The sequence below is a fragment of the Peromyscus leucopus genome, chromosome 4 (genome assembly GCF_004664715.2).
Source record: "Peromyscus leucopus breed LL Stock chromosome 4, UCI_PerLeu_2.1, whole genome shotgun sequence".
Classification (NCBI taxonomy): Eukaryota; Metazoa; Chordata; class Mammalia; order Rodentia; family Cricetidae; genus Peromyscus; species Peromyscus leucopus.
Window position 1 is genome coordinate 37,377,403 of NC_051066.1, and position 576,716 is coordinate 37,954,118.

The 576,716-nt window shown below is 43.3% G+C and overlaps 4 protein-coding genes across 22 annotated transcripts in view; all 4 read right to left on the reverse strand.

The window, feature by feature from the left end:
* LOC114692807 (CD302 antigen) overlaps window positions 1–43,088 on the reverse strand; it is a 127,076-nt gene extending 83,988 nt beyond the window's left edge. The window contains exons 1-14 of one of the 2 annotated variants that reach the window (XM_028868908.2): window positions 42,901–43,074; window positions 36,036–36,407; window positions 29,236–29,406; window positions 27,726–27,890; window positions 24,381–24,491; window positions 23,182–23,319; window positions 20,644–20,835; window positions 19,577–19,734; window positions 17,686–17,796; window positions 17,092–17,180; window positions 16,779–16,948; window positions 14,363–14,562; window positions 12,406–12,548; window positions 2,353–2,434 (exon numbers count right to left, since the gene is read on the reverse strand). In XM_028868908.2, coding sequence (XP_028724741.1) covers window positions 2,353–2,434; window positions 12,406–12,548; window positions 14,363–14,562; window positions 16,779–16,948; window positions 17,092–17,180; window positions 17,686–17,796; window positions 19,577–19,734; window positions 20,644–20,835; window positions 23,182–23,319; window positions 24,381–24,491; window positions 27,726–27,890; window positions 29,236–29,406; window positions 36,036–36,407; window positions 42,901–42,994 — 2,196 coding nt within the window. In that variant the 5' untranslated portion in view covers window positions 42,995–43,074. Of the gene's footprint in view, window positions 1–2,352; window positions 2,435–12,405; window positions 12,549–14,362; window positions 14,563–16,778; window positions 16,949–17,091; window positions 17,181–17,685; window positions 17,797–19,576; window positions 19,735–20,643; window positions 20,836–23,181; window positions 23,320–24,380; window positions 24,492–27,725; window positions 27,891–29,235; window positions 29,407–36,035; window positions 36,408–42,900 lie in introns of both variants that reach the window. The other variant, XM_037204817.1, reaches the window with a different exon arrangement.
* Window positions 43,089–92,831: 49,743 nt separating this feature from the next.
* Window positions 92,832–219,072, reverse strand: Pla2r1 (phospholipase A2 receptor 1). Its single transcript, XM_028868708.2, has 30 exons — window positions 218,776–219,072; window positions 198,410–198,793; window positions 193,933–194,106; window positions 185,687–185,860; window positions 178,597–178,710; window positions 177,863–178,003; window positions 168,581–168,775; window positions 165,804–165,961; window positions 162,466–162,564; window positions 158,137–158,249; window positions 148,567–148,736; window positions 133,473–133,675; window positions 130,639–130,784; window positions 127,565–127,649; window positions 123,045–123,177; window positions 122,465–122,500; window positions 121,845–122,002; window positions 118,724–118,788; window positions 117,936–118,039; window positions 115,377–115,513; window positions 108,836–108,953; window positions 108,018–108,148; window positions 107,427–107,574; window positions 102,563–102,792; window positions 101,670–101,838; window positions 99,316–99,456; window positions 97,964–98,080; window positions 96,789–96,965; window positions 94,055–94,087; window positions 92,832–93,948 (listed from the first exon to the last, which is right to left on the reverse strand). The coding sequence occupies exons 1-30, from the start codon at window positions 218,903–218,905 to the stop codon at window positions 93,734–93,736; spliced, it is 4,398 nt and encodes a 1,465-aa protein (XP_028724541.1). The 5' UTR covers window positions 218,906–219,072; the 3' UTR covers window positions 92,832–93,733.
* A 29,266-nt stretch (window positions 219,073–248,338) lies between these two features.
* Window positions 248,339–376,631, reverse strand: Itgb6 (integrin subunit beta 6). 8 transcript variants are annotated; one of them, XM_028868278.2, is made up of 18 exons: window positions 376,374–376,631; window positions 328,817–328,868; window positions 328,418–328,440; window positions 328,236–328,311; window positions 327,448–327,527; window positions 324,293–324,497; window positions 323,497–323,743; window positions 308,133–308,298; window positions 306,693–306,854; window positions 303,538–303,633; window positions 283,083–283,172; window positions 277,759–277,893; window positions 277,142–277,556; window positions 269,543–269,765; window positions 266,618–266,712; window positions 261,461–261,580; window positions 253,354–253,520; window positions 248,339–248,741 (listed from the first exon to the last, which is right to left on the reverse strand). In XM_028868278.2, exons 4-18 carry the CDS (start codon window positions 328,294–328,296, stop codon window positions 248,643–248,645), a joined length of 2,361 nt encoding a protein of 786 aa, XP_028724111.1. In that variant the 5' UTR covers window positions 328,297–328,311; window positions 328,418–328,440; window positions 328,817–328,868; window positions 376,374–376,631; the 3' UTR covers window positions 248,339–248,642. The 8 variants fall into 8 exon arrangements, with proteins under 8 accessions (XP_028724111.1, XP_028724029.1, XP_037060716.1 ...); XM_028868196.2 differs by lacking the exon at window positions 328,418–328,440; XM_037204821.1 differs by lacking the exon at window positions 327,448–327,527.
* A 28,270-nt stretch (window positions 376,632–404,901) lies between these two features.
* Window positions 404,902–576,716, reverse strand: part of Rbms1 (RNA binding motif single stranded interacting protein 1) — a 217,948-nt gene continuing 46,133 nt past the window's right edge. The window contains exons 1-15 of one of the 11 annotated variants that reach the window (XM_037204824.1): window positions 547,983–548,877; window positions 498,980–499,155; window positions 453,046–453,104; window positions 448,046–448,137; window positions 437,223–437,380; window positions 435,247–435,326; window positions 418,056–418,171; window positions 417,158–417,207; window positions 416,941–417,034; window positions 414,647–414,694; window positions 413,708–413,758; window positions 411,208–411,318; window positions 410,101–410,181; window positions 408,372–408,456; window positions 404,902–407,620 (exon numbers count right to left, since the gene is read on the reverse strand). In XM_037204824.1, the coding sequence (XP_037060719.1) occupies window positions 408,379–408,456; window positions 410,101–410,181; window positions 411,208–411,318; window positions 413,708–413,758; window positions 414,647–414,694; window positions 416,941–417,034; window positions 417,158–417,207; window positions 418,056–418,171; window positions 435,247–435,326; window positions 437,223–437,380; window positions 448,046–448,137; window positions 453,046–453,104; window positions 498,980–499,155; window positions 547,983–548,006 (1,218 nt within the window). In that variant the 5' untranslated portion in view covers window positions 548,007–548,877 and the 3' untranslated portion in view covers window positions 404,902–407,620; window positions 408,372–408,378. Of the gene's footprint in view, window positions 407,621–408,371; window positions 408,457–410,100; window positions 410,182–411,207; window positions 411,319–413,707; window positions 413,759–414,646; window positions 414,695–416,940; window positions 417,035–417,157; window positions 417,208–418,055; window positions 418,172–435,246; window positions 435,327–437,222; window positions 437,381–448,045; window positions 448,138–453,045; window positions 453,105–498,979; window positions 499,156–514,490; window positions 514,791–540,569; window positions 540,879–547,982; window positions 548,878–576,716 lie in introns of those variants that run through there. The other 10 variants (XM_028868026.1, XM_028867962.2, XM_028867899.2 and 7 more) reach the window with 10 other exon arrangements.

Below are 576,716 nucleotides of genomic sequence, written 5' to 3' on the forward strand. Positions count from 1 at the left end.
ATGAGAGGACTTAGGAACTGCCGGAATGTCTTAAGTCTCTCACAGTTTGAGAAGTGTGGTCAGCAGGGTGTTCACCTCTGAGTCAGAAAAGACAGCTGAAAAGAACTTTTTAGTTTGTTTGTTTTCGTTTTGAGACAGTGTTTCTCTGTCTATCCTTGGCTGTCGTGGGTCTCTCTCTGAAGACCAGGCTGGCCTTGAACTCACAGAGATCCACCTGCTTCTGCCTCCCAAGTCCTGGGGTTAAAGGCATGAGTCACCACACCCAGTGACTTTTTAGTATTTTGGTCAATTATATTCAATATTTGTGTATTTGGTCAGCTGTGTACTTAATCAATTGATTTCAGATATCCCCCAATTTGAAAACATAAGCCTGGACTCTTCCATTTATCAAGAACAGAGAAAAAACTGATAGGAGTAACACACAGGAAGTGATGACTATCAGGGAAATGGACACTTAGAAGTGTCATGTACCTCTCTTTAGAGAAGGTAAACACTGAAAGTATTATTTAAGGACCTTTTTAGGTTTACCTATTTTGCTTAATACAGATACTTTCTTTGTTATATAACTAACGTTTTTAGATGATAAAAATACATATTTTCTATTATTAATAGATAATAGAAATAAACACAAAGTAAGTACAAATGAAAGTTTTGGAAAATGATTTGTATTCTCCAAAGATTGCTGTGATGTTTGTATAGCTCCAATTTTTTTTGTTTTTTGTTTTTTGTTTTTCGAGACAGAGTTTCTCTGTGTGCCTGTCCTGGATCTCGCTCTGTAGCTCAGGTTGGCCTCGAACTCACAGAGATCCCCCTGGCTCTGCCTCCCGAGTGCTGGGATTAAAGGCGTGCGCCACCGACGCCCGGCATAGCTCCAATTTTTTAAAACTCTATATAGAGAAACTAAACATACAAGCTTTTAAAAAAGTCAAACTAAATGGAGCCAGTGGGAAGGCTCAGCAGGTGAAGGTACTCGCTGTCAAGGCTGACGGCCTGAGTTAATTCCCAGAATCCACCTGGTGGAAGGAAAGAACTGAGTCCTGAAAGTTATCCACTGGGCTCCACTGCCCCACCCCAGGCACACACGCAATAATAAGGAAACATAAATAAATAAATAAAAGTAAGATGGCTACTTTGCTTTTCCTTCTCGAACCATATAAGTAAATCTGTGTCTATTTCAAAATATGTAAATAATTCTAACGACGGAGATGTATTTTTTCCGTCTTTTTAATGGAGGTAAAAGTGCTTATGTCTTTATGATGTTTTAAAGTGTGCACACCGAGAACAACGGAGTCTAGCTAGTTAGCATTTGCATTTCCTTTCACGGTCACCATGGATTGGATGCAGTGAGAACAACGTGTTGTTAACTATGGTCCCACACTACACGGTAGATCTCTTGACTTAATTGCTTATCTACCTCAAATTTTGTATCTTTTGACAAACATCTTCCCTACTTCAGTCTGCCCCAGTCCCTGGTAACCACCACGCTGTTTCCTCCCTTCTACTTCCTCATTGTGTGTGTTCAATGTGTGGCCCCATGCCACACCAGGACATTTTCACACAGTCTGTGGTGTCTACTGGGCAATTCCGCCCCTCGGTCCCTACTCTGCCCTTTCTCCTCCGTTTCCAGACAGCTGCATTTCTATTTTCACACCTATCACATGCCTTTGCATATCTATGTAAACACATGATTTGATGTATCTATATAAACACCCAAGAAACCACAGATTGTATTTCTCTTTTCGAGACAGGGTCTCGGGTCCCCTGGGCTGTGCAGTAACTTTTAGCTGGAATCCCGTCTGCCTATTTTTCCTTTTGTCATTTGTACTTTCGAGTTCATATTCCAGAAATCATTATCCAGACTCTGTCATGGAGATTACATGCAGGTAGATTCCCTGCTATCTTTTTCCTTATAGCTACATAGTTTGGGGTTCTGACATCAAAGTCTTCAATGCGTTTTGAGTTCATTTTCATGTGTGATGTGCATATGGGTATGCGTGTGGGTAGACAGTCTTCTTGGCACCACTCATCAAAGGGACTGACCTTCCCTGATGTGTCCTGGCACTTTTGTCAATAATCAGGTGGCCATCAACTCACGAATTTATTTCGTTTTCTCTTCTTTCCTATTGATACCAGCATGGCATTTTGATCACTGTAGGCTCCTCAGAGCACATGATAGAGTTTGGTAGAATTGTATCCCCTGAGTTGTCCTTCTCCTGCAGACGGCTTTGGCTAGTCAGGCTCTTCCGCAGTTCCATACAAACTTTAGAAGTGGGTATTTCAAACAACCGACTTCCTTGCTTTTGAAGCAAACAATCCTTCCATGTATTTCCCACCATGAAAGTTTGAACTTACTGGTGTACGATCGCTCCACTGCCAGGACCCTTGTAAATCGGGGCTTCTTTTATTGAGACCTATCCACAACCAACGCCGCCCACTGTGTTAAAAGAAGAAAAGGAGGCAGTATTAGAAGTAGAGGACAATACTTGCTAAAAATATTTAGCATTCACATGTTTAAGGTGACGGAGACATGTATGTGTGTTCAGGAGATCTGGCACCAACAGAAGAGACAACCTCAAGCGATACATAGAAAGAAATGAAATCAAGCCTTTAGCCCGGAGCAACCATAGAAAAGGCACCACATGTGTAAAACTAAATTTTAAGTTATTTTCTGTGTCCAAAACACCCTAATAGTTGTGCCAGAAACCCCATCCAAGGACTGAGGAATCTGGATGCAGACATCCACGGCTAGGCCCCGGGTGGAGCACCGGGAGTCTAATTAGCGAGAAAGAGGAGGGTTTATATGAGCGAGAATTGTTGAAACCAAGGTTGGATAAAGCACAGGGACAAATAACCAAACGAATGGAAACACATGAACTATGAACCAAAGGCTGAGGGGCCCCCAACTGGATCAGGCCCTCTGAATAGGTGAGACAGCTGATTGGCTTGATCTGTTTGGGAGGCATCTAGGTAGTGGTACCAGGTCCTGGGCTCGCTGCATGAGATAGCTGTTTGAAACCTGGGACTTATACAGGGATGCTTGGCTCAATCTGGGAGGAGGGGACTGGACCTGCCTGGACTGAGTCTATCAGGTCGATCTCGGTCCTCAGGGGTGGCTTTGATCTGGAGGTGGTGGGAATAGGGGGTGGGGTGGGGGGAAGGGGAGGGGAGCAGGAAGGGGGAGAACAAGGGAATCTGTGGCTGTTATGTAGAACTGAATAGTATTGTAAAATAAAATAAAAAAATAATATTCTAAATTAAAAAAAGGCAGAATCTACTCTGCTGTGGGCTCTTAAACAGAAAATGTGATTATTAAGTTTTTACTGCAATAGTTCATATTAGGCAATATTTTCAGACAGAGTCAATGACAATAATGGCAGTTTGCCTTGGTCTCCTTTTTCTAGACTTATTTATGCCCATGAATGCTTTGCCTGCATGTCTGTATGTGCACCAGGTGTGTGCCTGGTCAAGAGAGGACATTGGTTCCCCTGGAACTGGAATTATGAATGTTGTGAGTCATGATGTGGGTGCTGAAAACCAAAGCCAGGTCCTCTTATAAGAACACGAGTGCTCTAAACCATGGGCTACCTCTCCAGCTACTTGTCTTCTTTTGAGATGGGGGAGGGGGTGTCATGTGGGCCAGGGTGACCTTGAACTCTTTATATACAGTCAAGATTGACCTTGAATTTCTCATCCTCTGTCTCCACCTCCTAAGTGCTGGGATTGCAGGCATTAGACACCATGTTTCATAAGGTGTTGGCACTTGAACTCGGGGCTTTGTGTAGGTACTTTACAAGGTGACCCACATTCCCAGCCCCAACAACTGCGTTTTAAAAACAGTGCTTGTCTAGGGGTTAAGGATGTTGCCTAGCAAGTACGAGGCCTTAGGTTCCAACACAAACACACACACACACACACACACACCCCTTTATAGCATTATCAAATTTCTTTGCTTTATAAAGCAAAATAGGCTATTTGATTACAATTTTATTAAGGAAAAACTTAAAATACTCTAATTCCTACTGTCCATTAATTTTAAAGTGAGCAAGTAGTCAAGTTTTTGTTTTTGTTTCAATTTTTTGGCTAGGTTTATTCAGGTAGCAAAGAAAATGTCAGGACAAGTTAATGAAATAATCACTTCAATGATCACATTTAAGACTATCAGTCTCATATTTCTATGTAAAAGCACTGAGCTGGATATAATGATGTCACAGAGAAGCGTGAGACCTAATGTCTTCTGTCAGACAGACTATAACACAGCCAAGGAAGCATCACTACAAAAATATGATACATATGAACCCATGGGAGCTACCAAATGAGGTACACAACATTTAAGCATTATAAAACTCCAGCACATGGAGAGGTCACAGTGGACTGCAGGGTGCAAATACTGTTTGAGGCTGGAGGAAAAAGACAGTCTTCAAAAGATGGATAATATTTCTTTGGAGCCCCAAATCCAAGCGCTTACCATGTTTCAGTAGAATGCAGCTAGGTGCCTCACGGATGAATAGATACAAACGGGAAGGCAGGAACACACATGTAAGTGATATCCTTCCCTCAAACAAACTTCCACATTAGCAGGCCTACATGTGTGACAAGTGATCCAGCCGCAAACCTCCCTCTGACTCCAGTTCCAACTGAAAACATTCCCTAAAATTCACTAGACTTTTCAGCTTTAATAAGTAACCAAATTATATCCCTTTAATTTAACTTCGTGTTGGAACATGCTATTAGTGGTATAAGCACAGTATACATGTGCATGCATATATATATATATATATATATATATATATATATATATATATATAATTATTTCAGAAGAGGAAGGATTTAAATGCAAAAATAGTCTTTACTGTTTAGCTTTGTAGAAAATACAGAATATATAGAATGGACAGCTATAAAGTTATTGAGAAATATAAGCCTGTATATCTTTTTGTTTGTTTGTTTTTCGAGACAGGGTTTCTATGTGTAACAGCTCTAGCTGTCCTAAAACTCACTTAGACCAGGCTGGCCTCGAACTCACAGAGAGCCATCTGCTTCTGACACTCAAGTGCTGGGATTAAACGTGTGTGCCACCGCCACCACCACCTGGCAAGCATGGATATCTTTATACAATGTTTTAGTAACCTAGAGCACAAACCTGACTTTATACCACCCTCTTACTCTTTAATAAAGTCACTGCGTGTGGCCATGGCAACACACATCTATAAGCCCAGCACTTAGATGCAGAAGCAGAAGGATGGCTGGTGTGAAGCCAGCGTGGGTTATTTAGTCTGTTCCAGTTCAGCCTGAGCTACACAGCCAGACCTTGTCATGAAACAAAACTGAACAGCAAAAACAACCACATGCTTTCCTTTTCTTCAACATTCTCCAATAGTTTAGTTTCAGTCAGCATTTTCTTACCTGTTCAACTTCAACTTGTCAGACCTGGAGAATATGAGAATTCTCCCCTCTTATATTTTCATTGTTAGGTTGTTCTATTTGGAGAGAATAGTCACCAATTTGTAGACCAGATAAACCCAGTAGAGACAATTAGTTCCAGTTCAGATTGAGCAGCTATAAGGAAATTGCAGTTTCCAGCTATCTATTCAGCTGACAGAGCTTTCTCACAGGCCTCCTACTGTATCACGCTTCTCTAAACCATGAGGACTAGACAATTTCTATACACAGGGCATCCTTAAGCCAGGTTGCTAAGACAGGGTGGGTTAAGTCTCCTTCCTCAAACTCATATGATGATACAACGATTTCTTCCAAGTCTTTGCTTCTTACATACTCGGGCATGGGAAATTCCCTACGTAAGCTTTAGAATATTTATCTTATTTAGTAACAGTTTGTTACTCATTTGGGAAGAAAGACAGACGATCACCTATCACCTAGACTCAAGCAGGTGCCCCACACCCCCAGCCTCCGCAGAGCTCTGCCTGTCCTTCCTAGGCTCCCGGGGACTCTCACCCATGTCCTCTTAGGCAGTGGCTCCCTGTCCTCCCAATGACAAACTTCTCTAGTTCATTCCTGAGTGCTGTGCTGAAGCTCGGAGGGCAGTTTCTTATAGAAAGGGTTGCTCCTTTGTCCGAAGTATCTCTAATCATCGCTCCTTTCAGAGAACGAACTCCATTTCAACCCCGAATTTAGTTTCAGCATCATTTCAAGGGATTCCCTAGAGTGTCATAAATACAGAGAATAGTAGGTGCTCATGGTGTGTGTGTGTTCTGGGGCAGGAGGTTAGAGGAGAAAATAATTTCTTGTTCTGAAGTTAACCTTCCTTAGCTGCTGACAGATAAGGGAAGAATAAGGCGGAAAGCACATCATTCACTGCATACCTCTAGTGCAGAATTTAAGAAGGCTGGATGGGAAAAAAAATGCTCCTGACCATAACTGGGGAGCCAGATCAAAACAAAACCTTCCCATATCCTTTCTAAACGACTTCTACTCCACGCGCTAAGCATATGGTAAGGCTATTAGGAGACACCACACAAGAGGTTAGTAAGTGGAAGTGTGTTAAAATTCTGATTTTCAGTCCAATTTCCTGCTGCACTTGGTTTTTAAGGAAAACAGTATCTCAGCCACGAGCCTGGATAAATACTATTTAATGAGGGCTCTTAGTCTGCAAAGCCTAGATTTCTATCTCAAGCCATTCATTTCTCTTCCCAGGAGGGAGTCTACAGAGCAGCAATGGCTGTGAACAAGGCTTTCTTCTCTAATCCGAGGACTGTTTTTGCTCCACAATGGTTTCCCATTGGGATGCCATTAAGAGTTGCAATGATCTAAGAGCCTTAATGAGTCGGTGTATCATGAATCCTTTTTTACTGAAATACAAGCAGAGATCTAGAAGCTGGACTGTGAGAAACAGCAGTCACCAGTCTTAACTCCATGGCCTGTGGTACAGACTGGTGGTGGACAGTAGGCTTCTTGCCGAGAAGTAATAAAAGCAACACATTTAGGGGTGAACTTAATAATAATTTTCTAGTATAAATGACTCTGCTTCCTCCTTTCCATTAAACTATTGCGGCAATCTTAGTTTTAAAGTAATGCTCTTTTTCTAAGCACAGCCCAAGCAAACAATTGCTTTATGATGGAGCATTTATTAATTGGATAGAATTATACATATATGGCTTTTTGCTGGCTTGCTGGCATTCATGTACAAATAAAATAGCGTTCCCATTGGTGAAGGTATTATGGAGTTTTTTTCTATACTTCCATCTTTTCCATTTTCAATATGCATTACTTTTGTAGACAGAAAAAAATTTTTAAATAGTTTTTTCTTCGGATAGTTTTATGAAAATGTGTATAGGAATGGAAGAAAATGGAAACTATTTCCACAAAATGTTGCCTATAAGTAATATTCGAAACCATTTTCATTTTCTTCTTTACTTTTTTATGTACTTTCCAGTTTTATATATGAACTCGTATCAGTTTTTAAGGAGGGTGTTCAATAGTGCTAAAAGGGACCAAATCAATAAAAGCAGCCACCTTTCACACAGCTTTCTCTCCTGTAATCCACTCTGCCTACCGATGTTCTTACTGGCTATTTCTACCACACAGGGCTATGACATTTTTCTATTAATTGGTCCCTTAAAATATCTGCAAATATATTGTTCGGCACTTGTCCATGGATTCCTGCTCCAATTGGAGATAGTAACTCCTTGCAAAGAATTGTGAGTTTGTTCTGTAAATATTTTCTAAGAATGCTTCACCTAGATAGTGTGATTGTGTGTGTATGTGTGCACGCACACACTTGTGTGTTTGAAGCTCATGATCTTATTAGGTTGCCTTGTTAAAATACCAAACTTCAGCTAAGATTGGCAGTGTATTTCAAGGGCCATGCCCCAGAGGCAGCTACCACAAGGACTCTTTGATTCTATGGTATACCAAAGGCTTTGGTTTCTGCTCAGTGTCATAAACAGGTTTATCAGCAAAATTTAGAAGTCTGTTAATCAGCAAGACCTCAGAAATGGACTTTGTTGGTGAAACAAATTATTCAAGATACAAGGACTGGCTAAGATACTCAGGAATCTTACCTTTCATTAAAAGGTATTTTCCAGTAACCTGCATCTTTAGAAATGGCACCTACGGTCCCTACATGGCCCCAGGGCCAGGTGGTAGGTCAGGTGACTATGACAGCCTGATAGAATTGGTCATGGGAACAAAATTCTGTCCTTGTTACATCTACCTCAAGTGAGCCTGCAACACAGCTCAAAATGCTCAAAGACAGACTGCTGGGACAAGGATTTCAAGCTTCCAAAGTAGACTGTCTGGAATGTGCTGTGGCTGCTTCAACATATGTCTGTGTAACAAATGACTGCAAGCACAGAAGGATTTGATCTGAATTTTGTAATCACCATACTCGACTCTCAAGCCTCTGAGGAAACAGCCAAGACTCCTTTCAAAAAGAATCTAAGAATAAGTATATCCAAATTGGCTTAGGCCTAATACAAGATGATGAAGTCTAGAACACCTGAACTCCTACAATAGATGCCCAACACATAGATAATTATAAAACATAGGTATTGTATTTTACATCAGTACTCAAGTACAGTATTGTTTTAGACAATCAATGTGTCCAGCCTGGGCTACATAAGACTCTTGTCTCAATAGAAAAATGAGGAGGGCTGGGGCATAGCTCGATGGTAGAATGCTTGCCTAGCATTCATGAGAATCAGAGTTCAATCCTCAGACTCCCTATGTAGCCAAGGATGATCTTGAACTCATGATCCTCTTGCCTCCACATCTGTGGAAGACCAGCTGGGAGACCGGCTCCCACATTTTACCCCAGGGTACTCTTGAGGAGTGAGGGATAAGAGATTTAGATAGAAGGATAGAGAGGAGAGAAAGAGATAGAAACACACGATAGCCTCAGGAGGGTCTGGATCCTAATCCAACCAGCCCCCTTTGTTTCTTCTAAAGGGCTATTTACGAGAATGCCAAGGGTGGAGCAAAAGACCTCCCCCCAGCACAGCCAAGTGCAGACCCTTTCCAATCACCTAGAAACCATGCATATGGTCAAGCAAACCTCTAATGCAGCTCTGCCGGATAAAGCAAGCTCAGATCTCATTAGGAACCTTTGTAGGCCTCCACACACATCCCTAGGCTAGGATTGACTACAGGAGTGTGCCATCATGCCTACCTTAATAAGAAAATATAGAGTGTTTATGATTCACTATGATAAAACAAACTTGTAAAAATATGGTAAAAATTTTTCTAATGGAGTATTTTAAAAAAATCACTCAAAATCTTGCTTGCTAGATGTAATACCCATTGATTATCTCTATGTATTTTGAAGTCTAGTTTTCAGTGTGAGTAACATATCTTTAAATTTTTGTAATCTTCCTTTTTCTTCACTTAAGACAATATCCTGGAACTCACTCTGTAGCACCGGCTGGCCTCGAACTCACAGAGCTCTGCCTGCCTCTGCCTCCCAAGTGCTGGGATTAAAGGTGTGCGCCACCACCGCCACCCAGCAACATTTTCTATCTTAATATATATTAAATTACAAAGTAGCTCAACAACGATAGTAATAGACAACCTTACCTGTTTCTTTTATGAAAATGCATTTCAAAATGCTCCCTCATTAACTATGACAGATAGTGACTTGAGCATTATGTTTTTAATGTAATAAACATTTATATGTTAATTAAACACATCAAACATATGATTTACTTATATATTAAGACAGAAATGAATTAGGATTTTTTTCTATTTGCAGTTTCAGTCCCTATTATAATCTGATCACACAATCTCTAGCTTGTGGTCGTTAACTCTTTTGTTATTTGAGTTAACATGGCACAACTACACAGATAGCACACGCAAGCAAAAAGGACATAATGAGCCAAGGACATGGCAAACCAAGTGATGCCTGTGTTGGTGAGCCACTACTCAGCACTCTGTACATAAAACGTCACCACTTCTTTTAGCCTTTAGAGAGAAGGACTATTACTGAAGTGCACCATTTTAAAGCATTGTGTGCTTCCTTTCACCCAGAGTGGAAACACCATAATCTCGAGGCTGGACAAACACTAATGCCAGATTTGCCTCGTGTCTTGTGTGTGTGTGTGTGTGTGTGTGTGTGTGTGTCTGCGTGTTTAGCAAAATAGAATCAGATTTCATTATTGAATAAATTTGTAGACTTGGACTTAATCAAAATTGATAATGTACAAATTGGGCCGTTGCCAACTTATTTTATGCTAGATTAATCTTTTATTATTTTATTTCTATAATTCTCTACATGGACATTGTACAGCTTCCTTCCCCTCCTACATCTGACTTATGGACACATACTTTTAAACTCTACTGAATGTTAAATTTTTAATATTTATAAGATGTTTCTAAAATATGGATTCCAGATAAAATAATTTATTATGCCTTCATATTTTTCACAACTATTTTATGTTTCTACACTCCAGTTTTTATTCAGAAAATGTTTAAAGCCTGATATTTATTAAAGCATTCCTTTTAAGATTAAAAAAAGAAAAACAACTGTGTGTGGGGGGTGGGTGGGAGAGGGGCGTATCTGCCACGGTGCCTGTGTGTGTGTCAGAGGACAACTTTCAAGACTCAGTTCTCTCGTTTGACCCCGGTGAGGCAGGGTCTTTCTTGTTTCTGGTACACGCCATATTCTGGACTTAGCTGGCCCACAAGCTCCCAGGCATTTCTGGTTTCCACCTCCCATCTCACCACAGGACAGCTGTGACGTGCGCCACGGCATCTGGCTTCTTCAATGGCTTCCGGGCTGGCACTCAATCATCAGGCATGAGTGGCATGCGCCTTCACCTGCTGAGGCATTGCCTCAGCCCCTGAAACCCGCCGTTAGGACGGTTTCTCTTCTGAGACTTAGGGTAATTTTGTTCTGTTCTTGTAACAACATATATTAACTATCAAGACTTGGGGCGCACTATATCCTTTTACAATAAACTACTTATTCTAAGTGTTCTTGCTTTTTTAAATGCACATCTGAGCTAGGGTTATGTTTGTGACGTGTTTTTTCAAAGGATGATATACACATTGTTCAGATGGATCTTTTAAAAAATGAAGCTAACTGGGAGCTAAACAGATCGCAAGCATCTCCTACCGTAATATGCTTTAGACGCCAGTTTTCACATATCTTTTATATTTAATAATGTCCAAAAGAACAAAGCTAGTTAGATGGTCCTTATTTTTCTCGTAAACTTTTATTTTGAGGAAAGGACTTTTGTTGGATTCAGAATCGTAGAGAAAATATTCACTAGGATATACTTATATATATTTTTTTAAAGTCATTTATCCTAGTACACCTTGATTAAACAAACACTTCATAGTCTTTAGAAAAGTGAGGAAGAAGTAATTTTGAGGCATCGAAGGTCCTGATTCCTGCGATTGTACTGAAAGCTTCAGCTGACCTTCATTTGCCTGAAGGACATGAGAGGAGCCTTCCACACTAACATTACAGCCACGACCGTAGCCACTTCGATAACTAACGTCTCAGTGTCTTCCACGCTGCCCTTACTCCATGCGGCTTTGCACAGGGCAGCTGTAGCAGCTTTCTCACTAGTTGCCTGAGAGTATCTACAGACCTGCTCTTCATAGTCTTGCTATTTCTCATTTCTGGAGACAGAACTCAGGGCCTCACAGATGCTGGGTGAGCATGCCACCACTGACCCATGCCATGGCCTAGCCTTGTCTGTGCGATTGTACATGTATGTGTTACAGGAACACAGTGGTTCATAACAATTAACCTCTTCACAGCTGAAATGATTTGAAGACCAACTTTGATTTTTCTTTTTCTTTTTCTTTTTCTTTTTTCTTTTTTTTTTTTGGTTTTTCAAGACAGGCTTTCTCTGTATAGCTTTGCGCCTTTCCTGGACCAGGCTGGCCTCGAACTCGCAAAGATCCTCCTGCCTCTGCCTCCCGAGTGCTGGGATTAAAGGCGTGCGCCACCACCGCCTGGCTGATTTTTTTTCTTAAGATCAAACTTCTTCCCTGATTAGCAGGGCTGTTCCATTTCCATACAATCCCACTTCCTGTTGCGTGGCTCTTTCCTCCTCAGCTGTCCACTCTGTTCTCATACCTTTGTTTCTATTTTGTGTTCTCTGGCTTCTGCTTCTATCTTACTGTTCAAAACACTGTCTGCCTTCTAAGAATCAGCTTCCTTCATAACATTTGCCCTGATTGCACCAGAAACGTTCCCTCCCCCTCTGGCTCCTTCCCAAGGCTCCTCTTATCTTTGCCCTATATTTTTACCGCACTTAACCTGGCTGTTGGTACGTGCTACACCAAGGGTGAGGACTCCGCGTTGGGCAGCTCTGAATCTCTCACGGTGTTTTGCAATAAGGGCGCTCGATGTTGCTCGAGTGTCAAGCATGTGGGGGGGGGGCTTTTTAGATGCTAAATCACAACAACCTAAATACCTAGAAACACTTGTTCTAGAAATATTACCTGAACAGGTCTGTTAACAAGCGCACAAAGTCCTTTATTTCATCCATATGGCTGAAGCTGGGTAAGTGTGCTCCAAGCGCTTGGCAGAATCTTTCAGCTTCTTCCCAGTTCCTCTTTCTTACCGTTCTTTCTATATGGAACACCTTAACGAAAATAGAACATTGTTTTTCTGGAATGATCATAAAATATTCATAATTTTTTTTTCTTTTTTTATCAATTGCAGTCAAAGGTGTGGGTCCCTGATATGAATTCTTTCAGGTGTAATGGAAGCATAATTAAACACATACACAGCAAACAAGCAAGTCCTGCCTGGAGTGAACTAAAGGCCCACACAGCAATGGCCACTGTCACCAGGTGAGTGGCCTTCCCCAGCCAGGCTGGAGAACTGCTCCAACTAGCACATTCCTAGGACCTTGAAGAGAAAGCGCACCAGGGTCACGGCTGAACAGGGTACATGGGAACACTCTGGAAGCAGCCTTCTGTGAAGAAGTGTGCCAACAGCGTAATTCTGAGCGTCAAACACGGAAGCCTGCGGAAGAACAGGGCTCTTTTTCTGATCAAGAACAATCAAAGAACTATCTATATGGGTGTGCGAACATCGACAGACGGTGCCAAATCAAAGCCTGGCACATTTGACTGTTTCTTTGATTTGTGATGATTAACTCTATGCTAAAAGAGCCCTCCCTATTTCAAAGAAGAGGAAGAAGCAGGGGAGCAGGCCGAGAGTGTGGAACCACAGTTGTCTGACTACTGTCCCTGGAACCTACACTCTAGCCAGGACTCCAGGTGGAAGGAACATACTTCTTTCTCTCCACCCTCACAAGGGACTTGGCCATGTAGTGTGCTGAGGTCAGTGGCCCTGAGGTAACCGAGGTCTGAAATGCACCAACTTGGTTGGCCTTGCTTTCTTGGGCTCCAGGAATTGACTATGAGAAAAACAATCTGATAGCTGCCACCCCTTTGCCTGAGCCCCAGAGTGAAGGGTAACAGACACCAGGTCACAGCCTACAGCCCAGGACAGCTGACTAACTGCTGGCAGAATTCACAGCCGAGCAATCAAACCCTGAGTCAGACATCTATAAGTATGAAACTAAATGTAATTACCATGGGGCTTAGGAAGGATATTGAATGGTTTGGTTATGGAACTAGACTATGGTAGCTTGAAAGTAATTGGCCCCCATAATCTCATTGGGAGTGGTACCATTAGGAGGTATGGCTTTGTTGGAGTGGGTATGGCCTCGTTGGAGGAAGTGTGCCTCTGTGGGGGTGGGCTTTGAGGATTCTGATGCTCAGGATACCATCCAGTATCTCAGTACATTTTCCATTGCCTGCAAGATAGGACTCTCAGCCACCTCTCCAGTGCCATGTCTGCCTGCACACTGCCATGCTCCCCACCATGATGATAACGGACTGAACCTCTGAAACAGTAAGCGAGCCACCTCAATTTAAATGTTTTCTTTAAAAGAGTTGCCATGGTCTTGGTGTCTCTTCACGGCAATGAAAACCCTAAGACACAGAACTCAAATTATTATTTTTTTTAACACAATAAGAACTGGCTCTCATTATACAAGAAGGAATTTTAAGAGTCTTATGCTCTACCGACTGAGCTAGCCGGACGTTTTACAAGAATTTTAATCCAATAAGAAGAATTAGGGGCCTATGAATCCTACACATGAAGTCAGCCTGCTGCAGATCACCCAGCTTCTCAGAAGGAAAGAACCATGGGAAAAGGGTCGCTCCGGCTTTGGTCTTACTTTTGAGGGCAGGACATGGGTAGGGTATAGGTTGAACTGTCTGATACCAGAGTCCAATGATGCTTTTCTAAGGACCCCATGCTCCTAAACTCTTGTATTAGGTTCTGCATGCTCAAAAGGAGGAACATAATTTGTACAATAACAAGAACCAGGATAGGAAAAGAATGACTCCGTTGAAGGACTGAATGAAAATGCAGCTTTACCTTATAACAAGAAAGACTGGAGGGGAAAGTGAGCCAGCCTTGAGGACAGGGGTCATCGGGCTTCGGGACTGCTTCCTTGGGCTCCTGGGGTCCCTTCATTTTCTTGCATATTGAAAGTGCTCTGAAGCTTTTGCAGTTTTTCACTTCCCACCTGCCAAGAGTCCTTCCGGTAGACATAGCCACACACCCACCGGGAGATGCTGGGGAAAAGTCAATGAAAAATTAAAACTTCCAAAGAACAGCCAGGTGGTGGTGGTGCATGCCTTTAATCCCAGCACTTGGGAGGCAGAGCCAGGTAGATTTCTGTGTTCGAGGCCAGCCTGGTCTACAGAGGGAGTTACAGGACAGCCAAGGCTACACAGAAAAATCCTATTTCAAAAAACTAAAATCAAAACCAAAAAAAAAAAAAAAAAAAAGGACAAGTTCTTGCTATGTAGTCTGGCTGGCCTCAATCCCGGGGTCTTCCTGCCTCAGCCCTAAGTGCCTGGATTACAGACATTTGCCACCAAGATGTCTATATCTTACTTATTAGAATATGTCTTCCTTATCTGATATTTAACCAGGATTAGCATCTATATTCTACCTTCTCTAAGTAAAAAGATAATTTTGTTATTATTAATGCTACTCACACTGATAGTCATGATCATAAGATTTTTTTTTGTGGTGATTCTTTTTTTAAAATACTGTGTCCTATTATGAGATCACACAGTCCAGTTTCCATGTTATAGAAAAATATCTTAATGATCACATTATATAAGATCATGCAAAAAATATCGAACATTTAAAGAGAGAGGTGGAGGGACTTGGGACCTTTAGCTTACTCAAAGTCAAATCTAAACAGCCCTGGCTTGGAAGTTGGAAGGTCTTGATTTTATTAACTCAACAACCAGGTATATTTTGTTAAATAAGTCCCTGAAGCTCTATTTTCTCAGCTCTAAAATCAGATGGGGCTTCTGAGGCCCTTCTACATCAAATCCTGGTTTCCAAGGCAAATTGTGGTCAATGCTTGAGGCTGTTTGGAAAAAAATGAACTAGCTTTTGAAATAAATGCTACCTTACACTGCTTTCCTAATTTCTCCTCACTGAGATTGATACAAATAAACCTTTAATTCTGCAGGATGAAGTTAGGTGACAGATAAAAATGTAAAATACTTCACAGGAAATATCTAGGTTTTATTTGAGACTTACATTAAAAAAAAAGATAGAAAAACAAAACCTCACCCCCAACACACCAACAAAACAAAAAAAAAACCCCAACGAACCAACCAACCAACCAAAACAAAACAAAACAAAAAAAACAAAACCCAAAGCAAAGCAAAACAACCCAGCCCTCATACGTCTGCCGCTGGCTCTGGGCACTCCGACCCTGGCTTTGGAAAGCACTGGACTTGATGTCCAGGACAGCGGCACTGTTTCTGACTTCACAGCCTCCAGTTCTGAAGATCTCCAACTTCCTTAGACCCTAACACAGGTGGCAGGTGTATCGGGAGGGACGCTGCGTTTCATCACTTCCCGGTCTACCACTTGGTTTCTTAAAGATGAAGCCGTATCTCTATAATACCCCCAGTTTTCTTACACTGCAGTTGGCATTCTTTTGTTGGTACCTTTTAAATCTCTAAAGCTGAAACAGCAGAGGTGGCCCCTCCCTCTCTCCAACCTTGTCAGGAGTTAGGTGTCATAATGTGGTGCCCAGTCCACAGGGCTTCATGCAGAACTCACTAATTTGTCAAACAGATTTCTCATAGGTTTTTTTTTTTTTTGGTATGAACCGAGTCTGTGCTCTTTTGTTTTTCTCTGTAGGCTATATAGCTCTGGCTGTCCTGGAACTCACTGTGTAGACCTAGTTGGCCTCGAACTCACAGATATCTACTTGCCTCTTCATTCTGAGGGCTGGGATCAAAGGTGTGAGCACCATGCCCAGCTGAGCCTGTGCCTTATCTTTCTCCCTCTCTCTTATCCTTCTCTTTGAATGTTCTGCCCCCACTTCATCATGACAACCAGCTGGCATGTGTGTGATACTCTTTAATGAGTTAGCATTTAGAATAGTTATTGAATCCCAAGCATGAGAACGGTTTCTGTTCCCCAAGCTCCCTGCTCCACCTTTCACCTCAGAACAGCGAGCTTTTGGGGAAATCATAAACTCAGAACCCCAGATGGACTGGCACAATGCTAAGTCATGGCCTCCTGCGACTCACTCCTTCTGGGGCTGTCTGTCTCTGTCCCTAGTGCCACATGGTCTGCTACTGTCTATGTCTCCTGGGAAACCTGAATAGACAGACACAAGCAAGCTTTGCAGACTGGGTAAAGGGCATGGGCAAATCTGGTGTCTCGTGAAAGCGTTGGGCTCAGCGCTACACCAACCCCCTCCTTGTAAGCTCTGTCTCGAGGCGTTGTCAACCCTACATAAAACACTCACCTGGTTCGAGAAAATTCCAGTTGGCAAAGGTCATAGCCTGCTTTACCCCACCAGTGATGGCCCAACTGTACTCTCCGCGGGCGTCGGCATCTCTCAGGCCCGTCCAGAAGTACTTCTGAAGGGACTTGTCATACTTCTTCATCATATCATTCAAGTATTCCTGTTCAAATCTACAAACGAGGAACCAATCTAGCAAATGTCTCACAGTGTTTGAAATAAGAGCCACCCCCAAAACCTCTGCCTGCCATCTTAGGGAATGGTTTAGGCAAACTCAGTTAAAAGTTATCTAGGATATGTGTACTGATGGCCACACCTGCTAGTGATGGTCAGATTGCAGTGCGTTCCAAAAGGGACCTCCTTCTCGTAAATTTTGTAACAGGTTTCTCCATGTCTCTTCCAGCCCTAAACCAAAAGAGGAATATCATCACAGTGTTTGAAACTTAATGGTGTCCCCCTCACACAAGTAGGATTCTGTTACTTTGACAAAATCATCAACGTGAGGAAGGGGTGGACATGATTATTCACTTGATAAGGGTGCATCAGTTTCACAGATCTCTACATGACCGAGATGTGGCATAATTGTCTTTGTCCTTTGTACCCGACACACCCCAATGCAGCTGTTAATTGAATTATTTTTCAGTGAGTGCTGTCATTGGAGGAAATCAAACCACCAATAATGAGGCTAGTAGTCATATTTGCATGTTTATAGAAATTCATAAACAGGTAAATCTTTCTTTCTGTAAGAATACCAGTGTGTTAGGATTCTCTTCTTTCTCGCTTTTTCTCAAATCAATGAACAGAAACCAGCACTTTTACTTGGCAAGTTTGAATTGGTTAAACTTCAATGTCATCTTTAACCAAGGAAGGATAATTCTGCTCAGGGAAATTCGTGAAGGGATTTCCTTACCTCGTCTGGAGGACACAGTTTATCAGACCTTGGATCACTAGTTACTTCTCCCTTTTTCTTGCATACAAATCTGAGTTTCTCTTCACAGGACTGGACTTTCCACTGACCTAACTTTTAAAGAAGAAAAAAATTATTTCTTACCAAAGGAAATATTTGCCAAATATTTCCTGAACTCTGGGAGGTCAGGAAAGGTAATGGCTCAGCCTGTCGTTCCCAGGTCACAGCAAGCACAAACTCCCTTTCTTAGAAGCTTACCAATAAAACCTTACCGGAGGACAGTTAGTCAGAAAGTCGAATAGAGAAAAGCCCCTCTGTAGGAGACTATTATTTTAAGGTGTGTTACTTTTGTTTATGTTGCATTTGTTTAACTCTGTGAAGCTGTGTTACTGTGCCTGTCTAAAACACCTGACAGTCTAATAAAGAACTGAATGGCCAATAGCAAGGCAGGAGAAAGGATACGCAGGGCTGGTAGGCAGAGAGAATAAATAGAAGGAGAAATCTGGGCTCTAGGAGCCAGAGAAGGAGGAGGACTCCAGGGGACAGCCACCCAGCTACACAGCAAGCCACGGAGTTAGAGTAAGATTACAGAAGTTAGAGAACGGGAAAAGTCCAGAGGCAAAAGGTAAACGGGATAAGTTAAGATAAGGAAAGCTGGCTAGAAACAAGCCAAGCTAAGGCCGGGCATTCAGAAGTAATAATAAGCCTCTGTGTGTGATTTATTTGGGAACGGGATGGTGGGCCCCCGAAAAGAGTAAAATACCAACAACGACACCCCCTCACAGCTACCAGTGTCTGGCCGCTTCCCTGTGACCTGGCTGCAGTTAGTTCACAGAGTAAAAGTCGTTGGGAAGCATCAGCCACTGTCTGCTCACATTTCCTCATCCGCATAAGGATGATGGTGATTGTGGGGTCTATGACTCAAGAAGTCGAAGGTCAAAAGTTTCTTTTAATTCTACTCCAATATAGACGTCAAAATTGTCTCTTCCAAGTATGCGACATAAAATTAACTTGGCTGAACGAAGTTGCATTGCTTCTTGAAATGAAATGTTAGTGGCTCAACTGTGACGAGGGTCAGCTTTGAACTCAGGCAGGCTGTGGGGCTCTGCCTTCTGTTCACGCGTCACTTCCACTTTTGACAATGTTTTTGAGACATCTTGGCTTTTAAAGTAGGCCACCAAGCGTGACACCTTCTAAAACACATCTTCACGACTGAAACAGTTCTAAATACGAACACAATTTGTTGCTTCCATTTAAAGGCTAGATGTCTGGGTGACAGTCACCCCGAATACCAGGAAAGAGCTGCCTATAGGAAAGCAATCCAAACAAAATTAAAAGAGGTGCTTAAGTCCTCTGTACAAGATACAGCCTATTTTAGGCTCCTAACCAGCACATGTTCAACGAATGATTAACAAGCTATACAGCTCAGGAAAAGACAGTTTTCTGGACAAATTTAACCTAATATTTTATATAAATTAAAATATTGAAAGCCATCTAAAATTGAAATATTGAATAGTGTTTTCCAATTAGCCTCAAATTAATTTGAAACTTAATCGTAGCATGGATGGAATCTTCCAGGCTACCCTGTGGCTACCTGCCAAATGTCAATCAGAGCAGAAAGGCTGATGTAGACTCAGACCCTGGAAGAAGGCAGGTTATTTGAGACAGTCTGACACAGAGGTCCAAAGTGTCTGTATATCTTTTCTAGACAGAAAGCAGGCTGCTTATTCAGTGACTGCCTTTGTTTACCCTCTGCTCCCCAGCTACCAGAATGACACTCGACAGGATTTCACCTTCTCCCTCTCAGCTTGCACACAAATCCCGTCCCCAGCACAATGTTATTGTTATTAGCTCTAACAAAAAGACTATAAATAAGCCACGGGAGGTGTCCTACCTTTCCTAAATAGGAAACGCAGTTGGGAGTCTTATTGTAGGGAACACTCGGCTCATTCTCATTCCAGTATGTTAGAGTGACTTCCGTACCATCTGACCACTGGAACAAAGTGGGGCTGTTTATGTTCTTAAGGCCTGTCCATATTTCTTCTTTGACATCTAAAAGAAAAGTCTTTTATTTGTTTGTTTTTGCTCTGATGTATGTTATAATATGTAGGTTACTGATTTTTGCGTGCTGATAATGTCTTTTTAAGAGCTTCCTGGTATTCTTTGGTCGCCCATGTTTAGAACGTTGATGAGCAGGCAGGGTGGTGGGTCTTGAAGGCCTGAAATGTCACTCATGGAGGCAAAGTACATAGAAGGGCTGCACTGGAGTTGGCCAGCTGTGTGTGTGTGTCTGAGATCTACGGTACAAACTCTGCTTTCTGGGTATTAGTGTATTGTATCTACAAATACAACCACAGGTATTCTAATTAGAAATAGTTCATGTCCACTGCTGCCCTGAAATGACTGACTACTGTCTTCACATGGAAAACCATTAGCACCATGCAGACAACAGAACATGGACCTCCGCAGCCTGAATCTAGGAAAAGGGCGAAATACAGGCAGTCTAGGATGTCTTTGTTTATCAGTCTAGTTCCAGATAATTGTAAAAGCTAAATGATCATCAAGTCAATTGTCAGAAGAACTTAAATAAAATGTGGCACAATTATGGGAAGAAGGAGAGTTTCTGGTTAAACCATGGCCGCTAGGCAGCAGTAGCTATTCAAACTGTAATGAAAAAAGAAAGAAAGAAAATTAAACAAAACTAACACTTCAGCTCCTCGTTCTTCCTAACTACCATTCAAGAGTTCAAAAGCCTTGTGGTAGCTACAGCACTGGACCGGGCAGGTCCAGTATGAGTCCATTTCCTCTGAACACCCCACCCCCACCTCCAGATGTGCTGATCCAGGGACAGGTTGGAACCCTCTCATTCCCACCAAGAGTCTGAAAACAAGGAGACCTGAAATGTTTTAAACTCCTTAAACAAGAGGTTTACAACAAAACAAAGCAAAACAGAAAACTCACCCCCACTATGGAGTTTTGTGACAACCACCTCGACATCTGCTAAGGAATGGATGCTGATGAGGTCACCTCCGAAGGCTTTGCATTTCAAATGGGCTGCATCCCAGGAACCACTTTCGTTTGCCAGCAGATAGCAAAATCCATTATTGGGCAGCCAGCCCACCTCACAGTGGGTATCTGAATCCGTCCAAACATCTGGGGGAAAGCAGTGATTTACATTCCAGTAAAGACAGATCTAGTTTGAATCAACAACACTGCACGGTTTTTTTTTTTTTTTTTTCTTTCTTGAATCACAAGGCTTCTGGAAAACTGGGAGATGTGATGTCAGCTCTCAGGGTGACATGAATTGTATGCTGTGCTTAATGTATATTTGACATCATAAAAATTCCTGCAGAGATTCAGGTACGAAATGTACTTACTGAGAAACACATATGCTATGGGACTGGACTAGACTGTTGAAGGGGTATAGACAGGGTCAGGGAAGGGAATGACTTCAGTCCTAACAGGTGGAAGACAGGTGTGGAGTAAGCCAGATGCTGACAACATTTTCTGGGTCTGAAATTTGGAAGGCACCCCCCACCCATGGCTCTGAGATTGGAAGGAGGCAGGCCGCCTTTCCTTGGGTGACCAGCTTAACAACCGGATGCCTATTCACACTAACTGTTGAATACAGGCTGGGTAGAGAGGGAAGGACAGGATGTGGTATTTGTATTCACTCAAGGGACACAGCAAAGGAGGAAAGGGGAAGGACAAATGGCTTCTCTGGACACCTTCATCCACTCTGAAAGACCAGTGAAGGAATCTCAGCTTGACCATGGTGAAATCCACCAGGGAAGACTAATCATCCAGAGGCAAAGGGCTAACACTCTCCTTAGCAAAACTAGAAAGTATTTTGTTATTCAACTTATCCAGATCCTCTCTGAAACTTTTCTTTTCTTTCTTCTTCTTCTTCTTCTTCTTTTTTGTAGGAGCCAGAGTCAAGGACACCACAAGAAAACCCACAGAACCAAACTAACCTGGGCTCACAGAGCCTGAACCGACAACCAGGGAGCCTGCATGGGATAGACCTAGGTCCTCTACATATATGTTACAGTTGTGTAGCTTGGTCTACTTGTGGGACTCCTAACAGTGGGATCGGGGCTGTCTCTGACTCTGCTGCCTGTTTTGGGGACCCTTCCCTCCTACCAGGTTGCCTTGTCCAGCCTTAATAGGAAAGGAAGCGCCTAGATTCACTACAACTTGATAGCCTGTGGCTGGCTGATATACATGGGAAGCCTGCCCTTTTCTGAAGAGAAGAGAGGAGGAGGGGATGGGGAAGAGGAGGGGACTGGGAGGAGAGGAGAGATGAGGGGAAACTGGTCAGGATGTAAAAACAAACAAACAACTACAAAAATTGTAGAGTATTTTTTTTTAAACAAAAGTTTAGGTTCAATTAGTCTCGGGCTTGCAAGATGACAACTCAATTAACTTGGGCTCTAAATGGCATTCATTATGACCATGAGATATTTCAATTATGGTGAAGGAACCGAGAGAACAATCACATGTAAATGAACGCAAACAATCCTTCCCATAGTCTAGTCTTTGTCTCCAGGAAGACATAGTTTTACAAAATTAAGATGACAGGTAAGCATATCATTTTGCTCCGTTCCTTGTTTCCCGCCGGCACAGCTGTAGCAGACACACACCGTTCGGTGCTATGGAAACATCACGGTTGACTAACAATGGCTGCTTCCGGGTGTTTACTCCGTCATCAGTGCTTGCACATGCCCCGTGTGCCGGCATCTCTATTGTGCTTTCTGTCGGATGGGCTACAGTCGCAACTCGGAAGATAAATGTTCATTTCTCTCTATTATCAATAAGACATCTCCCTGCATTCTTTGTTCTATATAACCATTTTTTTTTAAAATTGCTCTATGCTCCTTCTTGGATAAGAAATTGAGAGCGCTGAGGAGATGGCTGGGTAAGAGTGGGCTCTCAGTGTCTGAGGATCTGAGTTCCAACCCCAGCAAGCACCCTTGTAAAAATCTGGGCATGGATGGGTGGACCTGTATGTATTCTAGCACTGGAGACTGAGACAGGTGGATCCTGAGAGTGGGCTGCTCAACTGGACGGCTGGAAGGGTGAACTTCCATTAGTGAGAGCCTTGGCCTCCACTGTATACATGGGCACGTGCACTGGAACACTCACATGCACGCAACACACACAGGTTAAACTCTTACTTAGTGTGCGTGTGGACCCGAAGGGCAACCTCAGGTTGTCATGAAAGCCACTGACCTCCTTTGAGATAGTCTTTCCTTAACCTGAAGCTCATCAATTAAGCTAGATTGCTGGACAGTCAAGCCTAGGGATCCTCCTGCACTGCCCCCAGCCCACGATTTCAAACACGCACAACCATAGCATTTTAGCATGGGTTCTGGGGACCGAGAAAACATCGGCAGTATCAAGTGAAGGAAAGGTGAAAATGGGTATCTGGCACGCATTTGCTTGACCAGAAAACTCTGGCCTTGAGATATAGGTATATATGAGAAAGTGAGGAAGAACCTGCGAGCTCCACCGTGTTGGTCAATGGCTTCTTGCAGACATAGGGCAGCTGAGCTTCACAGGAAACACTCCGCCACAGTCCCGACTCTGTGTCCATCTGTGCACAGCTTGCTCCGCCTATCAAGGGTGCACTGGTGCCTTCGGAAGAAAGATTTTCAAGGAGGTTAGGGCCAGAGTGGTGCTTAAAATAATTCGAATTCGTAAGTTTATGTCTATATGGAAACTCACAGTATGGTTCAAACGTTCAACTAAACTGAAACGTTATAAGCCGCAGTGGACAGGAATGGAATCATTTATGCCTCTTCTAAAACACAAGACGGAGGGGAAACATTCTGATCCATGATAGTGGATTCGCAGCAGGGAAGACAAATCAGTTTCTGTTCTAGAGCAACTTCCACGACAAACAGCCTGTGGCCAGAACCTCTCAGTCGATATTAAATTTACTCTCCAGTAAATATTAATATTTACAACCAGATGGAATATTAACATACGATCCTGCCTTTGAAGGCCTTGAATATTACGTTAGGGACCGGGATTGTAATTCAGTGGTGGAGCACTTGCCTGGCATTGTCTAGTTTTGACATAATAAGAGTATTATGTTGTTTACTAATAAGATTTAGTTAATGCAAACCTCATGGTCATTTGATAGTACTGAATCCATTTCTCCTCTGTGTAGGCAGAACACTTTTATTAATGTTATTTAGGTTTGGCCTTGGTGAGACCAGTTTTCCAAAGGTTCCTCATCCTTTCTTTTGTAGAGTTTCTGGCTAAGCAGGATGTTATTTTCATTGTGGGACTGATTTGTGTAATAAGAGACAGCTGTTGTGTTCTCAATATTTAGGTGATATAGTGGGGCAAGCCTAAGAACCGGAAAAGGAAGGGCTATTCCTGCTTTAAAGGCAAGCTCTAGACTAAGCATTGGCAGTCGAGACCCGAGAGGATGTAGAATGGTTCCCGGCGATGTTGTGGGGTTCATTCTGTTCTTCTTAAAAACCTAGGGATGCTCTAAAGCCCTGGAGCAAATGCTCCTTTGCCCACGGTGTGCTTCAACTTGGCTAAAATAACAGCACACTTAAGAATGTCTTAGAAAAAAATTCTGAGAAAGCAATCATGAAATCTGACAATACATGAAACTTTTAAAAGCTCTGGATGAGTAAAAAGTTCTTCATTTTTGAAGGTTTTACCCTGTATACATTTACCTGGATCCCAGTTAAGAAATTTTAGTGGCTTGAAGTCTGACCATTCCCAGCCTCTTGCAGAATAGAGCTGATTCAGTCCAACCCAAACAATTCTAGCAATGTCTTCTTTTCCTGTAGGAATTATATCATTTTAAATTGAAAACAGGTCTTTCATACAATACATTCTAATTATAGTTTCCCCTCCCCTAACACCTCCCAGATCCTCCCCACTTCCACACCCACGCAAATCCACATAAACAGGCATATAAAATAGTAATAATAATAATAATGATAAATTAATACAAACAAACCATAATAAGACAAAACAGACAGAAGAAAAAGAGCCAAAGAGAAAGTACAAGAAACACATACAGATGAAGAGATGCATGGAATTTATATAATTTTTAATAGTGACAAAATTATATAAATCAGACTAGGTTTCTATTGACAGTCAAAAACAGAAGGTCTTGACTGAAGCAGGGATCTCACTATGGGGATGTCTAGGCAACAGAGGCAGGTCATGTTAAGAGACAACCAAACTATTCTTTTGAGAAGACCAAAGTCTAAAAAATTTATTCAATTCTGCTTTCTTAGTTGTCTAGTTCTCCCTCCTCTGAGATAAAAGAATTTTCTCAGAGTGGCAGTTTCACTATGTATTTTCACACACACACACACACACACACACACACACACACACACACACACACCTGTTGTCAGGAACACGCATCATCCAATTTTATTATTTCACAATCAAAATCATAGCAAAAGAAAGAAAGGGGATAGGGAAGCATAAATAGTTTCAATAGTGAGTTTTGTTGCCCATGTGCTACCTGATATGGATACAAAATATGGATGTGTCCATGCTTGAAAGGGTCCATACAAATTGGAGAAAACGCAGAAAGAATAAGAATGATGGTAAGGATTTTTACTACCACCTAGGACATCATGAAGCTGGAAAGAAAGATTTTATCAAAACCACAGGGGAAGAATTTGAAAAATTAATTGAAGGCTTGATAGAAGAGATAGAGCAACAATGAAATGGTCTATGAATGACGAAGAGGATGCTGACAGACATTAAGATGGGGATCTTTATAAATCTGTTGGAGTCTTTTTGCTGTAAATGACTTAATAACTGTTTCCTAATTACTCATAGGGGAATATGTATATTATTACATTACATCCCTATCTACCCCCCTATCAGGTGTCTATGTGTGTGTATTATAGACTATAGGGGTTCACAGAGAGAGAAAACATCCAGATTATGAGGACTTTTCAAGAGCAATTTTGGTTATACATAATCTTCCCCTCACTGAATACTTTAGAAGCCAAATGTATCAAGCAGGACTTTTCGGGATTTGTAAAGGAGCTCGGTTAAGAGAGAAGGCAGGCTCCCAGGACCCAGGAGCGAAACGAATCTTCAATGGTGAATATTTACACAGGATGTAGACAGTTGAAAAGGAGTCAGTATGGCGGTAACAATGAAAGTGTGAGAGAACGGCTGGCAAGACACAAAGATCTTGGGGAGAAGGGAGCGCTTTGGAGGAGCTGAGGGGCCACAGTCTAGATACAGATATAAGCGTGCGGTGGGAACTTAGAGCTTGCCCCCCCTTTCTCAAGGAAGTAGATGGCAAAGATGCTTTATTAAGGAGAGTGAGGATGGGTGTTTGTGTAGAAGCTTTGACAAGGCTGGGGGAGAGAACTTGGGACTCATCCTTCTCTTTGACCCCACAAGCACCTGCAACAGCTCCAGCACTGTTACAGAACACCCTGGAAGATGTAATCTAATGCACATTTGTGTTGATTTTCCAGCATTCCCGAAGAAGTCCAGGAAACTAAGAGATGTCTGATGCTCCAGACTTAATCGTGTTACCTGATATTTGGAATGCTTTTTGTTTTCTTTTCTACTTTCCTGCCGTGGTTCAAGCAAGATACTAAGGAGTACCCATCCTTCCTAACCACTGCAGATTCAGCTGCATCCTTCCTATGAAGGTTTTTCAGCTATCCCCCCACCTCCACCCCTACCCTCCCAGGAAGCAATCGCTGCTCTGTATAATCCTGGCACTTACCTGCAGGTAGCAAGGACACACATCATGTGATCTTTTGAACTAAAATCCCTGATTTGTCTCACCACTGAGTAATCTTTGTAATTTGTATGGACTTCACTGGAATTATAGGATTTGAAGTTTTCTACCATGTTGGCAGCCCAGTGGGTGTCAATGAGAAATGGGTAAGTTCTAAGTGTACTTGTTGGATAGACATGAAGAACAGAGATGGTCAGGACCATCAAGAGATGGACTTTTTCTCTCCTCCCACTTGGACCAGTTTGAGGCTGTGTTGATTGGCACCTTTGCTATCACGCGGATGGTTGACAGTAGAGAGCCTCAGACTAAAGGAAGGGCAAGTCCACTTTGGCAGGTGTTCTTTTTACTTCTTTTGCCTGTTTTTAATAGGCACATAGTATTTATTATGTGGGTCACAGTGTGATACTTGAATGCACTGTATAATGTCCAAATCAGGGAAATGGGCATATTTATCACTTTAAACATTTATCTTTACTTTGTGATAAGAGCGCTCCAAATCCTTTCCAGTTACTTTGAAATATGCAAGGTATGACTGTCAACTATAATCACCCCATTGTGTAAGAGAACACCACCATTTAGTTCTGTTAATTTCTACCTGCTGAGCAGCCTCTCCCCATCCCCCCTTCTTCCTACTTCCTGCTGCTCTCCTCAGCCTTCCTTCCCACTCCTCTCCTCTCAGTTCCCATGAGATCAAGGCTTCAGACTCCAGGGATGACTGACAGCTTGTGCCATTCACCTTCTGCGCCTGGCTTATTTCACTTAACATGATGTTTGCATTGTCACAAAGGACAGTTTCTCTCTCATTTGTGGCTTCATAGTATTTCGTCCTGTATCTATGCCATTTTTTTCTTTGTTTCATTGGTGGGTAGAAATCCATGGTGATTACTGTTGATTATTTATGCAAGTCATTATGAGGAGAACTGCATGATTCACCATCTAACCTATCTTCCTCAGATTGTCTCTTTGGTGATGCTCAGGGGTTTAGAGTTCACTTTCTCCTCTCCATTTTTCCCATTTAGGAAGAGGGTACTAGTTTTATATTATACTCTAACTTGCTTTCTAAACATCAGTTTCTCTCACAAGATTAATTTCAACACATGGAATTATTATGTTTACATTCAATTCCCCCCCCACCCCCCCCACCCCGCTTTGCAGGCTTCGGTGTTAAGGTTTAAATTTTAAGAGAGGCCAGAAAAGAGCATGCCTGGATATGAAACGTCGAAGAAGGAAGGAAGCATCTTTACAAATCCAGCTATCTGCTCTACCACGTGCAAGTTAAACCTACCCGTAATGTACGCTAATTCAGCAGCACTGTGGATGCTCAGTAAGTCAGCTCCTTGGTTCTGACAGGAAACATAAGCTTCTTTCCAAGAAACAACTTCCTGATTATTAAATTGGTAGCAACTTCCAATCTGTTCATTCTTTTCCCAATTACCCTCACAGCCGTTTTCTGTTGATAAAAAGATAAATTAGTGATCGTGAAATAAGGGCATAGTGTTTTCTGTTACTTGGAGCACTTACAAGACTGCAATCCATTTACATTTTCTTAGGACGTGTCAAAATGGAGGCAGTCATTGCAGGACCGTACTTGGATCCTTTCATTATGTGCTGAAATGGAAGGCAGAACACTGCAAAGGACTCAAGCTGGTTAAATCTTCCACCCTCCCTCTGTTCCCTGTTAACCACAATGCCATATTTTCACAGGTTCCTGTGTGCCCTTTGCCTGAAGATGGGAGTCTCCCTATGTACAGGTGTGGAACACTGAGCCAATGGAAAACATGTTCCCTAGAGCTTGGCAAAGATGTCCGCAGTCTTCTCTACAGCCTGCAGAGAAAGAACTGTATGTGTGGGTACAGACATGCTGCTTAAATGGCTAAGATACAAGCATAGCGACGCCTTTATTTTGGAAATTCAGTCCAAATTTCTCCGTAATATTTGAATAGATGATTGAATCCATTAATAGAATTAACATTATACAACTCACATTACAAATGCATATACAGGCATATAAACATGAGTGTACAATAGAACACCCATAGTATTTATCTCTGTGTGTATGTGGTACATGTGCACAGGTTGGCACCTGCGGGTGGCTGTGCTAGTGTGTGTGTGTGTGTGTGTGTGTGTGTCCAAGCAGAGGCAGGAGGGAGACACCAGGTGTCTTGTTCTGTCACTATCTTCCCCTGAGACAGTATCTCTCACTTAACCGGAAGCTAGGCTGGCAGCCAGCAAGCCCCAGCCATCCTCTTGTCTTTACCCTCCACAGTTCTGGGGTTACTGGCAGCATCCTCGCCATGCCTGGCTTTCTAATTTTATTCCCGCCCCCCCACTCTTGGCTTCAGACCACAAATACACTATAAGTCGTCACCATCCTAAATATGGTTTTTCAGCCTCTTTGTACCTGTTGCTCTTGTTTGCCTCATGAAACGCACAAGGGGGACACAAGCTGCACAAGCTGCGGTCTCCTACTCCATTTTCTCTCCCTCTCGTCTTTTGAAGCTGCAGTTTCCCATCTGCTCATGCCCTTTCCACTTTTCTCTGATGTAGATGAAGCTTCCGCAATCCCCCCCTCCTCATTTTCCAGGACACAAACTGTCCTGCTTCCCTCCTTGCCCGGCTTCTGAAGGCACATTCAAAGCTGCACACGACTTCTTCCCCTTCCTGCCAACGCACACTCATCTAGGATAACAACTGCTGCAGACACTTCCAAGTCACCATCAACTCCCCCTTCCGCCCTCTGCCTCACATAAATGGAACTCTCTTCTCACAATTGGAGCTCGCCAGCCCATACATACCTGCTGTTAAGCAGATGCCCCACTTTTGATCGTACTCATAATTTGGGGTAGTGGCACACCAAGGCCCGCTATGCTCTTCATCATGAACACAGTCATGGTGCCATGTCTCGCCAACTAAGAACGGAAATTCACAAGGTCTCCCATGGGAGTTCCCATCTCTGGTATATATCTCTGTTGGATGGGGAGGAAGCAGGGGAGAGTTAAAAGCTGAACAATCCACCTTAGGATAGCTGATTCCTAAAACTTTTAAAAGAAAGAGTGCTGGTCTCGCGTATGAGCCTACAATATCTGAGCAAGCTATACACTGTGGAAAGAGCTTAGATACTGACTGCTTGGGTCTGGACGTTGAAATCTGGGGTCTCCTGTGCGCCTACAGACAAACTTAGTTTCTGCATTTCAAACCGAGAATATCAGTGTTTACCTCAAGGGTTGTCCACTGTGTATTTGGTGACAGAGTAAGAGTCCTTTCCTGGCTTGATCAAGGCAGAAGCGACTGAGCCCAGCATGGGTGGCAGAGACAGCTACTTCCTCAAAATGGCTATCTGGACAGGGATTCAACTCTCCTCCCTTTCTTTAGTGAGTGCGGGGCCAAAGAAACACCTGGAACCACTTATGCAATGAGCCAGACGGGCAAGGGACACGGTTGCCCAACAGAGTTGAGGCGGTGGCTTTGGAGGAAGCCAAGGAAGAGAGCTGCTAGATAACTGAGTAGATGCTTGGGGAGAGTCAGGACATGGTCATTCGAGTTATGCAACAAGAACTGGCCTTAACAGGGCAGTGATGGGAGACGCTGGCGACCAGGGAGGTGGCAGATCTAGCTTTCATTTTAATATTTTTCGCTAGTCTCCAGAGAGGCACTGGAAAACGATCACAATGCAGATATGCCTGGGACCGCAGAGGAAGTGCTCAATACTGTGCCAGTAACAGTCCCCTTGAAAACACGTTTTACAGAGCAGGTATCTGTTTCTGTCACCTTTTCTCATTAACTTCGATTTCTTCAAAACTCTGGTTATTGAGCAATGAAAGAATGGCCATTAGGGAGGGTATCATCATCAAGACTCATTAGCCTTCATCAGGCTTTTCGAGTCCCTCAGAAAGTCTCACAGGTTGGCTTTGAAGTATGCTTAAGCTAGCCTTTGATTCTATCTACATCCTCTATCATTCCCCAGTGTTCATGTGCCTGAAGCAGAGACTTAAGTTTGGAAGGTATCACGAAGCAGTACAAAGGAAGAACCATCTGGATGCCTTTCTGAAGAAAAATAATAATAAATCTTTTGTGGGTCATTGATTTTGTTTTCCTGTGCCACATAAATAGCTTTCAAGAGAATAGTTCTGCTAAAGAGTGTGGTGGCCCTTTGCGGTAGCATGCTTATCACATGTTTCAAATTTGACCACATCAAAAATTCCCCAGGGTGCATGTGGTCCTTTAATCTCAGCACTCTAGGAGGCAGAGGCAAATGGATCTCCAAGTTCCAGGCCAGCCTGGTCTACAGAGCTATTTCCAGGACAGCCAGGGCTACATGGGGAAATTCTAGCTTGAAAAAAACCAAAACCACAAAAAGAAAAGGAAAAAAATTCCCCAAGGCACTTGACCAATTTTCCTTCCCTATTATAATACTGAGAGGATAATCCCAGAACATGATGCAATGCGCTGCTGCTTCCGGGATTCTCGGGTTCCCCTAAAACTTTTTATGTCCATGTGCAAAATGCTGTCAGACACATTTCTGTACTTGTTGCTCACCACAAACCTGTGAGATCAGAGTTGTTCGTGAAATCCCCACTTTTGAGGAGTGGTTAAAAGGACACATTTGGTGGCTCATCGTGAAGCATGGTATAGGGACAGCCTCTTTGACAAGCCACTGACACACACCATCAACTGCTTTTACAGGTTTCGAGTAGCACATAGCTCCAAGAGGAATGTCATCATACAGCTCTTCGTGCCACACAGTGCTTTGTAAACCAATAAGCAAACCACAGCCATGCCGGATGCAGGCCTCGAACTGATGCTCTCTGTTAATTAGGCATTTTATTCCCACTTGTCTTTGCTGTTGATAAACCACCTGCATCTCATGGGTTGTCTTCGTAAGACAGGTTCTCCTAACAAGACTCTTCTCTGAATGTGTGGATTTGGGATGACAACATCTTCAGATCAACAGCTGAGTGTGTCACTGACACACATTTATGAGATCAGGGGTTTACATGGAAAGTGAATTGCTTTAGCAATGAGACAAATAGTTAAAGAGTTTGGCAGGCCAGAGAGTCACCAAGAGCAGACGGAGTTCACAGTTCAGTCCATCCTCTGCACGAGTCAACAAACATTTGTGATTTGAAGATGCCAGTTGGGTCAAGATATCTTATGATATAATTGTATATACAGGAGCTAGTGAAAAGCAATTCATTCATAAAAAATTTTACAGTTAAAGCGTTTTCAGTAAAAAGATGATTTCTATGATGAAGTTTGAGGAAACCACGAACATAATGGTAAATTAAGTTAATATAGTCAAAGTAAAAAAAAAAGGTTACAAAAGCTAAGGGAGAAATAAGATACTGTTATTTGGAGAAATGAATGAATTTTGATTCCCAGCTGTACTACAAGCTGGGTAACCTTGGACTTTACTTGCTTGGGACTTGAATAGCCTACTTTCCTTATTTCTATTTTGATAGACAGCTGGGTTGGGTGTTAGAGCAAGCCTGGCAAAGGTCCCTCACTTTAAGATAGGAAGGGGCACATGTAAATTTTAAAAGTTAGAATGGGCAGGGCCTAATATCTGGTTAAATTTGAGTGGAGGAAGAAAAAGCAGGACAAGTCAAGAGGGCCTTGTAGATTTCCCACTTGAAGAAACTGAATGGATCTGAGAGGGGGGGCAACCTTGGCCTCTGTGCAAGTGAAAATCTGATGTGACTCTTAATCAGGCAGAACGCTAAGGGTCTAAAAATTTTTAGCATTTCAAGTATTGAATTTGGAAAGGTAAAGAAACAAATCCAGCCTTTTGGCTGTGCAGTGGCGTGCTGGCTCTGTCCCTCTCCTGGGCACTGCTGTGGAGGGTTCGAGGCCTCCCCCTCCCCATTTTTTTGTGCTGCTGATCACTTTAGCAGTTGTGTGAAAATTATTAACGCATAAATAAAACACAAAATAAGAAAGAAAACACGTTTCAGTGGAATGAAGACACTTCAGGGTCTGAGGGAGTTGGAGATTACAACTGTTCTCTCAAAAGAACCGAGGGCAGAAGGACAATGGAGCTCTTCCAAGGAAACGATCCTTCCTGACCCCCGAACAAACAGAAACAAAATGCAATCTGAAGCCGTTCTTTTGGGTTCAATGTTTTCTTTCAGTTGCCAAGTTGGGGCTCTTGTTGCACAATACTTAAGCCTGTCCTTAAGGGGTATCCAGAAAGTAATTGCTCTAAGTTCAAGCGACAACCTGGTTTCTCCCCTGTGCTCTGTCTCTGTCTCTCTCTCTGTCTGCCCGTGTCCCCACCCTCCTCCCTTCTCCTTCTCTTTCTTTCTCTGGGGTGTATGTATATTTGTATGTGTGTGGGCACACACTCATGTGCATGTGTGTGAGGCCAGATGTAGACACTGGTCTTCTTCCTTGATCACTCTCCAACTCAACTGAATCCGCAGGTTACTGATTGGCCGAGACTAGCTAGCCAGAGACCCCTTGCCTCTACCTCCAGAGCAATAAGATTACAAGCAGGCTGCCACACCCACCCAGGATTTCCGTGGATGCTGAGGATTCAAACTCTGGGTCCCCATGCTTGCAGAGCAAGCACTGTTCACACCGAGCCCTGGCCCTCAGTTAACAGCTCTGGAGTGCCAAAGGAAGCTGGCCAAGAGAAACAATTTAGTGATTCAAAGGCCATGAGTTGAAGGCAAGGAAAACCCCATCTCCAAGTCTCTAATATCACTTCATTAAGAGCAGAACCAGACACTCCTGGAATTTTTTTTTTTTTAATCTTCACAAAAAGAGATTCTCTAAGCGGAAAAACCTGAGAGGATAATGGTTAGAATGGGGAATTAAGTTGCCATCCTAAGTCTTTGGCCAGATATAAGAGGATGTCCTTTATCTTCCCTTCAAACCCATTTACGTTGACTATGACCATAGACTCAGGAAGAGGAAAGGAAGACCTTAAGGGGGGCGTTTAGTAGAACACAGGCGATATGGAGGGGGAAAAAGGAATAATGGTGAGGGGGATTTAAGTGGGGAGAGGAGTAGAAGGCTAGGGCAGAGGAGGGATTGGGAGAAGAATAATTAACCCTTAGGAAGCCTAAAAAAGCCGTAGACGTTTCATATAAATGAATATCTACATATTTTCATATTCGAGAATTTACTTGGTGTTACCCTATACAGAAGCTATAGGTTGCCAAATAAAAGGCCCAGTGCCAGTGTGGGATACTGCCCCTCAAGTTGTTGGGTCACAGGTGTCCCAAAGATCTCCCAAACAATTGGGCTATTGGCATTGCTCTTAGTTGCCCAACAGAACTTGATGGTCAGACCCTCTGCTGAAGATACCACACACATTGGTGACAGGACACGGAGAAATCAAGTTGGTACAGAGCGGGAGGTTTTCACCTTGCTGGGTAGCTTCCATAGTACTGGAAGATGTTTTCCAGTCTGCTGGGCGTGGGAGGGAGTCAGCCAACAGTTTTACCCAGCGATGAATGCTGTGAGCTGCAGTGATGACCGGTGTGCAAGAAAATGCCCATGGGTAGGACAGTGGCATGAATGTAATGGGGTGACCAATTGATTCCTGATTGGATTTAAGGCTCACTCAACAGGAAACGTATGCCTGGTATGTAGACAGGGTCAAGCTCTACGGTTGGAGAGCTCACAGGTCCCTGGGGGGACCTGCTACTATTACTCTGTGGAACGGACACAATATAAAGCCACCATTTAAGTTTGTATCTCTCTACCTGTTGATTAGTACAGCTCTCAGACCCCATCAGAGAAGTCTCTTTGTGTGGTCATGGTGGTGATCAACACAAAAACTCACAAGTGGCCAAGTGCCGAGAACAAGTGGAGTACTCAGCTACTCACGGAACATCTATAGCACACCCCTTCTCAAGGCCCAGGAACCATCTCAGAAGATGGAATGGGAAGGTTAGAAAAGAGCCAGAGGTCAGGGAAGATGGGAGTACCACAGTGTCTTCTGGATACGACAAGGCGGCTGCACTCATGGACTCACAGCGGCTGTGGTTGCCTGCATATGACGTGGTCCAGATCAACTTCTAGCATGGAATAGGAAGGGAGTCTTGAGCCCCCACCCCTAACTGAGGAGCTATGGACAGTTGATGGCTTCTGTGGGAGGGAGAGTCGGTTTTCTTTAAGGGTGTGTTGGTAGGTTGACCATGTTCCAGAGGAAGGTCTCACAGCTAGGGCTACAAGAGCAGCACAAACTCTAGTCAGTGAGCTATTATTATTATGATTAGTTTAAAGGACATAAATTTGGAAGCTCAGAAGGTGTGTGGGGGGGTGGGTGGGCCTGGGAAGAATGTGGAAAAGGAGCTGGGAGTAGAAATGATCAAAATATATCGCACTAAATTCTCAAAGAGTAAATGTATTTTTTAAAAACTAAAGACTCATTGCAATCTAGAGCAAAGGTCATGACAATATTCATATACTTGTTTTTGGAAATGACCAAAGAAAAGTTCACATTTAAAATGTCAAATCATAAATACAAAGAGCAACATGTGATACCTATGCCAAGGATGAAAATATTATGAAAACCTACATGAGACTTTCAAAATATTTCTATTATATTAAATTTCCCAGACATGAAAAAAAAAAAAAACACTTCTTTTTCTTTCTTCTTTTTCTTTCTTTCTTTCTTTTTTTTTTTTAAAGGTTTATTTATTATGTATACAGTGTTCTGCCTACATGCATGCTTGCAGGCCAGAAGAGGGCACCAGATCTTATTATAGACGGTTGTGAGCCGCCATGTGGTTGCTGGGAATTGAACTCAGGACCTCTGGAAGAGCAGCCTGTGCTGTTAACCTCTGAGCCATCTCTCCAACCCCTCTTATTTTCTTTTTAAACTTAGGATTAGATCAATATTATTTGATCATGTGCCTTTAGCTTAAATGAAATATTTTCTATCAGTATAACATTTCCTTTTTCCTCACACTCAAATGGCATCATAGGAAGTAAATAAATGAGGGATAGGAATTCAAGTCCTGGGTTTACCACACCAAAAGGCTGTGTGACCTCTGTTAACACCTAAGTTTTTCTAGTCTAGTCCACGAAGGGGAAGGGTAGGGTACCCAGTAGCCCCAGGTGAGTAAGACTGCAGCTCACGGTGCCTGCCTATCCACTGTGACTTCATTTCAACTCAGTCGTGGGGAACTGAGGAAGGCCTGAGTGAATGTGTATTGTTGACATGGGCACAGCCATGCCAAGGGCCAATGCCTCAGACCCATGGGGAGCTGGCAAAGCCTCCTCCATACGGATCAGGCTGAGAAAGGCAAAGCTTTCCTGTGGTCCAAATCCAAGTGATTACCAACTACTGGTCAGTGTGTGCAAACACTAGCAACTGCAGCTTCCTCCTCCTGGATGTTTAGAGCCTGAGACTGCTGGCCCACAGAGACCTCCTACCTGGACTAGCTAGCCCCTCCCCGTGCGCTCCTCCTAGGAAACTGGGTTCTGGGTGGCTTCAGTCGGTAGAACCACTCCATCAGCCTGCATGCAGCTCACCTTTACCCAGTCAGGTTTCCAGGACCAAGCTATGCTGGGTGTGACATTTAACGCCAAATTAAGCAACCGCGACAGCAAGAGGGTCAAAGTCCCTCTCTCCTGTACTCACCATGGTAAGGCTGGTCACAAAGGTTCTCCTGGGAGCCTCCCTTCCTCCAGACAGCAGTTGAATTTGTACTGGCTGTGGCATATCCATCTTTCAGAGCCAGCCTGTACTGGGCGGCAGTGTACAGAGAACGGTGCTCACATTTCCACCACAGCATGACGCTGGAGTCACAGCGGAACATCCGCAGGTTGTCCGTAGCTTTGGTAATATCGAGGCCGAGGCACTTCTGGGATTCCAGGTGAAAGAGACGGTGCTGGGACACCCACTTCCACAACATGCTTTCAGAGTCACTGCAGTCCTGTGCCACTATCCAGTCCGACAGTGGCTGGATGCACTTGCCCGTGTTGTCGTTGACGATGGTGAAGGGATCGTTACCTGGGTCAAGACAGCGAAGGAGGACATTTCAGGACTCGGAGTCACATGACAAACGCACCTTGGTCCTGCTTGTTTGCTGAGGAGAGCCTGATTAGCACAGGACGGCACTGACCCTTGGGCTTGGTAAACTCATGTGTTCCACAAGGAGTGAGGGTCACAGTGTGTGGTAAGAGCAAGGCTCTAAAGCCAGCTGCCTGGCCTCATACTTTGCCGCTGCTGTGCTACGAGATCAGAGCAAATTTAGGCAACTTTTCTGCTTTAGATTTCTCATTTGTAAGGCTGCATCCACTTCACACTGTGGATGTAGGGATGCTGAAATGAGCTGACCCATGCCAGGAGAGAGTAGGGTGTGTACCTAATTTTGCTATTCCAGGGAAGGTTCCCTGCCTTGCTTATAAAGCACCTCCTTAGTTTCCCCCTCTTCTTCCACAAGTGGTCTGCGGCCAATGAAAAAGTCTCCTGCGTCTCCTCGGGACCACACCTCTGTCTTGCAGCGTTAGTGTCCACAGCACAGCGGTCACGCCATCAGACCTGGCTCTCACTTCAGCTCCTCCCCCTCACCAATTGTGAAGGCAGGGCTCTATGTTCCTCATGACTCAGGGTAAGTTACTGCGGCCATCCAAAGGGAAATCTACTTGAAAACCACTTCTCCTGAGACTTCTGTGGAAGCCAGCCTCACTGAGGTATACCAGTGGAAATGGGGACACTTCTGAGAAGGCAGGGGGAGAGAAATTAGGGTAAAGCAATGGGAGAAAATAGAGGATCTGGGTTCTGAGGTGGGGAACCTGTGGCCAGCCCCACTGCAGCACCTCCAGGAGAGAGAGAGGCTGGGGATTCACCAAGTGAATGGAGGGGATCAGACACTGGGCTCCAGGGACAACCTGAGCCCCCAGGTCCAATGTCTGGCATGTATGGACAAGAGAAAATCAGAATTAACCAGTGGCAGCTGCAGACTAGAGATGGGCCTCTCCGAGTGAGCGCCCAGCACTCTGTAGGAGCTGGGAAAACCTCCACAAAGATGCAGATAAAATTTCTGTCACCTTAGTGGGATGGGGTTTCAGAAGCAAATTTAACCGATTTTCTAAAAACAAAGTAATAGGGTGTTTCTTATACACCTGAGTTTGAGGGCCAGGATTTACAGGAATTACAATAAACCACAGTGGAACACTTTGGTCAGTTCTTTTACAAAGAGAAAAAAGTATGGCACAGATGGTCATGTTGATGAACATAAAGCTGGACTATTTTAGACACGCTTAAACAGTCATTGTCAATGACTCAGGGCACAGCAGAACACCATAAAAGATTTGGTTCTCAAAAAGGGGGTTTTCATCCTGAGGTCAGCTTCACAGTCGCTGGGTTTACTACCACTGAAAACTTTCTCAAGTCATAGGTTAAAGAGTTAAAAATGATCATGCCAGGTACTGCTGGCTAGAGGGGAAATTTCATCATGTAAGCCATAGCTCCAAAACTCTATCTGATCGTGTGAACTGTGGGTGGAATTCTGTTTTGTTTCACTTTAAGCAACAGTAAGACAAACAATGGGAAACACAACAAAGAAAACCTTAATAACGCTGTGGTCATTTCTGCTTTCACATTTGAATTTAAAAAGATCACAGGCCAGGATGCTGGCTCATTGGTTGAAAACACTTGCCTCAGAAGCATGAGGACCTCAAACCTGCCTCAAAGCGGGACCTGTCGCATGAGCAACTAGAACCTTGGTGTTCCCACGGGAGATGAAAGCAGAGATAGGAGACCCCAGAAGCTCTTGGGCCAGCCAGCCTGGCATAAACAGCAAACACAAACAAACAAAAACCCAAACCAAATCAACAAAAAAAAAAACCCCAACAAAACAACAAAGAAAACCTATCTCAAATAAGGTGGAAAGTAGGGACCAACACTCAAAGTTGTTCTCTGACCTCCATAGTGCATGCTGGTGTGTGGTGTGCATGTATGTACACACACACACACACACACACACACACACACACACACACACAGACACACACACACACACACACAGACACACACACACACACACAGACACACACACACACACACACACACACACACGTACACACACGCTAGGTGGGCTTGTCCAGCAGCTGCTGTCCCCACTCTTTCTTCTTTGACAGCCCTCTGCCATTCTTTCTTTGATGGTCACAGGTTGGGAGGATAGTGAGCGCAAAAGAAAATTTCTCTTATGTGCTTTTCAGCTGCCCCTCAAAGACCTGATCTACCCTTTCCCCACACTGCCCTCTCCCACATCTCCAAACTCTCTGTGTTCCAAAGTATCACAAACTGCAGCTGGTAAGAGAAGTCTGTTGCACGTGGCCCTCACCGAAGTTGAAAACTTCCTCTCCCTGAGCTTGAAGTCTCAGTGCTCTCTCCTGGGCACTCGGCTCCATGACCCTTGACCCGGAACAGGTTTCCTGGACAAGCAGCAGCTTTGTTTTCTTTTGGAGTTCCACGTTTTTCAGATTTCTTAATAAAATTCACTACGTTAGGTCCACGTCTTAGCGTGGTGGGAAGGGCAGAGGAGCAAAGGATTGGAGTCCCTAGATCGAAGACCTACTTTTATTGTAGTTTGCTGGGAGACTCATGGAAGTCACTTCCTCTCCAGGGTCTTCATATCCCTAAGTATCAGATGAAAGCCGTGGAGCATAGGTAAGCCATTCCAGAGCTAGTATCCCATGCGTTCACCAAGTAACAGTGTCCTAGCTCCCCAGGGCGTACTAACCTTCGCCAAAGTCATTGCACATCCTTCTTGCAGAAGTCCACATGGTTAGCTCACACTACTGAACCGCGAGTAACATTCGAAGTCGGTCTCATTTAATTTATAACGAAACGCGTGGAGTTACGCGGCAAGTCCTGCTTCCTCAATGCTCATCGGAAGAGAGAAGTTTTGCTTTTCACTTTCTCCACTTAGGTTACTTCCAGGCCACTTGTGGACTTACCGACTTGGTCGGAGCCACACGACAGGTGAAGTGTGATGTGGCATGGAGTAGCAGAGGAGGCGTCGCCAAGGATTCCATTAGGTTGTCCTTTGGAATGTAGGTGCGTGTGTCTGACTAAGCCCGTGCTTGAACTGAGTATGTAATCGTTACCAGTGTTTGACATACCGATGAGATTTCTTAGGACAATTATTCATTATTAATGATTTAAGAAACTTGTCATTAGCCTTCATATATAATGCATGTGTAAGCATTAATAAATAATATATCTGCTGGGGGAGAGATGTATCCTCTCATAATAGTTTTCCATATCACTCTTAGCCCTATGCAAAGGCTGTTCAGCCTGCCTCGGTTTTATGGCATTATGGGATTGCAGACTGGAGAGCGGGGGGGAAACAAACCGGTAAACCAAAAATAACTTCTTATTTAGAAACACTGTTTTCTAAGGCCGTGTAAACTATTTGAGAAACATGTTGCATTTTGGGAAGGTAACCTCAAACTTTAATGACCATTTTTTGGTGTTGGGCATCAAACCCAGCACCTGGCACTGAGATCTTTCCAAGCCCCAAACAGGATTCTGTCCGTAGCTTTAGAGCACACACTGTCCACTTTCCCTCTCTGTATTAATCTTCAATAGACGTTGCACATTCACCTCCGGATTTATGTTTGGGACAGATCTAAAGGGCAGAGGTTGATGACAAGAAGCCTAAGTACATCTTGGAGTCCTTTTTATATGCTTCATTTTATATAAAGACTTCAGTGAGGTTTGAGGGAAGAGCCAAAGAGCACGACATCATTAAAAATGATTTCTTAGCATTCTTATCTCTAGCAAAGAAAATGAGCCCTTTCAATATTTTCTTATTGTCTAATCACTATGGCCTGTTTTTAGGCTCAGCACAAAGGGCTCTGTACATCCTGGGAGTGGAGTTGGATGTGAGCATATACCCATTATCACCACAGATCATAGGAAGGAAAAAGGGGAAACGGGGAAGTGGAGGGGACAAAATGGCGGCACCGGCCGTTCCTAGGGAATTTCCACAGCTTACTTTGTCAAGTGTTTTTGCGATCTCTGTCAAGTGTAAAGAACATACAGATGTAGAGGGAGACAATCCGAAGTCTGGATTTGCTAGTTCAACACAAGTCCTGAAGAGACAAGCAGGTCCATGGCAGTATGCTAGGTATCAGAAAGCCATAATCCCAGATGGGTGGTGTGGCCGGTGAGATGCTCAGAAATCCCTAAAGGATCACATTACTTCATGGCGTTAGCTCTCCAAGGAAGCAAAAGAAGGAAACTTAGCATCTCCCCAAGAACAGAGAGATACACTTTCAGCATTTGGGTGGCCACGACCAAGCTGCCCAAGCTTCCTGCACACATGTGACCAGGTGCATGCCATTACTAGCATCCTGGATCTGACCCACTGCCAAACAGGCTGACAAAGAGATGGAAGTTCACACTCCAGTTCTGGGCTGGAGAGATGGGTGACTCCATGGAAAAGAGTGACTGTGGCTCAGGCACGAGGACCTGAGTTTGAATCCCCAGTGCCCACATTACATTAAAAAAAAAAAAAAAAGAGGAATCCCTGCAAGCCCACAGTTTTGGGGGAGAGACAGGCAGAGAGATCCCAGGACCAATAGCTGCCAGCCTGGACAAGCTGGTGAACTTCAGGCACAGTGTACCTGGTCTCAAGAGTACAAGGTGGACAGAGATTGACCAGGGGATGGGGACATCCTTCTCTGGCTTTCTGGCCTCCGTGCACACATGCGTGTACACACACACACACACACACATACACACACCTCTATATGTTCCCCCCAATATAAGGCCACAAGTCTGGCCTGAAGATGGGAGAAAGCCACCATGGCAGCCGTTAGAAGTGACGAAGGAGGAAAATAAATACCTGTGGGGACCTAGTCCAGGGGGAAGAGACTTAAGCCCAGCATTTTTTGCTGTGGGTCAGTGAGACAGGATACGGACTGTGGAGACCACGGCGTTCTAGTCAGAGTTCCTACCATTGTGATTAATACCACAACCAAAAGCAACTCGGGGAAGCGAGAGTTTATTTCAGTTTACACTTCCATATCATACTCAGGGCAGAAATTCAAGGCAGCGGCCATGGAGGAATGCTGCTTACTGGCTTGCTTCCCCTGGCTTGCTCAGCCTGCTTTCTTTGACTATCCAGGAGCACCTATCCAGGGGTGGCCCTCACTCACAGTGTGCTGGGCCCTCCCTCATTAACCATTAATTAGGAAGATGCTCTACTAACTTGCCTACAGGCCAATCTGATGGAGGAATTTTCTCAGCCAGGGTCCCTCTTCCCAGATGACAGTACCTTGTGTTGAGTTGACCACAAACCAACCAAACAAACAAACAAAAAACCCAACCAGGCCATTTGAAAGTGAAGGAAACCTAAAAATTTGTGAGGCAATGAAACAGGACTCCCAGATGTGGATGGAAGCCGGGAGAGTGGGGCGGGGAGAGTGACTAGAAGTCAGCATGCTTTCGCTGCGAATTGCTGCAGCTCGATTGTTCTCCTTGGACTGTGCAGTGGACAGAATTGAATTCTCATATCCATAAAAGATTTTACTATTAATATCTCCTTTGGTGGTTCCCAGTGCAAAAAGAAAAATTGAGAGGACTGAGTCAAGACAGGACACATCAAAGGTTCTTGGTGCTGACAGGTTGACGACACCCACCTTTCAGGAAACTCTTCCCCTAGCTTTGGACAGTCTACATCTAAGCTTAGCTCCAAAGAAAGCAAGAGCCACACTCAGGAGCCACATTCCTAAAACCCATCTTGCCCATCTTTCCTTTTTCATTCCGGCAAGACAGCAGAAACAGTGGGTGAATGTTTGCGGCCTTTAGACTGTCAGTTATATAGCAGAACCAAGTAATAAGGTCGTTGACACACCTTTTGCTGAGGCAAAAAGGGAAAGTAAAAGCAAAATCTAAGTGGGTTGGTGGTGCTGGCAACACCCCGAGCTTTACAGAAAGCATCCTTTCCTCACTGACAGGAAGTGATCTGCACTTCTATCTGGGGGCCACCTGCCTCGCTGGGGAGCGTTTGGAGATAATAACCAAACTAGAAGGGCCACTGCTCCAGGTGGCAAGGAAGGTCATCCTAAGACTCTTGGCTGACTTCTGGAGGCGATGGTTGAACCTGGCTTCCTTTCCAATGCGTTCAGTGGCCACGGTGAAGTCAGCATCTCTGGGAATCCTTGCGGTGTGGGTGAAGGCTCATCCTCATCATGGAGGGGCCAAGATGACCATGGGACGACAGGGATGCAAGGGAAAATGGGGAACCCCAGGGCAGCACGCTTTTTGGGGACAATCGAGGAACAAGAGGCAGAGAAGACTCTGGGAAGACTGTGGGAAGGCCTCTTCTGGGCAGAGGGTTCCTTTGCACCACACAGCCCAGCCCACCGCCCTCCTAGGCCAGACCTCCCCGCTTGTCCACTCCAGAGACAGAGAGCAAGGCGACTGTGACCTGACCCGGAGGAGGAGGCAAATGCTCAGAGCAGCATCGTCGAGGCCGCCCGGTTACCTGAGCGCTCGGAAGGCTCCGCAAGCTCGAAGCACCGCAGCAACAGCATTAGTAGCCCGGTCGCACGGCCCGGGGTGGTCCAGCGTGTCCCCATCTCCAGTCCCAAGCCTCCGTTCCCGGCACCGGCTCCTGGGGTGAGTCCCGCCGGTTTCACGGTGCCTCTAGGGCAACCTCTGGGGCGAGCAGGCCCCGCCCTCGCCGCCCTCGACCAATGAGAGCTGCGCCTGAGGTCCCGGACCGAGCGGGGGCGTGCAGGATTCCCCCACCCACTGCAGACATCTGTGCGGGCTTGGGACCTCCGGAAGGCGGGAAGAGTGCTCAGGAAAACCACAGTGCTTGGGGTACCCGCTCCCCCTCTTCTTCAGCGAAGTTGGGAAAGTGCGGCTCTGTCGGTTTAGGACATGCCCTGCGGTGTAGATAGTCAAGGCAGCGAGAGAGAAGTTCATGTCGTGGCGGGCTGGAAATGTGCACCCAACCCTGCCCCAACTGCGGTTGGGGAAGTGTACGCTTGGAATAAAGGCACCTTGGAGGTTGACGTGAAGTTGTCGAACAGTACTAAAATAACAGTTATCCCAGCGATTATACTACTTGTTACGGCGTTTTAACCATTATGACCTTTGCAAATTTTTTCCCCTGTAGTAATAACAATTCAGTTGAAATGTGGAAGTCTGCATCTAGAATCTGAAATTCAGTCCTTATTCTGTCCGTCGGACAACACTATCACAAATAGGGCAAGTTCTAAATGAACTAACTTGCCTAGAGGTAGACATTTTACATTTTAAACTCATATTTGTTTATGTTTGTAAACATAAACTTGAGATAGCCCACATCCGTTTTCCCCAAAGATGCCTGTTAACATCAGGATGTGTCTAAGTCAAATTTCCAGGTTCCAGCGGTCTATGTGGCTCCAAACCCATCCTGGTTCCGTTCCCCTCCCAGGCTCTTGGCATTTAGTGGCTACAGAGAGCACGTATCACAGGAACTGGATATTTCATGAGCGAGGATGCTAGAGCAGCGTCTCAGCCTTCTGGTGTTTACAGAGCTGTGGAAGAGATGAAGCCTACACAGTAACTCAAGAGTAAAACGCACAGAAGGTCAGACGACGCTTCCAGACAGGCAACTTGTCAAGTGGGGCTTGAAAAATGGGTGGAAATCTGACCAAGGGAGGCAGATGTGACAGCACAGAGGTAGAGAACGCGAGAATGCGTCAAAGTTCTGTAACTGATAGTAGTGGAGGGGGGTGGGGGTGGGGATTGAAGAACAGCAGGAAATGGTGTTCTGTGAAGGACTTTCTCCTGCAAGTCTTCAGCAGTGGAAAACGTTAACAGCAGCACCTGCTACTGCACCTGCCCACCCGACTTGGGCCCCTTGAAGGCCGCGCTGTCTTCACAAACACACTTTCTGCTTTAGGAGAGGGGTTCAAGGCTTTCATGAGAGTGTCGAAGAAGGCAGTGATGGCCAGAGAAAACTCCGTCCAAGAGAAAGCGAGTCCTCTATGATGTGACCCTTGCACTTTAACCCCCTTCCTACTTATCCCTGTTTACACCAACCTGTCTAAACCGGTCTTGTCTCCTCCAGTCTGCCCAAACTCAGAGCACTGCTTGTTGCAATTGACACTTGCTAGCAAAGGGAAAAACCAGTTTTCTCCAATGACCTATCACTGGATTTACCAACCACACTCCAGGGCAGGCTCCATGCCCAGCTCTAGTTGGCCAGCTCAAAACGAACTCAGCGGGGCTTCTGTGGTCTTTTTGTTTCAGTTTGCTTTGCTTTGGATTTTTTTTTTTTTTTTTGTCTTTTCTCATTGGGCTTTTGCCGACTTTTATTTTTGTGTTTTTTTGTTATTTATTTTGGAAGGGTTTTGGTTTTATTTCTTGCTTTTTGTTTTGTTTTATTTGAAAGAGGGGGAGAAAGAGAAAAAGGACATAAAGTCAGGGAGTAGGGCGGTGAGGAGGAACTGAGAGGAGCTGGGGGGAAATATAATAAAATACTGTATGAAAAAAGTTTTTAGTAAAAGAAAAAGAAAATACTTTTTATATTATTATTATTGTTGTTGTTGTTGTTGTTGTTTTAAATACAAAACCTTGCTATGTAGTTCAGCCTGGCCTTGAACTCTCAAACCTCCTACCTTAGACTTCCAAGTACTGGAATTATGGGTATATGGCTCCACAACAGGACTAGGATACCCCCACTCTCTCTGTCTTACTTCTGTTCTTCCCTTAACTGTCTCATCAGAATTCACATTTTCTTTTAGCCTGTCTCTCAGTCTCTCTCAGGATAATCCCTCCAAATATCTGCACAATGTTGTCCATCCTGTGCACCCAGCATTTGACATTTAACACTCGTTGTCCCTGACGCTGTTTGTCCCTTGGGTACATGTGCACTGATAATCGGCTGACGTTACAAAGCCTAAACAAGTATTGGTAGTGGTGACAATAAACGGTGGCATATCTTTCAGGTCTGTCCTTCACTGTCGTCTTCTTTAAGAAATCTGTCTTTCTGAACTGAATGGTCTAGACAACCTTCCATTGCAGCAGGTTTCCTAGACATCCCTCACCCTTTCCTGACAGAACCCAGCACACCTGGCTTAGATAATTATGGTCTGTTTCTCCACTTCCCTCCCTCCCTCCCTCCCTCCCTCCCTCCCTCCCTTCCTCTTCTCTTCCTTTTCTCTCCATCCACTTCTCTCTCCTCCACTGCCCTCCAGAATGCAAGCTCCATGGGGAAGTGATCATCTACTGATTTCTGTGTGTGGATAACCTGGCATGGTTTTTCTGGATGATGAATGAATGATAGAATATGTCTCATAAAATGGTACAGGCAACAGGAGTTTTTGTATTTAGAAGGAGAAACGGGCTTGGGCAAGAGGAAGGGTCTTCAGATACTGGACTAGAGGTCTGCAGATGGCCACATTAAGTAAGTAAAGACAGTGCGGAGAGTGAGCACTTCAAATTGAGGCAATGTGGGAATGGAGTAGCATCTGCAGATCTCTGGTTACCAGACTATTGGAATAAGCGTTTCTCATATTCAGTCTAATTTGGTACTCTCCCTGTGAAATAGGCATTCCTGGGACCCTCATCCTGTAGATGTGGAAACTGACATCATATGCAGGGTCGATAACTGGGCCAAGGTTATTAACCACGAGCGAAGATGCCAGTGACAATCTCGGGAAAGAACTTGGCGTGAGTGGGTGAGATAACATTTAATTGAGTACAATAAAGTAATATTTCCAGTAACAATTAGGGAGGAGGAGAAATGAACCTTTGGGGCTTCTAAAGTCTTGCTTTTAATGACAAGATATTCTGTACCTAAAAATTAAGAGTAGATGTACTGTAGGTTTCTTCTGGTCATGGCCACCTTTTTTCCTGCCAGAGGTAACCACTCCTCTGAACTGTTTATCAATCCTTTGTCCTCTCTTTTCAGTGGTGGGAATCGAACTCAGGGCCTTAAATGTGCTCAGCATGTGTTCAACCACTGAACTTAGACCTCAGTTGATTATTCCTTTCCTGGTAGTTGGTTTTTCTTTCATAACTTTTATTAAAATGTGTGTGTGTGTGTGTGTGTGTGTGTGTGTATGTATATGTGTTGTGTGTGCCTAAGTGCATGTGCACACCATAGTAAAAGTCGTGGGAGTCAGTTCTCTCCTTCCAACTTCTGGGTTTCAGGAATTAAATTCTGATCATCAGGCTCAGCAGCAAGTGCCTTTATCCCCTGAGCCTTCTCATCTATCCCAGTATTTTTTTCTTTATAGTCTTGCCATGTATGTATGATTCAGCCTGTAAACAGTGCACATAATTTTGCAAATTTAAAAAATTCTGTACCTTTTTGAGGTAGGTTCTTCTGATGTTTTTCTTCTTTGCTCATAATTATGCCTGTGACATTCATGGTGTATCTCTGTAGTTCATTCATTTTAGTGTTCTATTAAAAGAATAAGGTACATGACAGCCACTCTCTTGGTGGACATTTGAGTAGTGTCCACAGTACCAATGCAGCTGTCTCCTAGTGCATGTTGCTGCAGTTTCCTGAGGATGCATTTCTAGACTCGGAGCTCCCAGAAACCAGGGTGTGCTCAGTATCAGCGCATCAGACAGGGCCAATGGTTCTTCAACTTGCTTTCCCGCTATTGTGGATAAGCATTCCCATTGCTGAGCATAGTCATCAACACTTAAACTTGTCTGTATTAAAACTGTGTGTTCTCAGCTACTAGCGAGGTTGAACGCAATTTCCTATGCTTAGTGGCTACTTGGGTATCTGCCCCCTCTATTCTTGGGCAGATTGTTTGCCTGTTTTCTCTGAGCCATTCCCTGCCCTTCACTGTTTGAATCCCCAGGGGCTATCCTGAATTTCCCAGACTCCCTTGCCCATTCATTGCCTATTGGTTAGGTTCAGCCAATGGGAGTTCCTCTCAAGAAATGGGAGCTGAACAGAAGAAGCAAGAGTTTTTTTTTTTTTTTTTCCTTTCTTCTTTGGGAAGACATGTAACAGGGACTATGATCTCTCTGGGGCTCCGGCTCCTATCTGGGATCTGCACTCTGTGATCCAGTTTCCACCAGGCAACTCTTGCCATGCCTCTAGATCCCTTTGTGTGGTACCATCTCCAAGGTTCTAGCTCCCACAGGGTAGCCATGGGTCCTAGCACCTCATCCCTAGTAGACAAGGGTAGCTTCTTCTAACTGATGCTTTTTAGGGAGCTTCTTTAACACACTTTTAGAAACCTTCGATAACGAGTTACTCCCTTATGTTACATTTCTTCTGTTGAGGTACTTAGTATGGATTTTTAAAAGGTTTACTGAACCTTCACAGTATTGTTTCAATGTGGGAAAGACTGGTTTCTTGAGACAGCATCCAAAATTGAGATGTGAGGGAGAAAAACTGCACAAGAAGCATATCCAGCTGCTTGAGTAATTGTGTATAGAGAGGGCCAGTGTGTGCTCCACCTGAACCACAGCAGCGGTGGTGCCCACGGATGGTCTCAGGTGTGGTAAGCCAGACTCAGGAGGTTCAGATAAGGGCTTGGTTTAAAAATAAACCTTACACAATTCCCACTGCATCATGGTAATGAAGATCTGCTTTTATTCCTGGTCATAACTAAACTCTTGAGGATTAGAATCAAGACGTAGGTGGACTCAAAGGGCCGGTATAAGGGTATAATTCAAACACACTCATCCACAAAAATAATAAATAAATCAAACTTCCTTCCATAGGCTTTAGGTTGTAGAATTCTCCAATGAAGAATCATTTTGTTAAGAACACAGACCCAAGAGGCTGAACAAGAAGTAAATATGGCTGACCCACTCCCTCGTTAGCTTAACCCGTGCAGAGACACCAGGGAGTGTAGAATTACAGAGATCAGCAGATGTTGGGGTCTGCTGTCCTTTTGCTTTCTAGACAAAGAAAAATAGGCCTAGAGAATTCAGTATTCAATGTAAACACAAGCAGCATCAGAGGTTAGATATGTACTCCTGGGGCTAGGGAGAATCCAAATGTGCCAATGAGAGGACCTTCAAGCCAGCTGTCTAACAGAACAAAAAAGAACTCTGGGCATCGAAGGATGGATCATAGATCAAGAGAATGCTTTTGTTTGTGGGAGTAAGTCCCAAGTATCAGTAATGTGTTTGGGATAGAACAATATCTCACAAGTGGTGAGAATTCTCTAAGAAGCATTTTTAGCACAATGGCAAACCATGGATGATGATGATGATGATGATGATGATAATAATAATATACAGCAATTTCAGAGGAACAGATCATTTCCTGAATAGGAAAAAAATGGTGAAGGGATGATTTTTTTTTTTTATTTTGACAGACATATGTTTTGCCTGTTTTGGCAGGGAGCTAAAAAGTTGGGTGATGCGTTTGATTTTTACATAGGTAATTGGAAGCACTTTCCTCATAACTAAACTCATCATCAGAATCTATCCCAAGGAAACAACAGTTAAGAAGATAAACAATCAAATCCCAGGAGTCTTGGTTCTTCGGGGAAAATGATCATGCTTAAAAAAATATTTTTCAACTTTAGTACAAGAGAAAAGCAGTTAGGTTTTTTTGTTGTTGTTCTGTTTTGTTTTTTGTTTTGGTTTGTTTTTTAGCTTTGGGAGTCACAGTTTGATGTGAACCTCTACCAAAGCTGCCTCATAACTCTGAGACAAGGATAGACCAGCTAATCCCTTAAAACTCATAACCCAGAGACAAGTTTAGACATGCTAACCTCTCAGGTCAGTAGAAGTTTAAAAAAGCTGTGTTCCTGATTTTTTTTTAATGTGAAGTTTCTACTAAGAAACTTTAGCATCAAGAAGTATATTATGATGCCACTGTACTTACCATTGTCACTATCAGTTTTTGTTCACTTATTACTACCTTTATGAGTATAACACACACACACACACACACACACACACACACACACACACACGTTCCTACACTCAGCAATAATTAACTGCCTTTAGCTTCTCTGGCAGGGATGGAACCCCAACCATGATGGATTGTTGACAAGCCCAATCTTGTGCAGGTCTTGTGTAGATGGCCACTGCTGTGTGAGTTCTTATGGACAATGGCTATGTCATTTTCAGGGACAGCATTTCACTGCACTCCTCAGTGTCCTCTGGCTCCCACATTGTATCTACTCTTCTGAAACATTCACTGATCCTTGGGGTGGGAAGTGACCCAGACGTCCCATTAAGGGCCAGGCATCCAACAGTCACCTGCTCTCAGCACTGTGCCCCCGTGTGAGTTTCTGCCTTTTCCATCACCCTCTGCAAAAAGCTTTTCTGACTAGGGCTAAAAGCAGCACAAATCTATGAGCATAAACAAACATTTGGGAGACAGTTTGACAAGCATGTCACTTAGCAGAACATCAGTGGAGGGGTTCTCCTCTAGGACCTGTGACCTCTCTAGCCACAGGTCGAGCATGTCCTAAAATTCTTTTTATTATTTTTAGCTTTTGACTGTATAATTTTAGAACTACACTAAAGCCAGAGAAAATAGTGTTATGAAGTCGCTGCTCCTTCAACAGTCACAAGCGCAGACTGACTTTTTCCATCTCCACTGCCCCTGTACTCTGTTCCTGACAGATTAGTTTAAAGCCAATCTCAGAGGCAAAGCGTTTCATCTGTAAATATGTCAGAGTGCATTGACAAAATATGAAGAGTCCTGGGCCTGAGTGCAGTTCAGTGGCAGAGTACTTACACACCGAGTAAGAAGCTCAGTCTCTGGCGTAACACACACACACACTCATACACAATCATACATACACGCTCACATACATGCACACATACTCACACTCTTATACACACTAATACATACTCTCTCTCACACTTACTCATACACACTCTGTCACACATTCTAACACATCCTCTCTCACATGCACACACACACACACACACACACACACACACACACGAACACATGCACACATACACATTAAAGACTTATAAAAATAGAACCTTAATACATGATTCACCCTAAAAACATTGGTAATAATTCATTATTAGTTCTTAGTCCTGTTAAATATCTGTTCAATGTTGGCACACCTCAAATTATCTTAAAAGGGCCTTGTTTAATTTTTCACTGTTTGTTTGAATCAGAATTCAAGTAAAGAGTTTACAAATTAAGACTTGTTGCTGTATCTCTTACATATCTTTTAATCTTTAGAGACCTTGTTTTTAACTTTAAATTTTATCCCCCTTTCTTATCACTGAGTGGAAAAGAATCCAGCTCTTGGAGGGTTTTGCAGTGTGGATCTCGGTCACCTGCTGTTGCAATGTTTAGCATGTTCCATTAACCTTCATATTTCTCATAAATTAGTGTTGGGCTTATGAGGTTTAAATTCAATTTATTTTCAGCAATACTATTTCATATGTTTTGGGCCATCCTATCAGGATGTACACATCATCCCCTCTCATTTGATGATATTATCAGCCCTGATAAATGACCTAAATCTATTCATCTGTTAAAAATGGGAAAGTATAGATATTCCATTACTTTTCATTTATTAGCTGGACGCTTCTTTAAGGAGAAAGTTTTTCTCTTTAGGAAACTTTTATTTATGAGATTATAGATCAAATTACTTAGTTATTTTCCTTGATTTATATATTTTGAAAATAAGGAGGTGGTCCCACAGCATCCCCAAAAGATAACAATGGGATTTTAATACTTCATTCATCATTTAAACATGCTTGATGTAGTGTTTGATGCCACCCTAAAGTAAGCAGTCTGAAGTGATGGCTGGTATATTTTGTCTTAATTACCCCAGATGCTCATGTTATCAAATGGAGGGAGTCTCGGTAATATGACTAAGGGAAGGAGTTTGGGATTTAGAGAGGCCAAGTTGCCCAAGACTAGATGCCCAACAAGTGGCCGAGCTATAACTCAAAGTCAGGAAAGAGCTGCCCAAAAGCTTCTTAAGGTGATATTTTATTTGTGCTGAAATGTGGTTTTATTTGCATGTTAATAAAGTTGCTTGGAGATCAGAGCTAAGAGCTAGCAGAAGTCCGGCAGTGGTGGCACATGCCCTTAATCTGATCATATGGCAGGCAGAATCTCTGTGTGTACAAGGACACAGCAAAGCGGTGACCCGAACCTTTACTCTCAGTACGAACCATAGAGACCTGGAGGTCTGTATAGACAGAAAGTGACGAGGAAGTCATGTGGTTGGGTTTAGAACCAATGAGAAGGCAGAACAGAAAAGCAATAAAAAGATAGGACACAGGAAGCAGGTCTCTCTCTCAGGGGAAGGATGCCAGGGAGTGGTAAGATAAGAGAGTCTTAGCTCTTGGCTACTGCTCGATCTCTGGGCTTTTAACTCTGTATTTGGCTCTGTGTTTCTTATTTAATAAGACCATTTAGAATCACATCTACACTTCTTCCTTCATTGAAACACTTATGTGCAAGGGCAAATTCGAGGGTTCTAAACCCTTTGGCTCCCATGGCACACCTCATTGCCTTCACTCCTACAAAGGGGTGAGGAGCAGAGGAAGACCACGTCATACAAAACAGTGGCGGCAGTAAGATATTATTTGATGGACCCATGAGGACACTGGTGACAATATGACTTTTTGGGATCACGTGTAAAAGTTTTGTTTTTTTCTGGAATATACAAGTAAGCAAGAAATAATTAGATACTTTGATGTTTGCATGCCAAACACTAAAGGTGTTGGCGATCATTCCCAGAATCATACCAATTTAAGTTCCCAGTTTCCATCACCCTATGTTGACAACAATTGGTTGACCATCCCATGTTTCCTGCCTATTTTTCCACCTTTATTTTCTCATCACTTTACACATTTAGATTTTCAATTCCTCTAGACTTTAGGGCATAGAGTATATTTGACTAAGTGGATAGAAACACAAAACATTATTTTTATTTTAGTTAAATATACCAAATTCATTCTTTTCATATTGTCTAGTAGTGCCACTTGTGTGATATAGACTTACCCATAAATTTATGGGACAATATATGGACCCTGCATATAGCTTCATTAAAAAATGTCCCATCTTTGCACCAATAGTAACAATATTTTTTATACATTGTATTTTTTCTTTTCTTTCTTTTTCTTTCTTTCTTTTTTTTTTTTTTTTTTTTTTTGAGACTGGGTTTCTCACGGACCCTGGCTGTCCTGGAACTCACTCTGTAGACCAGGCTGGCCTTGAACTCAGAGATTCTCTTGCCTCTGCCTCCTGAGTGCTGGGATGAAAGGTGTGTGCCACCACTGCCCAGCTTACATCTTTACTTTTAAATTAATTTTCTTTTTGAGAAAGGGTCTCATGTGGCCCAGGACGCCTTTGAGCTCACTGTATAAACATGGCTTTGAACTTCTTTTAAAATGTTATTTACTTATTTAGTGTGAGGTGTGTATGTGTGTGTGGGGTGTGTGTGGGGGTGTGTGTACACTCACTCACACTCATGTACACACCGAGGCAAGAGGAGGATGTCCGGTATCTTGCTGTATCACTCTCTGTCTTATTCTTTTGAGACAGGATCTTTCACTGAACCTCAAACTAAATGGGCATCCAGCAAGCCCCGGAACTCCTCCTGTTTCTGCCCCTCCCTGGTGCTGGAGTTCACACTGCGTGGCCCTGCCTGGCTTTATCATGTGGGTGCTGTGGATTCAAGCAGCCATCTGATGCCAACAGAGCCGTCTTCCCCAGGCCCACGTTACAGCTTTAGAATAAATCATCTCAGTTTCTGGGAAGGTAAGATATTTCACCTGATTTATTTTTCCCTTTCATAATTATCTTGGGTATTCTTGCCCTCTTGTTCCTGTTTATGAACTTTGAATTTTGTGACAAATTTAATGAAAAAACAATTTGCCTTCATTGAGACTGCGTTTAATTTAAGGACTAATTAAAGGGAGATTGCATTTGGAATACACTGATCTTCCCTTCATGAATTCGTGAACATGATACTGCTTTTTTTTTTTTTCCTTCTTTTTTTTAAACTCTGGCCACCTTTTGCATCTGTCTGAATGCTTAGCTGGGGGGATATGTGCCTGACTTGGTAATTGTTTGAGTCTCATTAGAGATTATTGAGTGGAAAGAGTGCCCTAATGCGAGCTGGGTAAGGATAATATTGGTTTGAGAGTGGTAGCAATTTGATTGGAGATTGATGGAGAGATCAAGCAGGAATCTCATAAAGGTCTAGGGAAATAAAGGAAGTCTGAATGTTAATGGTAGCAGTGGTAATGAAGATAAGATACCTCAGAGAAACTTCCAGAAATTAATTACTCTCTTTTGTAAGAAAAAGACACCATCAGATTTTCTGCTTCTCTTGTAAGACTGAGAGAGAAGATGCTCATATTTGGAGGGGTTTGTCTTAACCTGGGGCTGAGAAAAATGATTCTCACTGGAATAAGGACGTCCTCTTCCTGGCCTTATCTTTGGGAAATCTGAATTTACCTTGAAGTGCGATTAGACCTCTTTCATGAAGCCAACTTTCATTCCATCATTCATAATGAGGACACCTTATGGGGTTTTTTTGCATATAAATTCCTGTGGTAGCTGTCACAAAGACTGACATTTTCATTTTTATCCTTTGTTGTCTGGTACAATAACTAATTTTAAAAGTTACATCTATTTATTTAGTGTGTGGTAGGAGGAGGGTATGGCAGGTGTGTGGAGGTCAGAGGACAACTTAAAGGAGCCATTTCTTTCCTTCCACCATGTGGGACCCAGGGGTTGAACTCAGGTCATCAGTCTTGATGTAAGTACCTTTACCGGCTGAGCCATCTCACCAGCCCACAATTACTCTTACTGCAAGGAAGAGACTACTGTCTGTCAACGATGGATGACAGTGCAAGAGTAGGAACAAACCCCTCCACAGGTAGTGGGCTCCACAAAGCCCGCTCATGCACCAGAGATGGATTCTGATCCTATTGCCAGGGGGCCTCCCAAGCAGATCAAGGTACACAACTGTCTCGCCATGCAGAGGGCCTAGTCCAGTCCCATGTAGGCTCCACAGCCATTGATCCAACTTTCATGAGTTCCCTCTAGTTTGGTTTGGTTGTCCCTGCATGTGTCCCCATCATGATCCTGATGCACTTGCTCATAGAATCCCTCTTCTCTCTCTTTGACCTATGATGGGACACCTTGTGTGCAGCCTTGAGGAAGGGGGAGGGGGCTGGACTTACCTTTACTGAATGTGCCTCCCCTTGGGAGGCCTTGCCTTCTTGTGGGTGCAAGTGGGGGGTGAGTTGGGAAGGGGAGGTGGGAGGAGGGAAGAGGGGGATCTTTGATTGGTGTGTAAAATGAATGAAAACAATTTCTTAATAATAATTAAAAAAAAAAAGAACAAACCCCTTCATCTGCTCCGCTGATGGATAAAAACTAGGTTTTCTTCCCCTTCAGGATGTTAGCTTGGACCAACATGCTCTATGACATCCCCACAGTGGACTTAGGCAGAGTCTTTATGGGGATCTGCTCTCATTAGTTTTCTTGTTAACTTTACACACCTGGTTCTCCATTGAAGAACTGTTTTAGCTGGAGGGCTTCTCTCCAGGTCCCCCAAGCCCCGCAGTCCCACTATCCACGTATAAAATAATCACTCAGACGCTTATATCACTTATAAACAGGAAGAAGGAGGAGAGAGACTGCAGCCACTGCCAGGACAAGCAGCATGTAGAGACTCCGGTAAGCCACCAACCACATGGCAAGGTATAGATTTATGGAAATGGATTAATTTAAGCTATAAGAACAGTTAGCAAGAAGCCTGCCACGGCCATACAGTTTGTATGCAATATAAGTCTCTGTGTTTACTTGGTTGGGTCTGAGCGGCTGTGGGATTGGCGGGTGACAAAGATTTGTCCTGACTGTGGGCAAGGCAGAAAAACTCAAGCTACAAACTGTCTTGATCGGCCTTTAGGTATGTCTGTGGGGCATTGTCTTGACTGATGATTGATACACGAAGGCCCAGCCCACTGTGAGGATAGCTGACCATGAGCCTGGGAGTGAGCCAGTCAATAAGCAGAAGTCTTCCATGGTTTCTGCTTCATTTCCGGACTCCAGGTTTCTGCTCTGAATTCCCTGGGTCATGACTGTGTCCTGTAAGTTGCTTTAGGTCATGGAATATATCACAGCAACAGAAAGAAAAGAAGACAGTATTTCTTACCTTGATTCCTTCTAAGATGTATATTTTGTGATTCCATTTATTGTTTGGATTTTTTATAGTTCTGATGATGTGTTATGCTATCCCTCTGTGAGTACATAGCTATTAAATTTGAAGTGTTTTGTTAATCTTATGGAAAAATAATTTAATCTATGAATCACTTAACAAGTTACTTTGTGCAGTTTGCAGAATGAAAGGTATGTACTTAACAATTCAAAAATTAAAAAGAGACTACAACAATAAATGAAGGTGTATCTTTGCTACCTTGTAAATAGCTGTAGTAGGTTTCTGCCCTATGGGTGGTCAGACTTCCCCTGTGAGTTAATGGATACTGAGAAGGCATTGTTAAGGTTGTTAAATGTGGCTCAGCTTCCCATTGCTTTCAGCAAGAAGGGTAGATTTCTGGAGCCTTTATGTATTTGGGGGCGAGGTATACACCACACACACATGTATCTCTTTGCATGTGGTGTTTTCTCTATTGAAGCTATGCTTATGGGTTTGTTTCCAGTGTGTTTATCTCTCATATTGTATAATACTGCTTCCTGATTGCAAATGACACATGAGTACAGACAACACTTTTGGTTCTTCAACTCGTCATAACTGCCCCAACTTGCTATCACTTCTACCCAAAGGAACTGTCTCCATTCAAATGGCAATCATTGGAAGAGGAGAATAATCAGTGATCTTTTGATGGCCACTGTAGTTTATCTAGTATTTGAGGTAGTCTGTTGTCCCCAAGAGGTGCTATAATGAAGAATTAAAAATACAGTCAAGATACAAATGGGAAGGGAAAAAATGGTTATAAAATGTTACTATATAAGGATTGCGCTGATAGATGCTAGTGAATTGCTCATTAGAATTTCAGCACTATTTGGAATGCTGTCAATGTCATCTCATATTTAAACTATTAAGTGCATATTTAAACTGCACAGAGTGCTTGCATTCATTTCATGGCTAATCAATCCAGTCTGGAATCGTTTGCCAAATAGTAATGGGATTTTCTCTAACAGTCAGATACTTAAGGCACTAGACACCAAATTATAAGATAAAAAAAAATCAATTCAGCATCCCAGGTAATTATAGGCTTAAAACAATATTGTGTTGAGCTCTGGCACACACTTTCTAACAGCAGATGTCTTTGTTTGGGGCCATTTTGATGATCTTGGTAACTGTAGCATGATAAACCAATGATGCAAATTATTTTTTCATTTAGATTTTACATTGTAGATTTAGCCATTGTTTTTAACATTACACACTGTCTGTTTTACCCAGCACCTATGTTAGGATGGTAACAGCGGAGAAGGAGAGTAGGTGACATTCTACAGCTATTGGGAAAATATCATAATACATGGAATTGAAAGATAATCCCAGGCTTCTAAGTGAGCCACCGGCAAATGCTACAGCCATTAGCTGTGACAAAGGATTCAGGAGAGGAAAGAATGTAAAATGCTGGTTAGCTCTTTTTCAGAGTGGATGAATTTAAGGTACTCATCATATAGATAAATAAAAAAAAAATCACTTAGTTGTCCCCTGAGATTGCCCACTACTGCTGAAGACACCATGTATTTCATCCCAGGGGCCCCGAGCTGGAACTGATCTGAATTTTTTCTCCCTGAGAACTAGCTTTCGTGGTACCAGAAAACACCATGCAGGCTTCCAAAGGAGGAAAGCAATCAAAAGTCCTACCCAGGTATGATACCTATGAATGACCACAATGGCACCATGTGGATGTAATTCTGAACGGTTTTATTAAATAAGAAACACAGAGCCAAAGGCAGAGTTAAAAACCCAGAGATCAGAAAGCAGTAGCCAAAAGCTGAGACCACCTTCTTACCACCCACTGCGGCTGCCATCCTTCCCCTGAGGAAGAGACCTACTTCCTGTGTGTCTGTCTTTTTATTGCCTTTCTGTTCTGCCTTCTCATTGGTTGTAAACCCAATCACATGACCTCCTCATCACTGCCTATCTATACAGACCTCCAGGTCTCTATGGTTGGTATTGACATTAAAGGCGTGTGTCTCCATGCTGGCTGTATCCTTGAACTCGCAGAGACTGTGTCTCCTGATAAGGTCAGAAACCACGCCCGTAAAGTCTCACCAACACGACTGCTTAAACAGGAGCTCGCCAAGGACAATGATTGACATGCCAAAGTGGCCAGGGGAAAGCCCAGGAGGCCTCAGTCCTACACAAAGAGCTGCAGGCAACTAAGGAATGATGAAAGTAGGAGAAATAGTCTTCCCCAGGGAAGAGCACACCAAGTGGTTATTCAATACCAAACAGTCAGCCCTGAAAACGTACATATAGGTAATGTTATACAGACTGTGCAGATTGCATTTAGGAATATATGTGTAGATACATATATGCATCTAACAACAATTAATTAAAAAAGAGACCATAAATTTGAAGGGAAAAGAAGAATATATGGAATGGTTTGGACAGAAGACAAGGAAGGGGAAATGATATAATTATATTATAATCTGAAAAGGAAAAGAAACAATCACTAATCCTTTGAGAACTAAGAGGAGGTCTGCCCTGAAGACAGGCTGAAGCATTGTTCCTGCAGAGGAAGTGAAATTACAGGAGCATCCAAACAATGGAGAAGCTGGGGAATACTAGCACGCAGAAAAAGGGGAAATAAAGAGGAGAAATGAAGGGAGCCACAGATAAAAAGCCAGAGTGTGGGAAGAAAACCACAAGAGACCATCACTTGCAGAGACTTGGTTTAAATCAGTTATCTCCATATCTGTTTGATTTTGTGCCCAATCAGCATATGTATATTAGCTTATGAATTATATGCATTATCTTCAATCTATATAGTAACTACTAACCAAACAATTTGTTGAAAATTTAGACACGGACAAAATTCATTTCCCTCTGCTAAGGTGCTTATTTCCCTGTTTCTTAGGGACTACTTATGATGACATTATCGGTGGCCACACATATAAGAACTTAGTCACAATAATCATATTGTCACTGCTTGTAAGGTCAAATAAATTTGTGAATTTAAACAAAGGTAAGATAACTTTCTCTTTGTTCTTCTTCTCCTCCTTTTTGAGACAAGGTCTCATGTAGCCCAGGCTGGCCTCAAACTTGCTATGTAGCTGAGGCTGGTTTTGAACTCCTGCTCCTCTTGCCTCCACTTTATAATTGCTGGACTTATAGGCATGTGCCTCCATGCCTGACTCTGCTTTTTCCTTCTTGAATTTTATTTTTACAATTTTAATTAATTAGTGTGTGTGCCACAGCACACCTATGGAGGTCAGAGGACAATTTGTAGAAATCAGGGCTTTCTCCTTCCATGGTGTGGGCCCTGGGGATCGAGCTCACATCATCAGCCTTGGCAGCAAGTGCCCTGATGCATTAAGCTATCTCAACAGTCTTGTTTCTCCTTCTGAGTGGTACATAAAACAAACCTACATCTTTCAATCAATGGGAGTTTTGAGTTCTTCTTCTTACAACCAAGTGGATCATCTTGTGCATCCTACTTTGGATACTGGGTTTAAGAGACAGGAGTCAGCAGCTTGAAACATCTTGAAGAGATTAAATAATATATTGTTTTAAAAATTAAGAAGAAGAATTTTCATCAATTTGGAAGCCAGAGGAAGCCTTGGTGGGGCAGGCTCAGGAGCAGAGGGAGAGCAGCAGATGTTGAGTTTGGGGCCTATACGATAACAGGCTGCATTAATTCACACATACTATCTGTACTGTAGACTCTGTGCTAAGAACTTTGAATACAACCTTTAGATGTTATGACTACCCCCATGTAAGAGGATAATCAGATACGGCGTAAGTGTTCTAGGTCACACAGCTAAGGAAGTAATTCTAGCAGAACCTGAGTCTAGGCTGGTAACCTCAAAGATTGAGCAATATGCAGTGTCTGTCAGAGTGAGACTGCTGGAGATTTGGAGTGAGTGTGGTGTGGAATGAGCACTTCTGATCCCTCTAGCTATTCAAATGAGAACAGAAAGAAGGGTAGGAGCGTTAAAGAAGGATCCTCCTCACTCACTAGCCCTATCACCATTTTAAGATGTTTTTAAGTGTGTAAGAATTGGATACTTTCACACAGAGAATGGAATGGGCAGAAACGGGAGATACTTTGAAGTCATTAGGCAAGAGAGATGATAAACTATAAGAAAATCACTCAAGATTAGGAACATACATGGAAGGTAAGCCATAACAAGGAGAGACTACCTCCTCCACTACAGAGAGGAAAGTGTTGAGACTAAAGGCAGATGCAGGTTAGTATGTAGGTCTGAAGACGTGAAAATCTCACATTTCTGTTACTAATTTTCTCTGTGGAGTAGGAGTCAGGCCATTGTCTAGAAAGTATGAGATGAGGAGAAGACGGGGTAGAGTTGACAAGCATCAAGAGAAGAGTTAAGTAGTTGTGGGGAATGTGAGCTGTGCTTCACTTGGGACCCATTGTAGGCTATAAAATAACTAAAGATACCAGACTGCATGGTGCCGGAGTTTTCTCCCTAACAAAGCCTGCCAGCCTGGATTGAGGAATCACGTTGGTGAGCTGATGTGACGTCGGGCTTTTGTATAGTTTAGGGAGGCGATAGTTGGAAGTCAAGGAGGCAGGGAGTGGAAGACTGAAGAAAGACGCAGGGGAGTGGTAGACTGAAGAAAACTGAGGGCTCGGAATGCTGGAAGTCGCCATGAAGTGCTTGACATAGGGGTGTGAGTGAGTGAGGAAGTTGCAGGAGAGGAGGGAGATGAATTCAGGCATGTTAGTCTCCAGTTACCCCATTCTCCAAGTTCCATGCTGCTAGTCATTCCCCTCCTAGCAAGACTGGAAATGTGAAACTTATGTATTTCTCCAGTTCTCTTGCCAGTCGAGTTTCAGTTTGGGATTCTCCAGTGAGGGGCCCTGAACAGAGGCAGCCATGACTAACCACGTGAGCACTGGCAGCGGATACCAGGGGAGTAGTGCCAAGAGATATCCTTGGTGGTTGTGTGGCATATCGGAGGGACTTAGCTCTTCCAGGGACACGGGGTAGGAGCTAAGTACTGCTAACCACTTAAATATTACTAAGTACTATCTGTCACATCTGTTAGAGTTGATTGTGTTAAGCTTTCACTGTCTTTGTTGAAAACACCCCTATGATATTTCTGTAAATGATTGAAAGTGTCAAGAGTGGGCTGCCTGTCAGGATCTTGCCCTGTGTAGGACTGTCTTCCAAGCATAGTCTCTTTTTAGCAGTTGGGTGGACTACGCTCGGGGCAGCCAGTTTGGTTTGGACATTTTACAGTCACTCTGAGAATTCTCCAGCAGCTTCAGAGGACCGTGACACCCATGGCTGAAGATGTGCTCTAGTCATGACCATTTGGGACCGTCCCCATCTGTCTTGGAAAGCAGCAGTTTAAGCAAGACAGGTGCCTGAAGCCATTTTTGTAAGAGAAGACCCAGCCCTAATGGTCTGGGCCATAAGTCTCTGGTCTGCCAAGCAGCCCTAGGCTTCCAGCACTCAAGGGCTGGGGCTGCTAACACTAGATGAATGAGGTTGGCCTAGCCCACTTACGATTTCCACTTGGGCAGCACAGGACCCAAAAACGACACATTTCTTACAGTGGTTTCTGCAGCCCACACATCTTCAATTTCTTAAATTTACCCTGGCCTTGGTTTCTCCGTTCTTTCCAAAGACAGGGCAATCCACTCATCTTCTATATCAAATCCCTTTTTACTTGGCATGTTTAGAGGAATTTCTGTTTCCCCGACATAACTAACCATGGCTAACATTCTCCCAGTTCTTCCACGAAGCTGGTATGTGGGCTTCCTGTGACCACACTGGTATGAATCAGGATGTTTGCATGCAGACATCAGAAAACCTAGCTAATTAAAATGTACTGAAAGGGTTTTAGAAGGTTTGTAGAACTGCTGGAAGGGCAGACAACCAGACCCTGAGATCAGCCTCGGCAGGTAGCAGATACGACACAGGTGAACTCCTGCCACAGAGCTAGCTGATGCAGGGACTGCGCTGTTGAACCCGGGAAAGTGTGCTTAGCTAATAAACCTAGCCCGAGTCCCTGTGCCTGTACTTGAATGGCAGGGAATGTGAACACTGATCTCAACTCTTAGGTCCAGCTTTTAGAGTGACTGTTCTGTCTTGTAAATGGAGAAAACTCAAAGAAAGGGATGAACAAACATCCATTTCATTTCCTTTTTTGATAACAAAGATTAAACTCTGGATCTTGGGCATGCTACACAAGCTGTCTACCACTGTACTATATCTGCAAGCCATATAAATGTGCTGCGGGCCGCAGGAATATATCATAAGAACTCAGCTGGTTATGGCAAAGTCACTACCTGGAGGGATCAGGGAATTCCTCCAGAGGAAGCCAAATCCCAAGGAGTTTTTGGTGTTACTTGGCTTGTTATATATCAGCTGTCTTCTGTTATGAAAATCATGTGTGCCTTCATAGTTTTCCCTATTGACTTTCCCCTAAGAAGGACTAACAGTGTAGACTGAGCACTCTCTGGACATACACATTCCAGGTATTTGGAGAACAGCCTCAGGAAAGGCCTTCTCTGGAATCAGATTATCTCCCTTGGCCACTTTCAAGGACTACAGGAAACACCACCCAGGTGGGCGCCCATTGTTAGTCCCAGGTGGACTAACAATGATAACAGCCCACATGCAAGTCTCCTGACTTAAGGTAAATTCCACAAGGGGACACCGCCTAGGTCAGGTAGACATTAAGTAATAGCTTTACACAATTTAGCTCACACCCCTCCTTTCTTACAGCCTTACTAACTTTATAGACCTCTAGCTACTTACCTAACCACTTCTAGGAATATTTAGATAAACTTCTGTGCTAACAGCTATGCTCAGCCAGAACTCCCAGTTCAAGCCTCGCTGTAATTATCATTATTGGTAGCATCTGGCCAGGTCCATCACCGGATGGAGGAAAGTACCTTATCAGAGATACCTCTGTACTCTCTAGAACAGACTTAAGCATCCAGGCTACCTGTTTGAGAAGGCCTGGCGGATGTGCCAATTAAGCCTTACTTCCTCAGACAATCACTGTCTGAGGAAGTTCAGGCTGAGTGTCCTGGGTGGAGGGGAGGATTGTGATTTGGGGGAGATATATAACTGTAAAGCAGAGGACAGAGAGGAGAGAAGAGAATGGAAGAACGAGATGGGTAAGAACTTGAGAGGAACGAGCTGAGATGGGGAAGAACTAGATTGAAGAGCTAAAAGAGAGGACTAGAGGAACGAGATGGAAGATGAGGAAGAGCCAGATGGGGAAGAACAAGATGAGAAAGAGCCAGATGAGAGAGAAGGAGACGGGAGAGAAGCTGATGGGAGAAAGAACTAGATAGATGGGAACCTAGAAGGGACAGAACTAGATGAAGGAATTAAGATAGAACATAGAGGGGACAGTAGATAAATATAGAGAGAAATCAGGCAAGAAAGGAGCTAAACATGAGAACAGAACTGAAGCTGTGTATAAAGGATGTTATGCCAGAGGAATTAAAGCAAGTAAAATATAGAACTCGGTGTGCTGAGATTATATTTCCTGATAATAGTCCTCGCCGTCAGTAGTTCTCTCTCCTGAGCCCCTGGGATGTATAATATTAAGGCTGGTCCCTCTAATATTATACAAGATAAATGTCTATTCTGTTATCCAGTTAACACCCAGTATGTGTGTGTGTGAGTGAGAGAGAGAGAGAGAGAGAGAGAGACAGAGACAGAGAGACACAGAGAGAGACACACACACAGAGAGAGAACATTCAGCTAATTGTTCATTGCCTTCTTATCTCCTTGTCCTTCAGGATTCAGCCTTGTCCTTGAAGCCCTAAAGCTAGAAGTGTTTACTGTCTGTCCCAAACTCCCATAACAATGTGCATCTTGTTTGGTATTATTAAATTCTCACTTGTTTGTATTGATATTTGCAGTTTAAAATATTAAAGTGCTAACACATTTAAGGCTGAATGAACATTAGCACTCATCTAATCTAATGGGCCTTAGCTCATCAACTCACAGAAATCACGAGAGCTTCCCTGCTCATGTCTGTGCACGCCACAGCTTCCAGCTAATACCTGCCCATGATAATATTTCACATCAGTTAAACTCAATCAAGGAACCGCTCCAGGATTCACTTGTCTCCATGCCCTTCTCCCTGACAGCCACCCCCTCCACCCACACCTCTTTTTTTTTAATTAGTCACCCCTCCCGCAGTGGCTAGGATCAGATTTTACTTTTTCATCTGGAAATTTTGCCTTTATAGATTCCTACAAAGTGATCTGAAATGCATCCAAGTGTCCATTTGTCATAGCAAACCTTTCGTGTGGATCTTTCTGTGTACCACCCTTCACACTCTAAAGCAATGTGTAGCTCGTCTCAACTAAGCAAAATATTGGGTTTCAACGTGACTTTTCATACATTTATATAATGGGCTTTCACCATACTTGTCTCCCATAACCATTTCTCCTCTCTTCCCCACCCCCACTCCCATTACCCTTCTTTCTAACCAGTTCCTTTGGGATGGTAGTATTGCCAGCTTGGTATCTAGGAGGCAGGCGTCTGGTTATACCTAGGCTTGTGGTATTGCTGGAAGGCCAAAGAATCCAGCTCTGAGAATGAACCCCAGCAGGCAGCAGGTATTGTTATTTAGCTGCGTTGCGTTCTTACCCTGCAAGGAAGTGTCACGAAACACGACAGAATCCGCTTATAAGAGTTTATTAGAGATACAGGGACAGAGTGCGCAGGCCTGTGGGAGAGACATGTGCGTGGAGAAGAGGAAGAGGAGAAGAGAGAGAACTGGGAATATGGCGCTCCGCTTTAAAAACCGGCTGGGGGCGTGGCCAGGTCACGTCACTACTCCACGTGTGCGTAGATCACATGGTCACGTTGCGCGCTTACGTAGCCATGTAACGTCACGGATTCTGGTCATGCGAGATGCCTTGGCCGGAACTTGCTAGGCGGAGGTGTCCGGCCTGACCGGAATTGGCTAGGCGGAAGTGTCTGCCTGGTAAATGCGACTGGGGGGGAGCATGTTGTGAACCCTTCAGGTATGACACAGGCAAACCATGCCACAGAGCTTGTGTAATGACTGCCACTGTGAAACCCAAGGCAATGTGCTTAGCTGATAAACATTATCCATGTCCCTGTGCCCTAGAATGGCAGGGAAAGTGAGCCTCAGCCCATATTAGACTAGAATGCATATGTGGGATTGTCTTGATTAATTTAATCGATGTGGGAAGACCCATCTGAATTGTGGGTGGGAACATCCTCTGAACAGGGGTCCTGCACTACATAAAATGGAGAATGGCAAGCTGAACTACTATGCCGGTATTAATGCATTGTTTTCTGATCTTAACTGTGGGTGTCACGTGACCTGTTCTCTCCACCTCCCGCCACTCTGACTTCCCTGCCATGATGGACTGTAACCTGGAACCGTGAACCAAATAAACCCTTCCCCCACTTAAACTGCTTTATCAGAACATTTTATCAAAGCATCAGAAAAGAAACTGAGACACCTTTCCACTGACATTCCCCCCCCCCACTCTGATGCCCACTGAGTTTAGTTAGGGTTGTTTACAGGAACATGGGTGGAGGGTTATTTACATACAAGCTTGGATATTTTACCTGTGGCTATACTATTGTTGAAGACAATGTTTTTTCCTCCCTCTGAAACATTAACTGCACTTATATCTTCAGGGAGGAGTAGCCTCGTGATCCCCCCCCCCCCCCCCCCCCCCCCCGTGACAGATGCCCACAGGCTCAATCTCATGCACATCAAATGCACTCACGAATGCTAAGAGGCCAAGAGCACAATGCCATGCCCGGAAGCTGTGGCTCTACAACACTCCTTCACTTCCTCCAGTTCTTACATGCGTCCGCCCCCTCTTCTACAGTGTCCACGGGGTCTTTGGGAGGGGGTGGGAAGGGGGTGGGTGGTGGGTGGTGGTGGTATCAATGTCCCACTTAGGGCTCGGCATTTAACAGTCTCCATCATTCTTAGCACTTGACTATTGTGCCCATATCGTGACCCCCAGAGAGACCACCAAAGACGAGCATGCCGGAATGCAAAAGCAAGGTTTAATTCTGGATATCCAAAAGCAATACAAGCCTAGGCAGGGACTTTGTCCAATACATCCAACACAGTGGAGGCTGGAGGAAGTGCCTACCTATCTGCAAGCTCAGCTTTTAAAGGGAAAAATCACAAGGTTACATCATTTAGGAGTGCTAGTACGGGTACAATTCTGATTGGCTCGCTTCTAGGGACTTCTAGAAATTACTTCTGAGGGAGTGGTTGCCCGCCATCATTTCTCATTGGCTGCCCTCAGGTGGGGGCATTTCTGTGGTCAGTTACCCTGGAAACCAGGGAGAGGGCATTCCATAGTCTGGCAGGCATTACCTCATGACTATCTTGTGACTCTGTACTTTTACACTTCCTGGTTTCTGGAATCTGAACTGACTGGTTTCAGTAACTAATGGCCTGTTCCCAAAAGGAGAAATCTTAGGCCTTAGTTTTTGGGTGAAAGCATTTTGGTCTTATTTCTAAGATGGCTCATTTTGGTCTCACATTGACCAGTCATGAGTCTCCCAATAACCGCTGCCCACTTAGAAAGCAAACTTCTCTTAGCACAGCAGACAATATCACGAATCTCTATGTGCCAAAAAAAAAAAAAAAAAAGCAACCCAAAAAACAAACAAAAAAAAAAACCAACAACAGTATTTAGAAGGCAAATTTGAGAAGCACATCATTCCCAATTAATAAACTGGTAGCAGCTGATTCCACACTACAGCGTATTACTTCCCTAGCCACAGGCTTTTGACCAGGTTTTCAGGAGCGGATATGAATTCCCTCCTGCGGAGTGGACCTCAAGTCCGATCAGGACGTGGTTGTCCCCCTACAGCATCCCACTACTGCACCAGTGTGCACCTGTTGCTTGGGTAGACAATAGTATAGCACAGCCGAGTGTGACTGGGAGTGGAAGTCGCCTCCCCTGCGGCCTGCGTAGCAGCTTCCAGCAGCCGGAGGGCTGTCCCGGAGGGAGGAAACCTCCAGCTCAGTTACAGCTTAATTTCGCTGTGGTCAGTGCCCCAAATGTGAGGTGTCTTCTTCAGCAGTAAGGTCTTGCCACCACTGCTAGTGGGCAGACGAGAGCACTGGCAATAGCCTGTATGACTTGGGGGCCTTCAGGGACTTTCCTGACCAGCGACTCTTAGCAGGGTGGCTCAACCCTGGCACTTTCCTCCACATTTTACAAAAGATAGTTTTTATGTCCAGGCCACGTTGCCACCTCACTCTGCCTCTGTATGATTTTCTTAAAGTCTGGCTTTTACTTCCTTACTTGTGCACGGACGGGTGATCCACGACTTCACTGCTAACAGTGAACCACCTTTCACATCCAGACCGCGTCACTGACGGAGTGACCCTGTGACCCCTCCCTTCTCCTCTCCTGTGAGGTTGCAGTATGATTTCTCTGATGTCTTTCCTTCCTCCTTGCCTCGGGGGCCATTTGTCAACTTCTGGACCTGTGTCTGTCTGAGGAAGTAGTTGGGATGTGGCGGGAAGGCAGGCAGAATCCATGGGGTATGGTGGAGGTAACTTCCCTCCACTTCCCTCTCTTCTCACTTTCTTCTACTCCCTCCTCTTCCTGCTACAGGACTACACCCCAACTTGCGGTAATATAGTGTGTACCCTAATAAAATTTGCCTGAAGATCAGAGAACAGAACAAGCCACTAGATTAAACATAGAGGCCAGGCACTGGTGGCACACACCTTTAATCCCAGCCTTTAATGGCTGGATGGAGAAAGGTATATAAGGCATGAGGAAATAGGAACTGGAAGCCTTTTTGGCTAAGGAAGTTCATTCTGCTAGAGGCCTTCGGTAGAGAGGCATTTTCAGGCTGAGGAGTCCTAGGGTAAGATGTGGCTTGTTCCTTTGTCTCTCTGATCTTTCAGCATTTACCCCAATATCTGGCACCAGGATTTTTTAGTTAAAAACCATTTAGAATTTCATGTTACATCTGGCACCAAACTTTCGGGGCACGGATTCACGAAAAAGCCACAGGCTAAGGCCGGAGCTACATGGGGCTAGGATCTCCACCCTGCCTGGGCTGGGAGTCCCTACCCTGCTGGGATCTCCACCCTGCTGGGATCTCCACCCCACTGGGATCTCCACCCCGCTGGGATCTCCACCCCGCTGGGATCTCCACCCCACTGGGATCTCTACCCTGCCTGGCCTGGGAGTCCCTACCCTGCTGGGATCTCCACCCCGCTGGGATCTCCACCCCGCTGGGATCTCCACCCCACTGGGATCTCTACCCTGCCTGGCCTGGGAGTCCCTACCCTGCTGGGATCTCCACCCCGCTGGGATCTCCACCCCGCTGGGATCTCCACCCTACTGGGATCTCCACCCCGCTGGGATCTCCACTCCAGTGGGATCTCCACCCCACTGGGATCTCCACCCTGCCTGGCCTGGGAGTCCCTACCCTGCTGGCTAAGTTTTTGTTGCAGCCTCTCTGTAGCAAACTCCCCAGGCTCAGGCTCCAAACGCACCAGAATTAGCTGCTTTTGCACGTTCTCCCACTCAGACTGCTGGCTCCTTGGCTTCTCCCCTCTCCGGTAGGTCTTGGCTTTCTCTGGGACCCCTCACCAGGCTGCTGCCACATCGTCATCCGAATTGTCATGTCAGCAGATTTGGTGAGTCAACTGGGATTTCTTAAAGGGAGGAATTAGTTAAAAGAAAGTCTTTTTCCACATTAAAAAATGGGAAACATTTTTACAATGGAAGGCATTTGGTCTCTGTTTGACTATACAATAAATAGTCTGCAAATGGAACAATTAAATGAAAGGCTAATTGATGTTGATTGGATAGATGTAATGTCAATTATAAATATTATTTATTTGATCATTTTTGTTTTATCATTAAAAAAGTTGGTTAATATGAGTGCCAAGATAAAAGTTTTAGAAAAATGTGTTAAAACAGATCATAGAGATATTCAGACTCAGACAGAAGAACTTAAAGGAGAACCAATCGCAACATTGCATTATAAGGCTACAGAGAAACAGCCTAAGGCTTTCAAACAGCCAACCTTAATCTATCCAGTAACCTTATAGGAACTACCCAGTGATAGATATCCTCAAGGCTGTGTAAGAGCTGACTAGACTCCTGTGCAAATGTTAGATTTGAGGAGATTCAAAGAAGCAATAGTCTTGTATGGCATCCACTCATCTTTCATGAAGCAGATGTTAAACTTATGGTCAACTTGTAATAGAAAAATCTCTCAAGACTGGAGAGATTCGGTTATAGCAGTCCTAGAGGCCGGTCCCCAAGTACAATGGAGTACCTGGTGGAAAGAGGAGGCTAAGACTGGACTGGAGAGATGGCTCAGAGGTTAAGAGCACTGCTTGTTCTTCCAAAGGTCGTGAGTTCAATTCCCCGCAACCACATGGTGGCTCACAACCATCTGTAGTGAGATTTGGTGCCCTCTTCTGGCCTGCAGGGGTGTGTGCAGACAGAACACTGTATACATAATAAATAAATAAATCTTAAAAAAAAAAAAAAAAAAAAAGAGGCTAAGACCATTGAACAATGAAGTAGAGCTAGAGGTATGGAAATTTCCCAAGATCAACTTCTTGGAGAAGGCCATTATGCTGATATACAAAGACAATCTTTATATGATGACCACACCCTGGTTTTATGCTGCATGGCAGCCTTGAATGCTTGAGACATAATTGAAGAAGTAGGAAAGAAAACTGAGTCATTTACTAAAGTTATACAGGGCCCAAAAGAAACCTTTACTGACTTCTTACAAAGATTGACTTCAGCAGTAAATATAATGATACCAAATTCAGAAGCTAGACAAATAATAATTAAATCTCTGGCTTTTGAAAATGCTAACACACAATGTAAAAGGATAATTAGGCCATTAAAGGCAAGATCAGCACCCTTGGAGAAATGGATCCAAGATATAATTAGTATTGAATCTCATAATCATGATGATGCTTGGATAGAAAAGGTGATTTCTAGAGGTTTGAAGAAAAATCAAAACAAATGTTTCAATTGCTGTAAACAAGATCACCTAAAAAGGGACTGTAAACAGGGAGTTCCTAGAAACAATGTTTTTGCTAGGAATAATCCCAATAGAATGCTTCTCCCTTCTGGATTATACAGAAGGTGTAGTAAAGGCAGACATTGGTAGATCAACAAGGGACGGGCAAGGTAATCCTTTGGCTTTGCCATCAGGAAATGCCCTGAGGGACCTCTCACAGGCCCCCATGTCAAATTCCATTCAGTTCTTTCCTGTCATCATGGAAGAAACTCCTTCATAGAGCAATTAAAGAACCTAATGCCTATTATACAAAACCATACTGCTCAAGGTGATAGAACAGCTTTAGAAAATAAAACAAAAATTTCAAGAGAAATCATAAATCAAAATTGATAAAGATTGAAAAGGGTACCTCCCCAAAGTTAGGGTTGGGGAAGAGTTTTGTTTTTGTCTTTCAGGAGAATGAAGACTAAGGAATCTGTAGAACACTGGACAAATGAGACATTTGAAGAAAAAGGACAAATCATCCAGAAAAAATGTCCCACGAAAAAGATTTTCTGCAGTGAACTATGACCATGCCTAATAGACCTTTGAAGTCTTTGAAAAGATGATGAGACCCCACAATGATGATTCCATCAGGACAATGATAATGCCACCAAGCTGACAAACACCACCAAAGATTGGCTTTGGATTACAAACTGCTCAGGACAAATTTGAGATGGCTAGCTGAGATGATCTAGCCTCACAGACTACTCTAGTTAGGATTTGAGACAAGCCCTGCACTTTCCCATTATGCAGAGACTGGACAACAAATGATACAGCTACCTCTTCCAGGACTTGACAATTAACCCAATATTTTCTTTTCAGGATCCCCTAAAGATGCCTTTGTCCCCCAGACAGCAGGAAGTAATTTTAAGACCACGACACCCACATTCCCAAGAGGTAGGGTGGGTGGTTTTTGGTCATTCATGAGTTATTGTGATTCAATGATAATTGTGATTGTTTAGGATATTTGGTTACAAGTTGTTAATTGATAATGGTCAGGAAAAAGGCTAAACAAAGGAGATTAGATTTAGGGTTCTTGTTTGAAAAAAAGAAAAAGAAAAAAAGAGGACATAGATATGATAAGATAAAAGGTAGATTGTTGAATCTACTTTTAAAAAGCAACTACTAGTTTTAAATATCTTACATTGGATTGGATTTTTGCATATTTTATACAAATTTTATATATTGATACAAATTTGAGATTAATTTTGTTAGAACATACTGTGCATGCACTTCTAATCTTGTTCAAGGTATTGTACCTATATAGTTCATTTAACAATGTAATGCAAATTTCTAGTCCTTGAAAGTTATTATTATAATCTATTTAGGATAATAAAGAAATGCAGGTTAGTAGTTAGTCACCTATTACACTCAAACTTATAGTCAAGTTAATTAGGTTATGTTTTCAAGGTCAAACAGATATATTTTAGATAGACAGGTCATCTTCAAACACTTCAGAGATGTACAGAATATGGCATTTAAGATGTTTTAATAACATAGATTATTATTTTTTTTATGACTATAAGAAAAGTCTGCTCCTGGCAGCACCAATCTACTTCAGAGAAGATGATGAGCTTCAAAGAAACTCCATATGGAGTTTACTTTCTTTGTGGTAAAAGTTAGCCACTGGGCAAGAAAGTACCCTTACATGAGCTGCAACAGTATGCTGTCCAAAGTGGACAAGCAAGACACAAAAGAAAGGACTGCTGAACTTTGCCAAACAAGGTAGGACAGCCCTTCAGAAATCCTGCTTCACAGATAAGTTTGTCAGATATATGGTAGGCCTGTAGGCCAAAGATGGATGCCCCAATGTTGCAGATAAACCTTGGGTGACTGTTCAGGCAGCTAGCTGTTTCTGTCATTTCTCACATTTTTTGGAAGTTGTTTGTTTGCACTTCCTGTTTATTCAGTAAATATTATTTCTTTCTCGGGGTCTCTGAGGGAGTTGAAATCTAGATAGTTAGAGTTTTCCTTGTTAACAAATTCAGAAAAGAAACTCACTGAAGAGGTGTAAAGTGTATAAGTTTGAAAGACATCAAAAGATAGTTTTGTGTTGGTAATACAAGTTAGGATAGAAAGTGAATTAGGTACAACATTTTGGACTCAACAAAATAGGATAAATAAAGGAGTATTTTCTCTTAACTTGTCAAATGTTAATGGTCTAAACATTGTTAATGTGATTCTTGACTGTATATATTGTATATACTTATTGTATATAGTTTTTCTTATATTAGTTATAACATTTTATTAATTTAGGCAAAAAAGAGAGAAATGTGGTGATATATTGTGTACCCTAATAAAATTTGCCTGAAGATCAGAGAACAGAACAAGTCACTAGATTAAACATAGAGGCCAGTCACTGGTGGCACACACCTTTAATCCCAGTACTTGGGAAGCACATATGCCTTTAATGGCTGATTGGAGAAAGGTATATAAAGTGTGAGGAGACAGGAACTAGAAGCCTTTTTGGCTGAGGAAGCTCATTCAGCTAGAGTCCTTTCAGCTAGAGAGGCTTTTCTAAGCTGAGGAGTCCTAGAGGTAAGATGTGGCTTGTTCCTTTGTTTCTCTGATCTTTCAGCATTTACCCCAATATCTGGTACCAGGATATTTTTATTAAAAGACCATTTAGAATTTCATGTTACACAACTGGTGTCCCATTCACTTGAGACTCTTGGATGGGACAATCAGAAATATTTTCTGGAGGACGATAGAAGTAAGAACTCAGGCAGGTGGTGTAATGTCAGCCCTGATGGGCACCCCCACAGGCAGCACTGGTGGTCTCAGCAAACTGTTCCTGTGGCCTCTTCGAGCTTGTCTTAGCTCACAGCTGTCTGCCCCATGTCTCTTCCTCTTGTTTTCTGATCTCTATTCTCTAGCTCTTGCTCCTATCCTATCAAATCCCTTTTCTGCCTAGGACAGCAGAGCTGGGGAGCCGTGGTTTGCTCCTAAGATATGTGGCCAGAACACTCTCTTTTCTCTCTCCTAAGTGATAATGTTCCGTGCATTCTCTTCTTGCCTGCCCATCTCCACCTACATGCTTACCTTTGGAAAATTCACTTATTTCTCAGGTATCAGTCATCCTCTTGTCTTTTTTCTCCCAGCCTTTTTTCAGGTTTCCCCCTTCTCTCCTAAGGACTGGTTTAATCTCCCAATATCAAGCACACATTCCCTAGATGACATTCTGACATCAAAATCAGCAAGACTAACCCAAACTCATTAACTTTCACCTTGATAATCATTTTTTCTCTTCCTGCCGGAACACCCTTAATAAAGAGTTTCAGTCTCCTCTATCCCTTACATCCTCGGCCAAATGAATAGTCCTATGTTTATTTTTCCTGCCCTGTAACTCATACACTTCCTTTTCCTTCTCTTGTTGTTACTTTGTTCTCGAATGAACAACTGCCATATGTCCCCGATCTCTAGCTGCTCCCTGAATCAACTTGACATTCTTGATTAGAGTTCATACCATTTCATCTGCCCTTTCCTGTAGCTCCAGTGCCCCTGGGTTAATGTGGAAACTCTCCCATTTGACCAATCACCATCTAATTCTAACTTACTTCCTGCTCACTTACCCTTTGGGTAGGGTTAGAAACTACTGCATGATCCCTTGTGGTGGCCTATGCGTCCCTACCTTTATACCTCTGCTCTGGATATTTTCTGTATCTGAGGTATCTGTAGTTAAACCCAAGCAACAACTCAAGTGTCATTTCCTCTGTAAAGTCCAGCTTATCCCCTTGGAAAGGCCTGCTCAACCTTCAGTATACACAAGGATCATGTGGGCATCCTGTTGAAATGCAGAATCTAGCTCAATAATTCTCAGTGATGGGTTGAGAGTCTTCCTAACAAGTTCTTGAAACACTGAGGTTTCCTGGACCACACTTGGAGTAGCAAAACCCTAGAGCAGTGGTTCTCAACCTGTGGGTCAAGACCCCTGGGGAGAGTTCTAATGGTCCTTTCACAGGGGTCACATATCAGATATCCTGCATATCAGATATTTACATTACAATTCATAGCAGTAGCAAAATTACAGTTAGGAAGTAGCAACAAAAACAATTTTATGGTTGGCGGGTGGTGGTGGTGGTGGTGGGTGGGGTGGGTGGGTGGGGGTAACACAGCATGAGGAATTGTATTGAAGGGCCACAGCATTTGGAAGGTTGAGAACTACTGTCCTAGAGAGAAGCTCAATCTTACTCTAATGCACAGGGGAAAAGCTTTCTTTTTTGTCTGCAATTTTTTTTTGTCTTGCCTCACCTGGCCTAGAACTAGCTATGTGGACAAGACAGGCCTCAAATTTCAGCAGTCTTCTTGCCTCAGCTTCCTGAGTGCTGTTATTATCAGTATGCACCACCATTGCCAGGCACCAGGCAGGGTCTTCATAGTATTCCCACCTACATTTTGTCTCTTTACAACAGGCATGGACTTGGATGGTTAAATCGAGCACTGGAGAGTTTATTTGAATTGACTTGGATATGCTTCTGATATCACCTTTTTAGCTCTGTTCCATGGTTACTCAGACATCTCAGTTGAAGCACATTTTCCATGGATGAACTTATGGGAGAAAGAATACTGCCCTTGGGTCCTGCTGCATTCAAGGACAGCCCACCATGTCTGAGATAATGCAATCAGAATTGTATGACCAGAGCTCCGAGTTGCACAAAGCCCACTCTAGTTCCAACAGAAAAAGAATTTGTGAAAGTATGAGTTCAAAAGATAGTCATAGACTGCTCAGCACAGCGGGGCACAAATTACCCAGCATACTCCACAGTCACACCCTCTGGGCAGAGGCATCGACTCGCCAAGACTAGAACGTAGTCTTGCAGTCCTGGCCTCTCTGTGAAAGCCTGTGTGTCCTTCATTGTCCTTGCAAACTGGATTCCGTGCAGGGCCGAATTCTTCGGGTTGGTATTAATTATCAGTGTGTAACAATTTGCCATAAACTTGGTGGTTTAAAATGCCAGCAATACATTCTTTCTTGGTTCTGGAGACCACAATGCCCAGATTGGGGTCCACTGGGCTGGGACACTAAGAGAGATTCCATCCCTTCTTGTCCAGCATCTGGTGGCCACTGGCTTTCCTTTGCTGGTGGTTACATTTTTAGAACTTTCCAATACTACATTTTCAGACCCTCCTTATTCTGTCTTTATGTTGCTTTGCCCTGTGTACATCCTCTGTCCTCAAATCTCCCCCTGCCCCCTTCTTAGAAGGTACATGTGATGGTACCTAAGGCCCATCTGGGAAATTACAGGATAATGTCTTCATCTTAACGTCTTTATCACATTGGCCAAAATATTGCCCTATAAAGTGACATTTGTATATCTCTGGGAACCCTTCTTCAGCCTGCCACAGTGCTATTCCCTTCTGAATTGGGGTTTTAAGTGTGGACATCTCATTGATGGATCCTAGGTCATGTATACTGGTGAGCCACAGGCATCCTGGGAAGTGAAAAATGTTCTAAGATGACAGGTCCCGAATCATGTCAGCTATGAGCCACAACTGGCTCCAAAGTTTTCAGAAAAACAAACTTCTGCTGGGCCGGCCGGTGGTGACTAATGCCTTCAATCTCAGCACTTGGGAGGCAGAGGCAGGCAGATCCCTGAGTTCTGTGTTCGAGGCCAGCCTGGTCTACAGAGTGAGTTCCAGGACTGCCAGGGAGGGCTACACAGAGAAACCCTGTCTTAAAATAAAAACCAAACCTAAAACAAAAGCAACTCAAACTCCTATGTCATGAACTACCCAGACTCTTTATTGATGAGTGTTCCATTCTCCGTATTTCAAGCAATGCCAACTATTGACAAGGAAAATCACCAATCTGAAAAGACAGTTCCTATGGCTTTTTGTTAATGGGAAAACAAAACAAAACACAAACTCAGATGAGGTACAAACACGGAGAAGTGTTCTTTGATGACAGCAAAGTCTGTTCCTGGATCCTAAAAGAGAAATTCAACTAGGTTTGAAATTCACAAAGAATAACATTTGGTTATAACGCCATTTCCTCTCTCATCTCACCCCTCTGATGCCACACATTGCTCAAAAGAGTTACAGTGGTCAGAGCTTGGGCAGTAAGAAGAGAACAACCCTGTTTCTTCAACTCCCTACTATGGAATTTTCCTAACAAACTAAAGCAACCCTTCCTGTACCTGCCCCTGTCCCAATTCCTTATGTTAGTGATGATTTTTCTTCCTTATTTTCTCTCAACTTGAAGTAGCAGGTGATATTATTTTCCCAATTATTTTCTTAGAAAAAGAACCCATCAGATAGTCTTTAGGTCTGAAAGGTTTCGTCCGTGACATGGCGGTAGTTATAGGCATTTCCGAGGTTGAGCAGTGTCCTTGCTGTTGGGGCAATAATGCTACATTTGGGTGTGGGTGTGTGTGTACTCATGGAAACAGGTCAGAGATTATTGAGGTCAGCGTTTATACCAGTTGCATAGATGGCAGTCAAGTAATTTGGGCTCTTGTGTGTAAATAATTTCCCAAGAGCATTGTTTTTACTGCTGACATTTTCCTGTTGATTTCTGAGACTCTGAAAATTCAACCTGTTCCTTTGAGTGTTTTTTGTGAATAGGGCAGCACAATAGAAATATCCTTTTAGAAGGCTCAGAAAGCTTTAGAAAGCAATGGGAAAAGGTTAAAGTTAGGTGCGAAAATGATTGTTTTCCCCTAAGATTGGATGCTTCTCATTTTTCGTTGCTGAGGGATTTCCTTCAGGAAAGACCCACAATGTGTGATGTGCTTGACAAGGACTCCAGCATCCCCACGAACTAGCTGAGCATTTGGGACAGACCCTGGGCCCCTCTGGTCTCCCCTTCTCTTTAGAAGATGAAGTAAGATCCAGGTCACCTCTTCCTCCCCAGCACAGGTTCCGCTCCCCGGTCTTAGACATGATTGACGTTTTTTAGACTAAGTCCAGGTCAGCGCGTGTGTCTCTCCTTTGGTTCTCCAGCAATGTTGCTTATATCCAGCACTCACAGACTCCTTTGTCACCAAACTCTGATTCAAGTGACCTCTTTGGCGGCGGGGAGGAAGGAAGAGGGAGGCCTGTAGAGGTTTTGGAAGCTTCCTTCGCTCTGAATGAATTCTTCTGCTTCAGTGTAATGTTGGTATTTGATCAAACATAAAAAGCTTGAAGCTTTAATGTCCTGCTGACACCAATATCAACAAAGCATCCAAGCGGAAGCTTCTGGCAGCTCATTAGAGGGAGATTTTATGTCACTAGGTTGAAGACTGAGGATACCTTTTAGTGGCTCTTTCTCAAGGATAAGCTACATCATGCAGTATGAATCAAATTCAAGAGCTTTATTAAAGCACCCTCGATAATTTGGTAATATATTATCACTCAGTTTTGGAAAGGCAATAAATGACTGCGTTTTATAGTGTAATTTAAAATAATAATATGGATTGCAGTTGTGTTCACTCATGAAAGTATAATTTAACAGTTTGAGTTGATAATAACCTTTTCCTCCCCCGGCAGTGACCACTCTTCTTTCAGTTCAAAAATGGTTTACTGGGGGGATGATTTACCACGTCTGTGTTTAGAGTCCAGGAGGGCTGAACATGTGTTTAATTGGAATTTTATGTTGTGTTGGAAAAGCTTCATACAAAAAAAAAAAAAGAAAGAAAAAGAAAAAGAAAGAAACACCCTCCCAGAGAATCCAGACTTCTAAACAGTAACCATTCCAGCATCCAAAGTGGGGTCACGCTTGTCCTTAGGGCTCCCCAGGAGAAGCGGGGTCACAGGGAGTGGTAATTGAAGACAGTTTAATAAAAATATAAAGTTAAAGTTCAGCTCCACCTCCAGGCATCGGGGGACTTTGCCCAGGCCAGGCCTGAAGAAACATGTAGGGCTGGTGGTCTCGGACCTGGAGATGCTGTAGCTTTGTTCCTGTGGGACAGGCAAGGGACAGTCACAGAGGCTCGTGCAAGAACAGGCAGAAGGTGTGGAGAGAGTTGGGGAATCCACAGCCCCAACTTTGCTTCGCTGGCTCATCATGGATTCTTCCTAGGCTCCATTGGGCTGGACCTACCTGAAACTACAGGACACAGACTTCGAAGGGACATGCCTGTGGCTCCTCATGTAGTAGGCCATTGAACTCTAGTTATGCCAGCTCATGGGAGTATTGCTAAGGGATGCTTCAAGGGCTAAAACTGCCTTCGGTAAAACTGGTCTCTGGTTTCTTAGACCAGTCATAAACTTCCTAAGGTAAACTGGTCTCTGGACCTGACCTGAGTCCCTATCCAATGTGACCCTGAGCTAAAGGTTAACTGCCTGACCATTTAACTTTTATCTCCACGTCTGCAAACAAGGCCTGCTTGCTGCAGATGTCCAGAGCTGCCTTTCTGTATAGGTCACAACTGCATTTTACCCTTAAAAATTGGACCCAGCTCTGGGTCAAGAATGCTTCCCGATAATCTGCTTGGGACAGTCCCACTGGCGGCTAATAAAGGCTCCATTTGACTTATTCAGGTGTTGAATGGAGCCGTTCTAGTCAGGTTCCCCATAACAATAGCATGGAATGGAATGTTGCGGTAACGCCCGCGTTACTGATAACCGTTCACCTTGCCTGAGCGAAGGGCTGCGGATTAAAAAATAGAGACAAAAGACAGCGGGTCATCCGTATGATTGGATGTCGAATGCCGTTTATTGAAAGAGGGAAGAAACCTTAAATACGTACAGGCTTACAGCACAAATGGAGGAACCCCCGGATGGCAGAAGTTCGCTGTCAATGGTCCACATTCCAGACCCAATGTTCTATATTCTTGCATCTAAGTAGTTAATGCCCAAAATGCAGGATACACAACAAGGAACTTCCCTTAAGCATTCAGAAGGGTGGATACTGGCAGGGAATCTGAATAGGGAGGACATCTGGTCAAGGTCAAGCAAGCAAGGCTGCAGCCACTCCCAGTCGGGGCCGGGGGCCAGGGCCCATGGCGCCCACAGTTCCCCCCTTTTTATTAAATGAGCTTCTGACTTAGGTTGCGTGGGACCAGCAGACCACCTTACCCGTCATAGAGACACTTGCCCAGGCCACACAAGTGCTCTGTCTTAGGTTGGTGGCAGCCCCCCAAGCATTACCCGTCTCTGAATACTCATTATCATATAGACTCAACCATGTGAGCTGTAGAGTGACTGCTGCCAAAGATCTCAAAGTGGCACTGGGCTTGCAATCTGTGCGACACAGAAAAGACCAACAGAAGTCCTAACCCACCCATAGCCAGGAGGCTAAAGGCAATTGAACCATTCCCTTCTTAAACGAGCCTTACTGCAAATTGGAGTCCTTGTAAGGTGGTATCCCATAAGCAAATGGAACTTGAGTTTTAATAATTTTTTACAACTTACAAAGCCAATTATAATGTATAAAAGTGGAATTAAATTTGTCATGCCCAATAAGAAGAAAGATTAACTAACTGTGGTAGCTACTTTTGCTGCCAGGGTCTCCATTGTGCTAGCTGTAGTAACCAATTATGAAATAGCAATCCCAGAAACAATAGCAGCAGTGGCCACCACTGCTATAACAGCAACAACGGCAACAGCGATGTCAGAGTCTCTTCTGGAGCGTGTGAGCATCATCTGTGTCTAGCTGCTACGGTCCACTGGCATGGACACGGCTCCAGGAACACGAACCACCAAGGCCCATTTTTCTTGATCCCAGCACTACTTAGGCTGGCAGGTCTGCAAGAGAACAACTGAGAAACAAAGAAAACAGAAAACAAAAACAGCAAACAAGGAGCAGAACTAATGGCCTCAATAATGGCTATATTCAGGCTCACAAATTTTGAGGTATCTTCAAAAAGGGCTAGATGAATTTCAGGAGGCAAATAAATGTTGCACAGAGCCATTCCTGAAAAGTAGGTACTACACCAGCTTGAGGGGGGTTGCAAAATGCGAAAAAGGCTTAGCTGGTATGCTACTGTTTACAACTGAAGTTCATTGACCTTCAGAGTTATCCTTAATCTCCAAGGTGTGGTACATTCTCAATGTTTTTTGAAAAAAGTTACCATACATTACCTTCTGAGGAATCCAACCACATGGCTACAGTTCCTAGGCTTAGAATAATGTTTGCCAAGACTGGCCGTATTGGGCTCTCAATCCCCATTGGCATCAGAAGGGGAGAGTTTTTTACGAAGGCCCAATAGGTCTCTGCCATGTTGGGATTCAGCAGCAGCCACAGGGCGCACACAGCGTTCAGGAACCCACAGAGGAACTTCATTGTCCTGTGGAAAGACACAAACAGATCCCCGGGCCCACACCAACACCGGATCGGGTCCCCTCCAAGTGCCAGTAGAAAGATCTTTCCATTGCACCAGAGGATGATTTGCAACAGGAGCCCTCCAGTGCTTATCTGCAGCAGATACTCCAGCAGAATCCACCGATAAAAAATTTAAAATATATAAAACAAGGGAAAGAATAGAATGTGGAGAGGAAAGATGAGCCCCTAACTCCCCCTTTTTTACTTTAGCAATATAAGTTTTTAAGGTACGATGGCAGCGTTCTACTATAGCCTGCCCTTGAGGATTATAAGGAATACCAGTCTTATTAACAATAGAAAAATCTTGGCAGAATTTTGAAAATCCCGTACTACTGTAGGCGGGACCATTATCAGTTTTTATGCATTTTGGCACTCCCATGTAAGCAAAAGCATGAAAACAATGATTTTTTACATCTTTAACCTTTTCCCCTGAATGGACAGAAGCAAAAATTAGAGAAGAATATGTATCAATAGACACATGGACATATTGTTACGGGAAGATGAAGGGTCAGGGTCGCCCTTTAAGACATCATACAAGGGGCGAAGCTGACCTGTTGGAATTTTTAAAGTGGGCCGAAGCCATTGAATATCTCCCAGAAAGGTTTGGAAATCATTAAGTGTGCGTAGCTGATCCATACGCAGAGTAATCTTTTGTGGGCATATGCCCGTGCGTAACAATTCATGACCTAAATAATGATAGGGAAAAGATACCTGTACCTTTTCTGGGGCTCTGTAAGTTAGCCAAGCTAAGAACCTCTTGTAAATAAGAAAAGGCATCAAAAACAAGTTTTTTATCTTTAGCAGTCATTAATATATCATCCATATAGTGAATTATATAAACACCTGGAAAAGCTTTTCGAACTGGAGCTAGGGCCAAAGACACATAAATTTGACATATAGTAGGGCTATTGGTCATTCCTTGAGGCAATACCACCCACTGATATCTCTGATAAGGTTCCTTAAGATTTTCTGAAGGAACACTGAAAGCAAAGAGAGGACTGTCCAAGGGATGCAAAGGAATGGTGAAGAAACAATCCCTCAAGTCAACCACAATTAAGTGCCAATGCTTAGGAATTGCCACAGGGGCAGGCAAGCCAGGCTGTGTTGCTCCCATGAGAAGCATGGTTTTATTTACAGCTCTAAGATCCTGTAACAGCCTCCATTTTCCTGATTTCTTTTTAATAACAAATATAGGTGAGTTCCAAGGTGAAGTGGAAGGAATGATATGTCCAGCATCTAACTGCTCCTTAACCAATGCATACGCAGCCTCCAATTTTTCCTTAGCAAGGGGCCACTGCTCCACCCATACAGGGCCATCACTTTTTCAAGTGACTTTTATCGGTTGTATTATAAGGCTGCTGTGCAGTGACCTCTATAGAAAAGACCCTAATCCTCCAGCATCCCCAGGACCTCTAGTGACATAGTTTTTGTCTGTCGCAGGGAGCAGGTCTCCTTGCAACATTTTCCCTAAGCCTTTGTCCGGGCAGTAGCCCTGACTCTTCAGCATCTGTTGTACAGGCTGTGTAGTAAGCACCACTCCCATGCCGTCTAACACGTCCCGTCCCCACAAGTTCACTGGAATGTCAGGTAGCACAAATGGTTGAAAAGTTCCTGCATCACCTTCCTCATCCTTTCACTTTAAAAGTAGCCTGTTCTGCAATGGCGTCTGAGCTGTGCTGATACCTTGTAGGTTAGAGGTAGAATTTTTAAGGGGCCAATTGGGATCTCACAGATTCTTGTGAAATTATAGATATATCCAGTACCAGAATCCAATAATCTTTCAATCTCAATCCCATATATTTTTATTTTTAATTTAGGCTGTTTATCATTGATAACTGTTTGTCAAAACACCTTTTTCCCTGTACTTCCAAAGCCTCTAGTTCTATATATATTGGCACCATTTTGAATTTAAAATATGAAAGCAATAATAATTGAGCAATTCTATCACCAGCTTTTGTTTCCATGGTCCTTTTTACATATGCCAATTATAAAAGCATTAAATAGAATCTCTATAGGATTTGAAGAGGTAACTTTAGGTAATACTCTTGAGTATTTTATAAAATCTTAAAAAGAGGATCCTTTCTTATAAATTTCAATTAACACATTAGCACAAATAGCCAATTATTAACAATGTGGACCAAACAATTTACCTGTATTTTATTTATTGGAAAATTAATTTTGTAACCTCTTTATCAGTAAGAGATTATTATTTATGGGTTTATCTTAGCAACGTTATTTAATAACCCAATTCATTTCAGGTGTTATATTTTTATAGAATTAAACCAAGAATTTCTAGAAAGCAACTTAAATTGCAGAGCCAAATTTTCAGTAATGATCAACAGACAAGAGCACATCTAATATATATTCAAAATTATGAATTTTGTTCCTCTAGTTTATCTACCATGAAAATCCAAACATTCATCCAAACATTTATCAAGACAATCAAAAGAACAGAACATCCTTTATTTAAACAGTATTGACTTAGCATTCTATGTCCTGACCGAAACCATTTTTCACCAGAAGTTAGGCCTGGTTTAAACTTTTAGTGCTAGTCCCTTCCCGGCCTCAGTTCACTGGCTCTATCCAGTGCTCAGGCTCCATTGCCAGCGCCTACCTGGGCCGCACTCGCACTCTATCACGGCTCTGCCTCCCACCGGCGCGTACCAGTCCACCCGCTGCTTCGGGCTATCTCGTGCACGCCTTTGTCCACCACAGCCGCTGGGCGCGCCCCGCACACACAAACTCACGTTTAAACTTCCTACTCCCATGAAAGGACTACCTAACAATGAGTTATTCCCACCATAAGGGAAAACAGAAAAACATTTCCCACGAAGGGATCCTAAATATTGAATTATTCCCACTCTGAGGGAAAAATAAAAAACATTTGAAACAAAATTAAGCAAACAGTAAAACTTTAAGCTCTGGGCTCGCTTGCTGTGCAGCCAGCAGCAATGAGGCCTACCTGCCGACTCTTTGTAATTCAGATGCTGCCGCTCTGCACTGGCGGGAAGAAAAAGCTCAGTGTTTCAGCTATCCTGAAAACTCTACAACTGGAAAAAGTCTTTACATTTTTCATTACCATTGGGAAGAGGCTTCTCTCTTTCCTTCATCCTTCCTCTACAGGGCCCAAATCTTTAGGCCTCGTTTCAAAAATTTTTCCCCTTTTTACCGGGAAAATTCTTTTTTCTTGATTAAAATTTTCCCCCCATTTTTAACGGGAAATTTCCTTTCCTTCCCTCTTCTTTATTGGGAAGATTTCCTTTTTCATTTAAAATCTTTAGCTGTCTTGCCCTTACTTAACTTTGGTGCCTTCCTGCTTCAACACTCCAATTAACTGACTGTGAGCTACCTGCACCCATTTCAACATTTCAATCCACTCTTACCTTTAAAATGCCGGCCGGCCTTCCAAGAGTGTCCGTCAGCTGGTCCTCCTTACTCAGACCTCGGTAGGAACCTCCATTTGTAGCGGTAACGCCCGCGTTACCGATAACCGTTCACCTTGCCTGAGCGAAGGGCTGCGGATTAAAAAATAGAGACAAAAGACAGCGGGTCATCCGTATGATTGGATGTCGAATGCCGTTTATTGAAAGAGGGAAGAAACCTTAAATACATACAGGCTTACAGCACAAATGGAGGAACCCCCGGAGGGCAGAAGTTCGCTGTCAGTGGTCCACATTCCAGACTCAATGTTCTACATTATTGCATCTAAGTAGTTAATGCCCAAAATGCAGGATACACAACAAGGAACTTCCCTTAAGCATTCAGAAGGGTGGATACCGGCAGGGAATCTGAATAGGGAGGACATCTGATCAAGGTCAAGCAAGCAAGGCTGCAGCCACTCCCAGTCGGGGGCCGGGGGCCAGGGCCCATGGCGCCCACAATGGAAGGGTGGTCTGTAGATTGGGAGGGAAAAAAGGTAGCTCACATAAGGCTAGGAAGGACAAATGAAAAACCTTGATGCTAAAAAAAAATTCCTCATTCGTATTTGTTATAAATGCAATCAATTAGAATCAAACTCAGTTTCTAGCTGCCATTTTCCACTTACTACTAGTCAAAAAGACTTCCTTAAAGTTCTCTGTTTCCTGGAGTTGCATAACTTTCAGAGCTGATAGTCTTGCATCTGTGGCCTGGATGGAATGCAGCTCACCTGCCTTTATTGGAATGGATCAGTTTCTAGGAGTGTAGACCAAACTAGAAACAACCAGATGTCAGTCCTATGCCAGCTACCCTGAAAGTTTTACCACGTGCAGAATGAGTTAGGAAAAAATAACTGGGGTAGCCTTGCTTCTATTTCTTCATAGTTGTTCTGTGTGGCTCTTCTGGGCTCCTGCCCCGCCCTCCATGAGTCTCCTCATTCAACTCCCCAATTTCAGAGCTTCCCTGGCCACCCCCTCCCTGTTCCAAATGCCAGCTGGGGTTCCAAAGCATCATTGCAACTGCCTCCCCCACTGGGTGTTTGGGTAAGGAGAATCTCGCGTTGTATTCTACCTTGCTGCAGGTCAGATGTCTGTCACCTACACGACAGAACATTGTCTTACTTTTGTCATCTGTAAGACGATGTTTGCAATAGGTTTGTGATCTTTGAAACATCGCCGCAAAGTCATTCGAACGAGAACCAGTCCTCCATTAGGAAGCCCCACCGTTCTTCTGGGAGAGAGAGGAAGAGTAGAGATGGACTGGACCTTGACGACTGCCAGGGGTCTCTGGGATTGCTTCTTGATTGGCATAGAAACAGACCATTTTCTGGAATAAGGAAGTGCAGGTCCTTGGCTGACTGTGGTTGAGCATCCACAGCTGCTGAGGTAGACGTCATAAGATCAGGTTGTGACTGCGATGCCAGTTAAGTGAGCATGCTTGTTCCGGAGTCACAGCATTGGGACAGGTTCCTGGGGTCTAGGTCCCCTTTCCAATGAGACCATAGTTCCTATACCAGTCTTCTTCTATAGCAATGTGTCAGAGCTACCACGACCCCAACATAGCCATACGCAAGACTGAGGTGGCCGCTATGATGTCAGCTGTACTGGTTGGTAATTAGAACTCAAAGACAAGGGCTAGGGAGAGAGCGCAGTTGTGTTTGTCTCGGAAACACAAAGACCTGAGTTTGAGTCCCAGGACCTGCACAAAAATAATAAAAATGAGAATAAAAATAAAAAAGGAGGAAGGTGTGATGGTGTACTGTACTCTTGTAATCCCAGAGCTGGGGAGATGGAGACAGGTGGGTCTCTGGTTCTCTTTGGTCTGGCAGCCTAGATCACATGGTGAGTTCCAAGGCAGTGAGAGACCCTGTCAGAAAAATGACTGAGGCTCTCCTAAGAGTGCACTGAGCCTCCATAAACACATGTGCACAAGCTCTCCCCTCCATATACATACTCGGACACGGGGACACACACACACACACACACACACACACACAGACACACACACACAGACAGACATTAAGACTAGAATGTTCACATTAGTGGTTCTCAATCTGTGGGTTGAGACCGCTTTGGGGGCGGCATATCAAATATCCTGCTTATTAGGTATTTACATTACAATTCACAACAGTAGCAACAAAATAATTTTATGGTTGGAAGTCACCACAGGGTTACAGCATTAGGAAGGCTGAGAATCGCCACTTTACATAATCAATACCTCTGTTTCAGCTGCATGGGAAATTAGATTGCAACCATAAGCTTTTGTGGGTTTTTTTTTTTTTTTTTTTTTTTTTTTTTTTTGGTGGTGGTGGTTTATTTTTTAGCAAAGATAATCCCTTTCCTAGGATGCTAAGAATCAAATACTGGGAGATCACATGTTTTCTCAGTATCAGGCAAACCCATCCCGAGGATCGAATTCTAACTAGTGACTCTAGTGAGCAAGAAAACAGAACAAATAAAGTCATTACGCTCACGGCAGAAGGAAAGATAGCCTGATAAATCATCCGTCTTGCCAGAGAATGTTCTTACAGAGCTGAAATCCGAAATGCCACAAAGAGCTTTGCCTCCAGAAGCCCTGGTCCCACGCGCTGGGCTGCCGAGGATTCCCTGTCATGGCTTGCTTCCTCTGAGATCGCATCTGCCTCGTCAGCATTTACACGCTTCCTTCTTCAGACATGCTCCATCAAGTCACCGTCTGGACAGGTATCTTGGAGATGTCTCCGTCTTCTGGCTTGTTTATGTTCAGACCCAACCAGCGAGGATTTCAGAGTTAAGTTCGGAGGCACAGTCTCCTTCCTGAATCTAGAGTAAAGCCTCAAACACTAAGAACCCCAGAAGCTAAGGACTTAACGACCCCATTCAGTCGCCAAGGCTTCAACACAACCAAGTGTGGCCCAGCTGCTGCACCTACTGATTCTTTCCTGCGTCTAACACCAGCTGCTTGTGTTTGCTAACAAATCTATCTTATGCCAGATTACCAGCAACTGCAAACATTTTGCAGCATAAAAACGGGGGTATGAGTGTTCTTTTTATAAAAAGCTAAACTTACAGCTTTGTGAAGATTTAAACGTGCGAGTGAAGACTCTGTTATTGAACAAGAGAATCTCAGATGGGAGATTACAGGAATCTAGAGTGTGCACTCAGACTGGTCCGCAGGCATCTACAGTACATTTTCACCGGCTAGCGACAGAAAAACAGGTGATTGTGGACAAAACCTGGTGGGACCAACTAGAGGGAACAGTGAAATGAACGGTGCTGTCCTGAATGCCAAAAGATGAGTGAGTACGCCTGGGTGTGTCCTAATAGAAAACACATGTGCAACCTAAGAGTTTCGCTATCAATTTTCACGACCTCCTTCTTATAACTGATTGAAAAGAAAGTTCTTTGGGAAGTTTAGTGCAATATCCACGATCAGCACCAGGGAGTTTCTATTGCACTCTCCTTTCCAGAAAGCTCTCAGATCCCTCCTTGTGGTCAGAGGCACAGCATCTTTCCATGAACTATTTATGTATTTATTGTTTATTTGGTTTTTTGAAACAGGGTTTGTCCTGGAACTCGCTTTGTAGACCAAGCTTGTTGCGGGCTACAGGAATATATCATAAGAACTCAGCTGGTTATGGCAAAGTCACTACCTGGAGGGATCAGGGAATTCCTCCAGAGGAAGCCAAATCCCAAGGAGTTTTTGGTGTTACTTGGCTTGTTATATATCAGCTGTATTCTGTTATGAAAATCATGTGTGCCTTCATAGCTTTCCCAATTGACTTTTCCCTAAGAAGAGCTAACAGTGTAGACTGATCACTCTCTGGACATACACATTCCAGGTATTTGGAGAACAGCCTCAGGAAAGGCCTTCTCTGGAATCAGATTATCTCCCTTGGCCACTTTCAAGGACTACAGGAAACACCACCCAGGTGGGCGCCCATTGTTAGTCCCAGGTGGACTAACAATGATAATAGCCCACATGCAAGTCTCCTGACTTAAGGTAAATTCCACAAGGGGACACCGCCTAGGTCAGGTAGACATTAAGTAATAGCTTTACACAATTTAGCTCAGACCCCTCTTTTCTTACAGCCTTACTAACTTTATAGACCTCTAACTACTTACCTAACCACTTCTAGGAATATTTAGATAAACTTCTGTGCTAACAGCTATGCCCAGCCAGAACTCCCAGTTCAAGCCTCCCTGTAATTATCATTATTGGTAGCATCTGGCCAGGTCCATCACTGGATGGAGGAAAGTACCTTATCAGAGATACCTCTGTACTCTCTAGAACAGACTTAAGCATCCAGGCTACCTGTTTGAGAAGGCCTGGCGGATGTGCCAATTAAGCCTTACTTCCTCTTTTCCCAAACCTTACCTCCAGTTCCAGATCTCCCTTTAACTATCACCAGAGGCATCTAGCTGTACACAGGTTGCCTAGAGACTGAGCACACTTTCCCCCACCCTGCAGAAAAACGGCAGACAGCTTGGACAGATAGGAGCCACAGGAAAAAAGAAGACAGTTTTATTTTCTCCCATTGACCTAGCAACTTATAGATTTTTAACATCCTTTACCAAACACATTTAAGGTTATAGTTGTGCACGTAAGACCCCTCTTCTTAGACATTACCCATATTTAGCCTTTAGTTGATTCATTAGTCACTTCCCTTTGGGTCACAAATGGTAATTAACAACTAGTGCCCTTCTTTGTAATTCTTATCAACCCTCCATTTGATCCTGATAGTGGACAATCACTGCCTGAGGAAGTTCAGGCTGAGTGTCCTGGGTGGAGGGGAGGATTGTGATTTTGGGGAGATATATAACTGTAAAGCAGAGGACAGACAAAGAAAGAGAGAAGAGAATGGAAGAACGAGATGGGTAAGAACTTGAGAGGAACGAGCTGAGATGGGGAAGAACTAGATTGAAGAGCTAAAAGAGAGGACTAGAGGAACGAGATGGAAGATGAGGAAGAGCCAGATGGGGAAGAACAAGATGAGAAAGAGCCAGATGAGAGAGAAGGAGACGGGAGAGAAGCTGATGGGGGAAAGAACTAGATAGATGAGAACCTAGAAGGGACAGAACTAGATGAAGGAATTAAGATAGAACATAGAGGGAACAGTAGATAAATATAGAGAGAAATCAGGCAAGAAAGGAGCTAGACATGAGAACAGAACCGAAGCTGTGTATAAAGGATGTTATGCCAGAGGAATTAAAGCAAGTGGACAATAGGACTCGGTGTGCTGAGATTCAATTTACAGAAAATAGTCCTCGCCGTCAGTAGTTCTCTCTCCTGAGCCCCTGGGATGTATAATATTAAGGCTGGTCCCTCTAATATTATACAAGACAAGCTGGCCTTGAACTCACTGAGATCCGCCTGCCTCTGCCTCCCGAGTGCTGGGGCCACCATGAACTCTTGATCATTGAGCAGAGACTAGGGGTTTTGTTGTTTACTTGGAGGGGACCTCCAGAATGGAAGGAGAGTGGGATCAGAGGCGTCTTGCTTGAGCACTCCCAGTGGGGGCGACTTGAATAAACACCACCTGTATCAAGGCTTGCCCAGTGGCCAAGCGGTTTCTCCCTGGTCTCTGTAGAAGTACTTCTTGTATTGGAGCTCACCTAAGGTGACACTTCCTGCTGACTCTGCCCTTCTTCCTGTGAGTCTTTCTGTGGTTTTCCTTCTGGTCCACATCTGCCCTGGGAGGTTCCCCTACTGGGAAAGAGGGCTATTCATTAATTAAGCATTAACTAATTAATTAATTAAGAGAGCTAATCATATCCATGTTTAGGTTTTCAGCTCCCATGAAGCCCTACCTACTAAGAGGTTAAAGTTCAAACAGCCACTGAAAACATGACCTCATAAGGTGTGATTCAGGGGGAGGCGCTCCAGTTAAGGCACAAACCCATGGAGACAATAATAAAGTTGTAATTTCAGAGGTAGGGAAGAGGCAAGAGAAAATAAAAATGATTCTTTAACTGTTTGTCATATTAAACTTAAGATATATCTATTTAAAAAAATCCAGGAATGCATACAATGAATCAAATGTAAATAAGAGACATAATGGGGACAATAGAAAAGACATTAATTTTGAAATTTGGTGTCCATTAATAAATAGGAAACATTAAAAAAGACACAGATTGGGACAGTTTTTAAAGGAGATATTGGTATTTATTGCTGTGCACCATTACAGGAAATAGATGATCATATTTTAAATGCATTAAATTTGGCCATCACGCTCACTTCATGGTGTGAAGAAAAACAGCACTTGAATGATTTTTCCCTTAATTTGTTCTAAATTACAGCAAAGTGCTCTGCAAGAAGCAAGTGCTTGTGTTAATTAACTCTGAGTAGAGAAGGTCACTGGCACACACAGGGCTCAGTTTGTGGCTTTAGTGAGATATTCTCTCCTGCAATTAGAATTCATCATCAGGAATTAGAGGCGTGTGCAGATTTTCATTTCTTCATCTAGCACTTCATGTTTGGGCACTTTTGTTGACTCTTTAAAAGCATTGAAAACGTAATAACAATAATGAGATGGACTTATGAAATGAAACACACGGTCCACATATTTATTTACAAGCATGCTTACTACATTGGCATTTTCTTCGAGCCTGAATTTTTGAGCTGAATCTGTAAAACCACGTTCAAATGGCTTAACAGTGCTTCACAACATAAAGAATTAACAAGTCTGAATTTTAGTTATGTTAAATTGTAAGATCATACACAAAATTACAAATGCTATACAGTCTCTAAATCACCCTCCAGGATCCTCAAAATTCCATTGGGGTTTAAAGAGCCACCAACAGCTAAGTCCATAGTTCTAAAATATACAGAACTTTTAAATCTCCTTTCAAATTTTCACTTCCCTTTAGTTTCTTAGGATGTGTGCTGTTATTTTTATGCCTATAAAATTGTGAATGCTATAGTACATGTTTTGTGGGTCATACAACACATGACATGATACAGGTGTTAAGCTGAAATTGTTCATGTGAGTTAATATTTGAATGCTAGGCACTTGCCTCTTCTGATCCCCTCCAGTATCAACTGTGAGTCACTATTTAAATGGATTTAACCACAGTGTCAAGGTAATTATATATGTCATTTCTGTGACTGTCGTTTGTCCTGGATTTGGCCATTTCAAAGAGCTAAAGAGACTTTAAGACTAACAGTCATCTAAAGAGATTATTCAAGTATGGAGCTTCCAATGAGAAGAGTTACAAATTTAGAATGGGAAGGACTCAAGATACTATTAATTGAAGCAAATCCAAGACTTTCTAATTCTTAGGAATCTATAAAGATACTCAAGTCAGTCACAGGATATATATATATAAATTTTTAGTGGTCATAGTGTCCACACAGGATCAATGGCCCTTCAGCAAAATAACATGGTTTTTTTTTAAAATTTTTTTTTTATTTTTTTTATTTTTCGAGACAGGGTTTCCCTGCGTAGCTTTGCGCCTTTCCTGGGACTCACTTGGTAGCCCAGGCTGGCCTCGAACTCACAGAGATCCGCCGCCTCTGCCTCCCGAGTGCTGGGATTAAAGGCGTGCGCCACCACCGCCCGGCGAAATAACATGTTTTTAAGGGGTGCATACTAATCATGAGTGAGTTTGTAATCCTGCTACCTTTATGTCTTTTTTTTAATGCTGTAGCTATGAAATTAAGTTCTGGGGGCTGGAGAGATGGCTTAGCGGATAAGAACACTGGCTGCTCTTCCAGAGGACCTGGGTTCAAGTCCCAGCACCCACATGAGCTTACAATTGTCTCTAACTCCAGTTCCAGGGGATCTGGCACCCTCACACAGACATACATGCAGGCAAAACACCAATAGACATAAATAAATAACTTTAAAAAAAAGAAATTTAAAAATAGATGTGTATTCCATTCCTAACCAAGAAGCTATTTGCAACTGATACCTCCTGGGAGAAGAGAAATCAATTTTCTCCAGTGAAGTAATTCTGTGTATATCAACCAGTTGGCCAACACCAAATGGTTGTCATGGGTTTTTTGTGTGCTTTTCATTTTGTTTTGGTTGTTTCCTTTTTTTTTTTTTTTTTTTTTTTTTGTCTTACTGGGGTTTTTTGTTTGTTTGTTTTAATTTTCATTTTATTGTTGTTGTTGAGAGAAAGACTATGATGTTGGGTCAGAAAGGAAATGGGGAAGATCTGGAAGAGTTGGGGGAGAAGAAAGAACATGATCAAAATACACTGTATGAAAATAATTTTAAGTTAATGAAAGAAGAAAATTAGATGTGTAAAAAAGACTCTAAAGGGTTCGTGTGTAGAAAAAGCAGGGTGCCTTAGTACTATTTATTTCTGAAGTTCCAGCAGTGGAAATAAATGCGTGGTCTGTTTATGGGGACAGACTCTGGAGGGAAGGTTCAATACTAAGTATAAAAAACCAGAGCGTTGACAAGTAATGCCGTCTTTTTCAGCAAAACTTCGTTTGCAGTGAGATACTTTTGTCCAGTTGTTATGTGCTACTGTCTACTTTTAGTGGGAGGTTAACTGATTACAGCTTCATCAAATCTACTGAAATGAAAGGAATTTTAATTTTACTTGACAGATTTTTAAACTGAAGCTTTTTTGTTTGTTTGTTTTTTGTTTTAATATACCATCTGGTTAGTTAAGCCAATTATTCTTTTGAGTCAGAAATATGCAACTGCCACATAATGTAATGTTTCTTAAAGGTGAAGTCCTAAGACGTAGACAAAAACGAAAGTAGATTGTCCTCATTGTGTCAGCTCCACAACAGCAGGAGCAGAGAGCTGCGGCCGGCTGGGAGCTGTGTTCTCTGCACTAGCCCACAAGGACCTAGTCTACCTGGTGCCTGGCTCACAATCCCAGTTGGCTGTGCAGAAACACGTCCATGCTTTTTCTCAGAGCTCCCCCTTGTGACCAGCGGCCACTAGCACTGAAGCAGTTGATTGTACTGGTTGAATGCACGCTGAGGTGAGCCTGGAGAACCCCCAAGTTTATCACAGGACTATATTTGATTCGATTTCCATAACCCCCTGCTGTCTTCTGTGTATAGACTGCTTTCCTGGGGTAAAGCATCAGGAGGACAGAGACAACCCAGGACTGGTTCTAGAGCAGAACATCTGTATTAAAAGGACATGCAGTAAACATTGATATGAGAAGTAACTTTTCCATCCTGATTATGGAGCCACTTTTATTTATCAGAAATTAATGAAATAATGTCATACCTGTGACTTTTTTAATTTACAGAAAATATACTTTAAAATTTTAATTTGTTTGTGTGAGGGTGCATGTACATATATGTATGTGCGCATGTAGAGGCCAGAAGTTGACAATTAGGTGTCTTTTTCCACACTAGTTTTGAGACAAAGTCTATCACTGAACCTGAAATTCATCAATTTGATTCATCAATTTGGCTAGGCTGCCTGGTAAATGAGCTTCAGGGATTCACCTGGTTTTGTTCTACCCCATCCCAGAGCTGGGGTTACAGATTAGCACCACTGCACCTGACCTTCATGTGGGTGCTCAGGATCAGAACTCAGGTCCTCAGAATTGCAGAGCAGACACTTGACCAACTGAACTACCTCCCAGCCTCAAATATCATACTTTTAATCCATATTAACCAACCAATGGCATCAACTAGTCAAACACAAAAAAGAGATAATCAAAATTGATAGTTTATTTAAAAACACCTAAATGAACATATGACAAACATATCTAGATTACTACTGCAGAGTCATTCTATTTAATATGTCTCAGCATCCCTCTAGTTTGCTTTTAATAGGAATATAATTCAGATCTTCATTTTTTTTTCTCTTTAGGTTTAGGTTACATATATTTTGTATCTCCTGGTTAAGATCATTATTTCTATATTATATTATTACTTTACTTTTTAACAAGGTCCAATATTGAACTCTGAATGGATTCCTTTGAGCTTACCTATAAGATACCTTTAACAAAGTAATCACTTAGCAAGTGAGGGTTTGTGCCTAATTTTAACAGCATGGTTGTCCCTGAGAGTGTTTGCATACCAAGATCTTCATATTTAGAAGAAGGTGCTGGTTCTCCCATTTAGCTTAAGAGTCAAACCTAATAAAAATTAATGCCTTCCAAAGTATTAGCTGAGCGCTCAGAACCTGGATGTTTAAGTTTAGGACTTCCCCAAGCCAGACTATGAAAAAAAAAACAAACAAACAAAAACGACTGAATTGGAATCAAACACGACACAGTTTCTCAGAAGCACCTTCCTCTCAAACACAGTCAGAGTGAACTTAGATGTTGGAATGAGTACCGGACTGGCTTGAGAGTACTCAATGCAGGATTCTTTTTAATAGTCCGTGTCTTTCTAAATAATAACCAACACCCCTTTTCAGAATGGTTCATAGCTAAAGGAAATGAATCCATTAAACCTCATCTGATTTGGTTAAAATTCAAAACCACTGCCTGAAGAATAATTAAACCCGAGGCGTCACAATTCACATTCTAATGGGCCCTTGTTAAGGGGAAACACAGAGGGGACTCCCTTTGTTCTTCATAGCTGGAGCATTCTCTCTCTTCATCATCACTGGTTACTCTTCTCCAGATCAGAAATGAGGATGTTTTCCTCTAAATGTGCTGTACTGAAGCTGAATGTAGGATAGTAAAGACTCCTAGACCCCCTGAGTCTCTGGAAGAAGCCACTGTTCTGCTTGTATATCCAGAAGGAAAGCATGAAAATGGCCAGCATTATTATCAGCGTCAGTGAGACTGCCAGGGGAACGATGCTGTGGCTTAGTCCTGGAGGCAGACAAAGAAAAAGAGAGAAGAAACACGGTCACATGCTTGCTGTCTGTCTTATTAATTCTAAGAAATATCTAAATATTCTTTCCTCTTTCAAGCCTACCTTTTCCTGGATGCTCTATTACAGCTGGAACATCTAAAATCAAATAATAAATAAAAAATGTCTTTAAATTCAGCAAAGTTATGGCATTATTCAATCAAAGCAAGAATCAAACTATTGCTCATACATCACATCTGGTGGCATGTTTTTATGAATGATGTTTTAATGGAGGTCTGATATTCATTCATTTATGTATTGTCTATGACTTTCTCTCCTCTGTCTCCCTGTCTCTTTGTCTCTCTCTCTGTCTCTTTCTGTGTCTCTGTGTCTGTCTCTCTCTCTGTGTCTGTCTCTCTCTGTGTCTGTCTCTCTCTGTGTCTGTCTCTCTCTCTCTGTCTCTGGTGTGTGTGTGTGTGTGTGTGTGTGTGTGTGTGTGTGTGTGAGCTTGTATGCCATGGGGCATGCACCATGGTGTGGGTGTGTGTAGGTCAGATGGCAACTTGTGGGAGTCAGTTCTCTACTTCTACCATGTGGGTCCTAGGGTTTGGATCCAGCTTAGGTCATTAGGCTTGGCAGCAAGTGCCTTTACCAGGTAAGCCATATTGCTAGTCCATGAGCCATTTGTAGTCATAAGGACTGTGTTCATAACACATGTGAGTACTTCTTTTCTTTTCATTTAGTAAAGCCAAAGAATTTCTATCTAGTCCCAGCACTATTACAACAGAAATACATGTAAGACATGGTCCTTGCTTACAGGAGGTCACTATTTTGTTGAAATTAGAAGAAGAGTTAGCCCAAAACATACAAGGCCTGCTTGTCTGTATGTAACAATTTTACAATCAGTACCTTTCACATCTGGAATTCCCAAGAGTCTACAAAATAAATACATAGGCCCTCCATTCCAAAGTGACATGGTTCCTGTTTTAGGTTGTTTTACTGTAAGAGTGTTTCTCACTGACTATCTTAAGGGCTAAACTCTGCAATTCTTGATCTGGGAAAAGATCCAGAGAAAGCTGTAGAGCTGTGGAGGTACCTGTGATGCTGGAGCAGGAGAATTGCTGTGAGTCTGAGTGTAGACTTTATAGTGAGTTCCAGACCAGGCAACAGAGTGAGACCCTACCCCAGAAAGCTACATTAAAAATAATAATAACAAATAAATAAATTTTAGAAAAAGAAAAAGAGAACCTGGTGCTCCAAGCAGCCTCAGTTTGGACAGACACCTTCTTACCTATAGGACACTTTCTTACCTACATGTTTGAACTGCTCCATGGCCTTGAAAAGTTGCAAGGCTTTAAAATTGGACACTGACGTACGTTGCTTCTGATTTGCTCTGGATGCTTAAGTGACAGTGAAAACTTGGGCATGTTGTTGGTCTGATGTCTCCTGCAAGGCTCTGCTCTTTGGGCTTTCAAACCCCGGTGCCTCATACTCAGATTTGTCTCTTTCCTTGCCAGTCTTCCTACCCCTCCTGGTATTTTTCGTCATGCCATTCAAATTGCTAATGCTGTTCTTTGCATCTAGTGAGTTTATCTCACTGTGGGGGTCTACACTGCTCGCTGTCCATCCCTTGCTTCACCAGGAATCTCAGCTCTTTGGCTCAGCCCTGGATCTTGCCGCACTGGTCAATTTTACTCTCATTATGCGTCTGCTGCTCCGGTCTAAGAGCATTCTCCATGGCTGCTTTCAGCAATGCTCGGTCTTTGCTCTAAAATACCTCCTCTCCTTCTCCGCTCTACTCCTTCCTGCTCCCCCTCCCCCCAAACCTCTGAAGCCTTCTTCAGCATCCCAGAGGCTTTCCTTCTTGCTAAGATGAGCATCTAGGAACTGTCTGGATTCTTAGAAACACCGATGATCTCATGGTATGCTGTAGATGTAACCAACCGTCTTATTAAATAAGAAACACAGAACCAATGCAAAGAAGAAAGCCAAGAGGTCAGAGCTAAGAGCCTTACCTGTCTGCTGCAGCTAGCCTCTTCAGCCAAGAGTGACCTACTTCCTGAGTGTTTGTCTTTATATAGACTTTCTGTTCCGCCTTCTCATTGGTTGCAAACCCAACCACATGACTGCCTCGTCACTGCCTGTTTGTACAGACCTCCAGGTCTTCTATGGTTGGTATTGAGATTAAAGGCGTGTGTCTCCAATGCTGGCTGTATCCTTGACCACACAGAGATCTACCTAGCTCTGCCTACCAAGTGCTGGGATTAAAGGCGTGCGCCACACATGCCCAGCTCTGCTATGGCTTGTTATTAGCTCTGACCCCCAGGCAACTTTATTTATTAACATACAAATAAAATCACATTTCAGTACAAATAAAATATCACCATAGTATGCTAGCTCAGAAGCCTTGGCTGTTGTTTGCAAATGGCTAGGATTTTCTGACTTAGTTATTGAAAACTAATTTCCATCCTTTTAAACTGTATTTCTTAGGATGGAGTGAAGTATGACCTTCCCTGCATAACATGCTCACAAAAGAGAATCACGCATACTTGTCCATGACACATGTACCAAATGAATAGATGATATTTCCTAAGACTGAAGATGATTGTAAATGTTCTCACAGCACAGCTTTTTGGTGTAAACTACGTCTTGATTTCATTTATGTGACTAATGATTTTTCCCCTTCATATTAGAGGGAAAAAAAGTAACTCAAGTGTTCTGACTTGTGTGATGTAGACCCAGAATCTATCTGAAAAACTCTCTGAAAGTCTGCATTTATAATTTTTTAAATGCTACCATGGTGGGTCAGTATTAACCAGGGAAGAGTCAATATGAAGAATGTCTCTCTCCCTTCACACACCTGTGTCCATTTTACATATGAATCCCTTTTTGTCTTCACATGAGGTCAACTGCCATACTCCTTCAGGGATCCTCAAGGCAACACACGGATGGGGCTTGAGGTGGTCTATAGTTGGCTTCCGAATGCCCCAGTTTGACTGGTCTGTGGGTGTTCCATCAAACCACCTTAAGGTTCCATCTGTGGAAAGATTGCTGATTATGAATTTTGAGCATGATTCCCAAGCTAAGATTGGGATAAACCATAAAAGTAGGCCCCAAATTTAAGGAGGTACATTAAAAATATGTTCATGAACAAAACACAAAAAAGGTATCTATCCATTAAAAGTTGCCTCTGGTGCAACTCTCTATTTTAGATACAGGTATCTTGTTTCTTAATATCCTGGTTTGAGTTTTGAAGTAGTCCACACATTTCTATCCAATTTAAATAAATCACATAGTAAATGAAATGAAATTAATTAATGTATAGAAAATCCCTTGAAACACAACATCAACCCCATAACAAAAGGGTTCATTTCCTAAAGCTATTATAATGCTAGAAGTGGTTCAGTGGGAGAGTTCAGCCCATATATGGTCAATAAGGTGTGTGTGTAGGGGGTGGGTCTACTGTCTGAAACGATTATAAAACTAACAATAAAGTGAAGTACAAGGCAGCTTGCTTTTGATTGTCACCATCTGCTAGAAATTCAAACCATGTCCAGGATTAAAATGCTCCTTGCAAGAATGGGCTCTGCCCCCTCCTCCCTACACCACGACAACACTCTCTCCATGCCAATGCAGATAACTTTCTTTACAAGTCCCGTTCGATAACATCCGTTACATAAAGAAAAGAACAGTGCGACTCCAATTACACACGCCAGCGTTTATGAGTAGTATATAAGAATTCAGAAAGCACAGTTTATCATTGAAATGGCTTCCTGACTCTGCTGTGTAACACTTGAGGGAGTGGGGTGTTTTCAAGTCAGTGTGGTTTTGCCATCCTAAGCCTGGGGACAGAGTTGGAGCGAGCATTTTCCCAGTCAGTATGAAGGTTAACTTGTCATTTGTTTGTTTGGGGGAGGTGGCTTTAGGATTCACACTACACTTTCACAGCGAATGTGTCCAGGAGAGTTCTGTGGCTCCCAGAGGTCTGAACGCCTGCGTATGTATTGACACCTCCTCTGCACCCACATCACTTACTGTTACTATCAAACTGAGCATTCAGCCAAACCATCTGGACAGAAGAACTAAATGCAAGAAGCTCTTCCAGGAGAAACAAATTTTCAGCCTCATCTTTGATCGCTAAAAGACCGGATCCTGCAAAAGAGACAAGCAGCCACTGAGCAAGGTAAATGCAATTAAAAAAAATGTTTCTGTGCCCTGTTTTGTGAAACTTGGGCTTTTAAAAATCAACATTATACGGGCGGTGGCGGCGGCGCACGCCTTTAATCCCAGCACTCGGGAGGCAGAGGCAGGCGGATCTCTGTGAGTTCGAGGCCAGCCTGGGCTACCAAGTGAGTCCCAGGAAAGGCGCAAAGCTACACAGAGAAACCCTGTCTCGGAAAAAACTAAAAAAAAAAAAAAAAAAAAAAAAAAAAAAAAAAATCAACATTACATTCCTCAATACATTTTTATTTTCCTCTCTGGTGATGGGGCCAGAAGCTCAGGACCTTGCCATGTTAGGCATGTGCTCTCCCACTGAGCTCCAGCCCCAACTCCACATTTCTGTTGTTAAAAAGGGGTTAGTGGGGAGAGCTCGGTTAGTAAAGTTCTGCTGACCATACATGAAGACCCAAGTTTGGATCCTCAGGACTCAGGTAAAGAGCAGGGCTGGCGAGGCAGAGACAGGAGGATCCCTAAGTCTTGTTGGTCAGGTTCAGGGAGAGAGCATGTCTCAAACATATCAGATGGAGAGTGAGTGAGGAAGATACCTGGTATAACTCATATACACACAGGCTCTTCTCAACACACACACACACACACACACACACACACACACACACACACACAAACACACACACACACAATTTTAAAGTGATTAAAAAGAAAAGAAAAGAACAACAAAAAGAAGGTCTCATTATGTAGCCTGGCTGGCTTGGAACTTACTATGTAGACCTGGCTGCCCTTAAATTCATAAAGATCCATCTCTGTGAGTATTAGGTGGCCTGTGCCACCATACCCACCTAAAATGTCATTTAAGACTTTTAAGGTGAAATTACATCTATAAAAATGTACAAGCTTTCACTTAGAAAGCTAAAGTACCGATGATCCAGTTTAGAGAACATTAAAAATTCATAATGCACATGGCTTCAGAAAGAAGAATGTTGTGGGAAAGCTGGACACTGAGGCACCATCTCGGGTTTTCCAAGTCTGCACTGGAACATGGATCGCCTGTGGTAGCTGTCCCCCCAATAACCAAATTCAATAGTGTTTTTCCCCCAGTCGTTTTCATGGCTCCTAAAGTCACTGGATGATCAGCATGTGAGAAAGCACACTGTTTACTGAGATGTCAAGGAGTACATGAAAGCGTTTTAGTGCCGCAGAAGAATTACCTTCTCTTTTGCAAAATTCATGAGCATCCTCAAAACTCCTGCTGTCCAGGACTGTAGAAAAACTGTAGCAATTACCTTTAAATTTTATCCAGGGAACTGATGTTTCTGGGCATAGCACTGGGTGCTGAAATGCCTTTGTTTCTATGAAGAAAAAACAGGCATGATTTCAGGCTGGTGCCTGGGCTCATAGGCTGAGATAACCCTTATTTGACATTCAATGAAAGGCCAGAATCAATGCATGCATTAAGATTTTCATGATAATACCCCAAAAGACTGGATTTGATGTCAAGGATTACAAACTAGGCTTAGGTTCTTGTATTTCTGTTAGAAATACTCTTTACCTAAACATGCAGAGTGTGTTAATAGATTTCTTTGTCTGTTTACTTTTGAGTGTGCCTGGAGAAATGCTGTCTACTGCTATCCCAAAGCCTGGGGCATCAGGGAGATGCAATTCATAGTGGAACTGGTAGCTGAAAGATGCTGGGAAAAGGATGTCTAACTATATAGTACGTGTCCTATGCAGGGCTAGGTGTCACGGATTTCTAAAATCCTTACTCATCAGCAAGCCTATGAGAGAATAGCACGTTCAGCAAGTATCACAGTGAAACACAACATGAAATAAATAAGCAAAGTTTGAGGGGGCTTTCCTTCCAGCACCAAACATGAGAGTCAAATACATCCATGCTGAGATCCTGGCCCCATTGCTTCCTAGCTGTGTGGCCTTGGGCATGTCACCCTGTGCTCAATTTCTTTTTTTTTTTTTTTTTTTTTTTTTTTTTTTTTTTTTTTTTTTTGGTTTTTCGAGACAGGGTTTCTTTGTGTAGCTTTGCGCCTTTCCTGGAACTCACTTGGTAGACCAGGCTGGCCTTGAACTCACAGAGATCCGCCTGCCTCTGCCTCCCGAGTGCTGGGATTAAAGGCGTGCGCCACCACCGCCCGGCTTCAATTTCTTTATAACAGGAAGCTAACAGCAATATCACCCCCCCCCACACACACAAACAATTCGAACGGTTTAGATGTGTTAATGTCTGGCCTTTGTTATTTAAGTATTTCATTAATTACTGTTCTATAGATAAGTGTGTATGAGAGCATGTGTGCCACGGCCCGGGGGGTCAGAGGAGTCAGTTCCTTCCTTCTGTGTGTGTTCTGGGGATTGAACTCAGGATGCAGGCTTGCTCTGAAGCACTTTTTACCTGATGAGCCATCTTGCCATCCTGTCTGGCACTTCTTAAAAGTCCACAATAGATGTGTACATTTTATCAAAAAAGGAAAGAGACATATGGTATTTTAGAGGAACTAATTTTGCTATATGTATATATATTTCTTACATTTCCATATGTGTATACATGCATATAGACATCACTTATGCTTAATCCTGAATTGTTTTCATCTACAATTATGCACAGCATGTGCACTATTTGTAATGATATCCAGAATAGGAGTAAATGATGCAGTTCTATGAAATGAGAGATTTAAAAGGAGATCAGAGGGGGAACTGGTGGTGCACATGACAGCAACAAAGAGACCCGGGGAAACAGGATAAAGCATGTCAGAGGGTGAGGAGACGGAGCCTGTTCTTGGTACTGCTGATGGCTGGAGCCTCGGGAGTCTGTTTAATGCTCTCAGTTAAGTTTCGTCTCCAGTAAAGGACTGGGTCAGCTGAACTTCATATAAATGGGGTAGTATGCAAAGTGTGGGGTAAGACATGTAGTGAATGTCCGAGCAGTATCAGCTACCACCGCCGCCGCAACCATTGCTCAAGAATCTACCACTCTTGTCTTAAACATAAACCCTCGGTTCTTCTCCACACAAGCTGAAGTGCACCTTTCTAGTGTGGCTGCCCGTCTTTATCTTACTCTAACCTGAGACGCTGGCAAACTCCAGCCCAGCTTTGCCATCGGTATCCCTCTGTCTTTGTCTAAGCTTCTCCCCTCAGGGTGCTTCTCTGTGTTCTGTTACCGCCCATCAAGCCCACCCATTCTTCAAGCTCCGTCTTCATACACTGCCATGCCCTGCAAGGCCTTCTTCCTTCCCCCAGAAAGACAGGATGCTCTTTTAAAAACAGCCAAAACGCTTTTCTTATGCTGCAGGCAATGGTGGGGATGGCAGCAGCATCAGAAGAACACAATGCATCCTCTTCTTGATAATCCCTCTTTCCGCATCTTCTAGCCATGCCCGCTATGACAGCTATTTGTCTTCGTATCATAGACCAGCCTACAGGGTCTGGGACTTTTTTATTCCAAGGGCTGGGACTTTTTCTTATTCACGATCATATTCCCTGCTGAGCACAGTCATGCACACAACAGTCATGTAGCACAGGACATGTTTGTTGAGTTGAATAGACTTGTACTTACCAGTGGGTACGTGACAAATGGCGCCTTGCAGGAATGACTCACAGGCTGTGCTATGCCAGCGTCCATTAGTGTCAGCAAAAACACAGTCACCAAGAAAGGTTGACTCCTCATCCTTCCAGTAGGTGAAAGGGGATCTAGTCCCATCTGACCAGTCAAAATTAACACCGTTCTGCAGAGGGGATTTGAAGCATCATTTCATTGCCAAGACTTGCTGGCATCACCCAATGCTACCCAAGCATCCACTCCTTCCAAATTCTACACTTTCCCCCCAAAAGAACCAGAGGTTGTGAATGGAATAGAGTTTGCATTTCAGTAATTCAAGTGTGTAATACTCTTGTTTTTAAAAAACAAAAACAAACAGAGAACAAAACAAAAACAAAAAATCAAACTCATACAAACAGAACTCTGCATGTTATATTTCAAGGGTAGTGAATTAATTAATAATAAAGTTTCTGAGCAGGAAGCAACAATCATTTGTCATGGAGATTCTGGAAATCTAACAAATTACCCAAACATGGTACTCAAGTTTGAGATGTGTTTCATTGCATAAATGAGTCAGTACTCAGGGATGCTTGAGAATTTTCAAAGGACCCATGGGGGCATTATATTTAAAAATCAGGCAAGTGCATGTTCATCCTAAAAAGATGTATGCTCTTGTTTTGTAGCCTCAGGATTCTCAAAAACAAAACAAAACAAAACACAAACAAACAAATGAACCTGAAAACAACAACAACAACAAAACCCCCAGTAGTTTCTGTATAAACCAATGGTTGAAATGATACATTTACTATTGTGTCTGGGAATTATTTTTGCATGCTGATTCCAGTGGTTGCCTCACTAAGGAAGTAGACAGAAACTTTGCAAAGATGACTGGAGGAGCTCCAAACACCTACGTCTGTGGTGGAGAGTCCAATCCAGTGGGCGTAGCCCAGCCTGCTGAGGAGAACGGTGAGGAAGGACTGGTGAAAACTGTCTGTAATGCTGGCCAGTTCTGCTCTGTGCATCCGGCAGGTTCTTCCTGCTGTGTACCAAGTCATATTAGCACGGATTATTTTGTAAGTTCTGTTTCCAAATTCCAATGTACTGGGGACTGAATGCATCTCAGACACGTTTCCATGGTATTCTGAGGACATGAGGACAATGACAAAATCACTTGTAGTATCTGGACCACAGAGGAGGAGGTCAGACTTAACATTCATCTTTGTCACTAATATCGACATTGACCAGAGCTTTTCTTCCAGAAGTGATGAATTCAAAATAATGACACTACACTTCAAAGTGTGTGTGATGCTAGGGAATTGGAACATTGTGGTGGTTTGAATGACAATGGCCTCCATAGGCTCATACATTTGACTGCTTGGTCCCTAGTTGGTGGAACTGTTTGAGGAGGATTAGGAGGTGTGGCATTATTGGAAAAGGCATTGCTGTGGGATGGTCTGTATGTCAAATCTGTTGCTCTGATTGGTCAATAAATAAAACACTGATTGGCCAGTGGCTAAGCAGGAAGTGTAGGCAGGACTAACAGAGAGGAGAAAAGAAAGAACAGGAAGGCAGAAAGACACTGCCAGCTGCCGCCATGACAAGCACTATGTGAAGACTCCGGTAAGCCACAAGCCACATGGCAAGGTATAGATTTATGGAAATGGATTAATTTAAGCTATAAAAACAGTTAGCAAGAAGCCTGCCATGGCCAGGCCATACAGTTTGTAAGCAATATAAGCCTCTGTGTTTACTTGGTTGGGTCTGAGCGGTTGTGGGACTGGCAAGTGACAGAGATTTGTTCTGACTGTGGGCAAGGCAGGAAAACTCTAGCTACAAAGGCATGCTATTGGGGGTGGGCTTTGTGGTTTTAATAGCCATGCCATTTCCAGTTCTCTCTGTCTCTCTGTCTTTCTCTCTGTCTCTCTCTCTGGTGTGACTATGTGAGCTTTCTCTTTAATATATGTGCATTTCTCTTTTTTGTCTTATATTATGCTGTATCCACAGAATAGCCTAAATGTAGGAAAACAAAGTGAAAATTTCTGCATTATCTGATCTAGAATGAATTTAGTCCCTCTTTCATACTAGGCTGAAAACTAAAATCAGTAAGTGGTTTGGGCTTATTAAAGGGCATGCTGAGATGTGAATGGCTGAAGGCCTGGACTTCATCCCATTCCTGACCCTACCTGGCTAAGAGTCCTGGAGAAAATTAGTCCTTCTAAAGCTTAAATTTCAGGTCTATAAGAACTGACAAGGTCTTCCTTAGAAGGATGTGTACAGAATTCATGCCATACCCATTACAGCACATGCTCTATTGCATCCGGGACACACCAAACACCTAATAAATGTTGCTCCTCACTCCCCTCTCCTGTTTTTGTTATGTTCTTCACAATAAAAATGACAAAGTGGGAAGCTGCCTTTTGCCTTTGTTACTGCTACTTGACTCAGAAAGTACACATAGTAAAACCTAAGCAAAACAAGCCTACTTATTAATTAACTTGTGATGCACTTGGTCACCTACGTGTTTTTTGCTGGAAGTCTGTTGGCCAGCCTATGCTCCCAGTTTATGGTTAGTTATACAAAATCTATATGATACCAAAGTGCTATTTCAAAATGACAGTTAGTACAATAAGGTAACTGAATTTTTCTTTTTGTTTCGTTCCACTGGGTTATACCGTTGCTTTTATTCATAGGGATTCCTCCCAGTGCAATTAATCTTTTCAAGTTTCAAAACAGAGCACACATGATTTTGAGCAGCATGGTTTTGCAACTCAATATCCTGGAGAAGAGATATCTATGGAAACAGTTATTTCCAACTGTTCAGTCCTCTCTCTCTCTCTCTCTCTCTCTCTCTCTCTCTCTCTCTCTCTCTCTCTGTGTGTGTGTGTGTTTGTGTGTATGTGTGTGTGTGTGTGTGTGTGTGTACATGTGTATGTGTGTGTGTGAAGGCATGTCTGTGTGTGCCATAGCACAAATGTGGAGGTCAGAGGACAGCCATGGATGCTGGTTCTTCTCTTTATTTGAGTCAAGACCCTGTTCCACTGTGTTTCTGCTGTTTTTTTCCATGTTAGCTGGCCCATGAGCTTGAGGGGATCCTCCTGTCTCTGCCCTCCATCTCCCCGAAGGAGTTCTGGGATTATCGAGGCTTACACCATGCACCTGGCTTTTCCATGGGTCCTGGGGATTCAAACTCAGGTCTTCAAGCTTGTACGGCAAGTTCTTTCCCCCCCCCCCCCCAGCAACCTCCTCTGGCCTCTGTCTCTCTTTTTATTAATCTTTCTTTTCCTTCCTTCCTTCCCTCCCTCCCTCCCTCCCTCCCTCCCTCCCTCCCTCCTCCCTCCCTCCCTCCCTCCTTTCTTTCTTTCTTTCTTTCTTTCTTTCTTTCTTTCTTTCTTTCTTTCTTTCTTTCTTTCTTCTTTTTGATTTTTATTTTTTGAGACAGGGTTTCTCTGTGTAACAGCCCTGGCTGTCCTGAAACTCACTCTGTATTCCAGGCTAGCCTCAAACTCACAGAGATCCGCCTGCCTTTGCCTCCCAAGTTCTGGGATTAAAGGTGTGTGCCACCACCACCTGGGTTATTCATATTTCTTTGTTCTTTCAGGAACAGAGCAATTTTTGGCTCAAGTCCAATATAAGCATATATTTATGTGGAAAATATAGACCGTTCATTGTATCAAGAATTAAAGTTTAATAATATTTTTCAGACATAATAATTTTTAAAAACTGTCATTTGTTAACCATATGCTGAGAACTATGCTAAGCTTTATATGCGCATATGAAATAGTTCTTACCTCATTTTACATAATTGAAATCAAGGTTCCTAGACGATCAAGTCATTTGACTGATGCTTATGTAAAGAGGTGAAGTGGGGGGCTTGTGTAGCCAGACATCAGGCCTGTGCTCTCCCCCTTTGCCCTGAAATGCCACCAAAGGAGTGCCCACATTGTTTGTCCCCAAGTGCCAAAGCAAGCAATCCGTGGGTACATTTGAGAAGAGGTCAGCGTTGCAGAAATAGAGTTACTATATTTAACGGAAATACTCTTTTCTTTTGTTTCATTTTTTGAGACTAAAGTTCCTTGTCTATAGACTGGGGAGACTTTGACCTACTTCCTGGAATGGTCTTGAAGGTTTTATGGCACAGCATTCATAAACCCAAGGCATGGTGCCAGGCACAGGGACACGCAGCAGGTAGTGAAAGCAAGAGCTGTCTTGGCTATTTGTATTATTCAAGGTCCCTCAAAGACAATAATCACACTGCTCCTTTATCCCACTGGATATATGTGATCGTGTGACACTTTCATTAGGATCTTCAAGGTCCTCCAAAGGCCCAGGTATCCCAGCTGTGAGCCCCAGAATGGAGACACTGGAGCTGATAGAGCATTTAACAGGTGAGGCCTGGTCGAAGGTCATAGGTCACTGTGCATGCCACTGAGGGGAATTATGGGAGCGTAGACTCTTTCCTATCCGTTTGCCTCCCAGGAATGAGTTCAGTGGCCTTGTTCTGCTCCCTGATTCTCCATAGTGCTCTGCTCTTGGCACAGCCCTAAAGCAGTGGATCTGACCTTCAAAATTATTATGCCAATACAAATCCTCTCTTTATATTTCAGATATTTTGTTACAGGGAGGGGAAGCTATCACATATGGCTTTGATATTACACTCCAGAAATCATTAAGGAGCTTTATCTGACTGATCTAGAAATATACCACATGTCATATTTAGCCACAGATACTACTTTTGGAGTTTAAAAAAAAAAAGGAGTGAGTGTGAATTGGTTTATTTTTATGACTTTTGTTGTTCTTGTTCTGAGTCAGGATCTCATGCTACAGCCCAGGCTGTCCTTGTTAAGTTTTTTATTTGTTTGTTTGTTTTTGTTTTAAATCTCAGTCTTCCTTGTGCAAGGAAGGCTTACAGGCATAAGCTAAGCCAGTTCCTCATTTTTCTTTTTCTTTTTTGTTTTTCGACATAGGGTTTCTCTCTGTAGCACTGGCTTCCCTGGAACTCACTCTGTAGACCAGGCTGGCCTCAAACTCAGAGATCTGCCTGCCTCTGCCTCCCTAGTGTTGGGATTAAAGGTGTGCACCACCACTGCCTGGCTTCAGTTCCTCATTCTTTTTCAACATTCTGGGTGACTTTTAAAACTTGCCACAATAGACTATGTTTGGATCTAGTGTCAGTGTTCTCTGCAAAGTGGTATATGTTGGAATTTAATTCTCCATCTGGGAAATTAAGTGGGTAGAGACATCTGACTGTGAAGTTCAGAAGTAGGGTCTCTGGAGGGTGACCAAGCTGAAGTAAGGCCACAGGGTCCCCTGATGGAATCTTGGTGGCTTTCACTGGAGAGAGGGACCAGAATACACTCACCCTAGTCTCTTGCTATTTAATGTGACATCTTGGAAGTCTGGCATGAAGATGATCATCAACAGATGTCATTACTTTGACTTTGGAGCAGAACTGTGAGCCAAGAGAAAGTGTTTTTCTTTGTGCTGATGCTAACATCACAGTATGGGAAAATAGACTGGTGTAGATGTAGAACACAGGAGTAAAGCTATTTAATGGTCCTAGGGTTGGCGGATCAACTTGGTTATCTGTCGGATGGTTTCTGCAGTCCTTAGAACGCAGTTGAAGGGCATAGTTCTAAGAAGTGGGGGGGGGGGGCACATGGCTAAACATACCTAAATACAGAGGACAAGAAATCATACTGTTACTGCAAAGCTGGTAGACAACAGGTGTGGAAGGAAAGATAGAAGTAAAAGGAATAAACCCCAGTTATTTCTTACCTTGCATTTTTTCACAAACAAATCCATAGCCTTCTTTTCCACAGTCATCAAAAAACCATTTTCCCGTGAAATGAAAATTAGGATTACTTGACGTCAGAGCACAGAGAGGAACATGCGTCTGAACTTCAGAGGTGTTATAACTCGGGATCTTTAAAGGAACACATATGTTATAAAAGTATGGTGATGTAACATTCTTGTCACACTGAAAAATTCTATTTAGGGCATAATTTTAAAAAGTAAAACACCATTATTATCTTATTTACATCTAATTAGAACCAATTCAGAAATCTCTTCCTAGCCTCCAAGATAAACAATCATCATGATGTGTAGTGTAATTGTGTTAATGGTATGCATGAAGCTGTTATAATGTTACATTTTTAAAAATTAACATATGGCTAGTAAACTAATATAAATTTATAGCTTTAAAACACAGAAAGAAAAAGTTTTAGTCAGTAAGTCTCCGTTTTGATATCTTGTTAAACTCATGTTAAAAAAATAAATCTTGAGGGTCTTAGAATACAGAACAATGGTTGAAGCGTACCATTGTTTGATCCCCAGTTAACCTTGCCCCCAGTAATTCTTAAAACTTACATTTATTATGTCAGATGGAGACCAGTTAGAATATACCACAGGCTTCCTATTCACCCACTTGTCATGATCATCACTTTGTAAACCTATCCACACATCCGTAGTCTGGCCAAAAAGATGCATAGTAATAAAAGCTGGAAGACATAAATACATTATCTAACAATAGCACACAAATCATTGGGTCATCATCAAATGTTGTTCATAGAAAGGACTGTATTTAAATGACAGCGAAACTTCATATGAATCAATTGTAGGAACCCCTTACTTAGTTCTCATTATGACAATACAGTGTCTTTCATTTTGGTTTCAGTTTAAATTGACTGAAATTAGCTGGGCAACCTGAGATTTCATCAGATCATTTAGCAAAACAATTTCCAGTGTTCACCTATGACTTTTTTTTTTTAAACAGAAGAGGATTAATGTGTCATATTGAAAAAGAAGTACGCAGAAGTATGCAATTGCCCTAAGGTTCAAGTTAAAATGTAAAGGTGAACTCAAAATGATCTTTAAAATGCTTACCATGTAATTATAGTAGATATTCCTGAGAAATTACTTTAGCCATTCTAGAACACACGAAACATGTCCTTATTCTCTCCAGTGTAGCCATCCAGTTAAAGCCTCTTAAGTCTGTAGTTTTTAGGCAGCCTACTGACTCTCACAGATGTCATGGCAGAAACCTTTATGCTCAACTTGAAATTTCCTGTATCTTAGCAATACAGTGTTTTAAATGTTGATTTGTAAATGAGATTTTGGGGGTGATGTTTTGATTAGTACTAGAATGACAGTGGCTGTTTTGGCTTGGTCGAAACCTTGGACTCTACCTTGTTCCAGTTCACTCTCAATGGAGACCAGTGTCCCGCCCTGGTCAACACAGAAGTCCTGAGCACCTGTCCAGGTCTTCAGCTCGTGAGTGTCTTTGGGAATCGTCACCAGGAAGCACTATGAACAATAACACAATGTGTTCATTCCCACACTGTTGTACGTGAACTAAAACAATTTCCCAAAGGCACCGAAGGTCAGCCTTGGAAATGATAATTTTCTTAGGCAGAGAACTCATCCATCTTCCGCCAGCTCTGTAGGCATTAATGAAGCTGCTTTGGGGTGAAGAGCGATTTGTCTCATTCACATGAGGCAGAGAGGAAGCAGGGATGTGTCTGTCATCCGGAAGGACAGCAGAGTCTCTGCTAGGTGGAGAAGGACAGGAGACTCTTCCTAGGAAGGATCCGGTCTGTTTGCAAGGTTTTCAGTAGGGGATTTAGTCTGAGAAGGAAGGGGTGGCTTGGCTTAGACGTCATCTATGAGCAGAGAGATGAGAGATGAAAGGACGAGGAGGATTTAAGTTCACTAGAAGCTCAGAGGCAGCCATTTAATAGAGAGCACACAGGAAGTTACAGGGGAGGGAGACCGGAAAAACAAAGGCGATAACTGGGAACAAGCATCACTGCCGATGCTAATCGTACACAAAAACACAGGCTGAATCTTCCCAATGAGAGGGGCAGCTTTGACAAAAACTTCTGTATTATGTCTCACACATGATGGGCAGAGGACAACTCCAAGGAGTCAGTGCTCTCCTTTCACTGTGGGGCCCGGGGACGAGACTCAACTGTCAGTCAGGCTGATGAGGTAAGCGCTTTACACACTGAGCCACGTGGCAGGCCCGTGACTGTCGTGGCAGAGGTTTCCTTGCTGTGAGATGGGATGAGAATCGGAATGAGCCCACCTTGCTCACTAAAATGGAGACATGGCAGGAACAGCTGAAGTAAAGTCACGAGGGAGAAAGAAGACCAAGGCGCTAACACTCAGGAGAGACCTCGTGCAGGGACATTCCACCCAGGACTTTCCGGCAATTTCTCTCGACACTCAGTTGCCTCCTCAATGAACATAGCCAACCCTAGTCATTGGCAGGTCTGACCCCAGGATCGAGCTACAGAGAAAATTTCAAACGTACCCTAGTTTATCCAGAAACTCAAGGAGTTTGCTACCTTTCAAGTCTTAGTTTTGGGATGGTGTTCTTCTCCCTTATTCTCTCATTTCTAATCTGTCAGTTATCACCTCCTCCTGACCACCATTACTCCAGAAAAGCAGAGGCAGTCTTTTTGGTACAACATCAGGGATAATCCCTAGAAACCATCTATGAGCTAAAAGAACGGACTGTGAAAGGATTGTCAATTTCAAGCCACTGAATGAGGCAGGAACCTTGGAGGGGAACCATTCCATTAAAATAGCATTTACATATCTTTTCCTTTTTTTATATTCTCCAGCGTAAACCTTGTTTGGGGGAAACAAGGAAATCCAGTTATAGGACAGTTGAGATGGCTCAGTAGGGCAGAACTTGTCACAAAAGCATGATGACTGGGATTCGGATCCCCAGAACTCATAGAAAAATCCAGGTGACCCTGGGGCTTACCACTCGTAATCCCAACAAGCAGGAGGTAGAGAGGGCATCCTGGAGCAAGCTGGCTCCAGGAAAGCTAGCCAATATTGAGAGCCTGCCTCAATATACAAGGTGAAGAACATTTGAGGAAGGAAACCAATGTCAACCTCGGGCCTCCACACGAATGTGGACACACATACACACAAGTATATAATCGTGTGTACTTACACACACACACACACACACACACACACACACACACACACACACACAAGCACTTGTGCACACACTCACATGATGCGTTTAAAAACAAAGAAAAGTCCGTACACATTACTGACCCCATAGAGGCACTCTATCCCATTTTTTTGGGCACTTAAACTTGCCTCACTCACTACAACATAGAACCAGAGTGTTTGTGTCCTCCATCTGTGTGACACTGAACTGAACGCGCCCAGAAATGTCCATGTCCTCTACCTTAACCTTGTAAACGATGTGCTCTATGACCTTGAGCTAAGCATGTCCAGAAATGGGTCCATCACCTTTTCTTCTTAGACTGTAACCTTACACTGAGCATGCTCGTGAATGTGCCCACTTAATAGTGCTTCTCCAGAGGAGGAAGAGGAGGAATAGACTCTACTGAGATCACCACACTTCCATTCCCTGAGGAGAGCAGCATTCTGGGGACAACTCCAGTGCTCGCCTTAACAGGAAACAGGTCCTTCCTGCTCTTACCTCCCGCTTGTGTTCCTGGTTCAGCACTCTCCCAGACACCAACTCTCAGCAGTCAATTGTACAATGACACTCTCAGGCATCCTAGACTTAACACAGTACACACACACACACACACACACACACACACACACACACACACACACACACACACACACACACACACACACACACACACACACACACCACAAATTTCATTCTTGTGGATATTTTGACAAAGTCTGGGCATATTCTTAGTTATTCTTAGCTCAGGAAGAGTTGCCACTGGCATATATTTGCAGATGGAAACTAGGACGTGGCCAGATACGACCATGAGCGATCTTACCATTTTTCCACAACAAAGAACTATCCAACAATGCCAGGGCCAGTTTCCCCAAAACTCAGTTCTGACGATGTCGTCCTTTAGGGCTTCAGGGCTTTTTACAGCTTTTAGGGTTAAAAGCCAGAAACTGTAACGTAGCCTGAGTTACCAATCAATGAGGAGTGGGGTTCCAAGTCTCCCGCATACCTCTTTCTTGTTTGCTTCACAAAGAAACGAAATTGGCTTTAAAGGAGTTCCTTTTTATAACAACCACCCTTTTATCTGTTCCTTTTTATTCTGCTTTTTTCCTTCTAATTACAAATCCCGATGAGTGGCACACACTAATTATTGCGAAGTCTTATCATTTAATGCGAGTTCACCCTGTATTCAGATAGTCACTAATGAACCATTCATAAATACCAGTGACTCTTGCTGGCTCCGTTTGCTCCACCCTTCTTTGCAGGAAAACTTCACTACCTTACATGTTTCCCACAGCCAAGATTTATTAGTTTGACAGTGGAAGTATGGCTTCCCATTACAGCAGGCTTATTTTCCTAAAATACACTGTATTTACCAACACACTCTGAAACAGTGTCATTAATAATTAAGGCAGAACAGCTGGAGGAAGGAAGGCATCCTCGATTTTAACTTGTTTACCTTCTGACAAATTTTCAAAATGTGATTGAGTTTTACATGTCTCTGATCATAACTGTGAATTAAGGAGGCCCTATAATAGTCCAAATGGGCTTGGAATAATAAGAATTTCTAAAAGAATTCCAAAAGAATTTCTAGTCAATATTTATCAATAGAATCTATAATATTTCCTCCAAATTTCTTTTCTCTCTCAGTTTTCCTCCTCTGATTGAATGTCGATGTCTGCAACTTTGTGGATATCCTTACTCTCTCATCCTTCTCTGCCTTAGATGCCACCAAAGGAGCCATTGGCATCAAACCAAGGTCTGGATTGAAATGTGTAAAGCGTGTGCGCGCATGCGCATACACACACACACACACACACACACACACACACACACACACACACACACACGGGAAGGAGGTGAGGAGAAGAGGAAGAAGATAGAGAAGACCTCTCTCTTGGCCCTGCTGACTAACCCTTCCTAGGGTGACATGTTGTTAGCCCTTCCCATATGCCTTTAAGCTACATTATCACACATGGAGAAGATGGTTTATGAGTCATTGGAAAGGATGCTTAGCTTCCAGATAACTTGGTTTTTAAAACTCTAAAAAGGCAATTAACTTGTCAGCTGAGTTTTTTAAAGTAATAAAAATTAGTCCTTGGAAGAGTTGACGAAGAAGGGGAGTATAATGGCCATAATGTACTGATGCTTGTTCAGAACTCATCTCCCACTTTTCTTTCTGAGGCTTTAAGAGTTAATGGGGGAAATGGTCCAACAGTGCTTATTACTTCTCTCAGCAACAATCCTTTCTTCACTGGCTTCCAGGCTGTCTGAGTAAGCCACTGACACCGTCCCTTCTTATCCACGGTTTTCACTTCATCAGTTTCAATCACTCATAGTGACAGGCAGTGACAATAAAGGTAGGATGTGTGTGTATGTGGGAAAGAGAAGGGACAGAGGTCAGAACAGAGACGGGAGGCAGCCCCTTAATTCTGTTATAAGACATTGTTTTCTTTTGTTACTGGTTACTGTGACTCTTTCTCTTTTAAAAGATTTATTTATTTTTATATATGTAGGTTAGTACCCATGCCTGAGGAGTCCAAAAGAGAGTGTCAGATCCCCTGGAGCTAGAGTTAAATGTAGCTGGGAACCCCCATGTGGGTGCTGGGAGCAGAACTTGTGTCCTCTGCAGCAGCAGTACAAGCTCTTAACTACTGAGACAACTCTACGGTCTTTATGGTTTCCTAACCCACCTCATTTATAAATGGAACTTTATTAAAGTTACACAGTCCTCAGAAGGACCCTCACGTAAAGGCTTCCTCTACAGTGGTTACATTGGGAGGTGCTGTGGACACGTAAGAGGAGAAGCCTGAGGAGAAGTCCTTAAGAAATCAAGGTGTGCCCTCGCAAAGGACCCTAGTCTCTGTTTCTCTGTCTATCTACTCCTTACCCCACATATGTTCAAACACTTGCTTTTTGATTCTGTTTTAAAGTGAAATTTTGATAAGATAGGCATTTGTTTGTATCTGTGACAATGGACTCTAGGAAGCACTTGTCTAACTAGCCTTGGGTTAGCTTAAGGAACTAATGGTCATATGAAGAAGTAAAAGTCCATCAGAGTCCAAATCTGAGCCCAAATTAGATAGGAGAAGATGTAGGGGAAAGTATCTGTGACATGTGATTGGAGGTTGTGTTCTTAGGTGTGATTCCAAAAGCACAAGAACCAGAAGAAAAAGTAGACACACTGGGCTTCATCAAAATGATAGACTTCATGCATCAAAGGGTATTATTATTATAAGGGAGAAATCATTATAATTATTAGGGCTAAAAACCTGATGGGAATTCATTACAACAAATACTAGAAAGAATTCCTATAATTCAACAATAACAAAACCAAATGACTTAATTAAAACATGGACAAAGGATTTAATTAAACATTTCCCTCCCCCCAAAGTACATGAATGAAACCTCCTATTACATATGCAATTGTAAATTGTTTACTTGCTGGGAAAACACATTTGTCAGCTTCTCAAATAGCTAAACAAGAGCATTCTGACTTAGCGACATCTTCCTAAGTGAAGTGAGCCAATCATGAAAGGATAAATACCGCATGTCTCCATGTACAGGATTCATGTTCAGAGAGACAGAAGATATCATGGTAGAGCCATTTACTCAGGAGCCAGGATGTGATGGGGGAAGAACAGGGAGTTACTACTATTTAATGAATGTAGAGTTTCGGTTCTATTAGAAGGAAAAGGACCTGGAGATGCACGGTACAACATACCGATGCTAAACACTCTCAAACCACACACTGAAAATGACTAAGGTAGAAAATGCTATGGTGTGTGTATTTCACCATAATTAAACTAGCCGTGTGTGTGTGTGTGTGTGTGTGTGTGTGTGTGTGTGTGTACAGAATTCAGGGAACTTCGTTGGTCGAGTTAACAGTGATCACAAGATGGTGAAGAAGAGCGCGCCCGCCGGTGTGATCACTGAACACTTAGATTGAAATCTGCTGTCCACAATTAAAGAGCAATTTCATGTTAGCGTATGAAATTATGACTCCGTTTCATTTCTTAATTCCCTAAGAGTTAAACAATTACCGTTTGGGATTCACTTGAATCACTTCCACCCAAGGCCTGTAAAGTTATTTTATTATAAAACCTAAGGAGTGGAGATAAAGTCTCAGCCTCAACGGAAGGCCGCAGCAGAGATCGTAAACCTGGCTGACAGTGTCCCCGCTGGCAAGCTCTTACTCTTAAACTGAACTCTGTGCCAAAGCGTCGGCTTTATGAGGCTCAAGATGAGATTGACCAAATGACATTATTAGTTCATGAGTTTACAGGTGGGGAGAGTCCTGCTGCTGCAGGGCGGGAAGATGAGGGGGGATGGAATCCGGGCCCTCGAGAGATTACAGTTTCTTTGTGGGCGGGGTCTAGATGTAAAGGGCACACAGGCACACGCGGGTGTAAACACACATGTGTGCTATAGACACACACACACATCATATCTAATGACTCATACAGCACAGGGACATCACTAGTAAAATGGCCTCCACAAACGAGGGGTGGAGGCCCAGCTGCCTTGCCCAAAACCTGTTCCCGAAAGTTTGTCCCTGAACGGAAAGCCTCTGAAGTCATTTGAAAATTGTGACAGTGATATCTCAGGCCCTGTGGCTAACTGGTGCTTCAAACAAACAAACAAACAAACAAACAAACAAACAACCCCCCCCCCAAAAAAAACTACCTTTACTTTTAATTACTTTTCAACTGAAGTTCTACAAAAGAGAAAGCAAGGAGAGTCTACGAGCAGAAACTTACCTTGTAGTTAAAATACAGCCAGCCTCTGGGGCACGTCCCGTGCCGGACGGGTGGCTTCTCCTTCTCGATGACCCATATTTTCACTCTCTTACAAATGCTGGGCATGGGAACAGAGCAGTTCTCAGTCCCCCAGAGCCCTGTGGGAGGGGGGGACAGATCAGAAAAGCCACAGGAAGTAGGACAGCCCCTCTACAGTCTTTATGAACCGATGTTCATGGCTGCTATGGTTTTCTACCATTTTATTTTTTTTTGAAGTCTGGAAACTGAACTAAACTACAAATTACTGAGATTTCTGGTGACACCTCTCTGGACAAGTGGCCACCTGAGCGATTAGAATGTAAGGATGTCAAAAAACTTAAAAAAACAAACAAACAAATGCTATAATTTTTTGAAACAAGATTAATTTAAAGTCCTATGACTATTTGACTCGGGAAGCAAAATAAGACCTCATGGTTTTTAAGTATCCAGCTTCAGCATACTGGGAAAATGATTCTCAGAAAGTAGATCATCATGTCTAAAGATTTTAAAACATTTCTAGACTTTATAATCCTTCTTCAGAAAATGCAGGGTGAATATACCTAAAGTAAATATCTAAATCCTAAAACGTTTGAGTGCTGACGTGGTGTTTGGGAAGCCTCGAGGTATTGCTAGTTTTGGGTGTCCAGCTTGGAGACAGCTCACTGGGAAAGCCCCTGTAAACATCCCCAACCTGCCAACACAAAACACTTCTCTTCTTACTCATCAAAAGATGCTCATCTTACACAATAATGTAGGATAATTAAATCGGGAACTTCTCCGAAAGGAGGATTTCTCAGTCTTGACCCTTAAATGAGACAGACTCCCCTATGAACGTGTTTTCTGTAAGATAGACCTCCAACTTCCCAGCCTCCTGCAAAACTGTCTTGTAGTTTAGAAGGGCTGCAATTGCAGAGGAACGGTGACGGGATGCCTGTTCGTACTGAGTCAAAAACGCCAGACAAAGAAGCTGCATTACAATGCAAGGCAGGTCCAGCTTCTTGAATCAGAACAGGAGTAAAAAGACGTGAGCTTCCAAGGTGGGGCTGGGCTGCGGTTATCAGTGTGGCTCCTCGGCTGTTCTTGCAAAACAGTCCTTTCCATAGGCTGTTGTGACACCTGCTGGTAAAGCAAGCGGATTCACCACAGCGGTCCCTACCTCTGCAGAGGCCTGCCCACAGATGATCACTGGCCTCTCTATTTCTCTCCTGACCATGCTAGTTATGAACATGCTTTTTAAAATTGTTTTATTTCATTTTTTGAAAGGATGGCTGGTATCAGTAGACACTCAGCTAGGCAGACTGTTCTCAGAACATAGAGAAGCCAGTCTCTAGCCTTCAGATGCCTTTGGATCCAACTCGCAAATAGCTGTTCATTTAAGATGAGCAGGCATTAGTTCCAGAAATAATAAAATATCAATGAACAACAATATTGATAATAATAAACCAGTGAACTGAATGTACGTTTAAAAAAAAGATTTATTTATTTTTATGTGCACTGGTATCTTGTCTGTGTCTCTGTCTGTGTGAGGATGCCAGATCCCCTGAAACTGGAGTTATAGACAGTTGTAAGCTGCCATGTGGTGCTGGGAATTGAACCCGGGTCCTCGGGAAGAGCAGCCAGTGCTCTTAACTGGGACCATCTCTCCAGTCCTGAGCGTAGGTTTTAACTATACGAAGGAAAACAGAAGTCAATTGCACAGAGGTTAAAGTGTCAGCCAGTTTCCAAATAGGAAAGTAGAGTTGTATGAAAAATGGCTCCACGCTGAAGTTTCACGGAGAGCTGAATTTACAGGGCATTTTTCTTTTTCACTATATCAAGTCATTTTAATGATTCCACCTTCACAGTTTTGATAATTTACTTGCATTTTCTACAGTTAGTACACTTTACTTTTCCTCTCACTCACATCTTTGATGCACCCGCTTCCTGTACATTTTAAGTTCCAGCCCCGCTTCATCCTGGAGTGTTAGCGTATTTCCTTGTAAAATTAGTGAACAGCTCTTAACTGTTTTGGGTAGGGACAAGAAACATCTATTTTGTTTATATTTGATATAGAAGTGCATGTTTGTCTCTGAAGAAAGATTTCTTAATTTCTCTGTTGTATGTGCATAAGCATTTTGCTTGACAGTCACCACATATGTGCCTGGTCCCAGAGGAGGTCAGAAGAGGACATTTGACCCCCTGGAACTGGAGTTACAGATGGTTGTGAGCCACCATATGGGTGCTGGGAATAGAAACCGGGTCTTCTGGAGGAGTGGCCAGTGCTCTTAGCCTCTGAGCCATGTCTCCAGCCACAGAAGGGCGTGTCTGTAACAGCCTCAGTAGGCTTACTTTGGTTCTGCTGGCTCGTGAGGACTTACCCACTTGTAAGTTATTTACAGGAATGTGACTGCATGAATTTCACAGGATGAGTGGCCATCCAGAAACCTGATGGCTGATGAGTTTGCACACGATCAACAGAAGACAAAAACAAGCACACAAAGGAGCCTGGCTGCTTCTAGAGAGGTGTGCAGTATGAACCCAGACATGGATAAGTAAAGTAACCTGTTACGGAAGAAATGAAGACACATCGCCGGCTCTGGCTATCCATTCTTTCTTCTCTTCCTCTGTCCCAGTTCTGGAATATCACAGGTGACCCATTACTCCAACTGCAGGACAATTTTGAAAAATTAAAAAGACTATTTTTTTTTCACATGTGTCATGTCATATCACTGTGTTTGTGTAGACTTATGCTACATGCATGTAGATGTCCATGGAGACCAGAAGGAGGCGTCAAGTACCCTTGAGCTGGAGTTACAGGTGGTTTGTGAGATGCCCAGGGTGGGTGCTGGAAACCAAATGCTGGAAGAGAAGCAAGTGCTCTTAACCATTGAGCCATCTCTCCAGTCCCAGGAAAATTAAAAAAAGAAATTAGGTCTCATTTTGCGTGTTCAGTATCTGAGTTCAACTTTGTTCTGGGGTATGGACTGAAAGTGTACTAGTTCATTCAATTTGGCTAAGTACATGCAGTATCTTACCTACAGTTAATGCTGCACTGTATATACCAACATTTTCTAACAGTAAAGTTTATGCTGTGTTTTTATCACACACACACAAAGCCTGGGAGGCAGAAGCTTTCCCAGGTGATGGGCATGTTTGTGGTGCAGACTGGTGATGGCTCCATTGATACTGACTTAAAAACACCCATGCCTTTGGTTAGAAGAATGAACATTGGTAAGTTAAAGGTAACAGCTGAAGGCTATTCAGCAAACTGGTCACTAAGATCCAGTCCAATCATTCTGTGCATATGACTTGTCAAATAATGTTAAATACAGATTAATCTCGGTTCATACTGAATTGGATCACTGGCTCTTCCTTCTTCGATTCCAATCCACCAATTTACACCATACTTTGATAGCTATTAAAGGGAAGAAAGAGAATGTCAGCATTTATTGTTCTTGCTTACATTGTTCACTATTAAGATCAATGGGGATGCTATTAGCTTTTTATTTACTACGATTATACCTGGTTACATCCGGAGGAGCAACTAAGAGCTAGTGTCTAGAGACAACTTGACATTGCATTGTTCTAAAACACTCCCCGTTCATTATGAAAGAGAGCTGGAATGAACCATTGAAAATATTTTCTGTTTCATTCAACATGAAAAGCCAAATTTCTAACTCTGTAAGAAGACATAAAACATAAAAGAGAAGATGGATTCTTTTTCTGACTATAATTAATGGCGTCTTCCCTCGGTGATTTAGGGAAGCTCACTGCAGATGTCACATCTATTTGACAAACAAGGTACAAAGACATTAACAGAATAAAGATTTAGAGTATATGTATTAGTCTGTTAAGCTTTAAACAGTGTCAGCATTCAAAGAGAGAGACATGGCATAGGACAAAAGAATACTGCAGAATTCCAATGTCTGACAGCTAGAAAATTACCCTTTATCCATTTTATTAATCTAAAGCCAATATTAATCACCCAGCCTGAGCACAGTGAAGTATCAGACGCACACACAAGTATACACTGCACAGCCAGATGTAATGCTGGACTTATGGCCCAGGAAATTGAAGCCCTGCTCCATAGTCATAAAAGAGGAAGGGGACAGAAAGGATTTCACTGAGCCATCTCATGCCGTGTGCTTTACGGTGTATTTGCTCCCTCTGTGTGTGTATTGAAATTCAAATGAACTTTTACGTGCCAAAAAACCTGTTCATTTTCAGGCATTATGTATTTAAATTTGTACTCTTGTTTCATTTTGAGAAGGCTTGGGGATAAATTTTAAGATATATTATTTATTTCCATATGAATTTCAGGTCATTGTGCAACAGAATGTGATAGCTTGCTAACATTCTAATTTTGAAACGAGTGTACTTTTATTCCTTAAACAGCGTGGCTGTCTGCCAGATCAGCAATTTGGGAATATTGCAAGGGGAAACTACTATAATTTGAGATCCCTGAGGAGCTGTTTCACGGACATGTACCCACATGCTAAATTCAGATTCCCGTTTTCAGACTTTGGGAGGGCTCTGTTGAAGTTGACTGTGGGTGCAGTGAGAGAACCACAGCCTCATCCCACCTAGAGAAGTCTCGTGGGTTGCTGGAGGGTGGTGGCGCACACCTTTAAGCCCAGCACTCGGGAGGCAGAGGCAGGTGGATCTCTGGGAGTTTGAGGATAGCCTGGTCTACAGAGTGAGCTCCAGGACAGCCAGGACTATTACACAGAGAAATCCTGTCTTAAAAAACTGAGGGAGACGGAGAGGGAGAGGGGAAGGGGGAAGGGGGGGAGGGGGAGAGAGGGCTCATGGGTAACAGCAATCAAAATCATGGCCTGTTCCATGTTCTAATTTAAGACCTTTAAAGAGAGATTATGACGTTTACATCTTAAGTGGCACAGTGACTACCACCTGAATTAAGGTATGGTAATCCTCTACACAGCACATTATACGTGTGATGTATGTGGTAGGGAACTTCATGGGACAAACTGAAAGATGCCCAGGCCAAACACCCTGGTGTGGAAAGTGAGTATTTTAAATGTTAGCTAGGTATACGGCCACAACAATAGAAACCTAATAACAGATGCTTGAGAGAAGAAATGTAATATGACCAGGCATTTCATCTCTCAGCTACATGTTGGTATGTCCAAGTAGCCCTTCCAGTTAACATCACATGGACAGTCACTTTCCAATGAGATAGAAACACAAGCCAACATCTCATCCACTAGCTTTCTAAAGTAAAGGCAATCTGTCATCTTTTATGTTTTCACCAGAGTGATCAAGGGCTTTGATTTATTGTAAGGGCTTAAAAATGCCAGATTTTGGGAAATCATGAATTTGATATACTGTCTTAGAAGTGTTTATAAACACAACTTAAAAGTAGTAGTGGGTTATTGTTTTAAAATGCAAATACTGCAGACCACAGATCAAAGGGGTAGCCAAGTGACTGATGGGTGAACCATTCATGTCCTATGACTCATCAGTACTGGTAGCTTTTAATGTTTCCATCAATGATCAGAAAGAGAAGATTGGTCCTAAGAGAAACATTCAAAGCTTGCCATGATAACACTCTGTGGTCTCTTATCAAAGAGAGCAAGGAAACACAAGAATCCTTGAAAAGAAAAATCACTTTTTCAGACTTTAAAAACTGTATCTAGCTTTCTAGCTTATATTGAGTTCTCCTACACTCCAAGTGTTATTTTGCCTTTCACAGTCCAAGGTACTATTCTTCATAGGAAGAGGATATAAATATCTGTTATTTAAAAGTAATTACTTATTCCAACCTTTTTGACATTTATAAGGTGGGTATGCCTCAAAAGCGAGTGATATGACCTCGACAAGTTCGACTCCTCACCTTGGAACCAGTAAATTCTCCTGCATTGACCCACTTTTCAAGGATATTCCTAGGCACAAGACTTCTTACTTGAGAAATGTTAATGCTCACCATAAACACCACCATACTACTGATAACAAAAAATGCCAATCACGGGTAGAGATAAATATTGCTTGAAATCTACAGCTAGATCCTGCCAGACTGAATATGTATATGTCTCCACCCTTCCTAGTCTTTTATATTGAACTCCTAACTCACAAGATGGCATATTAGGAAGTAGGAGCCTCGGGTGAGTGATTAGATCTGGGGTGGGGAGCCCTCTTCAGGGGTGTTAGCATCCTAGTGAAACTGAGTGCAGAGAGTGACAGGTGAATCTCACTAAACAGAACTCAACTAACTTAACACCATTGCTATTACAGAACCAAGTGAAGCCAAAGGACACAGCCACGTGACAAACCCGCGTCTCCACTGTTTTCTATTAATCTACAGAGCAGGAAGGAAAACAGTCCCCGAAAGATCCACGACTTTCATGGAAACATAAATAAATGTGTGAAGTCAAATTTTGAAAATATCTCCTCCCCATAGGACAGAAGAAGGTGTAAACTATGAATTTTGTGTAGTGATTTGTGTTCAGGTACCACTCTGATTTTGCTGTGGATGAATTCTTGCTCTTGAGCAGAATAAATTGTGAGGAAATCACTCCGCAGCCAGCCACAGACAAACTCAAAGGCATCCCACTCTGCAGCGTGGGTGTGGAAAAGGTACTCGGCATCCTGATAGAAGAGCCAGGGCGCATCTGCAAGGAAACCAGATAATGATGTTGACCTCGTCAAGACTAGTGAGGGATATAGGGCAGACTTGAAGAAATGCAGGCTATGACTGACTCCAATAGCAGTTTGTAATTTGGTCACTTGGCATTTTAAAAAAGGGTATAAATACATGTGAATACACTGTACACATGTGCCTGTGCACACACATATAATGTGCTTATTTTCTTAGTCTATCTCATATAAGACCCCTTCACTAGTTTTCAAAGGTCAGGGATAGATACATATTTTAAAATAATATGCCACAAAAATGAAGTTGTGATGTTAATTTCAACCTGACTTAATGAGTACATTTATTACTTGGATTATGTCTTCATGATCTGTTAATTTGAATGAATTAGCCCTAGGTTGATATATAAGAAAGCGAGCAGTATGGGAAGGATAAGATGGGGTGTGTTCAGAAGTTTGAGAATTGCCAGGTTGGCTCTTACCGTACTGGTACCAGTCTGGAAAATTGGGTCTCACATCTGTAGAGTGAAAGCAAAGCATCTTGACTGATCCTTCGACGCAGGTGCACAGTTTCTGAACTACCTCACTCTAACCACACTGTTCCTACTTCACCTTGAAAAAATAACTTGAAGGACAGATGCTCTGGACTGGTTAGACTCTGTGGAGAGTTCCAACATGAAGGGGAATCTCCAGAGAGTCTAAAGAAAAGCTGTAGATGCTTGCTGGGGGCCACTGCATGTCACACACTGTCCTGGGCGCTTTCCCGCATTCACAGCACAGGTAATCCCGTAATGTCAGAGTGATATTTCTTTCAACTGTACTTACTCCATAGGTCTGCTGGTGACCTTCCTTCCTAATGGACAACTTGGATGGGGAACTGTACTGTCTCCTCTCCTCTGCCTGTTATCCATGCTTACCAAACTAGTGTAGCTAGACTCATCAGGCGGGCTGTTGGCCATGTGGCTCAGGGTTCGAGTGCTGAGATTTTGAATCTCTGTGACTCTTTATTTGAGAAAGCGCTGTATCTCATTAAAACTCAAACATACAGTGAAGATCTTATACCTCTTGGGATTTTGCATATCCACTCGTGTTTGGAAGCACAGTTCACAGGCAGCAATGTTTTGTTTGCTTTATACACAGCACAATTTCTTGCATCTTCTCCAAAATAAGTACTGTCTAAAAACGAAGAGACAACCTGCGACAGATGAAGTTTGTTATTCCTTAATGATGATCCCCCAAAAGAGTTTCAGAAGATCAAAGAAGGCACCCATGAATGTAAGTGCTAGGGCGGTGGTTCTCAACTTGTGGGTTACGACCCCTTTGCAGGGCCCAGTGACCCTTTCACAGGGGTCACCTAAAAGCATCAGAGAACACAGATATTTACACTATGACTCATAACAATAGCAAAATTATAGTTATGAAGTAGCAACAAAATAATTTTTATGGTTAGGGGTCACCATGAGGAACTATATTCAAGGGTCCCAGCATTAGGAAGGTTGAGAGCCACTGCTCTAAGACTCCAGAGGGATCTTCAGAAATGACTGCATGTCATTACAGGGTTAGACTTGTCCACATTTGTGAGAACTAAGATAATGGGTACTTAGTATTTTTTTTTCTTTCTTTTTACCATAAGGCATGAAGGGATGGGGATATGAGGCAGCTGATAAAGTGTTTGCTTTGCAAGCATAAGGATCCAAGCCTGCAGCACCCACATTAAATTTTTTTATTTTAAATTCAACATAGCAGCATAGACCTGCTATTCCAACACTGTGGGAGTGAAAGGAAGAACCTTGCTCTTACTGGCCAGCCATTGTAGCCCAATTGGTAAGTTCCAAATTTAGTTGGGGGTCCTGTCTCAAAAAAGGTAGAGAGTGATTGAGGAAGACACGACATTGGCCACTGGCTTCCACACACATGTGCAAATATGCACACACGTACACACACACATATACACACACACATTTTTCTATTGTTTTCTTCAGAAGAAATCAGATGCATGCTTCATTCTGAATTTGCATTGCTGTGGTTTGAATGAAAATAGGCCCATAGGCTCATAGGGAGGGGTGCCCTTAGGAGGTGTGGCCTTGTTGGAGTAGGTGTGGCCTTGTTGGAGTAGGTGTGGCCTTGTTGGAGGAAGTGTGTCCCTGGGGGGTGGGCTTTGAGATTTCAGAAGTCCAAGCCAGGCCCAATGTCTCTCTCCCTCTTCCTGCTGCCTGCCGATCCAGATGTAGAACTCTCAGCTCCTTCTCCAGCACCATGTCTGTGGGTGTGCCACCCTGCTTTCTACCATGACGATAATGGACTAGACCTCTGAACTTTAAGTCAACCCCAATTAAATGTTTTCCTTTATAGGAGTTGCCTCATGGTCATGGTGTCTCTTCACAGTAATAGAACATTGACTAAGATGGCTGTTTTCTGGGATCTTGGGTAAGCTTAGAGGTTCAGAGCTGTTCCAGATTTTGGTATCATCTTTGGAGCCAATTCATTTGCTAAGCATTTATGTTAAATGCTAAGCATTTAGTTTTTAAGTACTAAAATTTAAGATTGAACTAGGCTTTTTGTTTGTTTTGCTTTTTTATATTTTGAAATTTATATTTATGTACAGAAAACTTAGCAGTGTTCATTTAACACAGTTTACTGGTAAGTTCTTTGACCTTTGTCTTTTTCTGCATTGGCAATGTGAGTCACGGATTTAGGACCCAGGATGTTGCCTCCCCAGTGGCGGCGGATCTCATATTAACTGTTACTGTAATTGGTTCTAACAGCGGCCACCAGCTTATCCAGAGCGCCCTTGTCTTCCGAGTTAACCTGTGTGAAGACAACAGTGGTACATGTCTTCCTGTGGTCTTTCCCTTGGTGGTGCACTAGAGGATGCCCATCTTGTGATACAGGGCAGACAGGAAAGACCACCACTCAGTGGGGTCTACATCGTGGGCAATCACCACCAGCTGAGCCTTCTTGTTCTCCGCCAAGATAGTGACCATATTGAACCTGTTGGAAGGACTGGTGGTCTCCTAGTTGGGCCATCCCCTTTGCCAGCAGCTTTTTTCTCAGCATGGGCCACCAGCCTTTGGTTCTTCTCCTGCTTTGTCTCTGGCCTGTACTTGTGAGCAAGTGTAAGAAGCTGTGTGAGATCTCTTTCGGGCTGGATGCCTTCCCAATGCCGAAGTTTTCAGGCCTTTTCTCAAAGGATTCACCACCTTTTTGGCCTCCTATTTCTTCACGACGGTGGGGGTTGGGGCCACCTTCTTCACCTTGACCTCCTTTCCTTTGGGCATCTTGCTTGACTAGAAGAGAGCTAGTTTTATTCTTTTGAGACAGGGTCTCAGTATGTAGCCCTGGCTGGCCTGGAACTCCCTATGGAGACCAGGCTGGCCTCGAACTCATTGAGATTCACTTGCCTCTGCCTCCTAAGTGCTGAGATTAAAGGTGAGACACCATGCCTGGCTCCAGAGACAGCTTTCATGATTCATCAAACCAACATTGTTTTGAGTGACCACAGATTATATGTAATTCCTGTAACAGATGTTTTTAAATGAGGTGCAAACCTTTTCAACCTGACAGAAGAGTAGAAGAACCAACCACACGTGAAATTAGGGTTAAAATGTGGGAAATAAGAGGATGTTTTGAAGCCATTTTGAACTTTTTTTTTTGGGACAGGGGTTTCGAGACCGGGTTTCTCTGTGTAGCTTTGTGCCTTTCCTGGAGCTCACTTGGTAGCCCAGGCTGGCCTCGAACTCACAGAGATCTGCCTGGCTCTGCCTTCCAAGTGCTGGGATTAAAGGCATGTGCCACCATCGCCTGGCATTTTGAACTATTTAAATATGCACAAAGCTATGTATCAATTCATCTAATGTATCTATCCTCCTGTTTGGAGAATGGCATGAGTTATAATTTATTTTGTCGGGTGGGCTTTGCTGAGAGCCTCAGCGCACCCCTTCACTTAGTCTCGTTTATTTTTAAGCAAATTGTCCCTCTCCTGTTATGAATTAGTTTGAGCAACTAAAACAAAACAAAGTAGCTCAACTTCTATGCATCACACTTTGTTTCCCAAGTGCAAAATGGCCTCAGCATCCCTTCCGTTTCTGGGCCTTGGTTTCTTCATTAGCAAAACAGACGGGCACAGCCGAGGGACCCAAACCCTCTCTATGGCCTCTTGCCACTCTCTGTTCTTGACACCCTTTTCCAAAGAAGCAACGTTGGAGTGGAAAATGGGGTTAGTATCATTTTTCAACTAGCATTTCTTTGTTATTATTGTCTCCTGGAGAAGCAAAGGGTTTTGTTGTTTTGTTTTGTTCCTTTTCTTGTAAATCCCTTCTCAGCTACAAATTTGAACCTCAGCCTTTGAATAGGCTTTTTTCTTCGTTGGTCTTTATCTTTGGCTGCCAGTATTTGACAAACTGGGAAATGTCACAGCACTGTAGCTTCAGAGTCAGATTACTGTATGCAGAACCTGGCTGCCCTCTGTAATATCTCAGGTTGATTAACTGTTCTACTGTCCACTGGGGTGAGTGACTGGAAGGACAGAGTGCGATCATGTGCAATGCACCTAGTCCACAGAATGTTAGGAAGGTTTGGGAAACAGCGGCTGCCTCAGATGTTCCCTGAAGGCTGGTCCTAACCACCCCCTTTCAGAGTTGAAATGGTATCATGTAATCTTCCTGGTCACCTTGATGAAAATCTGAGAAATCCTCAATGCACCTGAAAAAACAATGCAACATCCGGGTCCTTGCAAACCTTCACAGAGGTCTGTGAGTACGGGGCGGAAGGAAAGCAATGCTTTCCCCACTTCTGGAACTACCTTGTCTGACTAAGAAGGGTGACAACATTTGCCCTTTTTCAGAGAGAGAATAAAAACCATTCATAAAAATTCTCTCTCTCTCTCTCTCTCTCTCTCTCTCTCTCTCTCTCTTTTTCTTCTTTCTGTATATGTGGAGGGGAGCAGGGGCAAGCAGTCAAAGACAAGAGAAGGATGTCCTGTGTCTTCCTCTGTGTTGTCCTCTCTACACCTTACCACTTTGACATAGGGTCTTCATGCTGAGCCAGAAACTCACCATTCTGGCCAGGCTGGCTGGCCAGCAAGTTCTAGAGATCCACCCTCTCTCTTCTCCAACAGTGAAGTTAGGTGCAGTTGTGTCTGCCTTTTTCTGTGGGTACTGGGGATTTGATCCTCATGGTTGTAAAGCATGCTTACTCAATCAAGCTATCTCATAAGCTCCCCAATAGTTTTTCACTGTGACATGGACAAAGGCCCCATACTCACACAGTCATTGTGTAGGAAAGGGGGGATGGGTTAGAATCCGGGTATTATTGTAAAGAGCAGCTGTTTCTCTGAATGGGAGGCAGTTTAGGGGAGTATTTTTGGATTTCTTCTCAGGATGAAATATAGGGGTCTCAGAACAGTGTGGTCGCCCTGGTTTTCCCAGGACCTTGGTACAATTGCTGTCATGGCTAAGACCTAATGTAAGTTTGCCAAGGTGCTGCTACAGCTGCTTCCAGGCTCTCTTGGTTGTTTGACTCAGTAGGGGTTCAGGACCACCTGGCTTGACTTCATCTCCTGTATTCAGTTTGAACAGACTTACAGGTGTCCCATCAGACCACTCCCAAGAACCAGCATTCAGAGGGTTCCTTTTATTAAATCCGATCCAGAACTGCCTTTCTTGTGTCCTAGAAGGAGAAGAAACAAAAGCTTTGTCTTTCCAGTCTCATTCCCAGCATGAGATGAAAGGTTCCAAGATATGGTAAAACATTTATGTGAACAGGAAAGAGCTGATGCTAATTGGCAGGATGCGGCAAGTTGACATCAATGGATCAAACATTGTTTTATATGCAAAACCCTGTGCTCTGAAATGAGAGGAGACATTGAGACTCACATACTCCTGTGGCTTGCTCTGGGCTCATGCACAATGAAGAGTGTGTTGGTTTGAATGAAAATGGCCCCCACAGGCCCGTAGGGAATGTCACTGCTAGGAGGTGTGGCTTTGATGGAGGAACTATGTCACTGGGGGTGGACTTTGAGGTTTTGGAAGCTCAAGCCAGGCCCAGTGTCTCACTCTCTTCCTGCTGCTTGCTGATGCAGATGTAGAACTCTCAGCTAATTCTCCAGAACCATGTCTGCCTGCATGCCACCATGCTTCCCATCATGATGACAGTGGACTAACCTCTGAACTGTAAGCCAGCTCCAATGAAATGATTTCCTTTATAAGAGTTGTGGTGGTCATGGTGTCTCTTCAGCACAATAGAAACCCTAACTAAGACAGGGAGAAGAATCAGCCTATACTGAGAAGAGGAGCTTTTCATAAGAATGGAAATGCCTTTCAATCAGGTCATGAGCACACCGAAAGGAGCTGCTAGGACATCCTAGAGCAGAGCATCTCTGGATGACTTTAACTGCTGTACAATTTACTGCTTTACTCTTCTTATGTGCTGTTTTACTGTGGTTTGATTTGTTGCTCCTTTATCAACTATTTGTGTATTTTCTAAAAGTTGATCACTATTATTCCCCATGTAACAAAGGGTGCACAGAAGGTTTAGGGATTTTTTTTTACCCCCCCAGTTTCCAACATAAATAACTCTGTGGCCAATCAGCCCGGGCCATGGTAGATTAACTTGAACAGTCACCACTGGTTTAGACTTGGCAAGAAGCTTCACAGAGAATCTCCGTCCCTTCTATTAGGCAGAGCACAAATATGTCAAATTGCAGAGTACTCAATAAATCAAGCAATAAAGCCTAATTGTACAATGAGCCATCTCACTAGGATAATTTTCTGAGAATAATTTTGAAGAATTAAAGATTTAAGAGACTCAGAAGTTGTGACAGATGCTTTCCCCTACTTAGCACAGAAAAGCATGACCATTCTGCAGGGTCGCTTCTTACATGTGAAAAACAGAGACCAAAGTCAAGTGCAGGCCAGAGCATCTGAGGTCACTGGTGTCTGGGTGATGCCATACTTCTAAGAAGGTGAGGGTGACCTCTAGAAGGTCAGGCATCTCCAGCGCACAGGCTAGAAACCAACTTCACTCTCCCTGCACTGGGAACATTCCATCTCTTTCCTCACTGATTTCAGCATTCTTTGTTTTTCCTGCTCTACTGGCTCATGGAAGACAAATTGATATTTATGTCCTCTCCACTAATTTCCTCAATTGTGTGATTTTTAAACAACACACATTTGACACAGCTGAATTCCCTTAGCAGTGTGGGCAAAAATAAAGCACACATTATACAACTTCGGTGCTTAGATGCTAAAGATCAATAATTTGGAAGATGCACAAAATTCTACTAGGAACTTGAAGTGTGGACACTTATGAGAACAGAAAGAATGTCAGTACATTTGATCTTAAAGGAAAATCGTTTGTTACCTGATGTGGGGGCATGTCTTGCAAGGGGTTAACATATCAAAGTGCAATAGAACATAGGACTTTGGAAGCTGTCCTCCGCAGCTGGCAAGCAATCCAACCAATGGGGAGGCTTCTTTGACACCAGCCTGACCAAGTCTGAGGTGCCATAGAGGACTCTGTATCTCAAAAGACCCAGTATCTAGGCTCTGTCTGGAACCAAGGGTTCAGTCAGTGGTTCCTGGAGGGACTAGCAATTCCATGGACTGTTAAGTTTATTCAAGAGGGGAAAAAACATTTTACGGAGAAAGGGTTTTCTGCTAGAAGTCTTCACAATACTAATTATATACCATATTTCTAATATTGTACATTGTTTTTCAGTTTTATTTGATCCCTCTGATGCTGTATCCCCTACCCCCTCTCAAAGAACAATAACAATACCCCCTCTACTAAATCCTTTCCTATGAAATTACTCTAAGACTCATATTTGATCTTACTTGGAAGGTCATTTTTGTAAACGCTAAAGCTGAATAATTTGATGGTTATTACATATTCACTTATGAGAGTGTCCTATGAAGCCTTTAGGTTCCTTCCTATTTAAATTTAGTTGATAGGGTTGGGAATTTAGCTCAGTGGTGGAGTACACAAGGCCCTGGGTTTGTCCACTAGAAGAAAAATTCCCACAAACAAACCAATAAACCAACTTACCAACCAACCAACCAACCAACCAACCAACCAACCAACCAACCAACCAACATCAAGCGTTTATAACGTCGTGAGCATGGCATTCTAACAATTGGTGCACACCGATAAGTGAACATAGATTTCTTCAAACATACAATTAGAGGTCTGGATTGGATTTTGTTTTAAACTGTTGGGACTTCCCTCCCCAACAAATTTTAACTGGACTCTCATCATAGGAAATCCTTGTCAGGGAAATGGGACTGTGTTTTCTGGGGAGGTCGCAGGCGAGGAACTGAAGCTGTGCCCAAATGGTCCCATTTACCCCAAGACCTTGAGAGTCTTCAGACAACACTTTGAAATCCACCAACCTCGATACTGCTGACAGCAAGCTCTCAAAATCTGACTGAAGGCACACAGAAAGAGTTTGAATATCCAATATGCAATGTGAACTTGGTGCAATATAAACACAAAATTATATGAGAATATAGTTTTCTTTCATAAGCAGTGACTAGCTATTTTTTTAGACGTGAAACAAATATTTAAGTTGTAAACAACCACTTGGGATATTCATCCCTAAGAAGTCACTACTAGCAGACAATTTTTGACTATAATTTTCTCAGAATTAGTACATATTTACCAGTTAAATTTTGAATGCAGAAGCTCATTCACAAAATTTTCTTCCTCTATGTGGGCAAAGCTTGCAAGGTGAGCTCCGAACTCCTCGCAGAAGGCTTCAGCTTCTCTCCATGATCTTTTCATCAGGACCTTTTCGCTGTGAAACACCTGGGGAGCAACACAGTTGGAGCGAGGCTGCTGAGTTCTGCTTAGTGTTGTTTGTTCTCTCTCTTCTTTTTTGGGGTGGGGGCGGTGGAGGACAAGAAGTGAGAGACTTTTTGCGTACTGAGCACACACTCTTTCTACTGAGCCAGACTTCCGTCCCTGTATTCTTCTTCAGTGAAGTTCTGATCTGAAGAGGTCAGACATATCAAACTAGAACACGCCCAGTCCTTATAAAACTGTTGGCACCTTTTACCCTCCTTGGCTTCCTTTTCACTAACCCTCTTTCGACAGATGTAGAGTTTTCTCTTAATAAATGTCTGTCAATATATGAGGAAAATCAGGTCAAGAGACATTAACAGCACCAGGTCACACACCTATAAACCTGCCTTAGACCCAGGACTCCTTGCCTCCAGAATCCATCCATTTCCATCATGGCAGCCTGCCTATGGACAAGTCAGAATTCATGGAATGACAATTGAGTTGTTGGATCCACAAGGCTGAAGGCTTACAGCAGGTATATTTCTAGGGTCTTTGGGTCTCTGCTGAGTTTGCAGCTCCATGGTGTATATCTAAATTCTCTGCTATTCCTTGGCTATTGTGGTAACAGGAAGCAGTTACTTGGATGGAGCATCTGCTTTTGTCTTAAGATCAGGCAGGAGGCAGCTGAAGACCCAGTGTTCCCAATCCTGGGCCTCTGCACTCTTGCTGTTTGTAACTAAGGCCACTAAGCTTTACCCTCTGATGCTGCAGGTACACTCTACGGCCAGCTTTCACCAGGCTCTGATTTGCTGAGACCAGAATGAATGCCTTTCCAAGTCCTGTGGACCACAGCACAGCCTCTCCATCTTTTAAATTATATGTCAAAACTTGCTTCCTTGGGGAACCTCTCCCCGAATCACTCTAAATTCATAAATCCCACCACCATGCACATCAAGCACACCGTGCATTTGTTGACACATCAGGATGATGGATAGTAAAACAACACTGTGCTGGGAGTCCCAAGACCAGGGATTTATTCCAAGTCTGTCAATAAATAATTGTGATCTTGGGTGAATCACTTCATCACACCAGCCTCAGTTTACTCATTTCTGAAGTTTAACTTCTTGCTCCATGAGATCATGTCTGGGCCTTTTGTTATGAATTTTATGTAGGCATTTCTTGTGTACATTTAAATGGAGTGAATTCACTTGTGTTTCCTGCTACATCTGCACCACAGTGTCTGGGGAATACTATCTGTCTTCATCCTGCGTGTGTCCAGGTGATGAGGAAGAACTTTTCCCATGGATTTGGAGAATTGCTACCTGAAGAATGAACCAAGAGAAAACTACCAAATGTAAGACTAATTTTTAAAAAGTGGGTATTTCTAATAAAATTGTAAGAATTGGTTTAAATCTAGGATCTAAAGCCTATCTGCAAACAGACATTTCTTCAAGGATTTCACACGTATATCATATGTACATCTCATATATAGGTTGAGCATTCTTAATCTGGAAATTGAAATTATGGACTACTCTAAAATCTGAAACTTTTGTGAGTGATATTCTCACTGTTGTAAGTAAGTAGACCAATTCATGTTCCAAACATGGCATAAAATGACCTTCAGGCTATGTGTACATAATGTATTCGAAACAAATGAATTTTATATTTAGACTTAAGTAGAAACCCCAAGATATCTCATTACATATATGTAAATATTTCAACACCTTAATTCCAAACCCTTCTTGCTCTAAGCATTTACATACACACACACACACACACACACACACACACACACACACACACACATGCTATCTGTATTACCTTGTTTGAGGTGATTAGCAAGCAGGCTTTAAAGTCTGTCCTTAGTATGAGAATCATTTCATAATAATTCCTTGATGCATGGACTTACAAACGATATAGAACGGCACATTTCTAATACCCACTGAGTGTTGGCTTCCTTTATTTGGTGTATGCTTGGCAATATAGACAGCATTGACTGGTGCCTTTGTACTTATTATAGGAAGACAATTCCATACATGACCATGGCTGGCCTTGCTTTGCTCTTTCTTGATTGCAGTTCTAGTCCAGAATGTATGGAGAATGCAACACCCGGAGGAAAGGAGGAACTGTCCTTGTCTCTCCCAGGGGAGGGGGTCAAGTGGTGTTTCATCACAGTGGACCTAAGTGGCTTGTGAGGCATAAAGCCCAGAGTGCGTCCCTAATCCCTGGGCTTCAGTCGCAAGAGAGTCCGTCTGCCACCCTGAGTTGCTTTCCCGAGCCTTGAGGGACAGGCTCTCTAGGATCCTAGGACTCTCCGGTTTCTTGCAGCCGGTCTGTGAACACTAAAGTTGTTTTGCCTGACTTGTGGGAGCATCCTGCCATATTGGACTTGGACTCTGGCAAGTGAGATCTTACAAAACCTCCCACCAGTTCTAGGAACTGGCCAGGCATTTAGAGTCCTTTTCCAGGGCTGATAGCCAGTGCACAGGGCCCTTTTCCTTGGGTTTAATACTGATGTGCGGTCTTTCTGCCTTCAGTGATGCTGGGGATAGCTGCCATCTCTTTTTAGTATTTAGAATTATTTGGAATGTAAACATAAGGAGAGATAGTGACTGTACATGTGCTATATACCAGGCACTAAGGAAGGAAGTCTGAGAATAGAGAAAGAGGGATACATGGACCAAATGAATATGCAGATAGCCTTGACATCACCTTGAAGCAATTAGCCAGACCAGACTTTGATTCCCAATCCAAATAGCAAGCGTGAAAGGGCCACCTTCCTTCAAACTCTGTTGTCTCCCAGGTTTTGACTGGCATCTTGCACAGGGACATTGCCTTAAAGTTGCTGCAGTCCTTCACTTCCCAGCGACCCGGTGGACTTCCTCCTCGCATAACAACACAGCCTCCACTGTGGCCTGAGAGCAGAAAAGAAGCATTTTCATATAATATGACTGTAACATTTCGTGCTCCAAAGGCAGCTCTCTGGAGTGTTGAATAATTGACACGTCATAATGAAGCACCCGAGAAGAACAATGGAGATGAAAAAGGATGCTTTATTGGCACGATTATCTCCTTTCTCTTCATCTCGGGAGAGAAGAACGGAAAACAGAATCAGGAGAGAAAAGAAGCTGTGAAGCCTGAAATTTGGACATTGTCTGCTTTGAGCTCAGATGGTGGGTGATGGGAAATGAGGGGCTGTCCTGAGGGGGAGCTGAAGAATGCCCCACTGCTGGGTGACATGCTTTGAAACCACACTGCCAACATCACAATGCGAGGTGCGCGGTGCTCATCCCCGGAGAGCGAGATGCACGGTGGCAACCCGGTCACATGAATAATGGATTCAAGACAGACAAGAAACATAACAAAGATCCAAACTCTAAGCTACAAACCATGGAGAATGGAGAAAAGGAGATAAACTCTTGAAATGGGATAAATCTCAGGGGGTTGGAGGCAGGACCAGAGCTGATATCAGGGAAATGAGGGAGATGGTTTCTAAATGAGGTACAAAGCTCACCAATTTCATAGTAGATACTGTGTAAAATGTTAGAGGTGAAACCTCCTCAGTTATTAACATTCGCATGCTCTTCTATGTGTGTTGAACATGAAATATACTTTTCCATAGAAATAAGTGTTCATATTTCCAATGAAGATTTTGGAGATGGGGTCCTGTTAATTAGTCTAGTCGTTATATTTGCAATCTCCCTCTCTCTATCTCAAGAAGGCGAGATTACAGGTGTGGACCACCATGCCTGGCCCATAGAAACAATGTATAGACAGAATCAAGTTTCCTAAGTTTGTGCAAAGTTTATACAATTTTATAAGACCATTGAAAATTTGCATTTCAGCCAGGTGGTGGTAGTGTACAACTTTAATCCCAGCACTTGGGAGGCAGAGGCAGAGGCAGAGGCAGAGGCAGAGGCAGAGGCAGAGGCAGAGGCAGAGGCAGGTGAATCTCTGTGAGTTTGAAGCCAACCTGATCTACAGAGAGAGTTCCAGGACAGCCAGGGCTACACAGAAACCCTGTTTCGAAAAGCCAAAAAAAAAAAAAAAAAAAGCATTTCATATTTCAGCAAATATTAGCTGATTAGCTGAAAACAATTTTGTTTTAAAAATTGAATGAGAATGCCATTGGTTCTTTTCCCTTTGAGTCTGGACTGATCATTCAGTGAACTAAACTGACACTCAATAGCTACACAAAATTATGCATCTATAACATGCCGAGGAATAGGGAAAGGTATGTTCTGGGGCAGACTTCAGAAGGAGCTACAGAGCCCGTCCAAAGAGATCTGTCAGCAGAGTTCATGGGAGGTGGCATTTGAGCTGAAATTTAAAGGCTGGAAAGGGTTCTCAAGGCGGGCTTATGAAAATCAAGTGACCCTGGAGGGTGGACCTGGAGATGTGTGACAAGTTTGGACCTAAAAGCATTTTAAAACTATGTAGTCATTTGGTATGAGGTATCTATCTGGTTTAATTTTCCTTAGAAGAAATGGGCACACTTATGTTAGTGTATAGGTAGAATTATGCTTCTGTGTATAAACAAGCCTATGCATAAAGGTGAAAACAAATAGGTGTAAAGTAGAAAATACACTGAGTGTGGCTTACATTGAACAAAAAAGAGTGTCGGTTCATACCAAGGCCAGCACATGCCTATGGTGGCCCAGACAAGGACTTTGTACTAATGATGGAGCTGGGATGGGGGAGGGGAGAGGCAAGCAACAGAGCTCACATGACTGCCTTGGTCCATGAACAAAGTTTTGTAGGTCCAGTGCATATAACTTTGGGATGAGGCCCACAACCTACCTGGATCATGAGCAATAGAGGATAAGTGCGTGTTTTCTGAAGTGAGACTGAGCTGTGGAAACCCCACGGAAGGCCCAGACATTACACTACACTGTGGGGCTGTAGGGGGAAGTTTCTCCGTCCCGCCTGGGCCCCACAGTCTGGATAAATCTCTCCCACCTGCAGTCCTGTGGCCGCTTATAAAATATTCAGAGGCTTATATATTAATTACAAACTGTTTGGCCTATGGCTCAGGCTTCTTACTAGCTACCTCTTACATCTTAAATTAATCCATTTCTATTAATCTATGTATTGCCACATGTCTCGTGGCTTTACCTATGTTGTATTACATCTTGTTTCCCCAGTGGATCTCAGCCTCCTCCGACCACGCCTTTCTCCTCTCTGTCTCTCTGCTTGGATTTCCTACCTGCCTCTAAGCTGTCTTGTCATAGGTCAAAGCAGCTTATTTATGAACCAATGGTAGCAACACATATTCACAGCATACGGAAAGACCATCCCACAGCATGGAGCTGTTCTAATTGACGGGAAACATGCACGTTGCTGATTCCTCAACTATCCCTTGAAGGCACCCTGGTGGGACTTTCCTTCCCCACAGAGCACAGGTGAGAAGTCTTCTAGACAGAACCTCTAATTTGGAGCCTTGAGGCTGGGATTCTAGTCTCAGCACAAATATTTAATAACTTAACATTGGAGTTGATTAATTAACCACGATAAGTTTTAGTGAAAGTAGATAATTCCTTTCCTTCTCATGGGTCTTCATGGAGATCAAATGAAATAATTCCGAAAAAGGACTCTGTGAAACAGAAAGCTAAAACCATCCTATTCTTATGGGCATTTTCATTACAAAACTGGGAACTGTGTGTGTGTGTGTATGTGTGTGTGTGTGTGTGTGTGTGTGTGTGTGTGTGTGTGTGTGACAAGTTCTGCTGTGTGTTCCAGAATTTTTAAAAGGGTTGAATCAGCAAGTCTGCAGCAATACTTTTTTTTTTTGTTGGCCTTGCATTTTGTCTCACTCCCCACATTAGACAATGATTAACTAGCTGTGGTTTTTAGATGCTGTGGATAGTCAAGTCATCTTCATTAGTGGGGAAGGAGATGTTTGTGGCCCACGATGAGGATGAAGAGCGCTGCAGGAGTGCTATTGGTATTCTAAAGTGGTTAACTTAATGTCTCCTTTGACCCAAATTTTAGAGTCTCGCTCCCAGAGAAGCAGTAAAATGGTGTAATAAAGGGAGGCTGGGCTAAGGGAGATATGAGGGGAATTTGTAAGTCAGTTCATGGGAAAGCTTGCCAAGTCAAATAATAAAGGAAGGTTAGAAGAGCAGAGGCAGGTTTCTCCCAAAGAAACTGCTCTTCCATTGGATGACTCCCTTCCTTCTCCTCACTGGTGAACTTCAAATCTCACATGTCAACGCACTCTCTTGACCCACCTTTCTCCTTGCTCCCCTTCACCATCTCCCTTAAACATCAGCAGAAAAACTTTCTGCAATTAAGAATTTCTAACTCACGAGTCTAGACTTTTCCACGTGTCACAGCTAATCACAGGAAGTGAATCGAGCTGTGAAAGCTATCAACTGTGACCTCTCTGGTCAAATCCTTAAATATAAAACCAACTACTCAAGCCAATTTGTCGTGTCAGGGCAGGGCAGGATTATGCTGGGCCTTGGCGTTGCTAGACAGTTATTTGACTTGTTCTGTCCAGTCACTTCCAATTCCTTTCCACAACTCTCTCGCTTCTTGAGTCTCTACCTGCCTCAACCTCCCTGTCCCTGGTTTCTTCTTCCACGGGGTAAAGCTCCCAGGGCAGGGAAGGTGAGTTTTGTGGACGACCCCAATCTGCTCAGCATTGTGTTGGCTACTTTCTGTGGTCTTTCTGCTCTTTATCTCCAAACACTCTCAGAGGCAGAGATTGTGGTAGCATCTTCAGATGGAAAAACTGAGGCTCAAAGATGACAGTGATCACCATAGGCCAGAGCGTTAGTGAGGGCTTGATCCTGGCCTGGAAACCAGTCTTATCAGAGTCTAATTGTGAGCTGGTACTGAGGCCTGGGGATGTATTCAGTACACAGATGCCAGAGGAAAGAGTTCTCTCAAGGTCATGGCCCCTGTGCTATTGCCTGGTTCATGTCAACTTGACATGAACTGCGAGGAGGGAGCCTCAGTTGAGGATTTGCCTCCATTGGATTGGCCCATGGTCATATCTGTGGGGCATTTTCTTGATTGCTAATTAGCACAGGAAGGCCCAGCCTACTGTGGGTAGTGACATCATTGAACAGGTAGGCTGAGCTGTAAAAGAAAGGAAGCTGAGCAAGCCGGAGGGAACAAGCCAGTAAGCAGTGTTCCGCCCTGTCTCTGCTTCAGTTCCTGCCTCCAGGTTCCTGTCTCCAGTTCCCTGATGATGGACTGTGGTGATCGGGATATGCAAGTCGAATAAACTCTTTCCTCCTAAGTTGCTTTTGGTCGGTGTTTTAGAAAGGTTAATGAGAACAAGCCTCCTCTTGCACTGAGCTGCCCCTGGCCCCAGCCCCCAGCATGCTTCTCTCCTTATGTAGCCACAGGATTCCCTTAAAGAATTCCTGTCACAGGTTACTTTGCTTGAGTATAAAGAGATCTGAAACTGTTCTCAGAAACAAGGCTGAGAACATCCTCACGAGCGCATCCTCAGGATGTGGGGTTTCATTTCAGAATCCAGAGGCGCCTCAAGCTTGGCTCTCCTGATTATTGTTTGTTGATTGATGTGACAGGCTTCCTGGCCTTCACTTTGTAAAGGGCACTTTTAGGCAGACAAATCTGACCTGCTTTGTTGGGGCACAGTTGCCCTGAACTGGCAGATTACATCTGATTCGGAAGAACTGGGGCCTAGGTACCCTGGATGGTCCCATGTGACAGATCTAGGAATGGTCCTGATGCAGAGTTGAAATTATGGACTGCTGTGAAATAGTGATTTCAGGTGGTTTTTAATCTGTTGGGACACATCTGAAGCACACACTTATCCTAGAAAATATTTGTGCCATCTTAACAGGAGGTGACTCCTGTTCACCAGTATAGAGCTGTCTCCACTCACTGGAATCTGCACTCTAAATACAAGGACATTCTGTTTCTATGCATTATTGTTTCTCCCTTTAATCAGTAGCAATGGCTAGTGTGGTTCAAAACCATGTTTCCTGTTTTATGGAATGCTCTACTTCTCTCAAAATACTAAGTAAGGCTAGGGAGACCTTTTGTTGTTTTAAAAGAGGAAAATGTCAGAATTTCCTAGTGTTGAGGGAACAGAGAATTTTGGCATAAAAATGCAGATAAAAGAGAAATTAAGCAAAAACTCTGCAGTCCTGAATTGAAACTGAAAGCATCTCATCTTCATCCATGCAGTGCAAGCAAACACACACACACACACACACACACACACACACACACACACACACACCACGTTTTCTAGACATGTCCAGGGGAATAGCCTAGAAGCAGGAACAAACCCACAAGCCCCCTTATGGCCAGATTAATGTGAAAATGACATTATTCCCTATTAAAGAAAACCCGGGGCTTCTTGATAAAGTGGCACAGAAATTTACATCTTGTCACAGTGGCAACAAGGACCCTATGGAAGACTGAAGTTTCACATGACCAGTACTCAGGAGTACCAGTATCCTTGAAGACATTGCCATCAAGCAGATGGGACTTAAGCATTAAGGACAGTTGCAATGGATGGAGGTATATCAATGCTTACAGTCCTCCCTTCATTGTGATGCTGGAGGAGCCCGAACCTCTAATTGCTCACTCTTGAAGGACACTAATGAGGAAATAATTCTTTTGGAAACTAGGAAGAAGAATGACCAAGCATCTGTTCTGAGACTTTCTTATAAAATCTGTACCACAAAGCAAACAAAACATTGATTGCAGAGAGTTACTTTCTTATAGAAATATCACAGCTATACACTAAGACCAGGGGTGTAGTTTGGTAGTAGATGACTTGCCTATCAACAGAAGACCCCAAGTTTAATCCCTAAACCAAACAAACAACAACAAAACCCATCTCTACTGGATCAATGAATCTACACATTGATCATCAAACACTCCCTATCACAACAATGTTACTCTATACAGAACAAATAACTACCTAAAACATAGTTTTTCTAAAGTAAAATAAACCTCAATTTTTATTAGGTCTTTAACAAACAATGAAGTATAGACTTTAGAAAAATTTATAAAATGAATAACTCACTTAAATTAGTAAATACACTTTAAAAGAAAAAAGGGATGGATAGAGAATCTAGATATTAAAATAAAGCATAGGAAACTTTATTAACCAATTATAATATGCAAATGTTATTTGGATCCTGAGTCAAACAAACCTTAAAATATACTAAATAGTGGTTACAATATATATATGTGTGTGTGTGTGTGTGTGTGTGTGTGTGTGTGTGTGTATAATTTAGATATTTGGGCATTAACTGAAAGAGTTATGACTTTATAATTAGAGAATTATGGTTTCAGGGTTGGAGATATGGCTCAGTGGTTAAGAGTACTGGATGCTCTTCCAGAGGTCCTGAGTTCAATCCCCAACAACCACATGGTGGCTCACAACTGTCTATAGTGGGATCTGATGCCCCCTTCTGGCATAAAATTGTACATGCAGATAGAGCACCCATATACATAAAAATAAATAAATCTTTAAAGAATTATGGTTTCAAATGTGATCATCATAGTATATTTTTGACAGAGAAGACCTTATATTTTAGTGGTAACACTGCAATATATGTGGATGAAGCAATTTGATGTCTGAGATCTGTTTTGAGAAAAGACTCAGATGGGCCTGAGCTTAGAGTTGAGACAACACTTACCATGATTCAGTGATTGCTTGGTGCTTCATTATAATGTTAGATGAACATAAGACAAAGTTGAAGAAAATGGCTGACCCATAATTTCACCATGGGTTGCCCATCTTGTAGGCATACCTTAAGGACAGCCTTGAGCTGAGTTTATAAAAAGCTTTGGGCTTCCTGTTCAGTGGTCAATTTAGATAGTCAGTTTATGCTGGATTAAGAGTCTGACATGGGGTCTGAGCTAATGGATGCTTTGGTGACAGGCAGGAGAGGAGAGGTGATTTACAGTGGTGTTTCTACAAGCTGCAATTTAAAAGGCAGAGAGAAACACAGGGGCTTTTATATTGCTATTTTTTTCCAGAAACGATTTACATTTTCATCTTATTCAGAGACAATTTACTCAATGTCAGTCAGCATGCACAGCCACGCTGAGCATCATGGCATTATTTTTGCTTCAGGGAAAAGAGAGAGAGAGTAATGCCACTCAAATAAATTACCGCAGAAACTTATGAATGACAGGATGCTCCACTTCATTTCCAGATTTCAGACATCTAAATGTGCCCTGAGGAAGTTAACATGGAAAACCAAAAATTCTGTCTGCTCAAAATGTATTCATTTATTTTGACAGGTATAGACACTCCTAACCGAATTCCACAGGCTGCAGACACGATCCTGAGTGGTTCCCTCTTAACAGCACAGTGACACAAAGCTGCGCCGTTCTCTGTCATACAGTGGCGTTCAGAGCTCAGAACAAGGAGACTGTCCCGCCGCATGCACAGGCCACGGTGCTTCCTGTCTCTGAGCTGTGGAGAGTCAGCAGTCTCCATACAGATTTCTTAAACTGATGCTTACACACACACACACACACACACACACACACACACACACACACGCACCGCATGCACGCAATGTTAGTTGTAATGTCACTTTACATGCATCTTTAAAAAGCAGAATTTAAAAAATGACTAAACTTTTAGAATAGTAGTTTTAGGTCTGCAGAGAGTTAAATGGGATGGAGAATGTTCTCATACAACCCCTTCCCTGCTACCTGCAAACTCTCCCTCACTATAGAGGGCACATTTGTCACAACTAATGAGCCCATAGTGACACATGGCCATCACCCAGAGTCCCTCCCATCCCCGTTAGGCACTTCATTTATACAGGAGAAAATGCAGGTCTGCATTTCTCCATCATTTTTCTTGCCAGGCAAGGCCAACTGGCAAAATGTCCTTCAATTTTTGTCTTATAAAAATAGTTCTCCTTCAGTTTTAGGGGATAATTTCACAGAGAATAGAACGCTTAGGGGTCTCCCTCCCACCTTCATCACTGATATTTCACAGACTCTCGTTTTGCCTGCATGGTTCCTGAGAAGTCAGAAGTAATTCTTATCTTTGCTCCAGTGCATGGAAGGGGCTTTCACACTCTGGCTCCTTTGTCTTTTATTTGTCTGAAGTTTGAAAATGATATGTGTAAATCCTTAGTCATCTGGGAAATGAAATCAAAACTACTTTGAGATTTCATCTTATACCTGTCAGAATGGCCAAGATCAATGAAACAAATGACAGCTTATGCTGGGAAGGATGTGGAGTAAGGGGAACACTCATTCATTGCTGGTGGGAGTGCAAGCTTGTACAAATGCTATGGAAATCAGTGTAGTGGTTCCTCAGAAAGATGGGAATCCATCTACCTCAAGATCCAGGTATATGACTCAAGGGACTCTTCATTCTATCACAGAAACACTTGCCCAACAATGTTCATTGCTGCTCTATTCATAATACCCAGAAAGTGGAAACAACCTAGACATCCCTCAACAGAAGAATGGATAAAGAAAATATATATTTACATAATGGAATATTACTCAGCTGTTAAAAATGATATCATGAAATTTGTAAGTAAATGGATGGAACATAAAAAAATCATCCTGAGACCCAGAAAGATAAATACCATATGTATTTGCTTATATGTGGATATTAGCTGTTAAGTCAATCAAATCAATGATAACCAAGCTACAATCCATAGAACTACAGAGGTTAGGAATAGAGTAAGGGGGCAGGGAACAGATATATTTCCCTAGGAAAGGAAAATAGAACAGATAGCTATGAATAGAAGTCAGGGGCGGGGGAGTGGGGATAGGGCTGGAATAGATTGATCAAGCAGAGAGGGAGAGGGGAGAGGAGGAGGAGGAGGGAGGGAATACAGGGAAAGACAGCTAAAATAAAGGGCCATTTGAAGAGTAGTATGAAAGCCCAATACAGTAGAAGATTTGTATACATATGACAATCTATATGACATCTCCAAATAATGGGGGAGACAGAGCCCCATTTGGACATTCTTGTCATCAAATGAACTTTCCAGTACTGGGAATCTGTTATATCTAATTGAGTTGTTGACCAAAAGGTCCCTATGGTTATTCCCAAACAACCCAGGCTGTTCCTAAGACTATAGGTTGCCCTCCACAAACTGACAGCAAGTCCCCATTGCTGGAGACAATTCTCACACAACTCACTGAACATGGAGAGGTCAAGCTGGTGCCTACAGAGAGCTTTCACTGCTGCAAGTTAGTGGTTTTGGTACTGGAAGGTACTCTGCACACTACCAAAAGAGAAGGAGAAATACCAACCCATCTACAAGCCCTTTGAAATACAATAGTGTCCTGCATGCAATATATATTAGTGCAATGGTGGCCCAAAGCTTGTGGGAGTCACCAACCAACATCTGATTTGACTTCAAGCCCACCCAATGAAATAGAAATCATATTCAACACTGTGACCAAGAACATGAGACTAGATAGCTCAGGGACCTAGGGTAAAACCAAATACTACTGTTCAACTAAAGGAACGTAGCAATAAAATCCTATGCTATACTCATATATCAGCACCTTGTTCAGCCATCATCAGGAGAGGCTTCCTCCTACAGCAAATGGGAACAAATACAGAGACCCACAGCCAGACATTATGCAGGGAGTGAGAGACCTTGGAACACTCAGCCCTACATGGGACACCTTCATCAAATTCCTCCCCTCAGTGTTCAGGGACTGACCCCACAGAAGAGGAGGCAGAAAGAGTGTAAGAGCCAGAGGGGATGGAGGACACCAAGGAAACAAGGCCTCGTGAACATACATATGAACTCATAGAGCCGACTCAGCATGCACAAGGCGCACGGGTCTACACCAGAGGGAGTCCTAGAGCTGAAAGGAGAAGTGGACACATGCCCCATCCCTAACCCAGAAGCTATCTCCAACTGATAGCCACTTGCAAATGAAACTTTAGTTTTTTCCAAGAGAGGATCGCTGGGGGAAACAAACTTCTCATAAGGGTGGGCTGCATGTCCAGCAGTAGATGACCAACAGCAAATGAACTCAATGGCATCTTGGAAGTTCCTTGTCCCATAATGTCATGTTGGGCTTTTTTTTTTTTTCTGTCTTCTTTAAAAATTATTTTTGTTTCTCTTTTATTTTCCCCCACAGGTCCTTTGTGTACTTATTCTGGTTGCTGGTTTTATGCTTTTATGGGATTCCTGAGTGTGAGAATGAATGCGTCTCTGGTTCTATATGTGTTTCTTGCACCTTTGCTTGGGCTCTTTTCCTTCTTTGCCTTGGCTTGTCCTATTTTGATGTGCTTGATTTGTCTTATCTTGTCTTATTTATTTTTATCCTTTAGAGGCCTGTGTGTTTTCTAATGAGGGACAGAAAGGGGGTGCATCTGAATGGAAGGGGAGGTGGGGAGGAACCAGGAGAAGTAGAGGGAAGGGAACCATAATCAAGACACAATGTATGAAAAATAGATCTAATTTTTGATAAAAGAAAGAAAGAAACAAAGGAAAATGATATGTGTAGCTGTAGTTTTTCAGCGGGAGGGCATTTATCTTGCTTGGTGTTCTCTGAGCTTCTAGAGTCTCTGGTTTGGAGACACTCATTGTCGGAGGATCACCCTGCTCCTTTCTCTCTTCCTCATTCTTTTGCTTTTCCCATGAACACATTTAAATATCTTTTAATTATCCCACAGTTCTTGGCTACTTTGCTCTTTGTCTTTGTTTCTCAGATTTTTCAAGTTTCTATGTCATAGTCTGGAGTGTAGGACTCTCTTCCTCAGCAAGTGCAGGGTACTTCAATTCTGTTAGAATACTTCATGTCTTGCATTTGCTCTCTTGGCTTTTCCCTCAGAATGCCCATCTCTCCTTCCATTAAAACCTTCAGGATATTAATTACAATTTCAAGGTTGCTTCATAATTCCAACCTTCCTGCCACATCGCTGGTTCTGATGCTGGTTCGGTTTCTTCAGCCAGCACACTTTGCCTTTAAGCCTGTGACAGTATTTATGCTGCAGCTGGATGTGATGCACTTGGTAAAAGGAAGTTGGTGAATATTGTGAGGTCAAGTGTCATGGAGGCGTGTGCTCCACACCCCGTGACCCTGATCTTAATGTTTTTGGTTGGTGGTATCCAACTGTGAGGGCTTTCCCCCCCTCATGGGGACAAAATGGCTGGAGAAGGCTAGCCCTGGACACCAGTGATCCTCCCCAAACAGCCTCTTCTGCTTTGTCAAGGGCAGAATGTTCTCGCTGGAACCATAAGGAAATTTTCCCAACACTTGCTGTGAGACTCTAACATTGCTCCTGGAAGCAGAGCTCACAGAAGTGGAGGAGCCCTCTGTGACGAGACCCTTCTGGAGGGTAGGCTTTCAGGGTACCCTCACCCAGCTTCTAGCAATTTCAAAGGTGTATTTGGAGTTTTCCTGTCTCAGCCCTGGGCCTTGGGGAGGATTCTGCTTGTGAGTTTCTGTCCCAGGAGGTTGAGATTCTGTTGTCTTGTCTGTCTCTTTAGTTTAAGCTTCCTAATGCTGCAACCCTTAATACAGTTTCTCATGTTGTGGTGACCCCCCCCAACCATAATATTGTTTTCTTTGCTACTTCATAATTATCATTTTGCTACCATTATGAATCATAATGTAAATATCTGTGTTTTCCGATGGTCATAGATGACCTCTGTGAAAGGTTGAGAGTCTCTGGTTTAGTGGGTCGGCCTTTGCCCTCTAGTCTGATCTATCTTTGCTGATGGATCTAAGACTCATTAGAAGTGTTCAGCTTTTAATCGTTATTAGGATGGCATGGCCACTTCTGAGCTTCTTACACACTGGGTTGGGAACCGGAACTCTTCAGAAAGTATAGGTACTTAAACCATGGAGCTAACATGGCTCAGAGATTAAGAGCACTGGCTGCTCTTCCAGAGGTCCTGAGTTCAATTTCCAGCAACCACATGGTGGTTCACAACCATCTATAGTGAGATCTGGTGCCCTCTTCTGCCCCGCAGGCATACATGCAAGCAAGCAGAACACTATATACATAATAAATAGATAAATCTTAAAGAAAAAAAACAGGAGTACTTTATTTTGTATTTCATACAATGCTCATCTCGTGTGTTTCTATTGCTGTGGCTTGAATGAGTACATCTTTCAAAAATTGATATGTTGTAAACTAGTATCTATTGAATTGTTAAAAGCATTATAAATATCGATATAGAAAGTTCTCCAGGAGAGACTGTGAGTTAAAAAAATAAAAGACTGGGATTGGAGAGATGACTCTATGTTTAAGAGGATTGATTGCTGTTCCATAGGCCCTGGGTTCAAGTCCCAGCACCCATGTGTTGGCTCACAGCCATCTGTAAATTCAGGAACAGGGGATCTGACACCCTTTTCTGGCTTCTGTGGGCACCAGGCATACAAGTGATGCATCAACATGTGCAGGAAGCATGTAGGTCCTTGTGCTCACAGAACCAGGAATATTAAACACACAGGGTTGTCTCTTCAAAGGGGGAGATATATAACCTATTTTCCACCCAGAAGTCTGGAAGTGGATGTGTTTAATGTCCTGGTGACCTTGCCTTATCTGCCTGGTCATGCCACACTGGATCCTTCCCCAGACCCTTATATTGAGTCTGTTTACTCAGTTAGTGCATAGAACCCATCTTTTTGGAAGATGTCACTTATGTTTTACAAAGAGTTTTGATGTCATCATGTCTTAATCTTTGTTGTGGACATGGGATTGAGTTAATTATCACCAGGAAACTTTTTTTCAAAAATTTCTGTGCTTAAATATACCTAAAATAACTACTCAAGGTTAGACTCTTGAAGTTGGAACCCAACACTGGCTACTGGGTCACAATGAACTGAACTGCCATCTTGCCTCTTGTGGATTGACACTGGCAGCTGTGGTGTTTGCAGAGACCCCCCAAGACACACATGCAGGCGAAACACTCATACTCAAAACATAAAACAAAATAAAAGGCTGTGAACACACACACAAACCAAGGGGAAGACACTAGTTATCAGTGGAAGCGTTGGTGATGGGAGGTGAGGAGAAGACCTCCGCATTTTCCTTCCTGTACTTCCCTTTTCTTAGAGCACCCATGTAATTCGTAGAGATTCATGCAAACAGAAAATGCCAGAGTAAAAACCAGTATGGTTAGTTGCTGCAAGGTAATAGACAAAGACTGGAACTGATCAGGGAAACTTATGGCACAATGTCATGTTATCCATAGTGAGAATTACTGAAAAAACCATGGACACTTTGGCTATCATTTTCTGGAGTTGAAATTAGGAATTAATTTTGGACTAGACTTTTATAGAAGGAAAAAGAAAAGATGGGCTGGCAGGATGGCTCAGCAGATAATAGCATCTGCTGCCAAGCCTGACAACCTGGGACCTGCATGAGCTTCCAAAAGTTGTCCTTTGACTGCTATACATGCTCTGTGGAACACTTGAGCACGCGCACACACATACACACACACCACTATAAAAACAAAACCAAAGTAAATTTGTGTGGCTTTTTAAGACATAGTCTCTATGTAGTTGTCTTACTTAGGGTTTATATTAGTGTGAGGAGACACCATGACCACAGCAACTCTTAAAAAGGAAAATATTTAATTGAGTGGCTTACAGTTTCAGAAGTTTAGTCCATTATCATCATGGTGGGACATGGTGGCATGCAGGCAGACACGGTGCTGGAGAAGGAGCTGAGAGTTCTACATCTTGATCCACAGGCAACAGGAAGTGAACTGTTTCACTTGGCATAGCTTGAGCAAAGGAGACCTCAAAGCCCACCTACACAGTGACACACTTCCTCCAAGAAGGCCACACCTACTCCAACAAAGCCACACCTCCTAATAGTGCCACTTTCTAGGGGGGGGCATTTTCTTTCAAACCACCACAGTAGTCCACACTGACCACCAGCTTCCCATATAGCCCAGGCTAGCCTCTGACTCATGATTTTCCTGTTTCAGCCTTCCTCTGAGTGCTGGGATCACAGGCATGTTGTATAACACCTGCCTTGAGGTGTTTCAGACTTCACTAGTCATCCTCTTCAGTTTAGTGAAAACTCTCTTTAGCTTGGTATCCAGATGTATAGACGGATTTCTACAAAGACCCTGGGACCTTCTGAGAGAGCAGAGCCTGAGCCTTCTCACACATTTCCTTTCCTGCCTCCCTTGTATTGACGGAACAGCACAGACAGAAAGGGACCGAGGCTTCCAAGGGTGTTTATGCTGCGGCAGAGAAGGAATGAGCGGTCTAGACTGTCAACCTAAGCCCCCTCAGAACCCGGAGCTTATTCTTACACTGGTTCTGCTTTAGTTTGTGGCTGAAGCCGTGAGCCTTTCTGAAACGGGCCAGCCAGGCACAGATTTGTGCACTGGGCCCCAGAGCTGCACGTGTTAGGGCTGATGGTTTTGATAACAGAACTTCAGGAATCCATGAAGACCCAAAAGAACAGCATTCCAGTAATGGGCCTACATTCCCCAAAGATGCCATGTGGCAACACCTATGAACTGGTTAGACAGCTTATTCCTTGTACCTGGATTATTCTACACTGGCTAAGATCCTTGATTCCCTGACCAGGAGGAGGATCTATAGGGAAAGACATAAGGAAGGCAAAACTTTCTGATAACTAAGGCAAGTGTGGTCTCCAGCAATAGCTGCATCTCTAAAAACATCACGGGATGAATATGAACTTTAAAATGGCCACCCTATGTTACCCCATGTAGACCTGTGGTGATCACTTCAGTTACACGAGGCATTAACGAAACATTAAGGGAGAGCTAAAGGAAGTGACCAAAGCGAAGAGGGAACTTGGGGCCAAGGAAGCAGATTTGCAGGGGTGGGGTGGGGTGAGCCGGTGTTGCAGGGGACTACTCACTGGGTTGATGTGTGTTCCAGTGTGTGTACAGCACTGGCTCAGCCCTCTGGCCCACGGTCCTCCAAGTGTATTCTCCTGTATTGTTTTGGTCTTGAAGAGCTATCCAGAAATAATTGTCTTTTGCTCTTGCCACACTGCTGATGAGAGCGGTTATAAAAGCCTGCTCAAACCTTGGAAATAAAAAAAAGAAAAGGAAATCAGTATCCTAAGTTTCTGAATGATAAGAACATCACTAAAGTGTAATGAAGTGCACAGAATCGAACCAGAGCAAACACTTCTTGTTAATTCTCTAGAACACAGAACAAGAAAACTCACCCAGACCCTAGTATGGCTGATAGATGCCAAATGTCAGCGCAACTCCAGAAATACATGAGTGGAGAGAACGTGACTCCCAAACACTTAATTCTTGTAATTGTCCCAAGGACCAGAGCCCAGGTCTGGCTCTGCAATGGAGTGGCAGCCTCCACACACACAGCAAGGCGCCTCTTGGAGAAAGACATTTATTTTATATTTAGGCTGCACACCACACACACACCATGGTGAGCATGCGTTAGAGGAGACGGAAGGGGAGGGAGACATCATGCTTTTCTGAATGTGCATTTTCTACCACGGAGTGCACATGTGCCCTCTCCCCACACTTGCTTAGTAAGAAAGGAAGTGGAGGAACAATTCTGTGCCTCTCAAATCAGTCTGTTCACAGGCACATGGAGTCTTTGGCTTATTCAAATGTGTTCAAGTGCGTATTCTCACTGGCAATAAATTTCAACAAATCCAGGGCATTCCACCCACTAGCATTTTCCCCAAGCAGTTGAATGAATTTGCTCCCAATGTTTGTTGGCAATGCTCCTTTTCAAATACAAATACATCCAAAGCTGATGTAGACAACTTGTGTACACACACACACACACACACACCCGTAACAAAGCGTAAATATCAAACTCAACTAACATTGAATTCAAAGCTTAGTTTGAAATTACTTTTAAAGCACATAAAGTTAAAAGGACTTTCAAATGGTGGTGACTTCTGGACATATCTGCTGAGTCAAAGGAAAACACAAGGCCTGGTAAAATTACCCAAGAAACCTCAGGAGAAAGTGCACTGGACTTTTAACATCCAATTTTAGACTCGTTTTATTGCATGCATTATTCACTTGCTACAGGGAACAGAAGCAATGAGGGCGTTTATAAAATCGAGGAGCCTCAGATGGAATGGGGTGGGAACAAGAGATGAGACGTTCAGTGCCTAAGGGCCAGTAGACTTCAGTGAAGCACCTGAGGCGCTCACAGTGGTGGAGCATGTGGGTTTCATCAGACTTTAGTAAATATTTTTTGCAAATGCTTTATCAACAGTCTAAATATTATACTTCTAAAATCATAAAAGTTACTTTTACTTATACCTCAGAGGCAGAACTTTACATATGTGTGTTCCCAAGGAAGCTATGTAAAGATAATATCGTCTAGATGCTGTGGTGATTTTCTTATTCTTTATTGGCTTGTGCTGAGGCAGTGGAAGATCTGTTTTACTGATCCCCTCTGCTACCTAGAATGGTTGTGCTACAAACCGGAGACTACTATGTTGTTGCTATATCCAAAGCTACGGCTGGTCTTTCTTTACTTTAACAAATAATAGCAAGAAATGGCTTTGTTTGTAAACTTGGCCTTGGGTATCATTATTCATGACAATAATGCCTTTGTAACCTGTTGTTACAGATTTATTTAGTCCACTCTGGTTTGCTATTTTTTATCTCCATTACTGTTTGAGACAATGGGAACCTACTTTTTGATTTGCCAAGTCTATCTTTATGGAGTGCATATAATATTTAAACATTAAAAATTTCAAATCAAAAACCAACACTCAGGTTTCCTCGGTCTAATTTACAAGATGGTACCATTAGTAAAATAATTCAGCAAGTGTGTCTTTACTTTAAACCAAACATGCCCTTCTAAAACTGTCTGGGAAGTGCTCTGGAGAACAGTTCATTATCTGGGGTAAGCTCTTGAGTATCTATTTCTAGTTGGCAAAGAGACAATTTTATATCCTTTACCATTTTCTGTCTTATGGTGGTATTTTATTTGTACTGAAATGTGATTTTAATTGTATGTTAATAAATAAAGTTGCCCGGGGGTCAGAGCTATTAGAGCCATAGCAAGAGCGTGGTGGTGGTGGTAGCGCATGCCTTTAATCCCAGCACTTGGTAGACAGAGCTAGGTGGATCTCTGTGTGTACAAGGACACAGCCAGCATTGGAAACACATGCCTTTAAGACCTGGAGGGCTGTACTTACAGGCAGTGACGAGGCAGTCACGTGTTTGGGTTGCAACCAATGAGAAGGCAAAACAGAAAGACTTTATCAAGACAAACACACAGGAAGTAGTGCTGTGGGATGGTCTGTATGTCAAATTGCTCTGATTGGTCAATAAATAAAACACTGATTGGCCAGTGGCCAGGCAGGAAGTAGGTGGGACAAGGAGAGAGGAGAGTTCTGGGAAGCAGAAGGCTGAGGCGGAGACACTGCCAGCTGCCGCCATGACCAGCAGCATGTGAAGACACCAGTAAGCCACCAGCCACGTGGCAAGGTATAGATTTATGGAAATGGATTAATTTAAGCTATAAGAACAGTTAGCAAGAAGCCTGCCATGACCATACAGTTTGTAAGCAATATAAGTCTCTGTGTTTACTTGGTTGGGTCTGAGTGGCTGTGGGACTGGTGGGTGACAAAGATTTGTCCTGACTGTGGGCAAGGCAAGAAAACTCTAGCTACAAAGTAGCTCTCTTTCGGAGAGGTAGGAGCACCACAGGAGGAAGGGTAAGGTTTTAGCTCTGAGCTCTGACCTCTTGGCTTTCTCTTTTACATTGGTTCTGTGTTTCTTATTTAATAAGATGGTTGGTTACATCTACATTGTCTGGTTTCAAACACTGGATGAAAAACTCTGATTACGATAATACAGATGGTGTTTGTGAAGAGACACCATGATGAAGGCATCTTATAACACAAAGCTTTTTATCTGGGCTCATCATCCAGAGGGTTAGAGTCCATGACCATCATGGCGGGGAGCATGGCAGCAGGCAGATACGGTGCTAGAGCAGTAGCTGAGAGCTGACATCTGATGAGAGAGAGAGAGAGAGAGAGAGAGAGAGAGAGAGAGAGAGAGAGAGAGAGAGAATAACTGGGAACGGAGTGTGCCTTGAAACCTCAAAGCCCATCCTCAGTGGCACACCTCCTCCAACAAGGCCACACCTCCTAATCGTTCCCAAACAGTTCTACAAACTGCAAACTAAACATTGAAATATATGGGCCCATAGGGACCATTCTCATTCAAACGGCCACAGACAGGAACATTTCAAAGGTTTTCTACTCTGTGTTTTAGAATTATTTATAGAAGAACAGTTCAGAGTTGTATGCCATCTGACCATTTTGTTTGAATTTACTGATGTTAAATCAGATGTTGCCATTTAATAAATTAAGATCATTGTATATACATAGTTTTATGTTGTCCTTTGAACCAAGAGAGCAGGATAGCATGTTACACAGAGAAAATTAAGTGAAGTAAAGATTCTATGATTTTTAAAAGCATTTGGCAAAGTTGCAGGATACAAATCTAACATTTAAAAAAAGTTGTCTATCTTTAACAATCCAAAAAAGAAGCTAAGGAAAGAATTCCATTTATCATAACACCAAAAAGAATGAGATACAAGTAATCACACTCATAATTAAAAAAAAGAATGAGATACTCAAATTTGTATATTCATTTAAAGTAGAAACAATCCAAATGTCTACTGATGGGTAAGTTGGAAAACACAATGTGTATACAAACAGTGGGATATTAGTCAGCCTTGTAAAGGAAGGAAATTCTGGTCTAGGAGCAATGTGCATTAACCTTGAAGGCACTGTGCTATGTGAAACTGCACCACAGATAGAAGATGGTCCTGTTTATATCAAATACCTTGAATAGTCCAGCTTCTAGAGAACGAACACAGAGAACTGTTCATCAGGAGCTGGGGGGTGGGTAGAGGATGGGAAGCATTATTGGGTAAGTATGGAGTTTTCAGTATGGAAAGAAGAACCGTGTTCCAGAGAGATGGTGCTGGTGGACGCACAGCCCTGTGAATGCATTTAAGACCACTGATGTTCACTTAAAGTGCTGACAATGGTACATTTTATTTCGTGATTAGTTCACCATGCTAATTCAAATTGTGTTTAGGGACATATGGTTTCAAAACAGGACACTGAGAGATAGGGCAGTCTATTTTTGGACAAATTTACAAAATCATCACTTGCATTATTTTCTACAAAACTTTGCATGGCTGATTGATTCATTGGTCATTGACTTAGCTATTGAGCATATAGACAATAATCTGTGGTATCATTGTAATTCAGTTTTTGCATCCTGCTGTCTGGAAGCAAAGTGGCCAGACCAGAAGAGGGTCTTTAAAAAAACAAAACAAAACAAAACAAAACAAAAACAAACAAACAAACAAACAAACAAAACCCAGTAATCCAGTAAATCAAAATCTGTTACTCAGAAAGGAGGACCTGCTTTTCCTCCCCTTTCTATTCTACAATGCATTAAAAAGTCCTAAACCAGAAACAGTTGCACCATAACAAAAGAAACGAGTAATCTGCAGCAGGTGGTTTTAATTGCACCCATCAAACCTGTCATTCCATTGTGCAGAGAGTGGAAAATCAATTAACAACTAACTACAAGCCTAGGTGCCCAGAGTGGGGGAAGGGTCTGTAACTCAAACAGAAAATCAGTAATGGAAGCAGAAGATTCCTCAGTCTGCTAGTGGGTCTCCTGGGTTTGAGAAGACCTCCCTTATAGTACCCAGCTTTCTCAGATGAGTAGTTCTGTAAAACATTCCGGCACTGATAACCACTTCGCTTCTTCCCTGAAGGGGTCTGAATGAAATGGGGGCTCTCTTTCCTCAACCCGAGAGTCCCGTGCTGGAGCCCCTGCTTTGGATGGGTTCTTGTTTGTGGAGGCAAGTCCTTGTGCTAACTGACTGCCCTCATACAGTCCCACAGGCTCCGTTGGTGGCATGCTCGCACACGGTAACCTGGATGGGCCTGCATGGCTTTGCGCTGGCTGGTTTTATGTCAACTTGTCATGTGTTAGAGTCATTTGAGATGAGAGAACCTCAACTGAGAAAATGCCTCCAGAAGATCAGCCGGAAGCAGGGAAGTCTGCAGGACACTTTCTTAACTAGTGACCAATGCAAGAGGGCCCGGCCCTTGCGGGTAGCGCTGTCCCTGAGCAGGCGGTCTTGGGTACTGTTAGAAAGCAGGCTTGGAGGCTGGGGCGGTGGTGGGTACCACCACAAAGAACAAATATATCACGGTGTGTACCCTAGGGAGGGAGGTGGAACTGGGACAGGTGAGAGATCAAAGACAGCTCAGATCAACTTGCTGTCTTTGCCCACCAGGATTGGTGGGATGGTGTAGAACAGCCTGGCACTTCGGCAGATACAGACTTAGTCCCAGAACCTGTTGCCTGACTGCAGGATCCCCCTGGCTCTGGGCAACCATGGAGGCCTGAGATGAGAAAAGTTTCACGTTCTGGATTGAACTCCTCGAAAAATCACTGTTGCCCATGGTGCCACCGGAGGCCATATTGGTGTCTGTGGCCCATGCTGCTACCTCAGGTGAAGCCTGAGATCCATGTAGACTCCTGGCAAATCGAATCCCAGAATACATCAAAAAGCTCATCCTACCATGATCAAGTGGGCTTCATCCCAGAGATGCAGAGATGGTTCAACACATGAACATCCACTACCACCACTGCCGCTGCCGCCACCTGCCGCTGCCACTGCCACCACCATCACTACCACCACCACCAGCAGCAAATAACAGGAATTAACAATCATTGGTCATTTATATTTCTCAATATCAATGGACTCAATTCACCAATAAAAAGACACAGGCTGAAAGAAGGGATGTGAAAACAGGATCCATCCCTCCTGTATGCTGCATACAAGAAACCCACCTGCTGCACAGGCCACGAGCCTCGACATGGCCTCAGGTGGTTACACATGTCAGTCACATCAGTGGGGCGCCTTGGGCAGTAAAGCCCAAGGACATCAAGGCCCGAGGCAGCATCACAGACTGCGTGAGTCCCCAAAATTATACAATGGAGAAAAGAAAGCATCTTCAACAAATGGTGCTGGCATAACTGGATGTTGGCATGTAGAAAATAGATCCATACCTATCACCCTGCACAAAACCAAGCAGATCAAAACCTCAATGTAAATCTAGTTACACTGAACCTGATAGAAGAGAAAATGGGGGAATAGCCTTGAATGCATTGGCACAGGGGACTACTTCCTGAAAAAAACACCAGTGGTACAGACCCTAAGATCAACAACTAATAAATGGGAACTCATGAAACGAAAAAGTTTTTGTAAGGCAAAGGACACTGTCAACAGGACAAAATGGCAGCCTACAGAATGGGAAAAGATCTTCACCAACCCCACATCTGACAGAGGGCTGATCTCCAAAATATATGAAGATCTCAAGAAACTAGACATAAAAATACCAAACAATCCATTTTAAAATGGGGTACAGACCTAAACAGAGGATTCTCAACAGACGACTCTCAAATGTCAGAGAAACACTTAAAAAAGTGTTCAATATCCTTAGCCATCAGTGAAATGCAAATCAAAAGGACTCTGACATTCTATCTTACACCTGTGAGAATGGCTAAGATCAAAAACACAAATGACAGCTTATGCTGGAGAGGATGTGGAGCAAGGGGAACACTCCTCCACTGCTGGTGGGAGTGCAGACTTGTACAGCCACTTTGGAAATCAACATGGTGGTTTCTCAGAAAATTGGGAATCAATCTATCTCAAAATCCAGCTATACCGCCCTTGGGCATATACCCAAAGGATACTCAATCATATCACAAGGACAATTGCTCAATTATCTTCATAGCAACTTTATTTGTAATAGCCAGAACCTGGAAACAACCTAGATGTTCCTCAACCAAAGAATGGATAGAGAAAACGTGGTACATTTACACAATGGAGTATTACTCAGCTGTTAAGAACAATGACATCAGGAAATTTGTAGGCAAATTGATGGAACTAGAAAAAAAATCATCCTGAGTGAGGTAACCCAGATCCACAAAGACAAACATGGAATATACTCACTCATAATTGGATATTAACTGTAAAGTAAAGGATAACCATGCTACAATCCACAGACCAGAGAGGCTAGGTAACATGAATCTCCCTAGAAGGGGAAATGGAAGAGATCTCATGGGTGGGGATGGGAACTTGAGGGATTGGGTTGGTGCATAGATGGAGGGGGAGAGTGCTGAAAGAGATGACTGGAAGGGGGAGGGCTCTTTAGGGACAGGTAGAAACCCGATGTAAGGGAAACTCCCACAAATCTACAAGAACGAGCTCAGCTAAGACTCCTAGCAATAGTGGATCCGTAGCCTGAACTTGCCATCTCCTGTGATCAGATTGGTGACTACCCCAACTGTCACCAAAGAGCCTTCATCCAGTAACTGATGGAAACAGATACAGAGACCCACAGCCAAACATTAGGCCAAGCTTGAGGAATCCTGCCGAAGAGAGGGAGGAAGGATTGTAAGCGCCAGAAGGGTCAAGAACACCACAAGAAAACCCACAGAAACGACTAACCTGGCTCGTAGCAACTCACAGAGTCTGAACCAATAACCTGAGAGCCTGCATGCGGCTGACTTAGGCCCTCTTTGTACATGTGAGTTATTGTGTAGCTTGGTCTATTTGTGAGACTCCTAAAAATGGGAGCAGGGCTGTCCCTAATGATTTACCCTGCTCTTGGAAACCTAGTCCTCGTATTGGATTGCCTTGTCCAGCCTAAATACAAGGAGAAGTATTTAGTCTTACCGCAACTTGATATGCCATGCTTTGTTGATACCCATGGGAAGCCTGCCCCTTTCTGAGCAGAAACAGAGGAGGAGTGGATTGGTGGTGGTGGTGGTGGTGGGGAACACGGAGAGAGGTGGGGGAGGGAGTGGGAGAAGAGGAGGGGAAACTGTGGTCAGGATGTAAAGTAAATAAATTAAAAAACAAAACAAAACAAAACAAAACAGGTTGAATAAGCCATGGGGAGCAAGTCAGTAAACAGCTCCCCTCCATGGCCTCTGCATCAGCTCTAGCCTCCAGGTTCCCACTCGGTCTGAGTTCCTGTCCTGACTTCCTTCAATGATGAAAAGTGATGTGGAAGTGTAAGCCAAATCAACCTTTTCCTCCCCAAGTTGCTTTTGGTCCTAGGGTTTCATTACAGCAATAGAAAACCCCAACTAAGATATGGCTGAAATTAAAATAAAAAAAAAAGAGAGAACAAATGTGATGCTTCTGCTTTAGAGTCCGACTATTCCTAAGTGCTGGCTGCTAAAGATAGTTTGTCAAAGCAACAAACAAACAAACAAACACCCCACAAACGTGTAGCGTATCCTCTTGTATCCAGTTTGGAGGAAAGGGAAGATTTTTGTCCTCAGAAACTGTCCAAAGGTAGATTTCTGCACTGGCTCGGGTCCCAATGGCACTCTGAACAACCTGTAAGGCCACCTTGCCCAGTTGTTCTGTTCTTCCTCCTCCTTCTCGTGTTTCATTATGTAATGCTTCAGTTCTGTCCTGCTAAAGGTACAGCCACACCCACCTTTCTTTCTTTCATGAGGGCGTTCCTGAGCGCTGTGTGGAAGGAAGAGTGTGAGGGGGAAAGACCATGAGAATGGAAAGGCTTCCAAAGTAGGGAGAGCAGCGAGTGTGTGTGTGTGTGTGTGTGTGTGTGTGTGTGTGTGTCTGTCTGTCTGTCTGTCTGTCTGTCTGCCTGTGTCTGTATCTGTTTATTTTGAGACACAGTATCAAATGTAGCCCTGGCTAGCCTGGGATTCACTCTGTAGGCCAGGCTGGCTTTGAACTCACAGAAGTGACCCACTTTACTGGTATAGTTTCCCATGGAACCACTGGAGAATTCTACCCTACTGCTGTGTTAGGCATGGAACAACTGGTCTCCCAGACCTCACTCTACTGGGCATTGATATGGACACACCTTTGCTATGAGACTCTTATTCTCTTTACACATCTGTTGCGTGATTCAATTTTTAAATAGCATAAACATGTATAGTCTCTCTGTTACTGTCAGGAAGACACCTGTGTACAGAGCAATCTAAGTCTAAACAAAATACTCCTAAGAAGCATTTCCTACCCTTCCACTCTCTTTATAGTTCTTTTTCTGCTAACCAAACAAACAAACCACAATTTTTAGCCATCACTTTTCAAGTACTGTTCAATGACATTGTCTTCTCATTACAAACAGAAGACAAAACCCAGATATAGCTGCCTATAATAACAAAGCTGGATAATCAATGAATGTTCTTGGAATGTAAAAGCCACCTTAAGTTTTACTATTTGTCATTTAAAAAACAAGCTAGAAATAACACCAGACTTCAATTCATCTCAATACATACTCAGAATCACTTAATAATCCACTGCACACCGACTTTAGATGTGGACGAGCTCCGCTGACAGACTTTGTCATCACAATAAAAAGCAGTCAGCTTAGGAAGTTCCCTCTCACCTGCTGGCAATGGTCAGGAGGCTGGGAGGACAATAATAGCCACTGGAAGCCTGCTCGAAGTTTCTCAGGACTGTGTCAATTTTGTAACAAAATTGGCCATGTCTCTCCCATCCCTTCAAAGAAGAAAGAGACACAATCTGATTTAGTTAAATGCCAAGAGACCTCTTCCCGGCTTGCATTGCTCTCTCCTCTGACTTGACAGAATTTTTTGTTTTCACATCACTTTTGCATTTATTCTGTCTGGAATCACCAGCAGCTACAGCCACTTACACATTTAGTCTTGATTTCTTATTTTACAGTTCAAAAAATGCAACCAACTTAAAGACTTAAACACAACTGAAAATAAAGTGGGGGGACACTGTAAAAACAAACAAACAAACACACAAAGGACACTCACTCGAGAGTTACCGTTCTTTCCTTTCTTCAGGCTCACAGCATTTCTTTCAAATGACTGTGACGTTTGGGTAAAGACAGAGAATTGACCATGGAGGGAGGATGCTTTTGTGTTTGAATTCTGGCTTCCCCCTAAGCCACTTCATTTGTAGATAATGAATGCATTTTAAGACACACGCTTAATCTCTCCACATCTAGTTTTCTCATCTGCGAGGTGGGGATAAGAGTAGTATTCGTGCTTGTCCCAAGGATCAAAGGAGAAAACAGGAGAGGCCTTGAGCAGAGCCAGCGAACTTGGAGGGGCAGTGAAGCCAGGCCTCCGGGTAGTGGGGAGCGTTACGAAATTGTCAGTTCAATTTCACATCAGCTGTTTGGGGTTCTTAAGTAGAGCTACTGCCCAGTGGATCAGCTGGGCCCGGACTGAAGGTATCCAGGGTGTTTTTTCATGGTTGCTGCTGCTGTTTTGAGTCATGGTAGCCCACACTTGCCTAGCCTGGAACCCCCTAAGTTGCCTGGGTTAGCCTCAAACTTGTGATCCTTCTGCCTTAACCTTCTGGGTGTTAGGACTTAGAGAGCCATTGAGTTCAGCTAAAGCAACTGTGTTTTGCTCCCCCATCCTACCTCCGGCCCTGTGCCGAGGATGGAAGCCGGACTCTTCGAATGCTTGCAACTGAGCTCCATCGGAAGGCCCTAGGATGGTCTTGCTTGGATCATGTTTCTAAGTAGAAAATGGCTCCCTAATACGGAGACTCATATATGGTTAAGATTTTTCCCCGAATTAGGTGGTTGGCCTTTGGGGGAGTAAGAATGTAAGTTTGGCCACTCAGACAAAGATGACAATTTGTAGGTCTGTGGCTTAGCCATGGGAGCAAGGTCGGGTGGGTTTGTCCCTTAAAGTCATACGGTACAGTGGCTGCCCGCTTATTCTAGTTCACCTGACTTCATTTCTGCTCCTGATATCACTGAGTCACACACCTCCATCTGTCCATTTTTACTTATTCACCAGTTTAAAGTGCTCATCATTTCCTGCCATTCCAGGGACAACCAGCTTTTGATCAGACACAAGATGATTTCTAGGGTATTTCTTGGGAAAGGTCTTAGTTCTGTAGTTAATTTCAGAACACTGTAGAAATTGGCTAATTCAGTTCAAAAACACCCCAGGGAATGAGCCAATCACAGAGCTCCTGCATCCACCTCCAGTCTGGTCTGATCTCCCGCTTCACTCTGTCCTGGGGCCTCAGTGTACAAGCTCTGGACTGAGGCCCCTCAAGTATCACTGCGCTGCTCTCGGAAGGATGGGGAAGAGCGGCTGACGTTTGACCTTTCTGACAAAGCATTTCTTATTTCTTAGTAGCTTTTGCGTAGTGTGGGGCCCAGGGCCGCTTGGCTACACTGCTGCCATGACAGGCTGGATAGAAACCAGCTGGAGAGTAGGCCCGAGTTTCGGGTTACTCTAAGGCAACACACAGTTCTAGAAAAAGCCATAAAGTAGCACCACCCCGGAACAGGCCAATCAGCATCCAAGGCGAAAATACCTAACATTCCAACCATTATAGATAAGATCACCAGATGTCCCTTAGCCCAGCACACACCTATTCTCTTTGGCCAAGACACCCCTAGACAAATGTCAGCCAGTTAGGGTCCTAAACCCTGGAAATCCCCTCACTCCAACTTCTGCTATGATAACCCCACCCTGACTGGGCTCAGGGCTCTGCTCTCACTGCTGTGCCAGACAGATGCAGAGTCCAAGCTTGAGCTTGAATAAAGGCTCTTTACTTTTGTGTATGGATTCAGTCTCCAGGGTGGTCTTTGAGGGGTCCCCTCAATCTGGGCATAACAGATGGAAGGATTGCTCCCACTGTCCAACACCCCAAAATGACTCAGTGGGAAATAAAAATCACTCTTTTCTCTTTGAGGTTATCAAGGTTATTTATTTATTTTTAGACAAGGTCTCACTATATAGCACAGGCTAGCCCAGAGCTTGCTGTGGAGTGCAGGCTGGTCTCATGATCTTCCCCAGCCTCTTGATTATTGGGATTATAGTACATGCCTGGCTTCAGCACTCATGCTATGAATTAACTACACATGTACGGTTATCTAGAGAGTTTTACTGAAGCAACTATTGTGGAATACTTGTTTAACTAGGCAAAGATGTGTTACATTTGTTCATGCAGCATTTGTTTAACTGCGTAAAGATGTAGTGCATGTGCATTAATTAAATAAAATTAACCTGGGCTCAGAGAGGCTGGGTTAGGTAGTAGTTGACAGGAAGTAGCAGGGAGGAGCATAGAGCGGGTTTTTTAGTTGGGGTAGTGTGGAAGCAGAGCGGCTTCCTGGACGCCAGTGAAGAGGGGAAGTTCCGTTTGCTGCTCTAACTCTCTGAGCTGGTAGGTTTTCACCCTAGTCTTTGAATCTCAAGTTTTATTGGGATGATAGAGATTTAGTTACAGCTGCGTTAGCAGCAGCAACAGAGCCATTGTCCCGGGGAACAGAATTCCCCCAGGGTATGGCCTTTGTAGCCCTGTGCTAGAGCTTTCAAGTGCAGCCATTGGGATGAAGGTAAGGTAGCAGCGATGAGCTAAAAGAAAAGAGCATCGGGGAACCATTTTTATAGGCTGATACAAAATAAAATGAAAGGGAAGTTTGCCGTAAGCCTCGAGAATCATCTCTGGACATGAAACCTTTAAATCCTGGTGATCCCGGCTGGAAGAGGAAGCTGAAAAGAGGCGTGCAAAGGGCACATTGGGTACTTGTGCTATGCTCTCACAGCCCTGCTGGCTTGTCTTGAAAGCCACAGAAAGGTAGATTTTAGATTGGTGGGCAGCTAAGACTGATTCAGGAATTGCAATCCTTGGATGGAATATCTAGTGGTGTGTCAGCCGTGGCTGGAGCGGGCAGGGTCGCTCATGTGTATACACATTGATTAACAAGGAAAGCAGAGCTTCTGTGGAAATGGATCACTCCTCAATGGGTGGCTTAGGGGAGAAAATTAGTAGAATTTCATAAAACAGTGCCTGTATCATTCTAGAATACAGCCAGCCAGAGAGAGAGAGAGAGAGAGAGAGAGAGAGAGAGAGAGAGAGAGAGAGAGAGCGAGAAGCGGGTGGGCAAAGAGAGACAGAGGAACAGATGCTAACACTGACGGATTTCACAAAACTTTACTGCAAAATACTAAATGCGTTAAAGAAACTTGAAGCACGATATTCTGCCTTTTAGATTTAAAGCTAAAGTAATAGCACTTATTTAAAGCATGTAAAAACACCTTGTCGCTTACACTAAACACAGCTTTACCGTCTTTTCCCCAAGTAACAAATATGCCATGCGCACACTTCCCTCATCGATGTACTCATGACGATATTTAAGGCTGAGAAGGGCGAAAGGAAGGCAGGGTCCTGGCAGCAGATGCTTGGATCCTGTCTCCAAAGAAGGAAAAATGCGCCCACGCTCCCTGGCATCCCACTCGAGAACTGACTGTGAGGACCACATGTGAGATGGATGGGGTCAAGTGTTCACCATGCTTTTTATAGAAGGAATAATGGGACTGTTTATACTTTTTTTTGGTGTTGTTTTGTTTTTTTTGAGACAGCATTTCTCTGTGTAACAGTCCTAGCTGTCCTGGAACTCGCTTTGTAGAACAGATTGGTCTTGAACTTACAGATACCCACCTGCCTCTGTCTCTGGAGTGCTGGGATTAAGGCGTGTGCCACCATGTCCGACTGATCACTTACATTTATATCTTTTTTTTTTTAAGTTGTTTTGGGTCAAATTGCACAGTAAGACATCCTTCTGAGGGCCAGAAGGCTTTCTGTGCCCCCTGCTGACATCTGACTAGTCAGGGGGAGATTCCCACTCAGAGGGATCCCCTTTGATGCACGGTGGGCACATCCTTCTAGTTCTGAAGTCCCGGGACCCTGTTGCAGCGTTGGCCATACTTACTTCGTGACACTCTGATTCCTCATCAGCAAGGACCTGCCCTGCTCTTTGGCAAACGTAGAAGAGTGTTTCTTCGCAGGCTTTCACTTTCCAGTGTCCTTCCTAACGGGAAAAGTGACACAGGATGAGCGAGTGGACTCTGGGGATGTTGATGGGCAGCACGTTAGTCATGAGCAGAGCTGTGGACAGCAAGTGTTCCCAGTGGGGGTGGCGGTCCAGAACCCTGCCTGGTCACACAAAAGCCTGGTGACTGCTCTCTGCCTGTGACTGTGGGAATGCAGTCCAGAGCCGGGTGGACCTGAGTGAGGAGGAATTTGGTTGCTTCTGGAAATATCCGGAAGCTACCACCAGTCACCCTCAGGATCAAAATTCATGTTCCACTCCAATGTCCTTCCTCACTCTGCTTTCTCTTTAATTAATCAAATATTTTTATGTTTTTGAGAGTGGGTCTCACTGTGCAGTTCCAGGCTGGCCTAGAACTCACTATACAGCTTCCATTTGCTTCAGTCCAGCAATCTTTCTGCTACAGCTTCCCAAGCACTAGGGCTAGAAATGCAGACAGGCTCAGACCCAGCTTTCTTTCCTTCCTTCCTGCTTTGTAGCTGTTGGGAGGATGAGTGAATGAATAGTTCTCACCTTCAAATTTTGGTGTTAGCAATATTTAAATAAAATTAATGGTAACAATTATTTATTAATATAATAATTATTATATTCATACTGAGATCTGCTTGATGGAAGTAAATGTTAATTTCAATGTTCCATATACTTGTTGTCTAAGGAGTTAATAAGCTACAAAAAAGGGGCCCTACAAAATCTCTCAGAACAGCACTGTTCTGATCCATGCAACAATATTGTCTTAATTACGGCTACTACTGCTATGATGAAATACCATGACCAGGAGCAACTTGAGGAGGAAAGGGTTTATTTGGCTCACACTTCCACATCACTGTTCATCATCAAAGGAAGTCAGGACAGGAACTAAACAGGGCAGGAACCTGGAGGCAGGAGATGATGCAGAGGCCATGGAGGTGTTTACTGACTTGCTCATGGTGGTTTGCTCAGCCTGCTTTCTTATAGAACCCAGGACCACAGCCCAGGGGTGGCCCTACCCACAATGGGCTTGGCCCTCTTCTATCAATCATTATTTAAGAAAATGCCCTACAGACTTGCCCACAACCTGATTTTTGGGAGGCATCTTCTCAGTTGAGGTTCCTTCCTCTCAGATGACTCTAGTTTGTGTCAAGTTGACGTAAAAGACTAGCCAGCACTAATATCAGTATCTGTCTTTGTTTTCTTAAACACCTATTCAGGAATTAGAGAGCATAATTAAAATAAGCCAGACACAATGACAACTATGCCATGTTTCTCTCATATGTGGGACCCAGGCTTTATACACACACACACACACACACACACACACACACACACACACACACACACACACACACTCAGGCATGTGCTCATTCATGAGATGGGGGCTGTTGGGGAAGAGGGAGCGGACCAATGACAGGAGGAGGGAGATGGAAGGGTAAAGAGGGCTGAATATGGCCAAAATTTATGATATGCTTGAACAAAAATGTCATTATAACCCCATTACCGTGCACAAGGAAGATACACTAATTAAAACAATCCCTGTCCAAATGTTAGCTTACGTTCTATAAATATGATAAGTGAAATAGTCACACCAGGCAATAGGAAATGGAGGTCATCTTAATTATATACAAAAACCAGTGACTCAAGAAACCATCAGCTCCTGTAACTGTGCTGGGTTTCCGCAGAGCTGGATCCACGACAGACATCTAAAGAGCCCACCGCTGCTTCCTCCTCAAATGCCACTCAGACACACATTGGTAGCGTGTGTAATTATGAATGCACATGTTTCTGCAAGCCTCAAAAGATACAAAAGTGAAACATGTCACAAAAGTAAGTGCTTTGAAATTTTTTCATGTTTGGTTGGCACAATTACTTTGTCAAGCTACTTAAGTAGCATTTAATGAGCTGTTTCTTGGGGGATCTTGACACAGCATCATGTGGCTGGAAAGAATGGGGACACCTATCAAGTCCTCCAGTCTCCTTAAACCCAGCCAGTGCTTCCAACAGCTATGTGAGCAGAGAGAGGATGTTTGTGTAAAGTGTTTAATCAACTATTCAGATGGTTTGGACTTCAACTAATTCTGCATAATCTGGCGTCTCAGAGAAGTGGGGGATGGGCACACAGGAATATGCAGCGTGCTAAAGTCAGTGGCTCCATTCCATCCCTGTGAGGCTGAGATTTGCCATTGATCCTTAGTCTTCAAAGAGGTTTGCACAACCGTTTTCGTGTTAATCAGCTAATGGAGCTTTGAAACTATGACTCTCCAGTGCCCCCCAGCCTTTATCTTCCTCATCTCTGCACCAGGATGGTCGGCCCCACCGTCTGCCAAATGGTATTTGTTCAAGTAAAAAAACTTGCTTCTGACCCTCCATATTTAATTTAGTTAACCATGAATCTTGTTATTTGAAACACCATGACCTCCTTTCTTCTCTTCCCTTCTCCTCTCCTCTCCCCTCCCGTCTCCTTCCCTCCCCTCCCCTCTCCCTCCCCTCTCCTCCCCTCCCCTCTCCCCTCCCCTCTGCTCCCCTCTCCCCTCCCCTCCCCTCTCTCCTCCCCTCCCCTCTCCTCCCTCTACTCCCCTCTCCTCTCTCCTCCCCTCTCCTCCCCTCCTCTCCCCTCCCCTCCCCTCTCCTTTCCTCCCCTCCCCTCTCCTCTCCTCTTCTCCCCTCCCCTCTCCTCTTTTCTCCTCTCCTCTGCATAGCCTCCACCCTAGGCCCCCCACAGAACAGACACTAATTTCTCTCTCTATATATTTTGTCCTCTCGGATCCATTCTGTATGTTCTGACCACGGTTATTTTTCAGGACAGATTTTCCCACTGTGTCCCGCTCCAATGGCTCCTCCACCTTGGTTTGTAGCCAGTGTTTTCGTACTCCCTTTGTCCCATTCATCACCTCCTTACTACCGGTCGCGTGTTTGGCTACTGAAGAAGGAAGGCAAGCCTTTGTCTGCCTTTGCGTTTTTCTTGGAATGGGTTTCCTCGGTTGTGTAAGGGTTTCTGTTTTTGGAGGTCTAGCTTAAAGATCATCTGTTGAAAGAGGCTTCCCACCCCTGTCCTGTCTGAACGCCTGCTCTAACCCCAGTCCTGCCCCTCTTTCCTCAGAGTAAGGACCGTCGTCCTTCCCATGTGAAAGGAAGCCCCACGAGGAACAGGGACCACCTCTCTTGGTCTCTCCCATGACATAAGACTCTGGCTTATGTGGTTCTCACTATCAGTGCCACAAAACTGATCAAATGAATCAACTTACAGATTGCTCTGCTACAACACACAGCTGGCTTCTCGTTGGGAAAATCCGAGGCTCAAGAGGGTGCCAGTTAGTGAGGATGACAGAGGAACCACTGGACCAGCCAAAGGAAACTGGAACTTTATTGCTACTCAAACCAATCCATGTTTCTGATGCATTTTCTGTAAGAAATAAATGCAAATTATTTATAAGATACTATTTGCATATTTTGATGGCACATGCGGGTTATCAGTAAGCTATACCTTCTCATGTGTGATTCATTTCTTTATGTGATAAATCTTGTTTGAATCTCACTATGAAATACCTGTCTAGACCTCTTTCCCCCCAATATCCAGGTTTACTCAGTATAGGCCTTCCGAGGAAGGCAGAGTGTGAGCGAAACCCATGACAAGCACTGGCCAGGGCAAGTCTCCACTCTGTTCAAAGCGACCTGAAATGTCTAGTTTTGCTTTTGCCAAAGGAAAAGAAAAATTAAGAGGTTAATTGGATTTTGAAAGGGAAACATTAAAACACCACCAACAATAGAACGCTTTTAACAGTGGTCGTTTAAGTTGAATGTTTTTCTGCTCTTGCTCCCCCTCAGCCCCACACAATAAAACAAGCAGAAGCTCTCCCAGGCGTTAACACAGAACAGTGGGGTTGCTGGGAAAACAAAAGAAGCCTCACAGCCGGGATGCAGTGAGAAATGCTAGGTAGCAGAGAGACTTTCAAGTGTCCTTGTTGATACAGGGGACGCTGCAGGATTCTTTTAATCCCAAATGCAAAGGATTAGGGAAAAGGACATAGAAGTATTTGTCTTTGCAGACTAAAACCTAACATTGTAAAGGTCACTGCCTAGAGCCCAGGGATGTTTTTGGTTTCGTTTTTTATTTTTAAACACCGGAAACTGAACTCAATCATTTCCAGGATTTTCAGGAAGACTTCATGGCTGATGTATGTCAAGGGCCAGGCTTGCTCTGAAGAACTGAAGATGGGAGGCCCAGGAGCCGGGAACCTCTGAGCATGACACACAGCCTGAAAGCCACCAAGCCTAATGAAGTTATTTAAATCATTTACCGAAGAAATTCCTTTTATGAGAGAAAAGCACACTGTGGCTATCCAGTGGCCATGAAGCTGATTTACAGGTTTAGGGTTTGCATGGAAATTCTAGGGAATGAGTTTTCCTTCCTTCCTTCCTTCCTTCCTTCCTTCCTTCCTTCCTTCCTTCCTTCCTTCCTTCCTCCCTCCCTCCCCCCTCCCTCCCTTCCTTTTTGTTGTTGGTTGTTTTTTCTCTTTTAGGGGCCCCCTGCCACCCAGCTCCTAAATAAGTTACACATGGAAGCTTATTCTGAATTATAAATATCCAGCCTTAGCTTGGCTTGTTTCTTGCCAGCTTTTCTTAAATTATTCTGTCTACCTTTTGCCTCTGGGCTTTTACCTTTCTCTTACTTCTGTATATCTTACTTTCATTCTTACTCCATGGCTGGCCCCTTGTGTCCACTTCTCCTTCTCTCTCTCTCTCTTTCTTCCTCTTCTCAGATTTCTCCTTCTATACATTCTCTCTGCCTGCCAGCCCCGCCTATCCTTTCTCCTGCCTTGATATTGGCTGTTCAGCTCTTTATTAGGCCAATCAGATGTTTTAGACAGGCAAAGTAACACAGCTTCACAGACTTAAACAAATACAACACAAAAGAATACAATATACCTTTGCATCATTAAACAAATGTTCCACAGCATATACAGATGTAATACATCTTAAAATAATATTCTACAACTTAATTTTTTAAGACAGGGTTCCTCTCTGTGTACCCCTGGCTGTCCTGAAACTCACTCCGTAGACCAGGATGGCCTCGAACTCACAGAGATCCACCTGCCTATACCTGTGCTGGGATTAGAGGTGTGAGCCACTACCATCGGCCAAGGAATGGCTTTTATGACTTCTACTCCTTAAGATTTTTTTAATTTAAATTTTTATTTTTTTTGAGAATGTAATGTGTTTACATCATTTCTATCCCTCCTTCTCCTTCTCCATTCTGTGACCCATTGTACTCCCTCTATACTCATGATCCCTTCTTTAATTATTTCGTTACATATATGTGTACATAATCTATTGAGTCCAGTTAGTGTTGCTCGTGTGTATGTGTGTTTAGGGATGACCACTTGGGATTGAAATAACCTATCAGGTGGCTTGTCCCTGGAGAAAACTGACTCTTCTCTCTTTGTAGCCATGAACTGGCTGTAGCTCTAGGGCCAGGGTCCCGTGAGATGTCTCCTATCTGTGTCAGCATGTCAATGGTGCTGTCATTATGCAGGTCTTGTTTCGTAAACTGCATGGTTAAGATTTCATGGGTGCCACTTCTCTAGTATGTCTAGAAGATTCTGTCTTACAGCAGGTATCCTGGTCCTCTGGCTCTCACAGTCTTTCTGTTCTGTCTTCCATAAATTTTCCAGAGCCTTGGGTGTATGGGTTGTATATGCACCAATTGGGATTGGCCCCCCTCCCCTGGTCAGTTGTTACCGCTTAAGATTTAAAAAAATATATATTTAATCTACTGGGCAAATGTGAATATGTTGCTTAGCTTCTGAATATATGACATAAAAATCCAGTGAGTTGTGTTTCTGGATTTTGTTTTTTTTTTTTAGAAATTCTGAATATATATATTTCATATCTACTCACATATATTATATATACACCATACATATATATTACAAGCAATCACTTTTAAATAGTTTTGAACTCTAATTAAAAAGTAGTAACATGCTATTTCATAGGTCTTAAATCAAAGGTCTTGGGTGCTCACCATCCCCAAGGAGGTTTATAAGAAACTCCACCTCTGCTAATGAAGTCACATCCATCAACATGCTGTCATTAGACTGGCAAGAATACAGAGCCTCATGCCAGGTCTTTTCTTCTTTCTGAAGTTTGTAGCATTTACGATTGAAGGGACTCCAGCCAGGATCACAGTGAGTGGCATGGTATTTCCAAGAATCTTTTTCTTTATAAATCAACACAAAGAACATCATTGGCACAATTACTTCCAATATTATTTGACATCCTTTATACAAATTTCCACCAGTTTGATTATTTTTAGTATAAGTAAAACACAAAATTAATTCCTAGCATCCACGTGGTGACTTATAGTCATCTGTAACTCCAGTTCTAGAGGATCTGGAGCCCTTTTCTGGGTTATACAAGCATTGGTCTCACACACACGGTACACTTACAACATACATACAGGCAAACACACACACACACACACACACACACACACACACACACGAGAGAGAGAGAGAGAGAGAGAGAGAGAGAGAGAGAGAGAGAGAGAGAGAGAGAGAGAGAATGTAATGTAACTGGTCAGCTTACTTAAAAATGTTTTGATATTGTGAAAGTACTGTTATGGACAATAATTTAAAAGGTATTCTAAGGATTTTATATTGGAAAGGTAGGTAGGTAGATAGTAGGTAGGTAGAGCAGACACTTATCCTCGAGTTAAAAGAGCCTCAACTTCTGTTTACTTCCTTTAGAACAAGGATGGCGAAGTTCCACTACTGTCCCCCGAGGTCACTGCATTATCTGTGGTGTCGCACTGGGTGGACGTGAACCCTGGATTAGGTTTCCCAGGGTCAACTGCCATGAAGCTTTAGACACTTGAGAAGGTGGTGGTGTGCAGGTCAGGTTTCAGCTCTCATTTTTTGGGAGACCTTGTCCCTGGTTGGTGATTGCATTTCGGGGATATTTTATTAATTGGTAGCAAGTGTCTCCCTTAGGCCCTAGTTTAGTTAGATATGATTTTATTACCTCTTTGAAAAACAATTCATTCTTTCAAAATTGCTTTTAGGCCTCTGACAGCAATTAGAATCATAGTCAGAGAATGCTAGAACATTTAGATATTCGATGGTTATTAACCTAAACAAAACAAAACGAACAAACAAATTATTCTAAACTTCACTCCCAGTGTAAGAAAAAGGCTAAAAGAGGAGTTTCTGAGATGGAGATGGTGGTAGGATCTGAGAGGTTGAACCCCGAGAGGCTGGGTGAGATGCTGTTAAGGGCTGGAAGAGTGCTTGTCCAACGTGCCGACTGTGGGTTCAGTCTCCCCTCTCCAACAGTAAAAAAGAAAACGTCTCCCTCGATTCTCACCCAACTTTCTTCAGAAGAGCTAAGAATAGCAGATAGGATGCTACCGTGGCCCCCTTTAGTCTAACAAAATGATAAGACAATGAAGAGAGCAGGAAGGACAGGTCCCTATGTCTTCCCTTTTCATCCCTCCTCCACCCCCAGGAGGCACAGCACAGAGACCCCTCTGATTTAGGGAAGGAAGGCAGAATTAAGTGTAGTCTTCCATGGGAGACCCAGCACCAGGCCTCCTATGATGAAACTCAGTGCTAGCCAGAGCCCTGCAACTCCTGCCCCAAAGCTATTAACTGTGGGCAAAGCAGGGGGTGAATGCTAGCACAGGCCTTTAAAATGGAGCCCAGCCTGGTGGCCATAGACATGACATAGGCCCATTCCTGATGATGGTTCAGAACAGGGCAGAGTCCTTCCATGTCAGACAGTGGGTTAGTGTTACGTTGGGGACGAGGTTTTGCTTTTGTTTCTACAGGAGAAGATAAGCTGTGGGTACCATCAAAATTGATAAAGGTTTGATTTGAACAAGAGAGACCTCTTAATTAGAGGAGGTGATGGTTCATCAACCAGCATGAACATCCAATTTAAACTAACTTGTACCAGTAACACATGCCTTTTCATTTAATCAGATAATAACTTGCCAAAAAGGAACATCCCCAAAATTAGTCTTGGGGAAAGGTTTTTGTTTTTGTCTTTTAGGAGAATGAAGGCTAAGGAATCTGAAGAACACTGGACAAATGAGACAACTGAGGAAAAAGGACAAATCATCTATCCCAGGAAACAAGAGTAAAATGGCCTATTGATCTAACACTATTGGTCTTCTAATAATCCCAGTTCAATTAAAATTTAAAGCTGACTTTGGAGTTGGAGAATGGCTCTCTCCTTCTTTAAACCCAAGCATGTTGTTAAAAGGAAAATGCAAACTCCCTGTATCATGCCAGAAGAAAAGAGCCATCTTCTGCTATGGGACAGGAGAAAAGCCAAATTAATTAAGGGACTATTCTATTACTAATCTCAACTCTTTGATTCTATTCTGATTCTTTAAACTTTTCTTTTTTTTTTTTTTTTTTTTTTTTTTTTTTTTTTTTTTTTTGGTTTTTTCGAGACAGGGTTTCTCTTGTGTAGCTTTGCGCCTTTCCTGGAACTCACTTGGTAGCCCAGGGTGGCCTCGAACTCACAGAGATCCGCCTGCCTCTGCCTCCCGAGTGCTGGGATTAAAGGCGTGCGCCACCACCGCCCGGCTTAAACTTTTCTTAAAGTATAAATTTTATATAAAAATTTACAAGATTAATATATATATACATTTAAAACTTTGATAAGATATGAATGGTCATATAGAGTATTAACTAATTCTAGAAAGAAAAAAGGCTTCAATTAGCTGCATATATATGTTCGAGTTTGTGTTTGAGTCTCTTATCAGTTTTCTGCAGGAAATCACGGTCAGGCCTAACATCAACTGAAGTCTCCAGGAAGAAGATGGGGCCCCACAACAACAATTCCACGTGGACAATAATAATATCACTTAGCTGACAAACATCATCTACAGATCAGCTTTGAACTACAAAGTGCTCAGAGCAATTTTGAGAGGGCTAGCTAAGATGATCCATTCTCAAAGACTACTTGAATAAGGACTTGAGATAAACCCTGAACTTTGGCATTATACACAGACTGGATAATGAAGGATATAGTTACCTTTCCTAGAATTTGTCAATTAACCTAAATTTTTTCTTTCAGGATAAAGATAACTTCGCCCATACCCAACAGGAAGCAATTTTAAGAATACAACACCCACATTCCCAAAGAGGTGGTGTGGGGCGGGTGGTTTTTTGGTCTTTTTAATGGGTTTTGGGTCTGGGATAATTTTCATTGTTTAGGGGGATGGTTACAAGTTGTTGTCAAGGGTTAGGAAAAAGGCTAAGCAAAGGAGATTAGATTTAAGGTTCTTGTTTAGAAAAAAGAAAAAAGAAAAGAAAAAGACAATTACTAGTTTTAAATACTTTACATTGGATTGTATTGTTTTATATTGTATACAAATTATATATATTGAAATTGATATTGTTAGAAAATGCTATATGTATATTTCTAATTGTACTTATACCATTCATTTAACAATGTAATGCAATTTTCTGATCCTTGAATGTTATTATTACCAACTATTAGGATATAAAGAAATGAAAGTTAGTAGTTAGACATTACAATAGAACTTGTAGTCATGTTAGGTATGTTTTCAAGATTGAGCAGATATATTTTAGATAGACAGGTCATCTTCAAACCCTTCAGAGATCTACAGAATATGGCATTTAAAATGTTTTAATAACTTAGAAAATTTTTCTTTTTTGTTATGACTATGAGACATGTTGGTTCCTGTCAGTACCAATCTACTTCAGAGAAAATATGGGCATTGAAGAAACTGCCTATGGAGTTAACTTTTATTGTGGCAAAAGTTAGCCACTGGACAACAAAGTATCCTCGAATCAACAGGACAAAATGGACAGACAGGACATGAAACAAAGGACTACTGATTGTTGCCAAAACAAGTGTGGTTATGGCTTTATCAAAGGGCATCTTCTGAGGCCAGGACAATATGGCACCATCCCTGAAGTGGCCTTCACAATCCAGAAAAGGTACAGTGCCCTTTTCTTCGAAGGCAGCTGAACAGGCAGTGGGCTGGTGGCTTCTGATGTGCAATGGAACAGCAGCTGAAACAGTTATTCTTGAAGAGTAACTAAGCTCACACCTCTCAATAGTAGACTGGCATTTAATAGAGGGATGTGGAGAAGAAGGGGATGCTGAGATGAAGCCATATATACACAGTCAAGAAGAATGGACAGCTGAATTAAAAAACCATCAACAATTTCCAGAATTTAAAATCCTGAATCATGACATGACACTAGTGGAATTCAGGTGTTTCTGGCACATGGACTGCTCTCACCCAATGTGAGGTTGAACTGTTGACCTTGTGTACATCCTACTTCACAAATGAGTCTGTCAGATACGCTAAGCCTATAGGCTGAAGATGATGCCCCAACACTGCAGAGAATCCTCAGGTGACTGTTCAGGCAGCTGGCTGTTTCTGTCAACTCACAAATTTTTTGGAAGTTGCTTGCATGCACTTCCTGTTTTTATTTTTGTTAGCTAGTATTATTTCCTTCTTGGGTCTCTGAGGGAGCTGAAGATTAGTTATTATAGTTGAAGATTAATTTAGGATAGAAAGTGAATCAGGTACATTTTGGACTTACCAAAATAGGATAGATAATGGAATTATTTTCTCTGAATTTGTCAAATACAAATGGACTAGACATTTTTAGGTATTTATTACTTGTATATATTGTATATAGTTATTGTACTTTTGCATATAGTTTTTCTTATGTTAGTTATAACCTTTTTCCTTTTTTCTTTTTATTAAAATAGAAAAGGGGAAATATGGTGATATTTTAATTGTACTGAAATGTGATTTTATTTGTATGTTAATAAATAAAGTTGCCTGGGGGTCAGAGCTAATAGCAAGCCATAGCAGAGCTGGGTGTTCGTGGTACATGCCTTTAATCCCAGCACTTGGTAGGCAGAGCTAAGTAGATCTCTGTGTGGTCAAGGATACAGCCAGCATTGGAGATACACGCCTTTAATCTCAATACCATAGAAGACCTGGAGGGCTGTACATACAGGCAGTGATAAGGCAGTCATGTGGTTGGGTTTACAACCAATGAGAAGGCAGAACAGAAAGTCTATATAAAGACAAACAGACAGGTAGTAAGTCTCTTTCGGAGAGGTCTCTTGGCTGAAGAGGCTAGCTGCAGCAGGCAGGTAAGGCTCTTAGCTCTGATCTCTCGGCTTTCTTCTTTGCATTGGTTCTGTGTTTCTTATTTAATAAGATGGTTGGTTACATCTACAGGTTAGTAAGTGAATGATGCTTCTGGGTCTATGCTGCCTCCCCGGGAAGGCTTGTGGGGACAGACTTCTCTCTCTCTAGATGCTCTTCTAGTTTTTTTTGAACAACATACTAACTGTAGCTGGGGAAAACTTGGTTTGGATTGCCCTCTAATACTGTAATTGTGACAGTGTATCAATACCAAGCTCTTAGTAAACTGGACTTGGGCATCATCTGGTGCTGACATACTGGATGTGAGAAACCAGCATCCAGGTTAGCATTTCTAGGAAGAAGGACATGACAAAGTCAGATTAGGGAAAAGTAAAATAAACAGCCAGTCCATTGACGGCCAGATGCTACAGCATGACAGTAAGTACTGGGAGATTTCAGAAAACCATGCCTGCATCTACCACTCAAAGAAAGTTCTAGAAGAGGACCAGCTAGTAACTAGTCTGGGAGAGCCACCGTAGAATTTAAAACAGTGGCTACTTTTTTGGTTGTTGTGGTTATTGTTTGGTTTCTTGAGACAGGTTTTCTCTGTGTGACATTCCTAGATGTCCAGGAACTCTCTTTGTAGACCAGGCTGGACTGGAACTCACAGAGATCCGCCTGCCTCTGTCTCCCTGTGTGGGATTAAAGGCGTGTGCCACCACAGCCCAGCTAAAACAGCTGCTTTAAAAAATCTCATTAAGCTTGAAAACAAAATACACAAAGCAAATATTACTGGGCTTGAAGGGAGAGAGACGCCACTGCAGCAGGGGCCGGGAAGTTGCACCTCATATCTAGTGATGCACAGACTGTCCAGTCCACATGGTAAAACCAACCAAGCAACTGCAGAGTCCAATTGCACCCCTGGCCAAATGGTCCTACAGACATCTACAGAGCATTCCACCAGCTGCCCAAGTCACATTTCCCCTCATCAGCACAAATTCTCCTCCAGGACAGATAATGTGCCTGGCCACAAGACAAGTCTCAACAAACTGACAAACACTGAAGATCACATCGTCTATTTTTTCAGCACAATGCAATAAAACTATAGAAGTCAGAAACAAGAAAGGGGAAGCTATGCTGGCCCATGGAAGTTAAATGATTTACTTTGGAGCAGCCAATAAATTGAGAAGAAATTTTAAAAATCCTTTTGAAATGGGTGCAAATAGAGACACAACATGCCAAAATTTATGGGCTAAAGCCAAGAGAGTGTTAACAGGGAAGTACATAGCAATCATCCCTTACACGTAAATGATAGAAAAGATGCAGACAGTTCAGTGCTGCACCTCAAGGGGCCAGAAAAACAAGAACAAACCAAACTCCAAATTAGCAGAGAGAAAGAAATAATAAAGATTAGAGTCAAAATGAATAAAATGGAGATAAAAAAATATAAAAGGTCACTGAAGCAATGTGCGAGAGTTCTTCAAACTCAATAGACAAACCCTTAATTAGAAAAAAAACTAGAGGCTAGTTAAAAACAAAAAGACTCAAGTAAAACCAGAGATGGAAAGGAAGACATTAACTTTTGGGTAAGATGGTGGACTAAAGGATACCTCTGTGAAAGCTGGTGAAGGAGAAAGGGGAAAAAAGGCAAAAAAAAAAAAAAAAAAAAAAAAAAACCAAACCAAAACAAAAAACCCAAAACAACCAAACAGCTTAACTGAGAATAAGTCTTGATGTTGATAACTCTGAGCTCTGAAACCACCTGTCATTCACTTGGGTAGACTCAGAGAATTCTGAAGTTCTAAAGATGTGTGTGTGTGTGTGTGTGTGTGTGTGTGTGTGTGTGTGTGTGTGTGATGCCTACCATACCATCCTGCCAGCAAGATCAGTAACACTGTGGTGGTTTGAATGAGAATGACCCCTATAAGCTTATATGTTTGAATGCTTGGTCCCCAGTTGGTGGAACTTTTTGGGAAGGATTGGTAGGTGTGGCTTTGTTGGAGGAGGTATTTCACTGGGGGTGGGCTCTGAGGTTTCGAAGTCTCCCATTATTCTCAGTGGGATCAAGAGCTCTCAGCCGTTCTGCCACACCTTGGTCATGGTATTTTGTTACAGGGTAAAAAACAAACTTACGATATTTTGTTACAGGGTAAAAACCAAACTAAGACAATACTCAGAAAGTCTTGAGTGTGAAGATGGATTCTCTGCCTGTACTTATCTCAGTGCTGTGGTTGCTTCTTGCACCTGAGGACAACCCTCAGGTGAAACATTAGCCACCCCAGGGGGTATCATCAGGAGTCTCAGGAGGGTGAGACTATTTACCCACATCATAGAATGCAAAGGTAAGTGTGGCCAGCAGAGGCAACTGGTATTGCCTCAATTTTATCTAGAAATATAAATCCCTCAAATAGTCAAAATCACCTTAGGCAGGGAGAAAAAACAGAAGGTGTTAGACTATTTGACTTTGGAACATGCTACAAAACTCTAGTATTCAAAAGATTATGGGATTGGCGTAAAGACAGACATATTGACTAGTGGAACAGTATAGAGAACTGAGAAGTGAGCCTATGCATTACAGCAAATGATGTTACAGAATAATATTTTTGTACACTGTGAAGATGTGTCTTTGCCAAGGCACCTTCTGATTGGTTTACTAAAAGGCTGACTGGTCAATAGTTAGGCAGGAAGAGGTTAGGCAGGAGAGGACACTGGGAAGAAGAAGGGCAAAGTCACAGGGATCACCATCCAGATACAGAGGAAGCAGGAAATAAACATGCCATGCTGAAAAAAGGTACTGCCACATGGCAGAACATAGATAAGAAATATGGGTTAATTTAAGTTGTAAGAACTAGTTAGTAACAGGCCTAAGCTATAGACTGAGCATTTATAATTAAACTAAGTCTCTGTGTTGGGAGTGGGCTGGCAGAACAGAGCTAAATGACTAGACAGAAGGTCCACCTAAAAAATGATCTTCAACAAAAGTCATAAGAACAGCCTAGTGGTGACACACATCTTTAATCCCAGCACTCAGGAGGCAGAGGCAAGTGGATCTCTGTGAGTTCAAGGCCAGCCTGGTCTACAAAAAGCAAGTTCCAGGACAGTCATGGCTGTTACACAGAGAAACTCTGTCTCAAAACAAAACAAAACAAAACAAAACAAAACAAAACAAAACAAAACAAAACAAAACAAAAAAGTCATAAGAACAGGGACTGAAGAAAAAAAGTCTTTTCAATAAATGGTGCTGATGTTCTCCTCTGGCCTCAGGCTGTTCACATGGGTATGCACACTCATACATATGTGCATATACACCACATGCATATACCTTGTACATGCACTGGACACTGTTGCCACATACATAATGCACACATTCATACATGCAGATGAATAAAAAACAGTGAAAATGACAGAATTGGACTAGATTATACTATACTAGATTATAACTAGATATTATTTGAGTCTTAATTATAACCCAGATTTTGCTCAGTATTTTATTGGGGAAAGTGTGTTACTAATATGAAATTTGAAATGTGGTAGAAACTTCCTGAAATACTACTGTAGAAGGCTGGAGTCAGGATGCTTCTGTTGTATATCAGGTGACCAGAGTTTAAACAGTGAATTGTAACGTTCAGACAACCAATAGAGAGGAGTTTGAATGGTCTTGCCACCAAGAAATGATAATGTTTGAAGTAATAGATACACTGTTCATTGCACAACACATATATGGATCAAAACTCATTGTACTTCATAATTATGCATGGTTATGTCCAAAAGTGAACAAAAAAGAAAATCAGCATAATAAAAAAGTACTATTAAGTTATTTTTCTTTTGTCTTTAAGTGTGAGGAATCCCACAAACAAAACTCAAAACTACAAGAGGAACCATACTTTGGTTTTCTAATGTGGAATGGCAAAGTGCGAAGCTCTTTTAATAGAAAGGGAAGAAACATTTGCTTGGCTCATGTTATCTTGTCGTAGTTCTGAGGAAGTGCCTCTGTTGTAGTCAGGGTGCTTTAGGACGGCAGGGATCACTTATATATTTTTATTTATATAACCAAAAACCCAATTTTGCTAAGTCCCCATTATCAACAAACATGGAGAAATTTTAATGCGTGGAGCGGGCATGTGAACACCCGAAGCAGACTGAAGGAGCACTTACCGCGTACTTCGTGAGCAGTGTTGTTCCAATATCGTTTGCACACGTATGGCAAGGGGGACTCACAGTCCCTGCTCCTCCAGGCAGTTGAGGCAAATTTCAGTGTTCCACAGCGATGCTCAACAAACGGCCCAGCATTTATCTCTGAAAATTAATATGCATGGAAATGTAGTTTCAGCACAGAAGTTAGCCCTTAAAGATTGCCCTTAAGTTAGCCTTAAAGCCTAAAGCCCTTAGAGTTAGTCCTCAAGTAGCGCTCCCTACAGGACATTTGTTATGATTATCTGTGATTTCCAAGTTCAAGTCTAGGCATGCCAAAGATGGCTGAAGAGCCACTTTTGGTATTTTAGAGTAGAGGAATATTTTGCAATTTGTTACTGTTTTGAAAACAGCAGTCTATCTCTGCCCCCCAATTCTGCTGCAATGTTAGCTAAATAGACTTATTATCTTTCTGGGTTCTGCCTCTGCAAAGCTTGCTTTATAGGAAGTCAGTAAGATTAAAACAATATTTATAAACTACCAGGTGTGGTGGCTTACACCTACATCCCAGCCCTTGAGAGACTGAGGCAGGAGGATTGAGAGCTTCAGGCTTGCTTGGACAGCATAGAAGACCCCGACCTAAGGAAAAAAAATTATTTGAACCACTTGCAGAGTAAGATGTTTTTCTTGTAGGACTCCTATGTGTAAGCCTGCAATATAGCCCAGCATGTTGAAGGTAAATGAGATGCTGTGGGTACCTGGGCTCCAGTTCAGGTAGCTGAGCGCTGTTCCATCAGACCACTGCCAGCCAGCCTGTTCATCCAGCTGATTCAAACCAATCCACACTTCCCCTGCTTCCTTGATCAGCTGCTCTGAAAAGAAAACCATGGTATTTGAACAGAAAAGAGAATAGGCAGAACACAGTGAAAGTCAAACTCGGCACTGTTACTTTCTTGAATTGTTATTTCTTCATGTCGTCAAGCCATAGTTAACGACAGCTCATGATAAAAAGAGGTGTTATGACCCTCATGCTGGGGCTTCAATGTGACAAGGCAGGGTTTGGCCACCTGCACTCCCACGGCCAGCTTCTGAAGACCCCCTGACAGCAATAAGAATGCCCAGTTCCTGTCTGTCCAAAGGTGCCCTGTTCAGCATGCGAAGCTCTCCCATTTCCCCCAGCTCACACAGTTTTAGATGGTGGAGATGTCCAGGGCCCCCACCAGAGAGTAAATGGACGCAGTTACAACACACTTAGGTGAGCTGAAGTCTCAGCAGTGGGGACCCAGGCCAGGACTCCACACCCTTGAGAAGAGGGTTTTGTGGTTCTGTGCTTATTATTAAGTCTCTGCTTCTAACCACGGTACTGAAGCAACTCACCAGTTAGTCCAACCATGTTTGTGCAATGGATACTGTAAATAAACATGACTGACAGGCTTGCACAGAAAAGTGTGCCTGTAGAAATTGTGTGATTGTGGTTTTTCTCTTAGTGTGCCTAAGTTGAAAAACATTTTTTTAAAGTATGAACATGAACGGCTTTGTACAATAACACTGGGGTTGGGGAACAACCCACGTCAATGACTGTTAGTGACAACGGCTAATTTTGTGGCTCCCTCAGCTATTACCATCTTGCCATTTCTTCTGTAAAGGAGAGCACTGTTTTCTCCTGTTCGTCTGCTTCAGAACAATGCATTCACTTCCTTTCCTCCTCCTCTTCCTCTCTGTCTCATCTGTCTGTCTTTGTTTCTGTCTGTGTCTCTCTGCGTTTCTGTCTCTCTCTGTGTGTTTTTCTCTATCTCTGTCTCTCTCAATGCAGGGACCTAGCCTGAGCTTATAGGCAGGTTATACAGAGAATGTTCTCTGGGCTTCCTTCCCTCCTGTAGTTTCACAACAGTTGTTAATTGCATTCTCCTTAATTCTCACAAGCTCCTCAGCTTGGGCCGCAGCTTGTGTGATGAGCAGGGTAAGGACTCTGTGTGTTCACATATAAATCTGCTGATCCTCAATGACTGGACATTTCAGTACAACAGTGGAAGCTGGAGGAAGCCAGACACTTACAAAAATAGAAGGTGCTTTATCACTAAATAGAGCATATTGTACACGAACTTATCCAAGTTTTTGTGGCACTGTGCCCAGTCTCTTCCCGATGTCCATCTGCTTCCTGCTTTCAATGGTACTGTTGGATTAAATTGGTTAACCTTCCCATGAGGACACGAGCGGTGGGTTGGAAGGCTCCCTGACAAGACAGGGAGAAATTTCGATATTTTATACCCAGGCAAAGTGATAAGTGGTATTTTAAATGACCTAATTCAAATACTAATTACTCTTGGAATTACTCCACATGTTCAAAAGTGTGCGATTTTGTTTACTAAAGCGCATGAAAACATCATGCAATTTGTAATTCATGTTTAAAAGTTCTCTCTGTGTCTCTCTCATACACACACACACACACACACACACACCACCACCACCACCACCACCACCACCACCACCACCACCAAAAAACCAACCACACAACCCCACTTAATCTATTTACCTTTATAACTAAATTTACCCTTAACACATAAATAAAAACTTGGAACTAAAGTCCTTTGGGTGTTTCTTGTCATTTGTGACAGCCTAGATAATTCTTTATCTCACAATTTTCATTCACCAGTGACTAGCAAGAGATGTTAGACTTGTCTCATCACTGAAAATACTTTGGTTAGGACAATTTCTGTCTATGAATAGACTTCTATTTTCCCAAACAATCCCCAAAGCCTAATTATAGACTTGAAATGTTTAAATAAAATCCAGTGACAGATCTTATTTTTTAAAATTGCTATTCAAGCCTGATGAATAGGTACAAAATTCTCCCATGAGAGACCACGGCAGTTAAGATAGATAACAACCGTAATTCATAAATGGTGTGCAAGCTTTTGCATAAGACCCATTACACATTAGTAATGATTTTGGAAATTGGTATTTTACTCCAATAAGATTCACTCAAATTAGTTTTGATGATAATTCTCCACTTGTGCAGAGCTGTGGGGGGGAAGGAAGAGCATGCACCATGCATCCATTTATCACCATCCTTCTGGGAGGCATCTCCGGCTTTGTAAAGCTGTAAATCTGCTTCTTCTTCCTTCTAGTGACTCTCATTCCATGAACACAGAAAAAATAACTGGGGCACTGCAGGAAGGTCTATGGGGGGTTGGTAGGCAACAAGCAAATGTCAAAACAACTTCATCTGCCTATTCCAGCGGCAGGTTAATATGGTACTACAAAGCTACACTACTATGCAAACAATTGTTTTTGTGTAACAAAATGGAGCAACAAGATGTAGGGCTGAAAGGATGCCTCAGGGGTAAGAGCGCTCACTCTGCAAGCACCAGAGCCTGAGTTCAAATCCCCAGCACCCACATTAAAAAGCTGGATGTCACTGGGATGCCTGTCACCTCAACATTTGGAGGCAAAGACAGGAAGACTCCAGAAGCTCACTGGCCAGCTAACCTATGAATAAGGCGGAGGGTAATACAGAAAGACACCTGACATCTTGTCTTGCCCTCCAACTGGGTGTGCCGGAACACATGCATCTGCACACTCATAAACATAAGCCACACATACAACAAATGCACACAGGCACACACACAGACACACACACACACACAGACACTCACACGCATCCTACAATGCAGAACTATATATACACCTTTATAGACATGAACACATGCAGGTAAATTGAATGAGCAGATGACAAAGTTGTGTAATAGCGTCAATTGGTGGACCTAGACAACTTGTTATGCATGTCAGACACTTTCCTGAGTCTCCCCCTGCCTTAGAAGATGCAATGTACATCATCACAAAGCTACTATCATTATTTCCACTTGAGAGAGGGGAAAACGGAAGCATCAAGAGAGGCTCAGTCACTTCTTGAGTAACCCTGCCAGTAGGTGGTCACGGGAGGATTCAAACACAGACAAGTCTCTCTCTTCCTTGCATCTACGCACTGCACATCAGCACCTGTGTTTCACACAGCACCTATTTCTATGGATACTGCTGGCGAGGTTTGTTGTTGTTGTTGTTGTGGTTGTCAACTTGACACAAGCTAGAGTCATCTGGAAAGAGGGAATCTCAATTGAGAAAATTCTGCCGTCAGATTGGCCCGTAGGCAAGTCTGTGGGGGCACTGTCTTGATTAATGATTGACTGGGAGGGCCCAGCCCACTGTGGCTGGTGCTATCCCTGGGCAGATGGTCCTCCGCTGCATGTGAAAGCAGTCTAAGCAGGACTGGTAAGCAGAATTCCTCCATTGCCTGTGCTTCAGTTCCTGCCCTGACTTCCCTTAGGGTTGACTATTCTCTGGAAGTGTACAAAGAAGTAAACCAATAAACCCTTCTTTTCCCAAGTGACTCTTGGTTATGGTGTTTATCACAGCGATGGAAAGCAGGTTAGACCGTTCTGTCTGAACATATGTATTTACCCACTTTTGCAGGACATGATTAAGGCTGAATTGTAGAAGTATGGCAGACTTTTTCCCCCATTTGCTTTTTTTCCTATATGGTTGAATTTCAAATTCTAAAACTACAGATGAAGTAAAATTTGAGAAAAAAAAATTGTGTCAGAAACTAAATAAAATTAACTAGTGTGATCGTTCTTAATGTTTCCAAATTAATTTTTAAAATCAAAGGATTATTAATATGTGTGCATAGGTACGTGCATGCAATGGTGAGTGTGCGGAGGGCAGCTCTCAGACTTGGTTCCCTCCTGCCTCATCGTGGGACCCGAGGATTGAACCGGAGTCCTCAGGCTTGTGCACAAGACCTCTGCCCAGTGAACTGCCTTGTCAGGTCCCAAAGAACCTTTAAAAGGTCCATGAATGGATTTGATCAAAAAGGAAGAAGAGGAGGGTTAGATGATAGAGGAAACACAAGTTCCAGCTCATTGTCACCGTTCTGTTTGAGGCAGGATAGAAAGATATGGAAAATGTTTGGCACACAGGAGGGGAACATGAAAAACAACAACAACAACAACAACAACAATAAAAACAGGCCTTCCATGCCCAGTCTGGCTTACCCGTCCTGCTGATGGAGTCAGGAAACTTCAGGTGCCACTGGCCACTGACAGGGCCAGTACTGCTTACAGAGACAATATGCATTTTTTCTAAGGCTGTCTTGTCCAAGATAAGAAACATATTGTGCATACTTTAGCCTAAAATTATGAGTAACTTTGAGCTTTTTGAATTCTCCCATTTCTAAATCTAAACAACACCCTCCATAAATCACCTGATAACTTTGTATAGAAGAAAAATCTTTAATTTTTAACATTAGTGTAAACTATATCTCTGAGAAATGTTTAAAAATGGGGGAAGAATAATTTCTGAGCAACCTTTAGAGATGTAACTTGAGACCACCAAAAATTCTACAAATATCATTGTAAAAACACCTAGATAGATCTTATCTTAAGAAGCTGATACCTATGTTTGGGTCTGCCTCATTCTTTCTTGAGTACTTCTCTATTAACCCCTGTTTTTAAGATCATGTTAAAAATCTCATTTAATAAATTTCTAATTCTTCTTCATAATGGTTTACCCTTAAATTCTTTTTTTCCCCCAACTGAACAACAAACTCTGCTTGTCAATAGAGGTTCCTAACAGATAGGAAACCCTTCAGACTGATATGGGGGGTGGAGTGTAGCTGTGTTTTTGTGCTTATCACCATTGACATATATTTCCAATGGGGGCTTGTCTGGGACCCAATTTAAAGTATTGCTGGTGAGTTTCCCTGACTTACTTCTTGCCTGTTCTGCCTTGGTAAACACAGTTTGCATTTCATCGTGGTTTCTTTGTTTCTGTTTTCTGGCTAAAGATCCATGTGATGCTTATTAAAATAAGTATTATTAGAAATAAAGATAAAAATCCCATAGCATTGTCCACACACCATTCTTGGATCAGATAAAACAATACATAGCTTATCTAGAAGGATGTTTCCATAAAGTCTGATTTACTGATGTCTCAAGTCATGCCTTACAGATAGCAGTCTGAAACACCATAGGAATTCTGTCCCCCCAAACAGCACATTCCAGACTCAAAACATACTAGGAACGGCCACTTCTATACTTTGTTTTGACCCTATATCTTAAGATCTATGTTAGAGTGTCTTTTAATAGATATCCATCTCTATAATATTGGGGATCCATAAAATTATTTTCTTTGTCAAAGCCACAAATCCCAATTTTGCCTGAATGGAGGTCTCTAAGGGAAAGAGACCACTTTAGCCTGCTGTGGGAACAAAGTAAACCTGTTCCGCCATCCCCATCACTGCTGGCTCTTGAAAATATTATTGTCTTATACTATTAGTTAGCATGATGGTATTTTTCATTTTCCCACTAATATTAAAGTTTTGGTATTTACCAAAGGTTTTGTGATGGGCCTGCACACCATGAATGATGGATAAGCTATTAACAAATAGACCTTTTAGTTATCTACCAGTGAAATTGAATGTCTAAATTCTGCAGATGACAAGACTCTTAACTCTAGGAGCTCCTCTGATCCACTTGCCAGAGTTGCAGCTCACCTGGGTCACACTCTATAGCTTCAAATTCTCTTCCCCAAGGGGAAAACTAAGACATGAGTAGGAGCCAAAGAGAATGGCACAGTATTTATATAAAAATTCAGAGCTGGGCTGTGGTGTTGCATGCCTTTAATCCCAGCACTCAGGAGGCAGAGGCAGGTGGATCTGCTGTGGAATATTCCTTTACACTGTGTGAATATATGTTGTTGTGATTGGTTTAATAAAGAAGCTGACTGGCTAATAGCTGAATAGAATAAGGTTAGGCAGGAGAGCCAGACTAATGCTGAGAGGAAGAAGGGAGGAGTCTGTAGTCACCAGCCAGATGCAGAGGGAGCAGGAAATGAACATGCCATGCTAATAAAGGTACCACCACATAGCAGAGCATAAATAAGGAATATGGGTTAGCTTAAAATGTAAGAGCTAGTCAGTAATAAGCCTGAGCTATTGGACAAGCATTTATAATTAATATAAGCCTCAGTGTGTTTATTTGAAAGTGACTGCAGGACAGGAAAACTCCACCTACATGGATCTCTGAGTTTGAGGCCAGCCTGGTCTATAGAGCGAGTCTGAGGACAGCCAGGGCTACATAGAGAAACCCTGTCTTGAAAAAGGAAAAAAAGTGAAATAAAATTCAGGATTAGAAGGGTGGTGAGATGGCTCAGAGAGTAGGGCACTTGCCACTAAGCCTGAAAACCTGAGTTTGATCCCCAGACCCACATACTAGGAGAGAACCGACGCCTGTAAAAATAAATGTCCTCTGACATTTGTGTGCATGCATACAGACATACACACACTGAAAAAAACCATTTTAAAAATTCAGAATTAAAATTTGGGCTATATTAAGATAAGAAAAATATTTTTAAGGATTTTTTTTTTTGTATCCACGGACAGAATTGCTCACAATAGCCATTTTATTACATCAACATTAGTGTTCACCATTCCTGTAGCTGGAGAGTTTCTCTCCAGCTCCCACCAAGCCCCGTCAGTCCTGGAGCCCACTTATAAAATAAACACATGGACTCTTATATTATTTAAACTGCTCAGCCACTAGCTCAGGCCTACCATTGTCTAGCTCTTACTCTTATACTAAGCCCAATTTTGTTACTCTATATGTCCTCACGTGTTCCGTGGCTTTACCTGTTGCCTCTACATGATGCTCCCTGGATGGCAGCTGGTGTCTTTCCTTCCTGCCTTCTTGTCCTTTCCTTTCTCCTCTCTCTAGTCCCGTCTATACTTCCTGCCTGGCTACTGGCCAATCAGTGTTTATCAAACAATCATTCACAGCACATTCCCATACTTACTCCTTATGAATTTTTCTTCATTTTCATCTGTAAAACTTAACAAAGCACCTCCTTGCATCTGACATGAAGAATGTGCCTTATTCCAAGAGAGAGATGAAAGCAGGTTGAATTGGTAGCAAATGCGTGAATAGAAGTCCTTGTACCACACAGCATCACAAAATACATCTGTGGAGGCTGAAAGCAAAGTTCATTAGAAACTGCTCTGTGCTATTAGTGATATCTAATATTTCTAAGATGAATTTAAATAATATGATTCCAGCTCGCAACCTCTAAACCTTCAGTATCTTGACTTGGTCTTTATGTGAAATATGCACTGCTGTTCCAGTGATAACTCATGGTTAAACTTTTTAAAAATGTACCTACTAAGGTAACTCAAGAAATGATCAGTAAAGAATCTTTGATACTTTCAAGGAAATAAGAGAAACTTGTTTTAAGAGAAAGAAATGGAAATGAAGTATTTATGAAAATAATATATTGATTCTTTAATAAACAAGCATCAGAAACTCTACATTAAACATGAGAATTAAATATTTACTTGGGATAGACCTTAATACTATTTCAAAAACCTTTTTCCTCTAATACCAAACTGCCAAAATGGAGTGAAAGTGATAAGTAGACATATGTGTCCAGAATGAACACATATGTGTCCAGAATGAAGACATATGTGTTCAGAATGAACACATGTTGTCATCAGGTACAGGGACGATGATTCTAATTTTAAGTAGTTCTTCAGAGAAGAGGCATAGAAACAAATTCCATTTGTAAGACATTGGTCAAAGATTTCATAGTATGCTTAAAAGTAACTTAATAGAGTATGAATGTGGATCTGAATCTGAAGTTAATTGAAATGACAGAAAACAAAGGCCTAGTTGGGTGCTTTTGCTACAATTTTAAACCAAACCCCAAGGTGAACTAATTCTAGAACTCAAACTCAGTCATACAATTACAAAATGTAGAAGATAGAGAAGCAATATGCTACAGTCTAGACTGTTCTTTTTCTAAGTATAGTCCTTAAAATAAAGTAACTTCAAGACACTTCCCATGGCATCCTTGTGCAGAATGCCTATACTGTGTCCTCTGGGAATATATCATGTATACTACCACAATGAAGACTCCAAGAGTCTTGTGGTTAAGAAACCTGCTTAATATTAATTCAATATACTTCAAACTTACCTGACAATGAAGTCTTTTTGTGGGTTATTATTTTTCCTAGAATACTTAGATAATTTTCTTAAGAAATATAGGTTTGATTTCATGTCTAGTTACTGAACACATTTACAGAACCAAATTAGTTAATTAGAAGTTAGTAAATTATTATACATCTAAAGATGTCCACAGTATCTCCTGGCTGATACATGTATTTATAGAAGGGTTCAGTATTAAAGACAACAGAAACAAGGTCGTCACCAGACAACATTCAAGGGAAGAGAGAGGAGAGGGAGAAATTTTAATTCACTTTGCTGGGGTGGTTAGATGTCCTCATGGAGATGAAATCCTTCATCATGGCCTTTAAGTAAAAGGTAGGCTTTCTCTGAGATGGACAATACTCTGGGTTTAGACTTTAGTTGGCCATGTTCATCTGATGTGATGACTGAAACCATCAAAGTTGATTGACAACTTTCAAATAAGATGTGTAGAGTAATATAGCCTGTCTAGAGAAGCAGACATCACCTGGGGCTGCCTGCATAGAACCATAAATTCTAACATTTGAGTTAAACAAATGAGCTGACTTGTTAGGAGGATATGATGTCTACGGCAAGTATTTGACCAAAGTTTCTATATTATATAACCTTAGAAATCAGCACGGATAGTCTAAACTCAAGCAAAACCTAACTTACCCTGGGCTGTACATACACAGCCCACACTACCACTTGCAAACCCCGGGTTGCAACTATTTAATATGTAGAATTTGAAGAGCTTCTGAAAAAAAGGTCATATTGAAAGCAAGACCAACTCTTGACAAAAACGGAACCCAGATCAGCTGAGGTGCCCTGCACACCTTTGCTTGTCATACAGCTGTGGTCTGTTTGATAATTAGGACTTAAACTAAAACTTACTGGTAGGTTTTTCTCCATGTCAGAAGTGAGAGGCAGGCGCCCTGTCTCCAGGATTAACCTCTGCCATTGTGTCGTCCTTGAGTAGCCACAGGTCACTCAGACATGCCCTCCTTAGGAAGGGCTTTGAATTTTTTCCTCAAAGGCAGTGTTTCCTCGTGTTTGCTTCATGTAAGATCTGCTTTACAACCAGGAATAGGTTTTAAATGTTGCTGCTGAGCCCCGAGTCAGGCCTGATTCCTAATCTCTGAGACTGAGCGCAGGGAATCAGCCTTTCCTGTAGTAACCTGCTACAAAATTCCTCGGCACACCAAAGTCCTATACACTTCCCTGCTTTTCATGGTCTCAGTGTCATACCAGATGAATATTGCCAATCTAAGGTCTAAACCCAGTATAGTGTCCATCTCAGGGAAGGCCTACCATTTTACCTAACGGCAACAATGAAGGATTCCATCTCAGTGAGGACATTCTACCCATCCAGCAAAGTGGTTTCTAAATATTTCCCCTCTATCTTCCTCCTTTGCTTCCTCCTTCCTTAAATGCTATTTGGTGACAACCTTGTTTTCTGTTGTCTTTAGTACTGGAGCCTTCTATAAATGCATGTATCAGCCAGGAAATACTATAGACAACTTTAGATGTATAATGAATGTCACAGCCACTGGATCAGTTTCTTATTTTCTCCCATCATACAATCTATCAGCTTCCTTGGACCTATGCTGTCCTCTACATTACTCCTATTGAGAATTTCCCTTAAGTATATAAGCAGTTAATCTGTGAATATATGCTCTGAACCGTACTTCTGTTCTCTGAGAGACAACATAGAATTGCTTTCACTTTCCTTCATCTTTAGTGCCTCAGTTACATCATTTCCAGATGCATTCCAAGATGGCTGAGTCTCTTTTGTTAAAAAGAGACAAAAATCTCCCTACTTTGGCCTCCCTATCCCTGTTATTGCCTTCTCTTGGTCTCTAATAATTATACACCTTTATGCACATACTGTCTCTAATTTCTCATCTTCTAAAGTTTCTATTGCAGTGTAAGTCATACACCATGTAATCCACCCATTTAAACTACACAATCCAATCTTTTAGTATAATCGGGAGAGTGTGGGACTGTCATAATTGCTTTAGAACCGTTAAATCATATGCAGAAGAAACACAGTGCTCATGAGAGGTGACTCCCCATTTCCACTTCAGTCCTCACTCCCACGTACCTCCAGCCCATAGCAACCATTAATCTACTTTCCATATCTATAGAGCTGCTTATGCTATATAGTTCATATAACTGAAATTATATAATGTGTGCTATTTTGTGCCTGGCTTTGTTCTCTTAACATTGTGTTTTCAAGAGTCATTTATGTTATGGCATGTAGCAATATTTCATTTTTTAAAATAATATTGAGATATTATTTATTATATGGTATGCTAGTTAGCAGTTTTCCACTTTGACACAAGCTAGAGTCATGTGGGAAGAGGGACCTTAATTAAAAGATTGTCTCCTTCAGGTTGGCCTGTGCGCATGTCTGTGAGGCATTTTCGTGATTAATGACTGATGCTGGAGGGCTGTCATTGAATGAATGAGAATTGCTCCCATATTTGAATGTTTGGTTCCCTGAGTATTTGAGGGGTCACAGTAAAGAAACTGTTGACGTGACCACTCCATGTTATGGTTAAGGGGAAGATTTTTATTATAAATGTAAGAATAGAGAGGAAAAAACAGCAGACTAAACATGGCCAGAGCTATCTGTGAGAGAAGGTAGAATAACCAGAGACGGAATAGGGAGTGTTTAGTGGGAATAGCTGGGTTATAAGGAGGAGCTGGAGGGAATTAAGATGGAGAAGGAAGTAAGAAGGGTTAGGATGCTAGTGTGGACTTGGAAATGCATAACAGGTACTTATGATACTGAGGGAGCCTGGAGGTGGTGTGGGCTTTGATATACAACCATAGGTATATGTCAATGGAGACATCCATGTCTTCTGCCCAGAGGCAAGGAAAACAACTCCTTTTGACAGATGGGCTCTGGTTTCACAAGTTCCTGAGGCACTACCAGAAATCCTCCTATAGTCCAGGTTCAGCTCATTTCTGGATATTTATAGAACATTTTAGAGTTTGGGGAATTGAAATTTCCATTGGATGCAACACCCAGCTGGTGAGCTGTTTAGAAAGGGTTAGGAGGTGTGGCCTTGTTGGATTTGAGGTTTCAAAAGCTCACTTGTGCTTATAAGAACACAATGAGAGATGGAAGCTCTCAGCTACTGCTCTAGTGCCACACCTGCCTGCCTCTTGCTGTATTTCCTGCTGTGGTAGTCATGGACTCACCCTCTGAAACTGTAAGCAACCCTCCAGTTAAATGATTTCTTTTATAAGTTTCCACAGTCATGGTGTCTCTTCACAGCAATAGAACAGTAGTGAAGACAAGGGCCTAGGTCACTGTAGGCAGTACCACCCCTGGGAACCCCTTGGATGGGAGACAATTGGAATTCTTTTTATGTTCTAGATACAATATCCTTAGAAGGCAAATCATTCATAAATATTTTCTCCCATTTGTAGATCTTTTGAGGTGAGGGTTCTGGGGATAGAACTCGGGGTCTCAGTGATGTGAGGTGAGCACTGAGCACCAGGCAAGCACTGAGCACCAGATGAGCACTGAGCACCAGACGAGCACTGAGCACCAGACGAGCACTGAGCACCAGGTGAGCACTGAGCCATTCTTTTCAGTGTCTTGATATGTTCTTTGAAACACATGTTTTTGTTTGTTTCATTTTTAATTAATGAAGAGAGACATAACACATTGTTGATTCATTTTAGAGACTCTGGTAAGGATGGCAATGACCGTTGATACCCATCTATTCTGTTCTATCATTCAAGTCACTGATCAAAACTACATAGGACAGCAGTTCTTAACCCGTGGGTTACAACCCCCTTGGGGGTTGAACAGCCCTTTCACAGGGGCCACCTGAGACCATCAGAAAACATAAGTCTTTATATCACAATTCGTAACAGTAGCTAAATTAGGGTTACGAAGTAGCAACAAAATTAATTTTATAGTTGGAGGTCACTACAGTGTGAGAAACTGTGTTAAAGGGTTGCAGCATTAGGAAGGTTGAGAACCACTGTTCCAGACGATGGAACTCCAAAAATATCTCTATTCTTTTTCAGGTTCAAAAGCACTAATGGTTTGGCCCACACAATCTTTCACGCAGTCAATTCTCTCTGTGTATAAGGTATATAACCCAGAGAGAGCTAGCATGACCCAGACTTGCCTCTAAATAAACCTGTTTATCATGCTTACTCAGGGCGCAGTTTAACTACACTCTTAGGACTAGTGTGTTTGCTCATGTATGTGTTAAGTTTAAATTTTGCTCCCTTACAATCAACTTTCATTAAAGGCAGCCATCATTCCACACATAGAAATTTTAAAAAATATTCCTTGTGAAATCAGATGAGACACGGAAGTGTGAATCTTTATTTCGCTTCTCTCTGATCTGTCTACTTGTTGACTCATGGAAAGGATGGTCAGTGTACTCCAATTCCATTCCTTGACACATCATTTTGAGTTATGTTGACTACCAGGAACCAAAAGTAATAAGGAAGGGAGGAAAACAGAGCTGAGCTGCAATTTAGCACCGTGTACACATGCTCTCTGCTGCTGTTGCTGCGAGGAAGGTCAGAGGAGCTGGAACGGGGTGGGCTGAGGAAGTTCCTGAGCTGGAGGAAGCTGAACAAATAGCCCAGGGAGTATCAAAGCCCTGAGCCCAAGAAAAGCAATCTTCCATGGGACAAGGCTGAAATTGGCTAGAAGGGACAGCGGATGCTGACAAAATTCTTCTCAGAAACTTAAGAAAACTGTTTGTGCTGGTCAGTCTGTCAACTTGACATAAACTTTGGTCATCTGGGAAGGGAGAACCTCAACTGAGAAAAATGCCCTCATTAGTGTGGCCGGTAGACAAATCTGTGGAGTCTTTTCTTGATTAATGATTGATGTGGGAGGGCTCTGCACATTGTCACTGGGGACGTCCCTGGGCAGGAGCTCCAGGGTTGTAGAAAAAAGCAAACTGAGCAAGCCATGGAGAGCAGACCAGTAAGCAGTGTCCCTGTGTGGCCTCTACTTCAGTTCTGCCTCCAGGTTCTGCCTTGACTTCTCTTCATGACAGACTGAGATTGGGGCTCTGAGCACTTTGGGTCCCAATTTGCTTTGTGGTTGTTGGGTTTTATAGAAATGCCACAGAAAGTAAACTAATATATGATTCTTTTTTTAATAAAAAGTCTCTCAGGGAGAATGCAGTACTTAAAAACAGTCCCACATGAAGAACAGAACTTCACATCAAGGTCTCCACTTGGAATGGTTGATACCTGGTGTGATGCTGGCTGTTAAATGTCTTCACACCATATCTGGTATATAGATAGATAGATAGAGATAGCCAGAAATTACTTGCATATTGTGAATTTTTTGGTAAAGAATTTCATGCATCAAATTTACCTGAGCACTTGTCAAAAATGCAGATGCCTGGATCCCATATCCCGGACTACTCAGTCCTTCAGGTCACAGATCCTGGACCACTGGGCCTCTTCCCCCAAGTGATTCTAGTGCATCACATCAAATTTTGTCCGAATTTTCTGGCACAGAGCAAGCCTGTCCATCTTGCCTTAAGCCTAGATGCCAACTTCTTTGAGGGGAACATCCAAAGCTCTAAAACTCTTGGCATTCACTAATATGCACAGTTTAGTGGTAGGAACAGCAACAAAGAGGAGGGATTCTTCATTCATAAGTAAATGCTGAAAGGCCTGGGATGTAGCTCAGTGGCAAAGTGCTTGCTTAGCCTGTTAAAGACCCCAGGTTCAAGCCGGGCGGTGGTGGCGCACGCCTTTAATCCCAGCACTTGGGAGACAGAGGCAGGTGGATCTCGGTGAGTTCGAGGCCAGCCTGGGCTACAGAGTGAGTTCCAGGAAAGGCGCAAAGCTACACAGAGAAAACCTGTCTTGAAAGACCCCAGGTTCAGTACCCAGTACTGCCAAAACAGCAAACGTGTTGAAAAGATGAGTGAGAGTCAGTCCGTATGAGTGCTAACAGAGTGCACACTACTGTAAGTGTATTTGATGCGCACTGTCTAATTGAATATACACAACAACCCTAACAGGCCACGCTATGGTCTTCATTCTGTCATGAGGGAAGCAGAGAGCGAGAGAAATGGAGATGGGGAGACTTTCCAAAGATTCACTGCTGGGAGAAAGTCAGACTCATCTTGGTTTGGCTAAATTAAAAACTGCCACTCTTTCTTATTTATTAAACCCCGTGGCTCTTACACTAGAAAATAACCATGAAGAGAGCTTATAAGTGACATTATTGGGAGTTATCTCTTTAATTTACCTTTGTTTTAAATTTAATTGTTGCATTTTAGTGTATGCCTGGAAGGGAGGCAGGCACAGAGGGAGAGAAGGTGGTCATTCTCTGAGTCTCGGGAACTGATGTGAAGGAAACAGAATACAGAAAGCAGAAGATATAAGTATTCCTCAAAACTTAGACACAACAGAAAATCAAGTTAAATAAGAAATAATAATCAAGCCCTAACTGGAAAAATAATAGGTAGGATGTTATAGCTGTCGCTGGATCTTGAAAATTAGGTTAAGAACTTGAGGAAAGGTTTTGAGGCTACAGCAGAAGGTTGGAAAAGTGAGAAGTCAAGGCAAGAGAGAGTTCCGTGTTGATAAGCACCTAGGGCCAATGTGATGCTACAGGAAGATCATCAAGGGGCTGGCTGATGTCTGGACTTGACAATGGGCAAGACAAGCAGTCTGGATGTGGAGACATCGTGGCAGCTCCTAGGAGGCAGGGGACCAAAAGGATGGCTGGGTTTTATGTGCATTCTGGTTGTTTGGAAGCACTCTGCTGGAGAGCTGGCATTGGCAAGATCACAGAATATTATAATTGGATTCCAGTTAAATCATCTTGATGCACCAAGCACAATGAGGAAAGGCTAGTTAGCATCTTTTGAATGTAGAGGAAGGGAAAGGACTATGAATTAGAATTGTCTCTTCAAGTCAAAAACAAACCTCAAATCAAAATCTCGATTGATGGAATCAGAGCGCTTGTTCAGACATCAACCCATCAACCCTGGTGTGTTCTTTCACTACAGATAACTTTCCAATCATCCTCGATTCATTCATGACATGTGGAGACATGTTTATTCTTACTAGGATCTGGGCAGAATCCCCATCTCTCATCTCGTTCGTATCGGCTTGTGGTGGCACACCACAGCAGGTCTTCTTTCTGCCCTTCCCGGATACATTCATGGTGCCACTGATGGTTGTACTGGAAGGGGAACACACAAGGCATCCCGTGGGCATTCCCTTTGATTGTATATATATCTAGGATAAAAAACCAACAACAACACAGTCAAATACAGTGTCGATTTCTTCTTTGGAACATGTCATCTGCGGGTGCATTTTTATTGGTTGAAAACCCCCACTAGCAGACACTTGTTAAAAGCTCTGTGAGCCCTGGGGCCTCAGCAGCTAGTATGTGCAGACACACCAGGCCTTCAGGAGTGTGGCAAAGGATTTGTTTCTATGTTTATCTAGCTGTGTTTACTATGGCTACCGCTCACAGCAGTATACAAATTTGTGAATGACTGAAAAGAAAAAATGTAATGGAGTTTTTCTCTTTTAAAGTATTTGCAGCCTCCCATTGACCATCACTGTCTGAACTCCAACAGTTTCATAGGCACCCATTCATTCAATTGGTTGATGTTGTAGAACACAGTTCTCTAAGCAAACAGCAGCCATCTTCATCAGTGGCTGGGCCACTTCCGAGTGTCATCATGGTTGGGCCTGTGGACTGTTGACATTCCCTGATAGAAGGAAGTGGTCAGGAGGATCATAGGACTCTCACCTGAGTATCTAGCAGTGGCCATTTGTATTTGTGTCCTAACTGTAAGTAGCCTGAGAGAGCCCAGAGGTACTAGGGACTAGGGTGTACAGGCTAGGGCAGGCTAATGGAAGAGTGATTCATCTATGCAGCCTTGGGGGCTGTTGTTCATGCTAGGCACAGACCTTCTAGCATGGCTGCTTTAGGCTTGCCCACTCTCCAGCCCATAACCCCTCCCCCATGCTCTGAAAGAAAACCTAATGCACTCATTGCTTCCTCTGGGTTAACTTTGGTGGACCCCACCTTTGGCTTGTCATTGGGATCTTATGCAGGGGGTAGATGTTGTTTATGTCTCTCCAGGAAAGGAATTTTCACAACAGCCAATAGATATTTGTGGGGCTGGAGAGATGGTTTGACATTTTAGAGTACTTGTTCGTCTTGAAGATGACCTGAGTTCCATTTCCCAGTGCCCACATGTTGACTCAGAACCATCATAACTTCAGTTCTAGGGGATACAATGCCCTCTTCTGGCCTCTGTGGACACCAGGCAAGCCTGTAGTGAATGTACATATGTGCAGGCAAAACATTTATACATCAATAAATAAATCCTTTAAAATTAAAAAAATAAATACTTAATGCTCATTCAACATATCCTGCACTGGGAATATAGCAGTGAGCTATAAAAATTCCTTTTTGTTAACAAGATGGTTTGGTGGCGAAAGAATATGTGATAGCAAATACACAAGCATTGTTTCAGGTACTAATAAATCCACAAATAAATAGGATCAGAAGCTTGTGTGTGTGTGGAGCGGGCCCTGCATCGGATGGTTGAGCTGGCTGAAGCAAGGTTACTAGCTAGTGTGGGCAAAGGAATTGTCTGCAGAAGGAACAGCAAATCTAAAGAACTGGAGACAAGATGCTCATGGAATAAAGGAGGCCCCGGGGAGTGACCCCGGGGAGTGGACCCCAGGGAGTGACCCCAGGGAGTGGACCCCAGGGAGTGGACCCCAGGGAGTGACCCCGGGGAGTGACCCCAGGAAGCAGTTTCCCAAATTGCTGTTCTATACTCCCGTCTTTATTCTGAGGGTAGTGGGAAGTCACTGGCAGGTTTCAAATGAGAAAGTGACAAAATCAGACTTCCATTCTTAAAAAGAATGCACTGTGACATGGTCTGAATGCACTGTGCACTGTGACATGGTCTGAATGACTGTGCACTGTGACATGGTCTGAATGCACTGTGCACCGTGGCATGGTCTGAATGCACTGTGCACCGTGACATGGTCTGAATGACTGTGCACCGTGACATGGTCTGAATGCACTGTGCACCGTGACATGGTCTGAATGACTGTGCACCGTGACATGGTCTGAATGCACTGTGCACCGTGACATGGTCTGAATGCACTGTGCACCGTGGCATGGTCTGAATGCACTGTGCACCGTGACATGGTCTGAATGACTGTGCACCGTGACATGGTCTGAATGCACTGTGCACTGTGACATGGTCTGAATGCACTGTTCACTGTGACATGGTCTGAATGCACTGTGCACCGTGGCATGGTCTGAATGCACTGTGCACTGTGACATGGTCTGAATGCACTGTTCACTGTGACATGGTCTGAATGCACTGTGCACTGTGACATGGTCTGAATGCACTGTTCACTGTGACATGGTCTGAATGCACTGTGCACCGTGACATGGTCTGAATGCACTGTGCACCGTGACATGGTCTGAATGCACTGTGCACTGTGACATGGTCTGAATGCACTGTGCACTGTGACATGGTCTGAATGGAGAGTGAAGTGAGCTAACCGGTGAGTCAGCTTCTATATCTGTAGGAATATTGGGGTGCTCTCGATAACGGAGGACTCTTTCTAGGAGAGCCAGGGTTTCAGACACAGCCAGCAAAGCTGCTTTGAGCCAGTGCTCCCAGACAGTGCTTGTCTCACGAACTCCAAGAATGAAATTCAGGGGCCACAGAGGGAGTCTTGGAAACTTATTAGAGATTCACAGCTGAGGGCTCCGGGGAGGGGCACGCCTCTAAAGCAGGGAGGGCTCCCAGGGAAGCAGGTGCCACCCAGCTGACAGTCTGGGCCTTTGAAGGGACTTAGGGCAGAAACTGGGCTGAGGTATGAGGAGGGAGATGATCGCATCAGTCCAGGTGCTTAATCCCAGTCCCTCAGGCAAGTACCCACAGCCTCATAGTGCTCCTTTAGGAGATGAAAGGGAAAACAGGAATCAACACTTTGCTGTCCTTCCAGGCCTCCAGCAAAGACAGTCTCAGAAATCCAACCCACCTGACCAGTTTCCATTTCCTGTTCTCATCAAGATGGCCACGCACAGCGTTTCTGCTGACGGCCTACTCGGAATATTGTAAAAATCCACCATCGTTGGCCATAGGGACAACCAACAGAACCATCCACGATTCAGCAGGTGATTTCCAATATGGGCGTTATCCAAGCCATGCTCTACGAGGTCCTCACTGTCTCACAATTAGCAGGGGCTGGACTGAGTTCCCAGCACATGGCCAGTTTATTTATTTATTTTTAATAGGAATTAGAGGTATCTTGGGACCCAGCCTTTTATCTCTTCCATCCCCTTGTTTTCTAGTCCGAAGCCTGGGCCGTTGTGTGCATTGTCAGTATGGAGAGAGGGCTAAAATGCTAACATAAAGCAAGCATCACGTTCTTCCTGAGAATTATAGGGTGGTCAACACGCTGACAGAACTCTCGCTTCACGGTAGTATGCAAACCCAGAAAATGTCTTAGGCTTGGTCCTGACTCTTCCTTCACTCGCTCGTTCGCTCGCCCGCTCACTCACAGCACCAGACGGTCCTGTCTTAGGACTTAGGGCTTCCCTGATGCACTGCCAATGACTAGTATGGTATTCTTAGGACTTTTCATCTTACAACCCTGAGGAGAAGACTGCATCTGTCTTGGCCTCTGTACACCAGGTGCCCAGCACTGTGTCTGATCAACAGTCAGTGCTCCAGAAAAGAAACCGTGTGCCAGATGGATGGGGGAGGGTACAAATGAATAGGACTGGGGGGTGGGGTGGGGGGCAGAGCACTGGTATCAGCATTTTACTGTGTAGCTTTGTTTTTGGGTCTCCCATTCTTTTTCTGTTTAAAAATGCCAAAAAGCAACAGAACTGTAGAAAACGAAAGCCCCCCCTATAAATCACGCCTCCCCACAATCCATGCTTGGTACACAACAAATAGCCCTTGACAGCAGTGTGTCATTTATCTTCCAGTGCCTGGTAGCACGACTGTCACATGGACGACAGCCACGCTTAGGAGGTATCTGAATGCCCCAGAGACAGTCCCCCTCCCTCCCCTCCCCACAGGTGGGGTTGAGCTTCTGCAATCAGAGATGTGGTGCCAAGGGTGGGGGCTTTATATCTGTCGGTGTGGAAGCCTTTCCTTTACACAGCTTCCCTTCTGGTTTTCCCTCTTCTCCCTCTAGTTAGTTCTCCTTCGTAGTGATTCCCAAAGCTAGTTTAATATTTTCTTTCGGTACCTTTAAATTCTGAGATTGTTGTCTCTTTGGCAGACTTAGCACATCCTTTCCAGGATTCCAATAATCCTTCTACTATAAGCAAGGAAATGACTAAAATTTCCAGGAAGTCTTGACACGGCATGCTCCACGTGTTCTTTATACATCACACACACACACACACACACACACACACACACACACACACACACACACACATACACACACACACACACACACACACACACACACACACACACACACATACACTCTTAGGAAATTCCGTCTACATATTCTATACATCTACTCTTACCTCTGTGAAGATGCTCACAGATGTCTCCCCCACCGGACATGTAGGCGACCCACTTATGGAACTGCTTCCACGAGGCTACCACGGTGTTGTTGGGCTGTACCTGGACCTTGAACTGGAGTGGGCCCATGATCACCTTCCTCCTACAGTGCCACCTCAAGGAAATGAGGGTGGAATCACATTCATAAAGTCTTAATGGTTCTTCTGGATCAGAGAGGTTCAGGCCCAGGCAGCCGCTGGCTCCCACGTTGAAGAGGTGGTTGTTTGAAACCCATTTCCATAGCATGTTCTTGTTCGGCAGCTTGCAGTTCTCCAGGGTCAGCACAGATGGACCTGCCTGAATGCATGTCTTGAGGCTCTCGCTCTGGATAATGAAAATTCCTTTATCTGTAACAGAATAAATGAAAGATGAAGCGTGCAATTTTCATATATAATTAGCTAGGGCTGTGATGATCCCAGTGTGTGCAGCTACGCTGTGATAAGTCACAGCTGTCAATCATTTTGTAGTTGGGGGACAGAGTCCACTAGTCTTCGTGGGTGCAAAAGTTTCCTGGCAAGCAGGTGAGTCCTTAGAGGCGATCATGGGAGACCACTGATCTGAGAGGGCATGGATGAACAGGGTTTCCTGGCAGTCAAAGTTCTTCTAACACTTGAACAGACAGCCATGATGCACAGGACCAGTGGGAAGGACAGTGGGTGTCCAGGGACATTGGTGCGGCCATAATCTATTTTTCTTCAGATAATCCCTTAGTGTTGGGAACATGGCAGCTCAGTCGAGAGCCGTTGAGATGGAAATCTCTAGCCTCATGTTCCTGTAGAGAACCACACGGTAATGAAGTAAACAGAAGCCCTTCCTGTGGCTGTCTGATAGAGGAGGATTCAGGGCTGGTGAGAGCTTAATGCTTCTGCGGATTGCTTTCTGTCTAGATCCATCAGGAGTGCGAAGGTGGCAACATCTGACATTCTTATCAGAAGTAGCCGAGGGAGCATGGCGGTGGCGTCAGGAGAAATCCTGATGCCTCGATACGAAAGAGGCCCAGAGCACAGAGGCAGCCGTAGAAAAGAACACAGGGCATGATAGAACATTCCTTTGGCCAGTCTCCTGTGAAAAAGCTGGTAGGAGCCAGTCAGAGAACCCATGTCCACTGCTTGCCTGCTGGCCCAGAAGTCACCTACTCCATAACCATCACAGGTATTCTAAGGAGGACAGTGCTATCTTAGTTCTGTGGTCTAAATTCAGTAAGTGCTTGATGTTGGCTGGACATGTCAGCAGCTGCTGCTTAAAACCCATGGCAGCTAAGGTTTTATCTCAGAATATTTGTTCACATCCTTGAGTTCTTTTGTCCTCCCCTGAGCTGGGATCCCATTTTACATTTTACTTTCCATTTATTCTTAAAAATCCCGGAGGGACCTTATCAGATTCCGTAAAATGGCTGGGGTTTGGGCAATGAGAGCCATATAGCAAAAGTTGGGCAGAGACAGGGAGAGCCTTAGAGAGACTTGAAACAGCACAGATGAGCGTCCTAACACATGGGAGTGAGGGGGTAGTGCCTCCTTTTGGGGAAAATCCTTTTGGTTTCCTCCAAAACTGGTCTGGCCGAGAGTTGATTTCTAGTAACCCAAATCACTTAAGACACTGTTAAAAACATTGCCATTGTATTAGTGAAAGCCGTACCTCATTTAATAATTGATAACCTTTCTTATAACCACGTGTTTGAGGAGTTAAATTAGTTGTCAGGAAAATGCTTTGATTACCATACATCAGAGCAAAAGAGAAGGGAATGTCAAGGAGGTGGGGTGGGGTCAGGTGGGGAATGACCGGTTTTAGGGAGATTTCATTTAGATCTGGAAGTTTGTTTTCCCAATGAAAGCCACGTCTGGGTGGTTATTAGTAACAGTCATTCAAAATCAAATCCACCTCTCATCAATGTGATATGGACTTTAATAATTAACCCTCCCTCCAGCCCTTCTTTCCACCTTTTCATGCCTGGGCAGAATGTTAGCCTTAATTTCTGCTGTAATCTACTAATTGCTTTCTAGCTAGCCCAGAGTTCCATTAATTTTTCAATAAAGGATAATTATGTTACTATGATCAACCTGTAGCTCAGCTTCTATCGAATATGCCCATCCCAGTGCATCCAGCTCTGATATCTACTGACTGGGCCTCGATTTACGGGTCTGAGACAGGCACATTGGGTAACTGGATTGTGGGTAAGAGCTGTGGACACAGGTGGATGCACCACAGACCAGCTGTCTATCTGTGGACTGATGGCTGACCTCTGAGAGCCTCACCTTCCTTATTTGAGCTGGAACTATGTACGATACGAATTTCATAAGGATCCTTGATGTGAAGGGCAGTCTGTTGACTACACCAAGCAAAACTACCATGGCAAGTGAGAAGAGGCCAGCAAGTGTACTTAATAGTGTCCCCCAGACGTCTTGATTTTGAGTGACAGAGCCCGCTGGAGACCTGGCTGGACATCACGAAATCCTACTCTGAACATCTGCCAAAGGCTTTTTTATTTTTCAACATTATCATGAAAGTTTATTTTTACTTTTGTTTTAATCACACACACAGTGGGAAGCAAAGTGATTCTGAGATATTATGTCATCATCCTTTATGGAGGAATCATACTCTTCAAAAAACCAGATTTTAAAAATCCTTGTCTCACTTTTTGAAGTACATGCACAACTATTATTAATTGAGACTCCTCATGTTCTGTTCTTTCACACTCCCTTCACTGTCAAGTATATACTGCAACTTCAAAAAACTAAGAAAAAGAAAGATTTGTGACATGAACAAGTAGTGCATTGGTGGTGGGATGGATTAGTGGACATAGAAATTGCATATCACCAGGATTTGAGGCGAAAAAATAATGTTTAAGTTTCCAAATTAATACACATTTAAGGGAAAGAGTGGCAGAATCAGGAATGGTGAGATCATACCAGCAATCACTGAAGTCTTTCCCAAAGCATAAAATACAACTAGATAAGGCTGGCCCATGCTGCAGAGCTCTGGGTACCCTGTCAGTTCCATGCCAACTTCCTTTGGGATGCTGCTTTGGGAAAGTGAATCAGTGTGTTATCTTTTGTTTTTGTTTTTTGAGACAGGGTTTCTCTGTGTAGCTTTGGTGCCTGTCCTGGATCTCGCTCTGTAGACCAGTCTATCCTTGAACTCAAAGAGATCAGGCTGTGCTGGGATTAAAGGCGTGCGCCACCGCCCCCTGGCTCAATGTGTTATCTTAGACAAGTGCGCTGGCTCACCTACATGAGCAAATGCCCGGCCTCTCAATAAACCAAGTTAACAAACATCCGAGCAACTTTCCCATCAAGTCAGAGCAGAATCTGATCCTAATATTCCATGACTCTGTCTGTCCAATGAGCCATTGGAGGAAGCCATCTGCTTACTAGAGGAAGAGCCCTGCTGGCTGTTTTGTAGGCTGGTCTTGAGCTCCCTCCTTCCACCCCAGCCTCTCATGCACTGGGATCTCAGGTGTGAGCTACCACGCCTGGCTTCCAGCACCCCAAATCTCCTTGAATTCACTAACAATGAAACAATCTTCCAGTGGACCATGAGGAGACCCACTGTAAGCATCATTGTTCTGGTTGCTACTGTGTGTATATATATCAGTTGTCACTAAAAATTCTGCAATGTGGAAAAAGGCCACTAATCCTTAGTGTGTGCAGTTGTTGGGTTTCAAAAAGGATGGAAATCAAGTGTGGGAGGAACCAAGACTGATTATATATGTCAAGGATATCAGTTCTGCCTGAACAGTGATTAAGTGATTAATGAAGTACTGCCTGCATTAGAAATCTCTTTGCAGGGAAGTGTTATGTTCTTCCCTTCCTAATTATAAATTTGGGTGGAGAAGAAGTATGGATTATTAGAAGAAACTTACAAGCTAATTAACAGTCTTTCGAGCACACGTAAAAATGGTACATGCTTTTTACTTCCGAGTTTCTGAGCAGTGAGAGGGAGCACCGGCCTGATCAACCGTTCTGCTTAAGCCAGGGTATTTTTTTCGTGACTGCAGGTGGGACATTCATTCACTTTCTCATGCAACAAGCACCCATTGGTGCCAGCTGTGTGGAAGGGACAGGCCTAGAGGCTGTCCATGGAAACTATCAACCCCTGTGTTCTAGAATCTTGAGAACTGTCCTAGGTAATGTAATGAAGGAAGTCCCGTCAGTGCTGAAGAAAGACGACACAATTACACTCAAAATGAGTCTGTGAAAATAAGTAATTAAAATAAATCCAGGACAAAGAAGATAGCTCACATAAAAAGTCGCTTAACTGAGCCTTCAATGGCTGTCAGTAGGAAGGAGATGGGACTCCCTTCCATGTAGGGAACATGTGGATACATGTGCTTGCCGGTCTCCCAGGGAGGATAGGCTGAGCAGCCCTGAGGAGAACCTGAGTTCAGCAGAAGAGACATGATTCACCCATCAGCCCAGACCTGTGACCTTCAGTCAGGTAGGACAGGTTATTTAACTGAACCATCATCCATTGTTTTTCTTCCAAACCCACTGTCTCAGGATACAAGTACAAAATTTACCGAGGACTGTATTCTACCGAGACTTTACTTTCATATATCCTGTCAAAACATTTAGAAAGAAGAACACGAACCTGAAATTTCCAACAGCAAACATGGAGGGAGTGAAGTGTTGGGAACCTGAGACGGAAGGGCATTTGAGTCAGAGTGCTGCCCTGAGGTGTGAGTGACAGGGACGTAAGCAATGACAGCTCAAGACTAAATGTCTATTTTATTTTACCTACCAGAAGTCCAGTGTGGTGGAAGCCAGGGGTTAGAGGCATCATTCTGGTCTTGAATATCAGAGGATCACAGTCCTTACATTTTCACCCAAGAAACACTGACTAGAGGCCTACTATTTGTAACCACGAATATGTCCTGATACCAGTCCCAGATAGCTGCCTCTGCTTGTCACACAGTGTTCATAATAGCAGGGGACTGAGTCAGTAGATACACTGGTGGCCAGCTGAGGGATCGTGCAAAGAGGATGCCCTGGACACAGAGAGTGTCACCAAAGCTCAGAGATGACGAAAATAGTTAGCCTTTGGGTGATGTCAGCGTAGCTGGATAGAAAATGTTCACAGCAGAGGAACATGAATTAGAATGGCTTCATTGTGCTTTGGGGTCTTGAATTGTATTTTAAAAATGTTTATGTTATTAATTATATTCTGTGAAAGGGAGCTTTTGAAAAAAAAAACATGGCTGATGAGTGGCTTAAAAGGTGAATTAGGATCAAATAGCATTCAACAAAAACATTTATTGTGTATGTTTTGTGTGCCCAACATCCTTTTAGGTGTCCAGACAATAAAAGACAAATAACCAAGCTCCTGCCTCAGAGGTGCTCTGATTTAGGTAAAATGAATAGCCATTCCTTGCCCTATTCTGTATCTGAACTAACACCTCATTAAAATAAATAAATAAATAAAAAACCTCTTAGGAGCCATTAATTTAGCACAAACTAGCTTCTACCAATCCAACAGCTAAGAAAGCCATCAGACAGCATCTTGGGCCTTTAGAATAACAGTTCCTCCCATCTCACTGTACCTGCCTCTCTGGTGTACCCACCAATATATTTTAAACTCTCCTTGATTTATGATTTTCATTGTCCTATAAAACTAATAAATAAATAAACAAACCAAAAACCAACCAACCAACCAACAAAAACAAAAACAAAGCTGTGAAACTGCTTCTACATTGGATGATGGAATTTGCCGTAACCTAAATCTGTGTTCCCAGGCCATGGTCATTCAAAAATAGCTCCAGTAAACTGTCTTTTATTCCCTTTAAGTTGAGAACTGTGGTTTTTACATCAACACGTACTCGCACTGGCTAAGTTTTTGGCTTCATGGATGAAATGGCTATGGGATGTCTCCCAACTCCTTGAGGTTAGAGTGAGAGAGTAGAAGCTAGACAGATTCCCTGATAGGCAGGCAGACAGGGAGAGGGCCCAGGATGAGGTACTAAAGATGGTGATCTCCCGAGATGGCTGGCTTCTTCACCCTCTTGACCTGAGACAAAAGCTTGGCATGGTAAACCAAAGGCCTTTGGACTTTTTCTCTGGCCAATAGTGCCTCTGCTGATGGACTGGCCCAGCAAGTTCAAAGCCAGATGAGGGCATGTTTATGCAACAGTTGAGGGCCTATTAGCCATCCTATCTTTCTTCAAATTGACCAACCCTGAATTAGAGGAGGAAGACTCCCCTCGAAGATTTAAAACAGCCCCAGCTTCTGAGGGGGAGCTGGGGTTCAGCTTCCTGAGTACCCTGTCTGCTTTGAGGAGGGTCTTTCTGTGTGCTTTCTGGATGTGTTCTCTCTAATAAAAGTCTTTCTTCGCCGGCTGATGCCTATGCTGGAGAATTTCTCAGCTGTTACCTATCACACAGAAGATTATTTTCACCTTTTAAAAAATTTTATTTAATTTATATTTTATGTATGAGTGCTCTATACCTGCATGCCAGAAAAGGGCATCAATGCAATCCCCATCAAAATCCCATCAAAATCCCAACACAATTCTTCACAGACCTGGAAAGAACAATAGTCAACTTCATATGGAAAAACAAAAAACCAAGGATAGCCAAAAGAATCCTGTACAATAAAACAACCTCTGGAGGCATCACAATCACTGACTTCAAGCTCTACTATAGAGCTACAGTAATAAAAACAGCTTGGTACTGGCATAAAGAACGACATGTGGACCAATGGAACCGAACTGAAGACCCTGACATTAATCCGCATACCTATGAACATAGACAAAGAACCAAAACTGAAAAAAAGAAAGCATCTTCAACAAATGGTGCTGGCATAACTGGATATCAACATGTAGAAGACTGCAAATAGATCCATATCTGTCACTGTGCACAAAACTTAAGTCCAAGTGATCAAAGACCTCAACATCCCCAAAGAAGAGAAGTACACACACACTACCACCAAAAGATAACAGGAATGAACAATCACTGGTCATTAATATCCCTTAATATCAATGGACTTATTTCACCTATAAAAAGACACAGGCTTACAGAATGGATATGAAAGCAGGACCCATCTTTCTGCTGCATGCAAGAAACACACCTCAAATTCAAAGATAGACACTACCTAAGAATAAAAGGCTGGGAAAAGTCTTTCCAATCAAATTGTCTTAAGAAACAAGCTAGTGTAGCCATCCTAATTTCCAGCAAAATAGACTTCAAACTAAAATCAACCAAAAGAGATCAAGAAGGATATTACATACTCATCACAGGAAAGATCCACCAAATTGAAGTTTCAATTCTGAACATTTATGTACCAAACACAAGGGCACCCACATATGTAAAAGAAACATTACTAAAGCTTAAATCACATATAAAAACCCACACATTAATAGTGGGAGACTTCAACACCCCACTCTCACCATTGGACAGATCTGCCAAATCGAAACTTAACAGAGAAATAAGGACTTAACTGATGTTATGACTCAAATGGACTTAATTGATATCTATAGAACATTCCATCCTAACAAAAAAGAATATACTTTCTTCTCAGCACCCCATGGAACCTTCTCTAAAATTGACCACATACTTGGCCACAAAGCAAATCTCAACAGATACAAAACAATTGGAATAACCTCCTGTGTTCTATCAGACCACCATGGATGGATTTCAACAACAAAAACTACAGAAAGCCTACAATCTCATGGAAACTGAATAATGCTCAACTGAATCACCAATGGGTCAAGGAAGAAATAAAGAAAGAAATTAAAGATTTCCTAGAGATCAATGAAAATGAATATACCACATACCCAAACTTATGGGACACTATGAAAGCAGTGCTAAGAGGGAAATTCATAGCACTAAATGCCCACATAAAGAAGTTGGAGAAATCTCACACTAGTGACTTAACAGCACACCTGAAAGCTCTAGAACAAGAAGAAGCAAAGTCTCCCAGGAAGAATAGAAACCAGGAAATAATCAATTTGAGAGCTGAAATCAATAAAATAGAAACAAAGAGAACAATACAAAGAATTAATAAAACAAAGAGTTGGTTCTTTGAGAATATCAACAAGATAGACAAACCCTTATCCAAACTAACCAAAAAGCAGAGAGAGTGCATCCAAATTAGCAAAATCAGAAATGAAAAGGGAGACATAACAACTAACACGGAGGAAATCCAGAGAATCATCAGGTCATACTTCAAAAACCTGTACTCCACAAAACTGGAAAATCTAAAAGAAATTGATAATTTTCTGGATAGGTAATACATACCTAAGTTAAATCAAGACCAGATAAACTATTTAAATAGACCAATAACCCCTAAGGAAATAGAATCAGTCATTAAAATTCTCCCAACCAAAAAAAGTGCAGGACCAGAGGGTTTCAATGCAGAATTCTACCAGATCTTCAAAGAAGAGATATTACCAATACTCTTCAAATTGTTCCATACAATAGAAACAGAATGAGCATTACCAAACACCTTCTATGAGGCTACAATTACCCTGATTCCCAAGCCAAACGAAGATGCAACAAAGAAAGAGAATTACAGACCGATCTCTCTCATGAACATTGATGCAAAAATACTCAATAAAATACTGGCAAACAGATTCCAAGAACACATCAAAACAATTATCCACCATGATCAAGTAGGCTTTATCCCAGGGATGCAAGGGTGGTTCAACATATGAAAGTCTGTCAATGTAATACACCATATAAACAAACTGAAAGAAATAAAACCACATGATCATCTCACTAGATGCTGAAAAGGCATTTGACAAAATCCAACACCCCTTCATAATAAAGGTCTTGGAGAGATCAGGAATATAGGGAACATACCTAAACATAATAAAGGCAATTTACAACAAGCCAACAGCAACACCAAATTAAATGGAGAGAAACTCAAAGTGATTCCACTAAAATCAGGAACATACTTATTCAATATAGTACTTGAAGTTCTAGCCAGAGCAATAAGACAACATAAGGAGATCAAGGGGATAGAAATTGGAAAGGAAGAAGTCAAGCTTTCACTATTTGCAGATGACATGATAGTATACATAAGTGACCCTAAAAATTCGACCAAGGAACTCATACAGCTTATAAACACCTTCAGCAACATAGCAGGATACAAAATTAACTCAAAAAAAAAAAAATCAGTAGCCCTCCTATATACAAATGACAAACAGGCTGAGAAAGAAATCAGAGAAACATCACCCTTTACAATAGCCACAAATGATATAAAACACTTTGGGGTAACAATAACTAAGCAAGCGAAGGACCTGTATGATAAGAACTTTAAGTCTCTGAAAAAAGAAATTGAAGATGTCAGAAAAATGGAAAGATCTCCCATGCTCATGGATAGGCAGGATTAACATAGTAAAAATGGCAGTCTTACCAAAAGCAATCTACAGATTCAGATCCTGTTATAGATGGTTGTGAGCCACCATGTAGTTGGTGGGAATTGAACTCAGGACCTCTGGAAGAGCAGCCAGACTTCTTAACCTCTGAGCCATCTCTCTAACCCCTAGTCTTACCTTTTAACTCTTTAACTATCAGAGGAAATGGACCCCATTGAGACCACTATGCTGTAACAAGAGTTAAAGTACAAATGGAATCCTTCTATGCCGAGTGGAGGCACCTGTAGGAAGTGTCTCTTGAGGTCTTCTACTTGGAACTCTCCTGGTTTTCTCTATCTGTCTTTAGTGTCTCCTGGGTTACACAGCTCTTCTCTTAGAAGCAGCCGCATGAAGAAATTGAGTGGCTAGGACAAGTTTTGAACTGTTAGTTCTCTGTACAGCATCAGCACCTTAGCAAACACCACTTGCAGCAAACAACAAAACAGAGTTCTAAAGAAATCCTATGCTATGGCGACTTTTAGGCATGCAAAAGGGCTCTCTGGTGTTCAACAGGTCACACCATGAGGAAGCTGGCCTCTTTGGTGCTCTACATCAAGGGAACTGCAAAGAAAGTTCAAGTTCACAGTTCACATCAAGTGCGATGCTTAGGGACAAACTAGTAAGAAGTCACACTTGTGAACTGTATCCAGTGTCGGTTTCCTTTCTCAGTTCCCCGAGTTTGAAGCCTCTTGTAGCCATTTGACTCAAATGAGGGCCTGCAGCTTCTCTTTGAGTCAGTTCATCGTGTGCGTGTGTGTGTGTGTGTGCGCGTGTGCGCGCGCGCGCGTGCGTGCATTGGTCTATGTGTGTGGTATATGCTTGAGCACTTGTGTGCTCATGGAGGTCAAAGGTTGGGCGTTCTGCTCTGCTGTTCTCGACTCTATTCCTTTGACCTAGAGCCAGCCTGCAAGCCGTCGAGCCCCAGAGATCCTCTGTTTCTGCCCACCCTACCCCCAAGTGCTGGAGTTACAAGAACACAAGCAGTTACACCTGGTCTTTTCATGCGGGGATTTGAACTCAGCCCCTTGTGTTTGGCCACCAACTGTTCTTACCAGTTAACCCATCCCCCAGCCCCTCTGACACTATTGTTGTTTGAGGACAGAAGGGTGCAGGAGGAAAATGAGGAAGTCATCTATCTCCCTGGGACTAGTCTGAAGGTGGGCATCTTCTCTCTGGGGAAGTATAACCACTGTATCGGCTTTCTGTATTTGGGTTTGGCTGCGCTCGCTTTAGTGAACACAGGGATTCAGACCCAGCTGCATGCTTACGATTCTGGAGCAGGAAGCGGGGTGGTAAGCTCTTGAAGCAAACTCTCCTCATAGCTCTGGGACAGAGAAATCTGGTTCTCTTCCATATGATTTTGTAAATCTGAAGGGAGGGACTTTCTCTGCCTGGCTCTCGGAAGAACAGAAGCACAGGAGAGAAAGGGAGATAGATGGTCCTCGCCACACCTCTTTGCACAGAAGTCTATGTTTTCTCTCAAGTCCTCTGAGTGTTATGCATGTCTTTAACAGCCCTTGGGGTCCTGTCTATTGCCTTTTATTAATCAACTAAAAAGTTACTTAAGGGCAAAAACAAAAGCAAAAACCCCAAGCCCCAACCCTCGTGTGTCAGCACTCCAGTCTTCCTGCCCTAGCCTCGTCCTTGACTCTGAGGTGTCTCTCTTTATTCCCCAGCTGCTTCTGAACTGACTAATCACACCCACGGGTCCCCTCTGGCTAAATCTTTTACATGCTCCTGTCCCCTCTCTCTCTAATCTCCCCAAATCACCGCTCCAGGTTCCAGGAGGCTCACAATACCCTTTGTCAGGAGCGGGGAAACCGAAACCCAGCTTAATCAGCTCCCTGGGTAAGCGGCTGTGAGGCTTCAAATTGCCGGTTCCCAGCCCCTGCAGGTGCAGTAACCGTTTGGACTGCTTTTGACAGTCTCAGCCTGCCTGGCCCTTGCTCACTCCTCTCCCGCAGCCCCGCAGCCCCGCAGCCCCGCAGCCCCGCAGCCCCGCAGCCCCGCAGCCCCGCAGCCCCGCAGCCCCGCAGCCCCGCAGCCCCGCAGCCCCGCAGCCCCGCAGCCCCGCAGCCCCGCACTTCGTCATAATTCCCTATCTTACTAAGGAGATTTAAAACTGAGCTAGGAACGCGTTTCTTCCTTTTCGTTGTCAGCCTATTCCTGCATCATTTTGCCACCATTTAAAAGGAAAGTATCCGGCAGACGTCGGGGGGTAAAAATCATTATTCACCCTGGCTCTGTTATCTTCTTATGGCCTGTGCTGAAACTATACCATCTCAGTCACCAGGGAGCATGCTTACAAGGGCAAGCTACGGCAGGACACAGTAGGATTGACATGCTAAATTTCCTGCCCAAATGCCTGCCTATTAAAGCCTGGGGGAAACGATACAGACTGAACCTAGCAAGCAAACAGAAAACAGCTCCACCATCATCAACCAAAAAAAAAAAAAAAAAGACTCCGGAAATGCAATACGACCTCTCTAAAGGCAGAAGTGTTTACACCAAACCGCCTATCCTAACTGCTTTAGAATGTGCTTGTTTAAAAATTAATGTAGGCAAATAGAATACAGAATTAAGGTGGGCTATTCTTTACATCTGTACTAGTTGCCACCAATGGAATGGCCTTAAACGACAGAACCGTATTTTTTCCTGATTCTGGAGGCTGAAGGGTGTGGTCAAGCGGGGCGGGGTTAGTCCTCCTGAGGCCCGGAGGGAAGGAACCTCTCTCATTTACTGATCTGCCAGGTCTTTGTGAGTCTCTTCATGTCTCTATTTTCTACGCATTTCTTCATCCCAAATGCCCCTGACTAGGCATACACCACTGTATAAGATTAGGGCCCCGATCAACTCCCTTTAACTTGTTTCCCTTTGAAATCTCCCCCCCCCTCAATAAGTTCTCCTTCTGAGGAGCTGGGGGATTATATGATTGGGGGTTGAGGGCACAGTTCAAACTATGAGTCCTCATCTGTGAGTGTTTGAATAAAAAGTGTTCCCCACAGAGTCAGGCATGCAGAACACTCGTGACACTGTTGAGGGGGTGGGGGGCTGTGGCCTTGCTGGAGGAGACATGCTGTTGGGAAATGGATTTGAGAATGTGTGGCTTTGTCCTATTTCCAGTCCGCTCTCTCTCCTTTGGGTTTGAAGTTGAAGATGTGATCTCTCAGCTTCCTGCTCTGGTCGTGCTGCCAAGCCTCCCTCATCATTGAAACCATAAGCCCAAATAAATTCTATTTTCCTTAAGTTGCCTTTGGTCGTGGTATTACATCACAGCAACAGAAAAGTAACTCACACACCGTCCTTTTTATTGTATTATTTGCAGACTCCAGTGCAAAATGAGAACGAGTGTCCCTGACTAATCATGCAGGGATAGCTCTCCTTCTCACAGGCCCACAAGGATCACACTTTCTGTCCCATAATACTTCTGGACACATACTTAGTATCTAGATTGGACACAGGTGTTCAGCTCCCACTCAGCCTTCTTAGAGTATGTGGTGAGGTTGCTGGCCAGTGGGCAGTCCACTCTCAGGCCCCAGGCCATGTGCTTGCTACTCCGAGTGGAAAACAGCAGTGGTTGTGGGGATGTACCAGGAGGAAGTAGTCAAGAACCTGTCCCAGAGGAGAAAAGCCAGGTAAATTGAATCCCAATCCTCTGGCTTGTTCTCCCCTGTCCATCAGACTTACATAAGGTACATAAACTCAGAGAGAAAAACTACTAAGACCCCGAGCCACAGAGCATTAAACTATATGCTGGAGGCCCCTCTGAAATTGGGACTCCAAGAAACTACATTGGGTACATGCCCATGAATCCTCCCTGATCTTCTTGGATCTAAGTTAGTGCTGTAGAAAAAAGGCCGGCAGGCTACAGAACACATGCTTGGGACTAGAAGAGAATCAGCCTTGGACTCACCACCTGAATAATGGGTTCATCCTAGTGCTTGCATCATAGGCTCCCGAGGGGTTATGATAAAAGATAAATTAGATATGAAACTTTAGACTCACAAACATAGGATAGATGATAAAATATTTTCTTTCATTTTGCCAAATACAAACAGACTAGATATTATAACTGTAATTCTTGCTTGATAAATGTTTTGTTATATGTAATTTTACTATGTTGAAGTTAAAACTTTCTTTTAAATAGGAAGAAAGGGGGAAATAATAGGTGATGTAGCTCTGTATGCTGTGAATATGTTGCTCTGATTGGTTGATGAATAAGATGCTGATTGGCCAGTAGCCAGGCAGGAAGTATAGGCAGGATAAGCAGACAAGGAGAATTCTGGGAAGAGGAAGGCTGAGTCAGGAGACACCAGCCTGCTGTTCTAGGAGCAGCACGTAATGTCACAGAGGTAAAGCCATGGAACACATGGCGACATATAGATTAACAGAAATGAGCTGAGTTTAAATGTAAGAGCTAGCCAGTGGTAAACCCGAGCTAATGGCTGAGCAGTTTTAATTAATATAAACCTCTCTGTGTTTACTTGGGTCTGAGCAGCTGCTGACCTGGTGAGATACAGGAAAACTCCAGCTACAGGTTCCCATATGGGGGTACCCTTGGTCATCCGGATCACTCTGACAACATTAATGAAAGTGAAAACAAATCTTAATTTTGAATGTCAGGGCAGTGAAAAAAAAAGACAGTGTTCATAGTTACATAATTACTTTGAATTTCCTGTTTATTTTTATCCTTGCAATTTTTCAACAGCAGTAATAACGTATTCCTTTGGAACAACAGTAGTCTGGAAGGTATCATACATTAACAAGTCATGTGGCCACTCATGGAAGTAGAAGGCTCTTGCTTTATTTAGTGACTTATCACAGAGCCCATTTCTTTGAGTGGCTTTACTTCACAGAAATACTACAGTTAATCTGGTATTTATAAGGCGCTCTTTGGTTTGTTCCTTTTTATAAATTATAATATTTCTTTTCACTTCAATCAATTTAAGCCACGATTTATGTTCTCGGCTATGTGCTAGAACATCTCCTAAAAAGCTTTCAAGGACCGTTTCTGAGAGCACACAGAAGGAACAGTTTGTAGATGTCTCAAATCTGTTACTCTGATAGATGGGGGGTTGAGTTCAGAAGACACAGTACAAAAGCATTTCTGCTTTAGGACACCTGAGATAAATGAGCGAATTGTCAGGTCAAAGAAGGGGAACTGAGTATTCAACTGGGCTCCCTATGTGACTTAACCTTGCTAGTCGCTGCCTTGGAACCTATATTGGGTAGCACCTGTTGCTGTGACAATGAACAATAGAAACAAGATTAGAAACAATGATGAAGAGTTAAAAAGACCAGGCAAACTGGAAATCTATGTTACTGTGCAAAGTAAGTGAGTGAGGTAAAGAGCCAATCAGAGGAGGCATAACAAGGAAAACATGAAGAGAGAGATGCAGAGAGATGCTGGGCAGAGATAGGAGAAATGAGGTCCAGAGGGCTGGAGTGATATGTGGCCAGGGAAGGCAGCTAAACCAGTCTGGGCATGCTTTTGCTTAAATCCCCAATCTCCAGATTAGGAGAATGGCGTATTGCCTAAGGACATAGGAAGAACGGTATAAAAATCAACAGGTTTATGCATTTTTTTGCTTTCTGAATACATTCACTTGTATTTGTGGGATTTGAAAGTGAGGGGCCCCATTGATCATCCCAGGGCTAAAATGATCTTCATGCTCCAAGTATAGAGTAGGAGAAAGACTGAACTAGACCACAGGGTCACAGAGGCACATCCAGCAATTCTTCGAATCAATGCATGGACGACTGGGCTGGAGCCCTGTTCTACACGTCCTGTAGATGCAAGTTACTTAACCTGGCCCCCTCTTCAGGAAGGTATATATTGCCGTTGCCTAGCTCAGTGTAATGAGGTTCATCGTGATGCAGATAAACTGGCACCAAGTCCTCCCCAGCGTTGGAAACCACTAGGATCAGTAAAGAGGGCATTTCAACCTGGGTATCAGAAGTGGTGCTAAGGAAGAATGTCAGGGCCTTGCCTCTTCCCCACCATCCTCCTCCCTGGAAAGCTCTCCCAGGTGGCAATCTCTCTTTTCTTCCTCTACTGGGGCTTTCTGCCCTGAACCACTTTTCCTCACATGCACAACACAATGACTCTGGCAGCAGCAGGCTCCTCTTTGTTTTCTTCATCTGAAAATCTTTAACTTCCACACAGATTCATCAATTCTCTGGCCCAGTGCTTTGCCTGCTGATGGCTGTGCCTATTAATGTAGCTTATGAAATGAATTTAGTATCATAACCACTACCACAGAGTAAACAGCATAGTATAGAGTAGAAAAAACCGCCAGTATGATATATTGGGCTAGGGCGTCTTTTAAATGGAACATTTAGTTATACACTATGCATTTGTAGTATGAAATATTTCTGTGAACACTACACCCTTGACTTTGGCTCTAGTATTGCTCTGGCCAGTTGGTTTTTTGACTTCTGCTTCACATCTCCTTTTTCACTTACTGTTCAATTTCATGACTACTCCTGCAACCACATCGTCCCAGGAAGTTGTGGGAACTACACACATTTGACTCCAGTACCCAGAATGGATACATTTCCCACATGGGACTTTCCATGTCTGCTACCCTCCCCTTGCAAGAACTTCTCCAACCTCCTTTCACTTACTCATTTTTAAAAGAAAAAAGTGTGTGTGTGTGTGTGTGTGTGTGTGTGTGTGTGTGTGTATTTCAAGCTTGCTGCTTCCTGTTAAGACTGACTTAGCTCAACTCTAACTTTCCAGATGATGTCTTTGCTGAGGTGGGGTGCGGGTGCTTCATTCCAGTGGCCAGTATTCTTGAGTCTCCATAAGATTCTGGGATACTTACAATGAGCCCCACACTTGCCTCAGCGACCTTAACAGGCCCCTTTCTTCACAAATAAAAGCCTCATCAGGAACTTGCAGCTTGCTGAACTTTGACGTTGCTGATGCATGGTTCTGTGGCTCTCACATAAACTATGACTTATACCCTGTCTCCCTTTCTTCATTTGTCAACCCCCTACTTACTCTTTAGGAAAACAAGAGCCTTGTGGCAGGTCCCCAGATCCTCAGGCCTGTCCCTCCTCCGAAGCCCTCCAGCCCCGGGCCCATGGCTTGGTGTCCTACTGCCTACTGTACTTTCTGTGGTTGTTTGTATTTCTGTGTCTGTCTCGGGCTTCTTGGAGACAGCGTCACATCACTCCTGTTTTTATATCTCCAATATGGGGTTGTAGAGCTGCTGCTGCTGGCCCTGGGCTCACATCCTCTAACCTGGTGCTTGCTCACTTGCAGACAAGTCCTGTTTCTATCCAAGTGTTTCCAGAGGGCCAGAAACATCCGAGAATGAATGTTTCAGGAATGGCAATCATGGGGGTGGGGGTGGGGGTGGCAGGAATATGCTAGTGCAAAATACCACAGCTTTCTGTCCCTCTGTGGGCCCACTGAGACCTCTAAGTGGGTCTTCTCACCGTGGAATTGAACCTCAGGCTTTCTTCCCTTCCCTGCCCATTTCCTCTCTCCCTTCCCATGCTTTCTCGAACTGCCTCTCAAATAAACCATCTGCACTGCAGTAAATGCACATCTCACAGCTTGCTCTCTGAGGAGCCCAAAGCTGCACAGGGGAAGAGCACATGACATTTACCAGATAGAAACCAGGGAGACCTTCAGCCATTGCTCGCCCTTCTTCCCATCGCCCATCTCGTTTCACCGTCGTTTCTTTAGACAGGGCCCATGGTCAAGAGACTGATCTCCTAGTCACCCACACCCTCATTTTTCTTGGCACTGATTGTTTAGAAGAGACACCCCAGCCTGGTGGAGCTCACTACATTTGTGCATCTGGGGAGCTGATACCACTGGAGGAAACTCTCTCACTATGCTCTGATCAGGGCCACTTCACAATTTGGGCTTTTAACTTTCAATGTCTCTTCAAATGGGTTGACTCTCCCTTTGTTTATTTCCTTTAGCAGAAACATTACCTGTCTTTCCCCCGGATGCTCTGCTCCCTCTTTCTCCTCCCTTCGCCCTCCCAGTATCTGGAGTGTGTGAGTGATCAACTTGACAACTCCACACAGCCCAGAATCACCTGCAAAAGGAGTTTCAGTTGAGTAATTATGCTTATTGGGTTAGTCTGTGGGCATATCCATGATTGATAATTAATATAGGAGGGCCCCGGCCACAATGGGAGATACCATTTCCTGGGCAGGTGGTCCTGGGCCATATAAGGAAGATAGCCAAGCATGAGCTAAGCAGAGATCTAGCCAGCAAACTATGTTTCTCCATAGTTCATGCCTTTATGTCCTGCCTTGACTTCCCTCAATGATAGATTGGGAACGGTGTGTACGTCAAATAAACCCTTCCCTTCCCAGGTTACTTTAGGTCAGAGTGTTTTATCACAGCAACAGAAAGCTAACCAGAACAGTGGCGTGATCAAATTTAAGCACATGGTAGGACTCAGTGAGGGAAAGTCAACCACAAAAGGCCCTTTTTAGTCACCATGGAATTGGAGGACAGGATCTGCCAACTGGAGTGCTGAGGATAGGAAATGATTGACATAGGGTTGCCAAACTGCCCAAATAGTCCGGACTAGCCACAGGAAGAAGGTGCCATGAAGACCATACCGCTAACGGAAAACACATGCCATTATGAGGCTCTGTGTTTTACAAAGGAGGAAACTGAGGTGCAGATATCATATCTAGGGTTTGAATTCAGTCTGGCTCTGAAACTCAATGAACTCTACTGCCATTTGACACATTTGCTGATTTTTGCATACAGATTACTGATGAATGAAAAGTCAGAGCAACGTAGTATCCTTGGCCTCACAAGGCTGGTACACTTGGAATGCACAGAACAATATTGCATATGCAACCTGCTACACATAGCTATAGATCGACTCTTAATGGGCATGCCACTAAAATGATGTGTATTTTCATCTTAGTTGTTAGGTTGATGCCAGTCACGGCTAAAGGTAAATCAGCATGGTGCTGGATGAGAAACAGGGGTGTTCTGAATATGGCTAAGCACACTGTGGCTGTCCCTGGCTTCCTGCACTTGAATGTGAACTTCAGTCATGCTGGCCAGTTTTATGTCAACCTGACACAAACTAGAGTCATTTGTGAAGAGGTAATCTCAATTGAGAAAATGCACCACAGGCCAGTCTGTGGGATTACTGCTGGTGGTGCCTCCCTTGCCTGGGCTATCGGTGCCAGGCGCTTTAAGAGAACATTCTGAGTAAGTACTGGGGAGCAATCCAGAAAGCAGTCCTCTTCCATGGCTTCTGTATCAGCTCCTGTTTCCAGGTTCCTGCCTTGCTTTAGTTCCTGCCCACAACTTCCTTCCATGATGGACTGTAATCTGTGAGGTGAAATAAATCTTTTCTTCCCCAAGTTGCTTTTTCTCATGACATGTATCACAACAATAGAAACCCTAAGAGAGAAATAGACACTATTTCAGGTCCCCTCCCCATACGAATATTTTGGTTTTTCCTTCTTTGCTAATAAACACTTGATTCACACCTGTCTACAATTCACTTGTGATTCAGCTGGTGCAGGCACTGGGGTCAGGAAGGGAGCCTGAGTGGTAGGTAGTTAGCACCCCCACTGCAGTGCCTGCCTTTGAAGAATCTTTATGCCCACCACACTGAACTTTCAGATTTGCAGGCTGCACCTAGAAAGTACAGCAGGGAGCTGGTGATTCTCATTTTCAAAGTGCCCTTGATTCTGGAAAAGAAGGCCTCATTAGCCACTATCTCGGGTCAGGATTTGGGTCTGCCAAATATAGAAAGGATTACCTCACGGTGGGTGCTGGCCCTGACTGTGGGATCCCCAGATGTGTATCACGTGACTCACTCCCAGCTCCTCTCACAGGCTACTTACTGCCTAACACCTACGCCCAAGATTCGGATGCTAACACGCAAAGCTGTCAACTGCAGGATGTGTGTGTGTTTGTGCACATGGGCTGAGAGAGAGTTTTACTCAATTGAACAATACCTCGAGAGCATTTCCGACCTGTGGCTGCTCCAGAAGAAGCGTTGGTGTGGTTTAGCCTCGGTGGGCATAAAGTCCCTGGAGAGTGTTAGGAAGTACAACCCAGAATTTTTTTTTAAAAGGTGTGTATATATTGAAAGGAAAATAAAAGAACAAAGATCTGGATTACATCTTGTTTTGTGTTTCTTCTCCAAATGTATTCCTAGGTCAGAGCGGATGGAAGCTGCCAGGGAGCTCTGTCTGATTTGAGGCCACATACTTGCTTCTATCACCACACAATCACGCCTTCTGGGACACGCCTCCCGTGTCTCAGAGACTGGCTTCTGAGCTGGTCCTTGAGGGCACTGATCTTTGCTTGGATTTCTTACAAGTTCACTTGTGAGTCTTACTGTATGTGGTTAGCGCTCAAACCTATGCTGAATTTAGCAGTTGGTGCACGTGTTTTGGGCTGTGTAACTTAATTTTCAGTGGTTTCATGAATATTGTAGATCCATTGTTCAGCCTAGAGAAACCGAGGAGCCGAAGGTAGCTCATGTCTACACAAATCTCAATGGGGTTCACTCTGCTGAGAGACTCGACGAGGTGCCCCGCCTTCCCGAGGGGCGGAGCAGATAGGCCTGTTTTGGGGGTCATCTGTAGAGTGTTGTGCACACGGTGAGCCAAGTTCTAGCTTTGGGAGGGAATGGAATGAGACATCTTTTTGTCAGCTTTATCTGAAAGGTGACTTTCCTAAACAACTCTTGTAAACTTTGCATTTTGAAGCTATTCTTACCCTCCCAAGTCCAGTACGACCTGCAAGCCTGGAGAGCAAGATCCTGCCTCTCACCGCGCCCTAATTCGGAGGCCAATAGGAGAGCCGAAGGGACGATACTGTCCCATCTGCCTCGGGACAGTACACAAGCGACCACAATACGAACTCAGACTTGCTCTTGCTTGCTCTTCTTGCTCAACCCCTATCCGTTTCCTGCCCCTGACTCCCGAGTGCCAATTTGCCCCAACCCCGGCGCTGGGGACACTCACCTAGCCACTCGAGGGCCGGTTCCGGGGTGAGGGTCAAATCCTGGGCGCTGCCTGGGTGAGCCCCAAGCAGCAGCAGCTGCTGCATCCAGAGCAGCAGCAGCAGCAGCAGCATCGTTAACCATTTCACCATCAGGCACTCTAGGTGGCACCCACGGGGGCCGCAATCGTGTCCCCTGCACTGGGCTTCGGTGCAGGAGGCAAGAGCAGCCTCTAGCCTTCTCGAGGACCACGCTACCCGAGATGAATTCGCCTCCCTGGTCGCCACACTGTGAACGGCACTGGCTCTGGGCGTGGAGACACAAATAGCCGAGTTTTCCCCGCCCTGCCTACACTGCCTTGGGGAGGGAGGAGGAAGAGGGGCCGGCCCTGTGCGATCCCAAACACTCCTGCCTTTAGGGTTAGAAGAGGCAGGGCTGAGGAGGTCCCGTGGCTGCCCTCTCGGCAGAGTACCCAACCTTCTCCCCCCTCCCTTCCCGTGCCCCAGGGGTGGGCAAGCTGATCCTCTCAGGGAGAAGAAACCTGCCAACTGGATTTGCAAGGGTTTGGAGACCAGCAGATGAGTAAAAAAAAAGGCTGTCTGGTGAAGTCACCAGCTTTGTCCTGACTTAAAATAACCCCAGGCTTCTGTTTCCTTAGATCATCTTTATCTAATAGATTATCCCTGTGCAGAGCTGAGAAACCCGGCCAGAGAGGTGAGTGATTGGTTACTCTTTAACTCCACAAAACTTACTCCCTAAATGAGTAGAGACAAAACAACAAACAGACAAGACACCAAGCTCCCCAAACTCTGACCAGACTCGGCCTTCCTAACTGCCCACCTTCCCCCTCAGATAACCAGCATTAACTCCGCTGCGAGCATTCAACACACACGGCAGCACTTCTGTACAAGACCCACCCTAAGCAAGACGTTGGCATTAGATGGCAAAACACAAAAGAGGGAAGACAGCAAGAGGGGTACTAACGGGGAGGGGGGACAGGCCATACGATCTCGGAGGACCCGTACTTCTTAAGCATTTTGCCGATTACAAAACCAACAAGTACCGGCAGCACAGTGCCTCTGTAACTTTCTGCAGCTTTCTGGTGGAGGGTGAAGTAAGCCTTGAGCTCTGTGAGCTGGTCTGTGCGCTTCTGCCACGGTGAGAGTCTTTGAGACGTTCTGGGGCTGGAGGCCTTCGGTGCAGGGGTTAAGGAAAGATGAGGTGCTGTCTGGCTGGGAAGGGAGACTGAAGGAGTAAGAGGCGGTTGGAGAGGAGGAGGAGAGAAGGCGCAGTGTGTACCTCCAGTCTTTAGCAGGTATAAGTATGTGTAGAGGTCAGTATCTATGCCTGAAAATATGCACAACAGGCATGTTGTGAGGAGCGTAGCGGACCGATCGGTCGGCAGCCCCCAACAGTGGCTTTCTCTCCGTTGGCCTCAGAGCCACGTTACGGTGGGAAGAGTGCCTACGGTGGGAAGGTTAAGCCCCGATTAAGCTGACTGTCGTCCATGGTGGCAGACAGGTGCAATCCATGTGGCCCAATTAGATCACAGATCTGGTTACTGATGTTAATCTCTGGAGAGAAGCAGGGCAGGGAGAATAAAGGGGAGGGAGACTGGAGGAACTGGAGTGGGCTCTGAAGATCATGCCACGCGTTGGTGATGGGTGGGTGGGTGGGAAGTAGCGACTGGCTGGGCCAGGAAGTTGTAAGAGACAAAGGTTAGAATGAAAGGTCTATATGAGAGATGTGTGCCTGGCTAGAACAAAGGGCGGGCAGCCGGCACACTAGGAAATGAAGCAACATGGCTAAGTCTTTTCCTTGCTAGGATCTGAAGTTCAGCCGCTGTCTAATGAGGCTGGGGAGCCTTCTCTGATCCACGTGGATAATATTCTAAAGTGGCAGGGCTCTGGCTAGGAGGAGGATAAGGGAGGAGGGAGACAAGTCATATTTCATCCTCAGAGCAATTAGTGTAATGAAGAGAGGTGAGGGCAGCTTCCTGGCCTGTGACACCGCATATCCTATTCAGCATTAAAGACCCAAGAAGAGCTACCGTTTTTCATGTCTTCCCAGAACGATAGGGCTTAGAGGCAGAGAGCCATGGTGGAATTTTTAGTCCGTGAGAAGAAGAATGATTATGCTTCTTCCGGACTTCCATTTCAGGTTTTTGAGACAGGGGAAGGGGATGGAGGTAACTTGCCTGCACTGAGACTAGCTTTCCCTAAACCTTTGTCTGTACAATGGGGAGAAAAAACATCAGCTCGTTGTGGGATGATGCTCAGAAGGGATTAAATGAGCTATCGGATGTGAAGTGCTTAGCACGGTCTAGCCGGTTGTAAATATCCACCTCTGGGAGCTGTGAGGGTGTGGGGAGGAAACGGCCAGAAGAGCAGGCTCCAAGCGGGACTCAGGGCAAGATTGCAGAGTGTGGGTCACTGGGAGTGTCTCCTGCCCCCACCAAGAATGCCCTAGGCAGGACTCTGAACCTGTGGATCTGCATACAGCTGTCTTCTCCTGTTGGCTTTGGGCTAGCTGTTTACTTATCTGTCTCACCTGATTGAGAGCATCTTGAAGAACTGACTGCATTGACTCTCTGAGTCTCCTGAACATCACATTTCCAGGCACTTAATAAGCACTTCAAGGTCTTCTGCTGAGGCAAACACTCATAGAGAGTGGCTTAGCATCCTGACATCCCACTGTACCTGGGCTACACATACACCCCTTTATAATAATAGTGCACTTGGCAGCCCAAGACCTTACCTGCACAGAGGATGCTTACACACGCCTCTCTGAACAATGGGATAGGTTTCTCCTCCCCTTAACAACAAACTTAGATCAATTCTGTTCCACAATCCTCTGGACCAAACCAGATTTGAGTTTATGTGCAATAAGGCAAAACGGTCTTCAAGTTGAACTTTTAGAAAGACTCTCCTATTTATCATCTTATGCCTATGCACAACTGGGTGTGCATATAATTAAAATCAGATGGATTATGGGAAGGGACATGTGCATTGGAAAAATTTTTATATCACCCAATCTTCCACTCAAAATTGAGAACCACCCAAACTACACCCCTTAGTAAGTTGTGGGTCTGGGGTCATTCGATAAATTCACCAGTCTGACTCCACATTTTTAGTAAATGTTGAGGCTTTTCATTAAAACAAGGCAAAGCAAAACAAAATAAACCAACAAAACTGGCGAGGACCAAACCAGAGAGTTCTCTAGATAAGGCCTTGACTATTGTTAGTCCAAGGAATTTAAGGCAAAACCTACAAAGTTATAATTTTGGGGGACCGAGTTAACTCATACCTAGTTTAGGTGCAGGCAAAAGCTTGATTTTGTGACAGATGTCCAGCACACACCTCAGCTATCCAAGCAAACAAGGGGTTCATACAAAAGCGGAACTTAGCAGTTAGCCTGTGAATCTTGTGACCCCATTACCTTGTAAGAATAGCTGAGGCAGTGAAAACTTTTACAACAATCAGCAGTTTCTAAGAATAGCCCAACTACACTGGGAAGTTGTCCATCTTGGGCAAGCTGGCTGACAGGGTGCATTCAAGATAGGAGCAACTTCCTCGTGGCTTGCAAGCTCAAAATAATTTTGTTTTTACAAGTCTTTTCAACACAGTAAGTTATCCTCTAAACATAATGCTCACCATCCCAGTTACCAGTTCCTCACTTTTTTCAGATGCCATAAAAAGACACTCCAGGCAGTAACTTGAGCCCTTGAGGGTCTGACTTGCTGTCAGTCCCCGCACTCTAGTCCTTTTCAATATGTTCCATCGCTTTGCTCAGAATAAAAAGCTTCCTTACCACTTTTCAATCTGTGCGGGGGTTTTTATTTCATTCTTGAGGGAGGCCAAGAACCTGGAAACACTTCATCTAGACTCTGACCACCATTAACATTCTCAAAGAAGGGAGCTAAAGAAAGAAGGGAGAGAGAGACAGAGAGACAGAGAGAGACAGACAGACAGAGACAGAGAGGGAGAATGGGATCAGGGGAGAAGAAGGAAGGAGACAAGAAGGGAAGAAAGGATGAATTTAAAAGGCATATAGTATTTGAAGTCTTTAGAAACTTGATAGAACTGTTTGGAACCTGAAGTGTGTAAATGAAAATGCTTAAGAAAATGTGGGCATTTAAAGCTCACTTGATGCATGGGCTGTGGTTAGAGATGAAATTGATGAGTTGTTTTAAGCATTGAAAGAATCAAGATCTCAGCAAGAATGGACGAAAGTAGTTGGAATGAAAATTTAACCAAGTGATCATTTACCAAGTACAGGCAAAGCAAAGGGAGCCCACATCAGGTAGCAAAGTGCCACATTTATGGCTAGACGCTGTGTCATTTCTGCACCTAGGCCTCAGAGAACGAGGGTAGAAAGGGTGGTAGGAGTCTACTGAGAGCTGAGTCCTTGGGGGTGGGGGACATCTAAAGGACAGGAGACCAGCTAAGAGCAACTGACCCAGCCAGGGAAGAGACCAACCGAATAAAGAGCTTTTGTTGTCTGCCTACTCTGATGACTTCTCACTGGCCAAACCCAGCAGAAATTCAGCAATCAAGGAAGTCACAGAAGTCAGCTCCCTAGATCACTGAGTGGAAGTGGAGCATTGTGGACAGCAAGTCTGAGGAAGCAGATGAACAAATTGTTGCCCTACAGAGAGCAGAGCAGAATGAGTCCTTGACTGTGTTCACAGGGGAGAGAGGCAGGGGGAAACCATAGCTAGTGATAACAGGGGATGGCCTGAAGTATGGAAGGCATGTGGAAGGCATTTGAAGTACAAGGACTCAAAGGCTGGAAGCTCAGGGTCTGCAGGTAGCTGCTGACAGCCATTGTTATCACTTGCTATAGTTGCATCATGACAACCTCTGTTGTTATACAACCTTCTCTTTTGGGTCTCTCTGCACTTTTCACTTGGCATGTTTATAAGGGTGCCTACCAGTCATTGGAGTTAGTATGTATCATACCTCCGTGTGGCCCCATCCTAAGTGATTATATCTGCAGACTGCTGCCAAATAAAGCCACACTCTGAAGCTCCAGTGAACAGATTTGGGAACATTATTCAGCCAGTTTACCTACTGTATGATCAAGTTGATATACTCCTGGATATTTGCTGGAAAAAAAAAAGAAAGAAACCATGCACCCATACAAGATTTGTGCATTAATCTTCATAGTAACTTTGTTAGAAATAATCAAAGACTAGAAACAATACAACAGTTTGCCAAGAAATGAATGAAGAAATAGATACTGGTAATCATACTTTGCCAAACAATTGAGTATGTTCTGAGAAACGTGTCATTAGTTAGTTTTTTCATTATGTGAACATTGTAGGGTATATTTAAGCTAAAGGTCCATGATATCACTAGGATCATGGATTTGTGGGGCTTGGTTTAGTTTCTTTTCCACTTTCTGTGACTATCCTGACAAAAGCAACTTAAGGCAGAAAGACTTGTTTAGCTTGCAATTCAGGCTGTCATCCATCATTGTGGGAAATCCATCATTGTGGGGAAGCCAGGGTAGCAGGAACTAGAAGCAGCTCAACACACCCACAGTCTAAAGTGGGGGAGAGAGTGCTTGCATGCACACTCACTCTCAGCTCACTTTTTCTTTTTTTGTACAGCCCAGGACCCAAACACAAGGAATGGTGTTGCTCATGTCAATTAATACAGTCAAGAGAATCCCCCAAGAACATGCTCATAGACCAACATAAGGAATGGTGCTGCCCATGTCAATTAATACGGTCAAGAGAATCCCCCAAGAACATACTCATAGACCAACATGATCTAGACATTTCATCATTGAGATATCCCTTCTCAGATTAAACTACATTTTTTTCAAGCTGACAATTAAAACTAGGCACCACAGGGTGGTCTGTCACTGATTTAAGTGGCACCTGACTATATATCCACACAATATTTCTCTTCAATAAAAAAGAAGGAGCTCATGGAGCTGGCAAATTGGATCAGAGGGTAAGGGCACTTGCTGCCACACCTGATGACTTGAGTTCCATTCCTGGACTACATGTGGTAGAAGGAGAGAACAAAATCCTGCGGGTTGTACTCTGACTTCCACATGTGTCCAAACAGACACACACACACACACACACACACACACACACACACACAATTTTTAAAAAAATTGAAATAACTCTCAATACATGCAGTATTGAGAAAAAAATTAGGCTGAGTGAACGACACTAGACAAAAGAAGACAGCATACCTTATGGCCTTATTATTTTAGTCACAGAGAATGTAAATTAATATATAATGACAGAAGTCAGGTATCAGGTGGCCAGTTGCCTGGAATTAGAAATAGAGCCCTAGCAAGAAAGACCAGGTTGAACTGGGAGGGACTGGACAAATGTTCCAAATAGAGGAAAAGGAGGAGAGTATGTGCATGATGTGTTTGAGGAACTCTCATAGTATTCAGATTGAGTATTTCATTGAGGCTAACTACAAAAGCTGGTGCCAAAGCCACTAGGAAGCCAGATTTGTTTTATATTTTACTCAATAAATAGATAAACAGACATCTTCTACAAGAAGTCTGGCCGGGCAGTGGTGGTGCACGCCTTTAATACCAGCACTCAGGAGGCAGAGGCAGGTGGATCTGTGAGTTCGAGGCCAGCCTGGGCTACAGAGTGAGTTCCAGGACAGGCTCCAAAGCTACACAGAGAAACCCTGTCTCAAAAAAAAGTCTGGGTTGGAGTTAGAGCCACAAGACAGGAAAGACAGAATATTCTGCAAGATGTAGGTAGGGTTTCTAAGCAAGTTTCATAACTTCTGTAAAGGTCCATGAATCCAGACATTAAATTTAGGGAGAAGGTAAGGTATGATCTTGGGAAGATGTTTGTTTTTCTGGTGCTGGGGATGCAACCAAGAGCCTCACCCATGCCAGGCAAGTATTCTACCACTGAACCACATGCCCAGTCCATATTGTATTTTGTTTATTATTTATTTGTGCTCGGGAGTGAACCCAGGGTCTTGTGCATGTCAAGCAAGTGCTCTACCAGGGAGTTATTGTCTCCGCATTGTGTTGTTTCTAGATGGACATCTTGAGCATGTCTAAATGATGGGAAGGATCCAGACGGGAAGAAATCAATGGAAATTCACGATGAGAATCCCGAGCAGTCAGAAGTTCCCGTAACAGAAAGACACGGGTTTGCTTCCTAGGAAGAAAATGGTGCATCCCATACAGGAAGGGATGAAGGAAGGGCCGTTCCCAGGGCTAAGCACGTGAGCTGCATAGTTGGGAGTTATCAATTGGCCAGCTTCCTGCTTCTGTTTGGTATGTGCTGTGAAGTAGCTGGGACCTTCACCTCCTGAGGTGGGGAGTGAAGGATTCAGGAATACAGAAAAATATAAAATTGTAAACAAAAAACTGACAGTCATCAGCTCTAAAGGTTCACTGCTAACAATGGCTCTGCTTACAGCCAGGGTTAACTTTTAACCCCCTTGCCCCTTATAGCCAACAACTGCCTGGACCAAAGTTAACTTTTTAATAGATGTTTCTACGTGACTTCTAGCATGCACCCCATGCCTGATGCTTTCCCCCTTACTATAAAAAGGGGGCCAGAAATCACCTCCATTGCCACAGCCTCAGAATCCCTAACACTAGCTATGATCTCAGCTAGCTGATAAGCTTTTATTCCCCATGGTGATATTTTCTTTTCCATTTTTTTGGGAATAAAGTTTGTCTCTGGTTTAATAGACCTTGGTGGTTTGTCCCCCATTATTGCGCTACCCCAGACTCAACAGAGAGGGGCCAGTGGGTGGGGTTGGTTTCCATAGGGACAGAGAGAGCATTGCTGGGGGAATGCAGGTGGGGATAAGGGACTCACTGTATGTGGTAGAGGGCATTTATAGTAGCTCGTGTGCTTTCTCACCCCTGTTCTGTGCCCAGGGAAAGAGAGCTTAGGGGAGCAGGAGATCCCAGATGGATCAAGAAAAGAGAGGGGGAACAAGGAATAAAAGACCATGATAAATGAAGACCACATGAAAATAGGAAGAAACAAAATGCTAGAGAGGTCCACAGAAATCCATGAAGATATCCCCACAATAGACTACTGGCAATGGTTGAAAGACAACCGGAACTGACCTACTCTGGTGATAGGATGGCCAAACATCCTAATTGTCATGCTAGAAACCCCATCCAATGACTGAGGGAACCGGATGCAGAGATCCACGGCCAGGCCCCAGGTGGAGCTCCAGGAGGTCAATTGGCGAGAAAGAGGAGGGTTTGTATGAGCGAGAATTGTTGAGACCAAGGTTGGAAAAAGTACAGGGACAAATATCCAAACGAAAGGAAACACATGAACTATGAAACAATAGCTGAGGACCCCTCCAACTGGATTAGGCCCTCTGGATAAATAAGACAGTTGATTTGCTTGATTTGCTTGGGAGGCATCCAGACAGTGGGACCGGGTCCTGTGCTCATTGCATGAGTTGGCTGTTTGGAACCTGGGGCGTATGCAGGGACACTTGACTCAGCCGGGGAGGAGGGGACTGGACCTGCCTGGACTGAATCTACTAGGTTGAACTCAATCCTCAGGGGAGTCTTTGCCCTGGAGGAGATGGGAATGGGGTGTGGGATGGGGGGGCAGGCGGGGGGGGCCAGGAGGGGGGAGAACAAGTGAATCCGTGGCTGATATGTAAAATTAAATTTAATAAATAAATTAAAAAAAAAGAAGAGTGAGTCTGACTGGATGTCTTACTGGGCAGAGAGAAAAACCATCAGACAAAAAACCCCTTTCTTCTCAGCAGCAGCCATTCACAGAGGGCTCCTAAGAATCAGGCTTCACGTGTACTGTGCCTGCAGGGTGGTTAGAAGTTTAGGACACTAAGTGGGAATCTGCTCTGTGATCAGTCTTTGCGCCTTGCCCAGTCTCGGTTTCCTCTCTGTAAAATGGTAGTAACAGAGTATCTCATGTATAATCCACTCTGTGGAAGTCCTTCCCGCCCTGGGAATGCTGAGAGCTGGTGAAAGTAACTGACTATTAAGTAACACAGCAGCAACACCATGAAACACAACATTGCAATTATTTGCTGATAAGGACACTGGGAGGGGTCCCATGGCATATTGTTAAAGACCTTACCTCGAACCCATTAACTTCATATAATAAGCTTCCAGTAACAGAGAACTCTGTATAGATAAAAGAAAATATTCACTTATATAATACACAGATTTTTCTAACCTATTTAATACAAATATTTAACAGCTTACTCCCAGTATTTATTAAACACTGGAGAGTGTGTTCAAAATATTATTTTATGTTATGATTTATCAGTACTGTGGTACTTTCATAATGCCCACAGTTGCTGAAGTACTCAGAGGTGAAAATTCATTGGGCAGAGGGCCAGTTTTAACAGCGAATTAATAAACGAGCTTTTTACCATAGTCCAAACAGCAATTTATATCAATTTAATTCAATTAACAGCAGTCCCACGATGTGGTGCTTAGCCAGAAAAAAGTTCCATTCAGTCCGAAGTTTCGGGGGGGGGGGGCTCTGGCTTGATTGGTTATGCGCAGGGTGTCTTGTATGCTTGCCACGTCTCCCCCTGCTTCCTGCCCACAGCCTGGCTGCAGACACATGAAAGAAGGGAAGGGGCTGTAACTGTGAATGAAAAGGGTGAGCACTCCCAGACACCTGCCACTCACCCACCTGCCACTCACGCAGGTGCAGTAGAGCTTAGTTCTTCCCGTGGCCAGAGGTGTGCAGAGCTCCTGGGCCTTGCCAGTACTCAGCGCTTCAACCCCAGGGATTCTGAGTCAGGGAGTGTCTAATAGCAACAAGCATCAGGCATCAGTATCCTTTTCTAACTAAGCTCCGAAGGTGATGGATGCTAACTGGCAGGCTAGGGTGGACCATGTTGGATTCCCAATAGAGACGACTAAGAGCTCCTGCTTAGGGCATGGAAAAGAAATGGGACCAGCAAGGCACCTCCCAGAGTTCAGGGTGTTATACTTAGGGCAGAACAATGCACAAACAGCCATAGTAGATGTGTGGCCACTGAGGACGAGGCTGCTGCCTGGCTCCAAGAATCCCACTGTAAGGAGCAATGCTTCCAGATCATCTTGGAGCATTGTGGGTGATAAGTATTGGATCCCTGGTCATTGGGCATCCACTGCCTGCAATAAGCCAATCAAGCCAAATTAGTAAGTCCAGGTTTAATAAACAGAGCAAAGCAACTCCCGGTGACTCTTGGGAAGGTAGGAGAGGAATCACAAGGCAGGTCTGGCGACAAGATCTTAAATATCCTGTAGATGTGGTCTAGAGCCGCCCTGGGGGAGGGGCTGACCTTTGGTGGCCTTTCTGAGGGTGGGGTCTGGAGAGGGCAGCTCCAGAGGAGATCCCCAACAGTGGGTTCCGCTTTCCCCATAGACTCCATAAAGAGAAGGTCAGGGAATGAATTTGTTTAACATCTAGTAGTGGATTTATAGTAATTTTGACATTTTCTCCCGTTTAATATTGAAGAAAGCATACAAGATCACTTCTGTAATCACCGACGCTCCTTTTAAACAGAAATAATAAAACATAGCGGCTGGTGTCTTTGGATGGTACGAAGTAACTCCCAAATGGAAGTGGAGTCTGCAGTTGTGTTGGTACCTGGAAGGAGCCAGGAAGGGGAGAAAGAGGAGATAAGACAGAGGGTAGTGGTCAGGGAAGGGATGTCACACTATCTTCCCCCAAATTATATGTTATTTGTACAGCTTGGGTCAAATCACATAACCAGGCTGAGTTTCCCTCTTTTACGTACGAACAGCTGCCTTGCAGTGTTGCTGTAAGATGAGAAAAAAACCCGAGCCAAAAGTTCCGCACAAGCCCGTCACCCCGAATGCAGTCATTTCACTGGAGGGGGACCCGTCTTCTAGTATCAGGGCTAGAGAAGCTGTAGTGTGTCTGGACTTGTCCCATCTTGCTTACTCTAAAGGCTGGATACTCGGTGAAGTTTTCTTCTAAACAATTCAGGATGCTAAGGTTCAGAGTGGATTACACAGGAGATCATTTTAGAGACTTGTACACAAAAGGTCTTCATGTGTCCTGGTTAAATATAAAGTTAGTGCAGCTTTCAGAGGTGGTCAAAGCTAGGTGAGCAGAGAACTGGGAATTCTGCAAACCTGCTTGATGTTGCTAGGTCTCCGAGGGCTCCTCTGAGAAGTACTTTTTTTTTTTTTTAATAATGTTAATTAAACTTCTTCCTCTCTTTCTCAACAGGAATCACAGTGTTGTAAAATGTGTGGATTTTTTAAGAAGAGGTGTGGATGGCTGAGGGACCAGGGACCCATGAATATGACTTAATTTTTCATTCTGCATTACAGCATTATTTACATTTGACACAAGAGAAACAATTTGCTAATATAGAGGCGGCAATCTCAGTTTTTGAAAAAAGATGACCTATTAAGTTTAAAAGAGAACACGTTTTTAGTGAAATTTAAGATCACACGAGCCCTTTGTTGTAGCATTATTCATGACAAAATAATAAACTATACGCTTAAACCACACATTTTCATTTACACTACAAATTCTTGTTCGCAAATTTGTGGCACACATTCACACCCGTGAAATCATTACCACCATCAAGACAGTAACGTGCTTATCCTCCCTGCAAGATCCCTGTGTTATCCAGCAAGCTTCCCCCCCACATCCCTCCTCACCACAGTGGCCTTCAGCCAATTACCAAGCAATTTTGCCAGTATAGATTAGTTTCATTTCTAGAATGTTATGTGAATACATTTATATAGAGCAAATCCCTTTGGTCCCGTATGCTCCACTCAGTGTGTTTTGAGATCGGCCATGCTGTTACATCAGTGATTTGTTCTTAGCTGGGTGGTGTAGGCCTATGACCCTGCCTACATGGGACCTTGAGACAGGGGATCACAGAGTTCAAGGTCAGTGTGGAAAGCCTAGTGAGGCCTGTCTCAAAAGGAAACATTTAAAAAGGATCAGTGAGAACAAATGCCTAGAATTTGCAAGGTTCTAGGTTCAATCCATAAGATCATCCAGTTCTCAATGTATAAATTGTGACCCCTTTGAACATCCCTTTCATGGGGTCCCCTAAGACCATCAGAAAACAGATACTTACATTATGATTCATAACAGTAGCAAAATTAGTTATGAAGTAGCAACAAAAATAATGTAATGGTTGGGGGTCACCACAGCGTGAGGAACTGTATTAAAGGGTGGCAGCATAGGAAGGTTGAGAAACTCTGTCTGGGAGTACGGGCACAGAGGGTGCACACAATAAGTTAATTAGTTAATATTCTTTATTGCTGAGCATGAGTATGGTACATATTGTTTATGTGCTCCTCTGCTGATGGCCGTTTGGACTGCTGCTTAGTTTGGGGGTGATTACAGACACAGCTGCTGAGAACATTCTCGTCTAAGTCCTCCTGGGGAGAACCGTTTGGGGTTAGCAAATTCATGTGAGTGGCAGGATGGGGTCATATAGCTTGACATATGACATTTTACGAAACTGCCGAATCATCTCCCAGCATAGGGCCATTTTACATTCCTGCCGACAGTGCTGAGGATTCCAGTCCCTCTTTCGGTTCCTTTCTGTGGGTTGAACTGAGTCCCTCCAAAAGATGTTCAAGTTCTAGCCCTGAGAAGCTGTTAATGCAGCTTTGGAAACACGATGTATTATCAAGTTATGGGAAAGTCACTCAAGATTCACAATCCAGCATGATTGGTAGGTAGCCTAGAAAAATGTCAAGTTGGGGGACTGCTGAGGGGGTGCAGTCTGCAAAGTGCCTGCTATGCAAACATGAGGATGTGCGTTCAATCCCAACACCCACATAAAGCCAGATTCCATGCTGTGCATATCTGTTGTATCCAAGAGCCCTGGGGCTGCAGGTTCAGTGAGAGACCCAACTCACAAACGGAGATGAAAAGTGTTTGAGATAGATAGCTAACATCTAACCCCCCCCCCACACACACCACACACACCCCATCCACATACCACACACACATACCATATATACACACACTACACATACATACACACCACACACAGGAAACTGCACACAGAGACAGATATGCAGAAAGGGGACCACCAAGTTTACATGAAAGCACATATTAGAGTGATGTAGCTATAAGCCAAGAGAAACCAACAACCACCCACAAACCCCAGAAAGAAGCTTGGAGATGCTTAAAATAGGCTCCCCCCATGCCTCTCAGGAGACCCTCACCATGACAAACCTCTGCCCTTACATTTCTGCCTTCCAGAACTGTAAGACAATTCAGTGCTATAGTTCAAGCCTTTTGATGTGTTATGTTGTGAAAGGGAGCCTAAGAAATTAATATATGTGCCAGCAATTGGTGTGGCTAGTGTTCTCAATTTTAACCATTCTTCTAGGAGCATAATGATATTTCCCTGAGGTCTACATGTGCATTTCTTTAGTGAAATATGATTTTTGACAATCACTTCATATGCTCATTTCTCATCTACATCTCTTCTTTGGTAGACTATCTGTTCAAAACGCCCCCTTTTTCTCATCTAATTGTCTCACTGAGTTCTGAGAGGATTTATTGTTTATCACTTATCCTGGATATAAGTTCCTTACTTGACATATGATTTAAAAATATTTCCCGCAGTCTGTAGCTTATATTCTTTTCTCTTTATGCTATCTTTTGGAAAGTGCAAAGGTTTTTGTTGTTGTTGTTGCTCTTTTGTTTTTTAGTAAAGCATGGTTTATGCATTCCTTCTTTTATAGTTCATACTTTTCAATCTAAGGAGTCTTTAGCCCAAGGATGCACAGATTTTCGCCCATGGTTTCTTTTTTCAAGCTGCTCCATACCTTTGGATTTACTGTTAGGTTTGTGGTGCATTTGGAGTCGGGATCTGTCTATGTTGTGAAGTTTCATTTCATACAACTGTCCAGGGATTCTGACACAGGTACTGACCAGAACATCCTTCCTCCACGTAACTGCCTTTGGACTTTGATTAGAAGTGATAAGTCTTGAGCTCTGATCCCTGACTCAGGAGCTACTGCTAGGGAGGGAGAGTCTTCTTTAAGGGCTGTGTCTGATAGGTCAACCACGCACAGTGGGTGGCTGCATACTCAAGTATGTATAGAAAATACAAGCTGGACTCAGTGGGCTAAATAAGATGGACATGAAGTTGTGTGTGAGGGTGGGTCTAGAAAGAGACGTGAGGAGTGAATATGGCCAAACTACAAATTACATTATGTGGAGGTATGGAGTTATCAAAGAGTTAATAAAATATCATATTAAAAATGGGCTGTTTATTTCTGTATGGTCCCTCCCCACCCATTTCCTTTCCTTCCTTCCTTCCTTCCTTCCTTCCTTCCTTCCTTCCTTCCTTTCTTTCTTTTCTTTCCTTTTTTTTTTTTTTGTGAAATCAGGTCATGTTAACCCCCAACTTTGCTCCCCTTTAAAGCATTTGGCTGGCTACTCTAGGTTGTCTGTGTTCTTGGTTACATTTTAGAATCAGTTTGTTATTTTCTACCCAAAGCTTTCTGGGATTTTAATTAAGGTTGCATTGAGTTATAGATCAATCTGAGATAAAATATTACCTTAACAATATTATTTTCTGATCCAATGAGTAAGGAATATCTATCCATTTATTTCAGTTTCTTTAATTTTCCTCAACACTGTTTTACAGACTTTTTTGTATTTTTTTGGTTTTGGTTTTGTCTGTTGTGTTTATTTGAGGAAGGCTATCACCAGGTAGCCAAGGCTGTGATCTGCCTTCTTCAGCCTCCTGAGAGTTAGGATGTAAAGGCATCCCGGGGCTTGGTTAGCACTTTAATGCCCAGCTCTTTTACATCTTTTGTCAGGTCTGTCTCTAGATTTCTTTACTGATGCTCTTGTAAATAGCCTTGTTTTCAAATGTTCAGTTTTCAATTATTTGTCTCCAGTACATAGAAACACAATTGATTTATATATATGAATCTTTTTGTTTGTTTTGTTTTTCGAGACAGGGTTTCTCTGTGTAGCTTTGTGCCTTTCCTGGAACTCACTTTGTAGACCAGGCTGGCTGGCCTCGAACTCACAGAGATCCGCCTGCTTCTGCCTCCCCCTCCCGAGTGCTGGAATTAAAGGCATGCGCCACCACCGCCCGGCATATATTAATCTTATATCTTGCAATCTTGCTAAATTGATTCCTTTTTTCCTCATAGCATTTTCATAGATTTCATGCAATCCTTTGCCTGATCACATTGGCTAGAATCTTTATTTAGTACAGAAGCTACATTGAGTGGGAGTTGTTAAACATGGATATTCATTGTCCTGTTAATGAATTATTACACCTGGCCTTGTACCAATAACTTAACTGCAGGCTTTTGGTAGATCTCTATCGGCTTAAGGAGATCCCTTGTGACCACGCCTCACCCTAGTTCTAGTTGGCTGAGAGATTTTATGAGGAATGGATGTTATGTTTTGTCAAATTCAGCTTCTGCATCTATGAGCTGTTCATAGATGCTTTGTTGCTAATATGGCAAAAATTTCTTCAATAATTTTTGTATAATTAACAAATTCTTCATCCCTGTACTAAATTTTAGTTCAAGTTGCCTTCATCTTCTTCCCCTTTCCTAGGCCCCAGGAAGACCATTGATTTGCCATTGATTCCCTCTTCTCAGGCTAGACAGCCTCAAAGAGCATCAATCAGTCTTTCTTTGACTGTTGTATCAGAGGCCCAGCGTAGTTGCCTCACTTCTGTTTGTGGGTTTCCAAATCTCTTAAGTCATGTGTTCAAAGATGGCCTCTTGCATCATTTCTACCTGTGTTTCGGTTGGCTTTTCATTTCCTGAGAAATTTTATTTCCAAATCTAAGGTTGGTGTGTCTCCATTCTGTGGGCTGGCTCCCAGGCACAGCTGTATTTTCTAAGGCATCCCAGTCTGTTGGTGTGATGGAAGTGTTCCTTTTGTATTCCTTGTGGGATTCCCCTGGCCCTTGGCCTTTACATGAATTCCCTGCAGGGACTGTGTGACTCACCTGTGTGAGCTGCTGAAAGCCTATGCATCTCTTTTTGCTAAATCATTCTATGTTTTGACTTGTGCATTCCATTCAGGTGAGTCCCTGTTTGTTAGTAAAAGAGATTACTTTCTAGAAGGGCAAAACCCAAATCTGAACTGTCCTGACTCCTGTACTTGAATTTCTTGAAAAAACAGATCTGAACTCTGTCACTTGTGTTCTTTATTTTCATAAGTAGCGGTGGCAGAGTGATTTCCACGGGTATCATTAGTTTTGCCTGTAGGTCCTCATGACCTACATGCCTTTACTCCGCTCCCCACAATTTTCTCAGCACCATCCCCTTTCTCGGAAGAGCCTTTGATTGTGATTTGTTTTGTGGGCCATCCCTTTCAGAAGACTAGCCAGGGAAAGGACTGAGCAATCACTGTTAGCACTGAGCAATGGCCTCTAAGGGTCTACAAATGCTAATTTGAGAAACATTGCTGTAAGTTGTTCTTCCTTTGCCGATCTTCATATCCAATATGTCTGTTCTTGAAGTCCTAAACCTTTCTAAGCATCAGCAGCCAGTGGGTATGCATAAGGTGTTTTCAACATCCAACCTGAATTGTGAAGACAGCCTTCACTATTAGGTAATGAATGAGTCTATTATGCCAAAGGCTTTAATATGCTGTATAATCCTCACAGCAACTCTAGGAGCTGCTTTTCTGAGACAGAACATAGAGCCAGGTATCCACTGGGTTGCTATTTTCCCTTGTGACCCTCTCAGTATGTGACATGAAGATTCAATTCGATATTCACAGCCAGTTGCCAGTTCCTTTTAGGCCTAGGATATTAAACGATCCTCTGTACGATGAGAACGTTGCCTTACGACCACAGCATAAAAATTATATGTGTGTTTTTCTGTGTCACTCAGCAACTGAGACCACTGCAGATTTTGAATGAATCATAGACTTTTATTAAAGTATGGGTTGGTTATCTCTTAAATGAATATTAGATTTGATTGTATCAAGCTGTGACTGAACACAATGTGACCAAGACCAAGAAAGCGTCAGAGAAAAACATTGTATATTTTCTTTTTTGTCTTGATAACAAGTTCATATCTTTTATTATGCTCAGTGTTTCCAATTTTTTGCTGTTTATATCTATTCTCTCAAATTCTATCTTCTTCATAAAAAAGGTTCTAAAATATGTCACACTTCTTGAATTGATGAAATGGATATTTAATATACTGAGAGTAAGCAAAAAATACATTTAACCGCCTACTTAATTTAAACTTTTATTATCTCACTGTAATGTTTACAAAGCCAATAGTAATCTGTGAGAAGATAGTAGACACTAGTCATTTGTTACAGAAGAAAATGAAAAAGACATGAAAACATTTTAATAAGAAAATATTTGCTAATCATAGAGATGATAAAAGAAATATTAAGTTTATGATAGTATTAAAATGCTTCAAAAAAACCTTGTAAGATATTCCATAAAGGTGATTATACCTGAATTCATGCATTTTTACACAATAGGGACTAAAAAGATCTTTTATTGCATCCTATGTATATATGTGTGTGGTGTGTGTGCATGTGTGTTGACATGTATAGGCACATGTGGAGGCCTGAGGCTGACATCAGGTGTCTTTTGGTTGCTCTGCACCTTATATACTGAAGTGGAATCTCTCACTGAACTCGGCTTGGCGTTTCTATCTAGCCAGCTTGCTCTGGGGAGCCCCCGGCTCTACTTTCTAGAGTGCTGGGGTTACAGAGAGCCTGCACCCCACCTATCCTTGGAACTTTGATTCTCATGCTTGTGTGGTGAGTGTTTTTCCCACTGAGCCATCTCCCCAGATCCCTGAGATCTCTCTCCTTCCCTCAAAGTCTTATTTTATTTTAATGGCAAATTCACATGATCTGTCACTGAGGTCACTATGTACAGACACGAGAAGGGAGCTTTATTTCTTGTCTCTTCCTACTTGGGCAGTGTCTTGATAATCTCCCCTCTCTTGGCTTGGAGGATTCCTCACGGGTTTGTGTGCTTCCTAAGTCTTAGCCCTTCAAGGTTAACCTGGTTAACCAAGAGCTTCTGGCAATCCCTGTCTGTCTCAGTGTGTGGATGTGTTTATTAGAATCTGCTTGGTTTTGTTTTTGTTTTTTTTTTAAATACATTCTGCTTCACCTATGGGTAGAGGATGTATGTGATACACATGGTGGTCAATCTGTTAGAGTCACCCTATCTCCTGATACACAGGAGTCACCTTAGCAGGCACTGGAGGATGGGCCGTACTGTCCACCTTCTTGTGCCCCTATGCCTTTACTTCCATGGGCACAAGGGGTTTGTCTGCCATCGAGCCGTGGAACGGACAGTCACAGGCCTACGGATGGCCAACTGATCTTTGATCAGCATCTGGATCTACTGAGGTGAATTGCCTTGGTGAGTTCACTGGCGTCACTTCGGTCCAATCAGTAGTGTTGGACTTCTTCTCACTGTAGCACAGAACGCCAGAGGCAAGCCTTTCCTGAAGCCTGAGCACTTTCATGGCTGCGGATCTATCAGCGAAAGGAAAGCAAGAAGATCTTTTAAATGACATTAGTGACTGGTAATTAAAAAAATCTCAGAAAGAGCCATTTCTGTTTCTGTCTCCAGTAGCTTTGGGGAGACAAAACAAGAGAAATTAAAAGCAAGGGCTTCAGAATGACTTGTATTGAAGATCTGAGTATGCAATTCTTATCATTTTTTTTCCTGGTTATATTTGCTATCAGTACCCCTACCCCACTCCTGTTTGCCTCTTCTGACCCATCAGCCAACAAAGAGGAGCATGCTGGCTTGGGGACATTGTGTACTTTGCTAACTTTCCCCTTCAATTTCTCATGTCAAGCAGGTCAGGTCCTCCAACTCCTGAAGCAAAGCAGGGAAGCCCTCAGGGTAGCAATGTAGAAATCCAGGGACAAGGGTGTAGGCAGGAACTGTCTCCACAGACAACCAAATCTAGCTATTTGAACAGGACACAGCAGCATTTACAGAAAATGCTATGTGGATGTACAGTCTTTGCTGCTGAGAATAGATTCCTGTCATGTGTGGTGGTTGACTGAACAGTGTTCCCTTAGGCTCTGGTATCTGAAGACTTGGTCCCCTGTTAGTGGTGTTGTTTGGGGGAGGTACAGGAGATGTGGCTTTGCCACAGGAAGATTGTTACTGGGGGTGGGCTTTGAGAGTAAAAGCCTCCAGCTGCCTGGGGTTCCTTCCCTCTCTCTGCTTCGTGCTTGTGTTTGAAGCGGTTTGCTTCCAGCTCCTGCTGACACGCCTCCTTGTCATGACGAATTCTTACCTTTCTGGAACTATAAAGACCAAATAAAGTCCTCCTAGAAGTTGCTTTGGTCACAGTGTTTTATCCCAGCAACAGAAGAGTAACCCATACACCATACAAAACCCCTATCTCCAAAACAATCTAAGGCTCCCTCTAGGACTTACGGTCTCAAAACAAAGCTTGATAGGTATGTGAATGTCCTGTCCTTGTCTTCAAGAGTGGAGGGCAGGGTTATAGAATGAGAGCCGGGCAGGATACTCCCCCACCCATTTCCTTAACACTGTTGGTTAGAGAACAATTCCCTGAAAAGGCCTTTATTTTCATAGTTGGGTTTCATTATAATCTTATGGTTAGGTCTACATGGAGTACTGTGAATCCATTACTGCACCTGGAAGAGTTACCTGAGACAAGCCCCACAGAGCAGCTTAAGGTAACACCTTCCTCATGCCAGGAAGGGACAAAGCGTGTGAGTGTGTATGTGTATATGAGTGTGTGTGTGTGTGTGTGTGTGTGTGTGTGTGTATATGAGTGTGTGTGTGTGTGTGTGTGTGTGTGTGTGTGTGTGTGTCCCGACTTCAGGGATATCAGAATAACATGGAGCTGAAGAGGACTCTGCAGCCAGGCCTATTCAGGTCCTGGGCCCGACTTTGTTGTTTATAAACTCAGTAACTATGGGAAAATCCCTCTCGCTTTCTAAGCTTCTGCTTCCCAGGAGCAGAGAAAAAAAATAATCCTCTCAGAGATTAAAGAAGATATGATTCATCATGTTTTCACAATACTAATGATGGCAGATTATCAATAACTCAATACTATGTCTTGACCTAGAATATATATAGCATGGCACAGTGCTGAAAAGCGTGTATTCTAGATATCAAATACTTACATCCAATGCAGACTCTTACAGTCTAGCCAGGCTCCGCTGAGGTTCTAGGCCTCAATGTCAGCCTATAAAGACATAACTGATATGCTAGGGCAGTTTTTTTAATAGCTGAAAACCATATCCTTTGGACATATCCCTGGCTCCCTTTAGAGTGCCTGCTATGGATTTCTCAAGACAGCCAAAATAATCTATTATTTGTTCAGACAAAACAGAGACAGGACCCCTGCCTCAGCCTCAGAGCAGGTGGGAGACGCTCATCAGTGTGTGCCAACAACCCCCACATGTTTCACGTGGATCAACTCTTCCCTTTGTTCTTTTCTACCTTCATGACTACCAAGACCCCAAGTTCTGCCCCACGCCCACTTCTCCCCTTAATATGCTCAGTTGTCGAAAAACAGAGTGAAGTTGGGTTGAGTTCAGCCTGGCTTCTTCTCTGTCACAGCAGTATATGGCTGATTAAAATCTGTCTTTCCAGTTTAACTAGTGGCAGACTTTTTTTTTTTTATCTTGAACACTTCATCAAACCTTTCTAGACACCTCACTTTCCTCATATATAAACTAAGAGCTAATACCACTCTGTAGAGTCATTGCAAGCTCTCAGTGAGCTAGCATATAATAATTGCTGCACTTAGAACAGTAGGAATTCTCTATTTTTATTAGCAACACAGGCTATTTAATGTTAATAAGATACGTCTATTGAAATAAAAAAGAAATACATGCTGTGGGATGATCCCTCTGTATGCTGTGAATATGTATTACTCTCATTGGTTAATAACAAAGTTGTTTGATTTATAGCAAGGCAGGATAAAGTTATGTGGGACAATCAAACTGAGGACTGGGATGAAGAAGAAGGGTGGAGTCAGGAGAGACTCCAGCTGCCCAAGAAGCAACATGCCAGAGGACAGATAAAGCCATGGGCCACGTGGCAATACACAGATTGATGGAAATTGGTTAATTTAAAAGTAAGAGCTAGTTAGTAATAAGCCTGAGCTATTGACTGAGCATTTGGTAATTAATATAAGCTTTTGTGTGTTTATTTGGGACCGGGCAGTTGGTACAGAAAAACTCTATTGTTTACAAATACATGTGTATTTCTGTATACACATTTTCTTATATTTGATAGAGTAAAGCCAACTGGATGAAAGAAATGGGCATGACTTTTCAACTAGTCAGTTATTGACCAACAATGAGGTTTTATGGTAGTACCTGCAGCTATTGACCTGGAATACCGTCAACTGATATGCAAACCACAAACGTCAATACATTTTAGCCTTAACCCAGTAAACACTTATCTGATCAGTAGATTCCTTCACAGAACTCCTTCTTGAAAACTACAAAGGTCAGACTGCATTTCAAATGTAACAAGATCCTCTGTGGGATTGGTTAAATATTGTAGTTATTGATGACACCAAAAGAAAGTGAAGTGTCTGAATCTGTGTCTTTGATTGCCAGGTTACCCAAGGACATAGCTATGGGAAAGCTCATGGGATGGAAGACTTCTGAGTTACAGTGTCTTCCTTGCTGGCTGTGCAACTGCATGGGAAAGAACAGAAGATCCAGTTCCCCGGCCTTTTCTCCATGCAGAGAGATTTTGCACAGCAGATTACCAGCAGCGAGGGCAGCACCCAGCCCCTGTAGTCTGAAACATAAAGGAATCAATGTGTTGGTCCAGTGTATGGGACCACTCAGTGACCAACACCATTCTAGTAGCGGCCTCTTACAGAGTCTCTCGCTTAGTGTCAGAACTTCTCAGCCCAACTGCCTTGTTAAGGGAGCCATGGCCACGGTGAAGGCTCAAACATGTTTTTTTGCTGTTGAGTTGTGTTGGTTTGAGTCTGTTGTAGAGTACTGAATTCTAACAAAATTATTTCTACTTACCACATTTTGTTCATTTCCCGTTTCTTCTCTCCAGGTGTATTTTCCTATTGAGATTTATAAGAATGGTAGGGAAAAATTATGAATCATGGACATTTCTGGGAGGAGGAGGTTTACTGGGGAGTGAACCTGCGGCCTTGCCCATGCTAGGTAAGTATTTTACAAGTGAGATATAACACTAGCCTGTATCAACATTTAAGTGAATGCTTTGAAGGTTGACCTTCTCCAGTAGTTAAACAATGCTGTTAGTGGCAATGCTTCTGTAGTTCCATGAGCCCGTAAGAAGTTTTAGAAGGAATAGACAATTGAGAGATGAAGAAAAAATGGGAAATCAAAGGACTTTCAGTTAATTCAGGAGGTTATTTGGGTCAGACATATTATTTATGGGCAGGGTTTCAGAAGAGTATTTCAGGTCACATTTGTTTCTGGTGTTGAAGAGAAAGTAAAAGTCATCACATAGACTGAAATCCCCATGGAGCTAGCCTTCCTGCTCCGTAGAGCTAGACCTGCTGGCTGGGGTAGTCAGGGGACAGCTGTCTCAAAAGGATGAGTGTATTAAAAATAAGTAGCCAACCACCTCCCGTGTTTCGTTCTCAGTATCACCCCTGCGTAGGATTTTTCTTTCCTTTCCCTAAATTTCCCACACTTCTCCAAAGAGTTGTTACTTTCCTCTGTCTGCCTTGGCTTAGTGATTGGCAGCTCATAGTGGCATAGGATTGCATTTTTCTTTTGGAAGTTTGATTTCTTTATTGCCTTTATAACAACAGCACCTCTGAATGTTGCCTTGACCCTTACCCTCCACCAGCATTAAAACAATGATAAAACCCAAACAAACCACAATAATTTTTTCTCTAGAAGTAGAAGAGAGAAATCTGGATATGTAGCCTTTTTTTTTGCAGCTGTAATATAACCTTTGATAGTTGATTACTAAGTGCAATGGTGAATAGGGATCAGGCCACCTTATGTGGTAAGCACCATGCTTAAATAAAAACAATGGGTTGTTTTGGGGAACCTGTCTGGCAACTGATTTGAACTGTGTTCCTGTGAGTGAGATCACTGAGCAACAGCACTGGGAAGAACTGAAAAGCTTAGAAACTTAAAGCTCCATGTCTAAAAATGTTTTTGTTTTAACAGCCCAGTCAAATAGTTTGGTTCCATTTTTAGTATATAGTTGCTCCCCTTTCTCTCCCAGTTCACCTCGTTCTTCCTTAAGTGTGACAGTGTTGACTCCTGGGGTCCTTGCACTTGCTCACTGTCTTCTTACACAGGTCCCTGCTCAAATATTTGAGCTGTGCCTCCTCACACCTGATGATATGGTTTTGTGTTCTTATGTTCTGCACCACTCCCAGTGCTGCTGGGCTATCTTAGTTCAGGCTCTCTACAAAACAAGGGCCCGAAGCAAACACAGCTCTGTGCTAATCTCTAGTTGGAGGTGCTAACCCAGGGAAAAAGAGGAGTGTGGATGGGGGTAAGAGATGGTGAACACACAATGCTGCTGTAGGGTGCTGGTGACCTCATTCCTAGAAACTGCTGCTGGTAGCTCAGCTTTAATGTGTCTTCTGATTCCTTCCTGTGGGGGCCCACAGAGGTTCCCTAGTAAGGCCTTCCTCAAGGTCAGAAAGTCTGAGCTTGCTTTACTCAGCAGAGCTGCATAATAGGATGATTTGGCCAGGGGTGTGGTTACCAGATGTTTTGAAGGGTTTATATTTGGCTGTACGTTGTGCTTTGATGTTGAAGGGGGGGGTATTTGCCTCTCCCCTTAGCAGTGTATAAAAGGCCCATTAGAATAAAGGACAAGGCAACTGGATATTGACCCAGGGCCCTCCCGAAAATGTCTTGTGTCTCTGTCTTTCTCATCTAGCTTTCTACCTAATACTTCCTCATTCCTCTCTCCTCCCCACAAGAACCCTTGGACAGGGAGGAGCTGGTCTCTCATACCTTCCCATCTCTACTTCTTGGGTATCTGCATGCTTCCTTCGGGTGCTAACTCTCCTGCATTGTTCTGTTGTGTTATGTGGTCCATTAGTACAGCAACTGGCAAAGCCACCCTGAACATGCTATGGGAACTACTGCAGCTGGGTTTTACTACCTAAAGGACTGTGGCAGTTGGTGCTCAGATTACTCCAGCACAGACCTGGGAGGCAGGTAGGACCACGTCGATGTGAGATAAGCAGAAATTTGTCTACTTTCCCAACATCGCACACTTACTTGTATATTACCATCTCCCACACTGAGAAGAACAGAGATTGTTTTGTCCAGCGCTCACAGTATATCCATAGCCACAGGGAGGATATTGGACATATGCTATACATAAAATAAATATTTATTGAATTAATTTACTGTGTGCTAGGGGTAGTTAAAGGTACTAAAACCCACAAAGATTGTCACCATCTTACAGATGAAAAATTAAGAAAATAAACGACCTTCTAAGTGCTATCTAAAATAACAGCAGGCATTGGATATCTGGAATTTGGGGATTTAGTATTTTTTGTATTCAAGAAACAGTCCCTCAGAGGTAGAAGGTACACTCATATTGATGAAGACACCATGTACTTCACACACAGGTCCCAGAGGTTTTTGAGCTAGGACTGACCTGAAAGTGTGCTCCTTGAAGACTAGCATTCATGGTACCAGAAAGCATCAAGCCAGTTTCAAAAGGAGGGAAGAAGCTATCAGTTCTACCCGGAGTTGACACCTATGAACTAGAGTGCAGTAGAGGCACACACATTGGTGGTAACCAACGACTCTCTACTTGGACTTAAGACCCTCTCAACAAGAAGGATGTCATGCCTGCTAATGGAAGCCTAGCCAAGTACCCAGAGCTGGTGAAGTCGTGGATCTTGGAGGAGACCCTACTAATTACTAAACCAGTACAATCCCTAACTATGTTCTAAAAATTTATCATTATATGCAAAGAGAGTATAGTCTTCACCCCTCATCAAGGAAACTTCTCTTTTCAACAGGTGGAGACCATTATAGAAAACCACAACCAACCAAAATGCAGAGTTGTGGAACCCAGTCCGAACTGATACATCTACTACTGCACCTAAGGTTCAGGGATCATTGCAGAAGAGGAGGCAGAAAGATTGTAAGAGCCAGCGGAACGGAGAGTTTGCTGTGAGAATTGTCTCCTAGAAATGTCAGAAGCTACACCTAAAAAGTCTCAACCTGGCTTCCTGATAATTCCTGAACAAGGATGACACGAACAGACATGTTAACATGGATGGGGAAAGCTCATGAGACCTCAAACCTATAGTTCCAGACAGAGAACTACAGGCAACTAGGGAATTCTGGAGTGGGAAAAATTGTCTTCCTCAGGGAAGAACATATGAATTTAATATCCCATTCCAAATGGTCAGCCCTGGAAACATATGCATGCAAGCAACCTTATATAGACTGAGTAGGTTATATTTAGGTATATATATAAAAGAAAAGTGAGGCCATGAATTTGAAAGAGAACAAAGTGGGACACATGGGGGACTTTGGAAGGAGAAAAGGGAAAGAAGAAATGGTGTGATTATATTATAATCTCAGAAAGAAAAAATGGTGTGATTTTTTTATAATCTCAAAAAATCTTTAAAAAGACACAGCATGTCTCAGAAACAACTACTTCTGACTTGACTTTTGTATGTACTTTTGTAAGGAGAGAGAGAGAGAGAGAGAGAGAGAGAGAGAGAGAGAGAGAGAGAGAATGAGCTGACCCATTTTGTGTGTGAGAGAGATTAAACTGACCCATTTTGTGAGCATTTTGTCTTCTGCTTAATTCTCTGTGCTCATGTAGTCATAAATTTGGTATGTCTATTTACCAATAACGAATATTCTGAGAGGGAAATCAGGAAAACAATTTCATTTATAGTGGCTTCAAAAACTTAGTGATAAATGTAAACAAACTGGAAGACTTCTAACCATGAAAATTTTAACACGGAAGAAGGAAATTGAAGAAAACCTAGAACACGGACTTTCCACACTTACAAACTGGCAGATTTCTAATGACAGTCCACAAAACAGTAAAAACAGTTTCAGAATTCCTGTGGAAGCACAGAAGCCCCAGACAGCCAAAGCAATCCTGAGCGAAAAGAACCCTTCTGGAGCGGTCGCCACACTTGACTCTAAGTTACACTACAGAGTCACAGTCACCAAGCAACAGGGAACTGGCATAAAGCAGACAGAAGCTCTCTGAAATCGAAGAGAGGGCACGGAATTAACCCCTTAGAGGTTAATTTTTGACAAGGATGCCGGGGGGTGGGGGTGGGGGAAACACACGTTGGAGGAAAGACAGCCCCTTCCACAAATGGCCATGGGAAAACTTGACATCCACATGTATAAGAAACAAGCTGCAATCTTACCTCTCTTTCTGTCCAAAACAACCCAAAATGTATCAAAGATGTCAATCTGGGCAGAAAGTCTGACAGTGTTAGAAAACACAGCCAAACACATGAAGATCTAGTCACGGGCAGGGAATTTCTGAAAGGGATTCCAATTACTCAAGAAATAACACCAAGGATTGACAAATGTGGCTGCAAGAAATTTAAAAAAGATTTCCTCACAGAAAAGGAAATAATTTGTCAAGTAATGAGACATCCTACAGAATGGGAGAAAATCTTGGTGAGCTGTACATCTGACACAAAATTAATATTCAGGGTATATAAGAACCCAAAAATAAAATTAAAAGACCCCTAACGAGGGGCTGGGAAGATGGCTCAATTGGCACAGTGTGCAAGCATCAGGTCCCGAGTTCAGACCCCTAGCACCTATATAAAAGCCAGACATGGTGGTGCATCTGTAACCTCAGTGCTGGGTGGGGAGTGGGAACAGACTGTGGCGGAAGAATCTCGGGAGCTGGCTGGCCAGTCCGTCCAGCCAAACTGGCAGGCTCCAGGTTCCGTGAGAGGTTCTGTCTCAGAAACTTAGATGAAGACTGACTGAAGAGGATACCAAATGCAGACCTCTGGCTTTCACATGCACAAACATATACATATACATCACACACACACACACACACACACACACACACACACACGGCCACCACCACCACCACCCTAATCAACTAAACCAATAAATGGGCTAATGAGATGAACAGAGAGTCCTAGAGAAATGATATATAAATGACCAATAAATATATAAAAAATGTTCAATATCTTTAGCTGCCAGGGTCAGGCAAATTAAGACTACACCAAGATTTTATCTTACCATAGTCATCAATGGCTATCATAAAGAAAAAAATAACGGAAAATGCTGGCATGAATTTGGGAGAAAGGGAAGAAACGTTGGTGGGAATGTATGTTTGTCGAGCAAAATACGGGTATTCCTCAAAAACGTGAAGATGGAACTGCTGGTTCACCCACACATATAGTTTCTAGGTATACATACAAAGGACCCTATGCAAACACCAAGGCCCTTGTCCGTGGTTGATGGATGACAGTCTTCTCCCCGTGTCACGGTCTGCCTTTTGTGCTCATCTTTGTCCTCTCCCCTCTTCTGAAGGATAGCAGTCATGTTGGATAGGGCTCACACTCCAACCCCACTTAAACGTAGTTGTCTCTTTAAAGATTCTATCTACAATTGTGTAGCCATACTCCTAGATTCCAGGGGTTAAGACATGATTCTTCTGGGATAGTATTCAGGGGAAATATTTGACCCCATAACACCAATCCTTAAGAGCTTGATTTTACCAAATGTGGGATAATGTTCTGTTCTGCTTGGCCCTTGACTGAAATCACCAAAGTATGTCAGAGTAAGTCACAGAAAGATCCAGAAATATAAGAAGAGGGTTTTGTATCAAGTAAATAAAAGGCATTATCATCCAAACAAGGTTCATCATTTAAATTACGTTTATTTTATGCCAATGCAAAATACAATAAAACCACTTAAAAAACAACCATTTCATCTTCATGTAACATACCTCTTCAGTGAACAGAAGCACTACTGTTAATGTTTTGGCCTTTTCAAGGTCCTGCCTTGGGTCAAAACAGTATTTAGAGAAAGAACAAATTCTTCCTAATACACATATGAAAGAAACTTCTATTTTCTAAAATCTCGGTTCAGCAATAACACAAAAATAGCACAGACAGCCCCGTGTAGTGGTGGTAGTATTGCCAGGCTGCTGGGAGAGCATCTGCAGGCTGCTCCCGACTCCGAGGTCTTGGGCCGTTCAGGGATCCGAGGAGATATTAGGACTTTTCTTTGAAGTTTAGCTGTGTCCTCCCTGATTCACCCAAGTTATTTAGAAGCCAGAAAGGACAGACTCTAGTCAATCAAACCATACACAGACATATCTGGGAGGAGTGAAGGAGCCCTGAGACTAAGATGACGATTCAGTGGACAACCGTGACGCCTCCACTAATACAAAGCCGTTCACCCATGAATGGCTTCCCACCACTACCCAGTCAAGGCAATACACACTGCATGAAATCCAGCCACATCCCAGGGACCCCTATGCTATTTGTTCCCCATCAATACACTTTCAAACTGACATAGTTAAACCGTAACTAACACAATCCTTCTATCATTTTACTGACAAAAGTCTCATGCAGGAGAGAGAGCCAAGGCTTGGAGTTAGAAGATGGAGAGTCCGTCCGTCCGTCCCCAGCTCTTCTGCCTTGCCTCTCAGCTTCTTTGTGGAGACCCAGTGAGAGCAAAGTGCTTTGTAATGCAGCAGTAACCATGAGAAATTCTCCAGAGACTTTCTCTCCAACCCACTACTGGATCACTGATTGCCAGTGTAGATTTTGTACGTGCTTTTACCTTTTAGAGCAAGTGGGTGACATATCCACCCCATGAAGCTGGGTTGTGAATGCTGGGTGGTGCAGATGGGGTAGCAACATCCTTCAGGAAGCCCAGACTCCATGAGGGACACCCTGAATGTAAAGCCATGTGACCTTTTATTCTATTACCCTAGATTCCTTTTTCTATTCCTGAAACTCTTTTTGACAAGCTAACAACTTAAAGTTGTTTTTAAATGGACACTTTCATATGACAAGTGTGGAGTTTTGAAGACAGTGAAACAGTGAAATAATGAAGAAATATGGGAGAACAGGAGGGCAACTTGGGGACAACAGGGAAATTCAGTCTACAAGACCCACATCTTCAGTTTTACTAGTGACATAATTTATAAAATACTTCTTCCTCATCTGTGAAACCAAACACTTGTTTGTGTACATGCCTTGAAGTATGTACAAATCTAAGGCATTTACTAACATTTAATTTTCAATCTTTCACTCAGGATATTACTGGAAGAACTGTATTCTTTCTGGTGATGGGAAACCAGAATCTCATTTCTCATATTAAAACCCAAAATTGCCAATATGATATGGCACACCTTTAATCCCAGCACTCAGGAGGCAGAGGAAGGCAGATAGATCTTTGTGAGTTCAAGGCCAGCCTGGTAAGTTCCAAAACAGCCAGAGAGACCCTGTCCCAAAACACCAAAAACCAAACCAACCAACCAACCAACCAACCAAATCCTTTGGGAAATGGCAGTTTTTCTGCAAGTTTAGAAAAAGCAGCCAGGGCGGGTATATAATAGAAGTGTAAGAATTTGGTGACTTCGTGGAGGCAAAGACTTCAGGTAGCTGGATTCAGGGAGCAAATGAGATTCTAATTCTGAACATTTTTCAATGCAAATCAAGTCCCATGAATCATTTTGATGATTTTTTTTTTTGAGGCATCAGTGCAACAGGGTTCCTATTCTTGGAGTGATCTTGGATTCAGCTCTTTACTTAGGATACTCTTCTCTTGAGGATTTTGAACCCGCCAACAGGGTCTCACCTTCATGCTGAGAATGACTGGTCTCCAAAGGACCCATTATTATCTTAAGTCCACCTGCTTTGGGAGCAACAAAGAAAGACAGAGCAAACAGTGCATGAACCTTTGGTGCCAGGGAGGTGGACTTTCTCTGGCCGAAGCAGCTCTGTCTAGCCGTCTGCAGAAAGGCCTGCCTTGTGCTTTTCCCTGTGTTTGTAGGTCACGTTCTTAAAGGTGCTGGTGGAGCCTCTGTACAGAGGATTGGTTCCCTAAAGGACAGGGGGAAAAAGGTTCAAAGAAAAGGAGATGCATTTTGTTATTATACCACTTTAATATCTTCAAATGTTTGCATTCTAGTTCAAATCGGAGAGTCAAGCACAATTTTGGAAGCTACTTGAATAATTTTGATGAATTTTAAATTTTATTTATCTTTATTTCATTTTTTGTATGGTACATGTATATGTACACTTCTAAAATTATTATTATTTCTAATTTTATTTTACTTAATTACTCAGCAGAGGGGCATTTATGTGCCAGTGTGCTGGTAGAAGCCAGAGGGTACCTTGGAAGTCAGTTCTCACCTTTCATCATGTTGCTCCTGAGAATCAAACTGAGTTCAGCAGGCTTAGTCACAAGTTCTGTTATCCTCAGAACCATCCCCCCACCCACTCCCACCTTATGTTTTAAACAGAGGCTCGAACTTCACCTAGAGCTCACCAATTCAGCCAGACTGACTGGCTAGTAATCTCCAGGGCTATCTGTGGAAGGAACATCCACACAGATAAAAAGAATTTTATCTCCAACTTGATAAAACAAAACTGGATTTGCTATCTGGAGAACAGAGGGAAACAGAAACATCTCCTGACCCTGGGATTCACAGCGGTTCACCTCCTCTGAGTGAGAACCACCCCTGTACCTGCTTCTGTACTGCTTTGAGCCAGTGGCCTAACCTTTGACCAAGTGCCATGCTGCCTTTGGTCATATGACTTCAGAGAGACAGATGCCATCTCTGCACTGAGGCTAAGTAGAGGGAGTTCCTTGGCTGGAGTCCAGGGTGGGTGAAAGCCAGGCTGCTGTATTGTCTCTACTCCTAAAACCAGCCTGGACAGTTAATCCAGCTGCCATAAGCACCAAGAGCTTTTAAAGACCAGACAAACTTATGTGGTCTCAGGTAGGTGAGGAGTCTCATTTGCGATAAAATTCAGAAGAAGTTGTAGGAAGTTTAAGGGCTAGCAATTACTTGATAAAGTAGCCAATTGAAGAGACAAGACTGGAAAGCATGAGCCGCAGGGGGGGATGATGGCTGAAGCCTGGGCTGAGGAGAGAGGAGGCAGATAGGGAATAGGAAAAATGAATGGGTTGTAGTCTGGGCCAGCTTAGGTCTTTGTAGGACTGGGTACTTGTTTGTAGGCCCTACCCCATATCTGTCAATCATATCAAAATGCACTTACTTCCCACATGAAATAGACTTGTGAGTGTGTGTGTGTATGAGTGGCGTGTGTGTGTGTGTGTGTGTGTGTGTGTGTGTGTGTGTGCGCGCGCGCTTGTGTAAGCGCTATACATGTCTGTGCAGGTATGCTTGCCTGTGTGTGGCATGTGTATAGGAGGCAAGAGGTCAATGCTGGGTGTCTTCTTCAATTGTCCCTCACCCCTGCTTTGGAGACAGTCTCTCAGTTGTGTGGAACTCACCATTTTGGCCAGACTAGCTGGCCCGTGAGCCCAGGACCTGCCTGTCTCCGAACCCTCCGGCACTAGGGGTGCAGGCTTCTGTTGCTGGGTCTGCCTTTTGTCTGGGGATAAGAATTGGGGTCTTCTTGCTCGCAGGCTTTACCCATGGAGCCATCTCCGTAACCCCGCAAAGTAGATTTTATAGTCCTCTAGAGGGGATGACCCAAGTTGCAAGAGACGGGGCAACACACTGTTGATTTGTAGACAGTTAATCATTCACTTGTGTTCAGTTTTTCTTTATTTTGAAACTACTTCATTTACTCAAGTCTGGAATAGTTCAGGGGCCCCTTGTGTAGGGCCAATGGACTAAGAGTCTACTCTGGTAGGAAGGTCAGAAAGATATGTAAACTGGACAAGGAAAAGTTCACACTACTACTGAGGCGTGGAAGGAGATGTGTCCAGACCTCAGGCGGTGATCAGAGTTCAGGAGAACATGCTAGGGTTGGGTCTCGTGAGCAGGTATGGAAATGGCTAGTGCCATAGTCATTACTGACCTCCTTTTTGTTGAGACTCAGGCTTAAGGTCTGATCTATAGTGGGTGAGTGTCCACGTTTAGACAAGGCCAGTTCTCGCTAAGTGTGTAAGGTGACCAGGCAGATTTTCTCCAGAATATCGAGACCCTGACCTAAGCCTGGGTTCTGCAAAGCCAGTGGCACATTTTTCAGGTTTGAACAAAAGTGGGAACTAGAAAGCTCCATCATGAGCCACAGCTTCCTTAAAGACCGCCTGACTGCCGACTGCAGACCCTATTTGCTTAGCACAGAACCAAATCAATCCACGGCTCCAAGAAATGTCAGGCTAAACCGTTTTTCCCTACCAGTTAATGACTTGTCATCCAAGGGAAAAAACTGTCTAATCAAAGATGAATTTAAATATCTTCCATTTGTATTTTCAGATGAAAAATGCTGAGTTTTTTTTTTTTTTAATGTAATAAAAGGTAACCTTTCTTTATAGTCCTGACAAAATATTTCAGGAGGCAAGAGCGGAGATTTGTCTTCAACTCTGTCCCCTTAAAGAGTCCGAGGGGGCTGATGGGTCAGGTGATCTCACTGTTTCCTCTGTCCCTGGGTTTTAAAAATCAGTTAAGTTCACCCCTTGAGAAGAAATAGGTTTTAGATTAAAAACGGAATTAAATTGAAGGTTTTTAAATGTATGCACCAAGCCTACATTTGCCCCAGGAGGAGGATATGTTAGTGAAATTGGGACTGAATATTGAATTGAACCTCTTTTGCATGCAAATGAATAATTAGTACCTGGTCAGCATCTAGTCAGGAACATCAAAAATTTGTTATTCAAAGAAACTCAATTTAACAGGGGAATAATATTTTCCATTTATGCTTTTATCTGCTTAGTGTGTGGTTTTGTCCCATTTTAGACGAAGAAACAGCTAAATTTTGGCATTTGAATTTCAGTCATGTTTAGCTTCCTGAGGGAGAACAATTCATGTTTTGGGGGAAATTAACTGTTAATTAAAACGTTATTCTGAAGATATTAATCATTTGTCAGCACTCATGCCTGCGTCTGAGAACATTAAAATATGTTGGCTAGGAGACCTGCATCACAAAATAGTCAAGTGTTTGCTTGTAGGAGCAGAATACCAGCTCATTATTTCCAGAAGCTTCAACCAAAGGCTGTTCTTAGAACAAATTAATAATTGGGGCTCAACTCCACCTGTACCAAAACTTTGGGGAGCCCCTGAACTTTTGAATGAATTGTTTTAATCCCAACACCCATCTCCACTTCTCTTCACACCTACATACTTCAGTTTGCCTCACTAAAAACTACAGATTATGCACTCCGTCAGTCACCAGGCCTTTGTTAAATCTAATCAAATTAAACATACATCTTTGCTATCTTTCAAGTATCCAGAGTCTATCAACCTTTTCCCAGTTGTCTTACAGCTGGGTTCTTCCAAGTCAGGACTCAAACCAGGGTCCATAGATCGAATTTGCTTATTATATCTAAAGCATTTTTACTCAAAAGATAAAGTAGATTAAAATTTTTATTAGCCTTTTCCCTGTGATGTACATTATGATTAGTTTGAAATCATTCCCCCAAATATAAACATTCATTATCAAAAATGGAAAATTCCATTTGCTCTCAGAACAGGATATTGCTATAGGCATAGGGAAAATAGTGTTAACATCAATTTATTTAGGCAGATGAAGCCAAAGGCACGTTGTGTTTGCCTGTGTGTTCTCCAGTGAGTTCGCTGTTTTTGGAATCAGTGGTGTAAGATAATTGCTATTAGATAGCTAGACACACCATTAGAGATTGAGAGATGAAATTAAAACCATGAAATTGTTTCCAGGGGTCTCTAGAAATGTAATTATCTCTCCTGTAGAAAAGAAACACTGAAAATTGCAGTCCTGTTTTCTGTTTGCCGACTGAGAAGACATTTAAATTATATCATTGAATACATATATTTAGAGGTTTATTTCATGTAGCTACTTAAATTTTATGTTATTCAGGAAAAAAACTGCCTGGCATTTAAAAAGGCCTGTCAACTGTGCTTTGTCGTCCATTGTATCAGCAACAATATTTCCATGGAAATTGGCATGAACTGTCATACTCGCCATGAACATTATCCCATTAGCTAGAAAACAATCAATTTACAGAAATGTTTAGATACAGAACCTATGCTTTGTTTGATGAGGTTGCCTCCACAACAGCCCTAAGTCACCATAGCAGGAGTTCCCTGAGTCTCTTCAGGTGTTTCAAGCCCACCATTAAGACACCAGGTGTCATGAGAATAAGCCGGTGTTTCTGCTGCTCTGTAAGCAAGACAGAAATGGAAGCTGTTGGGGCTCCATGGAGAGTGGCCACGGAAGTGACCTCTGAGTTTCTTATTTTCTACAGGGGGTGGCTGAGTCCCTGACCATGAGGTCATGGAAGTGACCTCTGAGTTCTTTTTTTTTTTTTTTTTTAAGATTTATTTATTTATTATGTATACAGGAGAGGGTGCCAGAGCTCATTACAGATGGTTGTGAGCCACCATGTGGGTGCTGGGAATTGAACTCAGGACCTCTGGAAGAGCAGTCAGTGCTCTTAACCTCTGAGCCATCTCTACTGCCCCAACCTCTGAGTTCTTATTTTCTGCAGGGGGTGGCTGAGTCCCTGACCGGTTCCACCAGGTCTCCAGAGGTCACATACCGTTTGCCACTTGGCCTTCGAGCGTTCCGCTTCAAATTTAGCAACTTCTTTCCGATCGTGAAGTGATACCAGTAGCTTCCAAATGCACAGTAGGACGACTCCGATCAGCAGGATAGCCAGCGATACTCCCAACATGATCATGGGGATGTTTGGAGGTTTGGGGCAGTCTGTGGGAGCAGATGAAATCATCTTTAGAAGCTGTGACAATCAGCGTCTCACTGTAAGAAAGCTTCCCCTACCGCTCACTTCAATGCAGAGACTGAATCCAGAGCACTGGACGTAATACACAATTCTGCTCATTGGGTTTTCTATTCACATATTTTCTACAGGAGAGGGGAAATACTGATATCTTCTTGTCCTGTTGATTTTTTTCTAAAACTGTGTTATTTGTTTAGAGATAGGTTTATATTTATTCTCAATGGAATAAAAAATTTGAAACAATTCAAAAATGAATTTATAACCAGCCTTCCATATCCTTGGTTTTGCATGTACAGATTCAACAAACTATGCATTGAAAATATGTCTTTATTGAGCATGCCCAGTTCTTCCACTAGCTGTTGCTCTCTAATGGTAAGTACAAATATACATTCAGGTAGCAGTCACATTGTATTGGGTTTCAATCTTTCTTTCCTTCCTCCTTCCTCCCTACCTCTCTTCTTCCTTCCTTCCTTCCTTCCTTCCTTCCTTCCTCCTTCTCTTCCTTTCATCTCTCTCTCTCTCTCTCTCTCTCTCTCTCTCTCTCTCTCTCTCTCTCTCTTTTCGAGATAGGGTTTCTCTGTGTAACTTTGTGCCTTTCCTGGATCTTGCTCTGTAGACCAGGCTGGCCTCGAACTCACAGAGATCTACCTGGCTCTGCCTCCCAAGTGCTGGGATTAAAGGCGTGCGCCACCACTGCCTGGCTCCTTTCATCTCTTGCATCCCACAATAACCTCAAACTTTACAGACAAGGAAGACCTCGAACACCTAAACTTCCTGCCTTTACCCCCGCTCCCCCCCGCCCCGCCCCCAGTGCTGGCATTAGAGGTGTTTCATGCTATACCTGGTTGTATACAGTGCTGGGGGTGGAGACCAGGGCTTCATATGAGCCAGGCAAGCACTCTACCAACTGAGCTACATCTCAACCCCCCACATCACATCTTCTAAGTAACCTAGAAATGATTTCAGGTATACGGGAAGATGTGTAAATTCTATCCCCAGGTTTTGGTATCTTTGGCACAGGAGGATCTGGAGCCAAGCTCCTGTAGATGTGGAGATATGGCTAGAACAGGTGGTTGACTTTAAACTTCAATACAGCAGAGTGACCATTTTGTCAAGGATGTCCTTGAATCATGAATGGTCTCAGGATTATACGAAAAATTATTAGTCCAGCCTGGTTGCTCATGCCTGCAATCCCAGAACTCAGCAGTCAGATACAGAGCATATTGAAGGCCAACTTGAGCTCCACAGTGAGACACTGTCTCACATACTGAGAGGGCTGGGAGTGCAGAACACTTGCTTAGCATATGCAAAGGTTCAGGTTCCATCTCCAGAGCTGAAAAGATTGCCCTTACTGCAGGTTCCTTGCCTCAGCCCCTTGGAAAGACAGACAATAATCATAGCTTTCTGTTTATGCAATGCTCTGATTTCCTGGATGTTCCCAGACTAGAAGAGGGCAGGTTCAGTTCTCATCTGATGTACAGTAGTTGTGTGGATCAATCATTGAGTTCCCTGGCCTCATCTGTGAAATAAAGCACAGAGCTCCCTCATTTTCCCGGATGACAGCAACATGCTGAGGTGGTCTTGCTTATAAAAACCACAGCCTCCTAGACCCCTCCCCAAGATATTGTTTCAATAGGTCTTGGGTAATACCACAGGTTATATGTTATTAAAGGTATCAAAGTCACTCTTACGATCAGGGAAGTGGAGGGAATCCCATACTCTCAACTTGAAGATTCTATGGAATGTTGGTTTGGCTCTATTGATGGTATTCTTGTAATTTAGCAGTTACATTGCACCTTCTTCTGTTGCCAGTAAGATGACTGATCACCCTTGCAATGTGCCAGCAAGATGATAAATCTCTTAATGGAGCATTATAATTAAGCCCTTCTTTTGCTTCCCTCAGAAGAAATTCCACATCAAATGATCATTAAATATCTGCATTCCCTCCACAGAAGTGAAGCAACACCCGACCGTATCTGGGGGAGAAATGAACCGGGCTTAGTCTAGCCTCCATAACGTCACTCTTAGATAGCTAATAATGGAGAGCTGAACGCCGAGGACTGATCGTGTGACTTTTCAGACCTGAATCTGCATGACCCCTCAGCAGCCTGATGCCTGGTCTCACACATCTTTTCTGGGTGGAAAACCATGAAAGTACATTACGGAGAATCAAGCAGAATACAATGTCCTACTTACTATAGCACCCAGAGCTAAAGGCTGTGTTGGAACCAGCAAATGAAGCATGGCTGTGTCCCTGAGAAAAATATACTGATCCAGCGGTATCTTTGACTAAAAAATGTCTGGGCGGGGACATAGCATGCTCCTGTTCACAGCAAGACTCAGCCTGCTAGGACCTGCAGCTGGGAAGTGAATCAGGAGGATGCTCAAGCAGGGACTCAAGTAGGCACAGGTGTGGCTTGGGAGAGAGAATCATTGTAAGAAAGCAAGGTCCTAGGATACTGGGACTTTCTCAAGAAAAGATTTTAGCCAAGTTCCAAGGCAGGTATCACAGCCCAGACCTCTGTTTACCATGCTCTCTGTGATAGCTCTCTGGTGCTTAGACTGAAGAGCCACCGAGGTGGTAGCAGAGGGTAAGCTCTCCTCCCGTGTGGAATATCGCCTGTCAGGTTGGCTCACTGCGGTACCTAATGCTGAGGTCTCCAGTACCTAGTTCTTAGCTCCAGCTGAGCTGGTAGCTCTACCATAGGTGGCTGTTGGGCACTGGAAATGTGACATCTGAATCAGGTTGTACTATATGTATTCAACAGTTACCTCACAGTCTAAGCATGAAAAAAATGTAAAAATCTTAATGAGTTTGTGGATTTCACGTGGAAATGAGAGTATTTAGATACAATGGTAAAGAAAAGTAACTTCACTTACTTTTTTGACTTTTTTTGACTGTTTTCTAGAAAACATTACATTTTATACAGAGTTTGTCTAAGTCCTATTGGACAATGCTAACTTTTTTTTTTTTAGATTCAGATATTTATTACAGTTGTGTAGCCAGTGGGAGGCAGTGTAGTACAGTGGTTAAGAGCCTGGGCTCCAAGCCAGGCTGTTGGAGTTCCTCAGGCAAGCAAAGCGGTTCTGGGATTAATTACTGCTAGACACAGCAGAGTACTTTTCTCCGGGTCTCAGTTTCCTCACCCGTAAGACCAAAGTACCACTAGTGCCCGCTTTACAGGCTTGATGGAGATACTGAGTGAATCAGCATGTAGGAAACATGAGGAGTGATGTGTGTTTTAGCAAGGGCCCCATACACCAAGGGATTGTGACAACAGATGCATGCCTCTCCCTTTCCTGTCTCCCAGAAGGCAAGGGTCTGGGTTGTCCAAGCTCAACATGCAGATGTAACACCTGCAGTGAATGGCTTCTTCCCACAAAAGAGGGTCGGCTGCCATTTTTTACATCTGGCATGACTTGTAGGCTCTGACATTTTGTCCTGGTGGTTCTCAACCCATGGGTCACAAACCCTTTGGGGGTGTCGAACCCCTTCACAGGGGTCGCCTAAGACCATCAGAAAGCACAGATATTTATCGTATGAGTCATAACAGTAGCAAAGTTACAGTTATGAGGTAGCAACAAAATAATTTTATGGTTGGGGTCACCACACCATGAGGAACTATATTAAAGGGTCGCAGCACTAGGAAGGTTGAGGACCGCTGATCTATTCAGATAGAGAAGGAAGATGAGTGATGTAATGCTATGCCTGGATCCTCAGCAGCAGCCAGCATGCTGGACCAGCTCCCTTTTCAATTTGCTTAGAGGACACCGGGAAACATTAACCTCTCCTTGCTTTTCCTTTCACCTTCTTTCTTATCCCAGCTTCTAACTTCAGAGCCACGGGTCTCAGCTTGAGGAGGAGGAACTCCTGATGCCCAAGAGAAAGCTACAGCCTGGGGGCTTCTGGAAGCACCAGGACTGCCCAGGAACGGGGCATCGGAGGTATCCTTGGGCCTGTCAGAAGAGCTTGAGAAATCTCGGCTGGATTATTTTTCCTTCTCTTTCCCTTACTACAAAAGTCTAGAGATAAATAAGACACTATAATAGAAAGGCATCAGACGTCTGTGAGTGCCATGAAGGACGGCACGTTGGTGCGTTTCTCATACTGTGTACAAGCGCAAAAGACCACACAACAGTTCAGTAGCAAGACAGTGTTTACTAGCTGAAGGCATGTTCCATGGGCGGACGGGGGTGGGGGAGAAAGGAAAAAAAAAAAAAGGAAAATCAAGCCAGTCAAGCCCAGAAGCCTGCACACTGAAAGCAAGGCCTCCTGTGGAAAGTCGCTTGGTTGTTTGGGATGTGTTCTTCCAATAGTATCAATATTTTGAGGGGTGGTTTTGATTTTAGAATAACCTGCTGAAGTCACTACCACAGTGACAAACTGGTGGTGGGGTGCAGCTGGAGAACCTGACTTGTAGAGCTGATGATGAGGAGACATGGGTTTTTTTTGTATTGTGAAATAATTTGGTTTAGCGCAGTGTGAGTCACCCTGTTTTCTTAACTGATGACTGCAAGATGCATTTTTTTTTGTTCACATTTCTCAGAAATGTGTACACAGAGTTTCTAAATGCCTGTCACCAGGAGTGCCCTGCCCTCACAAACATCAAAACCGTGTTCACAATCATCCCCACATTTCACGGGCTGTGCCTGACCCCCAGCTCCGTCTTGCCCTTGGCATGGACATGTGACGTTTCTCTGACCATTTCCTTAATTGTAACATGAGGTTTAACCCCACTTTGAAGGTATTTGGGATTACCTTTTCAGCCTCTGGGGTGATACCAGGTTGATAGCTTTGCTTTCAAATTCAGGACTTAACGTTCTCTCAGCAGAACGAAAAGCAAGCACACACACACACACACACACACACACACACACACACACACACACACAAAACCCATCTGCTTTATACCCTGTGTGTGCTGCTGTTGCCTGGTCTGGACCTTAGGCTGATGGAGTCAGATTTAACACAGATGTCATTTCTCTGGGACATTTTAGGGAGGGGTAGGTCGTTGCTGAAGACAGAAAATGTGAGTCATCTGTGAGTGTCTAAGAATGCAGCTGAGCTTTGTTAGCACAGTGACTCCTGAAGAGGGCCTGGGCCATCTGGGCTAAGTTGTCGGGGTGTAGACCCTGTGCCCGCAGGCAGGCCAGCTGACTCAGGATACGAGCAGTTTAGATAAACGACAGACGAGGCTGATACCCACGCAATTTGAAAGTGTCTTAAAGATATATTCTCTTCTGCTTCCCTTCCTATGTAGTATGAACTTGTCTTTTCCCTTGGCTGGAGATGGAATTTCTGCTGGAGCATTCCTGTGTTAGAAACTGATTTCAAGTGTTGACATGGTTGAAAAATCTACAGAAGCCCAGAAACAGTGGGCTCTTGGCTGCCCTGGTCTGGTATCACTCAGTCTGGGCTGCCTCAAACTCAAAGCAATCCTCCTGCCTCAGTCTCCTGAATACTGGGATTCGAGGTGTATGCTGGCTGTCCTGACACTTGACATCTTCTGTAGCCACTCCCTTCTGTGTCCCCTGGGCCTTTCCTGACCCAGCATTATCATGTGATAACTGTTGCTGTGAGGCCTCTTTTGGCACACATATTCATTGGTCCATTTACTCCTTGAGCTATCCCTTAAAAGATTGTGCCATTATTTTTCCCATTTTACAGATGAGGAAATAGAGGCTTGGAGAGGCAAGTAGATCCCACAATCTCAGGCAGTGATTACACAACAAAATAGTTTTTGAGCCACCACTTAAACTTGGCTTTAAAAGCTTTTGTACTCCTTCCTGCTAGGTTTTTGGAAAGACATGCCTGTTGCTTCTGTTTTGTTTGCTCAGCTCACCTTTCTACAGCAACCAGCAGCAAGCTGCAAGGAGGTGATGGAAGTCATCATGTTACTTCATCTTAATAAAAGACATGGGAGTACCAAGCTGTTTTTATTACTATAGCTCTATAGTAGAGCTTGAGGTCAGGGATGGTGATGCTTCCAGAAGTTGCTTTATTGTACAGGATTCTTTTAGCTATCCTGAGTCTTTTGTTTTTCCATATGAAGTTGGGTATTGTTCTTTCCAAGTCTGTGAAGAATTGTGCTGGGATTTTGATGGGGATTGCATTGAATCTGTAGATTGCTTTTGATAAGATTGCCATTTTTACTATGTTAATCCTACCTATCCATGAGCAGGGGAGATCCTTCCATTTTCTGATATCTTCTTCAATTTCTTTCTTTAAAGACTTAAAGTTCTTATCAAACAGGTCTGGTACTGGCATAAAAACCAACATACAGACCAATGGAATTGAATTGAAGACCCTGACATTAATTCATGCACATATGAACACGTGATTTTTGACAAAGAAGCCAAAACTATACAATGGAAAAAAGAAAGTATCTTCAACAAATGGTGCTGGCATAACTGGATGTCAATATGTAAAAGATCACAAATAGATCCAAGTGGATCAAAGACCTCAACATAAATCTAGTAACACTGAACTTGATAGAAGAGAAAGTAGGAAATACTCTTGAACGCATTGGTACAGGAGATCACTTCCTAAATATAACACCAGTAGAACAGACACTGAGAACTACAATAATAAATGGAACCTCTTGAAACTGAGAAGTTTTTGTAGGGCAAAAGACACGGTCAATAAGACAAAAAGACAGCCAACAGAATGGGAAAAGATCTTCACCACCCCCACATCTGTCAGAGGACTGATCTCCAAAGTATATAAAGAACTCAAGAAACCAGACATGAAAATACTGAACAATGCAATTTAAAAATGGGCTAACGAGCTATACAGAATTCTCAAAAGAAGAATCTCAAATGGCTGAAAGACATTTGAAGAAATGCTGAACATCCTTAGTCACCAGAGAAATGCAAATCAAAACGACTCTGAGATACCACCTTACACCTGTCAGAATGGCTATGATCAAAAACACTAATGACAGTCTATGTTGGAGAGGATGCGGAGCAAACTCCTCCACTGTTGGTGGGAGTGCAAACTTGTACAACCACTGTGGAAATCAGTATGGCGGTTTCTCAGAAAATTGGGAATCAATCTACCTCAAGACCCAGTCATACCACTCTTGGGCATATACCCAAGGAATGCTCAATCATACCACAAAGATACATGCTCAGCTATGTTCATAGCTGCACTATTTGTAATAGCCAGAATGTGGAAACAACCTAGATGCCTGTCAACTGAAGAATGGATTAAGAAAATATGGTACATATACACAATGGAGTACTACTCAGCAGAGAAAAACAATGACAGCATGAAATTTGCAGGCAAATGGAACTAGAAAATATCATCCTGAGTGAGGTAACCCAAACCCAGAAGGACAAACACGCTGTACTCACTCATAAATGGATACTAGCTATAAAGCAAAGAAAATCAGACTACAACCCACAAAACCAGGGAGGCTACATAGCAGGGGGGACCCTAGGATGACTATGGCTTATAATAAGTTTTGGTTTTACTCAACCACTGGGCAAGCCTCAGTGAAACATTTCACTGTTAGGATAGGAATTTGTACTGTATCAAGCTGATAATAGAAAACAAACAAACAAACAAATAAAAAACATGGGAACGCAGGGCGGCAGTGGTGAACACCTTACTCCCAGCACTTGGGAGGCAGAACCAGGAGGATCTCTGAGTCTAGGCTGGCCTAATCTACAGAGCAAGATCCAGGACAGGCACCAAAACTACACAGAGAAACCCTGTCTCAGGAAAAAAAAAGACATGGGAACACAACAGAGGTTTGAATGAGGATTTTTCAACCTTGGTAGAAGCACTTCACCCTAAACTTTGTAATGTCTTTCCTGGCAAGCTACCTGAAGTGACTTTCTAGATGCCTTCTGTAAGATAGTATCCCTTGACATGGAAAAGGACAATGGAACACAAGCTACCCACCTTTTTCGTTGATGTTGTGAATGATGGTTTTCCCCTCATTGTCTGTGGTTATTAGGAATGTAATAAGACATTCATTTTCTCCTTGTAGAGAGCAGGAAACAGAAGTATCCTTTGAAAAGTCTGCAGATGAAAGAGTCATTCATTAGGGTAAATGAGATTTCAAAAGAGATCATTTTTAAAGCAAAGCAGTACTGAGTTTTTCAATATGCAAATTAGAGTTTTCAATACTGCCGAATGGGAATTGAAAGGCAGAGGATTTCTCCCCACCAAGTGAGATCTTTGGTTTTACTTCTGTTCCAGAAGAACAGCTCCAGATGTGGTCAATCAGGACTGACCATCAAAATTCCCTATCAGTCTGATGGAGGCAGATTTCAATAGAGTGAAGGCAGCACAGGCCAGGTGTCCACAGCTGCCTGGGGAACAGAATGGCCGTGATTATGGTAATGAGGGGGCCGTGTGCTCCTCTCTGCTCAGAGTGTCTGGGAGGAAGAGGCTAGATTACATTGCCGCTCAGTGCAGATGGATACTGATACCAGCAGAGAGGCTTCGCACAAGGGTGCAGCCATGACTGCTGGCTTTGTACTGTCACATGGCGAGAATAAATTCATATCAGAAAACCGAGACAGAGGTGTTATGTATCTCAGAGGCCCGCAGGATAAAGGGGAGCCTCAGATTTAAAGGAACCTGGGATAATAGTTGTCCGACATGAACTATACCTTCTTTCTTAATTAAGAAAGTGAGATTTTCCTCCAATGTTTCCCAAATCGAATATTTTTTCCTTGTGAAGCTTATTCAAGAGTTAGAAAATGAATTTCATGATAATAATTAGGAATAAAATTTTATCTGTGGTGATAAAAATTTAAAACTCTTAGCTCACACATCAAAAATTCTGATGGTCCAGCTACTTTGCTAAATTTATCTAGCATTTTTTGAAGTAAAGCAAAACAGATTTGTTTTACAATTCTTATTTTAATCTGGAAATTTTTTGATGAAACTATTAAAGTTTTTCAGAAACCTGTAATTAAAATTAGATTTACTCTGAATCTAAACTTCTAAGACATACACTCCAATATTAGTGTGTAAAGACAGATTATGAAAATCGAACTGCCCCAGGTAATCTTGGATCCACTCTTTCTTATGTATGTATGATTTTTCCTATTATCTTAAGAATTTTTTTCTTTTTCCTTTCTTTCTTTCTTTCTTTCTTTCTTTCTTTCTTTCTTTCTTTCTTTCTTTCTTTCTTTCTTTCTTTCTTTCTTTCTTTCTTTCCTTCCTTCCTTCCTTCCTTCCTTCCTTCCTTCCTTCCTTCCTTCTTTCCTTCTTTCTTTCTTTCTTTCTTTCTTTCTTTCTTTCTTTCTTTCTTTCTTTCTTTCTTTCTTTCTTTCCTTCTTTCTTTCTTCTCTCTCTCTCTTTCTTCCTTTCTTTCTTTTTTTTTTTTTTTTGAGACAGGTTTTCTCCGTATAGCCTTGGCTGTCCTGGAACTCATTCTGTAGACCAGGCTAGCTTTGAACTCACAGAGATCTGCCTGCCTCTGCCTCCCAAGTGCTGGGATTAAAAGCATGCACCACCACCACCACCCAGCAGTTTAAGAAGTTTTTAAAGGTGTTAATAGAATTCATTTGTGTGACTCTGTGTGTGTGTGTGTGTGTGTGTGTGTGTGTGTGTGTGTGTGTGTGTGTTATCTAGGGCTATTTAGGGCACAGAAATGCTAGTCATAAAACATGGAAATATTAAGTTGTCACTGTTTGTTGTCTTTGCATTTAATTTTTAAGAGAAAAACTGGATAGGACCTGTGACTAATATGCCTTTTATCATTCATAGCAACAGGAACCAGCATAAATTATAAATTCAGCATTCTAAATGAGATTTTGTACAATAGATTTACATGAACTAAACTGGTTTTGAATTCATTAGAAGCATCTCTTTATGTACATATGAATATTAAAAAATTTAACGCAAATTATCCTTGCTTGGTCATTTCCATATGCATACGACAATCTGACTCACCTGGGTCTGGGGACCCAGCTCGGATGTTCTAATGGGATAGACTGTGATATGCACAGGACTCAGGCATTAGGCAAGACTAGACTTACTAGAATAAGCATTCTAATAAGATGTCTTGGATGAAGAGATTTGGGGAGCCCTTGGCAACTCTGGGTGAGCCCAGCCTGTGTTATTCCATGTGTTTGACGGTAAACGGCAAGCACCCTCACTTAATTCATAGTTTGGTTCTTTTTATATGACCTTCACATCACCTCTGCCTAACTTCCATTCCAGTCACTGAGATTCATGAAGTCTTGGGGAGTGTGGTTTTGCATTTTGGAACATTCTCTCCAGTCTCTGCCACAGCAGTGAGAGCCCACACCACTCTCTTGAACTCACTAAATGGGACATCAGGCTGGCAGGTTGAACGCATGTGGCTGGCTTAGCATCCTCCTCTCAGTACTATTAATCCTGCTTCTTCATTTTCTTTTAAGTAGCCACACTGAAGCGTTGGGAGGCTTACTTTCCTTGGCCAGGATTAGTTAGGTTTTAATGGAACTGCGGATCTGACCTTTGATTTACAACTCCCTTCTTGTGCTTTAATTACTCCCCCATTCCTTTCCTTGACTCTTGCAGGCTGGATGTGCCCCGTTTTGCAGTGTTTGGTTGTTGAAATAGTATTATTGGATGTGCAATGAAAGATTTGCATAATTAGCTGCTAAGGTTTTCTTTTGTTGTTCATAGAAAATGGCCCTTTCTTTCTCTCTCTCTTTTTTTCCCCTCTTCTTTGTGAGACCTGAATTACTGCCACTGAATAATACAGGGAAAATAAGATCTCAGGCAGCCTGGGAAATCATGCTAAGTGAAGGAAGGAAAACATGTAAGTGTGGGTGGGTGGGGAGTGAGGGGGTGAGAGGGTGAGGGGGTGGAAAGGCAGGTCCAAAGAATGTCAAAAACATGAATTTCTGTACTATTGACTCACAACCCTGTGTTTTAAGACACCCACTTTGGGATCAGTTAACAGTTCTGGCAGTGAACAGTTTCCCACTTCTACACTGACATAAATTTGGGAATCTCTCTTTTACATTAGTGCCTCTCCTGCCCCTCCTGGAGATTCACACCCTTATTTAATTTAACGTACATAGCAATTCTGAAGACTTGTAAGGCTCTGGGATCCTCAGTTTCCCATTTCCAGAATGTATATGACTGACTGTGGATACATTTCTAAAATGTGTATGACTGTGGGTGCTTTATTTCATTGAACTTTTCAGAGACAGTGTTTGGTGGAACGAACTTTGAGTAGCGGTGATCTGAGTGTCTGCACAGTGGGGGAAATGGATAATGTGAGATGTGCCCACCTCAGGTATGCGCACACAATGGGTCAATTGATATGAGTTATGCAGTGTGTCTGTCTACACAATGTCCTCAGCAGAGGAACATACGTGCTAAGAGACCCTTAGACAAGCAAATGTGACATCATCTTCTTAAACTAGTGTGACAATGACATCAGTGGACTAGAGGCTCAAAATAGGACTCATAAGGAGGTTATTAGAAAGGCCTTTAAACTGACAGTTGGCCAAAACTCCTGTTCATGCAAGCTTATCCAGATGAGTGCTTAACGTGGGTTCCTAGTCCACTGGTTGTTTTCATTTTCCAAGTTAGAAACAGTGGTAGCCTTTAGTCTTATAGATCCTTTGGTCAAACACAAAAGAACATAAATATTCTAAACAAAACTATGTAAGCTAGTCTTTCTCCCCAACCCAGGCATCTTTGACAATCTGCTCTGAGAGCTATGAACTTAGACCCAGCGACTGCCCTGCTCACACTCCTACGGCGGACAGGCTCCCTTCCGTGTTACTCCTCTTCAGCACATTGCATTTCCCACGTTGCTGGTGAGCTGAGCTCTAGTCCTTTGCAGGCATTTTCTGCAATTTTTGCTCCTTTCCCAGAGACAGCTGGCAAATATCCCCACTGCTGGGAAACGAGCCTGGAGGATCCACTAAGATGCGCACTCATTATTGATGTGGACGCTCCACAGTGCCGCCCGCTCTTTCTCAGTGCGTTTACAAAGTATCTCACCTTTGGTCTCAGGCAAAGCACACGGCCCCTCACTCCATTTGCTGCTCTCTGACATATCTATCTTTGCTCACCAGAAAAGCACAGATGAGGGGTTTTATGAGGACTTATCATGTCCTGCCACTCCCAGTAACTCAACTGTAGCATCACTACAATTTCAAAACAAAGTACTTGAAAAAAAAAAATGTCTTTATATATTCTATTTTGGAAATACATTAATTTCCATATTCTAACTCCGTCTATTCAATATATGTATCCTACAGGCCATATGTTATCCTCTCTCTGATCATTCCCCTTCACCTGAGCTAGATCTCAGCCACATCTCTAAAGCACACAGAGCCATGCTGCTGGAGCAAGCTAATACATAAACTCAGGTTGTCTCAGCTGTCCTTCTAGGAAGAGTCAGCCATCTCCTTTGTTGTGAATTTCTCACGTTCTTTTTAAATGCCCTTTCCTGCTTAGTTAAAATGCAGTTGTGTTAAATATTTGGGATGCAATTTTGCCACTAGCTTCTCATTTTAAGTAATTAAACATGGCAGAGGAAGGCAGGGGTGCAGTTGGCTTAGCCGTTAGAAGAGGGACTTCTTGAATCTGGAGGGTGAGTCAAGAGGGATGGAAGGATAATGATGGAATGTCCATTGCTGGGAGGCTGGAAGTACAAGCACTTGGAGGGTCAGTGGAGGGGTAGACAAGCCAGCCAGTCCCTGAGCGGAACTCTTCCAGGACCTGTAAAGTGCAGTCGGGCAAACTGTTACTGCGGGTGTTAGCTTATCTTGAAATAAGGCAATCCCATGATAAAGGAGAATTTCAGGCAGTAAGAACCGTTTCTTCAATTTCCTTCCTACAAGTTTGGAAAATACAGCCTTGTAGAACTGGCTAGTCACCCCTGTCGAGCAGGGGTGAGCTTGCTAACAGAACCAAAGACCAATAGAACAGCCATGACTTTGAGTTGCTCGTGTCTCGCATCATTATTTCTTTAGCTTTAGAAAACGTGTTTATTCTTCAAAAGGAGGCAGAGAACTTCAGCACCTGGCTCCTAGGAGTCCCCTGACTCAGTTTCTGCCTCTCATGAACTACGTGACTTTAGACAAGGCGCACCTTCCTCACTGATGGTGGCACCGGCGGTTCTGCATTTCTCCACGCACTGTTCTGGGTCCTGGCCGTCTGCCGACAGGTAGCATTCGATGCAGCTCCTGCGGGGACAACAGAGTTCATCGGCTCATGCTGACGGAAAACAGACGTGCAGCCGGCATGCCTCGTTGCTCTTCTCGCTAGTGACATTGACCTCCTGGTACTTTCAGAAGGAGAGTTGGGTGACATCTAGGAGGATGCTAAATTGTTCTGATTTCTACTCCATAATCAGTGTTCCCTGAGCCAGTCTTGATGACAGCATCTATCATCATATTTCTACAGTGATGACTCCTGATTGGCTGAGAAAAAAATACTTCAGTGTTTGATTTAGCTATATTTTCATTTCACATTTTCAACATAAGGGAGTGTTTCTCTCCATAAATATGATTAGAGTCTAGACAAAGTTATAAATTTCTTAGCCTAAATGATCCATATCTCAGCAAGAATTCTAAGTATGATGAGTGCTCTTAATATATGTCAAATGCGATTATTCTAAAATTCAATTTTCTGTTACTCTTTTGAATAAGTGTAAGCCTTGATAGAGGGTTTCTAAAGCTTAGGATTATAGCCTGGATATTCATTAATTCAGGCTTCTAAATAAAAGATTGCTGCTTATAGAAAGTATATTTCCAAGGATTCAAGGAAATTACACTACTTTAAAGGTGTTTATAGACCAAAGTATAATGTAGGCCTTGAATTTATCTTGTGCTACAAATACATTTACACAGATTCAGTTTGGAGTAGGACAAACCTGCAAATGTTTCTTCCTGTGGGGACACAGCACGCCCTGAGAATCAGCAGTCTTCAAAGGACTTGAAATGCTCGTGCCCAGCTGAAGCTGCATTTCCTTTGTTGTGAGGACCCTCAACCATAAAATTATTTCATTGTTACTTTATAACTGTAATTTTTCTATTGTTATGAATCACAATGTAAATATCTGATAAGCAACTCCTACAGGGGTCACGATCCACAGGTTGAGAACCTCTGTTCTATGGGCAGGGCTTGGATTAGCCCTTGGATTAGGCTTGGATTAGCAACCATGTGGGTGTGAGAGCACAGGTCTTGTCTTGAAGCTGCTTTGGGGTTTTAAATATAACTGGGCAGACTTGGTGCGGGCCTGGAGCACACTGTAGAGACTCTTCACATCTCCTTGTGCCTCTCACTGTGACTGCCCCAGCAAGACCGGTCTATCCACAGCCTCCTCTACACCCTCCTTGTGACTGCAGCTCACAGATCTTTGTTAATTGCTTGAAAAAAATATGGGATTGGGGCATGGCTCAGTGGATAAAGAGCTTGGCAGGCAAGTGTGAGGACCAGAGTTCAGATCCCCAGAGACCACACAAAAACCAGGCAAGTGTGGCAACCACCTGTAATACCAGCATTTGGGATGCAGAACAGGAGATCGGTGGCAAGCTGGCTAGCCAGATTATCTGGATTTGGAGAACTCTGGGTTCAGAGACCCCACCTCAATAAACCAGAGGGAATGTGATCAAGGACAATAGCTGATATTGATCAACATCTTGCCTACAACACCCCCACATACTCACCAGCACATATAGGAAAACACACACACACACACACACACACACACACACACACACACACACATATACACGTGCAAGCATAAGATCCTATCTTTCCCTTAGATGCTTAGCACTTGAGAAGGTAGAAAGGATAGGTGTTTTGCTGCAAACCTATGACTTGTCATCATTCTTGGCATATAGCAGGTACTTAATACTGTCAGGTAAATGAACACATGCCTGAGTAAAAGGAAGAACAGACTCATCTCAAAACTAACATCAACATTAAGTAGATGATGCTGATTCCCAAATTGGATCAACCTTGATTATTAATTTCACATCTTACAAACCACATAAAAGACTGACTCATGTTTATAAAGAAGATGAAATAGAAAAGCAATAAAAGAAACATCTCGAAGAAACCTTACTTTTTTTGTCAGTGGTCACGCTGGGGATTAAATCCTGAGACTCCTGCATGCTAGGCAATCGCTCTGTCACTGAACTACAGCTGACATTTGAATCAAGCTCCATGCCTGGCATGTATCTCAGTTTGCCAGGGACAGTGACAGAAAAGTCTTGACACCTGTTTGGTGGGTAACCACTGGGGGAAATTGATTTTCTTCCTTATTTTCACCAGAAATGCAAATGTCACCATCCCACGAATCAGAATTAATGAAAATATGAACTACTTAGTCCTATTTGCTGCTTATCTGTACACTGCGACCTCACAAGTCATTCAGAGACCTGCTTGAGGGAGCCTACAAGGTTTGTTCCAATTCTGTAAAGTGAAGCTGCTAACCAGAAATCAGTTTTCATAGAAAACTATGGATGTATTTAGTGGTTGCTGTTATTGTCTTCATAGTATAAAACACAAACCAAAATATTTATGTATAACGATAGCCACATAGAAGTACCGAAGTGTACGATCATAAGGAGAGAGAGAAGTGAAAGCTAAGACTGTCTTCAGCCTACCAGGAGAGGAACATCTGCTGGGTCAGCTCAGCCTCTAGAGAAGAAAGCTGTCTGTTTCCCCAGAAAGGGAACTGACTGCCTATGGGTGGGTGTCCCAGGGCATTCAGCTGAGAGGCCATCTGATGCTATCAGTATGGGACGTCAGCTCCACTAACCCTGCTGTAATCTAGTAAAAATGTGACCCTGTGGTTTGGGACAATGGGGACCCAGAAAGAGGCAGGTGAGAAGCTGACATTTCAGGCTGAGGATCCCAGGGGCCCTTGGGCTATGAGCTTTGATGGATGCTGGAGGCCAAACCCGGCTGAAACAATTACGAGGTCTGAGTTTACTAGATGTCATTCAACTTCTGGTCACATGGAAACCTTGCCACCGAAGAGAATAAACAAAGTAGAGACATTACCGTTTAGAGTTACAAGGGTCACCACAGGTAGGACAGCGTTCACAGGTGGGTCCTGAGGCTCCAGGGTTCCTGCAGACACACTTGCCACAGATGCAGTCCCCACGCCCACTGCATAGCACCCCATCCTCAGATGCACACGAGTCCCTGCTGGTTGTACAGTTGCAATACTCGCCGGTCCAGCCTTCTCGGCACACGCATTCACCACAGTCACAGTCACCATTATCTGTAAAACATGGAAAATGCACACTGTGTTGCTTATGGCCCAAACCACTTCCAGGATGGGGAATATCTTCTTTTCTCCTTGCCTTTAAAGACTATCAAAGGTTAGGGGATGGGGCAGAGAGGGAGGCAAAGAGAGAGACAGGAGATAAAGACAGACAGATAGACGATAGATGATAAACAGATAGATGATAGATAGATAGATGATAGCTATATAGATGACATCTAGATAGATAGATAGATAGATAGATAGATAGATAGATAGATAGATAGATAGATAGATAGATGTATTGTTGGTCATGTGTATTTATTAATTTGTCTCCTAGCTGAAAATCACTTTCAGCAAACAGAATAAATAATCAGTCCAAATGAGACCATGCAGACAAGCCCATTGGAACTCTTTGGCAAATTGTTCATTGGGTTTTAGGATGAAGATGAAAGGCAGACCTGAATTAATCAAATCAGTGGTTCTCAACTTGTGGGTCATGACCCCCTAGGGGTCACATATCAGATATTCTTGCATATCCTACATTTACACCACAATTCATAACAGTAACAAAATTAGAGTTATGAAGTAACAATGGAATAATTTTATGGTTGGGGCTCACCACAACATGAGGAACTGTATTAAAGGGTCGCAGCATTAGGAAGGTTGAGAACCATTGTTCTGTTTCACCTAAGCTGAATAATTGAAAAATCCTCCCTTATTAAAGCATAGGGATAAAAAAAAAATCTTCCATGGTGGTTGTGGTCAGGTGAAAAATTCTAGTTTTATGTCCCCTGGTAAGTTATCCCATTGGTATATACTAAACACTGACAAATTCATAACCAACAGCTTCTAACTGGGCGTATACTCTGTGCTAAAGATTTGATTGGACAAGAAGGTGTGACAGTATGACAGACCTCCCATGCAGAGAATATGGAGTCAGCCCAGGTAATAGCAGGAGCAGAGCCACCTCCCTCCGGAAAGGATCTAGAGACAATCTCGCTCGTCACTGAATCTACCTATTCCTGGCCTCTGTTCCAGAAAAGATGGAAGACCATTAGGAGGGTTTACCCTGTTCTTCCCAGTGGGTCAAACTGCAGCAAGCCTAATTTCCTTCACCAGTTTTCAGTCTGACCTTTGGCTGTAGTATGTGGTGGGTCATGGAAACAGAGTCGATCACAGTTCCAGTCCTGAGCGCATCAGGCAACACAGATACAGAATTCAGTCGCACAAGGTTACTGAATTTATCCGCTAGCGTGGGAGGCGGGCGACGAATTACTACCAGCACTGGTGATGATACAGCATGCTGAGTCTGCGATGCAGGGCGGGAGTTTCTAGACAAAATAGGGATTTGGGAAGCTTTCAAGAGGAAGTGATGCTTGAGCTGACTTTGGAAGCTAAGAGGAGTCAGAAGAAGGGAGCTGTGCACATGTCAGAGAGAGAACAACAGCAGATGATGGAAATGTGCACAGTAACCTTAGGAGTTCCACAGGGCGGCACCGGTAGTGCAGATGGCTGGGGCAAAGGGAAGATGAGAAAGTCCCGGGAATGTCAGAAGTGAGACAACGAGGAGCCACACGGGGAAAGACAGAACGTTTCCCCAGAAGGTTACAAAATTTTATGAAGGCAGTGACCTGAACAGATAGGTATGTGTGTAGACACACCCTAACTCCATAGAGAGGTCAAGCAAGAGGCAGGAAAGGCAGTTGCAAGGTCTTACAAGAGCAGAGGCCTGACCCATGGCAGCATCCTTGAGATCAGAGATGAAAGGATAAGCAATGTAAGCCAGAATGCTCAGAGTCGGGCATGACTGGTCACAGTACAGCATGAAGAAAGAGAGATGGAATCCTCGCCAGGCCGACTGGCTGGAAAGCCAGCTGGTGGCATGGCTCCATGGCTTGGAGTGGAAGCTGGCTCATGGTTACTGCCGGACTCCAATACCTGGCATGCAGAGGAGATCACTTGTTGAATGACTGAATGGTCCTGAAGCAGAAGAGGAAATGTAGCTTTGGATGGGTTGGACAGTGAGTCTCCATGGCCCTGCTGAGTTTGGGAGAAAAAGGACTGCTGGATATCTTAGAAGGCAGTTGAAAATATAGAGAGGAGCCTGGAGAAAGGGGCTTGGGATCTGTCAGGGAAAGGCTTCAGGTGAGGCGGTTGTGAATCAGGCCATCTGGGGCAAGCAGGCAGAGCATAGGAAGCTCTGGAGAGCATCAGCCTGTAGAACATGGACAGAGGAAAGGCTCCTCACAGGAGAGCCCGAGAGGAGGAGGGCAATGGGAGAATAATGTTCCTGCAGAAGCCCAGGATAGACTCGGATTGCAGGCAGAGGGGCCTGGGCACACTGATGGATAAAGGTAGTTAGAAGGGAGTTGCGTTCATTTCCGAGACAGAAAACAATGGGAGGTGGTGGAAATATGCACAGTAACCATAGTGGTTTCACAGGGCAGGGCCAGTGGTACAGGTGGTTGTGGCATTCAAGAGTCCCTTCTGGATCAGGCCACAGATGGCTTATGAAACAGTCTAAAATGGTAAATTTTGTGTCTCAGGTAAGTCTCCTTCTCTTTTTTGAGTGCTTGCCATGGATACTAAAACAAGCATTTGGAAACAAATAGTATTTATTTACAAATGCATAACGGATACCATCCTTTATGGTGGCACACATACAGATATCTTGTACCAGAAAATTTTGCTCTTTGAGCAAAACTTGCAATTACCTAGGTCAGTCTATGCCCATGTTTACAGTGGTGCCTGGCCCGTAACTGAGCTCCACAAGGACTGGTCAGTAGAAATGTTCCTAAAAGTTAACCAGGAGGAAGAACTTGCAGGCAAAATTAGTCATCAGTACTAAAAGAACTATACTTTCATTAAAAACAAAGTAAAAGTAAATAAATGGCGGATGCTTCCACTTATAGAAGATGCTGGCGGGTTTACTATGAGACGGAAGACTGGCTTCTCCCTTGCAGACTAGGTTCTAGTAGTTACTTTTCTGGCTTTGTCCCTGGGTCTTAAGAGACTGACAACAGAAGAGTCCTTCATATACTGCTCCAAACCACAGTGGATTCAAAGTTGGGTTCTGAATGTTCCTGGGATGTGTGTGTGTATTCTCTGTGTATGTGATAAACACATGTTTTCTATATATATGTTATTCCATATGGTATAATATTTAAATGGCACACTTTTCAGATGAAAGATAGATCTAAGTTTACTTGGACCCATGACATTAAGACTCAATCCATCTGCATTTCATAGCCTACGTAATTATAATTGAGTCAAGGACTTCAAAACTAAGGATAGTAAATGATTTGGGGAAAAACCAAGAATTAATTCTTATGGTTAAGTGATCTTGAAAACTCTAATATCTTTTTTTCCTTCCTCAGGAAAGGGGAAACACCTATGAAAGGGAAGAAAAAAGCTCTGGATTGTAATTTATTCCGAAAATTAACATGGTGCCTAACTGTGCATTTCCAGATGCCCTGAGACTGTCTAGTACATCTCTGCATACAAGAGTTCCTTGGTAGTTTAGAAAACCCTTCCTGGAACATTAAAAAAAAGGACCATCACAGCAAAGCCATAAAATGTGCCTGCCTTTCAGAACCTAGAAACCCTCTGTTCTGCTGGCCTTCCAGGACCATCAACGAGGTCACCGAAGGTGCTGAATGATCATCGGCAGTAACTGTTCACGCCACCATAGCACCACCTTCATATTGGTCTCATGGATAAGCAAGATGATAACCCAAGATCTAAGAAAAAAATTACCTTTTCAGAGGGATAGATCTTTCTGGAATGCCACTGGAAAATAATGCTAAGTGCATAATCACAGGAAGTTTCTCCTCTAATGCCATTTGCCTGACATAGCTCCCAGTCTCTTAGAATCAAAACAGACTAATGGAATTTGGGCAAGGATAAACACGATCAATGGAGCCTTCTCTCTCTGAGTGCTTCGAGATGGATGAAAGACACCGTATGACAAAGGACGTCGTGATAAAAGCTTTTCAGAAAAGCAGCAGGCTGTCAAGTCAATCACGGATCGAGTAAGTGAGAGCCATGCAAGTTGTGAGTGGTGTATCTGGTGACTTTGGGCAATCACAGCTGGGTCAACAGCATCTGTACACAGGGAAGTGCAGTCTCCATCCCTGTGCTATGCACAGTCCGGGAACACACGAAGGCTACTCCACCAGTCCTGGCTGGATTTGAATACTTGTATCTACTGCTTAGAGGAGAAAGCAGTAAAGGGTGAAGGAACTTGGCAATGGAGGAGGTTTCTGAGTCCAGCTGAAGAATTCTTGTTTTCTAAATAGAATTTCTTGCCATTCCCGCACCTGATTTGATGAGTGTCATTATCGTCTGACCTATCTATACAGTGTATAGGCTGAGTACACTCTTTATTTTAGTGTGTTCCCGATGCCCTGAATTATCATCATCATCATCATCATCATCATCATCATCATCATCATCATTTTTTTAAAGAAAGGAACAGGGGTGGGGGCACTATGCTGTAGAGCACATGCCAGCAATTCCTGGGTGTTAGATCTTTTAACCCAGGACTTAGGGACTGGAATATTGGGAGGGTTACTATCCCCTGCTGTGGGATGGTCTGTATGTCAAATTGCTCTGATTGGTCAATAAATAAAACACTGATTGGCCAGTGGCCAGGCAGGAAGTAGGTGGGACAAGGAGAGAGGAGAGTTCTGGGAAGCAGAAGGCTGAGGAGAGAAACTGCCATGACAAGCCGCATGTGAAGACGCCGGTAAGCCACAAACCACGTGGCAAGGTATAGAATTTATGGAAATGGATTAATTTAAGCTATAAGAACAGTTAGCAAGAAGTCTGCCATGGCCATACAGTTTGTAAGCAATATAAGTTTCTGTGTTTACTTGGTTGGGTCTGAGTGGCTGTGGGACTGGCGGGTGACAGAGATTTGTCCTAACTGTGGGCAAGGCAGGAAAACTCTAGCTACAATACCCATTAGATTAGATTAGATTATGTTATACTTGAGACTTTCAGAAAGTATTTTCAAGTGTTCAGAACATGCACTTTACTAGGAAGGCAGTGTGAGCATCTGCCAATGTATTCTTCCTGGAGTGTGAGGATGGCTTTGGCATTGACTAGCTTCTTGTCACCTACAGGCTGTGTCCCGCCTAAACCCAGTAAAAAACACTGATGTGGGTTTGTACAGACACACATACCATGTTCATCCCATACACACCACACACACACACACACACACACACACACTCACACACGCGTGCACACATGTACACACATGTGTGAACACAGTGTAATCAGAAAGTGACCCTTTGAATGAAGTGGGGAAGGGACATAGCTCTCCTCAGGGGTAAATGCTTTCATAGCATTTGGAATTCTTTGAGGCTTCCTCTCTTCCTCCCTTCCTTCTTCTTTCCTTCCTTCCTTCCTTCCTTCCTTCCTTCCTTCCTTCCTTCCTTCCTTCAGTCTTCCTCCCTTCCTCCCCTCCCTTCTTCCTTCCTTTCTTCTTTCTTGAAAATACGTTTCTCTCTTTCTTTTCACTTCCTTCTGTGTTTTTTGGTTTGTTTGTTTTATTTATTTTATTTGTCTCATGACTTGCAGCTTCTGATCTTCCCACCTCAACCTCCTGAGCACCGAGAAAATTAATCTTATGTGGGTTTCTGACACTATGGTTTGGAAATATCACTTGCCTAGTTTTCTGTAAAGACGATGTTGTTCCATTTTGTTGAGATGTTTGCTTACATCCTGGGATAGCAGGGTGTCTAAGCTTAGTCAAGAGCCAGTTAAGGCTTCAAATAAAAACTGTGTCAACATGGTTGTAACTCCTGTCAGAGTAGGTTATGATTAAATACGTGTATCAGAATAATTTTGAATTGTGTTTGATGTAGCACAGCCTTTTCCCTCTTTTTAAAAGATTTATTTTCAACTGTTTATTTTTGTAATTTGTACGTATGCCTGTGCACACAAGTACAGGTGCCTGCGTAGGCCAGAGGGATCTGATTCTCTGGAGTTAGAGGCAGTTGTGAGTCACCTGATGTGAGTGCTGGGAATTGAGCTGAGGTCCTCTGAGTGTGCTGTTAACCACTGAGCATTCTCTCTGGCCCCTAAAACTTCACTTTTGGTATTTCTATTTACATGTATGTGTCTGTATCAGTGAATGCCACATGTGTGCAGGTGTCCATGGAGGCCAGAAAAGGGCATCAGAGCCCATGGAATGGATGGTTAACATCCATCCATCAAGAGCGCTGGGAACCACACTCAGGTCTCCTGAAGAATAGGATGTACTCTTAACCACAAAGCCATCTTTCCAGCATCCAGAGTAGATTCCTTTTGTTGTTTGCTCATTTGTTTTGAGAGAGAGAGAGAGAGAGAGAGAGAGAGAGAGAGAGAGAGAGAGAGGAGTCAGGAGTCACATTGTGTAGTCTTGGCTAGTCTGAAATTCACTATGTAGACCAAGCTAGACTTGAACTCACAAAGATCTGGCTACCTCTGCCTCCAAGTGCTGGTATACTAAAGGTATGTGCCACTACACCTCGATTCTGTAGCATATTCTTAGAGAACATTGTGTTTATATCTACAAAAGATATAAAAATATAGATATTTACATTTTAAACTTTTCTTGAAATTTTCAAGAAATTCCAAGCTATTTTCTATGTTCATTCTTTCCATAGACTTTCTCACGTGCGTCCTTGCCTAGCTTTACTTGGCCAGCCCCTAATCTTGTACCTTTGGTAAGTATTCGGGGCTAGGTACGATATAATCAACTGTAATCCCAGTGTTCAGGAGCCTGAGACAGGAGGACTGTGAATCTAAGGATGGAGGAAGTGGGGAGAGAGAGAGGGAGGGGAGAGAGGGAAGGAGGGAGGGAGGGAGGGAGGGAGGGAGGGAGGGAGGGAGGGAGGGAGGGACAGAGGTATATAATAAGTGAAGGCACTTCTGTGCCTTCTCCTGGGTTCTGTTCTTTTGGCAGTCTCTGTTACCTTCTTCTTTTTTTTTTTTTTTTTTCCAAAGTAAAATACATAAGAATAGGGTAAGACCCAGCAACTTAGCCTAGAAAAGTCTGACAGGCAATGGAATTCAGATCACAGGCAGTTTTGTGGAACCTCGGTGGTACCTAGAAAGGCGACATCTCCAACTTTTATCTACTTAACCTTAAGAAATAGTAATATTTACATATAATGTAAATATAGGTTCAATCGACAGAGATCTGACCCCAAAGGAATGTTAGACTCAACAACGAACGAACGGAAGTGATAATGCAGTTAGGCCAAGTCTAGTGATTCACCCCCTGAAGCCATCAGCAAATATTTATTGAGCAGCTACTAAGCCCAGGCATGCAAGGAAGGAATGAAAGATGGCAAGGCCCCAGACAGCTGCGATGTAAGAGGCGCGGAGCCACAGCCTACCTCCACAGAGCAGGCCTTTGTGTCGCAGACAGGAGAAGTTGTCACATTGGCAGTAAGGTCCGTAGATGCTCCCGTAGGGGGACAAGTGGCAGACGCATTGCCCACAGTAGCAGTCACCCCTTCCGCTGCACGAGGGGTGCCCCGGGGACTCCCTGCAGGAATCTGCGCTCACTATGTCCTCGCCACACTCACAGTGAGGACCCATGTGGCCGGGGTTGCAGACACATACCCCACACTGGAAGGAGCCGTTCCCATGGTAGCACTTGGAACTGTTGGCTTCTATTTCTCCCTGGCAGGCGCAGTCACATTCTGCACTGACGAGTATTTCCAGGGTGTCCCCCAGCCCCACAGGCTTTATGGTAAGGGTTCTGCTTTTCTCGCAGTTGGATATGCTCACAGTCACGTTGAAGGATGCCTGGAAAAGAAAACGCTGCTTATCTGCTTCCTCCACCCAGCCACCTGTGGGATTTGAGACAGGGCTGGCAGAGACTGGCTCTGCCCAAAACATTTAGTAAGAGATGGTTGAAATTTTTGCGAGAAGTCCAGCTTCGGGAAGCCGAGCTAGCTTCTGACCCATCTGAATGTTATGTCTAAAGATCCACTGGGTATCTACTTACTGTATCCCCAACTTTCATGTGGGAGCATTTCTTTTGGTGTGGGAAGAGGACGCCATTGTTACAGATAGCTGTAAAAGACAGGCTGAGTCCTTCTGTGTCTCCTAATACCTCCAGTTCGACCTCAGACCGCAGTTCCTGTAGTGTAGACAAGAAAAGGTTAAATGAAGTTCGAAGCAAAACTAAGTCCAGCCAGAAGGAGAAACCGAATCGTGCTCATTAAATCACAGAAGAAAGAATTAGGGAAGTGATTGAGTGAGTAGAACTCCTGCTCTGTAAGTGTGAGGGCCTGAGTTCAGATCTCAGAACCCACGTGAAGAGGGACTCGGGACTGTAAGCCTGCAATCTGGAGTCTGGGAGGAGATGATAGCCAGAGACACGAGAAACCTTGGAAGCTTAATGGCATTTGTAGCAATGAGAGATTCTGTGTCCAACAAAGTGAAAGGTGAAAGCAACATCCACATGCATGCTGGGGCACATGTGAGTGTGCACATGCACTTACACACAATACATGCACAAGAACAGAATGAATGACTATAAATTAATAAAACTAAATTGGATATAAAATTCATCATTTCATTAAACAAGCAAGAATGTGATATATATGTGATATAGATTCAAATATATGTTTTATATATATACATATATATATGTATTTCAGACATCATCAGTGTTGAGATACACTATCCTATGGCAATTAAGCTGTGACAATATATCTGAAGGCAGTCTTGCACAGCATATGACAGACAGGAGTCAATTATTGCCTGAAAGTTGTTTCATCCATTCTGGAGGGTTCAGCAAATTCTCCTGATCGGGGTTGCATGGCTTGGTATCCAAAAGATGATTATTTTGCTTCTGTGCCAGCAGTAAAATATAACAATGGCATCCTTTACTTATAGTCATCTCTGTTTCTTAGTTTTCATAGAGCTGCCCATGCTGCTTTGTGAGGAGAGCAGAATTGCATCCATCCCCAAACTATGAACATTTGCTCCATTGATACCAAATTTACACCCCACTGCTTGGCTGGGCACATTTCTGCATACGTAACAACTTTTCATCTCAGTGTTGAATCATAGTTCAAAAAAATTTAAGCATATTTTACAACAGCAACCACACTTAGCACTTAAAGTAACAAATATGCATGTAATTGCTTGGAAGAGCAATAATCTCAATTGTGGATGAAGACTATACCGTGATTGCCACCTGGTATATGGTAAAGACTTCACTAATTACAAATGATCTAATTTGTTTTCTTGCCATGCTGCGGCTCAAACACAGGCCCTATGCCTGCCACCCCGGCACTTACTACTAAGTTATGCCCCCCAGTACTCTAAATTCTAGAGGTGTTCAAGTGCGGTGTGTGTGAGAAGTGTACCTTAATATTATTTGGGGGAATTATCATGCCTTGAATGTCAAGTCAGATCTTGGATAAGACTGGATATCTGTTCTGCAAGGTTCTCATCTTGCCTTTTCTATTCCTTGCTTACTTAGAACATATGTAAGGAGACAAAAACAAGCTATCAAATAATAAAAACACTTACCATATTATGAGTTGAGTTATATTTCAATTCATCCAAAAGGTTTTGAGTTTATACCTAGTTCATTGTTGGCATTATATTTTATTATATATATATATATATATATTCATTATATATCATTATATTTCTATCTATCTATCTATCTATCTATCTATCTATCTATCTATCATCTATCTATCTACCTATCTATGATACTAGGGGTTGAATGTGCTAGGCAAGCACTCTACCAGTGAGATATATCCCTTCTCTCATTTTTGGCAATTGAAAAACACATTTGGCTTCAATTTTTTTTCTAAAGTATAATTTTGCCAACTTCACAGAAAGGTAAGTCTACTTCTTTCAAAATCTGGTATGTGTGTGCAGTAGTGCACATTGGTACAAGTGTGAGTGGAAGCCACAGGACAACTCAGGTGTTGTTCCTCAGAGACCATCCACCTTGTCCTCTGAGTCTCAGTCTCTCATTGGCCTCATACTCTTCAGGTTGGCCAGGCTGGCTGGCCAGCAACCTCCAGGGATCTGTCTGTCTCTGCCTTCACAATAATGGAAAGCTCCATTCCAGCATTTCTGTGTGGGTTCTGGGGCTCCAACACAAATGCTCATGCTTGCAAGGTAAGCACTTTATTGAAGGAGCGACCAGCCGAGCCCTCCAAAGTGTACTTACACCAAAACCTCGAAGATTTAAGGGAGAAGTAGCTGGGGAGAGCGGCAGAGTGAGTCAGAAGTTATGGAAGAAAAGAGGATGTGTGAGCCGGTGACAATAATAAGGACTAGTGGGCGGCATTGTCAAACCTAAATGAGGAGAATCTCAGCGTTGAAATAATTGAGTACTAGCGTGCAAATTTGACTGGGAAAATGATTAACGTGTATTTCCCAAGGAAAGAATAGAAATGCTAATTTGTATTTCTTATCATTCCACTCATTAATTTTTTTAAGCATCGCCTACGAGGCTAGGCAAAGGACACAAATGAATTCCTTCCTAGAGGTTAAATTCCAGTCAAAGAGCCGACCCAGAGACCATTGATGCTTCAGTTGCCTTTAGTATATAATAAGGGAAGGAAGGACGTTAGTGAGTGGGTGAGCGAGTACACAACCAGTTTGAAGATTTATTTATTTATTTTTTTGTATATCAAGATGGCATTTAAAAATACTTAGCTAATGTTTGTAGCCACAATTTGCTTCTACCTTGCTAGAAGTTAATCAGAAGCGCTTTGCTTTCTCTCAATATATTCTTTCTTTATATAATGAAGAAAATATTCGGTCTATAGGGTCCTCTATTTGAAAGTCTTTTTCGAATACACTTAAGAATAACAGAGTAAAAAATAATTATTTTAGACAAGGGTCATAATCTTTTGCACACGTCACCTCACAGATCATATAGCTCCAACAAGAACTCCAGAACAATGTAACTCAGCAGAGTGATACCTGCTTCTCGGTATTTTCTTTTATCTACATGAGTGCTTGGCCTGTGTGTATGCCTGTGTACCATGTGTGTGTCTGGTGCCAGTGGGGGCCAGAAAAGGGCATCAGAGCCCCCTGGACCTGGAGTTACAGATGGCTGTGAGATGCCATGTGGGTTTTGGGAATCAAACCCAGATCCTATGCAAGAGTAGCCCCAAGTAATACTAACCCCAGAGCCATCTCTTCCAGCCTAAAGCCTTGGTATTTTCCAGGCAATAAACAACGAGCCAAGATTCCATTCAAATGTGTAATGACTTGATCTTAGCTACCTTGTAAATTGTGTGAGCAATTTGGGAATGCAAAGTGAGACATTCCCCAGAACAGAGCGAGTAGGGGTGTGGAGGGGTTGGCTGATGGGATGGGTAAACATTTTTGACAATCTACTGTTTCCTCGTTTGCCTAATTTCTTTGAAGTGGTTAGCAGTCAACACTTTTGAGAGTATAAAGTTAAGGAAAATGGAATGCGTTATAAGCCAGTGAAGGATTTCTTTGTGATTCTATTTGATTCTACACATTAGAACTTTAATTAGTGCACGAGAATGGGGAGGGGTGTTTCTCTGTGTTTTGTTGACAGTTCTTCCTGTCTGGAAGAATTTTAAGGATGAGCTGACATGGTGATTAATTTTTTATGAGTGCTAGGAAAACTGCAATATCTGAGCATTGCTAGGGGAAAATCCCCAACATTGGACAGTTTTAGTGGCCAGAACTGGTTCCATTCTCTGAAAAAAATGAAGTCTTTGTGAAGGGCCAGCATGCTTTTCTCCTTGTTGCACAAATTTCAAAATTGGTGAGGTGATGTCAAAATCACATGGGAGGTAATTTTCTTTTCAAAACACGTTTCTTTCCTTCCTCTGAATGTCTACAGGATGTCTGAAAGCAGTCTGAGTAGGAGTAGCTTTTTAAAAAGCTTCTCGGGTGACTCTGGTCTGTTAGTCAATCAAGGCACACTGGCTTCATATATACCCAGTATTAGAGTATACTATTACATATGGGTCATGAATGTGCAATTTTCAAACATCAAAAATATGGAGAGTTTAATTCATTCATTATTAGATAAGTATTCTTTGAAGAAAGACTAGAGCTTTACTGATTTCTAAAAGTTTTTTTTTTTTTTTTTCCCCGAGACAGGGTTTCTCTGTGTAGTTTTGGTGTCTGCCCTGGATTTCACTCTGTAGACCAGGCTGGCCTCGAACTCACAGAGATCCACCTGGCTGTGCTTCCCCAGTTCTGGGATTAAAGGTGTGCGCCACTGCCCCTAGCGCTTTACTGATTTCTAAATGTTTTTGTTTTTAATGCCTGTCCAAATTGGAGTATCATCATCATCATTATTATTATTATTATTGTTAATTTTTTTGGTCAAGAAAGAAAAATGATACTTAGGTCCAAAATAAAAATAGCAGTGGCAACTGGCCACGCAGTGTTGACCAACTGAGTTAGGCGATGGGAACAGAGAGAACACAGCAACCTTATCTATGTGCCTTTGTTGAGGGGGGGAATTCTGTCCTCAGTATGGCATCACAGGTCAACTCAAAAAAAATCTGTCTTACTTTCTTTCCCTGTTTCTGGGATAAAATACTGTGACAAAACACCCGAAGGGAGGAATGCTTTGTTTTAGCTCAGGGTGCCAGGCTCCTGGAGCTTGCAGGAGCGACCATGCGGCCTGCGGCCTGTGGCACTCGGAGGAGAGCTGGTCTCACTTTGCTCCTCACGGGGCGATGGACTCCGACCTGGACTGTGAGCCCAAACCAAGCCTTTCTCTCTTAAGCTCTCTTCTCAGGGTGTTTTATCAGTGCAAGGGGGACAGAAACTTAGACAGGGCCTTCCGCTCCTCTGGAAATGCCGACTAGGGAACTTGATACACCGAGTGCTTGGTACACTTTTGGTATTTTGGTTTGTGGTCAGGCCTTGTAGTTTTGTTTGTGTTTGATCTTTTCTCTTTGAACCTGTGGAGTTGGTTCACCACATAACTGTTGCTCACTGGCAATTTATGCTGATTTTTTTTCAGCAGAGAGGAGTTCAATCATGCCTCCGAGTCCTTTCAGTTGTATTCAAGTTTTGCTGGAGGCCACACGTCTGCGGGGCATCATTCTGAACCAGCCTCAGTTGGGGGTCAGGACCTTGATATTTCTACCTGCTGCTCATTTTGGAAGATGAGTGAGTGAAATAAATAAAAATCTATATTTTAGCTGCATGAATGCAGAGGGATTTTCTCTGGATGAGCAATCCTTCTACGAACAAATGAAAGTGTGTTTCGCTACCTACATCTTAGCGCCTAGATGCCAATGGGATGCTGAAAGGGAAGCCTACTGCTTGCAAAGTGAAATAGCATACTTCATAAGCAGAGATGATCAGCTGGAGAATGTTTCCGGAGTCTTTCTGAAGCAGTCCCACGGTCGCCCCAGGAATGAGTTTTGCATAATTCTGTGAACAACAACAACAACAACAGAATGAGGAATGAGTCAGTTTTGATTGTTCATAGTAACAGAAATGCCCAGTACAGAGTTCAGTTTGCTGTCTGTGATCCCTCTATTTAACTCGCCCCGGGAAAGCAGACTTCCAGCGGATCTAAGCCGCCAATGGGGAAGTCCAGGGACTAGGTTTGTCATACTCCACAGCAGTGATTTGTATCGTATCAGTCAAGTCTCAGGTCCTAATAAGATGTATACAACATCCTTTGTCCCGAAGTTTTGGGAAGGCCTCCACGAATGTCTCTTTCTTCCCCCATTGTTGCAGAAACCAAATTTCAGTGCACATAAGGGCAAGGACGGAAGCAGGCTGCTTCAAGTCATTAGGTCTAGAGCTTTTAATGAGCAATCAGCTAGTAGAGAAAGAAAGTGAGCTCTTGCATGCTAGTTATTAACTCCCCACTTCTACCTGTAATGAACAACCCCGAAGGGAGTCAGGATAGTCCTAGAGTGGGTTGGGATTGCTCCTCCCTGCAGCCTGATTGCTTAGAACCGATCCTAATCAGTCTGCATTCTCCACTTACACTGACTCTCCTGAGATGTCCTTTCCACCTGGGGAGGACTTCCACTATGGGTTCATCAACAGTCTAGGCATGGAGTGTGGCCAGGAGATAAGGTGTTGTTGGGAGTAAGTTTTCTAGCCAGCTGACTATTCGCCTCTTTTAAGTTTTACGTTGCAAAACTTTATTTTCAAATGTAAAGTGTGTGTGTGTGTGTGTGTGTGTGTGTGTGTGTGTGACTGACTGACTACAGGTCAATGTTGAGTGCCTTCCTCTATTGTTCCCCATCTTAGTTATCTATTGCCTTGGTGTGTGAGCTCATTTGCACATGTCTGTAGCAGGTGTATGGGATTGTGTGTGTGGAGGCTTGTGGTTGATGTCAGGCATCTTTCTCAATCATTATCCACCTTATACACAGAGTCAGGCTCTCTCATTGAACCCAGAGGTTGTCGGTTGGCTAGTTTGGATACCCAGCATGATTCAGTAACTCCCTGTCTCTGCATGGATTAAAAGCAAGCTTTTAATGTTCACCCAGCTTTTCTGTGGACTCTGGGCATCTGAACCCCGATCTTTGTGAGCCATCTCCCAATCCTTTTCACTTGATTTGTTGAGACAGGTTTTGTCATTGGAACTTGAGCTCACCAGTTGGGCTGTGCTGGTTAACTAGCAAGCTCCAGGGAATCTTCTACCTTTGCTTCCCCTGTGCTGCACTTACAGGTACCTGCTGCTGCTCATAGCCCTTGTTTGTTTGTGGGTTTGGGGGATCTGAATCCAGCTTCTCATGCTTACAGACCCAGCCCTTAACTGACGGAGCCATCTCCATAACCTCAGATGGGAAGTCTTCTGAAGTACCTGCTGTTTGTCCTGGCCTTCTCAAATAGACTCTCAAGAATACACTGGAGTTGTTTTTGTTTAAAGAAAGAAAGTTATACTTTCAATATTAACTACAATTCTACAACCATCAAACTCTTCCACATTCTACAGAGAAGTCAGTCATGGTAGAAGACATCTGGAATGTTGTGACTCTGGGGAGGCCAAGGTGGGAGTTTTGTGAATTTGAGGTCAGCTTGACCTACACGGCACGTTTCTGGACAGGTTGGTACAGAGATAGCAAGACAGTTCCAAACAGAATAAAACAAAAATTAAGGAAAGAAAAGTAAAAGTAGGAAACAAATGGAGGAAAGAATGAAGGGAAAGAAAGACACACAATCACTGTCACACCGAGGGATCATAGCTGTACTGCTCTCGATCCTGGTAGCTGCGTTAAAGCAGTTTCTACCTTCTCCTTATTAATTCCTCAGTTTCACCCAGACACTCATTTAAATCTGGACTCAGTGTGTATTAAGTAGCTATCCGGTGCTAGACTCTAACAAGAGGAGACACCTGTCAGCTGTGGTTTCCTACATTTCTGTATCATGAAATCAGATGATGGAGTGAAAATTCTGTGTAGAAAAGCATAAACAAACATCAGGTTATACATTTAGGGTATCTCCTATTGGAAAGAAGAGGAAACGTTGGCATCCTGTCTGTGTTGGATTGCTTTATGCCAACTTGGTGCAAGCTAAAGTCATCCTCGAGGAGGGAACCTCAATTAAGAAGATGCCTCCAGAAGAGTGGGCTGTTGGCAAGCCTGAAGGTCATTTTCCCAATCAGTGATTGATGGATGAGGGCCCAGCTCATTGTGAGTGGTGCCCACCCCTGGCTGGTGATCCTGGGTTCTATAAGAAAGCAGGCTGAGCAAGCCATGAGGAACAAGCCAGTAAGTAGCATTCCTCCATGGTCTCTGCATCAGTTTCTACCTCCAGGCTCCTGCCCTGTTGAAGTTCCTGTCTTGACTTCCATCAGTGATGGACTTGGCAAGCCTAATAAACCCTTTCCTCCCAAGTTGCTTTTGGTCATGGTGATTCATCATAGCAATAATAACCCTGACTGGGCCACTATCTTATTCCAAAGATGATTGAAGTGGTTTAGGAAATGCACAAAACTCAATTAGAATAATTATCATTAATTCCAATAGTGACTATAAGAAGTCAGGCCCAAGGGAGAGAAGCAGGGAGCTGTGAAGAGTTCAAAGTCAGAGCACAAAGGAACCTGTCAGAGGTGCGCACCGGGGAAACCCTAGCCGGCTCCACCTCGAGAACGGAAACAACGGGCTTCAGTTCTGAGTGTGGATTTTGTAACATTCCACTTACTCTCATGTCCATGTTCAAAGTGGCTGGAACTGGAGTTCCCCGGCATGTCACCTGTTGCCACTTTGACGCTGTATCTTAGTCCTGAGGGGACCCGAGGGCAGCCATGGCAGGTGGCACTCCTCATCTTACTCCCCCTTCCATTTCCCAGAGTAAGGGGGAGCTTGGAAAAAACAGAGGACAGTCCTGCTCCGCTGACTTACCTCTTCAAATAAACACATGTCACAAAGGGCCCTGACACATGAGGCTGTGGTTACTAGTCAATACCTAAACAGGAACGTGAATTCCACTCACGTGGAGCCAGAATGTGTGGAAATTTGCCTGATCCCGGAAGAGCAAGCGGTGGTGGAAACCTTTGCTCCTCACAAAAAAAGGTTTTACCCATTTGAAAAGGAATTTCAAGGGTCTTAGCTGGGCATGGAACTGCCTGCCACTCTTGAAGGACTCCCTAGTATCCTCGAGGATGAGCTGTTATATTTTTGCAAGCACCAGTTCAAGTGGCTCTGAATTTGGGGTTAATTCTTGGCTAATGACGCTGATCCCGTCTGCTTCCTAATGCCTAATTAGGATCCTGCATGTGGTATGACATTTGGCATTTGGCTATTAGGACAAGTGGTTAACGTTAATCGCACTTGCTGATTGCCACTAGAGCCAGGGTACAAAGGAGCTGGCAGCCAGTCGCAGTAGCCAGTGATGACACCGGCAATTATAGAGAGGAAAACTATCAATTATTTTTTGAATGCTGATTTTTTTTTTTCCTCCCAAACTATTTCAAATAATTAACCAAAAACATGACAACTTGGCTTAGCGGTCTAACACTGTGAAAAATTATACTTTCAATCTTTACAGTCTTATGATTACCACGAGTATATACTTTCCTTCATTAAAACCTTAAATTGTTGTGATTAAACATGTTGAAAGTTAGAAAAAGCGCCGCTTTTCACGCGTGCTGATGAATTTACAGCACTATGACTCAGACAGATGACTCTGACTCCTGGCCTTAGCAGCACTCAAGGTCGTAAAGATGATGGCACACGAGCTGCTTAGAAATGCAAAGTCCCACGCGTGGGCATGAACTCTCTATTATCCTTCTGCAGATTACCCTAATGACAGATTTTCTTGGATCCCCTTCTATACCTCCCAGGAGTTCCGGAGTTGCCTGCTCTTTCCGATCACCTGGGTTTTCTTATTTATTTGTCCCCTCTACTTCTGTCCCCACCACCACCACAAAAACAAACAAACAAAAAAACCAACCCCCGGGCTCCCCCCCCCCTCTCCCGCTCAGTAGAAAGGGAGGCAGGCATCAGAGGACACAGTGCCCAAATGGACACCTATACTCTGACCTTCTCTTCAGAGAGCAACTCCACACTCAGTGGTGCTTAATGCCTGCCTGTCAGACCCATTTTAGGTATGCACACTTGCTTGGGCAAAGAGCAGAGGAATGTCTGATCACACCCATGTCATCTGTGGATTGATGGCGGTGGCGGCGAGTGGCTTTCTCCTCTGACAGACTCTGGCTGAGGACCTTGAGCATTCTTGTGCTTTGGGAGGGCTCTTAGCATTCTGCCTTGCTAGGGACAGCTCCCGGCAGGATGTCCATTCCCACTCTGGCGCACTTCCTCTTGAACTCGCAAGAGTACCACTGAGTGTGGTGTTTAGGGCTTCTGCTCTCTTTCTGGTCATCTTGATTAGCTCTCTGCCCTGAATGGTGGTGACTCAAGTCTGGATCTTTTTTTCCCTTTTGGTTTTTCGACACAGGCCTTCTCTGTGTAGCCCTGGCTTCAAGCCTGGATCTTCACAGCCTCCTCATCACCTCCAAGCTCACTGACAATCATTTTCTGGCGATCACACTACTCATGCCTCTTGTTAGATGGTGGAAATCGGAAGTCAGCTTTCCATGTGCCAACTGGAAGCTTTCATAAACAATTTACCAAACACAACGCTTCGAACAGCCACGACTTGCCTCCCTTTGGGCTCTGCATTTGCTCGCCCCTTTCCATGCAGACTTTCTAAGTTGTCACCGATACCAGGACTTTAGTTCACGCTCAACTCTGTTTTCATCATGTTCCTAACCTACTTCAGTGTTTCTGATCCTCAAACATACCTGTTCAATATAATTTACTGAAATGCATTTACCAGAATGTCAGTTCATGTCTCATCTGCTCACAAATATTTCATCTAATCTTACACAGATTTTTCTTACTTCCTTATCTGTTTTTACCCACTTTTTCTCATTAGTGTTCTACCCCATCCATATCTTTCTCTCTATAATACACATACATAGCAGATACACACTAAGTATACAAGTCAATGGGTATTTAAAAGTAAGCAAGTAGAACTACCATGATTATCTTGAGAGCAAATATAACCAGCCTCTAGGGCCCTCCCTTACAGTGCTGCCAATCATGACCACACCCTTCAAAAGCATAACAACAATTTTGAATTTTGTCACTAAAGAATCTAGAAGAGAGATATTTGTATTAATTACTTTTCTAAAGCTGTGATGAAACACCATGACCGAGGCATCTTCTAGAAGGAAGAGTTCATTTGGGCTTAAGGTTCCAGAGACACAAGAGTTCATCATCATCATCATCATGGCAGGGAGGTATAGCATCAGGCAGCCATGGCAACGAAGCTGCCGCTGAGAGAGAGCGGCAGGGAAAAAGAGAAGAAGCAGGGGAGAGGGAAGAAACTGAGTGTAGGGCATTGCCCCTCCCCTCCAGGGCATACTCCCTCCATCAAGGCCACGCCTCCTAAGCCCCCTTAAAGAGTGCCACCTACTGGGGACCAAGCGTTCAAATACCTGAGCCTTACGGAGACATCCTCACTTAAATCATCACAATCTTCAAGGGTTTAGGGTTAAAATAAATGTCTTAAGCAGAACACAAAAACCACTACCCAAAAGAAGAGTGATAAATGAGACTTCAGAGGAAGAGTTCCATCTATAGATCTGATGAAATCCCCATCAAAGCACAAACAAGTTATTTTGTAGCTCTCAGGAAATGGATGCTGAAGTCTATAAGTAGTGGCAAAAGGCCCAGAATAGCCAACTGAAATCGAGAAAGGAAGCTAAATTCAAGACTTACTAAAAAGCTACAGTACTCAAAAAGTATGCTATCGACAAGTAGATCAATGGTACAGAATAGAAAGCCCAGAAACCAGCTGACATAAATAAAATCAATGAATCTTTCCCAAAGAGCAAGAACATTACAATGAAGCAAAAATAGTCTTCTTAGCAAATGGTGCTGGCACAACTGTACACTCATACCACCCCCCCCACACACACACATACACAGTATCTAGACATGTATATATATTACGCCTTCCATAAAATTTAATTCCAAATGGATTCCTAACCTACTTAAAAGATGAAAAACCGTATCTCATAAAAGACATTATAAGAGACAATCTAGATGGGCTGGACCTTGGGTGATGATATTTTGCTACAATACTAAAAATTGGATCTACAAGGGAATTGATGATCTAGGTATAAATAAAGACAATTCTGATGTGTTAAAGACAATTTAAGAGGATGAGCAGACAAACCGCAGATGAAGGAGAAGAGTTCCAGAGGACGAGGCACACAAAGGTTTGTTATTTATGAGTACAAGGACCTCTTAAAACTTAACAAGAGAACAATCTTATTCTAAAAGGAGTTGAAGACCTGTCCAGATGCCTCACCAAAAAAGAGCTGCAGACAGCAAGGAAGACCTGAACATTCACTCCATGTCAGGGCACCAGGAAAATACAAAGGAAAGCACAGTGAGCCATCACGGCACACCCCCTGAAGAAATGAAGTCTTGTGGCACTGACATCAGATGCTCAGCACCCCGGAGAGCAAACGGGGCTCCCATTCATTCCTGGTGGAAAGGTAAAATGCTGTAGCAACTACACACAGTAAACGGTTGGTTCTTTCATACAAAACAAACCACACTTTGCCCATAGAGTCCAACCCTCAAGTTCCTTGGTATTAAAGTACTTTGAAAATTGCCCCCAAACCCAGCACATGTGTGTTATATGACAACTGCATCCACAATTGCCCCAACCAAAACACATTTCAGTAGGTGAATGTATTGATACACTGTGTATACCTTGACAGTGGTCTGTTACTCTGTAATAAAAAGAAAGGAATGCCTGAGGCACGCAAAGACAGTGAGGGACTTAAACGCATATTACCAAGTGGGCAAATTCATGCAAAAGGATGCATAATATATTGACCCCAAGTTCAGTCCCCAGAACAGGAAAAAAAGATCAGTCAGTGGAGGGATGGAAAGGGAGGGAGGGAGGAAAGGAGGGAAGGAGGGCGAACAGGCCGAACACAGAGGGCTTTTAGGGAATGAATCCAATATGTATGATAATCGAAACTGGATACATATCCTTATGCATTTGCCAAAACTTAGAAAATGAACACTACCAAGAGTGGACCTTAATAGAAACTATGGATTTGGGGCAACAGTGGTGAATCAACACAGTGATTTTTTTTTTATTCTAACAAATATCCCACCCTGAGGTAGGCAGGTAATATGAGAGAGGCTATGCCTGTGTAGTAATATGGTTAATTAATACACGTGCTACTAAGTTTTGCTGTGAACATAGACTTTTCTAAAAATTAAAAGCATTTTTAAAATTAAGAATCTGTTCTCAAAAAGATCTTGGAGAGCCATAAAATAGGGGAAATGTCTGTGGTAGATGTAAATGATAAGGGCTCAGCTCTAGAACATGTGAAAGATTCTTACCTATCACCACAAAAAGACATCTTAATAAGAATATGCAACCAGGTAGTTGCTGTGGATATTGCTCTATATAAATAAAACACTGGCCAGTGACCAGGCAGGAAGTATAGGCGGGACAAGGAGAGAGGAGAATTGAGGGAACAGGAAGAAGGGGAGGGAGACACTGCAGCCACTGCCAGGACAAGCAGCATGTAAAGATGCCGGTAAGCCACGAGCCATGTGGCAAGGTATAGATTTATAAAAATGGGTTAATTTAAGATATAAGAACAGTTAGCAAGAAGCCTGCCACGGCCATACAGTTTATAAGTAATATAAGTGTCTGAGTGATTATTTTATAAGTGGATTGTGGGACTACAGGGTTTGGTGGGATCTGGAGAGAAGCCCTCCAGCAACAGGCAGTGATGGCACACACCTTTAATCCCAGTACTCGGGAGGCAGAGGCAGGCAGATCTCAGTGAGTTCAAGGCCAGCCTGGTTTACAAAGTGAGTTTCAAGACTATTACACAGAGAAACCTTGTCTTAAAAAAAAAAAAAAGCAAGAATATGCAAGTAGCAAAGAGATACGTACAAAACATTCTGCACCTAAATTTCTAGAACAGAAATTAAGACCACAGTAGAATGCTAAAGTGCACTGACTAGAAGGGTAAAACCTTAAACAACTGACAATGATCTCGTCTACTGGGAGGGGGGTAGAGCTGTCAGGACCTACGGAAGTTGAACACAAGTACATTGTATGATTTTGAACTCTAATCCAAGGCATACACAATTCAGAGAGGCAGAAGCATAGAATGCATGACTATTTGGAGACGTATGTATGGAGACACCTTTGTTGTTGTTGATGCTGTCAAGGGTATGTATCTGGGCTATGTCATTCCAACTGCGGGTGGTTCTGAGAGTACTAAGTTATACTCAGCTCCTACCTGAGTCCCACTATATGAGATATAAGCCATGGGAGGCATTATCAGGCTAACTTCCGCATGCATGCCTACCTCCTCTGTCTCTTCCCAGGCCTTTCCCTTTCTCAGGACCAAGTCTCCTTAACTGTAGCCACCAACCTAGGGGCCTCACTATGGGGCTTGGAGGTCCTTACTAGTCTCCTGATATCACCAAGTATTTCCTACCTTTCAGACACCTGCAATCTTGGTGCTCCCAGACTCTAGGGTATCTGCTGTTGTGAGGATTGTGTGCATGGGGAGGAGGCAACCTGGACCACTGTACAGAAACAAGGACCCCATGTTGTTGATAGGGCAGGGGTACCTAGAACCTCCCACATCATTGGGACGATAACGAGAGCAACGTTCATGCCTTATTGTCCCCTTTTGTTATTCATAGAAACACTATTATTTGGAGACTATAATTATCCCTGATTAGATGCCAAATACAGAGGTTCAGAGGATTCAGCTGACTTTCCTGAAGTCTCACCAAGAGGCAGAGCTGAACCCACCTCGGATGGCACCAGATCTCTTAGCCAGACCACTTTTGTCAGGTGCCCACTGGCTGTATTTACCTTATGATATCACTGTTAAATCAGAAAAAGACCAATGGATCCCCCCCCCTGCCGCTCTCTCATTGTCTTTTTCTGCATGTGTATGTAGACATGCCTTAGTGAAACTGAACTCAGCACCTGTGCATGCTAAGCAAGTGCTCTGCCACTGAGTTGTGTCCCTAGCCCATCGTTGCCTCTTCCCAGCATTCCTTGGTTTGCAGATGGCACCCCCTCATTCTCTAACTCCACTGCCCCATGGCATTTTTGCCTCAAGTATCTGACACTCTGTATTTCTTCTTCATAAAAGGATACTGTTCACATTAGATTAAGAATCCACGTGTGACATATTGTAATTAATTGTACCCCCAATGAGCCTACTTCCAAGTAAGGTCGTATCTGTGGTAACTGGAGCTGGATCGATAACATAGCTTCCTGGGGGACATGATTCAGAACACAGAGCATGGTTCCTTTGTTCCCTTTAGCCTTCCACCCTTAATTGAATCTGGGCAGGCAGGACCTTGCCCAGGCACCGTGGTCTAAGGGGTGGGAGCAGACTGTGGCTCTAGGCCAATGCTCACTGTCTTCTATCAGGCCGCCGTGGGAGGAATGGGTACAAATGCCAGCAGCAAATGAACACAAGCATCTCATTAGAAAGTTAAGATCTTAATGCCTTATAGACTTTCTTAGACTTATAGACTTATAGACTCGGATTTTAGAACACTTTCCTACCCAAAGCAAGCGCGTAGGACAGAAGAGGAAAGGTCCGTGGTCGCTATGACCTTCAAACTCAAAGGCTGCATCTTGAAAGAAATACAGGAAGGAATGAAAGGATTGGGTGGGGTGAGGTGGTTCCTGGGAACCAGTACTCTGTTATTTATCTGGTCAAAGAAAAACAGCTCTTCGCCAGTAAAGCCTTGCTTCTGTGGAAAAGCAGGATTCTTCCAGAGCTGGGGCCTGGGTCTGCTGACATAAATGTTTCCTCTCCAGAGGTCTTTCATTCTTGTGGGGTTTTTTTTATCTCCCTGGTTCTCATGTTCATTATCAGTAAATGCAGGGCTCCCTGTATTATGCAAAAGTTTACCCCCCAGCTCCACTCTGTTACCAGGACACCCAAGATTCCAAGAAGAACATGTAATTGTTTCTGGCAAAAGGGTGGCATGACTATCTGTCTCCGGGTTGCAGGATATCTACATTGCCTTCAGGCTTTCCATGTCAGCATTCCACGGGCGGGCAGGCAGGCAGGCTGGGAGTGTGCTAATTAGATCAGGTGCTTGATCTTGAAGTCTGTACCAGCAATGACTAGGTAGTCGGCCTCGGAACTTTTGAGCATTACCTGTCTTTCTCTCAGTCTGCCCAGAATGTAATTATCTTGTCAGCCTGAAGCCATGGCGCACAGCTGAATGAATGCTTCGGAGCAGTCACTGTGATAAGGAAAAACGAATGGACCACGCTGCAAACTGTTATGAGACAAACAGGCATCAGGCAGGGAGACTCTGAGAACAAAGGGGCCGTGTGGAGTATTTGTTACCGAGGACACTTCATAGCTCCCCGTAATGAGATTAGCTGCCTGCTTTCAGAGCTGAGGGCACACCTTGGCTACAGAATGCAAGTCCCGGGTCCCTAAGCTTTAGAAAGCCCTTTTTAAAATGGAAAGGGAGATGGGCTTCAGTGACAGCCTGTGTGCTCTGCAAACCAATGGGCAGGCAATGAAACGTTGAAGGATGACTGGAAGGGAGGCTATGCAGGGAAAGATAGCAAGCAGAGTGTGTATACGGATGGCTGCAGAGACATTACCCCCCCCCCCCCCACTTCAAGGGCTGTAGATGGTTCACAGCATCAACATCTCTTTGGGGACTCGTCAGACATGCTGAGGCATGGACATAGCAGACACTGAATCAGTCTGCATGTTCTTCATAAGGCATAGAATGGGTGGTTATACAGAGGAAATGCGAAGACGCCCACCCCAGTGTCTGAGTACAGAGCTGTCGGTTTAACCAGGATGTGTCCTGGGCATTGATTCTGCTTTTTAAAGGCTGCCTAGGCAACTCTAAAAAGCACCAATGATTGAAAACCATGGGTAAAGAAGAGTCTGTGACTTGGAAAATAAGGACACTATATCTTTAAGACTTAGATCTGTAAGTCATACGGAATATTCAGCCTGTCATACACTTGTACGTCTCTGTCTCGCCACAAGGGTGGTATTTTGTGAGTGTCTGCTCTCCATGAACCTGCTTCCAGCGACTCCCACCCTCTCTATCTCCTTCTACTCCACGTCACTTCAAGCTGACTGACTTTTGGACATTTTTATTCTGTTTCTCATATATTCTGAGTATGAATTGCTTACTGCCCCAGGGCCTTTGCACATGCCTCTTCTTGATGCCTTCTCAACCTTCTGGTTGCTGTCTCAACACCTCTTGGATGGAGTCCTCCCTGAAGATCCTCTCCAAGGAAAATCTCAGTCTTTCCCTTTAAGTATTCTTCAGTGCTGAACACTATTCCTTTCCATTCCTTCAGCAGCACCTTTAAAAGTCATCCTTGGCTATTTATTCATGGGTTATTATTATTTTATTTTATTTTTTTTGTCTGCTTCCCTTGAATAGACTAAGCCCATGGGAACAGAACCTGCATTTTATTCTCTATTCCTCCAGTGCCTAGATCTGTTCTTGTTAAGTATAAAGCACATAAAAACTTGAATGAAGGGATGAAGGCATGAGCATACTATGTCCTGTGTCTTAGGGTTTCTACCATGACCACGGCAACTTTTGTAAAGGAAACACTTAATGGGGCTAGCTTACAGTTTCAGAGGTTTAGTCTGTTATTGCCATGGTGGGAAGCAAGGCAGTGTGCAGGCAGACATGGTGCTGGAGAAGGAGCTTAGGGTTCTTACATCTTGACCCACAGGCAACAGAAAGTGAACTGTCACACTGGGAGTGGCTTGAGCATCTATGAGACCTCAAAGCCCACCTCCACAGGGACACACTTTCTCCAAAAAGACCACACCTACCCCAACAAAGCCACACCTCCTAATAGTGCCACTCCCTATGGGCCAAGAAGTCAAATACATGAGAGTCTATGGGGACCGTCCCTGTTTAAAGCACCACAACCTGTCACTCATTTTTGTCATAACAGAAGCCCATGCATCTTCACATAGTATGTCAGAGTTGTGTGCTCATGGCTCATAAGGGTTAGATGACCATCTGACCCTTACTAATAGGCTTCCGGAGAAAAAAGAGCATGCCGAGTTCTTACAGTTGAATCGTAGATGTCTCCTACAGGCTCATGCTTTGAACTCTTGTTCCAGAGTTGTTGGTGCTATTTGTCAAGAGATGTGGAACCTTTAGGAGATGTCAGGGGTAGGGTGGGGTCAAGGTGGGTGGAGGGACTGGCTGATGGAAATAAGGCACTAGGGAGGGGTTGTAACCAGCTTCCGGTTTCTGCCTCATCTTGGTTCCTGGTCTCCAGTGATGTGAATAATCTTTCCACAGGCTCCCACCACATGAGACTCTTCCTTGCTTTCCCCACCATGATGGGCTGAAACCTTTGACACTGGCAGCTAGAATAACTCTGTCTTTCTGTAATCTGTTTTCCCAGAAATTGTCATCACAGTGATATAGAAGCAACAGTATGCAAGTTATACTTGAGTTTCATTAGAACACTGAACATTTGTCTAATAGAAGAGTATCATCAGGATTGCATGGGACATATTTTTTTTTACTAAAAAAATGGTTTATTTAAAATTCAATCTTAACTAGATATTGTATATTTTATGGGTAAAAATCTGTTAATCCTATGAAATAAGTGTTCCAGCCCCTGAAACAATGACTAAAGTATGCCCAAACTATTCAAATTCAGCAGATTTTAAAAAAAAAATTTCTATTTACTTTCTGAAGATTCAATATTGCAGGGGCAACAAATATTAGGCTCTTTCTAGTACATTTTTGAAATTAAAATATGTAATACTCCCAAGCTTTATGTCCTGTGGGCCATCAGTTTGACTTGCTGTCTTGGGCTGATGTTCTAGTGAGTATTAAAAGCCAGTTCCAAGTGGAAAATGCTTAGTTGCAGTTAGACCAGTTAGATCACTCCATACCGTCATCAGGTCAAGCAAGCTCCCTGTACGCACTGGTGGGACTTATCCATCCTGACATTGACGCACACACAGGAGCCATTACAATCATGGGAACACCCAGAGAAAGCATAGAGCAGGTAGTTCCACGTGATTACTTGTGTCTACAGATAGTGGAGTTCTCAGCAAAGGAACCCGGTTAGTGATGTGAAAATAGATACCAAAAATAATGAGTTGGGTTTAAAAGCTAAAATACGGCCATGCAAAAACAAAACACATAGGATGTGAATATGTGAATAAGTAAGTCTGGAAGGGAAATGATTTACCCGGACAGTGTTGGGGTTAATGGTAAGAGGAAACAAATATTATTTTATTTTCGGTAATACTGAGCACTGACCTCAGGGGCTGTATGGACACTGGCAAGTGTTCTGCCCCTGGGGTTGCATCTAAGCCCTCTTTTTATTTTTTATTTTGAGGCATGCACTTAAAAGTTGCTGAGACTGGCCTTGAACTTGTGACCCTCCTGCTGCCGCCTCTAACTGAACTAGGATTACAGACCATTGCCATCAGGTGTGGCTCAGTTTGCTTTTATTTTACAGCAGAAATCCTATAAATATGAAAACCCATAGGCTCAGAATATTATAGGATAACCTTGATTTCCATTTAATATTATTCTTGTTAATAAAAGTGATTAATGTACAACTACATACAATTTAATTCTTATGTCTTCCTAAGACTATAAACATATAAACTCATTTAAAAATGTGAACATACTTAATATGTACAGTATGGTAGCAATTATGTTAAAATATGCAAATACATGCAAAGAAAGAGGAAGGAAGATGTATTCTAAAATGTCAGCAGTGGTTAGCTCCGTCTGAGGGGCTGGTGTATGTGGGATCCTTATTTTTCTCTTCCTGCTTTTTCTCAATTCACTGCCTCCCTCCCTTTTGCGCAAATGTTGCATTAATTTTGTAGCTAGACAAAGAGTAGCTTTGTTTTGGTTTGGTTTTCACACTTCCATACTGCGTTGTCGGCAACAGAGTATCTAATACAATAGTAACTGCGTTGCCGGCAACAGAGTATTTAACACAATAGTAACTGGACACACTAGGTAACTTGGAAGACGCCATTTCTTGGCGACCCAGGGGCCTCACTTAGAGATGCGTGGATCAGTAAGGGAGAATGTAAGTGTAGGGATGGGCACAGTGACAACATCCACAGTCCTGCTCACTTGCATGTGACTCATTGCTCTCAATTACAGAAAAAATGTGGATGGAGTCAACCTGACACCACAGGCATCTCCCTGGATGAGCCTCAGACACAGACCACCGAGCACAGCAAGGTCAATGTGCTTAACGCCATAGAACTATGCGCTGAAAAATGAATTAAAAACTAAAGTTTATACCATACGTGTATTTCACCACAAGATAAAAATAAAACAAAAATACGACCCCCAAGCCCCAGGCCATTAGAATTCCTCTTCTCCCAAGATCCATCATTGGCTGTTAACTCTTGTAGGTTAGTGAGTTCAGTTCTTCAATCAAGTAAAGAGAAAATGGTAGAAATTAAATGTATATGATGAAACATGCTGGCAAGCCATTAATACAGAATCAGTTATGGATGTCCCTATTATATTAGTAGGTATGAAAACAAGTGTAGAAATGATGAACAGCGAGTTCAAGATCCTGGTGACCTCACAGAAAGGAAGAGGGAGGACAGAGATGGGGGGTTAGTCAGCGTGCAATTGCATACAAGATGCTTTCCTGCTGTAACATGAGCTAATATGGTGGCATTATTATATGGAGGAAACTTATCAGTGGATATGCACTGTCCACTGTATACCCTGTATGCTTAAATTGTGTCAACTTAATAAAGCTATAGCCTTTGTAGACCCCCCCTCCCTACTTTGTCTCTTTATTGGAACCAGAGGTTATGAGTGTGTTAGATGGGGTTTAGATGGCAGCCCAATGACATCATGCTGGTTATGTAGCCTCTGTCCACCGCAAGGAAGAATCAGAGAGCTCATTTCATCCTTACACGTACTTCACTCACCTAAATTAACAGCAACAATGATAATCAAACACTGGCCTTGAGGGACTGTCATTTCAAGAGTTCCTCTGCTGGCTTCTCTGTCAGACTCTGCTCTACCCTCAGGCTCTGTGCCTTCACAGGAGTGCTTAAAGCTGACGTTGAAAGGGCCCTCTGACTGGTGGCCTAGTGGTGAGGAGTCGCTGTACTCTGCCCTATCCCAGCCTGGGTTCAGGGTTCAACTGTGACTTTTCCCAGTGGTTGAGGCTCTAGGCTCTAGTTATCTGGGTCTAAGTTCTGTCACATACAACTTGCTTTGCTAATTTGGGGTCTGTAGCGACACATGGAGAGTAAATGATAAAATAAGTGTAAAACTCTTAGTCTCTAGGTGGCCGCTTATTGTTTTCTACATTGTCATGATTATTGCGGCATGCCATCTCCAGGCCTCCGTTTTCACCCCCAAAAGGGAAAAGGTTAGGTATTGTCTGCATCAAAACCAGTTTTATGATCGTCAATTAATCTGCTACCTCTTCTAACAAAGCTGATGAACAGATAAAAACCACTGACTGACAAAAAAAAATCTGAACTCATTGGCAAAATTCTGCCTCTCTCCCTCTCTTTCTCTTCCTCCCTCCCTCCCTCCTCTTTACTCTACCCTGGGTCTCTGTAATGCTCTCATCTTACGTTTTAGGTTAATAATTGATTTACAAATTTGTTAGTGATGTGTGAGACTTCTTGAGGCAGACACTGGTACCTTATTCTTGTGACCGTGAACTCTGGCCTAGTTCCTAGATGCTCAAGAGATATTCAATGAATGAATGTGTGACTATGTAGCCAGTGGCATCATTGCCCACAGATACACTAGACATTCCAGGTGTTATGCTATTGTTCACACATTTAGACTGTGTAGTGACAAGATCTCCTGTCTGAGAAGACCTAGCAGAAGATCTCACGAAGGCTCTATTTAAGACCTTGTCTTTCTTTTCTCTTACGTTAATGTTCTGAAGTACATTCAGATCCTTTAAGAGAAAAGTCTGTGTTAGCTAACAGTGACTACTGATGGTTGTGCAGAGTTGAGATTTACTAGTTAGCATTATTCAGTAGATGCTCAGTAATCTGAGGACATGAGTCTTATTTCCAAATCCTCCCTCTCTAAGGGATGTTTCAGTTAATGAGGAAAGTGTAGGCAGCTGGCTCTCTTCAGACTTTGTTTCCAGATACCGTCAATTAAGGAGAAATCAAAAATCTCCCCCATTACACTTGAATCGAGAGCAATTTATTAACTCCATGGCGATGTCACATAATCGTGAAATTGCCTTTTATCCCAGACGATTTTATTTGCACTAAAATCCCAAGTTTGGAATATCCAATTATAGCATGAGATTGAGAGGATAGGGAATAACTTCTTAGAGTAGGTCCTAAAATCAGCCGAAGTACAGCTAGAAAACCTTGCTATCTGTGTGGGGATCATCAGAACTCGTGGCCAATTCCAACACTGGTCACCGACTGTTAAAAATTGGAGGTCATTAGGCCTAGTCTTTTTATTTTATAAATGCTGAGGCCAGAGAGATCAAGAGATTTCCATGGAACTGAAATTGTTTCGGTCTTTTCCACCAAGAACATTAGAAAACAAAACAACAATTGAACCAACTAATGAGTAGCAAGGAGGTCCACTTTTTTTATTTTTCTCCCCCTCATTTGCCTTACTTTATCCTCTCTGCTACAGTGAGTAGTCAAAGGCAGAAGGGGAGAAAGGAAACTGGGGTTACTGATTCCTGAAACATGGAAACCTATGGATAGAACGTGATTTCCATGAGCCGAGCAAGACACGAGGCTGGTGGCGTGTTACCACTGCTCTTCATACTTGCTGTTTGACTTAATGAGTGCCCGTGGATAATCACTCAGGGGGTTCCCTGCCTCGGCCCAGTGGGAAGGGAGGCTGTGGGACTTCTCCGGCAGGTCTGTCCCAAGAGAGATGCCATGGCTCTGCTTTCCTCTCTGGCACCATCTGGGTCCAGGATGGAAGGTGACAAAGGGCACAGATTAGGAGGCAGAGCATCCTATCAACAGCCAGGGGCTCTGCGCTTGCTCTGTGTGCTCAGACATCCTCAACCTTCACATGTATTTGTCACATCAGTCTCCAAGTCCCTACTTAGAACATTTGACCCAATTATAGAGACAAACAAAAAAGAGATGCTTTTATAGTATTTTTATATTCATTTAACAACTTCACTGAGACTTCGACTAAACAGGAAGAGGTGTAAGGCACATTCCCTTCAAAGATCTAGTAGCTGAGAGATTCCTGTCTATAAGGGAAAGGGTCCTCTGAATGCATAAGAACCTAATCTACCTGTGTGCTCATGCTTTAGACATGCTACTCTGTCCTAGTAACCCCAGGACACCAGTTAGGGTAGCCGTAGACAGTGATTGACCAGGAGATGTCTGCTGCAGTTGGACATAGCATAGCACCATCAACCTCAACTGATGTAACCACCGTCACTACTAGCTTTCCACGCATGGCATCCTTCCAGCCAGGTGTAGACATTTTGGAAACATATAGATAGTGTAAAGCCTTGCTAATAACATGAGGTGATTAATAACATGATTAGATAGGATAGTAAAAATACTGATTTAATTGCTTTTATCTCAGTATCTCACTAGGAAGGAAGGACACCTCAAATTAGAAAGTTGGACTTTAAGAGCCTGATAGTATTAACGTAAATTAAGAGTAAGCATTTAAAAAAAGTATAAACTTTCTTTTTCTTTTTAGCTTGGGTAATCAAATCTTGATTTTAAATGGTGTTTAGGACTGGGATGTAATATACTACCTAGTGCTCAGCCCATTATCTATCATTATCTTTTGGACCCTATAATTGGACAGACAAGAAACTATTCATAATAATAAGTTTGTTCCTAATTGTCCGTTTGCTGGAGTCTGGGGTGCACACTGCAGTCATACTGAACTGAAAAGAAACTGCTTACTGAATCCCTTCCATTGTTCGCTCAGAGTCTTACAACAGTGTGCAGCAGCCCCCCCCCCCCCACACCTGGGCCGTCCAGAGCATCCTGCCCAGCTGGCTGAGACAACAGTCATTTTTCCTGAATTCCATGAGTGGGCAACATAAATCTTACTTGCTGCAAGACAGAGCTGCCATGGAACCTCGTCCATCCCCTGCAGGCTGTACAGGCCGGGAACTATCCGTATTATATAACTCGGGCAAATAATTCACCTTCTGGAATTTCCATTAGATCTCCCCCTTGGCTACTCAGTGTATCCCACTGCTGGCTTATTTTCCAATGATTCTTGGGTATTTTGGTTCTTTATTTCACAGCTACCCCACACATGGTGTTGCCCGGGCCTCCAGCACCCACAAGGGCATGTTCTAAAGAGTTTTAAATAATGGAAAAGCAACACAGGCCACTATGGGTTGGTTTTCTGTTGTTATCATCTATAAAACAAGAGATCAGCATTTCCGTGCCATGTGAAGTCTTCAGGGAAGCGCATGTGGCTGTCATTATCTTTAGACTAAGCTGCCTCCTGGCCCCCTAATGCAGATGGCATGATGGGTCATCAGAAGGAAAACAGAGCAACGAGACACCAGTCAGAGCAGGCTGCCGACCTAACTGCTGGGTTGCAGCTCCCTGAAAATGTCCCTTTGAATTTAGTGGCGCCCGGATGGCAGAGACCACAGATCATGACAGAACATAAATTCTCCTCATAATGAGATTAGTAGGCAGACAAAATAAATGTCCTGCTGTTACATTAGAGGCAGGCTATAACTGGTGTTTTCCTTGGAAATGATCATTTCTTTTGCAACAGGGGAACCATGTGCAACTAACTTGAATGCAACAGATTCTGTTTCGCCACATAGTTATTTTTCATCCGCCTCTGTCTTCTTAATGGCGGTTTGGGGGAGGCGTCCAAATGAGCGGTGGGTCTTAAAGACTGTTACCAACATGAATTATGTGAGTCTATGCTCATGATCATCAATCGTATTCCCCAGACTCCCTTCTGCAGGCAAGTTCTGTGCGGCTCCCCCTCTGGCTTCTAAACTAGAGCCCCACTGGGGAGGAGGTGCTGTGATCCCTGGGGTCCTCTCACTTTAGCCTTCGGGATCAAAGGCAGGGTAGATTCACAAATGTGCTGAGGGCATTTAAAAACACATCTTTACCGCCACTCTGCTGCTTAAAAACCAGTGGAAACCAGGATCCTATACAAGGCAGCCTTAAAAAAATGTCCAGATCAGGTGGACCGAGAAACAGAAGCCTCGAGGGTGGAGCTTGATTGCAACGGACTTCCTTAGTCTGCAGCAGAAGGCTCTCTCACCTAGGGTACAATACCCACCTCTCATTAAAAATGCAAGATAGCATCTCCTCCTGGATCCTTTCCATAGAATCTGATGCAAGTTCATGGGCTACACCATTCTGAGTAGGGAGTACATTTAATCAAAGCCTTCTGGGAAAAAAATTAGAGTATGCCCTCCAAAGTCACCAAGCATGTTAAGAGGCCCTTTCAAAAGGAATGGGAAAATCAGTCTGAATTGAGGAGTATTTGACACTTTTGCATAGAAAGCACGATCTAATGTCTGCATTTTTCTGCAGTCCAGGCTTTTCTGTGAAACTGCCTATTTTCGAGAGGCCACTTGCTGTTATCTCTGTTCACAGCGTTTTGACATCTTGCTTTCCTTAGGTTGTAAAGAGACCACAGCAATCTTAAATTTGCACAGGCACGTTACAGTTTCTGTGGTGGTTTGCAAGCATCATGAAAATCCAATGAAAAACTCCCCTTTCTACACAGGTGCCTCCTTCCAAACATCTGAACTGTAAACACAACTACATGCTGGGATGGGGGTTGCTTTTTGGCTCAAATTAATAACTGTCTTTCTTTTAACTTTCGGCTTCTCAAAAGCTTGAGCTGCATCTCTGCTGAAGTCTATGTTCGTAAATGTTTAGTCGGTGTCCTCACACTCTTCATAACATCCCTGTTCTCTCTTAATCCCTTGTCAGAGGAAATGCTGCTTTAATGCCAGTAAGGGACCCCACCTACATTCAGTGGTACTCCCTTCTCACCTACCTCTTTCACCTCCAACTCTTTTTTATTGTTCTACTATGTGTGCCCCCACTTTCTGCTGGCCCTCCATGCTTGTTATCTAAAATGTAAACAGCAAATGAACAAGCTTTGCCAAGCACTCAGTTTACTTGGTATGTGTTAATCATTATCCACCAGCCCTTCCGAGTGTGCGTCACAGAGTTAACCTTAGAGTTTCAGGATGCATAAATCTCCTTGAAGGGATTTCTCCAATCCTGTTTACTTACCTCATACAAGTGGACTTGTTCTTGGGTTACAGCAAAGATCAGTAGCACGTTGTTTTGCACCAGTTTATCAATGAGTTGACCAATCGTTGGATATTCCTAAAATTGATACATAGATTTAAAATACAATCTTAACCACAAAAGGTAAAATTTAAAAAGTTCCTTTCACAGTTAAGAAAGTCAATATTCACAGGCATTTTATCTGTCCTTCTATGGAAACACTCGTTATCGATGTTATTTACTTAGCTCCGGAATTGTTCCAAGTCTTGTAAATTCAGGTATGTCCTAAGAATGGAGACTGGCAGTATGCTACACCACGTCCTCTCTCTCCTAAGCAGACCCCTTGGAATTTATTTCAAGACTTCTCATGTGTCATATTATCTCCCCCAAGCGGCACTCAGTAGCAGGTAGGACTGTTAGTTAGGGGGTGAGGCGGGTAGACAGTGATGCATGATGCAGACTGGGAGGTGGCTCCTGTAACTCTTACTGGAATTGGACGAGGCGACATGAAGGTTGAGGGAGGGATGGAGTGCTGATGTATAACACACTATAACTTCTGACCATCTGACTTGAGACAGGCCCACACCAGTTCTCGAGGTTGGCTTTATCGCCTTTGCAGTGTCAGAAATTGGTGGTGTGGGATCCTACACTCTTTTTTACAGTACAAATGAAAACAGTTTGTACTTCTGGTGTGGAAAGATTTATTCTCAAGTGATGTGAATAATTTTAAAAACAAAAGAAGTTATTCATGAGCAAATTTACAGATAAATTTACTTTCCAAGTCTAGAAAACATGAAACGCATTTGCTTCCCCTGTGATTCCAAAAGTGGATAATGTACAAGGATGATGTGTAGAAAAAGGGGTAACCTGTGGCGGATTAAACTAGGAAAATGGGACAACTGCAGTTTGTAACGAAGCCTTCTGTTCCCTGAGTGGTGCCTTGTTGTATTCTCAGGACTCCCAGAGCATTTCTGTCTGAGGCCATCATTAGGAACAAGGTTCAAGTTGAGCAAGCGATGTTCCTTTCTCTAAATTACTCAGAGGAGCTTCCCAACTGTGACTCAGGCTGTGAATGCTTTTTTTGGTCATGTTTGGATTTTTTAATATATATTTTTCATTTCTCTTTCTTTCTTTCTTTCTTTCTTTCTTTCTTTCTTTCTTTCTTTCTTTCTTTCTTTCTCTTTCTTTCTTTCTTTCTTTCTTTCTTTCTTTCTTTCTTTCTTTCTCTCCTTATTTATTTATATCTGTACGAAGGTACAAGATCCTCTGGAGTTACAAACAGTTGTGAGCTGCCATATGGGTACTGGGAACGGAACCCAGGTCCTCTGGAAGAGCAGCCAGTGCTCTTAACCACTGAGCCACCGCTCCAGCCCCACATTTGGATTTTTATTAGTAGAGATATTGGATAATAGAATTTTTCCTTCGTCTGACACATTTAGTGTCATTTGCTTTTCATTTACCCAAACTTTAAGCACCCTTTACTCTGAAGCCTAAGGCCCTTCCCATTGGGTCCTCCTTGCCTCCAGGGTGCACACCTGTCTTCTGCTTCACGTGGAGCCAATATCATACCATACAGCCCACAGAGGATGCTGTTTTATGTTTTAATGAGATCTGTTACTTTAGTGCTCATAATTCTATAGAAAACTCAAGGCCAGAAACGGGTTCTATTTGGTGGTCCTGGGAATCTAGATTTGCTTTCAACACTAAAAATAACCCAAAGGACAGGGGGATTGAAATGGCCTACGGCTTCCATGCTTATGCAGAAATTTACTCAGAATAATGAGCTGAACATTTATTAAATGAGAATTGTATTAGGTAATGGATGTTGTTGAGTCTATGATCTTTTTGTTTTCAATAATTCTATTATGGGGTATTCGATAAATTAATGACAAAAGGACCCATTTCCTGGAACCTCGTTGACTAAAAGACAAACTTTATCAATAATCACTTTGATTCTCACATGAAAAGATTGAGATTAGAGACCATGTATGTGTGGAGAATAAATAGCGTTCAAAGACATCTAGGTTGAAGTCCAGAATCAGGTCAAAGAATGCCCTAAATTTGTGAACTAGTAGAGTTTGCATAAAATAGCTTTTAATAGATTTCCCCCCCTTTTTTTCCAATTGACCTTGGAATTCCAGGTTTTCCCCCTCTCCTTCCTATGTGTTCTTCCCATCATCATCTGTTGAAGGGTCCTTTAACTTTTCTGAGCCATGCTTCCCACTGTGTTAAATATGCTAACAGGACTTTCCCAGGTTGATGCTTCTTCCTCCAATCTCACTTATTTGTCAGCACGGACTGTAATGTAGGCACTGAGTTGTTAGAAAACAACAGTAACAAACCAGCCCAGGCGCTGAGGAAAGCACCATGAGAAGGACAGAGCAAGCAAACGAATTGCTGTACAGAGATGTGCATGAAGACATCCGTGAATGAAGGTGAAATGAGCAGACTGCTTTGGGACTAGTGGAGGTCAAAGAGGGTTCTCTGGGTCTTAAACATCCACCTAGTTTCTTGAGTATAGGACATCACATTTACAAGCCTGGTAGTCACATGATCTGTTCATGGAAACAGCAGTTAGACACAGAGTCCTGCAGAAGATCAGATGAGACCATGTAGGGCAAAGACCTTTGAAATTTTTACCTCGTTTGACAACCATTAAGGTTTTCTTTATATTTTAAATGTTACCAGCATTTTTCAATGACAGAAAATAAGCCAAGTGTTAATAAGCACCAACCAAGCAGTACTTGATTATCTGTTCCAAACAGAAGAGCATCACGGTTGTGGGATAACGATGCTCAAAAAGCCCTCAGTGGTACTGTTCTGACCTGGACCATTGCGGTTGAGAATAGAAAGCTATCTGTGTTGTTCTTTGTTGGCCTCATGATCTCTCTGAAGCTGGAGAGGTTCTGGGCTCACCTGTGACCTAGCTGATTTAAATTCTCAGCACATGCCCACCGCCTACCTAGTGGAGGTCACCTGAGCACTCTGTGGAACCTGCATTGCAAGTGAGGCAGAACAGAGCAATTTCTAGCTCCTAAAATAGAAAATATACACCGATTCCACCAAGTGGGTGGGTGATTCCATATGGTTTCATAGCAGTTGTCGCCACGTGGGTCTACTTGTGGCTCTGAAAGCTAAAGAGTGTGCGGGTTACGTACCAAGACAGTTGACATGGAGTATTCATTCCTGTTGTCCAAGTGACAGAGCCCATCATTGGGAATGACAATGCCTGCCAGCTTGCTGTCCATTCCAAAATGAGAATCGGCATCACTCACAAAAACCAGGAGGTGAAGCGAGTCATTGCGCCAGCCAATCTTTTCCTAGAGCAAGAAGGAAGCCATAGGCTGTATGGAGATGGACAGGCCCAAATTGAGGATTGTGCAGCTTCTAACATTCGGATTCTGAGTGATGTATGGATAGCCCATTCTAGCCTTTTTATCTATAGTAAATTTATAGCTTATTAAAGACATGAAATTCATAGCATTTGCTTTTTCCTGGACAACCTTCAATTTTTTTTGCATCACAAAAAATAGTTCCACTATAAGTAGTGTTGAGTTCATCTTGACTTCGTTATTGATTTTTATTGTTCCATTTTCAATTCATGGGGGGGGGGAGGAAATGAGAGGAGGTTGTAGGGAAGGTCACAGTCATTCTGATTTCAAGCTAAATGCAATGAAAATTGGTTATAAAGTAAGCCCGTTTCATTAGAATGTCACCCAACATTTAGGCATGTATTTCTAATGATGTCACCTGAGAATTATACACCTAACACAAATACAAGAACTGCTGATGGATGATGGCCCCAGGGTCCTGCTGGTGGAGATTGCAGTCTGTGTCTGAGCAGCGATCTCCCAGAACTAACATCAGTCTAGGAAGCCTTTGGACAAAACTCCTGCTGGCTGTCCTCACCTCCCTTATCCTTCCTTTCCTCCTGTAACTCCTCACTCTTCTGCCTTCTAGAAGCTTCAGTATTGCCCACAATGGACTAATGTTTAGATAGGGTGACCATCCTCCTTAATATTCCTCCAACAGTCAAGGATGATCTGGCCCTGACAGACAATGTGTGTCCTGACTTCATTAGTTCAAAACAACAGATTTTATCTTGAGCTATGTAATGAAACTCTGCCTCTCAAAGCCAAGGGCTGGGGGTGTAGCTCATTAGTAGAGTTAGTATAGTGATTGCCTAGCATGAACAAGGCCCCACATCATAAAAAAGGTTAAATATACAATAGTTATGTAATTATATGTGCTGTTTACTGACTCGAACATTTTAAATTTGTTTATTAATGTTCTGCCTTTAATTTTTCTACTATAATTAATTAAAAAACAACTAATCTGATCTTTGAACCAAAGTTTCCTTATATTAGGATACTTTGATTATTCAGATACCAGACATATGAAACATTCTCCCACTTCAACATGACTAGATTAAATATTTAAGAAATTTTATATTTTAAGAAAAGGATCAAATGTAGAGATATGGTGATCAAAGGAAAGAGAGTTAGCTCAGCTTCCCACAGCAGCTTGGTTAATAAGAGATGAAATTTACGTTAATAGGATGGAGCACCGACCCCCCCCCCCCCACACACACACCATACCTTACACACAGCAGCCTGCATAATTGCATCAAATCCACCTTCGGGTGTGTCAATATTAGCAGAAATCTTCTGTTTTCTCACAATTTCGTTGAATCTCTCGGCATCGTCAGTCAGTGGTAAAATGTGCTTGAACCCGAATGTAGGTAAGCAGAAATAGGGAATACTGCTACAAAAGGAATATGAAAATCATTCTCAAATGTGATCCAGTGCAGTTAGTAGACCTGCTATTCTGGGCGCGGCTCCTTAGAGGACGATTGCTTTTCTAAAGGGCCTCCTCACTCTGGGACTTGGCAGGAAATCTTAAGTTAAGGTCTTCCCCATGTTGACTATCGGCTAATATGTATTCGAAGCCTAATGTACATTGTACACAGGTTCCAACAGGGGCTGCAGGGAATCCTGTCACCAGACCCTTATTGCAGGGTGCATAACCATTTCTTTCTAGTGCATACAAACGAAAATCTACTGATAAGTTTACCTGATGATAACTACTTTGTGTTGCTTTGTAATCAGATATCTTGACTTGTTATCAAGCATGAGTCTCCTTTCTCCTCTAGTCTCAACCCTGTCTGCCATGGGCCCAGCATCCACAGCCAAGCTATTGGGTTTTGTCTTGGGGTTTCTATTGCTGCGATAAAACACAATGATCAAGCAACCTGGGAAGGAAAGGGTTTAGTTCATCTTACAGCTTGTAACCTATCACCCAGGGAAGTCAAGGCAGGAGCCTGAGGCAGGAACTGATGCAGAGGCAGTAGAGGAGGGCCACTTACTAACTTGATTGTAGTGATTTGTTCAGCCTACTTTCTTAAAGCACCCAGGACCACCAGGCCAGGGGTATCACCCCATCCATTGAGCTGGGCCCTCCCACATCAATCATCAAGCAAAAAAATGAACCACAGGGCTTGCCCACAGGTCCATCTGGTGGCGGCTTCTTCTCACTTGGAGATTTCCTCTTCTAAAATGATTCTAGCTGTGTCAAGTTGACATACCCTAGGAAACAATGCTTCCACAGTGATACAATATATCACACAGACCAGCCAGGAACTAAACCTGTGGTTGAAATGCCATGGTAGTGTGAAACTACATCAGAACAAATGGGAAGAGCTGATTGAGGATTCTGTCATATTCATGTTTGGAAGCCAGTTACTAGCTATCCATGAAACTCAGGGAAAGCTACTCAATGCTTTTTAGCTTTGGGCTTTATCTTGAAAACAATGGAGCCAATAATATAGACCCAAGTTAAGTCTTTGGACCATGAGCACTACAGGATCACTGGTAGTAGAAATGAAACCTCTACATACTACTTCATATCTTCTGTTGAAATGCCAAGGGTAGGTTTAGCAATCTGTGTTGTATCAAGCCTTCAGCTGCATGCCAAGGTTTGCCAACCATTGCTGTAGAAGGAAAAGAGATAGCATGGAGGAGCCCCACTAAGAGTGTGGTATACCGCCTTAGGCCGCAGGGTGACCACTGCAGATCACACACAATTCCCTGGCCTCTGCTTTGCAGATCTAACAGTTGGTCTGTCAGCACACCAAGAGCAGGTGCATCTACCAGAGTCAGACTTCTGTTAGCCACATCTACTACCTGAGGTAGATCTGGATCCTCATTATTTTTAGATTCTATAATTTTTTAAATTCACTTACTTGCTAAAGTGGATCCAATTCATTGTATGAGTGAGTGAGTGAGTGAGTGTGTGTGTGTGTGTGTGTGTGTGTGTTACTTTGTTAGAGATAGGGTCTTATTAAGTAACCCAGGCTGGGTTGAACTCCCCGAGTGAGTCCATGCATGTTTTGAGCATGTGATCCTCTGGCTTCTGCCTCTTATGTAGCTGAATAGCCCAGCGTTTGCATCATTTTTTTTTTTTTTTTTTTTTTTTTTTATTGATAGACGTGAAAAGAGAGAGAAAAGAAGTCAATTTCCTTATGCAAATTCCCAGATGAGGTCATCCCAGGCAAGGCTCTGCTTCCCTTCAGCACTCACAGCGTAAACACATAAGTGGCCTTTTAGTAGTCTACTTAGTGCCATCTGGCTTTAGTTTTCATTTCTTTCTTGTTTTTATTGATGATTTCATTATTTGAAATGCTCCCCATGTCTAACACTGGAATGTTGTCTAGCGTTCTTAAGTGCAACAAGGCTGGGGTGTGATTGGTGTAGAAATAAACTTCCTTCAGACATTACAGTTCATCAGTAATACATCAACAATATTGACTAAATCAGATAGATGCCCTTAAACTGAGATACACATAAAATAAAGGGGACTATTGGTCAATTAACCGAAACAAAGACTCACAGGAACCTAATTCCTTTTGGGACAATTGTAAGATGAATCTTAAAAGGTCTTATTAATTAAAAACTAAAAGCTAGATCTTGGGGTGAAAACTGAGAGATCAGAGAAGCAGAAATAAGCCAGCTGTTCTTACTCCTAGGAAATCCTCAACCAAAGAGACAGCTACTTCCTATATACTCACACCTATATTCTTTCTGTGCCCTGCCATCTCACTTCCTCTCTCTGCCCAGCTACATCACTTCCTCTTTCCGCCCAGCTCTATCACTTCCTGTCTGTCTGTACAGACCTTCAGACCTCTATGGTTAACTAGTGTTGGGATTAAAGGCGTATGCCACCACACCTGGCTCGGTTCCCAGCATGGCCTTGAACTCATAGATATCCAGATGAATCTCTGCCTTCCAGTGCTAGGATTAAAGGTGTGTGCTACCATTGCCTGACTTCTATGTTTAATATAGTGGCTGGCTCTTCCATCTGATCTCCAGATAAGCTTTATTGGGGTACACAAATAAAACATCACCACAAACAATGTTTAATATATTGTAGGTCAATCAATATCATGAGTGATGATAACTGACAGGACTACAGAACTGAATGATTGGGGACTTCATGGGGACAAGAATGTTGATGTCCATTGAGATGATCATCTTTTCATTAGCAGATGTGCATAGAAAGCAGGTCAGACTCTGTGTTCCCAAGCATAAGAACAGGGCAGTTTAGGAACCCTAGCACTATAGCCCAAATATCTTGAGACAGTGATCCCAAGAAAAGATGCTACTGGCCCCAGAAGGCCCCTCCTGACCTTGGTTCCACTTCCTAGGCCAAAGAGAAGTTTTAGAATCTGTCAGCCAATGGGATAGGAGGAATAGCAAGAGCACAGAATGGATGTGGTGTACACTTGCCTCTGTGTCCTTGTGTTCTGATGAGTTTATCTAATTATTCTTTATCAATAAAAAACCAGGAGTTGGATACTGGGGTAAGAACCTGAATGATCAGAGAAGTGGCGGAGAAGCCACCAGTGACCACCTATCTCTTCCGTTCCTCCATCCAAAAAGGCTGAGATCCTCTCTCAGCCCTGCCTTACTACTTCCTGTCTCTTATCTGTCCTCAGTCCTCCAAAACCTCTATGGTTAATTTTGATTGCTAGTGGCTAGCTCCACCCTCTGATTCAAAGCAAACTTTACTGTCAGAATGTGATCAAAATATTACACAATAGTGTCCTGTGCTCTCCTAACATACAAGGTTTGTCTATTATTTCAGCTGTGTGGAGACACCTGGTCTAATTGGCCCAGGAGCAAATGTGAATTTCCAGGCCACTTTGTCTATGTCCTTTCTGATTCATGATGTTTGTTTCTAACTCTCAGAATTCAGTTTATAATTCTCTTCTCTTAGTATTGTGCATCAGGCCTCTTTGAAGTTGAAGTGATGACCATGTGTGATATCTACCTGGCAGGGTTGTCATGAGGCTTGGAAGAGATTAAAAATGCTAAGCAATGCAGCACGATGGCCTGTGCAGAGGCTGTGCCAGTTCTGACAGAGATCTCTTCACACACCCAAGGACAGATAATGCATTTGATTACAGATATAATTAGAACCAATCTCTCTATTATAAAAAATAACAAAAGCATGTTCACTGAAGAAAATTTGTGTCTATACAAACATATAAGGAAGGGAATAAATATGAATTTCAATGGCCGTGAGCTGTCTCATAGTTGGCTTGATCATCATTTATTGCTGAAATTCATTTAAAAAGTCTGGTGGCATCTTATGCATTTCTTAATTGCGTGAGAATGTCTTATATTAGTAAGAACAGTCTATGGTATTTGAACTATGACATCACAATTCTCAGACTGTGCTTCTGCCACTAAAGTGACATGTGACTACCTCTCTGGTTTCTCTTACTTGGTACAATTACTTTGTGACTCATCAACATTATTGTATGAATTAATGGCTTGCTTCTTTAAATTCTGAAGTAGTGTTCTATTATATGGAAATACCAGTTTGTTTGGCCTTTTGGTTCATGGTTGTTTCCAAAGTGTGTCTATTAAAAATAAAGTTTGGGTACACTATGAAATGCTGCCTACTAGATACGATATGGCCATGGAAATCATGAACACACATATGGCTGCCTGCACCAGACCTGCCCCAAATAATAAGACACGAAAGCGGAAGACAGATAGTTGAGAAGAAGAGGCCACAGGACTGGGAGAGGGGTTAAAGAGGGGCCTAGGGGTGGACATGATCACAATGCATCATGTACATGTACAAAATTATCAAAATAAAAAATTAACAACTAAAACAGCAATGACCTTTCAGTGACTAAATAATAGAGCAATCATTTATGTTCCCATCTGCAAGTTATGCCATTCCTTTCCTTAGAAAACATTCTTTGATGGGGGTTTGCTGGTTTGCCTTTTGACCCATATTTACAAACTCCTTCCCATATGGTACTGTCTGCTGGCATTTTTGATGTTGGTGCTTGAGGCCAGACTGTTTACAACAGAAATGAGGAAAAACAAGACAATTGACGTCTAAAAATGTCATCTGAATGTTATTTTTCATTTCCTTTAATGACTAGGACTCAGCACTTATCTATCTTTATTGACATTTTATTTTTAACCCTTTTCCAATTGGTAGGCTTATATCCTTTGTATATTCTTCTATTGGGCTATTTTTTTAAAGAATATTTTTTTAACTTTATTTTATGTGCATTGGTGTGAAGGTGTCCAATCTCCTGGTCCTGGAATTACAGACAGTTGTGAGCTGCCATGTGGGTGCTGGGAATTGAACCTAGGTCCTCTGGATGAGCAGCCAGTGCTCTTAACCACTGGACCATCTCTCCAGCTCCAAGGGCTATTTTTATTTTAATTTTGCATGCCCTCTGAACAATACTAATCTCTTATCTTTCTTTTGTCTTTTAATTTTATATTTTAGATGTATACCTTAAAACTTTTACACATTTTTTTTTACTCTTAAATATAAAAAGTATTTCAAAGTGTGATGTAAGGAAGAAGTCAAATATTTCAAATGGTTCCAATATTCACCAGGTGTCCTCATGGCTCCCACAGTATCTGGAGGAGCTGTTTGGCAGTCGACAATGCATTCAGTTTAGAACAGACATATCAAGCAGTTGTCTATCCTTAGGCAGGTCACGTAGCACTGCTGGACGTCAGAGTCCTCACCTAGTTCACAAAGTTGTTGTGAAGATGATATGGCACAGGAAGTGGAGAGCCATGCTTGGCTTAGCATTTTCCCTGAGACCTAACTGTTCTTAGAAAGTGTGAGTCCTTTATTTGGGGCTCTTGGTTTGCAACACACTGGAGCATCTTCTAGAACAAAAAAACTGGCAACTGACTTGAATATGAGAAATTTGCATCTTTGCTGCTTAGAATATCTCCTCTTAGAGGAGACTCTGATAAAGAGATAATTGTGTGTGTTCATATGTGTAGTGTGTGTGTGTGTGTGTGTGTGTGTGTGTGTGTGTGTGTGTGTGTGTTTTGTGCATATGTGGAGACCAGAGGTCGACTTTGGGTGTCTTTGTCAATCACTCTCCACCTTATTTATTTTATTTTATTTTTTGTATGTGACAGGATCTCTCTTTTAACCTGGAACTCACCAGTTTGGCTAGACTGGCTGACCAGTGACCTCTAGAGATCTCCCCACCTCCAGCTCCCCGACACTGGGATTACAGGTGCACACTGCAGCTCTGGCTTCTTGTGTGGGTCCTGGGATCTGAACTCAGGTCCTCAGGCCAGTGCAGCAAGCACCTTAGTGACCGAGCCATTTCCCTAGCAGTGAACTCAATGGTTTTGGGAAATGGGTGAAATTTGAATATTATTCATTCAGATGGTTAAATGACAGGGGACATGGAGGGAAAGCCAAGCAGACCATTAGAGGTGGGTCACGGCTGGGAAACTGGAATAGAGAGCCTTGCGTCATCAGGTCTGCCTCTAATGAGTGGCACCTTTGGACGCTACCTCCTCAGCAACAGAACTAAAGGGAAGAGGCTCTTCTCACCAAGGAACAATTCCAGTACCCTAGACAACAATGGATTTGTATTTCAGTTGCAGGATAATTATGAAGCACAATCTAAAGAAGTACTACTTACATTTTGTTAACTTTTAAAATAAGTAAGTACTGATAAAATAAGACCATACTTACATATACCAAACTTTACCTTTCTCTGTCAGGAACTGGAAATGACTTCTATTCCCTTCTTTTTATCTATTTTTTTTTTTTTTTTTTTTTTTTGCACATAGCTTTCTTATCTTTGCAGAAAGAAGCTATATGCTGTGTACTCGTAGTACAGAAAATCCCTTTAAGCATTTTATAGCTGACATTTGCTTTTTTTTTTTTTTTTTGGTTTTTCGAGACAGGGTTTCTCTGTGTAGCTTTGCGCCTCTCCTGGAACTCACTTGGTAGCCCAGGCTGGCCTCGAACTCACAGAGATCCGCCTGGCTCTGCCTCCCAAGTGCTGGGATTAAAGGCGTGCGCCACCACCGCCCAGCAACATTTGCTTTTTACTGTGGGATGTTTCACTGTCATTTGGAGAGCAATAGGAGGGCTGGGGTCTCTGACATGTTGAGGCAGTTGTCCTAAGTCTACTCAGTGTCCTGATGGGTGTTTCTCAACTTAATAAAAGAGGGAATGCTAGTTACACTTGATTGTCCTTGAGGAACCACTACAAACCATTAATTGCATTAGCTGTGCATCTCCGAATATATAGTTTTTTTCAACACATGGAAAGTTTGCATAGAGCATTTCCCCTGCCCATGAAATACAGAGAGGAAACATTTGCATGAAGGAGCTGACTTGGCCCTTTTTACAGGAGCATCATTTTCCCCTGAAGGAATGATTGACAGCTAAACTTGAATTAATCCAAGTTGAATATTTGGCAGACATGTTCTTAAAAATGAACAAAGCAAGACTGTCATTTCCAAGAACACAGATGCTGTCATTTGCCACCAGTAGCAACAGTCAAGGTAACTAGAATATTTGAATTGAAGGAAGTTCTCATTTGCTACTTCAGAGATTGACAAACTCCCAACCATTTCCAGTGCTTCAAGACACATGTGATGAGGTTGGTGGTGATATTAACAAGCATGACTTTTGATATCACGGATTCTGCAGGATCTGTGTAACTCAGTGAGCTCCTATCTTCCAAAGCACCAACATATCACACTGCAGTCATGAGTGGTAAGAGTCACTCATGTGCAGACAGATCAATGGACTGCAATGTAACAGAACAGGAATTGATACTGTTTCAGATTCTACACTGGAACAGTCATCTGTCCCTTACTCTAAAGTAAGGGTAGACAAGTGGACCCAGTCATTGAACATAACTATCAGATGGGATTCTCCTTTGACAAATACATTTCTGTGTGGGGTTTGACTTTCTTCAAGGAATTCTATCAAAAACATTGCAATAGGTTAAATGTAAAAGTGGGTGTGGTAATCCAGTTGCCTTCAGTTAAACCACTGCTTTAGAAATTTGCCAAAAAAATGTAGACTCTTTTCACTCTCTTTGATAATGAAAGACTGGCTGATTACTTTTGTTTTGTTTTGAAAGTGTAGTTATTGTTCATTAAAACATGTTATAATGATATGTAGTATTTCTTATTGTAAATATTAAACCAACAAATCAATGCTTATTTGTTCTATTATATTCTGATAAGGTAATATTACTATATATAAAACCTACATAAACTGAAGCTCTCTTGGAGGTATATCATCATCATCATCGTCAGAGTCTCTCTTTGTAGGTCAGATTGGCTTCAGATCCTCTTGGCTCAGTCAACTGAGGACGGGAATTAGCAGTGTAAAATACTGTGCATGGGTGAGGCATTATTTTTTTTATTATTGTGTGTGTGTGTGTGTGTGTGTGTGTGTGTGTGTGTGTGTGTGTGTAATGTATGTACATGAGTAAGGTCAGAGAACAATTTTCAGGAGTCTATTCTCTCCTACCATGGGATACAGGGATTGAGCTCAGTCATCAGGCTCCCATGGCAAGTGCTTTTGGCTGTTGAACTATCTTGATGGCTCAAGACGTATTCATTTTTAAGTGTGTAAAGGAGTCCTGAGATTTGAAAGTTTGGAGAGCACTCGATGGAAATAACTAGAGATGAGGTGATGAGTTAATGAGGGAAAGGGAACGGATGGTTATTTTGAATGTCTGTTGTTCTGAGCTCATTCAGTCTCGGATTACTCCAGAGTCAATGTCTTCCCTGTAAAGGGCAAAGGGACTAAATACAAAGGCCACTGCATGTTGCAAAATCCTTCCAGGCTCTCTCCTCTTATCTTTCATTGTCTTCTTACTAATGACATTTTATTCTATACTTACAAGATTTGGTTTGATTAAGAAACATGAGTTTTCATCCTGTTGTGTATATGTGTGGGATGCTAGCTGGACAGAGGAACTTAGAGAGCTAGAGATACAATGGAAAGAAAAACAGTGTTGCAATTTTTTTTAAAGTACTTTGAATTTACAACTTGAATGATGAATTTGGCCAGGAAAAAAATAAAGAAGCAGCTTTAGCCTAAAAGATACATTAGATTCTTTCAGGAGACCAAATGCACAATTTTCTTTCAGGTCCCTACTTGATACACACTGCGCAGGGGTCTGGTCTCCTCTGATTGTGTGCTATGGTTACTATGGTTACTATTGGTATTTATTGAGAACTTAAGTCAAGCCAAATGCTTCCATTCCTGATCTGACCTAATTCTTACAACCACTCTGTGTGATTAGAACTATGACTCAATTTACTGAAAAAGACACAGGATTTAAGAGGAGAAATGACCCAGCTAAGGCCATGTTAGGAGTGACTCTATGAGCCAAGATTTCATCCAGAGCTGACTCTGGAGCTCGTGTTATCATCCAATGTGCCTGTCCACTAAAAAACTTCAGTTCCTCATGGAACGGGTCCAGATCTCCCGCCCCCAGATATTTCCACACTCAGCATACTGCTTCAGGCTCTGTAATTTTTTTTAAACAAACGAATGAATGAAATACTGCTTGAATGTAAGCCAAGTATGGTTGCTCACTCCAATTATCTCAGTACTTGGGCTAAGGTAGGATAGTTGCTTTGATTTCAAGGCTAGTCATGCTCCATGGCAAGTTCAAGGCCAGCCTTGGCTATAGCATGAGACCTTGTCTCAAACAAAGCCAAACAAAACAAAAATGATGTTGAAATTAAATGCATACATAGAACTAAATACAAAGCCAAACTACTGTGATTTTTCCAGAAGCTTCTTTAAGGACTAGGTTTCATTGCTGTTTCAAGGTGTTGCCTCCCAGTTTAGCTGAGTCATCTAACCTTGTTCATTTTAATTGTTTCCCTGATAACATTCTAGACTCATTGTTTCCCTATTATATGTCAAGTTGCTACGTCTTATCTGACAGGAAGAAGGAAGCAGAAGTACTAGGTACTGATGGGAATTGCCCTCCATTAGACTCTACTGAGGCTTGTTGCAGAAGGATATGTGATATGCCAAATAATTACATACAGACTTCAGGCAGGTACAGAGCTCTTCAATTTACCAAAGAAAAGGCCAGAAGCAGAAGGAATGCTGTTATATTAGATGAGATGTTTTCAGTAACCAATGCATTTACCTTTATAGATGGGTCGAGTAATTGATAACAGTGGCCACGCTTTACTATTTATAACTTGGCATTTTAAAAGAATGCATTTGAATAAGTATCACTCTTCCTAGACATCTACATGTCTTGTGTTACAGGAATTGCTAGAAGCCATCTAGTGTTTAATCTATCCAGGAACAGAATCCTAATTTTTAGGGGAGGAGTATGTTTCTTTTTAGCTATCTTTGTTATGTAAATAGATAGAACATTTTGGGTAAAATTTCTGGCCAAACTTCTTAAATTGGGAAAATAAAATCCAGCATTCATTTGTAATTAAGAGGAGAAATGTATCAAAGCAGGAATAGGAGAAACCTTTCTTGCCTTATAAATGAAATTGAAAACATCACTTGCTGACAGTATATTCAAAGCCCATTAACACGGCCAGGTCTGTCCTCTCACCACATCAGTTAAACATTGTGCTGGTGATCCTGGCTAACACAACAAAGCAGGGAAAGATAGACAGAGGGATGGGTATGGAAGAAGACATTGTTACTCACAGATGACCTGACTGTACTTAGAAAATCAGAAGAAGTCTACGAAACCAGGTGAGATCTACAAAAGCAGGTGAGAATTAATGAGAGAAAATCCGCAAAGGTGTTAGGACAAGAATGAATATCCAAAACTACGTTGCATTTTGATAAGCTACTATTGAAGACTGAGATTTTACAAATCTCAAAAAATAGATTATATAAAGAAAGGAGGGAGTGAAAGGTTTTTTTCTTTTGTTTTTTACATTGAAAACAGTGAAGTGGTCCTCAGAGACATTTAACAAGAATCAAAGAAGCAGAGATCCGTGTCACGTGACATGACCAGCCATTTTCAAGAGGTTTAAGAGGTCCACTCTCCCCAAACTGGTCTATGGCTTCATTACAGTCTCTTTCAAAATCTCAACATATTTTTTTGGAGACATTGGTAAATTGATTCTAAAATCTAAGTGGAAATGCAAAGGATCTGGGGACATCAAAAGAAGGGCAAGGTTGGAGGACTTACTTTTCTGATTTCTCTTTTTATAAAGCTACTGTAAGTAGGACTGAGACATGTGCTGTCCCATGACCCAGAGTCAAGGCATCAATGAAAGAGAAACGAATGTCTACATTTAGACTCCTATGCAGCCACCTAAGTTTTCACAGAGACATCAAGCAAATTCAGTGTGGAAAGTCTTGCTTAACAAATAGTTCTGGAATAACCAGTTCTACGTGGAATCAAGTCGAATTACAATGTTTTCATTCTCAATATAAAAATTCATTTGGTCGTGATCACAGGTCTGAGTTTTAATCTTAAAGTTTCTATAAGAAAATATAGAAGACATTTTTTTATCACCTTAGAGTAGGCCAAAGTTTCTCAGAACAACAACAAAAAAAACCATGAACTACAAAATTAAAAATTGATATGCTGATCTTCATCAAAATTTTAAAGAGACATTGTTAATAAAATAAAATACAAGCTACAAACTGTTAAGAATATCTGAGAAACATATTGGCCAAAGAACTTGTATTCAAAGTACATAAAGGGGGGCAAGAAAGATGTCTTAACTTTTAAGAGCACTTTCTGCTCTTGCAGAGGACCTAGGTTCAGTTCCCAGCACCCACATAGTGAACGGCTCAGAACCATCTGCAACTCCAGTTCCAGGGTTCTGACTCCCGCTTCTGGACTCTAAGGGCACTGCACATGCATAGTGCACAGACATACAAAACACTGATACACAAAATTAAAAGAACCCATATAAAACAATATTAATAAGATAATCAAAAAGTTTTAAATAGTTAAAAGATTTGAAAAGATATTTCCCAAAGTATGATATTAGGACAAATAAATACCTGAAAAGATATTCAGTGTCATGCATCAGTAAACACAAATTAAAGCAACAGCAAGATAGCATTATAAACTCAGAATGCCTAAAATGAAAAGGACTGACGTTTTTAGTGAAAATTTAGTAATTCTAATCCTACTAACACCATCATCCAGTAATGATGGTGTGGATGTGGATCACATGGAAAGCTTGCAAACTGTTCTTGGAAATAAAAGGTAGCACATCTACTTTGCAAAGAGCCTGGTAGTTTCTTGAAAAGCTAAAAAAAAGTGTACAATTCAGTAAATCTATTCAATTTATGCATTTAAGAGAAATAAAAAAGTAATCCGTTATTTTAAATATTTATATACAAATGGTCATACCAACATTTTCCACAATGTCCAAATTGAGGGAAAAGCCCAATTATTTATCAATGGAAGAATGAATAAAGAAACTGCAGCAGATCCAGAAAGGGCTGTAGGCTGCATGTGAAAACAAAGAGGAGCAGACTGCTGATAAGCACAACAATGTCATAAAGACATCTAGGAACAATTTATTGAACAAAGGAAGCCAGCCCTGAGGGTATGAGCATGGGATGGCTGGCCCCTCCACTTGTCTGTCATGCAGCAGCATGGGCTAGGGAGAGGTGCCCCCTTCCCCCCTCACCCCTTGACATCCGTGGCAGGCAGGAGAGCTGGCTCCTGGGACATGAGAGTGGAAGAGCTGGCCTTGCCCCTCACCGTCTGCAGCATTCGGGAGAGCAGGCCCTGCACCTTGCCTGGCCAGCACAGTAGGGCTGACCCTGTTGGCAGAGGCATGGGTGAGCTGGCTCTAAGGACATGAGAGTGGGAGAGCTGGCCCCACCTACCTCGTCTGCCATGTGGTATCCAGGGTGAGGGAAAGATGCTCTCCTCCCCTCACACCTTGTCACTTGGGGCAAGTAGGAGACTTGGCCCTGAGGTCAAGAGAGTAAGGGCGCTGGCCCTGCCCCTCACTAGGTGCAGCACTTGGGAGAGTGGCCCCTGCACCTCACCTGGACAACACAGTAGAGCTGGCCCTGAGGGGTGAGAGCAGGAGAACCAGCCCTGTCCTTTGCTCCTTGCTACATAAGATGAACTAGCCAGGAGCCGTGCTGGAGAGCTCACCCTGGTGGAAAGGGTGGGGAAGAGCTGGTGGGCTGACCAACTCAGCTACCACCTAGGCCCAGAAACCAGGGCTATGAGTTGGCCCATCCCAACATCCACCCCATCTATGATCTCCTGGATCACATGAAGGGGCCGATCCTGCAGACCCAAAGTTGCAGGATCTCCATGACACAGGGCAACGGCAAGATATCTAAGAGGAGTCCCAGTGAGGGCCCAGTATCGATAGTGTAGCAGAAACCAGAGGCCTCAAACCAGAACCGATTACATTGCAATAAACAAAGCTGGAATGGCTACCCACTACAGTGTAGCAGAAACCAGAGGCCTCGAACCAGAACCGATTACATTGCAATAAACACTTGCAAGTAATGATATGTGGACTAAAGGGTATACTGTGTGACTCACTGTGTCACACTATCATTCCCAAGAAGAGATTTTTATTTCTTTTTGTTGTTGTTATTCTTTTCTCTTAAATTTTACTTCTTCATTTTGTGGGGGAGATTACAGGGGGCAGAGGAGGGCAGATTTGAGGGGACGGGTAGTTGGGTGGGATCAAGATGCAAGGTGTGAAAGCCACAAAGAATAAAAAAGAAGTGTAATAAATAAATAAATAAATAAATAAATAAATAAATAAATAAGCCAGATGTGAAGAGTACACCCTACACACTTTTACATCTATATGAGATCCAAGAATAGGCAAAAGCAACCTAAACAACAGAAATCAGAAAGTGGCTGCTTCTGAGGAAGCAGAGCTGACTATATAGGTCATGAAGAATCCTTCCAAGGGGAAGACAAGTCTGGATGGTGATTATTTTGGTGCATTCAGTTACCAAAGTCATCAAGCAGCACTGTTTGCAGTGTGCTTTTGGAGAGCATTCCAACTAGATCTTTATTGATTTGGCTTTTTTTTCTCCCCTTCTTACTTTCTGGGATGGAGATGTGATTAGTGCCCCAGCAGCCTTCTTGGACCATGAAGACAAGACCCAAGTACCAATACTGGCAGAGCAGACAGTAGGGAAGCCTTGGATTCCTGTGTGTGGGCCTAAGCCAGCCCTGAACGGCCCTTCTCCAGACTCCTCTGTGTGGCGGAGAGAAAAGTCATTCTTTCAAGTCAGTGTCTCTGTCACTCGCAACCGAACACAATTCCTAAGAATTAGAATCAGTAAGACTTTTCTTTCAGAGTAAACTTGTTTGGGGCTATGTTAGATTACAGTTGAGAACTATACTAACAACTTCTCCTTCTCCTCCTCTTCCTCCTCCCCCCCATCTCCTTCCTCTCTTCCTCCTCTTCTTCCTCCTCCTCCTCCCCACCTCCTTCCTCTCTTCTTCCTCTTCTTCCTCCTTCTTCAAGACAGGGTTTCTCTGTGTAGGAACTTCCTTTGCTGTCCTTGAACTCAGAGATCCACCTGCCTCTGCCTCTTAAGTGCTGGGTCTAAAGGCTTGAGCCACCACTGACTGGCTTATGAGAACTATATTAAATTTCTAAACTGAAATAACATTATTTGTTTCCTATAGATACTGCTCCCTTTGATGTATTAAAATATCAAATGCTAACATACATTTGGGGAATTGTGTGTGTGTGTGTGTGTTTATGAGAGAGAGGGAGGGAGAGTGAAATGGAGAGAGAGAGAGAGAGAGAGAGAGAGAGAGAGAGAGAGAGAGAGAGAGAGAGAGAGAATTGTGGTATAAGGCTAGTGCTTTGGACCAAACCAGATCTTTTCACAAATCCTTGTTCAGTCATGTGGCCTTGGGTGAACTGCTGACCTCTCCCACTGCCTTGCCACTTCCTCTGAACAGGACTCATGAGACCAGCTTGCCATCATTATAAAGATGGAGTGAGATCATGTATACGAAGTGTTCAGCATAGAGGCTGGCAGGGAGCAAATGGTAGCTCTTTTTCAGGGGAAGAATATTAAATAACTTGACTGGGAACATGTCATTGACCACACAGGTAAGCCATCACAAAGCAATTTGCCCCTGACTATCATCTGCATAATACATGATTTTAATGGCTGATTATATAATAGAGTTGTTGCCTCATTTCCTGTTGAGTTTAATTGCAGTGAAGGCTTCTTCTCTCAGAGATGAGAGAAAGCCACATTTCCCAAAGTGCGTCAGAGAAAGCTGCAAAAAAAATGTTACTTTGATAGAAAGACTCTGAAAAAAATGTGGGTTAGTATCAAATAGCCCTAGAAAGTGGTGATCACTGAGGACTGAAGATCTCCGAGGGACCGGTATGTGTGGCCGACAGTGAAAGACAAAGTCTCCTTGCCCACAAACAGGAAACCTAGATGGCTACCTCCTGAGCTGCTCACCAGGCAGATGATGCAGGGTCTGTGGGCTAGAACCATGACCCCACCTTGACTGGAAACTACCTAGACCGCAGGGAATTGCTGAGATCCCAACATGAGAAAGAAATGCCAGGGTGTTAACGAGCTCCTGGCACGGCAGCTCAGGCGTGCGGATTACATCTGCAGAAACCAGTGCCCAGGGATGCCAGGGAGTTCGCTTACCTGCAAGGGTTGGTGATTTCCTCGGGTGTTGTTTTCATAAAGGGAGAAACGGGCTTTTCCACAAAAGAGCCAAAGCCCAGTCTAAAGTTGCTGGTTAATTTAGACATCTCTTTGGCAAGCCGGGAGCCCAGCTCTTTGATTGTGTTGAGGTCGTCATCCATGGAGGCCGAGAGATCCATGAGGTAATACAGATCTACTGGGTAATCTTCCGTTTGGCGGACTTGCACTTGCAGAGTCTGCTCACTGCCTATAATGGCCCATGAGAAAGGCAAATCCGTAACCACAGCAGTTATTTGTAACTAACCAATCTTGAGCTAGCTCAAGTGTGACCTTATTAAGGTGTGTATGCAATTTCATGAACTGTGTGGTAGCATTTATAAATGAACATGTCTGTGCAAATATCTCAGCGGTGAGTTTTGAAGGACTGAAGGAGGTGTACGTTAGGATATTTTATATCTCCTTGGGAGAAGTAGCATCCATTTAGATGGAAGATAAGCGGCGTTATTGTGTATGTGGCTTTAGAAAACGTGAACCAAATAAAGGGGAGATTAAATCTACATTTCAGTCCTTGAAGAAATGTGCAGTGATGTGAGTGACATTTGAGTAATTTGAATGGTCACACTAGAGAAGCTGTCTTGAGTGACACATTTGGAGTGCAGTAAAGAGATGTATTCGTCATTCCTATTTCCTTCAGACTGGGGAATGGGGATCCCAATAACCAGTAATGTGTTGTCTGCTAGAGGTATTAGTGGACAGAAGTCTCAGACATTAACGGTGGAAATCCATCATTCCATACCTGGTCTCAACTTAAGCACCAAGCTTTGAGGAGCAATCTGAACAATGTCAGAGCTATTTGTCTGTCGGCCTATGCTGAGAGGCTTATTTTGAAGTATTTCCACTTGGGAGACAGGGTTTTCGATGAAGGGTAATTGACATCCTTTGGCCAAAAGACGCGCTGGGGTGTCACACCTGTCACCAACTCCAGACCGGTGAGTAAAATTCTAAAAGGGGGAAAAAATCATAAAGAGGAAATGAAGACAAATCTACATTTCTTTGTAACATGCCAAGCATTAAGTTTTTAATGTGTTTTGTGAGATGAGTATATGCTAAGTACATTATACTCCCATGTGACTATTGTGATTGACAGGTGGAGTTATGTGAGAGCTGAATAACGGGAGAATTTGGCCAATAAAATTTTTGAATAAAACTGGAGCCTCTTTTTAATTGTACTCAGTCAAATTCATTTAACAGTTTTTTTTTTCCCAAAGCCTATGTCTTCAAGTTTCTCCAGTGATCTGGATGGATCTTTAAAATGGCTGAATTCCCAAAGTTGACATGTTCCTGTGAATTTATTTGTTCAGGATGAATGGTTGTTTCTTGGACTCCTAGGACTGTCATGCTTTGTATGTCTGTCACCAAACCCAGAGAGATGTTTCCTGTGGCTTCCTAAAGGACAGGGCACCTGACATCTCCCTGTAAGGCACTCAGCTGGTTTTATTGGCTGATGTGTTCCCTCCAATTACAGCGTCCCTTCACTGGCATTGACCTCTCAAGGACTTTAAAATCAGTGTCTTAAAGGATCCTGGTTCAAGGTATCTTAGAGCTTTAGCCCAGTTTTGGAGGTTGGAAAAGAAGATGGTTTAAACTCTTCATTCTGTATGGGATTCCAGAAAGTCCCAGCTCTTCAGGCCCATCCAGAGAGAAGGCTAGGGGTGTAGGGCCTAGCAGAGATGGGGCTGCTCTGATTTTGCAGTCCCCAGAGCAGAGAGATGGAGCCGAGACAAGATTACAGCAGGTGTTCCTGATAGGCAACGCTGTTCCTGAGCTGAACTGAGCTGACCATAGGCAAAAATGAACTGAGGCTCCTGGACTCGTGTGTGTGTGTGTGTGTGTCTGTGTGTGTGTGTGTGTGTGTGTGTGTGTGTGTCTGTGTGTGTGTGTGTGTGTGTGTCTGTGTGTGTGTGTGTGTGTGTGTGTGTGTGAGAGAGAGAGAGAGAGAGAGAGAGAGAGAGAGAGAGAGAGAGAGATGAGCTCATGGAGGCCAGTTTGATGTCTACTAAGAACCAAACTAATGCTCCTATCTTTTCCTTGTCCCTTAGGATTCCAAACCATGCCTTCCGTTTTCGTCAACTAGGAGTTATATTCTTCTAAATCACAGTTTTGAAAATACAGTTTGCTACCTGCCAATCAGACCTAACAGATTTATGGCTCTAGCCTGGGTATGGCAAACTCTGCCACTTCCCACGTTGTAACCAGGGCAGACAGTGGCTGACTGAGGGCTCAGAATCCTTCCTAATACCATGTGATGGCTATCAGCTGCATTCAGCCTTTGCCAGAAGAACAGAGGTGGTGTAAACTGCAGAAGCAGTTTGTGTCTACCCTAGGCTTTGTTCATTCTTTGCTCTAATGGCCACAGCTGTCTGCCACAGCTGATGAACTAATGGCTGCTTCTATTATTGGAGAGGCCTCTAAAATGATCTGGCCTTAAAAACCTGATGATCACTTGGCCAGCTACAAGGAAAACTCTCAGTAGCACCTTAGGAAGCACTTATTAATGCAAAGCTGAATTTAAATATAAATTCTAGTGGGCTGGCGAGATAGCTCAATGGCTAAGAATACTTAATGCTCTTCCAGAGGACCCAATTGCAATTCTCAGCGCCTATATCAGGAAATCACACTGCCTATAACTGTAGCTCTAGGTGATTTAATTCCCTCTTCTGGCCTTCATGAGCACATGGAAGGACACACACACACACACACACACACACACACACACACACACACAGTAAATGTAAATTCTAGATTGAAGTTTTTGTCTCCACCATGAAACTAATACTGTCTTCTAGACAATGTCCAAGGAACATATGGGTTTGTTTCTTGTGGAATATTCTCGACCCTACATTTTCTACTAGACCTCAAAAGAGCACAATTGCCTTGAATTCTGTGTGTGGCCTAAGCAGTTGAGGCAGTGGAGGGGAGTGAGCTGGTTTATGCTTTCCTGCCCATGAGGCAACTCTCCACAGACACACAATGAGTGTGGAATTTGGGTCCTAACAGTTACAGCCGGGTTCTGAGCCAGGCATCTTGATTCCTTCCCCTTTGAACATGCTACTTGGCTCTTGTTGGCATTTGTAAGCCTTGATTGGCATTTAGATTCTTTCCAGTGGGTGGGACTTAAAATCCAGAAAGCCAAGGGCCTCTTTTTCTCAGTGTGAATTCTCCACACATTGCTCTCTGCATCCCAGCACAGGGTATGACTTGGGGTGTCTTGTCAGATAGCCCCCATGGTCTCCACACTACTTCACAGTTTCACTCTGACCAGATAAGGACTGTTTCTTCAGAGCTTTTCAATCGTTGAGTGAGAGTCACTCAGTTTGTGAACATTCAATTTGTAAAAGAATTGCCTGATGCATGAATCACAGTTTTCCCTACTTGAAGTACCTAGCAGAGACTCACAACGGATCTCAATTCCCAGATAGAACAGAACCACACTGTATCAACATTAAATGTCTGCTTCACTTTGAACAAAATCATCTCCATGGCCACCAGTCATCCAGACAGAATGTTAAACCTGCAACCAGCTAGAAAACCTTTAAAGGAAGAGAAGTAACCAGATGGCTGGCACCTTTTTAGTCTCAGCACTAGGGAGGCAGAAGTAGACATACTTCTGTGGGATCCAGGCTAGCCTGCTCTGCATAGTGAGTTCCAGGCCAGCCAGTGCCATGTAGTGAGACCCTATCTCGAAAATAAAAATGAAAAACTTCATTAATTAACTAACTAATTAATTAAGAGAAGTCACTAGGTTTAATAAAGGATGTTTAGTTAACTGACACTCAGGTTCCTTTCTTGATCTGGTTTAATCGTGCAACCCCACAGAGAGAAATGCTTTCGCTTAGGACATTAACTGGTGTGTAAACAGTGTTCGAAGCAGGGGGATGGCCAGTGATTTACCTCCTGGGAGCACCAGGCACAGTGAGGTCCCGTGAGCAAGCAGTCTGAGCAGGTTTCTGCACCGCCCCAGGCACAACCACCTAAGGGCAAAGCCAGCAAGACGCGGCGTTAAAGCACTCTTATTCATTCTGCTAATGGGACTAAGGCTTCTTACTGCATCAAAGCTATACGAACATTTACTTTAGAAGATTAATCCTCTGAAGGTTACAACTCACGTCAAAGTTTGTAGTTTATCCCTATCACATCGGGAATATATGCATCATGTAAACAGAAATTAGCTCTCTTTTGTCTTAAACACCATGGTGTCTAACTGCTTGGCAGTACAGATACCTTCTGATTTATTCTCTATTCAACACCTGCCACTTAAATTTCAAAAACTTATCTGTACCCATTAAAAAGGTTTCTCTTATAAATTCAGCATTTCTGTTTCTAAAATCCTTCTCCACTCTCAAGATTATGACTCCCAAGTGGACGGCCTTGTCACACGACAAAATAGAAAAGCTTCTGGAGTGACAATCAGAACGATCCTCAGAAGTCCCATTGTGCAGGAGGGCTGTCTAATTCTCCTCATTAAAATGCCTATGCAACCTTTGTATTTATTTACCCAGCACCTAGAACATTCACTGGGGGAAATGCCCCAGTCTGCCTATAGTTTGTTAAAGCGTCTCTGTGGCAAGAGAGCCTTCAGACAGCTCAAATGAAAAATGACTGCGGGTCTGCTTTCTGAAGCAAATGACAGTCTGTCAAGCACACCATGAGAGCGATGTACGCGAGAGCTTCGGTCTTACCTTGGACGCGCTCATTCCTTCCTAGAAGTAGCAGGAACAGGCAGAGCAGCTCAATCCCCATTCGGTTCAGTTTTCACTGTGCAGACAGATTAAAAATGAATTACCTCCAGGGTTACAAGGACCAAAGCTGGAGGCCGTGAAAGTCTTTCTTGCAGTGTAAGAAAAAACATGAAACTACTTACACTGCTCTGAAAAGTAACTCGAGCTGTAAATTCAAAAGCTTTCATTAAGATTGAAAGGAAAACAGAAGCTACCTGGCCAGGCAAAGCAGAAAAGCTGTGTTTAAAAGCTACTTCAACACGGTTACTTCCTTGTTCGCCATATAAGGAAAGCAGGTGTACAATCACCGGGAAGGTGGGGAGATTCATGCGGGAGACATTTGTGTGTGTTAATTCTATTAGTCTTACTGCATCCTAGAGAAAATTAGTATCTTTAGTGAAATGGTGAGCAATGGGCTGTCCAAAGACCCATTGAAATGCATGGTTTCCATAACAATTTTAATGCAGTAAGGATGTGAAATAAAACACCAGGATTTAAGCTAAATGTAAGGAAGCTTTTAAAAAAAAGCCAACTGAAAATACCTGAGATTTTTGTTTTTCATGTTAGAGCCTCTGCAGAGAATTGAAATAAGCTCTGAAAAATATAAACATTAGTTTACAGTCAAATTAGAAGTTAGGCCAAGGAGAACAAAACACGGTTTTCCTATTTTTCACATTATGTGAGATTTTTTTTTTCACAAGCATAGAATCCTTTTATTTTAAAAAGTATATAGGAAACACAGTATATGAAGATCAACTCGGTCAAAATAAAGGAAGTCTCAATGCAACAACAGAAACAATAGAAAGAGAAATAATAGCAGCCAAGATTCTGAATCCCTATTTCTAAAGCACCTTTCCAGGGTGAGGACCACACAGAGTCTTTGGTGGGCATGAGGAAGGTCCTGTGCATGTCTTCAAGTACCAAGATTGCAAAACAAACAGAACATAACCAAAAAACAAGGTTAAAGAATAACAGGCTTCTGGCTTCTAGTCCCTGGCTTGGCACATAGGAATTATTTGTTAGATGAAGGTGTGGCCCTTCAAAATGTGCACAGTCTATGGGTAAATCTGTGAGGCTTGGATCCCTCAGACACGGAGATTCAGGATGTATCTGGAAATGGTCTGTGTTTGAGGATTAGGTGTGAACATGAAAGGAAGAAATGTTTATGGCCCGAGACACTGAGTGACAATTCTCTTGACTGAGAGGTTAGAGAGGAAATGACAGCTTTCATACGGAGGATGAGCATCAAGAACATGACATGTTTGAGATCCCAGAAGATGCCATGTAGGCCACTGGATATGGAATTCTGGAACTTGGGGAAATATCAAAGTACAAAGTACAGTACTAAGTGCTATAGCGTACAATTGGATGTACCAGCATGGACTAACAGCTAGGGGGCTGAAGTATCCAAACACAGGGGTCTGAAGGAGCTCTCCAAGGAAGTGAGCATGGGTGAGGTAGACCCTGAGAACTGAGGCTTGGGCCTAACAGTATCGAGCAGTCAGGGTAGCAGCACAGAGTAAAGGAAGCTGCTGTCTAATGCACACGCCATCTTGCCAAGGAGGAACAGTCTTCGTTAGAAAACAATTCTCTGAGTGTCTCTCATGTTTCCACACCTCTTGCGGGCAGAAGGAATGGCTGTCTTTGTTCTGGACTCCAAGAATGTTGATAAAGTCAGCAGCCTTTGAAGAGAGACATAGAGTCTCTCTAAGGGCAGAGGAAAATTGCTTACGGCTTTGAAAGTTCCAGACTGTGTCTCTGTTCAGATTAAGGGGAGTTGTGCTTATACCTTACAAAATTAGCAAAAGAGAGCAGGCACGCTTGCTGGCTGCCCACCATGAAAGGCTCGAGTTCTTTAACTCAGGCTTTCAGTCCTGGAGCCCAGCCTACTCCATCTGTAGGCATCTTATCCCTTTTGGGTCATCTTGTGAGAACTGGGATTGGGAGATGAATGAGATAAAGTGCTGACACTCAGGTCACTGCTATTGCCATGAACAATAAAGTCCTTTATCTCTGACACAGGCATCCTGTGTCTAAGTCAGTACCTATGAATCTATGACTAGTGAATGTGTTAGCTTAGCATTACATGTATACCAGTGGTCATTCACACACACACACACACACACATGTAAATAAATAATAAATTTAGAACACACAGAATGTTAGAAAATGTAAGCATTAAACAAACAAAAACCTACCCAAAGAAAATGAGATCCATACATTGAAGAGACACCTGCACTTGCGTGCTTATAAATGTCACCTTTCGTCTATCCTGTACAGCAATTTAAATAGAATGGAAACTGTTTTCTTAAGGGAAATAAGTCAGGTGTGGAAGGACAAACATAATACACACACACACACACACACACACACACACACACACACACACACACGGAAAGTAAATAGTTGGGCTCAAGGAAGGAACAGGTAGAATGGAAAAGGAAGCGGGGGGAGGAATGGAGAGAAGATGGTTAATGGGTGCCAGTATGTAGTTTATGAGAAGGAGTAACATCAATAACATCGAATGTTCTAAAATGCAGTAGGACAACTTTGGCTGGCAATAATTTATTGAATATTAAAAAATCGGAGAGGATTTTGAACATTCCCTAAAGAAATGATATATTTCTGGGGTAACAATATGCCAGTGACCTGATTATGTTGCATACATCCACTGAAACCCCACACTCTGCCCTAAGGATATATCCAATTATTATGTCAATTAAAAATAAAAGTGTATCTTAAGAGAATGTAAGTGCTCAGAAGACACTTTCTGGCTGTTTTTAAATGGAGACAGTATCATGGACACAAAGTCATGGTTCAATCATCCTTGAAGTACAGCCACAAATTCCACATGCTGTGTTTTTTCTCGAGAAGGCTCATCTTTCAGCTCCCTAACTTGGACTCTTGCTGTAGGAGTCTTTCTGTTTTCTCCCAGGATTTTGTATATGACAGAGTTGAAAACTGAATATAGGCTTCTGGGAAAAATCTGAGTAGTCTATAATTTGTTTTCCTCTCTTTACAGGTTTCTCACGCTTGCCTGGAAGTACACCTTCAAAAGACAGTCTCCCAGGACATGAGCCCAGACACAAAGGAGCCTGTCTAAGGTCAGATAGCTCAGATAGCTTGGAGTGACAGCTCAGTGAAACCCCAGAGGCCCCTCAGCCCTTCCAGGTTTGTGACAATCTCCTCAAATCACACCTCTTTCTTCAGACTGAACATGGAACTTTACAACATGGCTTTGGGAGAAAAGACCTTGCACCCAGGCTGTGCCCATTTGAGTTAGACCAGAGGCATGCCAGGCTCCAGAGCTGTCTGCTCACAAATCTCTCAAGCTGCTCCTGTCAGTCGCTGTGGCTGAACTGGCACCATGGGCGTCTGCACACCGTTCCAGCTGCCTGCCCTCTCCCTAGAATCTTCCCTGGGGTTCTAGCGGCCACCGAATACCTCTTCTTGCAGGGCGGTGGGATACTCCTTAGCCTCTTCTGTGGTTAAGAGAACTTCAGTGACTGCTCTTGCAGATGGGGTGTGAGAGGGAGTGCTGTATACTATTTCATGCCCTTCTACCAACTGGATGCAGGCGGTGAGGTCCTGAGAGAATTGGGAAAACCCAGTTTGACTTGTGAAACTGAGTACCTTTGAGTTGAATTTGATTTTTAATGTACTATTCATATGAACACTTCCATCCCAGTCAGGAAAATTACAATGACCCCGGGATATTTATTTTTGCATTCTCGGCAGTAACCATCTGTTGTTCATGCCTCCTCTCTTTTCCAGGATGATGCACTACCCCCCCAACCCACCCCCACCCTCCCACCCCCCAACCCACCCCACCCCCACCCCCGCTGTCTGCAGACCCTTGTCCACCTCTCACCTGCCCAGTTCAGCTCCCTGCTCTTGGTCTTTGAGAGATTTTTGAGTCTCTCATACCCCCATTTCCCATGGATATCCCAGGACATCCCTTTCCACTACTTGTCTGAACACTGATCATTCGCCCTCACTAGACTGTGAGGTTTTTCAAGGCATTAATTTATACAATGGACATTTATTGAATTCTTACTTTGCCACTGGAAAGGATGGCATTTAGTTAATTTTGTTCCCAGTGAGTAGCACAATGCATGGCACTTCATAAGTAGTCAGTTATGTTCATAGGGAAGAATAACGAAATGTGTGTCTTCATTGCCTAGTACTTCACCTGTGGCGGGGCCATTACTCAATAGATAGTAAGTAAGTAGATGAGCAAGTGAATAAATTGGATGAGTACCAAACTGAAGGAAGGAACCGAAGAGAAAATAAGAGTAGAACAGGGTGCAAGAGACTATCCTTCCACTGTCTCAACATTGATTCTGCTCTTATATTATCTTCAAGGCTGGAAGGTACGGGGAAGGCATGGTCTGGCTTCCTGAAGATGCAGTGCCCAATGCCCAGTCCTGAGAAGGGGAGGGAGGTAGCCCTCCCTGATGATCTCACAAGCAGTCAACCCATTCATCTAAGTGTCCTGAAAGAAACTTGGTCCCTTAGTGAAGTAGGTCATTTCCCTCTGTGTCTCCTTATCCACAGGAACAAGTGTCAAGGTCCCAGGCAGTCCCTGAAACATGAAGGTAAAAAGCCCCATGCTATGATTTTTCTGTATATATGTCCTCAATTTCCACACCTTTCCTATCCTAACTGGGTACTATCACACATAACTTTTGTAGTTTAGGGTGGGACAGCAAAACCAGCACAGATTTCTTTTCCCTTTTCATAGTTTCACAGATAGGCTGGTTCTTACCATAGACCTCAGCTATCATTGCTAGGATTCTACCACCCTCCAGCTGCATGACTGCACATGCGCAGTTCAGTAGCTAAACAAGGGGTCATCCGTGCACTTCGTGATTGCATAATGCTTTACGGTGTGGCTCCGTCAGCCCACATGCCCATGTGCGGGAGAGTCCTTAAAAAGCTGGTCACAGACTCCTCCGCTCTCTTCTGCTCTTTCTTCTTCCCCCCTCTCTCCTTCCTCCTCATGTGTCTCTTCCACAGGCCTGGCCACGCTCTCTTCTGCCCCCACTCCCCACCAATAAAGCTCTGATACTGGGTTTTGTCGTGCCTCGTGACCTTTCTCCAACAGTAACAGCACCGCCTATTTAAAACCAATAACCATGTCATACAATATTTTTCTGTCCTTAGTTGAGAATTTTAACCTTTTCACTTAAGGCAATTATATTACCATGTATATTCTCAGAGGGCACTTTTTTCTTTTTAGTAAAATAAGAATTTCTTGGCTACAAGAACAGTAATACCATGGCAGTTGATAGCTGCTATAACTAAGGGACAATGGATGAGTAGCATATACCATGTGGATATGCTAGACAAAGGGGTAATTTATACCCTAGGCGAGGAGAAACAAGATGGTGAAAGATTTTAATTGTTCTATTCTGAATGGTTCACTACTTAAATCTTAAAATTTATTTCTAGAATTTTCCATTTAGTATTTTTTAGACTGCGGTTGACTGTGTGGAACCGGAACCTTTGAAAGCCAAACTTAAAAATGGGTGAGTATAAGGGAAATACTGGATGGAACTTCAGATGGGATATACAGGTGGAAAATGAGTCCTGTCATGAGAGGTAAAGCTGGCAGGAGGGGCTAGGGAGAGATGCCCAAGCACTTCAGGCTGGAGGGAAGAAGGAGGGTGCTTCAGGAACAAGCCTGCTTTAGGGTGAGTCAGCACTTACGTTCAAGCCAAAGGCAGAGGGAAGCTATACCAAGTCAGAAACAAGGCGCCCGAACGAGAGCACCAGCAGCAAAAGGCTCTGAGCCACACAGATGGAAACATACCAGTCAGCTAGCTCCACAAGCTCATGCTCAGCTGAAGGAATGTGACCCGAGCCAAGAGCTTCTGGGATCACAGATGTCCTGCTAGGTGGGATCTCACCAAAGCTCAGGTCCTCCCAGCTTTCTCCACCGTTCTCCTTCCCTTGGAAGAGTAAACCCTTAATAACAAACCCCCATTTCTTATAGGCGATTGAATAATTGTCTTTCTCACAAAGATCTTGCCATGCTGTCTACATTTTCAGACAAGGTGGTTAAGCTTATAGAATACTGTCATTCCATTTGCTTAGAGCCAAGACTAGAGGCTCTGACATTTGTGAGTCTGACCTTCTTCAAAGAGTCTGAGCTAAGAGGTCCTCAGCTGGTCTTTATTTGGAAGACATAGAATGAAGTCCATGACTTTAGTAAGCCTTATTAGCTCGTCTGACTCACTATGTTTAGCTTTGGCCCAGTCATTCATCCAAATCAAAGCATTCTTTTTATCTAGGATACCCCTGGGCCTGCCCTGGGGCTCAAGAAAACACTCCTGGAATGGGAAATTTAGCAAACCTGGCTGGGAACCAATTGGATCATGTGGGCCTTAATCATGACCATTGACTTGGGTTGGCCTTGCTTGGCTACCTGGTTGACTTAAGTGCCAGTGACACATCTCTCTGATTTTTTTTTTTCCTGTGAAAGTATTTGATAGTGAGAGGTTAAAAGAAGACAGCATGAATGGATGTGCTGTCTTTGAATATGCTGTAGGTACATCTTTATGGGTCTACAGGGATTGTTTGCAGAACGCTATGGCTCAATTTGGTGTGTGTTAACACAGAGTCAAGGAATCTGAAAATGGATGTCTTTGTCTCAAATTTCAAGACCTTTAGGAAAATTATTTTTAAAAAGGGATATGTTCAGACTTCCTACCATCTTGCCATTATGGGCACGATGCCCTCAATGTATTAAGTGAAGAACTGTTTCTTGACCTAGATCTTATAGTTCAGGCAAGAGTTAATTTTTTTTTAATTGTGGTAAAAACCCATACAAAAAACAAGTTGCCATTTTAAACATTTCTAAGTATATATCCAGTGGCAATTTTATATATATTGCAGTAAATATTATTAATTATAATATGATCTGGTGGCATTAAGTACATTTCACAAGCTATACAATCTTTACACAATCTGTCTCAAGACCTTTCTCTTCACTCTTACCCATTAAATGATAATGGCACTTCTCTGCCCCATCTCTTATACATATTTATGAATTTAACTATTCAAGACTCACTTTATGAAATTGTTTGTCCTTTTGTGACTGTTTTCTTTCACTTAGCATAATGTCCTTACATTTCATCCATGTTATAGCCTGTGTCAGAATTTCAGTTCCTTTTAAGGATGGGCAGTTTTCTGTTGGATGAATAGTAGACATTTTGTTGATCTGTGTCGGTGGAAATGTGAATTTAGGCTGTCTCTAGCTTCTGGCTATTGTGAATGGTAGAGCTGTATTAGTGTCGACACACCTGCAGAGTCCAGAGCCTACTCTAAGCTTCTGATGCTAGTGCTAAGAGGAGCTTGGGTGCAGTAAGGGAATTTAATGTGGGCTGTAGGGAGCTTGGGATCAAACTGAGGCCTTGCCAAGCCCTGCTGTCTGCCTGTAGGGATGGTGATTATCTCTTAGCCCTTTAGTTTCTAGATTATAAACTAATATTAAAGTTCACCTTTCAGGATTTCAGGGAAGATTGAATTATACCACTTTGGGGTGAATCCAGATTTTTGTGGGTCCTGAGATTATGGATCTTGGGGCAGCCTTTTCAAGAAAGGAATGCAAAATTGGAAATAAAAGTAATGTGAAAGTATATGTTTATTACAAGTAAGGAAAAAGAGTCTTGAGAAGATACCGAAGGCTTGGGGATTCCAGCATTCTTGTTCATGTGTTTTCCCTTGACATCATCTCAGGCAATTCACTGGAAATCTTTACCTAGAATCTGCTCCCTACCCACCTAGAGCCACCTGAAGCTCCCAGGAACTGTGGGAGCCTGTGAAAGCTGGCAGACTGAGCTTAGATTTCATCCATTTCATGGTAATCCCCATCTGTTACACTCGGGGGTTGTGTCTATTGTAGCCAGTGTTACTGAATGCTTACCAAGTACCAGACACTGCTACACATTTCATTAGTTGGTTTGATTTCATACACACACACACACACACACACACACACACACACACACACACAAATCCTCTGGAGGTGATTTTTATCCCCATTTATCTGATAAATAGACTGAGGTCCAGGGAAGCCACATAAGTGCTACTGCTGCTCATGGGGCAGTCTTGAAACTAGGCCACTGCCCCCACCCCCTGCCCCCATGAGCTCAGGGTCACTGTGCCAATGAAAGATGATCATGGAATCCTAAGAGTATCACAAAAAGAGATGTCAACAAGAAAGGAAGGCAACAACAGAGTTTTAAAACGTGTTTCTGTCTTTAGGTCTCTTGTTCTGCTCTGGTAGCATCTGGAGCCATTTGCTCTTGCTTTGCTCATCTTCTGGGCCACGGACGGCTGAAGATTGGAGACAAAGATGCCATCCTGGACTTCGTGGTCCTCCTTACTCCTCTGTTTGAAGTCCAGGTCAAACCACTTGAACAAAATGCAACAAAACATGTTGCTTGGCCCCTTAGGGGGAGCTGCACCCACTGGTGGGCAGTCAGGCACTGAGTGCAGCCTGGCACTTCCTGGACTGGGAGATGTCTAAGACTGTCTCAACTCAGTCCTGTGGCTTGTCTGCTGCCTGCCCACACTGGAGCCCAGCGGGTACACAGGAATACTCTCCCTGGGCTGAGCATCAGCTGCTTGAGCAGCCTTTCCCCCTTAGGAATCAGAAATTACTTTGAAGTCGGAGCTCTTTCTGGCTTTTAGCTTGTGACATAAACTCAAGATGAGATTTTATATATATTTATATATATATATATATGTATATACACATAAACATGCATATATATACATATATATCTCAGCAAGTAGAAATTTGTTTTGACTGTCTTCTGAAGAGACTCATTATGCCCTCTCCTCTATCCCCCACCCTGGGCCTTTTTTTTCTGTCTATGAACTGAACAAATGGTTTGCTATGGCAGGAAGTCCATGTGAGCAAATAGACATTGATTGCCAGGTGATTTATTTTCAGCCTGCAAACATGATAAGCATTCCAATCCTTTTCATTTCAAATTATAAATCAAGCAATCCAAGCAAGAGTCAGGATTCTTCAATTTTGAACAAATATGTTTTTTTTCCCCAAATGAGAATTGTCTATTATTGTTGAAACTATAACAGGCCAAGCATTGCAGGTTAAAAAAAATCCTCCTTCATTTGTTCATCCTCTAAATCATCAGCTTTCTGTTGAAATCATAACACACACAGACGACTGTTCTGGGGATACAATGCAGATTCATACCGACAAGTGTCTACCTCTTGGAGTCTATAGTGAGTGAGACAAATATAAACACACAAAGGTATCAAGATAAAAACTAAGGAAACAGCAATGAATTCAGATCAGAGAGTTCTCAAACGGAAAGTCAAAGAATATTCTCTGCTAGGGCATGATTTAGACAGAACCCCAGAGAGAAAAAAAGAGTTACATGGCTGCCATGGGAAGAGTGCGTACAGGCTGCTGGGAGAAGAGGAGCGAGCGAGGCTGGCATGGATTGAGGGGATGAGAGTGTAATGAGAGAAGGGTCACAAAGAGAAAACAGAAAAGCGCCTGAGGGGCCACAGTAAGGAAACTTCACGTGTATTTTGCATGAAAAGAGCAGCATTTAGTGAAGTTTGGATTGTGTTTTGAAGGTATCGATCTGTGTGGACTGTAGAGTTAGCAAGATTGGAAGCCGGAAACTTCCGGGGGCTGTTTCAGCAATGGAAGCCAGAGTTGATGAGTACTTGGCTTGGACTGTGGTGGAAATAATGAAAGCAGTGACAAGAACTTGGATTCTGCATACACACACACACACACACACACACACACACACACACACACACACACACATCTCCAAGGTTGACAAGATGTAGAAATGGATTGCTAATGTCAGGGAGAGAAATGAAGTGAGCAATAAGAACTGGAAGAGTTATGAAGGCCCTACCTGATAACCTCAGCATCTCTGACAGATTTTTCTAGATCTGCCAGAGAGACATGGCATTGTAGCCATCCGTCATCAAAGTCACAGTGAGCTCTGATACATTCTAATGACTTGGGGAGGCGTTGGGAAGGGAAGTGTTATGGCTGAACCAGGTGGGTCTAGACTGGGCAGGCAGGAGCTCTGTTAATATGCTCATGGCTAGCTAAGTACCCCTTCAATCCAGTAAAGGTCAGATCAGTGGGCATCTTCAGCTCTGCAATTTCCCATGCTCCTGAAGAATAAAGAAAATCCTGAAAAGTCCCTTTGGCCCCATGATCTCCTATGGCTGTGCTGGTAGACTAATTGAGGTCAGTTTTAATAGAAAAATGATCTCTCAGTTGACTTAATGTGTCAATATCTATTTGGTATGTGCGCTAAAAATTATGTAAATATGTACGCATTCCTCATTAAGCCACTGTAAGAGGGCAGGTGAGATGGGTAATCTTTCTCTAACATAAATGCAAAATGGAAGGTTTCTGAACATCTTCTGCCATTAAAGACATAATTTGTGTAGCTGTGACATGACAGAAAGTTGTCATGTTTTAAAAAGCCAGTGAAATGGTGGCCAGTGAGTTTTGAAGGTGTGCCTATGAAATCTACTGAGGATTTATTATGTCCACTGCCATTTTAGGAATTTTCCTGATAGTGTCTGGTGCCCATTCACTGAATTCTGCCCACACATTTACACAAAAGGAAAGAGACTGGAGAACTGAATACAATAATTATATGATCATCAAACAGGTTAAGTGAGGCATTATTCTAACAGGCTAATCAAAATACCACTGGGCTGTTGGTCTCGCAAGCCCTGGAAGAGGGGAAGGAAGAACGGCCCATAAAAGTCAAGGTAGTTGGCATCTAATTGAAGATGACCTTGTGGGTTTTAGTACCAAAACAGAAGTAATGAATTTGATGGTATGATTACTCCCAGACGCTAAGTGGCTTTAGTGAGCTGTCACCTATGGGAGATGTGGAGGGAGTCTCAAAACCACGGTTGTTCCCTGCCATCTGTGATGTCACATGGATGCTCTGGGTGGGGTTCCTCCTGTAGTCTATCCTAACCTAAAGCCCCTTTCCCAGCACCTCTCGGCATCAAGACTGCAGCAGGCTATTCAACCCACGCAGACATCAGCCAAAGGCTCAACCATGACTCAACATTGAAGTAAGCAGCAGATTTTTTAAAGATATACTCTTGCTATGCATCTCAGACTGGCCTTGAACTCTAGATCTTTCTGCCTTAGTCTCCTGATGTTGTGATTACAGATGTGCACCACCATTCTCAATAACAGTAGTTTTATACCAAGAAGTTCATTAAAGGTTTTGAAGTTGCCGGGCGGTGGTGGCACATGCTTTTAATCCCAGCACTCGGGAGGCAGAGGCAGGTGGATCTCTGAGCTCGAGGCCAGCCTGGTCTACAGAGCGAGTTCTAGGACAGCCAGAGCTACACAGAGAAACCCTGTCTCAAAAAAAAAAAGTTTTAAAGTTACAGTAAAAAAAGCTTTCTAATAAAATAAAATTGCTCTCAGTTATAAATAGTTTGGAAGATGTGTGTGTAAGGCTGGGATAGGGCAACATTTTTTCTATGCATTGAAGTAAGTTATAAATCTTAGGTGTCCGTAGACTAAGGCTCAGTAGCATGAAGAACTCAATCGTCAGTCCTGGTGCCATCTCAGGCATTGGTAGATTGTTGGGCATCTTTTCTATGTCAATCTTGAAGTGATTTAGAGTCTCCACTTCATGCAACCAAAGATTAGGAGGACGGGATTTAAACTGACAGAGTGATTTATTTTTAGGTATCTCACTGGTGGAAGTACCTGGTTTCCCAAACTGTGTTCTAAAGAAAGCTGTTAATCCTCACCCTCATAATGAAATGTGCCATAGTTTATTTAATATAGCCTATTAAATCCCCTCATCAGAAAGTCATGGTGCCCATTAATCTAGTAAACACTCCAAAAAGCTCCACGGGGAGGAAAATTGTTCATCTTGTTTCACAGTCAAATAGGAAGCTGCTTTCCCCGGGGAAAGCCTTTTTTGCACATGGTTTTCAGCATTTCTGAATCCCTTTCACCTAATACAATCTCAGGTTTACCTGGAGAGAGAACCCAGAGTCCAATATAAGTTGCCTTGTGGTAGTCAGATTTCATATGGAAACCCTGCTCCTGTCTTCTGAATGCATTGTCCTTTCAAAGACTCCCCAGATGGGGTCCCTGGCGGGGAGGATTCTCTAAGGAAAGTTCAGAGGGCAAGACTATTTTAGGGATAGTTCAAATATGGCCCCTGGGGTAAAGATGTCTCATAAATCTCCAGACGCAGAGCCAAGCCTTGACCTCAGCTGCTTAAAAAGGCCAGACACTATGTTTTCTATGTGAATGACCTAGTTGGATTCCCTTGTGAAACAGGTCCTAAGCTATTCATTACTTTCCATTGATTTTTCCTTCCTTCTCCGAACAGAGTATCCCAGTTTTTGCTGTGTCAGCCCTTAGCCTGATCCGTTTGGGAACAACATCCCAACTTCTCCTCTTTATCTGTCCATCTACCTCTCTGGCTTGTGAAGGGTCTGGAAGAGCAGTTCCCGTACAGCCACCACCTCCCCTTCTTGGAGTAGGCTTCATCCTGCTGGGTGAACATGCAGTGTTCATTCCACATTTGTTCTCATGGCGCTGCTCGAATCCCGTGGCGTGGGTGGCATTCGCCACACAAGGCAGGAACACTCTGCCCGCATCTGTGTTTCCTCTCTCACCACGCTGACTCTCTTAAAAGAACCATTCACTCGGTTCTTTTAAGAACCAATCACTGCTTGAAATTTGAAGGTTGCCATCAGTTTAGAATGTCTCGTCTGGCATCTTCATACAATGACGTGGTTTTTATCAAAGATGTTATTCTCCCACGGCTGTGGGGATCAAAGTGAATGTACAGGACCCATGTCACCTGTCTACCTTGTTTGCTGTCAAAGCAGTTAAGAAAGGATCACCACAACTTATTTTGTTTGGTTTTCTAAGCAAAATGGAAAATATGATGTGGGTGTTTTTTTTTTTTTTTTTAATGGATTTCAGTAGCAAATTGATGTAAAGAAGTAGGCAGATCGTGTTCCAAGGTATATTTGTGACCTTGCAGGTTTTCTTTTTTTAAAAATCATTTTTCTCAGGAGAAAAAAACAAACTAGATCTGAATCATTTGAACAATATGCGGACAGTAGGAAGGGAGACATCAGTTGGGAAATATCTGATAGCCAAGCATCACTGAGGTGTTTGATTTTTACTTATCTTTGGGATGAGACAAAATTGTGGTTAAAACAATATCTTCAGATAATTTATTTCACAAATATAGGACCATCTCACTTTTTAAATCAATAGCCTGTCTTAAGATAGGAAGTATTCTCAGGCCCGCTAATAACTCTGAAATGGCAGAAGCTGATGACGACGCTTGGAATGTACCCGGTGCCTTTGACATCTTTATCACACTCTGAGGTGGGACTCATTTCCCTACTTAGAGATATTTGGTATAATGTTTTATTCAGTGAATTCGTATATGGATTTCCCATGCCTCCTGTTTTCCTTTGCTATTAACATCTGGTTTGTACGATACCGTTTTCACAATGAAGAAAAACAGTACATTTTTGTTTTCTGAAGTCCATGCTCCATTCAGATTTTCTTGTTTGTATCTTACCCTTTTCCATTTAAGCATCTGATTAGGGGACCTATTGGAGCCCATTTTCAAGTTCCTCGTGGCTTTACCGAGCAGGTCTGCATTGAGGGGATGATTGGACCACGGACCTGAGTGCAGGTGTCTGAGATGGTATGCACTTGGCTGTGCTGGGGGGGGGGCAGGGTGAGGTCTTTTGCTCCACCTTTGGCATCCCTTTAAATACCCTAGGGCAGAGACAGTTGGGCCCCGATGGATTAGGATCCAGGCCTTCTCAAGGCTATCCTGTATTTTCTATCTGTTTCTCTCCCCTCTATTCTTCTAACTATTATTTCCTGCTGCTCCTACTCAAGAGTACGCTCGGGAAATGTGGGGGTGGGGAATGGCCCCCCACAGGGGCCACATCCCATTTTTTCGCCATGTCTTTTTAGGAAATTTTATAGATCCTCCCCATTTTACAGAAGAGTAAGTATGATACACGTGGACACATTAACTCACCACGGCTTCCTAGCTACACAGGTTGGAATGCTGGCCTCAAATCCAAGCAGTCTGAGAACAGACATTTGGTTAACCTTTGCTCTAAGTCATTGTTACCTGACTGGTGCTGTTTTATCTCAGGGTCCGTAGTTCTTTGTCAGTTCTTACAGGCAAGTGGCAGAGTGGCATGCATGACTGATCTTGGTGGCAGTTTGCAACAATGGGACAGTAGGCCCCTGATTCACGGGAGCTTGAAGAGAGTCTAGAAATCACAGGTGGCTTACAAAACAGAAATGGATTCCCCTTCTAGAGGTTCTAATGGGCCCCTGGCCTGGCCCCTAGCTCCTCATGACCTCCAGCAATCTTTGGCTCACCAAATCTGTGGCTGTGTCACTCGGTTGCCTCCTTCACATGGGCCCTTCCTTCCTTGTGTCTTCTCTTCTTACGTGGACTCTAGTCCACTGGACTTCTGGCCACCCCAGAGATCCAGGATGCTGTCCAAGGAGACCCTTAGCTTAGGTTTATCTAAAAGACCATTTTCTTTCCAGTAAGATTCCATTCTCAGACATCAGGAAGGTGGACGGAGCTTTTGGATACAGCCACTATTCAGCCCATTACAGAGGTTAATAATGCACACAGGCTTGTTGGAGGAGTTAATGAAATAAAATTTTCTAAGATACCTGCATGGCAGGCATGTTTCTTAAAATGATAGTTGTTTTTATTATTTCTATTTTGTATAAGTTCTCCCAATTCACAGGGGTTAGGCTGAGTAAATATCCCAAATGAAATCATGCCACTCATCCATGACTAGTTTGTATGTCTACCATAATCATATCGTTGTATTACATTATGGTTCTGGTTGTGTCTTTGTAACATTTAGTTCTATCAGGAATTTTATAGGCTTCTCCCTTATTTATTTATTTATTTATTTATTTATTTATTTGTTTGTTTGTTTGTTTTGGTGGCTGAGATAGAGGGTCCCCTCAGTTAAGACTTTTCCTCAAGGACACTTGTCCAAAAGACAAAAGCTGTTTAAAGCTTACAAAGGGTCTCTTCATCAAGCCAGAGGGACAGGTTGAATGCATTTCCTGCCCTTGCCCATGTTGATAGACAAGCTCCTGGAGAACAGCTGGCCAGCTCAGCTGCTCCCTGCCCTCGGGTTAGCCTCTGTGGTCACTGGTTGCGGCACTTCCGCTTTCTGTTCAGGATCTTTATCTGAGGGAGCAGAATTCCTGCTGGGTACCCAGCACCAGTCTGGTCCCCACCCTACTGCATTGCACTGAGACTCCACCCACTCACTACCTCTGCTGTCTCCTGCGGTCAGCAGCCCCAGGACTCTGAGCTGGCTCTGATGAATTCCTTCTGCATTTGTCAGAGTCTTAGAATGTCAGGGCAAGCAGGGAACTTAATCTGCCCAGTCAGAGACCACCACTCCATTGCCTCTCCATTCCATCCTTCTTTGAGCAGACATGCATTAAACATTTATTCCCACAAGGCACCATGATAGGCAGGGGGCAATATGCAACATTAAGCAAGCTCAAAGGGCAACCTCCCAGAAAGGGTCTGTACCTCTCAGTCTGAGTAGATGCTTCTATAGTCTCCAATAATCATCGACAGCCTATGTTTTGCCTAGAAACAATTTAATATACCTGTTAAACCTGGGGTTTAGCTGCTGACAGAACTTAAGGGTTTTACAATTTTGGAAGGAGAGAAATGGTTGTATCTTCATTTGTGGCAATCCTACTTGAAACCAACTAAGCCTTTCTTTCCACTGTGACAACAAACCACTGTAATGTTAGTAGTTCCTGCAGCTCTCATCAAGAGAAGTCACGCATATTTTCCCCATCATTTTATAGTTGCCACAGATGTCTCAAAATATTGTTGAGAGGTAGGCCATCCTGTGGAAATCACAGCAGACATTAGGGCTGCCGGTGGACCTGTTACCTACAGTGCTAATAAAGAGGTACAGGTGCTGCTGTAACGTACATTTACTTTTCAATATTTCGATAACTGTTTAATCAAGTTGGCTTTATTGATGTGTATTTTGCTTTAGAATGTAGAGACACTTCTTTTTCATTAGACTGTTAAAGGTGTCTAGGAAAGGATAGCAGTCCTGCAAGCTGAAGACCCCTGTTTCTAGATCATCTGAACCCTACTGACAACTTTATTCTTTTATCTCTGAGATGAGCTACAAACACATGTGCTCTTGGGTCACATGGGTAACTATAAATAGTTGCAAGAGTTGGGGTTCCAGAGCAGGACGGAGTATTTGGTATGCTGTAGTGTTGCCAGGGTTTCGTATTTAGAAAGGTGTAGTCAACTTCTTTTATCTATCTATCTATCTATCTATCTATCTATCTATCTATCTATCTATCTATCTATCTATCTATCTTTAGAATAAGTAAATTCCTTAGCCCTTGAGCCTGTGAGTTACAGGCTCGTTCCTTTGTATTGTGCATCCTTTAGGGTTGAGTGTTTCTAAAGAAAAGTATGCAAGAAACCCAGAGGTGCCTCTGCTTATTTGAACATACACACACACACACACACACACACACACACACACACACACACACACGAACATAAAGGTGTTTGTATTACTGCTCCCTACTTAACATACTTAAATTGTTGAATTTCCTTTAGGGTAACCAAAAGGAGTCTGCTTATGACACTCTTGGAGGTTAGTTTGGCCAGTACTGCCAGAACTTCATAAAACCGAAAGTTAAGAGAGACCCTGAGGTTTGAAAAGTTACAGAAATGTGCCCTGACAAAATTTCACAGTTGACAATAGAAATCTCTTAATTTTAAGCCATACATTCTTCCCTTCTCTCCTGGATGACCTCACTGATTACTAATTGTGATTCACATGTGTATCCATACACCAGGTGACGAATTGACATCTTACTGAGTTGTAGACAACTCTGACAAGATGGCCCACACTTCCATTTGGGAACAGCACCATCTTTATTCAGAGATGTTCAGGAACGGGAACATTTTGTTAAATAAATTTGTTTCATTTGCTGTTATTGCTGTTTTTTTTTTCTTCAAATAATTAGACGAGACTATCTATTTGTGGGAAGAAAAATCACAAACTTGGAAATCACTAGACTTAGCCTCAGGTGTCTGCTCATTAAGGGTGCATTACTGAAAGAAATGGACAAAATTACACACACACACACACACACACACACACACAGAGTATGACATTTTAAAAGAATAACAAGACCATATCATGGGTTGGGGGGATTGGCAAATACAAAGCTTTCTAAGTCTCTGAGACTGAATTTCTACCACTTTATGTCCCTGAGTAATGCAGATTTTATACCCTTATCTTGTATCTGTGTTTTGGGGAAAAAAGATGGTATGATTTTTTGAACAAGCAACTTATATACTTTACAATTCGTTTTTTTCCAACCCCACCTCCACAAAAGATAGTTACAAATTGCATACTAATAAAATGATTTCCATTACCTCCAAACGTGCCTACCCCATGTCAAGCTTCCGTTCACATGGAGATGACTGAGTATCTTAATCTACTTCAAGATGCTCAAGGGGTCTCACCTCCAAAGCTTTGTTCTCTCACTCATACACAGCTGGCTCCAGCAAATCTCTGGTGATTCCTCACAACCTACAGAACAAAACCCAATGACCTTACCCTAACATTATTCAGAGCCCCCAGAGTTCTGCCCCAATCTATCACTGACTTGCTGTATAGGGCTGTCCCAGAAAACTTTCCTGATGATAGATTTTTATCCCATTTCTCAACAACACATCTTTTAAAAAATGAATCCCTCTGCATATCCTTTCCATTGGTGGAAATGTCTGCACACACTCATAGAGGTACACTACCATACAAACACTGTACATCCTTAACTGACACATTCAAGTTCCAGTCTCTTTACTGTACCCTGAGATCACAATGCCAATCCTATATGAATCCCACAGCCCCAAACATATTGCTCATTTGGGATTTATTGTGGACTATGTAAGTTGTGACATTTATACTTTAACTCAATTGTATTTCAATTTCTTTGCATTGAGAACTAACACCCTCCCAATCACACAGTAGGCATTCAGTTAATACTGGCTTTGACATGCAATGATTACTGACTTCTCTGACTCATAGTTTTCTTATCATTAGCATGAGAAGAATTGAAACCTCAGGTAGCTGATGATACAAGAGAAAGTAAAACAGAACAACAAGTATGTTGTTCTCTTGGCCACTGTTTTTCAGATCTGGGCGTCTCTTGCAGGTCTGATGTTATAGCCTCTGCTATTCAGCTTGCCAAATAAAATGTGGGAGGAGGCAGTCTCAGTCTGTCTCCTTCCCAGGCTCCAGGCGGTGTGACCTCAGTAGAGCCTGACAAGGAGAAAATGGCCAATCTCAAGTGTGTAGCAGGCCTAGCTTGGCCTGCCCCTGCCCTGGGCCTCTCCCTTTCCTCCCGCTGGTTCTGAGCTCTAGACAATCAGGTCTGCACCTCAAGGCTGGTAGGAGGAGGTAAGTCTGGGGTAATCAAGTCATTACATTCACATTGCTCTTGCAGCAATTTCATAGATCTAGAAAGAGACTAGAGGATCAGTCATGTGTAGATGACTAAAAATTGTGGGAAGGGCCAGATTGTTCACTGCACTCCTGGTAATGATGGATATCATAACTGAGCAAGCACAAGTTTACTGTCTACTCAGTGTCCCCAGTGCTGGAGGAAGGACATTTGTGGAAACAGAGCTCACATTGGCGTTGTAGATTTGTTTATAATAACAATTGCCTCAGAGATAAAAATAAAGTACTTTGAGAAAGAGACACTTTTATCTAATTTTCATGGACACCCATGGTCTCTTTAGACTACTTCCTCCATCATACCCTTAGCTCCATTGCATTCTATCAGCATCTTTTGGTATCTGTGAGCAACAGAAACATAAACTTTTTTTTTTCTTGCTAGGTGCGGTGGCTCATGCCCATAATCCTTACATTCAGGAAGCTGAGGCAAGTGAATTGCCAGAAGTTCAAAGCCAGTTTGGATTAGAGTGTGACGACTTGTCTCAAACAACAACAACAATAACAACAAAATTAACAACAACAGAGGATTTTTTTCCTTTGTTCTGGAGATGAAAACTGAGGAGAAAGCTGGGAAAGCAGGAGACAGAGGGAGGAAAACGGTGTGCTTTCAAACTCTTTGTTCAGCAGGGAAGAGTCTAAATTCTTCTGGGCACTTCCCAGTTCAGTCAAGTTGACAGTCGAGAGATTAATCTCCACAAATGCAGACTGTGGGACTGCACCCTGGCAGGTGTGGCTAATGCGGTCTATTTGGATGTCCTTCGGAACCTCTCAGCTTAAGAGACAGCCACATAGTAAGAGGTCAGGAACCTCTGGAGAGTTTGGAATCTTGCTGATTCACCCACCATGCATTAACAGGCTTCGGGGGAGAGGCCCTTTGTTCTTTCGTTCAGCACAGTCAGTAGTCCTGTCTAAGAAGGGAACGCAAACAGGGAGAAGCCCAGCATGGGGCAAATGGCGTCTCTGGAGGAGAGCACATGGGTTGTCTGACTGGAGGCCTTGGGTGTCGGGAGCTGCAGATCACCTAGTGGGGCTGGAACCATCGATATGGGAAGGGTGAGGGCAGGTGAGATGAGAGACCATGGTTTGAGACATGCAGATATGGCTCTTAAATCAGCAGCCATTTTGGATAGCCACGGCTATCCCTTTTGCTAGCGTAGAAGCTGGTAAACTTAGCTTAGAGAATGGCAGGAATCTACCTTAGCGTGGCCAGAATGAAGCTGAATAAGCTTCTAAAAAAGAAAAAAAAAAATCACACATGGGTACTGCCTCTCTGTGGGTGAAAAGACCCACTATCCTGTAAAAAAAACAAAACAAAACAAAACAAAACCCTCTTTGTAGCCTGGCGCTAGGTGTGGCAGCGTCTTCCACAGCAGACCTCTCGGGGCCATGCATCCCTCTGCAGGCATCCTCCTAGGTGTTCCGGAAGTCCCACCAGCAGTGTTCTCTCTGGTAACGTCAATGCTTTGGGGTTGGGATCTTATTTGGATTTATGAAAACGCCCCACTGTGATTCAGAGATCTGGTCTCATTAACACCTGTACGTTTATTTAATTGAAATCCAGTTCAAAAGCTGAGAGCTAGGAAATTGCCTGTCTGATAATGCCAATATACAAAGCCTCCTTCCTGCTGCTTCCCGGCTTCCTGTAAATACCCTAGAAACTCAGTGGCCCTGGAACTGCTTTGACTATTTGACTTCTGGCTCAATGGGTAGTAATAAATAAAAATAGAAGGCGGTGGAAGAAACACTGGATTAAATTTATTTGAGGCTTCGGTTGGGGTGTTAGGGACCCCTGGCTTGTTCCTGTCACGTCTGGCTTGGCTTTTGAGTTCCTACCCCCGTGTCTTCAGGGTCAGGACAGGGATTTCTTGTCATATTGATGATTCACCTTCAGCTCTAATGGGGACACATGAGTCACTGCCATTTCACAAAGAACAGTAGATGGAAAGAACCTGAGTTTTTAAAGTAGGGCAGTTACATTCCCAACCCAAAGCAAACACTGAGCCCTCAAGGGCCACCTGTGAGTCCTTCTGGGCATTTCAGATTGTGGTATTCTAGAATACCTGGATGGGTGAATACTACAAACCATATGAATATAAAGTCAGGGTCTTGAGTAACCTGGATTCTCTAAAATGACTGGATACCATTTCAGGATTGATGTATTTCATAAAAGACACACACACTGCCTTCTTAGCCACCGCATCTGGGACAATGGAGCAGCCTGAGTCACAGTAGGTCCATCCCATCACTGCTGTACAATGCCGCAACCCTGAAACCATCCGAGCTACCTGACAGTCCCTGTGGGACCCATCCGGTGACATCAAGCTGTGAGTTAGGCAGACTCCCTAAAACTGGTGGTGATCCTGCCTGGGTTGCGCACAGACCAGCATCTCCAGCTAGCTGCTCAGCTGAACTGCTCCAGGGTGGCTCACTTAAGGAAGGGCAAATCAGACATAGATGTGAATTCCTTATGCCGCTACAGCAAGTTTCTGGAAACACTGAGAACATTGTCATCCTCTGTCACAACGCCTCTCCTTCTAGTTTGGATCCCCCACCCCAGCCCATGCATGGACCCAGGGCTTGCTTTTATACCTCTTGCTTTACAGGGCCACACAAGAATGGTTCATTGTCCAAAGCTTTGAGGTGGTTTGTAAGTTTCCAGCTCACATACCTAAGAACTTATATTCTAGCTGCTTAGCAGGGGCTTGTGCAATGCTGGCCCCTGGGGCTGCAGAATGAAATGATGTTTGCTCTTTTGTTAACATAGCTCATTAAGACAGGTGTATACATATCTCAGAGGTCATGCACATACATGTGCCCGCGAGCGCGCGCGCGCGCGCACGCGCGCACACACACACACACACACACACACACACACACACACACACACACGACTTCCAACGAGCAGAATCAAACCAAATGTGTGACTCTTCCAGAATGGACATGACTGAATCACGGCAGAGGTGGAATTGATAGCTCATCGTCTCCTTATTTTCCTTGAATGCAACTGTGTTTCTGCAGAGTTTGTTTCCCGAGAGGGCTGATGGGAAGAAGGAGCTGGTTTTCTAAGTGTCACTAGGTAAGTGTGTCTGTCGTACCCCACTGTATGGTTTTGTCATTGGAGCTGAGCAAGGAACACTTATTTCTTGAGGTAGTTTCAGTCTTTTAGGTAACACGTGCTGAGTACCTACTACATGCAAGATTCCAGTCAAGCTTTCCAGGTTGTACCAGGAGCTAAGGCCAAGTCTCTATCTTCTGAAACACCAGTCTGATTTTTTTTTTTTTCTAGCAGTATAAAAGACACATTACATGTGTTCATATTTAGCTCTGAAATAATAACTTGATAGCTGAAGTCTCTCTGGACCCCTTTTGCGGCAGACATTTTGATCTTTTCCGTAGGAGTTAGTGTCATCGTAAGGAAGGAAGCTCTTTTCCATATTTTGTAAATGTGTGTAGACTGCAGCCCTAGGGCAGAGCAATTACAGTCTGCTCATGCTAATTAATTATGCCTATTTCAACTCGGAAGCAGAGCAAGGGTGGGCTCGGAGCATCGTCCCCACAGCCTGTGGGATGCTGGGCTCCACAACAGGCTTGTTGTTCTGCCCATGGTTGCCTTTGGCTCCCCCTTGGCATTGATGCTTAATTGCATTCCACCTGGGTACGTCTGAACCTGTCTGCTCAGCCTTGTTGGCAGAGTGTAACCAAATGTCTCCAGGCCTCACTGGTTTGTGGGGGCCCATGAGACCTCACTTCCACTCAAATGTTTCTAGCTGATTGCTCCACCTGAGAAACTCTGGGCCTCCATGCATCTTCTTTCTCAAAGTCTCTCTGCTTCGGGGGTAAGGCCACAGGAGGAATCAAACATGCTGAGACACAGTTTGGGGATCCTGGATGTTCATGGTTTGATGGCCATTGGAAGCTGTCACTATGTTGATACCCTGTGTCCCAGTTCCTCTGCTGGGACCAAGTCTCTCCCTCAGCCCGACCCAGTACTTTCAAGAGCTTTGGGGTGCTGAGAATATGGAGAACTGGTGACCCGGGAGAAGGCTCTGAGTGAACTAAAACCATTGCACAATTCAGAACACCAAGACAGCTCGCTCATGCAAGCCCTTACCGCACATCTCTTATGCAGGTCCTATCTGCCAGTGGCATGAAGCTAACCCTCGGCCTTGGCTCAGCTGCAAAGTGCAGCCGAGCTCCACATTCCCTGCATTACTCCTTGCACTAGCCAAGACCCTTCTTGCCTCCTGGGGAAAGCGCCCTCACCCACCCCGCCTTGCCCTTGCGTTTCATAGTTTGAGTCCCAAAGCGGCTCCACTTGGCTTCTGGCTCTGGCTTTGCTCTCAGCCGGGGCTCAAGTCCTGCTGGGCCTCACTCCTTATCCTGCCCCCACTGCCCTAGTTCTTCTTTAGGGCCCAGATATCTCCTGCCTCCTCTAGCTAAAGCAAAACGATGCAGCTCAATCCCCCTGGCAGCTGAGGCGAGGGTCCCAGGTCAGTCTCCCTGCTAGAAAAGAAGCCTGGAGCCTCTAGGACGTGAATTCCCTCTCCTAGCCTTAGGTAGAATGCAGGTTGCTGCTTCTCTGCAGAAGCCCTTGATTCCTTTTTCTGAACGGTCCTGTACTGTTTCCACAAGGATTGAAAGTTACAAACTGCTGCAAGTGGCCAACTGTGTGTGGTAAGAGGTTAGACCCTTGTATATTCTTGAGACCCCACAGATACTGTGAAATGGTTCCTGGCCATGACGTTCATTATTATCTAGCAGCCCATTAAGATATATATTGAGTCAAGCATGGCAGCTTATTCTAGCTCTCAGGAGACTGAGACAGGAGGATTGCTATGAGTTTGAGGCCAGCCTAGGCTACATAGAGAGTTCCAGGTTAGCCTGGGCTTTGCAGTGAGTGAATTCCAGGCCAGCCTAGGCCACAATGCAATCTACAATTTCCATGGAAGAAGTTATTTTCCAGACAATATCTCATCGGGAAGAGATGAATGGTAAACAAATTGATGAATAAGAAGATTAGTAATAAAATGTCTACGGAAAATTGATTTGGGGTGATATAATGAGGGGTATCCAGATGACTCCTTAGAGCAGAAGGCCAGGTAAGGTGTCTCTGAGGAAGTGATATAATTAGGCTGAAGGGGATCCACCTATGCAAAGATCAGAGGAAAGAGAATTCTAGAGAAAGGAGAAGGGAGAGTAGGCTGGGAGCATCTCGGAGCTTGACAGAGGAGTCTCCATGATGGAGTCCCGGGAAGGGCAAGGCAGGACCCAGCTTCAGCTGAATGGAGGAAAGACAGACAGCAACTGGACCAGGTTACTCATAACCATCTTGGAGAACAGACAGGTTGGGGCCTCTGGGGGTGGGGCTGACAGGACTTCCAGGTTGGTCACATGCACGTGAATAGAACGAGAAGACCCCAGCCTCTCTAGATGACAATGACCACCAGAAGCCCCTACAGGCCCAGATGCAGGCAGTCTGGACAAGGTGCTCACCAGAGTATCTAGACTGTGACATATCTACCCGGAAGGGAAAGGCCCGCCCTCCAACCCCCACGGTCAGATGAAGCCTTTGGTTTCAAATATTTTAAATTACAGTCTGGAAAGTCAAACCGTAGCTAATTCCACAGGCTAGAAAGTCAAATAACTTGAAAGTAGCCCAAGATGAGAAAAGTACATTCAAGTGGCTAAAAGTTCTGTTCTCCCTGCTGAACTGTCTGTGGTGGCAGGAGTGAGGGCTGAGGGCCAGGGCTGGGCTGGGGGGATGCAGAGAGCAGCCTCACACCTGAACTTCGAGATAAACCCCAAGACCTGTTCTCATGAAAACTTGCCTGAAACCCAGACTCCAAAGGAAGGCCTGCTTTGCCAACAGTCACTATTTCTCTGTACTGGCTAATTTCACAACTCAATGAAAATCCGAAAACACCTGAAAGGGTGGATATGAGAGAACAGGGCCTTCTGGGAGCGCAAGGAACTCAGGGATCTCTGAATATTATCATGTACTTATCTCTAAAGTCCATGCTGTCCCTTGGGAGTTGTTTTTAATTGACAAACAGCACTAAAGTGACTCAAGCCTATGACACGACCATCTTTCCCAGAACTGGGTGTGTCCCCAGCCAGCCAGACACAGGAGCACTTTTTTCTTTAAGGTATGACTCTTCCTCTTCAATCTTAGTCACACACACAGTTACTCATTACTTCGAAGGGCATGAAGAGTTTACTCATGGCCACTGTGTGCTCTGTTCTGCTTGATTGAAGGGGGAAAAACGCAGACAGCTGAGTCACTGTTTTCAATTTCACCTGGGGCCAAGGTTTCCTATTTCCATACAGTTTTATTGCTTTCCGAATCACTCTGATCACATACTTTGCAGGATAATTCATTCTTTTGCTTGAGGATATTAATAACACACCGTATTAGTGTGAAGCAACAGTAGCGAAGTACTCTTAAGCAGATGTCAAAAAATTGAAATCCAGTGAAACTGGGTAACTCACTTTCAAGGTCTAAGAGATGTCGCCGAGAGGGGAAAATTAGACAATTACAAGCCTTGAAACCATGGTAGAACTTGGTTGCTTCAAAGAGAACTATCCTATGCAGTTTTCAGACCCAAAAAATATTTAAGTAAATGGGTCTTACATATCTGTTATAAACCCAGCCTCACTACACAGAAGTATATTCCTGTATTTAGTCAATAAAACAGTTTAATTACACTATTATGTGAAACATGTAGATCCAAGGGCCTTCCTTGTCTTTACGGACCTTTGGCGTCACTGGATTTAAGCAAACTACATGACGTAGTCTGATGACAGCATGAGGTGGTATGTGAGATGAGACCAAATGAGAGGTACGGGCATAGATGCTGGAGGTCCAAGATCTCCTGCCGGAAGTAGTCAACCGGACCTAGCTGAGTGATTCCTGAAGGGCCATCAAGATATGAATGGGGGACACTCGGGAACCAGGCACTTGGGAAACAGGAACAGTATGCATCAAGGAACAGACTAGGAAGCCAGAAAGTGTACATGCAGGCTCAGGCTGCTGGTGAGAGGTTTGGCAAGGACATGGAAAAAACATAGATTCATTGTATCGCTTGCTGGGGTGGAAGCAATATTGGGCAACAATGCCTCATATTCTATCTATGTTCAGCTATGGGATCATAATCTTTATTTTTATTATTTGCATGAGTCAGGCTGGAGCTAGAAAAGTTGATGATAAATCATCTCATTAAAGATTCCCCAGGGAATGCGAAGAGGAATTGAGGTACACACGTGCCAACTGAAGCACCATTACCAATGGTTAAGGACTTTCCCAGTTTGGTATGTTGTGTTTCCACTGAAAAGGCCCAACCGCAAGGATTAGCTCTTTAGCTGAGACCCTAAAAGTAACCTAAGGGCAAGTGTGCTGGTTACACCTTTAATCCCAACACTGCCGAGGTTGGTGGATCTCAGTGAGTTCTAAGCCAGCCTGGTCTACACAGTGTGTTCCAGGCCAGCTGGAGCTACATAGTGAGAGTCCGTCAAAACAAAAACAAAGCCCGCAATGGTCAGGAGATGTCTTCAGCTGAGAGGGCTGCATGGACAGAAAACCAGAATGCCCAAGTAGAAGTTCCCCCGGCTGGTGACGTGCATGTGTGTGGTCCTGTAATTACAAAGCTCTGGTTTCTTCATCTTTAAAACATGGAAATGTTTCAGAGAGTGGAAGTTTAGATTCATTCTCTCTCCATGTCAGGAATAGAATCGAACCTATTTTCAAAGTTGAGATTGGCTCTGTTACTCTCCATTTGTGTGACTCAGTACTTCATTTCCTGAGCCTCCGTTTCCTCCCCTCTATGGACTGGGTAATAGTGCCCTTCAGAGCATGATAAACATGAAGACAGATACAGCACCAAAGTGCCCAGCACATGGGGCGCAGTCCATGAAACACACTTAATCTTCCTTTTGCTAAATGTTTATAGTTATAGTTCATAAGACATTTTTAAGGATCTCACAATAACTTCTTAAGCGAGATACAATTACTACCGGTTTTGAGAAAGCTGACTGAGAAACATTGATCATAAACAATAGTGGTAGTAGGAGTTGAGGCAGGAGAGTGAGGCCAGGTCAATGGATTTACCATTAACTACCATTTAGCTGGGATGCCTAAACTAAAATATATCAAGTTATTCTTATATTTTTATATACCACAAAATTATGACTCAAAAAGGTGATTCTCTTTGATCCTCACAAAATAGGTGTGAGAGCCCTAGGCAAAACTTTCAAGTTGATCAACAATTTCTTGACCTTCTACTGTCTGTCCAATATGCCACTGCTGTATGTGGTCATGGGGCCCACGAGATGTGAAGAATCCAAGTGGAGATGTGCAAATATCACCTGTGCATTGGATTTTAAAGGTTTGGTGTGACTGGTTTAAAAAAAACATTAATTCTTAATTCTTAATTCTTGATTGATTATGATGAAATAAAAGTATTTCATGTTTTTTTTACTTCCTTAAGGTATGACTTCTAGGAAATGGTCACTTGCACATCTGGCTCAGGTTTGTGACCTCTTATCTTTCTATTAGGCAGAGCTGCTGTGCCTAATTCTTGGTCTTTCCAGAGTTGCTTCTGGCTTCCAGCTCCCCGCCTCTTTGTCAGGGTTCTAATGACATCCTGTGTGGAGAGTCCTCTTCTACTCACCTACTTCACAGTAAAAGTGCTGAGTGCCTATGCATCTCCAGCTGACAAGGAGACTCGCACAGATGGCCGATGTCCTTCATGAATCCGTCTCACACCGCAGCATTTAGTCTACAAGGACATACACTAATCATTTACCTAGAGTGAACTGAAATCCCTAAATAACTCAGGTGGAAAAAAAAATAATAAGAGTGCCAAAGAAGACCTGTGTTATTTATAGACAGGTCTGCATTCCAGATACCTGAGTCAGGCCCCCTGGGAGACTGTTTCCTTATTCTGCAGTTGACACAGGAAGATTTTGATCTGGGTCATACTCTGAATGCTTGTACCCCTTCCCCAATTCTAAAGTGCACAAGGCCCTATCCAGTCAGTGGGAAATGTAGATAAGAAATGTAACACTCACTCGACACAGCCTTTGTTCCTTCTGGCCGCTCCTTGTGCAAATACAGCTTTCAGAGCTCTTAAGATTTGAACTACCCACTTACGTTATTGATGATGATTCCAGAAAAATACCAGATCCAGAGTGAACCTTCTTCTCTTTCATCTGCCTGGGGCTTTCCTGAATGCTGTCTGAAGATGGACTTTTTCCTATTATCCAGGTTATCAATATGGTGGAGATGGCCAGATGTAATTGTTTGGTAATTTATAATACCACCACCCATCTAGAGTTTTTAATCCCTAAAAACAGCTTCATTTCTATGATGATATTTGTCCCTGCTAACTGTCAGAAGAACAAGCATCATCCAAGTTTAAAAGATGAAGAGGACAAGTCCGACTTGTCTAGGTGAGAAGATCGAGGTGCCTCGAGCCCCCAGGAGACATATCTAAAGCACATCTCCACTTGGATTCTTCGCATCTCGTGGGCCCCATGACCACAGCAATGGCATACTGGACAGACAGTATGAAGTAGAAGTATGAAGCAGAAGGTCAAGAAATTGTTGATCAACTTAAAAGTTTTGCCTAGGGCTCTAACACCTATTTTGTGGGGAACAAAGAGAATCATCTTTTTGAGTCCTAATTTTGTGTTATACAAAACCAACTTGGTTTATTTTTAGGCATCCCAGCTAAATGGTAGTTAAAGGACAAATCTGTTGACCTGGCCTCACTCTCCTGCCTCAACTCCCACTACCACTATTGTTTACACTCAGTGTTTCTCAAGTCTGCTTTCTCATCCTTAAAAGTGGTAATAATTGTATCTAGCTTAAGAAGCTGTTGTGAGCTCCTTAAAAATGCCTTATGAACTATAACTATAAACATTTAGCAAAAGGAAGATTAAGTGTGTTTCATGGACTTCCCTGTTATAGCTGAGCACATGGGGCTCTAAGGAAACTCACATTACTAAGCGGAGGTCAACTCCATTATAAAATAATGCAATATGACATAGCCTTATTTGTTCTATAGGGGAACAAAGACCTACTGAAGTGTCTGTCATACTTGTATTGATCCAATTCCCAAATCTCAGTCATTGTAACATTGATTTTTTTTTTTAAATCTAAGCAAATGAAAACAAAGAAACAGAACTATTGAATATTTGATAGTTGCTGATGTCCTTGAACAGCAGGAGGAAAGTTTCATTTTCTCTACAGGAAAAAATTTCATTCTCTATAGGAATTTTTTTTCTTTTCTCTGTAGGTAGACATTTAAGCAAGAGATCACAGGCTACCAAACAGGGCCAACCAAACAAGTGGTCTTTGAAGGCACTCTTCCATGTGTGGGAGCTATACAATGGGAAGACGTTTCTGCTTCCACATAATTTGTATATTGAAGGGGGTAGATAGGCAACAAATTATTGAAGAGTTACGATAGGTAATACTATAGATAAAAAGTGCTAAGAAAGGGCAGGTGTGGTGGCCCATGCCTTTCATCCTAGCACTTGGGGAGCTGAGGCAAGTGGATATCTGAGTGTAAGGCCAATCTGGTTTACATAGTGAGTTCTAGGATAGCCAGGGCTACACTGTGAGACCCTGTCTCAAAAAATTTAAAAAAAAAAAAAATGCCTGGAATGGAGAGAAGAGAGAAACTCGGTCAAACCATTTGACAGTGTTCACTCGTGACACAGAAAGTCCTCAGGGCTAGGAATGTAGCCCGAGGAGGTAGAGCCAGTTCATCGTGCACGTGGTCCTGGGTCCAATTCCTAGCAAAAACAAGCGCCAAACAAGTTACTCTCTGCCTTCTTCATCTCCACCCTGGCCTCTCATTCAGTGAAAACCCCTCTCCCAAGTCTCAAACCCCACTAAATTCACCTTTTGGCACACAGAGTTCTGACTTAACAATGGTGTGCCCAGCATCAGCATATGCTAGCTGAGAACCATAAACCGAATTCTCAAATTTGCTTCCCTCCTCCTGCCCTCTTTTCTCGGCCCATGTTAGAGCTGCCTGGGCCAGCTGCCTGTGTTGGCTGCTTGCTTCGGTCCCTCCACCCACTTGTACTGCCTCTTTCCTGGCCTAAGTTTTTAGTTGCTCTCCTCAGAGTCAGCGGAAGAGCCTTGAACTCCTGTCTGACCTGCAGCATCGGTAGCAAGCCTACACATCTACTGCCCCAGCTACTTTCCCAATGTCTAGTATTCTGAGGGTTCCACAGGGTTGTCCCTCTAGGTGGTACCTGGAGCAGCAGGAGGAAGAGGAGGAAGATGGGGTTCTAGACTCCTAACGCCATCCTGAGTGCCCCTTGTCTGTCAATATTAAGTATATTGTCTCCAAGTAAAATTGCCTTCTGCCCACTGTCCTCAACCACAACTCATGTCCTCTTACTCTGTAACCCTCCTACCTGGACAACTTCAACACCCCTTGCCAACAAAGGAAATGCCAACAAAGGAAAATCCTGATCTCCATCACAGTAGGATAAGGCCCGGACGTCTACAGAGGCCCATGCAGTACCATCCTCCACCCGGCTGTCACACTGACCATACCGCCTCTGCGTTCAGAACCCCGGCTACAGAACTGTCCCAGGCTCCTGTGCTGATTGACCCTACCCCTTCTTCATGCTTACTTGTCCTTGAGTCATCCCTGGTCCTCATTCTCGGCATCTCATCCACTCCTTTCCATCCTTGAGCTATAGCATCTAACATAACCTGATGCCGAAGTGTGTATTTATTTGTGTATTATTCCTCTCAACACCAGAATTGTAAGCTCTGTAAGAATGAGAGAATTGTCTATTTTATCACTGTTCTGTCCTTGAGCATCAGCATTCAGTAGAGTGGCGGAGTGTTTGGTACATTGTAAAATGCTCTTTGTGCTCCCTAGTTTTTTGCCTGTTTGATTTTTTTTGTTTTTCAAGACAGGATTTCTCTCTGTAGTGTTGGCTGTCCTGGAACTGGCTTTGTAGACCAGGCTGGCCTCAAACTCACAAAGATCTGTCTGCCTCTGCCTCCCAAGAGCTGGGATTAAAGGCATGCAACACCACTGCCTAGATTTTATTTTTTTCAATCAACTTCACACAGACTAGAGTCATTCATCTGAGAGGAGGGAACCTCAACTGAGAAATGCTTCCACAGGATCCAGCTGTAGGTATGCAAATGCTGTAGAACATTTTTTAAATTAGTGATTGATGGAGGAGGGCCCAGCCCATGGTGGGTGGGGATAGTGTGGTTTCTATAAGAAAGTGGACTGAGCAAGCCATGAAGAACAAGACAGTTGAACTCCTCCATGGCTTCTGCATCAGCTCCTGCCTCCAGATCCCTGCTCTGTTGGACTTCCTGTTCTGACTTCCTTCAGTGATGAACAGTGTTGTGGAAGAGAAAGTGAAATAAACACTTTCCTCCCCACTTTGCTTTTGGTCATGGTATTTCATCACAGTAATAGTAACCCTAAGATGCTTGTTAAATATTTGTGGATATGTAAATGAATGGATAGACAGATGGATGGATGATAGGTGAATGATATGATGGATGGATGAATGGATTGATGAATGGATGAATGATGGATGGATGGATTGATGGATGAATGGATGAATGGATGATGGATGGATGATAGATGGATGGATGAATGGATGGATGGATGGATGATGGATGAATGATATGATGGATGGATGAATGGATTGATGGATGGATGGATGGATTGATGGATGATGGATGGATGATAGATGGATGGATGAATGGATGGATAGATGGTGGGTGGAGACTGCAGGCGTGGCCTTTAAAGCTTCCAAGACTCTCCAGCTCCCATTTATGCTGTACCTACCTCGTCTTTTCACACTCTGACACAATCCACTGCTCAGTTGTCTCAGACCCTTGAAGTGTTGTCTCACCTGATGAACCCTTGTTCCTAGGATGCCCTTCTTTTATCTGTCTGATATTTCCAATGCCTTTCAATTATTAGTCTCCTGCCTGAAGTGCCTCTTTTTCTCTGCAACCCAGAACTCTACTCTTCCCACAGGCGTCCCAATCCCCATCTCTATCTGTGAGTGCACTGACATCCTGGCCACACCAGGTCTATGGCATGTGGGATGGTACCTTTAGTGCCCTGTGTGTTTAATGACATCAGAACTAGGAGGAAGGAAGCAGTGGGCGGCAGCTAATAGCAGCTCCTTCTCTTCTGCTGTGTTGAGTGACAATCTAATTGACCCGTGGGTGTTTCTATCTCACAGCAATATGACTTTTGTCTTTCACAGGCAAAGTCTGCCAAGACCTTCCTAGCCTGGCTTGAACACTCCCAGCAGCACCAAGAAGACCCTTTTGATTCCTCTGCTTTCTACACTTACTCACTCCCACAACTAGCTAGACAGTCTCCTTGACTTCCACTCAAATAACTTTTTTTCCAGAAGTGAAGCTAATGTTTCCTGAAGTGTGTCTGGTGCCCCTAGTCCTGGGAGCAGGTCTGTGGGGGAAGGATTCCAGCAAGAGTATGTTCCACGTGTTAAATGCTCTGTGAGTTTCTTCAGGAAAAACATTTGGCATCATTAAGGTAGCACACATCACTGTGAAGGCCCACAGAGGCTTCTTAGTGAGACCTTACTCAGGGTCAGAGAATCTGAGCTTGCTTTTATCCATCAGGGCTGCATAATGGGGTGATTTGGCCAGGGGCATGTTTACCAGGTGTTTGGAAGTGTCTACACTTGTCAGTACTCTGTGCTTAGATCTTGTAAAGGGGAGGTCTTTTGCCTCTCCCCTCGATGTATTATAAAAAGTGCTTTTGAGTAAATGGGGCCCCTGAGTATTGACCCAGGGCCCTCCCTAAGCAATCCTGTGTCTGTCTTTCTTATTGCCTCTTTCTGCCTTATTTCCTCATTCCTCTCTCTTCCATCCAAGAACCCTTCGAAAGGTGGGAGCAGGTTGGAGCTGGACTGGCAGACTCCCTCACACCACACACACACACACACACACACACACACACACTTTAACTATCAAAGCTTCAGAATGTAATTATATAATATTTTCATGGGTGATGGAGATGTACAAGAATATTTGTGAAGTAAGTTAAGGAATGACCTGCTGAGAGAGTCATGGTACATGTATATAAGATAAATACTATCCAGTGGCACAAAGCCACACAGTACAGTCACCTGGGGGTGTATCCCATTCCACTCTCCATCCCTTATCAGTCTCCTATCAGCAAAGCAAGAGTCTTGCTAAGTTCACAGCTGCTATGTGGCAAGTGAGAACTTCACAGCCACAGATCTATCCTCCTCAATCTGCTTCCAGCCACCCTGCTCTATTGGTACATGATACATGGACCCCTGAACTTGCTGGCTATTGTACAGTACATCAAGCTCTTTCCATATAGCATCCCACTCAAAGTCCTCAGTAACCTGATGGGGCAAGAGTTGTAACTGGCACCTCAAATCACCTTGGTAGTGAGTGGTCTGTCTCTGTGTTATCTTTCCATTCCTGAGAGCAATACAAACTCATTCTAGGACCCCAGGTGCCTATTGAGGCTTCCATATGGCTATTCCTGTGCAGAAATTCCTTTGAGAAGCCCGAAGGAAGGAGTGTGGGGAAAGCCTCTCACCCAGCTCTCATCAGCCTAGAATCAGCTTCTGTGTTTGGAGAGAGAGGGCATCATTCAAGATATAAGCCTACATCAAGGTAGCTGTTGTGGTTTTTTCTTATTAACAAAGGTGTGAGGAGAGGAATAAGAGACTAAAGGGGTCTGTAATTGAGTACACGTGAGACTGTTGCCCATCAGGAAAGAAAGCCTATGGTGGACGGAGGTCACCTGCTGTACTCTGAGAAAGGAACCAGCTGTACATAGAGCTGAATCTTTCTGGAAGCTGAGTAGGCATCTCTCATCTCTCCTCACAAACCACATGAGCAAGCGTTACAATGGAAGGCAGGAGGGTGCCCAAAGGAGTGTCCGCCATTTTCCTGTTTTCACAGAAGGGTCATGGTGGCTGAATCCAGACTGACCAAGTCAGGGCTGAGAGGAGGTTGCTGTGGGTTAGATGTGGTGCTCTCTAGGGGGTTAAGCACTGGGAGCTTGACCCCCCCCCCCATCCCAGTGTGATGGCATTGAAAGATGAGAAATGCTTCTTTTGAGACAGTCGTTATCAACCTGTGTGGTACCATCCCATCAGGGGTTCACCAACCCTTTCACAGGGTCACAGATCAGATCAGATATCTTGCATATCAGATATTTACATTACGATTCATATCACAGTAGCAAAATTACAGTTATGACGGAGCAACAAACGTAATTTTATGGTTGGAGGTCACCGCGACACGAGGAACTGTATTAAAGGGTCTCAGCATTAGGAAGGTTGAGAACTGCTTTCACAGGTAGGGTCAGGGTGGGCGATGAAGTCATGGAGCTTCATCTTGGAAGGGATTTATATTCACTTTCCTGTAAGGGCCGGTTAGTTCTCTAACTGGATTGGTTACCACAAGTGCCGTTATTATTAAGTCTCTCCCACTTCGTGACTTCTCTTTTCCCAACCACACTGGCATAAACTGAGCTGTGTGATGGCATCTGCCAAGCTTTGAGACCACCCAAGGTCCTCAGCTAAGCTCAGGCTTTCAGCCTCTAAAACTGTAAGCCAAACCCTATCCCACCCCTTATTTTATAAAGCACTGGTCTTGGTTTTAGCAATGTGAAAAGCTGAAGCAGGAAGTAGCTTGACCTCCCTCTGTCTACGTCTTCAGTACGAAAGCTGCTGGAGGCGCATGGCATCCATGGCTAGTACATGGCCGGAGCAGTTGTCGGGGCACAGAGCCTTCCCAGGCCTCTGCATCACTCAGATGAGTGACAACCCGTCAAGGGGGAACAAGCAGGGTTACCTGCCTTATCTCTCATCATGACAAGGGGCTCCATCAAAAGTGGGTGAATAATTTTCAGCAGAGGAACCAACTGTGATTCATGAGTGAATATCTGACTTGGGAAACCTGTTGTAAGACCTGGAAATCTATGTTGCCAAATGTATAACATCAATGTATGGGTCGGCAAAGCCCATGATTCCTGAGGGGCATGGGAGACAGTGGGCTGAGAGGATTGAGTCTCCTTTGGGAAAGATGTGGACCCAAATAGGGCTCAGGCCCAGTGTAAGTTTGTAGGTACCCGAAAGGATGAGAAAAAACCAGGCCCTGGAGCCTGCCTGACCTATACTTCTATTCCTGCCGTGACGTCTTTGAGCCTTGGGTTTTTGCACTGTGCAGTGCACATATAAACAATAATTTGGAATGTTTTTAAAGCTTAATGGAAATGTACACGTAGACTCTAAACTGTGGTGTACTGTATAACATGAACTGCAATGTGTGAGATTGCTTTTGTCTGAATCAGATCAACTGGCTCAGGCCCCATACACACAGGGCTCCGGAAGAACCAACCACACCGGTTCTCACCGCCGCTCTAAATGCCATCCATAACAGCTGCGTCTTTTTTATCCCCCCCCCCCTTTGTTTTCTTTAAAGACAGTTGTGAGCTGCCATGTGAGTGCTGGGAATTGATCCTGGGTCCTCCGGAAGAGCAGCCAGTGCTCTTAACCACTGAGCCATCTCTCCAGCCCCGGCACCTCTTATTTTCATTAGGTATTGGTGCCCTTGAAACAGCAGAAGCTGCAGAGAGGAAGCATCATGGCTCTTGATCCTGAAGAGTTCGCAGTCTTACTAAGGACCACAGACTTGCAAACAGGGCTTACATCTGAATTACAGAAGGTCAGCTCCAACGAGATGGGAATGGGGTGGGGGGGGTTGGAGGGGTAAGGGGGGGGATGAAAAGGAGATAGGCATGGGAGGAACTGAGGCTGGGGTGGGATTCCAGCAGGGCCGGTTGGAGCCATCACTCATGTGGAGCTGTCGTGGGCCAATGGGTGGGGAGGTGGCCCCTGAGGGACTGGACTAAGCATCCCCCTGCAGAAAGTAGCGTGGTGGCAGATTGTGGAAGTTCCCAGACAATAGAAGCCCTGGAACAGTGCACACTGCTGGGATGTCATGCTGGCACTTCCGATGGGAGATCTAAATGGTTCTAGGACCACTGAGAATGATGTTGTCCGGCAGACCTCTAGGAAGTGATCTGCAAATCATCCTCATTATAGATTGGCATATTTATTAAGACTGTTTTATGGCCACGGAAAACCGAGTGTCTGGCAGGAAAGCGACTCCTGTTTTCCTTTCCCCACGGTGTTCTGTGGGCTCGGTCACTTTTGCCTGAACTCTGACAGCACCCACGGGTCCTGATGACTAATGAGAGACCTGCCTTCTCTTATTGCCACTGGCCTCCCGTCTCAGGGGAAAGGACTGGTCATGTTCTTTCTCAGGAAGGGAGCCCCGGTGTCAGCTGGCTCAGTTTGGTGGGGCCTGTACTGACTCGCCTCTGTGAAAGGCAAACTGGCTTTTACCTTCCTTGATCCTTCTGATGGGTCTTGTTTCGTCACCACTTTCCTTCTATTTCTCTTCAAATTTCAAATAAAAACGTCATCTTTTAAAATCAAGATAGCAGTCTAAAAGCTGATTTGAAAGGTGCCAATTTGGGCTTTGAGTTCGCAAAGAGAAAAATGTTCTGTCTCCTCTCATTGGGCATTCTCCCCATTCTAAGTGTTTCTGTTCAGTAAAGATCCCAAACCAGGCCTTCCCTGAAGCTTCCAGACTGAAGGGAAACCCCAGACCTTCGGGGAAGGAAGTGAGGTCCTGTAGAAGGGATGATCTCACCCCAGAAAGGGGAATTCCAGAGAAAGGTCACCTGCAGTGGAGAAAGCTTTCTCCTCCCAAAGGTGTGTGACCCTACTGTCCTGTCCCCTAGTCCACTGGGTCCCTTGCGTCTTTATTATTCAGCATCCCAGAGCCTGGGTGCTCTGGACACCTGGCAAATGGGCTCTGTGCCCCTCCGAAGCTGCCCTAAGCCACTGCCTGAGATCAGGGACTGCCTAGTCAGTCCTTACTCCTGGCATTTAGCACACTGCCCTGCATATAACCTGGCACTGTCACTCCAGGGTGACATCAGGAGATGAATGATTTGTAGGGGTTTCTGCACAGCATGGCAGGGTTCTCAGATAGATACCTGGTGAGCTTAGATAAAGAGGGGATTTTTTTTTTTTTGTTGTTGTTGTTGGTTTGTTTGTTTAATTTTTTTTTAAGGATTGGTTCATTCAATTCTTGGGGCTGGCCAATCTGAAACCCTTAAGGACCTAGGAAACCTCAAGAAGCAGGCAGCAGCTGGTGCTGTGGTTTTGAGTCAGATTTTTTTTTCTGCTTTAAAGGAAGGCCTTAGTTGATTGAATGAACATAGGCCACCCCAGCTATCAAGAGCACTCTTTAAAGTTAGCTGATGGCTGATGTCAGTAGCAGCTACAAAGCACCTCCCCAGGACTATCTGGAGCAGTGTTTAAGTAAATAACTGGGTATTAGAGCCTAGCCAAGTGAACACATTAAGCTGAGCCTCATACTTTGTGCCACAAAAACACTTACCACCAACAAACCCCCAGTGCTGAGCAGATACCACATAAGAGTGCTGGGAAACGGAACTGGTCTCATACTGTCACCACTTCTAGCCAGGGGCCAGTGCCAGAACACTTCCAACAGACTTCCCACCTTGTACAGAGACAATTCTCATGAGAGAGACGGTCCAGCAGGCAGAATACAAGCTACAAACTTCTAGTTTGGATGAGATAGTCTTGAGTAACTTAAGAACACATCCGAGGTCAGTCAGGCTAATATTACAACCTCAGTGGCCTGCAGAAAGAGTTTAAGATACTTTCGTAAATGAACTGTAAAATGACCCAAATATCTTCATGACAACAAATGTCAAAACACCCTAGGCAATTTGGGTAGTTGGGGAAAACCCTGTTCGCCTCATTGCCTGAGGGTTCCGAATGCCAATCAGACACCCTGGTCCCTGTCCAGATCTTGCTCTAAAGTCCTTTGGATAAATTCCCTTAGAAACTGATGGAGGGGCAGATGACTGCCTTGGCTCGGGGCTGTCTGCTGCCTTGCCCATGGTCAGTGCCACTTGGGCTGAGCTCAGGCACATTCTATTTCCAGGGTGGTAGCATTGCATCCTGGTTGCCTCTCCAGCAGGTGCAAGCAGACTGAGAGCATCTGTTTCCTTCCACAATACTGGCAGCCTTTAGGAGGTTAATGTCCTTCCATGCTCTTCCTGGTACTATGCACACTCTAATTGTGGCTGCATTGCTCACACAACAGTGGTGGTATTAAATTTACCTCTCATTCGCTAGTTCAACTCATTCAAATAGATGCGGTGTCCTTACATTCCGATACCACATGGTCAGAGGCATCAACAAGACTCCAAAGCTGGGCTTGGACTCTGATGTTGCATCTGCTGCTGGGTTTGGGGACATAGAGAAGCTGAGCAGGGTGGAGATTCTTATGGGAACAGAAAAGCAGTGGAGATGTGAGTCTGCCCTGACTGTCATTATCTGATGAGTAGGGAGAATGCTACACCCTGAGAAGAGTCTAGAAAGACACCCTTCAAAGCTCTTGTGTTTGTCAGAAGAGTGGGATGGAAAGGCTCGCAGAGAAATGACAATTTGCACCTTACCTGCTTCCACATTGCTCAATGTTGATGTGTGGAGTATTTATTATTACTTCTGTAATTGAAAACAAGCCTGGCTTTTAGTGACATTGATTACTTAGCCCTTTGATTACTTAGTCCGAGAGGACTCACTAGCCCTGACACATGAATACCCTTGACCCACTGAACACAGTCTTTGAGAAAGTAGATGACTCTTGAGCTTCTGTTTCTTGTCATGGAGTCTGGAAGATCCAGCTGAATGGGGGTCATTCGTCCAGAGAGCACTGTTAGCTTCTTGCTATCTCTGTGCTAGGAAGTCTCATGTGTGACCACACTTTTGTCTGATTGGGGTTGGGGTGAGGTAGGGGGGTAGGTGGTAGTAGCCATCTAAGTGTGTAGTTGCCAACAAGATGATGTAGCCAGGGACCGACACAGGACTTAATTACCATGGGGAGTTGCAGCTGGCTGTGGCTGGAGTGAGTTGGCATCTGCTTTTACAGAGCACAATTTCTGCAAATAATTAACCAGCAGAACTCCTGATTCTCTCTAATTAATGAAGAGGAATCCTGGCGTCTTCAAAGTCCACAAATGTCATTCTGCCATTGTGTCAGGATTGATCTCCTTTGTTCTAGACTGAAAAGCATGCCTCTCCTGCCTCCCCTAATTCTTTATAAATTGAATTTTTCTATTACTCGTTGTGACAGCTAGGGAACATGACTTCAGAAATTCACCCGCAGTTCGTGCCAGTATCAGAAGCCTGAATAATAATAATTTTTTAAAAGAACCATAATGGAACGGGCTTTCTCTCTCTGACCCAGAATTAATCACTGGGAAGAGCACTGAAAGAAGCTCGTTAATTAGTGCTAATGGATCTTGCTAGGTGGAGGCTGAGTTCCTGGGAGTCTGCAGGGGGAGCCCAGGGACTCATCCTCTTCTCTGGCCATCTCTATGCGCTGCTAAGATTCACGGTGATGGGATGATGGGAATTTGCTTCTAGGAGACAGAGATTTGTGACAGGGGACACCACAGAGTTAAGCAGGAGCCAACCAAGGCTGACAATCCTGAGTAGCTCCCAGGAAGGAAGGAGCGGTTGTTGTCCATGCAAGTGACCTACTGGACTCATCTGAACTCCAGTGAGATCCACCACAGAAGCCAAAGTAGGACCTATTAAACCCTAGGTCAGATCGCATCACTCACCATATACTCCCCACACCCTGGGAAATAATGCAGACTTCATACATCGGTCTCTTAGGGCCTACCTGTCTGTCCGCGGTTCCCTTTATACCCTCATTTCTCCTTGGCTCCTCAACCTTTTGCATTATATGTGCATCAGCTTCCATGTATCCCACTGCATGTTCCTGCCTCAGGGGCTTTGCACTGGCTATGTGAAACATTATTTCCCAGCCAGGTAATGTCACCTTAATGAGCATATGCCATGTAAAGGAGAGCCCTCTCCCTGTTCTCCTTGTCCTGCTGTATTTCCCCCTCTTACTTTGTAGCGTACTATGTGTTCCCCTTAATTATCCTGTCAAGTGTTAAACCTCAGCCTTCTCCTCCCCTTACACTTTAGGCGCCCAAGGACAGGATCACATCTGCTTTGTTTGCTGTTGTATTCCCAGCACCTAAAAAACGATTGCCAGTTCAGTAAGTAGTCACAGAGGGAATGAGTTAGCTGGCACACTTCAGAGTGTCTGAGGTATGTGTGAAGCCTGTGTGTGTTCATCCTGCATGCCCGCACAAGCACTGTGTAAAGGCCGCTCCTTTGCTCAAACATTGAATGAAGTGCTGCTGTCTCCTTTGGCTACCAGATGCTAATAATTAAAGCACACACTGTGATCTGCATTAAATAGTGCTTGGAGGGTTTCCTCTCCCAGCAGCTTTCAGCAGGAAGGATGAAGCTAGTGATGCTTTTCTAGAACTGGGTTCCTCAGCGCTGTCCCTGGGGGTGCATACTCTTCTTCCTCAGTCCACAGAGGAAGGAGCTTTACTGAGTAATGATGGGAGACGGGACAGGGAGAGCACCTTGGAGAGAGCCAAAAATAAACACACACACACACACACACACACACACACACACACACACACACGATGAATTCAAAGGCATTTAAGAGGATCAAGTATCAGTGTCCTGAGCAGAGTGCTGAGGACAGGGATGCAGGAAGGCCAGCAGCCCCTGCCACCTCCATGCCAAGGCACCAGGCTATGAATTCCCATTCTATATCCTTCCCATTGAAGAATACCAGGTGGACCCTGGTGTCTACCTGCTAGTTTCTAAGAGCTAGAAAACCCTGGTCTAAACTGTGCAGAGACAGACAAGGGCTGTGAGAACTAGACAGAGTCAAGCTGCTGAGCCCTGTTCCAAAAGGTCTGTCAGGAGAACAAGCCTGAGCAGAGGAAAACCATCAGGCAGCTGCCCTGGGCTGGGCTCTGTCACCACACCCAGGCTCTAGCTCCGAGTCTGCAGCTGCTGGGGGAGTCTCTCTGGCCACTCCTCTCCTACACTGTGATTTCCTCGGTGGTTTGGATGTGGTTTGTCCTAGGCTAAGCTTGTGTTAAAGTTCCGTTGTCAGCATAATGGTAAATAGAGAGGTGGGGGGGGGCAGACCTTCAAGGGAGGTCACAGGGCTCTACTATCTTGAAGGGATTAATGTGGGTCCTAAGAACTGTTAGTCATCATGAGCAGGCTGTTGTAAAGTAGGTTGTGACTCTGTGCCTTACCTTTTCCCCCCTTGTGTCAGTTTATATGACATGTATGGAAGAGGAAGAAGAAGGCTTCACTGGAAGCCAAAAAGAGATCCATAGCATCTGTTAGGACTTCCAACAAACTTCTTTCCTTTCTAAGTTACTGGCTTTGGTTATTCTGCAGGAGCAATGGGAAAAACACTAGAACAGTTTCTAATTCAGCCATCTAAAAATTGTTTCTTATTTTTATTTATGTGTATGTGTGTGTACGTGCCTGTGTCAATTTATATGCATGATGTGCATGTGTATTCTGGAAAAGGCCAGCGGGTGTCAGATCCTCCGGAAGTAGGGCTATAGGCAGTTGTGAACCTCCCAATGTGGGTGCTAGGAACTGACCTTGGTTCCTCTGGAAGAGCAGTAAGCATGTGTTATTAACTGCCAAGTCATCTCTCCAGCCTTCAACCTTGTCAATATCTTACAAAAGTCTTCCACTTTTTCTCTTAACTTGAGAGAAAAAGAAAGAAAGGGCCACCAAGGTCAAGGTCCTTGCTTAGTTTCCCACTGGTATTAAAACAAGGGACAGGGATCTGTACTCTGCCCACAGCACCAGCTTCTTCTTCCACAATGCACTCTGGCCAGGACACCTATGCTATTTCCTGTTGGAGCCACAAACAATTGTTCTCACAGCGGGAAGGAGAAAGTTTTTACTAACCTATAAGGAATCATTACTAAAGTTGTCTCTCAAAGTTATCGGTTCCTCAGAGGTCAGAGCTGGGAACATGGGCTAAGTCTCATGAGCATAAAAAGCATGGGTTTTGGGGGCTGGAGAGGTGGCTCAGAGGTTAAGAGCATTGGCCGATTCCCTGGTTCCCTGGTTCCTTGGAGGAAAGGCAAAACTGGCCTTCCCCTGTAGACTCAAATCCTGAACCCTGAAATTTCTTCCTGACTGCAGCCCATCTGAAGCAGCCATGGATGCTCCTGTCGATTGAGGGCTCCAATCTTCCTAAAAGGAATGGAGAAGAGCCAGGTGGGCTTTCTGATAGAATCACCAGCATGAAATACCAACATCACTACAGCCGGACTTCTCATTGACTGACACACCATTCACTTGCCCTGTGTTTTCCTGAAATCAGCCATTCGCTGAACAAGTGAAGGAGTCTTGTTCCTCAGTCCTCACCCACAAAGAATAAGGCAGAGGCTGCTGATGGCTACGGAGCATGCGCCTGACCGTCACTCCCACCGTCAGCCCTGAAGCCTTTTCTTGTCCAGTTTCTATGTCAGTCGCTTGTCTTTGGTGAGTGTCTGTGACTGTTGTGTGTGGTGTCTTTCTGTTTCCTGCCCTTACAGATGGAATAAAGAGGAGAAGGCGGGATGCTCCAGCTGTCACTGGTTAGAATGAAGTGATTAGCTGGGAATTGGCCGTTTGGCCCAGGCAAAATGAAGAAGGGGCTCCCCTGCCCTGTGCTTATTCTCTTCCAGAAGCCTTTCAGTTCATCAGCCAAGTATTTATTGATGCCCCCTCCATTTTCCCCAGAGTACAGAGAGTGACAAGAAGAAAGACCTTTCAGGTTATTCGAGACTTTGCTTGGAAAATAAAGTATTCATTCATCAAGAGTGGAAAGCTCAAATGACTATGGGGTCTGAGTAGGTAATACGAAGGAAAGAATGAATGAGTAAATGAATGGGCAGATAGATGAATGGATGAAACTATTGCACAGTAGCATCTTTAAGGTATATTCTTTTCTACTCAGACACATTTTCCATATATATTTCTCATATATCAATAGTCTTTCCTTCACTGGCTCAGAGGCTGCTCATGTGTCTCTAGCTTTCTCCTTTTCAATAGAGACCAAGGTATCACCCCCAGGTCCACACAGTTGACTAAGAGCCAGAACGAATGATAGCCACACTTGGTTTTAGTTCTAAGAGGTAACTGAGGTAATTGGAAGTACACAAGGAAGTGATGGGGACTGCATTCAGTTGGAGGGCATGTGGATAGGGGGAGGGAGCTTCTGTGGGCCGCCCTGCTTTGCTGCTGTGTGAGGAACGGAGCCCACTAATATCCTGCATCTTCCACATTCTCTGCAATACTGTTTGCCCACACCTCACAGGGCAGCATGCAGCCGTTCTCTTCCTTAGATGTCATTGCGCACTTCTTGTGTTTCCATTTCCTGTAAATGCTGGGAGGCTCATCTGTGACCACAGAAGTGTTCGCGTTCTGCTCCCAGGAAGCTGGGAAGTGTTTGTTCAGCTCTCATCTGGACAGACAGGACCCTCTCCCTAAGACCCGATCAGACTTACAGAGGGGGTCATGCGTTGTGTGGTGGTTGGTAAGGACGGCATGTCAAACCTACGTGCAGGCTTCAGGAAGACAACCCCGAGAAGGTCTCTGCAGTGGATTGCAAACTGGCCCCAATCCATGCCTTTGTGTGCTTGGCCTCTTTATATTCTTCCTAGCTATATCCATTCCACTTTGTCACTCTGCTTTGGACCATGTGACAAAGGAGTTCTAACAAACACGTACCAGTAGAGATCTGAAAAGACCTGAGGCCTGGCCACTATTGCTGTGGTGTGTCCATGGGTCCACCGTGCAAATAAGACCAAACTGACTTGTGAAGCCACCCAACTGAGAACACATGTCAGCAGATAGCCTGCACTCCATGACATGTGCATGCGACTCAGCCTGTACTAACAAGGCCCAAACAAGACCTACAAAGGAGCCACACCCACTGTGCCCAGCCCAAATTATCAAGAATTGTGAGCAAATAAATGATGGTTGAAAAGGGGAAAAATATATGACATGCTATGCTGAGCAAACCAACTGGAGGCCAGATTTGATCTTCGACCATTAGTCCGTCCCATGCTGAGGTCATAGTGACTGCACAGCCATACAGAGGCCACAGGAAGCCTAGCTCACTCTGCCTGCTGTCCCTGGTCAGCCTTTCTGGATGCCTCTGATGAAAGGGTCAATGACACACCAGGAGTGGCAGTAGTGGGGACCTACGCTTGTTACACAGCTGGAGTCTTCCAGGTTCAGCCTCCAGCCCCACCAGGAATGTGTACAGATGAGCCAAGTGTATAGACATTAAATGAGCGGGTCTGAAGGCGTAGCATCTGGGGGCTGCGTGTGGTGACTTGCTCTGGTTTTTGTTTAGTTTGGTTTGGTATGGTTTTGGTGTTTTTTGAGATAGGATTTCTCAGTGTAGTCCCAGCTGTCCTGGAACTCTCTCTATAGGCCAGGCTGGCCTTGAACTTGGAGATCCACCTGCCACTGCCTCCCGAGTGCTGGGATTAAAGTTGTGCACTACCACCACCAGATTTGTATCTATTATAATAGCCCTTTAGTTCCCAAGTCTTCCAGCCTTGAGCTGGATTCATGAGGCAGCAAATACCAGCCCCCAACACACCCTTGCTCCATCCACCTTATGACTCGACTCCTGACTCCCCGAGACTTTGCCACTTGCTTTTAGCAGAAATATTTTTCTGCAGTACAGACATAGAGCCATAGACCTGTAAATCAAGTCTACAGTAAGTAGAAGGAATAAGTCAAAGCGGGGATTGTGTCCAAGTATCTTTCCTTGCATGATGCTGGCTCTTTTATATTAGAGGTTGTATTTTTGTCCATATAGCACGTTTATTGCTTTATCTTAGGTATGTTCCTAGGTGTCACACTAAATTCAGCACTGAGTTCCTGTATTAAGACTTGTACATCTCAAAGGAAAGGTCCTGTGGCTGCGGGTTGGGTGGGGAGGTGGGGGTTGTTGTTGGTGGAGGTACAAGAAGAGTCTACAACAGCCTAGAAAGAACCATAGATGGAGTGACTAAGTGTATTCATTGTGAAAACTAGCTGGAGTGCTTCCCCTGACTCTCAGGCATGTTTGTCCCACTTCCTCGGGAGGCTGAGGCCTGCTGGGCTACAGAGGGAGTAGGAAAAACACCATCAAAAAGCGATGGTCTAAATGAACCCGGAAGGAAAGGGGATGAATCACTTCCTATCTGTTGTACTCTTCCTGTTTATCTCCAGTCCTGAGTTCTCTTTGGACAGAATTAAGGAAGAGCTGGAGGTGTGGAAGACTCTGACAGGCTTGGTCAAGACATAGGCTATATTTACCTCATGAAGGAAGGGTGGGAAAACACCATGGAAGGAACATAAGAGAGGAACCTGGAAGAGGACCTAGGAATGCCCAGATTTCAAATCATCTTCACACAGGCTGCGTGCTGGGGCCTGAATATGTCCTTTGAAATCTATGTTGTAGGAATTGAACTTCGTAGTGTGTCGGTGTAAGAGATGGGTCTTCACGGTGGGATGACGACACAAGGCGTGCCTGTCATTTCTGAAAGAGTGGACTCCTTCTGGTCCCTCGGGAAAGGGCAAGTGGCCTCTCTTTCCCACTCACCATTTCTTCTTTCCCACCATGGAATAACCCCACAAAGAAGCCGTTACCAGCCTCTGGCCCCTTAACCTTGGACCTCTCATTCTTCACAACTGAATACCGAAATCTTTCTGTCTCTTCCAAATTTCCCAGCCTGTGAGATTCTGTCAGAAGCACTGAAATGGACTAAACCTATCGGGGAATCTAGATTTGGGAATCTTATATTGGTGTGAGAACCACTGGAGCAGTTCAAACAAGGGGAGAGTTTCCTGCTCTGTCATGGTCTTTTTGTTTGATTTTTTTTTTTTTTCTTTGAGACAAGGTTTCTCTGTGTAGCTTTGTGCCTTTCCTGGAACTCGCTTTGGAGACCAGGTTGGCCTGCCTCTGCCTCCCGAGTGCTGGGATTAAAGGCATGTGCCACCACCGTCTGGCCTTTTGTTCAATTTTATTTCCAGGACTGGGGCTGGAACCTAGGGTGGCTGTCACTTCTGATCAGCAAGTGCTCTCCTGCTGAATTCTATTCCAAGTCCCCTTAAAAACAAATTTGCCCAGGTTAGCCTCAAACTCACTCTGTAGGAAGGCAGACCTCAGCCTCCCAAGTAAGTGGGATAAACAGGCTCAGGCTCCTAGATCTGGGATCTGGTTGATGAATCCAGATGCGCTCCTCAGACGCTGGTGAGTTCTAGGAGGAAGGACAAACTGCTGTGACAGGGACAGCAGGAATAGGAGAGGAGAGGGCCCCCGCAGCCCCTGGCCAACGTGCATAGATAAGGCCTGCCTGGCAGGCGCTGCAGGCTAGGGACGCAGAGCCTCAGACTTCCTGCGCAGACGCTTGGTGAAGCAGAGCTGTGTGTGGGTGAGCTTTGTTCTGTTCCACAAAAGATTCATTTTAATATCACACTGTGACATACCTGTGTACCTGCCGTGGGGCTCTCTAAAAAGGTAGGAGGATGTGAAGACAGAGGTCATCGCGCACAGGACAGACAGTAGTTGAGAATGGCGGAGTAAGAAATTGAATGCCGGCAGCGTGAAGGGCGGTCAAGGGCTTTCTCTTGGGCACTCCCGACTGAAAATAGCAGTCTTGCCTGGCCTGACTGGTCTGGCAGGCTTGGCAAGGCTAACTGGGCACCGTGGCTAAGTGTGGGCATTACCCATGTGAGCAACCTGAGTTGGTCCTCAGATGACCTTGATCTAAAATTAGCTAATTTTCAGAGTAGCAGCTTTGGGAGCATATTTTGTTTTCTGTAAAAAAAAACGTGGTCATAGCAATACAGTTCCTGGTGGCTATTCCTCTAGATGACTACGGGATTCTGTGACTGGACATATACCTCTGGTTTCTGGAAAGTTATTAAAAAATTAGTTTTTTTCCTTGAGTCAAAATACTTTGAACCTCTCATGTAACTTAGAAGAATCAAAATGTAACTTCTTCCCCCGGGGAACATGTCAAAGAAATGCCTGTTTGCATGTCTTAGCTGATTAGCATATCATTTACCTTTCTGCATATCACAATAAAAGCAAATTAGAATGCAAGGCTTCAAAGTAGAGAAGGAATATATCCCTTAAGAACTAGATTAAAAGGCAATTTTAATTTTGGGAGTCGGAAGGTGGTATCGAGGTGCTACTGGACTTGGATCCTCAGATGTAAAAATTCTTGCCATCAGATAATGCTCCAGTCAGCACAGCTAGTGATAAGTTTGCTTTAGTATATGGTGTCTGGGGAAAATATTGAAATATTGCAAAAATATCATTTGACTTCTAATTTGAACTTCAGAGACTGCAGTTCACCCTGGGACCACAAGAGGGCAGAAGTCAGAGAGAAAAGGCTGCCCTGGAAGAGCAAGCTCAGAGAAGCCAGGAAGGCTCTTTTCTTTTTTCTCACTAAGGTACACAATTTTACTTAGGCAGACACTAATGCTTATATTGTGACCAAGTGACTTCATGTTTGGAATTCAGTATTAAAACTTGTATAAGCTGTGGTAGCTGTTCAGAATCTACAACAGCAGGGGAAAAGCTATTACCCTCTAAACGAAATCTATATTCTGTCCATTTTAGACAGTTTGAGAGTCAGTACAATATAGTATGTCTGTGAATCATTAATTTTAGGGGATACATTATTTAGATGAATAACCCTCTCAGAGACACTGAATTTTTTTTTTAATGCAATTGGTCTTGCTCAGGGTTCTCACAGTGAATAGTAATGGCACCAGCATTCCAGGCGCTCCCACAAATGTGCTCTTTGTAGATAGCTGGGATTGATAGTCCTTCTCTCTCTGTTTCTCCCGTGGTTTTCATGTGTTAGCTGAACATTAAAACACCATTGTATAATCCAGAGACACTCTGGTTAACTGGTCCTGTGTTATTTGCATGTCGGTGCCAACAGATACTTTTTTCTCATTTAAATTCTCATTTGGTCATTCATTTTGTGCCTTTTGAAAATGCTAGAAAGAATCGATGAAAGCTAGTCTCATCACCCATTTAAAAAAAATTCACAGTGACTTCAATCAGAAGCAAAGATCTTAAAATCTTCTTTAAAAGGATAAGACATGTTACCAAACATCAAGTGACTATAAATATATGAATTCCTGTCCTTTGTCTATTACAAATTTTTGAAGCAATTGATCAAAGCATGTATGGATCTAAGTGTAGAAAGGGTCCTAATAAAGCACACTGAGCTAATATGAATTTGCTCTTTTACAAATCTTGGGGTCATACTCAAGAGTTCCTAAGGGCTAAGAAAGTAGAAATGACATTATGGATCCCCAAAGCAGAGTTGGTCTGTAATGATCGATGGCCAGGCAAGAAACACTCAGCTCTAAAATTTGGGGTTGCATTTGTTAGCCATGCAGAAAACTTGGTCCACTTACCTCTCAAGGGAGACCCTCTAATCTCAGCAAGTGCTGACATGCGTTACTGTGCTCGTGAGCAAAGTCTTAGGCAGAAGCGCCATTGGTCCTTGTGGTGGTGAATAGAACTAAAACATTCTGTTGTCATCGTCCCTGAGAAAGCGCACTCATGTAAATATTTCTTCCCCCGGCATAATGAGACATCTCACGAAGGCATGTGGGTGTACACCACTATGTGGAGATGTTGCTGGTGAGTGACAGAGCGCCTGGCTGATTTACACAAACCCCCAAGTGTGCGTATGAGAATAGGTTAGGCTTAGATTGACGAGCAAATGTGTAGCCAGACTTCTGGCTGACAAATGGCAGAGCTATGCCAGCTCATCCGCTTCTCTGGAGGGAGACCAAAAGTGAACCAGGATCAAGTTCACTCTTAAAGGACACCCAAACTTAGTGGGTGGCTAGGTGGTAAAGCACATATAGACACGAACCCCCTAAAATAGAACTGGGAGAGTTCGTAGTTGAGCACATACCCAGGCCAGTGACAATGCTTGCCGAGCGAGCGTTCCTGGGCCCTGTGTGTATTTATAGCGACATTCCTTCAGAAGGGTCCTGCTGTTTTTAAGATAGATCTATTTTATTGACAGCTTAGATTTAAACTCACTACTCTCTAAAAATGGCCTGTTTGAGTAAACCAGACCCTGAAAATAACAAGTGATGAGACTTGTGTTCAAGGGTGCCAAGCAGTAGTAAATGGGCCAGATTGGATTGGTTTTGGCCAGGCACAGCTGAGAACGGAAATGTACAAACAGCGTTTGTCAGGGAGGGCGGGTTATTCCAACCCCTCTTTCTAGGCTAAAGTTGAAAGGTCGGGTCTCCAAGAAAGTGGCATGACATTAATAATAGACACTGTTTCCTGAGCCCCATGGCATGCCAAGAGCCCCACTCAGCTTGTGCCTGGGTGCCTTTATTTCCCACCCTAACACCATGGGGCAGAGCACCTGGTCTTTGCTTTGTAAATGATCCTGCCGTTCAGAGACGTTAGTTGCCCTGTCCAGAGCTACACAGCACTGAGACTCGGGATTTAGACTTCATGGCTCCAAAGCCCTTTGAGTCATGCTATACTGCTGCTTGAACACGCATTGGGCATGCGTATCAGGTTTAGCGGCTTGCAACCACTGTGGGGCTTGAGGAATGTTGGAGCAAACACAGAAAGCTGAGAGAGCTGAGTTTGAATTCAGACCCCACTGGCTGAGGGAATCTTAGAAAAATTCCTAGTGTCTGAGCTTGCTCATCATCTTTCAGAGGTGTGGGAGTGGGTAGGGGTATGAAAAGACTTCTAAACTACCTTTCACATCTCTCTTGATTTCAGGAGCCTTCTATCGGCTTTTAATTTCCTGGAATTGAGGCACATACTTGGTCTTTTATGTGAACTCAGACGTGAGGAAACATTTTCATTTGAAATTCAAAACCTGATCTCGGTTTTACCACAGGAATGTTACTCTTCTCTGTCAGGCTCACTTCGTGGGCGAGAGGCTCTGACACCGAGGACCTTTCATCTCCTAGGTAAAATCTCCACTTCATAGAGCGTGAGGTTCTGCACATAAGGGAGCCACAGAGAGTCCTGGAGGATATGCTGAAACAGGAAAAAGTTATCTGTGGTGGTTAATCTTTATTGTCACCATGACTGGATTTGGAATTACCCAGGAGAGACTCCTCCGGGCATGTATGTGAGGGTATTTCCAGAGGGGGTTAACCGGGGAGAGAAAATCCACTCTGAAAGTGGGTCATAGCATTCCATGTTCTGAAGTCCTGGGCTGACTGAATAAAAGAGAAAAGAGACAACACAGGAGTGTCAGGATCCATCTCTTTCTGCTTCCTGACTTGTGCATGGAACATGACCGGATACTGCCACTCTTGCTGCCACACTTGCCCAGCTGTGATGAATTGTACCCCTGGACTGAAATCCCTTCCTTCCAAGGAAAGCCACTGAGTGGTTCAGTATCACCTCTCAGGGAAAGCACTGGATTTGCCTTTCATGTGAAGACGCTGCTCCGTCCAAGGGCGTCAGAGAACCACATGTGTCCACAGTTCCTCTCATTTTGTGTGTTTCACTCGACTTCTGTAAATCACGGGCTTTATTTAGTGCAGCCTCTTTTTTGGTTTCGACATTAACGCACACTCTGCGGACGGGATAAGCTTCCTCTGAACATGACCATCTGCCCTTGGTGTCCCAACTCCACCCACAGTCATTTGTGCACCCCCACCCCCACCCCAGTTGATGGAAACATATACATTGGCTCTCTTACCAAGACATGGGTCACCCCTGCTCAGCATTCTTGAGGCTTAAATGACATGGACCATGCTGTTTGGGGGGTGCAATGACTGAACATTCCTTTGATGTTGTGCCTCGTGACACTCACAGACTAAATCCAAGCATTTGCTATTTGACCAGATGCCAAATGTGCGGGCCTGGATATCTGTGAACTTACAGATAGCTGTATGCAAAAATAAGATCAAACCACCCAGGAAAATGTCTCCATACTGTTTTCGCAGGGATAGGTAAGGTAGAGTTTTGATTAATCATAAAGTTATTTGAACAAGATGTTTTAGCTCAGGTATGATACTTCAAAATTTCAAATAATCCTTTACAAAGTATCTTATAGCAATTACTGTTGAAAGAAACTTCTTCAATTTCTTTCCAGTTGTTTTTAATATTTTTGTGGTTGTTACAAAATGGGATCAAGCAGAATATGTATTTTCATCTCGTATTTATTCATCTCACGTTACACGAATTTAACCTAAGTATCATTCTGTTAGGAATATATAGGGAGCTTAAACTCTCATTTCCTAAAAGTTCAGGTTCATCTCACTTGCTTTCCACTCTGTTGTTATTTTTCAAATTTCCTAGAGCAAACTTCTATATGTGGGATTATTGGATCAAAGGAGACAAATAAATGCTCATTGTTATTAATATTCATTGAAATCCCTCTCCTAAGGAATTGCTCCATATTGTCCTGCAATCATTGTTGGATAAGCTTGTCTTTACTATCTTCATTTTTATTACTAGGTGCTCGTATGCATGTGTGTGTGTGTGTGTGTGTGTGTGTGTGTGTGTGTGTGCGTGCACATATTTTTTTCAATACCTGCTATCTACTGAAGGCACATCACAGCCTTAAGAACCAGAACATGCTTTAAATAGAAGGGCTGTGTGAAGTCCATCCTCTGAACTCTTCATACTGTACGGATGGCAAAGCCAATAGTTTCTAGATGGCTGAACACTTAGAAAGACCAAAGTGCCCGAGTCTAACTATTGTCAGCAAGGAGCTTGGTCTTGCTTCTTTTGAGTCCGGGCTCCTTGTGTTCTCCCATACCACAGCAGTCCCTTGAATAACAACAGGGGGCCAATCTAAGGAGCCTTCTTCTAAGCCAGGCTCAGAGACGGCCCATGTGTATAAGGATGGAATAGACGAGCAGGTCTAGAGATGAAAAAGACCAGATGGGATGGTTTCCTTGAAAATCAAACACTTCAAAAGAGTTAACAGGTTTGATTATTTTATTCATACCTTTTTATTCTTCCATATGCGTGTTAAAAAGTTTTTTTTTTTCTTTTTTAAGTACCTAAGAGTTGGAGTGTTTTAACTAAACTCAGATACACACGAGTAACTCCAGTTGGAAGTTGTTCATGCGTATCTGAAAGTAGATTGTGGCCTTTTTGACTTTAGCTTATTAAACACAAGGAAATCCATAGTTAAAATTCCACTCTTAACTCCTCAGCCAAGACAGGAATGGCCCCAGCCATAAAACATGACGGACATGCTTCAAGCCCAGCAATCTGTTGGAACTGTCAAGTGCATTGTTCAAGTCACAGTAAATCAGGACTTCACCCTCATTTCTCAAAATGCAAGTTGGTTAAATGTGTATGTGTGTGTCCTTAATGGTGAGGAGACAGGCAGACTTTGCCACAAGCTGAAGCAGGGCATGCAGGGAAGGACAAACACCTCCTAGCTGGGGCTGTTGGACATTCTCTGTGCATCTTGAAAATCACTCTTGGGAGAATGATTTGGCTGCTTCCTTATTTGCTGGGATGAAAGGGGGAAACCCAGTTTGGAGTCCACAGTCCAGTGAAAGGCAAGATCTGCTAGCTTTACCCTCTCAGTGTGGCTATGGTCCAGAGGAGTCAGCACTTGTGGTCACCTGGAGAGTTCTGGTGTTTGAATGGCTTTATGTGAGCTGACCAGGTTAAAAAGCCCCAGCTGATAGAGCGCATGATTTATCCAATGCCTGGATGGATATTCAAAAGAAATAAGCAGCAAGGCAGCAGCACGTGACAGGTATTTAACGTGTAAAGGTAAAGATACGGTTCAGAATGGAGCAGGAAGTATCGGGCCGACGTCATCAGTTTCTTCTTGCTAATTGCAGAGAACTGAAGTGTTCTGTCGTCTAGAGGCTTGTACAGGAATGGGAAACTGCTTTGGTACAACTTCAGCACAGCCAAGATGGTGGTCTGGACTTACCCTGCCTTTGAAAGGAAAAGATGGAGGATGCAGGATACATTTGTAGAGATGCCACATCCCCATGGGTCCCTTGCTTGGATCTTAATTTTAATTTGTGGAGAATCCTATTAAAAAAAAAAAAAGTGCTACACAGTAGCTCGGAAGCAGCTTCCATTTCAGAACCCTATAGTGAGTTCTGTACTCCACCAGTGTATTTCCATAGCCATTTGCTTGAAAGTCCAGGCAATAAATAAGTACACTGCTCCCAGCTCTGCCTGGGGCTGAGCTCTTGTTTTGCTGGTGGCACCAGAGAAGAGGCATGCTGGGCGATCTGAGCTCCAGGCACTCGCCTGTCTAGTCTGCATGGCTCATCTCTGCCTGGAGTGTTTCTGTCACCTCCAAACACTGCATGCTGTGATAACGTTCAATTCAAAGGTTCCTGCCCAATGTGACACTCTGGAATGCCTCTGAGAGGCAAGCTGAGTGACTCAAGATGGCTGTCACACCTAGCCTGTGCTAGGCAGCATGCAGAAATGGGGAGGAGCTGACTGACCCTCATTTTGCTCCTCTCTCTGTGTCTGTGTGTCTGTGTCTGTGTGTCTGTCTCTGTCTCTCTGTTTCTCTCTCTCTCTCTCTCTCTCTCTCTCTCTCTCTCTCTCTCTCTCTCTCTCTCTCTCTCTCTCTCTCTCTCCCTGTACCAGTGGGTGGTCCCTTAGGTCTCCTACTACATTCCAAATTTCTAAAATGTTCTGAGAGGTGACTAGGCAACCAAATGTACACAGTCGCCTAACTCTGAAAAGGCTGTGCGGGCGTTTGCCCTCACATCCTGTTTTTGTTTTCTTTGAAGTCAAACTGAACACCGAAGGATTAATTTGTGAAGAGCTAAAACTTGGATTTCCATAGAGAATTTTTCCCTCCCCCTCCCTCTTTCCCTTCTCTCTCCTTCCCCCTCTCTTCTCCCTCCTTCCCTCCCTTCCTTTTCCCACAAGCCCTGTGCTTTTGAAGCTTTAATAGCCTATCAGAGTCAGCCAAAGATTTTAAGCAGACACTTACAACACATTTATAAATGGTATGCTTATGCCACTGTATCAATATGATAATTAAACAGAAAAAGATGGAACACTGTTATGTGTTTTTTTCCATTTTTGTTCTGCTGTCATAGTAAGGTTGTACACTTGCTTTATAGGGTATGGGTGGAACTTAATATCTGTCACTTGAAAGCTTGGCTTAGCACTTTGTGATCTGAGTCACCCTTGAGTTAAGTTCTGTTTATTTTTATACCTGGGTTTTGTGGCTCCTCTAGCTAGAAGCTGTGCTACAGAGAAAACACAGCAAGGGCACTGTCTGGACTAGATCATCATTCACTTTTTTTTCAGTCTCATCTACCGGTTTTACAGAGGTTCTATTGAAAGTTCCTAATAAATTTCCATCTGCCTCGGTGTCAATCAAATGCTGTTAGACCCTAATGAAAGACTGCTTCTCATGGATCAAACCCATGAAACATGACAAGGTAGAAAAGTCAAGCTGAGGCACCATTTTCCCCCAAATCTAAGCAACAGTAGACAGGTGAATAGAGATATATTGGAAGCCCCCTGGAATTATACACTTAGAACATATTTAACTAGTTTAGAAAATCCCGCTCCCCAGCTTTTCAAATATCTAAGTATTAGAATCTTATTGAAAATAGATTTTTTTCTCACATAATGTATCCTGATTATAGTCTACCCCCACTTCCCAGTTTCTCCTCCCCTCCCCTCACATCTAGAGCCAGTCTGTTTCTGTCTCTCATTAGAAAACAAACAGGCTTCTAAGAAAGAAAAAAATGAAACAATACAAAAACTACCACATTGGAGTTGGACAAGACAAACAGAAAGAAAAGAGCCCAAGAGAAGGCACAAGAATCAGAGACCCACTCATCTCACACACCGGAGTCCCATGATAACCCTAAATTGGAAGCCATAATATGAGTACGGAGGACCTGCTGCAGACCTATGCAGGCCCTGTACACGCTGCTTCGGTCTCTGTGAGTTCATATGAGCTTTGATTATGTTGATTTAGAGGGCCTTGTTTTCTTGGTCGCTTCCATTCTGGCTCTTACACTCTTCCCTCCACCTCTTCCATAGGGAGAGATTTGATAGAGACAGCTCATTAAAGGCTGAGTGTTTCAAAGTGTCTTATTCTCTGCATGATGCCCGGCTGTGGGTCTCTGTATTTATTCCCACCTGCTGCAGGAGGAAATGTCTCTGATGATGGCTGAGCAAGGTACTGATCTGTGAGTATAGAAGAATGTCATTAGGAGTCATTTTATTGCTATATGTTTTTTGGGGGGTATTGTTTGTTTTTTTAGACCAGTAGAATTTGATTTTACCCTAGGTCTCTGGGCTATCTGTTCTCAGGTTCTTGGTCACCCAAGCAGTGTCTGGTGTGGGTTCCCTCTCCTGAAGAGGGCCTTAGGTCAAGTCAGATATTGGTTGGCTACTCCACAAGTTTTGTGCCACCCTTGCCCTAGCGTATCTTGCAACCAGGATACTATTGTAGATCAAAGGATTTGTGCCTGACTTGATGTTTACATTTATCTTTTGGGGTTTATGTTTTTCTTTGGTACCATGCAGAGTACCTTCCTGTACTGAAGAGACTAGAGTAGGAGTAAAGGCTCTTCGTTGGCATCAGCTCCACTTCATGTTCAATGAGTTGTACAGGTGTCGTCTTTAGCAATGGGACCTTGCCATCGGTTTGTGGAGGGCAACCTATAGTCTTGGCTACAGACTGGGTTGTTTGGGGGTTCCCATGGGACCCCTTTGGCCAACAACTCAATTAGGTGTAACTCAATTCCAGTACTGGAAGTTTCATTTGGTGGCAAGAAATGGACAGCTGGGATTCTGTCTCCCCCGTTATTTGGCGATTTCATTTATAGCTCCTTCATATACGCATATATTTTAGGCAACTTCTATATTAGTTTTCCATACTACCCCTCAAATACTTTTCTTCTTAGCTTCCCACCTTCCTTTCCTCATCCCCCTCTCCCCTCCCCTTCCCCACTTGCTACTCCTGTTCCAGCTCTCTTATCCATCCATAACTATCTATTCTATTTCCCTTTCCTAACAATATCTGTCTGTAACCCCTAGGCCCTTGCTTTATACCTAACCTCTGTGATTCTATGGATCCAATAGCTTGGATATTGACTTAACAGCTAATATCCACATATAAGCAAATACATACAATATTTGTCTTTTGGGGTCTGGGGTACCTCATTCAGGGTGATTTTATATTTAGTTCCATTCATTTACCATGATTTCATATTATTTTAACAGCTGAGTAAAACTCCATTGTATAAATGTATCACTTTTTTTTTTTTATTCATTGTTGGGTGTTCTGTGTTTTGTGAGTCAGCTAAAGAAAGTGGTCATTTGAAGATGAAATTTTAAGGCCTGTGTAGCATCAGGGAAGCCCAGCCTCTGATGAATTGAACTGAACTGAACCCTGAATCACCAAGGCCCCTAATCTAAACTATATGTCTCACAAAAGAAAGCAGCACATGCCCACATGACTTTAATCCTTTATTGTGTACCATTTGTAGCACACAATAATCCCAGAGCCTCAGATGTGCCAGAGGTGTCTTGTGACCAAAGTCATGCGAAGGTTGCAACACCCCTTTAGTAAAACAATTCTACAAATCCTGGAAAACAATCACTGTTTTCCACAATGACTCTTCGAGGTCAAAGTACTTCTAGAAAACAACTGTTCACTCTAATGTTTACCCCAGATACAGTGACTTCGCTAAATTCCTACAACAATTCATTCCTCTTTGTGGGACATCTAGGCTGTTTCCAGTATCTAGCTATTATGAATAGAGCAGCAATGAACATGGTTGAGCAAGTGTCTCTGGGGCAGGATAAAGCATTCTTTGGTTATATGCCCAAGAGTGGTATAGCTGGATCTTGAAGCAGATCCATTCTCGTCTTTCTGAGGAACTGCCACACTGATTTCCAGTGGTTGTACAAAATTGGACTCCCACCAGCAATGGATGAGTGTTCCCCTTACTCCACATCCTAGCCAGCATGAGCTGTCATTTGTTTTATTGATTTAGTCATTCTGACGTATGTACGATGGAATCTCAAAGTAGTTTTGACTTGCACTTCCATGACTAAGGATGTTAAATATTGCTTTAAGTGTCTCTTAGTCATTTGAGTTTCCTCTTTTGAGAATTCTCTATTTAGATTTGTACTCCACTTTTTAATTGAGTTACTTGTTTTCTTGACATCTAGTTTTTGAGTTCTTTATATATTTTGTATATTAGCCCTCTATTGGATGTGTAGTTGGTAAAACCCTTTTCCCATTCCCATTTAAAGGCTGCTGGTTTGTCTGAATGACAGTGTCCTTTGCCTTACAGAAGCTTCTCAGTTTAATGAGGTCCCATTTGTTAATTGTTCATCTGAGTGCCTGTGCTAGTGGTATTCTGTTCAGAAAGCCTTTTTTTTTTTTTTTTTTTTTTTTTTTGTGCCACTGAATTCAAGGCTATTACCTTCTTTTCTATCAAGTTCAGTGTATCTGGTTTTATGTTGAGGTCTTTGTTCCATTTGGACTTGAATTTTGTAGAGGCTAATAAATATGGATTTATTTGGATTTTTCTACATATATCCATCCAGTTTGACCAGCATAATTTATTGAAGATGCTGTATATTTTCCATCGTGTTTCTGGTTCCCTTATCAAAAATTGAGTGCCCAAAGATATATGGATTTATTTATGGGTCCTCAGTTCAATTCCATTGATTAACATGTTTATTTTTGTGCAATACTGTGCTGTTTTTATTACTCCAGCTCTGTAGTACAGTTTGAAATCAGATATAGTGCTACTTCCTGCAGTTCTTTCATTATTCAGGATTGTTTTAGCTATCATGTAATTTTTGTGTTCACATGATGCTAAAAATTGTCCTCTTAAGGTCTGTGAAGAATTATATTGGAATTTTGATGGGGATTGCATTGAATCTGTAGATTGCTTTTGGTAGGATGGCCATCTTTACTGTGTTAATTTCACCTATCCATGAGTATGGGAGATCTTTCTGATATCTTCTTTAATTTCTTTTTTCAGTGTCTTGAAGTTTTTATCATGTACGTCTTTCACTTACTTAGTTAGACTTACCCCATGATATTTCATATTATTTAAGACTATTGCAAAAGGTGTTATTTCCCCTGATTTCTTTTTCTATCCATTTGTCATTCACATGTAGAATTTTTGTGATTTAATTTTGTATCCAGCTACTTTTTTTTTTTTTTTTTTTTTTTTTGGTTTTTCGAGACAGGGTTTCTCTGTGTAGCTTTGCGCCTTTCCTGGAACTCACTTGGTAGCCCAGCCTGGCCTCGAACTCACAGAGATCCGCCTGGCTCTGCCTCCCGAGTGCTGAGATTAAAGGCATGCGCCACCACCGCCCAGTTGCTTATGTATAGTATCATATCATCTGCAAATAACAATACTTTGACTTTTTCCTTTCTAATTTGAATCCCCTTGATCCTCCTTCAATTGTCTTATTGCTCTAGCTAGAACTTCAAGTGATATATTGAATAGATATGGAGAGAGTGGACAGCCTTGTCTTGTTCCTGATTTTAGTGGAATTGCTTTGAGTTTCTTTCCATTTAAGCTGATGTTGCCCAGAGGCTTGCTGTAAATTGCCTTTGTTGCATTGAGGTATGTCCATTATATCTTTAATCTCTCCAGGACTTTTATCATGAAGGAATATTAGATTTTGTCAAAGGCTTTTTCTGCATCTAATGAGATGATCATGTGTTTTTCTCTGTTTGTTTATATGGTAGATTACATTTATTCATTTATGTATGGTGAACCATCCCTGTATCTCTGGGATGAAGCCTACTTGATCACAGTAAATGATCTTTTTGATATACTTTTGGATTCAGTTTAAAAGTATTTCATTGAGAATCTTTGCATCTGTGTTCATAAAGTAATCTAATTTATGATTATTATTCTTTGTTGGGCCTTTATGTGTTTTGAACATCAGGGTAACTGTGGCCTTATAAAATGAAATTAGAAATGTTCCTTCTGTATCTATTTTGTGGAGTAATTTGAAGAGTATTGTCATTAACTCTTCTTTGAAAGTCCGGTAGAATTCTGTGCTAAAACCATCCAGTACTGGGTTTTTTGTTTGCTTGTTTTTTTTTTTTTTTTGTTTTTTTTTTTGTCTGTTTGTTTTGTTTTGTTTGAAAGATTTTTAATAACTGCTTCTATTTCACTAGGTATTAGAGGTCTATTTAAGTTTCTTATCTGATCTTGACTTAACTGTGTCAAGTGGTACGTATTGAGAAAATTATCATTTCTTTTAAATTTTAAAATTTGGTGGAGTATAGGTTTTTGAAGTATGATTGTCTGGATTTCCTTGGTATCTGTTGTTATGTCCCCCTTTTCATTTCTAATTTTATTAATTTAGATAGTCTCTCTCTAGCTTTTAGTTAATTTGGATAAGGGTTTGTCAGTTTTATTGATTTCTCAAAGAACCAACTCTTTGTTTCATTGATTCTTTGTGTTCTTTTGTTTGTTTGTTTGTTTCCATTTTATATATTTCATCCCCAAGTTTGATTATTTTTTGCTGTCTGCTCTTTTTGGGTATAACTTCTTTTTGTTTTAGAACTTTCAGGTGTGCTGTTAAGTTACTATTATGAGAACTCTCCTTTTTTTTTTTTTATATGTAGGCACTTAGTGCTATGAACTTGCCTCTTAGAACTACCTTATTGTATCCCACAAGTTTGGGTATACTGTGTATTCATTTTCATTCAATTCTAGAGTCTTTAATTTATTTCTTTGTTTCTGTCTTGACCCATTTTTCATTCAATAGTGACCTGTTCCGTTTCCATGATTTTGTAAGCTTTCTAATGGTTTTGATGTCCAGCTTTAATCCATGGTGGTCAACTAGGATGCAAGGTGTTATTTCAGTTTTCTTGTATCTGTGGAGACTTGCTTTGTGACCGAGTACGTGGTCAGTTTTGGAGAAAATTTCATGAGGTGCTGAGAGAAAGGTACATTCTTTAGTGTTTGGGTGCAATGTTCTGTAAATATCTGTTAGGTTCATTTGGTTTAAAACATCTGTAAGCTCCAATATTTCTCTGTTTAGTTTTTTTCCTAGATGGCTTGTTTATTGGTGAGAGGGGAGTATTGAAGTCTCCCACTAGTGTGTGAGGGTCAATGTGTGATTTACACTATAGTAGTGTTTCTTTTACAAATTTGGGTACCCTTGTGTTTGGTATGTAGATGTTAAGAATTGCAATATCCTCTTGATTTTTACTTTGATATGTAATGTCTTTCCCCATCTGCTGTGTGATATCTTTCTGTGTGCTGTGAATATGTGTTGCCCTGATTGGTTGATAAATAAAGCTGCTCTGGCCTATGGTGAGCCAGGATATAGCCAGGCAGGAAATCCAAGGAGAGGAAAGGAAGAAGAAAGGCAGAGGGAGACGCTGCAAGCTGCCCGCAAGAGAAGCAAGATGTGAAAATACTGGTAAGCCATGGCCATGTGGCAACTTATAGATGAATAGAAATGGGTTAATTTAAGATATAAGAGCTAGATAGCAAGAAGCCTGCCATAGGTCATGTAATTGGTAATTAATATTAAGCCTCTGAATAATTATTTTATAAGCGGCTGAGGGACTGCTTGGCCAGGCCATACTGGAGAAACCTTCCAGCTACACCCGTCTCTTTTGATTAGTGTTAGCTTGAAGTCTATTTTGTCACGCATTAAGATGGATACACCCAGCTTGATTCTTAGGTCCATTTGCTTGGATTATCTTTTCCATCCTTTATCTCTGAGGTGATGTCTATCCTTGATGTTGAGGTGGGTTTCTTGGATGCAGCAGAAGGATGGATCTTGTTTCCACATCCATTCTGTCAGCCTGTGCATCTTTTTAATTGGAGGATTGAGACCATTGGTGTTGAGAGATATCAATGACCAATGATTGTTAATTACTGTTTTGTTGTTGTTGTTGTTGTTGCTGGTGGTGGTGGTGCTGGTGCTGGTGCTGGTGGTGTGTGTGTTTCCACTCTTTTTTATTTTCTTGTTTAGAATTATGTATGGGATTATGGTTTGGGATTATCTGTTTTCTTCTGTGTAGTTAACCTCTTTAGGTCCAAGTTTTTCTTTTAGTGCTTTCTGTGGGGCTGGATTTATACATAGATATATATGTATTAAATTTGGTTTTATCATAGAATTCTTGTTTTCTCTGTGTATTGTGATTGAAAGTTTTCCTGGGAATAGTAGTCTGGACTGGCATCTGATGTCTCCTAGAGCTGTAGCACATATGTCCAGGCCCTTCTGCCTTTTAGAGTCTCCATTGAGAAGGCAGGCGTCATTCTAATAGGTCTACCTTTACATGCTACTTGATCTTTTTCTCTTGCAGTTTTTAATATTCTTTGCTCTGTACATTTAGTGTTTTGATTATTATGTGCTAAGTAAACTTTCTTTTCTGGTCCAGTCTCTTTGGGATTTTGTATATTGCTTGTACCTCAATAGGCATCACACCTCCTTCTTTAGGGTAGGAAAATTTTCTTCTATGATTTTGTTGGAAATATATTCTGTGCCTTTGACTTGGGTTTCTCTCCTTCCTCTATTGCTATTATTATTAGATTTGGTCTTTTCACAGTGTCCCATATTTCCTGGATGTTTTATGCTAGGGTTTTTTTAGGTTTAACATTTTCTTTGTGATGATGTCCATTTCTTCTCTCATGTATTCAATGCCTGAGCATCTCTCTTCCATCTTTTATTTTCTATTAGTGAGGCTTGTCTCTGAGGTTCCTGTTTAAGTTTCTAAAAATTTCATTTAGAGATTTCCTTCAGTTTGGGTTTTCTTTATTGAGTCTTTTTCCACTTTCAGGTCTTGAAATTTTTGCTCATTTCCTTAAATTCTTTGGTTATGTTTTCATAGCTTTCTTTAAGGGATTTATTCATTTCCTCTATAAGGACCTCCATCATATTCATAGAGGTTATTTTAAGGTCTTTTTCTTGCCCTTCAGCTATGCTGGAATACCCAGGGCCTACTGAGGTAGAGTTCCTAGTCTCTACTGGAGACATACTGGCTGTTATTGATAGTATTTTTACAATGGTGTTTAGGCATCTGGAATTGGGAAGATAGTATTTCTAGGTGCTGATATCTGGTCTTGTATTTGTTGGGTGGGTGTTTGGTTCCTTAGTTTCTGCTGCCCTACCTGGTTCTTAGGAGAATGTGGTAGCTGTGTTTTGCCTGGTAGGAAATTCTTCTGGATCCTGATATGTGTATCTAATGGGGTTCTAGGTAAAATGGGTTTCTCAGTATTGGGAAGTGATACTAAGAAAGGGGGGTAGCCTTGGGGGGAAGGGTTCACAGGATGGAGGAAAGCAGGGTGTACCACCAGGGCCTGTTTTGTCCCTAGGAATGGGGGCAGAGAGTGAGGAGAGACCACAGCAAAAGGTCTGCTCCAGAGCTGGAGGTGAGAACAAAGGATTGGATTGGGAGGGATGGAGGGAGGAGTGAAGATCTGCAGTTAGCCCACCTGCTTCCCTGCTCAGAGTGGCCCGTGGGTTCCCAGGGAGGAGCTGCGGGAGCTGGGGGCTGCGATAAAGCAATGAGCTAGAGGAGAAAAGTTAGGAGAGAAGATGTGTGTGATTCATGGAGACAGAGTTAGGGTGTGAGGGTGGAGATGAGACCGGGAGATTGGATTTGGAGTAGAGGGAGAGGAGGTAAAGATCTGCAGTCGGTCTGCTTGCTTCCCTGCCAGGAGTCAAGTATTTTGAATACAGGTGTTATTATTTATTAAGTATTTACTAAAAATTCTTTAATGAGTATTGAAGCCGTGGTTTTCCAGATATAAACAAGGAGGAGAGGCCCTTGCCTGCTTCAGTGCACCAAACAATCAGTGAATTCAAACTTGAATGAACTACTAGGAGATAGATGGTGGACCATGGAAAGTGTGAGCTGCTGGTAGAAAGCTCACTTGAGGTGTCTCTGGGCTCCACCTTGCCTTGGCCTCTTCCAATTATTCCTTCTCTCTGCTTCCTACGTAACATGATACTCTTTCGTCAGCTGCATCTTGGGTCAGTAGCAATAGTACTACAGACTGTGAGCTAAGGATGCTGAAACCTGGAGCCTGAGCAAATCTTCACTCCTTCACACTGTTCCTCTCAGGTAGTTGGTCACCCCCTGAGTGTGTTTCCCGGTGCTGTGATGAAAGCAACTCAAGGGAGAGAAAGATTGATTTGGCTCACAGCTCCGGGTTACAGTCCATCGCGGTGAGGGAGCCGCAGTGGCCGGGCCTTGAGTCTGCAGTCCAGAAGCAAAGAGTTTCATGTGTGCTTACTGCCCAGTTTCCAATCTCCACGTATACAGTCCAGGATCTCCTGCCTCTGGAAATGACCCACCTATAATTAAGAGGGGTCTTCCCACATCAGTGAACATAGTCAAGATCATCCCTCAGACATTCTTAGAGGTTCACTTTAATCCAGATAATCTCTCACAGGTGTGCCTGGAGGCTTATCTCCCAGGAGAAAATAGAGTCTGACAAATTGGAAAGTAATAAGAACCATCTCCCCGCCACCAAAAAGCTAACAAATAGGTGTACCATTGTTTCAGAAACAAGTGTGCACAGTGGCAAAAACAGTTCTATAGCCTTCCGTTTAGGGGGTGAGAATATGGAGCGGTAGAGCGTTAGCCTAACATGCCCAGAGCTGTGGGTTCAACACCTGGCACTACATGAATGAATAGGCGAGCAAAATACCCTTCTTCCGCAGGGCTTTCTCCATTTCCTTTGGCACAGCAGGTAAAATGTCATCATTACTAGGGCAGAGCAGGCTAGGAGCCTCTATTTTTTCAGAGCTAAATGCTTGGTTGCGTATTTTAAAACATTCTCGCCATCAGGAATTTTGAGAAAGGTTCTATCCAGTAACACGGCAGGAGCGGTGCTCCCTGCTGAGCCGGTCCGTTTGCCTGTGCTAGGGAACTTGCGTTTAGAAACATCCTAGGCAGTTTGAAAGGGGACAAAACGAATGTCTGTGTCCCTGCAAGTGACGCCAGGTGAAAAAACACGGTAAGTGAAGCCACTTGAGCGAAGACTCTGCCAAGGCTGGGGACCAGTTCAGAGGAACCCACATTGACGGCACGAAACAGGGAGCCCCGCCGCCGCCGCCGCCGCCGCCGCCGCCCTCCTCACACCCGAAGGGGAAAAGGGAAGAAAGAGCCCACGACTCTGGAGGAAACCATGACCAGGGGATGTGGCCTTGGTCACAGGAGCTGTCTTAGTCCTCTCTGGTCACCAAAACAGGTGATGGCTTAAGCCATGGAAATTGATTTTCCTGAAGTTCTGAAGGCCTGGAGCCCAAGGTTAAGGCTCTGGCGGGCTGGTTCTTCTGAGGATTCTTTCATTATTGTCTCCCCCTGGGCCTTTGTGTGGTCGTCTATTGTGCTTGGTCTCTGTCCACATCTTCCATATACAGCACCTCTAGTTACCCCGGATTAAAGCATGCCCAATGATCCCCTTTTAACTGCTCTGCCTGTCTCCAGATGTCGTGACATCCTGAATCCGGGGGCTTAAGTACGAGTTTAGACACAACTATGTTCTGAGGCACTGGGAATTCTATTTCTAGCTTTGCTCACATTCTGTAGTACTGAGGTTCTATTTCCAGTTGCAGTCACATTCTGAGGTACTGAGGACTAGGTTCTATTTCCAGTTGCAGTCACATTCTGAGGTACTGAGGACTAGGTTCCATTTCCAGTTGCAGTCACATCCTGAGGTACTGGGGACTAGGTTCTATTTCCAGTTGCAGTCACATCCTGAGGTACTGGGGACTAGGTTCTGTTTCCAGTTGCTGTCACATTCTGAGGTACTGGGGACTAGGTTCTATTTCCAGTTGCAGTCACATCCTGAGGTACTGGGGACTAGGTTCTGTTTCCAGTTGCTGTCACATTCTAAGGTACTGTGGACTAGATTCTATTTCCAGTTACAGTCACATTCTGAGGTACTGGGGACTAGGTTCTGTTTCCAGTTGCTGTCACATTCTGAGGTACTGGAGACTAGTGCCGGGAGCCATCCCCAATGGTGGATAGGATGTAAGGAGTTTGTCGGGGGAAGGAGGTGAGCCAGGCTTTGGTGGTGGTGAGAATCTTGCAGCCTGACTCACTAGCAGCCAGAGTGCTTCTCTATGTATACAGAATTTAGTAAGCAGGGATACATTCATGCTGTTCCAAAACATAGATCATATCATTTTTGTTTTTGGACATGTGTTTCACTTCCCCTTGCTCATCTTTTAGTCATCATTAATAAACTATGACAGAACAGAGTTATCTTTTCCAATTATTTTCCTTCAAGTTTTGACATCATTGATAAACAGAGTTATTATTCTTACTCATTAACCCAATTTTTAAGAATCTAGAGGCATATGACAGCCTGTTCTCAGGACAGTAGCTTTTGTGGCCTCAAGGACACTAAACCAAAACAAAATCTTCAAGCCACCCTGGGCATTTTGCCATGTCCCAAGCAATGTATTATTAACTCTTAATGGTCAGATTGCCCAAGAAAAATCCTCAGGCCAAAGCTGCTGTAGTTATTATTTAAATTCTGGCATAATACAATGTTTACATTTTATATTCTTATAGGGTTTGTCTAGATGTCTAACCCTGGCACTCTGTTGTTCCTTGGTCACATGATACCACAGTAGCTCTGCATGCGCTAACTTTTCTAAGAAAGGGAGGTCCTGACATCTCATTCTTGTATCATATTTTTACATCATTCTTTGCCCAACAGTAGAAGTCTCTGTGTAGGGCGAGGTAGCTTCAGTTGATCTAACTTTGTTGCTGTATACACTACATAATTGCCTGGATGTATAGTGGGAAGAGGCTTGTAATCTGGTCTGTGGCCAACTCCTCTAACCCATCAAATCTTGTTGACATTTTTTCAGTTTACTTTGTTTTGAATGTCTTGTTCCTGAGTAAGTACAGGGACAGATGTTTCAAGAGTGGCTCGTAGCCTCATAAAGAGACCTCTGGCTTCTTTATGTGTGTCACAACCTCCAAGGTCTAAGGAAAAAGTTCAAGTAGATAAGGATATCTCCCTAAACGCAGAAGAGGTAGTATGTTCAGGACTTTCCTGGGGAAGCTTATAAGCAATCCTCCTGGGAGACAGCCTAAATGATTCATAAGAAACTTTCCATTAATCCAATATTGTACATATATTAAAAGTCCCCCAAGGATGCAACAGTTGGAGATGAAAACCAAAGGTGGCATTGTGGCCATCACGTGGCTCAGCTTTGCCGGATCTTTGTCAAGCAGCTGTGCTGGCTTTAGGACATTTGCTGTTCCCGTCAGATATGGCTGTGCCAGACTAGGTCCAGTTCCAGGTGCAGCCATATTCTGAGGTTCTGGGGATTAAGTTCAGTATGGGAATGGGGTGGGGTACAGATTAGTCCCTGACAGGGATACCACAGGGATACATGAGCAATCCTATCTTAACCTATGGTTTTCTTCTAACCCGCCTTGCAGCCTCTTGGTACCACCTACTGGAAACACGCCAATAAAAAACCAGAGGCAAGTGAGGTTGGCTGATGACACCCTGTAAGTCAGTCTTCTGGGACGCAGAGAAGAGAGTAATCCACAGGAGTATGGAGTGTGTGCAGCACACAAGGTGGCCGTGTTAGCTCCCTTTCTTGCGGCCGAGACAGGAAACCTGACTGGAACAACTGAAGGAAGGACTTACTTGATGCCCTGGTTGAGGGTCAAGTCTGTCATGTGGGGAAGGCATGGCAGCAGGAGCCTGAGGCAGCTGGGCAGGTGGGAAACAGAGGCACTGATGTCGCTGCTCAGTCTGTTGCTCCTTTTCCTGTGTCTTTGTTGTTGTTTGTTTGTTTTTGTTTTTGTTTTTTTGAGACAGGGTTTCTCTGTGTAGTTTTGGTGCCTGTCCTGGAACTCACTCTGTAGCCCAGGCTAGTCTTAAACTTACAGAGATCCGCCTGGCTCTGCCTCCGCTGGGATTAAAGGGGTGTGCCCCCCCCCCCACTTGGCGCCTTTTCCTGTGTCTTATTCAGTCCTTCCAATGCAGCCGGTGGGATGGTGCTGCCCACCTGTGGAGTGCACTAACTTTTCTGGACACTTGCTCAAATACACGCCCAGAGTGTGTCTCAGTGAAGTTGCCCTCAAAGAGCAACTGTCACGGTCGCCGAGGTTGACCTTAGGAAGCGTATTTAGAAGCACTCTGAACGAAGGACACGGAAAGAAGGAAATGGAATGTTCGGAGTGGGGTGGTTGACTTTGTAGGTTATTCGGTGTGAGCATGGTAGGCAGAACGAGCCCTGGTGAGAGTCAGAGAAAGGTTTCTACTGTGAGCAGACATGGAAATCATGTGCCTCCTGCTGGTCAGGCAAGTTTCCACATCTGTCTTTTGCATGGCTTCCAGTGAGTCCCTGTTCATCCCTTTTAGCTAAACACATGCTGCAGGACTCTGCGCAACACCCTGACCATGGACTTGGGTTTGACAAATAATAACCCAGAAGCCATAAATCTGGCCTCTGTAATGAACAACCTGAGGAGATTTTCATGAATTCTGTGTTCTTCAAGGTATAGCCTCTTAGTTCTCTTAGATGGGGGAAAAATCATTAAACCATGATGAAATCCAAATCCCTCACTAGGTGTTTTTTTTCTCTTTCTACCTTCCTTCCTTCCTTCCTTCCTTCCTTCCTTCCTTCCTTCCTTCCTTCCTTCCTTCCTTCCTTCCTCCCTCCCTCCCTCCCTCCCTCCCTCCCTCCCTCCCTCCCTCCCTCTCTCCCTCCCTCCCTCCCTCCCTCCCTTCCTCCCTCCCTTTCTCTCTCTCTCTCTCTCTCTCTCTCTCTCTCTCTCTCTCTCTCTCCTTCTTTTTTAAATCACACTCCTTTGGCTGGCAGTTCTGGATGATCTGAACTTAAATAGGAATATGGTATAGTTTATGCTAAAAGGTAGTAATTAATTTTAATTTAGATCACCATTCTTGTTGGTGCCTCTGATAACCTAATTTTAAGAATGTATACCCATTGGTAGAAACATCAGTTGTTTTCAATATTTAAACGGGCTGTAATTTGTGAGAAAGCCGTAACCACAGCACTCAGGGGCTCAGGTCCTGGGGCCACTGCTGTGTTTGCTCTGACAGTTTTTGGGCAGATGACGGAAGGAATCCTAAGAGCAGGGGCTCTTGTCCAGCCACAGTGGATATACAGTTGCAGTGGAGAGGCGTGTCTGAGCATCGGTGGCACGGTGGAAAGGGAAAGACGCTGAGGAGCAAGGCGAGGTCCTATTTTCCTAAAACTGAAAAGAGGAAGACATACAGGTACCTCTCACCTTCAAACTACTGCCCAAGTGCACCTCCTCCAGCCCCCTCTCCCCTTGTTTCTGCTGGTGAGTCATGAGTAAAGAGTTCATGAGACTGCTCCATCACCATACCCATGCACTAACACCATTAGAACATGGGGGCTCTCGTCTGGACTTAACCCTGAGACTGGTAGAGCCCTAGTAGCCGATAGCAGACTAGAAGGTGAGTTTCTCCAGACCAGGGGCTGGGCTGGACTGTGAGCAGTAAGCTAGTCCAGCAGCAGCCTGGTCAGCGCTTCACCTATTGTGGTTGTCCGTGGGAGCTGTTGGGACATTAACTGAGGTACTGGAGCCCCTTAACCGTGACATGCATCCGTGTTTATCCAGCCCCTTCTTTGCAGGAACGGAGAGACTCTTTCATAGCGCTCACAGAGGGGAGCATATATGCCTGTACATGGAAACTCGTTTATACGCTATACCTTGGGCTCAGCACCTTTTCCCCACCCCTCACATGAAGGCTAGCCCTCTCCCAGATATGGTTCCTCATGTTCACTGCTCATCTTCACCAATCACGGAGCTCTTCTGTTCTCTGTATATCAAAAGAGGACGCACTTCTTGCAAGAAAGAATTGTTTCTAACCTTAGAACGATTACTATTCTAAAGATACTTTGTGTAATTTTGTAAAGCAAAAGCTAGGCCAGCCCCAGGATCTAGCACATGACCTCTTAAGTCAGGAATGCTATAAAAACACGTGCACAGATACACCAGGAGACGTGTGCAAGCCATGTTTATCACAGCGTGTTTGCAAGCTGGAGAGGACCACACATCTATCAGGAACAAAGTGGTATCCAATGGAACGCTATTTAGCAGCGAAATTAAGTTGAAGATACACAATATACTTAGCAAAAGCTGCTTGTGGCAAGGGTATGGCATTTTAGAAGCAGCAGCGGCAAAAAATAAATCAAAAATACATTTTAGTAATAATAAAGAAAGAAGTCATGACGTAAATGGCAAAGTGGTCACTGAGCTGAGGAGAGACTGGGGAGGGTAGATGCCGACTCCACTAGGGGGCGCTGCCACAGGGGGCGGGGCCATGGAGACAAATGGGCTCTCAGTCCTGGCCAGAGTGGCACAGAAGGCCAAGTGCGATGCCAACCAGATCACATGGATTCCACTGGAGGAACGTCACTACTTCCCAGGGATTCGCACTAACACTCCAGGGGCTGACCTCTGAACTCCACACACACAGCTGCACAGACACACAAGCATACTGCATACACACGCACACATGAATACTGCACACACACCTGCATACTGCACACACACACTGCATACATACATACATGCATGCATTCCGTATACACACATAATAAAAACAAACATAAAGTAATTCTCAAGATTGGTTTTATTTTCATTCTTCCCCTGCCCCAGTTTAATGAGGTACAATTAAAATACAAAAAAAATCGTAATATTCAAAAACAATAATTCATGCTGAAGGAAGCAGTTCAGTTGGGGAGAACACCCCCACGTGTTGTGAGGCTGGTTCTGGGTGGGAGGTGTTGGAGAAGTCCTGCGAGGCCCGGGTCTTTCTGGAGATCAGTGCAGGACGTGGCTTTCCAGTCTCGGAAACAGCAACTGCCTGCTGCTGTCGTAGAAACATGGCTGTCCCTGAATGGAATGACAGCAAGGTTGGTGGCTAAGGGTTTGTTTGCAAGGTCACAGCTCTGGAAGCAATGGGAATCAACGGCTCACGACATCTTCTTTCCCTCCTGTACTTTTCCTGACATGTCCCAGCCCGGCAAGCACTTTGGAACCTTCCATCAGTTGGTATCTCCTTCATCCCGCCTCTCTCTCTCCTTTGTGCTCCTATTCTTTCTTTAACTCTTCCTCTCTGGGTTTCCTAACTGTCACCTTTCCTGCTCACCAGCTGTTCCAAGCTTCACCATGTTTCACATACAGAGATAAGCAGACTTCAGGGGACTAGCTTACGCCAGAGGGCACTCATGTGACATTGTCGGGTAGAGCCCCTCCCAGCTGCCTGCTCTGGGTACACAGTTGCTTCCTTGCCAGCCTGGCCCCACAGGGGGAGGAGTTGGAGCCTAAGGGATCCAGGCTGAAACTTGCAACTTGGGAAGTAAGAGAGATGGGAGACTGGTTAGACGGGAGATTGATCAAATGGACACGCTTATCAAGGACATCAGGTTTCTGGTGTTCAGAAAAAAATAACTAGAAAAATGAAGAGGGGTTAGTGAATCCTGTGATGTTGGTTTGAAACCAGCAGTACGGAGGTAGAAATTCGTGTTTTCTAACGTGTTCAGTAAGACAGGTATGCAACTATGTGCATGTATCGGCTCTGCACTGCTCAGTGTCAAGGATTAGTGACATGTTGGGAACAAACACTCCAGGCCCTGATCTTAGCATCTAAAAGCCAATCAATCCTGAAAAAGAAGTTGAGAGAAATGGACGATGCTAGCTAGCTGGGGCAGGGAACAACCAGGACAGACCAGAAAGGAAGACAGTACTTACACCATGACTGGGCATATCTCAAAAACACAGCAGCTTGCTGCACTGGCCAAACTGGGGTAATTTGGCTATAACAAGTGTAACTGCTTACACTCCATTGAAAAAAATATGAAAACCTGAATCCCCATTCATACAGACGAGGAAGTGAGTAACAGGATAAGAGCATTTCCCAAGTACTTCCCACAAGATACCTCTGAACTGCCAAGCAGCAAAGAGTAACTTTATAGTATAATGCCTGGCTGGCAGATGTCACTGTGGCTAAGTGAGAAACAGGACATCATTGGAAACAAAGCAAGTTGACATCATGCTTTCTTGATGGGACCCAGCTTTACTTGCTGGTAATCCTGCCAGTGGTGGATGACCCAGAAATGTCATACACCAATTGGAGGATATGTTCCCAAGTATCTGGTCTATAATCCTCAATTGTGTTCAAGTCATGAAAGTCAAGGACAGACAGACAAGCTACTTCAAACTGAGAGAAAATAAAAACGGGACAATTGAGTGCATTGTGTAATTTCCAGCTGGATCTTTTTGCAATAAAGAATGAAACCAGAATCACTGGTGAAACTTGACTGTGGTCTGAGGGTTTATCAGTGGTCATGTTCCTTTCCTTATTTTCAGAGTTGAATTGTGATCATACAGAATGTCCTTTGTATGGAGTCATAGGCTAGTAATTTACCTTCAAAGAAATCAGAGAAGTTCTTTGTTCTGTATTTAGGACTTTGGTGTTTTAAACATTTTTAAATATTTACTACATCAAATGCCATCCCAATGGAAAGACACACTATGGCAACAGAAACCTCTCTTTAATTTAGGAGAAGGAATGAGAACTAATGTTAACAGTTTTTGACAGTAGGCCACTCAGAGCCCCTGTTCTCGGTTATCAGCTCTCAAGGGTCTGCTGGCTGGTAAAGCAGAGATGCACTACCATTTGTGAGACTCCTAGGAAGGGTGCAGGGTGAGGTAACAGAAGGTGCCATTCACTTGTTGTCCAGTGCATTAGTTACAGGAAGGGCCACTTACCCAGATGTGCAGTCTAGTGACAGCCTTGAGCTGCTGCTTCAGGTGAAGGGGAAAGACTAGACAGCATCCCCAGAGTAGCGTGAAATGCTTTGTAAGCTACTAGAAGTATGGTGAGCCCATGCACACTTCCACTGTGTGTGCATGTGTATTTACAGAGTGAACTGGAGAAGTGAATGGAGGTTCTGAACATCTGTGCTGTTGTAGAAGATTTTTGTCCTTCCAAGTGAGTGCAATGGGCTCTAAGAGGGGTGGAGCACATGGCCTAAGAGCCTTCGGCTGGAACTTATAACTCAGCACACTGCTATGAACCTACAGCCTCCTAGAGTCACTTGCAGTGAACAGTTCTTTGCCACGCCCCTTAAGAAATAGCCTATTCAATAAGCAGGCATCCGAGCACCATTACAAATACTTGCTGATCCACAGTCTAGCAATGGGGGAGGAGGGCAAATGATTGCCAGTTAAAAGTCAGAACGCTGTGTGCAAAGTATCCCATATTCTGTTTGATTAAATACAAAACCAGAAGACAATAGACTGCCTTCTTGTTACATTGGTATCTTCAGAGCAGAAGTGGCAAAGAAACGCCACCTCTCTGGACATTTGCTCCAAGTCTCATTTTGGCAAGAGGAGAGCTACTGAACTATTTGCTTGGCCCTCTCACAGTCCTCGGAAGCAGTGAGCGCCCTGGGGTCATTCTGATCAGTGACGAGAAATGGGCTGGTGTAGAAGAGCCTCTCATGAGGACTGCTGACATGCTCTTAGTCCCTCAGAGCTCCCACACTTACCTAGCTCTTGCTTTTGTTACGTCTTGGGACATTGCCACTTCAAGACAACAAACTTACATTTCTCCTCAACTGTTCCTTCAGGTCTAGGACCAGATCATGTTGTCTTGCCTTGCAATGTGTTGTACAGTAGCTTAACTTTATTTTTTATATTTATGTGTCTGTTCTGGTGCCTGCAGAGGCTGAAAGAGGGCGTCGAATCTCCTGGATCTGGAGTAACAGGTTGTTGGGAGCCGCCCGACTGTGGGAACCCGTTTTCAGGCCCCTCGTGGCTTTACCCAGCAGGTCCGCATAGAGAGGGTGATTAGGACCACGGGCCTGAGTGCAGGTGTCTGAGATGATCTGCACTTGGCTGAGCTGGGGGGAGGTCTTTTGCTCCACCCCTTGGCATCTCTATAAATACCCTGAGGCAGAGACAGTCAGGGCCCGTTGGAATAGGTTCCAGGCCCTCTCTAGGCTATCCTTTATTTTCTGTCTGTTTATCTCCACAATCTAAATCCTTCTATGTAATATTTCCTGCTGCTCACACTCAAGAAAACTCTGGGGAGCTGTGGGGTTGGTGGGTAAACACCCCGCACCTGACCTGGGTACTGGGAACCAAAGTTGGATCCTCTGGGAGAGTTGCTACGTTCTTAACCACTGGGCCATCTCTCCAGCCCTGGGGCAGTTGCAATATTAGGAGCTCAGTGACTTGCATAGTTTCAAAATGATCTGAAAGTATCTTCAGAACTTTTTGCTTATAAAATAAATGATGTATTTTTTTAAATTCAGAAATATATCAAAAAGTTCCACAACCCTTTCCATAATGTCCTCACCCACTCACTGCTCAGCACTCCAAAATACTTTCTCCTAATCTTTCATACTTAAATGTTTCATACTTCGGATCATAACAGTATCTATAATTCTGTACTTAACACTTTGGCATGAGCACGTTTCCTGTCATCCAAGTTCTCTTCAATGAAGTCTTCAATGACTTCACAGAACTCCCTTGCATGTTTTTAATCATAATTAACTATTGATATTAAACAAAATAACCAGAGCAACACAGATTTCTATGAGCTGCAAATTTTAAGACTCTACTATGTCCCCCAGGAAGTCAGGAGGGAAACTGTCATGTGTCTGAAGATTGAGCAGGGCAAGGGAGATGGGTAACGCCTGAGGCCACTCCTTGTGGTCCAGTGAGCGCTGTCCGCTGAGGCACACATGGAAGGTGAGCTGGTAGTGTTGGGTGTACAGCCAGCAGTGAGGGGAAGAGGTTATGCTGAGAGGCAATGTCCAACCCAGAGGAGGACTGCACTGTTGAATGCCAGTTGCACACGTCAGAACGACTGACTAACTTTTGGAGTGGAATTCTGGCTTATTCCAGTTGGCCCAACCAACACTGGGAGGTGAAATGGCAACCGTTTTAACTTGGCAAACAGGTTTGAGGGTTATTATCAAGAGATACTCTGTGAGGTGTGGGGAAGCATTAATAAGTGTTCAAGTAGGGGAACAGCTTTCAGGGTACCAGAGGGTGTGTGGGGGAATGCCTGTTCTCCTACATGATCTGTGTCTGTATAAATGATGGAATACCCCAAATCAAATCTTCACCTTTGAGTTTGTGTTTAAGGCACCACCACCTCCTTTTAATTCTGAGCAGCTTCGAGAGACTTGCTGGTACTCTTATGCCCAGCCATGTGGTTTGGCCAGGCTGGTGGCTTCCTCTTCTGTCCCTTGGTGTCCTTGAGCCTTAGAAGTCCCACGAAGTCACTCTGCAGTCTAAGCACAAAGCTCACAATGTATGTTCTTGTCCCCATCTCCAAGGCCGATAAACTCGTGCTTAGACCCTTACACTGAAGCCCAAATTCAGGCTCTAGTGGTATGTGCTTTGAGGCATTCAATACTCACTGGTGGTTGGCCTTGCAATTTGCACTAGCTGTATCTGGTCTCTTTCTCTAAGGGTGAGTAAAAAAATCCTTCCTCTAGTGGCTCCAGCTCAAACATGATCTTACCCTACAGAGATCAAGCTTGAGTGCCTGAGACACTCTGGAGCCTGACTTGGACTGAAATTCCACTGCTGAACAGCTGATCCCCACTGAAGGCTATGCATGCAACACCTCCCAGCTGGGCCAGTGTGACCCCAGCTGATCCCAGATCCTGACCAGTAACACACCCACAGCCATAGAGCACATGATCACCAGCCTGTACCCAGCCATGGCTCAGGATGCTTATCTTATTGCTTTGCTATTTGAGGGGAAGAAACGGCCTGGCTTTCCTCAAATCCAAGTTCTGAGTCCTCTACCCTCCTCTAGCTACTGGACATCCTAAGCTTTTTGTGGAAAGGGAGAGAGAATGCGACAGGAAATGATCTTTGTAACAATGTTACTAGATCTCTCCTCTTTTGGCCCAGCTGTTGGGGAGAGGCTACTACCTGATGGGTGTCAGCATTTAAATAGCCCGACAGGTTAGGAAGCATCACATTTCTCCCATTGTTACTGCATGTAATTCAAGATGTAGAATTATAGTATTCACATTCCATTGGACATAGAGTGCCACTACTCATGAAGGGCATGGATGCTGGGGTGACTGGGACTCCAGCAGTGCCCAAGCTACCAAAGGCAACCATCACATGCCAGAGAGCAACTGCTGTATCTTTCCTTTCCCTTCTTCCAATCCACAGTTCGAACCTTCCCACTTCTCAGCCTAAAAGGTAATGTTGAACCAATGAACCTTTCAGCAAAGTTTGGTTTATCCACAAAGTGCTGCCCCTTCTGTGTACTGAGCCAATATGGCATGAGGTCAAGTTCCATTTACACAGAAGAGCTTTCAGGAACGTCTAGGGCTAGGCCCTGTATCCATGCATTCTGCATGTGTTGAATTAACCAGTCTTTGATGGAAAATATTTGGGGAAAAAAAAAACAAACCTTTGCATTGCACATGCATGATCTTCCTGTCATTCTGAACATTACATTATAATAACTGTCAGCATTATGTTGCATTAGGGCATCATACAAGATCTCATGACGACTCTAACAATAGGGCAGATGTATGCAAATACTACATGCTAGCATCTGTGGAGTCCTAGAATCCGTGCCCTGCGGATGTCAAGGGATGACTGTTTAATGTCATCAGGTGGTACCCACGGAACCTGAGACAAACACTAGAACAAAGGAAAGGTTAACCAAGCCCCAGGCGCCAGGCACCTGAGTGTTTCCTCTGACCTCTGCCATTATTCCTAGGGAAGGACACGTAAGTGTCTGGTTGGTACGCATGGTAGAGTCTATAGCTTACATTTTGAGATGCCCTTTTTGTCTGAGGCCATGCTTTTCCTATGCTATGGCATCTTTGTCTTTGAGGCACCGGTCAGCATCAAGGGGACATGCTTCTTCTCCTCAAGGAGCCACCAAGCACTAGGGTTTTCTCAGCTGTGGTGGGCAAGGGAATCTCACTGATTCTTATCTGATTCATACTGCACTCCAGGGACTGCAGGAATCATTCTGAAATGGAGTGAGGGCCCACTCACTCGATGTGGTGCCGTGAGTAATGTGCTTGCAGCAGAGCCTTGTGACTGGGATCTGGCCAGAGATCACATGGTAGAGAGAGACAACTTACACAAGTTGTCCTCTGACCGCCGCCTCGTGCACGCTGTGGCGCATGAACAGCCTTCAACCAAACAGACACACGATAAGTACATAAACGCCTATAGAACTGCAGTGGAACTTCTTATTCCCTCCTTAACTACTGCGGCCGGGCCAATGGACAGGCAATACTACACAAACTCCGTCCAGACATTCACTCCACTGTGGGCAGGAGCCAATTTTCTGTAGTACGTGCCTCCAACAAAGCAAGTCAGGGAGGGGAAAGAAAGACCCCCCACCCCATGAATGCTGCATGGCTGCCTCCTATTGGGAACAGTAACACGAGGCCACTTTTTAAAGGCTGTGGTTTAATGGGGTGAGATCACTTTGGCGTGTTGGTGTTGGCTGCAGATAAGAAAATGTCTATTTTGTTCTAACAATGGGCAGCTGTAAGGAAGGGGATCTGATTTTTCAGTCTTATCTAGGGCTGAGGATATAGTTCATTGCAAGCGCAGCTGCCTAGGATGTCAGAGGCCCAGGGTTGTTGCCAATACCATAAAACAACCAGAAAAAAAAAAAAACAAAAAACAACAACAACAAAAAAAAACTAAACAGAACAAGAGTGGGGTATTTGGGGCTGGACTTATGACAAGGTCAGATGTGACCTCTAAGGTCACAGCACAGATTTAAACAATGATAACAAGGAGGTGAGAAGGTTTCTCAGTCCCCTGCAGGAAGAGGCATTTTCAGGACATAGGGAATCTGACATAATTTTCAGTTTACTTCTGAACCAATGTCCTGAGCTGAAGAGTGAGGCAGAAGAGAAACGGGATTCTGATGTGGGCTTCACCGACTGCAGTAAACCGACAGGAAGAGGAATGTTTCAGATGTTTTTATTCAAAGGTTCTCAAAAGAAATAAAACAGAAAAAGCTAACAATCTGATCAAATGTACAGTTCAAAAATGTCTTTTGGCGTTTAACAAGTCCTAGGAAAGAAAACTACAGAGTCATCTGGAGCCGGTCAATAAAGTCACCGCTGGCAAGTATGGAGCACTAGTAGGAACAAAAATAAAAAATTAACTCTCTTGATCATATAGATATCTCTATGAAAATCTGTTTTTTCAATCTGTACAAAAGGTCTTTCTTCATAAATTAATTTTTTTTTTTTTATAATTTAATGGCTGTCTACTATGTGATGTTTAACTGACTTTTTTTTTTTTTTTAATATGTACAGAGGTTGTTTCCCAAATCTGACCCAGACGAGTATGGCACTTAGTTCAGACATACCTAGCAGCAGATTTCCCCTCCCCTACCGACTGAGCTACCGTCTTTCTGTCGTAACTAATGGAAAAAATATCAAGTAGTGAGAGCCCCGGGCTGATAAACATACTAGGTATACGGAGGGTGCTGCATTCAGTCTGGACTTCCACAAAGCAGAATGTTTTAGGGAGCATAGAACCAATAATACCACAACTTCTTTTAAAAAAAAAAAAACAAAAGAAACAAGAACAAAAACGAAAACACATTTCTCTTATGACTATGTAATTTTCACTAGAATCTACACTTCTCAGAGCAGCAAGGACGTTTGAAACTATGAAATGTCACTGACATCTATCATCAAATACAAGCAATAAAATTTAAGAACTAAAAAATACTCAAAAGAAGTAACTGCTTAGCCCTAGCTCCCGAGCTAGGAGGATTTGGTCGGTGGAAACAGGGAGGGCCAGCAACCTGTCCCAGCACAAAAGAAAAAGCCTCTGAGGTAGATAACTGATCAAACGTAGCTGACCAGACAAGTACACAGTTTTGGAAGACAACTTAATTTACCATTGCTTTTAAAACGTATGCAATTGCCTTAATAAAAGAGCATTAATAACAATGAATTATCTCATATGTACTAAAGTAGAAATAACTGTATTTATGAATCAGGAATTTCATAGTTTCAAAGTTGGTTTTCTTTACACTTGAACACCTGTAGTGATGACTTAAAGTGTGGCACTGCTTGGATTCAAATCTTCCTTCATGCTTTTTTTTTTTTTTTTAAATTTGTCTCTGTGAGTCCATACATCAGTTAAAATTATAAAACCTAATGCAAAGGTACAAAAAAGGCACATTCTCCTAACCGCAAACTGGTCCGGCAAAAATAAAGAGCAGAGAAAATGGGATGCTGAGACAAGGTGGAGTTACTGGCTACTGGCTCTTCGGTCTTTGGTGAAGTTACCTTTAAAAGTGCCAAGTCATTTTTTAGTTTTTCAAATCGACCTCAGAGAGAGCGAGCGAGCGAGCTAGTGAGCAAGCACGCACGAGAGAGAGCTAGTAGCCAATCGTTTTTTCTTCTGTTCATATCTCAGCTCAGGTTTGAAGAGAAATCCTTACTTTTAGCTTTTACCATTTCGTTTCAATAGCGACAATTTTCCCCCCCTCAGTTTGCCAGATCACAGGCATGGTTCTCATTCTAAAGCACTATCGTTAGTATAAAGGACAAAACATTCGGTGACTCCCCTCCCCCACCCCCACCCCCAGCCCCAAAGCTACCTACACTAAATCTAGAACATCATTAAGTTTTTTGTTTTTGTTTTTTTTTTTTTCCTGAAAAAAAAAAAAGGCAAAAAAGACTTTACATTGCATCATACAGCAGATATCCTAAATTGGTCAAACTATCAGAGGAAACTGTCGGTGTACGGCCTTACAAACGATTCACCCTATTAAAAGTCCCCCAGTCAGAAAATGTGTTTCACACAAAACAGTTCTCCCTTCTTGCACTTCACTACCTTACACGTTATGTGGAAAAAAAAATCATTAAAAACACCTACTACATATTTTAAAAAAGCCAAAATTTCAGCAACTTTTATTGACTACCTTTTTAAAAGCCCTACGCTGCTGTTTTTTACAAGGCGTCCTAGACCAGCCCATTTGGTCAAAGCATTCTACATCATTAGTTTGAACTAACTTTACTGAAACAGCTACAGCATCAAAAGAGTTAAGGCAAATTGGAATTCATAGAAAAGGATAAGACACTTCACACTACGTCGAAAGAAAAATGAAAAGCTAAGAAAAGACACCGAGGGTGGCCACACTGGCTTACAGCGGCACTCTCACGGCAAGCACAGACACCATGGGTGACGTCAGACGGTGGGAGCTTCAGAAAAGCCCATTTCATACAGCTGGAAAAAAAAAAGACGCATCAAACACAAAAGGAACAAAACCGCAAAAATCCGGTCATGCACTTGGATAAGTCTTCGTGGTCTTTGTGCATACCCAGAAAATTGAAGTTTTCTTTTTCTCTCCTTTTTTTTTTTCTTTTTTTGCATCATTATATTTGATAAAAATCTTTGTTTTTTTTGTGTTTTTTTTTGTTGTTTTTGTTTTTTACTAAAATAAACCTGTTCAGGGGAACAGCTACTAGATGAATTTAAGGGTTTTATGCACCTTATAGAACTTATAGCAAAAATAGTTTTAGTTGATTTCATTATAAATAACGTTTTCAAGAACCTGTGCAAAACTGTCAATAATTTCCTAAAGCACAATTGATCAGAAAAATCCATGATTGTTCAGCCTTCACACCCTTCTTCATGTAAGAACACCCTTTGGTCCATCTGGAAGAGAAAGAGAGGAGACTAACTCAGTCTCTGCTGATTTAACAAACACACCACGCAGGGCTTGTCGGCTTTTGCTTTAGAGAAATAAACGCCTGAACAAGATTGTGCCCATCCACGGTGAGACTGAAGGACATGAGCTGGGGATCTGAGGGTCACTTTCAGTTCCTTGAGTCCGCCTTTCAAATCTGGGACTTGCAGGGTACTTTCTTCCCTCAGGCAGCCAGAGCCAGCTCCACATGGGTCTCAAATGAAGGGTGATTTGAGATCAACAACACACATCGTTACAAGACAATCCAGAAACTGGATTCCATGTAAGAGTTATTTTACTAAAATACATGTGGTGGGGTGAAGTTTGAAATTTGTGACTCCAGTGAGAGCTGGTAAGATAATCTTTTGTTCTGAGGATGCCAACAATCTGAATTCACAGTCAAGATGCTGCTGACCTTGTGAGACTTGATTAAGCAACATCTTAAGCTGTATCTCCTTAGTATTTAAGCAATATAAATAGGATGCTTCTATTATATATAGGACAGCTTTGGAAATCAATGTTCTATGATGCTTTATATTTTATGACTTTGGGGTAGAGGAAATATATATTTGATTTTAATATAAAACATTGTTCCTTATCTAGACACAATCTGTAAATTCATAAACACATTAAATCTAAGTTAGTCTAAGCATCATTTGATAAAAGTACCCCACACTGCTTCATATGAGTCCTGCAGTTAGGGAGACTTTTCCCTCATACCTCACAGTTACTTATTGGGTTGAAAGGTATATGGAGAATGGTCATTAGATGTCTCCACAGCCACCTGCTGCTGGCCACTTGCTTCCTACAACAAAGCAGAATGCATGAGACACATTAGCAATGAAATCGTAACTCTGCTGCTAAGGCCTGAGTCCAAGGACATACACCTTAATACAGACACTCTTCAAAGTGAATTTCTTCAAGTCAAACAGAGCTTTTAAGGCTAATCACTGCCCTAATGCAGCTGAAATATGACAGACCCCAAGAACCTCCTGTTCAAATGTTTAACTTAAATATTGATCAAAGAAATTTCTTGGCTTCGTCTCCTTGAAGCCAGATATAGTTTATAATTCAGTATTTTCAGACTTTAGAGTCTGAGTCACAGTGTGCAAATGTTGCGTGTCATATTCCCCCCACCAACTGCTGCCCGAAGGCATCACCTGCACCTCACAATCGAACTTCCCAATACTTATATGCTGAAAAGTGTGAATCAACTCAGTAAATGGAAGCAGGGACTGTAACTTCAGCTACGTGAGAGACAGAAGGGCTGCAAGTTCACAGCCTGCCTGGCTTCCAGAGCGAGGTCATGATTTTAGAAGGGACATGGACATAGCTCATGTGACAGGCCCTGGTGGAACCTCCACTAAAGTGAGAGTAAATCAGGAATAAAACAAAAAGCCAGAGTACTTTGGAGATTTTGTCTTGGCTCAGCTCAAATTATGCTTGAAAAAGCACAGGCCAGGCTTTGCTGAAGTAGCTACAGAGAAAATGTTTGTTTTTCATTGTTCTGGAGGTTTCATGTTCTGGAGAACTGCACGCAAAATCCTGTGGGTTCAGGCAGTTGTGGCTGTTCAAAGTTGTACGATCACGCAAATACGACAACCAGAGTTCCCAAGAACTTTGGGATCTGCAGAGTGGGTAAGGCGAGTGGACCGATAAACTTCCTTGATCCTTGAGGACACTGCAGGAAAACACTATGCTTCCTGTCCACTCGTAATTCAGATGTCAGACTTCTACAGATGCAATATATTCTAAGATACTAACCAAGAGTAGTTGGCTGTAAAATCAGGGAGAGTTGTCCCTCACGATTGTTGCAACTTAGGAATACCAGTTTTTCTTTTTCCATCATCTGAATTATGACCCGTTTCTTTCTATAATAACTATTACCACTGATTCAATCTTTAGAACTAGAATTGCAAACCCCAATTTTATCTTAATGTGCCTGTGAGTAAAATCTTTTGGGGTAACAAGACAGAGCCTTAAAGTACTATGAAATGTGCTACAAGATTGCAAAGTTATTTGGGGGGGGCTCTGGGGATACAATGTATCTGGATGTTGCTATACTAATTTGCATAGAGTGTGTTTTACAGTTGAAAAATGCTAAGTGCACACTCTTTCTGAACCATTTCTTTGCTTACACAGCCTAAGCTGGCCTGAACTCATGGATCCTCCTGCCTCAGCTTCTCTGGTTGCTAGGATAACAGGCATGTGCTACTATGCTATGCCTTGAGAAAATATTTGACGGTTGATAGATTTTTGTTGTTGTTACTCTTATTTCAATGACTCGGATGGCAAACAACCCACTGCCACCGTGACCACTGGGATGCTCTACACCAACCACTGCCACCGTGACCACTGGGATGCTCTACACCAACCACTGCCACAGTGACCACTGGGATGCTCTACACCAACCACTGCCACCGTGACCACTGGGATGCTCTATACCAACCTCAACGGGAACCGCTGCTGTCTGCATGTGTGTATACTGTGGCAAGTAGGCTCCTTGCATGGCTGACGTGGCAGGCATGTACTGAAAAGGAGAAGGTGATCAGGGTATGCAGCAGCAAGCCATGCAAAATTCAGATTACTGGGTTGGGGGGAGGGGTTGGGGTCGGAGATGGCTACTTAGACGACTCAAAGAAAAAACTTATATGGGTTCCCCTCAAAGCTTAATGACTGCCTATGAATGTGTCATTTGGAAGGTCAAACTGAAAACGCTGTGTTTCTTTGAATTTTTACCAACAAAAAAATGTGCCCGTGTGAAGGTCATTAAGGTTTCTCATCTGCAGTAATTCAGAATCATCATACAAATCTCTCCTCCAGAGGCCACGTTATTTTCTGGTTATCCCCCGAGGTGATGCCTCATACTATTTGTGTGGGGAGAGACCCGAAGGGACCCTTAACCGGTCCTGCGGCCCTTCTTTGTCCATTTCAGCCGTCTCATTTCCCAAAGGCAGGTGGACTCTGCAGCCGATTTCTAGGCTGTGTATTGTCCTGGATTCACTTTCCCAAGAAGCTGTTGCTGGTTTTCAGAATAAGAGGGGAAACACGCTGCCCTCTGCCCTTTGCAGCCACCACAAACACAGGCTGAGCTGGATGCCTTTGTCCATCTTTACACGTGGCCTCGTACTAACCCAGCCTCCTAACCCTGCCAGTCCCTCGGAGTGTAGGAAAACAAGCCACTACGAAAACCGCAATGCGGTGCTGGAACGCTGCAGGAAAGAACAGCAAATGCCGAGGAGACACTGCCTGTCCTTTGTGACCTGCGCATCTTATCCTCGGTGACCTGCAGCTTGTAACATGGGTTATAAAAGCTACACAGGGGCATGTGTGGGCGCTGCGTGTGTGAGGGAGATATATCCAGGTCATCCACTAATCGAGAATTTTCTGAGTCCTAGCTGACTTTGTGGAAGGCAGTGCCAGATAGGGAGAGGGCCGGACACAATCTTTGCTATCACCCTCCCCCTCAACCTATGCTCTCATTAGGGAAGACACGGGTTTCCATAATTCACTTTCCTCTATTTGCGAAAACCCAGGACATTAATTTGCCACCTACTGTTCCGGTGCTGCCTAGCGACAGATGACTCATTTGCTGGGCCAGAGGGCTGATCATGGAGGCGGGCTGTAGTGACATGGTGTGTTCCATTGAGGGAGTTAACACGGCACCCTGAGAAGGGGAGAAGAGAGCGACAAAAGACAGACTGAGAGAGAAGTAAGATTCTGTAGTTCCAATCTGCAAAGGAAAAGCCTTTGCTGAGGCAAACATGACCTCCCTCAAACTTACAAGAGGTATCCCCAATGACGACGACGACGACGACGACCCCCAAATCTCCCACACTGCTTTCCTGAAATTTTCATAAAGAGTTGAGAGGAAATGGCAGTGCTATTTCCCCCCACTGAGATCCTTGTGTCCAGCTTGACCTAACTGTAAAGCCAGGCAGGCCAGCAGAAGGGCTGTAACATGAAACAAACTCAGCCAACTTGTTTGACTATGGCAAACAAACATTGCCATGGCTGCCAGATGTTGGGTGGGTGGGGGGGGGGAGAAATAACTTTTGTTTTCTATAGCCACAACCCCCCCCCAAACAACAATGAAAATGTGATCAGCACAGCAGCTTGTTTAAACATGTTTTACAGAGAGTCATCTGGTTCAAGATGAAGTAGGTAGGAAGAGTACGTTCTTCATTTCGGGGTATTTTTCAGAACTTCCTGTCCCGTGTCTGGGAAACCAATCTTAGTAATTCCACTCCAGTTCCATGGTCACTTATTTTGCTTGGAAATTTTTTGCCATCAAAAAATCAATTCAATGTATGTAAGAAAACAGAGAAAAGAAAAGAAAAACCCACTCCTGTGATATCTTTAACAGAACCAGTATTAGCATCTAACTGAGAGCTAGATTCTGCAGAGAACATGAACCATTTCCTACTGTGGGCTCTTGATTTTAACTTAGCTTTCTACTAGAAATGGTAACTGCCCTTGCTGCCATCAACTGTAATGGCTAGAGCATGCTTTCCTGACTATGTAGCAACCAAAACTGAATTGTTTGGACATCTGTCTAAACTTCTCTACATCATCAATGGATTTTTTACCGTTCTTCCCATCTCTGCAATCACCTAATTGTTATAGCATGCTAGGATTCTGTTCTACTCCACAAACATGAACACGGGTTTGGGGATCACTGCAGCCGACTGCCCTGAAACACACTGGTGTTTACCGAGAATCAGATACCAGTCCAGGGCACGAGCAGGTGTTTCATATAGTTTGAATCTGGGTGGATAATAGTAACACAGGTCTCCTCAAAGAGGGAAATTAAAATATATACAGTACTTGCATCTAAATTCACCAAAAAGAAAATAAAAAGGATACATTTCATTTTTTAGGTTCATCATCCAAAAGCACAGAATGACAAAAATGATTCGAAGTCTAGACTATGGGGAAGGGGTTTCCTGACCTTTCTTCCTCACCCACAGGTATCACCAAAGCACTAAGGGGTCCTCAAACTAAGAGTGCACTGACTTCTAACTTTCCATATAGATCATCAAGTATTGGGACACAGACTGCCGTGGGAATGTGTGGATGGGTGTCATGAACACGAATGTAGGATGTGTGGACTTCTGGACATGTGTGTGTGTGCATGAGAACAGGTACAAGACACAGTTTATTTGCATCTGAATGGTTGTGTCAGCATTTCCTGTCCATCATGTGCTCCCGATTGCTACTCTACCCACATGGTCTCACACTGCCTGCCATGTCCACTGTTGAAGAATTGTGAGAGAAATCCCCATCTCATTTTAAGGCCAAGAGTTGAGTTCTTTTCCTAATCAAATGATCTGGTTTTTGTATTATAAACCTTGTGATGTATCTTGCATATGAGAATGCCTAATTTGCACTGGTAACTAGAAATGAAGGGGCCGATCGGTGGCCCTTTTGTGGCAAGTGTGTGGGTCATCATGGGTATTCTCAGTCTGACCTGTAAGTTTGTGCTACACACTTGTTTTTAACTTTTTAACTCTATGCTTAAAATTCAACAAACTGGATTTTGTGTATGTCTCAAAGACACTGTATAAAAACATCAAGTACGTTTTAAAATAACACACTAGGATAAGGAACGTTGAAATTGATGGAGAAATCATACTAGTTATGTACGAGGAATGTACTGCTGTCTTTGTCCTGACACCGATGAAAAGCCCTGCCTGGATCTGAACTTCCTGTCTAAATCACAAAGAATGCAACAGGGAAAAGCCGTTTCTTTCCACGCATTGCAAAATATTTAGTTACTCAACTAATGGAATCCTCCCAAACTGGCGTGAGTAGAAAAAGAATACCTTGCCTCAAACAGGGTGTATATTAAGTTCTTACATAAAAATTAATGTCTACCAATAACGCATTTTAAAACAAAGGTAACTTCAAGCTTCATAATAAGCAGGCACATTGTCATATTCTGTGTTTGAGTTTTTCCACCCCGCTCCCCCATCTTTGGTAGAGGAATTTTAACTCAACAGGTTACACACATAGCTTCCATAGAGGACATAAAGTCATTGACTTGAGAAACTTACAGGATGCTGTAGGATGTATGGTTGAGGTTGCATCCAAGAAGGACTTTGCACCTAGAAAAGGGAGGATTTTGAAAGAAACATTGATTTCTACTGCAACTATCATCTAATTCTCTACAATTCTTTTTAATCGTGTTAAAAATCTACAGAAGGAAGATAAGGAGAAAATACTATCAATGATTACAAAGGTTAAGGCAGTTAGAGTTCCTGACAAACTGGTCACTCTAAATGAGATGAAACGATCATTCAGAACCAATGTCAGCTTGCCCACTCAGTCCGTATTTACTGAATATTAGGGACCAAGGAGCAGAAGGTGGGTAAGGCATGGATGGGCTTCATCCCTGATAAAGATACTGTCTAAGGGAAGGAAATAAACATGTAAACAGTCCAAATTAGTCAAGTGTTATAATCAAGGTATGAACTACGTTTTTAGGAATACTGATGAATGAGGATTAATTGTAGAACATTTCATTAGAAACTAACCCTCCAAGCACATACTATTTATTAAGAACTACCAAATGCAATCTCTTTGACAATCAGGAAAACAAGTTTAGAAATTTTGTGTAGCCCTCAACAATTTCTAGTTAGTGAGGAAAAAAGAATGTCTGAAATGCAGACCTAGGATATTAAATGGGAGGGAATGAGATCTTGATATCAACAGTTAAGTTAAAAGGGCATCCACACAGTAACCCTCCAAACTGAGCAATCAGACATGAGGGCCGGGCTTTCTGGCGGGAAGGAGATGAACCTTCTGCCACGGAAGAGAGGAGTCGTCTGTGTCTCGATGCCCATGGCTTTTCAAGGTCTATGGACCGTGTAAGATTCATTATCTTCCAGTTCTTAGGAGACCCCTCCTGCATCCTGTCCCTGAGTGTTAACTTCAGAGGTTCTACAGAGAGAGCGCGGGGAAGAGTCATGGGGAAAGAACGTAGCGCCATTTACCTTGGTAGCAGGGCCCCGATACTTGTTTTCTCTGGTTTCCTTTGCCACCTAAGGCAGACCAAAGTTAAGTGCTTCTGCCTTGTTAACATTGCAGTTACCTGGACTGCAGCCTTTCCCACTGGGGTACTGGTGCTCTCTTGCGGATGCCACTCTCTCAAATCCAACTGCATAAGCATATGGTGGTTTAGTGGAGAAAGCCAACTCCAACATGGGTGTGGGCCCTCACAGACACATCACGAGAGGCAAGCAGCCCCCTGTAAACCCCGATCTGGGCCAGACGTCCCCCATGTTTATAGGCTTCTGTGGTTATAACTGTCTAAACACTTGTAGTATTATCGGGTTAGGGAGCAATGACATTGAACCCCGTGTTTTTATTCTCAGCAGCTAAGCAGCCAGCCAGTTTCTATTCCTCAACGTTCCCTACTTATAAAATGGGAATAACAATCCGTGAATGTTTTACCATTGGTTCTTTGAACACCTGAAATAAAAAGAGCCCCCACCCCAAACTAATTGTACATAAACAACATTTTTCGAACACCTTAAAGGGGACCATGGATTACTTGGGGGCACATCCACTCACCTCTGCTTGGCACCGACCATATAAGGATGGGCACCATCTGAGAGGCTGTGCCACTGAGCGTCAGGCAAGTGGAATAAATTCCACATGGGTCTTACAAAAACACAGCATTCCCCAAGGAGGGAATGAGGCCTGGAAATGACAGGTTGTCTGCAGCTTGCCATGTCCAGTTGGTTCCCAACATTGATCTCCTGACTTTTTATTCTATAAAATGACTGAAAGGCTAACTGCTTCAAAGGGGAAAAGCAGTGGTAGAGAGATGGATTAAGAGCTGAAATGTCTATAGCAACATGATAATGAACAGTCTTTTGTGTACTTAAGAGTGAGCTCAAACTTGTGCTGATTTTTAGCGACATAGACATGACAGAGCGCCATTTTTCAGATCATCAAAGATGACATTTTAATATCAGCTGTAAACCCTGCTTATGAAGGGAGATATACTATATCCACTCCGTCTCCCTGAGAAGCAAGAAAAAGACTGGGATCTTAACTCTTCAACCTCTGAAGAGACTTAAACAAGTGAATACTATGTTCAGAAGCCTGACACATCAGAGTTAACCCAGGGAGGAGAAAGGAAAGGAAAGGTGTGCAGAATTGGGGGGAGGGGCAGGGCCTGAACCTACAGGCTAAAGGTGGCAGACACTGCTGTGAGACTGCTTTCGGTATGCAACCTTCTAGTTTTCAACGTTATTTTAACAGCTAACTTTGATATTGCCTTATACTGACCATTACTGAAAACGTGCAATTCATATACAGTGCTGCTGCTGCCAGCTCATATTTACTGAGTATTAGTGACATACCAGGACAGCGTGGAGCTCTTCACATTTTCATTTAGTGCTCAGAACTCTCTCAAGTTTATAAGGTAGAAGCTATTATTATCCCCATTTTAAAGATGAGGAAACTGAGGTTTATGGCTACCAAACAGCACAGTTGTTAGATCAGATGCTGTAGTCCCCTAACCTCAGACATCAGGACTACAACATCTAATTCAATTTCAAAAACAGGAACACTCCAAGTTTAGTCATACGAGATCCCAGCAGTCAACAGTAGAGAACTCCTCACAGGTCAGGAGTTGAACTCAGTAACAACACTGTCTGGGCCCAGGCAGCACACCTGTTGAGGGGAAGATGGCTACAGGAAGAGAAAGACCCATGTGCCTCACGAGCCCTGTTATACCATCAGATCAGTGTTGGACAAGGAGCTTAATGAGGATTCCTCCCTCGAGTCAAAGGTAAAGTCTCCTCACAAAATAATGCAACAGGAGCTAATGGCCTCTTGTGTCTTGGTAGGGGAAGGGCCTCAACTCTCAATGGCATCAGTTAATGTCACCCATTGGAGACAATCTCTGTGTGAGCAGTTCCAACTGTCTTTTTTATCTCTTTTTGCTCATGAGTAAACAAATGGGAGCCCACACCTGCGCTCTATTTTGTGACGCTCACACGTTTCAATTTCTGGGACATGTGATAGAGGAAGTACATGGGGGCTTATCCCAATTCAAGGACCATGTGATGACTCCAACCACTTCCCTGGCTTTACATCCTCCTACACAGAGGAGCAAATCGTTACGCCAAATAAAAGGCAGCTTCTTCCAAACTAGGTCTCCAAGCTGCATCAAATTTGACTTAGATTTCATTTTTGAAACTGTTCAGAAGGTGAAGACACATAAAAATGGAGCAGAGATGCACGGTGCCCTGCTGTCGGGTCCTGAGGTACAAACCTGGTAGGCGGACACGGGAGACGCAATATAGGGTGTAAGAGAAGTTTGACTGATCATTCGGTTTGTGGCAATACTGTATGGTGAAGGGTAAAATCTAGAACAAACACAAAAGCCTTTATTAAGTCATCCTTCCAATGGAATCATTCACGGCACAATGTCTGACACTCTTCACTTTCACTGTCCCTCAAGCTACGATGCATTTATCCTAATGACGTACCCGTTATGTAGAGCAGCTGTGGTCGGGTCATACGTGAGTGTCATGCCAGCCTACAGGAAGCAGAAGGAAACGTGAAAATCCGTCTAGAAAGGCACTACTGGAAAACTGTATTTTGTAGAATCCCCGTGGCATAAGGTGATAATAGTCGCCTTTGATAAAATTGGAAGTTTCTGTTAGCCAAGCATGGGGACAAAGTCTATGAGAACTGAGCTCCACTGTGTACCCCCCACAGCAGCCATTACCACAGGGAGCTACTGAAAATTAAGTAGAAACCAATCCCTCCAGGAAAATAGCCAGGCATCACATGCTCAGAGGGCTATGTGTGGCTGTCACTGGAGACCACAGGTTTAAGACATTTTCTCCACACATTCTGGGTTCTTTATGATCTTCTTAAACGCTAAAATCCATTGAAATAAATACAAGAGAAAGCCCAATGTTGCATTAAAACACTGAATTTTTTTTAAAGCTTCAAAAGATTATTTGCCTGTTTGTTTACTTCTGAGAGAGAGAGAGAGAGAGAGAGAGAGAGAGACAGACAGACAGACAGACAGACAGACAGACAGTGTGGAGGTGGGGAGGGAAAAGCATGATCAGAATATATTGTATGGCACAACATTTTTTTTAATAAGAAAAAAATAATCCAGAATATAAAGGCAAATTCTCAGTGACAAATATACTATTTATTTTAGTGTTAAGGACAGATTCCTGAATATGATTAATGTAAATGTATTGAAAAATCAGAGCCCTCCACACTCAAACACCTTCATAGTCATCCTTTCACTACAGCGCAGTGTGGCTGTTCCCATCGTCTACCTGTCCTCCTGGGGAATGCACACTCAGGCGTCCCCTAAGTGTTCACGAGGGCACACCCACACTGAAGTTCCAAGAAAGGACTTACAAGTCTCACCTCTCCTTCTCTGTGCCATGGCCGCCCATTAGGGATGTACTTGTTTGGGTTCTGCCTCTTCTTCTGTCCTCCATCGGCAAACTTGCACAGTAACGGTTCTGTAGGAGCTGTGGACACAGGAAGACCACATGAGCGCACAACCATAGCTGTGTCCGACAACATGGGAGGGGCTTCTTCCCAGAGCACTAGTAGTGCCGAGGAGGAGGAACGCTTGGAAGGCAGGAGCTCAGGCCCTGGGACTCCAGCAGTGCCGGCTGATGTCTCTGAACTGGAGAGCCATGGAGAAGCCACCTCTAGACACTGCAGCACCGTGACTCTCTCCACCCTGGACCCTCTACAGTTCCACCACTGGACAGTGAGCAGAGAATCCCCAAGAGGGACCTGGAACACTCGTCTAGCTTCCCAGACCGCGCTCTGCTCCTGGCAGAGAGTAACTCATGTCCATCACACACCATGCTTCTGTTTACAGCTTTTATAGCTGTCCGTGAGAGTGGGGTCTGTCTGTCTTTTCTCCCTGTCTGTTTAGTTATCACCATGTCCCCAGTGCCTACTCTGTACAGTGGTCACTCTGTAGGCATTTATTACATGCTGGTTCCATCAATAGATAAATACGGACAGGGCCCGTTTGTACTAACAAGAGCCGTGGGGCTGCAGAGACAGTTTAGTAGTTAAGACACCTGCTGCTCTTGCAGAGAATCCAAGTTTGGTTCTCAGCAGCACGTACCAGGTGGCTTAAAATCACCGTATTTAACTCCAACTACAGGGGAGCCAATGGCCTTTTCTAGCCCGTGAGGACACACACAAGCATGTGAGCACACGTATGTGTACATACACATGAATGAAATTTTTAAGTTACAAACACCTGCCCTTATTTAAAGGTTCTTCCGTGTCTCATACCCTCCCACTTAGTTGTTTTACCATTCATTCACTGTGATCCACAGAAACCTAAGAAATGAACGCTCAAAAAAAAAAAAAAAAAAAAAAGACAGACATCGAAAATGAGACGCAGGTGGCACAGAGGCCATCCTTGGCTTTCCCTCCCCTTGGCTTTCCTGTGACAGACACACCAGCACGTTCCTGGAGTCCTGTGTTTTCCTGTACGCCTCTAGTTCTGCAATAAAGGCTCTCGCACCTTCCTGCCTGGCTCCCACACTCAGTCCTTTGTCTCCTGTAGAACCACGATTACTCCTTTCAAGTTCCTTTTCAAAGTTAAATAACCACAAAGAGAAAAACATTACTGGTGGAGAATTGACTCCTTTCTCCTTCGCCTCTTCTTATCCTAATTCATCTCTGATTTTATATCACTATTACCCACCCACTAATGACAGGGTAGAGGCAAGAGCGTCTTACCACCTACAACACACCAACACAATACCTGCTGTCATCCCTCCCCAGTGTCTGGCACTCCCAGTGTGTCCCTTGGCTGCCCCAGAAGTAAGTAAAGCTCCTCTAAGAGGGTGCACTACGGTGTGGATGTAGTTCATCTTCCTCTGGTTCAAGTTTAGTCTGCAGCGTGACAAGGCGGGGCCTGGCAGGAAGCTCTTAGGTCACTGGGGCCACGCCCTCAGAGGCAGCTAACGTGGTTCCCATGAGTTCTCAAGCTTTCCCAAGAGTGAGCCCCACCCCCAAAGAGATCACTGGCTTTGCCACATGATCCTCACTGGAGTTGAGCTGTGGATGACACCAGGCCCTTCAACTTCCTGAACGATGACCTAAATAACCCCCTTGTTTATAAAGCCACTCCGCATCAGGTATTTTGTTATGGTAATGAAAATGGACTGATATAGGATAGGAAGAGCTAATAATAAAACTGTTAGGTGTCTGATGAAAAAATATCATGCACCTTCTTGTTTACCTTCTGATTCTAACTCTTCCACCCCAGGCTTTCATGAATAAGGAATCAGGACGATGGAAGATGGATGGGCAGAGGTCAAAATTCCCCAAAATGGAACTAAACTATACTACTTGTCCAACTGATACAAGGTGGTGATTTTTGGAAGTTCTACCTAATAATCACAGAAGGTAAACATTTTGATACAATGGGTCAGGACAACTTTGTAATAATCATGACCAACGGGCCTTTTAACTCCACAACTGGACTACCATGGGGCAGATGGGAGCCAGAGTTGAGATTATGGCATCCCAGCAAAAGAGGCAGATAAAAGACACGCCCTCCTGAGAGAAGGGACTTACCACATCTGCCATTCCCTTAAGTTACTCTCACCTTTGGAGGCCATTCAAAACTGGCTACTTCAATTCCGATACTAAAACCAGCCCCTCCCAGGTCCCTGTGTGAGTGAGGTTGTGGGCACGGCTGGAAGAGGCTGTGGTGGTGGAACATGACCCAGCTGATGACAAAGGACAAAGCAAGAGCTCAGCGGAGACAGGCAAAATCCACTCTGCTCAGCCCAGTGCCCTTCCAGGTTGTAAGACTTAGTTTTATATGTTCTCACAGGGCCAGGGTGAGCCTGAGAGAACCCGAGGGGCTGGACCTCTGCCCATACTCACAGTGAGGCTACACTGCCAGCAGAGGCTTTAGAAAAACTAACTCTGGGTTTACTTGGCTTGTCAGAAATGCAAACTATTTTCTTTTATTGGCATAAAATTCTCCCACAGAAAGAAGGCAGCCAGGCGGGGCTCACTCTGAAGTGCATCTCCGGTTAAGTAGCTAAGCAGCAAGGCACTTCACATAGGCTCAGTGGCCAGTGCTCTATGTGGGGATAACGTGCTTCCCATGCGTGTTTAGGCATCTAGATTCCGCCCTGTCAGAACGAAATCCTAGGCGATAGTAACCGTATGGTGTGGAGGTGAAGGTCCAGAGATGGTGGGTTTGTAAGTATACCATCCAACATGAAATGAACAGAATGGGAGTAGCTCTTTTTCAAAGGGAACTATATTTACTCTATTATTCTGTGCTGGCATTAAGATTTTTTTCTCTAAAAGAGAGTGCCTCATACTCCAGGGGAAACAAGAGAAATCCCAGCAGCTTCCTTGACTATCAAAAGTCTCTTTGCTCTGCTTAGCTTGGTGTCTACTATGTGTTAGGTCCACAAGAGCAGGGTGTACAGTAATCCATAAATCGCAGCTTCCTCAGGGCTTGCGTTCAGTGTGGATGAGGACGTGCCGTCTTATGAAAGCCGGTTTGGTCATTAACAGGATGGAACACTGAGTGTAGACACATGCGCTTTAATAAAAATGCCCCACTGGAACAAATACAGATGCAAGCCCAGCTGTTACTCTTTCCTGACACTGCTCCACTGTCTTGGGGGGGCATTGTTAAGAATGAGCCCATGATTACGAGCTCTTAATGCCTGATTTACCATAAAGACCACCCACTTGCTTTAGAAAAAGCAAGTCACACAAAGTTAGGGGATTTCCTGGTGTTTTTAGCCACCAAGGTTTTAATTCACTGTAACTGACAGTTGTCTTGACATTGTGCAACAGTTGGATGAGTTTGGTTAGACTTTTTTGGGGGGTGGGAAAATAAAAAGTAGGCCAGGTTTTTTGGACTTTGTGTGTGTGTAAACTTGTTACAGACAGGCGGCCTCACTTCATCAGCCTCTCTGGTGCTTCCCAGATACAGGAGCGCAGTGCAGGTCCTTAGCTTGCCTCTGGGAGCCTGAAGTACAGGCTGAAGAATCAGGAGCTCGTGCGTGATGTCAGCTTGGTCTGCAGCAGAGACACTTCAGGCAGCCTCCGTACTGTCTTTCAGAAAGGAGATGTGGAGGGCACAAATGACATGCCGGAAGTAGCAGCAGTGTGGCCCGAGCAATAGTTAAGTTTGGCTGGGTGAACTTTACAAGATTAGTATGTGACAGTCAATCTTTAATGGGATCATTTTTCTAGAATAACAATTCTTTATGATTTTCATTATTTTTAATTATATGCATGTACATGTGCATGTGCCCATGGAGGCCAGAGACTGCTGGGTTCCTTGGAATCAAAAGCAGTTGTGAGCCGGCCAGCATGCGTTCTGGGAACTTAAGTCCTCCATAAGAGCTCTTAACTGCTGAGCCAACTCTCCAGCCTCTTGAATAGCAATGCTTTACCCTTGTGTGTAAAGGCTAACTACAGAGTTCTGAAGAATGGTTTCTGTGTGTGCTGTTCACATGGGCATGGAAGCCTGCTGGGGATGTCTGTTATCTCCCTCATCTTTCTCCACCTTATTTTTGGAGCCCCAGAGATACTCATGTCTCTGCCTCCTCAGTACTGAGACTGCAGGCATATGCTTGCCTATGGCCTAATTTTTGTGTGGGTGCGAAGAATATGAACTCAGGTCCTTACGTTTATGGGGCCAGCAGTTTATTTACTGAGCCATCTCTCTAGCCCTCAATGCATTGTTGTTAATCTACTTCACATAAAGACAGCATATAAATATATAAACTACCCTGAACCAATGGACTTTCCCAAGTATGCAAGTACTCTTAGGCTGAATGTACCTTTAATAATCGTGAGCTCTAACATCTTGTGTGATTTTCCAGGTCACAATCTCTTATTACCCAACCCATGAAAGTTATTATTTTTCTTTTTTCTTTTTTTTCTTTCTTTCTTTCTTTCTTTCTTTCTTTCTTTCTTTCTTTCTTTCTTTCTTTCTTTCTTTCTTTCTTTCTGTCTCTCTCTCTCTCTCTCTCTCTCTCTCTCTCTCTCTCTCTCTCTCTCTCTCTCTCTCTCTCTCGGGGTTCAAGACAGGGTTTCTCTGTGTAGCTTTGTGCCTTTCCTGGATTGCTCTGTAGACCAGGCTGGCCTCGAACTCACAAAGATCCGCCTGCCTCTGCCTCCCAAGTGCTGGGATTAAAGGCGTGTTATTTTCTTATGCATCGGAACCAACAGGAACATGCACCTTTCAAATTCTGACAACTATAGTGTTACCTGGAACACTGCTAAGGGCCCCAGGCAGTACCACAGACAGACACTGAGCTCATATTTCCTGGCATCTCCTGAGAGCCATCTAAGGTAATGGCACTATTGGTTCCTCCTATGTTTCAACAGAGCTGGAGCTCTTTACATGCCTGTGGTGCTGACACTCCCTAAGGGAGCAGGAGTAGCTATACCCACAATGCCTTGCTGCAGTCTCTATCATGTATTTATCACGCTCCTCAAGCTCAGACTGGGATGGTCTGTGCACAGTTGCCTTCCTTGACATTCACACTAAACATCACTCCTGGGTGCCTGTTGTGAGCACTGTGGTGCAGAATGGGATCTTTGCCAGTCCCTGTGTTCACCTAGCTACCTGGCCTCCTGGGGTCCGTTCTGCAGTTCACAAGAGAATAGACCATTCCCCGCCCCCCTCCCCTGTGCATCCTAAATGAGGTTTTCTTCTTGCTTTCATGCTCAGATGCTGACAGCAGTAACAGCTGGAGAGCCTTCTCTTTCCATACCCCCCATTTTTCTAGTTATTTAGTATATGATCTTAGCCATCATATTGCAAATTGTAAACTGTCCTTGACAAGCTTCTTCCCCCAATCTGGAAGACCAGTATCAGCCACCTCAATCAGTTCTGATAATGATGGCTACTTGAAAAATGCCGTATCACAGGGAGCTGACCCCAGGAGAGAGAAAAATGGAAGTTCCCAGAAGCTACAGGAATCATTTTTACTATAGGAGCTTTTCCCATCTTTATACTTCAGCCGGCCTCAGCTGCCTTTAAATTGAATTTTTTTTTTTCTTTTTAAATATCTGCTTCACTGTGAAGCAGAAAAATAAGTCAGGACTTGGTTGTGGGTTCCCCAGAAAATCTGACCCCTGGTATTAGAACAAACATCAGAATTCTGCTCTGCTTTACAGCAGCTGGGCACTGTCCCCTGCATGCTCTTAGAATTCAGAAAGCAGGTAACACCACATGGCTGCTAATGTTGAGACACACCGTAATCCAGTGATCTGTATTTGGAGGAAGTTACCAGACTATCTCGACTCTATTGTGAGTTCATGGCTGAAAATGGAGCAATTTCTAAAATATTTGTTGTGACCTAAAGTTGTAATCTTAGTGTTCTGTGTGTGTAACTCATTGGATATGCTGTTCAAGTATTACTGAATGCAGTGAAGTATGAGAGGATGACCTTAGCAGTTTATGATGTGGAAAACTGTGCAGACACGCTGGAGCTTTTGTAGAAATGCTGAGAAAAATCTGGTATCCTTCATTAGGTTTTTGTCAACTTGACACACACTAGAGTCACTTAAGGGGATATCAAATGAGAAAATGCTCCCATCAGATTGGCCTGTGGAAGCCTTTCTTGATTGATGATTGGTGTAGGAAGGGCCAGCTCACAGGGGAGAGGGGACAGTGCCACTCACTCCTGGGCCTGTGGTCTTGGATGGCGTAAGAAAGCAGGCTGATCCAGGAGTCTAGTCAAGGAGAGAGAAGAGGGAATCTATGAGCAAGGGGCATCAAGATCATGATGGGGAAACCTACAGAGACAATCAAACCAAACTAGTGGGAACTCACGAACTTTAGACCAACAGCTATGGAGCCTGCCTGGGACTGGACTAGGCCCTCTGCATATCGAGACAGTTGTGTAACTTGATCTGCTTAAGGCCCCCCTTGGCAATAGGATCACAATTCATCCTTGGTGCATGAGCAGGCTTTTTGGAGCCCACTACCTATGATGGGACACCTCACACAGCCTTGAGGTAGGAGAGGGGCTTGGACCTGCCTCTACCAAGTGTACCTCCCCATGGGAGGCCTTACCTTCTTGTAGGAGGGAATGGGGGTGGGTGGGTTGGGACAGAGAGGCTGGAGGGGCAGGAGGAGGGAAGAGGAGGATCTTTGATTGGTATGTAAAATGAATAAAATTTTTTTCTAAAAAAAAAGATATTTAAAAAAAGCAAGCAGGCTGAGCAAGCCATGGGGTGCAAACGAGGTGAGCAGCACCCCTCCATGGCCTCTGCTTCAGTCCTTGAGTCCCCTCAGTGACTTGAGAGTTATAAGGTGAAAATCAAGCCTGTCTTCCCCAGGTTGCTTTTGGTCATGGTGTCTCATCACAACAGAAACTCTCCCCAGAACATCTGGTATGAATTACAGGGAAGAGAAGAAGCATTTTCACAAACTCTTCTTTACTGGCTGTGTGGCCGAAGACAGCACATCACACTTCGGATGCACAAAGAGACCCAGAGTTGTTGACTGTAATTCTAGCCTCTACATGCTTATGGTTCCAAGGCTTAAAATGAATATAGAAAAAATGCTTCATAAGCAAAAGCAGAACTCCATGTAGGCTTTCTCTTTATCCTAGGAAGCCCTGTAAAGCTCTGGACAATTTCAAGACCTTAGCCACACTGGGTTTTGAGATGAGATAATATGGAAGACTTTCAAATGGGATGGATATTGTTGGCATTCCATATTACTGTGAGACTATACAAAAAAATGTTACGGCCAGCCATGCATACATGAAGTGTTTTTTATGATTAGCTTTTAAAATATGATTTTTTATTAAAAATTTAAAAAATGTATTTATTACAAGTTAAAAATATACCTCAACTAGGAATATGCCAGAAATTACCCAGGCAGGCTTTGCTCCTAAAATGTTCCTCGTGAGCAACCATTAATGATTACTCATCTTCTACATACATACTGCTTCCTGTTTTGCCCTGTTTCTGGCCAGCTGAGGGGCACAGCTGTGGCTTTGCCCTGTGGGTGTATCTTTTCCAGGGCTCACGTGGCAGGACCTGGTGGCCCCACCTGCTTTTGTCTCAGACACAGGTGTGAGGAAAGCGATACTGGCAACTTATTCACATTTGCCTCATTTTTATTGGGTTTTTGGCCTTTTTTTATTAATTAAATTTATCCATTTATTTTACATCCTGACCTTCTCTCCTCCCTTCCCCCCCACCTCCCCTCAATCCACTCCTTCTGTTTCTATTCAGAAAGGGACAGACCTCCCATGGGTTCTGATTCTTAACTAGACTTCCTTTTCACTTCATTTCTCAATCACAGGTTCTAGATCCCTAAGAGAGTGGAGTCCTGTAAGACAGAAAGCAGGACCCCACCCAACAGCAATGCTTTACTCTTCCATGTCTGTGGGTTTTTCTAAGTGTTTGCAGATGACTCATTTTTACAATCTCCAACAGTAGGTCTGTCTCCTTCTTTCTATTGTGGGCCTTCCCTACCTCATCCAAGACCCATCTGTTTAAGGGCTACACAGTGCTCGATTTGAAAATGGGTCAGAGTTTCTGCAACATACCCAACGGTTCTATACTGGTGATTACATTGTATCCTGGTTAGGACACTGGGTCCAGGTTAGTCCTCCAGGGTTTGAAACTTACTAGCTAAAGCCTGTAAGCCATTCGGGGTCTCTGCTTTCATCACCTGTGGAATGGGGGTGACAGTACCTTCTTTCAGGGGTTGTTCCAGTTAACACAGTGCTTAAAACTGTTTGGTGAATGTCACCTACTGCAATCAGGACTGTGACAATGAGAGCATTCCGTAAGTCACTGCTTTTCTCACTTTTGAACTAAGGTACTTTCTCAGGAGACTTGTGGTTCATTCAGAAGTTAGCAATGTTTGTGTGGATTGCCCGCTGTCACAGGATTTGATTATGAGATTCAAGGAGCGCCTAGAATGAAGACATGTTCAGGCTGGGTCAGGGTAAATTTACTGGCAAATGTCTTTTAGAAGGTTGCTTTAGTAATGCCTACATATTCTACCCAAGATGACTGGGCTTTAACACAGCTTCTCCACTTCTTGTTCTTTAGAGGAAGAACTCAGTAAGACCCCGGTTTGCAGGGCTGATGAGGGCTGGACTCACTGGGGAATGCAGCCCTGCACATCAGCTCATCCCAAGTGGTGTTGGGCATGGAGCACACACGGATGGAAACACAGCCGTGTGGGCAGCGGTTGACACTGATCTGTGGGTGTGCATGTCTGGAGGACAGCAGTGGGCAGTGTGGAATTGCTTCTCTCCGCCCACTACGTGGGTTCTAAGGACTGATCTCAGATCATTAGGACTGGTGGCGGGTGCCTTTACCTGCTAAGCTGTCTTACCAGCCCCACTGGTGATTTTAAAAACTGACTTCCCCTCATGGTAGAGGATGATTCTGCACTGGGTCTGAAGGCAGCTGTGGTGTGGCTACGCAGCATCAGCTCTCTTGAACCATGATGATGCTTTCTTCTCACAGGTTAAACACAGTAGACTGAAACCTCCCCAACCCTGAGTCAAAATATAACTTCCCTCCTCTACAGCGTCTCTCACAGGTATTTGTCACAGCAATTCGAGGTCTCACAGGGAAGCCCTTGTTCCAGGGGCCATCCACAATCATCCCAGCACAGCAGCAATACCTATTTAAGAACAACTCCAAGGTGGGGAACACTTAAACCCATGTTCCTGTAGCAGTGGGAGGGAGAGGGAGTGGGAGCACCTCCATACGTGTGATCACACCAGCCTAACGCTGCTAGAGCATCACACACACTGCCAGGTATGCTTACCATGTGGTACCCACTGCACTGGTTCCAGGACACATGGCAGTTATCCAAGCCACAGTACTCAAGTCCCTTATATGAAACCGTGTCTGCACAGAGCCTTTACTTGCTCTTCTGTATACAGCTTTGGATTACTTAACTCCCACGGTGATGTAAATGCTATGTAAACAGTGACAATATTGTTGTATTAGATAGGGACTAATGAAAATGTTCAGTACATATGAAATTTTTTTCCTGAATATTTCTATCCATGGTTGGTTAAACTGATGTATGTGGAGTCTGTGGATATGGAGGAAGACTAGTGTATTTTGCCCCAGACTTGTCAAAATACTCTTTTTTTCCCCCTCTCCGCAAAGTAAGTAGAGCTAAGAAAAACACATGTTTAACTAGGCAATAGAATCCTTTGGAAAGTTCTCTCACAGTTACTCCTTCTGTCTCCTGATACTGGATGATGCCCTAGTGATACCACGATCCTCAGAGCTATGAAGATGGGTTTTAAATCTTGCTGGGTACAGGTCCAAGCTGATGGGTCAGAGGATACAGGAGCAGATGTAGAGCAAGCCGGCCCCTGGCTGCACCCAGTGCAGTCATACCCACAGTTACTCCAACCTGACGTGAACCTGCTGCATAAGACATGACCAAGTGATGCCAGCACAATGTAGACAATAGTGCATGAGTGTGCATGTGCACACTCACCCCCCCTCCTCACATAAAATGCACCAAAGAGCAAAGCCACTCTTCTTTAGCACACATGGACTTATTCAATGTGCTTCAGAGGTCCGGAGAGATGGGTGGACATGCTGTGTCCTGCAGTACCAGACACACTGTTGTCCTTGGGGAGACAGGTGGCAGCAGGGTGGCAGGGGTGTTCCCAGCTCCAGGAGTTTTCCAGCTAATGCCATAAGCATATTCTTCCTAGACAACATGCCCTCTTCCAGGAAGATAACAGAAGAACATTTGAGACAAATCCCTGAGTGCTGATCATGACCAGTGTTTGTTCCGGAGCCCAGGTGCTATTCTGGACATGAGCTCTACATAACCGAGGTTTCCCAGCCTGTTGCCTGTTTCCAATGTTCCATCAAGTGGAAAACCACTACCACATCATTTCCCCATAACAGGATTTTTGTCAATCAGTATCAAGTAGTGAGAAGCTCTACACAACTCACCAAGCAAATCTGACCTACTTCAAACCTGCACTCAAACTGAAGGTAGATCTAAAGAATAACAGCCTGGCTTCTTCAGAGGAAAGTGGGTGGGGAAGGGCGGAAGAAAAGGACTCACAAACAATTTAAAGAAGCTGTAAGAATGCACAAAAACTGTGTTTAAAAAAAGCATTCAGGCCGGGCGGTGGTGGCGCACGCCTTTAATACCAGCACTCGGGAGGCAGAGGCAGGCGGATCTCTGTGAGTTCGAGGCCAGCCTGGGCTACCAAGTGAGTTCCAGGAAAGGCGCAAAGCTACACAGAGAAACCCTGTCTCGAAAAACCAAAAAAAAAAAAGCATTCAGAAAACAGACTGTATTAAAGTTAGAGTGTGGTACCTTGGATTTTTTTTACAAAGCTATAAACATGTTCTATTATATGTCATGGCCCCAGCTAGGGTTCCCTAGCACAGCTGGTGTGGGGAACCCAATGTCACCTCAATATAAAAGCACAGGTTGATGGGTGACATAGAACAGAGTATTCAAAGATGGATTTTTTGTTTTGTTTTGAGACAGGGTCTCATTATGTAGCCTTGGATGGCTTGAAACTTACTATATAGGCTGGAGTGGTCTCAAGTGCATAAAGATCCTGCCTCTGCCTCAAGGTCATGCACCACCATGGCTGGTCTGACCTCTTCTGTTTAGCCTTCTAGAAGCTAGTCTGTATGTGTCACAGCTAAGATCAGCTCACTATTCACTTAGAACTTATCTCTGGGGGCTTTACTATGGTTTAAGTTTTCCTTTTCCTGGAGAGACTGTGACCTGGGCAGTAACTGGATCTGCCAACGGCTCAGGAGCAGTGGATCCCCTCGGAGGATCTAGCACACCAGGACGATGCTGTGTCAGGATGAGATGCTAGCTGAAGTGCATTTCTTTGCGGAACTTGGCTCCAGTGTCAACAGGCCAACTGCCAACTGTGCAAGAATCCAAGCACTCTGACAGGAACCACACTGGATAATTCTGTTTATGCCAGCTAAACAATGCGTCATCAAATAAGCCACCCTCTGACTGTGTTTATGAGATGTTACGTCTACCTAGCAATGAGCCTGCAGCATTTAAACATTCCAGAAGGCTCATTTAACGTAACCTGCCCATCTCTGACATTTTGTTTTCTACCTGATTTGATTGATAATCTCAAGCACTCTCCAGATGAGGAGAGAGCTGCCCCTGGGACACTGACTAGCATTCAAAGCTCCTCTCAGTATGTGTACAAAGTGACAAGTCCAGAGAAGCTGAAAACCATTCAGATTCCTTATGGGTTCCAACGGTGTGCTGGGGACTCGTTTTGGGAAAAAGTTGAGTTCACTGCAAGAGTGTGCTTCCAAATCTCCAACTCGGCCTGGAGGCAGTTCAACCTCATTTATATGTCAGAAGCCTCCAAACAACTCTGGGTATGAGAATGAGGGCTATATGACAGATGATCAGAGAAACCGCTCAGTGACTCCAGCAGGTACAGGGCAGTGTACAGAAATAAGAAAAACAAATGCGCCTGCCCACAACCAACTTGCAGCCTAGTCCTACACCCTTATTAGTGCATGGGAAGATCACCAAGCATTTGATCATGCTCAAGATCAACTGAGCATGATTGGGAACACAGGGATGGCTCAGTTGCAACACGACGCTGCTCCCTGCAGCCATGCTTGCAATATAGATGGGACTCATCTGGCTCTTGTACTCATGTGTCCCTTGGTACAACTGGGAGGGAACGATTCTCTATCAGCTGCAGTGTTGCCCAGACTCCTACAATCATCCCTATGCGGGTTGGAAACCACCGGGTTTCCCTTGAGTGGCTGGGAGCTGCAGTTGGTGAAACCACTTCAGAGGAGACAGTCTAATGACACCCACCAAGCCCTTTAGAGAACAAAGGAAACTGTTCACCCAATCGGTGACACTCTGTCAAGTTTCTGTCGCGGAGGGAATTGGAAGATTTTATCGCAGGCCGATACAAATGGCCCTGCTGCGTAAGAATGAACCAAGAAAAGAGGTCACAGGTAGGTGTAGATCAGTCCTTGGAAGGGACCAAAGTTGGATGGGGGTGTGTGGGATCCTGAGTATGCAGAAAGCACTCAAATTGGCACTGTGCTAAACTCACAGGGCAGGCTTCTACTAGTTTGAGGTTAAAACCTTCTCCTTCCTTTTCTTTCATCCAAGTGTTGTTGATGGAAAAAGAAAACTAACTCAGAGAACCAGAGGAAGTTCTTCCACTAGCCTGATTTCCTCAGACGCACTGTCCTTTCAGGACCTAGATTTTATGTTCCAAATGTGTGCCTATGGGCAGTTCACCTTCAACAGTGGCTTCAGAAGTGATGGGCTGTCAGGTTTTAATACTGCAAGATCAAGTGTGGCCTGCGGTACCACACAGACACACCAATTAGTTCCTCTATGAAATGAAATGGAACAGGATATGGAAAATTAAAGTGACTCTCCTCCTTCTCCTCAGTCATCCCGTTAAAGATGGAGCCTGGGAGCTCTGGGAGTGTCTATTCCCAACACCAGTTACCCATGCACAGCCTAGGAGCAGCTGCTCACTCCAGTGACGCCTGGACGGAAGGACTCGACTTTCAACATCCCTCAGGGCTTTCTGAAGGCTGTGTTCTATGTGACAAACTAAGGTACATGTATCCTCTTGCCATTTAGAGATGGGGTCTGACCAACCTTTTATGTTACTCAGGTTCTATTTGCAGGATCTACTTCTGGATTAAAGGCTTTTTTGTTTTGTTTTGTTTTTTTGTTTTGTTTTTTTTTGGTTTTTTTTTGCACATGAAAGGTGCCGGACAGACTCTGGGGGCAAAGATGCATTCAGCCAAATGGCATACTTTCCTCCCCTTCTGGGTTTCTGCATGGTTGTTTACTACAGAGTTACCCTAGTTCGGGTTAAGGTCAAGGACCTGACTGTCTCCACAGGAGCTTTTGGGTTAATTCTTACTGATGCAGCTGACTACTGCAGACGCTAGTGAGCAGGAGGCTGGAGGAACACCTTTGAAAGGACCCCTCTCCAGACTTCTACCCAAGCAAGAGTAGATCTGCAGGGCATAGGTATGTAGAGGCAGATGATGCTGCTGTCAGGAAGGACACAGACTTGTTGCTCCAGACCCAGAAATGCCTGCCGAGCAAGAAGCCTGAGAATACAGTGTGGGTAGGATATGAAAAAGGAGCAGACACTTCTCTCTTCTCCTGTTCTAACACCTTCAGTGCCTCCCTTTCAAAGCAAGGTGAAGTGGTTGCTGAATCCTGAGACACTGCGTGCTGGCGGGGAGTGTGCTGGGGACTGACTGCCAAACCAGAAGGCACTTCGGTCTTTCCCGCGTACTACCCTGCTAGGACCCAGTGCCGCCTTGGTGTTATGGTGCAATGAAATTTATTAAAAATGAACCACACTGGTTGTCGCTTGGCATAGCTGAATCACTGCAAGGCATGAACATAAAGAGAGGAGAAAACTTCTTCTAGGAGCTTCCAGCAGAGTGGGACGGACACAGGTAAATGTTCAGACGGCAATGTGAATCCTTTGGGGGTTCCCCAGGCAGATGCACCCAGCTGAGTCAGAGCAGGTCCCAGGGGAAGACAGACTCAGAGAAAGTGTAGAAGGGTAAGGAGAGGGCATCCTTTTTGATAGGAAGCAAAGAGATGAAGGTGTAGAGCCATGGGAGAGAACACAGGGAGGAATGACAGAGTGCCATGTAACCTACTTGTGATTCATTACTGAGGCACAGGCCAGATGGCAGGAACGCATGGACGGCATGGAGGGACAAGGGCTCTGGTCACCATGGCCTTCGGTGTCATTCTGGGAACCCTCGGTCTTTTCTTGAGTGGTGATGGGTGTGGGAACATGGCGAAACAGAGATGCAGTTTGTCTAAAATTCTCTGGCTATTTAGGAAGCGGTGTGAGGGAGGTCAGGCCAGGCAGGACAAGCCACTGGTAGGCTGCTCTACTGAGAGATCAGGGGCACACCAGGCGGTGACAGCAGGCAGAGAGGGAAGGGGCAGAAATAATCAGGAAGAAAAATCAAGGACCTGGGTGATTATTTGAACGGGAGAGAGGAAGGGTGGAGGTGTCCACGGGAATCCGGCCCTGGGTTTCTGAGTCCACTAATGGAGGTAAAGAAGGCAACAGCACTAGCACTGAGAACACCAGGGTTGGTTCTGGAGACAGTGGACACAGGGAGACTGAGGCTCAATAGAAAGTCAGAAAGAGATGAATGACCGAGACTCACCGGAAGCAGAGACTGAAATCTCAAGACTGGATAAAATCTGTCAGAAATGTACTATGGCAGCAGCCAAACCCCTGGGGGCAGGGAAAATGACTGGTTCAAGGATGATATGGCACAGACATGTCAGTCATGAGCAAAGTGTTCAACCGTGTTTCCCTCCTTCTCTCCCCTCCTCTTTAGTAAGACATGCTAGAGATCTAACTCCCAGCACCCCAGAATGTGACCCCGATTACAGACAAAAAGAGACATCACTAGGACAGGCCATTCAACCGTCATGATTGGCGTTCTCATGACATCACTAGGGTGAGCCATTCATCTATCATGATTGGTGTTATCATGATACCACTAGGGTAGGCCATTCATCTGTCATGATTGGTGTTCTCATGACGTCACTAGGGTGGGCCATTCATCCCTTGTGATTGGTGTTCTCATAAATGAAAGGACACACAGAGGGAAGGTGATGTGAAGAGACCCAAGAAGAGGATGGGCAACTGCAAGCCAAGGAGATGCCTGGAATAGCCCCTTTCCTCACAGCCCTCAGGAGGAACTGATCTTGCATTCCTCCAGCTTGGACTTCTGGCCCTCCAAATGGTGAGTCGGTCACGAATCTACCGTTTGTGCAATTCTGTGACAGTTGTCCTAGCAAACAGAATGCTTGCCTCAAGGAATTTCAGCTACAAGCTAGGAGAAGATACCAACCTGGGCAGAACTGAGGAGTGATGGGAAGTAAGACTGCCCTTTAAAAGTGCTTTCAGGAAAACACAGACTTAACTTCGAGATCACAAAACACTAAGATGATTTCAAACACAAACGGATTATCTTCTTCTGGAAAAACCTAGTTTGCATGCCTAGTCACTAAATTCTGTGATTAAGAACATCCATGATGTCTACATTCACAATTTTTTGTTTAGAATCCTGATAGTTCTGTCAACTTGACACAACCCACAATCACCTGGGAGAAAGTGTACCAATGACTGTGGGCATGTCTGGGGGGCGGTCTTAAGTTAATCGATGTGGAAGACCCAGCCCACTGAGGGTGGCACCATTCACTAGTCAAGAGGTTCTAAACTATAGGAGAATAGAGAAATTAAGGCAAACACAAACAAGCAGGCCTGAGTTCATCCATTCTCTCCCTGCTCTTGACTGCAGATGCAATGCGAGTCCCCGCCGCCGCCACCCTGACTTTCCCACAGTGATAGAACATATCCTAGAATATTGAGCTAAGACAAACCCATTTCTGGTTGCTCTCTATAAGGGTATTTTTTTTTTTTTTTAATTTCAGCAATAGAAATGCAACTAGAATATTGACTGTGTGTCGATTTTCTTCCATTTGCTCACTAATTCGTCTCGTCGGGGACACGTTATTTTATAGATCCAAAATAAAAGTTTTTGTTTTGTTGGAAAACATGGGATATAAGCAAAGAGCAGACACAATTATAGGAGAGGAAGGCATAGCAAGGCCCCAACGGGACAACATCACAAACAGCTCTAACATCCTTCTGGAAGGAGAAAGGAGAGAGCGGGACACAGGCAGGGGCCCTTCAGTGGAGGATGCAGTAATCAAGTGGCATTGCTGGCACTCCAGATTCTGTTCATTAAACAGGAAGTGAGGTCATCTGCTCTGAGCTGTAAGCCGACTGCATGGGTGGATAAAGGGGAGGAGGGAAGATGCTGGGAAGCCTGAAGAACTGCAGGAGGAACCGTGGTGCTGAGAGTCGGGCTCATTTCCATGGTGCCACAGAGAAAGGAAATCGTCTACAGTGGCATCATTGCAGTCTCAGGGAACGTGCAAGGAAGCTGAGGCCGCCACCGCCGCTAAAAAGAGGATTGCGGCACCCAGGTAGAGACAGGAAACAGCTTAACAAGTCAATTCTCAGCAACAATAGGAGGCGCTCCTCGCATTTCAGAACAGGCCTCCCAGGAGTCTGGGCTAAGGCATAAATGCTCTGTGAGGTGAGGTGTGGTGGTTTGGATTAAAGACCACACAGGCGGAGTGACTCGGGAGCGACAGGGTGTACTTAAAGGCCATGGGAGCGGAGGTCCAGGCACTGAGGACAGAACATACTGAGCTCTCAGGGGATGTGCCCAGTCCTGGGAAGGCTACACAGCATGGTGGTGAGGTGGGTTAAAAGATGGCTGCCGGTCCAAAGAGTCAATTCTGCCATGCTTTGGGAGTCAGCTCCTTACCACTGCCGCTGACCGGCCAGTTCCTCCTGGCTGGTGCACGGTGCAAATCTTATTTGCCAATACAAACAAGTAAGCGTTAAAAAGTGAGAGGTTTTGGGTCTTCAGAGCCACTGTGTGCTGAAGTGACGTACATGCTATATCAAAGACGACTGATAAAACTTTAGGCAAAACAACATACCAGAAACTCCTGGTGGGGTCTTAATGAACTTCCCATTAAAATGACCAATTACAGCTTCGCATTTTTCTGTCGATTCCATCCTGGTCATATAAAAAGAAGAGATACATAAATAGTACACGCACAGCACCAAGAGACTTTGTATAACTATCACTTTAGGTTTAGGAAACAAAGGGAACCTCACAGAAAGCCATGGAGATGACATCGAACAAGAAGGCTTGCTCTTCCCTTAGCTGTTGATTTGGCATGTCTACAGTAAAATAACTTATCCCCAAGTTATAATTATCACAGACAGAATATTCTGAATTTTAAAAGACAGTAGATTCTACGAAGAGTGTTTCATAGCAGTCATATCAAATTATGGTTTTCTAATGGTTGGAAACTTAAAATTTAATTTATAACAATTCATAATTCAAAAAGTAATGATTTTCTTAGTCATGATTTTGTGATAAAAACAATAGTTTAGAATTTTTGTTTTAAAAATAATCTTTCCTTTTATAAACTCTCAGGGTGATGGCTTGTGTCAGTCAGAGGATGGGCCTTATGTGTTTTTAACTTTCACTCTGGGTTTAAATTTCAATTAGTGAACTTAATTATGTACTTTGTCAGCTTGACTTTGGAGGAGGAATTAAAGGCTGGGGCTTAATTTTACCGTTTATTTTCCATCTACAGGTGACTAAAAACATTTGAGAAGCACTTCTGGGGACTTAATTACTTCGACTTGCTTTTCTTCAGCAGAAACATCCAATCACCTTCCCCAAACGTATTCTATTCTGGTTCACTCAGCCACACCTTCGTTTTAAACAGCAATGCTAGGTCTTAAAAAACAGAATTCCACTGGCCTCTGTAGGGGTGGTATCACTCTGCAGGGGTGATATACTTATCAGAAGAGCACCACGGAAGAATGACATGTGGCTGGACCACTAAAGGTCTTGCCTAAAGCCTTGTCCCCGATGAAGTAGTAAGTATGTACTACTGATACTGCTGCAAGGAGATGTGGGCTTTATTCCAGACTGTCTGGTCCAATGGGACACGTGACTAAAAGCCAACAGAACCAAGCAGCAGCCCTTGGTTTTGTGACTTAATGGGGAGGTGACAATGATAAGGTCCCTTAGTAATAAATGCTTTAACGAATAAATGCTTTGTTGACATCACAAGTTTGCGGTAAGATGTGAATGTCATTTCCGTAGTTAAGTGAACATCAGCATTTTCCCTCCAAAAATCAGTTAATAATTTAATGCATGCTGATATTATCTGTCAGTGCCTACTGCTAATAAATTCTTAAATAATTCACTGTAAAATAAGCTTTTGTGTAGGGGCTTTAAGATTATAAATCTGCCACAAATCAAAGCTCTTTCTGTTTACTTTAATTCTCTAGAAACCAATTTATCCACTAAGGGATCCTTTCTAGGAAAGGGGTAAAGATTCCATCGGTGGGACAGGGGTGCTTCAGTTATATCTAAAACAGTCATTAAAAAAACGAATCTGAAGAATTGTAAACTGTCAGAAGCTTCTAAGTTGATGAGATGGCTAGGTATTATGTCCCCTTTTTCCTTTCCGAATGTCTGAAATATTTAGCTTAAAAAACCTAACTAAACCTGTTATTTTGAGTCAGACTTCTATCTGAGAAAAAGATACTGATTTATCTATGAACCTTGGGAGACTTGTTTGTGTGTGAATGGTTACAAGCATCTTGAAGTAAGGAGCCAAGCTGTCAGGAGCAAGTGTCCAGGACCACTGTTCTTGTGACAATTCCAGCCATGAGCCACATAGGACTTACTGCACTCGCTTTGGCGAGTCCAGAACTTCCCAAGGCTTGGAAAAATCATGCGTGTAAAGTCACATGCAATTGAAATCCACAGCACAACTGGCTCCCGTGACCCTGGCTGAGGCGTTCTCTTTCCGGTTCTTTTTCACTTTCTAGAAAAGTGACTCAGCTGAGCTACAACTCTTTGTAAGGAGACGGGCAGGGCGCTCACCTGGCAAAGCCAACACCGCGGCTGGTGCCACTGGAATCACGCAGGACCCTTGTAGAAATCACTTGTCCAAAGGGTTTGAGCATATTTTCAAGTTCTTGCTCGTCCATGGACAGCGGCAGGTTAGAAATGTACAGGTTGGTAGGATCTTGTTCCTGTTGCTAAGGCAGAACAGAAAGTCGGCGGTCACTTTTCAGCAGAAGGGAGACGTTTATGCTAGCCCATTTTTATGCAGCCACTGGCTCTGCAAGTCCTGTAAGCACTATGCAGTGAGACCCTGGCGTGTAGAGAACACTTAAGGCATCTCGGACACTTGAAAATCGTGTCTGAGGTTTTGTACAAGCTGTACAGGCCAGGCGTGGTCCCCAATGTCATCCTCAGCAGATGTGGAAGTGGTACCACTGGTCTGCACTGGCTTGGGGAGGATGTTCTTCCATTGCAAGTGTCAGCAGCATGCCGTGACGCCAGGATGAACTAACCACTGCTGTTTTCTGAAGTCCATGCCAAGCTCACGGCTATCCTGGAGCCAACTACTGCTAATAATGCAACTTGGAGATCCGGGAAGAAAGATTCTGGACCAACTCTGTGGAGTCCAGTACAGGCTGGGGTCAATTCCCCTCCACTGCCCCATGGCAGAATCCATACTACTTTACTTTTTCCTTTCTTCTTTTTCTGATACATGGTCTCACTACGTCATAATCCCCTAGTCTCAGCTTTCTGAGTGCCGGGATTAGAGATGTCTGCACCACCATCCTTGGTTCCATTCTATTTTAAACAGTGGTCACCAGAGGGAAAAGGACAGCTCCTAATTTAAACTAGAAACCATAAGCCCTAGCAAGTGATACAGCACTATCAGAACACATCTTAGAATGGAGACTAGACGGGGAAGGCAGGCTGGGCCAATCTTGGTTCCACAAAGGGTCATCTGCTATCCATGGGCCTGGAGACTGCACCTGACAGGTACTGGATGGACAGTGTAGAACCCCAGGCCCATGCGTGCAGAACCAGAAGCTGCATTTTAGCAGGATGAGCAGCTGATTAACGAGCGCATCAAGTTTGGGAAGAGACATGCTCATCAGATCATCTCCCACTCAGCCTTCCTTTGTTAGAGAGGAATCAGCTGGAACCAAAGACATGCGACTGAACTGTGTGCACTGAGAACATGTGTGACCGTGATGCACGCGCAGGGAGAGCTTGCTATCCACACCACTGCGGAAAGCCTACCTGACGACAAGAATATTTCCTAAGTCAAAATTCACCTAGGCAACTGAGGTTGGTCCAAGTTTCACTTCAAAATTCCCTTTGATCATATGCTCCCCTTGCTTCTGGTTCTGGAGATGAACCCGGGGCCTTGAGCTTTCTAGGCAAGTAAGTGTCCTACCACAGAACTGTATCCCTCGTTCCCCAGTTTTATCTTTGTACACTGAAGCACATGAGCTGACTGCTCTTTAATAAGCACTATTGGTAAAGTCATTAATTGATGTCTTAGCCTTTGGCAACGGAATAATATCCTCATTAGGACTTCCTCGATTTCTGAAGTACACAGTGTTCTAAAAATATATGTGAAGCAGCATGCACGTGTGCCTTTGTACAAAGTCTTTCTAATGTTTCTTAACATTAAATAAACCTGAAATGAAATCTCTCCTTTGTTGTGGGATAATGCTTTTGTACACTGGTTTAATAAAACGCTGATTGGCCAGTAGTCAGGCAGGAAGTATAGGTGGGATAAGCAGACAAGGAGAATTCTGGGAAGAGGAAGGCTGAGCGAGGAGACACCAGCCCACCGTCCAGGGAGCAGCATGTAATGGCACACAGGTAAAGCCACGGAAAATGTGGTGACATACAGATTAACAGAAATGGGCTGAGTTTAAGTGTAAGAGCTAGTCAGTAGGAAGCCTGAGCTAATGGCCGAGCATTTTATTAAACCAGTATACAAAAACATTATTCCACAACACTCCTTTCATATAATTTTCAAGCAATAACAAACACTGACTATTTGTCTTTTTAAGATTTAAAATCATCTAGAGCTGGGGTTCAGCTCACTGTTAGAGCTCTTGTCTGGCATGAGGTCTTAGGCTTAACTTCTGGCACTCCACACATGAATGAAGAAATGGACCCCTAAACCAACAGAGTCATTTAGTTTCCTACAGAATGATAAATGTCTGGTATTCCCAATAATTAAAGTAAAAAGACACAGAAGAATGGGCAACCCATACCGTCCTTAGAACTCCCTGGCCCAGGTAAGAAAGAAGGCAGTGTACAGCCAGGCCAAAGGCAGAGAGCACTGGCTCTGAGCCCAGATGGTCCAGGTCCAATAAAAAAAGAAACATTTCAAAATGTTCAACACCAACCAGCTCAACAATCTCCTTCATGGTGAATCAAAACTGCACCTGTCTCTGCTTTCTAGCTGAGATGAGAAGGATTTAGTGTGGTAGCACTGGTTAACTCACACCGAACAAAACATCTCAGTGTCAGTTAGATAAAGCATATCTTTAATGTTGAAAATGTGCCAAGTTATTTAACAGATGTAGGGCAATAATGCGTACATTGTTTCAAAAAAACAAGGGAAGACAATAGAGTTGTCTTCAGGTGTTAAAAGCTCTCAGATTGGCCTGAGGTGGGGGCAGGGGGGAAGTCTTATCTCTTCATTGTCACCCCACTTGCTGCCTCAGCCAACTTCACCCAGTAAATCACACAGTCCCTCCAAGAGCCATCTCACTTGGGGCCCCACCTCCCAAGTCTCTGGGATTCGTTCCTGTGGAAACCCACACAAGCAGGGTCACTGTTCCTAGAAAAGAGCTTTAGCGCAAAAGGGCTCCTCCAATGTAGCCCATGCATTCCAGACGCTCCCTACAAAGCAACTGCGACCCTAGTCCCATCTTCTAGTAGCTCACAGGTCAACAGAGGGGCAAGAAAACATGAAGCAAAGGCTAGATACATACAAACCACATTGGGAGGATGGATGGAGCCTCAAAGATGAGAGGCTAAGTTTGCTGAGAGAACATGGGACATCCAGAGCAAGCTAAATCAAGAGGCTTCGCTTTCAGTCTGAAACAGGAAGTGGCCTTACTTTGTCAGTTATTACGTTCGATTCCCATCCCCACGCCCCATTCCTGGAGTTCTAACACTGAAGAAAATGACCACACAGCCTTGTTCTAGCTCCAAAACTTCCTTGAAACCCTGTGCTTGATCTTAGAGTTCATGCCTATGAATTCAACACTTGTAGAGGCTGAGACAGGAGAATTGCTGTTAAGTTGTAGCCTGGGCTACATAGACCAGCCTAGGCTATAATGTGAGACCCTCTCTCAGCATCTATTCCCATCCAACATGAGAGTTACACTTGGCTTCTAGTCCCCAACAATTTGAATTTGGAGAGAGACAAGCTCTGGAACCTGATACCATTAAGCGACTGATACTTTAGGGAGACAAACCACCATGTTTTGGGATGTCCCCCTCCCTCCCCAGAGGTATGTTGGGAGAGGATGGAGGAGGGATTGTTTTTTGACAGCCAAACTCTGCAAAAGAAGGTTTCAGAGGCACAAAAGGAGGGGAAGGCATGATTAAGACTCATAAATCAGGCTTAGGTTCGGAATAAAGCAGGAACTGGCTAATTAAAGGTCATGAAAATACTTTCTAGACAAAGATATGCTATAATGACCTAAATGTGTAATGTAAGAAATGAACAACCGGATTCCTCAGACTTCTGAAATTATGATTATAAAGATTTCAACGACTTCATATTTAAGCATCCTCACAGAACTTTTTACACATTCAAGTCTTTTTAAAAGGGGAGTTGACAAGGAAGACATGAGTACTTTCCAATGTGTCTTAGTTGCTTCTGGGATAAATATTAATGAAAGCAATATATACTTTGTAGAGTTTCAATTTAACCTAAAGATTTACCAATAGTGAAAAAAAACAACTCAAATATTAAAATGGTTAAAAGCTTGAATGGAGGTGTGTGTGTGTGTGTGTGTGTGTGTGTGTGTGTGTGTGTGTGTATGTGTGTATATGATCAATCACTATGATAGAGTGACATACAATGGACTAAATATATGTAAATATTTCCTATGACTTTAAAAAAATATCCTGGGCGTTTGAACTCAGGAGCCTTTTGAGTGCTGGGCAGGAACTGTGCTGCTGAGCTACATCCCAGGCCTGCGGAGATTTCTGGTATTTGTTTCCCATAGCAACAACCCTGTCAGTCAAGTGTCCTCATTTGGGATGACCATTACAGCTGGTCTCATGTATTCTTTCTTTCCACGTGGTCGACCTGTCCTGCAAACACTACCCACAATGCTGCAGTAATTTAAAACTTAAAACACCAAAGAATGGGGTAAAACCCCAGGCCGGTTGTACCAGACACACACACCACACACACACACACACACACACACACACACACACACACACACACCAATCAAATCCTCTAAATGTCCACAAAGTCTCATTACTGTATATATTCATAGGAAATGGGACATAAAGTATTTATAGTAATTGGTGGTGTTTTGAATGAAGATTAATTTAGTCTCTTTAAAATCAGTCACAACCCTGTTTCATTGTGTCTAAATAATAAAGCGCCATGTCTGAAAAAAATTATTCTGTCAATTACAGGTAGCCAAGAACAGTGGGTGCATTGGGCCTCTTTATGTCCCTAGGCACGGATGGGGTCCAGGAGCTTTCCAAACACGTGGAAAAAGAAGTCCCACACTGGCTGTGAGTGGGCTAATGGCACTACTGCTCACTTGAGTAGAAGAGCCAGGCTTTGGAGGTCCCACATGGTGTAAAGCACTCAGTCATCATCTGAAAGAAATTAACAAAACCCTCCCTGTGCTTGTGGAATGGTTCCTAAAATGCAAGAAAGGGACTTGGCAGGAGGAGCAGACATCTGTTTTCGTCTGTTTTCTCTTGTGCTGAATAGGTTCACCCACCAGCCAATGGCCGCTGACGGAGCCTGCAGACTGCTCAGTGCATGGCAGGCCTCTGGGTAAGGGGAACTGAATCCTGCTCATTTGTCTGCTTACTTGTTGAGAAAAGCATGCAAGCTTACTATCCCTAATGGCCTGCCGACCCCCAGCCAGCCTTAGGAGGTGACAAAGAGCTGTTAGGAGCTACTCTGTCTCAGGTAGCATGCTCAGAGAGTCATGCCTTGCATCTTTTCAGCCAGTTATCTGTCTTTCTTTTAAGAGAATCTGATTTTTTGTCTTTTGGAGGCAGGGTCTCACATCTGTATAGCCTGGGCTAGATTGGAACTTACCATGTAGCTCAAGCTGGCCTCAAACTCACAGTAATTGTCCTGCCTCGACTTCCCACATGTTGGGACTGCAGGCATGAGCCACGACAGCTGGCTTACATATTTGAGAAGGAGATACACATTTGAAACATCTGCTCTGTTTCACGTATGTCAGCTTTCCAAAAGGCCCAAGGTCATTTCTGTTTGGTAAGTTTCATCAAGGTGCTACTCCATGGACCTAATTTCCAAAACATCCCTTTTCTAAATTCCCGGTGTCTATCCAACTTTGGAATAAAGCCTTTTCTCTTAATTAGTTGATACTTTTAATCAATAAAGCCAACACTTCATGCCCACCACATGGCAGGAACTGAGCAAAGCTGTGGAACATAGAGCATGAATGGGAAACAGCCACCCTCATGTTCCCAGTTTACAGTTTTGAAAGTCAGTTTTAATTTACCTCAGCCCTGGTACCCCAGGTGTCAAGCAACATTACAGCTCAGCCTTCTCTCAGCTGAGTGCCCCTTTGTTGCTTCAGATTACACAAGAGGTAAAGACTATAGTATGCGGGGATTTTTAACACAACGCAGTACCCCCTCCCCCGAGTCCTTCACTAGAAGAAAGTGGACAGTGATTGGTCCCTTGTAGTGTAACCACACAAGCCAGACTTAAATTTCCTTTATATAAATTCTCTCCCCAAAAGATGTGCATCAGGTAACCCTTGAGTTCATCAGCGTAAGAGAATGAAGACCAGATACCCAAACCCATGATTTTATGGCAGAGAACAAGAGATCTGATAGCATTTTAAAAAGTGATTTTAAAGATGAGAAATGGAGCTGGGCGGTGGTGGAGCACGCCTTTAATCCCAGAACTCGGGAGGCAGAGGCAGGCGGATCTCTGTGAGTTCGAGACCAGCCTGGGCTACCAAGTGAGTTCCAGGAAAAGCACAAAGCTACACCGAGAAACCCTGTCTTGAAAAACCAAAAAAAAAAAAAAAAAAGATGAGAAATGGAAAAGGAACCAGGTCCTGAAATTTATATTCTGCAGAATGATGACATACAGCCAGCATCCCTGAATCTGTGCATTGGTCCTTTCCACAGGTGACAGAGAATCATGTCCCCTGCAAAGTAAAGCTGTGAAACCCTTGTATGGGGCTTGTTCTTAACGTTCCCGGAAGATGGCATTCAGAGTGCATCACTGAAATGACCTATAGAGACAATCTATACCCAAGCCTCTTTTGAATAAATGCACTGTAAAGATTTCTTCCAAACATAGCCTATCTGTTTGGAAGAAATATGCTTCCTAATACTACAGGGGCTAAGATGGTACATAGGGGCTACCCCATAAAGGCCCCTGTGTTTTTTTGATAGGTTGATAAAACAGCCTTCTTTCTAACTCAGTTTTGACAATGGGTGTTGGTGTTCCCAGGATCCACAGTGAGAAACTACCTAGAGAAAGTCTACAAGAATCTGGCTATGACTGGATTAGGGTGAGTGGCTGATCATCCAGATCTGTCTAGAAGAGAGACAGAGGCTGAGAATGACATCTACGTGGAGAGAAAGGCAGCCATGTTCTGGGCCTCCACATGTGGTCTTTTAGCCTCTCATTAGCAGCCAAGCAACAGGGCTTTCAGCAGACCTGACAGAAAATGTGATCTGTATCCCACCGGCCCGCAGGATACAATGGGTCGATGTATGACTCAAAAGCTGAACAACAGAAAAGCAGAAAGCTGACTGAAAGGGCCTACCAGGGCGGCTGGGAAGTAATTACTCTCTTACTGAGGGTTGGTAAAGAGATGGGAACTAGGACTCACTGGAAGCTGGCTTGCTCACATGTAGAACATTTCTAGCACTCAGGAGGCAGACGTGGAAGAATCACGGACTCAAAGTCACCCTGAGCTATGTGGTTAAGTCCCCTCCTAAAAACCCCAAAGAAGTGGACCACACAGAGCGGCTTTAGAGTGAGTTAGAGTCCCCTAGGGAGGCTGGCTGCCTAGGAGGGCAGGGAGAGACAGCTAGCTCACCGGAGGAAGGCTGACAGTTAGTTAGCCTGGGGGATGGGAGGTGGGTTGGGTAGAGAGCTCAGAAACACGCCCAGGGTACTTTATGAGAAAGAACATCTGTTTACTGCCCATGAGAGAAAGTCAGCCAGATTCCATCACTGTTAGGCCAACAGACCTTCCCACCCTCTGCTAGTGCTCCAGCTCTGAAGGGTTAGAAAGCCCAGCTGAGGAGCTGAAAGAGACTGGGCAGGAACACACACTGCTAGGAAGAGCAGACCTAACTCAGGGGAAGGGAACCGTCCCTGCTGTTACCTGATACTCAGAGTTTCTGTGAAACAGGACTGTGTTTAAATGGTAAGCACTGAATATCATACATTAAATATCTCTTCTTCAAGTGTTTAGCATCAAAATGTTAATCAAATGTTAAAATATTTTGCATTATTTTAGTAAGAAAAAATTATAATACATTATATATCAGTCACAACCACAACCAATCTTCTAAAAATGTAATTAGATTTAGCTGCAATGTAACTAAGCCCATTCATCACATGCCAGTCTACATGTTCACATAATAAATGATCACTGGGATGGAAACCTTCAAAATGCTGCTTCCAGATCACCCAATAGTCAATACTGCTGCCAGCAAATGACTGCAATGTAGTCTGTGATGGCCCCCTTGGAACCAGCAACAGCCAAGACTCATATTTTATAGAGCTCTGGGCAGTCTGTGAAACCCCTATACATGACCCCACAGTTTACATACTGCATATGAAATGTAATGAGGCTTTCCCTTCAACAGACTGTTACTTAAACACCACATTAAATGAGGTTGGACAACATGAATACAGACAGAGATGGCCGAAAATGTAGTGAAAGAGATGCTGTAAGTTATGGCATTTCGGTGTGAAAAGTCAAGAGAAGGGACTTTCTGAAATGGGAGTAGTTGCAGAAGTCATTGCATCTCTCCTGGATATTATCAAAAGAGAAAGGAGGAGCTTTGCAGAGTGAGTTGGGATGTATAGAGTGAAGGACAAAACTGTGGTGTTCTGGGTAAGCCCTGCTTATCATTATGTCCAGTCACACATTGATTCCGGGGGCAGAATAAATATTCTATAGATCAGAACACAAATAGGCACGCTGTGTTCACAATGTGCTTACGATCTCATAGTTCTTCCACTTGTTTTCAACACCAACACTGGACATTGCTCATATGATGGGCAATCATCTGAAAACTGGGATGCTTCCTATTGATGGTTTCTGTTTGTCTTAACTTCTACTCTGGAGGCCAGCTCAGCGCCAAGTGGTGTGGATTAGAAGGAAGGAATCCTTTGTAGGAAACCTTTATCTGTGTCGATTCTTACACAGTATCTCTACACTGGCAGCTGTAGGGCTGTGAGCAGCTAACTTATCTCTTAGGTCTTCTCAAGTGACCTATGTCTTCCTCATCGTCCTTGAACTTCTATAAGCCTTCTTTCCTGGACATGTGAGTGTTCCTTAGGGAGTGATCATGTGGTACTATTCAGAAGTAGCCAAGGACAGTACCCAATTATTTTCCTCTGCACTTCATAAAGCCTGGTAATAGAAAAACCATTGCTCTTTTGAAAAGATGACTTGAAATAACATACTGCCAAATATTAGGCTTTAAAATATTTGACACAGAAACTGATGCATGGAAAAAAAAAAAACAACAACCCACGATTATCTACATAAATTTCCTATAGGAACTATATGTAAGGATATCATCCAAGCTTACATTTGCCCTATAAAGACCAGGGCATACACACTGGCTTAGTTAATGTGACTTTGAGATGTGTTTAGTGTATAATGAAATTTCTGTTATAGAATACAACACATTAAGAATGCACCGTGCTTCAAGGGTTGCCTCTTTCTGATTCTTACTCATTTTTAATAAAAATATGTGAATTTGAAAGCTACATATGGTGGTTTATGTCTGTAATCTGAGTAGTCAGGAGGTGGAGGTAAAGATTCAGAAGTCCAAGGTCATCCTCAGTGACATAGGGAGTACAAGGGCAGCCTGGGATATGTGAGCTCCTATCTCAAAGAACAAGAACAGGCTCATTGCCAGTAAGTTGGAGAACAACCTCAAGTCTCTTTAGCTTTAGGATTCTAACTACTCTGGGTTGGTGATTTTGGTCATGCTAAACTAACCTTTCCAAGTTCATCAAATCATCTGAGGCTTTAAGCGTTTTATACACTTGGATGTATTTGTGCATACGTGCTACGGTGTGCTTATTGGTATCAGAGAGGCTGTAAGAGTTAGCCTCCCTTCCTGCTACAGTGGTTGCAGGGACAGAACCCAGGTTAGCAGGCGTGGCAGTGAGTGCGTTTATCAGCTGGGCCCTCTGCAGCAGTATCCTGACTCTGACGGTGAATCTGACGTGAAAGGAGACACGTACTAGTGAGTCAATCCACTCACATGTCTAAGTGATGACATTCCTGGATTCTAGGTCTTTAACCTTGCAAGGAAGCTAGCAAAAGAGAACAGAACTCAGGGAAGGCATTATGTCTTAAAGTAATTAAAACCCAGGCACATTGTGCTTGAATGCTTATGAAGCATGAAACATATGGTCCTCGTTTTATAGTCCTTGAGTGCTTAGGCATATTCTTCACTTGGAGGAAAATTTCAACAATATTCCTCAGTGAGGATGCTTAAAGTCCAACAGAAATAAGTCTTGAATAAAGTCCATGTAAAACTACTGAAGGATAGATTCATATTACATAAATAATCAGCATGTAAAAATCATCTGGCTATCATACAGATAAAACAGCATCTATGGCATACATTCATATCCTACCTCTCATTTGTATAAATCCATGTGAGCCACTTATATATCCCTTCAAATTACGCACAATTACCTTTCCTATCTTCAATTGTGTGTGTCTGTGTCTGGAGGCCGGTTTACACTAGATGACTTTCTCAGTAGCCCTCCACGTTAGTTTTTGACAGGGTCTCTCACTGAACCTGGAGTTCACCGATTCAGCTTGAATATTTCACTGAGCTTGGCTTTTTACACGCCTGTCAGGGATCCTATGTTTGCATGGCAATCACTTTACCAACCAGCCATCTTCCAATCCCTCCCCAGTTACTTTATAAATGAATCTCCTGGTTATTATACAAAGGGATGGGTTTCACTGTGACATTTCCATACCTATGATAGCTTGTCCTTCTTTACCCATTCCTTCTCTCTCCTTTTGCCGTTCTCCCTCCTCTCCCCAAATACCTCTCATTCTGCTTTGAGACATATGTATCCCCTTACCTTCTCTTTGAGGTGTGCCTAAAATGGCTTCATTCTTTGGCCAACAAATTGTGAAGCTCTATTTTCCGAAAACGGTGTAGATTTTAAAGCCTTCCGGAATTCTGATTATCCAAGAAAATCGGATGCTATTTCTGGACTCACTTATGGGGTTACATAATTTACTATGCAAAGTATACACATTTGTCAATCCTTCTTTAGAATATGAAGAAGAAAGCCTTTGCATAATTGCTATGACTGAGGATGCATGCCTGGGTGCATAGCAGTGCTTGGAGGGATGGAGGAGCAGCAACCTTCAGGGACACAGGGCTCCACTCACCTTTGCCATCTGAGCCTGGACTCCACTAGCCTTCAGGGCAGAGACAGCTTTCTGGGCTGCTGCAGGACTGTCGAAGTCAACGAAGCCATAACCTGAAATGCAAGAGACACTCTTCTTAAGCCATTACCTTTTGATTATAGGAAGTATTTAAAAAAAAAAGGACTTCATTTTGGTTCTGATACAGGCATTAGAAGTAGATGTGTGCATGGTGCAGTGGTTTCCTTGATCCTTCAAAGCATCCCTTAAAAGCATGTGTGTGTGAGGGGTGTGTGGGGACATGAGCTTTGCCTTCTTAAAGATCTTCTCAGGTGTCCTAGAGTTGAGCTGTAAACACCTGACATTTAAGTTGCTAAGCAAGGTATAGATAGATAGATAGATAGATAGACAGACAGACAGACAGACAAATAAATAAACAAATAAGTAAGTAAAGGGGCATTGGGGGTGTTGTGAGAGACAACTTCAGGAACATTTAAAGCATATAACAAAAAAAAAGATCGAGCTATTTGACTAGCTCAAAAGTGACAGAAACAAAAATTATGTATTCTATGGATTATCCCTTAGTTTTCTACGTTAAAGTAAGTGTGAACATTTGATACTAAAATAAAGTCTAAATTTTAGTGCCTAGTTAAAAGTACTCATTTACCTAAAATAACATTAGCTCTCTCCAAAATCAAGGAGAGAAGGAAAATGCTTCCAGATACCTGAAATAGTTATTTTACCCTTTGCATAAAGACTAAAGATAGTATGCAACATAGTAAAACACACCTAAGAAAGGCCACTCTTCAGTGCTCATTTACCTGTGGTTTCACAAACACTCTTAATGAGCTCATCATCTATGTTCCAGGCCACAGGAAATCAAAACAGGAAACTAGGGGGTGGAGGCTGAGGAAGGCAGCACTGAATATCTACACATGGACGGTACCTACAGTGCAGACTAGCAAGAAGGAGTGTCACGGGCCTCTTGTAGATTCACCAGACATCACTGCATGAAAACAGCCTATCAGAGCGTTCACTGCAGTAACTCTTCACATACTGAGGAAGGGGTAAGCATATTTAGGACAACTTAAAAGACTTGCTAGGAGCCTAACCCAAATACCAGCTTTGCTCTGAACTCAAGTCATAGGAAATTTTATTTTTATACAGGTATATATCTCTATTATGCTTGTGTACATACATGGGTGTACCTAGATGTACATGCATTTATTTAATAAAAAATATTAAAATATTATTAACATTTTTGTTTGAGGCAAGGTCTTGCTACATAGCACAAGCTACTGGGGACCTGCACTTCTCCTCAGCCTTGTGAGTACATGCACTGCCACACTTAGCTCGAAAATTAACTTTAGTAAGTATAATTTGAAAGAGAATAGCACTATTTAGAAGTCTATGAAGAAGAGGAGGCAGGCCTCGGATCAATACTCAGAATTTATGAAGAGATAGTACTGGTGTTGGAGGGACATGCATACAACAGTGACGTAAAAGAGAAACACGCAACAGTCATGCCACAGCACTGGCCTCATGACCTGCTTCTTCACAAAGTGAACTGTAATGGAACAGACCACCAGTTACAGACGTGGACATTTCAGGAGGGAGGGATGCGGATGTTGAAATAAGCAACAGCTCCTTTATAGTACTTGGAATTGGATTGAGAGAGGCTTATTTGATTTAGTTAGTACAAAAATAGCCAGGTTGGGAAGAAAAAGGAGGCAGCTGATGCCAGCCAAAGCAGACAGTGTTCCTCAATTGCCAGGGTAGGAGATAGGTTGAACACATTTGGGGCTTATGTTAATATGCATCACCTTTGGATTCTCAGGCAAGCTCTGCCTCTGACTTTCTCATACAACTCCCCAATGTCTGGAGATCATAAACAAACACACCCTGCTGCACTGAAATGATGCAGCCTCTACTGATGTACACGTCCTTTTACCAACTCTGCCACTGCCAATACATTACAATAAGCAGAACCTCTCCGCCATGATGCTATTTATTGCACTTGAAGTTGCAATCTGCTCGTATAATAGGACCATTCTTTGTTTTTATTGTTGTAATACGAAATACAAATTGTTGCATTCAGTCATGGATAGCATGTGTTTCTGGCCTTTGTAGAATCCTACTCTAGGAATTCATAACCATTTATTGAAGATAAACAAAACTGGTAACCATGCAGCCATGCGCTGTCCATTTATCTGTACTACTTTCAAGTAGAGGTAAGACCCATACAATTTCATACGATGTCTATAGAATTAATTAGATCTCGTTGTATAAACAGGGATGCAGCTGTCTTTGAAGGTGGGGCTAAGTAACATGCAGGTTTGCTCACTGATGATCCTAGGAGATTAAGTCATCAGGTCCCAAGACCCTGAGTAGTCATATTCATCCTGCTTACTGAAGTCTGCCCCCATTGTGAAAAGACTGAACATGGGCAGAGTATGCTTTGCATTTCTGCTTTGGTTTCTATCAAACACAGGCTTCTTTTGTGATAAAATGAGGTTTTCTGTCTGCACTTTACCAGTCTGATTTACCCTCACCCACGTTTTTCTTCTGTGTTAATGTGTATATATACTCTCATCTCATCTATAACTCAATTTCTAGCCAAGCCTTTGTGGGCTTTTCTGTCCTAACCTGCCTCAAAACCTTTTGTTTGCTAAATTTTGACAAAAATTGAAATATAAAATACCAACTGAATCATCAACAACTAATACACCTTATTTAGACTTAACATTTTCTTCATCTTAACTTAAGAGAGGCTGCCAAATAAGTTTGTGAAAAAGTCTCATGACCTTCAAAGATCTCTTGGAGTCCTGTGTGAAATACTTGAATATATTTAATCTCTAAAAATTATATTTAGTATAGCGTTTCTCATTTATAGCAATTCTCTATAATCTCTTATGTATTAATTTATCTATATGCACTGAAACTATCATACATGAAAAACTATACACACATATACATATACCGACCATAGTAAATTATTGTAGGTGGCATGTTATCCAGCTTTATTATGAACCAAACTGTTATCTCTCATTTGTCTCAACATTACCCCATCCTGCAAACTCATTCTGGCTGGCACAACTTTATAAACTCCCTCTTGATCATCTTCTCCCCTTACCTCTATTTCACACCCTACACAGCTGCCGATGCACACTATGCAGAGGCTGGTGAGACTGAGAATCCTGGAAAGAATCATGCGTGGCCCCACAGAGCAGTGTCTCCCAAGGCCTGCTTGATGAGAAGGTGGCCAGGAGACTTGCTGGATTGAACAGCAGCTCTGAATCACCCTTACTTTTGTTTAGAAGCCTCATAAATCTCTCTATCTGTGGATGCTTCCCCACAAACACGCAGCTTTGCATATGGCAGGGTGAGATTCACTGTCCTTGCCTAGACCACGCTGAACATGCGGCAGAATTCTGGTTTCCAGGAAAGAGGCAGCCACTGGAGAAGAACACACGGAAGTGCCTTTCAGTCTGGGCACTGGAGAGTTCAGCTGGAGAAGGGGTTCTCCCCGACTCAATGTCACAGCTCTGCTTTTTCAGCATTATGAACTGCCACAGCAGATTTCTCTGGAGTGAGGAAGAAAGGGAGGGATGGGGGACTAAAACCATTTATCCACTGGGATTTCTCTCCCAGTTTGAAGTTCACTTTTGAGATCAGCTTCCTGCTTTGTGCTTGGTGAGGGCCTATTTTTCTCCATAAAACCAAAAGACTTTTTTTTTTGTGTGTGTGTGTGTATGTGTGTGTGTATGTCTCTGATCTCCCAAATCATTTATTGATGCTAAATAAAACCAATCTTGGCAACTAAGTGCATGCATTTCCGCATGCATTTGACTCTCTCTGGTTTAATTCATTTTAAATATTTATTGGGTACCACTCTACATAAAGCACACTCTATTCACTGTCCTAAGGCAAAACTGCCTTAATATGCCATGTTGATTAAACACGGGCTTAGATATTTGCCACAATAGCTCCTTTAAATCTCGGCACTTTGAAGAGGGAGCATACAATGAACCACTTCAAGTCTAGATTAAAGGAAAGGACTGGCTTACAAGGGGAGGCCTCACCCTAGGCTTCATTTATGTTCTCTGCCTTTTTCATTGCTAAGCCAATGCCCCATCACCACGACTTGAAAAACTGGGGTCTAATTAATGAGGAGATTTGCCTTCTCTGCCTATTCCTGTCAACCTTGCTTCAATTCCCGGGGTCAGTAGTTAGAGTCAAAGTCAGCTGACTCCATTCTTCCATTTTCCTAGAAATCACATGCCTATTGTTAAGACACTGGATCATTAAAAGTCAGATGCACAGAGCATCTGCGCCACCCTGCTCTGGACGCTTTCACTCGCAGCTCAAGGAGCTGGATGAGCTCATCCTAATTGCATGGAAAACTGAAGGTCAGTGCATCAAATTAATGCAGCAGCATATTTCAAAGGGGCGCGTGACCTCCCCTCCCTGGTACAATTTGGTCAGTGAAAATGGTTCCCTCCTCCCTGCCGCCAATATTGTCAACAGGCATTCAGCAGAGAACAATCGAGAGTATTGAAACATGTAATTAAGTACTGCTTAAAACTACTCTATTCTAATTAATAGAGCCAATTTACACAATATGTAACCTTTTCAGTTCTTTGGTACAGTCCAATGGTCTTCAGTAAGCAGCTCTAATCTCCCCAGGCTCAGGAAAGGAAAGCTATTCTCCAGCTCTGCTCCCCCCCCCCCACACTTTTAGAGGCAGGGGCTAAATGCCAACTCGTATTTTTACATGTTAACTCTACTGGTGCCAAATCCAGAATTCTGGCAAACTGCTAGTTGTGGGGTTTCCAGCCAAAACTCAACCAGGGACAAAACAAACGTAAGCAATATGCTGACATTGTGCAAGACAGAAACTGGGTGACATACGAGACTTGCTTTTTATTTTTAACACCATGAGGTTAATTGTGAAACCGAAGACCACTCACTCAGTTGTCTTTCTGAAGCTATGGCCGAGGGGATGACTGCCCACAGAAACATACCTTTGCACTTGTTGGTTGTCTTATCCAAAATTGCCTTCGTGGAGACGATTTTCCCATATCTAAAACAAAAGGCAACAGGAAGAAGTCATAAGGAACTCTTATTCATGTCCAAGTCCAAAGAACACACATACTTTTTTTTCAAACATCTGCAAACTTTAAAGTACAAAATGTTCTTTACTGAGGGGCACGCAATGAGAATTCTGAACTTTAAACTAAAAAATGGAATGGCCAGGCTCTCCCTTTGAAGCTCTGTATTAAGTTTGATGTTTAGCTTTGAAGAACAGGTACTTTCCTGACAATCTTTGGGGGGGGGGGAATGCACTGTACACTCTATACAAAAAAAATTTTTTTTTCTCCTTCTGGTAACATTATGTCTGTGGTCAACTACAAAGCCAAATACAAGGCCACAGATCTATTAAAGTCCTACAACCCACACAGCTTTTATGAAATACAGACAGCAAAAAACTTGTTGTATTATTCTATTGATCCTGACTCAGTGAACAGTGCTGTGAGGTCACAGGCTAGGCGGCAGCTGTATATGTATTATGCTTAACAAACTTGAAAGATAGTGGTAAAAGATAGGTCTTTTTTCTTTTGCCAAAGACTTCTACATTTATAAACGTTACTAATATCACCTTCTAACTCAGTAATAACTATTAGTATGGTGAGAGTGAGCATGTATTTGTGTATAAGACAGACGGTTGAGACGATGAAACTGAACAGGGATTAATCACTAATTTAATGATTGTGTGCATGAGAAATGTGGTTAAATTCCTTATGGTGTCACAGAAATTGGGGAGAGGAAAAATGCATATTATTCTGATTTAGTGCACTGCTCCTAAACGTTAGATGTTAATTTATATTCACATGCAGATACTAACTCCATACCTACTTGGTGCAGACCCTGAGGAAAAGCACTATTACCTATGCTTGTTTTCTAACACCTCAGGGAAATGCCTGAAAAAGAGTATTTATATTTTTTAAAATCAAAGTAAACTAGAGAGAAATATGCAGGACATATTTCATGAGTCTGGGGCCCAAATTTCCTCACGTGTATATAGTTAAGTTCTAAAATTCCACTTTCCTGATGGTTAATTTACAAGTTTCTAAACACGTTCTCTTATGCCTTTCTCATGATGGACTTTTGAGGATTAAAAGATGGAATGAGTCTTAATGCTGGGGATGTAGCTGGCTGGCTGAGGACTTGTCTAGCATGTCATGAATGCACTGAGGCACCGGGGAGTGAGAAAAGAAACTCACGTGTCTCAAGTGCGTGAGGCAATCTCAGAAATCTGCATCCCTTTCTATACCACTCTGAATATTATAAACTTGTACTTGTGCATTAAGAGCAGCTGAAATACATTTGTCTGGAGGAAACAAATGGCCACGAGCCACCTCTCTTATCCATCTAATTCTCCTCCTTCCACTCTGTATAATCACGTAGTCAAATGAGTTCTAACTAGGCATGAAAGTAAAGATAATTTAGGGTTCCACTGATAATTACATCCAAGAGGCATAATGCAGCACAAACACCTTCAATTCCCTGAAGAAACACCGAGCATTTATAACAACATCCACTTGGATCACTACGTTTACAAAAATAGATGTAAAGACGCAGGAGCGCCAAGAACACACAAGACATGAAGACGACCCTTTAGCAGGCACTCAACTTCCAAGGTCACATGCTTGGTCTTTCCCAGCATTCTCCCACCTGCAGGCTTCAATGAAAGCACTTCTCAGATTCTGCCACCCGCACATCTCCCAAAGCAGGGAAAAGTTGGTACGACTCCAGCTGAGAACAAGGGGGCTGACGGTCACTTAAGTGAGGATACCTTGCCTGAGGTCTCAGAGCGCGGGCTTTTTGTCAGGACAAGGTCGGGAGTTGGCACTGTCCCCTCTGCTGCTGCTTTGAACACTTCATGATGGCAAAGACACGGAGACGTAGGGGACATAAAGAGGCTAACACTCAGGCCACACACACACACACACACACACACACACACACACACACACCCCGCCCCACTGCGCTGTTTCTTCTCTGCTGCCAGAGACATGGCGCTCACGCTCACACCTGCGCTGTGTGCACGGCTCTTCACCATGGGAACCGGTACCCACAGAGGTGGCTCTCATTCCATCTCCGTGGTCCATCTGGGGCTTCCCTGTCAAATTCCACTTCCTTGCCTCCCTTTTTACATTTAGTGTTTGATCCTTAACCCTGACTTTATTTGGACATGTATCCAGAGATGTAGTTGTAATTCATTTTTTATGATGCCATTTCTCGTTCCTGACTTTTTTTAAAAAACACACAAATTCTGCAAGAGCATTTGTTTGTCTTCACTTCTTTCTTTCTACTTAAATGTCTTACTGTTTTGTTAAGATAGCAAGTATTTAGTTAAAAATTGCCTCCTGCCTACCACTTTCTAAATTCTATTCTCAAAGCATCCCAAACACATACTCCATCTCCTCCCCGTGTCTCGATTCAGTAACACTGTGACTCCCCCCATCTCCCCCCAAGGTTACCCAGGACTGTATCAGTGCAGTCATCCCTCAAAGACAACTGTAACCCTGCTGAGCTTTGTCTCTGACGCTTCCAAAATCCCCTTCTTCCCCACGCTGTCTAGACTTCCTTTAAAAGCACTAAATAGTCCTCTGGCCACCACCAGTCTGTCTAAGAGGACTTGTCTGCGTAAATGTACCCCAAACACCACTTTAGACATGTCCATCCCATCTGTCCATTACCCCAGCTTACCCATCTAGATCCCGAAGGGCCTGTGCCAATCTTTTCTTCCCAGAAGCCAGCCCTAATTGTCTGATTCACTGAAGAAATAATAAAGGGGATTACAGTTACCAAACTCCTACTTATGCTCTTAAAGCCATACCATGAACAATGATGAGGTTATGTGTAGTGTGTTTTATACATCTTATGTATTTTATTCATCTCCACAGTCTGTTATTATTCCCATTATTGTAAATGGTAGAAAAAAAAATCACCTTTTGAGTCTAAGACTTTGCCTAAATTTCCAAAGTTCAAAAACTGCATGTTACTTAAGTTCAGCCTATTTATGAGGTTATTATGAAAAGCAGTGTGTCCTTCATTAGCTCAGCTATGAAAGGAGATGGGGGGGGATGACAATGAGCAGTCGGACTCAGTGGTCCCTTCCATTTCGATGCTGACACGGATTTCTCTTTTTCCAAGGCCAGCAGTTTTTGTTTGTTTTAACATGAAACAAATGCATGCTTCGAGACTGACAAAAAGGAAATGAAGAGAAGACATTCTGAAATTGATCAGTTTGACTTTCCATTGCGGGTTTCGTCAGCTCGTGGGCCAGGACGGAAAGACCGTGGTTCCACTCTCTGTCGGCGGAGTTACGGTCTGCTGGCTTCCTGCACACAGGGAGGTGATTACTTGGAGCCACTGAGGGGTGCAAGGGGTTTCCCTTTCATTAAACATCTCCACGCTGTCCACTCAGAGCATAATGGGAAATGGTCACTGTTGTCCTGATAGCTTTACTTGCAGTAAGATTTAATAATGGGGGGGGAGGAGGTGTCACAGGTAATTAGAACTTAATCTGCATCTACTCTCAACCACTAGTGCTCACAAGAGTAACAGATGGTTGGGTACAAGTTGATAAAGCAACCCAAACTTTCAGCTTCCCTTGTTCCCATCTGTAGCTTAATTTGTTTAAAAAAAAAAAATTAAGGAAAAGAGAGGTACAATGTACTAGGCAAATGGGGGCCCTTGACTGGCAGAATGCACACTCTAAGAACACGGAACAGGGACACACCCGAGAATGGGGGGGGTATAGGGCTGTGTGGAAGCACTGTGTCTATGCTGATTCTTCAGGTTTTATCCAACTTCAAAGGATCGAGGCTCAGCCCGCAGCCCTCGATGCCCTGATTATGATGCCCTTTCTATGAGCAGCTAATCCACTCCAGAGGAAGCACCAGCAGTAACAGGATCAAGAGTAATTAAGAGATGTGACTGCAGAATAATTAGAATTTCAAAGGGAGAGGATAACAAGTAAAAATTCACGTTTAGACCTACTTGCTTATGCGGACAAGACTGAAGAACTGCTTAGAATGTACTAAAACTTATTTAGCTTGCAATATATCTATAGTCTTTTCTCTCCCATTAACACTTGTGACTAAAAATCAAATATATTTTAGTTTTAATTTGAAAAAAAGATGATTTGCTTGTCCCCACCGCTTTCTCCCTTCTAAGTTATATCTTTCTTTTTAGTTTATTCTAATCACAAAAGCAATACATACTACTGGAATTAGAACACAGATATTAGGCTGATAAGATTAAAATCACCCAAAGTCCAGATCTGAATGGTGGTGTGCTCCTCACAGGTTGTAAGTGATGTATGTGCAAACATGTGCACACACACACACACACACACACACACACACACACACACACACACTCTTTCCCTTCCCACTTGCCATCCCCTCTTCCCAGTTAACATATGTTTGGGCTTGGGAGATGTGCGTCTACACCAACCACCGCCAACAGATGGCGATCGTGGTTGATGTTATCTTAACACTGGTCATTTCAAGCTGAAGGTACTACTTGCAGTGTTCACGCCAGACTTGGAAGACACTATGAACATCATTAGAGCTGTAAAAGCAGGGAGTGACTGAAACAATAGTACAAAGTAGTGTGTGCTTATAATGTTGACAAAAAGATGCACTGCATTTGAGAAAGCCAAATGCTGCTCACGAATACAGGAGGATGGCTTATGTTTAAACTCAGGAGTGCTCCTTAAGAACCAAATGAGAGATGATGTCACTATATAGATAACAGACAGCAGGAAGGACAGACAGCATGAAGTGAGGACAAACTAAGAAAAATAAAAACATTACAGACTTGGTGAGTTCACTGGGGGGAGATTAAAGACATTTTTTTTTTTAATTAATACAGCTCTTATTTTGTGGCACTACTGACTGCTGGGTGATTGTCTCATAATTTAATCTTCACAACAACCGTTTTCTCTTGACTAGGTGGTATGTGATTTCTACTTTGTACACGTGAAACTCAGGAGCAGAGTGAGTCTACTCAAGGTTACACAGCTAATAAGTAGCAAAGATACAGGGCAGGAAGTTTGCTTTGGAGTGTAAAGGCCACGTGTGTTGACAATTACAGAAACGTGGGTCACCAACCACAGACAGGTTCAAAGCAATTCCACTCTTAGTTGCATGCTTTATAAGAGGAAAGGGCAGACTGTCACTACTAATGTCTCTAGGACGGACACTGATGACATTCACAAAGAGGTCGCAGTGGCCTACCTTGGGGTAAGATACCCAATAAAGTATATCAGTGAGAGGAGGCACAACTAGGCTAAAAGTTTATAAGGAATAATTCATGGATCTATTTCATGGGAACAAATCTGAGGACTGTCAATCAAATCCATTCTTGTTATTCTGGAATTGCTGGGGGAAAAGAAAAACAACCCTCATATATGACTATAAACTTAATCGCACTCGGGACGTAGAAGTAGGTGGCTCTCTGAGTTCGAAGCCAGCCTCAGTCTACAAAGTGAGTTGCATGACCCCCAGGGCTACACAGAGAAACTCTGTCTCAAAACAAAAACAAAACAAAACCCCAAAGTTATCTTCACCCCCAGACCTCCATGTGCACACCTACAGCTCTATGTCCACCCCGCACCCACAACCATAACCTCATTCCTACTCTGACAGGCACACAGATGATGCTTAAGATGGAAATTTTCTAGCTCACCCTTTCTGGTGCTTTGTTTTGTCAAGGGCCTCTCAGGAAAAGGGGATTTCCTAAAATTTGCTTTAGCTCATCGAACTGTGTGCTTAGACAGAGTAAGGAAAACAGAGTACAAATGACATCCGTTTAACAGAAAAGTTTGTTAGTGAGCAAGGCCTAAGGTAAAATAGGAGTGATTTACCCAGGCTGTGCTGACTCCTCACTACCTTAAATGAGTGAATTGGTAATATTTTCTCTGTTTAATAAAGGAAGTAGTAGGATTTGAAGATAAGATACAAGATATGAAAATTTCCAATTAGGCAATCAAGTTCAAACAGATTTTTTTAAGACTATGTTTCACACTGACAGTTTTCATGGTTTCCAGAAAACTGGTCTAGGACATGAAAATATTAAGCATATATAAAGGCATTTCAGTTGTTTTAGCCAAACTCAGATAACCACCCCATCTACGTGTATTGTATGGCTGCGAGGGGTTGTATCCCCACAGCACAGGGAACTGTGTCTTACACACTTGGCAATGAAGCCAGAGTTTCCAGAAGGAAAATGCTTGGCAAGAGAAGCAACTGCAGACCTGAAGGTCAGAGACAACTGAAGCCCTGGTGCAGAAGGCCGGCCGATCACAGCAAAGACCAGCATAGCAGGAGAGATCAATCAAGAACGCCACTCACTCACCGATCCTCATAGCGTGCCGCAGTGTGACCTTCACCACACAAGGCCGATGAAAGATGTGTAAGATGCTAGATCAACTAGGAAGGGGGCGGTCCTTTGAGGGATGTGAGGAGTTTTCAGTACAAAACCACCTTAGTACTAAAATAAAAATCCAAGACCTTGTCTGCAGAATCCTAGACAAAGAAGGCATAACTAGAGAACTGTCAGGCTGAGCAATCGACAGCCTTTGGAGAACACAGAAATCCAGGCAGAGTATGTTGCATGCAAACCTATCTGAGAACAACGGAAATCAGGGGTGGGAAGGTCCTGGAGTGGCCTGCCTTCCAGAGAAAAGAGAACAGATCTTGGCTGCAGATTTCTCAACTGCAGGATTCAAAGGCAAAAGCAAGATTCTAGCAAGATTCGCGGAAAACTTTATGCCCAAGATTAGCAAAGAGAGCCATGCCTTTTAATTCACTCGCTTATATGCTTAAAAATTAGTATGGATGACTGAGGAGAGCTGGGGGTTTCCAGAGGCCAGCAGAGATTTAAGACAAATGGCTTCTCTGGAGGAGCCTTAAATGCCCAATTAAACTTCTGAGAGAAACAGTCCCAGGTGTCTGTTATGGAGAGCCAGGGGCTTGCGAATTCAGAAGACAGAAAAGAGAGCCTCAAGTTCACGTTTCTGAACTGGAGAGGTCAGTGATTTCAGCCCAGGGCCTGCAGGCTGGGATACATCGCAGAACTCAGCTCAACGTGGTCTCAGGGGCAGCTAGCCTGGCTGCCCTGCAGCAGGTGGGCTGATGGAGACATCACAGAGATTCTGGGACCAAGTGTCATGCCACACTTCTATTTCAAGAGGAAACACACACCTATACACGTGTATCTTCCCAACATCAAAAGATACATAAATCCTTCACATCAAAATGAAGTCAGCCATTTTCCTCCAGATTTTCGGACTAAGAAACTTCTCACTAAACTCAAAACCATTCTCATCACCTTTCTTGTATGAAACGAGCACTGCTCATACCACATTCAGCTAGAAATAAAGAGTGCACAGAGAACAAACAGTAAACCATCCCGCTTAAAAAAAAAAAAAAAAGTAAAGATGCCCATGGGCGAGGGGAATATCCTGTGAAAAATGTACAGTCTCTCCTAAATAAAAAATATTATAGAGGGTTGGATTTATTGCATGGATTTATGATTTCCAATTCTATCACAACTGGCAATAAAGCAAGGTGAAGCAGTTTCACAAGCGTGCACAGCACACCGATGTTCACGTACATCCCAGAACTATTTTCACAAGTCACTCTACTGCAGCTCTTTACAGTCACAGGTGCTTGGACCCAGATTACTGTTCCCAAATACAACATTAGAGAGAAATAATATTGTGGTGATATTAAGTTCCCCAATATATCGTGCACCCTAATAAACTTATCTGGGGTCAGAGAACAGAACAGCCACTAGATCTTGAGACCAGAAAATGGTGGCACACATGCCTTTAATCCTAGCATTCCAGAGGCAGAAATCCGTCTGGATCTCTGTGAGTTCAAGGCCATACTGGAAACAGCCAGGCATGGTTACTCACGCCTTTAATCCCAGGAAGTGATGGCAGAAAGTAGGAAGGTATATAAGGCGTGAGGACCAGGAACTTAGAGCTGGTTAAGCTTTTAGGCTTTTGAGCAACAGTTCAGCTGAGAGGCATCCAATCTGAGGAAACAGGATCAGCTGAAGAATTAGCAAGGTGAGGTAGCTGTGGCTTGTTCTGCTTCTCTGATCTTCCAGCATTTACCCCAATATCTGGCTTCAGGTTTGACTTTATTAATAAGACTCTTTAAGATTCGTGCTACATAATATATGCTGGAAATAGAACCGACAATGTTTTTTAAATGTAAGTCATGCAATTGATCTCAAAGGCTCATACGCTGATTAACATACAAGCCATAAAGCAAAGACAGCTTGACTTCAGAAAGTAGACTTTTTCCTCTGGATCGATGAAGCCATCATGATTACTTTTTAAACTGTTTTCCTCTTCCACTAAAACCTACAGTGTGTTTCTTCTGCTGCCTTGATAATCTCATCTTATGTAGTAATTTACCATAAGGAAAACTTGGTTATAATAGTCAGAAGGCAGAGTTACAGCTATGGAGATGTAGCCTCCCAAGTTCTATTACAGCCAATGACCAGCTCTGGGACATTCTTGTTATCCCCATCTATATAAAAGCCAATAATACCTACCTCACGGAAGACAGTACAGTTTGGTCCATAATGGCCATTTCCTCCAAACCCTCTCCAAAATAAGGATACCAATGACAACAACCTGGAATACTTTCTTATCAAAACATTAATGTGACCCTATATTGCAAAATGTTGAAGAAGAACAGACCCACTATTTTTTTTGTTACTTTTTAGCACAGTTTTCTTTGCATATCATATATAAATACTCAACACATTATTGGCTGAATACATAAAATGTAAACAGGCAATATAATTTTTTCCTAATGAAAATGTCCGGTGAGAGAAAAAAGTGTATGTGGGGGAACTGGCTAAGATGGAAGAGAATTACTATATGTTGTCTTGGAAAATAGATATGGGTGGAATTTTATCCTAATTTAGGTAATAGGATCATAGGAAGGAAAGTCATTTAGGAGTTTAACATGAAATAAAAAACTCATAGCAAAGAGAAAATTTACAGAGTTGGGGCATGGGAGAAGTCCAAACAATTCCTTTTAAACAGCTCTAATATGTTGTACTTAAACATTAGTAAATAAATAAAACAAACAAACAAATAAATAAATAAATAAATACCGAAGCCGGGCGGTGGTGGCACACGCCTTTAATCCCAGCACTCGGGAGGCAGAGCCAAGCGGATCTCTGTGAATTCAAGACCAGCTTGGTCTACAGAGAGAGATCCAGGACAGGCACCAAAGCTACACAGAGAAACCCTGTCTCGAAAAATCAAAACCAAAACCAAAACAACAACACCAAAAAAAGCAAAATAGAAAATCTTAGACACAGACAGACAGACAGACAGACAGACACAGACACACATACACCCCAGTCAGAGTCTGTAGAAACTGAACGTGCACAACTCTACACTGAACGCCATAAATGACTACTGAGTTCAAAGCAGGGCAGAACGAGAGGAGTAAAGCAACCATGTTTTCTGCAGCACTTAGAACAGAATGCAAAATTACCTCCATGCCGTTGATTCTGCCACAAGCCAAAAACACAGGAGTCAACCTGGACGTTTCTTGGACTCCAGTTGGCAGTGGTACAAAATACGGCATCAGTATACTGACTACCAAGTACACTTCATCCTTTCGGACAATGTCAACGCTCCACTGGCCCACAGTCCAGGGGAGCCAGGCTGAGAAGCGACTGACGAGGGACACACTGTTTATCTTCCTTATTTAATTTCTCACAGATTTGGAGATGGTATAAAGGCATCACAGTGAAGGGCACATTTGGTCTACGTAAGTAAGGGGACACCAGCCAGCAGCTTGACATCTTTAAATTTACTTCTCTCCAAAGGTCACTCGTGACAAGAGTTGCGGCTCCGAGAGCTGGGCTGAAGGGGAGGGATAAATGAGGCTCCCATATTGATTACCCGCAGGTTTGTCCCTGAACCACACTGTCCTTAGATCCTGCAGATAAAGATGAGCAAGCGCTTCCAAAGCACCGGAGTAGAGACACAAGGGCTCAGAACCTTACACCCTAAGGAAGGCAGAGAGAAATTCCCTTTGTATGAAAGCACGCAGCTGAAGCAAAGCACATGCTCAAAAATTACCTCGGGGTCAGCCAGTTTCTCTCAACTGCCACATCCTAAATGAAGGGGCAGCTCTGCTCACCCTCACCGTAACTCCGATCCACCGCATTTGCTGGCGGTGTTTTGGTTGGATGTGGCAAGAGAAGGGCCTGTGGACAGCAAGGATTTGGTAAATGCTTACCTACTGTATGACCCAGTCAGTAAGAATTTCCCCAATCTTGGCTGTTTTGCAAAATCTTGCGCAACAGGACAGGTAACCATGGATTGCAAAATACCAGATTCTTTGAAAGAACAAAAAACTCCCGAGATGCTAGAAAAGAAGAGCTAGGAAAGTGAAAACTGACTTTTCAAAAGCCAAGTTCTGGAGAGCAGCCTTGGAAGAGGATAACTAGAGAGACTTGGGAAAAGATCAAGCACCAGTGTGTGGCTGTTTCCTCCAAAGGGGAACACTCCCTCCTGGAGGGAGGAGGCAGCCCCCGAGACTCAAAGCTAAGGAAACTCAAGGCACTCACAAGGCCACCCCACAAAGCTGTACAGGCAGGAAGCACTGTGGAAAATGAGGAGACATCATAGTGGAGCTGCCTGTAAATGGTTCAAGAACTCAGGAGCAACTTCCAATGTTGTGTCCCCCACCCTGGGGTGGGGTTGTTGAGGATGCTTCTGTAAGTGATTTCAGTGCACCCAGTGGTTCTTTGGCGTGCCACCTGTGCCCTATCTTGGGTAGACAGACATCTGTCCATGTCTCCCTGGAAAACTCACACAACCAGTGGGTTTCTTAAAAGCCAGCTGCATGCATGAGATATTGGTCCCATTCGGGAAGGGGTGAGAAAGAGGGGGCTGCTGTATTTGCACTAAATAAAAACTTGTTTACTCACAAGTCAAACGATGAGATCAGGAAAGATGAAATTTGGTTTGGGCAAGGGGCTGACTCACAGGGAACTAGTGTTCAGTTAACACGGAGCAAAGCCTCTAGTCACAGCCCAAGGCTCAGTCCTCAGCCAGCACGTTAAAATAAACAAACAAACAAACAAACAAAACAAAGCAAGAACTATGACTTACATCAAGTGATTGGTGCCATACTCTCAGATATATAAATGTCCCAGAGCTAGATGGGACTGGGAAGACGTCACAATACTCCAAAATCTCTTCTACAAACTAGAATTAATACTTCTCTACTGATGACACAGTAACCCTCAACAGAGAAAAATAAGCCAATCCTCAGGTTCTGAAGTCGTGAAAATCAACCGACCAAGGCTTGGCTTATGCACGTAAACAATCCTGAGTTTTTGACAGGGATATGTCGAGTTCTCTAAATAGCCACAATTTAGGTTGCATGGACTCTGATTATAAAAGTAAATTGTGTTCTTGGTCCTCTTGCTCAGTGTTCCTCAGTACACGGTCATTGAATGATGTTACTACCAAAAGCTATGTCAAAGTCCTAAGCCCTTTCTACATGTCATCTTTTGAAACAGGGTCCTCTTTGCAGATGTAATCAAGATAATGTATGCCCCCCTCCCAGGGGGCTGTCCTTCAGTACGACTGGTACCCTTTAAGAGGAGAACTGTTGCATGAAAAGGCAGGGGCATCCAGGTGATGATGCAGGCCGCAGAGGGCGGGATGGTACTCAGCCAGCAGTAGCAAGAACTGCCAATCACCAGCTGCCACAGCTAGGCAAAGACAAGGGAGGCTTCTCCTGGGCATGGCCCTCCTGACACATCACACGTGGACTTCCATCTTCCAGAACTGGAGGATAATGGACATTTATTGTTTTAGGTTTCCCAGTTTGTGGCACCTGGTTCTGGCAGCCGAACAGAAAAAATACAGCTTCAGCTTGACAGTGTATTTCTTTATAGGTCTTTGAACCTGCTTTGCTCGATCTTCATTTTTTGCTCCGTAACACAATACCCGGAGTGGTAAGTACACTGTCATTATTCTGCAGGACTCAACAGCACTTCCCTGCAGCAAGCTGCTCCTGACCTTTGCAGGATGAGCTGGGTGTTGCCTCTGCACTGTGCTCAGGAAAGCCCATCAAAACTGCACCCTGGAGCAGCATCCTCAACCCCACCACGCTCCCTGTGTGGCTCTGTCCTAACGAGGCTTGCATCCTTGGACGATTTGTTTACCTCTTTGAACACGGGGCCTCAGCGTGGTGCCTGATAAATAATGAACATTTAACATTCAGGAGAAAAGGGTGGAGAAGCGGGGCCCGCAGCCTGTTCTTCCCGTCTGGAGATACTCATTCTGAACGCTCCCATGAACCTAGTTGTGCACTGAATGTGCAATGTACCCCCCATAGGCCCTGTGTGTGAAGGTTTCGACCCCAGTTGGTGGTGCTGTTATGTGATGTTGAAGAACCTTCAGGAAGCAAAGCCCCTCTGGAGGAAGTGAGTCATTAGGGTGGGCCTTTAAGTTTTATAGTCTGGACTACTTCATGTCCACTTTCTGCTTCCTGATCTGCCCAGCTATGAGCAAGCAGCCTCATGCTCCGGCCACCACAGTTGAGAGCTGCTGGACTACCAGGCCTCCCCTCTGTGGTGACCCGTCATCTCACAGCAACAGAGAAGGTAATATATTAATCTTACAAGCACTTGCAAAAGGGTAAGCACCATGTACGAAGGTCTAGAGCCTTATCCTAGAGCAAGCCACGGGCCTCACGGGTACTGACCTGGGAGGGGAGACTACGGAGAGGCCATTTTCCATGGGAACCAGTGGAGAGTCTGCTGGCAGAGTTTCTAGGGCGAGCCAAGGGACTGCCTGGTAGGGTGGGAGTGGTAACAGAGGGCAGTTGTCTACAAACTGACCTAAGAGGGGTTACAGGGTCACTGTAGGGCACCAGCGGCAACCAAGAAAACCTAAGTACAATGGAGTTTCTCAAAAACTAAATTTATTCTGTTATTCTGACCTTTCTTCAAAGTTCTCACAGGCCTCGGTTTGTTCTTTTCTAACATTACATAATACTTGAACTCTACCTGAGGCTATTTTTGTTTACCTTACTAACAGATAAAATAAAATAAAATAAAAAAATCTAGAAGTAGTCTATGTTGGCTAGCAGGAGCTCAGTCTTCCTGCTTTTGAGAGTGGACCTAGACTGATCAACAGCATCAATGCAGCAACAGCAAGGGTTACTTATGACGACAGTGAAAAAGGAAGGCGCAAACTCCTTCACAAGCCACACGTGACAGGAGTCACTTTGTGTAAATTTCACCTTTAAATCAAAACAAAACAACAGCTCAATAAAATTCTGTAAAATTGTCTATAAACTGAGCAGGCCATAGACCTAAGAATCCGCACGTGGAAATCCAGACCAGCAAGAGAGCCTGCCATGCTCTGGTCCCTCCCGACCAGGCTGCAGTGGGCACTTATCGGCAACGGTGTCTCCCTGCATTTCCTGTCACCACCCTCTGAGGCAGCAGAGCAGCTGCTCCTCAGCTTCCTGCTTCCTTGGCTGCTTGGCTTCACATGTATGCTCAAAGAAGGTGAAGGACAGAGCCCAGAAAGATGGCCCCGTGGGAAGTGCACCTGCCCTACGTCCTAAAGAACTGAGCTTGATCCCTGGAGCCCACAGAAGAGTGACAGGCAGAACTGGACCCCACAAAGCTGTCTTCTGACATGTGTCATGGATATGAGTGTGCCAGCATAGACAGACAGACAGACACACACACACACACACACACACAACTAGAATTAAAGAAAATTTAAATGAAAGTAAAATGTGTCCCGAACATAAGGGAAGTGTTTCATGGATCCTTAGAAGGCTCCTTAGGTCCTGGAAGAAATGATTATTTTTCAAAAGGCAGCTAAAATATCAGTGCTATCAGAAAATCTGAAAGCGTGACATCAATGACTGCAGCTGACAGTGTCACCGCAGAACAGCTATATACAAAGCACTGTATGTACATATATACACACACAAACAGGTCTTTTTCAGTGTAAAGTCCTTTGTCCTTTAAAGTTTAGGTGTACCATCTCTAGAGGGGATTGGCTACAGTAAAACTCAGATGGAGGTGAATATACTGTTTGTAGACCTGATCCAAGATGCCGCTGGATAATGATGTAACGGGGAGGCAAATATGGTACACTTTATATATATATATATATATGAAAATTATGTATACCATATATACAGTATGCCATACATAAATATGGTTTACTTTATACATATATTGTATAGCATATACAAATATAGGTAAACTTTCTTTTTGGAAGTGTGTGTGTGTGTGTGTGTGTGTGTGTGTGTGTGTGTGCGCACTCATGTTCATGTGTGTGTGTGTGTGGGTAAGTATGCAGAGGAGGACAGAGGATAACCTCAGCTGTCATTTCCAGGGTTATCATCTATGTCCTTTGAGACAAGGTATCTATCTCACTGGCCTTGAATACACCAATTAGGTTAGACTAGTTAGCGAGCTCCAGCCCCCTCCCCCTCCCTCCCCAGCACTGGGTTACAAGAGCATCACTGCCACACCCTTGCAGCGTCACGTGTGCTCTGGGGACCAAATCCAGGTCCTTACATTTACAAGGCAAGCACTTGATCAACTGAACTATTTCCCTGGCACCCCAAGCCTTCTCCCTAGCCCCAAGGTGGGCTTTCTTTCAGCTTGAATAAAAAAGAGGGGGTATGACAAGAAAATCTCTAATCTGCTCATTTGAAAAAAAAAATACAAGTTTATACATAATCTCCATTCTGATCCTGATACTACAACCCATTCTTTTATAAGGAATATGGTATCTGTCTTAGAACTGGGGTAGAATACAAGGTTGGGTTCTAAATGAAAATCAGGCACCTTCCTAACTGTTCAATGGTTAGGAGCTCAGCTTATCAAAAGGCAGAGAATGGCCTTAAGCTGCAGATCAGTGCCTAGGCCTGACTCCCCAATCTCCAAGCCCTAGATTCCATTACAGAGGCTGCAGGACAGAACTGAATAGGCCTTTTCAGGTTCATTAAAATGAAAGAGCAGATTTCCTTCCAGCCAAGAGACCCTCAACCACAGAAGGATCGGAAACGATGGTGACAGGCATTCAGAAGGCAGTGAGTGACAGAGCACTCTTTCTAAAACCAACAAGCACTTCAGAGAGAGATGAAGCCACAGGACTCCCCCACCTGAACACCAGACGAAGACAAGAGATGCAGGGCGATTCGCTTGAAGGGCATCAAATCTAGAACCATGTGTCGTGCTCCAAGATGACGATGACTAGTTTGAGAACTCAATTCTAGCAATATTCTTGTTTTTTAATGAGGCCATACTGTCTTACTACCCATAGAGCATTCACCTACACTACCCAGAGAGTTCCGTTTCTCTTACATAACATTCTATAAGGAGATTTTATATTATGCATTTAGGACCACAGCAAAACATTAAGTCAACAAACGGACAACACGGGATTTATAATTGTGCTAAGTTTATAATGAATGTGTGGGCATTTAGAGTAAGAATCAGGGAGAAGCTATGCCAAGTGCTTCTGTGATGAACGCCACATGGAGTCTTGTCTGGACCTCTGGCAGGCAGCGAAGCTGTGCTCCAGAGGAAGCAGGGTAATGCCCAGGGAAACATACCAACGCACCGAAGCCATGCACCACTTCCTGCCGCGGAAACAAGTCAGTCAGGCAGAGAAACCACGTCACTTTGTAAGTCCTCTTAGAAAGAATGGGCTTGTGTCTGGCTCCTTCTGGAGTTTACTCAGCAGCCAAACTTGAGTGACAATGTGTGTTAAGGAAACAGTTAGCTAAAACAGAACAGGCCATTACTAGGATCAAGACGGGACTCGTGCCTTGAAAAGCACCCGCCAAGGAAATCATGCAGCACAGCCCTCTCCTCGAGGAAGAAGGAAGACTAACATCTAGTCCTTTAGTTACACCGTTCCAGGGTATGGAAGCTGAAATTTATATTAAAATAAGTAGAGACTCGAAGAGATTATAGGGGAAAACCACCTCAATAACAGACTTTGAGTAAAACACTGAATGCTGTATAATATATACCTAAGATTTATATTGAAATAGAGGGACAAAACAGATTTATTTACCCCAGAAGAGGAGGCTAAAATCCTTTATCTCACTATGTAACAAGAGGAAACAATGAGAATTAACCACTATGCCACCCAGCCAGGAGGGGGGTGGGCACACACCTTTAATCCTAGCACTTGGGAGGCAGAGGCAGGTGTATCTTTGTGAGTTCAAGGCCAGCCTGGTTTACAGAGTGAGTTCCAGGACAGCCAGAGCTGTTACACAGGGAAATCCTGTCTTGAAAAAACAAAAACAAAAACAAAAACAAAAATGCCCAATTATGCCACCCAATCTCTACAACAGAAAGTGTCTTTACAATCTTAGAAGTATGATTTGCACATATAAGCACAGCATAGAGAGACCATTACTCTGGGCTAAATAAATGGTTATTTGACTGAGCTATCTATTGCTTGAAAAGGCAAAAAAAGAGAAGCTGTATGATTTTTTTTTTTAGGTGGGGGAAATATTTCCTTAAATGTAGTTTATTATGAAAGTAATGAACCATCTTTTGAAAATGCAGACATGTGATAATTTCTAGCTCCATCAAATTCTACTCGGGAGAAGGAAAGCGAATCAGAGTCTGGGGGCATTCAAGCTATCCACTGGTCCAGCCGCTGCTGCTGTCACGGTGACACAGCCAACCCACAGACGACAACTATAGGACAGCTAGGTGTTCTTAGGGCTGTGTGAGAAAAGCACTGGGATGCCTGAGACCACAGCAGCCGTCAATTTCTCAGTATAAACTCTCCCTACGCTCGCTAAACACAAAGGGGAGCTCAAGCGTGCTCTGCGTTTCTTTTTGTGTGTTCTTCTCAACTTCAGCAAGCACGGGGCAGATTTTTTGGAAACTCTTGGCTAATTGGATGTGCAATCCTGATGTAACTGTATCCCAAGTAGCCACGCCAATTAAAAACTTCCCAGTTGAGAAGGACTCTTTCCCTCAGGATTGTCATTATGTGCTTCTAAAACGACATGTGATGTAGTTTCTAGGTCATATCTATGGATTGGTTCCCACAAGATTCACCCTGCTAGGATTCTATGCATTTTTAAGTTATTATTTCTTATGTCTATGGCTGACAAAGAGGACAAGCCATTCATTAGAAGTTGAACTTGGAATAATTACTGAGTCTGATGTATTTCTGCAATGATAACAAGTGTCTTTAACCTCCACCCAATCAGGGTTAGAACATGCTATATTTTTCTATTATTTTATGCCGAGCCACTTCTGTCCATATAAAATTTAGTTGAATCTTCCTTTGAAACAGAGACAACATACTACTCAGCCAACTGGCAAAGATGTATTAACAACAACAACAACAAAAGTCTTTAGGCAGGAGGTAATGACAGGATGGCCCGATGATTCGACCAGAAGCCACTGAGACACAGGCTGCCAACATGCAGCCAAAGCTTTACATCATTTTACCTAAGAAAACCACTGCACATATGCACATGCAACTGCTGCAACGATTGCATGGCAAAGCCGTAAAGGAGTCGAATACTGAGTAAACTGCAGAACAGCCCGTGAAGGGGAAAAACATGTCGCCAGTGACACGTGATGTCCTTGCTTCATGAGGGGACAGCCAACACTAAGAAACAAACAAAAAACCAATTGAGCTAACAACAAAATCCCCAAACTCTCTTAGATTCAGTGATACATTGTGAAGAAACCATGCACACCCCTCCCACAAACCTAGATCACTGCTTTCCACAAAAATAGAACCACAGATGCAACCATAGATGTAATTTAAAATTTCCCAGTAGCCACATTTAAAGTAAAAACCATATAAATTAATTTTAATAATTTTTTTTCCTTAACCCCAAATACCCCAAACATCCTCATTTCAACCTGCAATAACGATGAAATGGCAATGAGTAGGGGTAACATTTGCCACAAGCACTGGAGATCTGGTGTGTGTCTTACCAAGGCATCTCTTCTTGACCAGCCACATCCCCACACTAAAGAGCCCTGTGTGGCTGCTGGCTGGGGGTATCTGTACAGATCCAGATGTTTTCTGGGCTAGTGCTTCTTTCCTGGTTTAACATTTTCCTCACTGTGGCAGAGTGTAGCTTGGCACTGTTTCGGTCACAGTGAAAGTGAGTTTACTGCTATCTTATGCTTATGGCAGTTGTTTTCAAGTGGGCACAAATCATTAACATAATCTGACTACTACACTTGTTATGCTTGCTGTTGGTGTTGGATGTAAGGGTGATAACCACTCACCTTTTGGGATTGATCTTTGAGACCATCTCAATAGTAATAACTGCCTGACAAGTCTTAATAGTGTTTCCTTTCAGCTCACTGGGTGAGGTTCTATATTTACTCTCACCATTTAGGCTACATCTTGTGGACAGTCAAGCACTCCCTAGTTCTTTCTTGGCCATCCCCAATCCCTGGGGCTTTAGTTACAGGCTAAAAGTTTACAACTTTCCCATATAATCTTTGCAGCAATCACCTTGTGCATGAATAGCATATATGATGTGAGATCCCATGTTAAAACGGTACATTTATAAGAAAGCTCACATTTGTGGGCTAAGAGATGGCTCAGTGGACAGAGGTGCCTGCCTGGCCCCAGATCTGATGACCTGAGTTTAATTCCTGGGACTCATACGGAGAAGGGAGAGTGTTGACTGCCGTAAGTTGTCTTGTCTGCAAGTCTCCCATCACACACACACACACACACACACACGCACACGCACACGCACACGCACACGCACACGCACACGCACACGCACACGCACACACAATCTTTATCTCTCTAATTCCTTATAGAAAGATTTAAGAGAAAAGAGACTAAAGCATTGGAAAAGCAGCCATACTTACTATCTAAAAGTTATAATAATTTTTTAAAAACCTGAGTAAGTCTGAACCTGGCCAGCCTTGTAGATCTGGGATTTCTATGTGTCACCAATATCACATCTGAACCCTGTGACACTAGGGGAGCAATCCGGGCAGCCACTAGCTTAAAGCATCTTTCTTGCAAATCAGAAAAGGGCATCCTGTAGGTGAATCTCTGTGAGTTTGAGGCCAGTCTGGTCTACAAAGCTAGTTCCAGGACAGCTAGGGATGTTACACAGAGAAACTCTGTCTCGACAAACAAAGAAACAAACAAAAAAAGGCTTGGTGAAGGAGGCCAAGCTGGAGTGAGCCTCATGTGACTCTGGAAAGCTGTCTGCTGGAGGTGCCAATTTCCTCAGTGGTACACAGGGTCCCAGGAGCAATGCCTCGCCTGGCACCTAGCAACAGACAGATTAGGAGCCGTGGAGACAGCAGTTAGTCTGTAAGTTACCAGTGTTCTTCAAACCCCTCAATATCTAGAGCTAGCTGGTAGTCTTACTCTAAATATATCATGAATTAAAGAGAAGATTTTTTTTATAAATATTTATGAAGTACATAAAAGTGATTCCAAGAGAGACCATGGGATGAGACACTTGGGAGAGTTGGAGCTTGTGGATCATGCAATTTTTGAATTCTTCTATTGCTATAATGACTATGACAGAACATAGACTATAGAATGGGGCATTCAACTTTCTCTGCTTGATACTAGAAAGTTACAGTATATTCAATGATCTAAAATATGGTCTAAATGAAAATGCCTATCAAACTCATCTCAACAAATCCAGTATTTCTGCATATCAGAATAACAAGAATCCTACCCCATCCATCTATCCATCCATCCATCCATCCATCCATCCATCCATCCATCCACCAACCAACTATCCACATACTCTCCTTTTCCTCTCAAATACATTTTAATCTTGTTAGGGATAGTAACTGTGTCATACGAATTTTTTAATTTCATCAATTATCTATCACAATGACCTTTAAATGAAAGGTGCTTAATAAATGGCAGTTGAATTGATTTTTTTTTTTTAATTTAAAAAGAGTTAAACTGGAAAGAAAAGCAATGCTTCTAAGAGATGGAGGGGAGAGTGCACAAGAAAACCTGGTGAGCACTCACTGTCAGAGGAGGAGAGAGGGAGAAAACAGCCTGTGGTACATTCCCTATTTGTGCTGGGTGGGCGCTGTCCAGGAACTTTACACACGTCATCCCACTTAATCTTCATGGCAGGCATTAAGATTCCCATCTTATCAACTGAGAGCACAGAGGCCGGCCAGCCAAATCAGCATGCCCAGACAGCCTCAATCAGTTGCATAGACAGCCAGGATTTGCCCAGGCCTTACCATACGATCACACCCCTTTCCTCCCATCCTAGACAGAAAATGGTCCAAGAAAAAGCCAAGATGCCAGCTTGTACAGGTTGTATACTGTTCAGGTCAGTGGTCACATCTCCCTGCTCTCCATGATCTGTAACATGACTCTTTTGTTAGTCTCGAGAGGAATTCTAAATTGATGACCAAGTTATTTTAATATTTGTTCAGTAAAAATTTTCAAGGAAAATATAAATACTTCAAGTTCTAATTCCTTTGATTTGATAACGAGAGTTTTGAGAATGAGAATTCAGATGCTAGTTCTTCTTGTGTTTCTGACGTAGCTGGGAACAAACATGTCAAAGCTATGTTGACTCTTTAAAGCCGCTTGGGGTGAACTATGAGTTCTGGGAATGGCGTTTATAAATTAGCTTTTGCTACAATTCCAGGATCTGGGACACAATGGTGTATTTATTACACACGGTGGGGTGTCTTTTCAAAAAAGTTCCCACCAAGGGATCCAAATAGGCAAAATGAATATACGTTGAAGCCCAGTGGCCATTGGCTTAAATACATACGAGACACAATTTTTAAACAGCGTTTCTACAGTCACAAATGTACAACAGCCATTGTGATCGAAGTAAATTATAATAAGGTACAGTTATTGAAAGTCAGGATATATATACATATATATGTATATATATATAACTTCATATACATATTATTGATGCTTGGATTATCATCGGTGCTCACTGAACATACACAGCATTCAAAGCGCTAAGAAGCATTGTCTGTCCTTCCCTTTAGAAACCCCTCAGGTTTAGATTCTGATGTGTCAATCTTTCTCACTCATAGATATGAGCAGATATTCAGGGGAAGATGTGGTACATTGTCCTACACAGCTCCAAATGAATCAGCTTCTGGTGACTAAATACACTCATTTTAAGTACCAACCAAAAAGAGACAGGATGGTTCATTAGTAACAGGATTGCTTTGGATTTTTCAGTCTCCTGTTTATCTTTTTCTAATTTCTCGTGCACATACATTGCTTTTGAGACAAACCTTAAGAACATACCATTTCCTTTGCTATAATTTAAAGCAGTGAGGCAATCATTTGAATACATGTCTGATTCTGTACAAGCACACTGGCAGCTTTTTACAAGAGCTATCACTGAGCTCATGTTCTCATGGCAAATATGAGATTAACATATCAGGAACCAGAAGCACATGCCCAGGAGACCCACACTTGTGGTCTCAGTTCTCTAAGGAGCCCTTCGGTAAGAGCAGCTGACCTCAGCGTACATGAGAGAAAAGGAAGAAAGGAAGGGGCCCTCAGGAAGCAGTGGGAGAAATCTCGGGGGGCTAAAGTGTGGGAGGCACCAGCAGTGCCCAGAACACAGCTGAGGCAGGGGCAATCCAACAGAGCAGAAAAGGGTGGAGACCGAAATCCCGATGCAGCGGGGTAAGACATGGGCACACTGTAGAAAAGGGAACCAGAAACAGCTCCCAGGTCCTGATTCCAGTGTTGAGATAACTGTTTTCAACCATACCAAAGTTTCTAGGCTAGGAAGATAGTGATGATAGTAGAAAATTTCTCTTAGAAAAAAATTCTTTTAAAATGGCCGATTTTCCCTTCCGAAATGCTCTTTGGGACCCTGGTGTGAGCACACGGAGTGAAGCTTCAGAGTCAAAGAAGTACTGTGTGACCTGTGATATGCGCTGCATTCTGCTGCAACGCTGACTGAAGACTCCTGGAGGAGACTGGACCGAGCCTCTAAATAGTCATCTGGTACCTGAAGATGAGAAAGCGCAAGCGGCATTCTAGACCATCTTTCTGGCTGGACTGCCTTACTTTGCATTACACATTTTGTTTCACCAGTTACTATAAGTGCTACTAACGATTCTGCTACAGGAGCACATCTCTCAGAAGATCATTTTGCCCCTGGTGTTTCGTGTATCATGCCACGTATTAGCAGTAGCCTTTTCTTTTCTTTTAACTGACAGCAACAAAAAGTTACTCAGAATCCATGCAATCTCACTGAGTCTTTTAGAAACAAGTCCCTGTCTCTTGATTTCACAGGCCATTTTGCTAGATTTTAAGATCCAGCCTGGAGGACTCGAAGTGAGACTTATTTGTCAATGCTGGACAGACAGATGACTTAGGTAATGACTCACCACACTTATGGAACTTCTGTTTGGGAGACTCTGAGTTTGTTTAGTTATCATTAGATAGCTACATGAAGTCCTTTAATTTAGTTGTAAATGTTTGAAAACACATGATGCAGTTAGATGTAAAAATCTCACCTTAGATACTGCTTTATAATGACTTATCCACACAAGTATTTATGGTAAGACATGAAACAAAAGAGAAATCAAAACGTGGATACGATTCTAAGGCCATTTTGGTGTGTACCTTGCTGGTTCAGTTTCTGAAGGATACAGATAGTAGCAGGCCTCCCTCATGAGGCACACTCCTTCCTAGATGTCCCTACGAACCAGGAAAGAGTCCTCAGAAAATACCCAATCGGCCCGTCTCTCTCTGCGGTAGTGTAATGAGATTTCTTCTTCCTCTCTTCAGTTCTGCTTTCTTTGTAGACTCCAAGCTCCCCATCTTACAGAGAAGACAGGGTTCCCTTGACCCTTTGGGTGTGCCAAGGGGGGAATTCCTGCCTCTGTGGTAGACCCCAGGAATCAGCTTCAGTGTGGTGACTGAGCTGGGCCTGGAAACCTTCCCAGGCTGCAGAAACAGTGAATGTCGAAGTCAAGAGGAAGTGGCTGTGGGGCAGAGATTAGGGAGAAGCATTTGCCACAGCCTCATTTTTAATAAAACTGGAAATAACCTGAGTATGTAGAAATCATTAATAAGTCCATAGTGTGTAGTGGCTTTACTATAGATTTTTGAAGATTATTTAATGACATGAAAAAAGTCTGACTATACTATTAAGTAAAAACAGATACCTGTTCAACATAGTTCTATTCTGATAAAATTACTACTCATCCATCTGCTTATCCATACACATATTAAGACAATGCCTCACTCTGTAGCTCACACTGGCCCTCAACACTTAATTAGCTCTGAAGTGCAGGGATAACAGGTGGGTACATATGCACACCCACCTACTCACACCCACAAACACATACACACACTCCCCCGACCCCATGAAAACTGGTGGGTGGCTTTACAATTTTATAAGAGCACATTTATGATCTAAAATAGAAGAGCACATTTTGCAAAAGGGCAGCATTAGCGTGTGAAATAGGACTAAACTGACGATGCACTTAGCCACTGGGGTACGGATCAGGATGTCAGGCATGGCCTCCTAGTTACTGGTCACCGAGGTCTGTGTAAAACTATTAGCCACTCCTCTATGACATGAGGAGTTTTTCTTTCTAAGCTTTAAAAGAACCTATGTATGTACAAACATTCTTATGAATATTCCAGTTTTCTGAAAACTTTAACTTGAAAGTTTTGCCTGTTCATGAAGCAGCAGACACATATTCACTTCTTCAGTTTGGAACCCACCACGAAGTCTTCCTCAGGGACTGAGCCACAATGCCAGGCCATACCAGAAGAAGGCTACTGACAAGCCGGATGGAAAATACTCACTTCAAATTATCCAAAGAGGAGTAAAGCTGGGCTCAAGAATTCTTCTGTACAGAATCAGATTTCCCGTGAACATTCCTAAAGGAAAACTCAGTGTGCCCATCAAAGGACCCGCTAAAACAGTTGCTCTGCATTTCCAAAATTCTCTGAGTATCATTACAGGAGGAGGAAAGGGTAAATTTACACTGCAGGGGAAAACTGGCTTTGTTAGCGTGGGACCACATTTTGTAGTCTTGCCCTAGACACTGATAGACATGGCTTTGTCTTTGGTCTGCATCTGGAACCTGAACCAGAGCAGCGGGCCCTCAAGTTCTGGTATTAAGCCCACTGGATGACTGGTTCTCATTAAGAACAGTGTTGCTGGCTCACACAGAGTTATTAATGTGTATGACTGCTATTAGGGGAAGCTCTGACCTCTGCTCTGAGGCACCTGGAGGAAAGCTTAATTATCACAGGGAGAAAATGGGAGTGAAGAGGATAGGAGATGGCTTCTTGTGAGGCGTCTGTGATTGTAAAGTACTACTTGATAATATTTGCTCTGCCATTAGCAGAGTAATTACAGAAAACCCCTTACTAAAATCTAAAAATAATTCACCCAGAACATGAGACCACAATGTATCTTTTCATGTGTTATTAATTCAGCAAATTATATGGTATATTTTTCAAAGTTCTAGAACATGAGCTACAAAACATTGAACTTGAGTGAAATTAGACTGATGTTTAAAACAGCATTACAGGACCTGCCAATATATATTTAAAACTGCATATACAATTTTCTATCCTAACACTTGCTATCCAAATCTGCATTCATGTCTTTTGGGGGTACTACTGGTTATTTCTGATTGTCACATGATAAACTTTGATAAAAGTAATTAATTAGGAATCCAAAGATCCAGGAACTAAGGTAAGAGCTTTTAGTCAACTTTTCTTATTCGAAAGTTGTATTTTTAAAAAGTCAACATGAAATCAATGAATTGATTCAGTTTGATATTTCACTTACAAAAACTACTAATTATCTTCCAGTCCTTACAGTAGCTAGTAGATAAAAACAGGTGAGCAATAAGTAGGACACCAGGGACATAGCAGCAGGTGTCCCCACCAAAAGAAAACAGTTTGTCCTGCAGGAATTGTAACCAAAGACTAAACATTTACCTTTCTGAATTCTTTCAGGTTGGCTGTACCCAAAGGCAGAAAGCAAGAGACATATTTCTTCATGTCCTCCCGTACCTAGGATGTTCTGATGAGCACTTTAATCTATTATTCTAATATATGGAAAAAACTTAGATCTTCTACAAAAATGCGAGCTATTTCCAAGGAGGATATCTTGAGATGTGTACTGAAATGGCAAAACATTTCTGAACAACATCATTTGAAAACTATCTACTCAGGGCCCACTACATGTCAGCAATCAGTATAGATGCCAGTCAGGACAGAAAAGAAAACCTAGTATTATGAGACAGTTGGGTCAATGTCAGGTACAACTGCCCAAACACAAGCTTCGCAAACACACTTTCGTGTAATAAGTCTCCCCTTGATTCACTGCCACATTCTGCATCTCTATTTCAATGCCATTTTAACCTCACTTTGTTATCTACACTTCAGACATTCGTGGAATTCATGAATGGGCTCCAGAGACTCTCTCTGCCCGTTCAGCCTACTACCAACATGAACAGCACCATCATTTGGCACAGTGCCTGATGAACAGTTAGGCGCTCAAAAATCAGACCAGACAGGTGACCCATCATTACCTCTTAAAGCACAATGGCACCAATAATATTTTACAGAAACATGCAGCTATGTGTGCCGTGAGGTTGGTGGTCTACGTGGCAGCTAGGATACATACAGTAGCCAAACATAAAATAGAACATTAGCATTCTTTCCCTAGCTTACGAAAATGGCCACTGGGCCTCAGGAAAATTTGTTCAAAGTCACACGGTAGTTCCATCAGGAGTGAAAACAGAACCTTGTTCCTTCCTACTGCGAAACCCCATGCTAAGCTGACATCCTGTAGGACAGTCGGGCTCTGAATCCTAGCAGACAGACACAAGCCAGCAGCAGCTCAGGAAAGAGGCCTCAGTAGACGTTTCCACACCATGACTTCTGGTTTATGGAGAGCAAATGGAAATGCGGGAGGTGAAGGAATAAGGAGCTATCAGCATTTAAAGGCAGAAAGCTAGCCCACAGGCAGGGCGCTAGTGTCCTAGTACTGTGACCAGCTCCTCCAAGGGGAACTGAAACCACCCACTTCCAAGAAAACTAAGAGACTTGAAGTAGGAGACATCAACTCAGATTCCATGTAACAGAATCTCACTTCCATTTAAGAAGCTTGAATGCTTACTTAGTGTGTTGCTCTGGGTTCATTTCTATCCAACCCTTAGAAGTCACTGGCAAATCCACAGCCTGAAATCAGGCATTCTGATTCTAAACTAATTTCAAATCAAATGCTTTGTCTTTTACTTATTCTTGGAACAGACATATACAGGCAAGTTACATCCCACCCCCCACCCCGCCCCTTTTTTGTTTTTCAAGACAGGGTTTCTCTGTGTAGCCTTGGCTGTCCTTCAATTCATTCTATAGAGCAGGCTAGCCTCGAACTCACAAACTCTGCCCCCAAGTGCTGGGATTAAAAGTATGCGCTACCATCAGTGGCTGTAAGTTACATCCTTGAAAACTCTATTAAGGGATCAGAGACACTCTTAACATCCTGCCGTGGTCAGGTGCTATGTATGTTCTCAGTTCTGGATCTCTTTGTGTTGGGTTCTTTACAATTCTTATCCAAGACAGGCTACAAATCTATTCACCACCACAGTTCTTTAGCATGGACATACTAGTCCAGATGTGAGTCTGAGTATATCCAGTTCCTGGCATGATACAGAAACGATAGGCACTGAGCAGCCAGTGGGCCTGCCTGATGTTGCATGCAAGTCTAATTGGTCTGATCATTCTTTCAAAGCAGTGGTCTACTTTGCTATTTTCCTAAGATGGGCATTTTTGTTTACCAAAACTATAGAAAACAAGAATCTGAGCACACACACAATTACCATAGAAAATATCCCAATCACCTTTACATGTAGTCAGGCTGGGCCTGAGCCGCTGCTGCTGTAAAGCTGGCTCACATCTCCACCCTGCTCATCCTCTTAAGCACACCTTACCAACATGGGAATGGGGTGGAAGCAGCGGCCACCAAGCTTGAGGCTGAGTGCTCAGTCGTATGACTCACATCATGCCTAGATCTTCCATTTGGTTTAAGCTAGTCTTCAAAGTGTAGATTTTGAAAGCAACTCAAAGCAAGAAAAGAGCTGGCGAGGAGAAGCTAGTGTTTTTATTTTACCCACTAACAAAAATCTCTTGAACATTACAGGGTTCCAGACAAAACTCCTTAAAGTGACTTTCCAAAACCACCAAAAGCAACACATATTTGTTTATTTAGGTTACTTAATAAACTTAAACACAATGTATATATTATATTGAAGTACACTTTAAAAACAAAATATTGCAAGAAAAGTTGACAAAATAAAATTGTTTCCTAGAAATACTCAAAAAGAAATCCCTTTACTATCAGCAAAACAAACAACAAACAAGCCTCCACACCCCATAAAACCAGTATAGAAGTGTGGTCAGAGAGTGAGCCTTTGTGTTTTAAATTAAGTATCAGGGCTAGCACAGAGCACAGCTGGTAGCCTCTTGCCTAGCACGTGGGATACTCTAAGTTGAACCCCACTGCCTCATAAACTGGGCATGGTGAGATGTGCCTTTAATCTCAGTACTCAGGAGATGAAGGCCAGAGCATCAGGATCAAGGCCCCTTCAGATACACAAAGACTCTGAGGTCAGTCTAGGCTACACGAGGTTCTGTCTGAAGGAAGAAAAAAGAAAAGAAAGGAGTATCAGAGAAAATCTGAATGACTGAACTAAAGGAAGAAAATTGCTTTTGGTATCAATGCAGAAGTGAGACCAGGGATGTCTTTTCCTTTCCAAGGGCCAGCAATTCATTATTTGGAGTATGAGAGAAATTTTCTACTGTCTCTGTAGATATAATAATTCATGAGGCTTAAAGTTTTATTGAAAACCCCAACATTGTTGCTCACAAGGTACTTTGAACCACATAACAAACCAAAGTAAATCCAACCTTGTCCAAACACAAGGTCCTCAAACACGCTTTTATATAGCAAGTGTTCACGGTCATAATACCACACCATGCTTCCTTATTGAAAAGCTTTCTTGACCTTATTTTTATCCCTGCATAACATCCATGGGCTATTCAGTGATGCAAGAGTATCACCACAATAATGGACTTCATTGATAGGAAAGATCAAGCAAGACTGCAAAACTAGAAAATTATTCTAAGCAGAATAGTGGTAAGCACAACATCATAGCAAGACTAATTAGTTTCTCCAAGGACCAGACACACAACCAATCCACAACAGTGTGCATGAAACTAACTTCCATGTCTACACAACAATCTCCACTCATAGTACATATAATTGCCAGCTATAATTTGACTAATCTATAAAGCTGTATTAAAGCATTCTATCATGTATTATCACATGAATTATGTTTCCAAACTAAGAAATTTCATTGCAATCCATGATCAATTCATCTAATCCAACAGCATGCCAGAGAGGCTGCAACATTCTGGACCCTGTTTGGATGGCATGTTTATAATATAAATCCCCTTCACATTCATTATCTCAATCTTAATTTAAAGCTCATGGTTGAGAAAGAGGCTAAAATATGCAGTAAAAATAATCAGACACTTTCCACTGCAGGGAGAATGGGGGGAGGGTGAATGGGGGTGGTGGTGGCCCTGTCTGGGCTTTCGCCCTTTGAAAACACAACAATGGCCAGCATAGTAATTATCTCTAATGTTATTACTTAAAACAAGTTTTTTAAATTGTTACTCAATTAAAGATCATTATTCTATCTCTGCACTTAATATGCAGAGAAAAAAAGGGAAGCTATTATATAATGACCTATACCGCCTAATATTTTGTTGACAACACACATTTGATGCCCCAGTGTTCTCTGTAAGACATTTCAAAAAAACCGACCCACTTAAAATTGTGTTAATAAGAGGAACACAAATATTTCCAGTTGACACTTCCCATTACTTTCTTTACAAAAATAAAAATTGTATGTGTTCTAGTTAGGGTTTTCTATTGCTGTGATGAAACACCAGGACCAAAAGCAAATTGGGAAGAAAGGGTTTATTTGGCCAACACTTCCACACTGTAGTCCATCACTGAAAGAAGCCAGGACAGGAACTCAAACACAGCAGAAACCTGGAGGCAGGAGCTGATGTAGAGGCCATGGATGGTACCACCCACAATGGGCTGTGCCCTCCCCTACCAATCACTAAGAAAAGTTCTTACAGTTGGATCTTACAGAGGTGTTTTCTCAATTGAGGCTCCTCTTCCTTTTAGGTAATTCTAGCTTGTGTCAAGTTGACATAAAACTAGCCTGCACAGCATGTATCCATCTTACATTCAAACATATAAGCTTGTATATAGGCAATTGTGTGCCTATATATGTGACACACAGGTATCTGTACATGAATATGAGTTTGCCTATGCATGTACATAGTCTCAATTAGCTTACAAAGCAACATATAGTAGAAGATAAAGATCTAAAGAGCCCTTGACAAGGACACATGACACAAAGACAAAAGCCAATGCAGCAATGGAATGGCTTCGACAGGAGTCTTTTGTTTCAAGTATAAGATTTCTCTCTGTGGTGGCTGAGTCTGAGGAGTTTGTTTATCTAATGACTACAACTGGGGCTGATCAAAGACAGGAAAATGACCTGGAGACAAAGTGCCTCATCGACAAGAAGCCTATCCCAAGCTGGTCTACAGCACACACATAATTTGATGATGAGTGGTCCTGACAATGTCTTTCAAGTAAAAGTGTTAACTGCACCCTGAGTCATGTACAAAAACAATGGATTTCAAAGTATCCCGTCGCCTTGAAAACCAACAATAAGGTAAAATTTCACAATCAGAAAACCAGATTAATTAATTACCGTGTATTTCTTGTCAATACTGGAAGATTGTCCAGTTAGTGATGACTGCAATTATTAATGTTTCATGCGTGTGTGGGGGGGTGTTAATATAAAAAACAGTCAAGGTTCTAGTTCTGTAGAAAACTCCTGTAGCCCTTTCCTTCTCCTTGTTTTAGATCAGAGCCAGAAGGAATGTGCTGGAGTTTTGAGCAGCTTTCCTCTGGTATGCTGACTGATGAGTTACTTGTGGTCCTGTGGGGAGGGAAGGACCAAAGATAAGCAGGCAGAGTGTCCTCATCTGCATGTTAGCAACTCCACCGGAGAGGGGAAGGGAGCCAGCATGTGGCCACTGACTGCTGTTCCTGACCTCTGGTTCAGTCTGCTGATGTCACCAGGGAAGAGCCGGCAGCTTAAAGTGGCCGGTTCCTTGTTCATCACCCTTTAATCTATTTAGTTACTGGTGACTTGCCTTAGGACCAAAATTAATTGATGCTACAGAAATACACATAACAAGATAACAGTAAACAGAGGTGAAAAACAGGAGGAGGGAGAAAAATATATATGGTGAGGGATGTCAGAGTTAAGTCTTCCTTCACCAAAGCTATTCCTAACACTGAGTAATCCATATCCACAGCAGCTTAGCAAGGGGAATTGGTTGATTCTCTTTGGCCATCAAGATATACTTCCTATATAATTTGGGCTCTAAACTCACACCCAAATCTTCCTTAGTGACATATACGGAGTCATTCCATTCATTAATTAAAAACTACTTAACCAATACTTGCTTATAAAAAAAGTGTGCTTTTTAATATTATTCATGTATGTGTCCAGTGTCCATGTGTGCACTGCCTGTATGTGTACGTAAGATGGATGACAACCTCGAGTGTTGTTCTCAGGAACAGTGTCCACCTCCTTTGAGATGGGGTCTTTCATTGGCCTGTGCTCACCAGTTACGATAGACTGAGTGGCCAGCAAGTCCCGAGGACCCACCTGTCTCCACCTCCCCAGTACTGGGATTAGAAGGGTACAACCACACCAGTCATTTTTATGGGGTTCTGGAGACTGCACTCCTGCTTATAGTCAGATGCTTTACTGAGCCATCCTCCAGCCTCTGCACAGTACAATATTAGAGGGTGGTACCTTGACAAGTGAGTAGTAGCACAAGAGGGGAGTGTGAAGCCCAAGCTTAGAGGGAGGCAGCTGAGTTTCTTTACAGGTAGCTAAGGCAGGCTGCTTAGACGTGACACAGAGTCTTAAAGAACAGATGAAGGGAGTCAGGGGCCAGGCAGAGAACACAAGTAGATGGAGTGTGTGGACACACACTAAGGAGTTCTCCATTGCTGGCATGAGAGAGTGGAGGAGAGGTCTGGGGAAAGGGCAAAGAGCAGGCAGGGCCTACAGCCATAGTAATCTCTGTGGAAGTCTCAGTGGAGGAAAACAAACAGTGTGAAAAGGCCATGTGGACTGCACCAAGGCTCTGCTTTGCTGGAAACAGTATTGAGACCCAGAGCCTACCTGTACATTTTGTGCAGACGTGGACAGCAGTGGAATAGGGAGATTTCAGGCACATGCCCAGAGATGTTTATCTTTATGGCTCATCTTGGTAAGAAACATGCAAAGACATGTTCAGACCAGGACAAGTCTACAACCGTGACACTGTGGCCCCAGCACGCCGGAGACTGCACTGCTGGGATGTTTATAAACAATCAGCTACACTTGTGCAGAGGGGCAGGCCGCTAACGTGCTCCAGGGATGCCTGGAAGATTGTCACCTTGTTCTTCAACATGGCATGAAAACTGCTCTCAGCATAGCTTGCTGGTGGGGCTCATACATCAGTCCTGAATTGACGAGTACCAGAGGTCAGAAAAACCGTCCAATCTCTGGGAAGATCTAAGGCAAAGGCTCTGCAGATGCACAAACAATCCTGGAAAACTCAGAATTCCAGCCCATTCACAGGCTAGAACCAAGAATTCTAAACCGTGATTATATTTATTTACTTTCTGGGGAGTGGGCAGGATCCTGCTATGTACCCCTGGATGGCCTGTAACTCACTATGGAGTCTAGCTGGCACGAATGTAGAGATACAACGGCCTCTGCCTTCTGAGTGCTGGGATTAAAGGTGTGTGCCACCACATCTGATACCATTGTGATTTTTTTTTAAAAAAGGTAAGTAAAATACAAGTGAAATAAACCTCAGGGGCTAGAACACATGTCCTAACCAGGTTGTTTCCTGCCTTGAAAATGCAGAAGAAAGGCAATGAAGTGAGTCCCAAGTGAGAATAAGTAAAATCGCGCACACGCGCGCACACACACACACACACACACACACACACACACACACACACACACACTTCTTCCTTTCACTAAAGATGCCAATCAAGCTATGAGCCTCTCTGAGTCACAGTTTTGAGTATTTGCCAATTTTAATGATCACTGCCAATCAGGGAACTGTTGTGCATCCACTCTTTTCTCTGAAGGACCCTTAAGAGAAAAGATCAGATTTCCTTTCCAGAGGAATGGCTGGCCATCAGATGTTTGAAATAGCACCAGTATTCCCAAGGAACCACTCTGATAAGAGTAATGATTGCTATACAAACCGACAAGAGATGATGACCAAGCAATGTTCCTTGTTCTACAACTTCAGAACAAGTAGTCAGAGAGCATGAGAAATAGTTATGTATACCTCTTCCCCTCAAAAGGTCAAGGCTTCTGGAAAATAGATGTGTAATGACGCAGGACAGAAACAGACACAAAGTTAAAAGTGAACAGAAAGTAAAGTCAGGACTACGTTGCTCCACTAAATCAGATAGGGATTCCTCAGGACTGCCAATACCAGCTTCATCTCAATGTTTTATAGTCAAAAGAAGAAGGAAAGACAGTTATGAAATAGAGTGTTCATTGGAGTGAAGCCCTGAGCCAAAGGGAGTTCTGATTTTCTCAGCTCTATAGACAGAAGGTACTTCCTCAGGGTAGGCGAGTGGTGGGTGTGTCTTTCTCGTAATAATACCCTGTGTGCAATGCCAGTCAAATGACTGGGGCCTGAAACACATACAGAGTTTTAGGGTTAATATATAAAGCTATGATGACTTTGAATCCCCCAGTGAAGTCTACAGTCCCTGAAGTGATTATCAAAACAGGCTCTGGGCAGGTACTATATCATCAATTTTCTGTGTTAGTATTACCTATTAATCTTTAAATACGACAGATGACAGGAAATGGGGACAAATGAAAGACACACTTTAACACGCTGATGACTGCATCTATATTAAGTTGCTTCATGTGCTGATACTAGATGAACATGTTTCTTGCTGCCTCTTTGGTACATTTGAACTTATGCATGAGTCACTGAGAGAGTTTACTCTGCCTTAGTATTTTTTTTTTTCATTCGGTGAGTTCAAGCCTGTACATGTTCATTCATATAAAATTGAACCAACGACCTACATACACATGACTCTCAAACAAATACCAGGCCAGAAGCAGGTACAACTGGTTGGCACAAATGCTCCGAGCATCCAGGAACCAGTTGTATAGCAGAGAGTGGCCTGCCAGTTGAATCATGATGAGGTGACATCATGGGCTGGCACGGGCGCCAAGTTTTAGGTGCTCCTGTCTCACTTTCATGTCTACGTGAAGCACATGAAGAACTGTGTTATTAGGAATTCGTAGAAACAAACAGTTCTCATCGTGTCCACCTTCTTCTAGGTCAGATGAATGCAAAAGTATGTCAGGCAAATGAGATTACCAGCTGTCAATTGCTGCATTTTAAAACTGCTCATGCATGAGATTGATGAAATCGAGAAGTAAGTTAGACATTTTACACTTGGTACGCCATTGCTCTTGTATGGCGGTTGTCACCCAGGAGCCCTGATCTCAGATCTGTGAGTTGGTCTCGCCGACAAGTTTATAAATATTGCACATTTCTACTTACAAAATACGACAAAGCCACTACTTTTAAACATTTTGTGTGAGCTTTTACTTACTATTTCATTTTGGGGGGGGGGCGGCTTTTCTACTTAAAAAATGAAAAGAACAACAACAGAACAAAAACCTGGTTGAGACAGTGCTGCTGCAGGCCTAAGAGGCTGAGTGAGCGTCACCCTGACAACAGGCACTGGCCGTGGGGAGGACACAGTTCCGTTCCTTAGACAGTCATGGATGGAGGTGCAGATATTTCATACTTAGGAGCAAGGGCTCGGCTGAGTTTTTGTTTACGCAGGAAATGTAAAGCATCAAATCAAGATCAGAATTCGTCCTGACCTGGATGCCTCCTAATCCAGCTTTCTCAGTTAGAAACCAGGAAAGCCCTTAGTCAGAACCTGTTCCCGGGAGGCTGAAAACAAACAACCAAACAGTCTCATGACAGCAGAACACAAGCCCAGGCCCCCAAATGGTCAGAGCTCTTGAACTCCTTTAGTCCTGTAAGAACTGTGCCGCAGACACCATCATCATCCGGGCTTTACAGGGGAGGAGACCCGGGCACACAGACCCGGGCAATTTACTCAAGCGAGGGGCATGGCCAGGTGGAAAGCTGTACTGTGTGTGCCACTGCCTCTCTCTCGGCTGACTCAGAAGCTAGCAGAGTCTGGGCACGCAGAGCTTCACCCTCCAACGCGCTCCTCCTTTCTCTTCTTTCTTTCAAGGGCTGAAGGGGGTGGGACACACACACAGAGGCTATCAAGAGGGTATTTCATAATCTCATCAAGGGGCAGACAGAGAAAGCACTCCTCCCCAACGGCAAGATGACTAGGAGATAGAAAGTTCTTGATTCTAACTAGAAGGGGCAAGAGTTCAATACATTTTTTTTTAAATCAAACTCTCTGGCTTCAAAGAGCTGAGCCAAAATTAATTAGTATGTCTTTTAACAGTGAACTGTGTATTATCGAGTGTCAATTAAAGCTAATGAATGAAAGGATGGTACGGGGGATGTCTTAAACAAAAAAACACAGTCCTCCCGTGTACTGATGGCTCACTGATCCCTCCCCCCTCAATACCACAGTCTGTAGGCACTTAACACTCTAATGTACAGTATGCATATGACTTCCACCCTTCACTGTCCTATGACCGATCATACCTAACGCAATAGCAATGCTCAGTTATTAGTTGCTATAACCTACTTCTCAGAGAAATGAGGGCAAGACAATGTGTACACATTCAGCACAGACACAACTTTTTCTTCAAACATTTTCAATCTGCTCTTGGTTGAATCCACGGGGTGGCAAAGCCACACATATGGAGGGCTAACTACATGATCTAGTGAGCTACATCCATGGAGAAAAAGCTACGCATGAAGGGGCAATGATGACTTCATCACTGGTGACCCGCATCTAGAGATGATCCTGAAACACACTGGAAGAACTCTTTATATGCAAATGTTTTAACAGGCTTCATTTGCTCCCAGGACCAGAAATGACTGCTTCCTCTTTTCATCTTTAAAGAAACAGCCCTTATGTCATAACAAAGGATTCTTTGTAATTCTGGAAAGCGACAAGTGTGAGTGTGAACACTGATGTGTTGAGAAGGGGTCCCCCCCACCCCCCGCCCCCGATGCAGAGGCATATTACATTTTATAATAGAGATTGGCAGACGCTATAACATAAACTGAAAACAAAGATGCTGGTTTGGACCCCATAAGCAGTTTAGGCCAACCTAAGTCTGGCACAGCCGAGGTGAGTAAGAGAGCAGGCAATCCAGGAGAGGAAATCAGCATCCCCTGGCAGAGCCACACACATGGCCAGGGATGTTCCTTTTCTGAGTTGACTTTCTTGCTAATTCTAGGTACCCTATTAATGTTCTAGGTACCCCATTTATGTTCTAGGTATCCCATTTATGCTCCAGGTACCATATTTATGGAGCTGCATCTGCATTTCTTACTGACCAGGTTCTCTCAAAAGTCTCCAGTCTGAAGCCAGATGATCCTACTCAAGGAAGCTGCCAGGCTTCTGGTATTCAAAAGCCAATGTTCACCAAGTTAATCCCTTGAAACTCTACTCATTATTTTGGTTTGGAGTTTCTGTTGGTTACTTTTGAGTGAGGTTTTGCTATGTGTGGCAGGCTCAGTAGTGTATTTGCTATATAACCCAGATTGGCCTCAAACGGGTACCAATTCTCCCGTGTCAGCTTCCCAAATCCTGAGATTACGGTTATGCACAGCCAGGTCTGGCTCTACTATAAAATGTTGAGAATAATTTCTGGAGAAACATAAATCTTATTGTTACTGGCCTCTCGGCTAAAGTTCTAACATACCAAGTGGTCAGTGAGCAGTTCACGAACAGGTAGGTCACTTACTCCAGCTGACAACCATGATGTGTAATTACTAGTCTCCTTTCTGTACTGAAGATTCACCTGTGTGGAACTGGTGGCTTAGCCTTTTACCATATAGGTACCACACTTCAAGGACACAAGCTCATAAAGCAAACAGGTACCCAACTTCAAAAGTTTCACCCAAGAGTGGGCAAGTATTTCCAGCAACAGTAAAGGTAAGTTCTGCCCCTTGATTCCCGTATGTTTTTTTTTATTATTATTTTATTTTATTTTACAATACCATTCAGTTCTACATATCAGCCACGGGTTCCCCTGTTCTCCCCCCTCCGGACCCTCTCCCCTTACTCCCAACCTACCCCCCATTCCCACCTCCTCCAGTACACCTGTCAGAATGGTTACGATCAAAAACACCATTGACAGCCAATGTTGGAGAGGATGTGGAGCAAAGGGAACACTCCTCCACTGTTGGTGGGAATGTAATCTTGTACAACCACTGTGGATATCAGTATGGCGGTTTCTCAGAAAATTAGGAATCGAACTACCTCAAGACCCAGCCATCCCACTCTTGGGCATATACCCAAGGAATGCTGATTCATACCATAAAGATACATGCTCAGCTATGTTCATAGCAGCACTATTTTTAATAGCCAGAACCTGGAAACAACCTAGATGCCCATCAACAGAAGAATGGATGAAAAAAATGTGGTACATATACACAATGGAGTACTACTCAGTAGAGAAAAACAATGAAAGCATGAAATTTGCAGGCAAATGGATGGAACTAGAAAAAATCATCCTGAGTGAGGTAACCCAAACCCAGAAAGACAGTCATGGTATGTACTCACTCATAAGTGGATTCTAGATATAAAATAAAGAACAATCAGACCACAACCCATAGAACCATAGAGATTCCCGTATCTGTAATGATACCACACTCTCTGTTTTCTAGCCTGGAATCTTAGGGTCATCTTCTAGTCATCTTCCTCCTTAGACACACCCTCTATTCCACATTAGGTAAGGGCAAGCCCTGAGGTGGTCTGCATCCTATCCCTTCTCTTTTCCCTAGTGTTCAAGACCATCCACCACATGTCCCCCAACTCCCCACCACACACAAGACTGAGCAGGCAGATGAGGAGGTTCCCTCTTCAGTCTCGGGTCTGGGCAGCCTACTGTATTAAGACTCATGCAAAGGTTAGCCTTTCTTGGTCACCCCTATTACATGAGATTCCGGTAGCAGCTATAGCTCTGCATTCTGTTGTACTTTATTCAGTAAAACCCTCCTAGAAGGCAGGCAAATGTGTCCTAGTGACTGTCCAGCAAAATCACCAGCATGAAGCTTATAAATGTTTGCTAAGTTAGATAAAAAGGAGATGGCATCCTTTACTTCTGCTGAAGAATGACTTGATCTGCTTTAATCAAACATATTATTCATTCACAAGAAAATTATAATGTTCCTGCAAAGTCCATTATTTTCTAACACAGTGTCAGGATTTGTCAGACAATAATCTCCAAAAAGAATGTTTCTTTTTATCTAACTCTCCCAGGCATCAAGCAAGTAACATGACGTACCTTCTCTGTGCTGTGTAATCTCAGGGTGGTGCACATTAGCTAACCATGAGCTGTGTCTCAGTGACTAGCTATGCACCAGGGGATTGCTCTGTTAGATGTCAGGAAAGACAGATCCTGTCTCTTTTCTCAGGCCTCTGCTCTGAGCTTTTGATTCCACTGACTGTTTAAGTGGACTTAAGGAGGCCTGGTTTTTCTAAAAATCTTGCTAAATCTATCATGGCTCTTTCAGAGGCCTACAAAAATGAGTCTCTGTGGGTGGTGGCAAGTGGAAAAACATAGGCTCTGAGGATGAGGGCCAGCAGACAGATCACAAATGTATTCAGTGCACTGCCCTTAGAGCATGGGTTTTACAGTCAGACTAGTCAGAGTCCAAGTTTTGACTTGTGTTAGCCGTATGATCCTGATCAACATGAAAGAGGTCTCCTTCAGCTTCTTCTTAAACTTAGGCAGTATTACCAGAGGCACAACATCTCTAAGAACTAAATGAGTCATTCTGCATGCCAACCAGCAAAGAGCAAGAATTAGATAAACTGTGGCAGCTAGAATCATTTCAGCGTTTATATGTAACCCATGGATTTTCCACATATGTTTTCTCAAGTTTATTTTTGATTGACCCATAAGAATTAAGCACATTTGCCAAGTGCCATGTGATGTTTCAGTGTCTTTACAGAATGATCTGCTGAGTGTAATGATCATATCCAGCACCTTAAGCCTTCAACACAGCTTTGTGATAGGAATGGCCAAATGAAAGCTTGAGAATATAAATTTTAAAATACACCTTACTGTCAACACTAGTGACCCTCGAGTGTGTTATAGCAGACCCTACTCCAGCTCTGCACCCACAGAACACATCCACTCCTCATTCTTCTCTCACCCTCCTAAGTATATGAACTGGAGAAGGGGAAAGGGTCAAGCGCGAGGTTGTTAATTTCTGAGATTCGTGACAACTCAATAGGGGAACTCTAAAACCCACCATAACTGCCAAATAGAGATTTTTAAAGGCTTTTGTCACCCCAGATGACAATACATTTACCTTCATATACTGGATAAACACCTCCAAGTCACTGTTACAGCACCCCAAGGTTCGCATAAATAAACAAGGAATAGGTGTACAGCAAATACCATCTATGCTCACGGAGAAGGCCAGGCTGAGTTTGCACATCTGTGTGGTTCCGATCATTTGTTCGGGGCTTCCCAGGATGTTCTGCTAAGGCTAATGCTGAAGCTGGAGTGCCAGCTGCATATGGAGTTCAGACGTCACGGGGCGGGGTGGTGGTGGTGGTGGTGGTGGTGGTGGTGGTGGTGGTGGTGGTGGTGGCTCTTTACTGTCTTAAGAAGCACTCCACTTTTCAAAGCCAACTGGCAAAACGAAGAGTGGGTACCCAAGTTTACCACTCACTGACAGAGGATAAATTAGAAAATAATCCAACAGATTTCTGCCAAAATGTCAAATACATGCGCATAGTAGGTACTTGGAAAACATGAGCGTTTGAGGTTTCAGCTACTCATGACACTGAAACTTTACAGGATACTACTGTGACTAAATTGTGCTGCAGCGCATGCCTGAATTGCAGGCAGTCTTAGCAGAGGGAGGCTAGTCATGTAGCCCGGAGATGGCCAGGCCAGTCACCCAGGACCTGTATTTCAGTAGGGTTTTACTCTGTGTTTGTAAAGGCAACTCTCAAGAATTAAACACCATGTTAACTCCAGAGAATTGCCTATATCCTAAAAATAAACAGTTCTAATTCTAAAATCAAAGACATGGTAAGAGAGGTCAAAGCGAGATAGTTTTCTATTGGGAAACTGTATTTCCTGGGGACTTTTTTTTCCCCCTAATACTACAGCTATTTTTGTGAAATCCAGCGGTCTTTAGAGCACATTAGTAAAGTATCTGTTGCACATAAAGTGTCTCTTACATTTCCAGAATTCTCCCACAGGAAGCAGGAAGGCGGCACCTGAGGTGACTGAGAACATGGCTGACCCAGAGATGAATGGGGGAAGAGGCAACAAAACACAATATTGTATCCAAGTTCTTAACTCTGCTTTGACTAGAAAAAAATGATGAAGATTATCTATCTTTCCTAGTCTCATATACGGCATTTGTTCAATTCTTCAACAACCGGGAATCTCAGATATACTGGTCAGGAGGACAGAGTTAAGTTACAATTCCAAAGGCAACATTTTGGCTTGGTACATTGGCATTTCTTCATAATAATAAAGAGATAAAGTCAGAACAGCCGGTAGGGTGCTCGGGTGCCCTGGTGTACGACCTCACTGTGCTGTGTGCTCTGTGTTTCTCTATTATGCCAAGGAACACAGTTCCAGAACTATTATGATTAGTATTCCACTTTTTTAAAATTGAGAATCTTCTAGATAAATCAAGCACTCTTGAGAGGCTGAAGACAGTTTTTAAGGGACACATTTAATCGGAACTATTTCCCTAATATTTTCTGTTTCCCCGACTTTCAAAGAAATCTAAGAAATGAAAATTAAAGGTTTGGTTTTCAATAGAGACTTGGAACATGGAAGCCTAAGAAACCCCAAGACATGAATGGTGACAATAAATAAAAATAAATTTGTTTCTATTAATGATGATACAAAGCAATGGCTGTGGCTGGAACCTACTAATTTTGGAATAAAATGACAGCCACTAATTCCCAGGGTAGAGAAATATTCCAGAGGAGAAAGCTTAAGAAATTCTCTAGTTAGAGGTGATGGAATACCGAGAGAGCGCGACCACTCTGGGTCCCCATTTTGTCTCGTTAGCTCTCTTTATGTATTTAGACAATCAGAGCAACTTAGGAACTTCTGCATCGAAACTGGTTTTTAACTTTTTTTTTTTATTACATTTTGTGTGTGTGTGTGTGTGTGTGTGTGTGTGTGTGTGTGTGTGTGCGCGCGCGCGCGCTTGTGCACATGCATGGAGGTCAAAGGACAACTTCCAGGAGTGGGTGCTTTTCCACCACTATGTAGATCCCGCGATCAAACTCTGGTCATCAGGCTTGGTGGCAAGTGTCCTTACCCACAGAGTTATCTGCCACTTATACCTTTTTAAAAATCAGTGTCTGACAAACCAGTGGTTTCCGAACAGTGGTTTATTGGCCTTATTTGTGGATCCCATCGGGGAAGTATGGTCACCATGGGAACACGGTAGGATGCTGGAGCTTGGGTTCCAAGAGGGACCCCTGAACAGCTGGTGCTTTTCTGTGCTCTCTCAGCATACCTCAAGCTTTTCCTGTACCAAGAGCAAGGGTCTTACGGCCATTTTCAGTCAGGCTCAAATCTCAATGTACCCACTGGCAAGACATGGTCATCTTCCTTCCTGTCCCATGCCTTAGCCCCTGGATATACTCTGTCACTGTGCTATGCCATAACAGGCGGTCATACCCTGCCATACTCCCTACTGTCCTACACCATAGCCCCTGGAATCTCGTTCACAGCCCTTCAGCTCAAGCAGCTCCTCGCCATAGTGAGCTCCCTGGACCCTGCGCTCCATTGGAGACTGGAGCTGCAACAATCTCTCAGCCAGCTGGCCTCGGCTCCGACAGGAAATCAGGATGTACTATGGAACAAACTGTGCACACAAACACTGTTTACGTTTATTTGTTTAGCTGGCTTGAGACAAGCTCACTGTCATCCAGGTGGCCTTGAACCCCTGCAGCTGCTTCAAGCCTTCACCTCCCAAATGCTGGGCCCACAGGGACAGACCGCCATACCCCACTTCAAACACGGCTTGTAGATCTTCTAAATAAAAGCGTGGACAAAATGGAAAATTTCCCACGCCGTAGTAAAAATAATAACCAGGAAGGAACAAGGAAAGGTTGTGTGACCCTGAAACCAGCCATCTACAAGTACCCCAACAAAAGCCCTAAGGAAGAGGAGGCTTAAGCTATGTTTATTCAAACTACTCCCTCGCTCCCTGCCCCCCCCCAGCTTTCAAAGTCAGAATCTGGTGGGGTTCTCTTGTCCTCTTTTTCAATGTAAGATTACACACACTTAAAGCTTTTCCTAACAGGATTTTGACAAAAAGAAGGAATAATATTTGCTTAGTGACACCAGTGCTCCAGGGACTGGGTCAGCTGTCTTCCCCTTAGAGGTTCTTTTGCTACTCCAAAAAATGTGAACTCCAAAGTGGGCCAAAATCTAAATTTTTGTTTGCACATGGACATTACACCACAGTAGAAAATCCCACATCTAATGGTATGTGGTAGGTCATAGCCAAAATGCAGACACATTGAAAACACTGGATAAAGTTACTTTCATGGTATGTGTATGTGTTTATAGGAAACATAACTAAATTTTGTGTAGACTTGAGTCCCTTCCCTGAGATATCTCATTGCATATATAAAGATATTCCAAAAGTCTGAAACACAAAATGCATCTTGTCCCCAGTACACTAATAGAGGAGATATAATCTGGATTTCAATCACTTTTTTTATAAGAACTTTGTAATGGAAGCACTGTTTGACCTACTTCTCAGGCTATGGACTAAAACACTAGCTATCTACCTAGCCCTGTAGTAGTAGATGGCACCAGGGTTTCAAAAGCTTGCAGCCCTGACTATCAGGTTGTTATAAGCTAGGTGCGGAATCTGTAGCAATAAGACATGATTAGCATGAGACATGCTGTTAAATCATGTAACAGGCATGTGGATAGCAGGATAGTATGGGAATAAAATGCAGACTGCGAGCAGTGATACAGGGTAAGTAAAGAAGGTGCAGAGGTCTTAGCATGGTCCAAGCATGAAGGAGCCAGAGAAAACTTGACCAGGGCCTCATAGAAATGAGGGGAAAAGTGGAGAGAAATTTTAGGTGAGGTGACAATCAGAGCAAATGCTCTTTCCTATCACACCACAGGAAAGCAAGGAAGGACATGCCCAGTGATGCACGAGGAGAAGGGAAGAGTCATTTGGAGACCAAGGAACACCTGAAGTCAGGAGCAACCATGCCAAAGCAGTGGAGAAAGTCAAGTGGATACGTCACAGTTTGGAGGTGAAGAAGACACTAGTGAATTTGGGGCTCAAATAAGAAACTCAGGCAGAAATGTACAGTAAGTTGAACATGTGGAGCACTGCTGTAAGAGAGTCCCCAGCGGAGGACACAGACTTAAACAGAGTCGGGCAACAGTGACGATATGACACAGAAAACAAGGGCAGGGCAGTAGCAGCTGAGAACCTGAGCGTGGGAGGAGGCGAGCCCCTAGAAATATTAATTCAGCGCAGGACTAGGAAACCAAAGAACTATTTCATTGATATATATCAGAACACTCAAACTGATATTTGGTTCAGAAAATAGGGAGAATTAAGACGATCTGTGGCTCAGGTGTAATAGAGTGGTCCTTTCTGCCACACAGGCCACTGCATCTCCTAAACATGACGGGTCTCCATACTGATAGTGTCTTTTTCAGTAGATCGACGGAGGAAACCTGCAGCAGCCTGGAACAGTTACAAGCTCCCTGGATTCCTATGCGCACTCCACAATTCAGGGGTTTCACCTGGAGCTTGTTGGCCTCTTTCCTAAAGTACTCCTGGAGATGTATCTACTCACAGTCCACATCACTTGACCATGACTGCCATGCCCAGGGTCAGGTCCTCCTCGTTGGTCTGCAGTTGCCTAACCTCACTGCCTTCCCAGCTGAAGTGCTATGGTCCACACCCCCGCCCTCCTGACCATGTGGTCTACACCACCCGGTGTCAGGAGCTCTGAGTTGGGGAGGCTGACTTTTACCACCAGAACTCTTAACATCACACCATTTACCTTTCCATTTTCATTTCCCCTAACCTCCCCATGTTCTACTTCCAAAAGCTCCTTTGTTTTCCTCGCCAGTGCATAAAATCTTTGTCATATTTGCTTCTAAGCTCCATGCATATTTAGTATGGAACCAACAGTCTTGGCATCTTTTCCCATTTTTCAGACAACCGGAGCCGATCCAAACTTCAGAAGAAACGAATCATTCATTCGTTTATTTCAACTGTGGCTGCCTCCCCCTACCCCCATGCACGAGCCCAAGTCAATTTGCAATTAGTGCTAAGCTTGCATTTCTTCTAAAATGCTTTCCCCTGTTCGGAGGTATGGGTTTATTTACCCTTCCTGCAAAGTTCCCCATACTTCTCTGTAATCTCTATGCTTAAAGGACTTCCTAGGTCCTAAAGTAAGTCGCTTTGCCATAAAGTTCGCATCAACTTCCAAGTCACCAACTAGTTACGCTTTATCAGAAACTAAGTTCGGAGCACAAGTGTCGCTTTGCGTCTTTCTCTACACTGTAAGACACATGCGGTCAAAAGGAAGATGCTGTATTTGCTCAGTTCTCCGTGCGAAGCAGAATGGAGCTGATAGTGGGTTTCGAGGCAGCATCCCCTATCAGTGTTGTGTCTTGCTTCCATAGACACAGCTGCCAAAACAATCGCCAGCATTCAACACCCAACCTGGGATCTGGCGAGAGTCTTCTTTTATCAATGACAAGACATGGTGAGGGTGGCTAAGTTACCACCACTAACGGTAACGGCAAAGAGAACAGTGGCTACACATATTAAGAAAACCTGCACACATCAAAGACATCAACAACAAACATGGAGTAAATGGTCTAGGGAAAATGATAATCCATTGTTCTATCATTTTTAGAAAATGATTTGGTTCAATAAAAAAGAAAAGAAAAGAAACCATTGGCCCTATTGAAGTATACTTCCGGTTTATAAAGCACGGCATATGGATCCATTACTTTATGGCTCCTGCGCTGTCTCCTTGACATCAACTCTTACATAACTTAAAACCAGCTGAGGAACAGTTTCCTTCCGCGGGCCTCTCCTTTGATACCTGGAGACAGAATCTGCTTCGTCCCCTTGTTCTGACGGAGTATTTTTAGCTTCTTAGACTCTCCGGCGCTCTATCCACCTGCAATTATGCTGCAGAAGCATCCGAAGACGCCAAGGAAAGGCCAGCAGCAGACAAGAGAGCAAAAGGCCTCTTCATGGTCTTGACGGCTGCAGCGGGACAGCGCATGCCTGGCAGAGTTCCCTGTCTCCAGCCAGGCCCGACCAACTCCCAAGAGCTGGACTTCCTTTCTGACCTCAGTGCGGGACATGACTGCACTCTCCCCGAGTCCAGGAGGACAGGGCAGGAAGGGTGATAAGGAAAAGGCATGAGAGAGATGGCCTGTTACATGACCCTGGAGAGCCTGGAGGAACACCACCTATCACTCCACCCTACTTCTCACACAAAGCAAACCAAGGCCAAATGGTAGCTGTAGCTTCAGTTTGGAAACACAGCTCATTAGTTCTGAGTATTTTTTTTTTCCTTAAAAAAAATAAAAATAAAAATAAAAATGAGTAATGAATCTGGGCTTTCCCCAGGACTGGAGAAATGAGATGCTGTCAAGAAGACATTTTGAAGGAATAGGCAACATTCTCTAGCAGAAGGCTCCACGCAGTTATGCAAAATTTCTTTTTGTGAAAGACCATTACTGTCCTAGGATACATACAAAGTGCTGTTACGTGTAAGCATTTACTGCTCAATACGATCTGATGTTTTTACTCCTTCCACAATGATCTTTGCTCTCGAAGGTACTTCTGGCTCCTTAGTTTAAATTAGTACTTCGTTACTTAGCTGTGATAATGTGATCGCAATGGAATAAGACATTTGTATTCTATTCATCAACAGTAGTAGAAAATGCAAATTTACTTTGGAACCTGATGCACATGCATTCTTCTCTTAAGATGCAGGAAGTGGAGGTCTTCCTATTTCCAAAGGGGAACTGGTGAAGGATCGCACCACAGAGCTTCAGGTGCTTATGAAAATAGAGGGACACTATCCCAGCAGGAACCCAGAGTTGACACACACTCAAGATGAGGCTAGCTTGTTAATGACCTTCTGACAAATAATGTCAGCTGGCTTCTCTTATGGGGTTGATGGTTCCCTCACAGGCTTCTATGAAAGAGGAGTACTCTTAAAAAGGATGCACCCATCAGTTTTTCTTAAATTCATATTTTACTTCTCACATGCCAAGTCAAATTGTATCAAGAAAATGCTCTAACTTCATCTGCCTGTAGGCATTCCAGAAGCACATGGGAATACTAAAAAAATGCCCAAGAGTTGAGCACTTAGCGGGTCTTATGTATTTATCCTATGCCCGTCTCCTGTAACACAACTTATATCCTCCACGGCTATGATCAAGGAAGTCTTCAGCAGCTAAGGCAATACTCACGGTTGACAGAGCTTCACCAGGTCTTGATCAGTGGTGTTGGGGGGCAGGCCTCGGATGTAGAGGTTTGTCTTGCTCAGCTGATCCCATCCTGAGTTGCTACTGCTGCTACTGTTGTTATTACTGCTGGTGGTGCTGGGGCTGGGAGGGGCCATGGGGTGCGCTGGGACCAGAGACTGCTGGAAGCAAACACCAGAGAGTGTGTCAGAGCAGAGGTAAGGGGCCAAGCAGCACTAGGGGCTGTGTGAGCCGCAAAAACAAACAGACAGACAAAAATATAAAAAAAGACACCAAGATTAAACCACAATTAGCCTGAGCTACTGTGACGTAAAATTGAACTTGTAGGTGAAAAAAGATCTATTCATTTTAAGACAGAAACAAAAACCAAAAAACCCTTCTTTCAGCATGAAATGAAAGAATTTTACTCAGCAATACCTCTACTGTGGATAAATTTAAGGATAATCAATTTATTCACATATTTTAAGGAACACATCTCCTGAGACTCAAAATTAACTTGCATGAAGTCACATGATACTGTATCTTAATATACAGTAATTTAGAAATCACTAGGCTTTTGGAAAGGCTTCCAGATTCTGAAGACTATGTGAAAGTAGTTGATTATTTTATTTGGAATCCTCTTTAAAAAGAGACCACTCTTAATATGTAAGAAAGTTAGAGCTTCACCCAGAGCCTCAAACTTCTAAGCTAGATCTATGGCTTCATGGAGACATCTGGATGAGATTCACCACAAGCTTCCTTTCACTCTGGCTGACCCTGTGAACTTTAACCTCTGTGAGAATGCTGTAGCTGTTGGAAACCTTCCCAGGAGCACATCTGGCAAAGCCTGCAGCCAGGGGCTTCTCAGGTGTGCTTCTCCAGTCAGCAACCACTTAGGAAGGGTGTGTGAAGTACACACACCAGATACTACTGCTCCATGAGCTTGTGGAAGGAAACTCCAGCTCTCTGCCCCTCTGCCCCATGCAAGACTTTTGAGGAAGTTTAAAGGGCTCAGTCTTAGGACAGTGCGTGGGACCCAAACTGTGCTCACAGCCAATGTGCAGCAGGGCAGGACTATTCTCCTTTCTTTCTTCTAAGTGATAAGCATAGTAAGCCAAGAGTAGCATTTACACAAAGCGTTTGAACACACAAACTTAAATACTTGCTAGACACTCAACAAAGATTTCAAATATTGATGCCAGGCATTTACTACTACAAAGATTAAGTAAGGCATATAGAAGAAAACCTAAACTCCACAGCAGAAAATTCTAATGGTACACACACACAATAAATATACTCTCATTTATCTTGCCAGCAATTTCGGGTGCCCACTGTAGACTCCACGTTCTGCACCTCGTTTCTGCCATTGCACGCTAATTCCACATCATACGCTAATTCCACATCGTATGCTGAGAACTCAGTGACTCTTTTCTTCTAGTCCCTTACCTTCCTTGCTCTGTTCAGGGTCCATGCTAAGCTGTTGTGCAAATACTACTTCATCTAAAGAGACTCTTTAAGAAAGGGAGTTCCTGGAAGAATGAGCAAATAGTGAGGAAATTCTACTTCCTAAGAGCTGAACTTGAAACTAGGACTATTGCTTAATCCAAATCCCCAACGGCCCTGCCTGAGATCACATCCTTCCCACCTATGTGATTCAAGCTTTTCACGGGCAAGTGAACTCACAGGCTGTCCGCACACCGCTGGCTTTCCTCTAAGGACTAAAGGCACTGGCTTCTAGGTATTAAAAGAAACAAGACACAAAACTACTCAGCCCTCTCCCCTGCTCTGCCACAGGTGTTACACGAAGTTCTCTCAGGATCTCCATTTTCCTCCCCTCTTTTCTTCTCAGAGCTGGATTGAGGTATGAAGCTGTAGTCACTAGGCCCCATCTGCCAAGCCTCTGACTAAAGAGAGAGCTTGTAACCCTCATAGAAGTAGGTAAGCCTCAATTTTCTCTTAAATGTCATGTGATCAGTGCCTAAGACACCATCTTAGAGCATAAGGTGATTGGTATCAACCGCAGGGCAGAGGATGTTGGCTACTGAACGACACCAGGGATGTGTTGTGGGATATTTGTATACTCTGTGGAGGTGTATTGCTGATTGGCGCAGGAAGAATAGGCGGGACTTGTGGGCCAAGACAGGAACTAGGGATGAATCTAGGCACACAGGAGCCATCAGGAGACACCAAGGAAGCAGGATGGGTGGTATGTGTCAGAATGTAGATTAAAAGAAATGGGTTAAAAGTTATCAGAGCTAGTTGAGAACAAGCCTAAGCTAAGGCCAAGCTTTCATAATTACTAAGTCTCCATGTCATTATTTATGAGCTGGCAGCCCAAAGAAGAATCCATCTACAGGGATGAAAGGCAGGCTGTAGTTCAGAGGTAGAGCACTTGCCTAACTTACAGAGCCCTGGATAAAATAATTATGTGTCACACTGGGGATGGCACCAGGAGAAGCGGAAAAGAGCTGTGGCTCGGCCTCTCCCAGTTTCTCTGAGATCACAGCAGGGGCCAAGCACATGTACCAGCAGCAGACATTCTAAGGACTGCATTCCAAGACCGGGTCCATCCAGCCCTGATCTTGTCTGGTTCTGATGGGGCATGCTGGGTGTGAACTTGTTCTGATCAGAAGAAACATCTGAGTTTTCATGAATTAGGGGACTCTTTGGAACTCAAAGTAGGTTTTCCTTATGTATTTACTGTTGACAGAAGGAAGAGACCCATGATCTGTACTTCTGAATTTATAATTGGTTTACCGTATGATGTCTGACGGCAATCCATATTTACTGTACTAATACTTTCCCAGTGAGGGGAGTGGGTGAGGAACCTAGGTCTTCCTGTTGGGCTGCCTATTAGGGTATGGGACCTCCCAGAGTTCAGATTCCAGGAAGGACAAGAGGGTCCCACATTCACACGAGGAGAACCATGAGGCTGGTGACTCCACTATAGCACAAAGTTCAAGTTAAATTTTACCTAAATATCAACTTTCCAGAGCTAGCTGAACACAGACACAGAACAAAAGGATTTTCATTGTTTAAAAAAAAAAAGTATAGAAACCTTTAGATTAAAGATGAACTGTTTAGAACTCACTCAATCTGGGCTGGGAATACAGCTTAGTAGGCATGAGCAAGGATTTGTGTTCAATCCCTGGTCCCATCCAACAAACAAACAAACAAACAAAACTCACGGAATCTAAAAATGTAACCTCCAATGAGAATAGTACACACGTTTAAAAGCCAAAAGTCCAAGTACAATAGACCTTACCCCTGACTATTCAGAAAGGATTGACAATGGTCTAAGCAGTCTGAGTGCCATGCATAAAGAAGTGTCCATCTGCTAAGTGCTGCATGCTGTGTCCTGCTTTCTAGTGAACTCAATAAACAGACAGGTACAGCACTGTTCTCTCATTGCACAGATTGGGAACTGTGTCTTAGAAGCATTTAAGTATTGCGCACTGACATCCAGTAAGTAGGTGGCAGGGCTGCATTTTGAACTGAGATCTGCCAGATAACCAAGTCAGAACCTTCAAATGCTCTAAGTAGCTTCCAAACACGTTCCATCTCTTCAATGCACCATATTGCTTTGAGTTCCCTGCGCCCATCCCCTTGCGACCCAATTCTCAAATTATTGCTATTTTGCAGTGTAACTCCTCTATGCCAGAGTAAAAGGTGCCTGCGGGTTACTCTAATTAGCACCCAGTGAACTGGTGGAGGTAAAAACCCCATTAGCTTGAAAAGGAGGATTAAATAAATCCTGCTTTATAAATTGTTCCCTTAAAGAATGGGTCCTGAGGGGGAGAGTAAACTCTTAGAGACAGCTTGGCATGCACATGACCTTAGGTTCAACTCCACACTCTGCAAGAAATGATGAACAGGAGTGAATCTTTGTTTTTTGTGAAACAGGGTCTCACTATGTAGGCCCAGGCTACCTCAAACTCATGATCACTGTGTCTCATGGGCATTGGGATTGAAAGTGTGTACCACTACACCCAGCAAAAAGAAGGAATTTTGATAGGCACAATGGAAAACATTATGAGGTTCTTTTAAAAATTAAAAATAAGAGTCTAGTGTGGTGAATCACATGCATAATCCCAGCACTTGGGAACCTGAGGCAGGAGGATCCAAAGTTTGAGCGTAGCCTGGCCTATACAGTGAGATTCAATAACAACAACAACAACAACAACAACAACAACAACAAAAAAGCTATCATGTGACCCAATAATCCTGCTACATCTGTAAAGGAAATGAAACCAATATGTCCAAGCAACATCTACACTTCCTTGATTACATCACCAGCTATTCATAAAAGCCAACACATGGTAACAAACTAAATGACCATTAAATGATGAATGGGTGAAGAATGTTTACATATACACAGCAGAATTCTATTTAGCTACTAGAAATGACATTGTAGTATTTACAACATCATAGATGGAACGAGAGGTTATATGGAACTAGAGGTTATACGGAACTAGAGGTTATACGTTAAGTGAAATAAGTAAGACACAGAAAGGATGCTAACCCTAAATCAAACCTGAAACCGTCGATCTCGCAGAAGTTGTGAGCAGAATGATGACTACAGAGGATGGGGGGTGGGGAGGTGGAGAGGAGGGGGCTGGGAGGGTGGAGAGGAGGGGGCTGGGGAGGGTGGAGAGGAGGGGGCTGGGGAGGGTGGAGAGGAGGGGGCTGGGAGGGTGGAGGGGGGGGCTGGTCAGGGTGGAGAGGAGGGGCTGGTCAGGGTGGAGAGGGGGGGCTGGGGAGGGTGGAGAAGAGGGGGCCGGGGAGGGTGGAGAGAAGGGGGCCGGGAGGGTGGAGAGGAGGGGGCCGGGGAAAGGTGTATCACACAGTGCTAAGTCACAGGTAAACAGGAGGAAGAGGCTTTGTTGTGCTAGTCCACAGCAGTGCAAGTATTGATAACATGAATGAACTGTACACGTCAAAGGGTAGAAGGATTTTGAAAGTTTTCAACATGAAGAATCGATTTCTGAGGAGAGAGGTTTATCCTGATTTAAAAATTATAAAATGGGCAATGTATTGGAACATCACACTATCCCATTAATATGTATTTTGTTGTGTATTTTAAAGTACCAGCTAAAACAATTTAACTGATAATTTAATAATAAAAACAAATCATTGATCTCATAAAAAATTTTTAAAAATGAGAGCATGAATTCTGCACACGCCTTCTGAAAGCTACCATGGAGCAATGATGAAATCTGGAGTCAGAATTTTAAGAATGCTTGACATGAAATCGGGTAAACCTTCTCGTGTAGACTGAAATAAAAATACAACAGTGACGAGTCTTTCACTACAGCTTCAGAACTGATAAGTCCCAGTCACTATACTCACAATCAGTGCGCGACTAGATGGCACAAATGGTAATTTACTAAAATGAACTAACGTAAACTTAAAAGGGGTTTTCACCTGACTGTTTTGTCACTGATGTCCATCAACATCGCCGTAGGACAATCCCGAGCCTGCCTTGCATCTGAAAAGACCCCCTGTGCATGAAGCTCACAGTCTTTAACCACAGTTTAATTAGGGACCCTGGTGGGTAGCTAGATGGCCACAGTTAGTGCTCATTCAGCCCCAAAGAGCCCAGTGTCTACCTCGGTTTTTCACTGGCTGAGGTTCTGTAACAGGCCACAATTCTTGTTTCTCCATGGGTAGGGAAAACAAGGTAATAGCGTTTTCATGGTAATATTTATCTGGGCTTAATTTGCATCTTACTTAGGGTTTCTATTGCTGTGATAAACATGGTGATCAACGGCAACCTGGGCAGGAAAGGGTTGATTTCCTCTTATACCTTGTAGTCCATCATCCAGGGAAGTTAGGGCAGGAACTCAAGGCAGACACTGATGCAGAGGCCAGGAAGCAACAGTTCTCAACCTGTGGAACGTGACCCCTGGGGGAGTGGGGTCAAATGACCCTTTCACAGAGATCGTCTAAGACCATCAGAAAACACAGATTTTCACATTATGATTCTTAACAGTAGCAAAATTACAGCCATGAAAATAATTTTATGGTTGGGGTCACCACAGCGTGAGGAACTGTATTAAAGGGTCTCAGCACTAGGGAGGCTGAGAAGCTCTGTCCTACACAACTGCTGAGTTAGCTCCTCCTGGCTTGGTCAGCCTTCTTTCTTCTACACCCCAGGAGCACCTGCCCAGGGGTGGCATGGCCCACAATGGGCTGAGACTTATATCAGTCAGTAATTAAGAAAATGTCCTACAGACTTGCCTACAGGCCAATCTTACAGAGGCATTTTCTCAATTAAGATGCCCTCTTCAAAGATACATTTCGGTTTGTGTTAAGTTGACAAAACCAACTCGAATGATTTGCATGCCAAAAAAACGGACAGAAAACTAAATCCGTGGAGAATAACTAGGTGGCTGTCACAGCAGATGGCTTTCTCTGCCTGCATGAGTAGACGATATCAGCAGAATGTCTTGTTGGCACTCAGGAGGGCTTCCTATGTGGACGGCATTCTGGGGGGGGGGCACTTTCTTCAGAGGCAGCAATGCCCACCTTGCCAGGAAGACCCTCTAGGAATTCTTCACTCACACAGGACTGGCAGCAGGCCAGAGGTGACCAAGGTTCTGTCCTTGCATCCTATACATCCCCACCAACAGCAGGTATGTCTTCTGTATCAATGCAAGGCCAGAAGATCTTTACAGAAGCAAAATTAGCTATATGTGAACTAAAACCAATTAGTCACCATGTAATTGTTATAGGAGGTAATTCAGCCAAGACCATTAAAATTAAAGACCTGCCATTGGAACGGTTTCATTTCCTTTCTATTACTAATAAGTCAAAGAATGCCTATCCTCCTCCCATGGCCTTTACTTAGGAACCTCCCTTGGAATTCTAGTGCATTTTAAAGGGAAAAGAAACTTTGAAGTTGCCTCCAATCTCTTTTAAGACTCCCATGTTGATATTCTAAGTCAGAATGCCCACCTTAAGAAGGTTATAATTCACCCCCTCAGTAGTACACACACACACACACACACACACACACACACACACACACACACACACACTCCATCACTGCCACCCAAACATCAACTACTTCCCTTTTCATTACTGTTCCTCAGAGCAGAGAGAGGTTATGGAATGTGGGGAACCAGTTTACTGTCATGAAAAAGAGCTATGTAAGGTTACTACACAGGATGCTAATGGTCACATACTGGTTTATTTCCCTATCATTCTTAAGTCAACCTTGAAGGGATAGCACACGAGAGTGGGGGAGGGCCCTCCAACAGGCTGATTCCACCCCACTTGGGATGCTGTCTTCCTCAGGGCTGGAAAAAAACGCAGTGTTGGTGGAGGGAAGTGGAGGAGAACTGAGGAGACTGAACTGGAGTGCTAAGAATCTGCCCAGGAAGCTGCTGTTCTTACAGATAGATCAGAGCAGGACAACCCGAAGCACTGGCCAATGGACAGTGTCCCACTGGCCTGCATCCAGGAAGTGAGGAAGTATCTATTAATCCTCCTCATCATGTGGATATTATAGCTGTAAAACCCCACCACCACCACCACCACCACCACCAATTAGGTGATGAAACCGGTTCTCCTGTCTTTGCTGTCCCTTGTTTGGAAATAAACCCGATAGTCCCTCAAGATTATGAAAATAGGCAACTGATTATTAAGTATTTGTTGGTTGGATATAAGCTTGCCAAAGGAGAGGGGCAAATGTTATATTAGCCATTCAAATAAAACCTAAAAATAAAGTCCTGTACTGGGGGAGGGGGAGAGGGCTCAGAGGTAAAGAGCATTTGCTGTTCTTGCAGAGGACTAGGTAGGTTGTTCCCAGAACCCACATGGTGGGTTACAACTGTCTGTGATTGTAATTTCCGGGGATCTGACACCCTCTTTTGGCCTTAGTGAGTACGAGGCACGCAAATAGTACAAATAAATACACTTAGGCAAACTACACACACAAAATAAATCTTTAAAAAATTTTCCAGTGGGCTTCACAATTCCCCAAGACATTTATCAAAGCCAATCCCTGCAGGTAAACTACATCTCCACCCTGAAACCTCTTTACTTTTGGGTCAAGGGTAAAGTATCGTGTTCTTGGGATTCAGAAAACTAAACATAAGAGTTGCAGTGTTAAATACAGTATGATCGGGCGAATACACAGACCTCATGGTAGATGTGTGAAGCAGTTTAAACAGAGGAAAGTCCTTAGGGATTAAACAACTGGACAATCATGAGGTAGTGGCTGAAGAGGGTAAGAGAAGAATGGAGAGTACACTTCAATAACCCATGGTAGGAAACATACATTACCCACAATGCATGGTTCTGGAGGCCAAGTTTTCTTGGATCCATCCAAGAAACTATATTCCCTGTCATGTAGTGTCTACACTTTGTCTGAGACGTCATGTCTCTACACTATGATGGCAGGTCTACAGGACCGCATACAAACAGCCCAATAGTCCCTCTCTTTCCAATGGCTCTCTCAAGGACTGCCACCATCAGCCAGGTTGTTCACCAAGAACTCCAGGCCAGTAAATATGGCAGGTCTCTTGTATTCTGTGTTCCTCCTGGCTTCTGTTAGCGTATTTACAAGTGTATGTGAGAGAAGATGCAGTACAAAAGAGTTAAAGACCAACATGAAGACAGTCACTGAGCAGATGCTCAATTTTAGGCACTTACAGAAAACAGAAGGGCTCAGAAAGAAAACAGGGACTGAAGACAATAGGTTCAAAACATCTCTGCCAGAGAAAAACTGATTAAGAGGGAAGGCATCTTGACAGTGGGTGGGCCTCTATCCTTACCCACCCTTCACGGCATCACAAGCCATGGTGCAGGATGTGTTACTGAAAACAGAGTTCAATCAAGGAAGGACAAGGGAGGAGGGAGCTTGATGGAAAGGCATCACAGAGAAGATGGGTAAATGAGTAGGCTGCATGGTAAGCACCAGTCACAGCACCCTGGATGGTATGGGTATAGGAGAAAACCAGCCAGAAGAGAAGAAGGACCATCGCACAAGACTGCCTGTAACAGTCCGGTCTTTGCCTTCTATTGCTATGGTAAACACTGTGACCAAAAGCAACTTGGGGCAGGGGATTGGTTTATTTGCCTTACACTTCTAGGGCACAGTCTACCACGGAGGGAAGTCTGGGCAGAAACTCAAGGCAGGAACTGATATAGAGGCCACAGAGAAACAGGGATGCTACTGCTTACTGGCTTAATCGGCATGCTTTCTTACACAACTCAGGAACACCTGTCCTGGGATGGTATCGCCCACAGTGGACTGGACCTCCCACATCAATCCTTAGTCAAGAAAATAACCCCCCCATCAGATCAGCCTACAGGCCTATAGGCCGATCTGATGGAGGTATTCAACTGAAGTTCCCTCTTCCTAGATGACCCTGACCTGTGTTAAGTTGACAAAAACTAAATAGGCCAACAACCCAATCTGTCTGGTTTTCAGGAAGCTTTGATAGCATGATGGGGAGGAAGAACTGCAAAGGTCGAGGAAGAACCTAGAACGCATGTTGGAGTCCATGACATCATAGGTCCCAAAGTCTCCCGGGAATCTTATTGCCATAAGATTATGAGGGTTGCTTGTGAGGAATATCAAACTAGTCACACACACCCCATCCTCAATGGAAAGAAAAGACTTGCAGGCAGGAAAATCAAAATCACAATCTGCCTTGGCCAGGAAGAAGAATGCACGCATCTTTGGACAGCTCAGTTGCTCTTCCAGCTTGAAAATTCTACAGCTGGCTCATATTCCTTGCCAGCCCCAGCTCAAGCACACCAAGACAGAAGGCAGCAAGCTGCTGCCAGACAGACAAACAGACAAATGAGCAAGACCCCCACTGCAGTGTCTGTCCAACCTGAGCAGCTAAGTGGAGCAGACACCACACAGTAGCCATGGCTACCCACATCCTGGGGCCAGCACTACGCTTCTGGGTGATCCCTGATGATTTAGAGGTAATGGCCCCAAATACAAGCTAAACTAAAGTGAGAATGGACTGAAAAAAAAACAAGCTGAAATTTGGAGCCTGGAACTGGCTTAAAGACACAGAGAAAACAGTACTCACAACCCAAATCACCTGGCTAGCTCAGCTACAATGGGACTCCATGTACCTTAGAAGCCTGGCACTCTGGAGTTGCGTATATAAAAGTGACGCTTTGAGTTCTGTTCACTTGCAACAGCTCCAAGATCACCTTAAAAGAAAACTCAAGACAAAGCAAATGGCACCCACAAGCAAGCAGCTCTCAGGACATGGTAAACAAACCCTTGCTAAACTCAGGTGCCAGAACAAGGCCACCGTGGAATTCTGAACACAGGTGCGCAGTGTTTTCCTCCTTCTGAGCTAGCCCCACATGTGGAATTTCCAGGCCAAACGAATTCTCTGCATGTGAGTGGCACAAAAGCAAAGGCTTCCTTCCTCTCCTTTCTACTGAAAACAAACCCAAGGAACTTCTGGGGAAGCGAAATTGCTGCTTCTGCAGCAAAGGGTCTGAGCACCCCTGCTGCGCTTTGGGGAGTCAGGGATTCCAGGAGTAACCACCCACCCTCCCAGTTGTTCCCCAAAGTTAGTCCACAGCACAGTCTGCGCCTCTGCTTAGACTTTCTCCTAGGAGGAGAAATTTTGCTGAGGTGGCAAAATTCTCCGAGTGGAAAATTACGCATTCTGAAATTCTCCCGCTAAACAATACTCAGGGAGAACACCGCTAAATGTCTGAGCAAGCATTAAGTCAGAAAAATTAGGAACAAGCTTTAAAAACAAAACCAAACCCTCAATGGCTTGATTCAAGTCACTGGTTGATTTTTAGAGGCAGAGGGCAGAGGAACACCTGTGAGTGAGCGCGTCCTAACTGTGGTTTCACAAATTAACCCCTAGAGAACAAAGCACTCTGTGTACTTGGAGGAAACTGAGTAAGTACTACCTGAACGCTCCTTATTTAAGAACCTACACAAAATACTGCCCTTGGATGTTGGGACTCATGTATTACAAACTAAAGGATTTTTTTTTAGTGACTAGAACTCAAAAAATAATGTTTCCCTTTTCTTCCTCTGTCTGTCTGTGTACCGAACCCAGGGCTGAGACTGTGGGCACTTGTGACCGTGCCCCAATTAAGTGTGTATTCATTTCTTCCTCACTGCAACATCTAGCAGTTGACACACACAAGGGGATGACCTGCACAGAGAGCCTGACTGAGATGGCATTGCCTTGTGTAGACTTCCAGAGGAGGGGGCAGCATCACTCAACTAATACTGCCTAGAATTACAGCTTTAATAATAATAATAATAATAATAATAATAATAATAATAAAAGTTTTCCCTCTGGGATCTGCCTCAGGAGCTGACTTCCTACCTGAGCTCCACCCTGTACACACACAGGCACAGACATGTGAAACTGAAACAGGTTGCTCTACAATGTATATTATACCCTAAATATTTTCTAGTTTATTTATTTATTTATTTATTTATTTATTTATTTAGCAGAAAGATATGCTGGTAGTGCCTTGCTAAATTTACTAACAGCTGCCCACAGGGTCAAAATCAATGGTCTGCAAGCAAATCTCACACTGAGGTGCCCACAACTCAGGAGCAGGTGGAATCTAAAACCTGACTCAGTCATTTCCCCTGGGGCACTCTAACCAGCTTCTGCCTTTGCTCAGGGTTTGGGGGGACAAATCAGGAAGGCCTCTGCCTGCTTTAAGACAGAGTAAGCTGCAGCAGAGAATAAAACCTTTGACTCACAGAGGGCTAGAACACCAGATATTACAAACACACCCACTGGGAAAATGGGAAATCTGAAGGACAGGAGGAAACAGAGGTTGGGATGATTTTTTTTATTTCTAATACATTTTTTTCAGACAATATATTTTAATAATCCTACGTTCCCCTCCCTCAATTCTTCCTCACCTCCCTGTCCACCCAACTTTCCGTTCTTCTTCTCCTCTCTCTCTCAAAAGGAAAAGAAATGAAGCAAAAACCAAAACAGACTTTAAAAAAGTCAGGTTAAAAAAAACACCAAAACAAAACAAAAAGCACACCAGCAAACCATGGAGTCCAATTTGAGTTGCCATCTACTCCTGAGCCTGGGGCTTGACCTGCAGTGTGGTTGATAGGCTCCCTGACAAGCTATTAGAGGAACCGGGTTCTCACTTTCCCAGCAGGTATCAAATGCAAATAGCTTCTGGGTTAGAGATGGAATCTGTGTCCAGTCCCCCTCCTCAGCACATGGATTTTGCCTGCTTAGAACCTGTGCAGGTCTTGTGTGCGCTGTCGCAGTCTCCATGAGTCCCTGTGTGCAACAGTCTTAGTGCGTCTGGAGATGATGTTCTCTTGGCGTCTCCACCACCTCTGGTTCTTATGTTCTTTCCACCTCCTCTTCCCAGTAGATACCACTGAGCCTTGAGGGGAGGGGTCTAATAAAAACATCCCCTTCAGGAATGAGGAAGGTAGGACTGTTTTCCTCCCAAAGGGATCTTGACTTTAAAATGTTGAGAAGCACCAATTGACCCTAACTTTTTACTGTTTGGGATTCGGGAAGTCAAGCCACGCATCCAACGTCACTCAGAAAAATCAGAGGGAAAGCCGGGTCTGTCATAAAGCATCAGTTCTTAAAGGCTGTGAAAGTGACCAGGATGACAAGTGGCCAGCCCTCCTCAAGGGACTTTTCCACAATCAGCAGACTTGGCATTCTGGTTCTGCTGAGACATCAGAGATACAGTGTATCATCAGCATGGCTCTTGGTGCACATCATAGTCATCCCATATTTACTCACTGTCCACTTTTAGGTGACTTCACCTGATGTCCGTGTCTATGCTAGAGATCCGACTTCTTGCACAAAAGAAACCTGCATCCCTAAAGCATGCCTGGCGGCCCCATTCATTTTGATTTTATACTTTTTTTTTGTAGTAAAACTTGGTAACTAGCATAACTGATCCTCATTTGCACAATCTCTAAGAAAATACAAGAATCAAATGGACTAATGACAGCAGACTGATGTCTTTCTGTTTAAGGAGTACATTCAAGGTTAACTGTCAATTTAATTGGCTGGGATTAGGAACCCTTGGAGGGCCCATCCTCTCCCTACATGTCCTAAGTCCATATACTTTAAAAATGACATCAACTGTTTGGTTTTCTTAAATGAGATTTGCAAGATGTGTGTGTGTGTGTGTGTGTGTGTGTGTGTGTGTGTGTGTGTGTGTGTCCTTTTTATCCCAAGTTTGTAAGTGCTTATGCTCAATTAACCCTCTGGACAAACTGAGTTTCCTTCAAGATTCCAAGAATTAATACAGATCCTGTTCCCAGCAGCCTCTAGGACACTCTGGAGAACAGCTTTTCAGTAGACCTGGCCTGGTATTTTCTATTTTCCCATGAATAGTTTCTTACAAGTCAAATTCTGACTACCTGAGTGGATGGGATGTCTACACTAACAATCACTGCAAAACTCTCCTGGTCCTCAAAGTCATCCCCATGTATGGCTGTCCATTAGCAAAGTGGTCCACCATCAGCATGGCAGTCCATCAGCACAGAGATGATCGGGTCACTTAGAAATACAGGTGCCTTGGGAACCAGGAGTCAAGTGCTGACTCAGCTACTTCTTCTTATCTTTGCTGAAGCATACGGAAGGAGAACCTTAGAAAAGGCTTCAAATTTTTCATAATTAAACTGGGTGGTGGTTGCACACACCTTTAATCCCAGCACTGGGGAGACAGGAGCAGGCAGATCTCTGAGTCTGAGGCCTGCTTGGTCTACATACACAGGGGTCTATATCTACACCTTGGCCAGGAGACCAGAGATGTCCATCAGCTGCATGTGACAGAAGTCTTCCCTGCAGGACACAGTAGATCCCAGTCATGTGACTTCACAAGTACATCCACCACAAAGCCAATAAAGGAGAGTCAGGTCTAAAGGTACTAAGATCATACTGTCCTACCTGGATTGGTTTTAAATATGAATTATAAATGTTAGGGCCAGATCTTGCCCCTTTCAACAGGATAGCTATCATGATGTCCTCCCTAGAAGTTCAGGCAGCCTATTTGCATTACACACTTTCCTTCCATGGCTTACCACAAATGCCAATTGTACCTCTTAACAACAGCTGATAATGCAAATCTCAGCCATCAATCATCCTAGAAATGATAGAAATACGAGAAGAGCAACTGCTTCTGAACAGAGAGAGAGGTTTACCTCTTGGTTTACCCACAGTGGTTGAGTGTGTCTAGACTAGTTTTTTCTTTTTCTTACCATCAACATAATCTAGGCAGTCTTTAAAAATAGCCAACTAAGCAGAGTATATGGCTAAGCAGCGGGAGTGCTGCCTAGCCCACACAAAGCCCCGGGTTTGATCCCCAACACTGCTCCACTTGCAAAGCTCAAAAGGTTCAAGAATTCTAATCCATGACAATTTATAGAAAATATTTTATTCATAAAGAACTGCTATTCATAGTATCAATGGCTAATATTGCTGAGCGCAGTTTTATGTCTTCCAAACCAAAATAAATGCTTTGTGTGAACTCTCTCATTTAATGACAAAAAGGCGCATTTATTGCCATTTTACAGATAAGAGAGGTCTATGGATTTCACCAAGGTTACAGAAGAGGTGGCAGTCTGCTTATAAAATACATCATCTCAATGACCTATCCAGGAGCTAAGCAGAAGAAATGGAAGCGGGAGGGAGGGAGGGCGTCACTGAAGAGAAACGGGAGGGACTGTGACGCTTGGTTTCACGGGATCGGGGGCCTTACTCGACACACAATACTATTGTACCACTTACGGCTTTTGTAAGAACTCAGCTTTGCTGTGGACAGCACTCCTAAGAACAGCTATTAAAGCCTGGATATAACACAACCAAAACTCTTGGCTCAAGACACTGGTTGTCGGATGTGAAACTGAGTAGCATGTCCTTCCTTCCTGCATACCAACAGCATAGCTAAGAGGGAAGAATTACAGCTAAAAAACCATTCCAGTCACACATTTCTAATCATTTCTCCCAACTCAGGCCACTTATCTCAACAACAGATTATCAGTTTTAAATTAAAGAACAAATCCACCCTGCTGTCCTGTAAGCCCCCTGAGAATCAGAGGCCATGCCTAGTATCATTCTACCCTATTGTCCAGAGTCTGTAAGAGAACCCTAGATGTCAAGTGAAGACCATGGACTAACATATTCGGAGTCATTAAGTTTCTGCCTTGACTCAAATGCTGAAGGCTTAATAGCCCCAGGATGTAAAGAGGTGGGTGACATCAGCCAGGGCTGGATGGTGGTGGTGCCTAAGTACTTAAGGAAGGAGTCTGGCATCTGGGAGAAATACACTCATTGTGTCACTTTCCTAAGTGAAATGAGATCTTTTCTGTCATTGGAAAGTTCTACATTTCCTCTCCAGACTGCAGCGTCACTAGACAATTTCCCACCTCCATCAGAGGGGAGCTGGAAAAATCCCTAGTTTAAAACTTCAAAGCACTACAGACACGAAACAAATGACTGAGAGCGAGAATGATAATTTAGAAACAAAACAACTCTAGTCCTAATAATCTTACCGGCTTTGGAGACATGGCCTATGTGGAGATCTGTCTTCTCAGCACACATGAATCAGAATCACTACAAGCCCTCCAGAAGATGTAGTCTCCCTGAGCTGCTCTGGCCTTTGGTAATGGCCACATCTGGTCACACAGGTGGTATTCAGGCAGCATTCACTCTATCAACTGAGAAATGACACCTTCACTCCAATGCTTTTAACTGGCTTTAACCTTAGGTAAGTGTGAGATAAAGAGGTTCCATGGAGTCATTGGATTGCCTGCCTTAAGTTTTGCTTCTTTTGTTGAGATACGAGAATCTGACACAGGGAACCCACGGGAGAATGAGCTTATTCTGGCTAACAGTTCCAAAGCGGATACAGGCCCCTGAAGGAGGGTGGGTGCGGCTGGCCTGTTACCCTGCACCAGCAGTCAGCAGCAGAGTGGATAGGAAGTAGGGCGGGGCTATGAAACGTTCAAGCCTGCCCCTGTGACACTGCTCCTCCAGAAAAGACATCATTTCCCACAGTTTCTGTAACCTTCCCAAACAGCACAGCCACCTGGAACCAAATGTTCAAACTCACGAGTCTGTGGGAGACATTTCCCATTCAAACCACAACTATTCCCAACTTCAGTCCAATCTGCTTTGATCTTAAGGTCCTGGCAATGACAGTATTTCAAATAACGTCACATTCTAAGGCTCCAGTTCAATGCATTTTGTGTGGGTACTAACTACTTAAACCACTGCATTGGCTTTCTCTAAAACAATGGTTCTCATCTTATGGGTCTCAACCCCTCTGGGGATGTCGAACGACCCTTTCACAGGGTCATGTATCAGATACCCTGCATATCAGATATTTACATTACAATTCCTAACAGTAGCAAGATTACAGTTATGAAGTAGCAACAAAATAATTGTATGGCTGGGGGTTGCCACAGCAGGAGGAACTGTATTAAAGGGTCACAGCACTAGGAAGGTTGAGAACCACTGCTTTAAAGGGCTATTTTGGTTTCTCCAGTCCTACTTTAAAAACACTGGCAGTGTAATACAAGTCTTACATTAAGGACTACTTTATGTGAGTCATAACACCAATCAATTCTGTAACCACATTCCGATCAGCATAAAACATGCATCACCTAACTAACCCCTTATCCAAGCTAAACCTTTATCTATGGCATGGATATTGGAGAGGTGCTGTGGGATGTTCTGTATGGCAAATGTGTTGCTCTGATTGGTCAATAAATAAAACACTGATTGGCCGTGGCTAGACAGGAAGTATAGGCGGAACTAACAGAGAGGAGAAAAGAAAGAACAGGAAGGCAGAAGGAGTCACTGCCAGCCGCCACCAGGACAAGCAGCATGTGAAGATGCCGGTAAGCCACGAGCCACGTGGCAAGGTAAGATTTATGGAAATGGATTAATTTAAGATATAAGAACAGTTAGCAAGAAGCCTGCCATGGCCATACAGTATGTAAGCAATATTAAGTCTCTGTGTTTACTTGGTTGGGTCTGAGCAGCTGTGGGACTGGTGGGTGACAAAGATTTGTCCTGACTGTGGGTAAGGCAGGAAAACTCAAGCTACAGAGAGGGGGGCTGTGTGTCAAAACTTAGCCTGGGGAGATGCACTACATGTCTACTCACCTTAGATGGGAGCCTACAACAGACCACAAAGTACAGATACCACTATGTCCAATCCGGGGAACCAGTGAGTTTTTTTGGGGTCACTTACAGGAGTAGAAATAACTCAAAGGCAGCTGCCTCACCAAAGCCCACCCCAGCATGGGTGACAGCTCACAAAACTGGGAGCAAGGCACACTCAAGCACACCCTGCAGGCAGTTCAACAAGTTGGAGAGCATCCTATCCAGGTGCCTCAGAAAGTCTCAACTTTTTTTCCAGGCAGTTCTGTTGGTTTCTGCTTCTTCCAGGCAACTGGTCTGATACTGAGTCTTTTTGCAGCTTGACTTCCCATTGTCTGAGAATGACTGTCAGCTTTTTGGTTGTCATTAGAGGGAAAGGGGCCTAGTGAATCTGGTCAGTTTCAGGGACTTCCTGAAGCTAGTTTGAGTTACCTTCCGGCTCTCAAGCATTTCCCTGCAGGATGGAATGTTGCAATCTGAAATCAAACTGTTACACAATACTCCACCTTCTCCTCTCACTCTTACATTCTCTCCACAACGACCCTGAGTCTTGGAGGTGGTGACTATAGATGTCCACCTTTGGCTAAGAATTAGGCAACTGTGCCATAGCCAGTTACTTGTTCTCCATAGTATCACCAGTGGTTATGAAATGATGCTGAAGACAATGAATTATCTCTAGGTGCAAGCACATGTTCAGAAGGCAATTTGACAGGCACATCACATCCATCTAGTAAAGCAATAGAAGTTGCTTCCTCATTGGGACCTATCACCTCCCTGGACACAAGACAATTACATTGCATGACACAGTTTTTTCTAGGGAGGCAAAACACACATGCCTACTCAACCCAAATAGGACCATGACCGAACCAAAGATGGAGGTGAGTGAGTGCACAGTCCTGGCTACAGGAAATAAGGCATAAAGTCAACGCTGGGAAGCCTGGGGAGGGGCGGGGAGAGGAAGAGCATCCTCGGAGGAAATTCCATTGAGTTGTCCTTCCCTCATTGGTGTGTGTTCATGTGCCTTTGTGCTATGACAGCTGTTGCATGGATCTTGCTATGGCTAGTGAGACGTACAACTAAGGCAGGATTAGGAGTGTCTGTGGGAGGAATCCCTCTTCATCTCTGTGGTATGGGGCGGCATGCCTGCTTGATGAGCAGAGGCCATCATGCGAATATGCATGTCCTGAAAACAGTTAAAGGTTAGAGGAAATTTTGCAGTCTTTAAGATTAGTGCATAAGAGTAGAGATTGTCAGCAAGCAGCGGCAGAGGTTGCCTGGCCTGTTGTGTGTTGTTAGAAATGCACCCGAGGCTGAGAAGGCACGGCAGACATGTGGGAACTTGTTTGTTATATAAGGAGCAATAATAACAAAAAAGAGAGATATGGCCAGCACCCTCCATGTTAGTCTCTGATTTAGCAAGTAAATCCCATAAACAAGAGGATGAGAGAGCCATGGTAAAAGTGATAGAAGATACCCTCAAGTCTAACCTTTAGTAGAAAAAGATGGAAAATCTATAATCCAGCATGAAGATGAGGGCATTAAGCATGGTCCAGAGCAAGAAACTAGAGTAACAAGGAAATACTTGGCATTTCCAACTGCTGAAATTAGGGAACACTTAAACAAGCAATGAAAGAGCATGTCTCAGATTGGCTTGTGAGGCTGTGGGACATGGGAGCAGATGGGATCCATCAGACTTCTGTGGAGGCAGGAAAACTGAATAATGCATCTACCCAACTCCTCTTTAAGGCAAAGGCTTCATAACCCGAGACAGTATGAGAGAAGTCAGTTCCTGGTGGACTGGCTTATCAAAGCCATTAGGAACACTTGGTTATCTCCATCTGAAGTCCCCATAAATGTCCAGGAATGGAAAATCATTAAAAAAAAAAAAAAGCGGCAGATGCTATTGAGGGGACTAGGAATAAAAGAAGCTGTGTTTGAACCCAAGCTCACTGGTCCAGACAGAACTATGTTCACAGAGGAGTCAAGAAAAGATTGATCCAGCAGGGGCCTCAAGGTTTGTGTGAAACTTTAGTGGCTTTGCTGAGCTCTCTGTGAGGCAAAAACATTGGAAAGGCTTTGCCAAGTCTCGGTGACTTTGACTAGCAACTAGAGAGTGCCCATAGAGTAAAAGAGCAAGAAGAGTTAATAAGAAAACAGTAAAGCAAAGGAAGAGGTCTGCCTGCATTACTCAAAGACAAATGTGGCAGGAGTTATGCCAAGCTGGAGTTCCTAAAGAAAAAATTGATAGAAATACAAATTTCATGTTAATGAGTTTCTGGGAGCTTTCAAGCCTGAGGAGAAGTTCACCAAAGATATCCCTGAAATAACAACAAGGTTGAAGATGATCAAGCTTGTCCTAAGGGTGGGTAATTATCACCCCAGACTGAGAAGGGCATATGTCCCTCCAGGAAGAGATTATGCTAGGGGTGGAAATGGTTTGCCCAGACAGGAACTCCCCTAACAGCCAGGTATGGTGAATGGGAGACAGTGGCTACAGTGCAAACCCAGGGCCTGCCTGTCTGACCCACAGAGACAGAAGGTGCAGCAGAGGAGACAAGCCCATTTTCTGCACTGACCCTGGGCAGAGTAAGTCAGGTCCACTGAGTGTATCAAGTACGGGGAATGTTGTAGGGAGGCTCCATGGAAGAGCTGCAAGATATGGAAACACAATGGCTCAGAGAGAGAATGACTGAGCATTATAGGGAGCTAATTAAGCTAGCGTCTCCTACCCATGCTTTGTACCCAACCTTGGTCTGTGGAGGACACAACTGTTATAAATGGATGGAACCTTTCCGTGCTGTATTAGACCTTGCTTATGTTCAACTTCAGTATCTTCTTAGTTGTGAACTTCTGGGATCACCTGACACTGCACCAAGGTTATTTTTGTAACCCCACTATCTGTTATGAGACAGTAGTTCAGGATGTTGCCTTGACCCACCCATCCTCTGGAAAAGGTTTTGTTATATAGATGACACAATGTTGACGACCTCTGAGTGTTTTGCAGATGTGGAAAGCCACTGGAGACACAACCTGGCACAAGGGGACTTCCATACACCTTACAACCCTGCTGGGGTTGGGTTCATTGAAAAGGAAAAAAATATCCAAGAGGTACCCCACCTGGGAGGAAATGGACACTCACAGAAGCCATAAGGTCACTGAATGAAAACCTAGTGCCAGGCATGGGTGAACTATGTTCCTGTGAGTTATTGGCCAGGGGAGCCTGAGGTCCCACAAAGGCAGAATATGCCTGCTTGTCCAACAGTGGCTTGTTTGTTGGGGGTAAGACCAACAGCTTTCTGACTGGATTTAAGGCCTGCTCCACAAGTGGGAGTTGGTGCTATAAGCCAGGACAAAAAGCCTATGGCGGGTAAGGACATAGGTTCCAATGGGGAAGCAACTTTTATTTTGCTAGATGGATGTGATGAGTCTGTCAAGTTGCCTTCTAAGCACGTGTGTTTTATGCTCCGAGATGACCACTGTTGTCAACCTCAACCTCATCATCACTAGAGATGCTTGGGGGAACACCTGTCTGGAGAACTTGGGGCACAGTGATACTGTGGCACAGTGGCCAAACCAAATTCTTCATCACAGGTGGACAACCATGGCTACCCCCTCCAAGGCTCACTGTGGAAGAGGGGGCAAAAGAAAGTAAGAACAGGAGGAAGGGGTGAAGTGTTATGTAACAGTTTCCTCTAAGATTGAAACATTCTATCCTGCAGGGATGGTTTGTAAGCAGGAAAGTAAACAATTCAAAAGAGCATAAGGAAGTCCCTGAAACTGAGCAGATTTCTACCCTGCCAGAATGAAAACAAAAGCTGAGTTACCTCTCAGACTGAGCTAAAATACCAAGACTAACAGCTAAACCAAGCTGCAAAGAGGACTCTTTTAACACCAGACCAGCTGCTTGGAAGAAGCAGAAACCAGCTGAGCACTCTTGAAAAAGTTTTGACCAGAGTTAACAGGAAAGGACACTCTCCAACCAGCTGAGCTGCCTACAGGCTATGTGATGTGCACCAAGTTTTCCTGTTTTGTGAGCTGTCACCCATGCTGGGGTAGGCCTTGGTGATGCAGCTGTCTGTCTATGAGTCACTTCTGCTCCTGTAAGTAACCCCTCACCCATATTCCTCTAAGGAACTCCAATAAAGCTCAGTGGTTCACCATGTTGAACTTCAGTGGTATCCACACTTTGGTTTGCTGTGGGATCCCTATCTGGGGTGTGTGTGTGTGTGTGTGTGTGTGTGTGTTGTCAAAAGTTTTGTTACACAATAAAATACAATGTCATTAGAAAATAGCAGACACCCCAATTTATTTCTGATTTACTGCTACTTGCTACAGAGCAACTCTAGACTCCCCTTCTTTCAGTCAAATTTAAATCTCTGATGGCAACTGTCATTCCGAAGTGGTCCTCCTCAAGACCTAGAGGATGACCTGCAAGGAAGTGGTGGAGCTCTGGGAAGGAGAGGGTAGACTCTGAAAGCAGACTGCCGGAGTGAGATGTCACTGCGGCCACTCTCTGTTTGTCCTTGGCTAACTAACTTCTCCCCATCTTGGTGTGTAACATGAGGACTATGCCACCTAGTCCATTCCAACCCGGAGTTGATCAAGACACTGTGTGAGTACAGACTACAGAGCCCTCAAGAAAATGTCAAGCTTCTAGGAAACGGTCAGCCAGTGTGGTCTACCCACCTATCCCAGGGCTCTCCCTAAATATGCCACAGCCAGTTTTAATCTTAAAACTGACGTATACACAGTGCAGCTCCAGTCTCTTCCCTCCTCCTCTCAGGTTCCTCTGCACAAGCACATTAAAGACAGAGTGGAACAAATCACACTGTGAGTTCAAATGGCAACACAGGAAAGGTGGGGGCGGGGGGAGATGGTTCCCTAGAAGAAGCAGCTATCTGCTCAAAACCACCAGACTGCCTGGACCACTTCATTGGTTAGTGTAATGACCAGAAAGTTCTAACTGAGCATGCATTTAGGCTAGAGCTCCTCTTTGAACTCCTGGAATTCCAGCTTGTACCTTCTAGCCCTGAAGTGGAGGTGAGAATGGGGTGGAGGGGCATGAGAGATGTGCATGTGTTCCATCAGGGCTGCTTCCTGTGTGCTGTTCTCCAGCTTAAAGGAGCCTAGTGCACATTACATCTTTCACTATCACTAGGGTATTTTTCCCTCTGCCCAAAGTATTGTATGAGCAACCTTTGTTCACAAAGGCTAAAAACCGAAGCTGGTACTATCAGTCCCAACATGCCATTAACAGATCATGATTCTGGGCTAACTGGGGGGTTTGGCCACTATCAACATTTCAGTAGGAAAACTTGGGAACCAAACCATCAAATACAATGTTCTAAGAGGTGTGTGTGTGTTCTGACTGTAAAACTCTCAGCTTAGAAAGTAGTTTGAGATGAGGACTGTCTATGTAGTAGGAAGATTGTTTTGTTTTGTGAGAAGCCCAGCTAGTCCAGGCTAGCTGGGAATTTCCTATATAGTCCAGGTTGGATTCAAACTGGATCCTCTTACATCAGCCTCACCAAAGCTATGATTACACATGTATACAACCACACCCAATGATTTTGTTAATGTAAACATTATAATTTTACTAATGTAGATTAAACTATAATCTAAACAGTTATTAAGAAATCAGTTTGTTGGCTAGTATTTATTTATAACCAAACCAATAGTTGCTAATTAAATTGTATCCCTTCCAATTGTATCTATCCCCAAATACACTGAAATTATGGTCCTTGTCCGATGTGACAGTATTAAGAAACTGATCTTTGGGAGGGATTTAAGTCGTGATGGTGGATCCCTCAGGAATGAGATCAGTGCCCTCAGAAAGCAAACTCACAAGGACCTCTAAGAGTTGGGCTCTATTCCTCATGATCCTGCAGAAGGCAGTGCACAACCCGGAAGAAAGCCCTCACCCGAGCCAAGAACGCCAGCACCAACCTGGACATCTAGCCCTTGGAATTGAGAGAAATAAATGATAAGCCACGGCATCTCCTTTGTTAAAGCAGCCCAAGACAGCAATCACACACATCTTTTCACTCAGCGTTATTTAGTTTCTCAGTATTCTTCACTGGATGTTAAGATTTCACAACTAGTTATTCTGATTACAGTCACTTTTGTTAGCCCGTGTTCATCTCTGGTGAGCTAAGGAAGTGAATTGTTAGTCTACATGGCCGGCCCATCATTCCTTCCAGCTGGATGTCATCTGAAGAAGTGGCAGGCATATTTTCTACATGGTTGTAAAATTTGCCTTTTTCAATAAATTTGATCACAAGATATCTAGCATGTTTATCAAATCTGACAGCATCCAATTCTGGATGTTTCTGCCCATTTTTCTCACCACCTACCCAAAAGCCCTATCTAGTATATAACGTGTACAGAAGTCGAAACTTTCAAAATAGTGTTGTGAATTGTATGAGGTTGGGATGCGTATATAACGGGGGAAAAAGGAGAAAAGGATTATATTGTAGTAACAATACTTTTTTTTTTTTTTATCAGAATGCTTCTCTTTATAGGAGGGGTAAATAAGATCTGGGTAAACCTCTACATTTTAGTAAGAGTTGTGAATCACCAAACATTTCCCCCCTAAAATGAACAGTAATGAATTTTACTGGAAAGGCGTGTGACCAGAGACTGAGCACCTGGGGATGGTGATAGGAGCTACATGCCACGGCCTGGTGGCCTCTGGGCTGGGCTGCCAGCCTGCTTGTTGACGGTGGGGGTTCTTTCTGTGTGAGGGTACAAACCCTGAAAGTGCTTCTGTACCTGCCGCCAAAGGAAGTCCTGCCTAACCGGTGATGACAGCGGAGAAGATGAGCAGGGTCGACGAAGGAGGACCATGCCAACTCGACACCAGCCCTGTACTTGGTCTCTGAGACGCTTCAGGATCTCCCGTCCTTGCTTTATGCTCCCCCAAAGACCCTCAGCTCTTGGACCTCACCTCTCCCTCTTCATATCTCTCTCTCTCTCTCTCTCTCTCTCTCTCTCTCTCTCTCTCACACACACACACACACACACACACACACACACACACACACACACACACACACACACACAGAGCGCCCAGGGAGTTGAAAAAATTACAGGGTAAAACTGTGGCAAGAAAGCAAACAAGAAAAGCAGCAGCCTCTCCTTTTCCTGGGTTCCCCGGTTCCCGGGTTCCCGCCAGGCCCAGGAACTGCAGTGGCCCTGGAGGTGATGCTGGCTCAGCACCTGTGCAGCCGAGCCCTGCAGCCCTTTCCTGCAGGCACTCAGGTGACTCTAGTGCAGGAGTTTAGCCATGCCAGGACCCAGGCTAATGAAGTTTCCAAGGAACCTGTGCTGCCAGCTTTTCTTACATCAGCTTTAAGTGAAGCATCCCTATGTTTCTGTAGAGTCAATTCTGACTCAATTACTCAGGAAATTGTCATTCTCCAAGCACCACGTACACTTGCTGCCTGTATCACCTCTGGGCTGAAAGATTACTGTTAGGAGACAGTTCATTCCACTGCTGATAAGACACATACCCCTCTGAGAACTCCTCCGATTTCCGTGAGTTTCTAAGTCGCCCACAGAACCTCCCTTGTCCCCAACCATGTTGGGAATGCATGACATAGACACCATCATCTCCATTTTTGAGATTCTGACTGAGACCATGCTTGAGAAACAGCGAAGCAGGAAACAGAGCTGAGTCTGTCACTGAGATGCAGAAGGCCTGGTACCTTTCATGTAAGCCCAGTCCCATCCATGGTCTCTACGATGGATGTGCACACTTGGGGCACTTCAGCTGTGTCTATGCCCTTTGCAAAGCAGCCACCGCCCAGCCCCCCAGTCCCCACAGACTGTCTTCTGTCTCTTCCGATGACACTGGAGGACCAACAGGAACAGGCGTCTCCTGATTCTAAAACTACATCCTCTCTGGACACACCCTCAGGATCCTCTTCAAGACCAGCAGAGCCAAGCAATTTCTGTGTCCCTGCTGTCCACGGCAGAGCAACCACCCAAGCTCTCTGGGTTACAACTCTGTGTGCTTCCCTAGGTCAAAACAAACATAACCGGTTGCTTTGAAAATCCCAATGACCCCATTGGGGGCAGAAAGTGCAGGCGTCCTTCCTGACACCCAGGGCTGCCCAGCAAGGACACAAGCTTGCCCACATAATGACCATTCAGCATTGACCATTCAGCATTCATTATTAACTTCACACATTGGATCCACTTTTTGAAAATTGGGCCTGAGTAAATTCCTGTTTTTAATACAGTAAGGAAAAGGATTTTGAAAGAAACGCTGTGAACAGAATCAGCAAATACCGTGCCCTTAAAATATTCACAAATTATATAAACACAAGGCTATAAAGGAAGAAGCTGTAGGGCTTATATATATTTAGCAATTTAGTTGGTAAGGAGAAACAAATCCAATCAGAAGGTTAAGGAACAATGCAAGCAATCGTTACACACAGGAAGGGTCCTTTGCACAAAGCAATGACTAATTTAGCTGGTTTCCTTAAAAATTAATGCCATCCGAAATCTGTTTTGTAACAAAAGGGATTTTGTTAACATGAAGGCTGAGAATAACAAAAGTGAAACATCTGTGTTAATGACGTATATTTACATCTTTAAGTTCTTAAGTTCTTACTTAAGTATTAAAAAGCTCACCTCTAATACCACTTTACATTCTCACACAACTACTCTGAATCTCTAAGTCACAACAATCTCCCCTAATAATGACGAGAGTCACTTCCCTTCGCCAGAGGCCCAGGAATCCCCTTCTCAGTAGAAAGAGAGTGGCTGGGATTTTCCACTACACCCACACTACCTCTCAGGTGTGGTAGCTGAAAACCACAGCATCGGGGCTAAGTTCTGGCAGAAGTTTCAGGTGAAACAAGAGGGAGGCGAACGGAGGTGGGAAGGCAGAATACTGCTGCCGTTTGTAATGGTCTAAACAAAAACTTTGGGGAGGAGAGTAAAAAAGAGACTTCTAGAAGCTTGGAGGAACTTCTGGCCAGAAGGGTGGGAATAGACCTTGCTGAGACAGCAGGAATTCTCAAGCCCCTTGAAGGCTACAGCTTTAAATAGATACTTCTGGAATCATTTGTATGTTTGAACCAACTGTATAAAGATGTATCTTCTAACTTACAAGTTAAAAATCAACCCCCAAAGAGAAAAGGCCCTTATAACTACGTACAATGGGTCTCCAGTATAATACTTCCATTATGAAAGTTATTGTAATTATGAATGTGTCATTAAGTATTTTGGCCTCACTCACAGGCCCCACTGATGAGTTTGGCCTCAAATGAATGAACGATTGGTCCGAGGCTGTTAGGGCTGAAATGTATCCCCTAAGCAGCATGGAATCCTGACCTCCCACTATCCTGGAAGGTGACCTCTTTATAGTCAATGTCTAAACAGAGGGAGCCACACACCACAACGGGCGTAGACCACAAGGAGGAGAATCTGGGCCCAGGGAAACACAGTGAAGAAGTCATAGAAATGCCACAGTTACAACAGCAGGTCAGGGAACAGTAGAAAGCGGGGGAGAAGCCTGCTGCAGAGCTCTCTGGGGTCTGCAGAGGAGGCATGGCCCTGCCAGCACCCTCATGGGAGGCCAGCCACCAGAACAGGACTTAGGCTACTACTGCTGACATGACCTTAGGGACTGGCACACCATCACAGTGGCCCTAGCACATTACTGCCCAGGGCCTCCGTACAGACACGGAGGTCAGGAAAAGCAAGTGGAAAGGGGAACGTCGGCGCTTCACTCAGGGAGTAGCCTTTTGTGTTTGGCCACAACTTTCTCATCATTTCAGAATCACGACCAAATCTTTAAAATGTAAAAGAAAATGACCAAGGTGGGGCTAGAGAGATGGCTCAGTTGGTAAAGTGTTTGCTATGGAAACATGAGGACCTGAGTTCATATCCTAACACCTACACTTATGAGAGAGAGAGAGAGAGAGAGAGAGAGAGAGAGAGAGAGAGAGAGAGAGAGAGAGAGACAGAGACAGAGAGACAGAGAGACAGAGAGACTGGCAGAGAGAGGGGGGAGAGAGAGAGAGAGAGGGAGGGGGAGGGAGGGAGAGAGACAGGCAGGGGGAGAGAGGGGAAGAGGGGAGAGAAAGAGAGAGAGAAAGAGAGAGGGGGGAGAGGAGAAAGACAGGCAGGGATGGAGGGAGGAAGATGGGAAGACACAGATAATCTGGCCAAACCAGTGACCTCCAAGTTCACTGGGGACCTGTCTCAACAATAAGGTAGAGAGGGGATAGAGTAAGATGCCTGACATCAACTTCTGGCCTCCATATGCATGGATGGACACACACACACACACACACACACACACACACACACACACACACACGGGGAGGGGGGCAGACAGAGAGTGAGACAGAGACTGAAAACCACTATAGCACTAATGACATAAACACCAGAATGTCTCCCCACATATAAACAAAGTTATCTAAGATTGAACTTCTACATTCAAGACCTGCTGCCCAAGCCATGAATCAAAGCCACCTTCAGAGGGTCTCACTTGGTGTGTGTCTTACACAGACTACGTTAACAGGCACTGTCGCTGTCTGCTCTGGCTTGTGCTTTCTTTCTAGTCCTCTTGCACACCTCTTGGTAAGAGATTCCACACACAAAGGAGGATCCACCTGAGGAGTCAGCCGACTATGGTGTGCAGAGCACACAGCCCACACGGCTCTTGGACTTAGGTTTTACAACAGCCACCCCTGTGTCACCCACGGCTGCTTTCAAGTTGGTGCTGAGAAACTGTGGCAGAGACTCAGAGCAACAGAGCTGGATTACTTGGCAGTCCAGCACTAGATACGCCAGGAAATGCACCAACACCACCATAGGAAACCTCCATCGATCAGCTCCCTGCATCACCCATAATCCCAGTTCTACAGGGGACTATTTCCAACTCTATTTCATTTATACGACATTATATGACTAGATAACGATGAGATGGGACCTTGCAGAATCTGAAATACTTTCTCCCTTGAATTTCCCTCAATACATCACTCTGATGTTTTTTTGAGACCCAGTCTTGTTAGGCATCCATGGCTGCCTAGAACTCAGAATCCTCCTGCATCTAATTCCCTAGTGCTAGAGTTCCAGGTGTGCACTAACCAATACCTGCTTCCTACCGCTTCTCTTTACAACGGTCAACTGGGAGTGCTAAAATACATTTAAAAACCAATACCACACATGAGCAGTTTGCGTCTGCAACATCTCAGTGATCAGTAAGACAGGCCAGTGGCCACTCAGAACACGTGGCAGACATCCCCGATGGGCTCTTGGCACAGGGGGATTGTGAAACCTCAGTTCTGGTCTCCTTTACACAGGAACTTGTACCTAGAAACCACACAGAGAACCCTGCATGCTAGCGTAAGGAAGGCAGGAAGAGGCTAACATCGTGCCAATGTGCCTACCCACAGCCAATGCTATGGGAAAGACAACACTAATTTGGAGAACAAAAGAGTATCCATTAATAATTGGGTGTGGGTTTTCCAGATCACTGGTACTTCAAACTGGGCTGACTTCCCAAGTCACAGTTATCCTGATTTGATAGATGCCTGAAAAAGTAATAAAAGAGGTGGGGAAATCAGCCTTTAGAGAGAAGAAATTAAAAGAAAAAAAAATGAAAGCTTAATTCAACACACCACTGCCAAAGGCCTACTTAGGTCAGAGTGTGGCTTTCAAACACACAACAAAATTCTGAAGCCCCATCAATCATTTTTCAAAAGAGATACTCTTTACTAATTACTCATTAGGATAACCTGGATGCAAGGGTGTGGCATATTTGGAAAAGTGAAAACGGTAAAGGTAGGACGTGGCAGTGCTCAGTCAAAAAGCTGAGCTTTTCAAGCTAGGAGCCCTGACCATTACTGCATGGCTTCGGATGTCAAGTCCTTGGAGGGAATTAAAATCGGCAGCCAGTCAGATAATGTCTACCACCCCTCTCAAGCCCAAATGTAAAGCTTGCTTTAAAGCCAGCGTTGCTCAAACTGTTTCAAAACAGATTGCTAATAATGTAGGCTTAAGGAAGTCCATGATCAAATAATCCCAGAAAATGAATGAAAGACATACAATTGGACAAATGTCTTCACTGCAGAACTTCAAAAACTTCTCTGAAATTTTAAACTGTTACTCTCCTAGGCAATAGCACGCAGCATGTGATGCCGCCAACTTTCTTTGAACACTGAATACTTTAATTCCTGGGACACTTTCAACACCGAATAGAATCTGAGACTCTCAGTGAACACCAGTGAGAAACAGCTTTAAACAACAAACTTCAGGAACTTCAAGCCAGATACCAAGAGCAGCAAAATGCCCAACAGTGGCGGCGTCCACTCAAGACCCCTTAGCTGCTCTGTACTGGTTACAGGTCTGGGCAGTCCTGGCAGGACAGGCACACCAACTGTGTGAGCTTTCTCCAATGAAAGCTGAACTGTTGCTGTAGAGATTTCTCACCACACTTTCAGCTAATGAATGGAATGATGACACTCTTCTCCAATTATTAGAATCACACGATTTCCCTGACCCACACTTTTTCATGGACACGGACTTGTGAGGGGACCGTTTAAGGGAGGCAGGGACAAGTGGCAGCAGCTGTGTCAGATGTCACATGTGACTCCATCTTCCATCTCAAAAAAATGTCAAGGAGCCATTATCCCAAATTTTTTTTTTTTTTTTTTTGTCAAGAAAAGATCCAGAAAAATGTATGGAATGTGTTTCTCAACCATAAAACAAATGAATTAGTTGAAATCCACACCCATTTCCACATTTTGTCTTTCAAAGCAGTTTGTGATGATTTCAAACAGTGTTGGTGAAATTTCTTAAAGTGGAATTTAGTTTGTAGGTAGGTCAGGCAGGGGGGAAAAAAACCCAAAACCACAATATTCAGTTTGTGGTTCACAGTTGGTCGACATTGCCAAGAAACACAAATTGATGCCGGGTATGAAGGTACAGGCCTCTAATACCTGAAATTGGGAGGCTGGGGGAGGAAAATTATGATCCCAAGGCCAGCCTGGGCTACGAAGGCAGATCCTGTTTCATTTAAAGAAAAATTAATACAACTCAACTTATTTTAAAAAGCTTATAACAGAAGCCACAGGGAGGCATAATTCATAAGTATTGAAGAGCTACTTCTTAACAGTAATGGCCACCAAAGTCCTCTCCCCTATCTACCCCAACAGTGTCACAAGATAAGGTCATGGTTTCTGCCCCCATTCCCAAGACGGAGATTCAAGGGGGGACAGTCTTACAATCACTCACTTTCAGGATTCTGACCCTGCATATTAACCAGGGCAGGCCCCATGCCTAGGAGTTGGCCAACACAAAAGGAACTCTGGTTTGTTTTTGTGGGTTTTTTTAGTGTGCGCCTTCTGTTCTGTTTTAGTCTTACTTTCTTCTTTTTAAGTTGTTTTAGTGTTTTTTGGTTATTTTTTTTTTTGAATGAGAACAAGAGAAAGAACATGAAGTAGGGTGGGTAGGGTGGTTTTGGGGGGGGGAGGGGAAGGAATATGGCCAAAGTATGTTGTATTTTTTAAAACCTGACCTTGAAATAACAGAGCTTTTTTTTTTTTTTTAAATCACCTCACTCTCTAGATTTTTCTCTGTATCTGAAGAGAACAGCTACACTCCTGATTCTGAACACACACACGACCTCCTCCCTTAAGTTACCTGCCTCCTCAGCATTCCTAACAGTGCCCTCAGGTTTCATACAGTTGTCCCTTGACCAGTGACAAACACCATACAAACCCGTTCTCCAGAACTCACCCAGTTTACTGCTGAAGAGAGATCAGAATATGCCGTCGGCGTGGGCTGCTGGGCTCTCACCACCGCTCACTCGGCCTCATTTCAGTGCTTACCAACTTCCCAAGAACTCCAAATCCTCTTGGCAAACTCCACAGAAGACCTAACACCCCTCTGGTCACCTTCTCCCTCACCGGCTCTGTCTCACACCTACCCCAAGCCTGTCACCCACTTTCTGGAATCCAGTTCCGGTAGGGCTAATACTTTACCTCAGTCGTTCTTAAAAGTAAAGCCTACTTCCCCCGGCTCTTCCAAGTGCCTTCAACACAGACTCTAAAACAGACCTGTGCAGGCTGTCACTCTTCAGCTGGGAGGGATTCCTTTCTTTTTTCTTGCTTTTTTTTTTTTTTTTTTTTTTTTTTTTTTGTGCCTGACTTTCCAAAAGACACACCCTCCTCACTCATCTATTCTTTAAACCTTCTGGAATGTGCTTCCTCCTGCTCCCCCTTCCTGCCCCATTGCACACATAGTGCTCTCTGGAAACTTCAGATCCACAGACTCACAACATGACCTCCCAATAGACAATTCTAACTGTCTCTCAGCAGCCTTTGTCTTCCATGACCTCTGGGCATCATTTACTGGGGCCAACCAGCTCTCCTTGAAAGGGCTTGGGAGACTCTGCATTCTGTCAGAGTTCTGAGGTTGCTGTCACCTACTGTGTCCCAGGTCCAGCCTGCTCCTCCCTGGTTAGAACTCACCTCCCGAGGTTTGACTTCATTCCTTTTTTCGACACCCGCTCTGCTCCCTGGAGTGTGCTCATTTACTCTCAATGCTGGTCTCCCTAGGCCCCACTTCTATATTCTAACTGCCTTCTGAACAAACTTGGGACCGCAAGGGAGGAGAATAACAAGCAACCGGTGGAGCTAAGTTAGAATGGTCAGGGCAAATCCACTGCCCTGCCACAGAAACCTTTTTCTTGGTGAAACAAGCCCTCTGGCCTCTTCCCCTTGCGACTCCTCTTGAACTGGGAGATGTTTTCATCTGTGGCACTGGCTGTCCTGGCACCCTCTCTTTGTAGACCAGATTGGCCTGGAACTCCAAGAGATCCACCCGACTCTGCCTTCCAAGTGCTGGGATTAAAGGCGTGCGCCACACACACAGCTTCTGTGGCCTTTTCTTTCAAAGATGCAGTAGATGGTTCTAGAGTTAGAGGTGGTCTAGGTGACCAAAACAAACACCAAACAAAAACCAACAACAATAAAAACACACTTGAGGCCTTGGAGATGGCCTAGCGGGTAAGGGTGCTGGCTGCCCAACCTGATTACCTGAGTTTGATCCCTGGCACCCACATAGTGGAAGGAGACCTCTGAACGTCAGGAGGAACATGAAAAAAAAAAAATACCCATGCGCCCATGTGAGGCAGCCTCCACCCTGACTTGAAGGCAACACCCAAGAAAGCAGCAAAATGTGTACAGCCCACTGTGGTTCTCAACACCCATTAAAGGCTGGACACTTCCCTTCAAGAAACTACTGTGAACTCTACAGGACACTTGGCATTCCTGGTGTCTGGATAGAATGCCAGCAGCAGGATTTTGCAATCCTACCCCTCCTTATTATAACATCTTAAAAATGTAGAAAATCTCTATACCAGAAAGCCAGAGTCCTCCTATCACTGAGCCAAGCAAGCTACAGGGGCTTTTCAACTTCCCGAACCAAGACTGAAACTGGGGACCTCCTTGTCTTGAACCCCTTGCCTCTCCCAAGCAGTATGCTGACAGCCACTCTGGCCCCTCGCCACTACTCCATCCGACATCTCCATTGCTATTGTAACACTTTCCAAGCTCAGGCTCTGCTCTCATCTATTTTAGTAAGCGTGATCTCATAGCTCTCTGCCCTTCAGCCTCTGCCCTGCATTCTGCTAACCTCAAGCACTCACTAGTCCCCCAGTAAAACCTGTCTTCCCCATCTTCAAAGCCTCTGGTGTAATTCAGCATCCACTTGAAAGGCATGCACAAGGATGCAGCCACCGTCCCCTCTCCTGAGTTAGAAACAGGAGCCCCGTCCTAGACCAGCTTTCACACCAGCCACAAAAGCTTTTGGAAGAAACAGTCAATCAAGGCAACATTTGAAGTACGAAATTGCGGGGCCTGTGTAACTCCTATGAAAAAATCGAAATGCTTTCTTTTGGGTCCTCACTATCCCTTAGCTATTCAACAGGCAGGACACTCAGCTTTCTGGGTGCCTCTCCCTGACCAGCTCTTTACTTCCTTATGATTTGTGACTATTTAGAAAATCACTTAACTTATTCTACACATTCAATAACTAACCCATTTCTGCATTGCAGCTAAACTTTCCCGAAACAAACAAACAAACAAACAAACAAAAAACAAAACCCTAACTCTATTTGAGTTGGTGAGTAGTCTGACCTGTAAAATTGCGAATAAGAAACAGATACAAAGTACTCTGCAGACTATGTGAATAGAAATGGTTGGGCTGATCATAAGAGGTCTTAAACCAAGATGATGTGGTTTTGTTTCTTTTTCTTTGGTTTTTGGAGACAGGGTTTCCTTCTGTAGCCTTGGCTGTCCTAGAACTAGCTCTGTAGACCAGGTTGGTGGCCTTCAAACTCACAGAGATCCACCTGCCTCTACCTCTCAAGGGCTGGGATTAAAGGCGTGCACCACTACCACCCAGACAAAATGACAGGTTTTTATGTTTTTTGGGTTTTTTTTTTTTCTTTTTCTTTTTTGGTTTTTCAAGACACGGTTTCTCTGTGTAGTTCTGGTGCCTGTCCTGGATCTCGCTCTGTAGACCAGGCTGGCCTTGAACTCACAGAGATCCGCTTGCCTCTGTCACCGCTGCCGGGCCAAAATTTTGTCTTATAACCTGTTCCCCAAAGAAGGACAGAGAAGAGAGGACCTAAGTGGTAGACGATGGCACTGAATGAAAGGGCCGGGGTGGGAGGACAGAAGAATCTGAATGAATGTGGAACAAAGGGCTCCGTCTTGTTCCCAGCCTACACAGTACCAAATTAACACAACTTGCAAAGACACTGTCAACTGACCTACTGATGAGCATGAAGGAGTAAAATAACAAGCTAGCACGGTAACGCCATGTCTTTCTCCTACCCTGTCCATTAGCCTCTGGTCCTTTATCCTCTTCTGGCCCTCAAGCCTTAGAGCCTCTGCAGCACAACCCAACAATGTCCCCTAGCCACCCAAACTCCCCTAGGTTGCATATTGAGAAATGCTTCTCTAGAGTGCTGAACTGATCTGTCCTCCCTGGCTTACAGGAATCCTCTCTGCTTCGTTATACATTAAACACGCCTCTTTGAAATGACACCTCCCACCATACTGCACTTCGAAAAAGCTGTAAAGGAAGTCTGCGACGAAGACAATCATGACTAGTCAAAATAAATTATAACCAGAGGAGAATGTGCCAGAAGCGGAACAGTCTGGGTTTGTCATGTGTAATAAGGCAATGAAAATGTGTGTGTGTGTGGGGGGGGGCGGGGTATTTATCTGTCCAGAAAACTGTTGTGTTTATATGCAATTTTAAGTCAAAGAAGATGAACAGCCGAAAGAATTTCTCAACACTTACAACAGCTATTCTTTAAAGTAACTATGCTGGTTCATTCTGTCAACTTGACAGAAACTAACTATAGTCTTCTGGAAGAAGGAGCCTCTGTTGAGGACTCCCTCCAGAAGACTGGCTGGTAGGCATGCCTGTGTGTCATTTTCTTGATTGGTGACGGATGTGGACGGGCCCACACTGTGGGTAGTGTCACTCCTGGGCAGGGGCGAGCAAGCTGAGTATGACACCAAGAACAACCCAGTAAGCCGTGTTCCTCCCCATGGTCTCTGTTTCAATTCCTGCATCCAGGTCCCTACTCTGAGCTTGACCCTGACTTCCCTGACTGATGGGACAATGACATGAAAGTGTAAGCCAAATAAATGCCCCCCCCCCAGCTGCTTCTAGTCACAGTGTTTAACACAGCAACAGAAACCAAACCAGAACAGTGACCTAGAATATGAAATTGCACATATTTGGCTGTATCTTGCCCACATTAGCTCATGTACATAAGTTTGTGCCTTGCAAATTTTTTTTAAAAGAGTTTAGGTAGTCAATTCAAAATAGAAAAAAAAAATCTATTATTATTATATATTAAAAAAGTATCAAAAATAAATAATTTCCAAAAAGGTGGCATAGGATTTTTTAAGGTTGAGAATCAGAAATAGCAAGAAAGAATCACACCTTAAAACTGAGGCCAAAGAAGAGAAACAAGCAGAATGTATGTGTATGTGTGTGTGTGCACATGAGTGTGTGTGTGTGCATATATGTATGTGAAACAGGCAGTGCCCTGTGTGTGTGTGCATGTGTGCCTGTGTGTGCATGCGTGCGTGTGTGTGTGTGTGTGTGTGTGTGTGTGTGTGTGTGTGTGTATGAGAAACAAGCAGTGCCGTGTGTGTGTGTGTGTGTGTGTGTGTGTGTGTGTGTGTGTCTCGGGAGATCCTTTTTATTTTTTTATGGTAACCTCTTGCTTTGCCGCCCAGCCTGCCCTTGAGTGCCCTCCCACCTGGGTCTCCACAGTAGCGAGGACTGGAGGTGTGTACCCTGGAGACCAGCCCTGTGATGCTATTCTTGGACATTCTCAACATGAAAGAATTCTTTACTATTTCACCACAATTTTGAGAGACTAAAGGTAAGTACCCTTTCAAGATTTTTCACTTTCAAAAAAATTGATAACCCAAGAACTATATACTTGTATTCTAGGTGGCAGGAGTTAATGGAAGGTTGAAAAAAACAATATGAAGAAGCAAGAGAGGAAGCCAGTCATGATCTACAACAGAAATAGCAATGAACATTTCCTCCTGGTTTAGTTTTACTTTACCTATTTATTTACTGAGGCGAGGTCTCACGAAGTAGCTCAGGCTAGCCTCAAGCTTGGAATCCTCCTGCCTTAGCCTGCTAAGTGGTACAATTATAACCATCACACTCAGCCCCAATATTTTAAAGTTAAGTTTTAAAGTTTATATTGGCTATGCAATTAATGAACAAAAACCTTACATTTATTTCATTGTTTTGAGATTCTCTGAGCTTATAGTGGGACCCAGAGATTTTCCTCCGGGTCACAAAAATTCAAATAAAGGTGTCGTATGTACTCACTGTCACTTAGAAAGTGTTAAATACCAATGGCTGCATTAATTCATTAGCTTAACACAGAATTCGGTTTCCCTATTTTTTGTTTTTAATTAACCTTATCCTAACTCCAGAAAACCCCTTTCTCCTTGTCTATGAAATGTATCTATCCTATTTTAAACTCCCGGAGGCTTTAGGATGCAGCAAGCCAAGCACTCTGTACAAACGCAAGTTGGAAAGACAAACCCCCACCAAACACCTACAGACACCAAAGGACAAAAGGAAAAACAGTGTTTCTATTTATGAGTAGGTAAAGATGACATCTTCGAAAGATCAAACAGACAGACCTAGCAAAGGATGGACTCCAGGAAACCAAGCCTGCCTGCACGAATGATCAAATCTGTGAGTTGTAAAGCAAATTTAAACACGGCTAAGAATGACCAATGCTTTTGCCTTCTGCTTTCCAAAACCTGCATGGAGTGAAAACTAGAGGTTCGAGGGAGGGCGTGGTTCTCCACAGAGGGTGCAAGCAACACACCAACAGCTGTTTAAAGGCAAAGATCCATGTTTCCGCTAACTAGTTCTTTTTAAAATAATGTGGCTGAGAACTCCAAGGACTCACACCCTCCTCTGAGGCTGCCCACAGCCTGAACACAGTCCCTTCTTAAGAGGCTGTAAACAGGGTCCATTCTTTAGAGACCATGTCAAGGTCTCCTAGGACCTCACAGTGTCTCCAGGGACCACTTGCTGCTACCTGCTCTGTGGGGACATCAATAATAATAACACCTTAGAAGGACTAACAACCACCACCTTGTGAGTGTGCGCAATTATCTTTAGTCAGCAGAACCCCAGGCTGAGGGAAGTGGAAAGGCAGGGGAAAGGTAGAGCCAGAACTCAAGCCAAGGTCTTGCAGTTCAGGAGGAAGCACTGACCACAATGGCTGAAGAAGGTAAAGGGTGAGATCTGCATTTTCATCAGGCCTTAAGGGATGTGCTAAGAGGCAAATTTTTTAAATGGAAAAACAAGAACAGGATGTTTTATAATCATGTTTTATAACTAGTTTTTTAAAAAGTGAATTGGGTTCCCCAAGATAGAATTGCTGGATTTAGCAAATAAAAACAGGCAGCACAATATATTTGAAACACTTTACTTTAAAAAAAAAAAAAAAAAAAAAAAAGGTTATCTGGGATTCTAATTTTACTCAACATCCAATACTCTAGCTGATAACCCTGGAGCAAAGGCCTTTTTGGGACAAACAAAAACCACCAATGAATTACAGGGCCTCGATTCCTCATGCTAAACCAGGATACCCTGTGCACTACATGTCTTTCAGAGGCTAAGTAAAGGGAAGTACAGGGGCTCAGCTGCTCCTGACAGAGCGTCTTCCTTTTTTTCTGGTAGCAGACACAACCCTTGACCCCAAAGACCCGGCTTCCACTAACCAGGCCATTTAATTTCACTGCCCATTTCATTCCCAGTGCCTTCTCCATTTTGTACGGATATGGTCGGGATTAAACATAACCGAGGTGAAGGGAGGAGATGACATACAGGCCTCGAGTATTTCCTGCTCGATGAGAATGCTAGAAACATCCACAGGCATCTGGGTCCCCCTCCCACAAAGAAACAGATCAAAAATACAATAATTTTAACGGTTGATGGTGCATGCTCGTGATAGCTGTCTGGCTGTCTATCTCATAGAGGAAGGGGAAAAAATGAAATTCAGAAATGTGTTTGAAACATAATGTGAACCATGGAAAATACAATGAGATGTCAAAGGTACACCTAGCAGCAACGCTGTGCAGCCATGGAAGGGTCTACACTTCACAAAAGCCTATGAGAACCCATCACTTTGGACCATCAGTACTAGTGAATCACAAACACACAGAGAGAATACAATATAAAAAGACACAGAGCTTTATTTACACATACCAAACAAATCTCCAATCTCTGCCTAAATGTTTGCCTTTGTGTAACAAAAACACATTGGGATCGGCTTAGGCACTAGTCACTTAAATATCTTCCACACACAACTTTAATCTACAAACTTTACAAAACATGATCTACTAAACACGAATTGCTGCAAACAGAAACTGCTTGGCGAGGAGTAATCAACAGCTTTCTCTGTCATCTCCTAAACAAGGCCAAACATTGAATCACTGTGGAATTCCTCACGTGCAGCTACACCCAGTTAATCTTCAAGAAAGCAGCAAACTGTAAATCTACTTAAACTGGGGTGATAAGTACTTCCCTCACCAAAAGTGAGCAAGATTTTCTAAAACACACCTCTCTCTCAAAAGGCAAGCCCATTTGTTAAAGAGAGACAGCCACACGGAAATTCTTAACATTCACTCACCTACTTCCAAAACCTTACGACAAGCTACCAGGGCAACACACTCAGCCAAAAAGGCTTTGCTACATGTCATGATCTGCAAAACGAATACTCCATGACATCACTGAGTCAACTATCCCAAGGAAGGAGCTGTATGAAGGAAGAAAGGAAACAAGAAAAAATAGTTTAAAAAAAAACCTCAAGAAACATAACCCTAAATAAAACTGGAAATACTCACTTTCAGTTTGTAAAGACTTTTCAAGTCTGAAGAACTTTCTTTCCCTTTCAAGCCACAATGAAACATTTTCACAATCACAAAAGTCCTGATCAATGGTTTCGTTTCCGTTGAGAGATGCTTGTTTCACGTAATCAGACTGTACCTACTTAGGGAATATCAGGTCTGCAAGTCACAACCTATGGTGATAGGATGTGCTCATTTCTTCAGAAACTTAGACTACTAACTTTTACCTAGGCACTGACTAGCAGGTAGTCACGAGAGTAGGCATACTCGTATCCTGCTGGCCTGAGCTGAGCAGGTGTATGTACCCACAGGCCTGTGATGCAGGAAAATCCTGTTTATCCCAGGTGCCCTGGCTACAGCACTTGGGGAGAGAGGGATAAGCAAGGCCCACCTCTGCTTCTACTGAAACTGGGTGACTCCTACATATGTAAAATGCAAAATGAACTAACAATCATTCAGCAGAGCAAAATTCAGACATCAATGCTCCCACCAAACACTGTGAACTCATCCAATTTCACCCCACCCTTCACCTTCTGTCTCACAACATACACCCCCCAACACACACACAGGAGGGTAGGTAGGGGACTGACCCCGAGAAACTTAACGTGGGTGTTCCCTGGGGTGTACATGGCAGAAGGCAATTGTAGTGTGAGGTCTTAAAGCCAATGGCCAGGATTTAAGTCCCGGCTCCGCAAACTGGGTGGTACAGACTCTGGGCAAGTTATTTAATCCATGCCTCAGTGTTCACTGTAAAGTGGAGACTCATACTACCTGTCTCACAGGGCTGCTGCCAATGTGATGAAATCAGTTAATCCACAGAAAGCATTCAAAATACCAACCAACAGGTAGTGAGGTTCTACTATTCTGTGTGTATAATGAGAGTGATTGTGACTTGTACGGGCTCCAAAGGTGATTTAAGTATTCTTTACATTCCTTTTTTACTCCTCAAGCAAGTTATCTGAAATCAGCTCTAACAGCTGATTATGTATTTCTAGATTAAAATCAACCTGTATTATAAGCCTGAAAATTGCCAATTCTGTCGCCAAACTGAAGAAAGCATTATGAATTGAAAGGTGCGAGCTTAACATAACAGAATCTTATTAAAAAAAAAAAGTATTAATTAGATTTCCCATTCAGGCTAAGCCAGGATGAGATCATGAAGTCACTCACGGTAACCAGGTCCCTGTGCTGGAAGTGTGCTTTTCCAGTGAATGGCAAAATACTAACAAAAGAGACCTTTGACTCAAATACCGCTGGTACCCGGGGTCTTGTGTCTGTATAATGCCTACACATTCATTTCTTTCTTTGCCTATAGAAAGAAGAAAGTCTGTTTGTTTTTTCTGATTCAGTCAGCCCTTTTCGTCTTTGAATCTAAGGAGACTCCTGAAAAGACTGCATCTTATCAGCATGCTCCAGCCAGCAGGCTGTCCCCCTCCACACACAAGCGGCCAGCCTCTCTCAGCAAAAGGCCTCACCCTCAGAGCCCTTTCCCATTTCAGAGCTAATACCCTGCTGGGTTTTGACAACAAATAAATGAATACACAAGGCCCTAACATAATTAGCCATCTTTTCAGGTACAGAGAGGCTGGGGTGGGGGTGGGGGAATACTTCGTGTAAATTGGCTTCACTTCTGAAGTTGACGCTAGCACAAGCCATCTGAGGGGTACTTATTTTACAGAAAGCCACATGAAGTGAGTTTTAGAGATGCCTGTTGGTGAATCCTGGCAGTCTGGACACTGATGTCAGCCAAGTCATCGGTACAGATTGTAATTTTGTAATCCACTGATTGGACTTCTTCATCCAGGTGAAAGTGGCTGGGGCTTGGACACAGTGGGCATGAAAGCCAGGGACATTTACCTCTTTTAAAGGGAAATTTAACAAACAAAAGATCCAAAGAGAAGAAAGTAGAAAATGGTACTTTTTGACAGGGTGGAAACATTTCAGATGGACTGATGCTGGGACAGAGGGGTTTCTTCTCTCTTCTCCTTTTCTTTCTTCTTCTTCTTTTTTTTTTATTTTTAATAATTAAGACAGCGAGAACAACAATCCTATGAACAGCCACAAGAAAGTCACCAGGCATCACTGCCATGCATCTGGATCTTAATGGAACCCCAGTTTACATGGAGGGATACGGTTTGCTGGTATCATTACTGGGATAACTTAATTGATCTGTCTCTGTGGCTGAGGCTGTAGACTAGAGATTTATTATGGAGAGGAAGGCTCTGCAATACTGTTTAGTTTTTTTTTTTTTTTCAACAAGCATTCTGCCACTGACCTCTAAATGAATTTAACCTTTTCTAAACAGACCTGCACATTTTTAACATAATTTAGAGCTAGGTTTTGTTATTGCTGCTGCTGCAGCTGTGGGATTTATCACAACATGGCTTCAGTAACCTCCTTTCAAAAACAAAAGACCGAAACTAAAACCTGACAGTTGCACTCCTTTTCCAGGCAGGGGACTCGGATCTAACCTTTTAAGTGCCTTTGGCGTTCAATCTGTTAGAAAATGTATGAAACAAAATTAGAATAGGAAAAGGCGTGTGTATGACTCAGGCGTATCCCAGTATCTCTGTCACAGGATTTCCCTGTTTCTGAAAACCTTGAGAAAGTGACAGAAGTTCCTGGTTTTCTTCTTCTCTTAAAAAAAAAAAAAAAAAAAAAATAAGGGGGCGCGCGCGAATACACACACACACACACACACACACACACACACACACACTCTCTCTCTCTCACATACGTCTTCCGGGTTCTCTATGAATCAGACAGGTTTCTTGGAGGTCCCCAGTGCAATGCAAAAACGGTGTCCCCACTTATTCCAGGCTCCTCAGCACACAAAGGTCTCCAGGAAAACCCCAAACTTGTTGCGGGCTGACGGAGCCCCTGGCCGCGCGCCGGGCCGTCCCACCTCTCCGCCCGTCCTGGTCCCGGTGCCCCGGGCATCTCCCCGCCCGCCGCCTCCTTCCGAAACACGGTCACCGCCCCGCCCGGTCGGCGCAGGCCCGGGGAGCGCGGCAGCCTCACCTGCTTGCGGTAGGGCGTCCTGCAGCCGCCGGCGGCGCCGGGGTGGCCGCTGCCGCTGGGGAAGATCATCGCGGGCGCGGGGCGCGGGGAAAGGCGGGCCGCGGCGCTCCGGGAACTCCCTCTTGCCTGTCCGGGCCGGCGGAGGCTGCGGCCGGGGACTGGCTCGCGGCTCCCGCCCTAAAAGTGCGGCGCGGCGCGCGCGGCCGGCGACTCTCGAGCAGCTCCGGGGGCCGCCGCCCTGCGTGCCATGGACCGGAGTTCGCGCGCGGTGCCGGCGGCAGCGGACGAGCAGCGCCGCCGCGTCCCCACCTCCCGCCGCCTCAACCACCGCCCGAGAGCGCGCCGACCGGGGGCGGGGAAGCGGCCGTGCACCGCCTTGTGCCGCGCCCAGCCCTCCGCGCCTCCCGCCCGCCCGCTCGCTCGCTCGCCGGCCGCGCCCCGCTCCCCCGGCCTCGGCCCCCGCGCTCGGCCTCCCCGGCTGGGGCGGCAACCCGGACTGCGCGGCGCCCCCATCCCGTGCAATGGTTGGGTCTGGCGCCCCGCGTGCCGCACATTCCTGGGAGCAGCCACCCCAGGCCCTTTGGCGATGTTTCGCCAGGGCTTCGCGCCCCACTTGGTAGACCCTTTTAAGGGCATCGCTTCGGGAACCGCTGGAACACCTGGATAGGAAGCCAACTGGCCGCCTTTTCTTTCATCTTCCCCATCAGCCCCAGTTCCCGAAAAGGCGCGGATAATTACTCCCACTTCCCGGTACAAATCAGCCTTTCAGCACACCTCTTCGTCCCCCAATTCTCATGCTACATTTTTTTGCAGAGCAAACGGGTTTTCCCTCTCCAGTCCCTCACCCAAATACGCCCGGGAAAGTTTTCAATTTCATTCTTGTGCCGCAGAGGAAGAGTTTTCCTTTAAAACGACAGTATCAAAAAGGCAGTGAAAATCATATAAGCCATCTGAGTGGGAGATGTGTCCTTCCTGAAAACGACACAAGTGGATAGGAATGCGTCCTCAACTTAAGTTACTAAAGACCACAGGGCAAGAAAGGGACAAAGACAGGAGTAATTTCCTTTGTTCCCAGGTGGAAAAAAATAAAAACCGCTTCTCCCGCGGTCCTTTTCGCAGTCACCTCTCTAAATGTATCACGCTTTGAACCTGTGTGAAGGGGAAACCTCAAAAGCGGGTGGTCATGACACGCATGCCACTTCTGGATAGGGCTGATTGCCATCTTTAAATAGGCGGGCTCCCTGAGTATTCCAGTATCGCGGGATTACATCCATGGTACGCATACACAGGTCTTCCTTGGCTTCTAACATCTTCCTGGAAAGGCCCATCTGCTATGATAATGAAAAAATCCCAGCTTGTCTAACAAGTGAAGGGACTCAACTTCTGGCTGTCATAATGGAAACGGTGAACGCCAACTTCCTAGCAAAAGTGAGGCCATGCAGAGAGGCTTTTCTGACAACAGCAAGTTGAAAAAATATACTTCCCAGATATCCTGCTGCTGACTTGGTAAACTGCCTCCATATTCCCTGAAGCCCCAGCAAAAGCAACAAGAAATAGATAGTAAATCTCTCCTACTGAGAGAGCGCGCGCGCACACACACACACACACACACACACACACACACTCCTAATTCTCTTCACTTACTTTTTTTTTTTTAAGGAGTAAAGGATAAGGTCCTTGGTGCACAATGGCAAGTAAGAACTTTCTCCGTTCCTGGATCTCGCTCTGTAGACCAGGCTGGCCTTCAAACCACAAAGATCCGCCTGCCTCTGCCTCCCGAGTGCTGGGATTAAAAGCTTGTGCCAACACCGCCCGGCTAAAGCTACACAGAGAAATCCTGTCTCGAAAAACCAAAAAAAAAAAAAAAAAAAAAAAAAAAAAAAAAAAAAAAGAACTTTCTCCGTAAAATTTGCAGGCTATCTGCCCCTTAAAGAGTTTCAAGATCACAGCACAGCTTAGCCTGGGAAGCAGTGGGGAGACCAGAGCTCTCTTCCACTACTCTGTGCGTGCAGTTGCCGTCTCTTGTCATTATGACCCAGCACAAATATAAAATGGGCAGTGTGAGTTCCAACTGTTCAGGTCAAAGCTGCCTTTTCCTGAGGACTGACTGCCCAACACACACGCTGTCCCCAAACCACCACCACCACGATGCCAACCAGTCATCGATAGAAAAGGCCCATGCACAACCTCAGTTCTAGTGACTGGTCGCTTAGGAAACCACAATCAAAACCACGGGAGAACAGCATTAATTTTTGATGGCTTTCTTCTCAAGTCGTGATGCACTTGCTGGGGTCATGACCCATTGGATGCTGTTCTACTCTAAAATGTTAACACTGGATTGGATAGTAGCTCTCTAGAGATAAGAAGAAAATGTTAGTTGATAATCAAATTTAAAGACACAATAAAAAAAAATCTGATACTAGTAAAATGTGCAAAAAAAAATATTGAAAGAACAAGGACCGACTTTAAGCCTGAAAAAAAAAAATCTAAGAATTAACAGCATGTAGTTTATAGTATCACATAAAGTGCTTAAAAATAGAAAACAGAGGCATGTGTTAAAAAACAATGTACAAAATTGGGTTCAGAAATTCCAGACATAAGTAGACCTAGAGTCTTATCTACAAAGCATTAATACAAAGAAGAAAAGACTGATCTTCCTGAAAATGTATAAAAGGTAGTGAGGTCACTCAAATCCGAAATAGCCAACTTAAGGGAAAGAGCAGGAATGTGAAACCATGTATATAACATATGCAATCAATGACAGATAATCCATGGGCAAGGAGCTGGGACAGCAAAGGCAGGGATGGAGTCTAGTGAGGTCCATCTAGACAAACTGACTTTATCATTTTTTTCCTAAGGAAGAGATGTATTTTAAAACAGAAAGTGAAGAAACAGACCAGAGGGACTGCAAGCTGCTGAGGTGAGACTCGGTGCTATGGAGGAGCCTGGGGAGCCTGTCCTCTTTGCAGGGAAAGGGAGACTGCAATAGCCTGAGCTAGCTGCCTACCTCCTCCTCCCCCACCCTCAGCCCTAGGTAAAGCTGTGGGAACCTGACCCAAGGGGCAGGCCATCCACAGACTGGCCAGTGACCTATGATCTGGGTGGGATTGAAAACATGAACGCGCCAATCTGATTCGCACCCATGGGAATTTGATTCAGAAAACTCCTAGGGCTAAACCAGTTAGTAAAGAGACAGAAACACCAAGAGTGCCTGGGGGTAGAGAGGAGGCCACAGCAAGCCAAAACCATATGCAAGCCAAGGTTATGAGGAAGCAGAAACTATGAGTAAACAGGAAGCTGACTGGCAGCAGCCGGGGGAATTGCAGAGCAGACACCAGGAGCCCTGAGCACTTGGTGGTGAGAGATATAGATGATGGAGGGCGTCCCTGGAGAGGTTTTGGCTCATCAGAGTAGCAGCCCCCTCAAACACCGTATATATACTTAAACCACACCCCTGTTTAGATGAGTTGAAAGAATGTCTTGCCTCTTTGTAACACAGGAGACCAAGCAGAGCTGAACAAATCTGACTCCATATTTCAGTTCCTCACTCACTCGATATATAATTTAGGACAAGCTAGTTGGGGTCTCTGTGTCTCAGATTGTCTTCACAGGATTGCTTTAAGTACAGTGTTACATCAAAAAGGTTCCAGGCTCAATAAATGGCAGCTGCTAGTATTGTCTTCCAGGTTTTATAGCAGTGGAGGGTGGTATAATATCTGATGCTTGCATAGTTAAGTGTGGAAGACCGTCAAAGAACAGAAGGGAGGGGACATTGGTACTCCATGGCAAGTAACAGCCACATTTAGCTAAGAGGAGGTCATTTTCAATACCTGCTTGTTGGACAGCTGAATGAAAATGTCTTCTAAGGCCATCCAACTACAGAGACTATCACAAGAAAAGAATCAGTTTGATGAGGTGTCTGTTTCAAGAGCCTAGCTCCACTGAAGATTTTCTCCATTGTTCTCCAGTCTCCTCTTAAGCTGTATGTGAGAGCCATTTCACGACTAGGAAGGCCAAGCAGTATCCAAGATCACACTGTGGGGCAGGTCTACACGCAAGGATAATGACAATGGAGCAACCAGGACAAGCACAAGCCTGTGTGCTAGCAGGGGAGATGAGACGCGGGTAATGATGCCTTCCGTGATAGCAAAGAGCTTGCACAACTGGAATCTGAGGATGACATTAGAAGACGTTCATCCTACAGAAACCACGGGAAACCAAGACTTTGGTTTTTCACGGTTCACTTTCACAACGACCCCGGGAGGGTAGAGGAGTTGTAAAATATACAATGCAGAGGAGCAAGGGAAAGGTAAGGAAAACTGACTTGCCTACCTGTTGAGGTCCTAAGTAATAAGAAGAGTAGTGTTTAAAACCAAGGCCTGGGTAGGTTCAAAGACGGAGCCCTGACCTTTCTCAAGATCTGTGATGTTGCATCTCAAAAGAAAAGATGTGTCTCAAGTTCCTAGATGTTAAGATGTGTAACCTCTGCAGCAGCAATACAAGGCCTTAAGTGGTAAGTGCCGGGCAAGTGGTCTAGACTGTAGTGTGCTGTGGGAGTCCACAGCAGGGGGGATCGATACAGGATATAACATGGGTGTGGAATGCTCGGCTCCATAAATGTTTTGTTTGGGAGCACGCTCAGAAGGAAGCACTGTGCGGAAGACCAGGAAAAACAGACCTGGACATGGGCTGTGGGGTAGTCAAAGCTGAGATCATTGCTGGGAAGAGTCGAAACCCCCAAGGATTCCTACCCCAAAACTTAACGGATCTCCTTACTATGGAGCCTCTTTGAAGAGAGGAACATTTGGGTGATTCGACTAAAAGTAAAAACAAACAAGATCGGTGGGGCTGAGGGATATCTCTGTTTGTAAAGTGCCTACCATGCCAGCTTAATGTGAGTTCGGTGCCCAGCAGCCATGTAAGACACGAGGTGTGGTGGAGCATGATCCTCGGGCTCGCTGACCACCCAGTCTAGCCTAACTGCTGAGCTCCAGCCACATGAAAGACCCTGTCTCAAAAGAGGTGAAGGGTGCTCTTAAGGTTGACTCCCAAGGTCATCCACAGGCAAGCATATGCACACGCATGTGTATGAACACATCCACACATGCACACTCGCTTTAACAGAAGACAGTCCAGAGTACGGTGATGGAGCTAACTTCTGATAGGCTGTCCAACAAGATAAGATACCTCCTACATAGTATACCTCTACAAGTAAAGGTCTACAGTGGCTTCTGTCCTCGTACCACATACTAAAGCACTGGAAGGACCCTGTTTTATTTGGGTCAACTGAGGACTGAAAGGAAAAACAAAAATTCATTTAACATTGTTCTAAATCACAACCTTTAATGCTTAAAAAGTAATAGTATAGCATTGGTTAGTATAAGTCATTTGCATGAAAAAAACTCATTTAAGAGTGTTTAAAAGCTCACAAAGCTTCTGACTGGCTGCTAGCAAAGTAGAAGTAAAAATATGAGATCAACAGATTGCTTCTATTTCCGTTTTTATATAAAATAGGAAGTACACTATCTCTGGAACAGAACAATATTTTCTAAAATATACTATTTTGCTTTTTATTAAAAAGTTGTAGATCATTTTCCAGATTCAAAGGCTCCCTAGATATGTACAAAATTACATATATAAAAATGAAACCACTACAATAAAATAAAACTGTAGCTGTAAGTCTAGAATACATACAGAGCACCATAAACATAGCCATATGCTGATGACTCTTAGAAGAAGCTATGCTTGGATTACTCTTAAATCTCTCCTAGTGAGCAAAGCAAAGACATGAGTTTTGCCCAAGTGCAGCTTGTCTGCATGGATGATTAACTAATAATAGCTGTCATTTACTGTGCCATTTCACACAAACATATTACACACACAACACATATCAGAATGCCCGTCTTTTTTTACCCAAAGTCACAGATCCAAACCATAGTGCCAGTGGGGTTTGAACTTGGATTTCCCTACTCCCAAACCAAATCTGATGTCTATATTACCACTATTAATGAAGATATATATATAGTAATATATACTGTACATAGTATATAATTATGTAATATAATATTAATACATATATTATAGTACTCTCTTACACTTTTGGGAAGTGGCCATGGCTCCCATCAACCACAGATCTAGGGAAACATCCAGTACTCTGTGGTACACTGTGTTGCCAAATCATGCCGTCCACTAGACTAAGCCTATGACATGCATTTTCAATTGAGAACACATTCCAATTACACTGGGCTTGTTGGAGTACAACACTATTTAGGTGGAGGAGATCTGGACACTGAACTTCTCTTTAGTTGACTTAGGCAAACCTTCCACTATTAGATTATATATGGAATGGTCCAGATAAAAATTCTGGCTTCCACCTAATACTTAGATATCACTTTACTAGTGGTCGCTAAGACGGACTCTCCTGCAATCCACTTTATTTTGGGGAGACAATTGGAGGGATGGAATTGTGATAGAGGCAAGAAGGACTACCTTCTACAGGCTGGCATAATATTAAGAAACTTGCAGAATTCTGAAATAAAATTGGCAACATACTTTCCCTCAAAAAGTCATAGAAGACCTATTTGAGATTAGTTTAATTGTAAAATTATACATCCATCAAAACCTTAACTACCATTTAGGACATTTATCTCTATGAAAAAAATATTTTAAAAAGTTTTAAGTTATAAATAATTTTGAACATAGTTATTACTCTTTTCTTGAAAAGGTTAATAAAAATTAAAAGCTCATTTAAATTTCTGGCACAAAAACTCTAAAAGATATGTTTTTTCCCTATGTTTTTTTTTTAAAATAAAAACAACAGATGGCTTAGTCATTCTAAAACAAAACAGAACAAAAATCTTCAAATGAACAAGTTAAAACTTGAATATTTTGTATTGTTTTGGTTTGTATTTTAATGAATCTGTACCTGTAGCTCACATTCTATAGAAAGAAAAAAAAGTCCAGTGTTTGAGAACCTGGGAGAAGATGAAAGGCCATACACTGTGAGTTACTACCCAGATGGAGACATCTATCTTCTGCCCTCTTTGCTGTGGAAGCCCAGCAATTGGAGCTCCTGGACTATGGGCACACCTATCAAACTATGAGGACCTGTTTTCAGACTATTTCAGATATCTCAAGTTAGTTTCCACAAATTGTAGTTAAACTCACAAGTTCTGAAGGAAAGCTATTATTACAGGGAATCTCTCAAATTAGTTTACCTGGGGAGCTCGAAGTAAGATAATCATCTATGCACGTGAGCACACTGGGGCCAGAGTAACAGCTGGAGAAAGGAAGGAGGGGCATTGCTAATTGCACCCACCTCTCTGCTAAGGCATCTTCAAAGTGACAGAAACAGAGTTTGTGAAAAACTAGAGCCAGAATCTTTAAATCATGGAAAACAAAATGAGTTCAAACCTGGAATAACCACCTCCTTTCCATGAGTAAAATTCAATGAGATGGATGACAACTTTGACAGCACATAGCAAACTGTACCTGGGACAAACAAACCCCATGTCAGCTGAGAATGGTAAAAAGGTCGTTATAAGATAATGCTAACTGTCAGGGAAGGTCCCTAATGGGAGGTCATCTCAAAGCACTCCAAATATGAAAGAAAACCAATGCAAAGTTTCTTTTCTCTTCAGTTGCTAAGATCATTACTAAATTAGGTCTGTTTCACCTGAAGAGGAAGATGCTGGAATAATTAATGACATCCTTAATGGATGCTGATGAGAATGCTGAAAAGCTTTTCATTCTCCACTGAATTATAGAGTTCGAACCAGAATATATAGACTCACAAGTGGATTTCTATTCAGTTGAATATGTATGAAGGCAAACTTTCCAACATTAGGATACGTAGCTTAGAATCCTGAAATAGGATACCTAAGCAGCTTACACAAACTCCCCACCCTAAGTGTTTTTCAGAACAACAAGTTCTGAGTTATCTAACACACGGGGTATACTGACGACAGACCTGTGGCAAACTGATACTCCCAAGTCGAAGAGAAGGCAAATGAGGAAATTCTGGTGTTGTCATGACAATATGACTGATCATGACATCAGCAATTCCTAATTCCAAAGTGTAAGGACACTCCTAGAACACTCAAGCCATATTAAGCACATACTCCCTGAACCACCCTCTGTCCAACCCTCAACCTAACATTAAGTACAGTGGCAGAGAGAATGATATGCTCACCACAGGATTATTATAAAAATCCAGATTCTTCTCTGAGAGAGAGGCAGGAGGAAGTAGATAACTTCTGAAGACATTAGAATGTTTGAGACACATAAACTCATATCTATTCATAATGGTAGGCATAATACATGCATTAACATGTTACCATTCATAAAAATACTTTATCATCCCATTAGAGACTCAGAGATGGCGGCAGGGAAGATGTCTCCATGCTTCTCTGTGAATAGGTAAGTTAGGCAACTTGTCAAAAGTCATGAAGGACAAAAATACAGAATTTCAAGGCCAGGGAGAATTGTATAAGGGCCACTCCCTATGTCCAGCATACAATAATCATTCAACAAATATTTTTAAAAATAAAACTAGGGTTATTTTATTTTATTACACTTATTTATTTGTGGGAGTTGGTCCTCTCGTTCCACATTATGGGTCCTGAGGAGTGAAATCAGACTTGATGACAAACTCCTCTACCTTTTGAGCCATCACACAAGCCCTCAAGAAGTACTTCAACATCTGAATGAGCACTGCTCTTTCTCCTTGGACATACTGGCTAATGATAAATGTCTTAGGTCCCTCTGTACTTGCCCAAATTTATAACAAACTTCAATCAATATCAAACCACTTCTGGAAACATCCAGGGCCAGACTCTATGTCCTCTGGAGATTTATGAAGTAAACTTTTTGGTGTTCTATACCTTATAAAGTGGAGCACAGTCATCTTTGGTGGGGTCTCCACAACCTTCTTGGATTGGCCAAGAAGTGTATAAATCTTTTGTTTATTTACCTAACATACAGTCCTGCATCTGGGAGGTTTTGTTGGCTAAATGAATGGCAAGAGAAACTAGCTTTCTTACATGAAGAAATCTATGGTAAAGTGGCTGTTTTATTCTTACGTTCAAGAACATGAATACCTGAGTCAGAAAGAGCTAAATGTCAGGGAAGTGACCAATCTTAAAGAATATATTTTACAAATGTTGTTATAGCACATGCTACATTTTGTCCCTGTAAGTGACTTTTTAAAAAATGATTTTCATTTCTAATTATGTGCACATGAAAGAAAATTCCCATGGAATCCAGAAGAGATTGTTGGATCCCTTGAAGCTGGAGTTATAAGTGGTTGTAAGCTAGGAATTAAATGTGGGTCTCCAGAGCTGCTCTTTCCTCTAACCATCTGTCGGGGCCCTCCCTGGATGTGACTTTTAAGGAAATGGAATTCCATGACAAAATGCCCTCTTTTGACCTTAACTCTTAGAGTAAAAAAAAAAAAACTTTTGCTTTCCTTTTTGGATAAAAAAGAAGTGTCTTCCTCATGTCTCTGCCACCAACGTCCTATAAATATTTAGATATTAACTCTACATCATGTAATCTAAGACATTACTGATTATAAGTGCCCAAAGTTACTGAGACGCTACCATTAAAAAAAAGTGGATGACAGTAATTATAAGACATCATAAATTATAATGCATACTAATTTCAAAGAGCTTGATATTTGAAGAGTGAGTCTTAGCATCAACAACATATAGTACACAGGTGCAGAGTACACTGCATACAAATAGACATAAGTGTCTTTTTCATTCATAACAAATTCTGAAGGCATATTTTATCAGATACTCATTTTAAGCCTTCCTAGGAACTAAGAGCACAGAGGAAATGAATCACATACTCAGTCCTACCAAGGAGTAAGGCAATAGTATAAGCAGGACATCAAAACAAGAATGCATCTCCTACTCTCCCCAGAAACATGTATCACAAGGAGCAAGTTAAGCCATGTTTCCTTCCTCGGCCATTTCCTCACTGTCATATCAGTGATTTGTGCAGAATTTATATATTACAGACATTTATATAACAAGAAAGGTTAAAGGGAGTTGAACTGAAATCTGTCTAAGTCTTTGTCCAACTCTTCTTCTCCATTTGTTGCTATTAGTGCTTTGAAATGTATCAGTTGCAGATACAGGTGGAGAGAGACCCACCCCTTTCCTAGTACACAGCAGAATTCCATCTTACACCTCTCACAGATTCCCATCCATCTACAGGACCTGGTGAGGCAGTTCTCAGTCTTCCTAGGGCTTCAGATCATCAGATAAGTAACTGTTGTATAATCAGGTTAAGTCAGAGAAAAGACATGTCTGAAATGGCTGTCACAGTCCTTAAAATTGGGAGAAAATGACAATGTGGATGGAAAGCAATCACTTCACAGGCAAAGCAAGCCAGTTATAGGCAGAGCAGCGACTTCTTTGTCCTCGGAGTAACATCTACTATGTAAGGACTCACGTACGTGTTCTGGAACTAACTAGTCTTCTGGCAGCTCCTCTCTGGCCTTACACAGTTGTCCTTATCACTTCACTGCTGTGACCCAAGAAAAGCAAAACAAACTGGTTTTAACCAAAGCTTTGGGATTAGCTATAAATTTCACTTACCTGTAAACATTCCCCCGTTACAAGTGAAAATTATTGTTCTAACCCTGAAAGTCATCTTAAGAAATTAGTAACATACCTTACAAAAGATACACCAAGCACTTAACTCAGGACTTGGTACACTTGGAAGTATTCAAATGTAAGTTCATAAGTATGTAAATTGGTGATGAACAGTACCTTCTAAAAATATGCAAGTACAGGCTGAGGATGCTATATAGTGGTGGAGACTTGTCTAGTACTTACAGCCCCTGAGCTCAACCCCAGGACGGCAAAAACAGAACAGATTAGGTAAGTACTACCCAAACCATGTCATTATTTCACCAAAAACAAAGCTGATTATTGAGGTACATGTTAAATCAATAACAAGTTAAAATTTTTAGTCTATTAGACAAAATTTCTCAGTGTTAATGAGTACCACCTCAGAGTCTCTATAATTTACAATCTCTGGAGTGATTTGAAAGTATATGCTATTTTAGAGGCTGTCATAAGAACTTAAACTTCACACCCGCTGTGTGCATGGAAATCATTAAATACATCCCACTACAAAACACTACAAACACTGTAATAACTGATTTTCCTTCTTATCTGGGTCTCTCAGTGTCGCTTGTTTCAGAAAATCATAGTTTAGGTTTCTGGTGACTAGTAGATTATGTCAAGTAGACGTACAAACCCTAGTAATAGAAAATTAGATGATTCATTTCACTCCATCACATAACACTCAAAACATTCCTACCCACAAAGAAGAATGGTCAAATTGCTGATGACTATTGAAACTATTCATTGTTTCTGCTCTGGTGTATGTTTGGAATCTTCCATCATTAAGGTATCTTTAGCTGATAGGAGTTCACAAACAGCTGGTGGGAGTATACAAATGTCTTGTGAAGTTGACTCTTAAGGAATTCCAGACCGTTCAGGTGAATTTATTCTCAGTGCTGTTATATACAGGAAGTGACCACACAATGGTTGGTTTTCTTTTAACTGCCCATTTTCCCTTTTCTCAACCGAATTGTCTCATAAGAAAGAAGGAAAGAAAAACAGACAAAGCCATTTTAAAAGTTGAGATATGTAATTATATAAGAGCAAACAGTGACTCCATTTGGAAACGCTTATAAATCTAAGGGATGAAATTGAGAGGATTCAGCTAATTTCCATAATTGATGGCAACCCCTCCCTCAGCTGTTTCTAAATTAGAATTCTGATTCTTGCTGACTTTCTTTTCCTTCTCCACCAGTTTTACCCATTAGATTCTCCAAGCTACAACTACTAACCTCTTCTGTTTTCTCCTGTGACCATTCCTTATTTATTCTGTGTTCCTGCCAACCAGTCCTTATGCTTTCCAATGTTATGTTCTAAGCTTTCACAACAGCTTTATATTGCCTCTGACTACATCATTCTACTTCCTAAAACACTCACCTCAAACGCAAGGCACTCTACTCTGACTCCCTTGCCCCTTTACCTCTATTTCAGCTACTCCTCATACTTTGGGTTGCCCATGGATCTTTCAGCTGCTCCTCATACTTTGGGTTGCCCATGGATCTTCCAGCTACTCCTCACGCTTTGGCTGCCCATGGACTTGCTCTTTCCTGGTTCTGAGCTTTGCCAGGAAACAGCCTCTCTTCTTCCATCTGCCAGACCACACTCACCCACCTCTCTCTGTTTATTTTGTTGAAATCACAGCTCATGGTCTGGCTCCTTTGAGCTTTTCCTGCTCCCATTTCCTGAGACTCCTTGCATTATTTTTTAAGGGCTGTCTTAATGCATAAATTAGGCCATCTTACTACACACACATTGGACATTATGAACTCCCTTGAGAAAACAATGCCAAGATACAGCATGCACTCTGTACTATTTACTCTGTAGAAAGGCATCCAGCAAGAGATCAGTACATGCTCATTGACCTGGCTGCACCATAAATCAGTACCTCCCAGTTTCCTTGCCAGTTTGGCACTTTTGAGAGTCTCTGTAAACTCCCACCAGCCCCTGTGGCTCAATTCTTCATGATTTAGAACCAGGACTGATAAGGATACACACTGTCATCCTAACTTGAAGACAGATATAGAGAATGAATGAATCAGGGAGTAGTTACAAGGACACAAAAGATAGGTGCAGTTAACCTCAGTACCCTTTCTGTTTTTTGATCCATCCATCCATCCATCCATCCATCCATCCATCCATCCATCCATCCATCTATCCAACTACTATTAACAACTATTTTCCACACAACCACATACCTACTTATCTTCCATTATTATTAAAAAAAAAACTTTGATATAAGATATGTACAAAATACAGCTTCTTGAACTAAGAGGCTAAATAACTGAATATTTTCTTTTTCTTGAATGAACATTTACTTATTAAAATCAAAAATAGTACCAAAATGTATTTTTAGAATGATTGACATAACCGAGGATTATGATTTTCCCTCATGACACAACCCCTTGAAACTCCAATGGTTGATTTTTTTCAGAGTATCTGTTTCTTCCTTCTTCCTCTTCAATACAAAAGAGTAGAGCTCTCTGTGATCCACTTTATCTCCACCATCTACAGACTGCCACTGCCATTTGTAGCATAGAGAAGCAGACAAAGCATAGGCCTTCAATGAAAACCACAACTTTAAAAAAGGAGAGAAGTATAAACCCATTAGCTTAGCAACCTTCACCTAAATCTACAGTTATACAAAAGGAAAAGACTCCTACCTCATCATTTTTGTGAAAAAATAATTATAAAAATCATAATTTTATTCAACTATAAAAATAAACTATTATCTTTTACCATTAGCAAAGTCAACCTTCTTTAGGTAACTTCAGAACACAGCTAAGATGTTTTCATGGGTGATATTATTCTACCTAAAATTCCAGTCTTATCCCTATATCATATCTATAACCCCAGAATTCAGCAGGCTGAGGCAGGAGGATCATCATCAGTTTAAAGCCAGTTTGGGCTATACAGACAAACCTTGTTTCAAAAGAAGAGAAAGAGGAAAAAAACTAGATCACATAAAAAGTATTTACTATGATGAATTTGGCTTTATTCCAGAGATGCAAGACTGGTTCAACTTACTCAAATTGTTAAATGTAATAAGTCATATAAATGGACTTCAAAGACAGAAATCATATGATTATTTCAATAGTCACAGAAAAGGCCTTGAAAAAACCCAGAATCCCTTCATGATGAAAGCCCTAAGAAGAATAATGTTGGGAAGGATACACATCAGTATCATAAAGGCTCTGTTTTGCAAACCCATAGTCAGCATTATGTTAAATAGAGAAAAATTTGAAGCAATCCTATTAGAATCAGGAATAAGATAAGACTGTTCATTCTTTCCATTCCTATTCAAAATAGTGCTCTACAATTTGAGTTCAAACAATAAGACAAAAGAAGGAAATAAAAATTGATTCAAATAGGAAGAGAAGTAGTCAAACTATCCCTGTTATCAGATGACATGATTCTAATTATGAGACACGCTAAAAGCTCCACCACAAACCCCCAGAACTTATAAATACTTTCAGCAAAGGAACAAAATACAAATTGACAGACACAAGTCAGCAGTCTTTCTATATATCAATGAAAAGACCCTGAGAGAGAAATCAGAGAAACAATTCCATTCACAATAATCTTAAAAATGTATTATCTGGGAATAAACCTAACTTAGAAGCTGAAAGACCTCTACAATGAAAACTTTAAAACTCTGATGGAAGAAATCCAGGAAGACACTAGCAGATGGAAATACCTCACATGCTAATGGATTAGAAGAATTAATATTCTGAAATGACCCTCCTACCAAAACCAATTTGCAGATTCAATGCACTTCCAACCAAAACCCCCATGCTCCTCTTTAGAGAAACAGAAAAACAATCTTAAAATTCATGACTGTTCAAAAGACACTGGATAGCCAAAGCTATCTATCTTACTAGAGAGATTACCATAGCCTATCTCATATCATTCTACAGAGCTATGGTGATAAAAAAAAAAAAATCATGGTGTTGGCACAAAAACAGGCACATAGATCAATAGAACAGAACAGAACACTCAGAAGGCCCAGATACATGCCCATAAAACTATAGCCACTCCCCCTTTCTTTTTGAGAAAGATGCCAAAAATATGCAATATAGAAAAGACAGAATCTTCAGCAAATTGTTGGGGACGGTGGATGTTTACATGTAGAAAAATGAAACTAGATTCTTATCTGCCACTCTACATACACACACATACACACTTAACTACAAATGAATTCATGACCTCAACATAAAACCTGAAACTCTGAAAAGGCAGGATATGCTACAAGATAAGACACAAGTAAGGACTTTCTAAATATGACACAAACCACCCAGGAAGGCCAACGATTGACAAATGGGACCTCTGAAATATAAAAGCACTGAAGGAGATAGCTGATCGAATCAACAGGCAGCCCAACAATGGAAGAAAATCTTTGTCAGTGATACATCCAACAGAGGACTTAAATACAAAAAGCAAGAAAACAAACAACCCAATCAAAAGTGGGGGCTGTAGCAATGTCTAGGTGGTTAAGAGCACTGGCTGCTCTTCCAGAGGATCAGGGTTCAATTCCCAGCACCCATAGGACAGCTCACCTGTAATTCCAGTTCTGGGGGATCTGGTGCCTTCTTCTGGCCTCTGCAGGCACAAGGCACACATATGGTGCACAAACATACACGCAGATATAATATCCATATACGGAAAAATAAATAAAATAAATGGGCTACAGATCTGAACAGGGAGTTCTCAATAGAAGAATTACAAATGGATAAACAAACATCTTCAAAAAGCACTTGCCATCATGAACCCTCAGGGTCATGCAAATTTAAAGTACATTTAGATTCCATCTCACCCCAGTCAGGATCACTGTCACATGACAAGCAAATGGTGGTGAAGATGTAGTGAAAGAAGAATCCTTATTCACTGTTGGTGGGAGTATACAAACTGGTACAACCACTATGGAAATCAGTAGGGAGGCTCCCCCAAAAGCCAGAGCTACAGCTACCATATAACCCAGCTATACCACTCCTAGGTCTAAAGCCAAAGGACTCTGTCTTCTACTACAAAGATCCGTGCTCACTCCTGTTCGCTGCTGCTCTTCTCACAATAGCTAGGAAATGTAATCAGCCTAGATGACCATCAGATGAGGAATGGATAATGAAAATGTGGTATGTGTACACACAACAATTTTGTTCCTTGTGAGGAAAAATCAAAATATGAAATTTGCAGGTGAATGGATAGAACTGGCCAGAAAAAAACAAAAACAAACAAACAAACAAACAAAACTAAGAGAGGTAACCCAGACTTGGAAAGACAAATGCTTCGTGTTCTCTTTCATATATAGGCCCTAGCTCCAAAACTACAGATTTGTATGTTTATTCTGCAGTACCTGCAGAAGCCAGGAATCCAGGAGGGCAAGAAGGCTGCCTTAAGGGAGGAGGGACAGTATAACATAGCCTACGTAAAAAGTAAAGGAGGAGGAGATGCTGGGGTGAAAGTGTTTAAACACAGGGGTAGGAAATGAGGAAGGTGAGGAAAGGAAAGAGGATTAACCAAAAAGAGAGGTGTGTGAGAAAAAAAATCATATGGAAAACTACTACGTTGTAAGTCAAAGGAAAAAAAGTTATAAGATACCCTGCATGGCTCGACATGACTTTCCTGTGGCAGGTGTGGGAGGCCTCCAAAAACAATACAGACTATTACCACTCCTCTTGGTTGTTCAACAGAAGTGGCTGATATGACCCTGTTGAAAACACCACACACCTTGGTTTCAGGATATAGACTAATCAAGCTGGAACTGATCTGGAAGCTTCCTTCTTACTGGTTAGCTTTTGTCGTGCCTGAAGGTGTTATGCAGAGTATCAAAGAAATAGCATCAATGATTGTACTCAACTTTGAGCCTCATGCACTATGAATGCCAACCTGCCAGGTAAGATGAGCTCACTACACACCAGTGGCACAACTGTTAGGGGGTAATGGACTTCTCTGTTTTATCTGAAGCCTGTTCCCCATACTGTAAACCTGGCCTAAACCTCATGGCTGAGAAGGTCTAAGGCCTTAGGAAAAACTCACTATTATTGTTTACCTAAACCGACAAAATATCAAACTGTCTTCTAAATATTTGTGTTTCAACTAATAGGCAAATGCTGTTCTCAGCCTTAACCAGAGAAGCTTCTGTTTGCAATGAGCACAAGTGAATACAGACTGAGAATCAGAAATGGTTGAGTGCTCAACCCTAATCATGGCATTTATACAACCTCCTCTGAGGTCCAGGGAATGTTTCAGAAGAGGAAGCAGGGAAAAAATGTGAAAGCAGTTAGATGAGGAGGAGGATTGTGAAAGGCCATCATCTGAGCATGACACAACCATTGCAATCTCACAGCACCTGCCCATGACTACTGTGCTGGGCCTGCCAATAGTCATCCATGGATCAAGGAGGGAATCACAGGGCCTTCCGGTCCCTGCTAAACTATTAGTTACTGGTAGTTCTAGGGGAGGATCTGCTTGTATTCAGTCATGTACCCACTGTGAGCCTAGCAGGCTCCAATGGATAGTTCTAAACTCCTGGCTACATAGATGACTCTGGTCAAACTTAGTGGGTCCCAAAACAAAAGGAAAATATGTGAATGTGGAAAGAGACTTGTAGGGAGGAGAGGGAGAAAGATTAAACACAGGGGAGTGAGAGTAATCAGAATGCACCATATACATACACAAAATTGTCAAAGAACAAACTTAATCAAAATTATTCTTTAAAAACCAACTACCTAAATTATTTGGGGAAAAAAACCCTAGACACTTCTACTCTTACAGTATAATTTCAAGAAAACCTACAATATCCACTTCCTCTCAGTGACTGACAGCACCATGTCATCAAGTTCTGAACTTCCCATTCTTTTGTGTTCTAGCTGGGCCTAGAGGCCCAGGCCTGTAATCCTAGCTATTCTAGAGGCTGAGACAGAAAAATTGTGAGTTCATGACCTGCTAAGGTGCAGAATGAGCTCTTGACAAGACTGGGCAACACAGTGAGACCCTGCCTCAAAAAACAAAACATAGTTTGCATCGATTAGTAGTAGCGCGCTTGCCTTCCATGGGGCCCTAGGTTCCGTTCCCAGTGCTGAAAACACAAACTGAAACAAATAAATAAGACAAGAAGGATAGTATTAGACATTACCACTGTAGTGCTTAATATGTTGGGAAACATTGCTAATAAAGTATTTTGGAGTGTTTATTTCATTCATTCTTAAATTCCCTAATCCTTTATTCTCTCATTTTTTCTGGCCCATGAGGTCACATCCTCATGAACAGCATTATCAATCTACCATTCCATTTCACTTAATCAATCTAAAGTAACAACATGCCACTTAAGAGTGCTGTTTCTAGCACGTAGCATCCATAGCTCCCCCGTTCCTCTTTTGAAGGAGCATTTCAGACAAGAGCTTTCCACTTCTCCTCTTGAACTGCCAACAACCTCCCATGGAAATCCTAGCGATACTCACCTAAAATTTCACCAAACATTCACCTGGCTTTAGTTACACCCTCAGTGCTATGAAATATCCAATTTATTCATCTGCAAGTGTTCTTGGCCCCATCCCTTGTGAATTAATTGAAACCCTCAATTCGCCCTTCATTGCCAAATGATGAGAAGTCACCTGAAACTATTTATAGGAAATGCCTTCAGTTCTTTTTCAAATACATCTCTATAGTTTTCCATATCTTCTTGGCAGTGTTCTCTATGCCAATAGTTTCAGAAATGCCTCTAGTTCTTCATAAGATACAGATTTTTGCCTTTTATCCTTTACTTCAGAGAAGTTCCCTATAACTGCTCCTTATCCCCACCCTCATCCAAAGCCCTCCACATCAAGTACGATTTTGTTTGTTTTCAATAGTGAGTCATTTTTTTTTTTTTTTTTTTCAGGATTGAAGAGGTAGCCAGGGTGGGAAAGTGCCTGCTTCACAGACACGAAGACCTGACTTTCATCCTCAGAAGCCCTGTAAAAATGCCAGGCCCGGTGACACACACTTGTAATATCAGCGCTTGGAAGGAAGAGACTGGAGCGTCCCTGAGGCGTGCTGGCCAGTCCATCTAGCCTAATTGGTAGCTTCCAGGCCAATTGGAAACCCTTTCACAAAGAAGGTAGAAGGCATTACTTAGGATGTCACTGAAGTTGTCCCCTGACCTCCATAAGCATATGCACATACCCATGCTTACATGAGTATTGTACCCATGCACACAATAAAGCATTACATTAATATGTCTTCCATTTAGAACTAAGGAAAGAAGATGGAATGGTTTTCCCTGGACTATTTACTTACTCAAGTTTTCTCTCCCTAAGACAAGGAAAGGAGGCATTTCTTGTGACTTAAGACGTTTCCTGCCTTTTCTCCTTCACAGCCAGAGTTATTGAGTGATCACTCTACAATAGAAGCTTTTGCACAGAGGCAGCTGACATTCGAGGTGCAGACTACTCTAACCGACTCTCTCCTCACCACTCCACAACTTTGCTCTGTCCATCCAGCGCTACCGAGCTCTGTATCCATGTCACCCACCTGCCTCATGGAATTTCGAGTTGTCCTCCATTGGCCCCTTCTCTTCTCTGTTCCAGATCTTTTCCATATATGATCTCACCCACAGCAATCACAATAATCTCCACTGGACCAAAGAAGCCTGTGTGTAGGGTTCCAAGCTCACCTTTTTGACTGAGTTTTTGTGTCCCCCAACACCAGCATATTCTCATTCTTCTCCCCACGCCACCCCACCCTGACCCCTCCACCCCATGCTCTTCACTATAGTCACCCGTATCATATACTACTGCAACTCTGGAATCAAAAGTGATTTTTTTTAAATTGCCTTAAGAGTCTAAGAAAAAAGTATAATTTTGTAAAATTAAGAACAAAAATTTCCTCAACTAATATGGCACTCTTACTACCCATTTTGTTTTGTTTTCACACAGAAAGTCTTCAGAGTAGGCTCTGAGAAAAACTGGTTCTCTAATGAGTGAAAACACTCCTGAGTGCATTTGGGAATGCTGACTGCTTCCAAAGTGCAGGGGAATGAAAGCCCCATTAATGGGCAACAGTTGCATCTACGTGAACTAAGAGCTGAGTAACTGAATTTTAAATTGAATTTCAACCCGACTTTTGGTTGAAAACTTTTAAATGAAAAGAAAAATCACACACTTGAGTGTAATTATATCTACTGTCTACTCACTCATAAGTGACTATACATGTAGCAGAAACTAAAAAAATGATTCTGCATCATGAATTTCAGAACCTCTCCTCATATTTTTAAAAGTAAAGGGATGCAAAGGAATGAATAATTAAGGACTAAAATGTAAAAGGTGGGCAGTAATGGGAAAGGAAGGAACTTTAAAGGCAAATATGAAGAGGATGTTTGCTAGTCTGGAATGAGTTCAGTGGTAGAGCACTTGCGTAGCATGTGGAAAGACCTAAGTTCAGTTCCCAGCACCAATAAATAAATAAAGGGTGCTTACCTTAAAGTAATTAGGAATTGCTGTTCTCTTTAGAAATGATTAATATCTGGTGGCTTAACAAAAGTAGTCTTCAGATCGTGTTAGAACGGAGAATGACAGTCGTACCTGGCATGTGGCATTAACTCATCATCAACATGCCTGGAGGTACAGCTGCTGGAACGGGGCAGCACAGAGTGGGAGGATTTTAAAGCAATACTATTTTGAATGGCAGAGCCTAGATTCTCAGGCTTGCATGGCAATCACTTTACCCAGTGAACCTTCTTCTCAGCCTCTACAGTGAATTCCTTTTTTTGGGGGGTGGGGGGGTGGGGGGGAAGTGCACATCAAGACAGAGTTTCTCTGCGTAGCCTTTCTGTCCTGGTACTCACAGAGATCTGCCTGCCTCTGCCTCCCAAGTGGTGGGATTAAAGGTGTGCGCCACTACAGCCTGGCTCAGTGAATTCTTTTTAATCTCAAGAGATGAGTAGGTCTCTTAAATTTTTCAAAACACCTTTTCCTGGGCAGTTGCTTTTTAGTTATTTTGTATCTTATGAGCGCGTTCTAAAGATTGAGTAAAAGGGACCCTAAAATAGTGTTGTTCATCCTTTAACCAGGTTGTTCCCCAATTCATCCAGCTAGTGTTGATGAGTCGGAGTACAAAGGAGGAGTAAGCTGATGTTGGGAAAGAGAAGCGATGACACAGAGTGACTCACAGGACTTCAGCAGACTCCGGAAGAAAGAGAAGCCCGTGGATACCAGGAAGCAATGGGGCCAGCCCCTGCAACCTGCCAAACCAAGAGCCACTGCAGGACAAGAACGGAAGGAGTTCCGGAGGACATCGTTCAGCTCTTCCCTTTCAAACCATGCCTGAACCAAAGGCAGTTACCCAGTTGGTGTCCACAGGGCCCCTGCTCACGACGGTCAGCCCTGAGATGTGGAAAGGCAGCATGCTTAGGCTCCACTGAGCTCTGGTTTCCTAACTCAGGTTCTGATTCCCCTATATATCCTTGGTACGGTCTCACTCCACGACTTAAGATAGACAGCAGCAAGTCTCCATTACAATCAGAATGTCTCACTAAACAAACACTAACAAGGTTTTCTGAGAAAGAGAAACAGAGTCTTACAGATTAATTAATTTTAATTAATTTACTTTTGCTGTGCGGGATCGAATTCGGGCTTTGTACTCGATGGGCGATGGGCACACGCCTTACTAATGAGTGCACCCTCAGCCTTATAGGTTAGTGCTTGCCAATCCTAAGTCATTTAAAAAGGGGAAGAATTTAATGTCGGTCAACCTCACCTGCTTACCTAACAAGTTATTTTTTTCTTTCTAAACATTTATTACTGAAGACGCTATAGTACTTTCACCTACATCGGTGGCAGGCACCACATTAATTTTATTCCAATTAAAGGTTTCAGGAAAAAAAAAGCCTCAGATTCTTGAACAGGAATAACTGGAAACAGCACCCCCTCTACCTACATCAAAGAAGAAAAAAACCCATACAAATTAACCATCCTTCCTCAACTTTAAAATGCACCTTTAATGTTTACATATTTCAATGCCTTTAAAATACATTATAATTTGGTAGCTACAAGTTAAGGTCAATGGTGGCAATTTTTTGCAAGCTATATATGAATCAGAGGCTCTTTGGGTTGGAAACATACATGTTTTATGTCAAAGGAGACATTTTTCTTGCTATTAGAAGCCAGCAGATTTGTGATGAGATGGTTTTAAGAACTGTGTTATATTTTGGGAACGAGTGCTTCCTGTCCAGATTTGTGCAGTCACCTCATTCTGGGCGACTTCTAAACAACCTGGGGTCACAGTGGCTTCTCTTTAATTAGTATCTCACTGCTGGAGGGAGGGTTGCTCCTCAAGAGGAAAAGAATGCAGAAAGAAATTATAAACAAAGGTCTTCAAGGCAACTTAGTAGAAGGGTCAAGGAATGAAAAAATGTCTGGCTTCTCTGTCACCAAAGTTCAGCCGGAAATAGTTTTGCTTCCGACAAATTGAGAAGGCTGGAATTTTTATGCATGTTTGTTAATTCTGGCTTACTGTATTAAGACTTTCCTTCAACCTGATAACCTCTGGCTGAAACTACACACTGGCTGTTTAGATGACAAAAAGATCCACAGAGAAGACACACAGTTCGTTACATTTTTCTCACTGAAGACCTCATACATTAAAGTTTGGCAGTATCCAAATTACAATTATGCAACATCCCCTTTTGAAAACAAAGTTACAATATGCAAGAAAATAGAAGTCAACAATGCCTATCCAACAGATTTTTGAAAATCTATATTAAATATCTAAGATGGCTAGGCAGTGGTAGTGCAGGCCTTTGATCCCAGCACTTGGGAGGCAGAGACAGGCGGATCTCTGTGAGTTTGAGGCCAGCCTGGTCTACAGAGCGAGATCCAGGACAGCCAGGGTTACACAGAGAAACTCTGTCTCAAACACCCCCTCCCAAAAAAGTCTAAGGTGACACTTTATATAAATACATGTGGAAAATCATCTAATCTTATAAAGCCAAGAAAAAAATATATAACTGAAAGATACTCACCCCATATAAATGAGAGACTAAATGAATGAGAGACTAAAAACTGAAGAAAATAAAATTGCTTGAAAATAAGGAATGACAAGATTTTTAAATTCTGAAAAGTTTGACTACACACACACACACACACACACACACACACACACACACACATATATATATCTGAATGATTATGTACACACAGATAGTGACAGAGTCAATATGAATATAATTCCAAAAGAGAATTGCATCTTTAAAATGCAGTTTTGAAACCGAGAGGGAAACTTAAAAATAAGACAATTGTGTGTGTGGGTATTGTTCTAGAACACTACATCTTCAGTTGGAAATGATGACACTGCTTCATGGTTCCTATCAGGTACTATTTACAAGAAATCGCCCCAGCAGGGCACCTGTGTCCAGTTCCTAAGCGTGTAGAACACTCACCCTACAGGACTGTGTTCCAGGCAAGTTCAAACTGCTAAGCTGAATTTCATTCTGGTCTGGAAGTAACTTTTACTCAATTGAATGCAGCTGTGAGCACAGACTACCGTTCCAAGAAACAAGAAACATTGCTATGAGAGCACCATTTTAAGAAATGCAAATTCGCTTTCATTATTTCAAGTCTGAACAACTAGAGTAGGAATGAACTCTCTGGTCCCTCCTAGTCAAATGACACTTTTATACATACTCAAGAGAAAACAATCAGAGTGCGTCTGAGTTGGAGAGCATGCCTTGTACGCTTTTGTCACCGATATATTTTAATAACCATCTCACCAGGTTGTTGATAACAAATAGAATGCCTTTGTTTTTTGAGTTTTGTTTTGTTTTCAAAAAAAAAATCAAAGTTATACTTAAACTCGGCTCTTTCTTAAATGTCACTCTCTAGTACAACTCAGTTTCCTCTCTCTGTATTCACAGAAACGTAGTCTGGCAAATAACAGGGGCGGTCTCCACAGAGGAAATGCTGCCAGCTCACAACACCGGATGTAATTAAGACCACAAGAGACATACACTTGGTTATAAATGCTGAACTTAGAGGTATTGGAAAGAAAAAAGTCTAACTTTTGATTGGGCAGACTAATTGTTTTAGTCCATCATATACTCCCAAATAAAGTCGCTGGAAATTATCTGGGTAACCCCAGGTTCTACTTTCTGGAGATTTAAAAATGAACAGCAAAGCTCCGATAGATTCTTACCACCCCTGAGCATTTCCCTGCCTTTGAGGCCAAGGGAACAGAGGGGTGTGGTTGACCTGCCATGGGGGGGGGAGTGGGGGGAGGGGGGGGGGGGCAGTGCAGGGTCAGTTGGATCAGCTTCCACAAATAGTTGGGAGTACTATCTTATAAGAAAGCCTTTTCCAGTAGGAGCAGAGACTAGATCTGGCCACAGATGGGCTGGTAAAACAGTAAGCTAGTGAGTATCATTAACTAACTTGAGTAGTGGGCTGGGCGAAGTTAATCTGCACCCCACGGGGAGCGGTTTTCCTGTTCCCACCCTTGGCACCAGGGCTGTCTTTTGTGCGGACTGATGGTGATAGTTGTGAGTATTGCCTCTCCACCGGTTCCAAAAACCCAAGTTCAAGCTTTGTTTTTAAAGATGAAAGCACAAGGCTTTGGCACCTGGATCTGTTTAAGTTTGGCTACTGCTGCTCTGCAGGCCTCATAGTCAATCAGGACCGATCACTCTCTAGCTGAAAACTTATGCTTTTAAACACAATCATCTATAAAAACAAGCAAAATTAAACAAACCAAAAACAAACAAACAAAAAAAACCCAAACCAAAACCAAAACCAAAAACCCAATTCTTCAGAGAAAATTTAAAATTCAACTTACTTATTTAAAACAAGACACCAGAATATTTTAATTTTCATCAAAACGTTTTTATTTAAGAGCACGAACTAAAAGGAGTAGCTAGCAGTTTTTACTCTTTAGAAATTAACAGGAAGTCTCCTTTTGTTTTGAAATATGTGATTAATATTGGTTAGGAAGGTGAGCATTTGTTATAAGAGATTAAAAACTTTCTGCAATGCACACTGTGGTAAGAACCACACATTTTTGAAACGATTTTGTTTTGTGTTAGTCAGCCATCTTACTAATTCAAAAAGTCTTTGAAAAAAAAATTACAAGAAAAATCTTTGCCACTAGAGGGGGTTCAAAATTGCCTTTGCAGCAAATACACTCCAACAGTGCAGTTAACATCTGGAGCAACATCAAGGATGACTATAGCACGCTTCTTTTTCATTACTCAGTGGGATTAAGTTAAAAATAAGGTTTTGGTGAGGGTAAACCAGAAAACTCACTGTAAGTATATGACACTTCTATGGGTAATTTAACAGAAACATTCTAATCTCTGAAAGTGTGATAAACTGAGTTTGGTACTAATTGCTTCTTCATTGGGAGTGGGATCTTTCAGTTTCTCAAGCTTTGTTTTGGAGACAGTCTCATATTTCCCAGACTGGCCTCAACCTTGCTATGTAGGTCGGGAGGACTTTGAACTTTTGAGCCTTCTGCCTCAACCTTCCAAGTGAGTGCCAGGCTAACAGATGTGTGCCACTACACTAAGTGTCTGACACTCGTTGGTGCCATGGCTCAAGCTCAGTGCTTCATGTGCGCTAGGTAGTCATTCTCAACTGAACTTCATCCATGCCCTCAAACTTCAACAATGCTGCAGACGCATGGCTGTGGAGTCCTCTCTGCTGTAATGCAGTTTAAGGGTGTCTATACCAGTCTCCTATCTAGTTAGATCCCACATGGAGCAGTGTCTGGCAAAATGACATAGAGAACCAAGGTACTCCAGGCACAGCCAGACAACTCAAGGATGTGTGAAGCCACTGTGGGCCTTCCACCCCCAGCTGAGTTTCCAATTGCATCCACCTGCATCAGGGACCTAGCCAAAGTCACATGGAAGGAATAATGCAAAATAATAGCTCATTGTTTTGTTTGTGGTAGCATGATAATCACTAAAAGATAATACAAATAATGTTAGTTAACATGTTTGTATGATGTCTGACTTTTTTTTTAATTTTTAAATTACACTGTTTCTTTATTTATTTGTGTTGGAGTTAGGAACATGGTGTGCTTAAGATGGTCAGAGAACAACTTCCAGGAGTCAGTTTTCTCCTTCTACCTTGTGGATCCCAGGGATGGATATCAGGTTATTTAGCTTGGTAGCAAGCACCTTTACCTCTGAACCATCTCACTGGCCCATGTCCAATATTTTAAAAAGCCTTTTCACACCCATTATCTCCCACAGTCATGCCATACAGGAGGAAACCAGGTCATGGTTAAATTCCTCATCATGGTTAAATTCCTCGTCTAGCCAGGCAGTAGTGGCGCACGCCTTTAATACCAGCACTTGGGAGGCAGAGGCAGACAGATCTCGGTGAATTTGAGGCCAGCCTGGTCAAAAAACAAAACAAAACAGCTCAACAATAATAACAACAATTGAAAACAGCTCTTTTTATCTGAATACCTTGTTCCTCATTGTGCGTTTTGTAACTAGTATAATGATTGTCAAATGATCACTTATTGACTAGGAACTATTCCCTTTAGTTTTGTTTCCAATTAAAACTGACCCTCTAAATGACTGCATTAGTTTCTGTTTATCCTGTGGATTACAAAGGGAAATCGCCTTTCTGGACCTGTGCCTTTGACCCTGGGGACACCTCTAGTTTTGTCTTGATGCTTACTAAATGGTAATCTAAAAGTTCCATGTACTAAGCACTGGCATTTCAAGCAGTATTATGAACTAGATGTCTGAATTTGAAATGACCCTTTAAAGTCCATCTCTTGTTTATGTTCACTGTACTCACAAGTTTTCCAACTCTCCTTTCTTGTTGAGTTCAGTTCAACAAAACCAATGACTGGCACCAAGCAGAGGTCCCCAAACCTTTCGGTCCTTTCCCTTTCTTCTCCTAGGTTACCTAGGAGATTAAGGGTGATTGACATGGACATACAGCTCCAGCAAGAAAAAGGCCCTGAGATTTCCCTAATGCCAGCTGAGTTCTCTTGGGGAGGAATTGTGTATGGTCGGGAGTGGATGGTCTCTTGGAACTCAAAAGCAGTTTTCTTCATCTAGACAATAACCCAATAGTGAACTGAAGGGAGGAAATGCTAGAACAGAATTTCATAATAAGTTAGGTGGTTTATCTCCAAGACACAACAGATCCAAGGTGCAAACCTTGAAGCCAGCTGATAGGTCATCGTCTACATCAGTTTCTTTTCTGAGGAAACACCTCGGGGTAGAGAGGTTTTGAGGCATGCTGCTTCCTCTTCTTTTACAACAGTCTCAGTGCCAATCAGAACAAGAAATGCACAAGTAAGTTCCAGAAGAAGCAAAACAGGAATGCCTGGGTTGGAGGAAACCCTGGGTGTGGGTGGAGGTGGGGGTGAGGGAGAACGGCTGGTGACCCTCACAGGGGATTGTTGGGGTAAATGTAGATGAAGTGTTTTCCACTTTTTTCAAAGGCTAACATGATCTTAGGCAGAAGACTCAAGTCCCTGACATAACCTACAAGTCTCTCAAAGATTTGATTCTTCTCTTCCTCTGCAGTACCATCTTGCACCTCTCTGCTCGTCTACAGAGACACAGGTGTTCTGGTCTTTCAACCCTTTACAGTGGCCAGGCAGCAGAGGCAGCACATCCTTCACATTTGCAGTTCTCTCGTGGGATTCTCTTCCTCTGTCCCTTTGCCAGGTTGATCCTTCAAGACTCAGCCTCAGTCTGTTCTGCCTGAAGCTTCCCACTCACCTCTTCAAAGTAGCAGCGAACTGTGTGTGTTGTGTTGTGTTGTGTGTGATGTGCCGTCTGTGGCATGCTGTTAATGTGTGAATGTGTGTGCACAGGCATGTGTGGGCATATATGTATGGCAGCCAGAGGTGGACATCGAATGTCTTCCCTCTATTGCTGGCCATCTTTCATTATTGCTGGACCCAAAGCTCACTGATTTGTTTAGGTTGACTGGCCAATGGCTCCAGGGAGATCCATTCATCTTCATCCCTCTTCCCTGTGCACAATCATACCTGGCTTTTTACATGGATGCTGGGAATCTAAACTTAGATCCTTATGCTTGGTGTCTTACTATAACATACATATGGCATATATCCTCTGCTGGATATCATTTAAGTTATTATTTACTGTCTATCCGCTCCCGAGGAGAAGCAATTATATCAATTGTGTTTTCATTGCATACCTTCTACTAGCATCTTGTATAAAACAGATAAGTGTAGTTAAAGCTATGCTTGAGTATGAATCTGCTTTATTTCAGGATTTTAAACTATGAATCTTTATTAATTTTATGTGCTAATACAATTATTTTTTAAGAAACAGAGGCATAAACAGTAGAAAAAGACAAACACAAAGCAAGACTTGTCAGTGATACGGCAAAGATCTAAATAACACCGGGGGAAAACAGTGTATACTGGCTTGAATGACATGTCCCTCATAGTCTCAGGCAATGGAATACTTGATCACCAGTTGGTGGCACTGTTTGTGGGGAGGGGGTTTAGGAGGGGTGGCCTTGTTGGAGGAAGTATGTCATTAAAGTCGGGCTTTGGGAGTTTAAAGACTCCTGCCGTGTTTTTAGTTAGCTCTCTCTGCCTCATGCTCCTGCCTCCACGCCTCCTCATCGCCATCCTGGACTCTAACCCTCTGGAACTCTAAGTCCGAATAAACTCTTCCTTCTGTAAGTTGCATTGGTCATGGTGCTTTGTGATGGCAACAGGGAAGTAACTGATATGTAGGGAGGAAGAGAATGAAAGAGATGATGAGAAAGCTTTGGTGGAAGAGAATCTGAAAGTGCCTGCTGCGACAGGCAAGACTGACATCCTCGTGAGTGCTGGCGCCCCACCAGCCATTTTCCTGGCATCCACTCTTGCTTTTCACCTGGCGTCCCAAACGTCTTCCCGACTTCAAGCAACAGTGCAGCAGTGGTTTAAGGCAGCATTAGGGCTCTCCTTGAGGAAGTGGCACTGCAGTGATACACTTAGGCAGGTGTAAATTCTCAACCTGCTGCAGCAATCAATAACTGCTATGTGTCTTTGGAGAAATCCGGATTAGAAGCTGCAAGCCACCCCTGCCTAAGAAACCACCTTCCCTAAGTTCATACACAACATCTAAACTGTTTGGGGAGAGGGTGTGTAGGTAGCCTGAGGAATAAGGGACTGGAACTTTGGGAGAAGGGATGCTGGTCACCACACTGAAGCTTTGCATCTACTGGTGTGCCCTAACTCAGGTACTGGGAAACACTGGTGACAAACATTTCACTTAAGGACTTGGCATCTGTCAGTGAACACAAAGTAGCCTGCCCAATTACCTAGAGCCAAGCAGAATTAAGCCAGGGAGCTAAGTCTTCACACGGTTTTCTTTCTCCAAGATCCAGGTCGGTAAGCCATCTCCAACTGCCAGATTTCATCTGCATGCAGCTACTCTTGATGAGAAAGGAAAACAACACCTTCATGTAGAATGTAAGATTTCAGCCACAAAAGTTCACTTTTAGTTCCACAATAAAAATCACTAAACTTTGGCCCAAGTGACAAGCATTAAGTGACATGAAGGTAAAATTTGGTTTCCTGGCTTTGCATAAATTATGTCTACATTAAAGTGGGAAACAGACTTCCGTTAAAGAAGGCATGTCTGGTGAACCACGATGCTTACACAAAATTTTCTGACTCTGATCCCAAGAAATGTGGCTTGGCCTTGGGGACTGTTCTTTTTCACGCCAGAGCTTCGTGGTACTATCTTAATGCCTTTCAGCAACCCTTCAACACAAAGTAAAGTTTTGTTCCCAAGCATTTAAAAATACCCATCTCACAGCAGAAAGCACTGTGATTTAAACCTGGTTTAGAACATCTAGGAGCGTGTCTATACCACACAGTTTCTTATGCACAGCACTGTGCAATCTCCATTTGCTTTGGGTTGTGTGATAAGGACTCAGCGCCAAATCATTTTAATCTCACATTTTTATGACCTCTTTATTTAAAGTCAATATTTTAACTGGCAGATACCAAGATCTGCACAGATCTTGGATTAGCAATTTTGTTTAAACTGAGAAAAGGGCACATAGTACTTCAACTAACTTTGATAAGAGCAAAGTTGCCCAATCAGCTATGGGAAAGAAGTCTGTCGTAAAGTTTTTAAAAATAATGAAACACTCAATGCAAGATGTGGAGTCACCAGTTCACAAGAAGGTTTAACTATCACATGATTCTAGTCTGTTGAAGGGCCAAAGCAAGCAAGAAAGCAAACAAACCAGCAAGCAGGGCTGGAAACGTGGCTCAGCACATAAGAGCACTTGCTGCTCTTGTGGAGGACCTGGGTTTGGTTCCCAGCACTCACATGGTGGTTCACAACCATCCTAACTCCAGTTCTAGGGGAATCAGTGTTCAGGGGATTCTGGCCTTCAAGGGCATGAGGCATGCATGTGGTGCACATATATAGTGCAGGCAAACACTCATACACATAAAATAAGATGATAAATCTAAAGGAACAAGCAAACGCCTTTACAACCATCACTAAGAGACACCCCATATAAATTCAATTTTAGGTATTCAAAAGTCTTAGTCTAGTGGGGGGATCTGTCCATTCAATTACCAACACTTCTAACACAATTAAAAACTTGTAAATGTTTGCACTCCCTTCACCCTGTTGCTTAACCCAAGACAGATTGAGGAAAATAAACTGTACCACATGGGTTGGAAAATGTTCTGTGATATTGCGGCCCATTAGAAATTTTCTGTGATACTGGACACATGTGTATATAAGCCCTGGTTACATACTTAACATGACTGGAGACCTGTGCTTTTTATTTCAATTATTTTAAATTTCAACAGTCACAAATAGCTCATCCAATCCTTGAAAAAAAAAAAGTAGATGCAAACCATTGTATAGGATTAAATATAGTAACTATTTTATGAGCATCAGAAGTCTTGAATTATTTGTATTTTAAAATTATCTTCTAAAAGCCTTATCAAATCTGTCATGAGAAGGAATTCTGGTTGTGGAATGAAAGAACTGTCAATAGGGGAAAGAAAAGGAGAGGATACCATGGTTCTAAGGAAGAGCCCTGTCCTGAGTCCCATGGCCACTCTGCCCTGTCACTACTTTTTCCAGAAAGCAGACATTGAATGGAGCTGAACTTCAGCCAACGTGGTTCAGTCTGACCCAGGCTTTCTACAGAATCAGAAGAGCCAAGCAGAGCTGAAAAAAATAGTTAAGTGTTGCCAACCACCTCTTGAAATGACTGGTCATATTTTAAACCATTGCTAAGGCTTAGTTAATACCTTGGTATGTTGGCCAGGCTGGCTGGCCTTGAACTCACAGAGATCTGGATGCCTCTACTTTCCTTAGTGATGCCATTAAAGGCATGCACCACCACATCCGGCTATTATTGGAAATACTGTAATGAGATTGAGCCCCTTGGAAGGAAGATCATCTATCTGTCTGCCTATCTGTCTTTCAGTCTGTCTGTCATCTCTCCATCCATCTGTCCATTTATCTTTTATTATTTATCATCTATCTACATCATTTATTTCTCAGTTTTTGCATATCAATACTATAGTTACCTGGTTGTATCTTATGTATGGTCCTAAATACTTTTATTCACTTAAGATTTACACACATCATCTGAGGTAGGCAGAGAATGAATTATTCCCATTTTATTAAAAGGAAGGCTTGAAGTTAAACAGATGGCTTAAAGGTGCCCATAACATCAATCTCCCTTTCTTCAGAGAACTAAATACTTATGAGTTATAAAACACATTTTATAATTAGGATGCAATAGGTATGTCAGGCATTTGTAATCATCAAGCCTTAGAGTAATCTTTGTATTTGAGATTTTTCATGTTAGAATTCTAGCTCTCTCCCTCTCCCCCCCCCCCGCCTATTTATGTTTTCAGAGATAAGGTCTCTCTCTGTAGCCCTGGTTATCCTGGAACTTCCTATGCCAGCCTTATTGTTTTTTTTTTTTTTTTTTTCTGCCAAAAAAATACCCTTGTTTTTCAGGCTCATCCCTGGATATGAGAAAAGGAACTTGTAACATTCCTCCCGAAAAGAGGAGGAAGTGCAAGAAGAGGCTGACCAGGATACAACACTGCAATGCCAGAAGTAGGTCCTGGTCTAGACTAAATTAATTTTCTCTAAATTCGCCCCCAATTAAGAATGCATTCATCAAATTATCCAAAAGACTTGGTTCCAATACATAAATCAACATTCCATCACAGAGGCAAGCTATTATTTAATAAGTACAAATAGCTATAAGGCAGCTGGGGGAGGAGTTTTGATCAACATTGGATTTATAAATCCCCTGTGCAGTCCACCCACTAAGAAGGGTTGCATAATCTTCACAGAAGCGAAGTTAAAATTAGCAGTTTCTCTAAAATGGTTAGGCAACACATGAAAATAACTCAAGTAGGTAATCTGCAAGTGCCACTGTGGATTCCTTCCTTTCAGCCGTTGGCATACCACTGCACCTGTATCAGCTTGAAACTGGCTGGCATGGTGGCCTGCTTTGACCAGCAGACAGAGTAAGTCACATGTGCCTGGCAGCTTTAACTCTTTTCCCTGGGAAGCTAGCCACCAGGTAAGAAGTGACATGCAACAGACTCCCTGTGTGAAGAGAGAAAAGATAACAGCAAAGCAGGATGAACCAGCTGTCAACAGTGAAACGTTTCTCCCTTCCTAGCACATTCAAGCTCTTCCTTGTAGCTGTGTGTTTGTTTGTTTGCTTGCTCATGACAAACAATTGCCGTGTTGACCAGGCCGGCAGTGAACTCCTGGACTCTAGCAAGTCTTATGCTTCAACATCTCAGGTAGCTGGAAAGTGCAGGAGTGTGCCACTATCACACACAGCTGAATGTAGCTGAGTAAACTGGCTGAACACTGCCCACGGACATACCCCAGCTCGCTGCATTCAGAACAGCCAGGCACTGCCTAAATTTCTGATCACGAGAAATAATAAATTACAATTGTCTCAAGCCACAAAGCATTGAGTTGATGTGTTGCCCTGCGTCTTTCTAAACTTCACTGCCCAACTTGCTATGAGCATTTTACTCTGAATGAAAGAAACAACCAGGGAGATTGAGCGGTCTAGTTTCATTCAAGTTTACATGGGGCTGAACACATCGCTGAGTGTCACTGCCAAGCAAAGCTCGCCCTCCAGGTTTCTTGCTACGTTGGTCTCATTCTTATTGTCACCAGCAACTAAAATAAATAAAATGGGAGCTAATGGAGTAATGGGTTCCCGGAAAAGCAGAGGGCATTCTTTCTACCACTTAGGATGTGTTCAGCCAAAGAATCCTGATGGAGGCTGGTATTTGAAGGTGGGGGGGCGGTGGCCAGATAAACCTAGCAGCCAGGCTTCCCATCCCTGGAGCCCATCCCAGAACTCACCCTTGCCCAGCCCACATGCTACCTGCTACCTTTTCTTCTCTTGCCATGAATATTAATTCAGCAGTGGGAGGATTTTCAACCATTGTAAGCCTAGGTAGATCAGTGCTCCATTTACACCTCCATCTTGTTTGTTGTGGAGGAAATATGGCTTTGTTTCTCTACCATAAAATCATGCTGGAAAAAATATTACTGAAATAGACGAAATTATAAGCATGAATATTATTTCTAAAAGGAGGGGACAGATTAACTAAAGGCACCTAAAATGTGAATTTTTCTTTTAAATAGAGGTATTCGCTAAGCTGAAATGTGCATTCAAGATCTCAGTCTATTTTTAGATGGGACCCCTAGAGAGCAAGGCTAAAGCCACAGAGTACACCTACATAAAAAACAGAATGGGCAAATAGGCAGTTGGTGCCCTAAAGACTGCCACCCAGAGCCTCACTGTAGCTGTGACACCTGGCTTCTCTCGTCCCCCCACCCCATCACCTTCTTCCTTTCTTACATAGCTTGCAACTCCAACTGAGCCCCTCTGAAGGTTCCTTACAGGCTGTGCTTACTGTCCTGCGACCTCTCCCAGTTTAACACAATTAGCGAGACTAGTATCTAATCCATAAGAAACTGAAATATAATCCATAGAGCAAAGGCAGCCTGATGCCTCACTCAATTCGAAAATTGCCAGTTCTGTCAAAATGCCAACACTCCAATCCAGTATTCACCACACACAATCTCCAGCCCTTCATCTTCCATCAGTAACAGTGCAGGGGTAACGGAGGTTGAAATGTGACCAATTTTGTAGCCGATAAATGAATCCTGAAATGTCTATAGCAATATAAACACAGGCAGCGTGCAGATGAGGCTTCGGGCAGCTCTGCAAGGGTTTGATGGGCATGGCTCAGATGTGTAACACAGGAAATGTTCCCGTTGTGAAGGCTGCAGGTAGAGTGGAATGGTCTACAGCACAGGCAATACCAACAGCGGCTGCTGCATAAACCATGGGGGAGGCAGGGCTGAAGAGATGACTCAGGGGTTAAGAAATATTGGTTGCTCTTCCAGAGGACTTCGGTTCCATTCCCAGCCTCCACATGGCAGCTCACAATTGTCTGTAAACTCCCGCTCCAAGGGATCTGACACCCTCACACAGACATACATACAGGCAAAACACTAATCAATGCTCATTAAATAAATAAATAAATAATTGATCAAATAAACAAATAAATAAAAAACAATCAGGCACCAAAACCAATGCAGGACCCAAGGGATACACTGAATGAAGTACTTCCTTATTTAAGGGATTTAGGACTGGGGGGGGGGATTTCTGAGGTAGTTTTCAAGTGACTCCAAAAATACAAGAGGATCACTCCTGTGATCAGGTGGGTACATTCCCTGAGTTTTGAGAGAATCTGGACCAGAACAGGAAACGCCTTGGTGTCTTGCTGCACCACACGGGAGGAGGCCACTTTGATGCTGACACTCTCTCTGACATCTGTCTGGTCCCTCTCACTCTTCAGCAGCATGGAAAGAATTCAGAAGTCCAGAATACAGAGACTCAGTGGTGGAATCGAGTTATATAAATCCATTGTCCATGCAGACCAAAGGCAATCTATGAAGGATCAATGCTTTCCAGTAACCGGGAATAGAAAGGACTCTCCTGTCAGGAAGCCTTTTTCTCCAGGCTCCACCTCCTGAAGGATGACAGATCCAACATCCCCAGCCTCATATAAGAGGAACAATCCTAAGAGCTAAACTAATCCAGGACCCCTGACTTCAGGAGGCTCTTACCTCAGTAGCACCATCAATCACAAGCTCTAAATGATCTTCTGGGTGTCAACTCCCAAGCAAGGGAATGAGAAACCTCCCAGGAAAGGTCTCTGTATACTACTTTCTCCTCCAGGTGAAGTATGAAAGGTGCCATCTTTACTGCTGGCAACCTCTGTCCTCTCCACTTCCCCAAAATCTGTTCACTCTAAAATGGCCTCTCAATGATGTCCCTACTCGGTACTGAAGCCATATTGTCCATTTCCTTATAGGTTGTTGATTCTAGGCTCCTCTCCCCTCTCTGAGAATCTTTTAGTTGGGCGAGTAGCATGGGCAGTCACTTCCTTCCTCTATGAAGTTATGTGTAGAACACGCTCTCATAGTCCCTAGCCTCCCCTCTTTACCTCTCAGTCTGGGGCTGTTTCAGTGGGGAAGAGGGATTCTTTCAAGATTTTTAAAAACACAGACACGTAATTAACACAGAATCAAGCAAAGATGAAGTGTTCCGTTGTGGTTGCCATGTCAACACTACTCCCAAGGCACAGGGCATTTAACCCATAAGATGCTCGTTCATTTTCCTTTCTTGTCAACTCCTTCTCCAACCTTTTGGTGACATCTATCACCAGAGATACAGTTTTTTTTCTGAGTCATGACTAGTTATTTTTGACATTTAATTTCAGTCAGAGATACATTTTACCTATTTCTGATTTTGTGTAAATGACATTACATATCAAGGGTTTATTTATTTATTTATTTATTTATTTATTTATTTATTTGTAATTGACTTCTTTTACTCTGGATGTCTTCCAGATTCATCAATGTTGTTGCTTCAGTATTCTTTTTTATTGCTGTGTAGTATTCCATTCTCCAGTTAATGAATATTCAAAACAGATCATTCTCAGCTGTGGTTTTAGAAGTAGGTGCGACAAAAATTTCAATAAATTGTAAGTTTATTTTACAAATATATATTATCATTTCAGTAGTTCATTAAAAAGCCCTTGAACACTTCTATAATGATTAGGCTAATCTACACTCTCACAATGACTCAATGATGACAACTCTAGGTGCCAAATGACACTGAGCACTGATTTTTTTTTTTTTCTTGTTTGTTTGTTAGCTCACTGGCCACTTACAAGTTTTCTTTGGGACATTATTGTTCAAGTCTTTGATTTGATTTTTTGTTTGTCTGTATGAAACAGAGTCTTATTAGGTAGCCCAGGCTGACCTTGAACTTGAATTCCTTCTAAGGAAGTCCAGATTGTGCTGGGATTCCAAGCATGTGCTACCTCACGAAGCAATTCCCTTTCTTAAGGTATTTGTCCACAGGAAATAATGGAACCCAGTATTCACACATTTCAGCTTACAAGCAAGTAGCACATGCCCACATGCACTGATTTTATTTTC

Excerpts from the sequence above, each read along its gene's own strand:
- Pla2r1 (XM_028868708.2), bottom strand. The coding sequence starts at position 218,905 with ATGGTGAAATGGTTAACGATGCTGCTGCTGCTGCTGCTGCTCTGGATG. Across the intron at positions 165,962-168,580 it reads TATAAACCTCCTTGGGGATG|AAAATGCATCAGAAACATGG; the intron begins GTGAGCACCCAA and ends TATTTCTTACAG. Across the intron at positions 118,040-118,723 it reads AGAGCCAGTGATCCAATTCA|TTGGAGTAATGGGTCACCTG; the intron begins GTATGAACCGAG and ends ATTGTCCTGCAG.
- Itgb6 (XM_028868196.2), bottom strand. The coding sequence starts at position 328,296 with ATGGGGATTGAGCTGCTCTGCCTGTTCCTGCTACTTCTAGGAAGGAAT. Across the intron at positions 308,299-323,496 it reads GAAATCACCAACCCTTGCAG|CAGTATTCCCTATTTCTGCT; the intron begins GTAAGCGAACTC and ends TTCCTTTTGTAG. Across the intron at positions 306,855-308,132 it reads TGCAGGCTGCTGTGTGTAAG|GAAAAGATTGGCTGGCGCAA; the intron begins GTATGGTGTGTG and ends TTCTTGCTCTAG.